Genomic DNA, 576,716 nt, shown 5'->3' on the forward strand with positions numbered 1-576,716 from the left:
AAGACAAAAACTTGTCGTTTTTGTTAAAATGAAAACAGCAGTTTGCTTCTTATCGCAGAATAATTTTATATAAAACTCAACAACGTTGCCAGTCATTTCTCACGTTAATTGCTGAAATGAATTCCAGTAGCTGTAACGCTGATAAAAACGCTGATTTTACAACGCACGTTTGTGCAGAAGGGGTCCCTAGCACAAGCATTGAAGCTCCCTTTTGGGATGTGAGCCAATTTTCGAATGCACGTACTGAAGCCAATCTATGCAAAAAAAAAAGAAGGAAAACTAACAGAGGCGATTAAAAAATATGAGTGTTAAAGAGAGATAAATACATTTTACATATATCCTCAACATATGCAAAGCCCGACCCGCTCGTCAGCAGCGAGGTCTCCCACAAGCCCCCGCGCCAGTGACGGCAGACAGGCCGCTCTGATTTTGTTAAGTCACCATGAGTCTTGGGATGGGAAGGCGATGGAAAACACCGTCCAAAGCGCACACTTCCGCTACCATAATCCACCCGCCCTCTTAAACAGACAGGTCTCGCCTCCTGGCGCCGTCATTCATATATAGTCGTACTGAGTTTGGCTGGAATAAATTAAAAAAAAACACAACAACCCAAGGCGAAGCGATTTCCATCCCGCTGGGGGGGAGGGCGAGGAGGACGTTTTGCGTCTCTCCGGCCTCATCTCAAACTTGAAGGGCGACAGTAGTGGCTGGTTTGAGCGGGTGTATGTGTGTGTGTGCAAACGTTAGCTGCACTATGGTGGCCCTGCCACGGACGAGGTGGAAAAGAGAGCGTTTTTTTTTTGTGTGTGTGTGTTGCAAAGCCCCCCTTCCCTCGCCCTCCTCGAATCATAGGGCTTATTTTTAACATGTCTAAAAAAGAAACAGGATAAACAAATCGTTATGTTATCTGTGAAGCTTGCCCTGCTTGTCAGGTAGTAAGTGGGTGGCTGCCGGCTGGTCAATGGTTTCCCGGGCCGGACCACCCTCTCTCTCTCCCGGGCCCGGGGCTGACTCATTGCGCCCGGCCTGGAGAGGGAGAGAGAGAGAGAGATGGGTGGGGGCCGGGCTCTCCTCGGTTTATAAATCGGCTCTCCGCACACAAAAAAACACACACAGTCTCACTCGCACAGAGCCCGGACGTTGGGATAACAGCGGTGTTTTACACTGTTAGTTTTTTTTTTCGTCCTGCCAAAATGGTTCTCGAAATCGAAGATAAGGTGAGGAGTCCACACAGTTGGGTTTTTTTTTTTTGGACGATCTCCAAATGCTTTTATTCCCAAATGGTGTCTAGTTGCATGCTGATTACCTTGAATTTGTGTGTGTGTGTGTGGAGGGGAATTTTCTGTAACAGATGCATTTAGACTTTGCGTTGTCATTGAAACCTCTTGAGCCGCCGAACGGAGAAATATTTGATACATTTATTGTGCGAACAGGGTCTTGCGGTTTCAATGGCTAAGGAGTATGATCCGGCCAAAGCGGTTATGTGAGGTGGCTCGGGAGAGGGAAAAAATACAGTTGCGCTTTAATCATCAGGTGCGTTTCTTCTAGGTTTTCTGTTCCGCAAATGGGATGGTGGAAGCTTATTTTTCTGTAAGGGTGAATATCGCTTCGAGATCAGTTAAACACTTCCAGAAATAGTCCCTCCTGACTCGGCAGCGCGCCAACCCCGCCGTCAGAAATCGCCATGTTTGGCGTCTGCCTTTTGAAATTGCTATTGTAACTTTATATCTTATAGTCGCACCCTTTGTCTTACCTGTCTTCCACCAAGCGTAGTTTTTAAGAGTGCACGTTTTTTTGTTTTAACCCGGTTCTCTCGGTGACCTGTCATTTCATTCGTATCGCTGTGCAAAACCATTTAAAAACGCTGGGAAGTTTCCGCGTTATGAAATCTGGTAACATTGTATGGGATATTACATGACAAAAGCTAATTGTTCTGTAGTATTATTTTCGTACATGAACGTGTTGGGGGACCGTAGGGTTCAGTGCTTGTTTGTTTTACACACCCATGCTCCGCGACCAGAAAATAACTCACGAATTGCAGATCTTTCTTGGGGAGGCTGTGTAAGCAGCGGTTCCCACAACGTGTTTTGCAACGGCAAACCAGTTCACCGCTGAATTCAGAACAACGCGTCTTATCAGTTTGTCACAATTGCCAATTTATGGCGCTGCACGGAATTTTATTTCCTCAATCTCCTTCTTTGGCGAAAAATATTCATCCTCTACTTAAAAAAAAAGATCTGTCACTTGGCGCAGCGTGACGCGTGGATGTTTGAACTTCATTAACTGTAGTTGGGACCTCTCGCTGACCCCTGTATCCCCCAAGAGAGAGGGACATGTTGGAAACTAGCTACAGCCTTTCTGGTTTATTAACATTAACCCAGCTAAATGGTGGGGTGGTGGAGGAGAGAGTAGCAAAGGCAGTCTGTACTTGTTTTGCAAGTCGCGCAACAAAACAGGGTTCTGTCCAATAGGTTTTAAGATGCAGAAGCACCTCCAGGAGTACTAAAATTAACACAATTCTAAGATGTAGGAGGTGGGGAAACGGGTGGAGGATGGTTATTTGTTTTTAATGAAAGTCATAGCAGCCGTATCTACAATTGTAGAGAACACGTGGAGGCGAGCAGCTGGCTCACTGGGGCGGTGGTTCTGACGCAGAGTGGCGCGCTGGAGCACTCGGCCCACTTGCATTATCACTGCGCTTTAGCCGGTAGTAGAAATAAAGGCACACACCACCTTTTTTCAAATTAGACGACTTTTTTTTTCCCCCCCTCCCCAAGTATGTCAGCACGTTACGGAACGGTGTCAAAAGTTGTCCGCAAGCGTCACGTTTTAGGTCCACTGTATTTAAATTTTTTTTCCACGTTCTAAACTTTCAAAGCTGAATGTTTTCAAGGACCTTAATGTAGGGGTATTGGATTGGGTTAGGTTTAACAGGCAAAATGCAGTTTTATGTCGTTTAAACTACCTTCAAAATACTGCATTTGTTTCATTACTAATCAGAGTTGTGAAGGTTGACACTTGAAACCAGCATGTTTCCCCCCCCCTCAACTGGTTCCTCCTATAGTCATGTCATGTGTTGTCATTTACTAAACTGCTTATGCCATACTGTGTCGTGGGAAGCAACAAGCACAAGGCAGGACATGCCCTGGACAGGGCACCAGTCCATCGCAGGACAAGTGCAAGCCAATCATACATGGGGACGATTTGGAGGCCATGGTAAAGGCAGAGGGGGAATATTTGGCCTAGACACCTGGATAACTCCCTACCCTTATCAAGAAATGCCAGGGGCTCTTTAATGACCACTGAGAGTCTGGACCTCAGTTTAACATCTCAGCCAAAAGACGGCGCCCACTACAGTATAGTGTCCCCGCCACTATACCGGGGCATTAGGACCCACACAGACCGCAGGGTGGGTGCCCCCTGCTGGTCCCACTGACACCACTTCCAGCAGCAACTATAGCTTTGCAGGAGGTCTCTGCTCCAGGTACTGGCCAGGCTCAACCCTGCTGAGCTTCAGAGGGGTAGCCAGTTAAGAGCTGCAGGGTGATATGGCTGCTGGCTCCTCACATAATGCGCTACTTAAATTTGTTAATTAGCAGCTTGTTAAACCATAATTAAAATTGCACAAATACATTTAACAGGTAACCAGGCCACAGAGAGAACGTGCACTTGACATTGTTAAATTCAACACGTTGAAACCACTGAGGTGGTAGCCTCAATTCTTGCCTTATTTCAGAGTTTTGAAATTATCTGGATGCGATTTTTTTTTTTGTAGGAAAAACATGCCATCTTTAGCTAGTTCTCAACAGCCCTGTTCTTTAATTTCACAGGGTGCTTTCGATCAAGCCCTGAAGGATGCTGGGAGCAAGCTTGTCGTAGTGGATTTCACAGCTATGTGGTGTGGACCATGCCAGACGATTGCACCGTTTTTTAAGGTGATTTCCCTTTTATTGCAAAACAAAAAGGTTAAGAAAGACACCACTACCTCAGTATCCTTAATAGTGGTGGAGAGCCCAAGGAAATGACAGGTTTTTTTTTTTTTTTTACACTGGTGCTGGTTGGGTAAACGCAGGTTGTGATCTATGGTGTAGCCCAAAGTAATGGAGGATGTTGTCAAGATGTTTGCACAATCAAGTCTTTCATTAGATGGGGCACACCCGGGCTTAATAGTGCATTCTGCAAGCACAGCTTGGAAACGCAAACCGGGCTGACTCACGTCGGATGGAGGAAGTGGCGGCTTGAGATTTAGGTGACCTTAGACTGATGATGAACAGTTTCAGCTTGTGGGCTTTCTTTGCTTCTCCACAACATCTAAGGTGGTGTCGCAATTCGAAAGTCTGACCTGGTGTGCTGTATTTATGCAGTGGGCTGTATCCCGGTTTCCTAGCAACAGCTGGAAAAGCCTAATGTACCTGCATGCTTAATTATCCATGTTAATTAGTGCCTCTGGGAGGTAGTTGCTTAAAGAGCAGCTCCAGAGATGCGTTTGACCTCTGTCTTAAGTTTACTGGATGTACCTTGCACAGGAGCAAGTATGTGATCCAGTCTTGTTATTATTGGTAAAAAAAATGATCAAGAATTGATCATTATAAGAATCATTGATCATTATAAGTTGTTATAAGAAAACTGTGAAAAAACTACTTCAAAGAAAAATGTAATTGGCCATATTTACATTGATTAATCAAGCTTGCCAAATTGCTGTTTATTCTATTGATTATGCAACATTTTGATTAAATGACAATTTTGGGGGACACTGGGGTTCTGCACCTCTTCTCTTGGATCCTGGGGCCTGAGGCCTGTACTGATGGAGAGGAAATCAAGCAGCTGCCTTCACTGTTCATGCACACTGAGCTATGATGATCCCTAGCTGGGGAGACGGCAGATTTAATTACTAAGTGTTATTGATGGATTTTCTGCCTGGACCTACCCTTAATGCACAACCCTGTATCAGTTGCTCAAACTACATAATTGTGTAGAAAATTAATTAGTTCAAAGGACTTTGAAAACCTCTATCTGAATCTTGCTCTCTGTGGATTAGTACACTGTGTCGATTAACTAATTTGGGTATAAGTGACATCTGTAATTTCTCTTTTATGTTTCTTTATTTAGGATCTCGCAAAAAAATACACTGATGTTGTTTTCCTGAAAGTTGATGTGGACGACGCACAAGTAAGCATTTTTTACGGTTGTTTTTTAATATATGTGTAAGTTAATTATCGGTTCTTTGCAACACCTCATTATTCTGGTTTCAAAGACTGATCACAGTGTGACATTCAAAATTCTGAAAGGAGTTAAATTTTCTGTAGCTCAGAAAAGAATCTATGGAAATTAATAATAGGAACATTATTGGGAACAGGAAGCACCGCTTCAAAGGGATGATGAGTAGTGAACTTGATCATTCACCCGGTGGGTCTACCTGTGTCTGTGATCATTGGTACAGCCAGTGACACTCTTTTGTGGACGACGGTTTGACTCGGTGTACTTTGCTTCATGTTTCACTTGGAAGACTGTAAGGTTGTCCTTTGCCTTGTCCTTGCCTACAACCGGAAATTAGTTCTGTTGCTTTATTGGTATAAAAGTATTGATACTGCAGAAAAGGTGTGCTCCAAAGCGTTAAGAAAGTGATTTACTTTACTCTGTTTTTTTTTTTACCAGGATGTTGCATCACACTGCGATATCAAATGCATGCCAACATTCCAGTTCTACAAAAATGGGATCAAGGTATATAACACATTCTGCTTTTTTTGCACATAATGCATCCTTGTACAGTGTTTCACACCCATGTATAAGTTGTCCACTTCTACTCTTTGTATATCTGAGGATATTTATATGGAACTTTTCCTAGATTTTTAAATAGTGATGCAGTTTACTTTTTTTTTTACTAGGTCTTAGTTTGAAAGTGTTTCTTGAGAGTTACTACTTCTATTAGGAGTGTTTTTCACATATTTGATATTCTTTATCTAATAAGGAAGAGAATTTAAAAGGGGGAGGAAAATGGATGAGATGTATTGGGCTTTTCTGGAATTCCTGAGGATGGAACATGTCTTCTTGGACAGCCTTTTCCACACAATAATACAACATGTGTTACATAAGAATGTGAAGTCTCACATTTTCCAGTCTGAATTTTGTGGCAGTCCATGTGAATCATCCTTTTGCATTTTCCTATTTGCCCTCTTTGCTGTGATTGTAATGCTGTACATTTTTGGTTGTAACGAAGTGGGTGGTGTCCTTGTATAACCTCTTCGCCACATGAGTTGAAGTAAAAAAAAACAAAAACAAAAAAAAGTCCTCATTTGCACCGATTTCACCGTTAAGGTAATTTTCATCTACGTTTTGTGCAGTATTTTAAGGTTCTTGAACTTTATAAAATAAACTGAGCACATCTAGCAAGATGCATGAAATGGATTGCATTATTTTAATTCTAAAGTGGTGAACATTTATTTAAAAAAAATTAAAATGTGAAACCATTTGGATGTACTGTACTATGACAATTTAAAAATGTGCTAATTCCATTCCAATAGAAGTCTTTCTTTTTACAACACTCTTAAGGAAGATTATTCTTTTCTGTGTATTAGGCATCAGTATTATTGATAAGACTGTTCTTAAATGTAAATCTCTAGCCTTATTTTCAGATATCCAACTAAGCCTAAAAATGGACAAGTAATAGGTTTATTCCATGCTGAAAAAAAGAAGAAAGAAAACGCAACGTTTCAGCCGTGGAGCCTTCTTCAGGTGTCTAAAGGTTCTTCACACTGAATAAGGCTCCACAGCCAAAACGTTGTGTTTTCTTTCTTCTTTTTTTCAGCATGGAATAAACCTTTTACTTGTTCCTTTACAGCCTACGCATGCTGACGCAGCTACCCACCTGAACTACTAAGCCTAAAAATGGCTATTTAAAATTCTAGAAGGTTTTTTTTCAATTTATTAATCCTGTTTCATTTAATAAAGGGCTGTTAATGCAATTTGTTCTACTACACCATCCGCACATGGAAACGTTTAGGCTTCATGTTTTTTTTTTCATCCTTTTGGAATATTGCTGTACAAATGTCTTCTAAAATGTGTAGTTGCAATGTCAGTATTGTGGTAATGAAACCAAATGTCTTGCCACTATTAACAAAAGTTTTCTGGGGTCATTCTGAAGTTCTTATTTGTTTTGCTTTACAGGTCGATGAGTTTGCAGGAGCCAATAAAGAGATGTTGGAACAGAAGGTGCAGGCCTTAAAATAAATACAATTCCAAACAACATTGAAGAAACCTTCATAGTTTATAAATATTTCAAAATTCACTATTAAATTTCCATGCTGTTTACAATAAACATTTTTGTTAATTCATTATTGTCTGGATTTGTAATTGCATGCTGAGATTTGCTGTCATGAACTGCAAATTTCAGGGCCTAATTAACTTTTTAACATCTTAAACGTTCAAACCGAGCAGAAGCGATTTACTGTGTCTTCTTGGGACTTGCTTATTAGTATTACTATTGCTGCCACACCTTTTCCTGCAGTGTAGTTTCTGTAGCCTTGGTCAGGTTTAGTGACTACATTACAAGGGAAACCAAAACCAGCAGGGTGACTTTTACCATACCACTGATGTAAACCCTTCATTTTGGTATTAAGTTGTGGTTCAATTCAGCAGCAATGAAACCACTAATTTGTTCTCCCTACTTCAGTGTTCCAATAGATTTAAATGAATGCATTGTTTTAACTAGACCCACTTAGCGGTTTTTCTTTATAGAAGCTGTATTGCTGTTGTTAACATTACCAAACCATAGGTTTCTATTTGCAAATTACTTTTGAAAGGTATTTGAGATTAGTGACTCTTGTAACTCTGAAATGGTACCATACTACCATTTTAGTATTAATGCTTCTATACTTGCCAGGTAGCAAAATGATTGAATCAGTGGTGGGGGAGGAATGTAAAATCAACATAAACAATTTTCAATTTATTCAGTACCTCTTCTTCGGTTTGTGTGGTTACAGTTGTTCTCAAGCTGTTATTTTATATTGGTTTGTAAGGGTTTAACTTTTCGATCGTTTCTGTCTACCCCAATCGTGAAAGTATTCTGTCTTTAAAACGAGGAAATTCCATTTCGCTCCGTCACGGTTGGAATTGTACCCAGAACAGATAATCTCAGACCTACGATGTTCTTGTTTTTACAACAAGCTGTCAGCTGTAATAAACATAATTTGAATCCGCACAGAGGCAGCTGGAGGTTTCACTAGTAGTAATAAAATGTGTTTTCTTTACTCAAGCTGTTGAGGAGAACTGAAGTATTGGTATGCTAAAGTATAAGATTAAGGCTTCAGGCCAATTTGTAATTACTGTAGGTATTTTACACTATTGCGTAGAAAAAAAGGCTGTGAGCAATGACCTACCATCCTTGGGAATGGCTGGGCTAATGGTGTGAGACACGGAGACCTGAGGCTGGCAGGGAATCCTCATTCTGATCAACTACATTGGGGTTTAGTTTTGATCTGCCATGTAAAAAAAAAAAGACTTAAAAACAACAGGAAATCAGTCTTGCTCAGTTTTGTGTGAACTGTTGCTACAGTAAAATAAATACATCACCTGTACCTGCCTGCAGGAAACAAAAATGAAAGGGAGAGAAAAAAAAACAGGTACTGAAGATGATGAAAGATTTGGTTCTGCAAATTTTGTTTTTGCTCTAAGTTTCCAGTAAAGCCTTTAAGGAACAATGAATAGTCTCTTTTGTAATTCTAGGTCGGAGGCTTTGTTTTCTTTAATGCCTACACGGAGGATACAGTAGATGTTTCAGTGAGTCAGCCATTAAATTAACTCCTGCCACAGTCACTGTATTACTCTACACAACATGACCTTAAATCTTCTGTGACTTGTGTAAAAAATGTTTGCTGCTCTGTGGCTTTGTGTTAAGTTACTTTCAGATTTGCATTTAGACAACCAAAGGAACTCTATAAAGTGAACTGAGCACATCTAGTAAGATGCATGAATAGTAATGGATTGCATTATTTTAATTCTACAGTGGTGAAAATTTATTTGAAAATTAAGTTTTTAAAAAAGTGACAATAGTTTACACATATACATTGACTTACATAACAGTTTTTACAGTACACATAATACAAATTATATAACAGCATATAATTATTACTGTATATTTATTTTCTATATGAAAAAATACAGCTTTATTTTACAATTCAAAAACATTAAAAATTGTTGTTTACATTTATGAAATTGTGTTCCATATGCAACTCGGCAAGAATACAATATGATTCTGGAAAAAATACGTGACTGGCCACGAATTTTGTTTTTAGAAAAGGTAATATCCCGCTTTTCTTTTCCTGAAAAAACAAAACAACATCAAATCAATATGATCACTTCTAAACAGAGTTTGTAAAATGTCTTTAAAGATTTGTAATTCAAAGCAATGCAAAAGAGAGCATTTAAACTTATATTTTAAACCCATGTTTGTATTGTAGTTTTAGAGCATTTTTATTCACTTTTCAAAACAGTACAGTAACGTCTCAAGTCTGCCTGAAGCAATCTTGCACTCTTAGATTAAATTTAAAACTGGGAAAACACCTCAGAGGGAATTTAGTGTAATGAAGTGCAGGGGTTTACACACATAGCAAATACATACCATAGATACAAAATGAGGACCATTGAGCTAGAAGAGACAGGTGTTTGTCCACACTATATACATTTTCTAAACAATGTGTGAAAGCAATAAAAAGGCAAAATTAGGATATATCCATTTAAAGGTGTAAAATTAAAATTAAAGAGAGGTTATTTTAAAAATGTAAAATGCACTAGAAAGGCCTCATTTAGAATACTGTGTAATAATTTTGGTCATCAAGTATCGAGTATAGAAAATGTATTGCTGTTCTGGAATGACGAAATTTAGTCTCGAACAGGGAAAACTATGAGGAGACCTGAAATATTCAGAATCCTTAAAGTCATTTAAGCAACCCAGAGGACTTCTTCAAAATGAAAAGTAAAATAAAGAAAACCGACAGGAATTTCTTTACCTAAAAGGTTATGCGAGTAAGGAACAAACTACCCAGCAATGATGAAGTTGCTAACCTGATTCCCTTCTACACCATACTAAATGGGCTGTTCTTATATTCTCATATGATGAAATATGGATATATATATGCATTTCCTTAGAGCATTTTTCTCAGATAGGTGGGTTTTAATAAAATTCCATTTAATTGTAATTTATGTTTTTAACTAAAGAACTGTTGTGAAGAAATTGCTAATTTAGAAATATGAAGCAAAATGTAAATCTCTAAAAAAATAGTTCTTTGTAGTATGCAAAGAAAAAGCCTTCAAATAAATGTCTAAATTCTGTGAAACCACCCTTTCATTTAAAACATAAGAATTCAATTCACTCAAGATTAACTAAATTTAGAAAAGATTCCTACTCAGCCATTGCAGAACAGAGGACGAAAATGAGAAAAAAAAAGAGACAAAAGATGTGAAGCTGTACTGTAGTTTACAAACATTGACAGTACTTTCTATTTCTGGATTTTCACACACCCAAAATAACCTGTCTTGTGTAATATTTAATGTATTTATATTGACTTGGAAGGGTTCTGCATATCCTATGTTTTGCTTCAAGGTCCACATCGCACATACTGTAACTAGGTAAATCTTTGGAAATTATACTTTTCTGTGGCATTTACTGAATCATAAGAGCTGCTTGTGAGTGGGGGAGTGCCATATCTGTGCCTTTGTGAGGCAGTCAGGAAAACAACCTTACACAGAGTCAGGTTTCTCACCTGGAGCAATCATATCCAGTCCAGGCAGGAGGGCAGTGACATCGATTGGGCCTGATGCATTTGCCCCCGTTTAAGCAAGGATTCTGGCAGACAGCTGAAAGAAAGTACACAAATGGATCACAGGCTTGCATTCTCTTTGTAAGGCTGGGCTGACACATGGCACTCAACATGACCACTAACAATAATTAGGAGTAGGAGAGGATATTGAAATTCATATGTGCAGACAGTAAACCATAATTTAACTCCCTAATCTCTGTTTTCTGTTGAATCATGAACTGCTAATAGGCCTATGACTTGAACCCTTGTCTTTTTCCTTTCTTCCATACGTCACTTAATACAGGAACATACTGTATTAAAGGGCTGAAACAAAGATGCAATTATATTTAATGCAACTAATTAACGCAATTCTTCCTCCTGCAATAAAGTCCAAATGGACTGACAGATCTGAATTCAAAGCCCTGAGAATTTCTTGCGCACATGGTGTTGTGTTAGTAAATGTACCAATGTGAAATGACTTTGAGTGCATATCTCATGTGTGCTCTTCTTAGTGCACGTCTCACTGTACTGATTGTATTGTATTATTATTATTGTATCATTCGTTACACTGTTGCTGTGTTGTCTGTGTTAAGCTGCTGTTGCACTGCAATTTCCCTCACGGGATCAATAAAGTATCTATCTTTAAATACCAAGTTTCTGTAGTAAATCAGGGCTACAGACTTAACTTCTGATTCTGTATGTTGAAAACTAGAATCCTTCTTAGACTTTGCAGCTTTGTGTCTAACTGCTAAAAGCTATAAGCACTGAACACTTTTATCAAATGTGCATTAAACACATCCATCCAATGTTTCTTCTTCCAATCCCCTTCTTTCAATCCGGGGCCAAGCCATGGTGCAGACAGGGTAAATCCTGGACAGGGACGGATTCCAGTCCATCACAGGGCGGACAGACGCAAGCACACACACAGTTTTCCCAGCAGCCAATTAATCTACCAGCATGTCTTCGGACTGGGGGAGGAAACTGGAGAACCCGGAGGAAACACACCCAAACATCAGCAGAACAGACAAACTCCACTCAGATAGCATCTCAGATCTGGAATTGAACAATCCCCTGCACTACAAGGCAGTACTGCTAACCACTGTGACGCCATGTTGCCTGCATTAAAGACAAGTAAGTACATTTCTAAACCTATTTACAGTCAAATAACAGGGGGCTTTTTATTTTATTTTTACTTTAATATACTTGTAAGTTGAAGCTAAAAACTATTAAACTGTCCACCCAGTTAATATTTAACTAAAGAATTAATTAAGTATTCATTACAAATGATCAATTAAGTATTCAGTATAATTTATAAAGAAGGTAATAAACTTAGTTACAAATAAATACTACTGGCTACAAATAGTAGAAAACAGAACAGGAGTACCCTGGAATACTGAAACAAGACTTTCACTGGACAGCAGGAGCCAGCTTTTAGAGAAACAAGGCAGACAGTATAAGTTTAAAATACAGTTTTGAAACCCAGTGACTCACAGTTCTCCTGTATATACTGTATAACCCAACACACGCGATGGCTTCATTATTTACTGTACCATCAAAAAGTGAAAGTGAGTGCTGTAAAAACTGAATATTATCACCCACACTGCGTAGTCTGGTAAAAGCTTCAGTTACAGTACATGAAACTTTATATAATCTCTAATAAAAAAAAATTGTATGGGCTACATCAAAGCCTGAATTCACAAATTATTTAACATGATTGTGTCACTGTGTATCTGTACAGTATCAGCACTATAAAGATTTAGCTGATGGTTATATTTTTAAATTGAGACCATACAAGTGGGTGTTTGTGTCAAAGCTAATTAAATAATACCTTCATGGACCTCCATACAGTATGCAGTCCTGTGGAGCTGCTCCAGATAATTAAGTAGCAGTTTTGCTTCATCCTGTGGTAAATATTTTCTTACACACCACAAGACGGTTTATCATGCTCATATTAAGGTTTTATTTCTATTACAAACAACATAAAAGCAGAACTGTGAATATATCCTCAGGTATTCGTTTTATGGGAGCAGTGTTTTTACCTACTGTACTGTCTTTTTGTGTTTCCTATTTCTTATGGGTGCAGTCTGCTACTACCAGACAGCAGAAATGAAACATAACGTGTGTGACATTTATCAGATCGCACTTCTTGAAATATTGCTGATTTAATCATAAGACTTTTATGTAGCAGTTAACGTATAGAAAATAAATATACAAATACATGCACATTGGCATAACAAAATATGATTAATACTGTTCTGTTTTGATATGACTGGTCCACATTTTCCACAAGAATCTGGAGATTGGTGTTAAATGTCCCATAGAAAAATGTAACCAGTTAAAATCAGAACGATTAAACTAACCGTTCTGCCCTCTAGATGCAAAGTGGTATTGTATTATCTTCAGGTTTCAGTTTGTACAGCTTTAACTTGCCTTAGTCCTGGGGGACACTGTTGTAAGGTTACCATGCATATATTGTTGCTCACGAAGAAATATTTCTATGGTAACAAAATGACATACTCAAGACCCAGTGTGGAGTATATTTAGTACATCTGTGTTTCCAAAAAAAAAAAACGTCAATGTTTTAGCATTCTTTGGAGGTCCTGAAGAAAAATAATAACCACTTGCAAAACTATTACTATAAACTATTACTTAGTAACTTCAGATACAACAGTGTAATCACTGTTCCTCAGGCCACAATCTGTTTAGGTGTGTAGAGAGGATATTTAGACAATTGTATTGAAAGATGCAGAAATTTGGCCCTTGGGGTATTCATGTGAAAACAACAAATCTATTACCTGCCCTGACTTTAAACTTTAGAATCGATTCCTTGAAACTAAAATTGAATGAACGTGTGCTAGACTTCACAACACACCAGGCTTTTATGAATCTGTTAGAGTGATACACTAATTGTCGTAAGATGAAGATCTTCATGAATGTGTTATTTATGGTATGCTCAAGTATGCTCATTAACGGTATTTAAGACAAGCTGTGACAGTCTAATTCCACAGAGTTATTTTTAAAATGTATTCTATTTCACAACATCCCCAGGATGATCAGGACCAACTAGTGTTTTGTTCTTGTTTTCATACTGTATAGCTTATACAGTTAATGTCTTCGCCAGTGTGTTGAGTTCAGAATTTTAATGAACTAAGGGGAGCCTTCATACAGCTTCAGTCATATTGGTCAATTGATGTAAAAATAGCAGGAGCGAAATACACATTGAGATTCAGATCACGAGGTGTTGTCAGTTTGTGGATCCCTCTCCATCCCTCTGAAATGCACGATTTCGAGGTATTTAAAAATCCACGAAACACTAGTAATAGCCATGCACTGCACTGTTTTGTGACATTTAAGCTTACCATTCTGGCAGCGTGTTCCTGTCCACCCATCCGGACAGTCACACTGATAAGGAGCGATGCATCGACCTCCATTCAGACACGGCAGGATGCAGATTGCTGCAATCAAGGAAGATTTTTTTCCATGTAACTGAAAGCTGTTTTTCACTCTCAATGGGAAGTTGCAATACAATACTCTGCTGACAAGGCTACAGAGAATTAGAGAACATGCTGTGTCACTCTGGTAAGGGAAATTTAATAAACCTTATTTTTCAGAGAAAATAGTGTTTTATTTTCAACAGGGTGGCAATGATTTGAAGAATATGTGAGCAAATCTGGGAAAATAATTTGGCTTATCCAAAACTATGAGTGTGACTGAAGTGTGAGCACTTGTGAACAACAGTGTTCAAGTGTTCCATTTTATTTTATCCTAAATGTGTTTTTTATATTAAATGGTCACTTTAGTCCCTTTGATTGGCCCTTGTGGTCTAGCACTCTTCTTGTAAGGGGTAGACTGTAAAATGAATTGAATAGATGGGAAATGGGAAAAAACACCAGCTTGAATCCACTTGTACCAGTATTTATGAGACTCAGATATGGAGGAAATAATTACTGTGCCTCAACATACCAAAACAATTTGATTATAGCCATTTATGAAAAATAAAGACTGTTTCCAAGCGGTGTGGTGGTGGTGTCCATTTCATTATGAGTAGGTTTGATACGTTTAATACTTTCAGTTATATTTATATCTATAATCTGGAGATTTAGAGATCAAGTGCCATGGAAGGTGCAGTGTAAATTAAAGGTTATTCTTATTGCTTCTACTTACGATCTTCACATAATCGACCCATCCAGCCTTCTGGACATAAACACATATTAGGCCTTTGGCAAATACCTCCGTTTTCACATGGGGACCAACAGACAGCTAGGAGAACAAGCACAATAAAACATATTGAAGTTCATAGGTGCTTTCATGCTGTGAAAACAGAACTCAGTTGGTAAAACTGGTGAGTCACATGTGGCGTTTTAGCTCGGGAAAGTTTCTGAATTATAAACCCCATGAAATTAATTTAAAAATATGGACAGAGACCCTTTCTTTTCTGTTTTAAAAAAACTGCTTATGTTGAAAAGTGCAGCAAGGAAGCTTCAGGCCTTTACACAATTCTAAACAGAAAACAATAATAAAAGTGACTAAATCTGAGCTACGGCTGTCTGTGCAACACTCAGGAGTAAAAAAGACGAAAACAATAATGAACTTTCAGAGTGACTTTTAACAACACATGTATCTTTTCTTTCATGCAAAACTAAATATATTTGCAAAGAACACGACATCAAAAATATTTTAAAATGGGGAATACGCTCTTTAAAGATTCACAATTCCTTCCTTTTCAAGAAAATCGCTAACACTGTACATGGTCCAAAGACGCTTCCTTTGTTAAATAAAAAAATATTCATTTGGTTTCAATAGAAGTCCGCATGCTTTAGTCACGCCAGTCTTTACTAAACCATGCTTCACTATAGATGGACATGCTCCTACTTTGAACATGAATGTATTGAATACTAGCACCATTCCTAAATGCAGAGGAAAAAACGGGGTGAAAGTAGATTTTAAGTCATCGGAACAACTGTTCTTTCAGCAACAACTGTTAGAACCACTGTGCCCAAAATTCACCCGTTTGTCTCACACAGGGAACAGGCTAGATTCTGTTATACCTTCGCATGCAGGTGGTGGGGTCCAAGTCCCATTTTCAAGGCAAGCACTTCTACTGGATCCCTTCATTATGTATCCGCCAAAACATGAATACATCACCATGTCTCCATATTGAAAGTGTGCGCCCCTCACTAAGGCATTGGGAACATGTAGAGGCAAACCACAGGATATCCCTACACAATAAACGAAGATTTATGTTTGTTAAACTCACTAGTGTACTTATTTCTCTCCTGAGCTTATTTGGGTCAGGTGTTTTTTTTTTTTCCTGATTTTCTTTTTCTCCAAAACAAACTTCCCAACAAGGAGTTTTCCCTAGAAGTCAGACTCGAGTCTCAAGTCAGACTCAAGCCGTGATCTCATCAGTCATTGTTTCTCCCCTGTGGAGTGAGGACGTGCTGAACAAAGACTGGTCTGCTGATGATGAGAAAATAGCTTGACATAAGAGTATTGCGATAAGTTTAAAGTGCAAATAAATTAAAAATGAATATATAAAACATTTTTTCAGACAGAGGTTCTCATTGTTTATATACAGTAGACAACAGGGCAACATATATGAAAAAGAACATTTAAAATGCAGCTCTAAAAAGGCCTCCAAGGTTGATTTTCCTAGTTCACTGTAACTACTGTATGTGGGCTGTTTAGATGAACAGAACCACGTTCCATCATTTGTAGAAATGCACTGGCCCCTCTATATAACCAATTTTTCTCCTTGCATTGCCTTATTCACGATGGAAATTCCTCAAACTTTTATTCGGGTGTACTGAAACTTTTCCATGCCTCCTTGTCCCTTCACTCAGTTTTTTACTTCTGTAAATTGTAACAAGTTTGCATGTGTATACAGGAGTCTGCTTTGCAATATAAATCAAGAAGAAAATCTGCTTAAAGCACATCCCCATGTCACTCGGCTAATTCCTTCAGTCCAGCTTCTCCCTCCTATTCGTTCTCTTTCATTCTGTGGATTGTACCAATTTCTGTATCATAATGAAGATTCTCACAATGCATTTGAGTACTCATGCTTTATGCCGAACCTTGATAATAGCTTTTTGGCAATCTACTGTAGATGTATCATGGGCTCTTAAGAGAATTACTTTCCCTCTTAGATGCAGGAAGAAGCTTAACCAAGTCATTTAAGCAATGTCTGCTGATTCATGAAGTGCAAGTCTGACTTCTGTTTATCCTCTTGTGCTCCAGATGCAGATAGACATTTCTCAGTGTTGTTCCTGGCAAAGGTATCACCATGCAATTACAAAAGGCCACTACTTAAACATTTAAAGCCATGCAAGTAAGCAGGTCGCAAAAATAATTAGTAACACATTGAAGAGAGCTATACATATCAAAAAACAAAGTATCAAGGGAGCATGCTTCCTATATGAATGAAAATGCTATTTTTAGAAATTGTTGTAGTCTTCAATGCAAATTGAGCAAATTGGAAAGAAAACGAGCCGTGGCAGGCACCTTTGTGATAAATAGGTTTTACCCCTCAGAAATGTTTTTGTTTGAAAGTCAACATACCCTCTTTCATGAACCCTTTGTTACTAAAAGTCTAGATGTTTTTTTTTTTTAAAGTTTCTGTTTTGCAGGGAAAACTGGAGTTTGGAATAAAAATGACCAAGAAAATTCAGAAGCAACTGATTACTACTGTAGGTGAATGCTGTCACAGATTCGTGTAAACTACTTCACAAATGCTCTCGGGGGAAAAAAAAACAACTCTTTGGACTTTTTACAAGCTGGTCAAAAGGAGATGTCACATTGCTTTTCCAAAATCTGATGATGAAGCCGACTGAAATCAAGTTTCCACAACAAATGTCTGGGTTGATCCATATTTTTGACAAAAAGATTGATCGTTGTTTAAATTTTCACACTTTAACATAATTATAATGAGCCCAAGAAGGAGGAAAATAAGGCTTGTAATGTTTAATCTGTGGAAGAAGCAGTTGGAAAATGGATGGTTGTTTAACCGAATGAGGGATGTATCATCTGACACGCAATACTTTATGTTCCGGGGAAGCAGGAATTTTTCATCACTTTTTAACACCTTTAGGGATAGGCCTTTAAAAATTAATCATACTAGGTGTTGACCAAAAGCCTTGGGAACTGGAAAATAATAGGTCAATTCTGTTCAGGGTTCCTTGCTAGTGGATAAGTTATCGTAGCATTTCACATTGGGTTGATCATGCTTTTAATCATCCACAACCTGTGCTGTTGGACCTTAGCTACCTGTGCTAATAGTGGAGGGACTGAGTCATCAGCTGTTGTGCTGTGATTGCATGTTCACAGCGAAGAGATAGTCCCAGAGGGAAACTGACTATTCTAGTGGAAGCCCCTGCTTAGAATTCAGCACACGTTTTCAGGCACCGTATCTCATAAAATTCTTGCTGATTTTAGCTTTAGTGCCAGTCATTCATGCTGTACCTTCACATTCCTGAAAATTAAATTTACACAAAACTGCAGCCAGAACTTGTATCAGATCTCTGAGCAATTTCCTCAAAGAAATACAGAAGGTTAGTTAGCCCCATTGGCTGCTTTTGTATAAACATGAATCAAATCTATTTTTTATTGATTCCAGTTATACAGAGATTATACAGATTATACAGAGAAATCCAAAGTTTCCATGATTTAGATGCTTTTCCTGTGTTGCCATATTTCCAATCTCTGTTTTAATGGTGTTTGAGAATATCCTTAAGGACAACCTGGACCAAAAACATCAAAGACACTTATAGTATGTGTCTTTAGAGTTGTTCTCATATACTGAGTGGCACCAAAAATTAACAAATATATACTGAAACCGTTTGCCTTTAATAAATTGTATAAATATTAGTTTTTAATTGATATTTATTTTTTAATACCTCTAGGTACTGTATATATATATGGCTCCATACCCCCATGTGCTATTTAGATGTAGAATTTCCTCACTCCTATAAGTATATTATGTCTTGGCAGTCATGACTGATTAATCCACTCAGCCATTTATTAAGACAGATGCCTGAAGTACTGAAAAAAGACATCCAATCTTCTAATGCAGGTTTTGGCTGTGCATTTCATCAAAGAAAGTAGTTCTGTATTTTATTCCTTCAACTCTGTCATTAGAGAAAAAACTTTGGAATATTGCCCAAAAGACTGTTTTCACTTCAATAAATTATAAATGTAAAATGCTCTGTAAGTGTTAGTGTAAGGAATATGCTATGCAATAAAGGGCAAAAACAATTTTTTCTACCTATGAGCAGGAAGTATTTGTACAGTTTAATTTATATACTGTTTCAAAAATGTTTTTTAAATGTTATGGAAACACTGATGCAAAACACTAATTAATGTATCAATTGCAAAATAGTGATAAGTTATGAAAATGTTTTTCTCCAAGTCAAGAAATTCTGTGAACCAATCTACTACAGCTTGATCACGTGGCAGCACCTCTTGGGCAAAACCGAGAAGCAAAGTGAAACTAGCTATAGACACATACCATCTAAACAGGTGCAACCAGGGCCCTACTCAGGTAAGAGAATGGAATAATACTTCCTTAGGAGGGAGGAGACCATAAAAGATGACAACTCACATGACAATGAGTTAGAACATGGAAATTCGTAAGAGAACAGAAGAAGAGCCCTTTAACAAGAAAGGCACCTACAGACACTGGTCCACCACCATGGTCTGACAAACAGTACACCAAAAGGGCTAAAGGGTCTTAATGGGCTCCTCCCATTCCTAACTGTTCTTCTGTAACTCTAGTGGCTGCTACTCATTCCCCTATAAGGTATGGTGGAGCTGGCGGTGAGGAAAGAACCTGTGGCTTGCTGGGGGAGGCCTCACTCTCCTGTAGGACGCAGAGGTTGCAACAGTAAGCTCAGCTGCCTGATCTGAGAGATGAGCTAAGGTTCTTCCAGATCGTGTGGTTACAAAATAAAAAAAGTATTCAGTGGCTTCAGAATAAACAGTAATCAAAAAGAGGTGTGCAGTGAAACGGTCATTCTATTATCAACTACGGAGGTGGGGCCATCCTAAAACATTTATTTTTAGGTAGGTAAAGTTTTTTTTTTCTAAGTATATATTCAGACATTAATGTCTTTCTTTGCGGTCCAAAATATGGTACAGTATATCAGGGTGATTGCACACGACTTGATTTTCTCAAGGATCAAACTGCCCATTCTGGGGAAAAAAACTGCTCAGTTTTTTAAAGTTTTGCTTAAGTGATGGTGCTCATGTACTTATAGCCCCAAGTCAGCTTAATCAACTTCAGCTGAGGAGGCAGATGTTTGTCCTTACGATCCTGATACCTGACAGCTGCACTCCTCTCCATTTAAAGGTGCACTTCCCCTTAGCAGGTACGTGGTGAAGCCGCTGAAAGGCAAGAGATGCTGCCGTTAAGGCTCTGCTAGGGACGTCACTATGTGGGAAAAGAGAGCTGATGAGACTAAGGAGCTAGCAGTCCAAGACACTGAGAGACAGCTGAGGGGGGCTGACAGCCCGAGACCAGGGTTTACAGACCAGATGAACACACAGGAGGTTCCAGTCGCTGACTGCAGAAAATGCAGTTAAAGACACCAGGCAAAGAGCTAAAGAGCTGCTAAGAGTCCCAGGCACTGCTAAGCAGTTGAAGAATTTCTTTTAAGTTTACTCTGTAAACATTTTTGAAACTGATTTTTGTTTTGGGCTGAGAGAATAAAGGGCGCTAAAGCAACGTAACTAGACCAACCCTTCTCTCACTGTCTGTTTATTGTCCAGCCTGTAACAAGCTCATTTTAAAACATTCTCAATATATTGTCTATGACAATTTGTATTTGTATTCAAATTTCTCAGACAGGATGTTTCTATATGTGTCAAGCGGAAATTGCAATCACTGAAGCTGCTGAGGTAGAATTCACTTTGAAATAAAATTCACACAAATTAAAAAAAGAATTAAAATATTACTTGATAGTGGCATAATCCAGTGTAAATGGCATTGACACTCACGGGGAGAAACGATTCATGAAATGTTCCCATGCATAATGCCATAAATGAACAACACACAGTCATTTTCATTTTAATGTATTGTAAATCATGCCTTTGAACTCTTTTGAACACACAAGCAACACACTGCATCTTATCTGCAGTCTATAATTCTAATGAGTCTATAATTATATTCTAATGTCCTCATTGGAGTGAGACAGAGCTGGTCAAAGTGGTGTGTGATAAATAGCCCCTGAGAATGTAGATTATCTTCCAACTGCGAAAACAACATGCAATTAGTATAACCAGACAATAATGAAATTGCTACATCAAATAATAAAAACCAGGTGAGATTTCCAGGTGAAGGACATTGATATCTGAGGGTGCCAGGTCGTAGGAATTCTCAAGGTCTAGTATGTGGCCATGAGTGTGACTTTAACATGCTGGGTGAAGCCAGATAATGCAGCAAGAAATTGTTGAAGAAAGTGTTGTACATAGCAGGATGATAAGTTTGTCTTTCCATGCAAATCTGCTTTGGACCTACAGGAAGATATTTTGTAATTCTGATTTCAAAATTACAGTTAAATCTATGCAACAGAGTATTTCCCCATTTGACTGCATTTTCTGTAGAGGAAGATGGAAATAAGTTGGGTCCTGTACGTGGCTTATAATAAGCTCGATGTTGTTAAACAGGTATTGCAGCAGAGAGACACTGATCCTTTTACAGATGCTATAAGCATGCACGTAAACTTCCCAATTCAGAATTCATGGCAGGCTGACTCAGCTAACATTTTCTAAAAGAACTCAAAAAGATACTCCTGGGTATGATTTACAGGATGTTTGAAATGTTTTTCATGATCCACCCAGCCAGTCTGGGACCACCAGACGTCTCTTTGGGCCTTGGCTCACACACAAACAAGTCCTGTGTCGTGCAGGGAGCAGGAGGATGGGCAGAAGAGCTTCTCCGACGCGCCCACCTGTATGACACCAGAGCTGGCAAGAATGCAGGAGTGAGGCCTTTCTTACTGGCAGTGCTGCAAGCCTGAAGGGGCCTGCGAAGCCACTTATGAGCCAAGACAGCCCCGGTCAGCTCATTCCAAGCTCATACTGAGTGGAGGTCTGCCAGCTGTGGGCTGCCCCTTGGGAAATCCCAGTCACAGTGAACCGGTCACATGAACCAGGCTCTGACCTGCAACACCTGACCCATCGAACTTAACCTGTATGCAGACAGACTGCCTTTGTTGGGTGAACCACTTGGGAGACCCCGAGAGCATTTTAAAAGACCGTTTGTTCTAATTCAAAGTTTTGGTCATGATTATAATACAAAAGCTTTTGTTCTGGAGATGCCAAATGACTTTTTTTGTTGTTTATTTTGTTTTGAGGACCATATCCTGATTTATTTATTCAGGATACCATGAAATGGATGTTTTAGTGGAATAATAATATAATACTCTTTCATATGCTGTGCTATGGTCTCTCTCAGTATGATTATTTATTCCTTTATTTTTAAGATAAGGATCTAAGAAAGGACTTCAGGATTTCACCATCTTCAACTTAATTACTTTTCATTGGGTACAAGGTTCTCAATTAGCATTGAATACACAACAGCAATCTCTATCACAAGCTCATTAATGAAGTGAGAGTGAAATTCTTCATTGCCTATACTCTTCAGAATTTTGGAAGTACCCTATCACTCTAAAGGTTAGTATCTCACGTGATCACCATGATAACCAAATAACCAAATTTCACCACTGGTGAAAGAGAGCCAGGCTGAAGTCTGGCTTTATTAGGGGATCTCTTGGCATTACAAAACAAATAAACATCATACGTGTGCATGTTGGGAATGGGGAGCTCCAGGAGCCGTTTCCTAAGCAGTATGTTAGAGGCTCTCCTTCCAGCCTGAAGCCTTCATCACACTGGAACTCCACCGCAATGCCAGAGGTCAGGTTGCGAAATTGGACTTTCCCATTAAGTAGTTCTCTTGGACTTTCACAAATAATACCTGTTAATAAAAGGCATGAACAGTATCTCATTTATGGTGAGCAAAGGTGAAATACTTTGTTGAAGCATTGTTTTGTCTAGAGAAGCAATGCAGGATGTCTAGAGTACAGTGAATTAAACTCAAAGATTAAGACCTCATTAACAAAACGTTTTAAACTGATAAAAATCGGACTTAGGACTATGACCGGCTCCACTGGTCTTTTGAAACCATTTAGAAACACATGTGAGGTGCTGTGTATCGTAGGTTATGAACGAGAGCCACTGAAAGAAGAGAAGAAAACATTTGGACTAACATTTTACTAACAGCAGTATTTTTAATGATCCATCTAAAAATAATTATGTGTGATGCAATAAACAAAAGCAAACAACATAAAAACTAGAGAAGGTTTTCAAGTACCCTCGCATTGTGGTGTCGGACTGCTCCATGTCCCGTTGGCCAGACAGGTGATGTTTTGGACACCAACCAGATGAAAACCAGAGTTACACACAAAGCTCACATTGCTTTGGTAGGTCTCTCCTGTTGCCATGGCTACAGCATTTTCTACAGTTGGAGGAGTCCCACACGACACCCCTGAAATAAAAAATGAACAATGCACAATCAACAGAGGCAGAAACATAAAAGGATCTAAAAAGCGAGGAAGTGTTCCCCTTAAACGTAGGGCACGTAGGGCAAGGACTAATTAAGAGTTTTGTGGAATGACACGGTTTGTTACCAAGGAGGCACAAGACGAGCCAGACCAAAACACCACAGTCATTATATAGTTGGCTTTGCCTTCTCAGTTTCTGGAAATTGCTGGACTAATTTGATTCTTCCTGAAGGTGGAACCAGTATTTTACCATATAATACTAAAATATCATGGAAGGTATCCAGAATGAAATTATATGTCACATTTTTATAATATTGCGCTTTTTTTTTAAACCTGACCCAGAGGAATGATGGGAGACATGATGTCGCTGTCTTTGCTTTGCTCAGTACTTACGCACACACACTGGAGCCGATGGGCTCCACTGTTTACTGGCTCCACAGATCCTTTCCTTGGGACCCTGCAGCTGGAACCCTGGCTGACAGCTGTACACAGCCACATCCCCTCCTGAGAAGTGCTTCATCTGGACAAGGCCATTCTCTACTGCTGCTGGCTGACCACAAGACACTTCTGTTTAAGAGGAGCAGGAACAGTTGTTGTAGTTTCTTTGCGCTTTTGCATGTGGTTGGCTTTCTTAAACAGGTAAAAACACACAAAATACGTACAAGTAAAAAGTAAAACATTTCACTCATCTTAAAAATGTTTCATTGAATAACACGCCATTCTAAACTTCTTAAAATATAGGCTCACTGGTCTACACTTAGTGTAGTACGTATGTACATGCTGTGTACAATTCACAGGATCTTACAAGTGTGCTTTACTGGGGTGTTTAGAAGCTGACTGTCATAGAGACAAAGATTCAAGGTCACTTACTAACACATAAAGGTTCTGTTCCACTCCACAACTTGTTAGCTTGACAGACGCTTTCTGGATTACCCTGTGTGTGTATGTAAAAAAACATATTGTTATACAAAGCACGTGTTTAAGAAGACAGCACTGCATAACAACTTAGAAATTATTTTAGAATAGTGGAATCAAGACCTATGTATAAACTATGGGTTGATATACAAATTGTATACAGCTCAAACAAACAAGGCGAAGGATACCCTTCTGAGTGCATTCTACCATATTTCCCTTGTGACTTTGTCTTGTTGGTACCAACACTTTCAATAGGTTTAGTGACACTAAGTAGCATCTCATTTCCCAATGACTCTAATAAGTATTACTATAACGCTGAGCTCAGTGATGCTATACAGAGAATTGGTGGGAAGAATAAAACAGTGTAGCTCAAGGCTGTGGTTTACAATAGGTGTTGTTTGAACCACAGACCATGAGGCACTGAATTACGAACAGAACCGAGAAACTGTGTCTTTTGATTTTCTTCTGGGTACTCACTTTGCAGCATAAATCCTGTTAGGCATTCTGTACTCTCAGCTTTCTGTTTTGTGAAAGATTTTAGATTCAGCTTAGCACTTCAACAGTGCCCTGTTATTTTAAACGATAATACCACATGGAGAAGCAGTAGTAATCACTGTAGAGTTATTAGTAATAGCAGCAATATTTGCCACTTGCAAAACTATTTTAAACCTGTGATTCACAGTCTTCACCCCATTGGAATCGTTTCCAATTTTAATATCAATTTTGTTACTGTTAGATATAGCGGTCAGGCTCGAGAACCAATAAAACTTAATCACACAGACAACCCTTCACCACTAAGTTGCACTTAAATAGTAATAATAAATTACCTGCAATTCATAACCAGGATGGCACCTGTAGACAACACTGTCCCTGTAGTTGTATCTGGTGCCCATCACAATGCCATGCATTGGGGGATTGGGCCTCTTGCAAGCCACAGGTATACAGGAGTCAGGGGAGACATCTGGGGTCCAGCTGCCATTAGGCTGTAATGAACAGTGAATATGTTGGTCGACCAGCAGTGCATGTACTACATCAGAACGAGAGCAATAGATTGACCAATAGATAGATGCTCAAATGTTAATAAAGCACTGAAATGCCCAGGTCTATCCAACAATTTAACACAAAAGAGCCCATGTAACATTTCAGGGATATATTTGAAATGTATTATTTTATAAATCACACATGACATAAAAAAACAGAAATATACAGAGTTTTTGTGACACAATAGCGACAAGTAAGATGTTTGTGCAAAGCAACTGTTTCTTAGGATTATGGCATATGTATTAATTAGATATACTTTCAATTTTTTCCACATTCATATTTAATATACCCTCAAATCATACACGATTCATGAAAATTGGATTTGCAAAACAATTTGGTACAACCATATTTAACAGCAGAAAATTATTGTTCCCGTATCTCCATTATAAGCAACGAGGTATTTTGTATTTGGTATTAAGTATCCTTTCAGTAAAAGGAATTATAAAATTAAAACCGCTGCCACACAGAAATTGTGCTAACCAGAAAGAAACACGTTCTACTTTTCTTTATTTGTCAGATCCATTGAAGTGAGTTTTCTACAAGCAGAAAATAACACAAAACAGCAATAAGCAGTTTACAAAGATGTGCTAATTACCACTTGCCTGGCACACAGAATAACTTTCTCTAAGCAACTGGAAGCCTTCCACACATGAAAGGGCAATACTGCTGTTAGTTGTGAAATCTGTTCCCGTGATGATAATATTTGTAAGATTTGTTGGCAGAGGGCAAGTCTTATGTTTACATCTTATAACATGGGTGGACCAAGTCCCATCTTGCAAACAGCTGAGGCTGTCTGCTTTTGTCTCAAGTTCAAATCCTTCCAGGCATCTGCAAAGACAATACAATTAAAGCCTCATTTAACTCTCACGTGAATTAATCATCCACTAAATGCAATACAAAGAAAACAAATCATGTCATGTTTGTTAATCACTACTATCAGAACCTTTAGCCGACTAAAAATTATTTGGACATTAGTACAGTAATTTTCAAATACATCATTTAAAAATGGTTTGCATTGTATGATATATACAAAAACCTTTTCTATTTTTTTACATGGTTTGTTTCTTGAGTGTTACAGTTTTAATTTTATTGTTTCCTGAGTTAGTGGACATTATGCAAGACAATGGTCATTTATATATTTATGATGATGGTCATTTATATCTAATAAATCAAAACACTGACATTCTACAGTATGTGTGCAAAAGTAAATGTAGCTCCCATCTAACAAATACCTCCAATTATACAAAGAGTTTGGGTGAGCGGGTAAATGTAAACTAGTTACAAAATGGACTATCATTTGGAGTAATAATGAACCAGAAATATAACTGAATCTATTCACTTTTGTGAAGGTTAAGGAGTGTAAGCATGGAAGAAGCAATTGCTTGGAACCACAGTCTAAAATGACTATTAAGTTATTATTAAGTTCAAAATCTTTACCTGTAATGAATAGTTTTTCCAAATGTGAACTCATTTCCAATGACGTCTGCATTTGAAACGAAAGGGGGTGGTCCACAAGACACCGGCTCACAGGCTGGATACGGCTCACTCCACACACCACTGTCCTTGCATATCAAATGGGATTGGCCGGTCATTTCAAAGCCAGGTTTGCATCTATATGTTATGGCATTTGGATGGATGGAGCTGCTTCCATTAATAATGGCATTAGACACTGAAGGTGGGGATGAGCATTTACTCTCTCCGCAGTATGGGATACCGGGGCTCCAGACCCCACCGCTTTCACAAATAGCCTTAGAAGGTCCCAGCATCTTGAAGCCCTCTTCGCACTGAAACTGCACTTCATCCCCGCAGACACTGGCATGGCTGTTGCCAAGCGCAGCTCCATTCTCAATGACTGGCGGCTGACAGAGACAGGGTTGACATGACGGCACTGTACCAGTCCAGGAGCCATTGGCGGAACACTGCATGACGGAGCTGCCGATCACTTCATACCCAGGGAAGCAGACGTACTCAACTAAATCTCCAAAGTTAAAACTAGATCCATTCAAGTACCCATGGCTTATATCTTCTGGGGGGTCACAAGTGATGGGTACACAATGCGGTGGGTCAGAATCCCAAACCCCGTTTCCCTGACAAATCAACAGAGACTTCCCACGCAAGCTATAACCCTCTCTACAGCGATACCTCACTTCACTTTTATAGCCAAACTGAGATCCCAAGACTTCACCATTAGCGATGTCAGGCGGTCTGATGCAGAGAGCTTGCCGGCATACTGGTGCTGCATGACTCCAGCTTCCGTTCGCAAGACATGTGCTCTGTGTTGCACCTTCGAGGACAAACCCTGTGTTACAGCTGTATTTCACTTGTTTTCCAAAAGTGTATTCATTCCCAACTACGGTTCCATTGTCAGGAAGCAATGGTGAGCCACAAGACACAGGTAAGCAACGTGGTGTCTTCCCATACCACTGCTTATTTGCCTGGCAAGTGCTTGTGTTATTTCCCTCAAGCTGAAATCCTGTGTCACACTCGTAATAAATGATACTCATGAAAGTGAATGTGTCTCCTTTGACTGAGCCATTGGGAATTCCTTCAGGTTCTCCACAGGATACAGCTTTACAGGTAGGGGCTGTGTCACTCCACTGCCTGCCAGAAACACATTGTCTAACTGTTTGCCCTTCAAGTTCATAACCTTCATCACAACTATACTGCACTAAACTGCCAAGCGCGGTGTCAGATAGACTGATAAACCCATGCTTAGGCTCAAGGGGTGGTTCACATTCTGCTAGAAGGCAGACGGGGGCTGTACCATTCCATAATCCATCTTCTTGGCAAACCAGCATTGCGTTTCCTATTAGTTCATAACCAGCGTTGCAAGTGTAAATAACTGTAGAGCCATGCAGAAAACCAATATCCATATGATCTGTTAAATCCAAAGAAGAAGATGGTTCATTTTGTGGCTTTGACATGGTCAAGCCTGGGTCATCCATGTCCTCCTTCTCCAGCTCTCTATTAGGGTCCAGAACCTTAACATATTCTCCAAAATCAATGTGAGGTGGCAAACCGCAGTCAGTTGGCAGGCAGACAGGGGTAGAACTGGACCACCCTGACTCTTCACATGTCTGCAAAGCATGGCCAGCAAGTTGGAAACCAGGTAGGCAACTATAGATGATAGTGGAGCCAAATCTGTGATCAATGCCTTCTACAAACCCATTCTCAATAGGCTGGGGAGTAACACAGTGAATCTCTCTACAGACTGGTGTCTCTGCATCCCACTGTCCTGTCTCCAAACAAGTCAGTATTCCCGGACCTTCAAGACGGAACCCTCTGTGGCATGTGTAGGCCGCCTCATGGTTGTACTGGAGCTTTGAGTAAGAGACCTTGCCACTGGCTATTTCTTTTGGTTTAGGGCATTCAATAGGTTTGCATGTGGGTATGGCTCCAATCCAAAGCCCACTTTCTCCACAAAGTACTGTAGAGTTTCCAACCAAGCGATAGCCAGGCTTGCAGTTGTAAAAGGCTGTGCTGAGGTACGTTAGGCCCTGTACATCCACAATACCATTTGGAATCTCCCTGGGGTGTGGGCATTCTACAGGGATGCATTCTGGAGAGGGTTTGCTCCATGTACCATCTGCTTGACAGGTAACAGAGGACTCCTTTCTCAGAGTGAAGCCTTCCATACACGCATATGTAACAGAGCTACCAAAATAGAAGGGTGCAGAAGAGGGATGTCCAAATAGCACCTCTGGTGGTGTACCACAAAATACCCGTTTACAGAGAGGGAAGGTGCTGTTCCACTCTTTAGAATGCATACACCTCAGAATATGGGAGCCTTGCAACACATAGCCATCGTCACAAGAGAGCTCTATGGTCCCAGATTCGGCATCTATGTTTTTGAGAACTAAGTGGTTTTCTTCTAGCGGCGGTTCTGGACACTGCACCGCGGTACACACGGGAGCTTCAGTTTTACTCCATTTGCCATACTTCAAGCAGGTCCAGATGGCATCTTCAGAGAGTTCATATCCTTCATCACAAATGTATTCCACCTTGCTTCCCACTTCAAAATTTGTACCAACATAGTGCCCGTGTGCAATGGTGGGAGGAGGGTCACAGGTCAGAAGGACACAGGACGGCGACGATTCACTGAACCACTGTCGATTGGCTTGACACACACGGACTGGACTTCCCACCAATTTGTAGCCAGGATCACAGCCATAGGTCACTTGACTTTCAAACACAATACCGCTTTTGCTCTGTAGGTTACACAAAGAGAAAGACACGTAAAACCATAGATTTCTTTGTACAAAAGAAGATTCCAGTAGACAGCATAAGCTACAAATTAGTTTTTACTGGTGGAAATATTTTGAATAATTGTTTAATTGGGGTTTATTACTATTGCATTAGTGTTGGAGATAAATGACGACATAGAAGAAAAGTACTGTGGTGAAAAAATGGAAATAGTTTTCATTGAAATGCTGTTTCATAACTGACCCAATATAGAAGACTGATAGAAATACAATCTAAACTTCTGAAACCATCTGGTATCAACCATTTAATGAGAGTGCATTTGGCATAACTACTGTACCTTAATGAATCCATTTTTCAAGTGTGGGGGCTCTCCACAAGAGACTGGTTGACAGGTCGGCAGAGTTCCTCCCCAGTCGCCGTTCGCCTCGCAGGTCCTCTTCTTCTCTCCCCTGATGTAAAAGCCCTTGTCACAGCTGTAAGCCACCACTGCCCCAAAGCTGTAGTTGGTCCCACTGACATAGCCCCGCTCCACGCTGGACGGCCTTGAACAACGCACCGGAATGCACTGAATGTCAAAGGGGGGAGGCGTCCACTGGCCGCCTCTGACGCACTTCAGGGAGGCCGTAGTGTTGAGCATGAAACCCTCCTCACACTTGTAGCTGACCACAGAGTCGCTGGCGTACTTGGGCTTATTGACAGAGTCCAAGATGGCGTGAGGCACGTCAGGTGGCCTTTGGCAGAAGTCGGCAACGCAGCGGGGAAGCTCCTTGTTGTCGGGGGGAGCCCACCGGCCCTGAGCATTGCAGACCACCTCGGAGCTGTCCGCTAGGCTGTAGCCGTCAGCGCAGAAGTAGATGGCTGTGTCTCCATACAGCTGGTGCCCGCTTTCCGGGAAGGCGTTGTCAATCGGCGGAGGGTTGCCGCAGGACCGCGGCACGCACTGGGGCGAGCTCTGGCTCCACTCACTGGTGGGCAAACACTCTTTGCTCTCCAAGCCGATCAGCGTGTACCTAAGGAGCGGAAAGAAACAGTGCTCTGTTTGAGCTGGCTTTCTCTGCAGCTTGAATAAAAAGAACAAACTATTTTCTCCAAAAATCAAAGATGTATCATCACGTTCATTTACTTCTACAGACTAGGAGCACCCCCTGCGGCTGGAAAACAGGCTCAGCAGTGCTAGGACTACGTATACCATTATATTAGGCAATCGTGATTTCAGTGATGAAGCATCGTCTGAGGCCACATCTCTCATTGAGTTTGAGGCTTTTCAAAGAACTCTATCAAGAGTAAATAACAAGTACCTTAGCACTCTACAAAGTCACTTTCAAACATTGCCAAAATCCAATTTTTAGTGACACGTTTGTACATGGAAAAGTAAAAAGAAAATACAAATACCCTTCTTTGCAGGTGTAGTAAATCTTACTCCCTAATGTGTAGTTACTGCCGATAATGGTGGCATCTTTGACTGGAGGTGGTTCACCACAGAATACCATCTCACACACTGGAGCAGGTCCTGTCCAGTTTCCTGCCGTTTCGCAGGTGAGGACTGCAGAACCCTGCAATCTTAGAACAAAGTCTGCATGAGAAAGTACCATTACTGGACATTTTAGTACCGGTGATATGATTCTCAGCGTAGTAGTAGCTCCAATACATTCAGAACACTGAAATACAAATACAGTTTTAAATGTAGTGCAAAATAAAGAGTTTTGAATACAGTGTATTCAAAACACTGAAGGACATAAATTTCCATTGCTTTCTTTGGAAATCTGAGCTACTAAGTGTTTTGAATATTGGGCTCTGAGTGTTCATGCACAGGTTTCAGTTCTCTCAAGCTACAATAGAAAGTAAAACAAAAATATAGAGAAAAATTGATCCTGAAGCTAGAATTAAAAATAGCAGAATCTTTTCTGTTGTAATTCCAGCCAGATAAGATCACATATGGTAAGAAAATATAGACATCAGGAAATATAACATAAGTTTTGAAAAGCAATAAATCAGATTAGAGAACAAGTGTGATAGAAGTGTACAGTAAATGCTATAATGTTCTTTAGTGCATCTCTGTCTGTTAAAACTTGTAATATCTTGTCCACACTGTCATTTTAATATCAGTACATGATTTTACACTTGTAACAGAAAGAACAGGAAAACTGTGGCTGTGAGGCGCATGTTTTCCTTGTGTTACCTGTATCCCTCTGTGCACCTGTACGACACCGTGGACAGATACATGCTTCCACTGAGCGTGAAGTTCCCATTCTCGAGATGCGGAGGCTCCCCGCAGGTGATGGCCTGACATAAAGGAGGGCTCTTACTCCAGCTCATGTTAGCCTGGCAGTAGATCTCTGCTTCATCCGCCAGAACAAATCCTTTTTTGCAGCTAGACACGAGAGAGGCATCGAGTGAGCAAAATCATTCAGAAATAAAAAATGAGAAGAAATCATGAACAGGCAATTGAAATGCTTTTCAAATGTATAACGAGCTTACAGGTAAACGTACCGTGTGTTCTATTCAATTCATAAAACTGGGCGTTTTACAAGTTTAATGAATTACTGGAAATTGTAAGGTTGTTAGACAAATTTAGAAACGGCAAACAGCCTTGTGAAACCTTGCAGGCTTTTTAATAGGTGCCAATTTAATTAGTCGATTAGTATAAGACTTTTAAAGGCCTGACCATGATACCTGAAAGTCACCTTGCTGCCATAAGTAAAGTTGATTCCCTCCATGATGGCATTTTCTGGTACAGATGGCCTTCCGCAGGACACAGCTTTCATATAAAATAAGGTTTTAACTGGATTTAGAATTCTGCATGCGAGCAAGCATTGACAAAGAAAGGCTGCACTTTTTAGCATAGTGGATCAATACCCATACAGCTGTCTACGGTGAGAAAAAATAGCAAAACTGCTGAGTTAGGCTTTCAGATTTCCTGACAACAAGTTATTGAATTGATCTGCTGAGTTTTCAGTAAACATCTACAGTATGTTTGAAAATACTAACATGAAATTATACTATGCAAACATTTCAGCATAAAATAGGAAGAACAGATTGAGAGACACATAAGGAGTGACTCTTTAGCATTGTTCTCACTTTGTATTTTTTACAGTATGTGTTTCAAAATGGAAAAACAGGAAAAGTAATCCTGCTTACCTTTACAGTATGGAGCGGGAAGGTCCCATGTCCCAGATTCTAAGCACAAAATCCTGGCTGACCCAATCAGCTCATATCCTTCCTCACAAGAGAAAACCACTTCACCACCTACCATATAGACACTTCCATCTCTGTGGCCAAACTGTGGGGTACCTGGGTCTTTACACTGAACAGGTTCTGTTCAAAAGCAGACAAGTATAAAGACTGTTAATCAAAGTTAATTGCTTGACTATAGTACTCAGGAGATGAACCATTTGATTCTGGAGAGTGGCAGCCAATTATAATATTTTTAGATCATTTTTCAGTGTTTGTTCTTTTTTAAATTTGTCTGAGGCCAGAGAAAAAACAGCACTGAATGAAATTGTTATTTACTGGAAATGTTATTACATGACTGCACATCAAGGTGCATCAAGACATCTTTATTGTTAAAACTGTGTGATGAAATAACAACACTGTGTAGGAACAGGTTTCAAATAACATGGTTAAAATATAAATCTATACATGTAAATGAGGACATACAGTCTACAGAGATGCAGCAGAACAGAATTTATACTTAATGCACCTTTGCCTGTATTTACATTTGCCTGTATGATTATTTTTATGTTAAAAGTAAATTGTCATGGGTGAACATGAAAGGAATATATGTAACAACGGAAGCACAATTTCATAAGGACATGGCTTTCCCATTGCTAGTAATCCTGACACTGGATCACGTTTGCAGTGAGCACTACTGAAAGCATTCTCTTTGACACATGCGAACAAGAGAAATGCAGAAGCCTCAGCTCAGCCCTGTGTGCTTGCATCAGACACAGACGTCAATATGCAGTTATTGGAATATCAGCAACAGACTGCTAGCAGTTATTCCAAATCTCCAGATCTGCCTCCCCTTATCTCTTGAGGACACACTGTGCTTGACGAAGCTGCTAATGAAGAAAGACTTAAGATTTTGATGTTGACAAATCATTTACCTCTCCTAGAGAACGCAAAGGAGCAATTAACAGGCAAGAATGGTAAGCTACACAAAAGTGTAAAATTTATACCAAGGGATGTAATGTTGCTGGCATGGATAGGCTCCAACTCCCGCTGAATTTGAAGGAGTGGATAGAAAATGGATGCATGTTATGTTAAATCTGTACTATCCACTAGTAAGGTCTCAAATAGAAGACTGAGTACAATTTTGTTTACCATGTTACATGTAGGATATTGCTGCTCTTGCCCTTTTGTTTTGAGATCCTCAGATTAATTCACTATTCTACATACAGTAGATTTCTACTCAAGGATTTCTCCAACCAGCAGGGAAACTTGTTATGAAAATCCTACCTGTACAGTTCCTGCCATCACCACTGTAGGGTGGAATGCAGGTACATGTGTAAGAACCATCCGTGTTGTGGCAGACGGAATGCTTATCACAGTCTGAGCCCAGCGCACACTCGTCAACATCTGAAAATGCAGGAACAGATTTAGTTTGACAGGAAAGAAGCCAACAGTGAATTTTATCTTAAAAGTTTAATATTAAGGTTTTCCGACATTCAGCCTTATGTCACATGAAGTGTAAAAATTTTATATTGCAAATCAGATTTTTGGGGTATTAGGGTATTTTTGTGTGAATTGTTACCATATGACAACGCAAAAACTCTGAGTGATCCTTTGTGAAACTGTCTCTCTATATACAGTCTGTATCTTCCACAGAAATCTCTCAGTTTTGGGGTGATGTTCTTTGCTCGGAAACTACACTATGTTCTTTATTTTTCATGTGCAAATTGACACATTGTCAATTGCTGCCAGAACAGGTATTAATGGGACCAATAGGGGCATTCACCCTGAAGTCTGTGTGGGTCCTAACGCCCCAGTATAGTGATGGGGACACTATACTGTAAAAAAGGCACCATCCTTCGGATGACACACAAAACCAAGTTCCTGGATTCCAGGGCAATTTCTTGGAAAGAGCAGGGGTGTTAACCCAGTATCATGGCTAAATTTCCATCTGGCCTTTACCAATCATGGCCTCCTAATAATCCTCATCTATGAACTGGCTCCATCACTCTGTCCTCCTCCCCACTGATAGCTGGTGTATGGTGAGCGTATTGGTGCGCTATAGCTGCCGTCGGATTATCCAAGTGGTGCTACACTGGTGGCGGTGGAGGGGAGTCCCCATTACCCATGAAGTGCTTTGAGTGGCGTGTCCAGAAAAGCGCTATATAAGTGTAAGTATTATTATTAACATTACTTCAGGTGCCTTTTGAGATTTCTGAACGGATCAGTGCATCTTACCAAGACAAGCAGGTGGGTGGCCACTCCAGCTGCCGCTGTTGGCACACATCACCTTGGCGTCGCCCAGCAGGTAGAAACCAATGTTGCACTTGTACGTCACAGAGTCTCCTGCCTGAAAGCCTTGTCCTGTGTGGGATCCGTGCTCCAGGGGAGGAGGAGGGCCACAGCTGACTCCTTTCAAGATATTAAAAATGCTTTTAGAATGGCATGTGCTGGAAAAAAAAAACTGACAGGGTAAAAAGAATGATTTTCTTATTCGGTGTATCTCACAGACAACATACTGTATGTCGGAAAATGTGATCTGAAAAAGACTACCGACAGAGGTAGCCATTGGAAATTTCTTTCTTTCACGATTGGTGTGCAAAGTGCCGACGAGTCAAAACTGCAAGCACACATTTCAATTCTTCCTGTGAAGTATGTGTTGTGTCACATTGTTGTGATTTTGTGATTAAAAAGGAGTGGAGAACATCTGAACATGTTAATGCTGCATACAGTAATTAATAAGGGGTAAAAATGAGTTTCTCAGCATTTAAAACTGCATACGGTCTGCACAGTCTTGTCAGACACTGCTGGCTGCATGTCATAATATGAAGTTACTTAGCTGAGTATTTTATCCAATGAGAATTATGTTTGTACTCACACATTTAGAAGTCTAGGCGCTTTTGCAGATGCAAATTCAATGCCATATAAATTGCACAAGAGATCGACGGCAGTGTCCATCCTGAAACCTGAGCCAGCAACCTTCCTGTTAAAATCTGGGGCCCTGACCATGACTCAGCACTGCTGCTATTACAGCAGAATATACAATAATAACAAAAAACGATTTAATAAAGACACTTATTGTCAAGAGTCAGTGAACAGGTCTTGTTGAGGACTACAGAGGCTATAGCTTGGTGCTATCTGAGAATGAGATAGCACCAGCTGTGGCGAATGAGCTTACTTTCACACTGCGGTGGAGAGTGGCTCCACTCCCCTCTGTTGAGGCAGTGCTGGACCCGTTCTCCCACCAGGACGTATCCCGGATCGCAGGAAAGTTCCACCTGGGACCCCGCTGTGACGGAGGGGTTCGAGACTCGCAAGTGAGGGACTGAGCGCTCCAGTGGAGGACAGTCTGGAGTCAACAGAAGAGCCGCCAACAACAGATCAATCACCTTTTCATCAGATGCTTTGGAATGTATTATTATTTTTTTAAAGAAGAATATTGTTACCAGATGAACTTTTTCTAACTGTATAAGCTCAATACACAAGAACGCTTTCTCTCAGCAGGTTCGTCTTTCATTGTACTTGCCTGCTTTGTACACGTGTCTGTGTTACATTGTGCTATTGCGCAAAATAAAACATAAATGATGTTTTTTTTTAAAAGTGTATTTCGCAAGAAGAGATGAAAACAGCAAAGTCAAGGTAGTTTTGCAAATGATGTGCAAGTACCAGCTGTTTGCAGTTTCTAAAAGTACCTCACCGGCGCAAAAAACACTGTTGTGGATTGTTTTAACTCTCCCCACAATCCCAGTGAGGAAATCCGACCAAGCCAACAAGTTCCCCCTTCGCAGCTCTTCGGGGCAGCTGCTAGCCAGTGCTTTGATCTGAAAAGAAAGAAGTGGAATATTTTTGATTCGAGTGGTCAAGTTATAATAATAGAGGCACATCTATCGCTCACCTAGAATAATTACATTGACATTTGAAAAAAAAACCTTCAAACTTAATACAATGTCCAAGCAGTAAATGCTACATTTCTTTGCCCTGCCCGTGCATGAGGTATGAGTATCGGGTGATTTCAGATCATTACAGCGGATGCTTCTGCTGTGGCTGGTCTAGTGTTGGTTATGTTCCCCAGTCCTGTTTACCTGTGATCTTTTCAATGTGTGTGGCTGTCTCAGAGATGAAGAAATGGCTCTGGACATCTAAAGGAGTGCTCTACCCATAGGCATCTGAAAGTCTTTTTTGACTTTTTCAAAATCCTTACTTAACCAGATAACTAACAACATTTACAATGATGACCTGGTGACTCACTGATTTACTGGAGACATTTACTGGAGCAATTTGAGAGATGAGCCTCCCTCGGGGTTTTGTAAGCAACATCTCACTGAGAACTTGAACCCACAAGTCATCAGCTGTGAGTCCAGAGCCCCTAACTACCCCGAGACCCACTGCCACAATTGCACAATGGCATTCATATCCTAAGTATATTATGACACCTGGTTTGAATTTCATTTCTTTATTACCCATGTGATGCTTTTCAGGACATCATGAAGAAAAAGGGTACTTTTTGAGAAGGGTTATTCTTCTACCAGTTAATATAGTTTAGTACAGAAACGGAGCAATTGAGATCATCCTGGAGCTAAGAGGCAGTTGTGATAATCACCATGACACATGTGCTGCCTATTTTGCTACACAAAGCACAAAACAGAGGAACCAAGATGATTTACTTGCTGTGGCGTTAGAACGTAATCCCAGATATTCAGCTGGCTCAGGGATCCCACGAAAGACTCGACAGGATTGAAGCCCTCTCCCCTCTCATCTTGTTCCTGCCCCAGAACTAGCACCCCACCACCTGGAAGACAGTCAATTATCATTCATTTCAAGGCAGGGTTGCTGTTAGGTGAGGTAATCAAGACTTTGAAACCTTAATTTATAAGAGAGAAATGATCTATGCAGTGCGAGCATATGGTAATACATTTAAAAAATAAAAAACAGATGATTTTTTAATTATTATCAGATAGAACTAACGCAGCTGCCTCAAAGTTCTTGTGGAGCAAATTATTTTCATTACAGTTCAGATCAATTAATGTAGTTGTAGATAAAACGTATACAGTAGGTACTTTAATAATTACATTTTTTAAAACTTTTTAAGCAGTAGATAAGAGTTCAGATACTGTATGAGATATACTGTGTTGATTCCTTTAACTTATTATTACTTTCAGTCAGCAGGAAATGCAAACAGAAAATAAAAAATATGTGTTAAATCATTTTGAGCAGACTGATGCTTCCGGAAATCTGACCTCTTCCGGAGTAGGTAATAAAACAGCACAGACAGAGGTACCGAACCTGGGATGATGGTGCCTGTGGACAAGCCTTTCCCTCCATCTGAGAAATTCCCATCTATATAGACTTTCCAGTCGCCATCTGCACTTCTCCAGGAAACACCAATGTGATGCCATCTGCCATCATTCACTGAAGGGCAGTCAGTAATCCTCTCCTTCTCATTGACGTACAGCACCCACCTTTCAAAAGACCCATTGGATTACAGGGAACAGAAGCGCAAAAACTGAATCCTTTTAAAGTGAGACGTTTTATTTGGAGGGTGGCACTACTGTCATTTATTGACAAGTGATTTGTCTGTGTTCGGAGATGAGGCTGCCTTTTGGAGTACCAAGTCAATGCTTTGCTCCATCAATTAGGGTCACTTCTGTAATTGACGAGTGGCATTTTAGCTGCTTTATCATGTAAAGCAGTTTAAGACAAAGACCTTCTTATGTATGTATTGAACATGTACCACTGCTTGCATATAAAATCTGAAACAAGTAGATAAGCGACGTCACAGGATTTTATCATTTTTCCTAATTCCTTTGCTTACTTTGCATTTTCTACTCTTTAGATTCAAAGGGAAGTATTTACCCGTTGTAGTCAGTAAATAAGAAGGTGTTATCATTTCCTTCTTCCACAGCATAAGAAATTGGGGTACCATAGTTGATGGTGTCAGATGATTTCATCCAAAATGCGCATGTAATTTCAGTTAGAGAAGGCATTACATTGTCCATCATGACATAGCCATGGATACCAGAAACCTCAAAGTCCAAGTTAAATCGTGAGGACATTTCTATAACAGTAAGAGGAAACAACAACATATTATAAAAACCAAACATCTAGGGATTTACATCTACAGTATTTGCTGACAACTGCATCAATATTTTATTTTCCATTAAACTTATTAATCCTTTTACCTACACACTGTACTGTATAAAACTTGCACGCATTACTGAGCATTCCGGCTGTTTGCATTTTTGTTATGCATTATATACCTGTCTCACACCTGGTTCCATTGAACCCTGGAAGGCACTTGCACGTAAATGATCCTAAACCATCAGCACAGGTGGCTCCATTCAGGCAGGGATTGGGATCACATTCATTTACATCCTTTTCACACATCTTTCCTGTGTAGCCTGCACGGCACTGGCATCTGAAATGCATGGAATCCAGAATGAATTTGCATGCTACAGATATATATTCAAACAGTGATCCACTGTGCATCTCTGCATGTCTTGGAGGATGTGTGCAGATTTTCTTATTCTCTTCTGTGATGGAAAGAGTTGTAGCCATGAGCCGAGTTATTACAAATGGAGTTGGTTGTGTGTGGTGAGGGTCAATAAGGAAACTATATGATAACTCTCAAAACAGCACACACGAAGCTTCGAAAGAAACAGCACTCATGATGAACAAATTCACAAAGGCGTCATTACTTCTGCTTTCAATACACCAACAGAACAAAGGCATTGCTGTGTTGTTAAGTAGGACATATTGCCCCTTTCTTTGTTTTTCTGGCTTTCCACCAAGCTTGACATTCAACAGGTTAAATCACTTCCTCACTTTTCAAGCAGAGTCACTTGCATGTATCTCAGTTAATCATTAATCATTAATTAATCCAAATCAATGCCAAAAAAAAATCAGGTTTGAAAATCCGGACACCTCATCTTTCTAAAAACTAGCATGCACTATGATGTTACCTTTAATGCTCTCTATATACATCATATTGACATGAATTTCCTGATGTTTCTCTTTGATATTTGTTGGCACTTTAATAGGCACACATTTTATTTTTAATTTATAGTCAGTAATGTAAGCTGCTGTAGCCTGAGACACTCATGAGCCTCATGAATTAGCTGTAGGTAGCAGTGAAATATGAAATAATGAATTAAGCAATTAGTGTGAAGGGTTATCCCTGTTTACCTGAAACTGTTGATATCGTCAGAGCACGTACCCCCATTTAGGCAGGGTGTGCTGGCACACTCATTAATATTCATTTCACATCGGTCTCCTGAAAAGCCAGGTAGGCAGGAGCAGCTAAAGAGTCCAACCAGGTCCTCACAGGTAGCGCCGTTCTCACAGGGATTGGACAGGCACTCGTTAATCTCCAGCTCACAGTGCACTCCTGTTCACACAAAGCACAACATCAACTTCAAGGGTGTTTCAGGGGACATTCTTGTCTCAAACAACAAGCCATTGACCCCAATGGCTAGCTGTCTACACAGGGAGGTAATACTGACTTGAAAAATGCAGTCTGGGAAGCTCTGTTAAAAATGGGCAATTTGATTGTGACTTCTCTGGAGTGATGGATTTTAGTGTTTTTGATTGTGTGTGTCAGAAGTTTGAGACATGAAACTGTATTTGGTTATTTTATTGAATATACTGTATACAGTATAAGCTGAGAGCATGTTGATGTACTGTCATTAAATACACTTAATAGCTAATGGGATACATGCAGCAGCTTCCTTTTTTCAGTGAACAAGTACAAGGCATTCTCTCTTTCCTGTTTTTTAAGCGTTTGCATATTGTGTAGCTTCCTTATATTTGATTCCTACCTTTATGACCTATTCTGATAAGTGTGACCAAATGATTTGCAGTTTCCCATTGTTTTTTGTACTTTAGTTAATAAAAAGTCAAAGGTTTCTCTCTCTTTTTTCTCGGTGGAGACCTGGAGGAGTAGAGACAGGGGCAGAAACAGACTGCACCCAGATCACCACAAGGGGGGCTTCACTTCATTTTAGGCAAGAGTCCCCTTGCCACTATACCTAAACCCTGGTTTAAAATGAGGGGTCTACAGGGAAGAGCAACACCTACTGGTCCACCAGCACCACTTTCAGAATTAACTGAGTTCTCCTTCGATGTCTTCCTACCAAATTCATGCACTTGTGAACAAAGCCAGTGAGATTCGAAACAAAATAGAAATAGAAACACTTTGTAGGAAAGCTAGAACACACTGTGACACTAAGATTCAACTGCATAATCCACATGATTATAAAACATTTATTACTTTACTGGATAAGGTTTTCCTGCTTCTTTGTTACTACTGTGTTATAATAATGGAGATCAGCTGGATTGCCCTTGCCAGTGATACTGAACAAAAGGAAAACCCACAGGATACAGTAAGACTCTGAATTTCGTGTGATGGAGGTTATGCTAAAGGTTATATTAAACCATGAGGTATACAGTGAGTATTATACCGTAGTAATTTGTGCAATTACTGTGGACTTTCACAAAAACAATCTCTTGGTGGTCTTGTGGGTTGATTTGCAGGTACAGAGGGTTCATTAAAACATTTACCTGTGAATCCTTCAGCACAATTACAAGAGTATTCATTGATCTCATCAACACAAACCCCATCATTGACACATGGAGAGGAGCTGCATTCATTTACTTCTGCTTCGCACAGCATTCCTAAAATACACCACATACAAAGATTCAGATTCACACTTAGCAGAAGATGCAAAGGAGCACATCCACATACAGGTTGACACACTGGTAATTAAACATTCTTACCTACTTATTAGGGGTACAATGCCAAAGTAAATAAGAGTGGTGAGAAAAAGATCTGTCCTTCTAGCCATGAACTGCTGCAAAAATTCTGGAGCCAGGATGGGGCACCCAGGGCTCGATTCGACCCAGGAAGACTGACTTTAGGTCTTAGAATTGAGATGCTAGACCCACTGTCTACTACTGTCCACTTACTAGTATGTTGTACTAAACTAACACATTCCTCCGCCATCACTGCTAACTCTCCTGACTTACTGCCTGGAAGGAAGTAGGTCTTCAATCCCAGAGATGTATTTTTTCTTCCTGGGGAGTTTCTTTGTTCTTCTCTCCTTTGTGCCTAATGGATGTTCTGTCTATTCTGATGTACTCTTTCTCTGCTTGATAGTTGTATTGTGAACTAAAAAAGTTCATTTAAGATGGTGGCACGTTCCAACATACCTACATAACCAGGCTGGCACTGGCAGAAAAATTCCCCCATGCCATCTTTACAGATACCACCATTCTGGCAAGGAGCGGAGTCACATTCATCAATGTCACTTTCGCACTTGGATCCTGGAAGGTAACACCAGCAAAATCAGGTGTACGGAATGTATTTCATATTAGCTCCAAGGGGATCTTAAAGGTTACAAAAACATGTCAATACACACAACGCATTCATTGCAGAAAAATGATGAGAACGGTGTGGGGGAAACCAACTTTTTCACATGTTATGTTGTTGTCATTGCATCACACTACCATACACTGAACAGCAGATGTAACAAAAAAGCAAGAAGTAGCAGTGTATTAAGTATCTGTTGTGTACAAAATACAGTTTATACCAAGTACTAGCAAATCAATAAACTCTATTATAGTTAACATTTACTGTAGAAGAGGAGGGATAAACAGCCAACAGCAATATCACCCTTCACCTTACAACTGGCAACCCACTGAAGCTCAGTAGGTGTGAGCCTGGCTAGTACTCTGAACCTCTTGGGAAAGCTAAGTTTGCTGCTGAAAGAGGTGTTACCGCTCACCCTGCGGTCTCTGTCGGTCCTAATGCTCCAGTATAGTGACGGGGACACTATACTGTAAAAAGGTGCGTCTCTCGAAAAGAGCAGGGATGTTACCCCAGTATCCTGACTAAATTTCCACCTGGCCTTCACCAATCATGGCCTCCTAATAATCCCCATATCTGAACTGGCTTCATTACTCTACTCTCCTCCCCACTGAGAGCTGGTGTGTGGTGAGCGTTCTGGCGCAATATGGGTGCCGTCGCATCTTCCAGGTGGGGTTGCACACTGGTGGTGGTGGAGGGGAGTCCCCATTACCTGTAAAGCGCTTTGAGTGGAGTGTCCAGAAAAGCGCTCTATAAGTGTAAGGAAATATTCAAATTATTATAGTACATTACTTTGCAAAGTTTCATATTTGAGAATCCAAAATTAATACAAACTCAATTTGTTAAATGTATTCTAATTCTTTCTACAGGCACATAGCAAAATAATAATAAAAACGGACAGGTGTGTAGTACCTTTCATTCCAAAGAGCTTCACATATAGCAGGGGACCCATTTCATTCACCCCTGCAGCCCAGCACCCACCTGGGTGACACATGGCAGCCCCACCACACTGCAGTTCAGACGGAGGAATATTGCTTCACTAATTGAACTGGGGGGGAGCTTTAGGATTGTGCAAGCCCAGAGGGAAAAACAAGCAGGAGACTGAATGAACAGTGCCATAGTGTCTTCCCCTTTCAAACAATCCTTTTTTCTGGTTTATTTCCAGCATCGTCATAATTTTGCTTTACAACGCATTCAAAGAACACTTTGCCCCGGGGCACAGCCCTTTGTGTTCGTGTTCCTGCAAGAAAACTGACACTGTCTTGGTTTTTCTTCAGTTGTTGGTTATCGCTGATATAAATAAAACCCCCTTGCCTGTAAACCCCAACGGACACAAGCAAATATATCCGGCTCCCACTTCTTCACATGTCCCTCTGTTCTGACACGGATTGAGGAAACACTCGTGAAAGACCTGAGGAAGCAAACGGATAACCTGTTATTTGTACTGAAAATGTGTTTTGTGCTGAACCATACCATCAGCTGCAGCAGTTACACTTTGAAGGAGGTGGACTGAACAGGAGACTCTTATTTATTCGTCTGATTAGGGTAAACTCACTCTATGACAGAGACCAATCCCAAAGCCATGGAAGAGGGCTACGTTCTTAGATACTAATGTTGGTTTTAAAGCACATACTGTACTGTATAAGCATTAGAAGAAATTGTATTACGTGATTAAATCTGACAATAATCTTTTCAGGTTTATGTAATTTTTTGTATTAACTATCTCTTTGCTGAAACAACAAATGGTAGACAAATACAACAATCTTTATTAAAGTGTCAATTTTTTCTCTGTGCTTGTTTGTTTGACTATATTTTAGTACACATGTTTAAGAGTAGCCACAAAACCACATACAGAGTATAACATATGTAAGTTTCTTATGTGTTTCAGCTCAAAATCAGCACTTGGAATGCTTGGAATTGTGAGTTTCCTTTGTTATGTAAATAAATAAAATGTGCTCCTTGCAGTTTTTATACGCTGAGTTTTCAGTTTTGAGGGGAGATGATTGAACCATATTAGCAGCCAGGTCAGGTCTGGGTTTCAGGGGATTCCTAGCTGTTTCAAACGTTCTATTATTGCAAACAAAATTGGATTTTCTAATTGAACTTCCTTCAAGTTAGACACTCAGATACTTTAGCTGTTTCTGACCAGAAAACACAAAAACCCCCATTAAAACCTGGGAACAGTCCCGTTAACACTGGTGTGCCTAGAAGCCCTGACTAACCTTTAACTGAATTGATGGCATCTCCTCACATGTCATTCAGCAGTTCAGCAACTAGGACTGCAGAGGTATATTTTTAGTTTTATTTTCTGCCTTTGCATTGGATGTACGACTGCACAGAAAGGATTCTGGGATTGCATCTGACATGTTCCTGTCAGATCTGAGAGCAAAAGCTGGCATGTATCACATCACTTTTACAATTTACAATGTCAAAGATAGTCCTTCACAGACCTGGCTGCTGGCTTGGTAACTGTTTCTGATGCTTTCTGGAGAGACTGAAACCACCACACTCTCTTCTTTTGGCAAGAAGCTGGAACCAAAGCCTGCATGGAATTAAACATGGAGTCTGAAAATGCTTCTGAAGAGGCCAATGCCTGACTAGCGTTTATTGATCAATCACTCAGTCAATACTTTTATTGCCATAACAACTACAGGAGCTGTATGGAATTTGGTTTCATAAGCTCATACAATTAATGGACATACAATACAAATAAACAACATAAAGCTTATAATAGACAGCGTCCACACAACACATCTTCACGTACAATACTAGACGCACACCGTGACCTGATAGAGTAACATTGAGCCATGTAAAAATATCCGATTTTCAAGTGTTTATACTGTACTCAGCATGGCACCACTTCGCTACCAGAGCTCACAGTGTACAAATGTGGCAGTACATTACATCTTACATCAAAAAATGTACACCCTTCTCGTTGTGATGAGCAAGAAGAGATTGTTCCCTTTAAAGTGTGTTAAACAAAAAAAAAACCAACATAGGCAGTGGGCTAACCCTAGGCTGAAAAGAACCATAAAATAATTTGGGGCACATAATTTAATTGCTACAATTATTGAACCATTGGCTGGATTAAAGTCTTATACCCGAATATGTGCTCTTGGCCATATTCTGGATACAGACAATGACTTTCTAATATATTTTTTATACTTTTTGAATGGTTTATTTTTTTATATTATCAATGCTTCAATGTTTTAGCCTCAGTTATAGTTAAAGTTCCCTGTGTTGTTAGGCATTTTTTCTGCTTTTAACAGGAAGTGTTTTATGACATTATAGGCAAGTGTGTAATAGTGATTAATCATATGCCAATCTGTGGTAAATGAGCCTTAAATTAATTTAATTGAGAGCGAACCTCCCTTTTACCTAGCAAAACTGGTATACATACAGTATACATATTTAGTTAGGGGTCCCTTTCCTTTATACATTATTCCTTCAAAAACATTCTTTAAGTCTTTGAGGAGTTCATCCTTGGGTAGAGTTTGCCCACTGCAGACACACAGTACAGAAGCAAAAAAATAGGTCATATAAAAAAAAATAAATGTTTCTGTGGGCTATAAGATTTTGTTTCTTTTTTTAATTAAGAATGTCTCCAAAGGCATGTGATTCTTGGTAGACAAGAACAGCAAAAATCTTTTAACTAAGTGATGACTGAAGAAAACAGTCTTCAAGGTCTTTTTTTACATATCTGATTCATTCTTCTGCGACATCTTTGAACTTCACAAGACGCCAGAGATTAGACTAAGAAGAGGCGCAGACGAATGAGAGAGAGAGAGAGCTGCAGAAGACAAGGTAAGAATATTGATGGCTCCCAGAAAATCTTTAAATGTTTGTTGAAATTGTGCAAGTTTTACACTAAAGGCAGAAAAAGAAAGATATTTAATCCATCGAGAACGTTCTTCCTACACAGCACTCGGAATTCTAGATCTAGGCATTTTACTTTTCTGTTACAGCTGAATAAAATCTTTTCAAAGGAAGAAAATACTGCAGAAAACTCACTTGAACAGTCACTGATGGCTGTGGCCCCAGAGATAGTTGTGGTGCCATAAAATGGGCAGGACAAACAGTAGGAGCGTCCAGCTTCAGGCTGGTAGTAGTCTCGTGGGCAGCGGTAGCAGGGCATTAACCCAGTACGAGAGAACTGCCCTGCAGGGCATGGCACTGCAGAGACATCACACAATTCCTCAGTGCTACATCGTCTCCTAACAGCAGACACCCGTGGCTTTGAAACGTTAAATGTTTCTTTATCTCAGGAATCAAAGGACAACTGTGAGTGTAGTATGCTGTAATTTATGGAATTTTAAAATCCCTTTTTAAATTACTCATTTAAAAGAATAATCATTACACAGATATAGTCCTTCAGTTTTTCAGCTTTATTTACCCTCTTGTACACATTTTCTTTAACAGCTAACTTTTCTTTACAGCCATATTCTGTATAACAACTAATTATTTTTGCTACCTGCAAAAAGGAATCATATTAATACAGATGACTGGAGAATGAAATTGCTCCTTCGTGTGTTTTCCACTGCTGCATCTGCTGAACTCAAAGTATTCCTGAGAAACATTCACAAATAATTTTCAGTGTTTATGCAACAAAATGACGGATTCTCTAATAAAAGCAAAGCACAGTCTCCCTTCCTCATTTAAATCTGTTTAACAGTTAGAAGGGATTGTGCCTTTTCGGAGTTTAGAATTCGTTCAGCACAACAATTATTTTTATGTTGGAGCTGAGTAAAGTGATAACCCAACTTAGTAAGATACCTATTTAACCTGCAGAAACATTTAGCTGTGAGGCCTCTCGAGTGACTCAGCTAACAAAAACAAATGGTGAAAGTGCAAGCTAAACTCTCTGTTCCAGGCTGTATCATTCACCACTGGCTCTGGAATTTCCTAAATGGCAGCACTACAACTGCCTGCGGACCTCAGGTAGGGTGATCTTGAATCACACAGTTTAATCCATTCTTTACCAGGCAAAATGGTTCCTTGAGACAAGAGTCTGAGTAGAGGGCCAAGCTGACAGAAAACTGGAATTTCCAAATTGGAAGACTATACGAACAAAGGGTTTGCTGTGGAAATATTCTGATTTACAAGGGGACTGGACATGCTACAGCAGAATGTTTCATTCAAATATTCATTAATTAAATCAAATGATTTAATTGTTTTAATAGAATAAAATGCTGAAGACCACTGCAGGCCTCATGTACGAGAGCTATGCACTCTTCGATGTGTGTAGAGTATTAAAACGTTAAAGTGACTCTCCTTCACTTAAAGTAGACTGTATTTTGTTTTTCAGATATCAACACTGAACATTTCAAAATCATCACTGTCAGCACTCACCTCCGCATTCAGTCACATCCACAGCTCCCCTGTTCACTGTGGATGTGTCTTTAGGACAGACCTCGCATGACTTTGACCCAAACGCTGGCTGGTATTGCCCTGAGGGACAGGACTCGCAGGTTTCCAGACCATTGGCGGAAAAGCTCCCTGGTTTGCACTGCGCTGAACATGAAAATAATAAAGTTATCATTTTGCTGCAGCATGGGAACATGGGACAGAGCCCCAGTTAGCCCTGTTAGAATCAAGTCACACTTTTGTGTCAAGACTGAAAGGCTTTGGAAAAGAAAATGAAAGAGACATTAGCTGATACATTTTTCATTTTATTAATTAAATCAGAACATCTTCAAATGTCACAATCTGTTTTTACTGTTATCGCATTATTCATAATGCAGGACAACAGTGGTTGTGTGGGTTGAGGGTGCATACACAATTGTAGTTGATTTTTTATCACAAAGATGCCTTCGGCCAGTTACTACAAGTTTGCAGTTTTGAGATAGGGTCAACAGCCACCAATTTCTGCTAACCGGATTAAATTCTTAATTTTAAATTTGTCCAGTATACAGAAAGACTGAAATATAAACAACGCTTCATATAATAAAATTCATAAATTAAAACTGGATGGGTCCTTGACTACCCGTGTACTGTGTGCTGCATGTATATTTGCCTTGTACTTTGCAGGAAGCAATACACCACAAATAGCAAAAGGTTTTCACAAATGCACGTACACAGCCACTCAGAAATACACAGGCAGCAAGCAGAGATTTCTTTCTCTTTTTGTTTCATCCCTGTGATTTATGACAGCCCCACAATTAACATTTGCACACAAAAAAACACTTCCTCCATATTCTAAGAAGTGTGATAAAAATAAAATTCTACCGGTACCACATACTCATAATGTGACTGATTTGCAAAGTGAAGATAAATAACTGAACACCAGCATCGCATAAACACTTCATTTAATAGCCTGTGATGTTTATTAGTTAGTAAAGTTCAGTTATTTGCAAAGTGTATTTATGTGAGCCAGAAAACAATATGAATAAATCAGGAACAAAAAGCTTCTTCAAAAACTAGTTTGTGTTTTAATTGGATGTGGTGTAATTCTTCAAACAGGATCCTTTCAGATCCACTTGTCATGAATTGTTGTACTGTATTTCACAACAGTAGGATCAGGACATTTATTTTAATGAGAAAAGGCCAGTTTATTTTTACTCTATTTTGTTCATGAATCTAATTAAGATATGTGGCATTCAACTGCATGTAATGTATCAAAGACTTAAGACGGAGGTCATGCAATTTCAGTACAAAAAACATTTGCCATATTCATTATGTGCGGTTAAGAGCTAGAATTATGTTGTCAAACGATATTTGCGAGAGAAATGTATGCATTCATCGTGAATATTCTGTGCTGATTTTAGTTATTAAGAATGACTGCTTGCCATCATGAAGCATTTCTTTATTTTGTTTGTGCCTTGTTCCTCACAGCACATTCATTTAGATATAAGGCCAGAGAGAGTTACAATTAAACTCTCTGCTGATAAATAAATGTAAACTGGAAAAGTTTTTAAAAAATGCAAACACTAGTAAATTATTTTCAAATTATACCCCATACCTTTATGTGGTGAATGTAATTCACAGTACAATGTCAGAACCTAGCATTTACTATTTAATCACAAACACAATAAAGATTAATGGTGTAGAATTCAAATTCATTCAGAGAAAACCACTTTTACACATTGCAATCAGTCAGATCATCTATTTTCTGATTTGGCTTAATAAAATGGAGTGAAACAAGGATAAACTCAAATTTAACAAGAAAAATTAGATGACAAGATCCAGTGTGTACAGTATGCAACAGCGAGCATAAAGCAGTCTTTATATCATGCAGAGATGTGTAAGATCTCTGCATGATTTTTAATAGAAATATGAAAATTAAATCTAAAAACATGCATGGTCAACACCAAAAAAGCTTAACTTTTCATATAGATCACTTTAAAAAGGGAAATAAGGGTGGATGCTACACATTGGTGGTGAAGGAGGGGAGTTTTCATTTCCTATAAAGCGCTTTGAGTGGCGTGTCCAGAAAAGCACTATATAAGTGTTAGCAATTATTAATTATTATTATAAATACATTCCTGTTTTTATTATGCAGCAACCATCCATTATGAGAACAACCCTTGTGAGGACTGTGGCAGGCTGAAGCATGTATCCCATGCACAGGACCGAAGGCTGAACTGAGAGCACATGGCTGCTCTCCCCCTTTACTTATACAGTATGTAGTAAATGTCAGTATCTTGGACTGCAGAACTGATACATGGCATGTATACTGTACTTGCAATAACAACACACTGGCCTCTAGAGGGCACTAGTTCACAGAAACTCTGTTTTCCATAGTTTCGGGGTTAATTGTTATTTTAATACCTTTTGCAGGAATTTAAGCAGAGCTGGGAAGCCAATGGGTTAGGTGGCAAAATACCAAGCCAAAAAGAGAAAGAGAGAGCAGGGGACAGGAGTGATATGCTTGGAAAGCTGTTGTGAAACCCAACAATGAAACAGAAAGTTTTATGCTTTTAACAATCAAGTGTTAGCCTTCAAGCTGACAACAGGAAATCAGCTTAGATTTCCCATAATAAGGCATGGCAGTAGTAAAAAGTAATGTTAGTTCTTCATGTTAACTGTTTAAACTGTTGTTACTTCCGCCAGTGGCTGAAAATGTCATTTCGTAACACATTTAAAATAAAGAAAAATGCCGTTCCACACATAAAATCATCCCTAAAAACATGATGTACCCAGAAAAGAGTCGCATTACATGATTTGCTCTGTACATGTGCCACAGAGCATGTATTGGATATAGTGTATAGGTATAATCTTTCAACCCCCCCCCCGTGTGGCATATTGGCTCCTTTTCAAAAATAATATGTGAACAGTTATGTTTAGGATGTAAGGACAGAGTGATGACAAAGCAAGAGTAACCTGAAGGACGTGCTAGTGAGTATTGTGGAGCACAGGCCCTGGTGTGCCTGCATAGACTGTTCAGGCTAACTCTTGTCCCAGACCTGGACTAAACCTGTTCAGTCCAGTTATCCCCCCTGCAGTCTCTGGACGGGGTCTATAGTACAGTAGCTCTGGCCAGTTTTCAGGCCAGTCCTCAGGGCATAAACGTTTTCACGGAGTGAGGAATAATCTGAGATAAATCCAAAAAATCCAAACCTTTTCACAGTCCTTGGGACAGGAACCGGCCTGACAGTGTGGGCACTGGCCCAGAACAGTACAGATTCAAACCAGGGAGGCACCTGGAATTGCAACACCATTATGAATGGACCTTACCTTTGCATTCTGCAGCGCTCTTTGAGTGCATGTACACAGTGGAAAACCCAGCTGGACAGCTTTTACATTCTACCTGGCCTTCCTCGTCCTGGTAGGACCCAATCCAGCAGCTTTCACAGGCATTGTACTCCAGGGAGAAGTAGGTTCCGACGGGGCAGTGAACTGCAAAAGAAAACCGCACAAAGCTAAGGTGGGTCTTAAACAGATAAGAAGGCCAAGACACATTCTTGCATTACAAATTCAATTCATAAGGATTATCATTCCACTGCTTCAGAAAACCCTTACTCGGTTCCAGTCATTCCAGAAAATACTTCAGACTTTAATGCTACATGATATACTGATGGTAGCTGTACAATACATGCATGTTCCTTCTGTCAGGATATTGCTCTAACACGTGCGTAACCAGTCCTTTATATAGGTGCTCATTTTTTGCATGCAATTGAAGTTATGGGAGAAGCACTTAGAATGATTTGATTGCGTCAATTTATAAGACAGAGATAGGTCAACAACACTGATAGCAATACAAGAAGAATGCGCGTCACAATGCTGTTTGTCAGATTAAGACCAAGTGAGAATGAAAGATCACACTGCAGTCATGGTTACTGTATACTGCAAATGTACACTGATGCACCAAATACAAAAAGTACACAAGAATTGAGGTCTTAAGACTAGAATATAAGCTCAGGAAAGGAATCAGGACTCACCACACATGCGTCCCTTTAACACTGAGCCTGGTCTACAGAACAAAGACGCCTTCTGACTCTCCAGAGATTTAGTGTCAGCTACAATCACCTCTGAAGCCACGCGGAAGGTGAACAGGGGCTGCTTGCTTAAGGTTCTTTTTAACCGGTTAGTCATTTTCTCCAGGGTTTGGAGCAGTCTCTTCTGGTTTTCTGCTTCCGCCGTGTCATTCCTCTCCGAGGGCAAGGGAACACTTGCTAGGAACACAGGGACAAAGATCCCTTTGGAACTCAGGAGAAAAACGCTACAAGTCTTATTCCTCTGCCCCCTACTCTTCAACCGAGATGCAGTGATTCAGGCTTACAAATATACAAGGCGCTGCCGCCGCATGCAAAAGCTTATATGTGCATCTCAGTTTCTCTTCTCTGTTGCTGTGCTCTCTGCCAAACCAGGTGCAGGCTGCTTCAAAACAATATAATGCAAAGAAGTATTTACAATCAAGTCTAGGTTGAAGCAATGAGTGCATGGTACATGTGCACATATATTTTATAACAATCTTTTGCATTTGTCATTCTAAACACACCCTTTCTGGAATCCCCAACTGACTTTTACATCAGATGACTCCCATTATGCATGGGGAGAACAAGGATGGATAGACATTTTCCTACAACATTCTCTCACTGACATTGTCAGAGTTCAGCAGGCACCTGGGAAGGAACTGCTGTTTCACCCAGGATCTTATCTTATCTGGTCGGCTAATCTCAAACCTGTCCCTGATGGTGCTCTGAGGAAGTCTGAGCACAGTTGATGGCATGACATGAACATGTAACATCTGTGTCAGAGACTCAGTACTTGTTTACTGATACAACCAAAGTAGCACCCTATTTTTATAGAATTAAACAATTTGGGGAAAATATTTTGCCGTACAAACAATGTACCAGTAAAATATAAATTCACGAATCTTAGGCATTTGTGCCTTTTACTATTTCAGGAGGCTCTGAAATAAACGCACCTGTTATGTTGAAAATGATTTGTATTTTCTGGTCTTTTGTAGGGATTTGATGCTGATGCCTTTTCCTCCTGATAGGTACCATTTTGGGTGAGACCCCGCCTTGCTGTTTGGAGGCAAACTGGTCGCTGTGGAAGCCAGAGTCAGTGTAGGCATAATCCAGGCCATCCTGTGAACCCCAGCCATTTCCCCATCCACCTGGACCTGCAACAGCAACAGTACCACAAAACTGACTAAAAATAAATCAATAGTATTGAGTAGCGAGGTGGCTGTGGGGCCGTAGTGGATATCAATTTTTAATGCTTGATAGAATATCTATATTCTTCCTACTTCCACAATGTACAATATAACTATACAACATTGCTGCAACTGTAAAGACGGCATCTCTGAAATATTAGCTGTTAATAGTTTCTTGTTAAAACTTTTATGTGGCAAGGGATTTATACTGCTACTGAACATGTCAAAAAGCAAGCACTTGGGGAAAACTCCTTGATTGTCTGTTTTTCTTGGTTTATCTTAAAAGACACATTAGCTAAAGAGACTAGAAACATCAGACACAACAACGATGGTAAAGTAAAAAGTCCAGCTTGGCTCACTTTCAGTTGTGAAAGAACTGTGCAGTGAGTGTGTGAACTGTGTCTGATCTGGGGAAACTCATGAATGCCCTTATCTCCTGCAGTATTTATTTAGAGTATAGGTTTTAATAGGAAATGTTTTCATCTCCTTATATAACCCACGGCTTTTATATACGTTATAGAATTGCCTGCTGGTTAGGACTGTCAATGAGAACTCAAAAGCTGAAATGTTATCTGAAATATTTGAAATACTGTTGTAGTGTTCATCTTAATAGCTATTCTACTAATTCTCATCTCTTTTGCACTACAGAATGAAGCCCCATGATGTTCAGTTATCTCCCCTTGCCTGTGTCTGTGTTTTTATGTCACAGGTGAAAATATATCTTTATACTGTGGCCCATTTTAATATATAATTTATCAGCTTTAATGTCTTACTCTTCTGTGTTCAGAGCTGTCAGACATCGGTATTAATGGAGCTTTACCAACCTAAATATTCAGGTCATTAAAGAGTAAATGTGAACCCATTCGCTTCTTGAGTACTTGTCTTACCAATGGCAAATCCATTTTCGTAGTCATAGTTGTATTCTAGGCATTGTTCTTGAGGGATTGTCTCCAATTTGCACACCACGTTATCCGCACTGCACAATGAGGGAACCTGTGAAAACCAACAGACACACAGGAGTGAAATGTTCATTTCTTCTAGGCCTTTAGCACAGTTATTATGTACTGCGTGTTATGTCCATTCTTTGGAAAACAAAATCTAGAAATGTGCATTTAAATCTGCGAACAGGAGGCACCTTTTTAAACAAAGGGAGTATGGAAGAAGCTCTATAGCCATGTTGTTGAAGCAGGAACCCTGGCTTCTTTCAAGAAATGGCTCAGGTCAATAAACGTCTACCGAAAAGACGACGAGCAGAATAGCCTCCTCTCATTTGTTACCTTTTTTTTAATATTTTTACGTGTGTAGTACCGATTGCAAGGAGGATGCACAAATTAAACCAGGAGTTGTGCAAGTGGCGTGGGCAGGTTCCCACATATGGGTATTTTGTATAAAACAAGAATATGAACTCAAATGCAAGCAATGTGTTAGCTAAACAACAGAGTTCGTCCAATGGGTGCTTAGCATTTGCTGCACCCCACTATTGTTTGTAGTGGAAAAAAAGCCCCCTTTTAGCTTTTTTCATGGGTGCTTCATTCTTGGATAACATGTCAGGGGATACAGCAGAGTTCTGCAGGTTTTACAGGTCCTTGGGGCTGAGTGGTGGCACTGTGGCTAAGGATCTGCCCCTGTGGCTGGAAGGTTGCCGGTTCAAATCCCGCGGCCGGCAGAGGAATCCTACTCCGTTGGGCCCCTGAGCAAGGCCCTTCACCCCAGCTGCTCCAGGGGTGCTGTATAAATGGCTTACCCTGTGCTCTGACCCCAAGCTTCTCTCCCTGTCTGTGTGTCTGTGTCTCATGGAGAGCAAGATGGGGTTTGCGAAAAGACTAATTCCTAATGCAAGAAATTGTATATGGCTAATAAAGTGGTCTTATGTTATCTTCAAACCACCGGCACAGGAAGAGCTTGGAGAAGCTTGTAAAACTTGTCCATTTAAGCCAATACTCAGCTGATTAAGGGCGTTAAGATGGCAACTGGACTGAAAACCCAGAGACACAGTGGCCTCCCAGGATCAGGAGTGTGAAGCCCTGGGATAAAATACTCTCTTTACCACTACTCCAATCTACTCCACTACACGGTTTAGCGGCAACCAACTCTTTGGTCATTTAACTGATGGTAATTGGCACTTTCAATATAGGAGCTGGTCATCAAATAAAGAGTTGGTCATAACCAAGGAACAGCAATGAAGAAATTGGTAGGGCCACAGGCTGAGTATCCTGGATCTATAGGAATGAAATTATATGGAGAAAGTATTCAGTAACTGCGTTCTTACTTCACCCTGAAGTGTAGTATAAAATTCGCCAGAGAATGTTTTGAGCAGATTAATGTCATCACATCTGGAGGCCTTAAAGAGCATCTCGAAGGGTTTGAAGCCATGGTTCGCAATGCGGTTCACTGTCAGGGATGAATCAACAAGAAAGACATCAGGTCAGAAAGTCACACAAAAAAAATTCAAAGATTTTCTGGTTGAACCTCTTTGAATTAGGCTTTTATGTAGTTTGTATAAGACCTTCATAACGTCTTCTTAGAAGCCATATAACGTGTTATAACATTATACATAAGCGTTATATCATTCTTTGAAAAGATATAACCTTATAATCTTATGAATGCTATAGCATCATTATGCAGGTAACACAGCTCCTAATTGAAAGAGAATGTGACAATTTCTCTTATTTTGACTCGATGTTTGTCAGCCAAATTATTTCTCGTACATTTCACCGTACATAACTATGAGTACAAGTCATTCCTATTTTAATTTTAAGTACAGTACTTACTTAAAGGAAATCAGTTCATTTTACACGAAGAGTTTAAAAGGATTATTTGCACTTGCTGCTCTGTTTAAAGTGCCTAAAATAACGAGGTGATGAAGGAAAAAATCTGTCTTTAACATTGTTTTGGAAATCTCAATGGATCGTCTTCGGATTTAGAAGAAGCGCGGCCAGTTTTCCACAAGAGCTGTTTTGCAAGGGTGGTAAGACGTTCATTCCCAGGACACGACAAATGTATACCTTTATAATACGGAAGGGGGATTTCCATGTGCTAGTAGCACTAATAGAAGTACTTACAGGAACAGTCAGAGAACTCTGCTGAGTAAGGGGGTTCCCACATCCCATCATTTGCACAATAGTAGCTGTGAACGGGCTCATGGGTGAAACTGTACCCCTCTTTGCAGTACAGTGTGCAGTTCACACCATGCTCATCTTCTGTGCAGGTAAATTCTCCATTCACAGGGTGGAAGGGCTGCTCACAAAATGATCCTGCACATGCAAACACTGTATACGTCAGCTGAAGAAACTGTGGTGTACTTTTAAAACAATCTTCAAATCTGGACACGCTTTTCATTGTTTCAATATTTGACAACGGAAAACTGGACAGCTGTAAAAATCAAAATCCAGCCATCTTATAAAGTTGAAAAGAGTTTTAATTCTGCTGATTGAAAAAATAAATCAATGAAGAGTCTGTAACTAAATCACTCAAGGCTCAGATTTTATGTATACAGTTTCTGATCCCGAGGCTAGAATGACCACAGACCTCTAATGATGATGTGTATATCACAGGTCCTGTTGTTGCCAGATGGATCAGTAGCTGTGTACTGAACCACTGTCTCCCCGATAGGAAACAGGTCTCCAGGAGAATGAGTGCTTGATATCATTACAGCAGCTCCTGGCGATGACACAAGCATGTCATACAACAACAATCAAATGTTAGATGGACACACACATGTACTGGCTCATATCTATCATTATTCTGTTGCTAGAATTCGAATTCCATTTTACCTTTTAATGATGATGATGATTATTATTACTAATTTAGCACCTTTTTAACTCTTCTTATCTTGTGTAAGTCCTTCAGCACAGCATCCCAGTTATGGAGCAACAACATAACAGTTTCAATACCTGCACAGTACAAAAGAGGGCAGCACAGAACACTGCTAACATAAGACAAGTCCTAAACAAACTACACTGTGCAGTAGGTTACTATTTAGTTGGGTGTTTCAATGCTTGGAAAGGAGGTATTTTGGTTTGTACATAGTATTTCAGTGATGTTTGGGAAATATATTTGCTGCATTATGAGCATTAAAGTGAAATGACAGCTGTTGAATCTGTTATACTTATTCATTCAGCTGTGCTGTAATTAGTTTCCACATTGGTTGAAATAGAATATGCCAAAATAAGTGTGCAACGCAATGCCAGCATCACTGGGCGTCACATGATCGTTAAGAATAGGAATCCAAACATGCACAAGTTGTGTGACGTTTGTCTGGGTTATTACCGCTTAACTTTATTTAGAGCAGAGGCAAGTAAACAGCAAAGCCATCTTCATTACTGGTTTACACAATGAATTGTAAGAGTTCACTCCACAGGAAAGCTACTGTAATACGACTGTGGTGTGGGGACAGACATAGGATGCAGTATGTCATTGTGGTGAATTATAATGTATGGCTCGTCCTGGTTAGCCAGAAGGAATCAGCGTGTTTGCCCAGTGTCCCACAAAACCCAAAGGATGTAATGACGCATCAAGGCTTACGGAAGGCTAAAGCATTACCCAGGCTTCTTTACTGCAAATTAGGCCTCGCTTTTACGTAATAAAGCTACAGATTCTCTCAGAATCAGTACCAGAATTATCAGAGAACTGTGGCACGTCCCAGACTGGAGTCATCTCTGTCTCTGAGGTGTGGAACGGGGGCGGGGAACGACACCGGTCAATGACAGGGGGCTCCGTGTCTAAAGAGCAGAGAGACCGGAGTCAAGACGAGGAAATCGCAGAGACAACTGACACATGGGAGACATCTGAGGGAAAGGAATGTCAAAACATTTTGTAGTGCTAGGACTGCATTGCTAAGTTTATGTTTATCTGTTTCATTTTCTTCAACATCAGATCACTGAGCTGTTCCTTGAGCATCAGACCGATGGCAAAAGGTGTCAACAAATACGCTTCAGTCGCATTGAGGCTCCTAGTCTGTGCACATACTGAATGCCGAATTGTTCTTTTATGAGCTCTATTAACAAAGTAAGTGGATTTTCGTTCTCACCCATTAGGATACATAGCCGGTGCAGATTCAACATGACAGCCTTTCAAAGAAATCCTCGTCCCCCATAATGCATCACTTCCCCCATAAAAAATGCATGTAAGGTAAAAGCAGGCAGGTGCATTGTGCCCCCAGTGAATCACAGTCATCACAGTCAAGGAAACATCTTATATTTTTTTATTCGAGGAGGACAAATACTCTGATGTCAAAATCAGTGCACAAACTTGGTCGCTCAATGTCACTAAAGCAATTTTATTTGCCCCATCTACCATGTCACCTTGCTGCTCAATGGCAGAAAACTACTATAATAGTATAGTATAGTAGCATTCACTGCTGTATTTGCCCCTCCTTAAAGATTCATACACACTTTTTTGTCTTTCTTTGGCAGGAATACAGGTGAATGTGAATGTGGCTGAGAAGCTAAAAAAAAAAAAAGCAATGCTTTTAACTTAAAAACTTAAAAACCAATGCTTTCCTCAACATAACTGTCTTACACTAGACAGCTTCCTAAGGAATATCTACCATTATGGGAAATTTAGTTATTCCTGTAAAACAAAAATTAAATAAAAAATGTAAAGGTCTGGAACATTTGATGTTAGGATGCAATGGATTTGAATATTCAAATATGGCCCTTACAGTATAGAGTACAATATATGTTATTTTTGAGAATTGTCTGAAATCAGCCACAGAACAGCACCATTCTATATATATATAAATGATGGTCCCTCATTTTCATGGGAAAACGTAAGACTGATATTTCCCCATCAAATCCTTTTCTGGAAATCAGTTCTTTACTTACCAATCACCTTGACATTGAAAGAGCACGAGGCCTTATTGTGAGAGCCGTCTTCTGCTGTGTACGTAATCCTGACCTCGCCGATACGGAACTGAAGAGGGGGAATGAACACTGGGGTCACTTGAATAGATACCTTGGGGGAAACAAATAGACAGTACTTTAGGTATCGATTGTCCAAGTCTAGAGCTAGAGAGGTGCTCTGCCTGCAGTATTTCTAGTTCTCTTTTAACTACTGTACCTGAAGGACTGGGCCATATTTGTAAACAAGGTTCATTTAAATGAGTTAGGCTGTTAAGAGCTGAGCTGGAATGAAAACCTACAGACCCACCAGCTCTCCAGAAGGTAGACTGGAAATTGCTGCACTGTGTAATGAGGATTAAAACATTCCTGTCCAGAGCTTACGATTCCAAAATCAAGTCAGGAATACCACTCAACATGTAAAATATGTACAAGCTTAGCACGATGAAAGTGAAAACAAGCCTTGATATATTTTTTGATGAAGTATGTCTAAAAAACTGATTACAAAAATTCTTGATGAGGATCCAACTTACACCAAGGTCATACTGTACATGCTTCGAATGGGAATGTCCAAAAGTGAGCTCCTGCCCTTTCCTGAGAAGATTGTCGATATTCTTGGGAGACGACCTGAACTGCCAGATGGTCAGAAAATGACTCGTTAAACAAACTGAAAGCCAAAGCTTACCTCTTCTCCCGAGTTATCTCTTGCGCTGGGGACAATCCAGCTTATATTGGCCGAGCTGTGATGCTCCATGGTTTCAGCCACAATATCCTTAGGGCAGTTAATTTGCGGTGGTTCGATATCTATATTTTCAATAAATAAACACAGAGTGTGACAGATAGGCCAGTGGGAAAAATGATATAGAGAAAGCATGAATTACATATTATTTCTAGGGGTGCGTCAGAGACTCATGTTTTCTCACTTAAATTTCAAATTTTGTGAAGACTGGTTTTTATTATCAGAGCAGGCTGCCCTGATGGTGTGTGGTGCTCTTCACACGGAGCTCTCTCAGGGCAGCTAACGCGAAGGCACAGCACAACTCTTGTGCTCACTAATATGAAAATAATTTATATCACATGAATTATTAATGTCAGTACCTAGTCAAAAGGATCCAATTTCATAAAACACATTGGCATCGATCCTGTCTAATCGGCTGATACAGTAACTATGAAATCTCTTAGTTTTAGCTTTTTTAATTTGTTAATGAAAGCACTTGTCTGACTTTAAATTCAATCATTTCTCATTGCCTATTTGAAAACAATTAGATTTTGAGCAACCTAACTCTATCAACAAGTTGTAGATATACACAATTCGCACGTCTATTAATTGTAAAATTCAGATATATTGAATTATCAATTCCTATAATGTGAGCTTTTCTAACATCCAATTTTCTAAATAGAAAACATGTTACATTTACAGTTTACATAATGTAAATTCCTTGTGTGGGAGGTATTATTGATTGGATTTGGAATTTAACCGCATGTAATTTAAACATCTGTTTAATTTTGTTGTTACAGTACATTTGGTAATTTTGTGAGGAAAAGCTACATACTGTAGATTTACCAGTTCTTAACGTTTCACTTTCAGGGAAGTTAATCAGTGAAGAAAGTGCGATTCTAAACAGTATTGTATTAGGTAAGTTTCACTATCATCCATCCATCCTTTTTCTGACCCCTTTATGCAACAGCACATGGTCACAGGGGAGGCAGAGCCTATCCCAGCAAGGAACTGGAGCCAGGTGGGAGACACCCTGTACAGAATGTGAGTCCATCACAGGGCAAGTTTCCCTTATTAAATCAAATTGTTTTATGACAAACGTACTTTACAACAGTAAGTCTCAGCTACATATTTAGAAACGTGATAATTAAATATCTTCTTTAGTAAAAAAAGATGCTTTTTTCATATTTAAGGTATTGAATTTACAGTACTTCAACAATGTCCCTATAGCATGTTATAATTTTCATTTCAAATTTCCATGAACATTTATTTAATTACCGAACTTAACAAACAATGCTGTAATCAACGTGTGAGCTCAACGTGTCAACAAATACAGCACTCATAAAGCACAATTATCCAACTCAGAATCAAGTTACCCTTGTGCTAAAACTTTAGAAAACAGTGTTTAAAACGTGATGTTCATGTGAAACATGGACTGTACCTGTACAGATGGCCCTGTGAACATCTGTGCTCCATTTTCCTGAGGTCAAACACTGCACTTCTGTCTCTCCTGATAAACTGTAGCCATGGTGACAGCTCAGCTGGCATGTAGTTCCTATCTTCACTTCCTTATCTCCACAGGTAGGGGGCAACAGGAGCACATTTTTAGGTTTCTGCAAGGGTGGACAGTTGATCTCTGTAACAGAAGCAAATGAAACATGGGATTCAAAACAAAAGCAAAAGAAAGTAAAATATAAAGTATAATTAAATACAGTCTCGACAAAAAAAAAATATAAATAACTTAAGGTTACATTAAGCCTTCACATTTTAGGAATTTCAAGGAACCAAGTCTGAAAATATGAGGAGCAACATTATTGAACTGTGTTTTTAATTATTTAAAATGTGGTTTGATTTACTTTAGAGTAAACCTAGAATATGATTTCAGGGTGTACAGGATGTCATTTGAGAAAATGAGCACAAGACCTTACTTGCCTTAAAATGCAAAGAGGCACATTGCAAATTACCTTAACACAGAAGTCTGAAATACTGTACCACCTAAACACAAACTAATTGACACAGTATATTGTGTGCAGTTGTAAAATAGAAACCTCACCACAAGCTTTCCAGAATTTTCAGGATTGTTAAGAAAGGCATACTAATTAGTTGAAAACCTCATTGTATTACAGAACAATATTAGACATCGTGGTATCCTTTCACAGTCTTCATGTCCTTAAGTGACTCCACTGTCATTGAAAGCTTGTGCAAAATATTTCATGACACTGGATCAGTGCACTACGCTGCAAAAACGTAAAGAGCACTACACTGCCATTTCCAGAATGCAGATCTGCAGCCAAGGGTTATTCTGTATTGAATAATAGCAGCCATTCCTGTCAGATCCTCCAAATGGAAGTCCCAGAGCAGAACCAAATAGTAACCTTTCACTTTGGAATTCACAAATTCTAACAGATCAGCAGAATCAGTCTTGATCCTGATGACAAACGCCTCCCTTGCTTGCAGTGGTTGGAGAAATCTCATAATCAGCGCGTGCTCCTGAAATGAAGAGGAAGGGCTGTTCTTCGTCTCCAACTTCTGCAAAACGTTTACGGGAGACATTTCTACCAGACCCATTGTTCCAGTAAGAACAAACAGGTCATGACAGAGCTTCTTTTTTTTAAAGGTTTAGTATTTTAGTGTACATTTAGCCCCTTCATTTAGTAAAAGTGATTCATGTCACTTCTGGGTGTGTGATTTTAATCCAAATGGTACAAGTTACTATTCTTAAAAAATAACTGAATCTGACAAAACTTGAATAAGCATTCAGCTGTCTTTTACAAGAGTGTATTAATCATTATCAGCAGGCCACAGCTTAATAAACAGATATATTATACTGTGAATTCCTACAGCTCCAGGGATGCTTAGAGCTGCCAAATACATCTTTGCTAGGTTACCAAGTTCTTTATGTATTTGTCTGCTATGTCTCTATGTGAGTTTGACCCATAATAAAGACTGAGATGCCTCTGGTGTTACAATATTAAGTATGTTTGTGGTGTATTAAGCTGTTTTTGATAAGCACACTTTCAACTCATCGAAGGCTATAGTGTGTAAACCTAGCAACATACTGTAGCCTACAATGATTTGAAATTTCCAAACCAAATGTGGAAATTTAGAAAGTATAAATACAATCAGATAGAATACAAATCTTTGTAACAAAGACATTTTATTACATTTTTAAAACTTGGCTGTGCTGTATGTTCGACCCAGTCATACACAGCAGTATTGCTTTACCTATGTAATATTAAATAATTCTAATTCATAATAACCCCTGCTTCTTATTTTCTATTGCATAATGTTTAATGGGGGATATTGTTAAAAATTGTCACAAGCCATGGTTAGCCACAATAAATGTACTCACTATTCATATACAGTAGAAACAGAACCACAAAGGTTTGGTCCAGTTTTTTGAGATGCCGATTGTCTGCTAAATATCTATAGTCAGCAAAATAAAATCATTCTAAGGGTTTTTTGACATTTCTGTAGTACTTAACCACTTCTACTGTGGACCTATTGTCAGGGCTTGGGACTGAGTCACACTAACTTGTGACCGGTTAGTGAAAGTGTCTGAGTGTTGTGGGTTCAAATTTCTTGAACGAAGTGCTTTACCCAGATTGCTACAAAGGGATACACAAATTTGCATGTATAAAGAAACATTGAAAACTCACATTGCACAACTTTCATAAGACAAAATCTTCTTTGTCGGGAAATTGCACAGTTGTCATAATGTGATCAAATTACTGAAATGAAACCTAACAACAAGAAACCATGTTTCAACCAAGAAGCAGTCGTTCGGCACATCTAACCCGAACCCGATGATGATAGAGCATCAGTTTCAACAACATGGGTGAGTAGGGCATTCCAGGTAAGCTGTAGCCACTAGGAATTGCGATTCAGTGGAACAAGCCTTTTGTCTGCTGTTCTACATATTACAACACAGAGAAAGCGCACCCATGGGATCTGAAAGTGAAAGTAGCTTTCTACAATAACTGCAACCTTTAGATACATGCTGGAAAGAAATGACTGAATTGACACTTAAATAGCGACGCCAGTCTGGGAGCAGTCATATACTTATATGACCACAGGGGCTGAACACAAACCCAGACTTGAAGTCTTGTATAATGCGTTGTATTGTTACAATATGTTCAGAAGTACAAAATTGCTTTTCTGCCCATGTACTGTATTTAAGCGGAAAGTTGTGTTGTAAGAATGGATTGCATTAGAACTGTTCAACTGTAAGACCTTCAGTTGAAATAACACTGACAGTACCAGGTGATCCCACAATATCTCAATATTCGGTCAATTGTTCTTGAGTTTTTTAACATTAGTGCTTAGTAAAGTCAAAGGTGGGGATGTCAAAAGACCGAATATTCAGGGCTTGTAGTCTAATTCAGCACCAACTCTTGGATTCCGGTTAGGCTACATAGTAGAGACCTAAGCAGGGGGAACGCTGATGAATGCCTTCTTGTAAGTCAGCAGACATTAGTGATTTTAAAAACTCTGACTCACTCAGAAAAAAAAAGGTGGACTGAGGTTTGGATAAACACTTGTTGTTACCCTTTCCATTCCAGAAGCATTGCAGCATTCTTCGCGGCCTCAGGCTCTGACTTGTGCCACCACAGGCTTTTTTTTGTGTCAGACCACTCGCAATAAAAGCTTTGAAAAGGAATATATTGCTGTTTGAAGTCGTTTTAAACAGTTTGCCTTAAATACAGAGCATATGCTGAGCCCAGGCTGAGGTTCTGCCTTTGGCCCATTTGGAAGGGCAGGATTAATGCTCTTCATATGAGCCAGAGTTTATTGATCGGCAGGGCTTGATAAGTAAAATAAGGCGCAAGAAACTGAGCCTGAAAAACAAGACTGAAACATTTTTTTAATCTGAGGCAGAGCTGAAGATGTTACTCTATTAGTTTTGAAAAACAGATGTGGTAAAAATGATATAAACTAAAAGTGACTAGCAGCAGTTAGAATCTTAATTACAACCATTAAGAGCGCAGACATTATTAATTTACATCCATTATGGTGCCATGAAAACCTACAATGAGGGTCAGTGAGCCTTTTACTTTCACTTAAACCCATATATTGTTTCATCTATCTGCACTGTCAGCTTGTGGCCTTTTAGTTTTATATTATCTCCCATCCTAACGTGTAAAAAAAGAGAAAAATACTCTTACAACACAGAATTTTAAACATAATAATGGAAGAGTGGGCTGTGCTCCGTGTAGACACATAAAACTGTTACTTAATTTCACAGTTACAGTACAGTAGCACTGGGTTGAAAATGTTTTAGTAGGTACTGGAGCTGTGTCAGCATGCTTAGGCTGCAAAGAAACAAGTAAAGGTTTATTCCATGCTGAAAAGAGAAGAAGAAGAGTGAATACCCGAAGAAGGTTTCTTTTCTTCTCTTTTCAGCATGGAATAAACCTTTACTGGTTCCTGGGTTGAGAAATGCTGTTACAACTATATACTGTAGACTTCACGTGAGATTCCGTGTGACACCGGCCTCAATTTATGAGTGAGAATGTCTCTCCTTGCACTGTTTCTCCACATGCTAAACCAACACAAAACAGACAACAAAAGAGCTAACCAACAAGGATCCTTACCAACACACTGTGGCAATGGGCTGGTCCACCGACCACTGGCTTGGCAAGTCAGTCGTGCACTGCCCTCCAGTCGATACCCCTCTTCACATCTCGCGTCACATGTCGTCCTATAGGAGGCATCAGGAGCTGAGCATTTAATGTGCCCGTGTTTAAGTTTACTGAGCCTCAGACATGCCCGGACTATAAAGGGAAATAAGAAAAGACAAACAAAAACACTTTTCAACGAAAACACCAGGTCTAAGAGCTTAAATCGCTGTGGAGAGTGCAGTAAAAGCTCATGCTTTCCACCTGAAGAAAAAAAATACAGTTTCTGGAGAAGGCATGATTATTATTTTTTTCAGTTTAAATGAGAAATACAGCAATTTATTGCAGAGCAAAATGCCATAACAGCTCACAGCCCAACAGGCTGTGCCTAGTTAGTCTGAGGACTTTAACACAACCTGACATTCATTCCCTGACTCTGTGAAAAGAAACAAATGTTTGGTTTTCTCCTCAGTGTGGGAGGGCTTTTATCAGAAAGATACAGTGAGCTGTGGGTGCTGCTTCTGCCTGCGCAAACTGTGGAAAAGGGAAAGACTGAGTGAGGCCTGGTCTGGCATGCTTTGGCAGCCCTCTGGTCATTGTTTACGTCAGATTTAACTGGAAAGCATGTGAAAATAATCCAAATCCCATCCACACAGAACATCTTTTCATTGTATTTTACTGGTTTTGGGAAAAAAAATCAAATGGAAAATGAGCAGGCTGAAAGGCTTTTCTAGGAAACAAAGTGTCCAGAAAGATTGGATCACCCATTGAGCAATGCTTTACAGATGTTTTGCTCTTTGAAGAATTATCAATTGTAGAATTAAGTGCAAATGCAAATGCAAGTTATGTTTGTATTTACACCGCTATGCCTAAAATGAAAGTGAGCCAGTTATTGGGAGCTCTGCAAAATCGGACGCATGCTACGACAGCCTAACAAAAAAGCACAGCTGTCGCATAGGAAAAAAAAAACACAGATTTTACAGATGGTTCGGTTGGCAGACTGATTTGAAACAACATGTGACCGGTAAGTGAAAGTGGCAATTATCAGATAGAGGAGCGCGTTGGATCAGAAATTGCAAGCAGGTGGAGGCTCTTACCTTTGCAACTCGGATCGGTGCCTGACCATTGTCCACTGGGCTGGCACAACCGAATGCTGCTGCCGACCAAATCAAAGCCCGGCTTACAGCGGATTCCGCAGGCAGAATTGAAGTGGCTGTTGCAAACGTTTTTGATGAAGAAACCGTTCTCTGGTGGGTGAATCTCAGGGCAGCGAACCACTAGTGAATCAATGGAAAAGGAACATTCCGGTATAAAAAAAAAGCATTTTTTCTGCTTTTCTGCTTGAATGTCACTTCTAGAACAGAAAGATATACAGTATATACTGTGGTACATGGCAGCAACTCAGTGTCAGTGGATGGTGCTTCATGAATGTCCCTTTCTCTCTGGTTAGCCTGTCTTTTTTGGTTACCTTTGCCCACCAAGGGCTCTCAGGCAGCTACATTTCCACTCAGGTCATCTTTATAAGTAAAGATCTATCTGTTTCTGAGACCTCCATAGCAAACAAAGAAACTGCAGAGCAGATCTTTTGCAAATTGAGCAACAGCGACAAACGAACAGGAGGGTCAAAGTCTTTTGAATCCTGCTGGGATACTGAACCCTAGCAGTTTTTAGAAGAGCCTGAAATTCTGTAATCTCAGACCTCACCTTCGCACGACTTTCCAACAGGCCTGTGGCCATCCTTGCATACACAGTCCTTGACAGAGGTGCTTCCTGGCTGAGAAGTATGGTGCTTGTCTGGACACGGGAGACAGGTGCTGACACCTCCTGGTGTGCCTTCAGGCTTGTACGTACCTGGTGGGCAGGCTTGAATGACAAATGGACAAAAATGTTATCTGAAATTCTTACCACGTGTAGCATCGATGAAAATATGAGATGAACCTAGTCACTCCCGGTATGGAAGGATTTTTATCATTTTCAGAACGTTGATGACGGTAGATCTCATCTTTCCATACACGAGTAAGAGAGACTTGTCAACAGCTTTGCGTTTCCCAGAAGTGATGCAAATGCTTTCTGTGCAGGCATCTGTATGACGTCAACTTGTGCAAAACAATGCTGCTGATTTCTGACCAAATCAAAGTTACACGACCATGTGAAAATAACAGGTTATGATTTGAAGTATACTTTGACACTGTAGAGGCCAAACCAAAGATTTACAGTTTTAGGACAGCAATCCATGAATAAATGAGACAGAGCTAAAGAGAAGTAGAATGGTACTGGATAGATATGGAATCAGTAAAGAAGACAATGACAAGAGCTTAATATATTCTGCTTGAAAAACAGCTTAGGTCTATGTGTATGTAATGCCAGGAAAGTATGATAAAAGCCTGAATGGTAAAATAAAATCAATTACAAAGAGTATAAGAAGAAAAAACACTTTTTAGAGCACTCAAAAAAGAAGAAGATCCATTTCAAGAAAATGCCCCTTATGAGCTGCTACAAGAGCAGGTTTTAAAAGGATATTAGAAAGGTTGTGACAGAGACAGAAAGGATTGCGATCACGGGTAAAATTCTGTATTAGAATAGCAAAAGAAATGGTCAGGGATGAAGTAAAATGTCTCAGAGATAAAAATAGGAAAGTGTTGGAAAATGAAAGGGATATGGCTGATGTATTCAATGAAAATTATTCATGAATGTATAAACAACATGCTCAAGGCTGAGGGATTAGAAAGCCTTATGCTGGATAGCTTAATGATAAATTAGACAGAGAAGACAGAAGTAATGCAGGTACTACAGTAGAAGCACTATAGTACTATAGCAATTGTCCTTTAAGAAACAGCAGATGTTATTCTGTTAATTTCGTACAGTAGCAGCAGTCTTGAGGTAGTACCCACTGACTATAAAATGTAATGTTGTGCCCATCCATAAAAACTGTGACAAAGTCAAAACAAGCAATTATGGACCAGCATCTCTATTACAGGCACAGTTAAGGAAATTACTAGTACTAGATGATCATCTGTATGGTAATAAAATTCTAAGGAACAGTCAATATATATTTAGAAAACATAAGTCTTGCTTAACTAACTTGTTCATTTATTGGAGGAAGGTACAGTTTGGGTGTAATAAGCTTCATACGGAACATATCTGGAACCAAGGACTGGTTCTGTGAGTACAGTACTGTATGTTAAGATGATTACATTATTTTATCCGAAGCAAATGGAGATTGAATAGAAAGTTTGTTTCATAAATGGGTACACAGAACATACTGTATACAGGGGTCACCCTGGGGAACACTATTCAGACTTTAGAGTCTAGTTTTGCCCAGTATACTTCAGGTTTGTGGTTGCATTTAATTAACTGTTGTCTGTTTGAGCCTTTTTTGTTTACCAACCTTATTTTTTCTTTGGCTTGGTGTTATTATACTGTATGTCAAGTATAGAATTGTGTATTATTTATTGTAGAGTGTGCTTAGGCTTTGGTATTGATGCCATTCCACGGTTCGTCCCTTCTGACATTTGTGATAATTGTGGTAGTTTGGTACAATACAAAACAATAAGACGTTAGAACGACAATCACAACTCTGCAACTGTGTCATTTTATGTAGCATTACATTATTGGCCTGGAATTATGTAAATGCTTGATGATTACTGCATGTATCAGTGTATCAACATCTGCTAAACAGATTGGTTTGAGATTGGAAACCAACTCATTTACAGTTCTTTGGGAGAAAGCAGTGTCCTGTAGGAAAAGATGGAGAATTTTCAATTAGTAAAAAAAGAGATCTTCAATCCTGATCCTGGAAGGCTGCTGAGTCTGCAGGTATTCTAGATCTCTTTAAAGTAGTAGCTGCTGGAGAACTGGCATACAGTATGTAGTCCGGTTAGTACACAAAATACAATAACTAGCTGATCGAAATTGTCAAGAACAAAAAATTGTGGAGTAAATAGGAAGGAGGATTTTTTATGATATGAGTGACAATACCACTATACTAAAGAAATAATCACATAGGAGTTAATTTAATGTACAAATAAAATGTGTAACTTATTGTGAAAGGAAAGAAATGAGAGCTGGGAGTTACAAATCCTTTTGCAGCTGCCTTGCATATCCCCACAGACAAATATTTTTTTTAATTCAGAATTGCCAAAAGGGTAAATAGGAATCTTGTTTTTAATGATAAGACAGTACTGACAATATGGATTATTTCATTTTCAAAACACTCCTATTGAAGCAGACACATTGCAAGTGTGAAAATAGATTTTGCAAGCCCTATTAACTGTTATATTTAAAAAAAATATATGTTTCTTCTTTTTGCAGTTTGAGGAGACCAAATATTCAGGGCGCCTGCTTTCTGTCACATTAAAAGGCAAAAGGAAGACAAAGGTTATCTGCTCATGTAATTAATGGAAATCCACAATGTCATTTCTTGTCTGACATAAAAACAAAACTAATACAAATTCTTCAAGTTCATGAGGGTGTACTGTAAGTGTTGAAAAAGAATGCAAGAAGAATGTGTAATAAAATTAGAACAAATCTCTTTAAACTTCTTCATGCCTCTCAAAGACATTTCTACCCCCAATGGTTTATTTGAGGAACAATAATTTATTAGTGGATGGAATGTACACAACTGTCAGGGCTGCTATCAACACAGAGCCCATAGAGGAAAGCCATTAATCGCTTCAGGGACATTGCTCTGTCTTAGGACAATAAAACAAAACAACTGAGAAAACAAAAGTCGTCTTCACAGCTGCTGAAGTCCTAATGACAAATACATTTTTCCATATTGTTGACAAAAACATATGTAAAAATGCACTGAAGAGTTCACCAGTTGCATATAAACCTACTGTTTATCACACAACAATTTTTAATGTACCTTCCTAGAAAATTTTTTTTTTAATTTCTTAGGTCCATCAGTCTTGTTTAATGAACACATAAAGTTCCATGATAACATGCCATAACTTGGCATTGTATGGCATTTTAAAAACTTTTTTCCTTAAAATCCCTTAATTTCATTAAAGTAATATTCTTCATAGGGGCTAATCAATTTTGTCCAAGAATTCAGTACGTTTCTTGAACAGTTCAGATAATTTGTCACATGTTCAGATTAATATTTACATGGGTTTGGTTTATCACACTATGTTAACTCTTTTTACTCCTTTCACACCAAATTGCTTTAAACTCATATTGTAGAAGGATGTATGTAAGTCGATCAATAATAAAACTGAACCTTAACAGATAAATAATTTAGATACTTTCTTCTCCTTTATTTATTCAAATGATGACATATATACAATTCAATCATGCCTGTGGCAAATTTTTATCAAATGAATGTGACAACTGTAGGAATATAATTGCAACATATGTAATTTCAAAAGCTGTTTAACATACGTATTTATGAAGTTATATGCAAACTATTGCATATGTTTGCACATACTGGCAGGCTATAAATACAATGTCACACAATAGACCCAATTAATTTCACCAAAGTTACTGTAGGTCACATACATATTAGATAAAAAAAACAGTGACTTTAGCATAAAAATCAAGTAGGCTGTATTTGCTAAAAGGTTTTTTGTTGCTGAATATCCCATATATTAGCATATTAATTAGATATTATAATATAGTGTATATCCTTTTAATAATGATTAAAGAGGATGAAGAGGATAAATAAAATGTAATCTGTAATATTATATAGATTACATATGATGTTTCTTTTTATATAATGGGCAGAAGTTCAAAAAGGAGCAAGCAATTGTGTTTCTGTTTCTCAAAAGCAGGTGTGAAATGTCCTATTATTTTCCTTTGTTGCCTCTCAGGTTTGACCAATAAAGGCCACTCTAACCCCCTGTAGCCAGGTGTCCCTGTTTGCAGTAAAGCTGTCCCAACATACAGTCATAATATAGACAATTCGTTAGGGACAACCCTTCCAGCACAGTCACTCAGCAGTATGAAGAAGAGCACTTGAGAGAAAATAAAATAAGTAAAAAGACATCACATTAGTTTTATTCTACAATCAGAATTGGCACCACGATTGTTTATCGTTTTTGCAGGTTTTGACTTTACATCTCTCTTCACCCCTCTCGACTTAAACCACCCGAGTGTCGACTCTGCTTCTCTCCTGCTCCCACCTCCTTCCCATTCTCACTTTTGTTCTCCCCTGGTACTGTATATCCACTGCCAGTTTTCCTCTCTCCCTACACCTGAAGAAGGCTCCACAGCCATAACGCTGTATTTCTTTTCTTTTCAGCATGGAATAAACCTTTACTTGTTCCCCCACAATTGTTAATATACCCGCCCAATTTGTCATTTGTAATTGCCATTTTTATGTCACAGGACATTATGATTTCATGTCCTGCACCATGTCCTGAGGAGAAAATGAGTGAGATAAATGTGGCCCCCCTGCACGACTGTTCATCATTTGGCGCACTACAAGCTCCACAGTGCCTTTGGCAAAAGTAAGGAAGAGTCTCCAACCTGTGATTGATATCACTGCAATCCTGGAGTGGTTCAGCAAGTCACAGAACTCGCTCTTTGTAGGACAAAATAAGAGAATCTTAGCTGACTAAACCAGGCTCTCCAAGTACTCAACGACAGAACTCATAACCAAGATCTGGACGAGCAATGTCCGGGCGCTTCAGCTCAGCCTGTGTGCTTTGACCATGTGCTTTACAGGTGGGAGCCCTTCAGAGACCCTTCGGAGAAAAATTCTGCGTATTTCTTTAACCTCCTGAGGGGGAAAGCGTTTTCAAGAATCTTTGCTTACACAAAGATTTCTGCTTTCAGTATTCTCTCCATTTTGCAATTTTGGCACAAACATGCGAGACAAATATTCTTCAGAAATCAAGGAATGTCATAAATTCCTGGAATATCTTTAACGCTTAAAACAATACCTTGGGGGGGCCTCCTGCAGACCGCTGGTCTTAAAAAAGACATGCTGTTGGATGTCATCAGCAAAGAAATGAAACCTTACACTTCGACCTTTAACAGCCCTGCACAAAAGCTCTCTGAGTATAATGAAGAGTAATTGTGGCATAGCTCTATAGTATGTTATGTTGTAAATCAGCCAGAGAAGAAAACAAGCCACTCAGCTATGAAGCTGTTTGCATGAAACTGCCGGACATACCTTCGCATGCATCCACTGAACTCACTCCGTGTTTAAAAATGAACATCCTGGTCTCTTCGTTTCATACACTGCTGGCTTATACACAGGCAATCATGAAGAGCTGTGCAAGTACCCTTAATAGATTCCATATCTTGACAATATTGTGCCTAACTTTGTTTTTCTAGTTCTTATTTCTTGCAATGTATCGCAAAAACTGTTCAAGTGGTGCTTAAGCGTAGCTTACATGAAGCAACGGTTACTTCTTGCAGGACTTAGGTGCAGAACTGCTGCAAAGCACTTTTAGATTGTCAACCACATAAAGATTTTGTAGTGATTTTTTGTCGTTCAAAAAGATAAGAATTCTGACAAAATCTTTTGACCACAAAATTCCTCTTCCCTAGCCATTTGCCCTTAAGATATGATAGATGACAATCCTGGTAGATAGGATACATAGGATACCAAAGCGATCGCCTTAACTTGAAATGTCTTTACAATCATGAAATCAGTTTAGGACTTTATTAAAATGAAACTTGTATATTCACACATTAGTTAATGTAGTCTAAATTGAAGTAGGAATATCAAGAGTTCAAAAGTTTTAAGAGTAGGAATATCAAGAACTTAATCATGTTCTAAGCCCAGTCACCTCTAAATTCCCACCCCCATCTGAATGTTCTTCTATGCCTAGCTATATGCTTAGCTTTTTTCCACAAAAAGTGTCATCTTTTTCAAATAAAGCATTGTTAATCCACGATGTTATTGTAGATAATAATCTTGGTGTTTTAGTGTCATTTCTTCAAAAATCACCGATAACCTGATTAGAGAGAGAGCATGCAATTACTTCTCATGAAGATGATACAAACTTTTTTTAACAATTAATAGTGACTGTCAAACCCTTCTTGTAATTTTTATGCAGCCTTCAAATCCCAATCAATCCTTCCTTACTGCATTTGTTCTAGGTGCTTTGCCAGTATCACTGTTATTGTCACGAGTACCACAGCTTTTCATTAGGAAGTCACTGTCATTTTTGTCTTGTTTCCTAAGTTTCTTATCACACACGCAAAGCACCAAGTGGCCAGCCACAGTGATTGAAAACAGCTGGGACGTTTCCTAAAGTGCCTATTTAGTTTGCACTCAAGGGCAGGGGAGTCGGAATACTTCAGTTAAGTTGATGAAGTAGGGGCACACGCGCTGGCTGAGGCCCGGAGTTAGAGTGCAACCATGCAGGAAGTCGGCAGCTGCTCTCTGAGATAAGGCCTTCCATATGCTCATTAGAAGCTGCTGCAGCTGGCTCAGCTCCTGGTCAATCACAGGACATGAGGAGCGGCCGCAGAGATCATACAGAGCTCCGCAGAGTGCGGGCAAATGCATCGTCTGTGCCTGCTTTTCAGAAAACAAGAAGACCACAAGGAAATAGCTGTGGCTCAGCAAAAGGTCTTCTTTAAAGCCATGCCCAGTCATGTGCCCTGCAAGAACACTTTGCTATTGATTAAAAAGTGTGGTTCACTTCGCATGACTGACTCCTCATGGTGTATTATTGGCTTTGACTCACTGTTTTCTTACAAGAATGGCAATTTGTAATCGCATTTACAACAGGAGCCTTGTACTATTGTGTAGTACATGTAGCAAACTTCTCTTGAATTTAGTGTGAGATCAACATATTCATGTTTACTTAAAATGTAAATTAATCTTTATTTAATATTGATTAGAACATTGAATAAGGGTTCCATTATCCAATTATTTTTCTGACAACCCCCAATTTTAACATTAAAACAGTGCTTATAGTTTGGAATGCTGTTCCTGAATCAACACAAGGAGAAACTCCTTCAGTGAGCCTCCACTGAATGTCAATATTTCTGAACCCTCAACACAAACATTTAGATGTGCCCAGAAAGAATGCAACACCAGCTAATTTCTTTTATAGCACATATAAAGAGTTGCCACTCATGATAATCAGAAGAGCCACTACAATACCAGATATTGAAAGACACAATGTCTTATTAGTCTGCAGGAAGCACTGAAAGATTGTTGATCTTTTATAAATAAACAAGGGACTCTCTTAAGTATAATCACAGCAGTCAGGAACTGGAAGTTTTTCTTGACCTCTAATGTCCTAAGAGAATCTCAAATATTATTATTTTACTGCCAAATGGCTGAACAGAACTATATTGAGCAACACTGACTCCTTTCAAAAATAAAACTGTCATTTTCATCAGGCTTCTCTGCCATTTATTTTTAGACAAGTTTATATTGCCAAGCATACCGCCTCTCTTTCTGGAAGAAGTCATCCACTGAATGATTTACATAATTGAATGTCTATTATTGTTTATTATGTAGGTCATAAAAGGAGGTGTCTACTGAGGTCATGTGTTGCTATTACCAAATAAACAAGCTCTGACAAGTTTCCGATGTTACTGTCTATTCGTGTTACATTGCCAAAATTCTCAAGTGGTTATATAAACATATTTTGTATATGTTTATTGTTCACAGGAAAGACCTACTCTAGTGCATCAAAATAGTATCTTGAGCATATGAATGTATGCCACTATGAATGCAACAATTAAAACAGTTTTACTACATGACATGGTGTTAATTAGAACATCTTTGCATTTGCTGTAGCATAATCGTATACAGAATACAGGGGGTCATACTTTTGTCAGCTATATTCCTGAAAAAAAAAGGCCAAAGTGTATTGTGCAATAAAACAAAATTCTTTGGAATATTATCAACTCAAACCTCAATCCAGGATGTAAAATACATTACCATGCACTACATTATTTTTTTTTACAAATTAAAAGGAACCATCAGAAAGAACAGTTTCTCAGTAATATATTTTCTGCCAAGTTTTTTTCAATTGGCTCATCCAATAAATGAGAATGGTGAATGGATGGCTTGATGTTTCATTCAAACACACTTGGAAAAAGCGGTGATAGATTCAGAATGAGAAATGCCATGGATTCTTTAAGAATGATTCAGATTCTGTTCTCTCTGAAGAGACGATTTGCTTCTACCTTTGTGTTGTGATGGCTTTTAAACATCTCCTATCTGACAAAATTGTACGATGTGGATCATTTTTGATGTACTGTACATTTTGTTCACCACAGTAGATCTCCAATAAGATATGATATCATATTGTGTCCCTAAAGGTTGTGATATAACTGCAGGGAAATTCTGCAATTTCCCTCACGGGATCAAAAGTATCTAAAGTATATATCTATAAAATATTTGTGAAACCATCAAAAGAAAAGCATTACACTATTTTTGCATGTACAGTGTACATTTTTAAATATATAATGTATACAGAATATGGATGTAGAGAAAAAAACAGTATTCAAGGACATCACTTTGATCAACTTTGATTAATTGATCTTTCATGACTGACTTTGACTTTCTTTAATTCAGATATTTAACAGTTGATTGACCAGTAAATAACCACATTAGTAAGAGGTGTTTGGGTAGAGATGATGAGGTGAGTTAACCTGCTGAACTGTTGCATTTTATCACTTTTTCACAGCCAATACTGTCAGTGGCCGGCTGGGAGCTGGGGGACTATGAACACGTCATGCCACGCTGCCAACATCAACACAATATCAACACAAGAACAACATCAACACAAGACGTTCCATTCCACCAGAAACACCAGGCCGCCATAACCTGCACAACAGCACTACAACTGTGAAGAGGCAGCTAAACAGTTATAGTTTGAGCGCCTGACAAAGATGTACTGTGACTTCTTAGAAAAACTAAACTGCAAAGTGGCATTTAGTAAAGGAAATAGTTTAAACTGGCGCTTATGGTAAGTATGCCTGATTGACAGCTGGCGAATGATTCATATGGGCACCATGAACACATCACTGCCATTGTGGACACAGTCCATATTTGCAGTAAGGCAGTTTTGCATTGATAGGACATTCAGAGAGCAAGTTTGTTGGGTCTCGTACTGGATGTGATTAAACACAGAAACATATTGATAAATCTGTGCTTGCAAATTGCATTTCTTCTTCACAGAAGAAAGCGTATTAGAAAATTAGGAATCGAAGAAGAGACTAGCAACAGGATTAGTAAGACTCAAGGATGGTCCAGGAACATAGCAAATTTTTCTTGGATTCCTGAAATCCTATTTTGCCTAAAAAATAAGAGAAGACAACTCGAATACTGTATATAAGAATATGGGGAATAGCATTGTATCCGAGATAAACGTCTATGAAGAAAATTGTTTATTTAACTCATAGGGGAAACAAACGTTTTATTTGTATCTCCCTAGTTCCTGGGGGGCCTCAAAGCCACATCCAAGACCCAAGAAGCACAGAAGAGAAATGTCAGCTTGCCAGAAAGACGCTGATGGAGCCAGAGAAAGGGGGGTCTTCTTGGATCAGGGTGAAAGTACTCAGTTCAACAAAATGGACTTCAGCGTAATTAGCTTACCCTTTAGCAGGATGTTGCTTTTCCTTTTACGTTTAAAGACACGAGACAGATACACCATTCTTCGCTCTACTTTGTCTTCATTATACTGCAGGACTGAGACAGGCCATTAGTGTCAAGGAGTGACAGAAGTGGGTGTAAGTCAGCAGTGCGGAAAGTGTTTACTTGAGTTCCACAAATGATGGCCGGTGTTTTTGTCAGGTATGGTGTGTTGTTTTCTCTTTTGTGTCCGCTTTTCCTCTCTTTTGAAGGTCCGCCTTCCGCCCTAGCACAAACAGTACAGCAGACTGCAATCTTCACAAAAGTGAGTGACGCACCATTTGAAGACATGCTCTTCTATTAACACACAATCACCGGAGGCACAGGGCGGAAGCTATCTCCTCCACTGCTCCCTTTTCTTGCACAAAACTAGGGTGGAAGAGAACACACTGCTCATGATTGTTGTTACTGAAGAGCATGCTAGTGGGACAACCAAAGCACAACAGCCCGAAAGAGGCTTTTGAGGCTTTTTGGCATGGGAGTTTTTTTGTATAAGCTTGACCGGTTTGTGAAAGTTGTGCCCTTTGCATGTGTTTTTTTGTCTTCTTCTGGTTACCTGGGACTGTGTTGTTCATTTTTTTGAACGAGTGTCCAGTGAGGGCTTGCTGTAATTGCAAGTAGCTGTTATGATAAAACTACAATTACTGACTCTAATGTTGATGGCAGTCCGTGTCTGTACTGGCAGCTCTGGGGGATCCAACAGTCTGTACGGGGAGATGCGTCCTAACACCTGTAAAATTAGATGACATAGCTGGCTACGGTACTTGCAAATCATTATTGTAACAAACCTTCAAAAACGACTTTAAACGAGACGTGTACTTTAGTAGAGCAATTTTTTAAAATCTTTTTCAAAAATAATTTATACTACCTGGCAGAGAAGCCTCCGAATAAGATAATGGAGTAGTTAGCACTCTCTTACTGTCAGTGTCCATTTCTTTCCGAAGTTGAGCCACACTTCTCTTCAGATGTGACTCATTAGTGATGGAAACAGCTGCTCTCTTCACAGAATCGATGGAAGAAAATCACGAAGCAATGTCTTTCGTCAGGGGCTGAACAAAGGTTTCATTACACACTACGCTACATGGTAGGATAACCATGATGAAAATTAGCACTGTATATTTCCAAGAGACCGATCACTGTTCGCTGTTTTACTGTAGATGTACTGATAGGCTTTTAGCTTTTTGTGTACCCACCCTGGTCTACAAGAAATGTCAGTCTGGATGACGTCTCTGACAACAGCAGGTTTTACAGTAGAATCCAAGTGAAGATTTTCCTATTTTATGTATTTCGGACTCCTTTCAGCCTTAAAGGCATACAGAATGCCAAGCGACAGTGTTTTACCCTTCCACTCAATGGCTGATCTAATTGCTTTTGGATATTAAAGCGCTTTGAGAAGCCACCTTTAAAGGCGCTATATAAAATAAAGTTTATTATTATTATATTAGCCCTCACGTGTACTTGCTCATTCATGATTTTCAAGTATAATGTCTTGCAGATATGGGGTGAAGCCCGCGATACCTTTATAACCCTCTTGTCTGCAATCATCTGGACGAATTGATCTTATGGAATGAAGGAGGGCTAGATTACATTTTGTTAGTGCAAAGATTGTGACTGTGTGGTCAGATGCTTTTTCTCGTTTTAAGAATTTAATACCCTCAATTTTCTGCATTGTGTTGGTTTCTTTCAAAAATGAAAGAAATGTTTAGGAAAAAGTGATTTAAAGCATGTATACACACACTGGAAGTTTTACAAAGCAATACAATCAAAAAAGGAAAGTTTTTAATTCGAAGAGAATGTACACTAAGACTAATCCTGTTTCAGAATGCTTAGAGCTAGTGGTTTTTAAATTGCGCTCAGGCAACATAATACATTTTCCTAAAGTAAATACTTCATTACATGTGTTTCTATTTTATTTGCAAACATTCTGCTACAAAAAAATATATTGATCATTTTGAAACTCAACTTTCAAATGACTACTTTATCACCTAAAGTAGTCGGCCTTTCACTAACAAGACAAAGAAAACTACAGAGAAAAATATTACAAATGTCTTTGAGTCACTTTTTTTTTGTAGCGACTTTCTTCATTTTAAAGTGAAGTGAATTCTTCTTTGCTTTAAAGATGATGTTTTACACATCATTTTTAGAAAGGATTTAAATGCACATTTATCACGGGGTGGCTTTCTGAAATCCTAGGAATCCTGTCATGAATAAATATTTACAGTTTGTATTTTACGGAAATATCTTCCCTTTCCCAATGAACTTGGTAAGTGCTGCGCAGATGTTACAGCTGGCACATGTTACCAGGAATAACATCCCTGCGGTAACCAAACTGCTGTTAACCCCTACCTCCAGGATTTGTAAAAACAGATAAGAGAGCCAGGGCAACCCAGTGTGATTCGCTCAACATCGAACTGCTAGACCAGAACAGTAACTCATGTCTCATCACAATCTGAGAGGTAATGAAACACCCCTCGTCACGTCAACAAATGTTCATGCTAACAGTAGCCAGGAGATTTCCATCAAGTTGAACTCCTTTCTCTAACAAAAGGGAAAACAAAAGAATTTCGTACGTCCTGTGTCTTTTCTGTCTTTTTGATGTTTGCTACCCTCTCATACTGAAAAGAATGAACAAATTATTCCCTCCATGAAAACACACACAAGGAATTCATCTGGATTGTTTAGAGAATAGTTGAACCCTGTAGGATATTTAAAAATTCCTCCACTTTCTCCACTTTTGCAGTACTTCTACAGTATGTCCTGCAAGCTATTTTGCAGTATTTATTCTGGATTTTTGCATGAAGGATAACAATGGTAGTGAAATACTGTAGCAAGACCAGAAACTATGCATCTACATTACAATTTGCACCACCGGTGGAAAATACTGTTACAGCTGTAGGTGACTAGAAAGGATCTCTAAGGGTTTAAAGTTTGTGACACCTGGCGGTGTTAACATTGCCAGCTTCAAAGCAGAGGGGATGTTTGCTGAGATGTAGGAGTTCCCCTGATCAAAACCAGTTGCAAAGTTTACCCGTGGTGTACCTAGTTCATCACCTTGTAGATTAATGATTGTCTAGTCCAGGAGCACCCCACATACTGTAAGATCACAATAACAGCACAAGAGAAGAGGGAAGAGGACAAGAGGGGAGAAGAGAGGAAGAGAGGAGTTGGAACTTGAAGCTTGCGCCAAGTGACAGCTCCAACTGCATGACCATCCAGATAAAACCCAATGAGCTAAGTATTTGAACTGTGCTAGAGAGAGCTTTGTATTCTGTGTTTTTAGTCAACTTAGGTTTCCTGAGTAAAAAAATACCTTGGTTAGAAATGTTTTTTCCTGCTAATGGATGCATGTTTAGAATAGGTAGATAGGCTCCCACTTATTTTGTGGTATTCAGATTTTCAGAGAGAGAGATTTAACTGCAGGCTGTATCACATTTATTTAGAAGGCAGCTTATCTCTAATTTGGACTCTGTAGGCATTATTTAAGACTTTAATACTTGGTAGAAGTCTGGGGGTTTCTGGGTGATTAGGATGTTAGGCCTCTGAGCGCCTTGTCTGTACATTCTGTAAATATTATAATAATACACTTTATTTATATATAGCACCTTTAAAGGTGACTTCTCAAAGCACTTTACGGAATGACAACAACAATAAATAAAAAGAATACACAAGATAAAACACAATTACAATACACAGAGGAGAAGTAGAAGTAAATATACTGTAGAAACGTGTGTGTTAAATGTTTTGTTAGGTGTAGCGTAGTATTTGTCTTGTCACTGTTAAGAAATATTTATTTAACCAAGTGTGCCTGGACTATTATGCTTTTCACCAAAGCTGTGCCAGAGAACAAAGAATTCACGTGCCTCTAATTATACCAGCCGCTCGGGTATATTCTGGAGAAATCACTTACAAGTTGGGGGTTATGAATATTAATTTCACTTATTGACTAAGCCGCTAGGTCAATTCCTGATTTTCATCATCTTCGTAATCCCCGATTTGTAACAATACATTCCTTAACTATTATGAAGTTAACACTAGGGTGAAATGGAAATACAATACTCAATTAACACTTTATGTGTGAATTTATAGAGTATTTAAGAAAAATAAATACATTTAATGGTAAGTTTAATGTTCCATTATTTTCTGCTCACATGGCGATAACTTACTTCACAACTGAGGTTCCCAGTTTACAAACTCTTCCTTTTTAGAAAGAAAACTCGTACACAAATAAAAAATAAATTAATATTGTGTGTGTAGCAATCATGATTTCAAGCTTGAAAGGTATGTTATTCTTCATTAAAGAGAAAATGAATTCATGGTCCCCTGCCAATTCCCCAATATCCCTTTAGATTCAGCAGTTCTAGGGTTGTGATTTGAAATGACAGTAAAATCCTCCACTCAACATATAACCCCAGCAGAATTTATGTACTTAAGCCCTAAAACCACTTTCCTCTATATACCCAATGTACTGTATAATTTGCTGATGCTTCAACATACAGTATGTGGTGAGTGAAGTACAATATGCTTTCAGCAAACAAGATAAGCTTGATTTTTCAATTCAAGGTCATAATCTTTTGTTAACACAAAGCTAAATGATTGCAGCTTTTGTATGCATGTTCATCAATCAAACGTAAGTGCTCTCAGCGGTTACTAATTAAATATCCAATTTGAATCTTACAACTGTTGTGTTAGAAAGGAACAAACATGTGGTCATTTCTCACCCTTTAAAAATTTAATTGCTATGTTCTATTTGTTTTTATCTCAGTCATTTTGACAGTTAAGTTCCTGTTATGTTTAGCATTATGAGGATCTTCGGAAATGTTTAGTTGGAAGCGAGAAAGCTTGGAAACTCTAAATGTTCTGAATCATGGCTTAAATATCTCTGATTTCTCAATCTAATTAAAATGCAAATCCCTCAATGCATCATTATGTTTGGCAAAATAAGCTATTTAAAATGGTTTATTTTTAAATGTATTTTCACATGATCGTCTGACTGATACAAGACGACACTTACATTGTGTTCCCTTTATTCTGTGCCATTCTCCTTGCGTAAATGGTAATGTGAACAAAACAGTTTTCTAAACAAAAGCATCAAACATAACAGATCTGAAGAGGTGCACTTGGTCCATTTGGCCTATAGTCCAAGACCTACAGTCTGTTTGCTTGTTGAATTTCAATGTGACCAATGGATAGAACTTGTTTGGTAGTGCAGAGAGACGGAGTTGTTAATTTGATATTTGGGAGAAGGTCAAACCTTAATTTCACACCTTGTCTCTTAAACATATACTCGTCTGCTGAGCAAATCTATTCATGGGAGAGGGATAGCCTTGCAGCTGCCTCCCTTGTTCATTCCTCACAAGTTGAGGGGGCTTATGTCAGCCTTGACCTTACAGCCAGGGCTGTAATATTCTTAGCCAGCTGAGTTAACACCAAACATTAAAAATACACTTACCATTACAGTATATCCATTGTCTTCTCACATTAATTTGAATGTACCTGAAGACAACTGAAGTGATCGACAGAATCCAATGAAATTAAAGAGGACATTTGCCAAGTACTGTATCTTCGCTTGGAGGTGTTTGTTAGGTGGTGTCTAAAATTTGGCGTTCAAAGGAAAAGGGTACTGGTAACAAGATAAACACTGGAAGAACTTAAGACAAACAATATACTTGCCAACAAGGAAATGAGTAACCACTCAACACCATTGATTAAAGCAAATGTAACAAATATTGTAATATTCCAAACTGTACATATTGTAGTGTAATCCACAATAATACAGAAGTATAGTGGCAACTGCTTTTTGACCAAACTTTGCACTGACCTTTCCAGGAAAAAAAATGTTTTGGGGCAATACTATGAAACTTTTTATGTTGGTGTTCCTGAAGTGATATCAAATGTCTTTAGGTCATGTATGCTTTTAATCATTTTGCTTTTGAAATGCCAGAAGACCAAGCAGATTACAACAAGAACAGTTTGTAGTTGTAATACACCATAGCTCATGTGCTCAAGAACTATTCCACTGTAATTTCTGTGTTTAATGGTAATTAAATAACTGAATCAAATTGCAACCTGTTCCAATAACAAATAAAAAGTCCCTCTTTTGCTAACATCCAGTATTGTATATAAAAAAATGGTTCACTGCCCATGCAAACAGACGTGCCTTCTGTCACATAACCCCATAAAAAAGGAACTCGGTAAATTTGCTTTAATGTGAGAAACAAGTTACATTTTGTTACATTTTTGTGTTAAGCAAACTGAACTGCGATCATCTGAAACAAATTCCCTTTCTGTCTAGAAGCTCTCTTCATTCACAGTCACGCATTCTTTTCAGAAAAACTATGTGCACATTTGACACATAAGATTCTCCGCCTACACAAATACCCTTTGCAAACTGTCGGAGTACTGGGGTTACTCCTACTGTCCTGTGGTTTTTTTGTCTGCATCTAGGGAGGTGACAGTCTGAAACATTTAATTTGCAAGTTAAAGAAACTGTTTTAGTAGGTCAGAGCAAGGAAAAGGCTTACAGGCCCCAATGGGATCAGCAGTTCCAATTCAAGTACTACAAACACTGCTCAGTGAGGCTATCTCTGGATTTCAAATCACTGTAAAGTTGCCAGACCTCAATAAATACATTGCTCTCATAATTCTTTTAATACCACAGCCCTGTACCAAACAGAATTATTAAGCATAAGATAATAATAAAAAACAGACAAACTATAAGGACGTTCTTTAGAGATTGTGCAGTGAATGTATGTGCATGACAAAGCATTGCAGTCAGACCATGCTGGAGAACGTTGAAAGTCCTATGGCTGATACACGTTAAAAAATCTATGTCACAGACATTCTTGGAATGGAAGTTTTGCAATCATCATAGCATATTTCAAAACTTTCATTCTTTCCTAATTCTCTTTAAGTCATGTTTTATTATTTGGGAAGGCTAAACTCTGGCTATGTTGTGGGATAGAACATAAAATTAAAATTGAAAAAAAGAAATGAGTAGCAGGTTGTTTTTTTATTTTCTAAGTTATTGAAGATTTAAAAACATTTAATGAAACCTCAAGAGCTTGCAAATGTTTCCACTGGTGTAACAAGGATGACATCATGCGATGGCAAAGATAAAGATAAACAATAAATTCAAGCCTTTCATATTTCCATAAATTAAAAAGAAGTCAGATTTTTCTTTAATTTAATTTACTCTGTAATTGCGTGGTTTGGAATCTGCTTAAGCTGTAAAGAAGTTGGTGTTCCCAAACAGAAAGTCAATGATTCTATGAGTGAAGTTCTACTGGAAACATGAAGTTGAATTTGTTGATCATAAGCCTTTGGTATCGTCGCTGTTTCCCATATTAATCATAACAGGCAATGGTGGTTCTTTTCTCTGGGTCTTTTTTTTCAGGGTTCATAAATCTTAGCTTTGACTGTTGCACTAAATATTGAGTATTGAGGGCATTTGGTTACTCCTATAACTCTACCATCCTGAAATTGAAGATGACCTACAGTACAGTACCAACCAAAGCCTTTTGTACTACCTCCATTAATAGGCCAAATGGAGCAGGAGAACATATTTCTGCTCCTTTTCCTTTCTATTCAATAGATGATCACCAAATAGGGGCAGTCAAGCAGTCACTCTCAGTGAACCAGTGTTACAGGAGCAACCTGCCAATGTGATTCATAGGCAGCAGTGTGGAGGAATGGACAGGTATGATGTAGGCAATGTACTGTATGATATAGTCTATAGACAAGCCCATTATGGAAGAATTCATCAGGGCCAAGACCTTCAGGGTCCAATGGTGAAAAATCAATTAAACCCACACCTTCCACCCCTTCACAGAGTGTAATGACATCACTACTACTCTACCACTTCACAAGGTAATGAACAAAGATGTACAGATCCTGCAGATAGGTGTGGAAATGGGGAAACTGCACATTTCTGCTGCTCCAACCCACAAGGAGTAACGCCATGCAGGAAGTAACGGGAACAACAGCCAATCCACTCTCAATTAGGCTGTGTCCCTGCCCATGGCTAGATGCCTTTGGGCACTGAATGTATTTCCAGAGGCGCCGGGAGCTCCAAACCCGTCACAGATGCCAAAGAGGAAATCTGAGAGGGGGTCCACTCAGCCACAGCTGGCACCTGCCCCAGAGGTGGATCAAACTCCTCCACGGAGCCTCACGAGAGAGGGAGAGAGGAGCCACGCGATCGAGCTCCTCACCAGGCAGGGGTGAAACAGGTGGGTCTGCCACAGGAGCAGCAAGAGGGAGAGCCTGGGTCTGCCACGGGGTCTGCTGCCGAGACAGCGGCTTTCAAATAGCTGGGAGACAGGATGGGAAAGAAAAATGTGTCCAAGAGGGGAGCAGATTCTAACTGGGAGGACATTTTGGACTGATCGCTGAACAGGTGGTACTTAAAGATTGTACAGATGACACAATACAGCATGTGCTGTCCTTCAGAGCAGCAGTGGAACAGTAGAGTTATGGGCATCTTCTAGCGGGAGCGCCTTCTGGCAATTGGCACAACTGGGAAATCCTAGCATGGCAATCACAATGCAATGTGATTTGACAGTGACAGTGTACACTTCCTTCATTTCATATAGTGCCGTCCCTACTGTCAGTCCTCTTTCTGATTACTCAAAGCATGAGGCAGCCTGGAACAAAGACTGCACAGAACACCCAATTGAACAGGACACCGGTGCGAGGAGCATTCCTTACCTTGCTTACAACTATTACAGAGAAGCAGAAAATAAGAAGTTACCTATGGGATGCAATTCATGCCATACAGGCTACATCTCTATAACCCATGTGGAAGCATGGGGTAAACAGCCTGTGGTGACGTATCAAGGTGACCTCAGCACCAAGGTGCTCAGAAGCATGGAAGTACACAGAGGCACAGAGTTACACTGGGATGCAAAGGACACTGAGGCACTGGAAGCCACTGTATTAAACCTACGGAGTCATACTGGAAGGTTTGAGGCACAGGTAAGATCCAAAACCTAAAGTGTCAACTGGTACTGATACAGATTCAGGTGCAGTCAGAATAGGTAAAAGTCAATAATGGGGACTGCAATGCTACCCATCACCCCAAAACACAGCACCAGTTTCTTCTCTGCCCTCTCGTGCTCCTACTTTTTATTGTTCAGCCTGGAAGAAAAGAGCAGGAAGAAAATGGTAATGTGATTGGCTACTGTAAATAAAGAGAGGAAGAGCTTTTTCAAACCTCTTGCTGTGATAAACAGAAAAACAAAACTGGAGGGGGGTGTGTGTGTGTAGTAAACCACTATATAACATCTCTAAACATTGTATGGGGGGTGGAGATGGTAGAAGAACTGAGCCTGCATTTGCAAAAAGTAGCTTTGAAGAGAACTGGGAGCTTTTGCCGTCTTCAGGAGAGGGACTGTGTGTGGCTCAATTCTGAGAAGTGGTGTAGGCCAGATTCCAGCTGAATACACATACACCCGACGAGTCACTGATAGAGCCCAGAAACTCAGCCGCGTCAGGAAATGAATGAATAAGAGAAGGAGGCTTTCTAGCCCTGTATCTCCTCAAGAAAGGCAGGGGTAGAAATTCCTTCTCACTTATCAGCAGCTTTAGTATTAAAAATGAGTCTTTTTCACCCCGGAGGCAGCAATATCATCCATATAGAAGGTTAATCTTCTGAATGAAAGGAACTGTTTAATTTCCTAAAACAGGCAAAAAAAACTTCAACACTCCACGGTACCTTGTACAGTATATCTAAAATTACACAATTAATAAATGTTTTTATTGTGCAGGAAGCATTAAACTGAAGATGTTTCTCTGAAACACTGTTAATAATAAATCACTTACATATATTAAAATATATATATATATAAAAAAGTGGGCGCTGAAAGTTTCCAGCCTTTCGCTACAATAGCATTGGGGAAAATTTATTGTTTAGAGGCAATAATATGCAGCCATTTTCTTCACATAACTGGCATACCTGAATGACTGTCTCCATCAACAAGAAGAAAAAAGTTCAATTCTGGATTATAACGGGAAATGTGGATTTACATACTGATTAGGAAGAGACTTGCTTAATCTGATTTTTAATCTAAGTAAGCAGTGAGCACATTAGGAACGGCACAATTGTTTCAGTGCAGGTTACAAGGCTACAGTAGATCTGAGTTGATTACTTTAAGCAGACCAATATTTTATTTGCTCATCTTATTATTTTTCTCCACTGAAAGACCCTTTTTTGGAATTGCACATTTTTCTGGCTTTGGCTTATAACTGTAAAATTTAAAAATGGTGATGACTACAGACCAAACATGCACAACTACATTATTTCCTTACATAAGGAACAGTTAAATTTAGCCCACCATAATAACCTAAAAAGCCGTGGGCCTTATATTCAAAAGACGTAGGTGCTGATATTCTCAAAGTAATCAATGAGTATTTAAATGCCTGAGTGTTTCCCTGTAAGGGCCTCGTCTATTCAATTATCTGAAACTGCTGACCGTGCTATGTGTTGAAATACGCTCAGTGTACATGGCTGCAGTAGGCCATATATTAAGCTGAATGGCAGATATATATCTGTTTTGTAGCCTTTTTAGGGTTGTCTCTGCTTTTCATAGGAACATGACAGAACTGGTGTGCCTCTATGGGCTATTATCTTGAAAGATGATCCTTCCAGAAACTTGAGAAGACCCCCGCCCAAGTCTGAGGTGTGACAGATACATAAAATACATGCGTAGTCAGCTGCGCAAACCTAAAACCTTTAGCGGGGCATGAAAAATAGACGTATTAAGATAGAATTAATGGTGCTTTGTCACTGTGTTGAAAGACAACAGATTTCACTTAGGTGCGTTTAAAAAACACTTCAGTGTAAGCTGCAGGGACATTCCTTCCAGCTCTACAAAGTGTGAATAATAATGACTTCCTCCCCCCCCTACTTTTAATACTGTAACGCACGGGGGCTCAGGCGGGCGCCCTTGCCGCATCAGGTCGGCCCCACACTGTCCGGGGCTCGAACCCGGGACTTCCGCGTCTCTCTGCAGCGACCTAGCCCCGTGAGCTAAAGAGAGATCTCTCTTCAGCCCAGTAGCTGTAGTCCTGCTATCATAGGGAAGGGCGGTGACGTCACCTGCTCTGGTACGCCGGCTCTTACACAGTACCTGTCGGCCGTAAGCGTTACAATACACTTACACAGTTATCAGTGGAAGAGTAACTTGTCAAATTTCACTTCACACATTCAGGCTGTTCGGACCCCTCTGACCCATTCACCAGCAAGAGCCACGATGAAAGAGGCCTTTTTTAAAATTGTTTTAGGTGTTGACTGTGTCCTGCAGTGGCCCACAGATCAATTCGTGCCGTGCTCCATGCTGCAGTGCCGTGTGTTATGCGTGGGCACCCTGGGAGCTCCAGTCGTGTAACGTCTCATACCTGTGCACTCGTGCTGCAGGCCCTTCCCATAATAGCCTCTCTCACAGATGCAGTCGTACTGGCCGGTGTGAGTGCCGCATTTACAGCTGGCCATGACGTCACAGCAGTCCCGCCGGGCTTCGCACAGTGCAGAGCAGCGGGCGGCGTCCTCCTGCGTGTAGCGTCCGGAAGGGAGATCTGAAATGTTTTTTTTTTTGGGGGGGCAGAAGATACAGCAGCTCAGTATCTGTCGCAGCTCCGGAGTTATGGAATACCCTACCTCAGACTCTATGAGAGACACAACCCACAGCCTATATCTCATTGCCCTACATTCTGTTTTTTTTATTTTGCTTTTTTTTTAATGTACTTTTTTCTTTATCACTATGTACAGCGTCCTTGGGTTTGGAAATGCGCTTTATAATAATAATCATCACCATCATCTTCATCATCATTATTATTCAATAGAAGTTGGTTTTATTCGGTATTTTTTTATGTTTGAATGAGCAGTATGGCGTGTAACCGGCTGCGGTATCTCACGAGGCGTAATCCATATCCGAAACTGTAACTGAATACGTGCGGTCCACTCTTACTGCTAAATCACAATCATCCAGGTCTGAATTCAGACAGTTCTGCCTCTTGGCACAGTCCGTTTTCCAAACTGGTGGGATTTAGAAATATTCTCTGACATCACCCCCAGGGGTGCGAGGTTGTACACGTGTTGTTTGCAATCCAGCATAATACAGGTTTACCTTCACTTGTTGCACCACCAGCTGAAAAGCACAGATCCACTGTCCTGGAGGAATTACTGACTTGGGAGACTGAAATGACTCAACACAATGCTATTTATAGTGCTCTCACAAATAAATCAACATCGCGAAAGAGACCAGCTCTGCTGCAGTCGTAGTACGGAGGCGATTGGGCTACAATACTTTCGGCAGACATTGGAGGTCCATGGTCCTCCTCTCCGGGCCAGCTCACCTTCATGCAGGGCTCGGCGCGCCAGCGCCTCGAACTCAGCGAAGTTGTGCACCAGGTAGCAGTGCTCTTCCTTGGGGTGGGAGGCCATGTCATTCAGCTCCCGGATGTTTCCCTGCCATATCCCGAAGGTGAAGATCTCCACTCCCACGTCGCGCAGGGATGCGGCCGTGGGCCGTGGGTCCCCTCCGTTGGAATAGCCGTCCGTGATGAGGAATATGACTTTCGTCGCATTTTGCCGCGAATGGCGCAGTATTTGCTGGAGGGAGAGAGGGGAAAAATAAAGATATGGGTACCAAAAAAAGTTTGCAACAGGAAGTCAAAGATCTGTTTTTTTTTTCTTTATTTGAAAACGATGTGTTTTTGAAAGCTCTCAATTTGAACGCAACGGTACTGTGTATTTTAAAAACAGTTCAGCCTTACTTTTGCAAAGGGTGTCACAAATGTAATTATATCTATGTTTTCACTTAGAAGACACCCTCAGCTCAGCTAACAAGTCTAAAAAAGCAAAATGAATCACATCTTATTCCATTTGGGCTACAACACAAAAGCATGTACAGTAGCAGACATGATAAATCTGGGTCCAAACCTAATATTTTCTGATTGTTAAAGAATTCCAGCTCAATGAATTAAAGTCTTTTCCATGCTAAGACAGACTGATCACCCATTTCTGTGCAATATAAAATATGCATAACTCTCATTTGGTTTAGAAAGTGTCAGCAATAGCAACTTTTCATTAAAACCTTTCTTGCATACAAGCAGTACAAGCAAGTGTACTTAGAGGAGCATTTTTCTAATCTTTGTTTTCCAAACTGTATAAAAAATATTTAGGTCCCCATTTGCTGAAGATATCGGTTGATATAGCCCTCAACCCCTAACCACTAATCCATCTTGGTGTCCTGGACAGAATCTGTAAACCAAAACTCAGCGTGTGAGATATTAACATTTTGAGTCCTGACCCAGTGAGGGCATCTGACATAAATCTACAGCAATAAGTTAAAATGAAAAAAAAAAACCCTACAACCTCATTAACACACCCCGGCTACTCCACCACACCATGTATAAATCATGTGGTCACCACTCAACCACCAGAGCACTGGAATATCTGAATGAGACAATTTTATATGAATGTATATACTCGGATACAACCCATAAACACAGTTCTGGTCCCAAGTCTAAATATAGTAAAATAACGGCGGACTCCTTTATAATTTTAAATGACATAACGTGTTGTTTTTAAAAATGTTATTTTGGTTGTAAAAAAGGCCATTACCAAAACAAAATATCCATAAACGTTGTGTTTACTGATTTTAAATCTTCTTATGCAATTTAACATCTGCTTCTGCTTTGATGCCTTTGACTACTAAAAGAAAAGAAACACACCGTTTCTGTTGTGGAGCCTTCTTCAGGTGTGGAAGTCTCCATAGCCAAAACGTTGTCCTTCTTTTCCTTTCAGCATGGAGTAAACCTTTACTTGTTCCCTTACAACCTACACATGCTGACACCTTTTCATATTTCTGTTGCCTTTTCATATTTCTGCATGGATTACCACAACTCCTTTGTGCTTCGCTACACCTTGCTCCACTTTAGTCATGGAATACCACAGTAAACTATTACAGGGGGACTCCCTTGGCCACACCATGACACGTGAAAGAAAAAGAGGGTGAAACTGTTTTAATATGGAGGTTGGGGTGGAAGGATGGAGGTTCTTTGTTGGAAACTGGCAAAAACCTCAGGCAAACCCACTGTGAAAGAGATAATTACAGATCCAGGAAAAACAAAAAGACGTCTCTGATGTTTCAAAGCAGGAGTGAGCTGGAACATATCTGCTGCGCCCAAACCATCTGTCTGTTGATGGTCATTAAGTCGTTCTAGTTGATACGGCTTACCAACCGACCCAAAATGTCACTCACTCCCTCAATGCAGTCACCGCGGTGATGTCAGTGTGGGAGTTCCCTGCAAATTAGGAGACAGACGTAAAACTATATGTTTGCCGTCTTTATGGTTTTTCAGAGTGATGACTATCTCATTGTAGGGTCTGCTCTTTCTGAGGAAAAACAGAGCTAGAGTGTGAGGGATTTATTATGGTACACCACTGTAGTGTTCCATCAATTGAGGAGAAAAAAAAATTCAGACTGATGCCATATGCATCGTGCAACACAGTCTTTAATTGTGGGTTTTCAAAATTGGCAGAAAAGCTCCTCCTTTTTGCACTGAGTCTCATCCAGGAGTCAAAGTGCAGGCTGGCTTAGAGACAAAGAGCATGAAGGCAACACATGTGCAATTTCATCTTAACATGCAACTCAAGTTATAAAGCCAACATTTAGAAAACAAAGACTGTATTACAGAGTATCATGAGCAGTAAGAGTGCTGGAAACACTGTAGATATCCACATTTTTTTCTCATAGTGTATCCTGTTCAAGAATGTATTACTCTAAAAACCTACGTTTTAAAAAGATACAATACTGAAAACAGCTACAGAACCTTTTTGTCTAAAGCATTATGTACAGTACAATTGATCAATCTAGTCTGTTCACACAAAAAAGTCGCACATTCATTGTATAAAGTAGAAATATTTTGTCAGGATTTCAATAGCTGTGAAAGAATAGTCGCAGGAATGGAATAATAATGTAGTGCAGAAGCTCTTGACTCTTGCCCTCAGGTTCCAGCATCCAGCACGTTTTCTGTGTCTCGTTTAGCTATAAACAGCTTTAGCTCTAAGAGAAGTGTTAAACTGATAAAGTGTAACTAAACCAACGTACAGTATTCCTTTTCCATAACCTTTATCTGTTGAAGATTTACAGAAACATAAAAACCTGCTTAAATTCTACGGAATGATGGATCTGAACTTCAGTTAGCGTAATCGCAATTGCATAGAGTGCTTTATCTGCCTTTTAATTAATACAATACACACTCTTGACCTCTTATATACAGTACAACAAAAAGGTATCACATTTTATGAGTCACGTTTTTCACTTTATGCTAAACAGACTTTAGGTGCCTTTGTAAGCTTGTGAAATCATAGCCATTGAGCTAAATGTATATCCTGAGACTGAAGCTTATCCCCCAATCTATTTTGCTACTCTGTGTTGACATCTCTTTACAAGGCAAATGTCTTGTTACAGTATGTCCTGGTATGGTTGACACAGTCCCAGTTTTGTAGCAAATGTCCTTCATCCCAATTTAGGGGAGTATAGTTCCACCGCCCACGACACAGGATAACTAGGGGTGAACCAAAGATATATGGCAGGCTGACACAATCTCTATACAATATGTTGATAAACGTGCTTCTCTCATTTGTCAAGGTGTTTACAATATGTGCTCCATATGTGATTCAGACATTTATCCTGACGTTCAGGTGCCTAATAAGCAGGCTGGTGTTTTCAGAAAACTCTGTTTGGAAGGAATAAGAAAAGTAGAATCAAGGTAGGTTAGATTTTATCCCTTGACTATTAAATTACATCCTGAAAAGAGAATAAAAGAAACACAATTTTTTCACTGATAATTTAAAGAGAGAGATGTGTATGTTGTTATGCAATTAATAAAATCTAAAATACAAACCACGTTAAGCAATCTGTTCCTAATTATAAATCAACAATCATGTTTAAGTATAGTTCAGGTGGGTAGCTGCGTCAGCATGCATAGGCTGCAAAGGAACAAGTAATAGGTTTATACCAAGCTGAAAAGAGAAGAAAGAAAACACAACGTTTCGGCCGTGGAGCCTTCTTCAGGTGTGTTTAAGTATAGGTTGACATTGAACGGGGTAATATTAATGTAGAAAATTTAAATTCTAACAGACTTTCTACCACTGTCTAACTTTTGCATGTCAGTCAAAAGCTCATTCAAAAGCTGTTGATCGTCTAATGTTTCTCCGCAATGCATCTCTTGTGCAGTTTCTGTACACCAGACAGTTTTCTATCAGTTCCAGTTTCCAGTCCAGGTCTGCTGCCATCTTCTGTTTGAACCTGGTTCAATTGTCTTTGTTTTTTCTCCCTCTTTGCTTTTCTTCCTTTTAAGTATTTATGATAAAAGCAGTTAAAGCAGGAATGCAAGCATTAATATTTGACCATTCTAGTATTTTATTTCCCCAAACTTCAAAGTACAGTCCCTGCCAGAATAGAGAGAGTACACAAACTTATAAAAAGAACTGTCTGACAGTCTGCACTAGGTTTTAAAACTTTGTTTTAACAAGGCATTTTTGTTGTGCATGAAATATCTTATTTTTTCTTAAATGAAATTAATTCTAATCACCAAATAAATTAAATGATTAAAATTAGACAGGAGAAGAACTCTAGGTTTCCCTCAGTCTGAGGTATCTAACGGATACGGTAGCTCTACTTGATAATAGAGAGAGACTAATGTTTTTTATTCTCTTTTTGCAAATACAGTATAATATTTTGAATAATAACTAAGCCTTGCAGCTACACGTCTAATGAAAGCGCTATGCTGTATGAAATTATACAGAACTGAACTGAAACTGTACTTATAGGACTCCTCCATAGAGTGATTTGACTTTTATAGAGAAAAGATATAGAGAATCTTTATTTACCTCTTTTTTGTGTTACATTTAAATTCCATAAAGGTGGATTGAATTAGAAAATACATTGCATAGATGCAGCAGGTAAAGAGCAGCTGGTTTTAATATTTTTCATATTGTGAAGCCATAACTGCGGTTTACTCTTCTGTTTCTCTGTACTAATCCAATCATGACTTGGATTTTTCCATTTGAGGATTCACTTTGTAAAGTGATGTCTTTCCAGTTTGCCATGCTAGATTTTTTACTGATTAAAATAATGACTATTTGAATACAACTGCCAATGTATTCATGCTGAACATCAACACCAGAACATTCCTCTATTCTGGCTATTCTTCCTGAATTACTAGGTACTTATTGATAGTGGAGAAATTTCTATGCCTTTGTGGATGAGAAGGACGATACTTCATGTACAATGGAGCCTTTACAGCAACAGGAGAAGAAAGAAAATGTACAATTAATATAACCCTGCATCTTAAGCAGTATGAATACAATGTATTTTTGCTGCATAATTTTTATATGAAGTTTTTATAAGGTCTAACAGGAATAAAATGTATAGCCCAGCAAACAAAAACAAAATCGATCAATTCAAAATGTGCTGTATGTATTCTGAGAAAACATCCCCTCACACAGTCATCGGTACAACCTGAAATGTCTGGCAACACTCTGGGATACGTTCTGATTTTATCTGGAGGAAGAGGTTTGTCAGGTAGTTTACCTTTTGTTAAATTTATATCTGGATTCTTTTTCTGAGCACAGTGCCAAGCATGAGTACTTAGAGGCAGACAGTTTTCATATATATTATGTGCATATTTGTGAAGAGTTCAGTACACAATGTGAAATAAGTCTGGAACTTGTTTTTATTTTTATTTAGACGAACAAGCAAGGTGCTGCTTACATCCTGTAATAAGTCTTTAAACAAAAACTAGATGTGACTAAATGAAGGCAACCTATGACAAAGGTTACAAGGTACAAGTAGTAAAGTGTACTCTGGGACAATCTTATTACTAGTCACTTTTTTTCTTTTTGCAGCTGCAGTAGATATTTCCTCTCCTCTCCTTATCTCTTAATTAACTTCATTCCATAACTGCTGAAAACAGAAATCATTTTCCAGAATTCTGTAGGAGTAGCCACTCGACAATGCCCAAGACTTTTCCGAACACCATAAAAGTACAAAGAAACATTTCTGTGTGCTTGTGGATAAAGCAGAAAGATAACACTGGACTCTACAGAGCTGATATGTCAGCAGCACACAGAAGTTTGTATTGAATTTGTGGTCAACATGGCACCTGTGTTGGATAACATTCTTTTTGAGCATCGATAATACAAAAGTTAAAAGCGACAGTCTTTTTAAATCTGTGTTTAGGGCTTTAAGCCTTGGAAACCATTAGTCTTGCATAGAACCCCTAGGGATTGTTTTCAAAATATATAGTCCTTTACGGAAAAAAGTTATTTTATGAAAATATGCTTCCAATTATGTTTGCAGCAAAGTTGTACAGTATCTAATTTTAAAATAACAATCTAACATTTCCTTTTGAACGGGGTTCTGAAATTTCTTTGTTTAAAGGCGGAAAGAAATCCCTCCAAATCATTTCCCCAAATCAGAACTTAACAGAGAAAAGCTGATAAGTCCAAAACGCTGTAATGTAAAGTTGTTTTTATATCCTGAGGAAAAAAAATATGTCTATTATCATTAAGTGACTAAATGGAGGTAAGAGAAATGTTATTTCTGTGTTTTAGTCTCGAGGGGACTGTTAATGCTAGTATGATTTGATCAAATATAATTGCAGTTTTATATTTGGGCCAATGCTCAATCACAGGGGTAAAGCAAGCTACGATGCTACATTGGTAAGATGACAAAATCCTTCTCCTAGTGTGTTTAGCTGGTTATGTTCAGTTAGGATTTTAAGATAACTCTGTATGAATGTCTTTCTGTCCAGCATAGTCTCATTGTTCTCGGTAACACCACTAGCTTCAAGGATTAGAAGGCCTATTGTTTGTGGCTTGTTGAGTACCAGCCAAGTGTAGTTAGGTAGTGACAGTGAATTACTGGTTACATAAGAACAGAAGAAAGTTTGCAACAGGAGGAAGCCATTCAACTCTTCTACCTCATTTGGCTGCTAGCAGCTAATTCATCTTAGGATCCCATCCAACTGTTTCTTACACGAAGTATTCATACTGGTTTTGACAACATGGTTGGACAGCTTGTTCCAGACACCTGCATCTCTTTTTTGTAACATGATTGTGTTGGCTAGCATTTATCTAACACAAATTAGCGTGCCTTTAGATAAAGCAAGGCTCAGAAATATAATTTACATTACATCATACAGCGTGTCTTTTATTTTCATGAAACAACATTGAGGTGACCGTAAAGTGCAGATATGCACCAGCTACAGTATACATTCATTTGATTGATATTATGTTGTCTTAACTTAATCAGTGCACCGTGAATAAACAGCTACCACACATCAGCCAGATATGCAGTATAAAACTTTTCCTTAAGGCAAATCTAATTTGTGAAGCGTGCCAATGATTAATAATCCCTTTCCCTCAAACTCCTGCCAGTTGCCAGCAGCATGGGTGATACTCCCTCAAATCGCATGTGGAAAAAGAAAGAACAAAATAAGTAACATTTCCCTTTTCTTACTCAACTGACTCAAATTAAAGTATCATGTATCCTAAAAGTTAATGCCTTGCTGAAAAACAGCTGTCATGTCAAATGTAAGATTCAGTTTCAGAGAGCTTGCAAGTGCACAGTTTTAACTAGGAGCATATAATACCCATTTCTCAGTTACACATTTTGAAATGCAGCTGTATGCTGTATGTCTTTGATGCAAAAAAGGGAGAAATTAAAAGAAAATGTTCAAGCTATTTAGAACAAACATTAAATATTGGTGATTCTCATAACCTGAAGCAGCTCTGCTCTCTCTTTCCTTGGGACTGAGATTAATTTTAATCAGATTTTAGAAGACTCCCAGGGGACTCAAGCTACAGGTGGTTAATTTTCATAGCAGGTACTGTTGTCCTGAAGTCATTCAAATTCATCTGACTAACCACATTGGGTTACTTCAAACTTGACCATTTTTTACCAAGGCCCTCTCTAGTTACTTTCAATTTTATACACTTCTTTAATTCTTTCATTACACTGTAGCAGATGAAAGCATTCATGTTTAAAGCCTTTCTATATTCAAACTAATTAACTCAAGCATCCTTCTGAACAAATCTGGGGGAATGTAACCAAAGTCATTTTCTCAAGTTTACTACACAATCTACAATTACATTGTATCTGTCAGTATAAACAGCTTCAGATTTTGATTCTACATTTTTGACAACTAGCCTTGCTCCGTTCTATCTGTAGAACAAGCCAGCATACATGTCCAAGCACAGCTTCAGGATAACAGAAAAGACTAAACGTTAGCAATTTAATTATGTCAGTCAAGGCAAGAATTTTCCAGTCTCATATTACGTGTAGTTATTGTAACTCTGAAACATAGAGACTGCTTCTGAATCCAATAACAGTTCAGCTTGTTCCTGGTGTTCTGAACTTATCATTTTGATCTTCTCCACTGTGGTTAAAGTAAACTAACCAAAATATTGTAAAAGGAATATTGTTCTTTCTACAATGTTTCATGTCGGAAATGTTATTGGGTTTTAGTGTTTGATTTTAGTAATTTGTAGATTATTGGGAAAGTCTTTAAAAGGAAATCCGTCCGGTCCTCTATTATGAGAGAAGACTCAAACATCTGTGTACTGAAGTCTGTGAAAGCTGTTGCCACCAGACTAGAAACACATGCTTCTTGATACACTGTTCAGCTACGGTAGTACAGTGTCAAAAGGCTCTATCGTGTCTACAGGGCTCATTAATATTTTGACTGCCTGTGTCAGAAAACACTGAGGAAGTCTCCAATTCTACCTTGATTCACATTGTCTTGTAGAGAAAACTATTTGAAAAGATTTGTTTACAAACTAGCTGAAACCACAAAATCATTAGACTGTATTGCTGAGAATTACTCCCATTATCAGCCTTTGGATAATGCATTTGACACTACTACAATATGCATCACCTAAAGAGCTGTGTGTTATTCTTGTCCTTTTTTTGGGAACTAAAAACCTACAAAGTAGAACAGTGATTGTAAAACATTTTTTGTGCAGTCAGGTTAGATATCACTAGTGCCAAACCCTAGAGACACTAAAGAGAACCCATCTGTGTGGACCTCATCTTAAGTTTTGATAATGTCAGTGCTAATCTGTAAAACAATGTAGAATTTACCTCAAAACAATGTTTTCTATAAGTGATATAAAGGATTTTTAGGTTATTCTTAATACACAACCCTATTAACAATTCAAGTATCCCAAAATGAATATGACAAATCTGTACAAAAATGTACAAAAATATCAAACTTAATTCTCCATCTGTACTTATGCTTGATAGCATGTAAATGATTTACTTTTTATTCACATTTAGTTAATAAAAATAAACTTTAATTTATATAGCAATTTTAAAAGTAGCATCTTAAAACTCTTTACAGTGGCTATAAAAAACAAAATAGGTAAAACAGAAGAAAATAGTTATATGGACAGCAAATTCCAAAACAAGCTCATATAAGGTTGACAAGCGATTAGAAGTGCAGCAGAAGACACTTGGTCATTAAAAAATGGAGCAGACACAGACACTAATTAAGTAAAAGCCTTTCGGAAAAGGCTTGAGTCTTTAAATACATTCAGGAAAGGTGGCTCTCTGATATCCTTGGAAATAGAATTCCAATAGAATATTCCACAGAATTTGGGGAGCAGCAGGAGAAAGCCCTGTCATCCATAGAATGTAGATGGTCTTGGGGAACATCTTGAAGACCAGAGTCAGATGAATGAAAGTTGCAAGGTGGGGAATAGACAGACAATGACTCAGATTGGTACAGAGATGCCAAGGCATATAGAGCATTATGGGTGAGCATGAGGATTTTGAATTACACTCAAAACCTGATAGGAAGCCAGCGCCAAGATTCCTGCACAGGAGTAATGTGATCACCTTCACGTGACCTGGTCAGGATTCTGGCTGCCAAATTCTGAACATATTGCAGTTTGTTCAGTGTGGATTTAGATATCCCAGCAAGAACAGCGCTGCAGCAATCAATTCTAGAAAAAACAAATACCAGCCTTTTCTGCAACAGACAAAGACAACATACAGTAGAATGCAGTCTGGTGATATTTCTGAGATGGAAGAATGTTGTTTCTACAATATTTTGCTCATGAGTGTCAAAATTCAAGCCACGATAAAATATTATCCATTAATTCTCCATTGTTGATTGAAATTCAAGCACAGATAAGGTTACTGCATTGGGTTTACGTATGGAGTAGGAAGTACCAAGCAGCAGGACCTCAGTCTTGTCGCAGTTTAAGTGAAGGAAATTCGAGTCATCTAGGTTTTTACATCGGAGTGCAGAGACAGCTACTTCAGTGACAGTATTTGTATGGACAGCAGATTTGAGTATCATTGACACAGAAATCAGAATGACAACTGTGAACACGTAAATGCTGAATAGCAGGGGACCCAGTACTGAGCCTTGGGGAACACCAGACTTAACAAACCCAACTTCCGAACTGAAACCCCCAAGAGAAACCAAAGTGTTGGTGATCAGTAAGGTAAGAGTAGAGCCATTTAAGAGCAATATCAGAAACTCAAAATACAATCTCAAGAGGGGAGGTTTAAATGTCATGGTAAACAGTATCAGAAGCAGCACTTGGGTTTGGGAGAATTAGAATACATAGAGAAATGGAATCAGATACCATAATGAGATCTTAAATAACTTTAACAAGTGTAATTTCTGTGCTGTGTAATTGTGTAAAAACAGATTAAAAGGGTTCAAAGAGGTCATTTGAAATGAGCTAATTGCTAAATTGTATTGCAACAGCTTTTTAAAAAAAATACAAGTAAGCTATAGGACGAAAATCGTTTAAGTTGTCCTGAGCCACGTTTGTTTTTTTTAAGCACAAGCCTATCAGAAGCCATTTTAAAGGCCGTTGGTTCTACTCCAGTGCTCAAGGATTCCTTTATTATGTCTAGGATGGTAGGGCAGAGTGCTGGAAAACAGGACTGAAATTAAACAGAAGGAATGAGACGTCTAACCAAATTTAAAAGTCAGATTGTTCTACCCTGTCCCCGTTTGTTTTCCATCCATTGCCTTGTTTGTACTTATCTAGGTTTCCATTCTGATTTTATTTTGTGAGGTGTGTAAGGTTTCTTTTATTACGGCTTACAAAGTGTGAGTACAGTATGTTCAAACAGATTCCATCACTGTTCGTAATCACTCGGTAAAGCTGGTACAAAGGTGAATCCCATTAAATTCTTAAAAAGGTGGAACATTTCAGAACGGATCACGGTTCTCTCTTTCTAATCCCACAGAAAGTTTCAAACAGATTTGTCTACAGCATAAGGCAAGGAATCTAAAACATGTTTCAGACTCTATTAAAAGATTATTAAAAAACAGCTGGTGCTTTTGCAAAGCATCTCTCCATCTCTTAAAGCGGAACGCAGTCTGGAGATATTTCTGAGATGGAAGAATGTTGTGGTTCTGAACTTCTTTACTTTTGGAAGGTAAAAATGATTTTTCTGTGTTTAGAAGAACAGTATTATTCACTTTTGGAAGCAAGTCTCTTTGTATTTCCCCTACTCTGTAGAACCACTGCTGTCATGCAAGCATAGACAGAAGACAAACAGTCACCTACTGTTGATTTTTTTTTTGGAAGAAGGTTTTACAGAAAACAGCTGTTATCTATATGGGGGATTAGAAGAAAATGTGAAGTATGTCACTAAAGGGGTCATTCTTCACCAGCTGAAGGAAATTAAGGTAACACCTGTCCAATTCATCACAGCTCTAATCTAGGCTCTTGTCCAGGTAAACAACTTATTGCGCTGATCTTTTCCTCCTGTATGTGTAGTATATTCTTAATGTCCTATGATTAGGCATCACAGTTTTATGTTCAAAGAGGCAATTTGAACAATGTCTAATTGAGATAAAAAAAATGGTACTGGACAATTAGGAACAGATCAAATGTCAACATGTTACAAAGAGGTATCCGAGTCCAAAGAGCTGTCAGATCATTCTGAGGAATAGAAGAATGTCTGACACTGATGGGCTAAATAAGAACCTTCACAACCTTAACCTTGACCATCCATCTAGGACCAAGATCATTCTCACGTGTACACACTATAGACATTGTTTCCTTTATACAGTAAAACCAAAATTTTTATCATGGATCTTATCATACTCTTCCTTCTTAATTTTCTTATTTTTCCCGTTTCAAATACATTCATTAACAGGCCTCCTTGAGCATTTATGAGTGGGAACGTATTCTTTGTTTTTTCTAACGTGGCTTCTTGTAACATCAGTTGTAGAAGTGCTTTGTGGTACAGAAGAAGCATTTTGGGATGCTTACTGATGACTCTTCATGACATTTAAAAAAATGGTAAATTGATATTTTAAAAAATCTATTTGGCAAACATGCTTAATGTTGAACAGAACACATGTAAATCGCTGAACCACAACTACTGGCATTCTTTTGAATGTCTGAGCCAGATATTTTGATTGAATCAGGTGGAGCGTGATAAAAGTCAGAACTAATTTGTCACTTTTCTGTGTTTCACATTTTTAAAGATTCTGTGTAGGGGTCCACATTTACTGACAGTCTTCTGTTGTTCCTCAGTTCCAAAATACTTCGACTGACTTTTACAAATAACAAATTCTAATCATAATAGTAAGATCTAATGTAAGATGGTAAACTTATGGGTTCAAGCTCAGGATGCATTGCTGTTGGTATTTGAATTTATTCTATTGATTGTACAAGGTATAGAGACGGTACTGAATTTGTTTATATTATTGGGTTATTGTCTATTCACAGTTAATTGATGTGTAACTCATGATGGGTCTTACACATAAATGTACATATATAGTCAGGGCACTACTGTTTTCCGTATCCATAAAAGTTCACAAAGCTTCAACTTCATTTTTATACAGAAATAATCTGTTACAGAATATTTTGGACAAAGAAGCAGGTATATGCAGACCATTATGTTTTTATTAGTGTGCTGTCAAACACGGTCTTGCTGTTGATGTGGTTTTGTGAGTTTAGTTTTCGCCTGACTTCTGATTCATTTCTGAGAAAAAAAAGTTGCCAATTCAAATAGTTTTAGCAATTTTCAAGCACAATATGTGCTCAGCTCTTTGACCTTATTCAGAGCAGTTTAAAACTGTATAACGTCCTCCACCGGGAAGCCTTTTACAAGGTCATTATCACCATTACAATCAAGACAAACACACAGACGAATTCCTCTGCAACTCTCCCTGAAATAATTAGGCCTCCTAATGGGCTTTAATGTATTGTTAGCTCAGAGTTATTTTTAGTAAACAGAATTTCTTTAATGCATATCTCTAAAGAATAATAAAAGTGACAATGTCGTTGATACCATTTGAGGTTCTAAAGTTCGTTCTGGATGGTCCTCTTTAATTGCTTGCTTAAAGCAGTCATTTAGTCAATAATATTGTTTCGAGTTCAGATTTCACTGAATTCTATTGTGCTGCAGTCACAAGGGTTACATTCCTTTCCAGAGCATAAACCATAAACAATATTTAAGGGAGGTTATTCTTAACACCTCTATACCTGTTTGGTTTTGTGTAAGTTATTTTTCACATACTGTACCTGCAGTGGACTGGGCCATTAGCTCTCAGACCCCTTCTCTGATACTTTCAGCCGAAGTGCATCAGCACAGAAGGACACTCTGTCCCATGCAAGCACAGGTTAAGCCATGTGTTAGTATCGGAAACATAAACGCAAGACTCCACTTGTGTCCTCCAGTGACACCCACTTCCAATCGACCACCATGCGAATCATAGAGATTTTGCCACATCAATGTCTGATCTACACCATGCTAGCCTGGGAACATGCCATCTCTGTGACCCCCTGCCCTTCCTGTGTGCGTGGTGCAGAGAACAAGAGTAAAGCTTACTGCGGCTTGCTGGAAGGCTCCTTTCGTGTAGGTCCCACCTCCCCGGTATCTGATGGCAGGGATCTCCTGGTTGAAGAGGGCGCACTTGTGTTGGTGGGGCTGAGGAGAGGAGATGTAGTCCACCCGGGTCACCACATTGCTCTTCGAGGAAAAGGTCACTATGGCCACCCGCGTGGCAGAGGGTGTCACGGGGAAGTCCGAGAGGAGCTTCTTGACGAACCTCAGCTCGCTGAGGAAGTTGCTGTTGCCCACGCTGGAGGACTCGTCGACCAGGAACACCAGGTCCAGGCTGAGGCTCTTCTCCCGCAGCGTCCTGACGTTGCGCTTGAAGTACTGGCCCAGACGCTCCACTTTGCTCTCCGAGCTCTCCTGTTGCTGCCTGGGCTCAGCCAGTGGGAGCACGTGGCTCAGATTCAGGTGTGGGTGTTTATAGAGGGAAAAATGAGGAAGCACCGGCAAGCTGCCCGCTGCATGGAGATAAAAATAGAAAACGAGAAGGCGCCACATTGCAACAAGTTTTTCTTATATATATTTACACAGGACAGAAAAAAAATCGGTTCCTTTTCCTCTCCCTTTCAAAGTCCACCTTTTCACTTTTTAGGTTAGCTCTCTAATGAGGTGCGTGCTGGCCCTGTTCTCTCAGATGAAAGGGAGTTTCATTTCACCCCCAGGCACTGGCTGTGCATCTGACTGAGACCGAAAATGCTTTTCCCTCTCTTTCAAAACCATTTTAAAAAAAGTACTGAGAAAAAAAGGGGGCAGTCACAGCGATTTTTTTTTTCTTCCTCCTTTTTTTTTCATGCTTGACTTACTTAGGTTCTATGTCACCAGAGCCCCATGCCTGTCAGGCTGTCAACATTCCCAAAGAAAACATCAGCACCACGAGTCTGATTGATACCATATGTCTGGCATTGGGCTGCACAGACATCCACACTGCAGTCCAGATACCAGAAGTGCCATTGTAATTAGAAACACTTTGTAGAGAGAGAAAACGGATAAATGTCTTCAGTTTACTTCAGCTGATGCCTCACTTCGGCAGCCTACTGTTTCGCCAGTCACAAAATATGGGACATGTAGTCAAATTAAACAGAGTATGCTTTCACTGCAAAACTCTGCGATGCATGACACTACGAGCGGTGAAAGAGCGCTGTGATATCGTCCCATGTGGCTCGTTCAGGAAAAATCATAAATTGTCTTTAACAAAAGCAAGATCTTCAGTTTTACAACTGACAAATACCACTACGGCACAAACATGACATGGTGGTAATTGCATTCTGTAGATGCCTTGTATAGACTGGAAGTCAATCTTAACAGTGACAGCAGATTAAGACTCCCCACAGAGTTACTTCATTACTGGCTTTTGACATTTGGGTTTTGACAGCAAAGTGCCTACAAAGTGCACTTATGTTTTTTTTTAATGATCCCTTATTTTCCAGACTGAAAAAAATACACATACTTAATTTCCCAGAGTTAGGGAACCACTTTAGAAAAACAATGATGTTTTATCTGTTCAGCTGTTGCTTCCTTTCCTAATAATCCTCACAGACACAATATGGTTGGATGGGAATGAGCCCCCCTGTTGTCTGTCTCACAGGGGTGTGAAGAGTGTGTATTAGAGTGGACTGGGAAGCGTACTATTACAGCTTCTTATCAAGACGGTTTTAGGAGTTTTGCACTGTATCACCAGACCTTTTGTATGCAAGTCTGAGTCAATGGCCTTGCTATGCGCTTCACCACAGTGCATGCAGTTCTGATGCATTCTTAAGTGAAAACATGTTACGACCACATAGTTTAATCTTTAGTTGCTCCAGAACCCTAGTTTTGTACAGGTTGTGCCACATGTCGAGTAGTGCATCACTGATTTAATGCAGAAGTGGAAAGGGTAGCAGTTTCAAACCATTGCAAACGATTTACTGTATGAAATTATGCCTTATTACTAAATTCTTTTTTGACTAGCTATGGAATCTTCTTGCAGAATACTACAGCGTTTTTAATGTAACTGAGCTAAAGCTTTGACAGCCTAATATTATTTTCCATATGTCATTCCTCAAAAATATTTGTGTTACTATGGTCAGAAAATCAGAATTAAACATCCAAACACTAAATTGTTTCTGCAGATACATTTATTACTGTGTTGCAACAGAGCAGCATTATTTCGAAGCCAATATGGAGATACCAGTGGATTTAGCACTCATCAGTACTTACATCATTAGTTCTTTGGGATTTCAGAATACAGCATTCACACGGAGGCACTGGAATGTGATTAGGAATGCTCATAGTTCTTTGTGTGGTCCAGTCTAAATATCCATGCATTTTGTCAAAGTACTGTTTCTGAACCTGATCAGGTGTTAGAGCTACAACATCAGAAAGCTATGGAATATTGCCAATAATCTGTGAGTTAGGGAATGATTTATAGGAGATATGGATGTGTAGCACAATAGATTTTTACTTTGCAGCACAGGACTAAGCTAAGCACTCAATGTAACTTTAACTCAAACGTCCAAGAGCAAAGCTTTAAACCAACAATTATGCAGTATGAGATACTATAGTTGTATATTTAGCTTATTGATTATTGCACTCTTTTCTTTCCCCCCTTTAATCGCTTTTCCTGTTTTTTTACCTCTTTTGACTCTTCCCCCACCTCTCTCCCTCCGTCTGGGTGTTTTTCTGAATTTGCCATTGGTGTGAATTGAAAGAACTTGCCCACTTCAAGAGGCTCACCTGTCCCCTCTTATCTCTGATGGCTGATTGTTGGGACAGATGTGGAAGAAAGGCATTCCAGGCATTTCTATGTGTCTACAGAGGTCTCACAAAGAGCTCCGTATCATAAACAAAGCTGAACAGAGCTGTTTTTCCTACACTTTGTTTATCACTCTTCTGGGGCTCCGGCCAGTGTCATCTGCCTTAGTACTACATCTCTGAACAGAGGCAGCAAGTTGCTAAATGGGATAAAGTTATTCCAATAACATTACATAGACAACAACAAACATCCTTCTGCTATCTGATTCAGTGAAGTGTGCAATGTCACTCTCACAGAAGTAGTTACATACAAATTTAATGTTAATTTTTTATTTGTGTCGCCAATTATAGCTCTCATCAAGAAATTAAGAATGTGCTTTCACAAGGAAAACATACTTAATGTCCTTGTTTTACTTGCCTGACATAATTGATTATTTTGAAGGAAGAATCAGGGCAACATAAAGAAACTGATCATCCTGTATTAAATTAGAACAGTGGTCTCATTCAATGATTAATTTGCCAAAACAAACAACTTTATAAAGCACAAATTTAAAGTACTTTACATACTTTGATGTGGTGCTCCAGAGACATTTACAACTTTTGTGCAATCATCTCGGCTTCTCATAAACAAGAACGTTTTTATTTATTTTTTACAAAGCTAAAAAGAAGCTGCTTGAAAATGTCCCCGTGATTTGAAATGCGTTGCCTGTTTTTTGTGATGCGCAGCTCTGTGACTTGTGGGTGTACTGTATTGTCTGTATGTGGTTTCAATTTGATATCTCTCTGCTCCTGAGAATCTTTCTAGACCCCTTTGCATGCTTTACCACCACAGCTATAGATTGAGCATCCCCCTTCCTCCACTACAGAGGGATTTGGAATGTTTGCCCCCAAGCATCCCTGTTTTGTTCACTGTCAAACACAATTGTTATCTATTCCCCCTGGCCTTTACCATTCATGGCCTCCTAATAATCTCCATCTGTGAACTGGCTTAATCTCTGTGCTCTCCTCCCCACTGATAGCTGGTGTGTGGTGAGCCTACTGGCGTGCTTTGGCTGCTGTAACATCTTCCAGGTGGGGGCTACACTTTGCTGGTGGGAAGTCTTCTTTACCTGTGTAGCGCTTGGAGTGGAGTGTCCAGAAAAGCACGACAGAAGTGTCATGGTGATGATGATGATGATTAACTATTTAAGAAGATAAGTCAGTTTCCATACATTCTCTTGACTTGTCCAAGAGCCTAACTCCAGTGTAACACAGAAGAGAAACACAGAAATGAAAGAAAATACATATTAAGAGTGGATTGCATTACAGGTGTTAACAAGTGAAAGTGATGAGTTTTCCACAGTTCAACAGACAGAATAGTTTTAAGCGCATGACAGAAAATACTCAAAGATGGGACGATTCAGCTCACGCTGCTTATTCTTGGCAGGGACAAGTTAAAACGACTTGCACGCTAAGTCAGTAGTTGCTTCTGGGAGGTTCAGTCCGATAAATTCAAAGATTTACTGCTTCTTACATTTTAGAATGATACAGATAATTGTGATATATTATCAAGAAAGAATAGGGGCTTCGTTTCTCTGGTAACAATCTGTAAATTAATTTAAACCAGTGAAATATCTATCCAGTACGCAGAAAAAAAGAATTAAGTTCACAGTGGTGAGTGTGATAGTGTTAAATCTTATGAGAGAATGATATAAGATATCAAGTTTCCTAAGAGTCCCTTAAGTGGCCATTCTCAAAACCATATCACTGTAGTCTCTAATGAGCAATATAGACATCCATACTACTTTATGCTAAAGGAACATGTAAAACAGCACTTGTGAAAAAAGGAAACCATGTCTAGACTCAACATTAGCTTGTTATCAATCAGTGTGAGTTTTGAATATTAAAGCACAGATGCCTAGTTATTTATAAACCCTGAGTTGTCCCAATTTTTGCTTTGATTAAAGTAAACATTTTTGAATGTTATTTAGAGGGCCGTTCAAATTGTAATTTATTGAGCAGCACAAATGTAATTTTATGAGAGTTTACCCAGAATTGAAACTGAGAAACAGGTTCTATAGAAGATGAAGGAAGTGAGTCTGGTTGAGCATAAGATGGTGTCACTAGCATAAATGTGGATATGACAGTTTTCATTGACTGAAAAACATTATATATACTGTAAGTAAATGGAAAAAATAACAGAGTCCAGGATAAAACCATTAGGAACTCCTTTAGTAAATGGTAGTGGTTGTACAACAGATCAGTCAGATTTTACACATTATAAATGGTTTTGTACTGTATATAATACTGGAACCATACAAGGGAGTTCATATCAAGCACAAAATTACACAGTTTTTTCAGAAGGATTGAATAATCCTTGGATTCAAAAGTTTTAGATTTTGTTCCGGCAGTTCACTGTATCTTCTTGGTTCTGCTAAGGCCAAGCTCTTAATTGCAGGCCAATTGATTTAAATTTGCTGGTTTTAAAATTCTCTTCCAGATCTTCTTTCTTTCTTCAGATCTAAAGGGTTTTGTAAAAGATATCAACCCTGTGTCAGTTTCTTAGTTTCAGAACTACCCTCATTCAGTTGGTTAGCTGAAGTGTAACGATTTGGAGTTTAGAAGAGGGAAAACCTAACATGCACTGTATCTGTTACATGGTCATGCCTACCTAGGCCTGTTCATAATAAATTGATCATCTATTAAGCCTTTTCATCAGAAAGAAAGGTACAAGCTCTTAATTGGCAATTTGAGGAGAGACTGGAGGGACTGAGGAATAAGTTCTGTCTGCTAAAGTTGTTGGAAGTAACACTTAGCAAGAATATTTTTGTAACCGATAATGGAGTGCAGTAAAACTTATAAATAAGTAAGCAGATCGATTACAGGCATCAATTAGTACCAGTAAGGGTCCAACTGGAACAAAAACCAGCAGACAGCGTGGTCCCTTGGGACCAGGACTGAGAACCTCAGCCTTAACTGCACAAGTGTGATTTTTATCAAGAGCCCTTAAATCATTGAGAGCTTTCAAGGCTGCTGTAATATTTCCATACCCAGAATGAAAACCAGACTGAAAATCAGATAAAATATAGTGGCTGTCTAAGAGAGAGCTTGTTAATCTATATATATATATTTTACAAAGGCACAATTTGCCTTTTTCCATGATCTTAGAAAGGCAAAAATGATATAAGTCCATAACAGTAGGGTCTGATTTATCACACCTTTTGAAAAAATGCAGAATAAGGGCTCTTTATTAACCATTCTACTGAATTTGCAGATGTTTTTAAAGTGAGATGGAAAGTGGATCACAAAAGCAGATATTAGATGAGCAGCAAGTTTTATGAATATAGTATATAGTTCAATAGCATCACAAGCAGCAGATATGCTCTATTTATACAAAGACTGGCTGTGTCATAAAACCAAATTATGCACTCCAACAGAACTACATTAATTGTTAATTAGTTCTATCAAGCAACCTATCAAATCCGCAACTAGCATTAATAAAATGTTCATTACACTAATTGAACATTAGTTAAATAAATAATTGAAGCTGGTAGATGAGAGGGCAATGGTTTGCACATCAGAAAGAGTTCCAGAGAGACTTACGTTTCATTAAGAGATTAGAGAATTGATGGTTGTAATAGCTCATTTCAGAACTTCTAATGCCTTGTGTGCATTTCTTTCCAATTTTCCTGAAGGAAAGCCCATCACCATGAATCTTAGAGGCCCCAGCAGCTTGCCAATTTTTCACGTTATTAAAATTGACAGCTCAGGTCCAGACCAAGGGCTGAGCTGTTGAGATGTTGGGGGAGAAACCACTGCCCTCAGGCCACAGATGTGGGGCGACCTGGAAACAAGGCGGGTCTCACGACATCTGTACCCTCAATGCTGAGCGAGGTGCAGAGGAGACACAGGAAGTAAACAGGCAACAAAGCAGGAAACACCGGAAAGACATGAATAATCACAGGGAACTAGGACAAGGAGAGAGGTGGAACGCCCTCTAGCGGTTGGAGAGGAGCTTGACAGGATGTCCCAGAGTGTGAAATGGAGGCCAGTTAAGATCACAGGGAGAAGTCCTCATAATCTGGAGGACAAAGATTAAAACTGAAAGACACTCTAGTACAACCAGGGACATGAACAACTATAACACCAAGTATGGGACTAAAGTAATACAGTAGATATTCCATAACTGAGTGTATCACAATCTACCAAATGGGACTGCTATGAACTGAAAGAACAAATACAAAAAAACAAGAGCATACCATCTCAAAGATAAGTTGAAGTACTAAACAATGCACCTTATTAACTCAAACACGTATAATATAATGGCTATACAGTATATCACACGTAACGCACCACAAAGTGTAGAGTGCATTAAGTCCCATGAATGTTTCCAAATCCATTGAATAGTAAGCACAACAAAAATAAAAAAAAACGAGAGGAGCAAAAACACACCCAGTCAAGGGACTTTTCGGGTTAGTAACTGGAATCAACAAAAATATTGCCAAGTTTATCACCCACATAAATACATAAAAAACAAAACTGACTTTGCAGGTGAAGGAGGCTAAAGTCAAAGAGTTCAACCTGGAAAACAATTTGACTTATGTTTTAAATTTCCCTCTGAAACTGGAAAGGAAAGGTTCAGTGCCTTTCTCACAAGAAATGTGTGTCTTGGTTAGTCGTCCCTCTGCATCTTCTTCATGTAATCTAGGAAAGCTAGCTCAAAGCCCCCAGAGAGAAACATTCACAAGCAATGTACAGTATATAAAGGCGGTAGCAGAAAGGTAAAGATGAGGTGAGATCAAACTTTACCCACATTGATAAGTTTTATTTTTCACCTCTGTAATAGATGCATTACACTGACACCATCACAGGTGAATGCAGATTAAATTAATTTCAAAATCAAGTAGGAGGCAGTTACTGTTGTTTTCCCCTGAACTTTTTCTAAACTCTGTTTCAAAACTCTGCTAATAAATCAACACATTATTTATATACAGAACACCTTATTTTTAAGGTACTTGGTCTTTTTATTGAGTATCAAAATGAGGCAGATTTCCGAAGATCAAACATATAAAATGACTCTAGATAATACAAGACTAATTAGATAATCATTAGATAATTAATTAGATAATGAGCAAATATGGAGAGAATTGTGGTGTAACAGATATTTACTACCAGGGATCGGTAGTCCTGTTATATTATAATTTTGCAGATATTCTACAGTTTTACTCTATTTCAAATGAGTATATAACAATACATCAGCAAAAAGAAAATAATTTTTCATCAAAGTTATTTTCATATTATCAACGGCATAAAATCTGTGTCCATAAACTGCATACGTATAAAGCATTGTGTTATTTATTTTGAAAAATAAAGGATTTAACTTGGATTCTACTGCCACCTGGTGATAGGATGCTGTTACAGTGAGGGATTTTGCTGACTGTGCCTCAGAAATCACTCAAAGAAAGATTATAGCAATTCCATGAGATTAAAACTACATGACTACACTGCATCACTTATTGTGTGTATCAGATTACTGATAGCAAAATGGAACACCGCAATATTTTGACAGTATTGATTAGACACTGCACTCCGTAACTGCCCTGTTTAAGGCTTCTTCAAAAATTGAATACACGTATTTTATAAGTACCTATAATAGAATGGTAAATTAACATACTATATTTGTTTTATTCTGTATGCTTTTCAACATAGCATGGTACAAAATTACCTACTGTAAATCGTACACATATGAAATTGTGTTTTGTCATTTTGCAAATGCTGTCATCTAAAGCAACTTAGAACAGCTATCCAGTCAAGAAGCACAGTGCAAATATAACAGTCGCATTAAACAAAAATAAAATCACAGAAAACATTAAGCACTGTGTTAATTAGGCAGTTAAGATGTTGCACAGTGCTACGTCAGAGTAAGTCACAGGACTCTGGGGTTAGGTATATCCAGAAGTAATGAGTTTTTAGTTTCATAGAAAAATATGTCTGAATGCAATTTTAAGAAGCTACTTTTCCATCTGAGGTGGGACAGACCAGACATTCGAACAACGAACAAACAATGAACAGGGTAGAGGGAAGAGGCAAGAGAATACCATAGAATCTCACTGTAAGGATTTAAATTGTTATCTCTTTTCTGTCTGACAGTATTACATCCCAGTAAATTAGACATTAATGCTTGTATTACCTTCACAAGATTTGCGTGCAGTTTTCTATATAATAAGGGAAAATAATTATAAAAACCCTTTCTATTTAAAATCGGTAATAAAGCTTGTCAGCTCTTTCCATGTTTGTGATGACTGAATGGGACACTCGGGTGACTGTGCATTATTTTTCTAAGTCTATTTTTTGTTTGTGTATTGTTGTTTTTGAGCTGAAAAAGTATAATTCTGTATAGAAATCAAATGTTGATTCCTGTCATTAGAGGAATTACACCCTTTAATAAGGGAATAGAATCTCTTTAGTCTTGAACAGTGGAGGTTTTGAGAGGATTTGATTCAAGGGTTCAGAATCTTCAAAGATATTGATACAGGCAACTACTGTAAATGTGAACTGCATCAAGATCAACAGTGAAATACTAACCAGTGTACGCGAGAGAAAATTAAGGAACATTTTATTTAAGACTGAGAACAGGCAATTATTCACACTTAGGGTTTTGGGAGTCTGAAAAAAGTTACCCAGTCATGTCATTAATGCCGATAAATTGGTTTCCTTCAAGAAATAATAAGATCCTCAGATCAATAACCTAGTAGCAACCACGCAAACTGTATTGTAGACTGTAACTGTAAACTCATCTAACTGTATTTCTAACATCTGTGTGTTTTTATGCATAGCATAAAAATGTGTTGTAACACTCAGGAGCCCCAACAACACTTCTTAGGTGGAAAATATATTGTTTAATTTAATTTTCCATTTTGTTTTTCTGCCTTTTCTTCTATTCACTTTTTCTAAATTTTAGGGCAGAAATAAAGTTCAGTGTGTTCCTATCGTACTGTTATTGGCATTTCAAATTAGAAAAGGGACATCAAGTTAATTTTTAATAGCATACTGTACATGTCCTGTGAAAATGACAGTTTGAAATGACAAAATAGTACCTGTACCTTTCAAAAGGCTGTAATTTGTTTACTGTTGCACAGTTTTACATTTTGTCTAAGTTGGTTTTAGCTTTTTTACCTACATTTTCCAAGTCATTGTGATCGAATGAGAGTTTCATTACCAGCGTCCTCAACTCTGAACAGAGGACTTCTTGTGAAACCCAGTGGTGATTTTCCATTTGTTATGGAAAATCACCACTAGATGTCATGCAGGGTGTAAGTAAGAGAAGATGGACAAAAACAAAGAGGTTCCTTTGGAACTGAACAACTATGAAACTATAACAGAAAAAACATGACCCACTTAAAAGTACCGGTATGTATCTGTAAAAGAGCCTTTATTCCCATAACAGGACAAAATTACAAAACACAGATATGATACAAAATCATAGAAAATTCATAGAAAAACCATTCAAAGCATGGCGATAGTTTCTCATTATGAAACTGACAAAATGAAAGCATGGGGTAAGACTTACAATGTGCGCTGTTGCAATCTTGACAGCAATGATACGTACAGTAGATACCACCACTTTCTGGCCAGACTGCTGCAGGATATTGCTGCTTCTCTTCCAGTGCAGCTGCTGTCAGATGTCAAAGTTTGGCCACTCGCTGTTGTCTGATGGTATTGGAGAGCTGGTCCCACAGATACTGTATAAGACTCAGGTCAGGAGAAAAAGATAGCAACACGACACGATACGACGTGATACGAAACACTTTATTATTATTAAACTTTATTATTGTTTACCATAATTGTTTATTATAGTAAACAATCAGAAAAACACTACAAAGACATGACAATTGCAACAAAGCAGATATACAGTATAATGCATTACGTTGAGATGTTCAAAAAGTATCTTATATATTAATGCACAGAGTATAATTCTCATTTTGAGGGAAGCAGCTCTACAATAAGCCCTTGTGGGTGCCTTTAAGAAAAATGCAGAAAGATCTGGCTAATAATAATCCATAATTTATCCTTATCACAAATGTTTGAAAATATTTTCCTGCAACACTCTCCAGGCTTAAAAAAATTCCAGTTAAATATTATGTTCTATGCAGAACAGCAGAAAAACTTATTCTTAAATCTGTTCGAAAAACTAAATTAAATGAAAAATCAGTTTGTTTGTGTTACAGCTCTATGGCATATAGTGTTTGCTTACACACAGATGTGCAGAGTTCACTTTGAAGTGAAGATTGAACTGGTTTAATTTGTTCCTGTCAGTGTTCTTTCATGGAGCAGAATCGACATGTATCCTGTGATCTTCATTCTTTTGAGTTTATAGTCTTGGAAAGCATCTTGGTACATTTTATGTAAGAACTCATTGATTGTGAGGAATATTTGTATTTGCAATATGGTACTGTACAGTGTAATACCATACTGTATCATTCTGTTAATCTTGTTAAAGCCAGCAAAGTGGAATAAGCTCGAATTGATTTTTGATAACTGATTATATTTCTTAAGGAACCTTCCTCTCTTCTGCTGCCCATATCATGTTTCTCAGACACTCCGATGTTTACTGTTGTAAATCCTGGGGTCTGTTTCTGGAGCACTCCGTGTTTGTTTCCTGTTTAAAAAAATAAGATGAGTAACTCCAATGTCAACATTTATTTTAGAACCCAGCCAAGTAGCCAAAGTTTACTTCATTCCCCAGATGCACTTTTCTGTTCATACAGCTCTAGAGAAGAACTGAATTTAGAATGAAACATTTCCTCGCAATCGACAGCAGGTGAACTGATGTTTAATGTTTCTGCTTTTGGAAATAGAAAAATGTGAATTATAACACGCGCACATGCCCATAAAATACTTCACTGTGCTCTCACATAAATTTGCATTACAGAGGCTCTGCCAACTCTTGTCATAAGCATAGAATATAAAAGCAGCATAAACAGACTATTGTATTTCACAAGATAGTTACATCATGTTTAGAGCTTAACATTACTTTAATTGAAAAATGCCTGGAAGAATACAATAATTTAGATCTTTTTATATTCCTTTGCTTTATGGTTCGCTAAAAATAAATGGTTTTATACATTATGTAATGCACATAAAGACAATATTTTCATCCTCAGTCTCTACAGGCTAACTTGTTTTCTGTGTTTGAATTTCACACTGCAAAACAGTGTCTTTCTTGTAAAATATATTCTCCACATACTTTTACCTTCAGGAAACAAGTAGCAGCCATACGGTTAGTGGTTTTGCATCAATAAATAAAATTGCTGACCCCCCTCTGTCCAGACTAACCTGCATCATCTCAAGCTGAGTTCCGCAGACCCGTAAGTAATAAATAATTCCATCGTGAATGACGTAATTAAGTATTTACTGTAATTAAACCCATTATACCAGAGTACAGCATTACTTTTGTGCAACAATACATTACTGTTGCATTGCATTTAAAGAGAGATTGCTTCTTTACAGTTGATTCCTTTGTTAGTTTCACAGGTAGTCAAATCTGGATAGGATGTCTTCATTTCAGGTTTAGAATGTAAACAGTTTTCTTGAATCAAAGTTAATCTATTGTTTGAAATTAGTTTCACAACAATCTATTGTTTTTGTAAGGTATGACATACTGTGTGACACTTTTAGCTGTGCGTTAGAGTTTTAAAATGAGTTTGAATTCCCTGCAATCACAAGGCCTAACAAGCCTTGAGGATATGTTGCACATCAAAACCTGTTTTAAAGATTGCAGCACTGGGAAAGATCGTTTAATAATGATAAAAAAACTATGCCAAAATTACCACCATTATATTTTATCATTCATGCTGTAAGCAACATACTAAGCCAACATCTTAGAATCTGTTCATTTACGATAGTAATAGAAATGAAAATAACACATTTTATACTACTTCAAATGGACTTTTATGAAATGTTCAGCAAAGCATGAGAGTAAATTAAGCTTTGAATTACTTCACTATAAAATAATACGGTGCTTATTATGTCTTAACCTGGAGTATATGAAGTCAAGGAATCTTATTCTTGTTGTAGCTTTAGTAGTTGTTGTGGTAAAAGAAGCAGGCACTATGACTATGAACTTTACAGTTTAACTAACCTAGGTACTCAGGTCGTATGAGCTAAGCAGCGTTAAAAGTACTCCCTGTGGGAAACTGATATGGTAGGAAAAATGGAAACTCAATCACATTGTCTAGATGTTGGCAAACCAACATCTCACTTTCTCTATACAAGGCTCTCACTTTCCTCTGCACAATATCTTGTCACATCAACCTATAGTTTGTGATGACTACATAATTAACATCTTTTAGTCATCGGTAGTTTCCAAAAGTATTTGACGTAAGCAAAGGGAGTTCAGTCCTGTTCAGGCTTGATAGTGTTGAAGCAGAAATGTTTGGTAGTAGTTAGGACATGAATTCCTAATTGGTATAGTGTGTGAGTTTCCTGTTCACTTTGGTGGCAGGAAATAAAAGTCATCCTTTGTTGAACTGGTGGTTGCAGTTACATGGTGTGATATTATGAAAGCCCTTAAAAAAATTGACCTTTACCACATTTGTGGTATTAAGCAAATATAGGAATTATATTCATGAAGAATGTAAGCTTTGCAATCTTGATACATTCTGTCACAGGAGTAGACCATTAACTTACAACACATAACTTATAATTTACAACTTATATGGATATTAATAAGCAACACATTTTCACGGAAATCTCCATGGAGAAAATAACATGCTCTGACCCTGTTTTCCTTAAATATAATTTCTGGGGAGTCAGGTTGATTTACTTCTGCTTTGTGTGTGTCAAATCTGGATACAGCTGCCTTGTTTGACTTAGCTGTAACAAAGCTATTCCACCATTGTAACAGGTCTCACAGTGTGAGAGGAGATAGTTACCCTGACAGTACTCCCAGCATCTAATCGATCAATTATAATACAGAGGATGGATTGAAATCCCAACAGATAACAGCTGCATGTGCAAAAATACCCACTGTGTTTTTTAAAATGTAGAATTGCCATGCATTTTTGTTATACCCACCTGATTAGGAGCAGCCAGCTTTGTCTTTATTTCATATCCTTGCTCACAATATTCTTGCTACAATCCCCACAAGAGCACAAGTGGAAGAATGAGGAAATGTAGGTAGACTCGTCTTTTAACATGTCACAAGTAACATGGCCCTTTAGTTTCTGTTCTTAGGAGAAGTTTATAAAGTATTATTGTGAATACTAGCATGTGCATAAATAGAAGTATACAGTATATATTACTTTGTGTAAATAGATGCGATGATGATAATATCACACTCTTAACATTCATCACTCTGTCTAAAGTTATTCATTACTTAAAATCATTTTCAAATATACTGGACAGCTTGAAACGTGATAACAGAATATGTCCTTATTCACAGAAAATAACTTTAAATGTATTTAAAAAATATAACAGAAATCCAACAGGCATCGAACTAGCAAAGTCAAGCAGAGCAATTTCAGTCTGATAAGAGCAGAATGTCAATATTTTGCAGGCACTTGAAAGGAACGTTTAAACATTTGCACCTGATTGTGTATTAATACGTATCTGTGAGAAAACAGTACAGTCATTATGCCCCACTGTAAACTATTTCAGTGTGACCATTCAATTTTTCTCTGGAGACTCCAGTGTTGCCTAATGTCCACGTTTATCATGCCTTGCAAACAATCATATGAATTTCCTATTGCAAAGTGTGCCAGAGGTTTATGGCATATTGCCATTGACATAATGACTGACACCTTAGTCTTGAATACGTGCCTGCTAGGATAATACATTTCATTCTGAATTTCAGTCACCAAATCCCTAGAGATTATTGCAAGAAATTAACAATGTGTGCTCTGATCACCATTTCCCTTTTAAAGACAATTCTAGAGATGTGTAAACAACACATAGTACGCAACAAAATATCAGGCCCACTCTTCTAAATTAATTTAAAAAAATGATTTTTTTTTGTGTTTGATTGGTATGAGCATAAACGAAAGGATGTTTATGAGAGTTTGGTCAGTTTTTATTTTTCTGTTTGGGAGAGGACACCGCCAAAGATTGAATACTGTGTGATAGGTACAAAAAATAATTTATTAATCTAATGTCTTTTGACTACTGTATACCAATAATGAATAGAGGATGCCAGAATAAAAAGAAAAATAAGTAAAAGACCAGTGACATTGGAGCTTTGACCGAGCAGTTAAAGGTTAAAGTTAAAGCAGTTAAAGTTTTTTTCTTAAAAAACTAGTAACTAAAATGGAGTTGTTGCAAAATTAAATTATACAGTGAAAGCTACAATGTGTACTACTACTGTATCTGCATATTTTTATATAAACTGTCAACTTCTCTAGCACAAACAGATTTTTGTAATTATTATTTGTCTAGTACTGTAAATACTGGCTTGGCTTTCCAACGAGAAAAGGAGAAAAGAGAAAATACAATTTTTGGAATAAATTCTAAAATTTTCTGTCATTGTCAAACAAGCTAATCAAGTCTTTGACGTCTTTGAATGCAGTCAGCTGAATCAGACCGATTGATGCTCATTGCTCTGCCTCTGGGGCAGATCTGCAATCGAAATTAGATACCATTAAACCCCTAAAACTCCTTAAGGCTCCGTTGATCCGTGAATTACTTATAGTACGCAATTTGAAAGGCTGTAGGAAATGGATAGTCAGATATAATCAGGGTTTTGGTATTGTAAAACGTTAATGGCAACCTTCTGATATGGCAGTTGTGTGAGGAGCTGTGAAACATCACACCTACTGCTTTTGGGCCAGTTGATTGACAAAGCCCTGGCACCTTAAAACAGACTGTCCTAAGTAGAGTTGACTGTGCTCAGCGCATTAAGACCGCAGATTATGCTGTGAACATTTAAAATATTGCTCTTATTCTGGATTATTGTATATTGCTGTTATTTTTCATGTTGTGTGTTGTTTTGTGTGTGTTGTGATTGCTCTGCAGCAACAAGCCTGTTAAACTTATCTAGTTACACTGGTCAGTAACAGTCTAGTAACAGTGGGGTCTGTCTCTCCGATCAGTCAGTCAACCTGTCACCACCTGTTGCTAACATACTGTACTACAGCAACTTATCATTTCATGTTTTAAAAATAGCTGAAGTAAAACTCAGTTTTGCTTATTTCCAATAAGTATTTCAAGAGAAAGATAGGCTTATGGAGAAATATACTGTGTACTCTTTGCAAGTAATAGAAATCTGCACAAGGTGATTGAGTCAATGAAGCAGGTAGCAGCACAACATCGTATCCTCAATGAATACCACGACTAAGAAGAACATTTGTGGTTCCATTGTAAATAATGAAAGCAAATATTGCTCCATATAATATATCCAGGGGCAGTATGGTGGCGCAGCAGTTAGCATTGCTGCCTCACAGAGCTGGGTCTCTGGGTTCTCTCCAGATTCATGTGTGTTCCCTTCCAGAGTCCAAAAAATGAACAGGTACATGTAGGTCAATTAGCTTCTGATAAGACTGACCCTAGGTGAGAGTGCATGCGTGCTTGTGTTTGTGCCTTGCGGTGGACTGACGTCCCATTCAGGGCGTACCCTGCCTTGCACCAATTGCTTGCTGGGATAGGCTCCTGCTCCAGTTCCCCTGAAGAAGATATCTGTGTTCAGATATCCAAAAACACAGCCGGGCTTCATTCATTGATGGCTAATGCAGAATGAACATCCGTACATTCAATCAATACATGCTTAAATCATGGGATTTTCCAGGGGATACATTTTTTTTTTTAAAAAAAGAAGAAAGAAAACACAACGTTTTGGCCGTGGGGCCTTCTTCAGGTGTGAGGCTCCACGGCCGAAACGCTGTGTTTTCTTTCTTCTTTTTTTCAGCATGGAATAAACCTATTACTTGTTCCTTTGCAGCCTACGCATTTTTTGCTCATTTGAACAATACCTATTAACTTATTTGTAATATTTTGATTATAATGTATGACATATATTTAAACATTTAAACAAATGTAGCCTCAGAACTGAATTTGAATTACAGTGGGTTCTTTTATGAGGGCGATTTATGTGAAGCAACACCAGTATGTCATATTCAGGTCACAGACAGACACAGGTCTGTGAAATAGGCACACAACTGCAAAAGTTGCAGGCAAAGACTTGTCTGTTATTACAGATGTCTTCATTGAGGCGCCTGAAGGTTAAGAATGTAAAATCAGCCCAAAAGAAGTGTAATGACACACATGAATGGCCCTGGAACACTTATGGTCACATTCAGTGAATATTCAAATTTACAGTACATGGGGTCAGAACATTCCATTTGACTAAATGATTTTTATGTCTTAACATTTCTGAAGTCTTTACTCAAATTTAAACTTAAAATGTTTAAATTCCTGAAGCTCGAAGCGTACGGCTCTATACAAGAACACCATTGTTTTAAAATGAATTCCTGCCAGCTCACATAAATAGTTGTTTTTGAAAGACTTTCACAAGAAACCAGAAGTAGGCTGCAGGATATGAGACCGCTGAGCATTAAATGGGGCTGTTCTGGGTCCTGCTCATTGCATGTTTAAAGTCTGAGATCTTAGCTTGTTTTAAAAAACAAAACAAGTCACTTGTGTTAAAAAATCTACTTGTAAAACATTAACCTGAGAATTACATCATGCAGTAATAATTTACCTAGACCTTGAATCTTTATATCAGGGTAAAGCTCTTCTTTCAACATTCATTTAGTGCAGCTGTCTTTGATTTACATAGTAAATGCCAGAAATCTTAGTTTAAAACACTTTAATTTGTTTTAATTTGTTTAATAAATGTTGTAAAACTAGTGTGATTATAACTCATGTCTAATGCCAAATGTACTAGAAGCAAAATTAGGAAATAGCAAACAAGCACCGACTCGGAAATCGGGCTGTTGCCAATTCACATTCCACTATGTGAATGCTTCTTCGGGTGTGTCCTCTACACACAAAAACAACTTTTCTTCTTTTTCGAGGACGAATTCTTTGAAACGATATTTTAAAAAAAATATATGTTCATATCCAGCTAACCAAGATAACAATTGCGTATCTGAAGATCGCTGGGAAAACCTTTTGAGATCCGTCGGAAAAGCGAAATACTTGAAACCACCTCTTCAAGGTACTACTGAACAGTTAATTCAATTCCATTCAGCTCGTTAAAACCCACAGTTTGAGTGTTAATTGCTATGTGAGGCAGCTAAGGATATCAATTAGGACGAAAAAGGTCTATCTAATGCATCCTCGAAGATTGAGGGGTATTTTATGTTTATTCTTCAAAGATATTTCTTAATTCTGACTTCCATTTTTCACTTCATAAGAAAGCATTTCACACAGCGTTATTTACAGTGATTAGGTCACTTACAAGTACCGCATATGGTTGCTTCACCACTGAAAACTACCTTAGAGGACCTGCAGGCATGAGAGTTTAACTCAAAAGAAAAGTTCCACCTCTTGAAAAAGCCCCACCATTTATAAAATAAATTGGCAGAACATTAAGGTGGGAAGCATGTGAAAAGTGCACAACTGACTGAATCCCGCTCTGCAGTGGTCTCTGCATGGTGTCTTGACACTGCCCACATGTTTTACTCATGAGTAGCTTTAGAGAGGCAAAGTTTAGAAACATGGTAAATTATTATTGAAGGTCTTACTCACAAGTGAGAAATTAAACAGCAGAGAAATGAAACTGATATAAATGTTTTCCCCTAACCTCTGGCTTCCAAATCTGTGCTGACTTTATTAGTAATGAAATGAAATATGTAAACACATTTAAAGCCATGTGAGAAACGAATTCTGGAGCCTGTTCCTAGGTACCAATGAGGACCAAAATCAGGTTAAAGAGTTATTATTATTATTATTATTATTATTATTATTATTAGGTATTATTAGTGTTAGCCTACTAATATATAATAATTATACATACAAATCTAGTCATTGAGGAGCTTAATTCTTAAAAAAAAATGAATTTCTGCTATGCTGCACATGTCCGTTGCATTTAAGACAGCAAGGTCCACTCCCGTTGCAGGACAACTACTGTGTCTGCAGGTTTTCTTTACAGCTCAGTACTTCTTATTGGTTCAATTGAACCACTTAAAAAAAAAGCCCTGCAGATACACCATCCCTATGGAAGCAGGATTGCACAGCCTTGTGCTAAGCAATGACCTGGAGTGTTTGCAGTTCCAAGGTTTATCAGCTCATATGTGAATGGGATAGTGCTTTACTGGTCACTGGTATTGAACAGAGCACTCATTCATTCAAGGAAGTAAATGTGAATCAGTGCTACAGTGAAGAAGAAGAAGCAATATTCTTTTCTCCCCCCACCATTTTAAATAATTTCACCAAACTATATGTAAAACTATACGTATATATACTGTATGTAGTTCAGGTGGGAAGCTGCGTAGGCTGCAAAGGTTTATTCCAAGTAAAGGTTTATTCCATGCTTCTTCAGGTGTGCTTCACCTGTGGAGCTGAAGGAGGCTCCACAGTCGAAATGTTGTGTTTCCTTTCTTCTCTTTTCAGCATGGAATAAACCTTTACTTGTTCCTATTGTATATACAGGTATACTGTAGTACATATACTGTATGTACTGTATATGTACTATATGTAATGAGTGATGTATGTTATGAATCATGAACAACATCTTCTGATTACACATAACAATTCAAAATCAACACAGGAGACAGAGGCTCATTCTGACCTTTAGCACAAGAATTGAGAAGAAGAGTCATGCCTCCATCATATGATGTCTGTCACCATGTTGTTATGGAGTAGTGAAGGGTAACAGTCAGATTCTAATAAAAAAAACACTTTGGCTCCATAGCATTGTTCTTACTGCCTCGGTGAGTCAACCTTAAAATTTTTGAAGTAGGGCTCCGTGGGACTATGTTTGTTTATTGTGGGTACTCTTATCCGATCTGAATTTATGAGATTTCAAAGTTGAAATTCTGGAACTGTTGCTTGAGCTCAATCTCTGAGAAATCATTGCAAAACTTTAAAAGCAAAACTTCATAAATCTCAGAGTGCTTTATAATGGCACTCTAGGAATTAGAGGCTAGGTGTAATTTAGAGAATGAAGCAATGGGCTTTGTAAATATAGATCAGCCAGTGGTTATTAACCACTAAAACCATACAGTCCTGACTGTGTTTTTCCATTGTTTCAACATTCTCAACATCCCCAGAACTGTTTTTTTTTCTAAGAAAAGCAGACACCAAAAAAGATTTTTTTCCTTTCCTTCCACAAGTATGTCTTTCTAATCACTTTACATTTATGTTAGGTATACTCTGAATTTTAGAATTACCTGCCATTATTAATTCCATTTTGTGTTCTGCTCTTTTGACTGTAAACTGTTTAGGTTAATTGTAAACTTTATTTTCACCTTACTGGCAGTTTCTAGTCAGGATAAGTCAGGATATTTGCAGGAGTAAACATACCAGTTCTAAAAGCATTACATAACCATTGTATACAGTATATGCATTGTGAAGAGCTTGCTTTTGCAAGATGAGGTCACATTTGTATTTCCTGACCTGCAATGTAACTCAGTGTTTTCCTGCTGCAATAAAACCACACTGTTTATTATCCTAAAACTGGGACAAACTGGGACAAATTGCTTTGCTTTTCTTCTATAGATATCTCTTCCTGGGCCAGAGCCTTTTGTTCCATGAAACATTTTTTATTTATATCATAGTATTTCACCTTATCTAAAAACAACATGAAAAATGTCACAGAAATTCCATTGGCCAATTGACATTCTCCCCTGGGCTTTTCTGCCACCATGTAATAATATCCTTGATATTACAGAGGCCTTATTTTTATCAGATTCTTGGAGTTTCCCCATTGCTTCTACAACAACACAGAAGAAAGGAGAGGCTGTGTGCGAGAGCATGAAGATATGTGGATCAATACGCACTGCAGGAGGGCTGACTTGGACTTTGGGATTTTCACATGTCAGAGACACAGGAATTTCCAAGCTCATTCACTTCCCCTTTGTTGACAGCGCTGCTGACTGCTGGAGCTGTTATCGTGAACAGGAGGCCCTCAAAACAGTGCAAAACAATGTAGAAAACTTTGTGAGCCTTGTATATTCTTTCTCTTACCAGTAGTAGAATTTTGTTTTCATTCAGAAGGACTGTATCCATTATCTTTAAGCCTTATTATTTTGCTGAGTTGTATTCATTTCCCTTGTATTTTGAAAAGTTCATGCATCTCACTCCGGAATATATATATATATTTTAAATGCATATATAATCTGAATGCTTAATATGGAGAAACCTTTTGCTTTTTCCAGGTGGTAATGACTGCCATAGGAAATGTAAGGCTTATATACAAACTTTTAAAAAAACTCAATTTTGTCTGATAAACTCACTGTCGAAAGCAACCCCCCCCCCTACACACACACAAAAAAGAAATACATTTTTTCATTTTGTGTTTTACACAAATATTTTTTTTTAATGTCAGTTTTGAATGAGTATTATCAGAATGAAAAAGTTTTAGTCTGTGTGCATTCTACGGGTTTAACTCTTTTCTCCCTTTTCCAGATTGAACAAAGTAACCCTAATTCCTACAAACTCAAGAAAGTCAGCTTACAAAGGCATCTGCTAGATTCCTTTTTTACAGAAATGCATTGTTAAGTCCCCAAGTCGAATGAATTTAATAGCAAATCAAACACAGATATCACACAAAATCACAGAGGGTAAACAAAAGTACAGACTAAAGATAGCAATACCTTTTCAGACACTGTCAAAATAAAAATATTAGAAGGTTAATATCAGGTATGACATCACATCTGTTATAGACTGTAAGTTGCACCACTCTTCCTGTGCAGCTACAGCCTGCTGGAGGCTTGAACAACGCAACAGTCACACATGCTTTCACCACGACCTCTGCATACGTGTAGCACTCTGCCAGGTCAATTCAGGGCAAGGGGGCAATCCCTGGGGAATTAAAATACCCCAACACTCCTTTTTCCATCTCTGAATTTTGAGATATCCTCTAGCCCCCTAAATTAGGCATTTTCAGATTCTGCTGCAAGTTACCTCTGAACTTGTTCCAGGCATTGCGATGGTTTTCACGCACATGATGAGCAAGAGCTGTTCCGCTGGCAAATTGTGTGTGTGTGTGTGGGGGGGGGTTTCCTGGAATTTCTCTACCACTGCAGTCTGAAAATGATTACACATGGATCAGGCCAATGTGATGCTCCTGGGACTGATTTGGTGACATTCCGTCTACCAGAACAGAGCTGGTTTCCCAGTTTTATCTGGTTTCAATTATGCTAGTAGCAACCAGCTGTTCTTCATGACGTCACACGCGCTCGTGCCACGTGCTGCTCTTAGGTTGGGGTCAGGGCTGAAATCGTTTCTTTCCAATGGCCCTTGATACAGAGTCTTAATCTGAGCAATTGACAAACCCTGAGCACCCAATGTGTTCAGAAAATCACATGGCACAAGCACAGCATTGTGATATCTAAGCCAGCACACCTACCTGCTTGCAATTTAAAAAGTAAATAATATCCTGTACGCACCGCATGCACAACTGGTGCAAAACACAGACCCTTGTGATTTTCTTGTGCATCTGCACATATTTTAAGTAACATTGTATGTGCAGGAAACGTAGGGGTAAGCGATTGTTCCAAATATGACAGCAACAATCACTGTACCATACTGTAGGTTCTGGTAAATCCAAACCACTCTTAATAATACAGTTATTGTAATATTGATCTTTCCTTTGTACTTCACTAACTAATAACCTGCAAAATGTATTGACATTTTCAGGAAGGCAACATTTCTCATTGAATTAATAAGCAATGCAAAATTGCGAGTAATTTTTTTTGTAGTAATACGGAATAGTTTGAAGAAAAAAGGAAGTAAAAGAATGTGACACCAGGGCATTGCATGACCATTTCACCAGCAGGAGCAGATAAGTAGCACAGTACTTTCTGCGGGCAGTGCTTACTGTGTGTGTATGCCTCGGTACACTGTTCATGACCACAGTGAGAGTGAGAAACGCATAGAGGCCTAGTGTTTTGTTCCAATTACTATAGAAATGTAAGTTCTTTTTTAACGTTTATAGAAAGTCATTTTAAACAAAAACATGTCTTGCACAAGAAAAGGTGGCTCGTTTCTGCGCTGATTCATGGGGTTTTTCAGACTGGAGCGCAGTCTGCAGTGCAGTCCTACAGCTATCTAGGAAAGCTGCTTAAAGAATAACTGATAATGAACCATACTCATAAATTAGTGTGTAGATGTGGAGCAAATATTTTCTTTTTATAGAGTACAGCATATAAAACAGTATTACTTTAATGCAACAGCTGTTTAGCATTTTCATACTGTTCAGATTTGCTCGGTTTTGTAAGCCTGATATAAAGTCCAAAGAGGAAATGTCCATACATTTCATTTTCTGATGAAGGTTTTTCTTAAATGGATGTTTTAAAATTAAGTACTGTAAATGCAATGAAAAAGTCAGCTAATTAACATACTGTATGATAAAGTTTTTATATCAGTCCCTGTAAATTCCTTAGGTGCAGTGACTATTGCTGGGGTTGCATGACTGTTTGGATGCAAAAACTAGCAAACATGATCGAGGACATTTTCATCCCTGTGACATTAATCTGCTTTGATACAAGGACAAGAGGTTTTGAAGTGATTTTTGCAAATGAACCTGAAAAAATATGTTGGCAGGTTTGAAACGATCTGCTATTTCTCTGCAAAACATAACACTGGAAACATCCTGAGGCCATTGAGGATGTGATGTTGCTGATTGAAAGACATCTGAATGTCAGTGATTCAGCATCTGAACTTTTGGCACTATGACAAGACATGTACTGTTACAGTACATGACATGTAGAGGGGTTTTTTGTAATGCTACGCAGTTTCCTCAGTGATTCACACTGGTAGCGTGCAGTTCGTGCGTATCCATTATGCATAGATAATCTGCATGTTTCTTACTCAAGATTGTAGGTGAAAACATGTTATTTCCACATAGAATCTTGAGTTTAACAAAATTAATGAATCCTCCTTATGGTTTCCCTTGGACCAATCGCACTCAACCAGAACAGGAAATACTGGAGGCAATATCTGGGCAGTTCTCCAAACACAGCAGGCTAGCGAAATGCATTTGGAATTGAAAAATCAAGAAGTCAGATACTGTATGAAGGAAACCTCATTATGCATGTGTATGAAAAACAAACACATTTGCCTTAGCAATGACTGATTTTCCTTACTTTACATTTGTTTTCTTGAAGTAATACAGTAGGTTTGCTGAATTGTTAAAATAGATTTTAATGACATGACCATTTCCGTTTTGTGGTGTTTCGCAGTTGTCCATCACTTCCGTTTTTGTTGCAAAAGTGTTACATCCGGAAACAAAAAAAAACATTCTTTTTTATCTGCTTGTATTAATCAAGGGGGAATTTTGTTTAATTTCCTCTTCTGTGTGTTAATCATTTGCTTAATGACATAACAGGAACACAAAAATGCAGTGTAAGATTAATGCATGCTATAGACCATTTTCAAATCAAAATGATAGTGTAGTATTATTAGAAAATGATTAAGCTTAACCTATATTATAAAAACTTGTACCCAATTAAGTTCTTAAATGCATTTTGATATATAAAGCAGAAAGGAGTGTACTGTCTGTATCACCCTAATACAGTATATCATGGTTTGTCTGTTTGATTGTATTCTATGATTCTCTTCTGTAGAATGCTCTGAAGCCTATTAGCAATGCAGAGAAGGTGGGGAACATATGTGCATGATTTCTGTGTGTAAGTGAGAATTCAGTGACAAGGGGGTTTAAGACACAGAAGTAAAATTTTCTTTTCGAGAAACAACTTCTTTGTTTTCTTCCAAATTTTTTTTTTTCTGGGAGGGGGTTTAACCTTCTCAAGTGGGACCCAACGACACTGCAAGAGGAAAGCTCTGTCACTCCGACCTTCATCAGAGCATAAGAAAGTTTATAAACAAGAATGTTCTATGTGGCTATTGTACTCCATCAATGTCTTGTTAACACCTGGGGGTGATGGACATGTCCGTGTCTGAGCTTTTGCTTAGCTCTTCGGAAATGTAAACAGCACTAGTACTTTGTGGCTCCATAACAGCTCCCTGTAAAGCCCTGGATCTGTATCTATTTGAAAACATAATATCTGTAAAAAGAAAATATGTTATGGTCCTGGGTAAAGTAATTAATTCAAAACGTCCATAATAATTTCTACAATGAATTACTACTGAAACAAAGATTTTTCTAAAAATGTCACACATGATAACTGACTGCTGTAAGGTATTATTATTATTATTAAGAAGAAGAAGCAGTTAGAGAATGGATGGATGGCTAAAACCTGTTTATAGCTGTACTTTCATACCTAATTTCACATTTGCCCATTTTGACACAATGTAGAAATTTAGCAAGGCATCAGACCTGTTAAAGATGAGCTCAGATTTTGATGAACCTAAGTAATCTCCATAATCTTTCGATTATTTCAAAGTTTCAGTGGTTTCTAAGAAAATGAAGACGGCAATTACATTTGTATCTGATCAGTTTCACATTTTTGCCTACAGTGCATTAGAAATTATATCCCACCCTTCACCAAAGAATCTTGGACTTTTGCTACAGATGTCAAGATTTGACAAGGGGATCGTTTTTAAGAGAATTTGACGTGAAGGGAAATCCACGCCAAAGATATGCTGTAGCTCTTAAGCACAGATCCAGTGGGGTTTGTGGGCTGTTGCAGTACTGGTGTTGAAACATGGAATCAGCACTGGGACCATTTGGAGAACTGACACAAAAACCTAGCATTTTCACCTAAGAAGAAATTCCAAAGCATCATCTCAAATGGTGAGATTATATCCCGCATTTGAATGGATTTAAATATGACAAATTGATTCCATGTCGTACAAAACTACAATCGCTGGTCAGTAGTTTGATGGTTCAGCTCAGTACTGGCTCAACTACTGTACATAAACCCATCTGTGATCATTCTGGAGAATCCTGACTTGCTCTTCCTGTCACTGCACAACAATGTGCTACTTCCAGCCTCTGTTTGCCAGTGTAGGATTAAACATTTGAATTAATAAATTATGGTCTTGTTCATCTATATGTCCGAATTCCAACATTTTGTAATTCCTCTCATCCTATGAATGACCAGTAGATTCTATTTAATTATAACCATGTTAAGAATTGGCAAAATCAGTGATGAATCAACAATGGCAATAGGATAGGTCTGTAGGAAAGTGTGTTGTACACTCATAATTCGCAAGAAAAATGTGTGACATTATACTGAAATTATTCTGTGACTGACATACAAGTAATGATTCTGTAGTAAACTATTTTTTGATGATGAATTATCTGGGATTGCACTGCAGTCCTGACATTTCACTGATATTTTAAGTACATTACTCCGAATCAGCCACTTAACTTTTGTACTCATTCATCTATGCAACTAAAAAAAGAAGTTCAAGCTATTTTTTCTAATATTATAAGGAATTATTATCTAGCTTTCTTTAACATCAAAACAGGGGGTCAGGGAAAAGAGACAGTGACCAAAAAGAACCAAAAGGGATTTATTAAAATGAGGTCCTTTTATCAGGTGTCCACTAATAACCCACCAAAATATTTGGTTCTAGTTTGGACAATCTTTTGCATTTCATACAGCGTATGAAATGCATGTGTGTTTTACTGGTTTTGTTCTTAAAAGAAATGGAAGAATTGTTCAGTGAATATTCCTGTAATTTTGAGTTAAAATTCAGATGAATTTGCTGCTGTTATGTTGGCACTTTACTACTAGTAATTTAGTCTGTTAAGGGAGTGTGACAAAGACTCAAAATAAAACTTTTTAATAAAAATATTTCTGAATTTTCTCAGATATCAAGAAAATGTTAACTTTTTAAGCTAATATTGTGCTCCATTTCATCTAAACATATGACTTAATCCTTGTGACAGGGTAAAAAATGTAGTTTACAAGAAATTTACTTGTACATTTAAAATATAGTAACATGTATGTTGTTCGTTCAAAGTTATATTAAGTAGGTGCAAATCAATTGTATGGCTGACAAATACTGTTTGATGTTAACAGAAGTGGGACTATCAGCAGTGATGTTCTCAGGAAGTTAGTTCCACTGACCTCCATTATTGCCTAATGGAAATCAACGTTCCAATGTGATATAAATACCAGAGGCTTCCTTTAGAAAGAAAAGGAAAGAGACCACTTGTGCTAATACACCTAATAATAAAGTTTGGGTGGATGATTTGTTTGTAAGAAAACAAATGAAACAAACACATAAAACAAATGCACAATAAGTAATAATAATAAGTTTTACTAATATGCATCCCCTTCTGACAGAATATTTGAGTTATGTTGGCTTTGTATTTATGCCATACAGTATATGTATACTTGCAGTTAAACGTGTACAGTAGGTCCACTTGAAATCTGAAAGCAGAAACACAGGTAGAGAGGATTATCTTTATATCTAGAGCTTTGTGATTCAACTTGAAAGAAAAATGTAACATGACATGTCTGTCTCCAGCTATCTCCAGCCTATAACTTTTCACTGGGAGTGATGGGAGTAATGTATTAATTCCAAAATATGTTGTTCTTCTTTCTAATCTATGGCAAAAAAAAATCCACAGCAAGTCTGATTGCATGATCATGTTTAAAGCAAAGCTCTCACTCTTAAGTCACCTCCAAGGTGGTATTATAGTAAAGTACATGCCAATAAAGAAAAGAGGAATGTAGGTCTAAATGTGTTAACACACATTTTTAGACAAGATGTAAACATACTACAGTAAATCTACAGCACTTAAATTAGACAGAAACCATCACACAAACTTGAAAACTCAGAATTGCGACTTCATATCTCAGAATTGAGACTTAAAAACTCAGAATTACGACTTTATATCTCGTAATTGCGACTTCGAAATAGCCCACATTTCATTGTCTGTCCTTTAGTTATTGTAACGGATTCGGGTTCGGGACTCGCCGCTCCCACCCTACTTCATGCCTCACTGCATGGGCTCGAACCCAGGTCTTGCCAGCTGAGCTTAAGAATACCCTTTTTTTAAGTAAAAAAGGACATACAATGGACTTTGGTTTTTAAGTCGTAATTCTGAGTTTTTAAGTCGCAATTCTGAGATATGAAGTCGCAATTGCGAGATACCATAGCGCGTTTTTTTTACTCCCAGGCGGAAACGGGCTTCCATAAAAATGTGTGCGATGAACAGACAAGCGGAATTTCCTGTGTACATCCCCAGATGAGTCACTTCCAGGACCTGACTTTAAAAGCCCTGCTCTCAGAGCAGCGGCAGATTCAAACTGGAAAGAGCCACAAGTCAGGGATTTTAAATCGCATCAGAGAAATCTCACAGCCAGAGAAAACCATGAACTGCAAAATTACAGTCATCGTGCTTTTTGTCTGCCTGACTTATGCTGCTCTCTCAGAAGGTAAGATAGCGTCATATGAATATACGATTTATAAGTAGAACTCAACTATGTTAATTAAACACACCGTGGTTTCTTTTTGGCGTTTTCTCAAAATAGCTATTCTAATTGTTTTTTTTTAATTCTCCCGCTGTTTTTTATGATCGTTAATTGTAATATATATTCACAGGGATGACTTTGAAAAGCCTGGGGACGGAGCTGCGTTGTCAGTGCATCAATAAGGAAAGCCGGTTCATCCACCCCAGACTGATCCAGAATGTGGAGCTCATTCCCAGCGGACCGCACTGCGCAAATGCCGAAGTCATGTAAGCGCATCTCCATTATGGGAAGAAAGATTAGTGTGCAACCACAGTAATTATAATATAAGTATGAAAAGTCAGAAACCTGGCTACAGGTAAACAGCAGCCATGATTTTAGTTTACAGATTTTATACGGGACCTAATACGGTCTTGTCTGTTTCAAAATATCTTAACAAAAAACGCAGGCTTATTCTGTAATTTCTAGCGTTCAAGGAAGAGGGGGTTCATTACTCTATATTTACTCATCATTAATTACCTTTTGTTTCATGGCTTATGAAGATGCTATCCAGAGATGTTATGGATCAGGTTTTTAACTGTGTCTGCTCTGTACATTCACAGCGCTACCATGAAGACAGGCAAGAAAATCTGCTTGGAGCCCACTGCCCCCTGGGTCAAGATCCTCATCAAGGCCATCATGGAAAAGTAAGTACTGCTTTTCTATTTATACTGTAGTTATGTTTGACTACGGCCTAAAATGTACCAAATGAATGTAAGTGATGTTTTTAAAAAAGTTCTGCATTTACCATTTTTCTGAATTAGAATCTAATCTGATTGTAATCTAATGTTTCATTTTATGGCTGAATACTGTTCTGATGAAAGATTGTAGCTGGATTATGTACTGTACAAATAATGTAAAATAAACATTTTTCTTTGTTTATTTCAGCCAAAAACTCTGAAGTGGAGAAGATAAAACTCATTCATGCACAGGACACTTTACAAGACCAAGAAAAAAAATATTTATGAAGGAATCTATTGTCATTTTTTGTGACAAACACTGAAAAACAATATCTCAAGTGGCATTAAATTAGTGAAATACATCAGCTTTGTATCAAACATGTCAGAACAGTCATCATCAGAATTAGGAACAGACAGTGAAAAACTTCTCAAATCTTTAAGCATAAATTAAAATAAAAATTAAAGTTTTTATTTATGAACAACTGTAGGGATAATCTGTTTTTCATGTATGTGTTAATTTAAATGAAGGACCTTTTAATTATTATAATTTATTTTTATATATATATTACTGTTGGGAGAAGGAGTTTGCATTTTTCATTATTATTTATTTTTATTAATATTGTGTCCGTCAGAAAATGAATGCTTGTGAAAAAGTGAAACGTGTTTCAGAAATTCACAATAAACTTAAATGTCTTGCAAACATTCATATTGCTTTTTTTCATCGTTTTATTGTTTCTTTAAATATTGCAATTTATTCAGAAATACTGCCACCAAACACAATGCACAGACACCAATGAATCCATACCAAACACAAACCTTTGAACATGAAGAGTTTTAAGCTTTAATTGAGATCAATTTACTTGTATCTGAACATTGAAATATGCTTAACAGAAAGTATAATTTATTTTTGTACAAAAACAATGTAGCAAGAAATCAAGTTCAATGTTCCAAGGGTGTTTAGTTCTAATTTACTACGCTTGCTTCAAGCTTCAGTTTTTATCGTTAATTAATCTGATTAATTTGAAACCAGTATTTTGTTCCACTTTTAAGTGCCTTCTGTGTCCCTACTGTTGAAAAGAAGTGTAAACACCTTTAAATGTATAATCCATTGTTAATACCGTACCAATATCCTAGGAGTAAGAGACACTAATATAAGTCAATGGATAATTAACAGATATCAGACTTATAGTATAACTTTATTAATGATTATAAGTAACTAATTTGCACAGGTATGCACAGTAGTTATTTAAATCTTTTACCAAATCTATGCTATCAATTTTATATTTCAATAGAATGACAAAAGTTTAATTTAATTTGAAACCTAAACACATAAGGTGAATACAGAACACTGTTCTTTGTTTTTCAATGTCTGCTTTGAAGCGGCTATATTGTAACATCTAAATAAAAAGCATCAGATGAAGACTAATGTTTCTGTGATCATCATGACATTCATAAACACTGTCAAGAGATTTTATTTTATATGTTGTAGGGTTTTGTATTTTACTTTGTCTTTTAGAAGGTGTTTCTCACATTTAACACATTTTTGGCGATGTTCTCTGTCATGTACTGTACGTGATTAGATAAGATATTTTTTGGAAATTTAATGAACAACGGTGCACTACAAGATAAATGATAATTTCATACTTTTAAATGCATACAGAATATGCAGTGTTCGGAAGTACAAAATAATTCTGACAAGTTTATTAATGAAAAGTCTGATGTGGAATTTTAAAACATACAACTACTCCAGGGCAGCACTGTGGCCCAGTGGTTAGTATTGCTACAATGCAGCACTGGGGGCCCGGGTTCAATTTGTGGGATGCTCTCTGCATGACGTTTGTATGTTCTTCCCATGTTCACATTACTTTTCTCCCCAAAAGACATTCTGGTAGGATAACTGGCTTCCGAAAATTGGCCCTGGTGTTTGAGTGTGTGAGTGTGTGAGTCTGTGTCTCTGCTCCTTGATGGACAGGTGTCCCGTGTGCCCCCCCCCCCCCAAAAAAAAAAACAGAAATAAGAAGTATACCTTTAAAACACTTTAGCAGCAAATTAATCTTAAAAACAATCTAAAAAACACAAACATGATGGAACGTGTGGTGCTTATTCCAAATGAGAGGATAACAGATAATTTAAGTTCCAAACATCCTGCAGATGGTGTGATATGGGACCGTTCCTTCTTCAGTACACAGAGTTGAAATCAGTCTAAAAAACAAGAAAACTGGCGGAGATGCGGAGAATGACACAGTGGCCACACCATGCTCCAAAGAGCATTGTGGTGCTCTTTCTTAATCTACATTTCCTTGGTTCTCTCCAAATCGCATATCCCCAGAGCACACTGACCCCAATTTCACTGGGTGGTGACCAGCAAATGTTGCAGCTCTCCAACAACTCGTGCTTTTCCTGGCAAGCCCTGTGAGAAAGGCACAGCACCACGATCAGCATGGTCTCATTAGTGGAATGATTCCATCTGACATCAAATGCAGGAGCTTACAAGAGAAACAGAACCTGCACACCCTTTACTGACTTTTAACTCCTGGTGAGGAACCTTTAGAAAGATCATTCCTTCTCATCGGCTTCTCTTGGGATTAATTTATTTTGCATTTAGATTTTGTTCTTTATTAACTGTAATTCTTATAGTTTAAGCAATGGTATGGCTATGTATACAGTACTGTATACTGTATACACACAGTGATGATGATCATCATGCTGGTGATGATTAAAAATACAAAGATTTCAAATTCTGTAGCTGCTTGAGCTTGCAATCATGACACTTTCAAATGAGAAGTTCTGCTTAGAATTTACACCTCGACTTCAAAGTGATAAAGCTAAACATTGCTGATAGAATGTATATAAAGAAAACTAGATTCTCCATCGCATCAGTATCCCACAACTTTACTGCAGCAACCCTAAATCAATTTTAAGTGCAGAAGAATCATTTGAAAGGGTCCAAGATAAGGGTAATCGTCTCTCTGTGTGTAACAAAACCGTGTGATAAAAGTGGTTCAAACTGACATCAGAGCAAATGCTTCTGTCTTTGTAAGTTTCCTCTGATAGACATTGAATTTCAAGCCATGACTCACACAGTGATATGATAAATTTGACCATGATGAGCAGAGAGTTTCTGAAACAAATTAAGGATAAAGCAGTAGAGAGGCACATATTATATGGTGACTCATCCCTCTGATTACAGTGAAGTCCCTCATTAAGAAGTGAAATTTGTATCACACTACTCTGACACTATATAACTCAGACTGCTCTTCACAATTGGACAACTGGGCAAGTAGGAAACTGGTTACAGATGTCAATGTGCAACCAACACTGACCTTCTCAGGTCAGTGCTGGGTGGTCAAAAGGTCTTTGTCTGAGATGGGAGTCTTCATTCATCCAAGTTCCTACTAAAAGCTAGACTGTATGAGTGAGAGGCAGGCAGAAAAGAAGGCTTTACTGATATGAATGTACAGTACTGCACTCATGTAGCAGGGTGTTTAATGGTAAGATTAGACAAAAATCGAACATTCTTGTGTAAATGGAAAGCATTACAGTACATCTGGTGTAAGCCTAACACACGACATTACACAGTGAGAAAGCACCATCCCAACTGTCAGAGTGGTGACAACGTCATGCTGTAAGTATGCTTCTCATCACCAGGGACTGGGAAGCTTGTCAGGACTAGGGGGAAATGAATAAAGCATCGCATCCTGAATCCTAAAGGCAAATTCTCAGCATTTTTTTGAAAACTCAGGTTTTATTGGGACAGTACCCTGAAACACAAGGCCAACAATCAAAGTAACAGTGAAAAGGTCAGACAAGCCGAGAATGAATTGCACTTCAGTGCACTTCAGTCAATCAAAGTCCTGACTTGAATCCAAACGAAACGTGAAGGTGAAGTCTGATGAACCCAACTACGGTATACGCAAGAAATGTGATCAGAAATGGAATCATAGGAAGAAAAATTCCCTATGAAAAGCTAGAAGAGACATTCAGAAGCATTGATTGCTGTCAAAAGTGCTTCCACTAAATACAGTCCTAGGGAGCAAAATACTTATGTAATCATTGAATTGTACTTCGTAAGTCTTCTTTTTGCAAGTTGTATTGAGATTCAGCCTTTTTTGCATATCACAGTTTAGGTTGACCAGTTTTGTTGTTTGCTTTTTATAGTTTGAATAAAATAATTAATTGGAAATATATTATGTACATTACTTGTAAATCATCAAATAAAATATCATTTGATAGGGGTGAATAATTTGCAGGTCACTGCACTGTATATAAAGTGAAAAACAATAGAAAAACTAATTTTGCTCAAGATAAACTCACAGGTCTATTCAAATAATTCTCATTTTGCGTGTTATTCTCCTTGTTAATTTTAGATAAAAATGTACATGTTCGTTATTTAAAAAATCCCAAAACTCAGCTTTCTAAGGGAGACAAAAAGTGATGTTTTACTTTTCCTTTTACATGGCTGAAGAAGAGCTATTGTCCTCCCAAAACTCTGGAACAAATTATTTTTTATTCATCTGATCCCTGTGCACAACATAAAAACACGCTTTTCCTTTTCATTCTTTTTCAGTTCAATACACCACAGTTCGTCTTCTTGAGAAACATTATACTGTACATCAGTCTTTTATTTTGTTTCCTGTTTTTTATTTAAACTTTCATGTTTATAATTCTTAACCATGGTGCTGTATCTCGTTAGAGAAACATTTTTCTGTCCTTATGAACTGTTTCTCCTTGAGATGAAATCATCGTTCATCCTTTTTTTATTTCATCCTTTACAGAGTCTGGATTTTTAAAATCCAAAAGTCACGTCTCCATGAAGTCTTACAATTCCCACGTAAATAAAGAACATAACATTATCCGTGAATATATCACATACCTCAGCGATCTGATATCATTGTGATGTCCCTTCTCTGGACTCTTTCCGGTGCCGCAATATCCTTTTTGAAATGTAATGACCCAATTTGAAATGCTGTATGAGGTCACCCCGGAGCAGTAAAAGACATCAGAATAATGGAAAGTATCCAAGCCTTCCGATAACTTATCGCTTTCCTGCACTATCCGGATGTGTAAGTGATCCTAAAAAGCCAAGACATTCTTGGAAGTAGGCTGCTTTAATTGTATACCACTCATTCAATGCTTATATCATATACTGTACTGTTTATATTACTATATCGCGTCATCACAGACGAATGAAAGCTAGCTATCTTAACATTAACAAAGTATGGTAAAAACACCTTTACAATATACATTTTAAAAAAGCGTAATAGGCATTTTCTTATAATACTTAATACTAAATATGCATTAGAAATAATTTTGGAAAGAAACTCATCTAGCTTCCTGAAAAATTCCCATTACACAATGTCGGATGAGTCATTTCCAGAATGCGACTTTAAAAGCCCTGAATGCTCAGAGCTCGGAGCAGCGGTCGATTCAAACTAGACAGAGTCAGGAACAAAGAGCCTTGAGTCGCACTACAGAAATCTCACATCAAGAGAAAACCATGAACGGCAAAACTATAACCTGTGTGATTTTTATCTGCCTGGCTTGTGCCGCTCTCACAGAAGGTAAGATTGTTTTCTGACAATTCAATGACAATTTAAAAGTTTTAACGAGCTATGTGAAGAAATGTGTTTTTTTTAACTTAAATGATCGTTATTAATTGTGATATTAATTCATAGGGATGGCATTGAAAAGCCTGGGGACGGAGCTGCGTTGTCAGTGTATCAATAAGGAAAGCCGGTTCATCCACCCCAAACTGATCCAGAATGTGGAGCTCTTTCCCAGCGGACCGCACTGTGGGAATGCTGAAGTCATGTAAGCGCATCTCCATTCTGAATTAATTTATAATTATTCTAATCACACTACTATATTTAATCCTCTGTTTTTACATTATCTAGACAGCTAGATTCGCCTCTCAGATTTAGAGAGTCAAGTGCGTTGTGGAAGGGTCCACTTGAAATCTGTGATTAAGCGCTTAAATGGGTTGTGTCTGCTCTGTACATTTACAGCGCTACCATGAAGACAGGCAAGAAAATCTGCTTGGAGCCCACTGCCCCCTGGGTCAAGATCCTCATCAAGGCCATCATGGAAAAGTAAGCTTTTTATCTTTGACTACGTTATTTAAGAAATACGTGTTACAGTTTATTCATACAAATGTTTTGACATTGAAAAACATACATCTTGCCACATACAGAAGAAAATGTAACTTGTTTATTTTGTGTTTCAGCCAAAAGCTCTGAGGACTTCTTGAAGAAATACGGAGTGGACAGACTGTATTCAGACTCAGGAGATTAAATGAAGGACAAGAAAAAATATGTCTTATTTAATAATGATTTTAATATTATTACTGTTTTATAGCTCACACTGGATGTTAAACATCTATGGACATTCCAATTATGAAACACAGCTGGTCTGTGTCAAATAATTTTAAGCCTGTTACCTTCAGTCTATGAAGGTAGTGATCATCTTCCCACTTCTTAATAAGACCTGTACTTATGGCTACTGTTTAAATGTTTTAACTTTAAAACTTGAAGCTTTAATATTTTTTGCAGAATTACTGAAGCTAGATGTGAAAGTAAATATTTAATATTAAAATGCTTTTTTTACTTTCTCAAACCAATTTAAATTTCCCTTTTCTAATTTAAATTAAAGATGTTTATGTTTATTTATATATTTATAGTTTATTTATTTATTTGTTTGCAGCTTTGTATGAAATGTTTATTTTCTATATAATGTTAAAAATCAATAAAAAATTAATCATGTAAAAACATGGCTGTTTTAAATTGACTGTACTATTTCTTTAAACTAATGCAGGATATATGAAACCAAGTGTGAAGTTTAAAGTTTGAAGTTTAAAATACACTTAAATCTCAGTTGCTTGACATGGAGGGCTGTATGAAGTACTACATCCTTCCATTTGTAATTTGAGTCTCCACACAGTAACATGGTTCTAATCAGTGCCTTTGTTTTTATAAAATCCTTTTGTGGAGCTGCTTCTTAATATGCAGAAAATTGAATCACCAATTGTGAAGAAGCTGGCAGCTTGAATTCTGCATACTGTAGATGGGTCGATGATGAACACAAACATATACACTTAAAAAGAATTTGGACCAGGCAGATAAAAATATAATTTGAAGAGCCAATTCTGTTTTCTAACAAAAGCTAAAAGTGCCCTTCAGTCGACCACAAGCTAAGAGTTGTGCATCTCATTTATTTGCTGTCAGTCTTCAAACATTTCTAAATCTCAATAAGAAAATGAGAAGGAGGAAGAAATCTGTGTATCAACACAAAATGACTGCAGCACGTGGTCAGTGTGAAATAATTTGCATACCTGTAAAGTATTTGCAGAAATATGATCAATACTCATTTTTGGACATCAGATATTTCTCTTGATAAACCATAGGGCAGACAACATCAGCAGATCTTGAGGTTACACTGACTGTTGTGTTGCTTAAACCAGTTAGTAGGAATGTGTGATGATATGGACTGGTACAGTGTATCTTCTAACAAAAAGACACCTTTGAGTCTCCAGTCATACTGTTGCACAGAAATATTTGGTCACTTGTTACGTACAATACATAAAAGGTTAGGAATAGTGGAAAATTCCCTTTTAGCTGAAGTAATTATTTGCATGTTCTTTGAAAAATGTGTAAAAACCTAATATTTTAAGATAAAAATATTTAGAACTAAACATTTAGTTCTAAATATTAGAATTAGTTCTCAATATCTACAATTTTTATTAATTATTATATATCTATTAATTCAAAGTGTAAGGACTCAAAACTAAAATATAAATTGCAAAAAAATATTTTAAGAAATATACAGTATGGCATGCCTCTATCAAATAGAAATGGCAGCAAATTATCTTTGATGTTATTACTGCACTTCTATAAAAAACAAGGACTGGCATAGTACAGGGCAAGGTATCCTTAATTCCAGATTCCGTACTGAATATAGAACACTGCCATTTTCAAGAGAGAGGCTAACTCAAAATCTGCTTGGGAAAACCATAGATTACAGTACTGCATGTGGAGAGTAATACTCAAAGGAATTGTTTTCATGGCAAGCATCAATCTGTGAGGCTTTGTCTCAGCTACTTTTCTCATTCCAAAGAGAAGAATTCAAATTCTATCTTTTCCTGTGCAGTGAAAATATACATCAGCAACTGCTCTTACTGATAATCACACTGGAAATGGAACATACTGTAATCCGATTCATGGAAATGACTACTATAGAGATGCTGGAATTACAGCAGGAGTCAGAAGAAAAACAGATGTCGCTTTTACTTCACTTACAGTCCCTTCTTGGCCATGAATGAAAAGCTGTGTGACTCAAGAAACCTTGTACAGTAAAAATTGAATCTTGGAAAGATTAAGATAATGAACAGAACAGTTCATTGGAAATAAACAAGACACAGATGCAGAGAAGCCCTGAAGATTTTTTCTAATGTTCACCTCTGGTTTTAAAGTTTTGAAGAAAAGTGATCAAAGGCATAAATCTAGATTTATTTTTATTGTATTTTTTTATTTGATATTGCTGTGTTATATTAGTTACTCTCCACAATGTTTAACAAATTCATTAGGAATTCTATCATATTCTGTTGCTTTGTTATTTCAATATGCATGATGCTTTTTATCTCATTAGATGTTGGCGGAGTTCCAAGCTGGCTTCTAATTGTGTGTTGTGGAAACAGCAGTGACATAATAATAAATATATCATGGACAGATTTCATGGAAAGAATTATACTGCGATTATGTTATTTTTGTGATTCTGGGCACTGACAAAGACATAGTCCATCAGATGTCACTGGTAAAGGACATATGGTTATTGGTCACATGTTAAATAGGTAGCCTATGAATAAAACAAAAGAATACACAAGGGCACACATGTGACAGGGTAAAACATGTAGCATGCCAATAAAACATGAAAAAGACCCAGAGAATCAACAACTCTTGGCATTAGTGAAACTGCATGTGTAGTGTTGAATCAGGTGTATCCCCCAGTATTCATTGTGAGATCAAAGTCACCTGAAACTCACCTGACTTGCAAATCATCCCTTATGTCATAATACCTTTACACTTTTCTGGAACACTCCACTCAAAGTAATTTACAGGTAATGGGGACTCTGGACCTCCACCACCAGTGTGTAGCGCCCACCTGGATGATGTGACGGCAGCCAGAGTGCACCAGTATGCTCCCAGTATGCTCAACACATCAGGTCTCAGTGGGGAGTGTCTCTATTTCATAGAACACACAGTTGTATGAAATAATAACAGACTAATAACTCTGTACACTGATGTTAGTCCGTTATTTATGGACCCCAAGAACTCATGTAATGTTGATGTGTCATCACCTGAACCAGAGTTAACTATGAGGGCAGGTGACCGTTGATTAAAACTCACTTCAGAGTGAGTATGCATCAGTTCAACCAATTAATGGTAATCATCTGTGCTTTATACAGTAGTTTCTGTTTCAGCAGTCTGAAGTAAAATGTCTATAGCGGAGTAGTGTGATTCTTTTGTAACTACTGTAAATAAATTACCTATATGCATTTGGAATTGACAATTTGATCATTTTTTAAAACCAGAAGAAAACATGAAGATTTGCACACACTTGGTCTGCAGTCAAGAATCAAATCCTTACATGATGCTATGGCAGAACAGATTTTACAATGGATGCTTTTTAAAACAACTTTATCTCAGGTTTTGCTCTTCGTGAAAGTGTCTTACAATTCTGATTTTCAAAAGGTAAAAAAAAGACAACCAAATACAGAATTCCAACAAAAGAAAAAGTGAAATGATGACAGAAACAATATTTGAAAAAGCAAGAGCCATGATTGAAAGCCATAAGCTGAGCCATGATTGAAAAACATCTGAGCCCATTTTCTGTCAGTGTTGATATTAGAGACAGAGTTGCACAGTTTTAATGTGTAGCATTTAAAATATCTGACCCCCCCAAAGAATGAACAGAGCAGACCAGTCTGTCCATTGTAAATATCAATGTATAGTTCAGTAGGTAAATTCATTTAATTCTTGAATCAATGCTTGAAGTCCACAAATGCTTTCAATCTGTTCATACCATAGTGTCAGTACAGAGTCCCTTATTAGGGAATTATTTTTTTATATTTTCAATCCATGCTCATTTATGAGTTCTAAAAATTAAACTTCAACGAAGGACAAAGTACAAAGTAACGAACACCTTTCATGTAAGGAAGTGCATCAAGGACGGTAATTATTTGTATAAACTCTACTTTATGGTTTTTCGTCAAAGGAGCCTGCTTCCTTGTTTAATGACAGCATCTGCACACCCGTGAAGCGGGAAAGATCTAAACATTTGCCGTTTCAATGACAGCAAAACTTCCCTCTTTTCTGCTTTTCTTGAGCAGGGTAATACATTTTATGGGAACAGTTTACACTAATTCTTAGATGTATTTTGGTATGCCTTTCTGAATGTTTAAATAAATATAACGACCAGCGTATATTTGGTTTATAAACGTGGTAAACAGAGTTCCCAACCTTTTAAAATAAACGCTGTTAAATTAATTAAACCAGCAAATTAATGCTTTAATTTCTGATGCCGTTTTTCACATACATGCACTAAATGATGACTGATATAATTTATTTTGTATGCAGTATCTATATTTTTTGTGGAGAAATTCTGACAATGAATGAAAATATCTGCAGAGCAGCGAAAGGTCTTAAATCTTTCTACCAATACCGAAGAAATTCCCATTGCGTCATGCCTGCTGAGTCAGATCCAGGACAGGGTTATAAAAGTGTTGCTGGTCTGACGCAGCGGTACATTCAAACTTCGATGAACACGCGACCGTGTGCCTTAACCCAAGCTACAAGATTTTCACTTTTTCAAAGCATAATGAGTGGCAAACTTTCAGTCAGCGTGCTTATCATGTGCCTGGCTTTAGCTACGCTCCTGGAAGGTACAGTAAGACTGTTTTCTGAAAAGGAAAGATGTGTTAGTGATCACATCGTCATGCTAAACATTGTATTTCAGTTCGCATGATAAAATACGCTATCTTTCTTATCTTTCATTTTAGAAAATGCATTTAAAAAAAATGCTGCAGTATAGATGTTTATTAATTTCACAATGTATTGTATGTCCACAGCGAAAAGCGTCCCTACGGAGCTCCGCTGTCAGTGCATCGGAAAGAAGGAAAGTCGGTTCATCCATCCAAAACGTATTGAAAATCTGGAGCTCTTTCCCAGCGGACCACACTGCAAAAATGCCGAAATCATGTAAGTGCATTTTTATTCTGATCATTAAGAGTTCATAAGACAATCAATAAATAAATTCAGATAGCTACAGTACCTGCAGCTACCTAGGCTATTACTTCAGTGTAAAAAAAAAACATCATTCTAAAATACAGGTGTTTTTTTACCCGTAGTCAAGTATCAGTTGTCAAGTATCGTGCCATGACAGGTCTACCCCTGAGGTAAGCTTCAGAAACCGGTTTTTAACTTTCTCTGATGTGTCCTTCTGTTTTGTTTTTTAATTTACAGCGCTACTCTTAAGACTGGCAAGCGGATCTGCGTGGAGCCCACTGCCCCCTGGGTCAAAGTTGTGATCAAGGGCATCGTGAAAAAGTAACTGTTGCCTGTACGTTGAATCACATGGCCCGTTTTTTAAGAATTGGGAATGAGCTCTGGATAGTGTAGCGGGCTGTCCTTTTTTTAATAAGCTGTATCGGTGTGTGTAGAGGGAGAGAACTGGTCGGCAGAGCTTCAAGCTTTTATTGCCCCTAATAACAGGTTCGTGCAAGGGAGAGGGGGTACACCTTCCCATCTTTTTTATAGATGGGGGGGAGTGAGCTTTCTTAGGGAGACAGGGAAAATACCAAGGAAGAGTCCAGGCAAATATTCGCTGGTGGGCGGAGCGCTGCAATACTAGAATGGTGTAAACATCTGGATTTTTTATACCGGGGATGTCTGAGACAGTATATTACATTTTCTGAGACAGTTGAGTTGTTGGAATGTCTTATATTTATATTGTGGTTTGTATATATATACAGTATATAGCACATACAAATAATATCTCATAGAAATGCACACATTGTATCTCATAGAAATGCTTAAGTTAGGAAAATAACTGCATCAATTGCACATCACTTCTGCTTTAAAATATATGCGGGCTTTTTTTCCTTTTCGGCTTTTCAGCCTGTAGTTCTGAAGTCTTCAGACAGAAAATGGTGGTAGAGACCCTCAAAAACAATCTCAGGCCGCACAGTTTGCACAAACCACGTGCAGGCACAGAGTTTAGACATTCTGATCAGGCACAGCTGGTCTGCGTTAATGGCTACAGGACTGTCAGCTTCTAAAACACTGGCAAGTCACTGACAGACCACTGCTGTTTAAGAGCAGTAAAAGACACAAGACATGGAACAAACTGTGGTACAAACAACTGAATGGGCCAGATGTGCTGAATGTCTTCCTCTCATTTCTAATCTTTCTTATGTAAAATCTCTGTAAAATATTGATTGGATTTTTTATAATCTATCATACACTGTACTTGAGCTGGTCTTAAAGTATTATTTTTAAGTGCATTATTTCATTCATGCCTTGTCTATATATATATATGTTTATTTTTTAATATTTATTTGCCCTATAAAGAATTGTAAATATTGTTATAAAACATTTCTATGCAAGTAAATGTATTATATATATTTTATTAAATCCATTGTATGATGTTGTTGAGATGTACTGTTGTAACTCCTGACTTTGAATAGCATACCACACAATTTTAATGTTAACAATTTTACAGAATAAAAATACACAACCTATAAATTGTGTTTCACTTTGACTTTGAAAAAAACTTATGTTTTAAGTTATGATGTGAACATGACTAAAAAACAGCAAAACTAGACATCAAAGATAGAAAACACAAACTGATGCTTAAAGACGTAAGTAACTTAAATAACTGTTAAGTAACTGTTTAGTGTAATGTTCTACAAGCTAGTTAAGTAGTAATCCTTTCAAGTTATATACAACTAGATTATTTCCAATACATCTTGGGGCTATTTTTAAGATGCTCAAGGTGTCTCGTTTCTCTCTTTTACCAACTGATATGTGCTGCTTAGAGATTAATTAAGTTATGGTCCAACCCTTATATTCAGTACACCCAATAAAACTTTTATTTTTTAAATGTTTATTTACGGTATATATGCATACTGCCTGTATGTGACAATACTTTGAGCTCTTTCCAATTTTAATTTCAAATGACAAAGACAACATGATGGTGATTTTCTTTGCTATTTAGTCATGCTGTTAGGGAACTAACCAGAATTGTAGACTCTCATACTGTAGGTGCTAAACCCTTTGTAGGGATTCGCCCTTTTCAAGGAGGAACTGTTACACAATACAGTAGCAAATATAAGGCTCATTGAAATAAATCAGTGGTAATTACAGTGCGTCACTTGCCAAGTAGCTGATATGAACGCAAGAATAATTATCGACTACTGAATAGTGCTTTTATTTTCAAAGAATCCCAGGACACTTCATGTCTAGGGTGGGACTGCCTTCATCCACAACTGATGTGCAGGACATGGCTGAAAGAGTGGTAGCCCATATGAGCCAGTGGCTGATCGAATAGGAAAATGAAAAACCACTTTCGCACAAACACGGAAATGTCATTTACCCAGGTTGTCAAAGATAACACCCCTACTCTTACACCGCAGTTTGGATCAGCAGTAAGGACCTTGGTTGAACAAGCCACCGTATGGGACATTGGTTTGCAAATTCTGGTCCAGAGGAAAGGGTGCTCCAGCCTGCCTTAGCTTCTGACATCTGATGAGATCAGACTACAGTGATAGTGACATTGCAGTCACAGAAATCTTATATATCATACAGGTAGAAACATTCTGGTTAGGAAAGCAAACATCTGGCTAGGAAATACCTACAGTTGTAAATAACATGAAAGCTCTTTGAAAACAAACACACAGTAATCCTGATATTAAAACAGTTTTGTTGTGGGATGTGGATCCAGATGTCCTTAAAATGGTACTGGAGCTCCTGTAGTGCCCTGTGTTCACCTGCGGGGGCAGCTCCTGCTTTCCTTAACACGTGGCTCGTTCCAGGTGTGGGATTGCTGGCCCAAGCATGCTCAATAAAAGTGAGACGGTACGTTTTAAACTTTGTGGTACCCACACATTCACCCTAATTTGTCCATTAATTGATCTTTTCACCATACATTTGCAATTAAGTTTTTAATCTTTTGCAATCTATTGCTGTGAGGATGTACTAGATGTTATGCTAGGTTCTTTCCTCATTTTAAAACGGGTCATCCTCATACTGTATGTGCCAATGTGACTAGTCTCCCGCCTTACCAGGTGTGCAGGATTCACTAGAAGAAGTGTACTGTGATGAAGAAGGGAAACGAAGTTTTGATTTGCGTTAAGATATGGCTGGATGGAAGGTACTGTAGCTCCCAGTGTTTTGAGCAATAAAGGGATCTGTGCGCTTGATACGGGCTCGTTGATTGAGTGGGAGGTGGTTGCAGAAGGGACGATGTAGCTGGCAGAATAATCGGGAAGCAGGACCGGAATTAGAAAAGGAACAAGGATGGCACAGACCACCGGGTAAGCAGGACTTGGACTGAGAACCAGAAGCCCGCAGGATCGCCAGAAAGCCAGACCAATATTTAAATGAATTGTGTGCACAATTTTCTTTACTCGCACTGCAGTCAAAAGAAAAGAAGAGGTCAGATCGACTGTGTAGCTCGGAGAGAAAGACAGGCTTGTGAGGGGGAGACAGTTCTGAATGTGAAGCTGCCTGTGGTGTGCTGGAAAGATCAGGGTTGAAGACTAATATCAGGCTAATATCTAGGTTGCTAAGCAAATGCTCTTGGAATGCACAGGACAAAGCAGAGCTCATGGAGGAGGTAAGGTGGCCTTGGAGAGGGAGCCTGTTGTTTAGGCACTTTATTCTAGTTTCACTCATGAGCCCCATCTCAAGTCACATGAACCTCACTGAATTACTTTTACACGAGCCTCCTATAATTTGTATGTTAATTTGCAGAATGATGTAGAGGTATTATAGCTCTGCTAATCCGGACTAATTAAATTACCTTGCACACACCCCTTTTAGTGTGGCTTTACAAGCCATCCTCTGACCACCCTTTAAACGACATAAAGGGAGAGGGTGGTCTCCTGGAGCCATAATTAAGCCTATCAACTCCGCACTGCTGGATTTGATGACTCTGTGTGGCGTGTCTGAAACTCCTGTGCCTTCACAACCAAAATAAAATCCCTTCATTCTTAATGCAGCCTTCCAAAATTTTCATTCATATTCATTCATCGTAACATCAAGCTTTTCAGCAGCATATATTAAAGGTCTTAGTGTTGATATAAAACAGACAACAAGAAAACAAGACTGTAAGGTCACTGACATGCACAGCCAAGAAAAGAAACAACAACAAATTTGTGCACAAAGTCAGGCAGTTCCTTCTTTGGCAATTTTTTGTAAGTTCTTCCTTGTGCCTAGCTTGTCAGCAGGATTTTTGGTGAATTTGGGATCATCTAAATGTTGGTGATCGGCTAGGATCTCTTCTTTTCATGATGGGTATTATAGCCATATTGCCAAAAATCTGACTTTTGCAATATCTGCTCTTCATCCCTTATTGTAATTTTTCAGTCTCTTTTTCACTTGATTTTTTGACCTAATCCACTTCCAAGAACCTCTGTCTTTCCTCCTCCATATTTTTCCTCTCTGGTTTTTTCTAAACAGCATCTGCAGGGTCTGCCGTTTGTGTAATACCAAATTCCACTCAGTTCCTTGTCAGCCTGCTGTACATGATTGGATTACACAGCACAGTCAGACAGCTTTCATTAAAGGGAGACTTGATAGGATTCAGCACATTATACACACAGTTATAAATACTGCCTCCCTTGTGCTGTTCTTCTGTTGTACCCGAGGAAGACGTCTGACCAGCTTGAGTGGGAATATCTAGAAGTTAATTCTATGTCATATGGGTTTTATCCATTTCAGCAATTCAATAAAAATTGTGTACACCAAACTTGAAGCAATAGTTTTAACGGGCAGCAGATTTTCTTCCAAGTTTCCTGTTTTAGGGATGCCTACTTCATTTTGTTTTGTGTTGGTTGTTTGCTTTGTATTTAGAACTAAAATTGTCCCTTAATCTTTTATTTCTACCACTATTTTATGATACTCAACATTGCACAATACTCCGTGCTGAATATGTATTGTATACTGTATATAGACTCTATCAATGTCTTATTGGCTGTCAATCCACATACTCAAAGGCAATGCACACATCAAACATTTTTGCAATTGTAATCAAATCATCAAATCTGTTTGCACTTTCTTTGATCATTTTTGCCATTTAAAAAAAATCTTTTTACAGTTTTTAGAAATACTATTTCAACAGGAAACAAAAACCATAACTTAAGCAAGTTTCTTTGAAAAGTAGTTGCAATGCTGTTTCACTTCTCTTTTTGACATTCATCTTTTGGTTAATTGCTTAAAGATATCATATATCTTATTTCCTATGAGCAGCAACATCTCCAAATGCATTAATATTTTCAAAAAGTGTTGAAAGTTACAATTGGATTTGTGGATGTGTGAACTGGACAGTTCCTTAAGGGACGACCTGAATGATTTCCAGGAAGAAGTGTTCCAGAAGGTTACTGAAAACCACCCACAGATCTTGAATTCGCACATCACTAGAATTCAGTATAGTTGTAGCCTGGGGATTAATGTTACCAAGGGGATAATTGTTTGCTGGCACAGCCAAGATCCTTCCAGGATGCAAAAATGTCTTAATTCATTTCTTGCTGGGCAAATCTGGAGTCAGTTATTGCCAACTGTTTCTTTCTTTCTCTAGTAGAATTAAAACTTCAATAAATGGCTCTGGAGCTGTGCCTACCGTGCCTAGTACCCATTAAATATTTAGGACCTACAAAGGAGGGAAACACTAGTCACTAACAAAAAACAAGCTGAAACAACATGCTTGAGATCGACTCTAGGTGCTCCAAATCAATAATCATACACTATCTAGCGGTTGTTCTAGAAACCAGAAGTATCGGAGTGATGGTCGCTCGACTCGCTCCATGAATCACGTGGTTTAGCTTTAGAATAGTTCGATCGACATAATTCAATTGGCTTTTCCCCCTCTTTTTGCACATTTTCAGTGAAAGTGCCTAGGGCCTACGAATATCAAAATCCAGCCCTGCTCTGGAGATAGGGCTGCACAGTGATTAGGATTCCTGCCTAGCAGGAATGAACCTGGGTTCAATTCTTGGGGCGCTATCTGCATGGAGTTTGAATGTTCGCATGGGTTTTCTCTGGATGCTCTGGTTTCTTCAGACAGTACAAAAACATGCTGGTAGGGTAATTGGCTTCTTGGAAAACTGGCCGTGGTGTGAGTGTGTATCTACAGTATGTCTATGTGCGCCCTGTGATGGGCTGGCATCTCGTCCAAAGTGTATCTTGACCTGCACCTGTTGCTTTCTGGGATAGGCTCCCCTGTGACCCTGTACTGGACAACAGGGGTTAGAAAATGGATAGATGGTCTACATTTCAAATGGAGAATAGCATGAAATAGCATTGCAGTACAAACGTCTTCCTCACAAAAAAGTGCAAGCTGCCTGTGAAAATTCACAATAAGTGTGAGGTATGAGTGGGTAAGAGGGTCAGACTGACTAAAATGGTGTTCCAGATTTTGAGAAGTGAAGAATAGTATCAGTATCAAAGCATCAGTTTGTTCAACTTGAGCATCTGACTCCTATGCAATGACAAATATTTTAAAATTATCCCAGGAGCCTACAGTATCCAAGATGTTTTTTGGTCAGTCAGCTGATTTTCAAGAATTCCTATATTTTCTTCATAACATGTAGAACAGTAAAAAACTGTTTTTTTGGAACAATATTAAACAAATATTGATGAAAGTTCGTTCGTTCGTTCTGCCATATACTGAATGTTTCTCATTCTTGGTATTTTTTCAAGTATAATGCACAGAAATTAATTACGTTATTTGGAAGATTGCCACTTTCACAATATCTCACCGCCAGAGACTTTTGAAATTGTTCACAGCTTCCTGAGGCTGCTGTGAGATCTAGAAGGCTCTTCAGCCTCTTGCTCGTGGTATCCAGAGACATTCAGAAACTCATTAAATACAGACATTGGCCCAGACCCTTCTGTTGAAGACTGTCACTGGCTGGCCCTCATCTGGGCAACAAAGGAAAAGGTTTTCAGGAAAAACACCTGTTTCTGTCACAGTAGGCTCAGAAATAGAGCTGTTCAAAGGGCTGGAGGGCAAGGGGCATATCCATTGAGGTGGCCTACAGGGGCTTTGCGGGGAAATCCCAGAATAGATTTTACAGCGTGTTGGGCATCACAGGTGGTTAGAGGAGGAAGGCCATCAGAGCTGCAACTGAGGCGGTGGAAAAAAAGCATAGTGATGGCTGTGGATCAGGAAAAGTGGCCCGTGGGTTCAGGGTAGTGCTACATGGATACAGGCCAGGGTCAGATCAATCTCAGTCTGGTCGCCTTAGCAAGGGCGTCTGATGTTAAAAGACCCAGAACACCCAACATCACTGATGATGCATCCAAGTGCATCACAAAATGCATAACAGTATTTGTTAAGTTTATTGTACGCTAAAAAAAAAACTTGGTGGAGCAGAGCCATTTGAAGGGCTAGAGGGCAAGGGGCATGTCAATGGAGGTGGGCTATAGGTGTTTCGTGGGAAATCCTTGAATAGCTCCTGCAGCGTGCTGGGCGTCACAGGGGGGTTAGAGGGGCAGTGTCACGGTCCACAAGAAACTTCCGGCTCCCTCCACCACATGTAACTAAAGTTTATTGTATACCTTGGAGTAGGAGGAGGAGGGGGTAGCTCTCAGCTGTAGACTCCCGGAGGTTTCCTGACAGTTGAATGAGGTTTTTCCACCCCCTGTGCTGTGCAACTTATTCAATGTGTGGTACTTGCTTGGTCGACATCCAACCCTAGAGGGCGCTCCACTTTCCTGTTCCTAGTTCCATGTGATTATTCATGTCCTTCCGGTGTGTCTTGTTTCCGTTTCCTATTTAGTCCCTGTGTCTCCAGTGTTCCTTGCTCAGCATTTGACAGGCAGGGCCATCAGGGCCACACTGAGCTGGTAGAAAAAGCATCAAGACGGCTGTTGATCGGGAGAAGTGACCCATGGGATCAGGGTAGTGCTGTGCAGACACGAGCTGGGGTCCGATTAACCTCATTCGGGTCACCTGGGTGAGGGCGTCTGATGTTGAAAAACCCGAAACACCCGATGACCCCAGGATACATCACCGATGATGTGTACAATTGCGTCACAAGATGTATGCTGCAAAATTTTATCTGTCTTGTTTCGCCATTACCTTGCCCAAACTTGTTATTGTATCAACCTCTGTGTTCTTTTGTACCCCGTTACTTGTCTACTCTCGTTTGTATTCATAGTTCACTCGTGTATTTGTGTGAACTTTTGTGAATAGAGTTAGTTCAGGTTGTTGGGTACATTTTGCACACACATAGTTGATTCTTGTATTAGTAACACTAGTCTAGTACGGGTGAGTGCCGTTTGTCTTGTATGGTTTTGGGTAGTCAGTAGGGGTTAGCTAGATGCCGAAGACCATGTGTTTCGGGTTTTCTTTTGTAGTCAGGTTAGCTTTCCCTCACTTTCCTAGCCAGCTCCATTTTGTTTGTTATTTTCTTTTCTTTGGCACCACTCTAGTTCCTTACCCCTGTGTGTTATTGTGTCTTACCAGTCACTTATTCAACTTAAAATCATCACTTTTGCACCCACCTTTGTCATCATGCTTCCTAGTCCCTCACCAGAACCCACCTGCTTCCAAAAAGTATCCTAAATGTTACACCCCTTTACCCATAGACACTTGGGGTCATAACAGAGACATACAGTATCGTCTTTGTGCAATCCCCTGTGTATCTCACATTTGAATTAACTTTCATGCAAGGAACATCTACCCACCACAATAGACCTGACTTTCAAATAAGCGGAACCAGGTACCCTTCCCACACAACCTCACTGATTACAGTCAGACACTCTTGACAGCCCTACTTTAACAATTACCGTCAGATTGAGAAATAAGACAGTTCTGCATTTAACAGGAAAATGCCAATTAAGAGAAAGGAAGTGAAGATCAGTGCTGATTGCATCATTATTATCTCAAAATGTTTTTTTGCTTGATAGTACAATTGTTTTGTATGCTTAAACTTGTATTTTATTCCTGAAGAAGGCTTAATGGCCAAAACATTGTGTTTCTTTTTACCACTTTTTTCTATCATGGAGTTGTCCTTTATTTATGACTTGTATTTTAGCCTTTTATAGAAAACAATCTTTTGGCACTTTAACCTCAAACAAAATATTTGATCTCATCATCATGTATAGAATATAATTTGTTCCCACTTCATTTTGACCTGGTCATTGTATCGACTCTCTTTCTCATTCTTTGTTTGCTTCATGCGAAGGTGATAGATAAAGGAAATTTGCAGAAGATTGTTTTTTTCAGTCTTCAATGAGACTCAATAAGACTTTAAATAAGGCCAAGCTAAGTTCAATATTTTTGACCATATATGGATGCTGACACTGGAGACTATTGCAGTACAAACACAATGATTTTACCTTAAGGGAATTCAGCGATTAATCCTGAGGTCACTATCGAGGGAACATTTTTGCGTGAGGATAAAGATTTTGTAAGTGTTGTTAAGTGACAGATGTGCAACAAGCATACTGTAGGTGCACAGCTTTTATGGAATGCTATTGATTGTTCAGGGAATGTCATAATCATTGCGCACTGAAAACATCCCCATAAAAAAACACATTAATGAGGCGGACAGCTTCGGAGAGGAATGTGCATTTAGAAAGAAGCATGCTTCATTGCTCCAGCAAGTGTTTACATATGGCCTTAATGTCCATACAGCAACACATTCTCACCTGCTGAACTGGCTGAAGTACAGAGTAAAGAGGGTCTGTCTCATATCCAAGGGGCAATCTGTTTTACAGCCACACACGATATAAAGCAAAACACAAATAAATACTACACATACAGTATAATTGCACAAGATAGTCATCGGTTGAGCAGTATTATGGCTGCAGGTACAGTATGATAATAATTCCTTACACTTAGTAAGGAATGATCAGGAAAAATAGTGCTTTTCTGGTCACTCCACTCAAAGTGCTATACAGTACGTGTAATGGGGATGTGCCTCCACCAATGTGTAGCACTCACCAATATACTCGCTAGACATCAGCTATCAGTGAAGTCCATTTATTGATAGGACTTATTAGGAGGCCATGATTCAGAAAGGGCAGGGGGAAATTTGACCAGGAATCGTACTCTTTTTGAGAAATACCCTAGAATTTCTCATGTCCATGGAGAGTCAGAATCTCAGTTTTATGTCTATTCTGAAGGACAGGCCCCTTTTTTACAGTAAAGTGTCCCCACTTTTACTGTATATAGAGCATTAGGACCCATGCAGATCTGCTTATCTTTTACAAGAAGCGTCACTAATATGATCTTAATAAATCTTAAGATTAATCTCACCCTCTTCCTGAGCAAGTAAGGATGTGATGCTGAAATGTATGACATATATTTGTGAAATATGACCGTTACATCCTTTGGCAGTTTTCACAATTTAGTCACAAATTATAGGCTCTGCTTAGTGATACAGTATGCTTCCTTTCTATTTAGTCATGCTTTTATGAAACTTACCAGGAATCCAGATCTGCACACTTTATGAGAAGGGGAGCTACAGAACTGCTAGGGAGTAGTGTCCTTAGTGAGGCATGGTTCTCATATTGAAGTATCCTTGAAAAGTAAAGTGCAAGTATAAAACCAAAAACTCAGTTAAAACACATTAGCAGTCTTTAAGTACCAGAAGACAATTTATTTGGACATACCTGTCACGGTCATCATCCCTCCTCTAGAGGGTGTTCCTACATTTTCTGTATTGATCTTAGTTTATCAGTTTCACCTGTTTCCTTTTCCCTATTTGAACCCGGAGTCTCCGTAGCTCTAGGCTCAGCTTTGGAAGACGGACGCCTGGAAGCCCGCCTATCATCAGACTCTGGAGAAGCCCGAGGGCATAGGCATTCTCACGGTGTCCTGACCTCTGAGTCTGGGGCTCGGAGCGCCCGGCTCTGTTATGGTTTTACCCTTCCATGTTCCTACTTCCTTGTTCCTGTGTTGGTCTCGGATGGACCTCCCAGCAATGGACATTGGACCATGCTTTAACTATCCCTCTGGACTCTATTGGATTTGTCGCCTCAGCCTTTCCCTGTGCACCGGATCACCACCATCACCGCCCCCTCATCTGTCAACCCAACCTAACCTTGCTGTCTCTTCCCTGATGTGCTTCTGCAGACACTTCCGGATTATACAGTCACGGATAGGGTCTTTAAACAACGCATTATCGACAATATCTTTGTGGCATTCCTTGCACTGATTCTGCACATTATTTGCATTGCATATACTCTGGCCATAAATACAAAACCAAACCCGCTGCAAGCTGGGAAGTGTCTTTATCACATTCCCAGCTGAAATTTAATATCAGAGTGACTGCTGTATTTAAAGACTGGGTTCCTTGTTCCTACAGTTCAGCATAATAGCAAAAATAAAATATTATTTCTTATCCTTTTCAATCAAAAGCTGCAAAAGCTGAAAGGGCCTATTATAATATCAGTAACAAGACAAGAACAGTGGCCAAAATTGTCTTTCAAAAATCATGCATGTTTTTGTTCATTTTATTGTACTTTGCAGCATCTGTACAGGATTTAAAAGAAGAAAAACCTCCCACATTGCAACTCTCCACAGCCTCATTATTGGCTAACATTGCTTATTTCAATAGTGCATGGTTTAATTTTGACAATAATCTGGCTGTGGTTTCAGCAATGCATATACAACATGGTCATGAGGTTCAGATTTTACAAGAGATACTGACTGAAGGCCAGTTTCGCAATGTTTGACTGTGCATTTGTTTGCTCTTCTTGCAGTTATTTTTTAAAATAAAGAGACAGTGTTTATTCATTGTTTGTAAGTATGATTAAAACATCGTAGGGCATTTGTGCTGCTTGATGGGAAACAGCTTGTTTTATTTTCAAAATTAACTGCTTTATAAAAAGAAGCAGTTTTTTTAGGCAGGACAGCAATGCAAAATCAGTTAGTGTGATGACAACCACAAGGTCAGAATAACACTAAGTGATAAAGTTGAAACGAAATGAATAAGAGCTATCTGGAGCTCTTGCAGAGATGTCAGCATACAATATACTGTACATTTTAAATGAGAAAGCTTTTAACTTCAACCTTTTTTCTTGAAGATGTGCCAGGATAGTTCAAGATGTTAAAATACAGAGTAATAACAGGTTCTAGTTTGGTTTAACAGAGCATTGTGTGATGATAGGGGAAAAGAAAACCTGAGCATTTTCTACCAGCTTCAGATGGAAGTTTAGTATAACCAGTAGTGGTTTAAATTTGACCCAAAACGTTTATTCTTAGCTGTAGGTATATGGGTATAGACAGGGATAGAGTAATTTTATGACAGTGCGTACTGGTAAAATGCATAGTTGTCATCATTAAAATAAGATAAGCTTAGAAAATTCAACTGAAAATATTGAGAAAAATCAGACATTGACTTTCTTCCAAGTGCTTATTCATTCATTCTTGCAATGCTTAAGAATGTGCGATTACAGGACTGTACGTCATTCTATTTGGATGTTGAGAAATAGTGGACTTTTCTCACTCAAATTATATATATAAATGAAACCAACACCTGCAGATCTAATGATTCTTTGGCAATATAAATGTAAAAGAAATTGGCAAGCAGTTCTATAACAGAAAGCCAGGAAGCATGTACTGAATTAAAGTCCATCAATCCATCCATTTTCTAACCGCTTTATCTAATACAGGGTTGCAGAGGAGGCCAGAGCCATCCCTGGCAACCAACAGGTGCAAAGCAGGATACACACTGGATAGGATGCCAGTCCATTGAAGAGCACACACAGACACAAAAACACACAGCAGGCCCAATTTTCCCAGAAGACAATTAACCTACCAGTACGTCTTTGGACTTTGGGAGTAAACCAGAGCACCCAAAGGGAAGTCACATGAACATGGGAGAATATACAAACTCCCCACCGATGGAATACCAGGTCTGGAATTGACCTCAGGGCCCCAGGAGTGTGAGGCAGCAATGCTAACTACTGCAGGCCACCCTGCTGCCTCCTAGTCAGTTGTGTGCAATAAAATTGCTCATTGCCTGATTTGAAATTCTTAATTGTTTTAACAATTTGTCCTGCAATTCCCTAAGGTAGAATGTTTATTTAACATACAGGGCAGACTCATTGCAGCTTGAGAGATGTGAAATGAACTACTGGAGAACCATTTATGGTTGCATATGTTTTTGGTGTTCATGTAATCTATGTGTCCCTATGCCTTGTTGGAGATCATATGAATGTTTACTGCATGAACAGGCTGGCCTAAAGCAATGATGCCATGTTTGCCAAAACAGCCTTACATACTGTACGTGAAGTGGAAATAACTCTGGGACCCTGTTTATCTTATACTATACTGTGTGTCTATTATATCTAAAAGCCTCATTATTTAGCATCTAAGTAATTTTTATTTTACAATTGTCACTTAATGTTTTGGGGGCTTAATTTGTGAGCAGATTTTGAAACTATACTCTGATTCTTTCAAAATAACCAAAAATACTTGCTTACAGATGCACCTTCTCTTGAGCGACCCAGATCAGCCCATATCCTGAGGTGGGTCACACAATCCATATATCAACCACACCCAGATCACACATACAATTTCTCAAGGCAGTAGATGTCAGACTGGATATTCACCTCCTTCAACTCCCATCTGCCAAGTACAGTATATGATTCATAAAACTGTTCATGTAGACACCAAGTATCACAGCAAACTCCATAAGTCCAAGCAAGGACGTGGTCAGGAGATTAAAAACATTGATGGTGCTTATACAGGAATGAAAGCAATGTTTTTATGCAAAATATTAGTTTTCAAATATGACCATCTCCCTCACTCATCATCCTCCTGATTCCAGTAGAGCTATTTTTAATTTATTTCAAAATACAATTAAAAACCTCTCTGCTTTATTCCCTGTTTAAGAGCCTGTGACATAATATTTATTTTTCAATCTATAGCCGGATTGCTCTTTGTGGTGAGACTCCTAAGTCATGGTATTATTTATTTTTTCCTACTTAGTAGGTTTGAATGTCCAGCACATTTTGTTTGAGAATTTAACCAGACTATGTTCCAGGACAAAACAGAAGTGTTAGTCAAAAATTCATCAGAACAAATAATCTCTTGAATATTTAAAATATATATATATAGTAGCAGCTATGTGAAAATGGAGTGACAGAATGAATGAGAAATAAAATATTTTTAAAAAGTGTTGTTGTCTGTTTGACATCACCCCCAAATTCCAAACAACAAGAGAACCCCCCTTCGAAAGGGATGTCGAGAGACCTCTACTTGTGGCCCAACCTTACCAGTCTTTTTCCCTAAAAACATGTCCAAGCCACAGATGCCCCTACTGTATTTCAGATAAAGACATAATAGCAAAATGTTCTCCCCTAGTAAAATATAGAAAGGTATACAGTATAATCATATATATATACAGTATGTATTGTTATGTTCTTAGTGTTCTGGGGTTTTTGACAGCTGCCACGCTAGTAACAGCATGTTCAATTTCTGTTTCCTCTGGCTGTCATGTTGAGAGGGGTTTGTGAATAATGAAGTCAGTCTAATACCCATTTTTAGACACCTCTTTTTCTGTATACCACCCACATACGGTATACAGTATATAGACAGATACATTTCTATTAGACCCCAGTAAACAACCACCGGGAAAAAAATCCTGCTGTTCCACAGACTGAAAAAAAAATATTCTAGATGCACGCAACAGGATACACTACCTGCTCGATAAAAAAAATAAATACAAACACCATCAGAACAAACGTGAGATTAAAGGTACAGTCAGTGAAATTTCAGGTCTCGGTGATAATTAACATATTATCAAAATTCTGAGCTGACACCACCCCAGGTAATTAAAAGTCAGTTATTAAATAGGAATGAGAAAAAAAAAACACAACTCAGGCTTTGTCTAATTCGCATGCAAAGAAATAACAAGGGATCACCACGGAGCACATTGTTCTGATAAATACGTAAAACTGTTAAAGATTTTTTTTTAAAAAGTCCCAGATGGGCAGCTGTAGTAGTCTGTTATTATAATAAATGATCTCACTGGGTATTTGAGGTGTTTTTTCTATTCGTCGACATTTCATTTTCATTTTCTTGATGATTTGGCCCAGAGGTATACGAGATATAGTAACGATGACTAATCAGTCACATGAACTGCTGTGTTGTTAGGGTTGATAAAGGTGGTTATATTATTAGGTGGTCCATCTGTAACATGAGCATGTAAATGAATGAAATATATGTCTGTAGTAGAATTATTATTATTATTATTTAAGTTTTATCTTCTCAGCATTTCTGCTGGTTGCTATTGACCAGGGTTTCACCGGATGCCTTAGGTCCTGCTATTGTCCGATGGTCATGACTTTGCGGAGTATGTGGGCTGTTCCTAGGAGAGCGATCTACTGCACCTGAGCCGCATTCACTTTGCCCTGCAGCTCATCGAGGTAGTTTTTTTTTTAGTCCAAGTCGAGTACTTCCAAGAGCTCTGACTACGACTGGGATCACAACGTGCCTTTGTGATATATTATTATTGTAGCGCCACACAGGGCGCGTTAGCTAAGCGCACGCAAGGCCGGCTAAAAACAGCGCCTGGCGGCGGGACTGAATATGGAGGGGCGGAGGCTCGGAGACGGTCTCTTCCCTTCGTGTGTGTGTTAGTGTAGGTGCAGCGCTGTAACCCCTGTCCCTGTGTGTGTACCTTTCCCTGCTCAGTTCCGTACCGAAGCCCGCGGTCGTTACATCATCATCATCATTATTATTGTAACGCTTACGGCCGACAGGTACTGTGTAAGAGCCGGCGTACCAGAGCAGGTGACGTCACCGCCCTTCCCTGTGATAGCAGGACTACAGCTACTGGGCTGTAGCGAGATCTCTCTTTAGCTCACGGGGCTGGGTCGCTGCAGAGAGACGCGGAAGTCCCGGGTTCGAGCCCCGGACGGTGTGGGGCCGACCTGATGCGGCAAGGGCGCCCGCCTGAGCCCCCGTTGCGTTACATTGGTGTGAGAAGTGGGATGGGATAGCCCTTCGCCGGGGACGGCGATTTAAGCGGGGGAGAGTGTAACGCTTACGGCCGACAGGTACTGTGTAAGAGCCGGCGTACCAGAGCAGGTGACGTCACCGCCCTTCCCTGTGATAGCAGGACTACAGCTACTGGGCTGTGGAGAGATCTCTCTTTAGCTCACGGGGCTAGGTCGCTGCAGAGAGACGCGGAAGTCCCGGGTTCGAGCCCCGGACAGTGTGAGGCCGACCTGAAGCGGCAAGGGCGCCCGCCTGAGCCCCCGTTGCGTTACATTATTATTATTATTATTATTATTATTAAATACCCACAGCAACATTCAGGTTACAGCACTATCATAACCTAAAAAACGTGATTTTTTTATAGAAATGGGTTTTTCAGTCTCTCGCTTCATTTGTAAATATTGGCAATAGATCTCTCTTTGAAAACCTAAGCACAAGCATTGATTAAAAGCGGCGAGCAAAAAAACATTACTGTCTTATCCAATGCATTCCTTGGTTAAAATCATTTTTGTTACCGGTATGTAATCTAAAATATGACAAAAATGGAATGATATAATAAAGGTATAAGCCCTGTTTTTTTATTTCATACTGAAATCATGTAATGTTAATGTTGTGCCATGGTGCATTCAGCTGTAACGTGGTAGCATGTGACAGTGTGAGTCTGGAAATCTATTCCTTTTCTCGCTTTCTATCAAGGTTATCATATTATGAGTCAGTCTGGCTCAGGAGACGTTCAGCTTTTTCTCAAGTAACTAATGTTTTCATAAATAATGTTTAACCTATAAAGGCTTCATAGTCAAAACTCCAATGTTCTAGAAATAGTGAAGAGAACTACTCAAAAGCTTAACAAACTAAAAAACAATAACCACAGATACAGTATCACTTTATACCATTCTTCAGGAAAGTGCTTTCACTTATTTAATTGGATTCACAGAGTTATTTTAGTAAGTGAGTGGCTAGTTTCACTTGGAATAATAATTTACAGTGAAATTTCCTGGACAGTCACAATACAGGCCACTCGTAAAACGTTAAATTGAAATACTGTACTCAGACCACATGTTTTGGTCAATGACGTAAATGTATTGATTCAAGTACTCTAAGTCAAAAATGTTGTTCTTATTACAAATAATCTGTAAACAAATTGTACAAATGATCAGTTTAAGGATTCAAAACACAATTGCTTTAAGATATTAGAAATTGCTGATTCAAGGGTGATCTATAAAACTTGCTGGTTTGTGTAGCCTCACCTGTATCAGAGTTTTCAAAGAAGTTGCCTACAGTACTCTATTACAGAGCAGCTTTGGATTAAAAAAAAAGTTCTTTCTGGAAAGCCCTGTACATGAAACATTCAAAGGTTAAAAGATAAATTATCTCAATGAGGTCTAAAAGACTCGTAGTCTTTTATTAATAATAATACTGACACTTAGTGCTTTCTGGACACACCGCTCAAAGCACTTTACAGGTAATGGGGACTCCCCTCCACCATCACCAATGTGCAGCCCCACCTGGATGATGCCACTGCAGCCATAGTGCACAAGTATGCTCTCCCCACACACCAGCTATCAGTGGGAATAGAGTAATTCCCATAAATGGAGATTAAGAAGAATGCATTTGTACCTCATGTTGGACATACAGCATGAGGTCATACACATAAGACTGCTTACTACAGACGATGTTCCCCTAGACATGTGAATCTAAAAACAAAAAATAAAAAATCATGTGGAATTTTTTTTTAATTTTCAAAGCTGTGATGAGCACATGACAGGAGTTTGGGAATATAAATGGAGGGCACCTGATTTTAAAACATTTTGGATCACTGACAGTGAGAGTCAAGAAAACAAGGGGACATGAATTTCCAGCTGTTCTTGAGCGCACTTGGGCTTTTTCTCCTTCTGGCTGAAAGTAAGGACATAACAGTAACTTTTTGTCTTGTTTAGATATTACACATATTTTGTGATGAATCTATAAACATTCTCAGAATTATGTCTATGAAAACACGTACTAAATGTTTCCAAGATTACAGTTTTAGAATATGTTTTAAACGATCTTGTTAATTGTAGGTACTGTAGTTGAAAATAGAGTAAAAAGATGCACATAAAACACCAAAGTGTGTAAAAAGGTTTGGGTTGGTTTGATTTTTAAATGTATTAACATTTCCATTGCGATAACAGTTCTGATGTAAATATCGTCATTATCCAAATATACTGTACATGTAGCAACTGTGTGTAGAGTGAAGAAGGTGTTCTATTAGTCAGTTAAAAACAGAAAGAAAACCTTTTGATCAATTTAAATTTAGAACATCATGTTTAATAATTGCAGTACCACCATGTTTTTAAAACAAACATCTATATGACAGTATCTGCAATACTGTAAATATGATATATTTTAATAATAATATACAAACTATTAAAAGGCCTTTATATATTTTATGATGGGCATAAAATTAATTAAATTAAATTTGGTGTTGCTTGGCGATGGCACTGCCTTACAGCACTGGGGCCCTGGGGTCAAATTCTGGGGTGCTCTCTGAGTAGAGTTTGCATGTTCTCCTCAAGTTTGCATTGTTTGCTCCAGTTTTCTTCCACAGTCCAAAGACATGATTGTACATTAACTACTGTAGCTTCTAGGAACATTGGCCTTAGTACTGTATGAGTGTGTGCATGGCTTTGTATGCAGCTACATGTATGTGTATCCTATGATGGACTGGTGCCCCATCCAGGGTGTATTCCACCTTGTGCTCTTTGCTTGCCCTTGTAACAATGCATTGGATAAAGTGTTAAGAAAATGGATGGATAGAAGTTGTTACTTGGAATTAATTAATCTTAATACTCCACAGTGATACCAGATTATTTCAGGAAAATGAATGAAATAAATTATTCACTTTCTAAATATAGTAAATGCATTTTCATAGGCATTAATACACATTCAAAAAATTACTCTATTCAGGTATGGAAATACTAGGGATGGACAAGCACTGCTTATGTATAAAGCATGAATCACGGTTCATCCCACTGAAGAGCATTAGGAAAATAGAAATCATTCCTGCAGGGGCACACTGCAAGACCTTTGAGGTTATGTAAGTGGTAAAAACATCTTATCCTTGGAACTAAAATCTTAATGGTATTGTTGTTGCAACCTTTTCCCTTTAAAAGCTTTTGTTTAAAAAAAGCATTTTCTGGTTAAATGCATTTTTGTATAAATATGTAATGCCTGTACTATAATTTAACAAGTGTTTTTTTTTAATGGTATCAATGTACCATAAGAATAAATGTGTACTTTTGCAATAATGTCAAGTCAGGATAGAGCATGTTACTGTATTGGTGCTTTTTTATCGTTACATCAGTGTGCAGAGTAAATGTCAGCATTTTGTATCACCCTTCTCACATATTTGATTCTTGCTCAAGAGTTAGATACTGTAAAATTGAGAAATTGTGGTTTTGATGGATGCTGTCTGGTTTGTGACTAACACAGTACAAAAAAAATATGTATTTGCCTTTCCTATTCACAGTCATGAAAAAAGGAAATGTTTGTGATCATGCACAGGATTTTCTTACAAAACCTAAAAAATCTAGTTAAATAGACAACCAGCATCAAAATGGTACTTAGAATTCCAATGTGGAGGATGCAAAATTGCATTACATGCCTTGCTGTTTAGAAAACTATTATTAAAATATGATTCCATTCTTTTTTCAGTGCCAGGCTTGTAACAGGGGAGAGCGTTTGCTTGAATCAGCGTGCATCTTGGGTGAAGAAAATCATTCAGTACATGTTTAATCAGAAAAATCAGAAAAGGTAAATACTGTATGCCCTTCTTTTGTTCATAACTTCACAGTGGTGTTTTACACTGGTCACAATTTCATAAAATCATCCCCTTATTTTCTTATACTGCAATTTCCTGTAAGGGCTGTATGCAAACTGTAGATTAAGCCTTATTGAAGGATGCATTTAGTAGTGTGCAATGCCATTGCTGCATAGGTAAATCTTTACTTCAACTGAAACAGACTGTCCCAAAGCCTCTAAATATGGACGCATGCAGACACATGAATATCCATCCAATATTAGCCATGGTGCTATGCGTAGTGTAGTATTAATAATGCATGGGTATACTGTATATTTAAATCTTCTTGCAGCAGTTTATTGCCTATATGTCAAATCAAATTGCATCACAGATATTGCTGCAATCAGCCTTATCTCTAAAGTCTAAATAGTAAAGAAAAGACAGCTTTCAACATATGATGATATTACCATGCTTGCAAAGATTACAGGATATAATCACTCAGTTGTGGTTGGCTCTTACCATCTTGGCCTTTGAGAGTACCTGGTGCTCTTTATCCATGTTGCTGGCCAGGATTCCAGGCTGTCCTACAGTTGCTCTGAAAATGTTACAGTATAAAATACATCTTTATTCTGTGGTGTTCCTTTTACACTATCTCTCTCTTTTTTAAGTAATTTAATTAATTGTTCAGTGTGCTTTCTGTTGGACTCTTGAAGAGTTTTTACACAGCCTGAATCATGAATTACACAGCCTGCACTATAAGCACTCTTCAGGACAAAACTGAAGCTGACATTAACCGTATGCAATTTTTGTTGTATCGTTGTTGTCAATTAAACTGCAATAAAATGCAATGTAGAAATACAAGACAAAAGATTATATTTAGTGATCCTTAAAATATATCAAAGTATATTTTAACATGTGTTCCTGTCTTATTACCTTAGATCCATTGGATGATGGAAATATGTAACATCTCAACAACGAGGAACAAAAACAACAGGAGCCTGTATGCATTATTGTTTATGGTGAAAATGCTATGAAAGAATTGTTCTACTTGAACACAGTTCAGCTATGTTTAGGATGTACTGACCAAATGTGATGACTAAACCCTAAACAAAGCTTAAAAAGTGCTTAACAGATATTATTATGTTCAAGTGGGTAGCTGCATCAGCATGCGTAGACTGCAAAGGAATAAGTAATAGGTTTATTCCATACTGAAAAGAGAAGAAAGGAAACAACATTTCAGATGTGGAGTATTTTCTATTATTTAACATTAATTAACTATGATAATTTATTGTCATCCATTCTTTCAGTTTTAAAGGAATATTACTTTAAATATGCCCCAGCTTTGTTATTTATTTTCTGAAAACATGTTGGATTCTTTGTCTAGTTTATGTAATCCTGTTTAATGGAATAATTCTGAAAACATTTAAGTGTCCACAATGTTTTTAGTAGAAGCAGAGGTATTCTATGGTTGTTTGTGTATTAAACATATGAGAATATATTGTGCTCAGATTGTTTTACTGTGGAACCATATCTGTAAAGCAACAGAAAAATAATTTGTGAATTCTTCAAATAAAGTGACTATAATATCAACATTTAAACTTTATTGTTGCTTGTGGAAGTTGATATTTGTATGTGGAAGTTGATTTATGAGTGGCAATTTCTGGAAAGATTGTTTTATAAAATTGTAGCCTGGGCTGCCTGTCTTTCTACTTAGCTCATTACAGTAGCTTTAGTGCTTGGTATGTTGTTTTTAACCTCTGTCACAGGAAACTGCAAATCCCAGACAAACAAATTTTTCCCTGCTTAGACCAAGATGACTTCCCGTAAGTTAAGCTTTGCTTACACTTGCAAGTCTGGTGAAGTATAGCTTCATGACACTCCTTTTTTGCTCATTTGCGTCAGCGTTATCTCGGAATTATAAGTCTTCTGTCATTATCTGCCAGATATATAATACATACAGCTCTCATTAAATTAACTGCAAATCCATTTGAAAAATTATTATAGTCATAATTTAAATGTTCTCCTCAACACCTGGAGTTTTTCTGTTTAACTTTTCTGCAAAGTGTGTGAATTTGACATTTTGGACATTTTTTTCTTTACTCTTAGGAGCCATTTTGCTTTTTTGTGTTTACAGAAGTAAGGTAGGAAATGAAAATTAAGAGTCTTGTGACAATTACTTTTCAAAATATTGCTGAAATATTGGGTTGTTTCTGCAGTTTGAAACCTCTGGTTAATTATGTACAAAGATTCTTATAAGTACAAATAACTTCAAGAATACACCCTTTTTATTTGTTGAGAGCAACCATTTCTCAAAACACAATACTTTGTTTTATTGCCTTTCCAAAATCACAAACATTAAATTATTAATGTTTTTTAATGCTTTTTATCTACAGTAAAAAGACTCATTGCCAGTTATCGCAAATGCTTGATTGCAGTTGTTGCTGCTAAGGGTGGCCCAACCAGTTATTAGGTTTAGGGGGCAATCACTTTTTCACACAGGGCCATGTAGGTTTGGATTTTTTTTCCCTTAATAATAAAAACCTTCATTTAAAAACTGCATTTTGTGTTTACTTGTGTTATCTTTGTCTAATATTTCAATTTGTTTGATGATCTGAAACATTTCAGTGTGACAAACATGCAAAAAAATAAGAAATCAGGAAGGGGGCAAACACTTTTTCACACCACTGTATATTTAAATAATATGTAGCATCTGAATAAAAGTTGAAATACAGAGGTTTTGCAGTTCACAGAAATTGCACTTCTCATAACTGATTAATCCTGTTCATGGATATACTGTACAGTACATATTTCAAAGGTGTACTATATATCATGCTCAATCTCAGAATTTGTCATTTATCAGAAAATAACATTTTGCAATTTGAGCAAAGACCAAAATGAATGAATTGAACATGTTATTTTGGCATTTGTTTAAATTATTTTGCTCAAATTGTAAAATGCAATATACCAAAGTGTCAAAAACAAAACACGAAAACTGAAACAGGTGACCTGGTCTTGGTGTTAAGCGATACAGTATAATCTGGAATTGTGCTACAGTATATCCTCGCTTTATAACACAGGAAGGGGTGTCTGAATGGCTGTTAAATCCAGATGTCTGTAAAATAGCGTCTATATGAAACCAAATGTCCTTTAATAACAAATGATATATTTTGAATATGTGAAAAACGACAAATTTCCTTATATATATTACATACCATGCATTAGAAAATAATAAATAATAATAAATTACCCACCCTCTTTTAACAAGAAAAGAAAATGAACAATGATCACTTTGCTCTTACTGTACACTACACCCTGAATTAGAAGGAGCAGTTGGGAAATGAATGGGTGGGTGTGTCTTTGGCACCCTTAATGTTTCAGCTTCTGTTTTATTGATGTTGTTCAGAACTGGGCATGGCGATTCCTGATTCTGAAACCTGTGAATATACTGAAATATATTTACGATTTCCTTTTCTTCAGCAGCGAAATAATTTGTTGTCAGTTCTTAGACACATTACAGCATCCTTAATGTGAATTTCTGCTGTTACAGAAAAAAAAAATCTAGATTGTTTTCACCCTTAATTGCAATACTGTTGTCTTTATACGTATCTTAGCTTTTCAAATATTTTGGGGATTTAATTTTATTGCCCTTTTCATATCAAATATGGGGTTTTAGGTCTACAGTAAGCGGTTTGAGGCTTTATAAATGACTCTTTCCCTTTTACTTGGAAGTTACTTAACAACTATTCTTACGCCATATCATGCAGTGTAGTTCATTGGGTGTGTTGAATGTTCTAAGTATGGGTAAGCAAATTTAAAAGGAGAACAGTTTCCAATAAATATTGTAAAAATAGTAACCCTTGCCAACTGCATTTTTTAGGTATTATTATTACTAATACATGATTTATAGCAATTTTATTGTCACAAATTCATGGAGAAGTCACTCACAGTAACACAGGCAGCTTAAAAAGGTTGGTTTGGTCCAAAAGACCATGTACACAACACTGTAGGCCCTGGATTAAGCACTGACCAATTGGATCAGTCATAATGATATCATTAGCATAGGTTTTAGTTACATGAGTGGTCATTTGTTAATTTCTTAAAAATATTACAGGTCAGAAGTCTGACCAGCCTACTTTCAGATACTGTACTTTTTCTTCACAATTTAAAAGTGATGGTCATTACTCTGTTCAGTCAGTAAGCTAAACTTCCTTATTAGGTGAACATAAAAATAACAAATTCTGTGTGATTCTGTGTATCACAGATTCACACAGCTGTCTACTGTACAGCTCATTTCACACCACACATACTAAACATTATCTATCTTTTTCACGGTTCCTATGGTTCCTAAAATGCCCAGCCACCTACACTGGGGAAGCAGGAAGGAGACTGGGAGACCACTTCAGGGAACATGTCAGGGTTGTGATGATCAAAGATCTCTCCAAGCCCATAGTTTCTCATTTCACCTCTAATGGCCATGATTACTGTATACTGATCTCCTCTCAACTCCAGGTTTTTGTTCTCACATGCTTTAAAGATAAGATAAGATCACTTTATTGCCATATACAATTTATTGTATTAGGAATTTGTCTTTTCACATACCCCAGCTTCCTCTCCATGAGACACATAGACACACAGACAGGGAGAGAAGCCTGGGGTCAGAGCGCAGGGTCAGCCATTTATACAGCACCTCTGGAGCAGGTTAAGGGCCTTTATTAACTGTTGACTCTCCTCTCTTTCTCACACCTGAAGAAGGCTCCTTAGCCGAAATGTTGTTTTTCTTCTCTTCTCTTTTCAGTATGAAATAATAAACCTTTACTTTGTCCTAAGAATAACAAATGCAAGCTGTAGAAATAACAGGCTTTGTCTGTAAAATGCCTAATTTTAATTTTCATTAATGTGATGAGACTGGTTGCTTTTTTCTGTCACTTTACTTTTCAACATCTTTTATGAGACTTCTTTGATAGCCCTGATAAACCTTGCACAAATGTGATGTTTTGTCACTATAATAGTCACTTCGACAGATGCAAAACAAAAGACCAGACTTTGCCACTTTGTGTAACAAAAATATGTTCAACAAAATAAAGATGTTTAGCTAGTATTTCCCAAGGTTCCAATACAAGAATGTAAGAGCATCATTAAGAAAAGTTACCAATGAGAGAAGGCCTGTCGTCTCCTTGGCCATGTAGTAGTTAGTAACTAATTGATCCCTTTGATCCATTGTCTCATCCAGACATTTCTTATGAGAAGTCAGGGTATTGCATAGCAAGAGCTTCTGCATAGCTTTTCCACACTACCACAACCTTCTGACCACAATGGAATTTTTTTCACATCAATAGAAACGGGTGAACAACAAAACCAGGTCCTCTTCAGGACCAGAGCAGGAGACCAGGCTCTGTATAGTATAATCACTTTATTCCAGCCTGCTCAAGATGTAGTGTAAAGGAAATGAAAAGCTATAATACACATCCAAAGGAAACATGTTTTAAACTTGTTGCCACAGACAAGCACTGTTTAAATAATACAGTATTTCATATGTATTTTTTTCAGAATTCAGTGCTACTGTTCTTCCACAAAATTAAGACTGATTATACCCATTAACCAGTATTCCAATTTCCTTGGTACGGTATGCTTTAAGGTTTTTTGATGTTAGTTTTTCTTGGCTGAGCTGATTTGGTCTGTTTCAACTCTGCTTGACATTTTCTTGTGAAGTCCCCTACGTCTCGAACTGCAAACACTCGTAAATTTAATTCAATTCTGAAGAAAAACAAAGCGTTGCACATCTGGAGCCCCCTTCATGTGTGGGGTGCAATGAGGGAGCTATCAGGGATATGTGATATAGGAGGACAAAGGAAAGGGTAGATTAATGCCAGGGGATGCGTGGAAGGAAGAATAATAAATGAATGGAGAGATTTAAAAATAAATTAATCATTCACTGAGAGCTGAAGGAAGCTGGGGTTGGAGTCTTTGAACCCCCATGAAAGGATACGGATAGAAAGGTCAGTGTCATCTGGTCCATAGAGGTAAAACAGAAAACTTGGAGAGATCTCTGATCCTCACAGCCGTGTTACAGTCCCAAGGATGGTTGATTGGTCTTCTTCATCTTATGCCAGTGTCAATGGCAAAGCACTTTCTGCAGGAAATGCAATGAGTTAGGTTGCAGGACATGATGATATGTGGGTGATCTTGAAATGGCCAGGGGGGCCACGCATACAGTATATGTGTGTGCAGGCGATACAGGGACTTCTGATGCAACAACAAGAGACTGGTTTGCATGGTTTCTGTGAACAGTTAAGAGAACTGTGAAGAGGAAGGCTGCATAAATTGGGTGGCTGGCAGTAGGAGATGAGTGGAAGTTTGAGGAAAAAAAGCTGAAGGATCATCTTGTAAATGGAAGTTTTGTTCCATGACCTTGTTTCATTGACCCCAACAATATACAGAACACCAAGCGCTTGATGAAAACTGACCCATAATGCTCCCAGTTCTCTTTAGCCATACGCGTGTGACCAATAACAACCCAACGATGTAGGTATAATACTTGTATCAACATCATAATGTATGTGAAAAACAGGGTACCTACCTATGTAAACCAAGATAACTGCCACACTACCATTTATTTTTCTTTGTTCTTTATACACGGTCTTGTAACACTTACTCCTTCTAAATAAATAGGGTTAACAAGGTTATGAATAAGTAACTAAATTCCTGATTTAAATTAGGCTTGGAATCAAGCCCTTAAACCAAAGATGTGTGTTGCTTTTTTTCTATCTTGCTCACCACTGCTATATCATCAGATTATACAAGTATTCTTGGAAGAAGGAGAGATTTAGGAGTGAACTGAAAGGAACTTAAGAATAACGGACTATTGGATATGGTTTTGACTACGATTACGGATTACGGCTTGGATACGGCGCAGAGTAGGGTGGACATACGGATTTAGGAATTTGGATCGTTTAAGGATACTGGCTACGGATTGCGGATCGGACTTGGAGAGACGTACCAACGAAGAACGAAGAAGACCCGTGTGGTGTGAGTTAGATCTCTTTTACGCCTGTTTTCCCCCGGCGACACCACACCCCTTAAACATAAACTAGTACCAATTAGTAATGCACAGGGGATCTGTGTTAAACCCCAGCAAGGTTTCCTCAGCTATTTTACACCTGTGAGAACACTGCAACCATTGTCAAAGAACATCAAGGTGATAACAAGCGAGAAGGGAACATATACATTTCACCTCTCAGCACAGACGTGCTTGATTTCAAGCTGTTTGCCATGCCTCAGTTTCTCTATTATGTTTTAGAATTCTTGGCCAGCATCAATAGTGACACACCCATTGGTGTCTTACAAAATGCAACTTTGAGGCTTAGCTCTCTTTTTATTTTATGAGCGGATATTTGACTGCAATATCTGCTTAATTCTACACCGTGAGACATACTGCTAATATTTACTGACTTCCCTGTTGTCAGAGTGATTCACAAGGATTGACGGAAGTTGTCCTACAGGTGGGAGAATGATTATCGGAATGGTTTGGGAATTTTTCCTTCCTTGCTTATTCAAGATACAGAATCTAAAGGGATTTGGAAAAAAGGCCATTGAGTTAACCAACTGAGCAATTACCCACAATTCTATCTAATGTTGTTCTTGTTACACTTCCCTCTCTCCAGTATCAGCTGCTTTTATTTTTCTTGATTATAACTAATAGATTAGCTTTATGGCCTTCATCCTGTTTGATACTTCTGCAAAGATAAAAAGTATATGATCACAATTAGTGTTATTCTGAATAGGTTAGGTATTAACGATAACAATCAAAACATTGAGTTATGGACTTCTATATGTAGCATATTTTAACTAAAGATTCCAAAGTCTGTTTGGCTCTAAAAATGGTTTTGATAGCATTCATATTAACTGCAAAATTACTTGTGTGTTTCCAGACAAACTACAGTATGTCAATGTCTTTATACAGTCTTATCTAAATATAGCCACTCTCTGTGTATTCACAGTATGTTTCTACTGTATATGTGCATGTGTATATACAGTACACGTGCATGTGTGTACAGTATACAGTATTTGCCTGTGCATGTTTATGTACAGTATATGTGTACAGTATGTGCATGGTTACGCCATGTCTAGGTGTAACCCTGCTTTACATCTTGTGCTTTTAGGATGGGCTCTGGACTGCTATGACCATGAAATAAGCAGCTTTCTGAAGGTGGGTGTTTTTAGGGGAATTATTAATGAACATTGTTACACAACATTCATGTGAGGATGAGTTGATGCTTTAGGGAAACATTGTAATTCAAAGCATGGGAAAATAAGAAGTGCTATAGTGCATGATTTTTGTCTTAGAATAAGGAATTATTTAAAGAAATAAAGCAACAGTGCAGGATAATTCTTTGTTTCATTCCATAATGAATCAAGGAAATAAAACTTCTCTTTAAGCCTGACTGTACCATAGACATTTTGTGAGTAGCATGCCAGCAGCCAAAATACGTGACAGAATAGGCAGAGATCTGAGAAACTGAATTAAGGTGAACTTTTCTACAAGCCCAAATTGGAATTTAGCTAGCGCGCTAGGCTGAACTCCTGTGCTATGGGATATTTAATGACTAAGCTATCCGGATCTTTATTTATCATCTCATTTGAGGAACAGTACCTCCTACAGCACAGTGTCCCCACTCACCATACTGGGACACTGGTTTGCTCATTCTTGTCTAGATGGAAAAGTACCACCTACTGATCCACCAACAGTACTTACAGCAGAAACCTGGTCCCACTGTCCCATCCAGTACTAATCAGGCCCAGTCTTGTTTAGACCCCGAGATATGACAAAATCAGACTACAAGGTGGAAATGCTGCAGAAATCACACACTTTGGAGGACCAAAATGGTATCTCCATGCTACTACACTCCTCACTTAAACATCAGATGCCTGGTCAGGCAGTGCAGCCCTAATTAATTCCAAAATTAATTAAAAAGTGAGGGCTGGTGCTGTTGTCTCACAGCTCTTGGGTTCTGGGTTTGCTGTTCTGAATTCTTAACAAACTGTTCCAGTTCCAGAAAAGGAAACTGCAGCTTCTCTAAACTGTGCAGGTTGAAACATTTTTCACTGCAGGGCCTTAAATTAATAGTTTCAAATTGCACATGAAGGTTTAGCAAGGGAACACATTAACCCCAATGCAGTGTAAATGCTTAGCTCAATTCAGCAGTCAGACAGTGACATCATTTTCCCAGTTTAACAGCTTGCATGTGAACCAGACTGCACTTAAAAATACTGTAGCATTAGATTTACATTAATGTCACTAAAGGCTCTAGCGAAGAAATGTCATTTTACCCTCTACCTCTTATTATTAACAGAGTAAATCAAGCTATTGTGTTCAAAGTACCGAATTTCAGCTCATTATTGAGTTATTTGTTGTTTGTTTGGAGGGGAGCTGTGGTGGTGGTAAACATTGTGTACTTGTAACCGTGTATGATTTTTTAAAATTTATTCTATATTCTTAGAATTTGCTTCGGCAAATTATGATTAATTTTATTAAGACCTCATTCTTGGAAAATTCACATTTCCGGAGGGTGAAGCAATGCAGCGAAAGGTTAAAAACCCTCCCTTCAATAAGGAGAAGCATTCCTAACAGGCGACAGAACAGGACTCTGCACAACATAAAATAAAATAAAAACGCGAGAAAAATGAACGGAAAAGTTTTAGTGGTGTTAAGCGTTCTTGCATATTGTGTAGTATTTGGTAATGGTAAGTGTTACTTTCACTCTTTGGAAGAACGTATTTAATTTTAATCACTAAAACTGTGCGTTCATGGCACTCCAGGTTTAGTGCGTTTGGAAACTGGGAAGTAACCTATATACAGTAGCTAAGCCTCAAAACCGCAATTATTTTGTGGGCAAACGTGTTTTGGCCCAGATGCAAATGCCATCTGTTTTGTTTTCGTTCTTCATTGAGAGCAACTAAAAATGTATTTCATTGTAGTAATTACTGTAGTTACATTTCCATTTGACAGTACACAGGTATTAATATTATTTGTTTGAAAGAAACAAGGAATCCCTTGCAAAACTGTTAAAAATGTACTAAATCCATCTTAACCTATTTATTTATCCCTGCAGCATTGGAATTGGCGATTCGGTGCAAATGCCCTAATACAATTTCGGACTTTATCCCTATCGGGAAAATAGCCCATGTCAAAATTCACCCTGAAGGTCCGCACTGTGCCGAAGTTGAAGTCATGTAAGTTTAAACGAGGCAGATTTTTACGTGTGTGTGCGCAGGATTTAACAACTTCAAACGAGACACTAAAGTTAATGAAATCGCATAATTAAAATGAATTGTATAAAAGTAAATCTGATTTTATTGCTATTGACAGCTATTGACTTTAAAAAGTGGACACCGTGAATTAGTAAAGAAGTTCACGTGAGTCTGGAAGGAACAATTATCAGCTACTGGATGGTCGAATTACATTGGCAGCTTCATCTTCTTAAAAATACAGTATATATTAACATACTGATGTTTATGTTATTTCAGTGCGCTTCTGCACACAGGTCGCGAGGTCTGTTTAGACCCTGAAGCTAGGTGGGTGAAGAGAATCATTAAAAAGTATCAGCAGAGGTATGACATTTTTTAATTTTACAACATTTCAAGCTGTTCTAATAACATTTTAAAGTTAAACGTTTATTTAGTATTGTGGAATGCTAACACTGATATTTGTAGGCGGTACTGTATGTGATTGTGCTTTTCACGAAGGACTTTATCCCCAAAGTATTATTATTATTATTATTATTTCTTTTTTTTTCAGTGAAACGGGGAGCAACTGAGGACCACCTACTCTACATGCTTTTTCAAGGCCAGGAAGAAAAGGTCCTGCATATAAGAGCATATACTGTATTTTTAATCCCAAATTCTTATCCATTCCTGTTAAAAGCAGTGAAGTGCTAAGGGCTGAGCTAAGGAAATTTACTCTTTTAGTGGCTTCAGCTGCTGCTGTAATGTGAGATAAAGAGGACTTCTTGTCATAACGTGATTAATAATTGTCAAGTCTGAAAGTGTGGCAGTTAATTTATGGTGATCTAGTTGCTCAGAATTGGTCGAATTAGTTGACTGTTTGTCATATTGCCACGCTTTTCTGTATGATTAACCCATCGTTGACTAACTTCTTTGTGTGTTTGTAATGTACTATATACTGTATATCTGTTTTGCATAGTGTACTGGCATTTCATGAGCTGTGGAGCCTTAAACGGGTAATTATATACTTTCTATTGCAGAGGATAAGTGTTTTGCATAAAAATGTGACAACTGTTACCTGTAACTCAAGGGTATTTCTTATTGTATTGTTTATAAATGACTCACCAGCAGGAAAGATTGTTGTGATGGTACTTTCGTTGGGTATTTTTATGACTTTTTTGAGACAGCATTATTTTGCAGTGTTATGTAATGTAGCTTGTTTGTGATCTTATGACACAGATGAATAAAAAATGATTTGACTAAACAAAATCTTAATATGATTCATTCATGTCAGTGTGACTTCATTCTATTGAGTACAAATAACTGCAGACTTTCACTACTTCTTATCTGTTGGAAATAATAGTGCCTTAAAATTAATTCTGGTTTTGAGACAACAATACTGTACAATCACCTTTGTCTCAGAGTGATTTATAAGCCTACTGTATCTATGCTTAAGATTTTTAAAGCGTTAGAATGTTCACCCATCTTTCACTATTCCTCTCTCCACACATGCTACTGAAATTTACCCAGGTACTTTTTCAGAATTCTGCAAAACACAGTACAATACCGCACCCCAGTCCAATGTGGACATTAAGCAGGGCAGTTTGGAGATCACCAAGAACATTTTCCACATACATGGAAAGATATACTTTTCTGCTCTTATTTTATACAGTGCAATGCATACAGTATCTTAAATAACAGCAGTTCAATCGAATTCAAAGGAAACCCCTGGGTGTTTCTGTAAGTGGTGTTGGTGGACCAGTAGGTGGTTCTCTTCTGTCTGAAGGACACTTTCTAAACCAGTGTCCAAGTGTGGTAATAGGGGACACTATTCTTTAGGAGGTGCTTTTCTTCAAGTGCTTGGAATTTGGGGCTGCTGGCTCATAACGACCTCAGTCACGTGTAGGTCTGTCCGTAAAGTGCACTGTAATGGGATCCTTTGGGATGAAAAGCTTGATACAAATGAGTATCAATTAAGGAGTTGTTATTATTAAGAAGACAGTTTGTGCAATTCACAATTGAAAACACTCAATCTCTTCCAGAATTCTTGTCCAGATTTGAAGTTCTGTCTGAATACCTTGTTGTTTCAATCTAGGGGTTGTATTGTTACTCTAATCACAAAATAAACAATATACGTCTCTTTGCTAATCACAGGTTTTTACCTTTGATACATTCTCTCACTGTTCAAAGTTCTGTTTTTAAAGTCCTTTTCTCCCAGGCATCAGAGGAATTTAACAGCTCTAGTTCCACATCTCAAAACAGTCTATCCTCCTACGCCTGCTCTCTTTTTTTATTTTCCATTAGTTTTGGTTGAAAACAAATCATTTAGTTAAACTTTGCAACTGATACATTATACATTTCAACTGATACCATACAATGGCATTGCTGTGCTTATATAAAAGAAAGACATTCTAACATGGATTAGAACATTTTTTCTGAAATGAATTGTGCCATTTAATTTCTCACTGGTAGATAAAACAAGGAGCACATTCCCATAACTTGATTTATTATTTTATTTGTTTTATTAGCTGCTTTACCTTACTACTGTATACTGTATATTTGCCTCTGCGATTGGTGCTGATTTTTCTATTCAACAAGACAACCTTCAACAGTCAGGTGATAAGAAAATAAACTAATAAAACAATGAAGGGGATTGCCTTATTCCCTAAGAAGCCTTGAACAATGAGCGAGGTCACAGTAGAGTGCAGTAAAGCTGTTGCAATAAGAAGCCAGCATGTCTAAAAATAAACAACAAAAAAGACCAAGCAGAATTATGATGGAATGAGCATTATTTTAACCAGTAATAGGTTAAAAAAAGAAGAAGAAAGAAAACACAACGTTTCGGCCGTGGAGGTGTGAGCACACCTGAAGAAGGCTCCACGGCCGAAACGTTGTGTTTTCTTTCTTCTTTTTTTCAGCATGGAATAAACCTATTACTTGTTCCTTTGCAGCCTACGCATGCTGACGCAGCTACCCACCTAAATTATTATTTTAATCATACAAGTTTAAAAGTGTTGTTAAGACCAATAAAGTGTTTAAACTACCAGTTTTAGACATGTTTTTTATTTTCTATAGGGTTTGTTCATCACACAACATGTTGTTTTGCTAATATTATGAATATGTTTAATATATTTTTGAGACATAAAATGAGAGTGAAGGGTCTACCTTTCTAGATATATGTTCAACCCTACACAGTAAATCTATCAAATACAGACACAGTAAATCTCTCTATAACCCTGATGAACTACACAGCTACAGTATATTGATACCTTTTTTTTTCTTGACACAATATTGGCAATTGATTATGTTTTCATGTTTCATTTTTGATGGATGGCAGCGGGGTGTGGCACTTATGAAGTCTGCCTCAGAGCTCTTGGGTCCTGGGTTTGATTCGAGTTTGGGAAGCGTTTTGTATGCAGTGTCCGTGTTCTCTCCGTATTCCTGGTTGTCACTGCACACTTTGCTTTCCTCCCACAGTCTAAAGATACACTGTCTAGATTAATTGGCATGTCTATGTTGTCCCCTATAGGTGTGAGTGTTGAATCTCCATAGGACTAAGTGCCTATGGAAAATGAATAGATGGATCAGTATTGCATTTTTTCAATTTACAGTATGTACTATAAGTTTCTTGGGAAGAAAGTGTTAGCTTAATAAAAAAATGATCAATTTTGGCACTTCTTTGTGCAAAAGGCCATGCGAGACTAGAACAAGTTAACCAGCCAGGAACATCCCTGTGAGATTCTTTGATCCATTAGCTACTAGTAGTAAAATAAGCTTCTCTCCTGCCATTTTAAGCAATTAACAAATTCTGTTACAAGGCACAAAAGATTTATCCAAAATTTCTTCACATTGACAACAATAATAGATAAATTGCCATATGTGTAGTCTGTGGGTATTGGAAAGAGCCCAGCTGATTCACTGTTCTCCGTCATTACCGGGATTGTTGGCAGATATCCTTATATAAGACATGCTTTGTTCTGAAATTGGAAGTGTAATCCTGATGCACAGAAAATAAAGGCATAAGGAGCACATGAATGAAACAAGAAACAAGATGAAGAAGAAGATTGCTTTTGTGCTTTTTGCCACCATTTGTGCTGCAGTAACAGAAGGTATGTAAGTGCAACCTTTGAAAACTTTTAAAAAATGTTCCTCTGTTCCGTCATGACCCCGTATACAGTAGCACCCTCTAAAGCAGTAAAAAGATTGAAAATTACAGTCAGGTTCATTTTATTCTAATTGATGTGAGGAAGGAAATGTGATAAGGAGCTTTATACAGATAAAGGATGCAAAAATGAAGATCTGGTGAATGAAACATTCCATTAACTTTGAATTAACTAATTCAATTTCTGGCACAAATTACGCCACAATGTGTTTTTACCTTATTCAAAAGGATATAACTGCATACAATTATTCTGTTATACTAAAACTCAATGCAAACATGTTGGAGAAATACATGTGTTAAGATCAGAATCTACAATATTTAGTAATGAACAGAAAGCTGAGACTGTGGATCCTGTCTGTGTGAGTGGTTTAAGAAAAGACCCTTGAGACCTTGTTCCAAGAATTCTTCCAAGAATGTTTTGATTATTTTTTTCTGATGTTTTTTTAAGAATAAACTGTCAAATTTATTTTTGTTTTCTTAAATAAATAACAATAGTCATAATGAAACTACTTATAGACTCCAAGCAGCATAGTTTGGTCCAGTTTGGTAATACGTACCAGCATTGCTGAGAAGTTCATTTGCAATGCACAAATCATAAGTTTTATGCTTTGTTTGCTGAAAGCTAAAGAAGTAAGAGTAAGTTCTGGTGTGATCAGATAACAGAAATTTAAGATAAATTTCCAGTGAGCCAAGGAAGCCTGCACTGCTGTTGTTATCTAGTATAAGGAGTACAGGCATTTGCTGTGAAATTTTAACCCCCAAAACTAAAGTATCAAATTAATATTATTTCTATATATACTTCATGCTATTTTTTTTAGTGTGCTGATTTCTTGAATCCTCACTGTCTAATGTTCCTCCTTTCAATGTTTCCTTAATTACCTCAAAGACATGACCAACAATAACAAACATAGTTCCTTGTTTTAAAGCTGCTCTAGTAGTCCTTCACCTTGTGTTTACTTGGAACACATAAATACTGTATATCCCTTGCTTGTTTTGTGTGTGTCACTTTAGGTCAGTTTTATTTCACATTTCTAGTTTTAAAGAGGTTTCTTGGAGCCACTTTAGTCTTAACACTTTGATTTCTAGCATCAGATTGCAAAAGCATCTCCTCTTTCTTGCTTCTCTTCTTCTGCAGGTGTCCTAGTCAGAGCAGGAGAAGCTTTCCGATGTCAGTGCCTGAAGACTGTCTCACAGTTTATCAATCCCAAGCGTCTTGTTGACATCGACATCATTAATTCAGGAGTGCACTGCAAGAGGGTAGAAGTCATGTGAGTTTTTTTCAGCTTAATTTCACCGCCTTTAAAGGAATATTATGTCTTATTTTCACAGGTAGAAAATATTAATTATGAGGGTTTTTGTTCATTTTGTTTTCACAGAGTGACACTTAAATCAGGACACAAAGTCTGTGTGGATCCCGAAGCCAAATGGGTGAAGATGATTATTGAAAGACTCTTGAATAAATAAAGATGTCCTGTTTACATTTTCTTCTTGATGTTTGTTCAAGAGATCGGAAAGCATTTTACAAACCATTTTAATTGAAAAATTCTTAACATGCTTTTGCACATTGTTCCACTTTTTAAAATACTGCTAGCTTCCTCTTCATTACAAACATTAAAGTGTCTTTAGTGGAATTGGATCCTCTAATTAGGTCCATTATATGTATGGAAACCCCTCACTGATTGAAAACACTTATAATTGTCATTTCAATGTTTTAATAATTTCAAACATTAACATGTAAGATTGTTTGCACCAGAATTTAAAATTTTGACTTTCTGTATCTTTTTTAATAAAACCTCAATATACTTTTACTCACAATTTAGTGTCATTTGTCAATGTGGTCTGTACTACCTCAAACACTAAACATTAATATGGTACAGTATACAGTATTTTGCATTTATGATAATTGCATTTGGTGATTTTTGTAGAATTTATGATGAAATTCTTCCACATTTCATTACAATTGGATGATGACAATTAACCTGTCAATCAAGAATCAAAGCAGAATAGGTTTTGTAGTTTTACTCCTGGAATACCATTAGTTAATCTTCATGAGAATTTAGTGAGATTTTTTTTGTGGGCAAGAGATTGTACCCTGGGCTTTCCAACATTCCTTTCCTTTGACAGTGACCTGTAGTTTTGGCCCAGAAACCACATGTCGGGATTAAGCTGGCATGACATGCTGCATGAGAACAATTGTATGAGCCTGATAGAATGGCATTTGCTGCTTTTGAAATATATAATTTATTTTCGTCATATTTTGCGAAATTCCTGCTATACGATGCATACTAGCATACTAGCAAACAGAACACCTCTAACTCTCCCCCAAGTCAGTCTACTTCACATTTCAGTTGCCTTTAATTTCAATTGAAGCATTTAAAAGCCTTAAAGGCAGTGACAAAGTGAATTTCATGGACTTCCTCTGAAACTGCTGGACCAGATCCTCAGATCCGTTAACTTCTAAAAATCAAACAATCTAATTAAACTGACTGGCCTCTTCTCATTTTCAGACTTATGTACATTCTTGTTTGTGCCATGTGTGTAAATGGTTGCCAAGACTTTTAATACAATGTATTTATAAAAAGTAGAATAATCATACTATTACAGTTACTGGACGTGGCTATTGAAAGGGTCTTAAGAATTTAGAGACAATAATTAACACCTGGATAGTGTCATCATTTGTAGTTTTTAGAAGCTTCAAAACAAGAAAGGAACTGGGGTGTTTCTTGAGTGCTGGAGGGTCTGAGACACACTGATCAAAGGAACTGTCAGATTCACCTTGGTTAATTAAGTTCTGGGTAAATAATTAAGAGTCATCAACATTTGAGGAGCAGAGAACAAGAGCAGGCAGGTAAACAGAGAGAAGGACATGAGAGTGAAGGAGCAGAGAGAGAAAGTGCACAGGAAGAGACAGAAAGACACAAGGAGAAAGAGGAAAGTGTGTGCGAGACAAGAGCTCCTTGTCCAGATCATCCATAAAAACCGTATTCTAGTTAGGTATTTGAACCTTTTTAAGAGAGCCTGCCATTCTGTTATTTACAGGAAACTCAGTTTTCCTGTATAGAGAATGCGTAGGGTAAAAACAGCCTCTCCTGGTAAATGGATGAATTTTTAGAATAGAGAAGTATTCACTTTGTAGCATCAAGATCTATATACAGAGAGATTTAACTGTACAGTAGGTCATATTCTGTTTAGTTTAGAAGGCAGATTTATCTCTCTTGTTGGCCTGTTAGGCATTATATATAATTTAAAGACTTGGTAGCAGCCTGGGGTATTTCTGGGTGGTCAAGACATAAGCCTCTGGGATACCTTGTTTGTAAATAAACTAACATCCTTGTTGTATTTTGTATTGCGCGTTGTCATTATTAAAAAATATCTGTTAAACCCAGCGTACTTGACTTATTATTCTTTTCACCAAAGCTGTGCCAGAGAACAAAGAAATCAGGTGCCTCTAATTATACCAAACCATTTGGGGATATTCCAGACAAAATCTTTACAATTTGAGGGTTATGATAAGTTATTTATGATTATTTAATTATCAGTTATTTTATTGATTAACCAGTTCAGTTTATTTAATGTAATTCTATATTTGTAACAATACTAACAAAATGTTTAGTCATTTCACAGCTTCAGTTAATCTTTTGAAAATGTTTGGCATCATTACAGGTATGTCCTAAAGTTATTTATGGCCTATATAGAAACGTTTTTGATAGAACAGTGTATTTTATTACTTGTACGTGGGATATCATGATTCTCAGGACAAGAGAAAAATGTTCATATTCTTCTAGATCATAAAGATTTCACAATGAATAATTTGCATTTATCATTCCCCTAGTTTACTGAAGTATAAATGTGTCTCAATTCATAAATCTCTTCAGGCTCATTTAAGCAGATTCAAGTTTCATTTTATTTTTAATCATTTCAATTATTGTCCACAACTATTTAGATTGAGAGGTTCAATATAAGGCTACAATTCTCACAAGCAGAGAGAAAATGGATTTTTAGATTTGCTTTACTAGATGAGTTTTTATTTCCACACTCACAAATTGGACAAAGGCTGTTTTTGCTTTTCCAAGCAATGCTGATATTGTCATGCATTCCTGGGGAACCGACAATATGTGAAAGCAAAATAAATAAGATCCTATACACCTCTCACAGCTGGTGCAGTTTTCAATTATTGGGATTATCGACAGGATTTTGCTTGGGTTACTTGTCTGACTGCTTCTCTCTCTTAAGTTTTCACGACACTGTACTGTCAAGCCACCTCTCCACTCTCACCTCTGTTTACAGAATTGCATCCACACTTTCTCTCTCCTCTGGAATGGCCAGTTCCAACTTCTCCTCTTGGCAATAACCCATACTGGTAAATGAAACTGGGTGAAGATGAGATTCCCACTTTTGTGATGGACAGTCACTTCCTTTTTTCAGCAAATAATCAATTATGATACATTACAAACTATTGTGCTCCTAGAAAATAATGACTTGTCCAACCACAACACACACTGCAGTCACCACATTCCACATTCCATTCTTTGGAGCACATCGGGAGTTTATTGTGGTCTTCCTCAAGCATTACTCCAAAAAGGAACATGACTTGTGAAGGGATTGCAAAACTGCCAAAGACGAGGGCTTAATCATGATTTAGGTTGAATGTACTTATTTGTTTCACAACGGTTTACAGTAGCTGTCATCTGAGTTGATTTTAATTATTGAGGTAATAATTTTGATTGTCGATTCCCACCTCCTGGATTGATTTTGTTACTTGTCAAGTATAAAAGCTTTGAAGAGTCAAAGAGACAAAAGCATGAACTTCTATTTCAGCTTGCAATAGGCCTTGAAACATATCCAAGGTAACATCTGTAAAGAAGGATAAGAAGGATGTTATAGTGTTTTTGTGTACCTGGATTTCCTCAGACTGTTCTCATTTCAGACACAAAATCAAACTGTGCCCCATCAACAACCACTTTCAATTTATAAAGCTGAAGATTTATACAGCTGATGGTTTTATTCATTATTTTTGCTTTAGAGTCAAACATTTTTTATTTGGGGTTATAAAAAGCACAATAACAAAGTACAATATAATACATTTGTAAGGCATACTTTTGATAATGTTACAACAAAAACATACCATCATAAACCTAATACTTTAAAGAGATCAAAAGTATTTGGACTCTTGAAATACTTTTCAGATTATAAAAATCAGTATTTGATTTCATATCCCTTTGAATATTTTCAAGTCTGTGATCCACTGAGCTGACCCACTCTTTGTGATGTTTTGCTTGCCTGTTTTTGGGGAGGTATGTGTCACGGACGTCCAAAGGGACTAACCGTGGGGAGCAGGAGAGCGGAAAAAGACCCATATGCGTAACGGCGAGACGGGAAAAGGCCCGGGCTCAAAGTGCAAAGAGTTCAGGAGTGCCGTATAGAAACCTATGCCCTCAGGGAGCGGACGTGGGGCGCCCTGGTGCTAGGCGGGTCTCAGGACATCCGAACGTCAATGCTGAGCAAGGGCAGAGTGCAAGACCCGGAAATATATAGCCCAAGGGAAAGAGAGGGACAGGAAGGTCAGCAGACCAGAAACTAGGGACAGGACAGAGAAGGAGCGCCCTCTGGCTGCAGAGGGCGTGACAGTATGACTTCATTTCTTTTCTTCAGCCTGTCAATTTCTTGCTCAGTTCGTTTTAAATTCAGAGATGGATTTTTCACTTTCTTTTCTTTCCTGATGAACTCCGTGATTGCATGGGTTGTATGATTTGGGTCATTATCAAGCAGAACAATGAAGCCCATATTCTTTGCAATTTGTTGGCTGTTCAGTTTCTTTGATATTGAATTCTCAGTATTTCTGAATAAAACATGCTGCAAGACTTGCTCCTTTCATTAGTAACATCTCCTTCCAGTGTCTTGTATGGGAAACATGAGGACAAACAAGGAGGATAGATTTCTCTGTAATAGCATAATATTTCTGTACTGACGCCAACACTTTGAAAAAGGTCATAGATTACAGGTCCTGTGAAGAAGAACAGACCTCCAAATATTTCAAAATGCATAGACCCTTGCTAAATGACTAAGCTACTAACATTTTTCTAAAGATTACAAAATAAAACTAATGTTTCTATAATCATTGTGACTCTCAATGACTCCATCTTTGCTATTTTATCAACTGAAGTCTGATAACAATATGCTAATTATGAAACTAAAAAGGATCTATAATAAACCAATTAAATAAAATTAGATGATCAAATTAAATAATACATCAATTATGATATTTTGATGGGGTTTTTTGAACTTCACCTTCCATAAAAAATAAAGTGCATGCAATTGTATTTGGTATCTGACAGATGAATCTGGTGATTAAAATGCTTAATTACTGCCAGATGGTTTGCTAATCTCATGCATATGAACAAATTTGTTGTAGAATATTTAATATTAAATATTACAAATCAATGGACATAAAAAGGGTACTCGTTTGCTGTCAGATTCAATTCACAGCCAGTCTGCTTATGATATTACTAATTTTACAAATTGTAATATTGAGTTAGTAAAGCTGAAAATACACCACTTCTACATAAAGCCATCTCTTAAAGAACTTTTTAAAAATGTCCTGTGATTCGTAGATACAAGTCTCTGTAAATGAACTCCAGAGCAATGAGTCCATGAAAAATAAATCTAATCTTTCTTCTTTTTCTAATTTAATCATTAAATGTCAGCATCCTTCTTGTCCAAACGTGTGGGATAAGGTTGTTCTTGCATTTGTTCTAGAGAAAGATATTAGAAAAGAAATGTTTAACTCTTTTTTTGCCCGAAGAGCTGTATGTTCTCTTTTAGTGTTGCCTCATTGTTGAGAGCTCAGGGTTAGTGCTGTTCTTTAATTTTGAAATGCTTTCAAAATCTTGCCTTCTTAAGCCTTGGGGCTCTGTAAAATGCATTCACAGTGCCATTTCTGATTAGGATCAAAGAGATTGGCACCATTTGATCATGTTCAAATATGACTGTGAATACTGCTGTGTTCCATCAAATGTTTTAGAACATGTGACGCTGATCAGAAATGTCAGTGTAAATGCGCTATTTGTAATTAAACTTCAAACATCAACACAACTTTCCAGAGAAGCCGAAACGGTGGGTTTCCTTTCTTCTCTTTTCAGCATGGAATAAACCTTTACTTGCTCCTTCGCGGCCTATGCATGCTGACACAGCTACCTACTTGAACTATCTCATAATTATAAACATTAAGTACTTGACTGAACACAAAAATAATAGTCCCAATACTTTTCAGGGGCCCTGTACATGCATATTGTAAATAGAGTGATACGTTTCTTGTGGGGTTCAGTGCATCATGCTCATATTTAATTTCATAGCAGTGAAACAAGGCACACAGAGTATTATATATAGAGTATATGTTATGCCTTTTTGTGGGTATACAATATGCCAGGTGGCTTAAATTTCAAATGATTAAATTTAAGGGATGAAGCCTTTCTTTTCCTGAATAAGAAGAAATAGAACAATGATTGAATTGTGAACTGCATTAGTAATTGTGTTATATTAGCTTATTTCCTGTGTTTCATCATACTGGAGATCAATAGGCTTTGTTGTAAGCTTAGAGTTAATCATTTCTTTGCTTTTGGATTAAAGTGTTAATCCAAAATCCACGTTCACATGCCTTATGAAAGTCAATACCTGTAGTTTAAAGTTCCTGCCTTATTATTTTCTCTTTAGCTCATTCTGAAGACCTTCAGAGTTTAGCATTATTAAAATGGATGTTAATATCTATATTTCATTAAAATGCATTTATCCTGTAATGTAAATGCAAAAGTGGGAATCACCAATAAATGGCCATCACCAAAGTTCAAGCATTTTCTTTATATAAATAATCCCAAAATGTGATTGTACAAAGGAAGGATGCATATACTGTAATTACAAAAAAGACGATTTTGACACATCCAAGTAGCTCAAGGTTACCTGTGTAAAAACATTTGCCTGGAGCAGGTGTTGAATTACGGGAAGCAGACACCGGATGCTGCAGTCATCTATGTCATGAGTCAGCTTTCCCTCAGCAGTGGCATGAAGGGCATTAGTCGACTGGGATTCCTCAGCTTTCAGTGCAGCAGCGATCTCCTGTCACCTGCTGGCTACCGGCGAGGTTACTGTAACAGTACCACAGCCAAGGGTAATGTAGGACCCATAGCCAGAGATACAGAGGACGGTCAACACACTGGAGGCGAGGAATTCAAAGGAAAGGAGCTCCACTGGGGAACCCAATACTGAGCACTGTGATGAAGGTAAAGAGCCCTTAAGTACTGTGGGAACTGGAAGGCGTGGTGGCGACCGAGCAGTGTGATAGGATAATTAGATGGCGTTTGCATGATTTGGAAGGTGGTTGTTTCTATTTGCCGGGAGCATTGTCAATCTGAAGCCGTCGTTTACGGGAATTGGGGGGAGCCTGTCTCTGATTATGGGAGGCCGTGATAGTTAAAATGACATCAGTAAGAGACATGCCATTCCTCCAACTGGCACGAACTCACCTGGACGACACTGTGGGGCTCATGGTGTACGGGGTGACACACGGCTCTGACAGAAGGGGGTGTCAGAGAGGTGCACCCACAGGTCTTCATTCTGCCCTTGCTGTGAAATTGTGGCTGCAGCTTGGTCACTCCAGGAAAAAAAAAACAGATGAAACTTTGTTTTTTCTTCTTATCGACTTTGAATAAACCTCCATTTGCTCAATTATGCATTAAGCATTTTAGACCCTTCAATGATTCTATGATTTATGAATATTTGTTACCCCAATAATATTTTTCTCAACTCTGTATGAACACCTTCCTTTCACTCATATATTCAAACCCTCTAATATTTTCCAGCTCATGCTTTATAGTTTATTTAACATCATAGTGTTTTATCTGCATTGTTTTCCTATTACCACTGAATGTACTATATGAAACATCTAGCTAAGCCTAATAAGTATTCTGCTACACTAAGTATCTGTGCCTTTTCTAGCATTTTGGAATTGCTTTGTTTGAAATGGCAGCGCTGTACTTTTCATGTGATGAAAACATTATCTGGAACTTATTGTGCCTTTATAAAGTTCTGATGCATAGGATTTGGTAAGACGTCATCTTGGGGTCTCAAACTGAGCCCTTTTGCCTGGTGCAACGCCAGGCTAAATAACAAGAGATCCTAAGAAGGACACACCACCTGTAAGTTATAAAGACACAGGCAGCCTAGAGCTGCAGGGAGTTCAGTGTAATATAATTCACTCCTGCTGCTGATCCAATCTATCCATCTAGCCCTCTTCAATTTGTTTATCTTGGACTGGGTCTGGGCAGCAGTATGTCAAATAAGGAAGGCCAGGGATCTTCTTCCTCAGTAGCTGATTCCTGGTAGCAAGGTGATTAGTGACGGTGGCCCTGTGGCGAAGGATCTGCGCCTGTGGCTGGAAGGTTGCCGGTTCATATCCCACGCATATCCAGGGGTGCTGTATAAATGTCTGACCCTGCGCTCTGACCCCAAGCTTCTCTCCTTGTCTGTGTGTCTCATGGAAAGCAAGCTGTGGTATGTGAGAAGACAAATTCCTAATACAAGAAATTGTATGTGGCCAATAAAGTCATCTCTCAATATCGCTAGGGTCCTGGGTTTAATTCCTGCCTGGGTGCCCTCTGGGAGGCATGTTCTCTCTGAGCTTGTGTGGTTTTCTCCGGGTCTTCCCATTCGCTTCCATCTCCCAGAGAGATTCTGAGTAGGTTTGTTGGTGTTTCTACAGTATGTCAGGGGTTGTCAAGTCATGTCTTTGAGAGTCAGTGTCTCTGCAGGGTTTCCATGTTTCCATGTTCTCCAACAAAACAAAACAACAAAACGGAAGCTTGTCTGGTTGTTAAGAGAGGGTATGGGGGTGGGTAGTAGACACCTGTGGTCACAACGTTATAGAAAAGATATTATGATATTGCTACTCTGGAATCAGTTCAGAGAAGAGCAACCAGAACCTTTTTATATTTTAACAGAGAAAACTACAAGGAGGCCCCATATAAGTGTTCAAAGTCCTCAGTGGCACTGGCAGAATTAACCCAGTGGATTCTTCAGAATGAACAGTGAAATGCATTCTCCAGGTGTGCCTTCTTTTGTCTCCCTCTATTTAACCCCAGTGCCTCCAGTGCTCAGTAATAACGTTTGGATGCCTGAGGGTATAGGCCTCATCCCCGACATCGCCTGACCTCTCCCCGTTGTCCCTGGATATGTATGTTCGTATTTTCCCACTTTCCAAGGATTTTAACCTTGTGTCGTCTCAGGATGGATCTCGCGGTTTTGGACTCATGGATTGTGCCCTGACCCTCCTTCGGACCTGCTCGGATTCGGACGCCAGTCTTTGTTTCCCTGCTCACCATTTCACAAACTGTCACAGTTACTTTGTTGCACTATTAAACCCCTGTGTGTTTTCCCGAACTACGTCTCCCGCTTCCTTCAGCTCTTGCCGCTTCGCAAAGGGTCTAACATAACACCCGAGACGGACTGCGGAGCCAATCCGTAACAAAGAGGGGTAGAGATTTACTTCTCAGGTAATGTGACACCCAAAGGTACACATTTATGAAGTGAATCACCACACTTTCTCAGGCCATCTCATGATGAAAATGTTACTTAACATTAGTTTCACAGTATTCACAGCAACATTAATATTCCTAAATGGAAACTTCATCCCAACAATGCAGATTTTCCTGGAATGTTTAGATATTTAGTTGTATATTGGGTTGTTGGGTCAAATATTGTGCATGCAGTAATCCTAAATTCACCCAGGTGTGTTAATATTGAAAAGAAAAAGATTATACTTGAACAACAGAGAAGCAAGGACATTTTTTTGTGAATTTAAATGATTTTGTTTAATTACCCATAACTCGTGTAAGGCAGACACAGAAGAAAACATATTAGTGAAGTTAAATAGATAGATGGAACTTTAAAAAAAAATTAATCAGTGTGGTTTTGCAGAACATCCATATTGTCTACATTTAGTCCATAGTACTATACTGTATTAAAAAGCTTCTAAATGAAAACATCAGATCAAAACTGGTTAATTCATTCATGCATTTTTTATTCAAAATGCCAAAATGTATCATAGAAACAAAATAAAAATGGGTATTGGTACGTTTGAAATGAGGCAGTGTCAGAAATTCAGCAGATTTAAACAATGTCTTGTAGCAATATTTTATTAAGGTCTGACTCTTAACTTTACTTCCAACCAGATACAATCTATCAACTGAGTCACAGCAAAGTGGTTTGCAATTTCCTTTGATATTGCAAAACCAGCTTAAATTAAATTAGGAGGATTTCAAGAAAAAAGCAGTTTCTCATTTGTACCTGTTGCAAAGACTGTTGAGTGTTTCTACTGCTTACACTGAGTCACTAGCTTGGTGAGATGTGACAAGACAATTCATTTATGGTGCTCTACAGTATGTTGATCACAATGGCTGCCTGAATAAGTTGGTCTGCAAAATGTAAATGACCATTGTCTAAGAATTGATATGCCAAATGACTCGAGACATGGAGCATTTAATTACACACAGATCTTCTTCAAAAGTGTTCATCACGAAGGTTCTTTATACCTTCGCACTGAGTGACTGCATGCTTGGAGAGACAAGACCTACTGTATAATAACAGCTCCTCTGCTACAAAAAAGCTTTTGACTGACTAACTCTAAACTTTATAGGTCCAGTATAACACTAGTAACAGGATTGGTTTTTGCAGGATGAACAAAGGAGAAAATAAAGTACAGTACCTGCATAAGTCAAGGTGGCTGCCAGACAACTGCTTCCTTTATTTAGTCCTGTATAAACAACATTACCTTGAAACTTAGCCATTAAACACCAGTGACAAACACCAGTAAAACAGTGACAAGGAAACAGCCGATGACTCAAACTGCTTCTGCACTCCGTGTTTGATCCTTTCACTCTACATTGTATGGTTTAAAACACTAATCTGGCAAAATGGGAAAATTGAGATGCCTGCCTTGTTGTTAGTGCTTTTTCTGATTTCTTTTTCTTTTCCTCCAAATTTCTGATTTCATGGGAAGAGTAGGACATAACCTACAGTAGGTGCACAGAAGGAAAAGGCTCTATGGACAGCAACTCATAGCCTTTAAGAAGGGGTAAACTACAGACCCACACCAGGGTTAGGGTACCCTTCTTAGGTCAGAAATATAATGGTGAGGTATTCCCTTCAGGGCCTGAACAAACAAGAGTGATATCTTGGCATCTATATGAAATTCAACAGGAATGTCAAGACAGAGGGTTTGACAAAGTCAGACCCAGTCAGTTGCTGTGTTCTGAACCCACTGAATTTTGGCACTGACAGAACTTAATATAACTGAGCAACGTTACAAAGACAAAAGAAAGCCATCCTGGTGATGCGTTGGATATTCTCTTCAGAAATTAAAGTAGGGTAAAATAAATGTCACATATATGTCTTATTAACATATCAGTCACCATAAATTGCCATGCGTAGATCATTGTTGCTCAGTTGATGCAGACCGTTGATGCAGACCAATTGAAAATGGCCAAATGCCAAATAATTGTTAAGACACAATACAAAGTACCCAGTTGAAAATGATAAAGAAAGTTATCAAGGAGAGTAAAGTTATATTTATACATTGCAGAAACAGAAATTTAAGAAGTCAACAGTGTTCAGTATTGTTATCAAAGCTGGACAAAGAATATTGCTGCTCTAGAGATTAAAGAATAAATTTAGTCATTTCCTATTTTAAAATGCATAACGCAGACAGTTGGAAAATTAAATTAGTTTTCCCAACAGGGTAATTGTGCACCAGAAAACATCACTGTAAGATCTTGTTTGATTCCCTTGTAAGACATTTCACAAAACAATCAATTTCTACGAAAGAATAATATGTGCTACACAACTGTAATGTACTGCTGCCACACAGTGGCTGTTTTCTTCTGTATTTCATGTGCCAGCAGATTTGTGTAATAAACTCTGTGACTGTAAAACACTTGTAAAGATTAAACAAAACCTGTAGCTTGGATAAAAGGAGCGATGTACTCACACTAGTGAACCATTTGAGGAAAAGTGCCTTTTTTTAAATTAAGGTTCTAGGATAAGGATTTATATTGTAATATATAATTAGCTTATCGTATTTTGCACAGACTGAAAATGATACTAAACAGCTTAAACATGAAGATCATTACAATTAAATATCATTACAGTTCACATAACCCCGTGCAGAAAAGGTTTTCTCAATCACAATGTGGTGGTAGCGAGAAAATGAAAAAACAATGAACCTTTACAATAGAATGTAAAAAATGCCCACATATAGCCAACATTGAAGTATATAACGGATACGCCCCTGCGCATTACAGTGATGTTGGCCGCCCGGGCTAACGAAAGTCTTCTTTAGCTCAGCCGACAAGACCCGGGTTCCAGCCCATGAGAGGGCAGAAGCCCGAGAACCCGAATTCAATATTAAAAAACGTTAATCTTAATACAGGTATATAATATAAAAAACAAGAAAGGAAACTGGTCCCATGTTGGCTCCAATCGTCGTCTACACCCACCTTGATGAGCACGAGTAATCGGAGCCAAAATGGCACACGGAGGACTGCAGTTTCCACGTTGTAAACGGTGCACGGCACTGAATGACATCAACCACCTGTACGGGACTGATATAGGTATTTAATACGAATACAGTATAAAAATGTTCACTATTTCTTCATTTCAATGTAACCTAAACTGAAATACAGGTACTGTTAATGCCATGCTGAGAAATATGCACAGACAAGGTAGAAATGAGGGTAACAAAGTTTCCCTTAACAGCCAGGGGTGCGGATCCTTCAGAGAAATGAGGACTTTTCACCCTTAACCACAACGGTAGAGCAGACTGAGGTATTTGAAGCGGCATGTCTTTTTGCCTTAACTGAAACAGAGAACTGCTTCGAACACAAATGTGTTTGTCCTTATTGTGCTGCTTTACAATAATGAATGTATTGTACTCCGCAGTTATATTATATTTTTTAACTAAACTACAGAGAATTCCTTTAAAGTGCCCCCCCAATCATATTATGCAAATAAACATGCCATTTATTGTTTAAAACCATACGACATTAACAAAGTAGCATAATAGAAGCACTATATATAACTAATCGGTTTCTCTCTTTTCTGTCTCCAAAGCGCTACGCAGGCGGGACAATCAACTCAAAACAACCAATCAGCAGTGACTCTTCCTACGCCAACGTGACGTCAATTATTTTTCTTTTAGCTGTCTAAATAATGCCTGAATGAAACAATGGTTGAATTTTAAATTTATTTTTTCTAATTTTAGGCAGACACGGTATAATGAAAAAAATATTATATATACCTAACTAAATACATTAAAGGAATCAAACCTGTAATACTACCCCGCTTTTCAAATTATTTCAGGCGCATCGAACACCAAAGGGGACCAGCGCTGCCTGCCGCCAAAATTCAAGTTCACTGAACACAGGAAGAGTAGGGAATAGTGGCGTTTTGTTATTGTGTGAGGTATGTATTAATGTTTTGGGTAAAAATAAACGCAGTTTTGAAAGCGAATGTATAACAGCAACCGTTTATGTTTTTTTTCCCCCCTCCCAGGTAATCGAGAGCTGAAACAAGGCTTCGGGAGGTGACACTAGAATACGACTTTCCTGTAGCTGCGGATGAAGTTCATCGGGGACTTGAATTTGTAAAACGTTGAAACGAAGATGTACATCAAATCGATCATCTTAGAAGGCTTCAAATCCTACGCCCAGAGAACGGAGATCAATGGCTTTGACCCGTTGTTCAACGCTATCACCGGTCTGAACGGCAGCGGCAAGTCCAATATCCTGGACTCCATCTGTTTCCTGCTCGGGATTTCCAACCTGACTCAGGTAGCGCCGGGTGCCCGTACGCTTTGCACTAGCTTGTGAGCAGTGCTAGTTTTTACTGTGCGGTTCACTTTTTTTTCGGGGTGTTCCCCCCGATGCAGTATGAATTCGTGTTTTATGTTAGTCCCTAGGCATGCGGGGGGGGGGACGGGAGTACGTTGTATATTATTAATGTCACCGAAAGATCATCCCTGGAAATTTCGTTCAGGTGCGAGCGTCCAATCTTCAGGATCTGGTCTACAAAAACGGTCAGGCTGGGATCACCAAGGCCTCTGTTTCCATTACGTTTGACAACTCTGACAAGAAGCAAAGTCCGCTTGGGTTTGAGACCCACGACGAAATCACTGTTACGCGTCAGGTATTTGTTTTTATCATTAGCCCAGACTGCAATTCTGGTGTGTTTCATTTTTTTCAGAATGCATTGCATTGCGTTTAATAAATGAGATTTGTATTGAGTGCTTTTCCCCCCCGTCTGTTTTAAAGGTGGTCATTGGTGGGAGAAACAAATACCTCATAAATGGGGTAAATGCCAACAACAACCGGGTACAAGACTTGTTCTGCTCGGTTGGGCTCAATGTCAACAATCCTCATTTTCTGATTATGCAGGTGAGCATAATTAAAAGCTATACCTGTACGTCCCTGTTACGAATCGTTTTGAATTTTATCTCAAGACCTGCTTTGAAGGATGAATTTTTAACGCCTCTATTCGCAATATCTTAACATGTGCGCCGAATTGCTTGTAAACGCATAGTTTGTGTTAAGGTATGTTTGTGTCGAGTAACTTGGGACCACTTTTGATTTTTTCAGGGCAGAATTACGAAAGTTTTGAACATGAAACCCCAAGAGGTAAGTCTGCTCTACTCATTTCTTATGCATCTCTATCCTTCACGGAATCAGAAGGAGCTCCACCATCTTTTTTTTCCCTCTGTCTGAGCAGAAATCTGCAGGTTAAAACTTTTCACAGGAGAGAACCTTGAGAAAACAACCCACAAATGTTTTTAATTGTACCTTAACATTTCTGGACAGTAGACAGTGTTGTTTATGAAAGTGTAACCAAACAAGCAAAAATGTTATGAAAAGTTATTTTTTTTAGTTTGTCAAATAAACATTTCAGTTAATATAATGTACGGTAACCGGATAGCAGCATTTTATACTGATTTAGGTCGAGTTTTGCACTTAAAGGTTCTGTAGGAAGTGAACTGATGTCAATAAGGAATTAAAGTATTTTTATGTTTGAAAAGGCCATAAAAAATGGAAAAAAGGAAATAGCATTCTTGAACCCAGTTTATAACTTTTCAGAGAGTAACAAATCCCCCAAGTGTGTGTTTTATAAATTAATAGGAGAGTGAAGGTGATAGTGTGTTATTGGTGTTCTACTGAGCTTGTCACACGATGCCCTCAAACTTGCCTTGTTTTTTTTTTTCATTTTTAAAACCCCTACAATTACTAAATAAAAAATAAAGCGAGCTCCTTTTGGCTAATATCTCATCTGCTGAGTCTTTTCCCTTCTGAGATAGTTATTCAACACATACAGTACAGTATTGACAGGAAATTGTAGTTTAATGATAACAAAAGTGTATACCCAGAGGGCACAAAACTGGTTTTGCTAAACTAAGCTGCGGGTGAAGTAAAAAGTAATTGCCGATTAGATTATAAATAGAGATTGTGGCTGTAAATGAACATTGAAAACATGGAATATGGTGTGATGTAGTACTGTAGTACCCCTAGTCTTTGGGATTGATGAGTATTCTTTATTTAGATCCTGGCAATGATTGAAGAAGCCGCAGGCACCAGGATGTATGAGATCAAAAAGATGGGTGCGCAGAAAACTATTGAAAAGAAGGAGGGCAAGCTAAAAGAGATCCAGACGGTATGGTGTCATTGTCAGTGTGCAGAGCTTCATTTCATTCTGGCTGAGTGGTAACAGTAATAACTACATCTTTGTGTTTTTCTACAGGTGTTAAGAGAAGAGATCACACCAACTCTAGAGAAGCTGAAGGAGGTAAGTTCTACCAGGTCATGGGGCGGTCCAGAATTTTGTTTTTCCCATTGGTAGGTTGTAATCTGTAGCACTCCTGGCGGTTTGTTTATTTTTCTAGGCATTTCTTAAAATGTGGATCTTTTAAAAATGATAACAGTGAACGACATTTTGAATCATTGATGCATCATTTTGCCCATTTGTATATGTTTTCACAACAGGAAAAAAATGGCTGTTTTGAAAAAGACAAGTTAAGAAGTACATGGCCTGAGACCCACTTCTAAGCCTTTGTTTCGTAGGAACGATCATCGTACTTTGAGTATCAGAAGGTGTTAAAGGAAATGGAGCATCTTACCCGCCTGTATGTGGCCTATCAATTTGTGTGCGCCGAGGAAACCAAAGCAAAGTCAGCTGCAGAGCTGAAGGTGCTGGAGGATGGCACAGTCAAGCTGCGGGAGAAGATGGCAGACAATGAGAAGAAAGTGAAGGAGCTCTCTCAGGAAATTGCTCGGCTGGAGGACAAGAGAGACCAGGTACTGTGGCTCACTCTTCGCTTTTTGATTGTTCGTTTTGGAGTATAAAGAGAGACTCGTGGCTTTTAGGAGAGCAAAATCCTTATGGAAACTCAGGTTGTGTGGGCCAATGTTTTCTTTATAAGTCCTTCCTGATAAGAAAATTTATGCAGTGCTTTGCAGGAAATAAGTTAAAAATTGCTCAGAACTGAAATATTGTATATACAGTAGGAGCTGAAGTGTGGGCAGCACTGTGGTTAGCTTTGGTGCCTTGCAGTGCTGAGGCCCTGGATTCAATTCCAGACCTGGGCTGCTATCTGCTTGGAAGTTGTTCTCCCTGCATTTATGTGGGTTTCTTCCAGATGCTCCGGTTTCCTCCCACTGTCCAAAGACATACTGGTAGGTTAACTGGTGTCTGGGGAAATTGGCCCTGGAGTGAGTCTGTGTCTGTCTTTGTCCCGCGATGGACTAATGTCCCATCCACATCCTGCCTTGCGCCGGTTGCTTGCCGGTATAGACCGTGGCGACCTCGTATTGGATAAAGCCGTTAGAGAATGGATGAATGGACTTGGAAGTAAATCGTTATATCGTTTCACACAAATATGAGTCTCATTGGATACATGTGCACTTTGACGTCTCGGTCAGCTTCTGAAAGCATTCCTTTCCTGTGGATGGTGCTGCGTCTAGGACGTGGGTGGCGTGCTGAAGTCCCTGCAGGACGCCCTGTCTGAGGTTCAGAGAGTGGATGCCAAAACCCAGAGTGCTTTGGATCTGAAGAAACAGAACCTTAAAGGGGAGGAGAAGAGACGCAAAGAACTGGTGAAAAGCATGGAAGAGGTAAAGCACAAAAAACAGGACATGCGGTCAAGTCTGGAAATCTGATTCCTATGAGCCGAAAGCTGTTCTTTTGAAACTATCGTGTGCAGTGTGTAAAGCAGCACTGCATGATATGAGTCTGCTTCTCAATTATATATTTTTTCGTCAATATTAAGCCTCAACCTGAACAACTCGTTTATTAAAAAACCCATGTACCTTACTCAAGAAAACTTAAGTGGGAATGTCACTGGGTGCTATAAGCTTTTGTACCAAAAGGCCCCAGGACTTTGCTTTTGTAGCCTGTCATTCAGAAAAAACTTACTTTCTGTTACTTTCTGTCCCTTAAGCACGTAAAAAAAAAAATATTTGGCAGGACCTAACTGTTCCAGCTTTCCTCCCCCTCAGGATCAAAAGGTCTTGGCGGCAAAGGAGAGCGAGGCGAAGAAGATCACCGAGAAGCTCCGCGCCATCCAGGAGGAGGGCCAGAAGGACGCGGAGGCCCTCGCCGCCGCCCAGCAGCACTTCAACGCCGTGTCCGCCGGCCTGTCCAGCAGCGAGGACGGGGCAGCGGCCACGCTGGCGGGGCAGATGATGACCTGCAAAAACGACATGAGCAAAGCCGACACCGAGGCCAAACAGGTACCACTGTCATTGCTCCGGGGGCTGGGGTGGGGGGGGAGTGGATTGGGAGCGTCCAATAAGTTGAACACATAGGCTAAAGCAGGCAACTCACTATTTATTATTGCTGCCCTTTTCTTAATATTTCAGTTGTGATGTTGTATGCTAAGACACTGTCTAACAGTAATACATGTGAACATATTGTAACTTCGTATCAAATCAACAGAATGCTTTCCAGGTGTGAAGATAAACATCCATTGTTTTATGTGAATGTAGAAGGTTTTTGTCCGTCTGACGCTGTGTTTTTATGGCGTTCTTATTTTTGTTGACTAAAGGCACAGATGAAGCTTAAACATGCCCAGCAAGAGCTGAAGACTAAACAAGCAGAAGCTAAAAAGATGGATAGTGGATATAAAAAGGACCAGGATGCTTTTGAGGCTGTGAAGAAAAACAAAGAAAAACTGGAAGCTGAGATGAAGAAGCTGAACTATGAAGGTTGGGGAAAAATGGGTGGGAGGGGTGGGGTTTGGATTGACACTTTCGAGTTTGATAATGTATTTATTAAATCGTCTGATGTTTGGTGAAATGGCTGTTGTCTTTTTTTTTAGATGGAAAGGAGGAGAAAGTGATAGAAAAGAAGAGGCAGCTGTCCCGTGAGGTTAATCAGCTGAGGGAGACCTATGAATCACTGATGGCCAAGTTTCCCAATCTAAGATTTGAATACACGTGAGTTGTTTTGTTTCAACCAACCCAAATATAACATCCTGGCTGCACAGCTTTTGGAAGATACGATGAGTTCCTTTTGTGTGGGCCTGGCCATTCCTCAGGGACCCACCATATTCTGAGTGAGATTTTTTCCGCTACTTATCTTCATTGCTGGATTTGGATCTGTCTTTATCAAAACCTTTAGTTGATGTCACCCTTAGGCAGTTTAAATGTCAGACAACTTTGGTTTTCATCAGTAATCGCTCTTGGCACAGTTTGAGACACTTTGTGGTTTCTTCTCGTTACAGAAATCCTGAGAAGAACTGGGACAGTAACCGAGTGAAAGGGCTTGTTGCCAATCTGATCACAGTCAGACATCCCTCTAATGCCACAGCACTGGAAGTGGTTGCTGGAGGGCGCCTTTATAACGTGGTTGTGGATACCGAGGTGAGCACTATAATTGTATAGATACATTATGAATATACCTCCACACAGCTTTTTTATGAATACCGTATCAAAATTAATCAAGTTCTTGGTACAAAAACTGAGAAACTGCATTGCTCCTATTTTTTTGTGATCAGCAGTTTAGTGAAAGAGGAAAAAAATAGACAATAGACAATAGACAATGGAAATGCATAGATCTATATGCACAAGAGCTCCTACACAAATACAGTACAATTAATCAATGACATACTTTAACAGACACTTGGCCAGGAAAGTGAAGACCACATCCTTTGTTTCCAAGGTACATGAATCCGAATCATTTAATCATTTAATCCAGCAAACCATGATGAACGATCTCCCAACTTTGACCCTGTTTGTTTTCACCTTGTGATTTGTTTCATGGGAATATTTGAGTAGCGCAGGGAATATTTGAGAGTGCACCCTTGATTTCAAACTGCAGGTTGCTTATTCTATCACGCGCTACAATTTGTTAAATCTTAAACGAACGTTGCAGGTGACTGGCAAAAAGTTATTGGAGAAAGGTGAACTCAGGCGAAGGTACACCATCATCCCACTGAATAAGATCTCAGCCAGGTGTCTGAATGATGGCGTTGTAAAGACGGCCAAGAGCTTGGTAAGTATTCCAAGTGGTTCTGCTGTATCTTAAACCAAGCATAAAATAGTACTAATTCAGCGTTTCATGAAATAATAAGCATTCATTAAGGTTCAGCTTGCATCTTTGATTAAATCATTTAGTAATAATGGTCTGTGATATTTGGTAAAGTAGAAATGAAGTGAACTTTATATTCTTTAGGAACAAGTAATAGGTTTATTCCATGCTGAAAAAAAGAAGAAAGAGAACACAATGTTTCAGCCGTGGAGCCTTCTTCAGGTGTGAGAGAGACAGGGCAGTAGGCAAAGGTAATGTAGTGGGAGAACAAAGGTTGGGAGAGAGGAGGAGTGAGAGGTGGGAGCAGGGGACAGAAAGAGAGGCCAATCAAGAGGTGTGAAGTCAGAAGTTATATTCTTTATATTATTTCTTTATATAAACTTCAGTGGTTAACGTTGCTGCCTTCCAGCATTGGAGCCCTAGGTTCTATTTAGATGCAGCTTTGAGCTCGAAAAAACAGCAGGTGACTGATGGCACACTGATCAGCTGTAGACAGAACTCAGATATTGTTTTTTGTCACAGAGCTTTGACGTTTTGTACTACCATACAACATTTGCTTCAATTTCAAGTGAATTGAAGCCCTGGTCAGCCACTGGGACACTTACAATGCATGAATATCTACACAGGTTACCAGAAGTCACTTTTCTAAGAATCTGTGAGTCTTAGGAGAAAGAAAAGACTAATGATATTAAAGAATTAATTCCAGGTTCCAGATTTGAAGCTGATCTTAAAAGTGATACCTGAGCTGGACTTTATCCTCTGAACCACTAATGCAAGCTTCTAAATGTAAAATTGACTTAAATCTGAAATAAAACTTTTGCTGCTAGTGTCTCTGATGGATTTGTTTCAGGTTGGAAATGACAATGTTCACACTGCTCTATCCCTGGTGGGGTATGAATCGGAGCTTCAGAAAGCGATGGAATACGTCTTTGGAACAACACTGGTTTGTGATTGTCTGGACAATGCCAAGAAAGTGACTTTTGATAAAAGAGTCATGACAAAAACGGTCACTCTTGGTGGAGACGTCTTTGATCCTCAGGGAACTCTGAGTGGAGGTAAAAGTTCTTTAAGGATGAGGCAAGCGTTTCCTGTTTTGAAGACATTGTCATGCCCTGATCATTGCACTTGATTTTTAGAATTCAAAGGATTTACATTTCAAAAGTCCTGTTTTTGTCATTTAATGAAATGTAACATATTCACTTCATTTTATACATTACTTTAATGAATAACTTTGTCACTCTAATCTGCAAAACTTTCATTACTAGAGACAGAAGCAAACATTAATAATTTAGTGTAACGTTTCCTTTAAAAATCCATCAAAGTAGAGATTTTCAAATGTGAAATATTGATCTCCCTGACCATTTGGTCAGTGTACTCAACAAAACGTTTTACGATGTAGCCAAATATTGTATAATTACTTTTTCCAGGTGTACATATTTGTTCTTCCTGGTAGAAATGTTAGAACAGTTGATGTCCATCTTAAAGGAATATTTAATTTTCTGTGCTGAAATATAGTTTGTAGACCTTTTGAGTGGTTTGGAAGGTAGATTTTTCCACTTTGCGTCCCGTACGATGGCTTGTGTTGAAGGTGAAATGTGCGCCATGCTGCCTGCGGGACTCTGAAGCCGGTCTCTTGGTGTCCTAGGAGCCCGAGCTCAAATGGCTTCGGTGCTGTCCAACCTGCAGGAGCTGAAAGATGTTCAAGATGGGCTTGTGGCAAAAGAAGCAGAACTGCAGGCTGTTGAGAAAGAGCTGAGCAGCCTGAAAGGCACTGCTGAAAAGTAAGTCTCTGCAAAGGGCTTGCTAATGTGTTGATGCCTGTCGTTGGTTTCAGTTTAACATTTAACTTTGTATATATAGCTCAAGAGTGGATCACTGTCAGTCAACCGTAATAACTGACTTGAATCTTATTTCACATCCACAATTGACATATGTGCACATCTAGTTATGCATAAAAAAATGGTTCATATGTTTTAATACAGACTGGGTTAGAAAGGATTATACCACATGAGTTCTTCACCTTTTCTTAAATATACTTTTAGATTGTATTAAGAACAGATATTGTATACATTAAAATTGCTTAACATCAAATCTGCACATATTTAAAAGATTTTTAAAAAATGCAGATAATAAAGATCAATAACCACGAGGAAGAATATCGGGAAGAGTATCGAGGTGTTTGCTGATATTCTGCATGTATTTACATTGTCATTGGCAGAATCATTCATGGTATCAAAGGTTTGTTTATGCACTCCTCATAAAGTGTAACAGAACTTGGGTTATATTGACTGTTTCAGGTACCGACAGCTCAAACAACAACTGGATATGAAGTGTGAGGAGTTAGAGATTTTGCAGACCAAACTTCAGCAGAGCAGCCACCACAAGCAGCAGGAGGAGCTGGAAGCACTTAGAAAGATTATTGGTAAATTCTCATCCTGAGGAATTCATATAGTTAAATATGAGCATTATATAATTATTTTGTGAGCAGATCAGTAAAATAACCTTTTTTTTGAAAAATGCATGCAATTTTTAATGTATGTACCAGTTTCTGTTTAAATATGACCTTCGCAGCAACAATGTTTTTAATGGGGTTTTTAATCTTTGGTGCTTTGTTGTTTCAGAGGAGAGTGAAGAGACCCTCAGAAAGACAAAGGAGATCCACAAGAATGCGGAGGAGAAGTACAAAGTGTTGGAAAACAAGATGAAAAACGCAGAGGCTGAGCGGGAGAGGGAACTCAAGGAGGCACAGCAGAAACTCAATGTGGCCAAGAACAAAGCTGATGCCTTCAGCAAGAAGCTGAAAGAAAAGCAACAGGTGATGCCAGACTCTGCATTTTTTGCAATTAGCTTGTTTTAAGGTTTCCTGTTCAAGGCTGCAACTATTCTTGTTAAATACACACTAAGTAAACATTTGACGAAGTTGGGAATTGGGAAGTTAGATGACAGTCTGCAGTGCACGTTCCCAACACTATCTGGCGCGGTGTATTTTTCTTGTATATCAAAGTACTACAGCACCCTGGAATGTTTTTAGGATCATGACAGAACCTGTTTTAAGGTGTGTGTGTATGTATATACTGTGTCCATATAAATACCCGTTTTCTTCCAAAAAATTCCCATCAACCAGTGATTCGTAATTACTCACCTTCTGTGTTTTTATAATAAAAACTTATTATAACCGTCTTCTCAGCTAGAAATAGCTATTAATAAATAGATTGTTTGGTCATCTCTCTTAAGAAAGAAAACTAACAACAATTTCTACAAAGAAAACCGTCGTCGAGCCTGGGTTGTGTCACTAGATGACTGGCGCTCAGCCAGTTGTGCCAGGGCAGAGCGGGATTAGTTGGCCAGGATGTTCTCAGCAGCAGACTCCTGCTGGCTCCTGGGTGCTCACAGTAATGGGTGCCAGTGAGGGTATTGCCTCTCCTCCAATAGGTGCTGAACCTCCTGTACAGGGTGACATTGCCCGTGAAGCCTGCGTAAAGCCATTTTCATCTTCCACATTTTGCTTGCATCATATAGGTAGTCATTGGAGGGAATTGATCTGCAAAATGTATGAATCGCCTCACCAGTGTTGGTGTGAGTACAAGCCCTGTTATCTTTTCCTCTCAGGAAGCTGATGCTTTGGTTCTGGAGCTGGAAGAGCTGAAGAGGGAGCAGGCTGGCTATCAGCAGCAAATCGAAGCTGTGGACGAGGCGATAAAGGCCATTCAGGAGCAGATCGACAGCATGGCTTCGGACGTGGCCAGTAACAAGGTACGCTTTCTTTTGGAACCCGCGCTCAGCCTGAGCTGGCAGGACGAAGTGTCCATGAAGACAATCTGTCTCCATTTTCAATGAAAGTGCTTTTCATGATGAGCCACTGAAGCAGGGGTGTTGGATGATGAGTGGCCATCAATATCCAAATCGTTAATTACTTAATTTCTCAACTTCAGTGTTTTCTAATCCTCCTACTTAGATGGTATCATTAGCAAACTTGTCAAGTTTACTAACTGTATTGGAATCTAAATCCTTGACTGATTGGTCCCTCCATTAGTGGTAGTATTAGTAACTTGCAGTATAAATACTACAAATAATTACATCACCCCAATTATAAGCTACAGATGAAAGGTGAATATTCCATTTTCAATAATCAATTTTCATTCCAAACTCTTGTATTCCTGAATACATACCTCCTGCAATTTGGGAGTCAATCATGTACGAGGAACTCTATGAAGAGCCTTCTGAAAAGTCAAAATACATCCTATCCTATGTTGTATAAGACCTGAATTTTCTAAATCCATATTGATTCTTTCTTAGGATATTATTTCCATACAGGTTTGTGAGTGCCTCAAGAGGAGCATAGATAAAACAAGTCTAACAGTCACCAGTTAGTGAAACAAAGTTATTTAGTTAAATGGCAAGCAAAGCCACATTATTAGTTATATTCTGGTACAGCAATTCTTGCACAAGTAGAATATTGGATTTCTTTTGCATTAATTCTTCCTCCTTAAAGTTTGCCCTCAAAGTATTCTCTCCCTCTAGGTATTGCAAGTAAAATTTCACGTGTAATAAAAACATACAGTATAGATAAATATTAAAGTGTCAAATAGGAACACGGGATTAAAATAAAACATTGCGTTTCAGTGCTGTCATGCAGCCATCTTAATTATACTGCTATCAGCAGTATCTTATTGGACCCCTCATGATCAGCAAGTTCTTTCGATTCTAGCAAGCAGTGAAGAAGGCCCAGGAAGATGTCGCCAAGCAGAAGGAGATCATTTCGGTTCAGGACAAAGAGATTAAAGGCAAATCCGACGTGGTGTCCAAACTGGGAGAGGAGAACAACGACGCTCAGCTTAAGCTCAAGGAGCTGGAGCATAGCATCAGCAAGCACAAGACGGACAGTGCTGATGCTGCAGAGAGGGTAGGTCTGGCCGGTGCTCACCTGTCTGTGAACATGAGAGTGAGTGTTTCTAAACCACAAAAGCCATTGTGCTTATTAGGGATTTTTTTCAAGCACAGATTGAATGAATGTGACCTTTGTTTCACTATAGCTGCTGCAGATTCATATGGTCAAGTTTCACATTGGTGTTCCCTTTTTTTCTCAACGCATAATTGAGTTATGTTTTGTTATATGATAACGATCATCATATTACATGTCCAAATACGACCTTTGGGACTTTCACTGAAGGCTGTAAGAAACGCACGCACAGCATGTTTTGCCGAATTGGTTTGTTCTGAAACGTTCAATGGTTTATGCCGTCATTGATATGAGTGTGACGGTGCTCAGTGCTGTAAAACTCATTTTGTTTGGGCCCCCACAGGTAGCAAGGATGCTAGCTGAGAATGAGTGGATTTCAGCGGAGAAGCACTTCTTCGGGCAGCCCAACACCACCTACGATTTCAAAGCAAACAACCCCAAGGAGGCTGGCCAGCGACTTAAGAAACTCCAAGAGACGAAGGACAAGCTGGAAAGGAATGTTAATATGAGGGCAATGAATATGCTTAGTCAGGTGGAGGAGAAGGTAATTGGCAGCTTATATATTCATATGTTTTCATTGCATGGTGATCTGACTACAGCCACAATTCCCAATGATTTGATGCATTTGTGTTCTATAATTTAACAACCCTAACCCTATGATGACATACCAAAGCAGTATGGTTTTGAGTTCTAAATGCATGACAGGGTATTATTATTTCATAGAAATGATGCTCTGACTGAGTGTTTGTTTTTCACTGCTAGGGGCATTATTTTTATTAAAAGTAAAATTGTAGAATAATTAGAAACCTCACTGTAGATGAAGATACTTTTTTAATATTTGAAATATTTTTGTATTGAATCATGCACTAGTCGGTCGACGATGTTTGAGAGGGGGAGTTTTGCCGTTGTTGATTTGTGACTGGTACATTTACATCTTTCTGTTTCTCTGTGATAGTACAATGAGTTGATGAGGAAGAAAAGAATTGTTGAAAATGACAAATCCAAAATTCTTCAGACTATAGTAGAGCTGGACCAGAAAAAGAATGAAGCTCTGAATGTTGCGTGGCAAAAGGTAGGTTTCTTCTAAACAACAGAAACTAAAATAGTTTTGTCATGAAAAGTAGGATTCAGAGAATTACTATGTATCATATTGATACATAGGTAAGAAATGTTCTGAAAATGTCGGGTTTTGGTTCATTTTGTTTTGTATGCGATTAAGATTGGGTCAGAAAAACCAAGTGAGCAAAACATCATTCATGAGCAGGCTAGTTTGGCAACAGTAACGCTAGAGCATTTTATTGCACAGGAGTGACACACTTGTGGAGCTTTTTTTCGTTGTTATTTTATGAACAGTAAATGAACATCTGATTTTGCTTCTAAAAGGGAATTGTACCTCAGATTACTTTGTGTAAATATTGAGACTCTTACTAATGTAGGTAAGAGTAATTATAACTGAGCAAATTAAAACATTCAGAGCATATTGAATTAAAACCTCTGCATATGATTAAAGCTGTCAAAAACATTCTCTACAAGACAGATGAAGTCTGAAGCAAGCAATAGTGTCTCATATAAGAGCAGTATTTCTTTTGAAACCATACAAGTTATGACCTCCTAAAGCGGACATTTCTGAAAACAGCGGGTTATTTGAGTAAGAGAACTGGAGGTTTGCAGTTCACAGCATGCACGTGCTAGACTGGCTCTTAACACTTGAACATCACAGCAGGAAGAATAAAGTGAAAAGGACTGGTAAAACATGACATCCCCCACGATCTGCAGATTTATAAAAGGGAAATGTGAATATGAGACGTCAAGTTTAGGAGCTGATAATGTTTTATGGTCAGTGTGGTAAACAGTTGCTGATGGATCCAGTGCCTGTGACTTTAAATGTTTGTTTTGCTGCTTTACAGTAGGAGAGAATTAGGAGTCAAGTGTTTTTCTTTTGCATTTTGTTCTAGGTCAACAAAGACTTTGGCTCGATTTTCTCCACCCTGCTTCCAGGGGCGGACGCCAAGTTAGCTCCTCCAGAAGGCTGTGGCGTTCTTGACGGCCTGGAGTTTAAAGTTGCTCTTGGAAGCACATGGAAGGAGCATCTGACGGAGCTGAGTGGGGGGCAAAGGTGACTTTTTTGTTCATTTCCCCGAAAAGTCTCGTGGCTGCTCTGGCAAAACACAACCTACTGAACTCCTTCAAGATATGAGCCAAAAACTGCAGTGCTCTGTGCTACAGAGAATTGAGATGCTGAACTCCCTATTTTCTTGTTTGCTTGCTGGTTTGTTGTGGGTGTTGTCGATAACACTTCAAACATAAATAGGCTTAAAACTGTAATTTGCAGTTTGGGGCCAAACGTTCACTAGGGATAGAGGAAGTATTTCAGAAAAGTTATTGAGATGATTTATAGTAATGCACAGTGGAAATTCCCTGTGGATGTAGTGATGATATTTGGCTGCTGGTGTTTTGCAGGTCTCTGGTGGCCTTGTCCCTGATTTTGGCCATGCTTCTGTTCAAACCAGCACCCATATACATCTTAGATGAGGTGGACGCGGCCTTGGACCTCTCCCACACTCAGAACATCGGACAGATGCTGCGCACTCACTTCACTCATTCACAGGTTTGTCAAGGTTATCCTGTCCTTTTCACTGAGAATTTTCCTTTATCATTTGCCTTCCTGAAACTGTACGGTTTAAAAAGTTTAGTTTCAAAACATAATTCTAAGCAAACCATGTGCTGAGATCAGTTTCCTCAGCTCTTTCGCTCAATCTTGATTCTTTGACAAGATCGCATCAATAGAGACACATTCCTTCATGTAAGTGTTCTGAGAAATTGATTATAGAAGCACTCATGAACAATGAATAGCATTTCAATTTGTGGACTGGCATGCTTATTGGTTTTTTGTAGTTTAATCCCTGATTTCATTTACAATGTTATATTTGGTGGTCTATAGTGTACTACCACTTTTATTTTGAATGGTTTTTGTATTGTCAAGTCTCACCCATATACTGTACAATATGTTCTCAGACCCTTGTTTCATGTGTTACGTTCCTGTGCCTAATGCATGTTATAGTGCTACACTTCGACTACTTTCTTTCCTATCTCTTTTGCCAGTGTTTCAGTGATTTCTGTTGCATTGCAGGTGACTGCTAATGCAGTAGCTTCTATTTCTTCTGGCTTTTTTCCCCATATTGGCATTTAGAGCATTTAATTTCCTGGACCTTTTGATCTTTTGTTTTTCTCTTGGCTCCTCTTTTTGGCTCTACTCCCTGTGAATCTTCCTTGCAGATTATCTTTGTATTTTCTTTACTTTTTTTAAACGTTATAACTTAGTGGCTTTTTGTTCTTTTTCTTTTCCAGTTTATTGTGGTTTCCCTGAAGGATGGCATGTTCACCAATGCAAATGTCCTGTTCAAGACCAAGTTTGTGGATGGAATTTCGACAGTGGCCAGGTTCACTAACAGCCAACACAGTGCAAGTGTTGCTGGCCACAACAGAGTGGACAAGGCAAAAGCAAAGGACAAAAGGCAGAGAACACTGATTGAAAACTGAACTGTATCATGGACACCTGCCCATGCTGAAAGATTATTTTCAGCTTATGTTACAGAAGTACACCTGTGTCTTTGTCAAACGTTTTCTGAAGTTTGCTCTTCATTTTATGGCACCTTCCTTCCCATATATTTTTTTAATGTGTGAATTTTAAGAACTTTAGATGCATAAACCACATGTATAGAGTGAATGCAGTGTTTTCTAATGCTTTGTCAATATGTCTGTGTGTTTAAAGCTGGTTAGCACAACCCCCTTAATCATAGTCTGAGAGATGTCTTGAAGTTCAGTTCAGTCATTCCAGTATCGAGACTGGGTGAGTGCAAAATTATTTTTTTTATTTGGAGACACCACTTTTATCATTATATGCCTATGTGGACAGCTCCACAGTAGTTGACAGGAGAGTGAGTGCTGATTGGAGGAATACCATGTCTCTTGCTGATGTCTGTAAATCTGCAGGTGGACTGGATCACAGAGTTGAACCTATGCTCTGAGGTGGAGCCTTTGTTAATTGTCTTATGTGACCCATAACTTCAGTTAACACAAATTTGAGCTAGTGAAGAAGAATAATAGTAACGAACCTGAAGCACAAGTACATGGCTTTGTGTATAAGGGGGTACTGTGGGGATCTGCGCTGACATAGGGCCTTCTTGATGTAGATGGAACATGATCTTTGTCACCTTGGTTTCTGAGCTGTCAGTGTAAAGGGTGTGTGTGTAAATAACTCCCCAATTTTTTATTTCTGGAGCAATGTTTTTTCTGCTTGTGTGTTCTGTCAGCTGTTTTCTTTCACATATATTTGTATGTGCTAATAAAAGTTTTAATAATTTTATTGTGAACATGTTTTTTTTTTTTACACTGGGTTATCACTGTATTAAAACATTTTATGGAATGCTAGCTTGTATGCACATAGTCGAAATATTCTTTCTTTGGACTCGTGCTCCTTGCATTTTCCGCGTGAAGTTGTCCAGGGTGCAGTTTCACCACGTTGGAACTAGAGTAATATGATGCATGATAATGGTTTGACCATGATTTTCAACCTGCTATTAAGGGAAGTAATAAATGTTTTGTGATGCACAATGAACATGCAGCCATATGTGGTTTGGGAGTAGCTCACCGAGCGCACATTTACATTTTAAATATTAACAATTTTGAGTTTCATTATGACGTAGGAAATAAAACCTGGATTCATGGGACTGTAGAAAAAGGCTGGGAGTTCAGCTCTTGGTGTAAGAGCTGTTAAAACTGCCTAAATGAATTCAGAATCTGTAGTGACAGTTTTCATTAATGCAAGAACAGCACGAGTCAACTATGTCCTGCTTGAGAAATGAAGATTTCCTGGTTCCAGTCAGCATGGTTGAAGGAAGAAAACTTTATTTGGTTGACACTTACGCAAAGTGACTTTCTTCTGCATTTGTATATCGGATTATACTGCTACAACCTGTGTGGAGCATGTAGCTCACGGGCACAAAAGAACATCCCCACCTAGGCTTTGAAACAGATCTAATTAAGATTTTATCATCCTAATCACTATGGCCGCCTCTAATGAATGAGCTTCTGTTCGCGTTAAAAACAACTGGCAGAGGAATCAAGATGAAGTGGCAAACCAGCTCAGTGGGGAGAAGGCCACATCCTTGAAGGCAGAAGTGTCACCCAATCTTCCCGGACTGTCATATCTGATCCACATGTGTGATTGCGTTTAGACTGCAAAAAAACATGAAGATTTGTGCACACACTTGGTCTGCAGTCAAGAATCACATACTAGCATGATGCTATGGCGGCAGAACAAATTTTATAAAGGATACGTTTTTTAAACAACCTGCACTGGATATGTGCTCTGTTCTCAAATGTTTCTGTCACATTAACGTTATGCCCTTCAAATACCAAGATCATTCATTTTCAACAGACGTTTACATTCGGAACTATACAAAGGGAAGGGATCTACCTTTTGGATTGTTTTACACTGCACAGCCTACCCGTTATCTGCTTGGGAAGGAAACAGCAAATACTTTGAAGAGAAAAGTTCCAACCTCACAATAAAGCAATTTTATTCATACATCTGATTTAAGGACAAATTCACAAGAGGGAAATTCAAAAAGGTAGTGCATGCCTCTTCTATTTACCAACTTTGGTATGGTTACTTTGTTTTTATTTTGGAAAATTCATTTTACCACACACCTTTAAAACATGCAAAGTGAAGGAGCATTTTTTTCCAAGAGACAATGCACTAACATCTTTCCTGAACAGATCATTAACCGAACTGCTGGCCTTTCCCAGCACTCTCCCCTACGAGAAAGCAGTTAAAAGTGGCAAACTGCAGCAGCAACACATGCCCATCAATGGGCACAATACAGTGTTTAAAATGAACACAGTGCAATAACTATTAAATATGGCAATTCGATCCACAATTCAATTTGTTGATTGATTAAAAATGACAATTTGATCAGTATAGATACATTCAGTTACAGTTGGGCCCACAGTAAACTAAATACTGTGCATATGACAGGGTAGCTGTACTTACAGTGGACCACACTGAATGTAATTTGTACTAAAATTGACATGGCTGTCTGTACTGAACACCCATAGTGCACTTCATGTCTCAATTCTCCAAGACAGCTAACATCTCTTAGGGGTTACAAACAGCTGTTTGGTTTTAAATTATCCAAGATCTTGGAATTTCTAGAAAATAGTCTCTTGTTATAAGCCATTAATTTTATTTTTTTTTACTCACAGCATTGAACTTTTTTTACATACATGGGTACATCAAATATTAATAGCAAAACTTCTGCGCCCGCAATTTTAGCTGAGGAAAACCCGACACATAAATCAGGCACGTAGCAATGGAGTCTTCTGAGCCATGTGCTGAGGAATAAGAGCAAATCTGCATGTCGAGAGGAACTCCAGACTGAAAGGGAGACGGTCAGGACCGTGGTTCAGCAGTGGCTCTTTATTTCTTTTCTGAGCTCTGCCGACTTCTCCCTCAGCTCTGGCCTGCTGTCCGACTCCATAGTTGTGAGCGAGTTCACGAGCTGGTCTCTGCTCTTGGCGGTCAAGTTTCCCCACTGGTCGTTCTCTGAAATGCAGGTCATTGAAACTTCTCAGTCCTCACAGCTGTGAATTCTCTTCTCGAGGTCAGGGAAACATGCATCTCACTGCAGGCTGATCTAGATTTAGGATTTCCTTCATCATGAAACACCCACATAAGCATTTGAAAATTTAAAATAAGCATAAAACACATGAAATGTCAAGCATCTGGCATTGATTTGCATGAGGATCTGTTTGATCCTAAACAGATCAATCTGCTATGAAATAGGAGACATATTATTTGGCTGAGATCTTGTAGCAAAGCCCTACCCGTACTTAATATTAAAATTTTCTCTCTGCTTTTTTTTAGATCTACCATCATTCATGAACAAAAACTGGCTTTACATGGTACCGATTTCTGTTTTTGCTCTATTAACTGCATGTGAACTTCGAGAGAAAAGGTCACAGCTGTTCGTGTCATGTTTACAACTAAAAATTAATTTGAAAAAATGTAGTTAACTTTTTTGGCCAAGGTAATATACTCACCATTCAGCTTCTTTATCAGTAGTTCCACAATGGCTAAAGCTTCTGTCCTCACAGAGGAATAGCTCTTGTTTTCTAATAAAAACACAATAGCATTTCCTAATAGACAGCATGGAGTATTTCTTTACTATATTTTTATAGCACACAGCATATTAAATATCTGGAGCATAAATGGATGTTGATATATGGCAAGAAACTATTGGATGCACGTTTGTGGTACGGGGTGTTAATAGACATAAACTCGTGCACAGATTGTAGGCGTAGAAGCACAGTACTGCTTGTTAAAAAAATTAAGTTAGAAGTTATGTCTGGCCAATTTGCACATCCTTCTGGTTTGGTTGTAACCACTGATCCAGAAATACCACTATGTTGTGTGTGACTGAGTGGTTTGTTTCAAATGTGTAAAAAGGTATTTGAGCTGTAATTATACATATACATACACTATAATTATATTAGCAGACTTTCATTCAAACATTTTGAACATGCACTAATTACCATCTGCTGATGTTTATATTTCAAATTCTTTTTGCACTATTAGTATTTTATAGTTCATTGATTTAAGTTCCCTTATACAAAAAACAGCTAAATAAAAGTATATAACCTTTAGAATGGCAAAAATCTAAATTGCTTCACGCTTCAGTTAAACTAGGAAGAAGATTTGGATGGAGAGAAATTAAAGGAATATTTGTTAAGACACCAGGTTCTATCTTAACACTGTACATTTCACGGCACAAACAGGAAGGAGGTTTACCTAATGGAAATGTGATTGCCGTGCAAGTCTCTGTCAGGATTTCTGACAACACAGTGGAATCTTGATGATCCTTTGTCAAAAGTAACAACCTTGAAGGAAAAAACAGTATTAGGCTGTATAGTTAATGTTCTGTACAATTTCCATGGCAGCTGACAGAATAACATTATGGGACAACTGTATTTCACATAGAAAGCAACACTGTACTGCAGTATTGCAGTATATCCTCCTATCTATCATTAATCACACTTTAAAACAGAACTCATGCACTCCTATACTGCAAACCCTGAGTGCTCCCTTAAAAAGGCACATTTCTGACACTGCTAGCCTTCAGTCTATTGCAGAGGCACTCTAGACACATTTTAGTGGTTACTACATTTTTGTGTTTAGACCCTATTCGGGATCTAGCTCTGTTACTCCCCCTCTGAGAAGACTGAAAGTACTCTCCTTCTTTCCTTTTCCCTTCTCTCTCTACTCTTCCCATAGTTTAGGAACTGATAATTACTTACAAATTCTAAAACTTTCTATCTCATAGACCCTACCCTTAACTCGTTCTCCTCACTAGATTTACATTTCCTACATTTTCCTCACGTTCCTTGCATCTTGCAGGGCTCCTACAGGACTGTCAGCCAGCCCAATCCAGCTGTGACAAGATCTCCTATCTACAGACTCCGTATTCTTTCCTCCTAACTGAGCGTGTTTGGTCATGGATGCCCCTCCACAATAAACACTTATCTTACCAACATGAGTGCACCTGACTTTAGAGCAGCCTGCTTGCTACTCCTTTCCTGCCAGTGTCTTGACGCAGGCTGAATCTCGTGCAAGCTCTCTTGTAAGTCTCTTGGTCACCAAGAGGTTAGCCGCATGGCTAATTCCACACAGAGCCACACAGCTCTTCTTCCCCCAAAAGTGAATTTCATTCGCTCAGTGCTTGACACTCGTTCAGCCCAGTTATTCAGTGGCTATCTCGGCTCCAGGCCACAACACGAGCCCCGGTTTGAAGCCGAGCTGGTGGCTTTCCAAAGGAGCCGCCTCTCGCGATGCGATGCTCTTGTTCTTTAACAAGACCCGTCACAGTCAACATTTTAAAACAGGTTACATCTTACCCCTGGAAAAACGCATTCATGGACTGGAGAACTCCGAGCTGTACTCTCCAAGTGCTGAGCTTCAGTCTCTCACACATCAGCTGGCACAGCTCTATCTGGTACAGCCCTGGGCGTTGCGCAACCCAGGAGAAAACAAAACAGTGAGGAACAGGGGAATTCAAACTGAAGCACAGACGGTTATGGGGTTCTCTCAGATTACGTTTTAGCATGTAAATAAACGTAATGGATGTGCAATTGCTTTGCAGCTTGAGCAAGGACAAAACTAAGGAAGTGTAGATTTTAAGATAACTCAGATGGTGTTACCTCTACAGTGTTTTGCCTTACCCTGTGTGGCTGGATTCTTAGGCCAGGCCTTGCCAAGAGTTTCGAAGGCACACAGCAATGCCTCGGTCTGCAGCTCCTTCTCTTTCTCATCAGCTTCATCCTCTTCCTCCTCCATGTCCTTCTGGGACAGTGCACTGCTGGGCGAATTCTGCAATTACCGCACCAAATGTCAGATGACGCAAGGACCTCTTTGTCTCATTAAAGGGTTTTATTTTTCGTTATAAAGAATGACGAGAGTGTCAACAGTGAAGAAGACTGTGCTTTATACTACAATACAGATACCACTAAGCTATCAGAACGTAACGACTACAGTCACAAAGAAGTCTATAGCCTAAGTAACTGCCATCCGTCTGTAAAAAAACCCAACAAAAAATACTGTAACTCTCATATAAAATATTATGTTGTGAGCATTGATTGGATCAATATACTCAACATTTAAAACCCATATTTAAATATTTATTTAAAACAAAAAGTATAGTGTAACCAACTCCACATAAGATGTGGTTAAAGCTTATTATTAAAAGGCAATTGAACTGCATTTTTTTGAAGTGTGAATGCCATTGCGGTATATTATGAATCTTCAGAAGACAAAATAAACATGCATAACATTGCCAGCAATGTGGATAACAACACGATTCTGTTTTCAGAATGTCACAATGATTGAACTGACTATGAAACGTCTTTTTCAAAGTTGCTAAGAACTATACAAATAAGGGTAAAGCTAATACCAAACATGAAAAATCAAAGCCATAATCTGTATATTATCTTATTGTTTTGAAATTATACTTAAGTTATACTGTATATGGCAGGTATGCAAGTCATATATGTGGTAACAAGGTCTGAGACAACGGACCTAGATTAAGCCCCACACTAACCCCCTTACATATGGGGAATTTATTTAAATGACAAATTTAATCTTTTATCCTCAGACTCTCCTAATCTGATTTACCACATTGTTCAATTCACCGGTGGATGTAAGTTTTACATTTCCAGGACTGTTTAAGGCCACGTTGAAAGCAGTGAAAAATAAGTGTCTTTTCTGATTTTGTGACTAGTCTCTAATTACTTAAGGCTCTTCAAGGGACACAGGCCAGAGAAACGCCCTCCCAAAACGCAAAGAACACAAGAAAATTTAAATTTCACAATTCTAAACGGTCCAAAAATCAACTGAAAAACCTCCTGCTGCGTGGAAGCTGGACAGAACCCTGCCACAGTGAACCTTGAGGTCACACTCAATGCTTGGCCGAGAAGTTGGATCGTTTTGAACAGTAATTCGGATCCTAGGTATGCCACTGTACCTTCTTGACCAGAGGGATCAGAATATTGGCGAGCTCCTGGAAGCGGTCCTCCTGGGTGGCGGCCAGGACGTCTCCTGTGCATTTAAGAGCCACCATCTTGTAGCGGAGGTTCTCCTTGCGGCACTCCTTCAGCACCAGCTCGATGACCTCCGGGATACTGGGCTGGCCTGGCGCGGGCTTTTGGAGCTCTCCACTGAACGGAGAAGAAGTCCTTCATGAGACCACAAGCAAGCGCTGGCGCGAGGGGATTCGTTTTTTGTTTGCACTATTCTGCACAGGTTGTGCTGACTGGCCACCCAGGGGGCAAGGTGTTGGGGTATATCAGAAGGAGGGGATGGACGTTTACTTGGATAACTGGCTACAGACTGCTGCCAACACAACGGTGTAATTCTGCAGAGAGAAATTAAGCTTTCTCTAAACAGCTGACGCAGGGTCTCCCCATGTTTTTATACCATGGTATTCAGAAACATCCATGTTTGAGAAACCCAACATCATTTATTGTAATTAAAATTGAAATAATAACAATAATAATAATTCCTTACACTTACTGTATACTGCGCTTTTCTGGACACTCCACTCAAAGCGCTTTATAGATAATGGGGACTCCCCTCCACCACCACCAAATGTAATCAATTACCACCAAATGTAATTAAAGTTCAACACAAGACACATCTACGTAAAAGATTCTATACAATAAACCAGGTATTTTCTGCCAAGTGTATGGATGTATATAAACATTCCTAATATTATCATCAGTGAGAATGGGTGAGGTTCCCGTGCTAACCTGCATGCAGACACCACAGACCCAACCGCCTTCAGCAATTCCTCCTGTAAAAGACAAACACCATTAATTCATGTAAAATGAAAGTAATTCATGTAAAAATGCCATTTTATTTCTGCAGAATAAATACATATGAAAGGCTATGAACAAGAGAAGGCAACCCGGTCTTTCTTATTTCATTAGTCATTCAGCAGGTACTGTAAGTTAATCTAAAACACACTCTCCCTGCCCAGCTCCACACCCTTCCTGCCCCATCCTCCCTCTCTCTACCCCATCCTCACCCTTCCTGCCCACACTTTCACCCTTCCTGCCCCATCCTCCCTCTCCCTGCCCCATCCTCCCTCTCCTTGCCCCATCCTCCCCCATCCTCCCTCTCTCTACCCCATCCTCACCCTTCCTGCCCCATCCTCCTTCTCTCTACCCCATCCTCACCCTTCCTGCCCACACTTTCACCCTTCCTGCCCCATCCTCACCCTTCCTGCCCACCTCCTAACTCTCCCTGCCCCATGCTCACCCTTCCTGCCCACCTCCTCACTCTCCCAGCCCCATCCTCACCCTTCCTGCCCACCTCCTCACCCTTCCTGCCCCATCCTCACCTTTCCTGTCCAGGTCCTCCCTGCGAGCCCCTGCAGCAGTGCGCCCAACACCATCCCCAGGTAAGGCGCCACCAGGGAGCCCGTCTGCTGCTTGGCGATGGAGGCCATAGCTGCTGCCCCCTGCGCTTTCATCTTCCAGGACTGGGACTGCAGGGCTCTCTGGGTGATGGCTATCAGCTCTGTCATGTACAGCCGAATGCCGCCGAAGCTTCCTGGGAGAGAGGTGGCAGCCTCAGCAGGGGGTATATCGCATTACCTCTCGCGCAGGGGGTGTGCGCAACAGATCAATGAAGCCAGGACAGGTCAGAGCTGCAGCTCCTGCTGTTTTACTAAATTTCTATCTTATACACTCTAGGTCCAAAAACTAAAAATGGCAAAAATGCGCACTGATTCCATTGTACCAGTAGCATATCTGTCATAAAAACTGCCAGGAATCCTGAAAGATTGAGGGGACTGTATGCACAAACCATTGTAAATCAAAGTATTTTACTTCCCATTCATATTTCTTAAACTGAATATAAAATTAAACAAAAATGCAACTAAATGCTTAAATTGCATTTGTGACATGAACATGTTATTTGTTAACTCTGCAATCAAATTAAATATAATATCAAAGAAGTACAGAGGTGCCAATGAGAACATTACTTCCCGAATATCCACACTCAAGCCTACTCATGTCTTTGGGAACCATTGTTTGATCTCCAAACTGCAACATCAAACCTTTTGCCACAAGGTTACATAAACTTGGATGTTTATGGATTTCTACTGCACAAGCTTCAATCTGATGTTCCATAATGCTTCAGTGGCATTATTAAATTACGTGAAGTGATATAACAAAATAAGATTAAAGGTTTCCACATCAATAGTAATCCATACCAGGAACATTGTCCTGCCAGACCTCTGACCAGAGGTTGGAGTCTGTGTTCTCTCCTTTCTCCTCATCGGGAACTTCATGCATCCCCAGAAAGGCCAGAGGTAATGCCTGCACAGCGTGGTTCTTCAGCACGTCTGGACTGTAGTGCCCAATGGCATGCACCGTTAATGCACAGGAAGATTTATAAATGGGCTCTGAGGAGCGAAGAAGAAAGCAGCCATAATGATGCGTACTGACCTTAATACTCTTATACATTTTCTGTTATGAATTTTTACTTTAAGATGTACAAATGCATTGTTAGGGAGTGTGAAAACCTCCTCTATAGGGAGATATTGGAGAGTAAGTTTTTTGTCAATAAACACATAAGCTCAAAGAATGTTTAAGCTCTCTGCTCTACAAAGATTTAAGGCTCTCTATACATTAACTTCAGTGGTTTCAATTCATAAAAGCACTGACACTGAAACTGTAGATACGAAAGTCTTTTGAAATTTTACTAAGACAATTAATGCCAATTAATTTGATTTATAACACATGCAACACATTCACATCACAACAAATGAAACCTCTGGATAAGTAACATTAAAATAGATCCAAACATGTAGGAAAACTAAAACTCGGACTATATTACTGCATCACTATTACTTTAATCTTTAAACTTCATAATTATTGTCTTTTCAGCTGGCACAACAGCTGTCAGAATAGGCTTTACATATAAATATTTTTGACATAGTGATTACCTAATCCTTTTAGACTTGTCCTTTTGTTTTAGATGCTGCTTCTGAACAATGTACACTGTTGTAATGTGTTGCAAAATGATCAGGTGGGAAAAACAAATATGACAACATAATTTAAAGAGAATCTTTTATTGTCCTACCTTCTTTCTCCAAGTACCAGGTATTGAGCTTCTGCAGAAGTTTCTCCACGCTACTGTCTTTTGCAGTCTGTCAAAGAAAATCTTGTTCAATTACCTGACGTCTAAACTGCAAAACTGCCGGAACGACAATCGAATTAACTCACCCGAACTAAATGTCCCAGTGCAAAGGCAAACGATTTCTGAACAACACTACTTCGGTCATTAAGTCCGTTCAGCAAAGCGCTCATCAGTTTACCTGCCACGAAATACAGAGGCTGTCATCAGCACATTAAATGAACACACTGCAAGGCTAATACATAAGTGTCTTGTTCTGGCCTTTAACTGAAAAAGTATGCATTTGAAGAACTGATTTATTACTAAACGATGCACTAAAACCCAAATATAAAATGTGTACTAAATTGTACTTATCATTCATATTAATCTGATGATCACACACAGACACTGCTCGACTAGAAAATAAATGAACAGCTTTGACTTTATTCTCCCCTCACTTTTGGAGGGTAGTGTATACCTCTGAAACACAAACAGGTAGGCGGATGTTGATTACTTGCCTGCGTGCGGTGTTAAGTCTTGAGGGCACTGGATAGTCAGTGAAACAATGACACTGGCACAGCCTCCCTGGAACACAAGCAAATGACTGATATTCACCACACATCTACCCATGCGTTTCACACTGCAGCCTCAGTGATTCTGTACTGGGCTTAATCAAATCTCTCATCTTCTAAAAAAACAATTGAAAAACGGGGCAAAAATAACTAAGAAGAGCTAGATGGTATCGACGAAAAAAAAAACACGGTTAGGGTGATCTAGAAATTTCTACCTTCCTTCAAAATTAAAATGGTCCATAGGAAGCAAAGCAGAAATTGTCAATCTTTCCGTCTCATTAAGATCAGTATTTCTGCAAGATGACTCCTCTCACACGTCTTTTAAATATGCTAAGCATTGCTAAACTGTGTGAAAACTGGTAACCAGATATTTTTAACAGCCGAAGAATTACATCACCCAATGAATAATACATGCTGAAAACTGTGTGCATCATTCCTACTAAGCTCTCCCATAGAGGTTATTCTCTTATATTTTGCTTGTGGTAGGTTTCAGAATATAGAAGTGCACTTTTATAACTGATTAATATACAGTATTGTTTCACATTGCTCCGTACAGTGCTCCAATAACAGAACAATACAATTATTTTATGATGTGGGGTTAGATATCCATATTTAAAAAGTAAGTGCAATGTTTTCAGAAACCGCAATGCTGTCAACTACAATTTTTTGTTAAACAACATATTGTGTACTGTTAATAATTCAATTACATTTTGGAACCTAATGAAGAAGTCTACAGGGAGCATGAAAATGAATGGGTTTCAAGTGCCTCCAAACAAGCCTGCCAGATGAACGTAACGTTCAAAGATAGTGCTGCGTGTTTCAAACCCAGATACATTCTCACGCTACAGCCGATGAAAAAAAATAGGATCAGATGTTCATAACAGAACTTACTGCTGAGCAACTCTGGCAAAAACCAAGAAAACAGAACAACAGCGAAGTTACCTTTGTGCCCAGACCAACTCCACTCTTCAACAGGTCACACAGCTTTGGTATGAGCTCTCCTAGAACGGACACGTCTAAATGCTGCAGGCACTGAAAAGCAGCACAGAGCAGGGTTACAATGACAGACACAGAAAGCACAGGGAAATGGGCCTTTAGCATATACAGGGGTGACACTGGCTTTGCCACTATCAGCTCAGTGATCCCTACACCAAGCTTAGCAGCGCTCAACCACTGAATAATGGCAAAGACTATGAAGGGAATACAGCCACAGTTACAGAAGAGGGAATTCATTATTGTTTTGTTTTTCCTACTGCAAAGGTGACATGATCTACCATGTCCTGTTAGTTGTAAGTGAAAAGAAGAACACTGGTAGAGACAGGAAAGCTGTTGAGGAAAGACCTGTTCCTAATGGCTCCAGAAAACCTTCTGGGCTTCCTGGCCAATGAACACGGTTTACTCAACCTTTATCTGAACTGCTACTTTACTCAAACCTCTACTTGCTATCAAGTCCTTACAGTTCGCACCTACTGAAGAGATAAAACAATGAAAAGGGCATAGATCTAACTTCAAAAATTCTTCAGAGGTTTCAATTAAGCAACTGAGCGCTCAGTTTGAAACAATGACGCATGGTCTGTGTGCTCTGTTATTTATCAAAGGCCCGTTTTATCAAATTCAGTAAAAGTACAGATACAGTAAACTGCGGAAGCGACATGCAAAACTCGACTAAGAACATCAGTTTTACCATGTTGATGGTTTCCATCATTGGAGAAGACTTAGCTGCGCTGAGTCTTGCTGTGTCCATTGCTGTCTGAAAGTGAAGACAGTAGACAGATTTTTTTCATTTAAAAGGATATACTAAAAACACAATATATTAATGTATAATTGTAACATCTGCAATTTATTTTTTACAGGCAAACCAATCTCATTACAGGAGGGTTCCTCAAGTTCAGTCCTCAATCCAGCAGGTTTTCTAGGTCTCTGCCAAATCATTTGCCTCTTACTCAAATTGAGGAATAGGGCTTAACTGGCTGAATTAAGGGGTAATTGAATCTAGTTAACCACGCCCCACAGACCTTCAGGTTGCAAAGATTTAAAGAGGAACTGCAATACTATTTTTATATTTCGGGGTTAGAAAGAACCGGCTTTGATGAGTGAATTTCAAACCCCAATGAAAGTAAAATGTACACAGAAACGTGTAAAACCTGCAATTAACATCACAAAATAGATTAAATTTCCAGGTATGCGCTTGTCTGGGATTCAGAACGAGGCAACAAAACATTTTAACGCACAAATACTACTTATTTGTTAACTCTGCATGCGGATCACATTTCTGTGGCTGCACAACCTGTGCGTATTCACTTATACATTACAGTGACTTTGAGCAGGAAGGGCTGTTTCAGTCTGCAATTCGCAGACTCGTTCTCGCCCGTGACAAAACCAGCGGTTTGTGACAACATGGAGACCATATAGCACTTTCACAAAGTTCTCAATTTTACAAAATTTGGGATTTGTATAATTTTGCGATACCGTCTATTTTGTTACCAAGATTCAATAACCTGTCTGAGAAACTGGGATAGTAGTTCCCCTTAAAAGGGACCTAGAATATGTGCTAGACTTTCAGTTGACTTGACTTGAATTTACTGCCATGTGGAAAGCTAGCACTGCATCTTACCTTTTCTTGTTCTGTGGCCCGCAGACTCAGGTAGTTCAGGACCTGCGGCTCCAGCACACTGAGAGACTCCAGCAGGGCAGGTATCAGTTTGGGAGCATGGGGCTTCAGCCGGCAGCCAGCACTCTTACTGATCTTCACCAGTGTCTGTATACTGAACGGTGATGATAACACAAAATCAGGAATTGGGGATTAAATCACTACCTGTATACTGAACATGAAAAGACTGAGTCTTTTTCAGTAGGAACATTTTTTTAAGCCTGATATATGCTCTCATAAATACGCTGCTTTGTTAACCTGCACAAGGCATTAAGAAACAGTCTGAAAAGTTTCCAAGCTTTCTGCTGCACAAATAAGTTATCACAAAGTTATTTCTCTTTCAAAGACCACATCATTTTCAATGTTTAAATTAATTTTAAGTAATAACCTACCAAGCAACTGCAGAACTAAGAACCTCTCTTTCGGGAGTTGGAAACTAGGGAACGTCACACTAGATAAAAGGATTTAAAATCAGCATTTCAGTTTCATGCTCACCTGAGGGCCCGGACCTCCGACACATTGCTCATGATTCCTTTGTCCAGCAGGCAGGGCAGGAGGACTGCGACTGTCCGCTGGGCCGCGGCGGTGGATGACTCGCACATCCGCACGCACACCTGCAGCGGGGAGACAGCAGCCCGGCACTGACAACCTCACCCTCTCTCCCCGGCAGTTCACGCGGCCGAACCACCCTCCCTCTCGCAAGGGGAAGTGCGTTCTGTTTGGTCACGACACTTCATAAAATCTTCAAGTGTCAAATGTTCCTGATTTCGGTGTATACATACACTGACGGTTAATGAGTGACATTGAACACCCGTAACGGGCCACAGATACGAATGTACAAGATAGACTTGCCTTACTGAGGGTCTTGAGAGCTAGATCAGCTGCCTTCCGAACTGATTCCTGCAGGAACAAGAGAGAGGGAACCAACCGATTTGTCATGATTAGGGAAAGAAAGCATCAAGGTTCTGAGGTACAGGGCTTACATCAATGTTCTCCCAAAGAGCTCAAATTAAATGTTAAGATTGTCCATGAAGAATAAATATTTAAACTTAAAAAAAAACTACTAATGAGAGATTAGGTGAGACTTTATTTAGGGACAAGTAATGGCCTTATTGCTTTCCCAGCATTGAAATAAATAAACAAGTTTAAAGTTCCGAATCAAAGCAGAAGCTTGGCATTAAATTCAGTTATGCTTTGCTCAGCACAGGTAGGTACAAGTCATTTAAAATGCAGTTCGAGAAGGAAAACCTGTTATTGTTTCTCGCCTGTGTTGTACTTCTAAAGCAAAGCATTTTACCTTGATGTCATCCCGCACTCTGAACAAGGTCTCCCACATTTCTGGGATTTGGTCAATGATGTCATCCAGCTGTCTTCCACGTATTAAATCATTCAGGGCCAAGCAGCTGCACAAGAGAAAAAAAGCTAAGCTTTAAACACCTCCTTACATTACACTGAGTGGCCTACAGGTGTTGATTCAGGATGAAGCTTAGACTTGATTTTTTTAGTCACGCACTAAGCCTCTGTGGTATTCATACTACAGAGTTTGTTCACTTAAGCAGTAAGCACAGCATTTTCAAGTATGATTCATGGCCAGTCTATGCAAATACACATGATATGGACTGAAGTCATGCTCTGTGAATAAAAAACAGAACTTTCTTTACCTTGATTCCCGGACTCTCCACATATTACTGGTTAGGTTGGAGATCACATCCTGAAGAATTTCCTTTAGGTATTTATCCACCTGAATGAAAAAGACATTTTTTTTGGTCCTCAGATCAATCAGCTACCAGCAGCCAAACACATTAGATGGGCCTCCTCTTGTTTGCCAGCTTTGAAGTTACATATTAAAGTCCTCAAAACAGTAAAAAAATAAATTACATGATCATTTTCAATTTTCAATAGACATGATTCAAACAGGCTTTATTGCAGGCTAGATAAGAAGAGGCATATACTCTGCAGAAGGGCAGGGAATATATTCAGTACTACACTGCTAAAAACGATCCACTGGTTGTAGACAGAAATACCGAGATACTGTAGTTTTGAACTGTAAAAGAACAATTTCATGACAGATCAATAGAACTAAACTCTTGGAAGGTTTCACTAGTGCAAGCCAAGGAACTAAATTACTGCTACAAATTCCAAGACTGAGCAGAACTTGCAATTTAAACTAATACATTATTTTAAGTTGCATTTTCAAACAGGTGCTGTCGATGTGAGAGTACGTGTCTTGTATGTGAAAGCTGCACAGCATGCATATTTAGACAGAGAGAACGGAAACATACAGTTGTTTTGTCTGTGACGAGAGCATCCCAAATGCTGGTCATGGCTTGTCGGATGGCGAGATTTGGATCGAACTGGTACCGGTACAGACGGGGGACCAGCTGAGATAAATATGGAGCCAGCTGTTCTCCAGCTTTTGCGGCTATCATGTTGAACCCAAAGGCAGCACCCTGGCGATGGGGAGAAAAGAAAAATGATAAAGACCAGATTTTTAGAAAAGTAAACTACATTCATAGTGATTCATATATAGCATGTATGAATTAATATTCAGGTTGACTGAAGTGTGATTTCCCCAGTCCCTAAAATTCTTCACCAGCACCGCACGAGCCTGAGCAACATTTATCATATCACTCAGCATGGTGCTTTGTGTCACTTATGAACATCGAATAGCCACATGACTTCCAATACTGTCCAGAAGACTCCTGGAAACTTGTCACTCCCCATCTTACAGGAAGTAAAATCAACCCTACAATGCAGAGCTTGTGCTCTTCTGCGTTTTGACCTTCAATTATGATTTAAAGAATCTGCTGTTACAACTGGCATAAGACATAAATAGATTATATCACCCCAAAATGTGGAGGATCCAGTGATGTATAATGTCAAATACTGCTTGTGTCTGTGTATTCAAGTAAGAAATCAATAAAAGATTGTAACTGCCTGGAACAATTCTGCATTACCACACGACAGTGTGACACCTGGTTCTGGTATTCAAACACTGTAGTTTATGATTGAGAGAATAAAAAATGAGGCCTTTTTAAATAAAACTAGTGTCAATTGACAAGTCTGTATATGAAAAACTATTCATAACCTACATAATTCACATAAGAAAGATTTTAAAACAGAATAACAATGAATGAAGTGCTATAGTTGGATGTAACTACACGAGCGGTTCTAAAACAGCTGAAAGACTTCCCAGTGGGATAAAAGGGCCTTCTGCAGAAATGTAAAACAAACACAGTTTGAAAGGGTTTATTCTTACCAAAAGCTCAGGGTTATGCTAGGAACATTTTCGTTTATAGCTGCTAAATAAACTGTCATTACAAGGAGACATAAGCTTCTAAGAGACGACACAAACACTACGAGTATGCAATCTAGCAAGGTGGCAACAATGGAAGAAGACACGCTTATTTAAACAGACAGGTGCTGTCTGTGCTGTTTTGTTACGATTAGTATCACTATGGTTCTAGGTCTAACAGTCATCTAGAACATCTTATTATTGTCCTAGAGTCTGCACTCGGCCACCTTCTGACTATTATTATGGTTAATGCCATGAACACTCTGGCATACATAGCCATAATGATTACATACTGTAACTGCGATTTAATGTACCAGTATTTAAGCCTCCATTAGAAAGTATCTTTCCATGCTGTCAATGTGTAGCTTATTTATTGCCATAGGAAGGTCTGCTGGACATGAATAACAGAACAGCCTGATGTGTAAATGTCAATTATTTTACTACGAAAGAACCAGCCCTCCTTAATTTGTTTGGTATTAGAATAATTTGTTCTAGTAAATGGACTCAACTATCAGTGAAAAATAAGTTTACCCCATCACCTATAAATATTTTCTAATAAATAGTGGCAGTATTAAGAATAATAACTAATAATATAGATTTCAATTTATATTTTAGGGTGAAATTGGGGGTCCCCACAGAGCATAGTTAAAAAGGTAAAAGATCCCTGGTTTTGAAAATGAAGGACACTTGCTTTTTAAGTTCACTCTATGCACAGGAATTGAAAACGGCACCTTTCTGGAGTTCCACATGGCGTGATGATTGGCCAGGTTCATGAACTTGTAGACTAAGTCGGGCTGGTTCAGGTCACTGGCCAGAGAACACAGCTCTTTGTAGGTAGATAAGGACTGACTGCAAATAATAAAAAAAGAAGCAGAAGAAAAACAGCTGTAAATTACACTGTTTTTAAAACTTAATGGGAATCCTCATTTAATGCATGTCCTCCAACTACGTATCCACTTCCACGTTTCCACCACTTTGCACAAGTGAAACTACAACAGGAAAGAGCATAAATTCTATTCCAGCATTTCTATTATTTAGAGAGAACACAGTTTTGTAAATCTGTGCTGCTCATTACCATGCAGTTTAAGATCCTTGTAGCACTAGGTTTACATCTTACTTTCACATTTGACATAGCACATTTGTTATTTCTTCCATACTGAAATTGACCCTGTCAAAATAATGAAACAAACCTCCCTTGAAAAGTGAACACGGAACATAATTTTACCGTATGTGCAATAAAACATTTTCCAATTTTTCTTTAATATTTTTATATACATAAGCAGTCAATATGTTGGTGACTAGTTAATCTTAACTGGAATACAGCTCACAAAGGAAGAAATGGCATAAATCATTTACCAATATGATGCTTTATTGACGTTTTTAATAGAAAATACTACAAGAGGACATGCGTTACTGCAGTCTTGCAGAAAACAGGAAATTATTCCCTTGTTGACAATAAAATGCTTATTCTACCGTAGAATCTTAGCACTCACACTGCCTGCTGCTGTTCACTTAGTCAAATAACAGGAATTATTTCAAAGGAAAACACTTGAATGAAAGGACCTCCTCCGCTTGTTTTGATTGGATAAACAGGTTTTTCGAATGAAAGGGTAATTCCTGCTTTGACTTTGACTGAAACAGGATTGTCCCAGTGGCTCTGTGTAATTCCGACGCTCAATGTCACAGGCACTCACCCATCTGGTGCTTTGCCCAGCGCACCTCCCTGGAAAACCTCAGTGTCTTCCGAGACGGCGTGTTTGACCCTTGGAGAAAGAGGGGAAAAAGTACAGTTCTCTTTCTTTTTTCATCAGAAATACATTACAGCAAAGATCAGGTCCTGACAGCTGAACACATGCAAAACCATATATGCTAGCAGTCATATCACCCTGCAACTCACAACTGGCAACCCACTGATGCTCAGCAGGTGTGAGCCTGGTCACTACCTGGATGGGAGACCTCCTGGGAAAAACTAAGGTTGCTGCTGGAAGAGGTGTTAGTGAGGCCAGTAGGGGGCACTCACCATGCAGACTGTGTGGGTCCTAATGCACTGGTTTAGTGATGGGGACACTATACTGTAAAAAGGCACCATCCTTTGGATGAGATGGAAAACCGAGCTCCTGACTCTCTGTGGTCATTAATAATCCGAGGGTATTTCTTGAAAAGAGCAGGGGTGTCCTGGCCAACATTCCTCCACCTGGCCTTTAACAATTATGGCCTCCTAATAATCCCCATCTATGAATTAGCTTCTTCACTCTCCTCTCCACTGATAGCTGGTGCACTATGGTTACTATGCATCATCCAGGTGGGGCTGCACATTTGTGGTGGTGGAGGAGAGTCCCCAATACCTGTAAAGTGCTTTGAGTGGAGTGTCCAGAAAAGTGTCATGTAATTGTAATGAATTATTATTAAAACAAACATATGCGAGCATTTATTCAAGATGCCGAAAAAACCCACCAGAGCCCAGAATAAGTCAGCATACCTCTTCCCCGTCATCAGTGTCTCCACCAGTGTAGAGACCAGCTCCTGCTGGTCCTGTTCGCTGCCTAGTTCATATACCAGGCCCAGGCCTTTGGAGGCCACATCCTGGCTCAGTTCTGCCAACATCGAAAACATATCAGAAATCAGTAATATTGCATAATACTTCAATAATATATTCAATAAAACACATCAGAATCCTTATACCTCCTTTGAAAATCAATCACAGGCTTGTCGACATATCTGACCACATATATAACAAAATAATTTTTAAAAACTTTACACTGCCTATCAAAAGACAATGACACAGAGTCAAAGTGCATTCACTCGGCAAAAATGCATCGTAAAAACAAAAATACAAAGAAATAAAGACACAGTAAATCTCTTTCCTATTTTTTCCCCAGTTACGTTTTGTAGTTTTCAATGACTTCATTTCCAATGTATATAATGTACTCACCATCGGGATCAGACAGGATTGAGATAAATGCACTCTGGATTTCTTTCAAATGGGACTGTGAAGAAAACAAGTTGTTTAAAGTCTTCAGAGGAACTAGGATCCAAACAACTGTATAACATTGGCTTCGGCACAAGTAACCTGCCCTACAGTGACTACTCAAGATGCATCACAAAAAGACTTTACCACTTATGTCAAGATCACAATTAACTTACAGACTTCTCCACTGAAGGCACAATGGCCTACTTACTGTATGATGTTTTTTCAATATTATCTAACTCAGTTGCGTTTCACTATTTCACATTTGCTATATCATAAAACAGCTTAGGAAATATCCCTTTGTGAAAGCCATGCAGACCTAGGTATGGTGTTTTCCCACGAGCCCCTGCAAGCTCCCGTCTGTTTACCTTGATCTCCTTGTGGTGGCTGAGCTTCTTCACCAGGGAAAGCAGCCAGATGCAAGCGGCCTGGCGCACGTGTGGGTTGGAGCTGGCGATGTGCTTGCTGAGGATGGTGTTCAGAACCCAGGGAACCACATCGTTTGACTTGGCATCTGAAGGACGCAAGAGCTTTTTCAGTAACAGAAGCTTGGAGGGGGTGAAGCGGAGCTCTTTTAGACAGAGTGGCAGGTGTGAAAAATGCACAAAGCAGTGAATCCTGACTATTTTTTGAATGCTGCTGCAATCTCTAATACAAAGACAATGTTTCTGAAAGCTATGATTATTCTCAACAAACAAGAAAACATCAGCAGCTTCTGGCAGCTGTTTAGTTTGTAGTAAATGGTCTTTAACCAATTATAATTTGTTAGAATTAGACTGATAACAATGGTTTTCGCTATAAGCAAATGTGTAGAAGATAACCTATAACTTCAACTTAACCTAAACTTAGGCACAGTCTATATATTTTTTCTTCTTCACAAAACAGTACGAGATGTCATTCATAAAGCAAATGGAAAGGACATCTGCAATATTTTGTCATTTTGTCAGAAATTATGGAGGTACACACATGTGCTTCTGTGACCTAGGTTCCTGAAAGTATTTACAGTAAAGGTTCTGAGCACATAGTGTAAAGAAAACAGAATAGCCAATCTCCTTCAATGTTAAGTGTTATGAAACAGGCCTGCAACATCAAAACATGATACACCTGGTTGCAACAACAGTAAAACCACTCCATTTTGTAAAAGCTGGAAAAAACAACACAAAAATAGACACCGATTTTTGTATCATCCACCTCTTTTATCACAAATATTTCTTTTTAAAACTATTAGCCAGTGGCAAATAAAAGGAACCCAGAATTACTTTCTTTAGGTTTTGGTCTCTTATATGTCTACTTACTTATACACATTTAAGTACCACGAGATCCAACATTCACGCAACTTCAAAACAGTGCACTCTCAGATTAGGGTTTGTAGTGTTAAATGAATAATAGACTCATAAAGGAAAGGAGTGTCACAGGACATTTTCTTCTGCTATTTTTAGATCACTAAGGCTTGACAGTTCCTTCTGGATCATGTCTCTGTGCCATGTATGATCCGGTAAGTAATAAGTGCAATAACACACAGCTAGGGGGAAATGAACACACAGGGGAACATACTGGCTGGGGGGGTGTACTCCTCCTCGCTGGAGGTCCACACGTCTCGAGCGGCCACAGAGCTGGTCCCCACAGCGGCGCTGGTTATGGCCTCCCCGACGGTGAACTGCAGCTCCACCTGCTTGGCCTTGTGCGAGGACGAAGGAAAAAACGAAATGTCTGTCGACCGTACGCCAAGCGCTGGGCCCACTCACAATCTTTCAGCACAGGCAGAACCCCAGCTCTCTCACTGTCAGGTTACGCAGTTTTCCTTATCAGTTTGAGCCATTTCAGTGTTTCTGTTACACCTCTGTTTGCATCTAATTCACATCCTGCACACCAGTGAAAGGAGTTTATTCCAATACATAGCTCCTCATCTACCGCATGGAAGGTAGTGTGTCTGCAAATCACCATGGAAGCATAACTCTGTAAATTAATTCTCAAATACAGTTTGGTTTGTTTGATTCAACTAAGTTCTAATAAATTAGACCTTTTCATATAATTATAAAACAGGTTACTTTACATTTTTTTTTTCATACTTTCGAACTGTAAATAATTTGTTTTCAATTAATCAATCTATTAATTTCACACCTACTTATATAAAAAATGCTTTTAGTATCTATAAATGAGTTGTGCAGGCTGTAAATAATGGTTTTGAGCAGTATAATGTTTAAAGCAATGCGGCCTCTTTGAAATCTGAGCAGCTTAAAGACAAGACTGTGACATGAAATATTAGGAAATCTTGGAAGACCCCCCCAGCAAAATGTGAAAGCATCTTCTTCAACTAAAAGGTAAAATATGCAAGGCAGATTTTGTAATTATAGACAACAGTACAGCACTTGCCATTAAGGAAACTTGAAAATAACCTTAGACTAATGTCTAAGCAAATGTAGGCATGCCAATTTACTGTATCTTACTGTACAATGTACAATATTTAAGTACACATATATCATTAAAAACCCCAGCCACACTCTTGGATAAACTGCATCGTACCTCCACTGAGTCCATTAGGCCTTGAAGCAGTTTCTTCTGATGAGGAAACTCTCCATCACCGACCGGGAAATACCCAAGCGTCTGTATGGCACGTTCCTTCATCTGTACCAATAAGAACCAATCAAAATTAATGCAAAATTTGATTACAATTAAATCCCTGCACAATGAATTAAGGACCTAATTAACAGTTCATTTCCAATTGAAAATAAAGTCTCATGCTTTTTCATACGAGTCGCTCTCAACAAAACTTATTTGTCTTACAATCACTACATGAATATTCAACACAGTTTTCTGTATTTCCTTCAGAAATGCACTCCTTCCTCACCCATCAAAAAATCTTATTTTTTCATGATCATATGTATATTGTGTCATGTACTGCATTTCAGCAAAAGAAAACATGAAAGGGCACTAAATTGTAATTTGACCAGCACATCAATAATAATAATATTTCAGAAAAAGTTACCAAAAATTCTCCTGTTTCTAATCTTATCAGTGTTATTCATGCTTTTTTTGCATTTCAGTCAATGCAGGGGTGGAATTTATTGTTCATCCATTGTTGAATAATTTAAGTAGGAGAGCCTCTTAACACAATCCTTACTGCCTATGTTTCTTTCTTTTTAGTTTTACGCGGCATGAAACAAAATGTCAGCTATAGTTGCATTAAAAGTGTTGCTGGAGGTCACAGGTACATCAAATGCAGGTACAGGCTTTTTCATATCCTAGCCTTTTCTTTACATTCTCTGACGCTTATTGTGCTCCCTGCCAGTGTAGGTTTGCGGTCTGCCAGAATTGGCACAGCGTGCACAAGAGGCTTTGCAGACTGGACACTCAGGTTTAAACTATGTTTATTTAATTGAACTTTTCCAAGGCACCTTTGAGCTCTCTTTGCCAGATGGTATGCGGGCCAGCAGGTTTTCCACCATGTGCAGCTTTGTGAAGTCAGAGCCTTCGCTGGGTATCAACAGGGGACCGTTCCTCCCGATCTCTCCCAGGGCAGTGCAGGCAGCGACGCTCAGGAGCGGAGAGCTGCTGTCCAGAAACGACCCTGCGAATAACGATTCAACAGATTTCACGGTCAGAAACTCCCACGTCAGCACTTACATTATAGAGATAGGCCTGTCCTCTTGTGAAGCTGATTATTGACACCCACGTCCAAAAAACCTTCTGTTATTGCAAAGGCATTGTGGCCTTCACAAAGAATAATATGAAATGAAACAAACAGTGGTCAATATAGGTAACATATAGAACCAAGTTAAAGGTTTATTCCATGCTGAAAAGAGAAGAAAGGAAACACCCGAAGAAGGTTCCACAGTCAAAAAGTGTTTCCTTTCTTCTCTTTTCAGCATGGAATAAACCTTTACTTGTTCCTCTGCAGCCTACGCATGCTGACACAGCTACCTACTTGAACTACTTCTAGGTAACATATAACTTCATAAATCTATAAAAGTATTTATACTAGACATATACATTTTCTTCATTTAATATCAACAAAAAAAACTGTATCAAAGGGTACTAAATTCATCCTGAAAATTTACAGTCAGTAAAATGTGGTTTAATAGAGAGATTAAGAATCGAATGAAAAAGAGGCACATTCAGACAAATGAAAGATTAAAATTACTAAGACAGATAAAAAAATCACTGAAGGCTATTTACCAATAGTTTTTGTGGCAGAACGGATCAGTTCATCATCTTCTCCCAGACTTGCGCTCATGGCTGGTTCCAGGTTTTGGGAGTCATCTAAGCTTTTCTTTTTTCTAAGGTATCGGCCAACCATGTAACCCAAAGCCAAAATCGCTCCATGCTGCGTTTCTGGATTCTAGAAAAAAGTCACAAAGTCATTTTCTTTCTGACCTTATTTAAAATCCTTACTGCCTGCAATGCCTCATTTAAAGACACCGTTGCTACGTATTGAGAAGATAAAGGAAAAGAAAGTGTCAAATGGAATCTATTAAACCTATAGCAGAAATACATCATGCTAAGTAGATCTAAAGAAAATGTGACAGAACGCTAGTTTATGATTCATTTGCCACCTCCAGTATCCTGGCATGCAAACCCACTTGCGATGAATTTGAAATCACTGAAATGAGCCACCAGTTATTTATGGCTCATGCTATATCTGCACCTCACAGATCAGGGTCATTAGGAACAATCTCAAGGGATGTTCTTTTCTGTTTTGTCTTTTCTGGTTTTCCCATTGATGAACAACAAATCTGTTAGCGCTCATCTCATTCCTACTTTCTCTAGCAAATGCTTTATTTGCAGGAATAATCAAAACCGAAAGGTCAAGCCTTAGATCTTTTTAATTGATAATTAAACGCACTTGCCTCAAAGCTGCTAGCTACTCCAGCAATAAAGAGCAAGTGAAACTGAAACACTTACATGAGCATCTTTTGTGATCTTGACAAGATTCTGCACAGCTGTCTTCAGTTCATTCCCAGACATGGTGGATACAACCACAGCATAGAGCTGGGCTGCTAGTTCACGCATGTCTTCCTTGTTAGTGTTCATTAGACTCTGTACGAAAGCAGAGAACGACACCCTTCAGACACATTCATTTATTAATAGGAAATAACTAAAAAAAGTTTTTGTGTTTCCTGCAGCAGATTTTAAATGTGAACCCTTCAAATATGTATCATCGTTTACCAACCAATGCATTGTGATCCAACACACAAGTTTTTGTTTGACCTTCACATCGCCTATAGAAAAGGGTTCACAGGCTTAAAAAAAAGATATGTAGAAACAGCACAAAGGCGTAAGGTAAGCAAGCAGTTCGAAGAAAAGACATGAAACGTATTTGACAATCCTAAGTATCCCGAACACCACAAAGTTTTAGTAAATTACTTTTATTTAAATTACGTAAATGTACGCGTAAATTATTTAGTAAATATTTAAACTTGTTTTATCAGAGTGTGATATCAGTAATGCGAATGCACTCCATAAACTTTGATTTTAGTGTTCAACTTTAAATGTTCCAACAGGTAAATGATAAAAGAAGTACAGCCAACTGGGTGCTCAATATAATCTGATTCACTGATGTAACGTCACCTTGATCCAGTCAATTCTGTCAATGAATTTAGGGGCAAGTTTTTGTGGATAAACAGACACCACTTCTAACAGGCAGTACATCACTGGAACTCCTAGAACAAAAGAATAAAAAAAGGACATACAATTCAGAAGTCAAATGACAGAAACCTGATTTATAAGAATAAACATGAATACCAACAAGAAGATACTTAAACATACACACTGTAAATGAACATATTTTTTCATTTTTAAGCAAAGCGTTCTCCTGTAGAAAAAAACCTTTGCTGCTCATTAGGTCTATTGTCATGTGATTGCGTGGTATAAAAATAATAAAACTATTTGGAAATACGCAGGTCAAAACATCCTTATCCAATTCAGGATCATGGTGGCCTGGGGCTTAACCTGGAAAGCACTGGGTGCCAGGCAGGGCACACCCTGGACGGGACGCCAGTCCATCGCAGGGCGGACACAAACACAATCACGCACGCACTCACACCGGTGCCAATGCTGCAGAAACCAATTAACACACCAACCTATCTTTGAACTGTGGAAGGCAACTGAATCATCCAGAGGAAACTCACGCAAACATGTGGAGAACTTGCAAACTCTATTCAAGGAGCACCCTAGGAACTGAGCCCAGAGCCCCAGAGCTGCAAGGCAGCAGTGCTAGCTGCTACGCTACTGTGCCGCCCCTGCTAATGTGTATGCAACTTAATTGGATGCTGGATTAAAAATGCCTATTGGCTAATTCGTTGTGGTTCCACCAAATAACGCCACTCAGTCACACTACATTGACAGCATCTTAGATTCATGATGGCAGCATTGCCTAAATCACCCGAAGTGGAAATGAAACCAAAAAAAAAGATGATTCCAGGACTAAATGATTTGTGAAGTTTTTGTCTATCTACTATCATACACAGCGAGCGTCTGTTGCCTGCAGTGAGTAACTTGTCCCCTCCGGATGGACCCCGAGCTCAGGACTCACCGCCGATGGCCGACAGCAGCTGCTGGAGTAAATCGATGTACACCTGCACAGGGTTGGTGTCCGCGGCCTTGGGGGAGGAGGTGGATAGCTGCTCTTCGGACAGCAGGCTCTGCACGTACCGTGCGATGGCCGGGGTGCTGTCCTGCATGTCGGCCAGACTCTGGGAGGTGGGAGTCACCCCCGCGCTGTAAGCAAGGCACATTCGTAGGTACAAGATAATCTGTGGATGAGAAAAAGCCAAACCGTCTCAAAGCAGCAAGGGTACAGTATTAATCGTGCATATCAAGTACATAAGGAGAAACAGAGTTTACAAAACAAATGGTACATTATGCTCCATAAGCATCAGGAAAGTCAAGAGACCAACATTTCCTTGCAGTGTACTAATTGAAACAGAAAAATGACAATTATGAATAAAAGCAGAAAGGTAAACTCTCATCTCAAGTTGCCTGTTTGTGCCCCAGTACATAAGCACAACAAACTACATGCGAGTTGGACCTCCTGTCTTAAACGGGAACCGCAGTCCCAATTTCTCAGACTGGTTACTGAATCTCCGTATCAAAATGAATTGATTGACATTATAGAAAACAAATGACAAATTGAGACTTAAGGACAAAATCGTGAACTTTGTGAAAGTACTGTAGGTCGCCATGTCATCGCAAACTCGCATTTGAGTTCCCCCGAATTTTGACATGATTTGGCCCTTCCTGCTCACTAGTCTCCATAATGACTAATGTAATGTGATGTACGAATAAAAACAGGGTGTGCAGTTGACATTTCACCACCGAAATGCTCCAACATGATCTGAATACAGGGTAAGTAGTATTTGTCGGCAAAACCAATCTTGAAATCGAAAGCAATACTTCTATTAGATTAAAGGAGATGTGTTCACAAGCCTGCTTGTTTACAATGTCATAGGGCCGCACACGGCACCGGAAGTTTTGTTGCCTTGTTCTGAGGCAAAACATGCCACTGTGCATACCTGGAAATTTCAGCTATTTTGTGATGTAAATTGGAGGTTTTATAAGTTACACTGTACATTTTTCCGTTACTGTGGTTTTAAATACACTCATCACTGCTACTGTAATTCTTTCTAACCCCAAAATATCAAAATAGCATTGTAGTTCCCCTTTAAGATATTCCAGGTCCCAGACACATAAGAGAGATGAGGAAAGGCCATACTGGGCAGGTGTGCAGCCAGAAGCTTATATAGAAACTAAAAAAAAATCTTCTGAGGTTAAATTTTCTCTCTGCTTCACATGAACTCTGTCAGAGTCAATTACATGTGAAAAACTGTGCAGTGAAAAATCAGAGAAAAGGGGGACGAACTACATGAAGTAAGAAGGAACATTGAAATGTCATGTCATACTGAAATTACCTCTCCAAATGCAGAAGGGTTAAAAGGAAGAGCAGTTGTACCAACAATATACTTGGCAGGAGTTTTCATTCTCTGTGAAGCCTGAGAAAATAATGCAAAAAAAATATCATCAGGACTTAGGCACCAACTTCGTATGTGCAGTGTGAGCTCAAGCACCTACAGATTTTCATCATATTACTGCTAAAGGAGGGGTGAATGCATTTCTACTTTATTAGTTATGTATAAAGTTTAGTTACATTCGGGCACATACAGTAAGTCTAATGATTGTGGCTCGTCACAGATTCCATGATCTACTTATCTGGCTGTTTGTGAATCATAAGCAGCTGATATTTAATCTGAAGAAGTGTATAGACTTGACCCACAGTTAACAAGTAAACTTAAAAGAAGCTATATATTTCAGAAGTGAATACTCACGTAATTCAGAAAAATGGCCCTACAAAAAAACTCTAGACTGCAGTGTCTAATCTTAATTTGATCTTTGATACTAACAGAAAGCAGTCTCCAAATAAAGGCAAAGAAGCCAGCACCAGCACTGGACCAAAACCTAAGAAAGCCCAGACGATTCCACAAAATTATTACCAACAAAAACGTGTGGATCATCTTTAATAATGAGAAGGAAAAGTCTGTTTTACAAAAATTCTCAATAAGCAAAAGACAGGGGCTTAATACAATTTTCTACAATGACAGACTCTGCAATTATCTGGAAAGTATTTGAAATGTGGTTCATGCTTCAGAAGTTTTGAAAGCACGAAGAATCCAACTGTCACCATGAATAATCTACAGTAGCACATAGTACTACAGTACTTTCCGCACATAGTTGTTCGTTTGGTTGTAAGAGATGATCAGATCCCTGGATGCGTTTTTCCAAAGAGGTGTGGGTAAATGTCCGATGTACCAAAAATGTATTTTTCCCCACCAGTGTTTCCTTGTCCAGATTCCAAGTTGTGAACGACTGCAACCCGACTGTTGAGCAGTGCAGAAGGCAGAAGACTGCCGTACCTTCTCCTGTATGTAGCTGACCATGTCTGGGAAAGAGGGCATGGGCCTGGATCCCTCTTTCTCCGTAGCCTTGGCAGGAAGAGCTCTGAGAACACGCTGGGCTTCACCATGTACCTCTTCTCGTCTGCAACGACAGATCAGCCGACCGCTGCGCAAAATGCTTGTCTTTGGGATTTTGTGTGACAGGAAAAAAAATAAATGGAAAAAATGTCGTCCCCTTCCCTTTACTATGTTCATGTTGTAAAGTCATTTGTGTGTATTCCTTTTCACAAAGTAACAGTAACTCTTATCATATTGGTACTGTTCATAAAACCATGAAGGTGAAAATATAGCTGAGAAAAAATTAGACTTTTGATCGAAGTTCCACATCAAGGTGAAGTAGAACATAAAACATACTTATATATATTATCGATGGAAAATATATATATAATTTATCTGTATTCAACACAACAATTTAATTCAAGCACATTGTGTAATGTGTCGGCTGTCTTAACATATCTTAAGGAGCTCCAGCAATTACAGCTACACATCAAAGGACGGGACTTGAGACAGGACCAACCGGTCATCTCATGCTACATATCAAAGGACAGCTACACATCAAAGGACAGGACTTGAGACAGGACCAACCGGTCAACTAATGCTACATATCAAAGGGCAAGACGAATACACATGAAGCTGTGAAACAAAACAACTTCCTGAGATCATACTGTATATAAGAGCTGGGAAACCCTTGCGGTTTGTCTGTCCTGCGGGGCAGACCCAACGCGCGTTGATGTCATTATTGAGCTCAATAAAACAACTGAATCCACAAACACTGTGTCCTGCTCCTTGGATGAAGGATTTCCCACAACAAAGGTACAAAGGTGCATTGACTAAAATGAAATTATCTTAAGATGTAGTTTAGTTTCTATTATTGTGATAAAAATGTATTATTTAATTCTTATTCTTAGTACTATTTTATTGCTGAATTACTTAATGCTGCAAAAAAAGCAAGTGTTCGGCTTACATTTTGATCACTTTCAATCAATTAAGAATTGCATTCTGGTCCCAAAGCGTGCAGTGTTTCTGGAGTTTAATGGCCACCTCAAAACAAACACTCCTGTAAGGTACTGTAGAGCTTGCAATGTGTGAAAAGGCAAATGGCCTTGACCAGTGAGATTGTGAAGTCCTCACCCTCCCTACAGGAGTTACAGCCAGGAAACAGAGTCGTTCAACTACTGCCAATTCGAAAATCAAGTGCATATAAAAATTGTAATAATAACTTGTGTCCCCAGATTATGTATTTATGCTCTTAGCTACTTACATGATAATTGCTACATGTTAACATAATAATGTAAAACACTCCTGTCAGAAAGTGTCCTGGCTAAAGAACTCATTTACGATGCTATAATATATTTCCCGGGTTTTGGTTTTTCCAAATCAGACCATCACAGGTGGAGGTGAGGGCCCGAGTACAATCTGATCCTAACCAGCTGTATGTCAAAATACTTACGGGTCTCCAGCGGCCAGCAGGAGAAGGTACCTGGAAGGTACGTGGTCAGGAGCAAACACTGTGCTGGCAAATTTCATTGCCACCTGGCGGACTTGCACCTCGGGCTGCAAAGAACCCCAAAAAATAAAAATGGTAGGCTGAATCTGAAACTGTTGCGGGAGCATCACTGTGTTAATACAACAATACTATACCAAAGAGTATCAGAGAAATAAAAGGTTTCTGGAATATAATTGAAGGAAAGGGCTAAGAGCACATTGTAGCTCTTAGTTGTCTGGGCAGAAAAACTGCCTGAGAAGAAACAGGGGCAACAGATAAGTTTATGCGGTACTGAAATTGCGTCGTATTTAAAAACAATGTTCATGCACTAGTAGGGAGTGGATATCTGGAGTTGTAAATAAGCTGTCTTTGTCCTGCGATATCTTTGCTTTATGCTTTACTGCACAAATATGTTAACTATTCGTTTTTGTGCTTGTTTTTGTAACTGCTTGTCTATACAAATGGGAAAAGTTCCAGCTGGTACTTTGAATTGCCTGTTGTTCCTGAATGCATGCATGCATACATAAACTCACTGCACCTTTCTCATAAACGAACCTAACTGAGAGTGTGGATTTTCTACATAATCAATGTACATTCAGTTCAAATTCACAAATTGAATTGTCTTGCCCACTGTACCTTTCCCATGTAAGCAGCAACAAGAGCTTCCATGACATTTAACAGCGCCCCCTTCAAAGATGTGTAAGCTCCCACCATCATCGACAGAGCTTCCTGAATGGCCAGCCTGACCTCAGCATCTTCCTGAAATCAAAGCATGAAAACAAGTCAGCTGGGGAACTAAGCTGCCACTTAGAGCATGTGACGGAAATTTGTCAGGCAGTATCTTCAGCTCTGTTGTGCTACATGTGCAGTGTTGCCCATGCTCTTCTCTGGCTTACATGATTGCCTCAGTGCAGTGGAGAGAAAAAAACAGGTTATTTTCACAGCTCACAGGAGAGGCAGTATCTAATACTTGACTTAAAACACACAGTTTCTCAGCTGAAAGACTTTCATCAATTACTGCTGGATTTCTTAAACACTTTTAGGGTCGGCCACACTCATGAACTTCGCTGACAAAAACATGATTTTGATCTATTTTCGGGCCATTATTCATATGTTCTAAAACTTATCAGCCACATGTGCTACGAGATTAATGGCAGTAGCATTCCACAAAAAGTAAACACTGATGTTAACGGAGCTCTGAAAATATTTTTTTCTACAGAAGGGATTTTTGCATTTTTAGTTTTTGGCTAAAATGTCTCTTACAAAGACGAAGTGTGGATCATCATTGAGACTATTTCTGGCCTGGATTAGTGCAACAAAGATGCAAACACTTGAGTCACAAAGCACACTACTGGGGTTGATTTTCGGAATAATGCAACAAGCTGCAAATGATCTCCTTCTTAGGCAACTGTCTATAATGCACCAGTGCCTCCCCATTCTTTATATTATTTTCGCAATAAGTCAGCACTCTGTATAAACAGCGCGAGATCAGGGTTTCATTAGCGCAACCGAAGCAAAAAGCCGTGACTCATGCCTCGCAAACATTCTGGAAAAGAATCAGGCCAGCTGTAACACTTACCTTACACATGGCTTCGAAAAACTGCTGGGCAAGAGCTATGTCCTTCGTGAAGAGCTGAGGCATACGGCTAAAAAGGAAAAACACACCCACAGGAAGAGGTCAGTCTCTTCGGTGATCTGTGATAAAAAGGATTTTGGAATTCCGTACATTCACTCACTACTATGTCACATTAAAACTGCAATAATGAGGAAGTCCTCCTTAAATAAAGCTTTACAATTGGTAATGGCTTTGCACTACTCATTATGCTTCAAATGTGCAGTAATACAGGTGATAAAAAAGATGTGAAACACTGCATAATTATAGCATACTTGATGGTTTCTCTTTGAACATTAAAAATGAAAAAAAAGGTAACATTTAATAAACCATTAGATTTGGTTAATGATGAAGAGGAAATAGAACAAAGAGTCAAAGAGATTCATTCAACAATACATTTCTGTATATAAAAGATATAGCTTTTGAAAGGATGGTTAGGGTCGGTAAAAAGAGATCTAGCACATGCAAAATCAATATACTACCTTGACAGCTTTCCCACAGCTGAATAGGCTACACATAGCAATTTGGGATCCTAAAACAGAATGATTTAATTAGTATCTTACTTTTCCTTGATAAGTAACAACAAAGTGCACAAAAAAATCTTCCTGGGTATAAAACACTATGTTTCCAAGTTTTCCAGATCTGAAAGCCACTGATCAAAATATCAAGCCTCAAAATGCCACATTTTTTCCATGTCATGTTGAAGCAGCCTCCAAATTAATAACCGATTAATAAGAATTAATAAGGATAGAGTGATTTATGTCCTTGTTTATACCTTACTGTGCGTATGCGATAAGCAGGGTTTGTGTGCCTCATCTAACTGAGCAACTGCAATGCAATTTTGTATCCTCCTTATTTGTTTTTGCTGGTACTGCAGCGTTAATTCTATTTCCCACCCCCACTTTTTTCCCAGATTTCTGGCGCTGAAGCGCATCTGCCTCTGCATTTGAAAAGCAGAATTAACTGAGCTGCTGTGTTCTACACAAGTCATGCTGAAAGGATGTTACAGCAAAAGATGTAACAGCCCTGGCAGCATTAATTTCACCAAGGGTTAAATGATTTTGGATACATATTAAACAGACCTCCTCTCTCTCTACATTTAATGACAAATTTGGTAACCAAGCAACACAGATTGTATACAGAAAAGAAACTGAAGCCAGACTTTAAGAAGACTATCCAGGAAAACACAATCACTCTATTTGAGTTGGAAACTCTCCCTGAATGAGACACAACATCTGAATTAATACAATACAGACACAAGAGTATAATCCAATACTTCAAGTTTTGAGCTGTAAGGTTAAAAAATAGCCTACAAAAACCTGTCATGAAAATAAGATTAAAATACCCAATTCCACCAAGGAATATTTCTTACCTCTTTATATTCATTAATGAGCTTCGTTAAGCCATTGAGTAGCATAAGACCAAGAGGTTTATTATTGTCTGGACACCTGTGAAAGTGTAAATAAAAGATGCAATAAAAATAAATATATTGAACATTATTGCATGAAGTGATACTTCAACACTGACATATATGTTTCTATGTGTTCTTAAGATAATAAAGCTCTCATTTCATGTGATGCTAGCGATACAAAACAGAGAATTGCTAAAATGCAAACCTTCATTTTCAATAAAGAGCTGGACAGGTACTTACACAACACAAATGTGATGTACAAACTGCAAGGACAATGATCTCAATTTGTTATTTGTATTGGCTCCAAACAGTCCATCATAAACAACCTGAAAAAATAAATACATTAGGCATTCAAAAGTGCCTACTTTACTAATTAAAACAGGTTTTCTCTACTAAAGCCTTACAATACAGTAAGCCAGTACAATAATAAAAACTTACAAGGAGTACAATGGGTAAAAAATAAATGAATTGAGAAGTAAAATATGCTTAAAACTGGTCTTCCCAGATAGTCTCTCTGATGAAATGTACCACAAAAATACACAAACATTTTAATAATCTTCATTTACTAGTTGCTGAAATAATAAACATGTTGTCCTCTGTTCCCAATAGAGTACCTTATCTTGCAATAAACACTAACTAGTTTCACAAGCAACTTAGACTACAGCAGTGGATAATGCAAATATTATTTACTAATATTATTTATTTTCTAATCACATCAGCATTACATAGGCTAACATGGAAGATTGCTTCTGTGATTATATAATGGTACAAAACCTAACTTCATGTTTTTAATCTATTATGTTCATTGTTATCCCTTGTACATTTTTCAGCTAAATGTAACCTGAATTTGGTGTTGACCTTGCTGTTATCATTACTTATTTAATACTTAGTGGATAAGATTTAGGATTTGGTTTTTTTAAGCATATATTTTTTGACATCTTTTAGAAACTATCTACAACTGCAATCAAATCAGACAGTTGTCGAAACAGCAAATGAAGCACCTGTACAGTATGTAGATTGAAACCATTCATCATGAAACTGTGCCTTTGACAATCTCTCTGTAACTGAGTACAGTAGCTAATCACCTGAATGTTAGCTGGAAAGGTCTCTGCAGCGAGCTGGGAACGGAGAAGGTGAGGAAGGATCTTCAGTTTGACCCTCGTACTGACCGGCTCCCGCTTCATCTCTGGTTTCAGTGCAACACCCTATGAAAGAGGGACACAACATCTAATTTAATATGTATTTTCCTGAATCCAGTTCAAATAAAGGTTCTAAAAAGAAACCAGTTGATACCTGCTTTTTTCTATCCAAAAACCTTTTCTTCATAATGAATAAATGATCAATTATTAATAGTTTATTATTAATAAATACGATATTGGTCTATATATATAAAAAGATGAAAAACTGATAAAGTAAGTGTATAAGGGATTCATTAGTTGCTTATAATCAATTACCATGGAAACCTTACTGTATATCCTTAAGACATGGATAGGAAATGTATTAAGCTTTTGTCAGTAGTTATCACTTTTTGTCTGTAATAAATACAATATTAAAACGATTAATATTAAATACTAAATGTAATATTAAATGTGTATACGTTTCCCTTACAAATATAAGACATATTCGACACTTAGAATCCACAAACTAGTCAGTATAAAAGAACCAAGAGATGCCTTAAAATGTAAGACTAAAATACCAGAGTATTCTGGCCTTCCTCAACCCATTTCAATACTTAAGAGATCCTAGAGATGTGATAGCAGTTAAATGCTTCTTTCTTCTTGATCCCAGTAGTGCAGAAAGGTCGATCCTGTATATGGAACATACTATCCAGTAAAACAAACCTTATGGGTATACAAATCTGTGCTTTGAATACAACATTGTTGAAAAAAAAATGCTTGCTGATAAAAGTTCAAAAACAATTTGGACTGAGCATTGAGCTCTGGATCTTACCAGTAGTTTTCCGGGAAGGAATTAAGCTCATATAACAAGAGGCTCTAAAAACCAACTTTTATGGACACAAATTGGTTCAAAATGTATTTTTCTAAAATGTATTTTTTAATGTACAATTTTTTTGAAACTGTAAAATGCAGAATGGGATATCTGCATGATCGTTCTCAGTAAGTCAATGACTTTAACAATAAGTATCACTGTGGTTTATAGAAATGTAAATCTGCAGTTCAAGACAGCAGCATTACCACCTTGTTGCCTGACCTCCTGAGATTGAAGAAGCAAAGAAAGCCAGTGCCTGGTGAGTACTGGGATTCGAAACCTCCAAGAATTGTAACCCTTGCTGCTGTAACTGACTGGAGGACCAGTATGTGGAACGCTTCCTCCTGGACCAGAAAACCCACTTTGTCAGCATAGTGACAGTGATCACTGTGCTGTAGTAGGTATGGTCTTTTGGATTAATGACTTGGTCTTTAAAGATCCCATGGCACTGCGGGTAACAGTACGGGTGTCCTGCCTGACACTGCTCTAGTCTTGCACAATCTAGTCAAACTCAGTTTTATTCCCTAATTCCCTAATTCAAATGGAAGCTTAATTTCTCACTTCTTCACCTGACCTGTTGTGTAGTGAGGCAGGTGCATCACATCAATGGTGGATGATGTGGGTTCCCTTCTATATAAAGTACTCTGGGATCCTTCGGGATGAAAAACGCTATGCCAATGTACACAATGTGTTACCATTAAAGTATACAAGCATATAGTTAGAAAAATATCATAACCACATACAATAAAACATATTGTTCACTCTACAGAGCCTTACCTCTTTTGTTTTAAGTGGAATATCCCCAAGATACACCTTATACATCTTGTTAATTATTGAGGGATTGTTCCAGTCAATTATGCTGCAACACATTAGGAAGTAATATAACATGAATAAAAGAAAAAGGAAAATGTAAATGCTTCATTGATACAATTATACCATACTTAATCATCCAGTAAGAGTCCTTATGTTGTTTTAAATCCCAGCTATCAGAGTGTCTGAATCTTGTAGATTTTATAGGCAGGCAAAAAAATCACTGGGAACAATTTAATTTGTTAAACTCAAGACGATTTGTTATATTAAGCAATTTGAAAATAATTTGGAGTACGAACTGACAGCCCCTCAAGACTGAGTTTTTGTTTAATTGAGCACATTACTTGCTTAGCAGGTCACTAACCTACAAGTGTCCCCAGCCTTTATGAAAAGGTGTCTTAAGGGGAAGTATAAGACTGGACTGGGGCTCTCTATAGCCAAGGATGGAAATGCCCGTGTTAAGTGTTAAGTAAACAACCACATTTATAATCTATTTTGACATCTAGAATTAAACTGCTATTTGCTGTTAAACTGCTGTTTCATTAACAATCACATTTTGTTCTTTTTATTCCTGCATGATTGCACAGTGGGTATGTTGTTAATGTGCAAATACCCACAGTCTGCTGAAAATGTACATTGTTCTGGGGGGGCCAGAGGAACCCCTCTTTTCCCCTTTACCTCTGTTTGCTTTTCAGCTCCAGGTCGGCGGCGGTGGCGACGCTGTGCCGAGTGTCACTTGACGCGATCACTAAGTGCACCACTGCCTCCACCTCAGGGACCTGCTCTGCTTCTATGAACCTCACTATGCCCAGCTTACACTGCCCGGAGATGGAAAAAGAAACAACACTTAATAACAGTGGAAATCAAGCCATTTACCCATTTTCTGCTTTGCTTTATGCTGCCTGAAAGTTTTGAGGTACACATTTTACTTCAGGATAGGTTACATTTATATATGTTAAGCATAAAACTGTGTTTCTATATGCCATATATCACTTTTTCTTTGCTCTCCTGAACACACGGACAAATAAACATACATATACTGTATAGTGCTCAAAATAAGACATTACACGTTAACGTGTCAAACCACCGCTTCTAAAAACACCAAATGTTCAGAATCTTTCAACTGACAGCAACACTAGACTTTTTAAACCTGGCCGTCTGGGTATAAAGTTATGTCAAATTCCTGTAGAGTTTCTGTAGGTATAAAGTTAACATTACAAAAAAAACACATTTAATCATACTACACAGTAAAAAAGATAGTTTTTCCCCCCCAAAAGTTTGTTCTCCCCAATTCCACAATATCCTTGATGTTACAAACGGGCGCCTGCGGATGATCACCTGTTCGAGCTGCTCTGGGGTCCAGGGCGTCTCTCCGATGACGCGCTTCGCTGCGTAGAGGCTCATGCCAGGCGGCGGCTGGGGCAGCCCAGGGCCTGAACTGCTCCCGCTGGCCACCGAGCCCTGGGGGGAAGCTGGAGCCGGGCGGCTCTGGGGCTCGTTGAGCACGAACCTAACAGCCGGAACCACACAAGAACACCCACGACTTACACTGAGCCTTCAGACAAACGTGAAGCGCTACAAAAACTCACATCTGTCTTAAATTCCCCGGGCATGCATTTCAAACCAAGAAAGGGAAGCACTTCTCCACCCAAAGAGGAACATTCTCCTCGAGCACCAGCAGTTTCTTGAAAGAAGCCAGGGTTTTAGACTTCAAAAACAGGGCTCATTTCACACTCCTTTCTGTGTGCTTTGTGTAATAAATCTCCTGTTTTCAGGTATCAAAGCGCTTTCACATAGTTTTCATTTGTGATCTCGGTTCTGTGGTGATTAAAAGTATGTTTGTGAGGGTAAATGTGCAGAATTTCTTTTTACTTTTTATAGAACTATTCATTTTATCAAATTTTATACAGGACACAACAAGGAGACAAGGTACAGATACTTAAACTGATAATATATGCATACAAAGATGCCAAAAGATTAACTCACTAAAGGAAAGAAAATGAATGAGGAAAAAAAGTAGAGATCTTATTTGTGGTCAAACAAAGAAGATTAGCCAAGCGGCAACTGAATATATTAATCTATAAATACAAATCAAAAATACCATTCCTATTGCCGAAATAGACGCTGGATCATCTGCTGATGGTGGAAAAGAAGTAGTTGACATCTATTGAGCAGTACACAGAAATGAACTCAAACAGAGCCCAGATCTTGAAGGAGTGTCTGACTAGTCATTTATAACTTACTACTGTGTAGTGACAGTGCAAAGAGCAAGAGAGAGCAGGAAGACAGAAAGTGTAAAGGTACTACCTCCATATGCAATCAAACAAGTCCAATCTCCAAGACATAAGCACGTCATGAATATATAATTTTCATTAGCAAAAGTTGGCTAATTTGCTCAAGTTGGCTAATCAATAGCAAAATCCAACAACCTAGAGCATCGGCATACTAGCAAACCTCTTTACTTTGAAAAGTCCTCTAGAAATGAGCCTGAGGCAATGCAACATGCTTAACGTATTACAAACGCACACTCACCCGTAAGGCATAAGCAACACATCTAACATGAAATCTAAGAGCAGGTGCACGGTCTTTGGCTTCTCAACAAGGATGAATGGAGAGGCAGTTTTGGATGGCTCTGATGGATACTTCATGTGGAACAATGTGGGGATCAGGAGATGCATTAAGCTGAAAAAATATAATGAGAGAGAACTTGTTAATAGAACATGAAGCATTGTATTCAAATAGCCTGAATAACAAAATTCAGCTAATCGTGCTGGCACCCAGGGCTAGATTTTAAGTATTTACGAAGGACATCACAATTTTGGCCTAATAACAACACTGACAATAAGGGTAAAATGATTCTAATATTTAAGTTGATTCAAAACATTTTTTATTTATGTTTCAGCTCGTATTAGCATATTTAAGTTTCAGTCAAATCCAACTACTAGAATCCATAAGAATTTATTAATATACAAGATTCATTCCACACCATATTTTTTGCTGGTATTGCTTCAGTGAGAAAGATAAATGCTGAAATGCTGAAAATGCAGTCACAAATTCATTCCAGTTGGCAAGAGCTATGTTGCTTTTCCGTCAAACCAAATGTATTAAAATAGATCCCTGTCTTTTACATGTTATTTTTAATTCTCCATCTACCTAAAAACTAAAGTGGATGAATTGTGATATATTGTACACAATAACCCTCCACCACACCCACACATACACAACCTCAGGAACCTTTGCTGTTAAACAGTTATAATATTAGAATTATTATTTTGTCATGTGTTTATATTTTTTTTATTAAAACGTGCAGCATTGGACATAAATGTTAACCAGACATTAAATGCACAAACACAAAAACTGCAGCTGTATCCTTGTTCGATTGCTCTGGCCAAACAAACTTCGTAAAGGAGTACAAATGCATGCTATAATCCCAACCTGATTTAAGACTTGAATGCAGGAGTTCAAGGAGGAGTTTTCCACTCAATAATTTGTTAAAATTTTTTCTTCTTCAGTTTATACAAAATGCCCAGGCCATGAAGTCATTTATACCAAAATGCTAATGAACAATGACTTACTTATACTTACACAAATAACACTGAACCTAAACTAAACCTCATACAGAACTGAGACGTACTGTATTCAAACGTTTTGCAAACACAGCTTTGAATGTGCCATTCAACAAACAAACCCCTGTCTCAAGTGTCCTGTAGGCTTTTGAAGAACACCAGACAGTACAGGAGCAGACATCTGCAAGAAGGCATAGCTACTGGAAGAGCCACGTGGAAAGACACCTTTACTGACACAGATCCTTACAAACGCTAGTTTCACCTGATGCACCAGATTCAAAGACTCCAAGAAGTGGGAGAAGGCTCCCATTTACTTGTGCAAAAAACAGGACATGATTATCCTAACCGTCCCCTTCCAGCAAAATTATGTCACGTCCGTTTTTTTTTTTTGCAGATTCTGACTGAGGCGGGGCTAGATAAGTTGAGAATAACAGCTGGGAATAAAAATCCATTCACCCATCTTGCTGTGGCTGTGGCTTTCCCTCCATGGCGGTCAGCAGAGTAGGGGCCAGCTCGCACTGTTTTTCCACATCCAGCCGAGGGTAACCCATCTTGATGTAAATTATAGTGAAATTCTGCAGAGAAACACAAGGGCAGAGAAAGTATGTATAAAAAAATCACTAAAAAGGTACAGGTCAACAGTCATAACGGCTTAGAATTTGAGGCACTTATCTACTCACATAACAAAGTACAGTACATTACAATTGGATCTGCTGCATCTACTGTACGAATCTTCTGTCCTTAGTTATAAGAGCGTTTGCCTGTCACCTGAGATTGGATCTCATTCCCTCTCACTTCAATTTTCTATTCAATATTATTCAATTTCATACATTTTTTATAATATTAATAAGCCAGTTCAATCAAGTTCTGAAAAAGAATTTGTATCAATAGATATCATACATGAAACATGATTAATTTCCTCAGATCAGAAAGGCCACAAATAGCAGGAGGCTCATAAGGCTTGAGGGCAGCAGTGTAGGGCAGTAGTTAGGGTCCTAGACTCCTATTTGGAAGATCATGGGTTCAAATCCCAGGTGAGATTGTTGTTGTATCCTTGAGCGAATATTTCACCCAAATGATTCCAGTGAAATACCCAGCTGCACAAATGGGTGAAATTGATAAAAGCATTAGCCAACTAAGCAGAGAACATAAGAAAAAATAAAATCCTTGAAAACGCCTTCAGAAAGTGACAATTTAAACCATACCTAACCTGCCAAATTAATAATATAACACATACTGTTCCTGAAAAGCCACTCCTACAGCTGCTATAATCTGGCCCAGAGGACGTGGAAGCTCTTCAGACACAGGTTTAGGACCTGATGCCACTGAGCTATAGGATCTCATTTCAAGCTCTGTTATTTTTTTTTATATTTAGCATGTTATTCATACATTTCCCATCATCAATTCACACAAGTGTACCGAGTCTCAATGAGGTTCTGTTCATTGGATTTTCACATTAGAAAGAGATCATGAATAATTAAACCCTAATTTCTCTTTATTCAGAAAGGACATCATCAGACTGAACTGAGTCACTTCTTCCATCCTCAGCTCATTTTCTTCTGCTGGCATTATGCAAAACCCAAGCATAAGCTTTAAAGGGCCAGGTTGTCTTGTGTTTTGTTATATTTATATTGGCTCTGGTTTTGCAAACCAGTGAGGGAACACAGGCCAGGCCAAGAGAAAGTTGCCCAGTCATCTAGAAAAATGTCACACAGTGACTTTTTGAAAATTAGTATAGAACAAATTGTAAAAATTCTGAAAAGAAATGCAACAAAAGAACAGAAGACATATAATAGTGTGGTGCCAATGCTGAGATGATATTCTGTATGTTCAGTGATGTTATTAGCACATTCAAGCAGTTGTATTCTGAAGAAATCCAAAATGTTTCCATTCCTTTGTGTCTACTTAATGTCTCAAGTCCAATATAATATTTCAGTTTATTGCTTCCTATGATTATTCATGGAAATTTATGATAAAGAATCATCACTTTCACTTCTTTCACTGATTATCTTATACCACAGGATTTTCCCCAGACAAAATATTTCTATTTCTCTTAAGGTAGTCACGGCATTTTTACATAACACTGACATAACTAACATCTTTATTAAGGTGTGTTCATATAATACACACAGATACAAAATGTGTACTACACAGCAAGATGGATATGTGGAAATTAGCTGACTAGATTGTTTAAGCACTAAGCTAAGCTGTTTTTACTCAATGAGGCCTTGTGATCACAAACAGCATCCCACTGTATCTGGCAGATAATTAGTAAGCCTCAAAGAGTCAATGTTGGGCAAAATTAGCCTTGAAGTCCTTAAGCTCTGGACACAGAAGGAATCAACTGCAAAAAACATTCCTTAATTGGCAAACGTTACGATTCAAACCCATAAACTATTCAAAAGCTACCTAATAACCTGCAGGAATACGGCTATCCCAGATCTTTACTGCAACTCCCAGGCCTTGCAGACTCTGTGCCAATCATATAAGAAATAGCACAGACATTTTAAATTAAGTAATTTATGAATTACCTAATTCATACATTATATGAATTTCATTATTTCTGTTTATACCAATATATGAACAAATATAATAGAAAAGGTATAAAAGGCTTGTAGGTTATTTAACTTTCAAAAGATTAACATTAAAAATGTATAAAAAACAATGGCAGTTAAGAAAATACTAAAGTTACTTCACAGTAGTAATTTGATTTTCAATTTTCTATTTGTGCTTCCCAAAGCAAACATAGTCTTCTGATTTTTATGAAGTTGTTTCACAAATAATTATAAGTGGAGAAAAATGCTTTATCTAGAAAATTCATTGGCACACAGGACTGCAAAAATGGCTTTAAAAAGAAAGACAAACTGGTTATTTAATATTTCTGCTATAAAAGCATTTGATCATACGTACTGGGCAAAGACACTGAAAATTCCTTACAGAAAAACACCCAAATCTAAAAAGTCATTCCAAACCAATTTTGTAGCCAAAAGGATGCGACGTTTGCAAATACAAAACAAATTCAACTGTCCATCTGTGACTCGCTATGATTCAGCAGTTACTGATGTACCCTTCATATCGGGACCGCTATCTATCTCTAGTCTTCAAAGATTGCAAATATTTATTTGTCATCCTGTAAAGAACTTTGAGAAGCCACCTTTAAAGGCGCTATATAAAATAAAGTTTATTATTATTGTTATTATTTACATCCTTACCATAAGCAGTGTTCAGTGTTCCATAAACTAAGCCTATCACGTTTATGAAAGTGCCTCAGGCAAATGTAATACTTTGACATTTATACCAAGAACTCAGTAATGTTTAGGTACTGTAATTCCATCACAGCAGAAAGTTACATTAAACCACAGTTCAGTGTTAATGTTATTCATATTCACCATAACAATGTAACCTCAACTGCGTCCTGACCAAATTTCCCATTGCTCTTTAACAATCATGGCCTCCTAATAATCCCTATCTATTAACTCCTCCCCACTGAGAGCTGGTGTGTGGGGAGCGTTCTGGCACACTATGGCTGCCGTCGCATCATCCAGGTGGGACTGCACATTGGTGGTCGTGGAGGGGAGTCCCCATGACCAGTAAAGTGCTTTGAGTAGAGTTTCCAGAAAAGAACTATATAAGTGTCTCTCTCTTTCCCTAGCGTTAATCCCGCATCAGCAGGGTCCGCTTGTCGGCACGCCCGTCTCCATTTGGTGGTTTGAACCAAATCTTTGAGCTGACGTTGCTATTAACTGCGACCGAGAAATACTCCAACCGGCACTTCGCTCCGCCTGCCATCTGCGTAAAAGAACTATATAAGTATAAGTGCAATTATTATTATTTTTCTACCACATTTAGTAGCTTTGTTCCCCCAGTATTTTTGTCTGAATTCTTTTGGCACATTTCAGAAATTTTTCTGTGGGGATCACAGGTGCTTTATGTGCTATTTCGAAGGGGGGAAAAAGAAACCCCTTGCTTTTTCACCTGTTTTCTGATGTTTCAGTCGCAACCATTTTAGCTGCGGTGAAAATCAATGAGAAGATGCATTTTAAGGCTCATGGCAGAGCATTCTGTTCTGTTTTTGATGATACAACATCATATCTGGTTACAAACTGCACCACAGCCTTTAACAGAAGCACACAGTCAAAAACCACTCAGAGAATCCTGACAATAATACACACACAGAACAAAACACACAAACTGAGCAAAAAGCAACTGAAAATACTCAGGGCTTTATTCATAAAACCACTGTGGTACATTTATATCGGTTTATTCCCTAAAATGAAAATAAAAGTGAAGATGTGAAGTACCATCAGTTTTGCAGGATGGTCATGTGAGAGTCTCTACAGGCAGCTCAGACTTTCTTTTTCAGTTCTGTAGGTCTTGGAGCTCATTTCTCAGAGCGTGGTGATGCACACAGAGCTTAGATTGCCTACTAACCCGCCTCTTTTTGGAACTTAATGCTGCGCACGTGTGGGGACCAGATAAGTATACCGTTCGACAACAGCAGCACAAAGCATGTTGAGTTAATGGATGCAACCTCCCAGCTAAGGGGGTGCTTCAGAATGATTTTCATTTTCTTGTCGCTTCAGGGCTGGGCGATTTTGACGGCTGCTCATTTTTAATTGTAAAAGAACTCACTGTCACAAAGGAAGCGGCCGCAGGGTCCTGGTACTGCACCAGCAAGGTCTCCACCGGCAGCTGGATTTTAGGTCGGCTCTTAATGCGCTTGTTGAGGTGAACCAGCAGCTCCATCACCTGAGGGCGGCAAACGTGTCCAGTGAGAGGTCAGTGTCGCAAGACGGCTAAAAAAATAAAGCTCCTTCCCCCTAAATGTACAAGACACTTTGTCACAGTCGATGCTTGGCACCGCTTTGAAGTGTACGGACATTTTCACGTCAAGTTAAATTAAAGATTGCCATGAACCATTTCGAAGTGGGCATTTCTAATGAAAATAACAAAGGAGGAGCCCTACCCAAACAACCCAAGACATGTTCTCACAATGACAACAAGCCATTGTGTTGACAGGAAACATACTTATAAATTAATATTTAACACAGCTGACTGATACGAACATTTTCTTATAAAGAAAACATGTTTTTGCAGACAGATATATTGCAAATTGGCTTTTTTTTTAATCAGAGGAAGAAATGGTTGGGTAAAATAGGAATCTCCTGAAGAACGTAAGAAGAGAATCCACTCCCGAGACACAAGGAGTCAAGAAGCTGTTCGAAGCGTCGGTCTTACTTTTTTCCTCACACCTTCCTGAGTGCTAGACAGCTTCAGCAGCACAGGGGGCAGGAACTTGGATATGACGTTCTGCAGCTGCTCGTCCGTCTCCGCATGCCCCAGGCAAAGGAAGACGCGCTCCAGCTGATCTGCCCAAGGCAAGCACACACAGGTGGCACAATAAACAGAGCACCGGGACACTTCCCACCGAGCTTCAGCAGGGCAACCCGCAAAACCAGGTGCTCAAGTGGCTGTGCATTACAGGCAAGCATCTCTTTACCTGTATCCACAGGCGACATTTACAGAATATAATACACAGTCATGTGAAAAAGAAAGTACACCCTCTTTCAATTCAATGGTTTTACATATCAGGGCATAAATAACAATCGTCTGGTCCTCACCGACTTCTATAATAAGACAAATCTAGCCTCAGACAACAGACAACACATCACAGATTTCACTATGTCATTATTTATTCAACAGAAAGTAAGCCAAAATGCAGAAACCATGTGGGAAAAATTAAGTACACCCTTACTGCTTCTGTAGGAATTAAGAAGGTAATTAGCATCCAGGTGTTGCTAATCAAATGCACGTGATTAGTTGATCATCAGGAAGTGTGACCACCTCTATAAAAGCAGACCTTTTGGCAGTTTGGTGGCCTGGAGCATTTATATGTGTGTTAACACCATGCCAAGGAGAAAAGACATCAGCAATGAACTCAGAGAAGCAATTGTTGCTGCTCATCAATCTGGGAAAGGTTATAAGGCCATTTCCGAACAACTTGAAATCATCATTCTACAGTGAGAAGGATTATTTACAAATGGAGAACATTCAAGAGAGTTGCCAGTCTTCCCAGGAGTGGGCGTCCCAGCAAATTCATCCCAAGGTCAGACTGTATAAGGCTCAGAGAAATTGCAGAAAACCCAAGAGCTACATCTAGGGATCTACAGGCCTCGGTCAACATGTTAAGTGTTAAAGTTCATGACAGTACGATCAGATAAAGACTGAACAAGTATGGCTTTCATGGAAGGGTAGCCAGGTGAAAGCCAATTCTCTCCAAAAAGAACATGGCAGCACGGCTTAGATTTGCAAAGTTGCATCTGAACAAACCACAAGATTTCTGGAACAATGTCCTTTGGACAGACGAGACCAAAGTGGAGATGTTTGCTCATTATGCACACTGCCATATTTGGCGAAAACCAAACAGTGTATCACAACAAACACCTCATACCAACTATCAAGCATGGTGGTGGAGGGGTGATGATTTGGGCTTGTTTTGCAGCCACAGGACCTGGGCACTTTGCAGTCATCGAGTCGACCATGAACTCCTCTTTATACCAAGGTATTCTGGAGACAAATTTGAGGCCATCTGTCCGACAGCTAAAGCTTGGTCAAAATTAGGTCATGCAACAGGACAATGATCCCAAGCACACCAGCAAATCTACAACTAAATGGCTGAAAAAGAAAAGAATCAAGGTGTTGGAATGGCCAAGTCAAAGTGCAGACCTCAACCCCATTGAGATGCTGTGGTGGGACCTTAAGAGAGTTGTGCATGAACGAATGCCCTCAGACATCAATGAACTGAAGCAATGTAAAGAAGAGTGGGCCAACACTCCTCCAAAATGATGTGAGAGACCGATAAACTCATACAGAAAACGATGACTTCAAGTTATTGCTGCTAAAGGTGGTTCTACAAGCTACTTGAATCATGGGGTGTACTTAGTTTTTCACACATGGCTTTGTTAAATAATGACATAGTGGAATCTGTTATGTGTTGTTTGTCACCTGAGGTTAGAGTTTCCTAATTTTAGGACCTGGTAAGGACCAGATGATTTTTTTATGTCCCGATATATAAAAGCACAGAATTGAAAGAGGGTGTACCTTCTTTATCACATGACTGTATATATAACATAGAGGGATACTTAATCTTCTCATTGTTATTTGTTTGGTGCTACTACTGCAAGAAAGAAAGGACGATTGCTGTTTTCTGTAGCTTCACTGCAGATTTAGAAAAAGAGGGGAGTGGCTTTTTAAAGTGCATTCAAATGTATGTTAAAAGGATTTAATGCCTGAGTCATTTAGAACGCATGGCAACATAAAATAACTGAAATGACAAATTACCGGTTTCAGTTAAAACGCATTCACCATACAAATTATTACACTCTATATTAAAATATGACTTGGATTTTTCATCGACCAATAGCAGACTTCTAAATACATAAAAATGAAACAAACAAAAAAAAACTTGACAGACTTATGTTCTCTGGCACACAAGGTTGCAAGACAGAAAGGAAACACTAAAAAAAATGAAAACAGTAATAAAACGATAGTCTATCACTGTTCCCCTGCGATGACGTTCATTGGCAATAATTTCTGTATCTACAATTTCAATACATTGGGGAATGATATGTAAAAAAATGTCTTACACTAACGTGAGGCTATTTGTATGGCCTTGGATAAAGCTCTGAACAATATTGCTGCACTATGCCTAAGACTACTTTAAATGTACAGTATAGCTTATGAGAATAAAATACGAATTAACAAAAAGGATCACTAAAAGGCATTTGTATACATACACACGAACTTTAACAGAACACTCTCTCTAACTAAAGAGTTCAACAAATATTTCATGAAAATTACAATACGAGACCCTGTACGTAGGGATTATTTATCCAGTATATTTTTACACAAACCATATATGTGAGTGCAGTTCCTTTCTTCTCATTTTTATGAGCAATTCTGGACGTACAGTACATTGTAAACCTTACCACCGCCCTTAAAAGACTGCGTTTAATGATTAAAAAAAACTACATGACACTATATGAAAGCAAAACACCGAAACATTTAATTGCACGGAAATCTGCTCCTTCCTTAAATTAAGTGCATAAATAATTTACGATTAATATAATTACTTTCGTTTTCAGATCATGACTGTGCACTAGGCCTATTTCTCTTTTTTTTCCCCCAACGTGTATTGTAGTCATTATAAGTGCATACGCAGTATAACGTCAGTGAAACTCTGCTCTGAACGTTTTTTTTTTTACAAATAAGGCGATCTCGGCTTTAGCTATTAACGACAGACAGAGGCTAAAACAGGATATTCCCCGACTTTTCCGCTGACCGGTTTTTCATACCACAACTAGTAACTTACTGAGCTCATCCTGCGCAGCCATGTTTGCAGCGACTCTGAAGCACACAGACGCAGCCACTCCTGCTTGCTGTGAGGAACCGTCTCCGAGCTGAATAATCCCCTAACTCTCTCGCCCTGTATATTTAGAAATAGCTGAGGCTACAGAAACTGCTGCAGACAACTGAGACAACAGCACCACTTAGAGCCGAAGTGAAGGTATTTCCCAGCAGAAATTTAGCGAGACCTACAGTACGGCGACGGAACAGAAAATATGTCCAATTTTCAACCCATCTTTGGGTGCCTCCCTGGTTTGCAGTTTGAAGTGGTCTGTCCACTTGAAGTATCTTACTCGGATGTAATGGATCACAATGGACAGTTGACTTTTCTCTTCTCTTGGGGGGAGGGATTGGGGATTTAAAGATCAACTGTGGAGGTGTGTTCATTTGAAAAAACAATCCAAAGAATGTATTGATGTCTCACTGTTTACTTTGTTGTGAAAAGACAGAAGGGTGGGGTCCATCGAAATGTTCAAGCAGAGTTTATTAAACAATTATTATTAACTATTTATGCAACAATACATTATTTTTATATATTCTTCCCTGCGGATCAGTTCGTGCCCTTTCCAACAGTGTTTCTTCCCCGCAGTTCTCTCACCTGCAGCACCAATACTATATGATCTGCATCAGCATGTTCAATTTCTTTTTCAGGTTCAAAACGTACACAGGGTTAGGGAGGGGACTGGAGTTAGGTTAAGCATTAGTGTTATGCTTCCATTTGTGGTCACAGTCGAGATCATTTCAGGGTTAGATTAAATCCATGCTGAGGGGAATAGTTGGGATTGGGACCAGTCTGGGGTCCAGGTAAGGGTTCAGACTAATTTTAACGACTAAGGGTAAGGCTAGAGACTAGGTTTAGGGTTACATAATAAATACAGACCCTAATTTGCACTTATTGTTACCTACCTGATTGCCCACCTTTATATAAGTGAGTAAATGTTAATCAGTGTCTGTGAAACCAGTGCATAATGTTAAACAGTACATCATCTCATATTACTGAAAAAGGTGATCATACAAAGGACTGAAAAAATTATGGGACATATCAATACTTATATTTTGTTTTGCACTAGTTGTTTCCTTCGGTTAATTCAAAATAATTTGGGCAGTGTAGTGGGGCATTGGTTAGCATTGCTGCCTCAGTGCTGGGGTCCTGGGTTCAATTTCAAACCTGCTGTCCTGTGTGCATGGAGTTTGAATGATCTCCCCATGTTCATGTGGGTTTCCTCCAGGTGCTCCAGTTTCCTCCCATTGTCCAAGGACGTGCTGGTACTGTAGATTGATTGACGGCCGGGAAAACTGGCCCTGTGTGTGTGTGTGTGTGTGTGTGTGTGTGTGTGTGTGAGTCTGTGCATCTGCCCTGCGATGAACTGGCATCTCGTCCAGGATGTATCCCTCCTCATGCCCATTTCCTGCTGGGATAGGCCCTGGCTCCCCCGTGACCCTGATTTGGATAAAGTGGTTAAGAAATTGGCGGATCATGATAGGTTTTTAAGTAAGAAAAAGTCCTAAGTACAATGCCATACAATCACACTTGAAAGTGTCAGAGTGGGAGGATAAGACCCGCAACTGGCCAGAGCCTCAGGTGGGAGATGGCAGTGGAAAACATCAGTGGGCTTGTAACTGCACACTAGAGGGCTGACAGGATAGCAGTGGCTGTAGACCCGTGCTGGCATTTTTGAGACTCCGACGGGACACGTGGGCTGGTTTGTGTGATCAGCATCTGGGGGAATCACCCCTCTTTCTGTGCGATGCTGTTTGGACTGGGTAATGCTCAAGGCCCTCTAGTGAGGCTCATGGATTTTGGATACCCTGTCAGACTGTGTACTGTGCCTGGATGATGTAATGGTACACGTGGCTGCTTTTGAGAGTGCAATGATAAATTCTGACTTAGTATGAACCTGCATCGGGACTTCAGGGTTAAAGTGCTTTCTAAAATATGCTGCCTCATGTGATGAGAGGCTGAGGCCCTGGGACATACTGTACAGCCTATCCCTGCCAATCTAAGGAGGTATGGCATGAGATCAGCTTTGTTCCGTATCTCAGGTGATTTGTGAAGGACGTTGTTGACACTGACATGAATGATCTGGAGACTGTGGTGATGTTTTTCACAGGCTGGCCCAGAGAGAGAGCCATTACCATCTACAGCACTTTCAGGCAAGAAGCTAATCTAAGAGGAACTCTACTGTTGACACACAGAGAACTGCCGGCTGTGGTGTTGTCAGTGACTCACTCCTGGCTGTACAATACATCAGTGGGCACCACTTCCTCTTTCGCGCTGATCGTGCCTCCCTCTTCTGGTGGCTGAGCCTGCTGTGCCAGCAGCCATATCACCCTGCAACTCACACCTGCCTGCCCACTGAAGCTCAGTGCCTGGTCAGTACCTGGATGGGAGACCTCTCGGGGAAAAACTAAGGTTGCTGCTGGAAGAGGTGTTAGTGGGGCCAGCAGGGGGCGCTCACCGTACAGTCTGTGTGGGTCCTAATGGCCCACTATAGTGATGGGAATACTATACTTTAAAAAGGCATTGCCTTCAGATGAGATGCAAAACCAAGGTCTGGACTCGCTGTGGTCATTAAAAATCCCAGGGTGCTTCTTGAAAAGAGTAGGGGTGTTACCCCTGTGTCCTGGTCAAATTTCCCATTGTTTTTTACCAATAATCCCCTAATAATCCCCATCTATGAATTGGCTTCATCACTCTGATCTCCTCCCCACTGATAACTGGTGTGTGGTGAGTGTACTGGTGCACTATGGCTGCAGTGGCATCATCCAGGTGGATGGTGCAAATTGGTGGTGGTGGAGGGGAGTCCCCATCACCTGTAAAGCACTTTGAGTGGAGTGTCCAGACAGAAAAGTGTTATATAAGTGTAAGGAATAATAATCATTATTATTCTGTGAGTTTGAAGGGCAGACAGGCTTGCTGGATGGAAGCTCTGTAGTCCTCCGACTTTGAGGTGGGGCCGAGAGCTGGGAACCTGAATGCAGATGCCCTTTTCACACAGGTCCTGTGTGACAGAAGACCGTGGACCCAGCAATACACACCGGGCATGGCTCTGGGCAGGAGACCCAGACTTTGGAGTGGGACTGCGAAGGATGGCAGCAGGTCAGCGGCAGTCTCCCACTCCTGATGGTCAGAGAGACCAGCACTGAGGGTCTGAATGCTGTGCTGCTCAAGGAGGCTAGAAGGAACAGTGGGGGGTCTGGGAAAAAGTGGTTCTGGGAGCCTTGCTTGGGGGGCTTGGGGGTTTTGAGGGTGCCAAGACCTTAGGAACTGAGATGATGTAAGGCACTACTAAAAGACCCTGGACCTTGTGAGGGTTAACATTACATTAGGTTAGGTTTGTGATGTTTTTAAGTTTGGAAACATAAACTTGTGGTTATAAACCCTGGTCATGGAAATTCTTGTGTTTTTTTTTGGGGGGGGTCAAGAACTTTATCACAGGATAACTGATTTAAATTTTAAATGAGGCATTATTTATATTTGCTTTTAGCTCTTTAAAATGGGATTTGTCATCGGTATCAATCATGTGCCAATTTGTAATCATCCCGATTCCTCTCAATCAGTTGTGCTAGCTTGAAATAAAACCAGCCGGACCTCTGCAGAAGGAAAAAGAAACACACCTCGACAGTGTTTATGTATTGTCATCCCCACTCATTTTCCCCCAATAAATTAATCACGTCTTAAGAGCTGTTGTGCTTAAGAAGACAAACAAAAGAGGGGTAAACTTTTAACAAGATGAGAAGGGACTACTGCATTAAATTCTGTTCGTTGGCTCAGTGGGCCGAAGTCTTATTTTTTTTTTAATGCAAGGTCTGAATGCAGAAGCAGGTAAACCGAAAAACAAAAAGTCTAAACAAAACGGGGCAAAGCAGGTCCGTTAAAAAGACGAACGGCGTCAGGGACCGAAAAGCCGAAGCCCAGCAGATACTGAAGTCTCCGGGGACCGGGCCGGAACCCACTGGAGGTGCACTGATTTCTCTCCAAGCCTGCCCTTCGGAACTGAGCTCCGTGCTCCGCGCAGCGTGCGGCGTCTCCCCAGGTGCCTCCAGGGGGCGTGCCCGTGACGCGCGGGCATGCGCACTGCCGCTCGTCTCGGTTGCAGCAGCAGCAGCAGCAGTAGTTCGTAGTGGGAGGAGAGCAAAGAGCCGAGCTGTCATAAACCGGAGGACTTTAACAGCACAGGGAGAAATATATACGTAAAACAGACACAAACACCGACCAAAAAATCAGGTAAAATAACCCAGCGCCCTGTTGAGCATGGCAACGGACATAAGACTGATCAATGTACCGCGATCGCTTTATGTTACCGACTTAATACCCCGTTGACTGCAAACTGTCTCGCTTTATTGTTATGATATGTGCAATACTGTGTACATCATGATGTCAGCGCAGGGGGGTTATCTCTCGCTGATCCCCTGGTGAAAACGTACGCTTTCATCCCTCATAACAGGCCCGCTTTAAGCCTTGTTTTGTTGGTCCGACCTTTTTTCTTCTTCTTTTACCCCCCCCCCCCCTCTCTTTTTTCTGCCTTTTTCCTCTTGCGCCGTGGACGCGTCGTGTTCGTGAGGAAGAGGGGGTCATGTAATGGGGCTCATGACGAGAGGGGGCAGTGGGTTTTGTTGCTGTGCCGGTGGTGGTGGAGGGGGGCTTCGCTGTCATCGTCACCAGACAGTAGTATGGACACAACGAGGAGGACCTGCTCAGCGATCGTGTTTTTTTTTTTTTTGGGAGTGTGTGTATGTGGTGTGTAGTTAGGGGGGGGAGTGTGTTAGGACTCGGGAGGTTGCAGAAGAGCTGCTGGCCGTGGCGCATTTTTATGACACTTGCTGCGTGTGTGTGTGTTTTTTTTTGGTCATACAGTTACGGGATTTGGGAGGGGGGCTTTAAACTTCACTAGTGCCGTCACTTTGAAGGGGTGACAAGTCACTCCCTCCCCCGCGTCCCCATACTGTATCTCCAAATGGATGATGTTTGTCGCCGCGCACAGCCTGGGCGACCAGAGGGGTCAGCACTACCTGGTTTAAGGGCAGATTTAAATGTCCTGCTCCGGGTTGACTCGTAAAGTCGGCGACGAGCTGCGAGAAGCGAAAGTAAACAGTCTTTGCCAGAGAAACTAGTCCTGTTCGCCTCAGCCATGGCGCTGTGCACAGTAACACGGCGTACAGCTTTACAAAAACAAAATATATCGGTGAGCTGGCTTCTGGAAGTTACTTCTGAGAGTCACCGAGTCTCTCCCCCCCCACCATTGAATTTTATCAATGATACCGTCGGGCGGTGCGTACAAGTTCAGCTGTCGCTGCGAAACCAGAGAGAGGCAAAGCGATTGGTTAAGCAAGATTACAGCTGGGATCTTAGATCTGCCTGCTTTACCGTAACTTTGTACAGAGGGGTTTGTTTTTATTGCCTCTGTCGAGGTGTATTGCTTATGTCGAAGTGTGCCGGTCGGTTAAGAATAAAAGTTTGACGTGTTTTTTTTTCAGTCGAGAGAAGCACCAGTAAATGTTCTCGGGGGTATGTCAATACATTTCAGAAATGATCAATTCAAACATTTTTTACCTCATCCTTAGGAAAAAAAAATGCCTTGATGCGTGATGTGAGATGTGCAAAGTGGATTTGAAGCAGGCTTATTTGAAATTACTGCCTGCCAGCCGTGCTCTTTTCAGAAGCCATTTTGTTTACAGTTCGATGTGGTTTTGCTAGTTTAAAAGTATTAATGCAACTACTGCTGCTACTACATCTCATTTCAATAACCCCTTTTGCCTTCAACTATTCGTGATTTTTTCCCCGGTTGTACATACAACAAGGCCCTTTAACAGTATCCAGAGAGTCTAATGCACAGACTCATAAGGAACTCATATGAGACCATTGTCACGCTCTGAATAGTAAACAATACCAGCACTGTATTGTAACAGTGACTTTTAGTTCGTGTTCTGTTACAAGTGAGGTTAAATTGTGGAGCAAATTATCAGTCTTTTTTGTATGTGTGAAACATCTGTCTTTTTTCTCTACAGTTTTTGGTTGAGCTACTGTATAGGAAATACAAAATAAGCAACCTTTAGGTCTTCAAGCTTTAGTTTTATGAGCATCTACAAATGACACACCAAACCTGGCCCCCCAATTAAAATAATGTTTTTGACTTTAGTGTATTTCTAACGCTATTGTAGTCTTGCTTCTAGCCTAAAACAACAAGAAATGAAATAGGAAGTGCACTCCTCAATTCCATGTCAGCATCGAGTTTTCAGCTTTGTCATCATGAACAGGCTCCCAGATTTTAGTGTATCTGATTTAATCAGAGTGCTTCTTGTTTATGTGGTCGCTTTTAAATGCTTTTTTGATTGATTAGAAGAACGGTAAACCCTTAAAGAAACAAGGTATTTTTTTCTTAATTTTCTCTACATGTCCTGTCTTTGAATGTTGAGCAGACTTTTTTTTTTTCTATTGTGGGGCTACTGATACAAACTGAAAAATGTGATTGTACTGCAGCTGATATGTATGCATTGGTAATAATGATAATAAAATATCCTTCAAATGATCAATTTGGATTCTAGTGAAATGTGGTTATATGACAACATCTCATGTATTAAAAATAATGTATTTAATAATGCATGTTTCTTTTAGTTTCTGTTTAACCCGTAGATTGCAGTAATATTTTTATTAATATAATTTACTTGTTTTTTAAATGTTAAGTCCCATATTTTTCTATATATTATGAAATATGGTATTTAATGTATATTCTGCGTATACTAGCATTTGAAGGTACTAGAATTTGAAGGTGGACATAAAATAATTATATAATATTAGAAAAAGTCTTATGACTTTTGTTTTCTGTTTAATATTTTTTTAAATAACGCGAATAGAAAAAAAGCTTTGCTAAAAGCTTTTTTTTAAAAAAATCCAATGTGATATAGTTGAAAATAGCTCTTACAGGGTATTTTTGTGCCACACCACGCTGCAACAGCATCTGAAATAAGTGACATAGACATATTTTCATCTGAGCTAAGATGACTCTAAACTTTATAGTCGTGGCAACTGCAGTGCAGTTTACATCAGAGGAAACCAGAATATCCTTCAGGATTCAGCTCCAGCGCTGTCTCACCTCTGTCTTGGGCTCAGGGTAACCTAATATAATTCTGCTGAAACCCAAACATTTAAGTGTGTTCTGTGCATTTTAGGGTTTATGCATAAAAAGTGTGTGATGTGCATTTGATTTTAAAGAGCTATTGTAGTTTATCTGTGTGCAGCTACATTTCTATGCAACACACCTTTTGTGCTATTACTGTATTTATCATGATGATGGCACAGTGAAACAACAGTGAAAACATGGTAACACATACTGTAGATTGCCATAGTAAAGTAGTTTACCTTTGTAAATTTTGCAAGAGGTACAGTATATGCCGGTGGTAGTGTATTAAAAACAACGTTTTTTTTTCATGTAGGTCTGTGCTCTCACCTGTCTGACGGTTCTGAAGAGACATTAAAAGGAAGGAAGCAAAGGTATCTCAGTCACTTCAAGTTGCTGTAAAAATAATTTTAATTCTTAATTTTTTTCTGGGAGGGTATGCAGTATAATTACACAGACTAACCTCCAAGGTGCACAACTAATCCAAAACATTATTTTTTTCAGTTAATTTAGGTGAGGAATTTGCATTGGAGTCAAGAATTGCATGTGAGTCTGTGGAAGAGATTAAGGTTGGTGAATAATAACACTGTAGTATTATCATTATTATTCCAATGTGAAATGCGTCAGTGAAATTACATGTATTTTAGGGGTATTGCTTGTTTTAGGTCAGTATAAGAGACAAAGTAATTAAGTTTTGGGTTTTAAAGTGATTTATTATAAGTTCTAATAATGTACCTTTAAGCATGTTCAAAAAGCGTTTTACGAACAGCTTCACCTCTATAGATCAGTACTCGCACCTCCCGTCTTTACTCTTCGACTGGCGCCCCCTGCAGGTGCGGAGTAGTCATGTGATCTGTAGAGTCTGTGGCCTGCTGCAACTGTTACCATAATAAGCACATTTCTGGCAGTGAGTGGATAGATATTCTCAGAAATAAGAAGTCTTTAAATTGGGTGGATTTTTAAATTAGATCATTAATTCATGCTGCATCAGTCACCACTTGTTATATTCCCTTCCAACTTCTATCACAGTGCAGGGAGTGGCATGTACTGTTGTACCTGCCATGTTACCATGTTTTAAGCCTATTCACTGGCTGTTCTGTAGTTATGTAGTTCTCCTGGTAACACACTAGATCTCTGAGCTCTATTGATCAGCACCCTTGCTAGTTTAATCCCGGCTTGCTGTCAGGGTGGGCCCCTGTTTTGGAGTTGCTGTGCACAACACACATGCAAGGTGAGAGAGTGAAAGCATTGATGGTGAGTGTGAAAGTAGGACCGGTATTAAAATGTTAAAACAAATTATAAATAAAAATGGAACAATCTAATGTTCGGTAATCTGTGATATTGATTGTGGAACGTTCCATTACGAAGAGCAGAATTTGGAATATGAAGAAAACGTAGATCATTTCTTTTTCCAAAATGATAGATAGTGCATTGCTCATTAAAATGTAAATCTGTTTGAAATGCAGACAATGCATCATTATTATTGACCATAACACTACTTTGCAATTGAATATTGTATTGTTTGCATCACTAAATTTGATCTGATAATACATTATTTAAAGTTACTCCAAAGTGAAGGGAAAACGGTGTATATGTTGATTTGATAATTATGCTATTAGTTGTTTTATTTTTAGTTGTACAGGCAAGTTTTAAATTTGCTGTTCATCTTCCTTTTCGGTGATCAAAATTTGATTTTCCAAGCATGGTCAAATGCAATAGGTCTGCTGCACAAAAACGTGAACTGCGCTTACACTGCCCCCTTAGTGCTACTCCACTCCCAACTTTCTGCTTTTAATCTCCCCTAAAAGGCAGGGACTAATTCTTTGACTGCCTCAGCACTCCAGTCTCCATTTCCTCCCTACTGGCATCATGGATCTCAGGAGCTGAAAGTGCTAAATAAATAATATCAAGATGGGCCAGAATCCGGTGATGCCAGGAGAGGGAATGCAGAGAGTCCCAGACTGGATTAGAGCCATCATCCAGCAAGAGTGCTAAATGTGAACAGGGAATAATCCTATATGCAATAATGGAAAAACTGGAATAAACCCATTTACCGAATTTAACAACCTCTAAAACCCCCAAACCTGTAAAACAGAGCCTATAAGCCCCCCAAACAGAGCATATAGAGGGTACTACAAACTCCATACAATATTATACATGTCAGATCAGAGAAGCTTGGTGAAGGATCATTCAATAGCTCCAGGATTTTTTCGAGGCTGAATTTGTATTATCCCAAATATTGTTGGAAAAGACGACTTTGTCTGCAACATTCAAATTCCTATTCCAGATAATAACCCCTGCAAGGGGCGTATGTGAAGTCTGTAACAGCAAGACTAATTGGAGAAGCCAACCCTTTTGCTTCACCGCTGATATCAGATAGATATCCATTGGAGGAGATGACACAGGTGTGCAGAACAGAGACATTAGTTTAGAAAGAAGAGCCCAGAAGCCTGTACTGGAATTCTAGGTCCTGCTAAAACTGAAAGCCATCTTCATTGAAAATACAATATCTGTAAGATTGTGAATTCTTCTGTCAATTCATTGTGAAAAAGAGGCAGCAATATATGCCGAGAAGGCATTTTACGAGTTTTCTGTGATTTCATTAGTCTTTCAATTAAGTGCCAGTTCTTAACTAATTATGTAATTATGGGGTCTATCACATCTAAGAGGTGACTACTGAAGTGCAGTGCAAACATTGAAGTCTACATGGTGAGACCACGTGGGCATGAAGATACAGTCATGTTTAATGTGGAAAGCAAGTGGAATATTTAACAAAGCCAGTCTTCCCGCAGTGCTTTCACACTGTGGAGGTGAAAATTGAATATGTGGTTTCTGCCCTCTCCATATGAATTTTGATTCTCTAGAATGCAATCTATCCCAATAGCATAAAGCAGAAGAAAGGGAAAACCATAGAACTACAACAATTTAAAGGGGAACTTCAACGCTATTTTCATATTTCAGGTTTAGATAGAATGAGCATTTATGTGTGCATTTCAAACTGCAACAATAGTGACTTGTAATTTACATCACAAAATAGACTAATTTCCAAGTATGCACAGTGCCATTTTCTGCAATTCAAAACAAGGCAAGAAAACATCCAGTGACATGTGTGGACCTACAGTATGACATTGTATACAAGCAGGCTTGTAAATACATTTCTTTTAATCTAATAGAAATATTGCTTTCGATTTCGAGACGGTTTTGCCGACAAATAGTACTTACTTGTTAACTTTGCATATAGATCACGTTGGGACATATCTGGGGCGAAGTGTCTGCTGCACAACCTGTATTTATACGCTTGTACATCCTGTTATATTATTCATGATGGAGATTAGTGAGCAGGAAGGGCCGCATCACATGGCAATTTGTGGGAACTCGAATGCAAGTTGTGTCAACATGGGGACTTACAGTACTTTCACAAAGTTCACAATTTTGTGCCTAATTCAAAATTTGTCATTATTTCTATAATGTCAATGAATTTATTTCGTTACCAAGATCTATTAACCGGTCTGAGAAATTGGGACTGCAGTTCCCCTTTAAACCAGGAAGCACGTTCATTCATATTATTATAGAGACATGAATTTCAGGTGAATCAGGGACAATGAGTCCATCTGTTGAAGTCAGTGTTTCCATGTCTGAGAATGTTATTTTATTGTTTACTGTAATGGCATGCAAGGAAACGTTTTTGACCAGTGGTGCAGTCAGACGTGGGTCAATTTTCTCCGCTATAGTGTTCAGTTGAGGTAATGCAGACTTGGGCCTATTCATTTAATACCAAAATGAAGCACCAAAATCATCCAAAATATTTAGCCAATGATTTGATGATGGAGAAATCTTTGAGAAATAATAATATATCATGCCGGACCTGGAAGACCAGAATGTTTCAGGTTTTCTGAGCCCTGACTATGTATTTGCTTAACTGGACAAGTTTAAGCTGTTCCTGGAGACAAAGAAAAGGTCACTTGCTTGGAAGGTAAAACTATAATCAATTGTGGAGTGTGATTAATGCCTGGCCAAAAATAGTAAATTTTTTAACTGGGGGGTTAAACACACAGCCTGTAACTATCACTCCCAGAGCAGACATACAATTTCTTGATATTGCAGATGCCAGAATCTAAAAACTAGCCTCTTTTGATTATGCATTTGTGATTGATGGTAGCATTCATATCTTTGCCCAGAAGAGTATAAGAGGTCAAGCAGGGTCTGTCAGGAATTTGGACAGGAGTTTAAAAATGTTTCAGTGTTGTAGTGGCATAAACACAAGCAAAAACATTTTTTTCCAGAAATATATTTTTACCAACTAGTACTGCTTATTAGCAAATCTGCCAGCACTGTGTTTCAAATGACATTCCTCAGAGTAATATCTACTGCATATTTCGTTTTGCAGCAAATCTAGACAGCTAAATTGTTTGTTAGGAGAATGTAGTCAGGTACATTCCTGGATAAAATAGAAACATCCATTGTATGTGAAAGAAGAAATTCAAAGTCAGTAAGGAATCAAGTTCTGGAATAAATAATAAAAACATTGCTGCTGAAAAGCAAAACTGAACAGCAGTCGGTGAAATCCTTACTCTTACTCTTTAGTACCACTAGACCCCACCATCCCCTCATCTCAAGCAACATCCAAAATAAGAATCGCTCCCCCTTCTTTGTCAAATCTGTGACATTGACACTGCCACGACACAAGCCAAGCCTCCTGCTACAAGCCAAATAGAAAATTGTTTGTTAGATGTGATATTTTTCTGTTTCACCCTGTTAGAAAACTAAAGAAATAATTTGCATACAAATGTTAGGAGGGAGAAGAAAAAAAACATGGGGAAAGTGCCGGTATAAGTGAGAGAAAATGTAAAAAAAGAAGAACAATATAAAGTCAATGAGGTCTAAGTTCTTAATAGGCAGTTTCGTAATAAGTAAGCATGTCTCAAAAATTCAGAGCAGACCCCTCACCCCACTTGCCCACGCAACCAAAAATAGATCAGTGCTGAACACAGACCCACTTAAAAGGTAAAGAGAAAAGAAAGAATTGAAAAGAGAACAGGGTTTCCTTGAGTTTACTCCATCTGAGGTCACGGGTTATCCCTTCAGATCTCGCGATCTCCTCTGCTTCCCGCCCTGAGGTGAGCAGATGCTGTCCACCAGCACAGAAGATCTTCAAATCTGCAGGGTACAGCAGAAACGACTGGCACGCCACCTCCCTCTGTGCCTCCCACAATCCTGAACAGGTGCAGTTCTGCCAGGCTGCCCAAGGACAAAACTTGGCACTTGGCAAAAATCTCTGCGTGGAAATGCACAATTCTTATTGTGACAGCTGAAAGCCTAATGATCAAAATAACTTTTTTTGTGTGTTTTGTGATAGAGAAAGCTGTACAGGCTGCTCTATGATTTCTGCTGTTTCACTGATAGTTTTGTAATCATGGGAGTGCATTTTTAAAATGAGTTCAGAAACACATCCACATTTTACATGATAAAATTGAATTATGTTTCTTTTTATTCAGGCCATGCTGCTTTATGTTGTTAAGTACTCAACGCATGTTAACTGCCCTTTTTACTCATTGAGTTTTCAAGGCATCCTGATATAAACACAGTAATCTGTGTACCAGTTATTTTAATAATGTAGAAAAACATCGGTAGAAGATTGGCGACGCTCGTTCGCTGCTGAATTCTGAGGCTACCTAGAAAATTGGTCTGCGCCTGTGTCTTAGAGGTTGTCCAATATGGCCTGATCATCTCCAGTCACTCTCTGATCACAGTTCTGAAACAGTTCACAACAGCAGCTTTTAAAAAAAAGGAGAGAGTAAATGCAAGACCAACGAGGTGATTAGCAATGCTAAATAAAAAAGCAGGAGTCTGCTGACTTTGCCGTGTCATATGGGATGTTATCATGATGGGAATTGGAACTGAACCTGAGATTCTAGCCAAAAGGCTCTGCTTAAGATTTTCTTAATGCAAATTTGACCAAAGCCTCGACTAACTGCAGCCCCACCTCATATATCTACTCCCTACTTTCTTCAGTTTAGGGACCACATCGATTCAATTTCTTTCAGGCTGCATTGCTAGAATCTCACTCTTTTGAGAAGAAAAAAAGCAATCGAACCTATCCAACAGGTGCTCACTCAGTCTATTGATATCACCATTCCTTTCCTCTTAATGAAAAAGTAGTGTGCTCTCATGTCAGGATGGTCAATCTCAGTGTGTTGCCATTGCAGCACAAGTGTTTTTTGATAGATTACCTGCTCATTCTTTTTAAATGAAAAACAAAGTAGAATTGAACCTTCAATGTTTCCATTGGCTTCATGTAATTGCAGTATACATGTAGCATTTCATTGAATGAATATATGGCTTCCATTGGCTTCATGTAATTGCAGTATACATGTAGCATTTCATTGAATGAATATATGAATTTGATTTGTATTTCCTCATAATACTGAACAGTTCTACTGTATACAGTTGTCTGAGAGGTCAGTGGAGCAGAACTGGCTCACAGCATGTTGAGTTCTGAAGGGTGTGAATACTTGTTTTTAGCTGTGTTATCTCTCCATACATATTAATTTAATATGGTTAACAATAAAAACAAATAATTTTTAATGTTATTTTATCATCTAGAAATAAACAGAGCATTCTTTCATATAATACATATAATACACAGTTTTCTGCTAGTTTAATGATTTCTCGCCTCATTCTGTGGTGCTTGGGCATATTTTCTCTATAGAAATTCATACTGTTAATGTATTTGTATTCACACATTTATGTCATATTGAAGACGGTTGAAGTATTAATACATGGACATGCAACCTTCACGTCAAACCTTTTTTTCCAGTATGCCCTAATTTTTTTACCTAACCTGCTAAATTTGTATTTACTTAAAAGTGAAAAGAAAAGAACAATGCTTTAAGCCCTCATCTCAAAACCTACTTAATATTTCCTGTTCGTGGCCTTATACTGTACTTTAAAGTGCTTTTCAGCTGTTTTTGCCACACTGTACTGCTTCCTGTGTAAGCAGTCAGGCAATTAAAACTGGCAATTGTTATAAAAAATAACTATAACAAATCCAAAACCCCATACAAACGTTATGAAGAGGCCTTATTTGTGAAACCGATTAATATACACTAAATGAGAGATTCCGATATACAGTAGGTGAATAAAGACACATCTTTTATTTAATTCAGAAGCTAGTAATGTGGCCTCATTCTTTACTGAAACGCCAACATGTATAGCCACAGCTGTTGCAGCACAAGTAGGCGAATGTGTTTAGGCTGGCATGAGATCTGTCAAGGGCTGCATTAGCGAACTTGATTCAGCCCTACAGTACGTGTGTGTTCCACAGGCAGAGAATTCTGGTGAAAATCAGGATGCCGACAACTTTGTTCTTCATCTTACTCCTTCTGTCTTTTGTTCCAGTTTAAGTTTCACTTAAGCATGTTCACATATGAACATGGAAAGGAGGAGGTTTGATTTCTCGTTCGTATGTTAGTATTGTTATGTGAGTTACTCACAGTCTCACGTCATCAGCTTGTTTTCCCTGCAGATAGGCTGCTGTGAGGGTGTTATGTGGGCCAGCAGTGCTCTAGGATCAGCTTGGCTTGGTTGGGGTGTGGGTAGCCCTGGTGCAGTAAGATGAACTAGCCCCTGCAGGTGTTCCAACGTCCTCTCTACGATACAGCACAGGACTCCTAGGTCAGCAGGAGCTGACTCGTGACTCATTTTGCTCCAGTGACAATTCAATTTGCAATTCTAGAGGGTGCTGTGTTCGAGCCTATATGATAGGAAGTGCAAAAAAGACCAAATGCTGTAAAGGCCTGTATTTGATAAGCTAAAAATAAATGCTTATACACAAAGCTTACAAAGGCCGTATTCCCACTGCTCGTGGTTAATGAATGATAAAATTCAAACAAATAGAATGTTTCATGTCATAGACGAAAATGAAATTAAATGAAAAATGAAAACCCCATGAGAAAACCAGTGCATCCTCTAAATTATTTTGTTATAGATATATTTGATTCATTTTATGTGCCAATTTTTAACAAAATTGTTTGGCTTTTATAGATGCTGCCATATCACTGTGCGCTTGTATTCTATGCACCTCAGTTATTTTAAAAGCAGTCATTTGGAAATTTAATTTGTAGGGGTTTTAAGGTAAGATATACTGAATTACAGTACACATAATGATATGGTTAATGTGAGGTCTGTGTATTATTAGAACGTTCAAAAACAAACCATATGTTTTTATCTACAGAATGCAGATATTAAGCATGAAGAATGTAAAGGCATGTCTTTGTCCCCTGCTTTTTTTGTACCTTGATTGACTAAACAGTTTATTTGTTCACCTAACATTAAAAGGGGAAAGGCAGTCCCAATTTCTCAGACTGGTTATTAAATCTCGGTAAGAAAATAAATTCATTGACGGTATAGAAGAGATTTTCCAATTTCAAATTAAGCACAAAACCATGAAAAATAATTGTCTTGGTCCTGTGTAAGGTATGGTTTCTAGCAGAAGAATGACCCCTGATGTGCATACTGTATGCTCTTGATTCATGTAATTCATTATGCTCTGTCTGCAGTCAATGTGTTGTTTGTATACTGTCGCTGGAGCAGCAGGCATTGTGGTTTTTTACCTTCGTTATGGTCGTGAGCAGATGCTCCAAGGTATAAAATTAGTTTTGCCTGTGATCTATTTCAGGGTATTTGTTTTAACAGTAGACAGGTAATATTGTTGAACGCAAGAGATTGAGTTCTGCATTTGACATTAGATGCAGTGATTTAGACACAGAGATTAGTTCAGATTTTACAAAATATTCCTTAACCCTAGTTCAATAGTGCCATCTTGTGTCCTTTTTCCTGCATAACACTGGGGCCTTGCAAGTTCAGTAGCCAAATGGAAAGTGCTATAAAGACATGATTAAAGACATTTTGGTTATGATTATATTTCATCACTTGTCTTAGACAGCAGTTGTGGTACATGATTTACTTAAATTGTTAGAGCTCTATTAATCTTTTTTAAATAACATGTTGGAGTTCTATTTATTTCTCTCATTGTAATGTCCTTTTTCATTCAGCGATGCCAAAAGCATTTAACAAGTCGTTAACATCCTTATTTTTACATCTTAAATCTGTCTCGTATTCCCGGCTTCTTTTGCCATGAAGTGGAAATGTTGACATTGCATCTGAAGTCATGTTTCAACTAAGTAACGTCCTTTACTGTATGTGGGATGAGATGACAGTGCCAAAACTATATTAAACACAAAAGCTGGCTTGTTTATAGGCAGATGGTGCTTACAATGTATTTTTAAAGCTCCCACTGTCAGAGCCTGACTCTTTTGTTGCCACATGTTGATCCCATTGTGGGTGTGTCTATAGTGTATTGCTGGTTGGACCAAATATCACATGCCTTGGGTCACATTCAGCAAGGCCTATGGATTTAGAAGCATGTCCATCATACTGTTTTTCCAGGTCTTTAGTTAAAGAGGGTTTAAGCATGCTGTTGCTTGTTTTATACAGTTTATTGTTTAGAGGTAAAACACTTAAACATTGCTGAATGGCAAAATATACATGTGCTGTTTTCTGGGACAAGAAATTACACTTAATTTATGTATACAGGTGAACTTTAATAATGCAGAAAGCCTGTTTTGGTGTTGTCATGCTGTCCTAATGTGTGTAAATCTGTTACTGTACTTTAATTTGGAAATTAGGGAAACAAAATATTTTATCAGATGTGATCCCATCTTTATGAAAGTAATACATTCTGGGTCTTACATGGCTGCTGAGCACTAGATCTTAAAACCTGGTATTTCAGCACTAACCTCTCAATTTCCCTGTTGCTGTTAATGTGCTGTAGAGGTTGTTCTCGTGCTCTGGAGTGCAGTTTTGGTGGAAGAAAAAGAAGTTCAGAGGAGGCACATACAGTAGAGGTTTGCCTCTGTTCTCCTTGAGCATTGTCACACTCTCTGTGCAGTGAGTAGTATTTTAACATCCCTCCACAGAAGCAACTCTTTTTGTAGTCCTTTGAAGTTGCAGGTGACTATCTTCCACAGCCGTCTTATCCCGCTTCATGAGGCTATGGAGGGGGATATAGACTATAGACTGACCCTGCTGCAGTTTCTTTAGTGGAATACGTGGTCCTGTGTTATTGATGTGGTGTATGAAGTGCTGTTTCTGCAGTTTTTATTTTTCCATGACCTGCTGTCACCGTATGGTTTTGAAATTCTCAGCGCAGCCTCTTCCTCTTCTGTTGTGTCTGGGAAACTGCCTCTTAACTGTGCTTTTTCTGCCCTCCTTTGGAGTGTTTGTCATGACTGAGCGTATCAAAAAAGACACTATTTGGGAATCTGGAAATGGATACCTGGACAGTATTGCTGGCCCAGCAAAGCAGATATTGCAAGATCATCGCCTTGATGCTCGTTGTTTGCTTGTGAGAGAACATTTTTAGTTGGTATAATGTTTAGTGTAAGAGAGCTGCAATCCTATTGATATGATTAGTTTTCTTTTAGTTTAGTTTTCACATAGTACCAAGATGGGTTAATCTTTGGGCTGAAAAAATGCTACAGTATAAGGAGTACTGTATGTTATTTTTGATAAAACTGAATCTCAGCTTTGTTGTACTTACTTTGTGTTGTATTTTATGTAAAAAATTGAATGGGTCATTCAATTAAACATTTTTAATAATAACAGAAATGTCTTAATTTTTAGGAAATAAGGTTGTCTGAATTTAAATTCAATAATACAAATTTGCATTTGTTGAATTTGTGCTAAGTTGAGTTTTACAGTAGGTTACATCTGATGGTCCAATGTCAAAGCAATAGCATGGCATAGTGTTTAGGATAACGAATTCTGCACTGAAGGTGCTGAGGGTGGGGTACTGCTGTTGCATACTGGAGCATGGTGCTTCATTCAAAATGCTCCAGTCAGTGCTCAGCTGCACAAAAAGGGTACTTTCCAGGTCATTACTCTTAAAAAGTATTCATTCTTAAAGTGAGTTAAATATAATAATATAATAATTAGTGGTAAAATAAAGGATTAACATAAATACAGCACTGTATTCTGATGGATTAAATCAAATGTTTTAAACATTTAACATAAATATTGAATTCAATCACAGAAAATGTGAACAAAAATCATGATTCGTTTTCAGTATGGAATTTAATACACGGTCGAATCAAACATGTTACAAAGCAGCAGTAGTACTGGGTGTGTCCTTGCTGAGCATTAACACGTTCCTGGCAGCACTCATGCAATGACATGAGCAGATTCAGGGTACACGTACAGAGTGCTGGACAGATTCAGAGTCCTCCACTCTGCCTGTGCAGCTGCAGCTGGTCAAGGCAGTATCCTGTGGATATCTGTGGTGAGTTGGTTCCACAGATGCTCTGTTGGACTCAAGTTGGGAGAGGAAGCCGGCCGTGGCAAGATCTTGGCATTACCTTCCAGTGCCATTGTAATACTTGCAAAATGTGGTCTTGCATTGTCTTACTGGAAGATTGGTGCTTCTGGATCTTCTTGCAGGAATGAAAAACTGTATAGATTTCCTCAGTCTGCACCAAAGGTGTTCTTCCCTGTCTCTATCAGTTTGCTTGGACATTGCAACGGTCAGCATAGTGTTCACTATCCCGTTGCTATACACATTGCCTTCTTGCAAGCCTTTGCATTCACAAGCAAATAAAATACTCCACCACTCTGTGCTACCTCCTCAGATGTTCTGTGACTGACAGAAGAAAGCAAATCTGTCTCTTGGCTCTGAATTTATTTCCCTCATTGTACTCTGAGCTCTGCAGACTGTTTTCATGCAGACAGCAAACTACTGTACAGTCATTCTGTTGATACTGGAGTTATTCTGTTACCACTAGAGTCTGAGAATGATTAGCAGATGGATTAGATGCATATGAGAGTGCCAGAAGGGTGACCTTCTACGTTTCAGGATGTGGTCTGTTTCTCAAAGAGCCAGTTCCTTGTTTTCTCGGAACTAGTCTGCTGAATCCTGGTGGACCAGTCTGATGTGTCGGTCCTGCTCTGCTGTGGTCACTCGAGGGCGACCGGATCTTGGACGGTCATCTGTTCTGCTGGTCTGCTGAAACCTTCTCTGCAGTCGGGACACAGTGGAGCGGCTTACTCCATAGTGTCTGGCAACGCTGGCACATGCCTGCGGCATGCCAATAGCCTTCTCCTTTGCTTCTGGTGACATTCGAGGCATTATGGAATGCACAGAAAACTGACTAAGTTTGGCCTTTTTCTTGCAGTGACCTAAACTTTGAATTAAGGCCTTTTTAAAGGTGACCTGATCAGGAATTGTTCCACCTGGACCTCGTTGGGTAAAAGTCAGAGGGCTCAAAACAAATTGAAAACTTTTTGTGAAAATACATAAGCTATAACTATAGTATTCTCATTCCAGAAAATATTGCGTTTCTTTTTTCCATCTATATATATATATCATATTATCTATGTGAAAATGAGCTATTGGTGTCAACACTGGACTATTGTGTTTTCATTGTGCATCATTGTAGAACCTCTCTTTAGGTGTGGACCACATCTGAATTAATCCACTTACAGTAGTATTGTAAAGCAGAACTGCAGACTTTCTTTGTGGTGTCTTCATGTTTCTCAACCTGAGAAGTTGGGATATTTTACATTGTAGGATATGGATATGTAAAAGCTTTGTAAATCCGTCCATAAATAAGGAAATGCCAGGTCACTGAGGCAGTGATTAATCCCTTAATTTATGTAATTACTGCTTCCAACAGTATTTGAAGCAGGTTAACTCTGAATATTTGTTCATTTGCCTCTTAAGGCTTTAGGGCTTGGTTTTGTCATCCTGTCCATCAGTGGGATAAGAAAAGATTGTATTTTTCAGCATTGAGGATTTCCTAGTAGAAAAGTTCAAGCTCCTATGTTTTATATCCAGGAGATTATCTCTAAATACATGTTTCATTCGTCTGGAGGAATCATTTGCACCTGTCAGAATATCCTAAGACACCAAAGCCTTATCTTGGCAGTCTCTTAATTGCGTTTAGTATACACCAATAGGGAATATCTCAATGGGTACACTTTAATACTTTAAGTTTGTTTTTACATACCTGTCTTAATATTATTTTCTTGTGTGTTTTCATGATAAGTTTAACCTTTAGACTTTCTTAATTAAAACTCTCAAAGTCTTTATCTTATAAAAGTAATAATATATGTTGAAAAAGTTGTTGAGTTTAATTGATGTATAGGTTAGTGTTTAGAGTTAGCTTTACATTATTTGAAAGATAGAGCTTTGAAACATAATGTTATAAAAGTCTGGAATTGGACATTTGAGTTTGAACAAGCACCTGCACATTAAGATAGCATACATTGCTGGTAAAGGGCCTTTTAACGGTTACAGCAGTAGGACTGGAGAGGATCATTTGCAGGAGACCATATTTATCATCCAAATTAAAGTTGTTTTGGTAGGTTAAATATATATATGAAATAGTTAATAATAAAATTATGGACTATGCATTATTTGCTATTTTTAAAACATTCTTAAGGTATAAAGACATTTATTGCATCAGGATGCTCTTCATTTGAAGGAGATGATTGATAAGACAGTTGGGCTCACCTGAAGCATTAGCCAGCTTTACAGAAGGCAGAAGAACATGTCAGTGTTACTGTTTACTGCTGACATTGTGTGGGGTTAGGAGCCTTGCGTTTCATTGTTTTCCATTATATCCCATGCTGGGGTGGTAACATCGGATAGTTCCGGTGGATACATTTGTAGTTGATTGTATGGGCATGGCACCAACACTTCACTCTATAGCACAGTGTGTCCTCTCTCTTAATATTCTGGGGCCTGCGATGCGCATGAACTGCCGTCATTTGTCTTCTTTTGAATGCAGCGTGATCACCCTGCTAACAGTGAGCAGCAGAGGCCCTATTGCCTTGTTCTTTTCTTTGCTCCACAGACCAATTTAGGCACCCATATACACAATATACCCTCTTCTGTATCTTGCCAGGTCTTACTGTAACCACTCTTGGGGTATCTGGTGTGTCTATTTAAAGTCACTGTTGTAAACCACTGTAATTTAGGGATTAAAATCACTTCTTTAATGAGTGATGTTTGTTAACTTTTATGAAAAAACGACAGAGTGGAAACGGTATTGAAGAGAATGTCTACAAGTCTGTTACGGTGAATTTGAACAAGCCGCTTGAATGATTATTCCCTCCTGCTTGTGTATTGACAAGTCTTGACCCACCGTCCTGTGTAAACTCAGTCGCTTTGCGGGTTTTCCCTCTCGCAGGGCAGCGCTCAGCCAGGATGGCCGACGCAGAGGCAGACTCTCCGGCAAACCCGGCCTGTAAAATCATGACGTTCAGGCCTACCATGGAGGAGTTCAAAGACTTTAATAAGTACCTGGTCAGCATGGAATCTCAAGGAGCTCACCGTGCAGGTCTGGCCAAGGTAGGGCGATAGTCAACGATGAACTTTATCCGTTTGGGTTGGAGTTCGGCGCTCGTGACATTCGAGGGAACATTCGTTCAGCATCCAAAGTCTTAAAAAAGCCCGTGAGGGACGGCAAAAAGCCAGTGTGATTTTAGGTTTCTGCTGCTGTCTCTTTGATGTATGTCATCTGCCTTAATAGTAACACACGGGAATGCAACATGTCTGAATGCTAGGTGACTCAAGACCTTCTGGCACTTTGTCATTTGCTATGAGGTTCCATTGGTACAGTGAATGAACTCAGTGCTGCCATGACTTTATAGGGGGGGGTGTCAGTTGTTTTTTTTTGTCAGTTGACTTTAACATCCTCTCTCCTCAGGTGATCCCTCCCAAGGGCTGGAAACCGAGGCGCAGTTACGACGACATTGATGATCTGGTGATACAGGCGCCGATCCAGCAGATGGTGGCCGGGCAGTCCGGCCTCTTCACGCAGTACAACATCCAGAAGAAGCCCCTGAGCGTGCAGGAGTTCCGGCGGCTGGCCAACAGCGACAAGTGAGTTCTGTGCCTGACAGAGAGTTCGCGCTGGAGATGTGCAGCTCAGCTGGAATGAAAGCCAGCTGTGTCGGTGACCGTCCGGGACTGGGGCTGGTCATCATCGACTCGGGCCACTATAACCACTCCTCTTCCTCGTTATATCAATGCACAACATTCTGGGATAATTAGTAAGTCAGATTAAAAAATGAGACAGGGAAAACTTAGGGCTAGATAAACAGGAGGAAGTTTACATTTAAATTAGACAACTACGCAGTTTTACACGCATGTAGCAAAAACATAAGCTATAGTCTCTAGGAGCTTAAAGAAACTGCTTGTGAAAAAGACTGGTCATCGTGTTACGAAAAGGATGTTTCTGCTCTGGAGTTGATTTAGAGAAGAGCAACCGGGAATGTCCAAAAAAAGCTTAAAGAACCGAACCGTTTTAGACTTGAAAGGAGAGGACTTTGTGGGAACCTGATTTATTCAAAACGCAATATTCAAAATTCTCAGCTCCTTATTACTAGAAACCAAGTGAGCGAGTGGGGCCTAATGCAACCTTTATAACCTTTCTTATGTTCTTATACAACTTTATGTGTAAGGAATCAGATTACAATTTGCAATTTGATATGTACTTTATTTCAAAAGAGACAACTACCCAGATGTCCATTTTGAAAAGTGACAACAATAGTGATAATATCAATAATAGTTGTGCACAAGAACATGCTATTACCCTATCTCAGGTGACCAAAACGTGTTAAATAAATCACCTACAAAACGGCTTTTTCAATATCAAAATTTTTGTTGAAAATATTAAAGTATCAAAATGATTGCTTTTGCTATCTGAAGTCATAATGTGGTTTTTCCACAACTGGTGCCATGCCAACTCTGGTCATTTCTGAAGCTAAGGTTGAATAATTTTGGAGTTACTGACAAGCTTGGGGCTCCTCGTCAGACAAATTATTTAACATTATCAATTTGAATATGAGCCCAAAAAACTTCTCTGCATGAGAGATGATGACCTTTATCCTAATGTGAATCCATAATTTAGATTTTGTGCCTGATTTGAGGTGTGAGAAGAAGACTCCTTTCTTTGTTTTGCATTGCAACAGATACTGTACACCCCGCTACCTCAATTATGAAGATCTGGAGAGGAAGTACTGGAAGAATTTGACCTTTGTGTCGCCAATCTATGGAGCAGATGTGAATGGCAGCTTGTATGATGAAGTAAGAGTTCTCCTGCAGGCATTTGTTAACTCTGTGGTTTGGGGTGAAAAAGCTATCCATTGTTGATATCAGGTGTACATTACAATGCACAAGGATGTGGCTCTTAAATGGTTCAACAGAAGTGCTTGAATCTCTGTTCCAGCTTGGTCCGTGTCATCAATTGCCTATGAAATGGGTTTCTGTCAAAAATGAGTGGAGAATTCTTGTTTTAGTATTTATTTTTTATTTTATCTAGTTTTTTTAATTAAAAAATCACTTGTATAACATTTTAATATTGAATGACAAATGCTATTATTGCCAGCAGCTGATGTAGTGTATATCAACTTGCCCGATTTGGCCTTAGAAGATAAGCAAGGCCTTTCTTAAAAAGCCCGGGTTCAAGCTGTTGGCACACCAGTGTGCAGTGCAGTGTGTTACTCTTTCACACTCAGCATGGAGACTGGACTTACAAAGGTATTGGAGATAACGGGTGTTGGCGGGTGTTAATTGTGGGAATCTGACTAAATAATTTTTCAGGATTTATTGTATTTGGCTACCTTAACTTCCGGCTGAAGTTGTATTCTCTGTGTCGTTCCTTATGTTTTGCTTGTGCAAAACTGTGTGTTTAGTGTGCCGAATGAGCTCAAGCGTGCTTTAATTTTTGGCGTTCATTGAACTGGTCTTCCTCATTGTTAGTTTTCTCTTAATATGTGTTTTATTTTAGGATGTTGAGGAGTGGAACATTGCTCATTTGAACTCCATTCTTGACATCATCGAAGAAGACTGTGGGGTTTCTATTCAAGGAGTCAACACTCCGTATCTTTATTTTGGAATGTGGAAAACTAGCTTTTCCTGGCACACTGAAGACATGGATCTCTACAGCATTAATTACCTCCACTTCGGTGAACCAAAGTCATGGTGAGAACTATGTGGATTTCTGCCTTTCATAATCTCTTGCATACCCAAGGATATCTTGGAAAAGTTTATATTAAATCCTTACTTGGTCACTACATAGAAATACAGATGAATCAAAATCGTGGTGTCAGTGGAATAATCAAAGTGAAATACATCAGAAAGACAAATTAATTTAATATAAAAATTGGTTACCATCTTATAAGAACGTGGAAGAGAATGTATTTTTAAAATGCATACTCAAGTGTCTCCTCATAAAATGCCTGTCTTGTTAGTAAGGTTGACTTACTCCAAGCAAGGAAAAAAAATATTTTTTCTGTAAGCCACCCATGTTTAATCCTGTGTACTATTATTGGATATGCTTTACAGAACAGAAGATGAAAAATTGCAAAATATTCTTTCAAAGATGATTACAGGTGTGTGTGATCTTTTTAATGTGCTGATTTTTCCTATCTCGGCTGTATTCTGTGAATGTATAAAATGATGTAAGGTTAACCTCATGGTTAGTGCTTCATAAGCCCCTATCACACAGGTATCACGAGACATTCCTCTGGACCAACACCTTTAAAGTGAAGCTGTTTTATAATTCAGGATAATTTGCAGGTCATGTAACATGTTCACATTTCATGTATTGTAAAATATTGAAGAGATAAGTGCATAGCAAGCCATTCATTAAAATGAACGAGTAAAAGTTTTTTCCATGCTGAAAAAAAGAGACACATCTTTCGGCTGTGGAGCCTTCTTCAGGTGTCTGACAAAAGGCTCCACAGCCGAAACGTTGTGCTTTTTTCTTTTTCAGCATGGAATAAACCTGTACTTGTTCCTTTACAGCCTATGCATGCTGACGCAGCTAATGGTATTATTGGTCAATACATGGTGTAATGTAATGTAGTTGGTCAACACAAATTCAGATTTTTCCTAGGTATGTGATCAAGCCATGGTCTACAATGAAGGTTACATTAGCTGATGGGTATATATCATGGACAGCACGGTGGTGCAGTGGGTAGCATTGCTGGGGCCCTGGGTTCATTTCCTGACCTGGGGTGCTGAGTGTTTGGAGTTTGTATGTTCTCCCCGTGTTCACATGGGTTTCCTCTGGGTGCTAAGTCCAAAGACATGCAGGTACACTGTACTGCAAAGGAACAAGTACAGGTTTATTCCATGCTGAAAAGAGAAGAAAAGAAACACGACGTTTCAGCCATGGAGCCCTCTTCGCACACCCGAAGAAGGCTCCACAGACGAAACGTTGTGTCTCTTTTCTTCTCTTTTCAGCATGGAATAAACCTGTACTTGTTCCTTTGCAGCCTACGCATGCAGACGCAGCTCCCTACCTGAACTACCAAAGACATACTGGTAGGTTAATGGACTTGGCCCTGAACTGGCCCTCGCTGTGAGTGTGTGCGTGTCTGTGTGTGTGCCTTGGCGATGGTCTGGCATCCCATCCAGGGTGTACCCTGTCTTGCGCTCATCGCATGCCGGGCTGGGCTCCTGCTCCCCCGCGACTCTGAGCTGGAGGAAGTGGTTAGAAAATGGGTGGATATTGGCACTGTAGTGGTCAGTTCTGAGGCAATATTATGAAACAGGCCAATGAAACTTAAGTTCGTTCTGAAACAAATCGTGGATTGTTTGCTTCAAGGTTATTTTTTCCACTTCCAATGGTTTTTGCTAATGCCTTTTTTGTATAATCATAGCTCTCTCAGGAGGGTGAAGTCCCAGATACTGTTAGAAATTATATTAAAACATCCTGAATGATCCCTGTACATGTATGTAATTAGTGCCCACTGCCAACAAGATTTATGAAAAACATTTTGTTTTTACTGGCTCATACAGTAGATGTTATTTTTTCAGTGTTGTGCTTGTCTGGGCTAAATTACACAATACAAATTAGCCAAACTATTTTGCTTTAAATAAAGGCCAAATCAAAGTCCATATAACAGTGTGTTTAATTTAGGTATTTTAATCTGTTTTATACAAAGTAGTGTCTTCTTACTTATAAACATTGATTGTGGGAATGCCTGAAGACATCAGAGCCTAAAGGCAGCTTCACGAGCTTCTTATTTCAGACAAAAAGCCTAGTTCACAATATTTCCTAATGCTCACGCTATGGAAAACAAATGTATTCCTTGGAATAATGCAGAATAATTAAAGGAAGATAAAAGTAAGACAGTAAACGGTGTTATCTATAAAATATTTTAAAAGAAACCATCTGTAAACACATTAATAAAGGAGTGATTTTGAAGTGTTTTCCATTGTGTAACTACCACAATCTGCTAAGTGCCCAGCACTTTTAATTTAATTGTAACTATTTGCATACGTTTTACTAGACTTGCCTGTCTTGAGCATTTGTTTAATATTAGGTTGAATGAAGGTTGATGAACTGGGACCACTCTTTTGTGTTGGAGAAACGGAATTGGGCTTTTAAGATAACTGTGGGCTGCCCCACAGGCATTGATTTAACTCCTTAATCAATAGAGTTAAAATCTGTGATTTGATCAATCAGATACATGTGTCTTTTTCTCAGTTAAAATGAGTGTAGAATTACATTTACACTATTGGAAGAGCTACTGTGCATATGGCCAATAATATTAGCTTTTCTACAGGTGTTCTCCAGTTCCACTTTTGTCCTTTTCGTTAACCATGCGAGGGAGTTAAGAAAGTCCATAAATTACACAGTACCGTGATTAAATGGTTCATCAAGTGGACCTTTCTTTGTCATGTATTTAGTTGGTTAATTAGCTGTGGGATTATACCATCTGTTGACAAATATTTATCAGCACAGTCTGGCTCTTATTCTTATTAGGGAATAGTTGTGTAACAGGTTTTCTTCCTGCCATTTGGAGAGCCCAGTAGTTAGAAAGCAGCAGGTTTGAAACATCATCAGCATGTTTTATTATTGTTTTTAACACTGGGCTTAAGCCTACTTTAGTACCCAGAGCTCTAGTACCAGTATTTGTAACTTTAGGCTTAAGCCAGTTTGCGGGGCTTTGGTGCTTGGGCTTTTCCAGTTCATCAAGTTCACTATAACAAGAAAGCAGTTAAGAAGTTCTGATGTAGAAGGAAGGCAGCCAGATCTTGACACACTGTCAAAGATAAGCTCTGCATTCCCCCAGAAATCCCCCATATTAAATATCCAGCAGAGAAGGCATACATTTAGCAGGTTTTCAAGCTGCTGGGAGATAAACTAGCATTAAGCTGTTGATGCATTATTGTGATTCTAGGTGAGCTTAAACCATATTTAATGCCAGTGCCTGGGAACAAAAGAAAGATTGAGGGCATTGCTTATTATTAGATGTCTGCTGAATTATCTGATTGGGAAGCAAAGTCACCATGAATCACTGTGACTTTTCCTGCGATAAGAGTAATTGGGTTAACAGGAGAAAAGGTGGGCACCCTTGTAGCAGACTGCTTGAATTCTTTAACCTTTGTGCAGACATTAGCTTTAGACACACAATGATAGAATTTCATCAGTGTTATAGTAATTCGGATGTAGGTATTTTTGGTAGTTGCAATCACATTACCTCTATCTTTTTTGCTTTCTTATGTGGGATTGGCTTTTTTGCTTTCATCATGTGCCCCTGAAAGAGAAGGATCTGAAAATATTCTTAAGGGGATAGCAGAGGCTCTTTCTTCCAGGAAACTAATTTCTTTGCTGGGTTTCTTGAAGCTAACCATCCAGAACTATCACAGAATTCATGCACAGGTTCAATATATTAGTGGCACGAAAAGAACTCCATCATCAGATAAGTGCTCCCTGGCTTTGCTAATATCCACATACAATTTGCTGTTGATTTTTCTTGTCTTTATTTTCTATAATAGCTGTGTTCTTACACAGCCTCGGACCATTTAGCTGATCATACATAATTAGTGCACTAGTCTCGCACAATTTGTATGCACAAATAGATTATTGATTCCAAAAGTGTTCTTTCTAGCTCTTCAGGCTTGTGTTGAAAGGCAGCCTCTATAAAAATTGCAGTGTGTTTCTTCCACTTCAGTGCACTTAGAACTGCTCATTTTTTTCCAGTAGAATGAAAAAATATTAAGGAGGCCAAAAGCATTTATTTTGTCGTGCTTTGTGAGAATCCAGCTGTGTGGTACATTGTAATAAAGCAATAATATGTTCCCCACTTTTTACCAACTGGTATTTACTCTATGTTCATACTCAGGGACAGATCATTTCAGATTGCTCAAAGAATAAGGAATTCTTGTTCATAAGCATTCATTTGTTCTGGTAGACTAAATGTTAACTCAAAACAAATAATTTGAATGAAACAGAATGTTTACTTGAATAAGATGACATTTTCTGTGTTTATATGTACAGTATATACATATTTCTTAGTGTTTTAGTCATAGACATTCAATTCATATGAACCTTATAGTTCTGGTATCCCTCACAAGTCCCTGTTAGGACAATGATTTTGCACGAGACAAAAGTTAAACATACCTCTTTAGTTTCAAATTCAGTACCTATTCTTATAATAAAGGCTACTCATACAGTATATCCATCCATTTTGTAACCGCTTCTTCCAATTCAGAGTTGCAGGGCAGACGGAACCTATCCTGGCAAGCAGTGGGCACAGGGCAGGGTACACTCTGGATGGGATGCCAGTCCATCGCAGGGCAGACACACACACTCACACTAGGCCAATGTTCCCATAATGTAGTTAAGCTACCAGTGTGTTTTTGGACTGTGGGAAGGAAGCGGATGAAACCCACGCGAACATGGAGTCCCACACAGGGAGAACGTACAAACTCCATGCAGACAGCACCCCAGGTCCGCAACTGAACCCAGGGCCCCAGTGTTGTGAGGCAGCAATGCAGGCTACTGCACTATCGTGCTTCCCTGCTGCTCATACAGTATGTATTTAGTGGAATTCTGTAAATCGTTTAAAGACTTTTCTAATATTTAGCCTGTTAATTAGTGTACCTTTTGTACACTGCACATCTGTATCTATTTAATGAAGCCTTCCCTCAGTCTGATTTCTTACCCATGTATTCATTGAACTTCTGCTCTCTAGCTGTAGTTTTTTACCCATCTGGCTGTCTTTTTGACTGGCAGCCTGGCTCCACCTCTCAAGCTGTGTCTGTTCATTAGTGTCCATAAGCCTCTGTGGGTTTACTGTCAAAGACACCCTCCCTCCTCCCTTGACAGCACGTCTCCAGGGAGCAGCCAGAAAAGACGTCCAGTTAGCTTTCTGAGACCAGGATTGCCAAGTGTCAGATCAGAAAGGGCCTTTCTCCAGCTCCCATTTTCCTGGGAGTCTGACAAGAAATGGCAGCGAGATTAGGAAAAGGAAATTCTGAACTAGAGGAAAAAAAAATGAAATGTGATTTTTTTGATGTAATGATTTTTTCCTCTATTAGAAAAAATACAGGCACAGTAAGAAATGAAGACTGGCAGCAAGTACTATTTTATGGCTTTTCTCTTGAAGTGTTTTTTTTTTCTCAAAGCATGTGGTAGTTGATTCTGGCTATAAGTGGCAAAGAGACGAGAGAATCAGTCTTCCTTTCAGCTCAGAGCTGTGTGTGGAGACCACAATGGGTTTTCAGTTTTATGGCAGACCCATTAAAAACATGCTTTTTTAACACTAATTAGTAGATATAGGTGTAATTGATAGGCCACAGTTTTTACAAATGATTTCATCAGTACAGTGATGCCTCTGTTTTGCTAATGTGAATGCAAAGGTGGGCAATTTGCTTTTTGGTTGCTTACCATTAACCTAAGTCACTAAAAATTCCAGGTTTTATTTCCCGGTTCATAATTAATTAAAAAAATCATTTAATATTAATTAAAAAAAACATTTAAAGTTGGAAAAAAAACACATTCATGACGGTAATAATGGCATAAGGCCAGTTGGTGTTAGGGTTATTTTTGGATTTGGTTTGATGAAAATGGAGTAGCGCAAATTAGCAAGGAACAGTTGAATGCACCACAGGGCAAAAATGAAGGAATTCAAGTGCAGTGTCATCCGTAGTGTTGATGCCTGTCTTCTGTGATATCTATGTAATGCAGCTTTAAAGAGCTGATCATCTTCGAGAACAGCCCTGCTTTGCTGGGAATTACAGTAAGCCAACACTTTCATTACTTTCTTTAAATTGAAAGTATCATTTATCAATTAAGTATCATTCTAACAATTTTTATTTGACTGTTTCCCAATTATTTTTTTTATTTTCAATCCCTCTCTCCCCCCACTAGAGGTCACTCTTGTAATGTGTATGATCTTCAACCAGCGCATGCTTTTCTGTAAATCGCTAAGCATTTAATTTTCTACCTGCAAACTATGTTTAAAATATAATTCAGTCTATGTATATATACAGTAATGAGTTGGTTTAATGGATTAAGAGGGGAAAGCAGTATCTGTTATTGCCAAATTATTTTTTTTCAGCCCCAAAACACCATTATATGAGAAATATAATACTATATATAATACAATACTACTACTACTACTACTACTACTAATAATAAATAATAATAAATTAATAATAATACTATATAATAATACACCTGAAGAAGGCTCCACGGCTGAAACGTTGTGTTTTCTCTCTTCTTTTTTTCAGCATGGAATAAACCTATTACTTGTTTCTTTACTATATATATAATATGTGTATTACTGACTTATTTCTTAATTATAATTAACACAGTCAATGAAAATTATTCCTGTGCCTTTTGATCATAAGTACACAAGCTCTCTATTTTATAAGTTGTAAATATACTGTATAAAACTCACTCAAGCATATGAAACACAAACAACAACCATCATAAACATTTGACCAACCCCTATAGGGGGCCATAGATATTCCTGATAGAAATGTTATACCTTCAGTATGTAGTATTTATTTTTACCTTCTTTTATTATTTGTGTTTTTCCCTTTTATTTCTGGGAAAGTCGGGTATTTCTGAAGCAACAGACGAGACTTCCACTTATCAGATTTTGTCCAATAAAACCCCTTTTAAGCAAAGCCCATTAAACTGAGGGGTTTACTGTCATGCCATCAGATATTCTCACCCAAAAGTATTTAATTAAAAGATATAAGAGATAATTTAAATATCGGAAAATGCATTTTGGCTGCTGATTTGTGCCTGGATGAATTGACAGTGTGGCTATCACATAGGTAGCAGTGTGTTGAATACCATGTCTCAAAGTTTATTTGAATCAAATGATTCCTGCTGGCGACATTAAACCTTTGGATAGAGGAATATGGGTCAGGTGCCTTGATTTTCATTGGCAGGTCTGTGACATTTCACACAGTGAAACCATGTTGCTAGCAGGCCTCCATATAGCAGAAGGATTAGAAATAAAGGGAGGGGATCTGGAGAAAAAGTAAGTCTCAACGAAAGATGCGAAAGTTGAAGAATGTACAGTATAATTTCCATTTGAAGTGTCTAATCCCTTGCGAGCTAAAATCGTGCCTCTTCTCAATACACATTCTTTGCGTGTTTTAAAGGTCATATAGTGTCAACGTATTGACCTTACAGTTTAGAACAGCCTGGAGATTTTACAACATGGAGATTCTGTATTCCTAAATCAAACACCTGGCTTTCCTTCTGGGCATTAGCCTAAGTTAAGAAAGCCTACAAGGAAAAAACTTTTTTTCTATTTTTGAGATTAGTTAGCTCTTGCCTGTACTTAATTTCTGTATCTGAATGCAGCATGTATTATAGCTTGTTGCACAGGTGCCTGTTATTTTGGTATTTCAGTACATTGTTTGCACCAAATGCTTATATTGGATTTCATCACAATTATTGGCATTGTTACTGCCCATCAGAAGAGAATTTGCATCCTTATTAGAAAGTTTCAGAATTAAAAACACAGCTGTATCCCAGTAAATGTAATATTTAATAACAACCAGAATTGTATTTCTGTTAGTTCAGAGTGACGCAGGGGACAAAATGTGCTGTTTCGTGGCACAGGTTTTCTCGGTATATAGTATGTTTGCAAAAATAAAACCTGATTTTGCTTGCTGCCTTCATGAACCTGCCTTGGTTCAGCACCTCAAATATACTTCGCCCCCTATAATAATGAATGAGGTTTTAATGTGCTCGCCAGGATGCAATTTAGATTGGTCTAATCTCAGGCATGTTTTGTTAGTGTAACCTCCAGTTAGGAAATGTTAAGATCTGGTCTAAGTGATTCACATAAAAGATTCTGAAGAAAATGTTATTAGCAGTGAGTGCTTTAAAAATTGCCATAGACATTGGGGAAAACATGATGGAATTTACATGAAAATGAAAGATATTTCAATTTAATACTCTCTTTTCCAGATTTTTTAATGAATTTAATTTCAGTCCTGAAGGACTGTCAGACGTCTGCTACTATACTTCAAATTTTTATGGAATGAAATTAGCCTTTTTTACACTTCACAACAAAAATGCAAAGAATAGTCATTTTATTTGACTATATATATTGAAATTACAGATAAATTGCAGTACTATTCTAATTTAAAGTTAAAGCAAAACAAATGGAACAAATCACTTTTTTAAATTAATATTTGAATTACAGTTCTTGAAAAATCTTTTACTAAAGGCAGAGTGTCTCTCGTGTCTGTCATTTCACAACCTCAAGTTTTAGTGTTGAACCAAATTATTCTTAATTTTTAGACACCATTTCCAGGCCTCATTTAGAACATTGTGTGCAATTTTGGTCATCCAGTTAAAAAAAATGCAGTCCAGAAAAGAGCAACCAGATACAGTACGTGCCGATGCTTAAGGGAATGTCCTGTTCTGACAGGTTAAAGGAATTGGATCTTTTTTGTCTTGAACAGTGTAGAATGCTGAGGGATTTGATACAAGCATTCTTAAGGCCACTGGCAAATTCAACCCACCAGAATTCTTCACAAAGAACAGTGAGGCACGTAGCAGAGGGTACAGTGGAAACCAGGGGGGAGCGCTTTTGCAATGTAGAACAGGAGGCTTTCCTTTACCCAGAGGGCTGTGGGAGTGTGGAACAAGTTACCATGCTATTGAAGTCGATGCCCTTTCTTTCAAGAAACAGTTTGGATGAAATAGCTTTAACTACAAAACTACAAAAAGAGGGTAGGTGAATGAATGGCTTCTCATGTTTAACTGCTCGGAACTGTTCTTACTGTATGTTCTCAAAATAAAAAAGCAGATACAGTATGTGTACAAATGAATAGGGAAGCGAATGGTATAAAACAAAATGTTACTTATCTACCATAGTTGAAATAGTCCTTTTGTAGTTTGTGGCTTATGGGTATGGATGTTTGGCATGAAAGTGAATAATAATCAACAGCAACTCGTCATTTTATGCACAAAACAATCCTTCAGGTACAGTAACTTCAGATAACCTGAGTCTTTAAGCTTAACGATTTGGTTGTAGTTTTGAATCCTAGACTGTTGTATCTACTCGGAGGGTGATGCTTGTGTTTGGCTATGTGGGTTTCAGTGAGATATAGGATGTCAACTTGCATGGGATGAGGCAATGGCTAATTGAGTGCTGCTTTTCAAGTTACAAAACAGTGTGTCAAAACATTTCATCCTTTAAAGGCGTGAAATGAGTTTCTGTCAAGAGCTCCATATGGAAATTTGAAAGTGCTTCATTTGGTGATGCTTCATACCACAGGTGGTGATGGAGGTGTACACGTTTGCACACACCTATCTCGAAGGTTTGAGAGTGTTAATGTCCTTTTGCCAAAGAATTGTTTCATTTCTGCAACTTTTTTTTTTAATGGGGTTTCCTTAGACGCCATTAAAAGAAACACCAAGTCAGTTATTACATTCATTGTCAAAATTCAGACCCTCATGGGCTTAGAAACACCCTTGTAGTATCCCCCTGGAATCCTCCATGTGCAACCTTTACCAGTCAGAGCAGGCTTCACATGGAATACAAGCTTGTGGTAAATAATGGAGAAACAGCATTGCCTTTTTTCGACTTAAGCAGAGGTATTTGAGAATAGCTCAGAGGTCTTTCGAACTAAACGCTTTGACAGCAGGGAATTGCAGCTGCAGTGGCTTTCTTCCTCCAGGCTGCTAACATAGTTTGTTTTAAAAGGAAAGAAAGCAAAAAAAAAAAGAGGGTGCAGGTGAACGCTTTGCCCCGTACGCGATTTCATGGCCATGTTATAGAAATGGGAAGAGTCGTACATGTGTGAGAGTGGCTCTCAGAATCCTCTGCTGTGCTTGCCGTGCCTGACTGCTCGTGTTGCCTTCGCTGTGTGCGTGGACAAACATCATCATTCTTGCTTTGCCTCTCTCCAGCCTGACACAGCGTGCGGTTGGTACACCGAGCAAGAACTCCTCTCTCTGCACATTCAGTGTGAAGTGCATCTGGAACTGAAAAATGGAATGTCTAAACTTAAGAATTACATTTTATTCAGACACAGCTGTATATACAACTCTCTTATTCTGTGTAATTGTTTAGGAGCTTAGTGCATTTCTAAATGCAGTGGGTTAAGGTCTTGTTTTCAGTTTGTGTTCTTTTATTGTCTCAGGTATGCAGTTCCCCCAGAGCATGGAAAGAGATTGGAGCGTCTTGCTGCAGGTAATACTTTGGTTTCTCCAGTGTGATTTCTGTAATCCTTTCACATGTGAGCTACTTCTACAGTGGCAACCCAAAAGCACAAAAATGTGTTAGTATGATTGCCCTCATACCATGATTTCTTATTTTTGTGCCTTAATTTGCCATGCTTAATAAGCAGGCTTTGACTAATGGGATTAACTGTCTGGTTCCAGATGCTGGTGAAAGAACTTTTAACTTCTAGGAACATAAGAACATAAGTAATTTTGCATGAGAGGAAATTATAGCTCATCTTGTTTTTAGAAGATAATTTGAGGATGTCTCTTTTGAGACCAGTAAATTGGTAGAAAACTGAGATATAGGTAAGAGGTTAACGTTCAAAATAACACTCAATAACTGGGAAGTGTGATTAACTGATTACTACAGGTAGCTGTGTTAGAGTAACTAGAATGCTTACATCCTGTATCGAATGTCCACCTCTTTCTTTTTTCCTGTTTCTTTGGAATTCTGTATATACACTAAAGTATCTGTCATCCATCACTCTTTGTCCATGTTTCCATGATTAAAATTACATCGTAATCCCCTGCTAATGCACAAATGTACATTTTGTTCATCCTAGAAAAGGACTTCCAGAAAACCACTCAGAGCCAGACATTCTTGAATTTTCACAGAGTTGCTGGGTCTCATGAAGAACAGGCTCAGCTCTAGAACCGTTCATATAATCCTCTCTATCTACAAAAAATTACTGTCTCAGGCACAAACGCTGCTAAAAGTATGCATTTTCTTTTTCAAATACTGCCCCTTGCTAGTGTCGCTAGACTCAAGACACTTAATGTATTTTACACCTAGTGTTTGTACTTTTTTTTAGTGCAAATTCAATGAAATCTGCTGACTGCAATAATGTATGGAAGTGATTTGGCTGTGATCCCTTCTTCTGTTGAAAAGCAAGAAGATTAACTGCAGCTTTTTGATGCAATGATGGCATTTAATGGCTTAAAGAAAATGGGAGGCATTATAGTTAATAACAAACTTCCAGGTTATAAGAAGAAAAGATGAGAATTATGTACAGCTTTTTAAAAACAGACAATATTTAGCAATGTAATTTACCAGGTACAATATTCATCTTGGGGAGCGATTAAATTTTGTTTATTAATGTTACTGTGTTTCTGCATTTAGTTTCCAAGCTGTTCTTTAATCATAACAATTTGTGCTGCCACTGTGTTTTAAATATTGTAGTCTTGTTGTTTTGCTTTTTTAAATTAGATCATTTAGATCAATGGTAATGTTTTATCTTCAAAATGTTATTTTTGTGGTAATTTGTTAGGAATAAATTTCACAATTTTTCTCTTAACTGTGAGAAAAAATATTCTGTAATTCAGAATACTAACTAATGGAAAGGTCTTTGTCACATTTATGACATGAGAGCATTTTGTGGTCCCACCAAAATATGAGTAACATTGAAAATAGAAGATTGTTCTAGTTTATTTTGTAAAGGAGAATTTAATTCATCAATACCTTTCACTATTGATTGAATTCAAGCTGGGACAGATTTAAATGTATTCTCGATGAATAGCTGTGGGCTGTATCTTCCTGATGAGGTAATTTTAGAGATATGAAATCCTGAGTGTTTTTTATTGCTGTATATAATCCCCATCCTGTCAAACACAGAGGACCCAGTTTAGATTAATGAAAAATCTGATTCAGTCAGCAGGGAGAGATCGGGGCTGTTTGTCTGGAAGCCTGTTACAGACCATTTACTGTATCTTCTCTTCTGAAATCACTTGTAACAGCACTGACCCAATAACAAGACATCTCTTAACACTTTGCTACCTAAAGAATGCTTCTCTGCTTGAAAGGTGAATTTCAAGTCAGCAGGCCAAGAGGGAGGACAACAGGGCCTTTCTTTGTTAAAAGCCCTTTTTGCTAAGGTATACAAAATAAAGTACAAGCATAGAAATAAGAGCATTGAAATCTGGTCATTCGAATAATGATAAAGAATGAGACATGGTTTGAGATTACAAGGGAGTGAGGTAGGGGCATTTGAGAATGGATATTGTGAATAAAAGTAGATTTACACATATTTCTGAATTCAAGTCTCTTTTTCAGCAATTGCTGTTACCAAACACTGGTGTTTTCAAAGAATGAAAATACATCTACAGTCAATAACATGATTACTGATAATGAGAACATGTCCTCTGACAACTTCACAGGCTATTTTTTTGCTGTTTGAGGGTTGTGTTCACCTTCTCTTAGGTGATCAAGCAGTACAACACAAAGGCACAAAGCATAAGAGGGATATTCTTTGAATTCCCTTATATAAGCACTTAGACTGTTCCATATGTGCTTTTCTGAACTAAAAGAACTAAAAACAATAAGGGAGCTATAATAAGTGAAAAGTCAATGCAGTTTGTCATAAAAACATCTCCCTTGCAGATGAAAGAGGCAAGGAAAGCAATATTTCTTGAATTTAAAAATCAAATGGAATAACTATACATGGACTATATGTAGATATAGCAGTATTGTATTGTCTAGAAAGGTGAAACTCTATTGGGAATAGCTTATTGTAATAGCAATATATATATACATACATATCTGACACAAACGAATGTGGGCCCTAGCTCTTATTTTTTTCAAAGATAAGATCCAGGCACATATTGTGTGTATACAGTTATATGAGATAGATAGATGACATAGTCATTTGAAAGATACGGAAGAATGGAGTGACTGTGTTGCTTCAGTGAAAGCTACACAGTTTCGATGTGTAGTCAGTCACGTCTTCCTTATCTCCTTGAGTACACTGGCAAGGTTCTCCAGACTGCTTCTTCGTGTTTCCTGCTGTCTCCAGGAATTGAGCACTGATATTCTGCAGAACATGGAGCAGACTAATAGTGCCTGTGATGACACTGAAAGCATGAGGCAGAGCTCTGATGTTGACTTTGCCATCATCTTTCATAATGCAGGGGGGCCTACAGATCTTCCTCTTCAAGTTCCTCATCCCACGAGAATGGCAGTCAACATGGGAGAATTGCCAAAACAAAACATCCAAAAACAAAAAAATCTATATACATTCTCTTGCCCACAGCCGGATGAATGAATTAGAGGGCAGATTCAGTAAACATGTCAGAGTTTGAGTGATACCTGCATCTCATTCAAAAGCACATGGCTGAGGGTAACTTTCAACAGATGCTGTAAGCAGTACTCTACAAATGACATCATCAGCTCTGACATTCCTTGTACTCCAGAGGACTTAAAAACTGAGCCTGATAGAAAGAGTGATTGAAGGGGATGTCCCGTGCATGATTGACTGAATAATGTGATGAAAGCACTTTCAGCGGCTGACATTATGTTCTGTCTGAGCATTCGCTGCCTACTGAAGATCTTTGCCACGCTTCCAGGTGCAATAGCCAAAAGAGTTCAGCTGTTTGTGCAGACTTTGATCAAATCTGTCAACTTGGCACTGTTTCCAGGTGGAGGATGTCTTAAAAAAGCTAGCAAAGAAGAATTACCACCTTATTTTAGAAGCGATTACTGTTATTACTGACCTGTAGTATTATATTTATTATCATTATTGTTACCTTGTTATGCAGTTAGTCACATCTGAGTTTGGTAAAGACTAGGGCCCACAAACTGACCTGCTGGTTGCACCTTTGACACTCACATTGTATTGGATAACTAATTTCAAAATCTAGATTGGGCTGTACAGCATTATAAAAAGTCAGAATACAGTATGTCATTGTTGAAGTTCATTTCTGATGTGTGGGAAAGGTCTACTTTGAATGTGCCATACAGTGTATGAGTTCGCATGGGTTGGGGTGGCAAAACATGACAAAAACACAAAAAAGAGCAGTCAGAGTAGAACCAGACAGGTTTTGCTGAAATTTAACATCATTGCCCTTTTACAGTAGCTGACCTTTACACCATTATACGGTAAGGTGTTCACGTGAGTGGTTAATAGAAGTTCCCAAACATACCGTATTAAAGAGCTTTTTCCTTCTTTAGTCAAAGTTGGACTCAACCTTCATTTCCCCAATCAACGGTCTGTTTTTATGCTTCCCCTGACTCAGAAGGCACTAGCTGTCACTGTTCCATTGCCATTAAGAACTGTCTGTTTTGAACAGATAAGAGATTTAGCAGTGAATGGTGTTTTAGTCTGTACATCTTGAGCTTACCAAGGCTTCTTAAACTGTGCGGAATTCTGTGAGGTTTGGTATTAAAGCAGTGCACATTTCTCTTCCAGTTTGCCCTGTAGTAAGGTACAGAAACGAAACTCTTTCTCAAAGAACAACGTTTCCCAGCATTGTAATCCAACTGGTACTGCAATTGGGTGCATAACAGCAACAACACAAAACCCTCTGGATGGTTGAGCAGGAAGAATGTGCTCTTGACCTTCATGGGTGTCTCAATGAGTATGAAAGAAAGAGCATGGTGACTAACAGAGTTTTAAACAACCGTGAAATATTTTTTTTTCTAAGGGGAATGCTCAAGGTTTTTTTTAGAACATGCTCACTTAGAGGGATGCTGGGAGTGTGTGTTCTGGGGGTTTTGAAACCCTTGAGGTCTCTCGTGAAACTGATTTTATTATTTGACTGGGCCTGATAGCTCAGTAGAGTAGGAGTCCTGTGTAGGAAAAGGACAGTCTATGTGACTAAAAGAATTAAACACAGCGGTTCAGTTGAAAGAAAGCAAATTTTTGTTTTGCAACTGTCATTTTCCAGTTGGCGGTCTGGCTGAAGAATACATTTCCACTGTGGTTCAGCTATATGTTAGGTTTATTTTATGTCGGAGCAGTTTCATTTCTCATAACCAATTGGCTGTGGCTGAGCTTTTCTAGGCAAAAAATGCTGTTTTTTTCATGTTTAATTACATGAACAGTGTTAATCTCGTAACACTGAAATGAAATAATGAAAATAATGATGAAAAAATACAATTTAATCATAAAACGCCAAACTGATTAGGGAACTACAGAGAGAATGTTTGTCACTTCTTAGTATTGTGATAGACAGTAATGTACTACACTGTGATTTTCTTCTGTGTGAATAAACACAGAAGAAAAAGTACCATCCAGTTTTTTCAAAAATGTAGTACTCTGTTGTAGAAGATTAGATGGGGGGACATGGAGAATATTGGTTGAATTTGGCCAGTGGAGTGACACAGGTTCAAACCGACAACAGCTGAGTCAATGGGCTCAGCCTGTGAGCGAGCATCGGCCTTTGATAGCTGAGTCACTTGGGAGAATCGTTTTGTGTGTTGTGAACTTGTAATACAGATACTTGCAGAGGTTATATAACTGAAAGCGAATCTGAAGTGTTACTTAGCTTGTTTAATCAGTCGGACAAATAAAATCTAACCGGTCCTGTTTTAATGCTGTTTCTCAGGCCCTTATGTCACACAGCAGGAACTGCACACCTTTACTGATGATGCTACAGAATGCCAATGAACCTGACCAGTAATTCCCCAGAGTAATTCCTGAAAGTCATTACAGTACTCAGAGATATGCATTTCCATGAGGGGTATGAGTATGAGACTCATTTCTCTCTTATTTCATTAAATGTATTGGATCAGAGTATTTCTTCTTCTTTCTTCTTCCCCTTGCGTCTTTTGCAATATGTGTCATATTATAGAAAAGCTGTATCCCCTGAGATTTTAAGTATGAAGGATTGCATGTGTTATTTGTCTCTCTCATTAGAAAAAAGGTTTCCTTTCTAGTTACCTGTAATCTCTGATCTGCACCCTATTCCACATTTTAGCTGTTTAAATTTCAAGTAGTAGTAGCAGTGGCAGTAGTAATAATAATTCAGGTTCAATGTGATGGATCTATAGTAAATTACAGTATATAAGTTAAATATACAAGAAATCTGTAATAAATACATACAGTACATACAGTATCTGCTTTAGGTTTTTCCTGTTCTCAGTATTGTTTTCCCACTGTGCTCTGTCCACTCCAATACACTAATAACCTTGGAACATTCCTGAAGTGGACTTTAGCTGGCAAGGTGCACATGCAGTACAATTCAGTTCTCTGTACCTAGTGGTGATTACAGTTATCAAATAACAGCATTGTTATAATTTTGTGTAAGTGATAGCAAGCTCTTAGAATTATGAAAGGCATCACAAAAATTGTATACATTTAGCTTTTCACTTAAAATCAACTGCTATTCTTTGTCACAAAGACTAATAATAAAAACAATGTTTTGCATGTTGTTTCTTTATAAGTGTGTATTACCTTTCAAATGAGTCAAATTGGATTTTTTAAAAATATGACCTGTGATTGCAGGGTGTCCAGGCCAGACGATAACTGAGACATGAAAATATTCAGAAAAGTCAGGCTATTCTCCATTATCTTGTCCCTCCATTATAATTATCATTCTTGCTCTTTATGCTCGACTGCTTTCATCTTCTGTTTCCATTGTAATCTTGATTGACTGTGGCACATACAAATATTGCATCTGAAAGACATCAGACGCGCATCTAATAACTGCCGCTGTTTAATATCCTTTCTCGGCTGCTGGCTCATCTCTGCCATTTTGTCGTTCAGTTTTGTGTAGGAGCAGCTGAAGTGGAAATCTCAGGCAAAGTGATTAGTCTGAACTCCGAACTTGTTTTTTGGCTAGCTGGATGTCTGTAATATAAGAAGATTCCTTGAAAAAGCCCAAAGTGAAATGCTTTATTAGCATGGGAGGGATCAGTGGTGCCAGAAAGAAGGATTGGTTATTAAGAGATACACACTATTTATACAGGGTGGGTGACACGGTGAGGTATTCCATTAATTCCCTTCATGGGGGGTACAACATTGTCTTTCTTGATACCGTAAAGTTTTGAGAGATGTGATTTACTTTAAAGAAGAAAGATACTTTGAACTGAATGCAGCTGTGCTTGTTCAGATGATCTGAATGAGCCATCTCATGCATGTTTCACATAAGACTGCGTTGTTTATATCTATGATTAGGAATAAAGGCTTATTCCATGCTGAAAAGAAAAGAAAAGAAATACAACGTTTGAGCCCATATATGCTGTTGCAGCTACCTATTCAACTATCTGTGGTTAGGCCTAGTTTGCACTGGGTGCTCTTCTGTGACATATTTTCTTTGATTATTTATTATCTTTTATTGTCCTGGAACATTTCAAGATGATGTTTTTAACAGAGCATGGGACATCCGTACGTCTTTACCTTTATTAAAAGTATAGTGTGCATGGATTCCCCTGACTAAAAAAGATATCATGCCCATCAGAATGATCATATCCTGCAACTTTAGAATCGTGTAAGCACATGGTATAATATATGCAGTATAAAAGTTCATTCTTTAACTTTCACTTAAGCCAGTGCAGATTTCTCCTAATTAAACAAAGTGCAGATTAACAACTGTCTTTTAAGGGAGAAAGGAAGGAAGAGAAATGGAGGAATACAGCCCCTTGTCATTCACTCCTGTCTGTGTACTTCCAAGAGTTTTAGAGTATTGAAACTAGTCATACGCGAAGGTCGCATTACAAAGCAGGACATATAAAGAGAGACAGTAATTGGTAGAAAACCACTCAAGACGAAAAGCTGCCACTAGGGTAGCGTCATAAAGAAGTGTAGTATAAAGAATGGCAATTGCACCATCAAAAATGTTTTGGTGTTTATATGCACAGTAAAATGTCTTAACATAGTTACCACAAATTCTCAAGGGGTATACAGTATCATCATAAACCCATCCTGCTGCACTGCTGAAAAGTTTTGTACCTTCCAATGTAATATGATTTTCTTTATTTTTATGATTGTTTTTTTGGGATTACTGGTATTAAATGTTTAGTACAGTATGTGAAATTGTCTTTGATTTCATGAACATATTTTCAGTGACATTTTTACGTGAACCTGCTGTCATTGTGGTTCAAAACAAAGTGATAACTCCCCTCTCTCTGGTGTTCATCTTTGAATCTTGTTTTTTGAGCCTTGCATTCCCATTTTTAATTAATGGTAGGGCTCAATATATAACCTGCCACCTGCTTAGAAAAAACAGATGAAAAATATCAATGCATGTGCTTTTACAAGTGCAACTTAATGACTGCTGTCATTATGAAAGTCAATATCTAGTACTGAAATAGCTATGATTACGTTCTCTCAATCTGCTTTGTATTTTGTGTCACTAAAAGGCAGTTTATTTATAGAGAGCCTCTACTGCAGGATGCTCTAACCCTAGCTTCAATATTCTTAATTCAGTATTAAGATTAACTTCTGTATAAGAATGTCCTTTTCTTAACTAAATAACTGAAATGATATCTAAATTATCTGGAGTATCAAAACACAACCTTAAAAAATTCATTAAGCATCTATAATTTTGTATTATAAACTAAACTTGTACACCAGAGGGAAGCAGACCCCGATACTTAAATGTCATGGATAGTGCCTTCTCTTTTGCCATTGTAGAGTAACATTGTAGTTTATAGATTATGTTTTTCCTTATTGTATAATACAAGTCTGTTTGATTTAGTATTTACTTTTCTAGGGGTGATTTGGTCATTTCCAGACTGTGGCCATGATTAGTTTTTCCATGAGAAATGGTCCCAGCCTTACCCTTTGAGACCCAGGCTGTTTGCATTTCACTTAGTGTTGATTCAAAGTCACCATCAAAGGCAGCACTCCTGCTGGTGTGGTAATTTTGCTGTACTAATTGTGAAAATAAATTAGTGTGGAGCGCTGACACTTCTTTGTTTTGTTATCATATGGTCATTGCACCAGTGCTCTCAGAATGTCCTACTATGGGTTACTGTAATTAAACCCCCCCCCCAAAAAGAGACAGTTTTGGGTGTAATTCAGAATATTTTTGGCAGTTCAAACTCCAAGATTGTATGTTGTGTTTCATGACATTAAACATTCCTGTGACATTAAATGTTTAATGACATTATTAAAATTCTGATATGATGTGAAATACTGTTATTCAGCACATAACCTTCCTCCAGTGCTTTTCAATTATTTCTCACTATGACTATTTAGAACTGCGGCGCACTCTTCAGCTGCAAATCTGTATCCAAAAAAAGAAAAAAAAAGAATGGAATCTTCCTTCTTCATTGATTTTAATTTAAATATTAATTAATGGAATACAAAGAGAAAAGAAGCGTGGACTTACAATCTCTTGGTTCTCTAGGGTATGTTTCCAGGCAGGTTCAGTACAGTAGTAAATCGAATCGGGAAGATGATAGGAATAATACTTTCATCCCTCTCAACACCAGACTGAGCACGAACAAAAAACAAGCTGTTCTGTAACCTTGTAATGTACACATTAGAATAGAGGAGAAGGCTAAATACCTTCTGTGCACCACAGTGGTTTATCAGTTGTGAAGAGACTGTTGGTAATAACGCATTTACTCAAGGCTACTAAAACCATGAGCAAAACAAGGCACTGCTGTGCATTACAGGTCCAAACATAAGGCTGTTTTATATACAGTATTGTGTAACATCATAATTTTATTAGCATTTTGCATTGTGGAAAATCTTTGTAGGATGAAATGGCTCCAAAATACTTTTACTTCAAAGTATTTATGCAGGCTTTGTAGTATTGTTAACAAACCAGAAAAACCTTCTGGGATGCAGACAGTTGAGATTCTGTATTTTGTTTCTTTGGTTTCTGAGTTTTATTTTTGTTATGTTTGATTGAATTTCAGTTTGTTTTAAAAGTACCCCTTTATTGTGGTTTTGGGGTGTTCATTCATATGTTTCAAGATATTTCAATTTTAATATCTTGAATTTACCTTGAATGAAATGAAAAACATTTTATTGTTCAATTACTTTGCTGCTCATTTTTTATGTACGGTACATAGAAAAAAATGTTAGAAAAAGTGCCGCCTGTGATAAAAACTTCAAATTTGCTTCCTAGTTTCAAACTTTCTGTACTGCCTATTTGCTTGCAGTTATTAATGTTAGCTCATAGCTTCAATAATTAATACAGCAGCATTAATCAAATTTCTAATTATGCTAGTTAAAAGAGAAGATATGTGGAACAGATAGACATCTTATAGCCTCTAGAACCCATGCAGTGAATGTTAATAACGAATAAGAAGTTCAGCAGATCTGGTGAGGCTTACACAGAGATAACCATGAACTTGAGGGAAATACAGAGAGACTTTTATTACATTTTATGGAGAACCCCATCTCTTTTGAGAACCTTGAAGGAACATTCTGCCTCATCCTACTGAAGATCAGCAGTTTAGAAAGAAAACTACTGGCCAAAAATGAGCACTGTCTCAAGCGACTTCAGCCGTGACAATTTAAGAGATGTTTACAGTTTCAGAGAAACTTGTGAGCTTTGATGAGAGCTATGCATACATGAAGCTTCAATCTTTATATATACAAACATTTTTCTGTCAAATCTATCACTGCCTCTTACCGCAAAACAGCTTCAGCGACTTGCTTATGAAGGTTCACTCTGGAAAAGAGAAAGGTATTTTCTCACTACCCACTGCAAACCACATCATCAGTAATGCAGAAAGTTATAAAAACAGGGTTTTCTCATGGAACAAATGATTCACATCCATGCATGTGTTTTCAATAACCACTTAGATCGGGGGTGTCAAACTCATTTGCTATGGTGGGCCAGATTTGAATTAAATGTACTTCAAGTGGGTCATGTACAGTATACTATAAATAATCAATCGGCACAGCCATTACATAGTATTATTTATAGTGTTTTGCATTTTTAAGTTTTCATTTTACACCTAAATATATATATTCCTTTAAAATGCAATAAACAGGGATTGTATTTGTTGCATATTCATTGATTACCTTCAGAGTACAGGCTGTGTTTTTCTGCATGTTTACCTGTTTACGTATTAAAATATCAGTTTACAAGTTACCCTTGTAAATCTTATTGCAAATCTCTGTTGTGTTGCAAAAGAATATTTTCGGGAAATGTTATTCACTGGGGAAAACAACTAACTAAATGAGCAGCAGCCTCTTGTTATGCGATCTCTTGATTTACATTTTTTTTGCCCAATGAAACATTTATTTTAATACCTTTTTACGCTGTACAAAGTCATTTTCACTATAACAAAGTCCCTAATTTGCGATCTCCTTTACTTTGTGATTTATCATTGAGAATTCTCCCTATTTTTCAACAACATGTTGGCAGAACAGTGATTCAGGGCGTCTTAAGCATAGCAAATAAGGAAAGCATCCCCCCGGGTTGAAAAACCTGAAGTAAAAGAAAGGATAAAAAAGACAAGCAATTGCAAAACATTTTTTTCCTGCAAATTTAACTTGGCTTTGTATTGTGATAGCACATACATATGTAAAATTTTACTTACTTTGTCTTCACATATTGTGAAATGGACATATTGTATTACCTACAGTAGCATAAGCATGTAATAGTGTTCTTATTGTGAAAGTTCTGGGTGATTTACAATAGATCTAAACCATGTCATTGAGTGCTAATCTTTATATGTAAATAATTCACAAAATTCATAAAAACAATTATTTATCTGCATCGTTGTAGACTTGTCTATGGACTTCTTACGTTCTAGCAGTTTAAGTTTTGGTGTGATAAGCCATCACCCAAGTCCATCCACACATAATTCTTTGAATAACCTATTATACAAGTTACTTTTTTAGACTTTTCAAACGTTGTTTTATATAACGTAATGCTAGTTAATGTAATGCTAGCTTATTCTTCTCAAGCAGCTGCAAGAATAATTATGAAGAATAGAGTCAAAGTTTGTCATTTAAAACAGTTTAAAGATGCTTGCAGCTATTTTTTCTGCAGGAAGCAAACACAAATGCAGGAAAAAAAGAACAACACTGTAACATTAATAAAATAAACTAATTTTTCTCCCTCCAGGTTTCTTCCCAAACAGCTTCAAAAGCTGTGATGCCTTTCTTCGTCACAAGATGACTCTGATTTCTCCCTCGATACTGAAGAAATATGGGATCCCTTTTGACAAGGTATTGTGTTTTTTTTAATGGTAGTGGAAGTTTCCAAAAACGTTAGATAATTCCAAGTCCACAGCCAGACCAGATTGCTGCAGCTCCATTTCAATAGGACATGGATGTGAATTGTACACCTGTTAAGGTACCTGTATTGTCAAACTGAGTGTAACCAGACGGAAGATGAATGTGTTTCCCACAGTTAACCTTTGAGACCTTCATCTCTACATGACTTTTTATTCTAAAGCAGGTGTCTTTAACCCTCTCCATCAAAAAAAAAAAGCCACATTTGGCAAGTCTTTTGCAGGCTGCCTTCCACATTGCAGACGTGTGGTAATTAAGTTCATCAGTCAGGCAAGAATATAATCAGGCAGGCAGCCAGTCTACCTGTCCTTCACTTGTACCTTTCAGTCAGCCTCTCTCTCTGTTTCCCGTGTGCACACGCGGGCGTTAAGCTACACACTTTTTGTAGGGTGTTGTGTCACAGGGAGAATAGCCCAGGCTGATTTACAGGGAGCGTTACAATCAAGAAATTGCCAGGCATACCTGTCACATGCAGCTGGAAGATTACCTGGCTGAATCTGTCTCTGGGATATAATTAGGTTCTGCCCCTCACGTGAGATTGGGATGATGATGAAATTTCCTGGCATCGATCAAAGACAACATTGCACTGTAGCTCAAAAATTAACTAATTGCCACCGGGTTTGTATTAATACTGCAGTAGATCTATTTTCAGCTGTATGGGAACTGTTCAGTAACTACCTGTTTATTTTAATACATTTAATCATTAAGTAAGAGTTGATGGTTAAAGCTCTAAATGAGCTCTAAATGTCATAGATCAATATGTCTTCTGTTTCTTTTATAGTGAAAAAAACTGAAGTAGTTGGGAAAAAGGCAAGTAAGGGATTTGGAATGGTGTGACTGGGTTTGTTCTGGACTTTGAAATCTATGTCCAAATGTAGTCTTCTGTGTATCCACATACTGTATATAAAATGTGCATTTTACAAGTGTGAATTTAAACCTCCTGAGATTCTATAAAATTGGAAAGGCCACCTCTCATTTTTAAGGTACAGTGACAGATTTATTACTATAAATGGCCTTGCAAGTTACAAGAAGGAATAAAAAGAGCTGGTTTGTTTAGCTGAAAGATGTACTTTCATTTCTGAGTTCGCCAGGAGGCAAAGTTGTCAAATAGTTTTACCTTAGTAAGCAAGCTATTTCAGATAGATTTACCATCATGCAGTAATGTTACAACCTCACTCTTCCCCATCCTTTCAGAGAAAAGTACTTCACTTTATGGTGGTGTTAATAACACTTAAGAAATATGGATTAGCTTTACTGTGAATGAAAATTTGTCTTATTGAGCATAGTCTTCAGAAGCATTAAGAACAAACTATTGAATACAAAATTATAAGGAAAATATACAAGTTTATTTTTGTTTTTTTATAAAACCTTAATGAATAAAACCATATCTAATTTGAAGCAAAAAATGACGTTTTAGATATTATTATACTTGAAGCATTTCCCTACAGAAATCTGAGTGGTTCAATTTAATTTTATATGAAATAGTGACCTGTTTGAACAAAGGACATTTTAATGTTTTTTTTTTTAAATAAAGGAAATGGTATTGTGTTTTTGAATATCTCACTACAAGACTATTAGTGGTCGGAGTATTGTTTTTCTATTACACTTTTTGTAAATTCACCAGTGAAGGAAAAAGTTAACTGAACTGCGTCACCTGTTGTTCTTTAATTTGTCTTATACACATTTATGGTGCTTTTCTTTGGTTTTAGTTGATTATATTCTTTGATTCAGTTATAGCAAAATCCCTGAAACTTATGATTGTTAGTGATTGCAATGACTGTGAACAGTATGAAGTCTGAGGAGCAAAGTTGGGTTGTAAAATAATGTTATGACTTAATCATCATCACTTCAAAAGAAATGAATTATTAGCAAAGTAATTCAGTCAGTCTGTTTGTGAAAATTACAGTAAGATGGGATGCCTGATGTTGAGATAGTGAGATAATACCTACGATCTGTGTGCTTGTTGAGGCACTCTCATTATTTTAATACTTAAAAATGTATTATCAAAGTTTTCTTTTCCATATGCTGTAGAAGGTTCATATTCACCTGCCAACATAGTGAACCATTTCAGAGAATCAGGAAATGCGAGCACTTAAATGTTGTACATCTGAAAAAAATACTCACACTGGACACGTGTGGTGTCTCTAAAAATCACGGGTTTATCTCAGCTCTGAGATACAGTAGATGATCATATAGTTCTTCCTTTGTGCTAAAACTTTGCACCCTCAAATCATTTGTTGCTCCATGGTCGCGTGTAAGTGGAGGATACTGGCAGGTTCCAAATTGATTCCCGATAATAATAGACTCTGTTGTGTAAGGGAGTTTTCAGAAGTATTCCCACCTTCTGCTGTTAGATTATGGGATACAACCATGCATATCTAATGCTTATGTGTGCATGTGAGGAGGAGAAAGACTAGGGAACATAAAGACACCTTATATTGTTTTTTTATTTAAATAAATTTCATAAGTGTATAATTTAGAATAAAAAAGGGGGAATCTGCAGTTAATCTGCACAGGATCTGAAGAATATCTGCAGGAATATCGGCAGAGCATTCATTCCTGCAGCCTCAGAGTTATTAAATGGCTCGGTCGATTCTCATTAAAGTAATAAGTATGCCTTTATATAGGTATAAGAAACTCAGCACCATATCTAAGCGTCAGATTTATTTCTTTTCCAACAAGGTTTATTTCCACTGGAGTAACATCAGAAGGAATGAGTCGTTGAGCGTGCACTAGAAAAGCTAACTTGGTTTCCAGTTAATTAATTTTACCAGACGAGATTTACAGTATGCAGCTGTGAGGGAACTATAGTAGAATGAAACCTTGACTTTTGCATCCCAGAGAATGCAGGGGTTAGTGACTGCTACACGATGAAGATCAAGAAACACCACCATGGGCAGTATAACTACATTGTGTCCCACACGCAGAAAATGCTTAAATATAATCAATATTGAAGTATGATTTAGGAGTAGTAGTTTTTGTTAAGCATATTTACATATGAACCATATGCAAATCAGACATCCAAGTTCTTAATACTGTAGATGCCAGATACTGGACATATGTTTCTTTCTTGATGGATCTATGAAGTATGTGACACCATTTATATCTGCACTCACAATCACATTCAACTCAGTGAGTTCCACAACGCATTGCCAGGGTACTACAAATGTAGTTTAAACTTCTTTGGGGGCGTAAACCGAAACAAAAGCATTTGTATATGAAGTATTAGTGTTTGCCTTTCTCTCTGGATCATCGCGTCCTGACCTCTGTATTGCAATTCAACAATAATTTCATAATCCAATTAAAATGTTTTCCTGTTCTGTAAAGGAGAGCTGCACAGTAATACTTATTAGTAAATCTGCAAACAGATTTTCAAATGTGATGGCTCCACTCCATTCTGGGAGAGGGATGTGAATGTACCACTCCCCCCCTACAAAAGTTTTTGTGCCTCAAGGAGGTGTCTCAGTTCTCAGGACCTGTGATATACATAATATGTTTAATTAGATAAAAATATTACTCTTACTTTTAACCTTTAAACCCATGTACTGTAGCTTGTTTGGTTGCTTGTTGTTCTGAGGACTTCATCGACATCATAATAGTCATAAATCGGAAATAAAGGGTGGATTAGATTATTTAAAGAGATGAAATTAAAGAGCTACAGTACCAGCAACTAGATTTATTCCCAAATTGGGACACATTGCCTTAAAGATATAGAATAATATAACTGAATCTCTTCAGTCTTGAACAATGATAGTTAATGGACAAAATGGGGGACAAACCTGTAGGAGAACTTGAGGAACGTCCTGACAAAAAAGGTTGCATGAGTCCAGAATCAGCTGTCTGGCCATTTTAATACCAACTGACCCAGTGTGGGGCAATGTGCAGGGCTCTTGACTCAGAAGTGGAATGTTCTGGAATCAAATTCATGGTGAGACACTGTTTCTCTGCCCTTGAGCAAGCTGCTTCACTCAGATTGCTACAGCGAAATACCCTGCTTTATAAATTGGTGAAAAGGTAGGTCACTTTGGATAAAAGTGCCAGGTAAAATAAAAATGAATTTCTTTGAATTTCCTTTGAGTGGGCTTTCTGGGATCAGGACTTGTCTCGGAGTTTTGAGTTTTTACTTTAAATGTAATTTTGTTTCCAAAGTAAAGGCACTGAAAACAAAAAGTATGTTAGAAAAATAGGCTAGAAAAGGCTATTACTTAAATCTGTGATGCTGCAAGTTGCTTGGGTATAACAGTGTTGGAGTTGTCATCCACTGTCATCCACATAATCCAAATGATGCAAATTTAGTAAACAAAGTGAGTGCTCTGTTGAATTTAAATATTTTATTTCATTTCAAACTTGGATACTTCAATTCAAGATATGTTCAATAACATGAAGTATGTATTTATGTTTTAATGATGGATAAATTACAATCTAGTCTTTTACAAGTTTAGGAAGACTGGAAGCTAAATGTTTTCGTCTGTGGTTTTGTAATAGAGTAATGTTTAAATGACAAAAAAAAAATATTTTTTTGACATTCTTTAATGCTCTCTTGCTTTGAGGAGGTAAATACTGAATACTTCTAATATTTTGTCTTTTACTGAAGCCCCCAGAGATCTCTGCTTTTACTTTGTAGATAATTAAATAGTGTTTTTATCAGATAGAAAGGCTACACATTCGGCAGTGCCTCTTGATATTCAAATGTCAGATTTCGAGGTTAGTAAATGCTGACTTTATTTGCTCTTAACCATGATACAGTGTTATGGCTTATGGATGAATGTGAAATCACCGAGCCAAGGTGCATTAAAGGGACTTTCATGGAATGAAATAGAGTGTGATGTGATAGTTGATTCATATTGTACTCAATGCCATGAAGAAAACTGGTTAGGAGGCAGGCCGACTGTCCCCATTAGCTGGCATCCTCTGGACACTGCAGTTATGCAAGGAATTCTGCAGTGTGTCAGTCCTCTCTTCTGCTAATCTCCAGAGACAGGACAGTTTGCATCCTTTAATTGCTAAAAACCTGCCTTATGTAGTGGGTGGCGAGCTGGTATTCAGGGCACAGAGCTAGCCTCACACGGTCACAGTGTGTTAGAAGCTCTTAGAGAGAAATCTTTTCTGTGCTGTCACGAAGAGAGCAGCCTCATTTCAAAAGTGGATAGTAATCAATGGGACTGGGAGAGAGAGGGAAAGTGAGAATCAGATCTCTCTCAGCTCTGAGCGATAGAACTAGAAGCATGCTGAACACTGATAAGCTGGCCTGCTGTAAATAGGTGGCAGCTCAGCGGATAGCGCTCAGTTGCAACAGAACACCTGCTTAAGCTGTCAACAGCAGGGAGAAAGAAATGGAATAACATGGGTCTGCAGCTTGCTACAAGCCTTGCAGCTTTCCAGATATTCTCAGAACAAGAACTAATACAGTGTAGTCAGTAGTACCTTACTCTTTCTTCTGAGTCTTGGTCTGAAACTGTGCATCTCTGGAGCGTAGATGAAGAAATAATCGTTCCTCACACTTATATAGCGCTTTTTATGGACTCAAAGTGATTTACAGGTAATGGGGACTCCCCTCCACCATCAGTGTGCAACACCCACCTGGATGATGTGACGGCAGCCATAGTGCACCAGTACATCCACCACACAGCTGCTATTAGGAAGGAGGAGAGCAGAGTGATGAAGCCAATTCATAGATAGGGACTGTTAGAAGGGCATGATTGGTAAAGGCCATGGGGAACTTTGGCCAGGACACCGGGGTTACACCCTTATAGTATTTTATGGTAAAAAAATGGTAAGAAACCATACAATGTCTCTTTACATCTGTATGGCAGAGCTGGAAAACAAAACAAAATGTTGATATACATCATTTTAAAAGAAGTCTAAATGAGCATTGCAATAAATAATGATGCTATATAACCATATGATATTATTACAATAGATTTAATCATCCCTTTGACTGTTTCAGCTGTCCACTTTGATGGGCTTTAATGGATGAAGGGTTAAAAGTAAAAATCAAAAGCTAAATGTTCCACCAGTATAATAAATATAAACATCGCTTTGATGTTTACTTGGTCTCTATTGATGCTTGTTTTGTTGTAAACTCATTTGTATTCATTTTAAAGTGTTCCAAAAAAACATTAAAAAAACAAGAACAAAGCAACACATTTTGCCTCCAGAGAAGTTTACAAAAACAAACAGGCAAAAAAGCATAAAAATAGTAGATAAGCAAATATATTTGGAAAAAATTTCGCATCAGTAGTAAGAGTGCTGTATAAACAAGAGTCATGTTTGTTTCCTTTTTATAAAGTAGGGCCTTATCCACAAACCAGCAAAACAGAATGTCAGTAGACCAGTCTGAGCCAGGCAACGATTTCCAGTTTTAAATGGTAGAAATATTTTTGATTAAGAATTGATGCCATGTTTATAGATGTGTGCGAGGTGTAGGAGACAGCCAGTAATCTGGAGAAATACTTGAAGGCATGTTGTTAACATTGTGCTTGTTCTGCTGTCAGCGTGTGTTGCTCTGCAGGTGTCTTTCAGGTACTGTACCTGGTTCTATGTATTTCTAAAGGTCATGAAAGAGAGATGAGGTGGCATGGCGATTAGCGCAGCTACAGTACCTCCCTGGAGCTCTTGAGTCCTGAGTTTGATTTAGGAGGGGAATTGCATGCCCTCCCACTGGGTCTCCTCCCATCTTCTGAACATATGCTGGCCAGGTCTAATTAACAGTTTTAAATTGTCCTTTTCTCTGTTGCTCTACAATGGGCTGCGTCCCATCTAGAGCTTGAGTAGACATGTGCTCTTAGTCCCATTTTATGCACCATTTTTTTGGGATGGACTTTAGGATGACCTTTACCAGGGAAAGTTGCTTTCCACTAAGGAGCAGATGTAGGGAAATGAACAGCCATGTTCTGAGATCCTTTCTTGCAAATGAGATTACATCTCAGACTTTTAATTGTAAAAAAACACAATGCTTCTCTTAATAGAGTTTCAAGATCTTTTCTCTCTCTCAGACCAGTTCATTGAAAAGCTCCTCCATAGTCTACCACTGTGTATGCAGATGTTCCTTTGTTCTTTATTATTTCAAAGGGTATCCTAATGGGTTTTATTTCATATGAAGATATTTTTGGATCTTGCACTAATAAACTTTTGCGGCTTCAAAGTTTGCGTTTTTAGAATTCCCAAAAGTTTGTTAGGGAATTCGATACTCTTATCTCTTGCTAAATCTTTTACAGATGAGGAAGTTCCCTATTAGTTGTTTCAGAACTAAAGCCATTATATGTGGGTACACATGCTGTAAAATAAATCATGATTGCATGCCTCCCCCATGAGTGCATAGCATACCTCTCAATAATGCGTGCCCGAGCTGCCTGGCCAGTCCTAATTCCCTTGGAATTCGCTTGGTTTCTCAAGTTTGTGTGTCGTATTGCTTTGTTAGAAATATCCAGGTTGCTCAAACATAGGGATACATGAAGGGAAAAAACAGACCTCATGTTGGGCATCATTTGAGGTTCAGATTATGTCCTCTTTGCCCTGAGAACTCAATAGCTCAGTCTCTGAAGCTGTCGTCTTTCTCAGAAGGAAGTTTCTCATTTGGGGGTTTAAAGAAATAGATTCTCTATACATAAACTGTAGGTGTTCATGCCATACGTTTTTGTGGCCAGCAGGAACCTCATACAGAAGCTTTTTGAAAAGTTTATAAACTTTTTTTTCCATTTATTATGGGTTTGTGCTGACTTCCTAAAGGATAATTACCAAGAGAAAAGCAGTTGGTACTTAAATACCATTTGTCATATAAACCAGAACAAAAAACATTTTTGTTACCTCCTATCATAATACTGTATATAATTACAGTTTCTGTTCTTCTTTTTATTACATGTAGCTTTAGATACTGTATATAAAAAATAATCAGGGTCAAACCTGTATTTTCTGTGGACAAGATGTGCGCAGAGGAAAGAATTTGCAATATTTGACAAAAACAAGACAATTTTTTGTAAAAGTATGAGGAAAATATCGGGCATAAAAAATTTTGAAACCTATTTCAAATCAAATCAAAAGTTAAATTTTGTTTAAATGTAAGATGAATCTCTAAAAAATGTGTGCCCGCACATGTGCCTGTTGTATTTCATAGTTTTATTAAATGAATACATGGCAGTCTATATCAAGAGTAGTTCAAGTAGGTAGCTGCGTCAGTAAAGTAAAGGTTTATTCCATGCTGAAAAGAGAAGAAAGGAAACACAACAATTTTTTTTCCTGACATTGTGTATCGTTATCTCTTTTCAGCATGGAATAAACCTTTCCTTGTTCCTATATCAAGAGTGCTGCAAGAGAAAATGATTTAAGCCATTTGTTGCTCATTAGAATATTTTTGAGTTGGGTTTAGCAAGGGGTGTACCTCGGCTATGATGTGTGATGTCAGTGGCTCAGCTTGTCCTTCCAGTGTAAAAGCAGGTGTGAGCGTCTAGCTGGAACAGAGCTGGCTGGCACAGCTCAGGTGTGGTGGTACAAACAGGGCATAATGGTTTTCAACATTTATTAAAGAGATGCTTTGAAATAGTGCTTTGCCTTGTTGACACAAAGTAATAGCTCTCAGCCTTCTTTTGACCGAACGTACTAGTTTTTGGGAGTTCCAGGACAGATTGGCTCAGCAGGAAATGCCGGTTTCTCCCTGCCTGTTCCCCATCACTACTTTGGGCCTCAACTCATAGTTCAAACATCCAAGCTCTACAACAAACAATCACTATCAAGGATACTGCACACTGCTTCCCACAGAAATGCTCAATGATTTGCTTGCAGAATATTCTTTGGCCACATGCAAATATTAATCATAGGAAAATGAATATTGCTGACCAAGGAGCTTGTAGAGAAACCAAACTTGCCCCTTTGAGGTTTAGTAAGTGGTGAGCAAGTTTTATCAGTATGTTGTAGGCACAGACATTCATCTGGAGAAATGTCCGGTAAAGTCTGGTTTGCAATATATTGCAAAACACTATGAAATGTGGTGGATATGTCGTATGAGCTGCAGTGTGTTATTCTGTCAGAAGATATATCCTTTCAATACAATGCATGCATGATAACACTTTGCACAAACAACGCTGAACAATGCATTTCAACAGCTGAATCATATTCTGCTTGTTGAGTGGATAAAGAATGATTCTGTGTTTTGTTCACAATTTAGTATTCTGAACCTAGTAAAATATAGAATCTTTTGACCAGTATTTTGTTACATGTATTGTAGTTTATTTTAAAGATGTTAAAAAGATTTTTTTTCTATTTTAATTGTGCTTCATACATTTCTTTCTTTTGAAACTTGTTTTTTTTATCATTTGATTTCTGAAAAGAACTAACCTGTTCTAACCTCATTTGTTTTATGTTTAGCTGTGAGTGTTGCTGCCAAAGCTTTGCTATTTCACACAATTTTTTGTATTTTACAGATCACTCAAGAGGCAGGAGAGTTCATGATCACTTTTCCCTACGGCTACCATGCTGGTTTCAATCACGGCTTCAACTGCGCTGAGTCGACAAACTTTGCTAGCGTGAGGTGGATAGATTACGGGAAAATAGCTAAACAAGTGAGTAAGACTAAGAGCTGCTTTATGGAAAAAATGACATTCATGTGTTGGTCAATTTCACCTTGTGGCTTTGTGAAAACAACCAGTCTGATTTACTTTTAAGGCCTACACAAAACCAAGCATCTCCGTGTGTTCAAGCATTTTCCGTATACTTTTCTCTCCACATCAGCAATATAAAAGACTAGTTCCAACTTGATGAGGTTTGGTGTTTTGGAGGTCTTGAAGTGTGCTTTTGAACCAGGCAGTCTGTAACTGGCTTTGAACATTGCTGATTAAATTCAGCCTGGATTCTCATAGGAATCCAGTATTCAGAATGCAGCACACTGGTTTTAGCTAAGTGGTACTGGCTTTCAAACATTTTTCATGCTATGCAAATTCCACTGGGATTTGTGTCATTTTATAATCAATCTCATCCTTCAGACTTCATGCAAGCCATACTGATGATACTGGTTTTCTTGGTTCTTTTACATTGTTAGATCCAAATGACAAACATTGTCATTACAACAGTGAAACACAGTTATCAAATTCTTTCAAACACATGGCTGTGCTATGAGATTACAGCTGGCAGTAACCATCCATCCCCTTAAAATGGTTTTGATGACTCCTATTGCAAAGATGTTTCCATCAAAACAGACCCATTCCCTTATACAGACTTTAGTGAATCTTTCTTGGTTTCTCCTCTACATGTGTTCTCCCATCTGTGTGAAAGAAACCCCTGACTTAGTAAGTTTGTTATGGAGCAGTTCCAGTAGAAGCAGTCACAAGACCTTTTGAGACCGAGGATCTCAATGAGGACTGAATTGGGCTGACCTTAGAAGGCACAAGTATGGGAAGATCTTTAATCTTACTCAAAGTATTCACGGAAACTGTGAAAGACTCCAGGACTCTCATTTCTTTTAAATTATTCGGATTACTTTAAAAATGAAGTTGCTGTTGCTTGCACCAAAGTAATTATTTCCCCACTTGTTCCAGGACATGTGTTTAGTCTGATACAGGACCTGCCATAGAACTGCAGTTGGGTTCAGTTTATGAGGATAAGTATTTGTTATTTCTACACTGGGAAAGGCTTGGCTGTAGTGCACCCATTACATTATTTATAAGTAATCTTTGGTTTTGGCACTTTCTTTTCATTGCCGCTGTGCACTTTAATTCACAGTAAAACCTTACTAACCACAAAAGAGAATATTACTGTCAGTGCTTTATGTATTTCATTACTGAACTGGCAAGTATTACTAGCTACCAGTCTTAACCCTTAAGCAGGAGAATGAAAAATTTACTGTAATTCTGTTGAAGGTGTTTAAGATAGTATGCCCTTATGGCAAGGATTATTAAACCTCTCTTTGGGGAAAAAAAGATCAAATTACTCCAACCATTTCTAGTCCTTGTTGCTACCCCAAGGTTGTTGAAACAGAAAAACTTAATACATTTATTTACTGGTATTTTTATTTTTCGTAACTTTTAAGTACACTATAGAAGCATATGATTTTCTGTCATATATTAATTAGGAGTACTATATATATTTCTTGTTTTGTTTTTTTGTTGCATTTTTATTGTAGAAGAATATATACTGTAGGTTGTCTTTTCAGATATGAGGCATTTAATCACACTATTTTACATAGCACCTGACAAGACATATTATTTCAAGACACTTTAAATTTTAAGACACATTTGGCATGTAGTTTAGCTTATATAATTTGTAAAGAAATAAACTGGAGCAAAATATCTCCTTCTTTGCAAGGATCTGATGTTTTATTTTTCTATGGGAGCATCTGGCATGGGCAGAGCCTGTCCAGGCAGAATGATAGCGTGGATTGGTGAAACGCCCTGTAGGTCTGTGACCAGTTATTTTCCACTAAGCTTCAGGACCACTTAAGTATGGCCCTGATAATGTACCAGAAGCTGCAAAAGCACGATCATGAATGAGCTCAATACCGAAGGAGAACGTCTTCTATGGCCCTGCCTATGTGAAGCATTGATCCAGATACAGTATTGTGATCATTTTATAAGCCTGTCTCCAAGCATCTTCATTTTATTGCTGCATACTTTTGCTGTCCTTTGTAGAACAACACTGCACCTGTGAAGTGAGCCAGAGGCTGTAACTACAGTGTTTGTTTTCAATAAACAGCTGCTGACTTTCTCTTGGAATCTCATTCTCAAGCTGATTTTTAATGTCAGAGGTTTTGTAAATCTCCCTTGCTTGGAGAGTTGTAGTGTCTTTGGTTCTCTACTTAAAATAAGGGCAAAACCAAGCATTACTAGTGGTGTGTCAGGTTCACATATGCATTCCTTTAATCTCAACAAAGGTGGAAGAACTCTGTTCAGTGGTTCAATATATTCTTTTACAGCAGAGTGACATAATTTTATTTTAGAATTTTTCATTTTTCAATCTAATCATTCATCAGAGCTTTGTATTCATAATACAAGACAATTCAAACTCAAATGCTTATAAAGATTCTTTAAAAACACAATAAATGCTATTGGTTACAATAATACATCTGTTGGATTTTAATACCTGACAATATTTGTTAGATGGAATCTCTTTATTGTTTATTAATAAAAAATAACTTTTATTTAATTTTCTTAAATGTGTGTCGCTATTCTTTGTTACCATTGCTCAATGACTTATTTTTTATCAAAATAAAGTATTTTAATGATGCTTTTGATATTAAATCATCTGATTGAGGGCAGTCTCTCCTTTAGTGTTTATAGCAACAAAGAGAACATGCTACTTTTTAACTACCCAGGAGATACAAAAACATATACAGTATTAATGTAAGAGCTAATTATAAAAGCTGCCGGTGTCAGCAAATTGCATAGATCTGCAGCACACTTCACAGTGCACTCCAATGGGATTTATGTCTGTTGATGACATTGCTTTTGTTTTCTTCTATTTTCTGGAAAGAACCCCAAACATTAATTTCCTCAAAGTCATATTTAATTGTAATGCATTTAGAAGAATGACTGACCATGTATTGGGCTGTTTGTACAGGACTGTTTTTCCATTGTTCACTGTAGGTTGTAAAGCCCATTTAAACATATTAAAAATGCCTTACAGGAGCCAAACCTTTCCTGACACTCTTTCAAGTTGTGAGAGAGGTTTTTTTTTTCTTGGAAATTTAAACCCAAGCCAGTTCACTCATAACCAGGTCAGCTGGGGTGAGATCAATGAAAAACACTTTCTACAATCTTGAGGATCATGAATTTATTTTTCCAGAGGCAGAGATCAGAATTACAGGCACATTGAATGGACATATTATGGCATATCAGAGATCTTACTGTATCAGAATAATAAGCTGGTCACATTTAAAGCTGTTTTTTCCACACATGATTTACTTTGGTTGTACATTTTTAATTAATTTTTCAATCCTTTGCTCTTATACTAACTCAAACATAATACTACGTCCAGTTCTTTTCTCTTGACTAACAATGCAATGTATTGTTAAATAGCTTTATAAAACAACATATACTTAATTGTGTAAGAATGCAGCAGTAATTAAAGACACAAAGGCCCGTAGAGGTAATGTGTTTTGTTTCTTGGACACAACATTAGACCCATTTTTCAACATACTTTCAACGTACTTTCCCTGCACAGAAATACACTGGACCCACCTCAATAAGGGTTTTTGTATTCCCTTAGCATGGTATTTTTTAGGTTGATGTCACAGCCGCAACATTATGGATTCCTTCACAACTTCATTGCCATGGAAACCAGAAGATCATCACTATGACTTTCCCACCTAATATTGCAGCTTGAATTTCTTAGTCTCTTGTGAATTTACGTCTCCGGTGAAATAGGGTATTGCAAGCCACCGTGTGTGAGGCATCACCCTCAGTTTCAAACCTACATCATTGCACAAATCAGATCATATGCTTTTTTTGCGTCTTTTTAGTTGTTGGTGAGTGTTCATGGAATACATTGGGCAATGCTCCTACTTTGTACAGGTTGTAAGAGGAACAGCAAAACCTAAGCAAGTGCCTCCTGTGTGGGAGCTCTCTTAATTCCTTCAGGAATTACATCTCCAAGGTAGCAATGCTCTAAAGTTATACAGTATAAGTGCTTTTACTTAATAAAATAGCCTTGTGTTTAATTTTTATAGGATATGGTGACGTGTGACACCCATGACTGATTTAGCAGACATTGTTGTTATTGCTGTTTTTACTTTGGGTTTGTGTCAGTAAGCCATTAGGTCCTTCTATTCTATTGGTAGACTGTAATGGCGACTCTAACGGTGATCATGGGCAGCACAGTGGTGCAGTGGTTAACGTTGCTGGGGCCCTGGGTTGCTATCTGTATGGCGTTTGTATGTTCTCCTTGTGAGTGCATAGGTTTCCACTGGGGGCTCCGGTTTCTTCCCACAGCTCAAAAACATGCTGGTAGGTGAATTGGCTTTTGGAGATTGGGCCTAGGTGTGAGTGTGTGCATATCTGTGTCTGTCTGCCCTGAATTGGGCAGGTGTCCCATCTAAGGTGTTCCATGTTTAGTGCCCCTTTCTTGCTGGGATAGGCTCCAACTCCCCTATGACCCTAAATTGGAGAAGTGGGAAGAAAATGGATGGATATGATGATTATATGTAGCTAATATGTATGAGAATTTTAATAGTACTTGCTTTTAATGGTAGATGTTCCTGATAAAGAATTTCTGTCAAATTAATGTTTTTGTGTGCGGGCATTCAGTGACAGTCATGCTGTAGTGTTTGTGAGTGGGACTGAATAACTGAGAACAATGTAGTGATTTATGACAGGTCTCACGTTGTGTGCTTGTGTGTGCTACTTAACAGTAAATCCTGGTTCTTAAATCAATGAGGCATATCCAGTAAAACCATATGTTTGGTATGGAAGAGTCTTATTATTCTCTTTTTATGTCTTTTTTTGTTTGAGAAGAAAAGTCACACACATAATGAAAAGCAGGTTTCTGTGTAAAGTAATGGAATTAATTCCAGAATGAACCCATATTTTTAAAAACTTTTTTATTACATTGTGCAGTAGCCATATGTAGAGAATACTTGCAGAATTTCATAATTCTTGCAGAATTGGCATAAGGTATTTGAAAAAAAAAACAATCCACAGCTATACCTACTGTACCTGCCAGAGGACATGATAAGTGAGTTTTGTTTGGGGAGCATGCTGTAAAACAATACTGTAAATATCAAACTGCTTATTTTTGCACATATTTCTGATTTTGATATTTCATTAATCAGACATTTGAGATAAAAGAGTTTTCTTGAGATAACAGTAAAGGAACTATTGCAGTAAATACTGTATTTGCCAGAGCTTTAATCTCTTGAAGGGCAATGGTCCACAATTCCATGTAGTACATGATGCTGAAAATAAGTCTCATGTCTGGAATAATAACATGTTTATTGACTTATATAGTACCCCATTCCCCATTTACTTAAACACATGTTAATGCAGGATTAAAAAAGATTCAGATATTGGTTCAGTCAGTTTCACAATCGAATTGATAGCTTCTGCATTTCTAGTGTGAATATTGTGTAAGCCTAATTGTTTTTGTGTGTAGAGGTGTTTAAAGTTAAATGTTCAGCACCTTGGAGCTAAGACAACTGTCTAGCCAAATCCTTTAGGGAAGAGTTCTATTTCAAGTGTTTGCCAAACTGTAAGCAAGTCTTGTAAATCTTGTATAGAGAGAAACAAGACAAAGGTCTAAACTGTAGTGCACACCTAGATTAATGGCTTTTTATGAATCTGATAGCTATATTTTCTGTTTTTTCTGCTTCTGTTTGAGTCTACACAAATAATTATTAGATTATTAGTTTATTAGATATAATATAGGCATCAAGTTTTCTTTAAGGCAAATGCCATACAAATTATGAGTGGTAAATGAGGTATTTAATAATAGAAAAAAATCAAAAGTGCAGTGTTGTTACTACTTTCTTCAAGAAGATAATAACACAAACATGATGGGTTCAATAAATGTATTCTTGGAAAAGTTAATCATCCTGCACTGCATCTTCTTAGGTTTCTGTCATTGCTCTTGTTTGCCAGTTGGACCTGGAACGTTTTTTTTTCTAAAAAATAAGATATTGTGCACACATTCAGCATTCATAAATAAGAAAAGCTTTGTCTTTTGGTGCCAACTAACTGATTTAACATGGGCTGGAGAATGGAGCATTTTCTTTAGTGTTTTTGCTCTTTTTAACATCTGCAGGAATTATGTGGTTTTTATTACTGTAATAAAGAAAAGATAAAACAGTCTTGAAGGCTTATGTACCGCATAGTCAGTGTAATACTGCTTGGTATGTGGGCTCTGGGAAGAATGTAAGATATTTAACCAGGAAGTAACAGATATGGTTCCCCAACTTTATTAATTGAAAATAACTAAGTGTTATACTATAGTTCAGGTGGGTAGTTATACTATAGTGTTGTGCGGCACAGCCACTGGGATATCCGATTTGTTTGAAGCAGGTTTGGAGCTTTCTTGCAGTTACTGCAGCTCTGTCAGTGGCAGCCATAAAGCAATAACCCAGCAATTACCCCTTCATCCGCTCCAGAGTCTGTCCACACAGAGTGTGGGTTTCTCCCCTGTATGGTTCTCAGCCAGCACAGAAGCTCCTTCACCAAGGAGGGATTCTGCACAGACCTTCTACGTAACCAAACATTGACTCACAGTGTCAAAGAGAATGGCCTATCCTAATAAAACTGAATAGCAGTTTAATTTTTACAACATACACACTCATTTCCTTCCAGCAACACTGCATGCTAAAATCCATTGTATTTTTGTCAGGTTCTGCTATATTTAATTCTTACATAATAATTCTTACTCTCCAGATCACCAACCTCTCAATTTTTAAAAGCAGACGTACATTGGCAGTATTTAAACAACACTTCTGAAAATAACAGTGTTTGGTTCCCTTAACAGAACCTTCTATGACGTATGCTAGCAGCATTTATCTGGACAAAAGACTTTATACTTGACTCGTCTCCATTACAGAAAATCAAATCGATTTATCATTCACCAGACTTTGCTTTATTGTTTCTGAAGTCTTGACGACAGGTACTGACAAATAATAAGAGTGCTCTTTTGTATTGTATTGTCATTGGCAACACAAGTTCAAGTATCTACCCAAAGTCAAATCAGTGAGGTCTTGTAAATCATAAAAACCGTGATCATGGCATTGTATAAACCATACAAATATTAGTGTAGATGGGAGGTAGAACAGCTTTAACTGTCATTAAAAGAGTAGGTACTGTGTGTAAATACTTATTTGGCAGCTGTCAAGAATACCTAAACACTAAGATAGAAATATGTAAAATTAGAAATATACCATAAGAGCCAAGACATAAACATTTTAGTTGTTAATTAGTGTCTTCTGGTTGAATGTGTGTATTATACTGTATATATTATAAAGTATTTTATATATTATGTCTTTAATTTGTATTTGTATACATATCTTACTTATAAATGCTGTTATACAGTATTTGTGTTGTTTTAATACAGTATAGATAATTGCCCAGCAAAGATTCTTGGAGATGAAATTAAAATCCTGTGACCCTGAATTAGCAAATGGATGGATGCAATTAAAATGCATTGATTCCCATCTCCTTTTAACGATGTTTTTAGCACTCGCATAGACTCCTGCTTGATCCCATAAAGTAATTTTTTTTAAAAAGGCTAAGAATTGGTGTTTTACAGAACAGGATACACTTACCAACTTTTGTGGGAGGCTTTATTCTAGAAGGAAAAATGTGACCAACATTAACCATTCAGCATACAGTCTCCGCAGTAAAACAGTAAAGCAGCCCCACCTTGGTACAGGCATAGGATCACCTAACCTATAGGCTTCTGCTATATTCTGTGATCTCACCAATCATAAGGTGTAAATATCAAGAACTCACACTGTATATCCTGAAGCAAGATTCCCTGCGATGTTTGTACTTATTATTTCAGCATATCTTCATGGTTCCTGTAATATTCTTTCATCTTCTTGGAAGTGGAAAGCCATTTGGAACCGGTGTTTGCCCTTGCTCATTCAAACGAAAGATATCACGATTAAGCTGAACTACGGTATTTGTTAGCAAATAGTTCAGTTATGAGTTTTTCAGATTGAAAAGTCAATCAGTTCAGATGAAATTTGTCCTTCACTTGATCTGTATGCTGCACTAAAAAGCTTTTCCTTTAAATACTGCATATTGGTCCTGACACTCAGTGTAACATGGAAGTGCAAATCCATAATTAGGAATGCTACAAAACACGTAAAGGGAAGAAAGTGATAATTAATAACTTAACTATTTTATAACATAACATCACGTTTCCTAGGTGAGAGGTGAGCTTTGAATTAGAACTGTATATTGACCGTACTTTATAGTTTGTTCTTTTACTGGCTGTTTTTTCTGGCCAAAGCGATACAAGCTCTGAACTGGCAAAAATGTTCTGACATCACTGATGAACTTATTATAGGCAGGTAGCTATTAGCTCTTTAATTGAAGTGTACGTAGCATGAAATTGACATTTGGCTGTTGGTGTTTGTGCAGTCCCTGCTGTTTGAGATATTTCTTGGCCTACAGTATGTGTTTTTCTGCCTCTGTGGTCTGCATCTCCTCATCCAGCTTAGAATCACCTGTTAACTATTTTTCATGAGAGTCTGTTGTTCAGTCTTGGGACTGTGACATGGGGCGAAAGTGTTTCTACTAATTTATACATGAATATCCTAAGCAATAAACAGAAGAATTACTCTCATGCTTTTGTCTTTGTTAAAGCAGTTTGCCTTCATTACTCATATTGATGTCATCACATAATGCTAATTTTGCTTTAAGGAGAAAATGTCTAGTTTGATCCAACACAGTATAATACCTTCTTTTAAGGCTTCATATACAAACCATATACTAATGCCCACTTTAGATGCAGGTGGATGACAGTAGGTTTGCTTACCCTGATATTTTCTAAACATTTTAATGACTCTTTAGAGTCACTGCACACCTCTTTCCCTATGTGTGTAGAGAGTGAACGTGTGTGTTGTGTGTTGATGGTAACTGAACAGGCCCAACTTCCCCGCTCGCTCTCTCCCCTCCAGTTCCTAATCATTTGATTTCAAGGAGACTGTTGTGTTTCCAGCAGCGGGCTTTCGACCTCAGCGCTTCCTCTTCAGTTTTTTCTTTTTTAATATATAGTTAAATTGCTTTGTCTAATTCCATCTTCAGTGGAACCATGGGGATTCGCAAACATTAATTTGCCTCCTCTGGTCAAATTAAGCCCATAATTATCTGTGTCTGAGTTAAAGCACTTTTCCTCCAAGGGCTTTTTACAGTCAGCGGGTTGGATCAAAGGGGAAGCCTTTAGGTGTGATAACCCCCCCCCCCCCTTTCACTTTCACTTCCATCTCTAACCTCCCCCAGACACTGGGAGAGAGCTCGGTTGTTTTGATGTTGGATTTGATGGATTTGTTTTCTACTGCATTCATTTGCTCCCTATCAGAAAACTGACAGGCCGGTAAATGAAACTTTGCCTTAGATTTCCAGCCTGACTGTTTGGGGACATTTGCAAAGATACTTTCACTTTTTTTTATTGTCTTATACATATATACAACAAATACATGAGGTGTTTATACACTACATGTACATTATCTGTATCGTTTTTTTATTACCTAGTGGTACACTTACCATAGTCGGAATAAAATGCAATTATTTTTTAAATGCTTAGATGTGATATTTATTTTACAGATCGTTTGACTCAATGTCTGTAAACAAATCTCAGTGTTATAATCATCTCAGTGTTATACAATCAATGTAGTGGATTTTAGTTTTATATTTACTTAGCCAGTTCACTGTTTGTCGATCATGATCTATAAAGGTCAGGAAAGAAGAGAAGGACAGAAAAGATAGGCATTAAGGAGAGTCAGTGGAATTTTGGACTTTCTGATAAATATAACTAAAATAAGATTAGGAGACTGGCATTTCAGTATATGCCTTTAAAATCAGAAATAAATGGTTACCACAGAGTGCAAAATTGACCAAAAAGGGAAGCACAGGCACTGTCATCTGATCATCTGCTTTTTAGACCCGTGTTTCTCAAACAGTGCGCCACAGTGTGCCTTTACCAGGTGTGCCGTGGAATTTTTGAAAAGTCAAATAACAGAAATGTGTTTTGTGGAGTGACCAAAGTGTCACGTTGCACGTTTGAAGTATTCGCGTGAGACAGAGAACACGGTTTGGGAAGTGAGAGTTACTGGAAGTGTTTCAGTGTTTCTGATGGACATAAAAACAAAAACAGCGAAACGCCTGAGAGCAGCTGAGCAAGAGCTCTGTGTTTCACTGTCGTCAGTTCCTGCCAGGAGAAGGGGCGAATGCACTTTGAGGCCAACTCAGATTTAACATTGAAATAAGTTTAGAATATTACTAATAATGTGATTGAACTAGTGATGTTGCATGTGTGTGGATCGAGTGGGGAAGTGTGCTGCAAAATATTATGTAAGTAAGAAAGACTGTTCAGCTCATGTCAATCACCTGACTGGTGAAAATGCAGTGTTGAAGTGGCAGTTGAGTTTTCAAACAAAGCTCTCACTTTTTCAGTCAGTCTACATCCCCGTCCTCATCTGTGGTCATGAGCTTAGGGTGGTGACTGGATAGAATGAGATCACAGGTACAAGTGGCAGGACTGGGGTTTCTCCATAGCGTTGCTGGGCTTACTCTCCGTGACCGGCCGAGGAGCTCGGCATTTCGGGAAGATCTTAGAGTCGAGTCGGATCAAGACTCTGGATTGAGAGGAGCCAGTTGAGGAGGTTTCCCAGGTGCCTCTTAATGGAAGTGTACAGGGTATGACCGACCCACTGGGAAGACCCCCTCAGGCAGACCCAGGGCACACTGGAGGGATTATATCTCTCAGCTGGCCTGGGAACTGCTGGGAGTCCCCCAGGAGGAGCTGGAGACCGTTGCTGAGGAAAGGGAAGTCTGGTCTACTCTGCTGAGCCTGTTACCAACGTGACCCTCACCGGGAGGGTGCAGTTAGAAATGTGATGATGATGAGGAGAAACCCTGTATTAGACAATGATATGCACCTTAGCTGGGTATCAAAAACGGTAGTTATTGGGTGGGGATCAAGACTCTTGTGTAGGGTACACCATACACCCTTATGTAAGGTATATACGAATATGTACGTGCAAAAAATTAAATCTTTCCAAAAACAGCAGAACATTAGACAAGACCAAACTGAGAACAAGGAATATGGATGCATCGAATAACAGATACATTTTTGCAAGTTTAGTTTTATATCCAGCACAATCTGAGGAAGAGTGTACAGTATTTGAAAAAAAAATTTAAAAAGGCCACTCCCTCATTCATCAAAACCAAGGTCATTTTCTAGTACAGATTTTGCTGCATTTAATGTTGTGCACCGTTGCGAAAATATTTAGATTAGAATTGATATTCTAATAAGAATACTGGAAACGGTGCCTTCACAGTTTTCAATAAAGGTTCAAAATGTGGTTTGGTCAGGTAAATCAGAGAAGCTACTCATCCTTTTGTGTATGTCATGTACAAAATGGAGAAGAAAAGTGAATTTGCTAACTGTGCTCAGTTTTTAAAATTGTGCAAATACAGTATGTCATATATCATCAAATATATTATAGATCTTTCAACAGTTTTATACAATTACTATATTATATTTGCTAGAATGGGGTCTGTTTTTCCCTCTCATGCTTGAGCTGAGTGGTGGGTAATGAAACTGGCACTGGTGCTAACTGAAGGCAGCCCAAATTGGTTTTAAGTTCTTCTGCTTAATTTAAAGATCTTTTTAATAGTGTTGCTAAAAGCACAGGAGTTCATGTTTTTTTCAAGAACAGTAACATGAATGTTTCAGCAGTGAACTTACCGTAGCTCTTCTTGGAAACCTCTCCTTTTTGTTATCAGCCTTCATCCTCTCCTCAGCCCATGGTTCTGAGTGGCTGCATGTACTGTACTGTCGTTCTGTCAGCTGTGATGCAGAACTGGGCCTTACTCGATGTCTTCCAGAGTCGAGTTTGTTTTTGTTATTATCCAAGATCTGTAAACTTATTTGGTTGAGGAGTTTTTGATTCCCAGTTTTTTTTTTCCCCCACCGAGCTTAAAAGTTAAAATAAACGCGGATAGTGTGACAAATGGATCGGAGCGGTGGCTCTGTGGATAAGGATCTGTGCCTGTGACGGGAAGGTTGCCGTTTCAAATCCTGCAGCCGGCAGAGGAGTCCTACTCCGTTGGGCCCCTGAGCAAGGGCCTTCACCCCAGCTGCTCCAGGGGCGCTGTACAATGGCTGACCCTGCGCTCTGACCCCAAGCTTCTCTCCCTGTCTGTGTGTCTCATGGAGAGCAAGCTGGGGTATGCGAAAAGACGAATTCCTAATGCAAGAAATTGTATAGGGCTAATAAAGCAACATTATTATACATTACTGAATGGCTTTGATTTTATGGCTGTGCGCTCATTTTTGTTACAGTGTTTGACAGTGATACAAAACAAAAGATCTGTGTCAGGAAAACGTCTGTCTACTATTTCATTCTTCTCTTGTTGGACTTTTATTTGGGTCATTTGTGCTGCCTGGCAGAAGGAACAGGACCAAGACTGACCGCATCATCCGACTGTGTGTGCAGTACAGGGTAATGGTTTTCTGGTGTTAGAGTTCCTTTGCCTTTTATGATTTCAAGGAAAGAACTGAAAGGAAAATTTGCTTAAAAGATAAACTTTCTTTTTTATGATGTTTCACTTTAATTTTTATTTTTAATTTTCAAAAGTCAAATAAAAACACCATTTTAACAGCAAGATAGCAAAATAGGTTAGCTTACAGGCTTTATTCTTAGCAGTGCAGAGTGTTTTTCAAACTGAATAATTTTGTAACTGTAAAGTCGGACTCGCGTTTCACTGCTGCTGAAAGCTTATTGGAAGGTTTTTAATAGGTTTGTGAATTTGGTATACACTGCGTGACTTGCTTGGAACATTTTTAGTGTTTACAAATGGGAAAAAAAACAGCTGCTGTCTGCTTATGCCAGTTCTTATGCTGCAATTTAAATCAAATGATTCCTTGTAAATTTTCTCGACCCTGTGGGCACACCACAAAGGAATTCTTTATGGCGTGTCCTCTATTGATTATATTAAATATTCTCTGTTAAGTGCAAGTAAGGCAACTAATCAGCCAAGCTTTCTGCTAGCCAGGGGCGTGTTGATATACAGCAGCAGCAGCAGCAATTAAAGAGCTTAACTTGTAGAATAAAAGTAAGACCTTTAGAAGAAATGCTTGGAACCCTTGTCCCTTTTTGTGGGTCCAGAACTGAACTTTTAAGAAACAGGACCTAAAATAGGCAGTGGTTTTATTGTTCTGCTTTTATGTTCAATGTCTGTCAAATGGCATGGTCTCTACTAATGAGGTTCATAAATGGAGACCAGATTTGCTTTTTTGTAATTAAAATATGAGTGTGTAGAAAACAGAAAGGAATTGTTGTCTTTTTGAAGACAGCTTGAAAGAGGAATGGAACCCGCCTTCATTAAAGGCTTTGAAATAGGTGACCAGAGTAACAGAACATGGCTGATATTATTTGTATTTTACCAAGAATAACCATTTCCTTTTTTTGCTGTGTTCACAAAAGCATATTTCAGTGCAATTAAGCATTGTCTTTTATTCTGCCTTTGCAGCAACAAAGGTGTACTGAGGTTAATTATTTTATTGATTGGCTGTAAGACAAAAATTTGATTCCTCTTATAATGATTTCATGATTTAGATTTTCGTTTTTTTTAATAACTTGTCTTTCTGAAGACACGAAAAAAAGTTTTTGATACACTATGTGAAACTAGATAAGGCCAAACAATATACTGTATATCATGCTCTTTAGTATTGATTTTCTCTTTTGCAATATAAGTTGTCAGTGATAAAACGAAATGGTTGCTTTAAGGTTCATTTGTAGGGCTACTACTGTACATACAATAAATTTATGAGAAACAAGGAACTGATAAACCATCCACCTATTAACAGAACACTGCTTATTCCTACTTGGGGTTGTGGCAAACTGGAGTTTAGGGTGTAAAGTCGGATTACAGCATGTACAGTACAGACCAACAGTCAATTGCAGGGTATACACACAGGGGCAATTAAGAGACTTCAGATAACCTAGCCAGCATTTCTTTGGAGGATGGGAGGAAACTGAAGCAGCCGAGGAAAATCTAGGCAAATATGGGTGGAACGTGCAAATTAATGTACTAGTGTAGCACCATTTCAATGACGTATTAGTGACCCTTCAGCTGTGGTGTATGTGGCAAAAGATATGAAGAAAAGGAAACAAAATAAAAAAAGTTATATTTATGAAAAAGGATTGTTTACAATTAATTTTCCAGTCATTTAAGCACTAAACACTATCTGGCTGAAATTCAGCTAGTGGGTTAAGCTATTTGTAATGTAAAGCTGCACATTGAATGTATACTGTAGATAGACTACACAGTGCATGGATTTTTAATTTGGAGGAGAAGAAAAACATTCTCCCTTATCAGTCAGATGCAGAGAGTAAGGTGGTGTTCACAAACCCTAATTAAATCAGTTTCTCTGTATTGTATGCTTTTTTTAGTTTCTCTTTTTTATAACTGGCTTTCTGGAGGTGGAACGTTTTGCAGTCTGGCTTGTTCTTAGGCTAGAGAGACTTCCATCGTTCTCCAGTTGGTGTTGTTCAAAGTACTTGCTGGTGAAAAGTGTGAATTTTGTCTCGGGAGCACTAAAGATTAGACATTGTGAGTTTGTTGCTCTCACTTCATCTATGTTTTTATGCTCTGCATGGAATTAAATAACCTTTTTTGAAATATTTTCAAATTGGATCCATTCCTTCCTTGGTCATGTTTAAGTCATGCACTTCTAGGGTTTATTTGCTGTGTTTGCATTATAGTTGAGTTTGTGTAATGATCTCAATGTCTAGAATATTTATTAAGGCTGCTTAAAGCCACCAGAGTCCGTTAAAAAATATTTTGTTTTACTCTGCATGAACCTTTCTTATTTTCATAAGGTACTGCCCACATTTTTGTGCCAGGGTCCGTATAGCCTTAGGAAAAAAATATTTACATTGATCTAAACCAGATTCTCATTAAAATAAAAATGAACAGGTTTAACATTTCAAATCTCCATGTTGCTGAAGCATATTGTTTTCCATAGTAATTTCAATAATATGTCTCCCATAAGCATTTTAAGTTTCACCTTTTAAAACAGTATTTTGAGTTCCAATATTAAAATCTGAATTTATAGATTCCTAAATCGTTTTTGTAGTGAGTTAAAGCACCAAAAACATACGTTAGCAGCTCCATCAAGCAACATTTTTAACATTCTTATTTTATTTAATGCAAACAGAACATACTGTAGTAATTATATTATGACATTATATTATACAGTACCTTATTAGAGACTGTTCTCTTCTCACATCATAACCCTGAAAACCCATGGTTTTCTACAATCTTAAAAGTTTTACACATTTTATGCTTCCCAGTGTTTTTCACACTTTGGTTTGTGCTAATGAAATAAAACATTTCTTTTTATGTGGATTACTGAGGAAGCATTTTACAAGACACAGATCCTATAAAACAGAATTGACACAATATATTTTCATTTTACAGGCTCTTGTTTTGCAGAGTTAAGCTTTATTTCCGTAGTAAATCTCAATAAGGAATACATTTAATATGGCCGTTGTGTTTCTCCAGCTTCAGTGGATTTTTCCATACTCAAAATAATGAGCTGATGCTTTACTGCTGTGTTCTTTCTAACACCATTTTTATTATTATCGTAATTAATTTATGCAAGGTTTTCACTCATTTTTCACAGTGTTTTAAATATCGTCCTGTGGCAATTTTGTTCGGTGTCGGAGTACCCCAGCTTGCTCAGGGTTGGCATTTGCATTAGACCCTGAAGTATTAGAAATGCAAATATAAGAACTGAGCGGATCCAGCAACAAAGCAAGAATACTGAAAATTAACTTAATACTGGAAAGATGTAAAATGTTTAACAGGTACAGTGTGCTCAATCAGTGGCGATGGAAGTCGATGGAACTCAGCTTGAGGACATTACCAGTGACATGAGCAAGCTGGGGTATGTGAAAAGACGAATTCCTAATGCAAGAAATTGTATAGGGCTAATAAAGTGATGTTATGCATATTGGATAATAAACCAAATAAGAACGGCTTGTGTAAAATTAAAAGGACAGTCAAAGTAGGATGGAGTGCTTTTAGATGATTTGTGCCCCAAGAGGAAAGTCTTTGATTTGTGTTCTTTCTGCTCACATGCAGACGTGAAGCCTGGATTCTGAATGAAAGGATAGTTCAGAATCCACAAACAGGGCAAGAAAGCATGGGCAGGTGAATGCTGGGAATGAGCAAGGAGGGACAGAAAAAAATGAATGGGTCATAGAGCAAACAAGAGCTGGTGATTTTATTGTAGTGTTGTAGATAGCAAATGGGGCTGACACATACAGTAGAAAGAAGAATGGCTCAGTATTGGCTAGTAAAGGAAATTGTAAGCTAGGCGGTGTCCTGGATCTGAAGAACTGAAGATAGGAATCTGCAGAGAAACATTGGAAGGGCCTTTCTGCAACACTACTGCATAAAAGAGATACTTATTCTGCTGTTTTATGAACATATCATCAGAACTGCTGGCACAGTGCTTCGGTAATCACCATAATATGAAATTTGGCTTTTAGTTTAATTTAATTGCTTACTTTTGTATAAGGTCAAGGCCCTCTTGTTCCTGGTGTGAGTGTGTGTCTCTCTGTCCTACAGTGGACTGGTGCCCTGTCCTGTGTCCATCCAGCACGTACTATATCTTGCCTTGTGCCTGTTGCTTGCTGGGATAGGCTTTAGCTCCCCCTCTATCCTGGTATTGAATAAAGTGGTTAGAAAATGGATGAATGAGATCATCCAGTCTATGTAATGTGGCCATATTCAAAGAGGAGGCTGTTTGCTGAGATCAATAGGTTCTGACTGGATACCAATGTGCTACAGTAATTCACATAATATAAAATGTATACTGGCCCTGTGACACTGGTCCATCAGCGTCATGCTGGTAAATTGTAGACATCAGTTTGACAGTCTAGTTTTACAAGCAAAATATTCTTAATATTTGTGGGTTAATATTTCACTGGGTTGAGCTATGTATCTGAGCGATCATTTTCTTTTTTCAATTTATATTTGTTTTTTAATATATTATTGTCATGTTGTTTAAAATTGCTTATTCTGTGGTCTGAGAAGACACTATTTTATGTCATGACAGGGCTCTGTGGAATTGTTGGTAAAAGAACAACACATTTCTAGCTGCTGGTAGGTGTTCTGTGTCTTATTATAATAAATAAATTAAATGTATAATTAGCTTTGGATTTCATCAAGCCCTGTTTTATATTTGCATATAGTACCAATTTCATCTAAAACTGCAGAGCAGTGCAGTATGGTGTTTCCAGGCAATTAAATTTAAATGAAGTCATAGAATAGCTGGATGGGATTTTTGCAAAGTGAACTGAAGAAGCTGAAAGTATCAAACAGGGATGTTAAGAGCAATAGAGAAAAATTGATAGAGGAAGTGATCTGCTGTTATACATAAATATTTGAAAAGAGCAAAAAAACAGTAAAGTTTATTTGGTCTTTTGCCCACATATTGTTTATATGGTAAAATATTACTGTGAGAATGTAATGTTTTCTTTTCACAAATATCACATCAACAGTTCCGTTGTTAGTATAGAACCACTTAGTTACATTATTCTTCTCTTTTGCTGTGTAGATACATTTCTTAAATTGAACTTTCACAGCAAGCGGTATAGGTATAAAAGGTCCATTTTGAGCCCTAACTGTTTCCTGATAGGTTGGCAGCATGCAATTTGTGTTCAAGTTTAAATTCTTTTTTCTGCTTTCTAGGCATTTTTTTAAATGCAGACACGAGCATTTGACTTTTGAGTCAAATGTGTTTTCTGCCATTTATATTGTATTTTAAGCACTGTTGTTTCCCAAAGAATCATTGTAATTCCTGTTAACTCAGAAATTGTTCTGAGTTCATAAATGAGTAATTTTGGACCAAGTTTAAAACATAATTTTTCACTTATTCTTCGGCATAACCATTATAGTTTTCCAAGTTTAATGATCCCATATTTTGTAACAGCTGATAAAGAATTCATTTCCATTTCAAATTCACTTTTCTAGCTGAATCTATTAGACTGTGTTCAGGAAATGTTATTTGGTGCTTGTTCTCTGAGGCTAAAGTCAGATGTGATTTTTTTTTAACTTTGCTGTCTTAATGGAAATAATCTAGGTCCTGCTGGGTTGCTTGACATTTTTGAATCAAATCTTATCTCTTAGTGAGTGAGCAAGTACTTGGGAGAAAATGGTCAGTCTTTGCTGTATTATGATAATATAAATGAACCTAGGATACAAATCCTAGCCTGAAAATCTCAGCAGTTGGAAAGATTATCTCAGAACCCCAAAAAATATACAGCATCTCACATACCTTGTGACAGGGGACCTGTGGCATGTGCAATTAACTTTTTAGCTGAGGGGTACTACTAATTTTAGAAACATTAAAAAAAAACATTAAAAAAGAGATGTTCAAGTTCATTCTCTTGGCCATCCTTTTAAATCACGGTAAGAGGTCTGTCTGGGGTGGCTATTCTGTTCAAGATTGTGTCTGAAGATCTAGTTTTGGCAATGGAGCACGTGTACTCCATTAAGAGACATTCCAGTACAGTCTTTGTTCTTCACAATTCAGGAAGTGCTGCTCTTTGTGCAGTGAGAAGCATGTTTAAGATCACAGCATGCAGTAGGTTCTCTTTATGCTCTAGTTGCTGACGTTCTAGCTGTGAGTTGAGTTGAACTGGAGTGAGTGCTTGCTTTTACATGCAATGAAACACACCGAGCCCTGCCTTATTAAAATGAGCGGCCATGACCAGAACTGAATTTTCGTGTCCCTCAGTGCAACGCAGTGTCGGCTCAAGCACAGCTGCACAGTGTAACTTATCAGTGTGCGTCATGCAGGGTCTGATGCAGAAGCTCAAGTGGAAAATTAAGATTTATTGAAAAATGTCAGGCTAGCCCCTCTGCTATGTCAAACCTGCACTGAAGGCCTAGCTAAAATCTTTGACAATCCAGTCTATTACATTGCTTATCACATTGCTTAATGACTATAATAATTTCCTTTGTGTAGAAAGAAAATGCTTCTTATAAAAGCTCTCCTTTTCTATAAAGGTGGTGGGTTTCTTTGGGTGAACCTTTCATTTGGTGCTGTCCTGAGCATGTAAAACAGAAGTGAAATTCAATGCTCCTGTCTTACAGGAGTACAGTATTTCACAGCTCCATAGCCTTAATTGAAAGAATATTTGAATTTATACTCTGTAGTCAAATAATAATTTATAAGTACAATAGATGGATTCCTTCAAGTTTCCATTATCTATTCCACCTTTTATGCAGTCTTTAGGTTGTGAGGCAGTATAGAAGCTTTTGTCCTGAGGGAAGCTGGCATCGGTCTTCCTTCTTTGGGTGTTTCATTGTGGTTGACTGCATGTCTAAGTCTGTTGTGTGTGTTTTGCTACAGGGGGGCTGAATTCAGCAGTGCTGTAGATTAAAAATACACGCTCTACAGACTGATTGACAGAATACTCCATCATGGTGTTGTGGATATGTTAGCTGTGTGTGTCTAGAAGGTTCATTGAGATTCCTGGGCCTTATTTTACAATGTTGGGCAATGTGTACTTGCATACAGTGTCTTTGATGTGCGTTGTCCCTGGGTTAACAATCATTATCATCATAACTGTAGGACAGAGAGCTATGGCATATAAGGAATATTGTAAAAGATGGGACCAAACCTGGTTCTGCAGGACTTGTATTTCTTTAGATTTTCTAGGTCTCTGTACACTGGCAGCACTCAAGAGCTGGAAGAAGGTGTCTCGCTGGTACAGTTAGTCAGTAGTAAGTTGGTTTAGGTTATTAGGAGCTTTACTGGAATTGAAACCTCCAGACTTGCCACCCTTGGATGACCGGGGTTAAACACCTCTGCTTTTGAGAGTTTTGTATTATTTCCCACCATTCTATGGTGGGTTGAGTGCACATTACTTTCTCACCTGTTATTTTCACTGGTTATTTAATTAGGATTCTGTCTTTGGAGTACTTAATACAAACTGTAGGTATTATACAGTATATATAATGCACAAGTAGCAAAAATACTTTAATGCCTACTGCCTAATACACACACGTGTTACATACCATAAGTGAATCGTATCTAAATGAGTTAAAACATTAGACAGCCTGTGCATTATGTGGACAGAAGAAAGGTAACAAATAAGAGGAGGCCAATCTAGTCCGTTAAGGTTGCATGTACTGTAGCTAATTGGTCTGAGTGTTTCATCCAGCCATTTCTTGAAAGAAGCCAGAGCATGCATGAGTCATTTTGAATCTGGAAACTGAGACTTAATTCACCCTGTCCTCGGTGTTCAACCAATTGTGCACCAAGGCTTGGGTAATCACAGTTGTCTAGTGATGTGACCCAGTCTGCATTCCATGACAGCTGGATCATAGAGCTGAACCTGTGTTTGGTCAAGTGTCTTTACTGGTTACATTTCTCAAGTGACCCAGGATTTTAGTGCTTTAAATACAGTATCTGTGAGAGTGCATTAATGGAAAATGTTAATAGATGTGGTAACTTTTCCAGAAGGGCCACAATCTTCAGTGATTGCACATAATGTGTTCAATAAAAATAAGTTCACTTGTGCTTCTTGTTTTCCATCAAAGGAAAAGTATTTTGACATATTTAAGTGGGAAAATATTTTTTTAATAAGCCCCATTTTATACAGCCAGATAACCCACAAAGACCCACCTAGAAACACAGAAAAATAATTTTGTTGAACATAGCAATGGTGAGAGGCTGTTAATGGACTGTAGCAATAATCCATTGAATTCTTTGAAACAGAAATATGGATCCCCGGTTTCATTTTGCAGTGTTAAATTAGAAATGTAAATATCTTATTAAATATCTGAATTTTGGTGGTCAGTGACATACTTCTACCACTATGCTTTTGAATGTTCTTTTTATAAATCTGACCCATACAGATTCTGATATCCTTTATTAATCTAAATTAATTTCCTGTGTTCGTGGCTTTTGGTGTATAGTGCTACACCTCATCCTCTTCTCTCTCTTTTCTGTCTCTCTGGAGCACTGATTATCCACTAATTCTGTATTCTTTTTTTATCTGTATTCTCTGTTAGCCATTTTTAGTGATTCCAGTGGTTTGCTTCATGTTCTCATAGAATAAATCAGCTTTGCATTAGTCAGCCTCATCATCTCTGAAATTGATGAACATTAGAAGAGTTGCAAATGAGAAAAAGCCATTTTGCCCATCTAATTCGTTTAGTAGTTAGTAGCTAATTGGCTCTGTTACCACATTCAGCCACATTCATTTTTTTGACCGAAACCAGGGTATCGGCTTCAACAACATGACTGGGTAGAATGTTCATCACTGAAAAACCCCTTTGGGTAAAGGAACTACGGAACATTAACATACTGTACCTACTGTACCTGCATTGAGAATTCTACTTCACAGTGCTCACAACAGAAGTATAAAACAACAAAAGTCCATTTCAGCATTCCTTAAATTCGAACAGAAAGCGGAATGAAAACAAAAGTGGAAAATGGTCCCATTAATTTAGTTTGGAACACAGCTGGATTAATATAAGAAATGTGCTGTATGTATTGAATATTTATTAATAAATATTTGAGAGGCTTCCAGTTGTGATGTCTACGCCTCAGAAATATTATGGTGCTGAAACTATAGTGACCCCAATGATACCCCAAAGATAGAATTCTAATGAGATGACCAGTGACGATAACTAGACGGACATTGATGGGTATAATTATTTGCATAGAAGGTCATAATCTTCTGTAGGACTTTTTAATTTCACTTGTTTGAGAGGGTTGGAGTGGACAGGGAGTCTGAGAGTATTACAGTTCCATTCAGAGTAGTTACTGAAGTGGTTGGTATGCTTTTATTTGTGAGCAGTTGGCCACTTGGCACTGTGAATTGATGAGTGCAGTAATATGTGCTCTTTGGGGGATTTAAATGTCTTTAATGTTGCCAATGCCTTGAATGTTACTTATGTTCTGTGCACTGGTAGGCTTCTTGTACACAGAAGCATCTTCCCAAAGGAATGCTTAGTTTAGATTAGTCTTTGCATTAGATCATAATCATTAAAGAACTACCCAGTTTGCTGATATTTTCCAAGTTATTTTATCGTAAATGTGACAGGAGCACTTTATTTGTTTAATCACTTTTAGAATGAGTTAGCAAAAAAAGCGTTAACATTAAAAAACATTAAAACATTAAAAAATAAAACAAAATGAGGAAATTCCAAACTGAGCAGATCAGAACTGGTTTATGCACTGTGTCTGTTTTTCATTTCAGCATGATTCTTAATATGCTTCAACACATAAACATTTTAGAAAATCTGGTTAAATTCTTGAAATATTCTGTTTTTTCAGATTCCTTGCCAAATGTTTTACCTTTTCACTTTGGGGAACTTAGCTGTTCATGTTGCTGTAAAATGCTTTGTCCTCATGATGCCTGGGCAGTCACAGGTTAATGTTGCCTACAGTGTCACTACTCATACTTTTAAGTCAGGATGGTCTAAATAATAATGTCAGATTACCAAAAGGAGCTGCCACTAAGTTTGAGCAATACAGCTTTTCATTTTCCTTCTCTTCCTTAGAACGCAGTGAAGAATGTCGATCTGTGATCCTTGGACGTTGAGGCTGTGTGTGTTTTAATGGAGCAGGCAGCTGTCAGTCAGCTCTGTACCAGCCCAACAGTGCCAACCCAGCCAATTCTGGGCAGCTCTGGTAGTGTATATCAGAACAAAAATAGGATAGAGGCAGCCAACCAAGTCTGGAAGCTGGGCCTGTTGAGTTAGATTTAGTGTATCTGACTTGACTTGGGACTCGAGTGAAAAATATTAAAAGACATCTGCTGAGCAGTTATAAAGTCCAAGAAGGAAGCAAGACAGCATGATTTTTAGTAACACATTGATTACAAAATAGTTGTTTTTCTGGGTATCAGTGGCAGCTCTTTCTGTTCATGAAGTGCTACATACTTTACTGCTTCTGACTTTTAAAAGCCAAGAGAGTGTATTGTGACGGTTTCACAGGACATCAGATAGTCTTGAAGATTGAAATTATTGTGTGCCTTGCTATGTGTGGTTATGATTACTGATGCAATGTTCTGTTTTATACTAATAGATATTAAACTGAAATTGCACATGGTGATTGTCATAGTTTTTTCCAGTATTCTCTTAAATACACAAATAGGGAAAATGTTCCATATATCAACCTACAGACTGGCTTTACTTTTTTGGGGGACTCATTAGTGTAATGCAGCCATTTTTTTTTACATTGTTTTTACTGCTGTAATGTCCTCCATTTCAACTCTCAACTGCTGACTGCTAAAGAACTAAGTTACCCAAAGACTACAACAGGTGTCCAACAAGGCTATATTTAAAAGTTCTACTCCATTGTCATAATAATAACAGGTGTTAATACTGTATCTCACTCGCTAATCTCCCACTTGGCAATCTTTCAACCATCTTGACAATTTTTGGTACAGTCTATTAAACAATCAAAACATTCGGCAGACATAGATCGTTTTTTTACCCTAATTGTGACTAATCGGTCAAACGATATCTTGTTTTATTCTCTTTTTGTTTAGTCTGTTCTCCCATTTTAACTCCACTTCTGTCCGTAAGTCTTTTTAAGCCAAACCCAACAGGCAGTTTAAATCTCAGTTTACGCTGACAACTCCCCAGTGGTGGTACAAAGGATGTAACAGTGAGTTGGGTTGAATGGCAGCTGGAGTTGGTGGTTTTTAAAGCAAGTGATGAGATGTGAGAAAAAGTAAGTAATACAGTAATAGAGACAACCGAGCAAGCTGACTCATTCTCGAGCTGTGTTTTACTGTGAGCACTCCAATGAAGCAAAAAAGGAATTTGGTGTTTGTTTACCTATTAAGCTGTTCTTATCATTAATGTGCATGCAGTAGTTTTATATTAACTATCATATTATTTCAAACATTTGTATAGGAGCCCAGCTAATCTTTTGAGTCCATCTTATATGAGTGATTTGTAGTTCACTGATTTCCAGCTCATTTCTGAGGAATGGGTCATGCCGATTATTTATTCACTGATGACAGACATCTTTATTAAGGAAACAGATTTGTTCAGACCTTCAAGTATGTCCGTTTATCTGTGCTTGTAGAATACAAGCTGTATACTTGATTTGCCCAATTGCTTATCACCATAACTACTGAAAGTTCAAACACTTGCCCTTCCTGTCATGCTGAAGGACGACTTGAGATAGTGTGAGAAGGTTGATTTTCACACTATACTGTAAGGGGTCAATGGTCCTTTCAGATAGGTGAGCGTTTACAACAACACATCATTTTATATAAATCACACAACAGAGGCCCAACACAGAAGCCCAGGTTGCTCACACACAACACCTCTGCTACAATATCGGTCTTTTCACAGCAAAATAACATGCTCAAGAATAAATATCTCTGAGGTATCACCGATGAAAATAGAAGTAGTTTGTGATTACTTACAGTACATTACATTACTTACAGACACATTACTTACAGCTCTGGCTTTGAAATCATTAAATCATTCCACAAGCTTCTTTATGACTATATAACTCATTCTCTTTTCAATCATATATGATTTATTTGTGTTTAACTCTGCATAACCCAGTATTAACAGACAGAGCCTGGTAGTAACAGAGTATTTAGAGAATGCCATAGCTATGCAGAGGAATTCAATTCACTGGTTATAGCAGTCAGGGTATTTCATTTGGCTTTGTCAAAAGATTTATCAGGATGATTGCTCATTTTCTGAGTGTCATCAAAACAGTAACACTTGAATAATTTTTCTCTGTAATACAGGATCAGAATCCCTCCTCCTGCACACCCCCTTTTGTACCTCTGAGCTGCAAATTTGTGTTCAGCCTGATTTGCCATCATATTTCATAAGCAGCCTGAAGGGATAAAAGTATGCATATCATGTCATCCTATCATGACAGAGTGTGCTGTCAAGCCAGTTGGCTCTACACAGTTTTTGGCTAATTGAAAGGAAGTAGCTGCCATAGTACCGCAGTATCATAGTCACTGCAGGTTGAGAACAGTGACTAGATCTAGGATCTGTTAGTCATGTCTGACCAGCCCCGTTTTGCTGCCACTCAGGCCACTTAATGCAGCAGCTGGGCTCTTTTGAGTACAGCTGGTGAGTGAAGAAATTTGGATTGAAATAGGTCATTTCCAGGCTGTGGATATTCTTATTTGCAGGTGAACCAGCAGTAATCAGATACTGCAAATTTTGGTCAAATTAAATGCTGTAAATGCCAAACGGTTCTAGAAAAGCAATGGTATCACAAGGACCAATAAACCCAACCAATGTCAGTATTTAACCTTGACATATAGATATCGGACTACAATGCCTGTTGTCAGAATTGCTGTTGGCCTCACGGTAGCATTCCTAACCAGTTTCCTCCTCGCTTGGCTGCTCAGTTTGGAGGGTCAGACAGATCTAGACAGCATCTGGGTGCCTTAAGCTTCTTGATGTTCAACATCACTGTGCCAAAGAGACAATAAGAGTCTTTGAAATGGTTTAAAATGTCCTTCTCCTGATTTCTGATTTCATACAACTTGATCCCTGAATTGTTTTAAAAAGCTCCTACAGTAGGACTTAATGGTTAAAATTTTGCTTGAAAATCTCTACCTGACTGAGGGATCTTACAGAGACAGTTTTGTTTATTCTGAAATCATGTGAACCACTGTGATTCCACACAGAGGCCAATCACCTAATTATGTGTTTTCTTGAAGTAATTTTGTGCACCTAAATTAATTTAGCATAAATAAAGCATACATAGTTATGCAATCATGACTTTTCCAATTTTCCTTACATGAGTTATTTATTTACTTTTTTGTTTTTGTTCTGAATAGGGTGTGTATATAGCAAATATTAATTTCTGCTTCACAGTGTCACCACTGCAAGCTTTAAAGCAAAACAATGTGACAACTACAGTACAGTATGTGTCTAAATACTTCTGTACGGTGTACTGGACTTCTGAATTTAATGGCCAGAATAAATGATGACTGTTGCACTATAAATTATTTTTTTTTAGCAATCAAGATATTTCGTATATATATTTTCTGTATGGAATTACTTTAACAAAAATGATCTGAAGACAGGCATAGAACTCAGCAGAACTCATAGAACTGACTTTTCACTTAAGTAATGTATTTTTTTGTTTGCTATTGTCCTTAGGAAAGAAGGTGCTGATACAGTCTGACCCCAAGACTGATGATTTCACACCAAAAGCAAGCACAGGCACTCTCTGGTTATAGCTTTCTTATGGGAAAGCCTCCTTCTGGCAGGGTCTGGCAGATGAGCTCACTGAAACTACCAAAAATCATTTCAGAAAGGCCTACTCTCAGACCTGGCAAAAGCTATTCTAAAATACACAACCTATTCTCCACTTCTAATGTCTGCTCAAACTAGAAGCTCTTAGATCTCTCTGGCTGAGTCAGCAGGAGTACTAGCCCAATTATTCCTGAGAGAATGAAATGCATTTTTATTTATATGTCAGGTAATATCCAAGAAACTACAGGTCTTAACCTAATGTACTTTGCATAGTGTCCTTCTAGGTCTATTACCACCACTTTCCCTTTTTTAATTTAAAGAGATAACATAGAGCCTGAGCAACAGAATTAAGAAAATGAGATATCTAAGCTCGGACTTAGGAGAAAATCTCTTAAAAAAGCACCATACAGTATATCCATAGGAAAAAGTAATTAAAATTCGAAATGACGAGCTAGACATCCAGCTGGATTTTTGTGCCTGTGGCATTTCAAAAGATTTGAAAGTCTCTCACATGTTTGAAAAAAAAAGGTCTCACCAGATTCACTGCAAAGCCTGTATCAAAGTGCATGGTTACATTTCAAGTGCTATGGTAAATGACATAGCTGAATTCCATTAAACACACTCCGTGAAGTACACACGAGCGAACTGATATAAAAATTACTTGAGGAAAATACAAAAGGAACAGCCATATGGGTCGGATTAGTTTCTTCACAAACTTTGGAAAATGGCACAAAAAGCAGAGCTGGAAAACATTCCTTTTTGTGTGAAGGGACACAATGACATTGTTTTTAATTATAATTTGAGTTATAATTTGATTTATCAATTTTACTGTCCTGTTTGATTCTGCTTTTCTTCAGCATTATCTGTTTACCACATCAATCTTATATGATTACTTTCATAGTGTTCTGCATTGTCCTGTTTAAACTATTAGGTAGTTTTGTGGACATCAATATACCGTACAGTACAGTATATCTAATGTGCAGGACCGCTGGTATCGCCATACTTTATTACCAAATAGGTCTCCAGCTGAGTGGTTTTGCTTATATTTATACCTGTACCTCCAATATATAGCAGTCTCTGGAGAAACACGTTGTGACAAGGGAAGTTTGCTGATTTCTTTCAGTTCAGAGTCAAAGAAGATAGCTGGGATTTAATCTTCATCTTATGTTTTCTTTTTCTCATTTATTAGTCACTTTCTTTGTTTACTCTGTAGCCTCTGCCTTCTGTGGGACTGACATTCTCTTCCTCACTAGTATTGCACTCAGAGAGCTTTTGGAATAATAGCCTTTTTCCTGATAGCCAATGGACAGAGGAAGACTCTGCTATAGCAGACAACTGGTGGGTCTGAAATTAAAGCTTTAGTTAATTATTTTTGATTAACAGAAGCTGGGCGGCAGGTGGCACTCAGGCCATGGGTTTAATTCCTTATCTTTGTGGAGTTTACATGTTCTCTCTGTCTGAGGTGGCATAGGCTTCCTCTGGGTGCTCCAGTTTCCTCCCACAGTCCAAAAATATACTGGTAGGTTAATTGCCTTCTGGGAAAATTAGCTCTGGTGTGAGTGCGTGCTCTGTGATGGCCTGGTGTCCTGTCCAGGGCGCGCCCTGCCTTGTGTCAGTCGTTTGTTGGGATAGGATTTGGCTCTCATGCAACCCTGTATTGGATAAAGTGGTTAGAAAATGGATATATGAATAATAGAAACCTGAAAATGTGTGGTCTCGTATTATTTAAACACATTATTTAATTGAAGTATCTTGAATTACTTTTGGCATACGATTAAATTAATATATATATAAATCTTTCTCAACCTTGTGTCTTTTAGGTTGGTGAGCAGGTGTGTAATTAAACATGCTCTGGTTATGTCAGACTGAGAAGTGTGATAGTCAGATACTGTATATGTAATAACCTTGCATGTTAAAGTACTTTGGTTTCCTTTTTCCTACCTTTATTTGCTCATTAAATATAAATCACTTTGGGCCATCTCAGTTCCCTAGTGTTTACCTTATGTTTTATATGTACTGTAAGTAAGAATAAGAAAATTATGCTAATACAACTTTTGAGTTAATTGCATAATGGTTTTCCTGAAAGTCTTTCAAATGCAACCTGCAGGGCTAGAATGTATTGTATATAATTGTACAAAATAATTACTTTTCACTCTAGTATTTTTTGTTCTTGCAGAGAATGCAGTCATAACTATCACCTACAGTATATGAGACCATTGTATGTTTTTCTCTAATCCCTTTGCAACATGAATATTATTTCTGCCACACTGGCAGTGATACATTTCTTCCTTAATTATTTGCATCAGTGACCATTTGAAAAAAAGTCATTTTTTCAACCAATTAGTAATAGAGGAGAGCTTTCACTGAAATAGAAAAGTATTCATTTTCCGTGTTAGAGCTTCTGATTCATCAGTTGTATTTAAACCCACTTTGTGTACTTTCTAGCTTTTGCAATTTTGCATGCTTCATATTAATATATTCTTCCAGACTTTGTTTTTTTTTTATTCAACTGATCTAAGCACCTACTGTAGTTCTATTTTATTTAAAGGCATGTATAAAATATATTTTTGCTGTATTTCCCAAAAATGCATTTCTCTATGTGACAAAAGATACCACCATCAACATCCCTAGAAGAAACTTGCCGCACTAGGAAAATAAAACTTTGGAAGTTTTAAATATTAAATTGATTGCTTTAAAAGTAGCTTTTTATGAGGTTTTAATTTTTAATATTCCTTAATATTATATTATAATATTCTAAAGATAATTAGAGGGAAAGCAAACATATTGATTAACATTCTTATATCTCATGTATACAATTCATTGTACTGTGTTTATTGGAGAACATTTCCATAGCATCTTTTCTGAAAAAGTTTGCCAATTGGAATTAAATTTTGTGTACGTAAACTAGGAAGGGTTGTCTCTCAAATTCACCACAGCTTGCTGCCGCTATGCAGCCACTATGAGACATCGAATTTCAAGTAAGCTTAATTTGAATATATTTGCATATGTCGCAACATGTATTAATAGTACAATGTTGAAGGCTAATGAACCACCAGAGAGGAAGAGGAACCTTTGGTAAATATTGTCCTTAATTGAATAAAATGGATTAGTCACATGATCTTATAGCAATATAAAACCTTTGACCTCTCCTTCTGATAAGAGTGTTAATTAGCTTGTAGCCCTTGAGAAAGTCCAGAAGATAGGGTCACTGTTACAGCAGATCACAAGTAGGTAGAGCTCCTTATGTGCTCTTGCAAAAAAAAGGTGGTATATTTGGTATGGTGGTTATTAGGGAACACACGTATGTAGCAGGAAAGGTTCTTACCTGTGACTTCTTACCTCTTGAAGAAAAAAAAAAGTCCAGCAGTGGTCTCAATGATAAATGGCCATTACAGTACAGTGGCCATTGTTTTTTCCTGTGCTGCAAAGTTAGTTATTTTCACTGGCTTCTGTATTGACATACTGTATTCTGTTACGGTAAGCCCACATAAAAACGGACATTGGTATGAGAATTCTACCTTAAACCTGTTTGGTTGGAACAGTCAAAGTACACGTCAACAAAATGGAAAAAGTGATTCTCTTTTTAAAAGAACCCCTAGAGTTCTCTCAGAAATAATAACAGTGCTGCATTTTAGTCCTCACTTAGCAATACACTTTAATTATAATCCTGTCACATCATTTCAATCAGTTACACTCTAATGAGCTCACCAGTAGACACTTGTCAAACAATTGTAAAATCTAGAAGCTTGGACTGAGTCTTGTGAGGAAAAATGTACTGTACCTGAATCTGGGTTGTTGATTTAACTTTACTAGACCAGTTTAGCCACTCTCCTTTTCAAAAACATATTTTAAAGATGCTTTAGCATGCCAGTACTTTTTACATATGAATTATTATTACAGAAACCACAGTTTGCATTGTATCAAGAGTGTGTAAATAAGAAAGAAACCCCTCTGTCTCTCTCAGTTGAAGGATTATGTCTTGTTTTTATGTTTGTCATTATCCCCCCATTATCATTTACTTTCCCTCATTTCTTAATAGCTGTAAATATCATTGTTCTCTTATGAGTTCTGAACAATTCCTAAATGTTTTCTGTTCTTAGTTGTTATTTGTCATGCTAATGGAGTATTCCAGCACGAAGGAATTTCCATTTAAAGCTGATTTTGAGGTTGGTTTTCTAAATAAGGCAACAGGCTGAAGATTTATTTCAGGGCTTGTTAGGGATCTACTTGATGTAAAGTGGAGGAGCATTTATAGAAGACAGCAGCAGATCAGGGTTGCACTGTAGTGGACAGTTCAGTAATTGAATACTGAATTAATTCTTAAAACCTATTTTGTGAGATAATTGGGAAGAAGTATATATATTCTGGCAAATTACATCTTAAAAGGCTACTTTATCTGTTAGAAATGTTCAGTGCTTATGAGTGAGTCAACATCTGATGAACCTAGAGTGCCTCATAAACGTATTCACACCCTTGTAGAGTTTTCACATTTTGTTTAAAATTAAAAAAGATCTTCAAAAAGAATAGGATATTAATAACTGTACACAGCCTACTCCACATGTCCAAAGCACAAAAAACAAAAAGTAACAAAAAGTAAACAGATCGTTTATACAAAAGAAAAATGGAAAAGAGATGATTGCTTTCATCTAAATTCATCAAGGTGCATGAAATCACCTAATTCAGCCACACAATTAGCTGAGTGGCCTCTGACTGTGTGCAATCGTAGTAGTTCTGTAGGGTCCCTCAGCCAGGTAATGAATTTCAGGCACCATAAAATGAAGCTTTCAAACCATGTTAAGGAAAAAAAATCTGTACTGTACAAAGGCACAGGTCAGGAGAAGGGTATAAAAATGCTTAATATCTCTTTGAGCATGGCGAAGGCACCCGGACACTAATTCAGGCTGTCAATCCAAAGAGATCAGTGCGGCAAGGAAGAAACTGGTTTGGGATGCCACTTGGAGGCCAACCCAGTGGAACAGTTTGAAAGAGTTACAGAGTTCAGTAACTGGGAGAAGGTGAAAAAATTGGGAGAAAATGTCCACGGGTCAACAATTCCTCGGTCACTGCACAAAAGGGGCTTGTATGGAACTGAAAACAATCTCCTAAGTGGGACTGCAAACATGTGGCAAAAGCTTTTGTGGTCAGACAAGACGAAATGGGAACTCTGTGGCCTAAATGAAAAGCTTTGCATCTGATGCAAACCCAACATTGTGAGTTCAACTCAGTCAGCACCAGCCCTGCTGTCAAGCATGGTGGTGGCAGCATCATGTTATAGTTCTGCTTCTCATCAGCAGGGGACTGGGAAGCTTGTCAGGACCGACGGGAACTGAGATGGAGCAAAGTACTGGCAAATCTTAGAGCATCAGACCTTAAACTGGGGTGAGAATTTAGCAGGGAAATGATCCAAAGCACAGGGCCAGAGCTACACTGGAGTGGCTTAAGAATAAGAAAGATAATGCCCTTGAGTGGCCCAATCAAAGCCCTGACTTGAATCCTGACGAGAAAGTGTGGAAAGTCTTGGAAACTGCTGTCCATAAGCAATCCCCAAGAAATGTCAGCTCAAACAAATCTGCCAAGAAGAATGGATACAATTTACATCAAGCCAGTGTGCAAACTTGGTGGACATTTACTTAGAAAGACTTGTGATTTGTAATTGCAAATGTGCTTCTATTAAATATTAAGTTCATGGGTTTGAATACATATGGAATTGATGCATTTCATTTTTTTCTTATCCTATCTTTACAATTCTTTACAATTCTTCAGTTTGGGCATTCAAGTTTTTAAGCATTAAGTTTAAAAAAAGAGTACTGTAAATGTCATTTTATTATTTCACAAAATGGGACACCATAGGAAGAGTCTGACTTTTTGAAGGCATTGTACAGAACTGGGCTCCCAAGGTCATCTGATGTGCAGTAGGGTACAGAAATGTCTTTTAAACTATAACGTATATATAAGCAGTTGTGTAAAAACTATTTAATTTTATTCTAGCAAAATAAATGCTTTATTTTTATATCTTGTACCGTATATTATTATTATTATTTAGTCACAGTTCCTGTTCCCTAGTGTTTTCAACATTACCCATGATGCTTCAAGCTATGATGCACTCGAGTGATGTCTGATTTGACATTTTCTTGTGGCATTATACTGAGGGCAAAAGGTCACAAAGTATTTGGATTGCTTCTTTCAAAGTTTCTAAAGTTGCTCCCTGATCCTGTTCACAATCTGAATATGTTTATCCAGATGTAATTCATATGTATACAGCATGGTTTTCAAATATGGCGGTTGGGAATCAGAGATCTGCATCTTTTAATATGTATTTTCTTTTAGTTTCCCTTTCCAAACATGTATATCAATGCATGTTTATGTCCAAAAATATATTTACTGCATGAAAGTTTGATATGAATAGGTGTTCAGTCATATATAGTGTATAGAATACTGCTCATGTTTTCTGTTTTTCACCATTGTGAAACCACAATAGTTTAACTTTAAATAGTGACTTAATTTGTAGTATTGTTTCAAGTATTAGTAACTCATGAGCCATAGCTCATATAGAAGGCCAGCAGTCAAATTATATTTAATATGTTTTAGACCTCTATGATTCTGTCTTGTCTACTTTTCTGCTTTTTGTTATACATGTTATCTAAGAAAAAACAAAAATGTAACCTTTCCCTTGTGTTAAACATCCTTGACTTTCAGATGATAAGAGTGAAAATGGTTACGACACCCGTTCTCCATAGGAGATATGAATGTGCTTTTTTTGCCATTCCAAATTCAGTTCTACCCTTACAATATTAAAAGCATTATAAATCTTAAGGTGGTGACATGCTGTATGGAAATACCATTTAAATTGTTTTCTTTCCTCATCCTGAGAGTAAAACTAAAGGTTCCAAATGGAAAACCGTGAAATGTATCAACATAATAGATCCAAATTACAATTTCCCATCTGACTTATTGATTCCCTGTAGGCTTATTTGTGTCTGGCTTATCATAGAATATACACAGTCGCTGTTGTCATTATTGTCCAGACACATTTTCCTGCTGAAGAGCTGCTGTAAATTGTCTGTTTGAGGGTTTGACTGGCAGCTGTGATTAATATGCATTTCCTACTGTATCTGGACAATTTAATGTAGTGTTTTCTGGAGATGATGTTAAGAAGCAGTCAACTAGGGGACCGTAAAAAACATGCTTCAACATTGTCCTTGAACAGTGTTATACAACGAGTTCATATACATCAGTTGCAGGTAGCGTGGCATAGTGTATCAGTGGCTAGCATCGGTGCCTCACAGTGTTGGGATCTTGGGCTCAATTCTTGAGCTGGGGTGCTATCTGTCTGGAGTATCTATGTTCTCCCCATGTTCATGTGGGTTTCCTCCTGGTGCTTCGGTTTCCTCCCGCAGTCCAGTGCTGGACGATCAGTTGGCTTCTGGGAAAATCGGCCTTGGTGTGAGCGTGTGCATGTCTGTGTCTGTGTGTGGCCATGCGATGAACTGGCATCCAGTCCAGGGTGTACCCTGCCTTGCGCCTTTGACTTGCTCCCCTGTGACCCTGTTCAGAATGCATTCAGGCTAACAGGACAATGATCTTTGCAGCTAGTAAGGAGTGAGTTATTAAGGTGCTTAGGATATAAAAGGAGAAGAGGCTCTGAATGGATGAGAACATCTTAAGGTACCCATCTATCCTCAGGCCTTACTGTAATGTAGGATGAATCGTCACCTCATTTTGTAGATCTTTACTGTTCTGTTTTATTCTGAGACTACCTAACTGATTTCTCACAGCGCTTAGGATGAGTTATGTGACTGGAAGGCAGGTGTCTGGGGTCAGCCTCTCCAAGTAGGAAGCTCGGAATTCCTCCAGAGCTCATTTGGTCTGTTAGTCTCCATAGAGACATGCAAAAATTGGATAATATTCCTTCTATTGTTATGCTCAGCTGGAAGGCAAGGTGCCAGGGACTGTGTTTTCCCTGTCTCATCCTGGATAGTGAACTGCACTGTCCAATTAACATACGAGAAGAAGAACAGAGTAGTCAAAGTGCTTCTGTTAATAACCCATCAGTGGTGGATCACTTGGATCTAGTGGCAGTTCCCTTCTTGAGACGTAATTACCCCTCAGCAGTTTAATTACTTTGATGTTTTTGGTTAAGGAAAAGAAGCCTCGCGTATTAAAAAAAAATGATCAATGGTTCGCTGAACACCTTAAAATGTAAGCACCGAAACTGTGAGATGATGCAAGGAGCTACTGAAAACAGATGTGAACTGTAAAATCCAGGAAAAGCTGGGGCAATTAGTTACACAAGTGTGGAGGGCTGTTTTGTCAAAGCAGCTTGTGGTCGTCCGGTTGTTGTATGACAGGGATTGCTGCTGGCCCAATTGGCACATATCTGCTGCCGGCTTTACTGATAAAGCATATATTCCATCTGGCAGGACATATGTTACCCCATGTAACTGATCGGGTATGTGCCTAAATCGCTTTTGGATGAGACTCTGGATGAAACAGTATATCCTCTAACTGGAAACCGTGCTCCTTGCTCTGAGTGCTAACAATCATGCCAAAAGAATGCATTGCTGTCATGAAAGAGCCCTGCAAAATGCCTTTGCTGTACTCTAATCCTTTGTGGAAAGTTCACAACAGCCTCGTACTTAAAATACCCACGGCAAATTTAATTTGTCGAGTGGATCAAACGGGGTGTCAGAGCTGACTGATTTTTAAATTTTCTACCTGATTATTTTTTAGTGAAACAAATGTTTGTTACTGTTCCATTTCAAGGGCATACCAAAGTCAAATGTTTTGTATAGCTTTACTTTAGCTTTGTATAGCTAAATGAAATCATTTCACAGTTTAGAATGAACTACTGTATTTCTAAAGGCAAAGCCGCACGACAAAATATAGATCCTATATAGATTATTACATGGAATGTATTATAGATAAAATATAGCTTTGTTTACACTAACAATTCTACTTTTCAAACAATTTTAAGTAATAGTTAATGCATTTTTATTTTAAACAAGTCATTCAAAACTTGCTGACATAGCATGAACATCAAAAGCTTAAATGAAACTTTCCAATTGCTTTCTACTTAAACAGATACATTTCCAAAAGCCGGTTTTAATCTGCTGTGTTTCATAATCCTTTTGGCGTTTTGATGACAATCTGGCAAATAAAGCTCAGAGAATCAATGACTGTGTTGCAAGAGACTTTATTACAGATCTTTTTGCAGGTGTTCCAACAAAAGCACTCTTAAGCAGCAATAAAACTGCTACCTAAAACAAAAGTGAAATTCCATTTATCACTAGTTGGCCCACCATCTTTCTGAAGAGACGTTAAACCGAGGTCCTGACTCTCAGTGGTCATTAAAGATCCCTGGGCATTTCTTGATAAGAGTAGGGAGTTACCCCTGTGTCCAGGCCCAATTTCCCCCCTCGGCCTTTACCATGGCCTCCAGATTGCCCCCATGTATGATTGGCTTGCACTTGCCCTGTGATGGACTGGCGTCCCGTCCAGGGTGTAGCCTGCCTTGTGCTCATTGTTTGCCGGGTAGGCTCCGGCTTCCCGCGACACTGTATGGTATAAAGCAGTTTGGTAAATGACATGACGGGACTAGCTGGCCCAGTGTAAAAATGTGAATGCCAGAATAAACATCTGCACACAGGGAGATACTAATACACCACATTGAAATGCTCAGGCCTAGAAACATGCCCAGGACCACAGAGCAGTAAGGCAGCAGTACTGAACTCCAATGCCACCATACTGCACTGTTTGGTTTGTGCTAAACAGATACAGTACATTCCATGTATTCATGGGAAAAAATGCCCCCAAATCAAATGAATGAAGGCTTTGCCACATTGAATAGATAAACAGCAAGGCCACTATAGATCCATTTTCAGCTCACATAACTTAAGCAATGTACAGTAGGTTAATTTAGTACTTGTGCTGAAATGCATTGAGCCATTCATGTTACAATATATATTGTTTCTTCATTTCTGCTTGTTTGAACAACATTACTATGAGGGTCTTTGTCAGAGTCCCAAAAACTGGTCGTGATTAATGCTTGGTAATCCTATTAATAATAATGAACTACTGTACTTGTTGTGTGTTCAGCCATTACAGAAAATGAAGTGTGAACTACAGTATGTAACAATGATGACACCAGTAAAGCCACAATAGAGTTACAGCTGGATCCGCTTTTGACATTTCAGCTGAATGACAGGATACAAGGAGGTTAAGGGTACTGAGCCTGACCCAGGAACATTCATGCATGAGTTGTTTTGTCTTACACAGCAGACCACAAGAGGGAGAACTAAGGAACATTACCTTTATGCTGTATACAGTATGTAAAACCTTCTCCTTCAATCAAATCCAAACGATGAAAAAGGAAAACTAAGATTAGATGCTATGAATCAATACAAAGCTAGTTGTGTTTCCCTTTAATCTGTAGGATATACAGTACCTACATCCATTATAACGATTTTCAGATGCCTTTGAAGGAGAAATGCTCAGCTGGGAAACATGTACCTTGTGGAAGAGAATTCCTTGACAGCAGAGATGCACTGTAATACAGTATGTGCTGTCAGGGAGACCCAGGGCAGGCTCTGTTCAGGGATGCTAACCTAAGCAAAATTGAATCTACCTTTATCTGGAGGGCACTGAGCTTATTCATTCATGTACACCACTCTTTCCAGCTGTGCATTTATGTGAGCTTAGCATCTGATTATGTTTGTGTATATATAATAGTCTTAATAGTCCTTGCAGGTTCATTTAGGAAGAAAGCAATGCTGTATATTTTTATTATGCTTTATATGCATCTATTCATAGTAACATAGAAGGGGCTTCAAATCAAGTGTTTAAGGTTTGTGTAAAAAAGTACATATGACACAAAAGTAGTAAGAATGATTTGAATGATCAAAAACTAGTGTCACTGTCAAATTGTAAGTTTTTAGTTTTGTTATATTTAGATTATTTTTTCAAATAAAAATGTGAATGATCCTAAAACTATGTCATTTTGCACTTGCAAGTAATTCTACAGTAAGTGTGGATAAAGTTGTGCTTATGGCCACATTATGGGCAGATTCTCATCTCTGTCAAAAGTGGAATAAACTATAATATAGTAGGTATACCATGATAAAAGCAGAATATACTGTAATAACACATAGTCCAGTCACCAGCCGTAATAAACCCATTGTAAATAATATAAGAGACAAACCACTCACAACGTTGTAGCAGAGCAAACTAAGTGTATGGTTTTTTGCATGGGTAAATTCAGGCAAAAAATACCATAGAGGGTTTATTCTGGTAAACCTTTTCATAAGATTTGTCTATTTCAATATTATATCTACCTACAGTACTGCATTTTACAATTCTTGCTGTTAGATTCTTCTTCTTCCAAAGGCTTTAAGAGTTATTTTTTACTTGTATTTGAGGGTATTATTGGATCTTGGTCTAAACCAAGAAAGTTTTTACCTCTTTTAAGATGGGATCTTGGAGATGTGGAAGTTAACTCTAATCTAGCATGGCGTAGATTTTTTCCCCCACTTATATCAGCTATAGTCTACTTGTTGCTACAATAGTTCAGGTGGGTAGCTGCGTCAGCATGCGTAGGCTGCAAAGGAACAAGTAATAGGTTTATTCCATGCTGAAAAAAAGAAGAAAGAGAACACAACGTTTCGGCCGTGGAGCCTTCTTCAGGTGTGAGAGAGACAGGGCAGTAGGCAAAGGTAAAGTAGCGGGAGAACAAAGGTTGGGAGGGAGGAGGAGTGAGAGGCGGGAGTAGGGGACAGAAAGACAGAAAGAAACATGCATGGACTTCCTGTTCTCTTTCTTCTTTTTTTCAGCATGGAATAAACCTATTACTTGTTGTTGCTACAATGATTTGCAGGGTTTGCATGCTGCATATAAAACCCTTTGAAGTTAAGTTTATGTGATCTTTGACCATTTGTCCGATCTATCCATTGAGATTTTCTTAATTCCTAGTGTTCTAATGTTATAATTTGGCAGTGACTGTAGAAAGGCAGTTGGAACTGATTTTTAAACCTGGATGTTATGCACTGCATGTCACAGTAATATGGGATTGGTATTCTTGCAATGTACTGATAATCTGGCACTATTCAATGAAACACAAAAATCTATCAGGGCATGTGCGATTTCAAGCAATGCAGCATGCTTGCAAAGTCTTGATCTATGCTGAACTGTCTCTCCAGTGGCCTAATTAGTCAAAGAAAATGTTAATGACTACATTTCTTTTTGGACTAAAAAAAAAAAACTCTGCCTAGAAACATGCATGGACTTCCTGGCCTCACGCATAGATTGGATTTTTATATAACAAATTAAATGCTTAGCGGCCGTTGTTATGAATGTCAAGGTTAATAATGAGCTCTGATGTCCGCCCATTTCACACAAAAACATGACACTCGTTTGCAACTCCACATGCCAAGAAGCTAATAGTCATTTAGGAGCCTCAGCTGGGAATGATGAAGGAGATTGTGTGTTGTGCTGTTATTTAAAGTAGAGCTAAGAGGCAGATAGCCTGCCCTTTGACATCAAAAAATGATAATTGGTTTCAGTGAGTTACGGCTCCACTCTTGAGCTTTGCTCTCCTCCGGAATTATTGTTCAGCGCTGCCACAGTCAAACCTTATTAAATGAAGAAGAATGCAGGTGGCATGAATCTGCATGAGTCACTGAGAAGGCAGAGGGTGGGGTGAGGTGTTGACTGGTGTGACAGTAAAGCAGTCTTAAATCATGTAGCACCTCTTCTGCAAGCACTCCTCACAATGTGCACTGACACTGGCAAAACGAGGAAACCATGTGGGGCTGCACTCAACGTGTGCGTGGACGCGCACACAGGTTATGAAATCAGCGCATATAACTGTGCACGAAAAATTAAATTCTCCAAAAATATGATAATAATAAAACAAACACGGTCGTCGATTGAAAAATGCCAAATTAACCACATGAGACTAGCTGCAAGAGGCCCAACTTGGCTGTGTGCATTATTATTGCTACTCGATAATCGATATCTTTGCACTCGTAGGCTCGTACCTCACTGCTCCTGCTTGCTCGACACTCAATCTCTAAGACTGGGCTCGTTGAATCGCTGTCCCGGTCTTTTGGATCTCTATGCCGATATGAGGATGACTGTATTAACAAAAAATAATTTCAGGTTTACAATTTTCCATACACTCAACTTAGGACGTACAAGTTTTTGTCACTGGGAAAAAAATTTGCACAACTGGGAAATTTTTGAGCACACAGGCCATTAAAAATTAAAGGGAACATTGACTGCACTCTTAAGCTCCTTGAAAAGCCATAAGGATAAAATTGACTCGAACGACGGGTCATTAGAATTGCTTTGTTTGTGAGAACTATCCCGTTGATTAAAACTCGGTGGTGAGTGATCCTGCTCTTTTAGTTTTAGCTGAGTCCATCTAAACTCTCAATCACTTTGTTGAAGACATTTTCTGTTGAACTGAACACATTATGCACTGTCTCCAGGATGTACAGTAAGTGGCAGTTTATAGAAGTACTGGCTCATCCACGGTGCTGTGTGCTTGTGGGATCGCAGTTTATCTGTGCTTTGGTCCTGCCCAACCAGCTCTGTTCTTAAAGGTGTCCCATTGGGTTTGTAAATTATGGAGATTTGCACCTGGATTTTAATGTGCAATTGAGACTGTTTCGGTAAAAAAGCTTTCTAATTGAAACATGAAGGATGACAAGGCTGACCGTGAGCAAATTAGTTAGGGCATCACTGTATACGTAAGCCCACTGCTTTACAGTAGGACTTCAAAACGTTGGGTGATACTGAATAGTTTCTAAACTGCCCTTCTGAGAATAAGGGCTGTAGATTTTTCAGTGTAGTTTTAATTATGCAATGAAATAGCGCATAAGGAGTGATTGTCACGGGAGCCGGTTTTGACTCCCGTGGAGTGCGTTATTAAAGACCCTATGCGGACGGTATAATCCGTAAAAGATGACGGAGGAAGGTACAACGGGATTAGGATGGGTGGACAAGACAGGGGGCGGGGACTGTAGTGAGCAGGTGCACGCGGGACATGCGGAACCAACCAAGTCCAAGGAAATCCAAAAGGAAAGTCGGGGCGCAGTCCGTAATCCAAGAGCTGGGAGATCCATCCAAGACAAACGGTTAAAAAGGGGAACCGGGTCGGAACCGGGTTGGAACCGGCACAGGAACAGGAACTAAAAACATAACGAGACCAGGTACACTGAATCCCATACCCAGGCGGTCAGGACGGAGTCGGAGAACCCGGAAAATAGGCAAGCCTTGTGGCGTCCATCTTCCAATACTGAGCCCAGAACTGCAGAGACTCTGGGCTTTTAACCAAAAGGCAAACGAAATGCACCAGGAAATAATAGAAACTAATCATAACCGAAAGGGGTAGGAGCGCCCTCTAGAGGAGGAATGTGGAACGTAACAGTGATATGACAATACAAGTAATTTCAGCTTGATCATGTCAGGTGAATAAGGCAAAAAATGTATAATGTTTACGATTACAAATAACTGTAGTTAGTATTCATGAACTGAGGATCTTCCAAGTTGGTGGCACCTCTAAAACTCTTTAGTTTGACATAAGAGCAATAGTGAAAATAAAATTTAACTTATACATCTCATCAACTAGAAAACAAACATGACTTCCTCTTCCCTGTCAATCATTATACTGTATTGAAATTTGTATCTAAATACACATTCGTTTTCCATACAGCATTAAGGCATTCATTCACAAAGACTTCTGTTCGTTTACTTTTGTGCAAATATTTGGAGCTTGTACTTTGTGGAGAAATTGTGGAAAATTGCAGAATAGGTATTTAATGTACGTTTTCTGTATTGTCTTTATTTGAGATTCATTTTCAGACTTTTGAAAGGTACATTTAGAAAAAAACATATGTCTAAAACTGTTAGTACAAAATAGGTCCTGCTTCACAAAATCTTTAGCAAAGATAGAGAAAGTTATTCTTTTTAGGAGGAAGTAGGATTCAAATGATTATTTCAGGATACTTAATTTCATACTTCCACCAGGCATCATATACGTCTCAGATATTTTACCATTGAATAGTAATGAGGAAAAGCTAAATAAAAAGCCAGATTAATGACAAGGAAAAACAATCAAATTAAGGTAAATGACACCTTTTCAGGCGAGCTGGCATCGGGGCTGTCAGTCAGATGGAACGCTAATTTCCTTGCATCATTTGGCAGAAAAGCTTTCTTTCTTTCCTGTTAAGCTTTGAAAGCAGCGTTGACAGTGACATTATATTTTAAATAAAGCGAGATGAAAAGAACAATGTTCTTTGAACTGTCTACCGCTTTTTCTAACTTGTTCAGAACTCATACATTGTACAGTAACATGCAGACTGTCCCAAGATTAACACATACTGTATAATTATGCCTAATACAATTATCGCTATGTCTGCATCACTTTCGTTTATTATTATCAGTAATGGTTCTTCTTCATTAAACTGTTGCCTTCACAGCAGGTGATGAGATGCAAGGAACAATGCGGTACTGAGATATGAGATAAATGTTTTCTTAAGTATCAAACAAGACGCTAAGAGCCAGATGTACTTACTTATTGTGCACATTTGTGAGTCAAACACTGTTGCAAATGCTTTTATTGTGTCGGGTGATGTACTGAACAAATGCACAAGGTTTAAAATGTAATTTATCTTTGTGGCTAATCCCTTGAATATTCAGTTCTAGAAAGAACAAGTTGGGGAAAATCTGTGAACGTTTTCAACAGGAGTTTCAGCAGATGAGCAAGCCATTTCCAGAAGTGGCCATGCCTGTCCAGGACATGATATTATATTCACAGTGCTTCAGAATTTACTCAGAAATACACAAATAAGCAAGGAGAGTTTTGGAACAAAGTTTTTGGGGGCAGATAACCTCTAACCAAGTGATTGAAAGCTTAAATTGTGAGGAAAGAAAGGAACTGCAGAAGCTCCAAAGAGCACCACCTCATCTGTGAAGCATGTTGGAGGTAATGTCATGCAAGGCCTCCAATGGAACTGAGTCACTCGTCTGTGCTGAAGATTTAACTGATCGTGGCAGCAGCCTCAGAATGAATTATGAACACTACAGCATCATTTTCTCTTGTTATGTAGAACAAAATGGTTTCACACTTATTGAGCAGCGCTTTACCATGCAGCGTGATGAATACTCAAAATATACTGCCAGCCCAGCCAAGGAATCCATCAGGACAGAAAAATGGTCAATCTTAGACTGGTCAAGTCTAAGTTAGTATTAAAATGGCAATAGATGGCACGCAATGATAAACAAGTTAAAACAAGTCTGTAGAAAGTGGCATGCTGATCTGATAGCAATGGATTGTGTCATATACTGTATATAATATGTAGTAATTTGTACTACAGAAAAAAGAGCTTTTTCAGCAAACTGATCTGTCATTTCTGGATGATTTATATCTATCCAAAAGAAAAATAAACTCTTTGGCTAAGGGGTTAAATTCTTAATCTGTCACGTCAAAGTCTGACATACTGTACAATTTCTTAGTTCAACACATCCAGTACCTGCAACTAGGCAGTGCTCTCTATCAGCTAAGACCTCTCTAGAATACAATTCATGACAGCATTCATTGTCTGCTCCCAAAATAACATCAAGGAGATTCAGAAATCTGGTTAGATCATTTATTTATTTAGGAATGTAAAGTAAAGGAAATAGAAAAAGCATTTTGCCTGAAATGTGTAACTTTTAAATATACCAGTCTCCCTAGTTTATCGCCCTCTGATCCCAACATAGAAATTTAAGAATTTCGTCACATTAAAATAAATGTCTATATTTCATCTTTACAATAAATCTAGAATTGGTGGGTCTGCATATATTATTCTAGATCAAAGTCAAATGTCAGGGAGAAGGTTTAAACTGTTAAATAAAGCGTTCATACTGTAGTACCTCTTAAACGAAAGTGGAGACAATGACAAACTATACTGTAGGTGAAGTCCTTAATTTTACTTTTTAAAAGAGTACCAGTTACACCCCCCTCAAAGAAAAACAACAGGGGTATGAATAAGAACCCCCTTCAAAGATAACACCTAGTGGGAGGAGAGTGGTAACCCCAGAATGGAGTCCACCATCCTCCTGTGCCCTCTCCTTGAATCTGTGACATAAATGCAACATGAACGCTATCCTGACCAATCAAATGTGAAAGTGCCAGTGCCTCCTGAACCATCCAGCCAATGCAAATCACAAAGTTCCCTGAATGTGCGCCACCACCAGCTCTGCGTAGAGCTCTATTCCTTTATTCCTTAAGGTCTATGGAATCAGTACCACAGCAGAAAACTTCCTTTTCTGGTCTTCCGCTGGCCAGTGCGGCCAGGGTGTGGTTCTCTTGGGACAGACTGGATCCATGACATTTTTGTCTCTGTTTCACAGTGCACAAGCTGGAGTCACGTAGTAGGCCATGTACATCGGGCTAATGTCACCTGCCACTATTTATGCTCAAAGCTGTTGCAAAGCTGATGCACTGCTCAGTTAGCTGAAATGTCATGTGCTTTAGTATAGTAAGGCTCTTCCGATTGCCAGATTTTCTCTTAACACGTAGGATGCCATCATTAAGAATTGGTGCATGTACAAATTAAAAATAAAATTGCAGTACTGTTTATGTGCTGTATGCTGCAACATAAGCCCTTAAACCTCTGACAAAGAAATATCCAATATCTGGTACCCATCAGAAATAGAATGCAGAAGCCAAACCAAATGAGTGTTGCCAATTTGTATCATAATTAACCAATAAAATGCCGGTTTTGAAAGTGGAAAGATGCATCAGTGGTGCATCTTCCATCAGGTTCATTTAGTGCCTTGGACTGGAGAAATGTTTTTTATAAGCTGAATGTTTCTGGTCACATTCAAGGCGCTTACAGTACAGTTACGTCCAGATATGTGCAATCCTTGAAGACGGTTTTCCCACAAGTGTTGTGAATAGTTTGCTCCAGACCCTGAGATAATCTTGGGACAGCATGCTACACTGCCCTTAAGTACGTTCTTGTCAGATCATAGGAGCTAAGTAAAGGGGAAATGTCAGATCTCGACTAAGTAAAAGCAGCTTGGTTCTGCAATTGATACTCTTTACCTCGTAGGTGGTTCTTCACTTTAGCTGCTGTGCTGTAAGGTCGCTGTGCTGTGAGCTCTGCAAAACGAGTAGTGCTGCCCCTGGTGGTGATAAGGTTCCACCTATCTTTTTAGCTCTTTAGAATCCTCCAGGATGAAAACCTCTTCATTAGTGCAAGTTATTGTGTTATTTTTTCAGCATGTGGAAAACAGACTTGCTGTCCCTTGAGTATTGCTTTATCTTTTCAAAGATACATTTCTGTATTTAAAAGCGAGCTCTTAACCATGTCTGCATCAAGTCATTATTTGGTTTAGAATGCTTGTTAAGGACATTGCTACAGTACTAAGGTTTTTAAATGAGTTTTCTTGCCTCTTATTAGCATTAGTGTCATTTTCACTGCTGCCTTTGTTGCTGAATGCTACCTCAATGTGGCATTTCAGCATCTGTGATAAAAGACATGCTTGAATGAGGCTGACTTGATGTGGTGGTGTTCATTGAATCTTGTATCCACTTATGTTAAAGCCATAATGCTACATTTGTGCATTTCTTGGAAGATATGTGTGAGGTCTGGGTTTGTAGCATTCCATTTTGTCTGCCATGACACTTAAATTATTATGCGTTTTGTACAATTGTGGCATGCCTTTGTGTAATGGATTTCCATTGTTTTGTTTCCTGTTAAAAATAATTTTGTTGTGCATTCCTCAATCTGGTATTTATAAAGGATGTGGAAAAATGATGAGGTTTTTAGTATTACTTTATTTGGATTCAGTCATTATTCCTGTTTTCCAGATTGCACTTTATTTAAAACAATGCATAATACCCGAGGAAGGTAAGGCCTGTGTGAGTGTGTAAAATATTCATGTAGTGTTCATTTATTACATAAACTGTTAATTCATAAAAACTGTAAATTGTTTTCTTCTATTCGTGAATCTTCCTCTGTGGTGCAAAGGTTCTATGTTCGTCAGCAAGAGGGCAGTGTTGTCTTTCTTTCCCTCCTCAGAACAGTTTTCCTTTCATCTGGTATTTTCCATCTTGATGGTGATACAGTACATTACAATACTGTATATTCAGAGTGATCTGTGACATAAGTAAATACATACCCAAGTGTAGAACGAACACCTGTTTCTGTGTGTTCTTTATAAACCTGGAACTATCCATAGCAATGGTAATAATATGTGTTTTTTTGGGGACTGCACAGTTACATATGATGTGAATGAGATCAGAAAGGCTGAACTTCTTTCCTGGTAAAAAAATATCTGAGATGGAATTTCCAGGTAATGGCAGAACCTACTGTAGATATCTGCCTTCTTTTTACTCTTGAGTGCAGGCTGAGCTACAGTAGATGTTGTTATAAAGGAAACAAGCCTCTGGTAAATCTTGATTCTTCAAGAGGGTTTTCTGCCTGAGAAGTATTTTTTTTGAGAGGAGAGATACCCTTAGGTCCTACGTGTTGTACAGTGCTGGAAAGAGGATATCACAGCTTTGATGTAGCAAGACTAGTGGAAATGAACCATGCTGATGGAGCTGTGTGAGACCAGTCCTTGCAAAAGCCCAGTTACTGGGATGCTCCACAAGTTATGGGCCAGGAAGGGGCTTCATTTATAACAGCATTGGTGATTGTGGTCTTCTCAGTTCATGATTGTATTTTAAAGGGCACAATCATAGAATGTGACCTACCCTCAAATTTAGCTAGTACTATGCATTGGTCCTTCTGTTCTTTCAAACTTTTTCATATAAGCTGTCCTTTTGCTTTTGTTCGGAATGTGAATAGAATAATGATAACGTAAACTGTTTTTTTCTGAGAAATAACTACAGTATTTTCTTTACCTTTTGATTTACTGCCAAATGTTAAATATTAAATGCACAGGAATGGACAAAGTGTAATCCACCTTATTCCTATTAACATTGTTTTCCTTAGCTGAGTAAATATACTGTAACTGTATCCTCACAAAGAGTTATTTAAGGCTGTGATGTGGAAAAAAAATAAAATTTGTGGAAAACCCATAAATAAAATGAGAAAAAATAAAGTCAATATACTTTAGTTTGTGAAGTCAAATGATAAAGACCTGAGTCAAGTGACCAAGTGACAAAAACAGACCTTGGTGTTTATGACCTTCAATGATTTGTTTTCTGCTTTGATTAGAGTTTTTGGAAACACCATCAAAATCACACATCACATTTAAATGCCTTTAATGTACTACTATTTGTAACATATAAATCAAATATATCTAGCTATTTCTTGGTATCCTTTCAAAATTTGCAGAGCTCCAATGAAGTATCAGTAACAACTTTTTACTCAGAACTTACACAAAAAATTCTTTGTAAATAAAGTATGAAAATACACATATTATCTTTTAATATACTGTAACTTTTGCAGAGATTTTTTCATTTATGTCATGATGTTCAAATGTGAAATGGTGCTTTCTTAATTCATTGTTTCAGTGGCAGGACTCATTAGAATGATCAATAGCACAATAACCCCAGGTAGTATTATTATTGCTGTATATTTTTCAGATCATGTTTTTAAATTAAATATTTGGTAATTTGAGCGTATCTTTTGCTAAGATCATCAAACTTAATTTGACTAATTTAAGCCTTGTTCTCCATGGCAGTGTTTTAATTAATTGAAAATAAGCTGGTTCAGATAATGGTGTCATGCAGCATGCTATGAAGTGGTCAAAACATAAATTTCAAGCTCATCCCGTGTTTCACAGTACGCTTCAAAGTTTTTTTTTAATCCTTTATGACTCTAAATAAACAAATGTTTATGAAATCAATAGATGTGCCACTGGACAAAATATAGTTTTTAAGGCACATGAGTGCCAAAGCTGAGAAGGATATTTTAAGTCACATTTTATGCAAAATCTGGTAAAATAAAGTCCAAACAATTTGCTAGGTCATAATAAAGAACTGGAATATATTAGGTTTTGAAACTCTTAAAAGCTAACCTTTGATATTAAGAGCGTAGTTACCGACATAAAGAGTACAGTTGTGGCATTGCTTAGGCAACTAAATCAAAGTATTGTGGAACGTATTGAAAGGTAAGGCAGTGAGTAAGGAAATTTAACAAGCCAGAAACATCTTCATTGCTTGTACTTTCTTTTTATTACGTTAAATTATTTTCAAAATGATGAAGGGTTTAAAGTTGTGTCATGGAAGAACAAGGTACAAGGATAATATCTGTAGTCTTCGAACGCTTGACTGGGCTGGTGCAATAATTTTATAAAAGGTTAAGTGCTGTCATTTAATTGCTTTGTAGGTTCTAAATTATCTGTGTACCTGATAAGAAAAATAATTCTCTGTATCCATAAAGATGTTCTTTTTAACATTTTCAGTAGAGAAGATTTAAATGTCATGTTGAAAGATTTGACATATGAAAGCCTTTCTTTGTGTTTCTTTTCTTAAAATAAAGAGTTCGACTTTAAATAAATTGCTTGTACTGAATAGTTCAGTAAAATAGCCTCTTTTTTATCTTTTGCTAGTATGGTTTTATTATAAATACTGGTTATATACTTTATATATAAACTATTAATTTATACCGGGGGCAAGGTTTATTTTTAGTATACTCCCATGAATAGAGTATATCTAAATTATATATGGGAAGATACTTATCTTGCCCTGTTTCACATCAAATCTCAGCTTTTCCAATCTATCAGACCACTTTCAACTTCCTGTCACCATTTCTCTATATCCTCTTCCCTCCTCAGTCCCCCCTAACTCCAAAAGACTGTGCCTTTTTTTGCTCCAATGTCTCTTGGCAAGCTTCTTATCACTACTGCCTCTCACATACTGTTGCACTCTCTGCCTTTTCTGTTGCTTTCCTTGTGCTCTTGATCCCATTCATCCTTTCCCTTTCTTTCTTCTTTCTAGCACCCTGTCTGACTCTAGGATTATAAGCCTATCGCATGCAACTTGGATCCCATCTCTTACAGATCATTGCTTCTGACATTCTCCCTTTCATTTCTACTGGCTACATCTGAGCTTAAGAAATCTCCAAAGCCCCAATTCCCAAAAACTCATTTTCGATACCTTCTTTCTGTACAACTACTCTCTTTACTCCCTTTCATCACTGACCACTCCCTGCTTGACAATTCCTGTCTATTTTTGTCTTGTAGAATCTCCACGGCTCTCTGTCAATAACTTACTACTTGCTACTTACTATCAGTGTGGCATTTTTCACCTTTATCCTGTTTCTCCTTGACCTATCATCATCTTTCAACCATTAATTATACAATTTTTCTCCTATTTCCCTCTAAACTTGGAATTGCCGATCTTGTTCTAGGCTGTTTATTTTTTTTCAGGAGTGCTTTGAACACTCCTTCCAGGTTTCATGTTTTGGCTATCCGCCTTTAATCCATCTTTGCTCTACTGGTGTTCCCCAGGGGTTATTGTTGGGACCTCTTGTTTTCTTGTTTTACTCACTTTCTTGCTTTAGTCACCCTCTGATTTCCTGTATTTCGTCTCTTGGCTGCTCCTACTACATGTACACTGATGATGCCCAGATCTTCCTCTCTTTCCAATTCAATAGTGAAGGCATTTATTCACACTTAACATATCAGCCATTTCATGCTTAATTTTCATATTGAGTATATCTCCACTTCACCCTTCATACCACCGTTTCTGAGCTGCCTCTGTTTCTTTTGACCCTATAACTTCCTTATCCTTTTCTGCTGCTACAGTGAGACAAAAACTTGTAGCCATGACTTGACTTCTCAGATGTCTGAATTGTCTTTCCAGCCATTCTCCTCTGCTGTTCTTCATGTATTGTTTGTTGCTGATACTAATCTAAATCCCCACCACCCTGTCCTCCCCAAAAAAGAAGCAGGAGTATTTGTTTTTCTCATTTCCAGATTAATCAGCAACACTGATATTGATCTAAAAAACAGTTGTACAGAGAAGGTATTGTGCACAGAGCCGTGTTCGATGTAAGATGATGAATGTTTCAGGGTTTGCCTGTAAGACACAGCTACCAGAACAGTTCTTCGTGGGCCCTCTTTCTCTCAGTTAATCCCAGAGTAGAATATGAAAGTGAGTCACATTGATGTTCAGTAGAATTCTTCACCAAGTCTTTTTTTTTCCCCCAAGTGTGAGGATTGATACTCCCTTTCTGTGGTGTGAGCAGAACAAATCAAAACAAACCCTGTCCCAGCTAATGTGGTGTTAAAAAAATAATTTATGGGTCGGTCACCTTAGGGCTTTAGTAGAAAAGGACTGATAAGTACCCTTAATATTTTTTCTACAGACACATTTTATGTCTCCCTAATGCTTTCAATATTTCTGTTTCGCTGCACAACTGAAAGCTGGCTGTTAAACAGGCCAGCTGCTCAGAGCAGCGATGCAGATTGGAATTTAAATCTTTAGGAACATGTACAGTACATTCACTTTCATAGCTGAGACTTCTTGCTCACAGTATGTTAATGGTTACTTCTTGTATTGTCCCCATTTTTTTATTTAGTCAAGTTTTCTTTCCTAGGTTTAATTTAAAACACGTCAAAAGCAGGTAGTGAATGGCTTTTTCCTCCTTCAATAGACAGCTGCTGCAGCTCATATTTGGGCTGCAGCACATGGATAAAATATTTCAGCAAATTTCTTTCTTGACAGTTAATAGATCAGAACAGGCGGCAGTAATTCAGACTACATAACAAAGCACGGCAGTGTTTCGGGGGAGATGCAGTGGGGCTCTGCTGTATTTATTCTTTTCTAATGGGTATTCTGTTCTATTCTATATCACACACCTAGTCCAGGTGGATTTGTTTTGGTAGGCAGCCTCAGATAAACAGATTGCAGGCAACCCACAATCCTACTTAGGCTTTAAGTGTAAATCATGGATTTATAAAAAAAAATGATAGTAATTTGGAAATGATCTACTGTATGACAATCATTTCTTTAGTTCTCTTGATTTATTATAGTGTAGTTGTCATCCAGGGTTGTTTAATGGCATTGTTGCCGTACACATTTTGTTCAGGTGGGTAGCTGCTGCGTCAGCATGCGTAGGCTGCAAAGGAACAAGTAATAGGTTTATTCCATGCTGAAAAAAAGAAGAAAGAAAACACAACGTTTCGGCCGTGGAGCCTTCTTCAGGTGTGAGAAAGACAAGGCAGTAAGCCAAGGTAATGTAGCAGGAGAACAAAGGCTGGTAGAGAGGAGGAACAAGAGGCAGGAGCAGGGGACAGAAAGAGAGGCCAATCAAGAGGTGTGAAGTCACATTTTGTGCCAAGAAACAATATATCCATTTATGCATATATCTCTTGTTATTTTATCTGCTGTATATTGTATTGTAGAAGCTCTGTGTTTTTGGAGTCAGCAAAGTGATAGGCAGTTTGACTGTACTGTATATGGCTGACACCTTGGTCAACAAGCTGCAAAAAACAATCATGTAAACAATGGTGGCTTCAGTCACTATCGTAAGGACTGGTCAGAGTTATAGAGAATTATCAGTGAACAAAGAGATTCTGAACTGTTCAGGTTGTCTTTTGTGAAGGTAAGTGTGCCAGTTTGTCAAGCAAACCCTAATCCAATCCATCAAATCCAGTACATAAAAATCTCATCTTTTCATTAAAAAAAACGTACCGTACATTTGTGTACAAAGTTTGTATTGCATCATTGCTGGGTTATACCATCCACATCCTCCCACTACCTTGCTTGCTTAATACTGTCATCTTGTAATATCAATTATATTCATATGAAAATGCATATTTCTGCAACATTTCTGAGCTGAGAGTTTGAAATGCCATGTCATAGGAGAGAAGTCTGAATGAAGTCAAGTAGCTTACTTTATAAGAAAATGAGGAAGGTACTGTACAGTATATACAGCAGCAAAGATGATGTTACAGTATTAGAAGATTTCAGTTTTCAACTCATTACGTGGCATTCTGTGATGGGGAATATACAGAACCTGAAATAGATGTTGTTGAAATTATTAATGATGGCTCGTTAGGACACTTTGTAAAGGCACAAGTTAGGGAAGATGTACTTATTGGCCTAGTCTTTTCCAATCACCAGGGGATAATTAAGGGAATGGATGTGATAGAGCCACTGGGAAATTGTGACCATAATATGATAGCTTTTGATAATACTTTAAATCTCTAAAGCTTGAGTTTAAAATGAGAGTTTATAATTTTTTGAAAAGCGGACTATAAAGGGATGAAGCAGGGCTTACACGTATTGAACTGGGAACAGATGGATTCAGAGCCAATAAAAGAAGGATTTGTTGTATTTTAAAAACAGAATGATAAATTCCCAAAACAAAATCATCCCTAAAGCTAAAAAAGAGCAAATGGTTTAGTGGAGGTATTACAAAAAAGAAAATCAACAGAAAAGTTGCACTGTAGACTGCATAAAAGGCATAAAGATGAAAACTATGACAATGCACTAAGCTACAGGTGCAGCTGAAAATTATTCGTATTAGAATGGCCAAGAGGAAAGGAGAAACAGAAAGTAATATTTTAAATGGAGGCAAAAAATAATCTAAAGCATTATTACAGCTGATGTAAATAGTTTACAGGATAATAGGGGATTCATGAGAGACGAGGAAAGGCTAATAGTGAACATGCTAAATGAACACGTCATGCAGTGTAAAAGGTTAATAACATGGCATTTGTTATAGAGTGAGCTTGTGAGTTTTTGATCATTTTAGTAAAATCGAGACTGAAATTCTACAGGGACATGGTCACCTTAGAATTAGCCTACTTTTTCTAAGCTTATGTATAGTTATGAAGGATGTTATTCATAGGCCATTACCTGGGTTATTTCAAGTCTCACTTAGGGTGGTACTGTAGCTGTATGCATACTGTAGATTGGAGAATTGCAAAACTGAACCTGGAAACCACAGAGAAATCAATCTTCTGTAACCGGTAAAGTTATAGAAACTACAGTACTAAGGTAAACTAGAAGAATGCTTAAAAAGCATTTTAAGAAACAGAGACGGTATTTTTTAACTAACCTGAATTAGCTTGAATTCTTAAAAAAACTACAAGAACAGTTGCTAACATTTAAGCATTGGCAGGATTGCAGTGGCAAGGGCATTACAACAAGACTTCAAATGACACTTGGGCATTTTAAACACTTGGCAAGTTAAACTTAATACTGATAAGTTCACAGTGATCCACACAGCAAGCAGAAACATTCACTATATTGCATTGGAAATGCTGGTGTGAAGGAAGCTATATCTGAAAGCTATCTGGTTGTAAATATAGATTTTGTCTGTGTCCTCATCAAGAGAATGTGATGGGAAAACAATAAAAAAACAGAATGCTTAGAGCTATAGCAAAAGAAGTCTAATTTAAATCAAGAGACATTATGCTAAAGCTGTACAATACACTAGATCTCATTAAGAATATTGTTTTGGTCACCATTGCACAAAAATGGTATTATAGCTTTGCTTTTTTTCTATAGGGTAACAAAATGATTCCTGGTCACAGGGCATTATCATACAGTATATGGACAGGTTAAATATGATTAAGGAACTAAATCTGCTCTGTATAGAACAAAAGGAGATTTAATTTACTCTGTACTATTTAAAAAAGGGGTATAGATGAGGACACAATTGAAATGTAACAGGAAATTAATTTAAGACAGATAATAAGAAACACTTCATTCACAAAGAGTTGTGGGTATCTGGAATAGCTTCCCTTGCAGATGGTTAATGTCCAAATTTTGGGCTCATGAAATATCTCAATGAATGGTTGAATTTTTAATCTCTTAAATTGCCAAACAAGCATGACTGATAAAATGGCCTCTTTTTCTCTGCATAAAGGATTACTTTTTGTCCTTATGATCTTAAATGGAGAGGGCTGTCCAGTTTTGTGTTCCTTTAAACAACCAGAAATTCCTGAAATAACATAGTATAGGTACATAAGACAAAGCAAAGTTTGAGCAATCTCTAATTTGTCATTCTTTAATTTTGCCTGAACCTAAAAATGCCACTGGATCAAATAATTGACATTTTATTAAATGAAGACATCTAGTTCAGTGCTCTGTGTACTGTAGATGTACAGTATAACTCATTAATATACAAGCTTTTAATAATATGTTAATCAATATGCTTACCTGCCCTTTTACTTAATAATGAACATGAGCAACCTCAGGCTAATCACTCCACTAGAATCATGAAGCAAAAGGTTAGTGTGTTTGTAAATTCTTAATAAGATTTACATGTACAGTAGATTGCTTTGTGACATCAGTGTCTTTTGGATGTGGCTTTGCATCTATCTTTGGATTTTTCATCTGCTGGGTGTTTTTTTTGTAAAGGGTACAGTAGCTTTTGTGAAGATTATATTTTAACATAACAATAAAGCAACGTTGGTGATTATATTCGCTTCTACCTCATAAAGGTCAGTCCTAACATGTTTTGCTAGTACTCCATGGTGAGCATAGAGAAGCAAGGGGGTTTGGTGGTTCTTAAAAATTAGCAAATGCTACAGGTATGTAGTAACATATGAAGACTGTAGTTGCTTCACAATTTTATTTTTCTGTCAGCATCACGTAAAATGTTCTAAGCACGTTCTGAACACTGTTTCAAGTACCGTATCAGTAGTCCAGTGTAAAATGTCCATTTTAAATTGTTTGGAAGAGTATTCTGAAAAGACTCCATTTCTAAGATGTGCTTATATCAGAAGTAGAAAAAATGAGACATAAAATCACACAACGGGGGAATTCGAGGTTTGTGGCCACCTAAAAGTGTCATGATGCAGAATTGTATAGTATGAGTGTAAAAGGATTGTCATTTGATTATGCCATACATAGAAAGTAGTCCCCACTTATCTGAAAATGGATCTCCTGAATTATATGTTTTCATGCATTTTTCCCTCTCAACCTGTCCTATTCATAAACACCACAGTACCATGCTTTAATGAATGCCATCTACTGTAGCTCAGCATTCTGTTCAGTGAAAGTGAAGATTGCAGGACTCTGCGCTAGTACACATGACTCCGAGAATTGTTATTTCATTTTTTTAGCATGCATTCAAATATCATTGGTATGTTTTTGCCTTTAAGCAATGTTTGAGATCGGAGATGGTGATATGATAAAGTTTCAGATTGCCTAACAGCACTGAATCCTGTAGCTTAAAGAATGGCACTGAAAAAACAACAGCATTTTGTTAAGAAAATTATTTTTCTGGTGTCCAGCACAATGATATTCCCTGCCTGGAGAGAATTCAATTAACATTCTCTAATAAAATGGATTAGGTGAAACTGCTGTCCTAAAATACATTATGTTTGTGACGTGTTGCAGCACTAGACTTCTTATACTGTATGTACAATTATTATAAAATTGTTTTTCAGAACTTGTTAAGATGAGACATGCGGGCAAAAGGCAGATTTATTTCACATTCCGAATCTGAGTTTGCTGTGCACAGAAGCGCTGATTTAAAGAATTGTCTCACTGTCATTTACATGTTACAGTATTTTGTCTCTTATTGCTTATTTTAGTGGCTGGGTTAAGAGAAAGTAGGCAATTAAACATACAGTACTATATGAAGCATGTTAATGAGATGGGTGAAGCCCTGGAAGATGGTGTGGTGTTCAAGAGATACAATTTGCTTCATCTTTTATGAAATAAGACATTATGCAACATCTACTGCAGAAATCATGTCTCCAGTCATGGTGTCTACAACGGCTCACTGTGATGACTGACATGGTTTCTGTTCTGCCTCACAGTGCAAGCTACAAAACTGTCAAGAAGATGTAATTCTGGATTATATCATCAAATAAGGGAAGCTCCAAATTTGAAAACAGCTTTGTTTTTGTCCATTACAAGGTCAATATGTGCTGCTTCGAGCTCTAGGAAGAAACATTATTTTTTACCAGTTAGTAACTGCATTGAAATGTAACCTAATTAAAATATAGGTAAATGATGCGCCCATAATTGCACTGGTGTCACTTTAAGCTGTTACTGTATATTTTAATTTTGTGAAAGGCTGCAGAAACTGTAATAATTTTGTAAAACTAAAGAGTTATAAGATAAAATAAGAGAAATACAGTACATATTAATATTATTATTAATGTATTTAGTTTATATGGTAAAAATATATGTATATTAGTTTAATCTACTATTTGCATTTTGAACAAAGTACATTTAGCTGTTATGACAGAATCACATGTAAAGGCACCTAAAGTGAACCTCTGTGCTTGGGTTGACAGTACAATTAAGATGAACTTGTGTTTGGAGGACAGAAACACAATTGTCTAATAATGTTGGCTAAAAGACATACCAAAATAATTTCAGAATAATTAATCATGTATTTCACTCCCTTTGCCATACATAGAGATGCATTCTGAGCTAAGAATAGGAAATTCTCATTTATTGTGTACTACTTTATAAATCGGCATGATCTGATATAGTATTAGTGTAACTTTTTCAAAATATTACACAATGTGTTCTTCCTTCCTCCTGTTGTCACCTAAATTATTAAAAACAGTATTTCCAGGCTTGCAGAACTGCAGAGAGGTATAACTAAACCTGTGTCGCTGTGCCTTATTATCATGCAGTTTGTTCATCTCTTTGCAGAAAAAAAAATGTCTTTTACGTTTGTTTTTGTTGTCAATGTGAAGGTTAGACCATTGGGGAGTTGGTATTTGTGAGGCACTGTGCAACAATTTCATGATTTTATCATAATGTGAGAAGAGGCAGTCTTCAGGGACAGAAAAATTCTTTTTTTCCAAGAAAGTAGCAAAATTTCTGCTAAATCACTTTGATCTCCTAGCTCTGAATGCCTTACCCTGATAATTATATTTGGATGACTTTTTTCTGTAGTTTACTCCTCTCAGAGGAGTTAGATGTAATTCACCAAAAGGCTTTTGTAATTGTACTGCATACACTTAAGCTAAATATTAGGAGAAAGAGCAAAAAACGTTAAAACTAAAATTGGCAAAAGTGGTTTGTCCGAAGTATATGAAAAAAGCTCTCAATAGCAAGAAAATGAAAAGAGAGGTCTATTATATTTTAGAGATTTTGCATGTAGTCCATTTTATTTCTGATTATTTCTTTATGTCAAATATTTCTTCAGATGCAGTCCACATTAACCTGGGTCTTTTCTGGTTCTCATCCCAGTTCATTTATGTAACTGCTCAGTGACTTACCAATGTAAACCCTTTCTCAGATCTAAAGCAAGACGAGATTTAAAGAGACCTATAAAACTCATTGGACTGTGGACACTGAGAACGGGATTTGAAGCACACTGCTTAATGTGCTATGTGTTCATCTGCAGACGAGATATATCCCTGTTTATAGGTCTTGCTTGCATTTGCTTTCCTGGGCATATACAATATAACGACTTTCTATAAGTTTAGTAAGTTCTTACAGGTGTATTGAAAGAATACGAGCTTCAATATTTTGGGGCCAATAATCAGCAAGTTAAGAAAATATATATTAAACATACTGTTTTGTATATATTAATCAAGATATTTTAATACACTGGCGTTTTATTTGTATTTTAGGCTTTGCCTTCATGCACTTTTTAGAAGCATGCCAAAAATGATTTGTCATATTTATAATACAAAACCTTTTTTTAGAACATTGCAATAAAGAGTCAAAAATAACATTGAAGTTGGAAGTTGTGGCAATACAACGTCATTCTGAATCTCTTCATATCAAGGATGATCTCATCTTAATGACCCCTTGAAAAGAAAATGTAATTGGAAAGGCTTGCATAAAATATGTGAAGATCACTTTAAGGCAGGAAGGTCTTTGCAAGTAATTTATAAATCATCACTTTCCCCTCTCACATTTCTTGGGTAGATGTTTTCTTGATGTACTTCTTCCTTCAATAAATCAACACCAGCTAATGTATTGGCTCTGTTCCAGACTGTTTTCAGTCTCTGTGTCCAACAGCAAAGACAGTAATCCTCTTAAAATGCTCTTTAAGTAACCATTTGTCATCTTGGTGTTGCAGCGCATTGTAAATTCCTGACCACCTGAGTGTGAAGGAATGGGAACAGTCAGAGTCAGTGCTTGTTCATGTTTTAATGACTCCTCTTCTTAATGATAAAAGGATTTTCAGTGCACGATCTTTGTAATCGTCTGCAAAAAAAAATTGCTGCTCTTTTCCTAATTAGCAGTACAGTACAAAGTGTAATTGCTTGACCTTGTTGTGCCAAGGGGTGCCTTGGTAAAATACCTTAGCAAACATAAATGCAACAAGACAACTGAAATATAATGGTGTAGCCTTATACTATATATGAAGGGGGTAAAATGACTTTTATAAACTTTCTGAGAATTTTAGTGTCCCATGTGAGAAATAAAGTACTGTATTTTATCCTTTTATTTTACTGTTTAAAAAAACAAACAACCTCATACTCTTGCTTGTTTCCAGCTATCCTTTTACACTAAAGGCAAAAATGTCTGCCAAATACTCAAAGTATATTCATTTTAGTTCATGTAGGATACAGAGAAAACTTTCCCAATATGATTTCTGTTTAATTTGCCTTGCATACTGTACATACACCCTTTCTGGAGGCAGCATTTTCTGAGCTTATAAATTCCATCATTGGTGAAGCATCTAAGGGTGTAAAAAATAGAACCAGATAATAAAGGACACATAAACCATGAAGTGAAGTGAACATGAGGTCTCATTTAATGGATTCAAGGGGTTTCAGAGCACATTGCACATGATTCCCTCCTCAGTGTCTGGTCTGCTCTTTAATCTCACTTTGAGCTGCACGGGCTGATTTACTGTCATTTTATTCAGATACAGTATTTAACTAGCGTTTATTACCTGCGGAAAAAGTGCTCTTCTGCAGCAAGGGGTGTTACTTGTTGGATTATAAAATGTTCAGTTCCACATGCTATGTCAAAATAATTTTGATTTAACTCGCTGAGTTTTATGTAAAATGATTTTACAGTGAGACAAATCTAAAGAAAAAAGACCAGAACATTTGATATATACTCTGCACAGCATTACATAAAAAATAAAGTAGTACATACCAGTGCATACTGTAGTGTCACGTCTTGTGAACGGATCACTGTAGGCGTTCTTTAGGCATAATGTATTACTGTTATTCTACCTCCAATGGCTGAGAATATTTGTTTAAAATGTTTGGACATGCAGTCATTTATTTTCACATTAGTATGCTAAACTATTAATAACAATGGAAACAAATTTTGTATATTTTGCAAGGTTGGTAAAAATGTGTTCAGTACATCCACGTATCTGTAAGACAGGAAATTCAGAGGTTTTCTACAACAAAAGAGACCGAAAGAGGTTTATGTTTTGATATTTTTCCTTAACAAAAAGTAACTGGTGTTTGGTGTGGTTGAGATGGACTTTGATTTTAATTGAATTTTTGTAACTCTGTATTGTACATGCATGCACCATTGTTCAATTAACCAATTGCCCATGATGTGTTTACAAGTCAGCACATAACAGCATGTTTCTCAGATGATGTGTGGGTATACATTGAATCATGTGACTTGATGGCTGTCTAATGGAATATTTTATCCCAGGAAATAGCAAACAGAGCCCTAGCCTGTTTAAAAACAGGAGTACCAGGATTCAGGAAAAGCACATCAGAAGTCAAAAGAGTCAGTGTACTGGAGTAAATTAATAGCACGGTCAGAAACATCACCCCATGAGAGGTAATCAATTTAATGATTTGATGTTATGATTATGATAACACTGCATTCATTTGCATTCAGATTTGATGTAGCGATATATTGATCTAGCTGAAGAGCAAGGAGATCTTTTTGTAAAGGTTAAAAACACTTCTGGGTAGCATCTATACCAGCTGTTATAAAGTGAGGCAGGTCAAACACATGTCGTTGCATGTTATTCTTTGGAGTAATTAACTTAAATGAAAAACAAAATACCAATTTAATCACCAAAATAGTTCATTATGTTAAGTCATGTGAAAATAATCATTGGGACAGTAATGATAGATGCATCCAACCTGTTAGAATTATAGATGCAGTTTGAACCAAATGATAATAAATGTCGAGAAAGAAGCACTGGTCGATTCTCATTGAAGCAAAGCAGAGCTAGAGCTCTTTGTAACTTCTTACTTGATGGGTAATGTAATGGGCATGTAGAAACAGCTCTACTATATATCATTACTTTTTGAATCTCTCCACGAAAATTTGATTTAGAATATTTGAACAGAAAACTTTTGTAAAAAAACTTGTACTTTTTTAAGCACTTTCTTTTTTTAGAGATGTGACATTCTGAGGGTGTCCATTTCACAAATTGCTTGCTTCATTGGTGGTTGGGCGAGGGGGGTTTTGTGGGCACAGTATTGTGGGAGAGGAACTGTACTCACTTGTTCCATTTCTCAGTGCATTATGCTGTAATTTCACTTAGTTTTCACTTTCCTTCATGCCAGGAAATTCAGCACCAGAATCAAAGGTCTTTTCAAAGAGCACATTTTTTTTTTTCATCAGAAAGTATGGACATGTTTTTGTTTTAAGGATTTCCAGACAGTGTTAACATTGGACTCTTTTATTGAATGTGTGTAATTTTCTGAACGGGTGGGAACCCTCATCCGTTTGTAAATCAGCTCCATGCATGGGATGAATCTAGGGTTAAATGCTGTATTTTCAGTAAATAAAAGTATTGTTTTTAAGAGAATAATCCCTCACTGCATTTAGCTTTGCTGTTCAATCCCACATTGCAGCTCTTCAGCAGCAGAAGGCAAGCACCATTATTGGTTACACATCTTAGGCTTACCATTTTCTTTTATAAGTTAGGATGGCTCAGTTGTCTATAAAAGATGCTGCTGACAAGTATTTTCTCTACGTATCTGCTTATTGTAAGAAACTTCCTTCAGGACAGGCACTGCTTTAAAATTCTAATTAAATTTTAACTTGAGATGATTTAGTCTGGTATACAAGAATGAGATGTTTTCCCCATAAGCATTCCTCAGTGTTTCTTTCTTTTTTTTCCAGTACTTTAAGGCATTCTAATTTTAAAGTTTAATGCTTTTTTTTAACCAAAAAATAGAGAATCCGGCATTAGAAATTAGGAATGTTTTTTTTGTGTTTTATTATCCCATCGCTTCTTGTCATTTTATTCAATTTTATTTTTTTCCAGTGCACCTGCAGCAAGGACATGGTAAAAATTTCAATGGATCCTTTTGTGCGCCGGTTCCAGCCGGACAGGTACCAGGTTTGGAAGCAAGGCAAGGACGTGTGCACTATCGATCACTCGCTGCCCACCCCAGGGTCAACACCCGAGCTCCTGAGCTGGATCCACCGGAGGAAGAGAGCAGGGGCCTCATCTAAAAGGTACAACGCATGAAGCCTGGGTTTTAATGCCTCAGGAGATTTCAGTATGTAGATAATATTATAGACCTGGGATATTTGCTTTAACCCATTTGGTTAATTTTTGTTTCTGTCACGGCCACCACTCATCGGAGCTCTACCCGTTATTACACCAAATGCCGCCGCACAAGTTAACTTATCATCTCCTGCTGTTCTTCACGATCTCCTCTACCAGTTCACTGCACACTTAAAACCTCACTTGACGCTTCTCTGGGCTCAGTATTAGTTTCTCCTCTTGAGAGATCGTACCTCGCCTTCGTTGCCTCGCTTTCTCTCCTTTTTACTACACCTCTGGTTTGGACTTTCGGATATTGTTTTCGACCACGGCTTCGCCTGACGTTTCGGATCGTTGAACCTGTCTCACTGTCTCCCAGCTCCACATAGGATCCTAAAACATTTTTGGCTGGTGCGTTGTAACAGTTTCCTTTTGTATAGAAAATGATATAATAATTTTTGTTTAATTGCTTTGCTGTTTGATTTTTTTTTTGGTTTAACAAATGGAGATCCCAAAAGCCAAGTACTAGTCTCCCCATTTTCAATTTGAAGTTAATTAGTCCTCTTTAATCGCACACCACAAGCGATTGTTTTGTTCTGTCGCATGCAAATTCTGGGCTAAAACTGACAGGATTAGGATTGACACTGATTAGGAGTTTGTGATGTCTTTAGCAGGTTTTTATCTAAGAGACAGATTACTGTTTAATCTCAGAGAGTAGAGGAATGAATCTTGGACAGCAAAGGAGCCACTTGTCCTCTTTAACATTTAAGAGCTTGAGTATAGTGAGTATAGAGTATAGTACACCTTGTCACCCACACACACTGCTGCTTATCTTAACCATTGAGGGTCTGCTTTTGGGGGCTGGCACCGAGAAACCTATGAAAAACCCAATGGACCAGACTAGGCTCAGATTGTGTCCTTTTTTTCAGCTTTTACTTTTTTGTGAAAGAAAAATGAGCCTTTGTGACATTTTAAGTAATGACGGCACCTTTTTTAAAAAAAATACCGTTTACTTTTTTAAATGCTCTGTTTGTTTTCTAAATTTCCCTTGCATAGGAAAACGTTTGCCTGTACTGCGTGATTTTGGAGCCCCTACATGATTTTGTAATGATGACAAAGTCGTGTGAAAGCCGTTACAATAGGTCTAGTGAGCAGTAAGCTAGAAAACTAAAACCTGACCTGTAGTCCTTCAGAATGGTGCAAAAAAGACGCTTCTGCCAAAATAAGCTAATTGTGGCACGAAGAGACAGAGGTGTATGGCAGGTACTGTCTTGTACCCCCAGCAACAATATATTTGTGTGCATGTTTGTGTGATGTGTGTGTTGCTCACAGATGAGTACCTCCGTTTTAGCTGATCTAGCAAGATCACATTCCTGTGGGCATGGCAGAGTTGCTTTGGAGTGACGCCTGGTACTCTTTCCAGCAGTTAATGGTGTGTTGCACAGCTAGTAGTCTTTTTAGTTTCTGTAATAGGGGAAAATTGACCCCATACCCTACAGCGTGAAGGGTCTACTGTATTTCTAAAACAGATGTCATTAATGCAAATTGCTATTAGTAGTCCCATAGTTCATTTAATTTTCTCTATAATGACTTATCAAGACGTACTGTATTGTATGATGCTGGGACTCTTGTCAGGGGAGTGTACAGAAGGACCATTTTTTATACATAGTAAGAACATTAAGAACATTAAAAAGGCTGGAGACTAGAGGAAACCGTTTGGCTCATTCAGCATGTTGGGTTGTAAGTCGACCCAGGGATCTCATCCAGTCAGGGGATCGGCTTCAACAGCATGGCTTGGGCAGACGTTCCATAGTCCCACAACCCTTTGGGGTGGGTGCTGACGTTCCTTGGTTTTAAAATGCTCATACACACACTTTCCACTTGTTTCCTCTAGTTCGTGTTTCACTGTTCTTTCTGAAGAGGTCCATTGCGTTGACTGGGTCGGTGCGTTTTTGCAATTGAAATTTGCTGAAGACAGCTTCCCTGGCTTGAGATTGCTCAAACTCACTCACCGTCTGTGACAGGTATTCCGCAGGCAGCAGCGCACAATGGGTTGAGCACTGCTAGGGTAAGGTTAGGATTAGCTGATCAGTGACTCCTGAGACTTCCCAGGGACTTACAGGCTTGAAGAGACAGGCGTGAGAGTTGCACCACTCTAAACCGCTTGTCCGGCCTGGTGGGGCTCGTATCTTGCCTAAGAATGAATGCCTTTACAGCTGGCTGTACTGGAGCAGCATCTCTATGTGTCATTTTTTCTGAAATAGGCAAGAGATTTGTTGCTGGACAGCTGAGTCTTAAAAGAACAATCGATTCCAAATTAGGAGGATGTGTGAAATTTGTACATCATAATTTTTAAATAAAAATAATGTTAATTTAACGTTTTTTGAAAAAGCTGTTAAATGTAAAAATATGTTTTACCACCTTTATTGCTGTATTGAAATAGGACAAGCAAACGAGGTAGATGGGTTATTTCAGAAGGCTACCTCTCAATTTTATGTACAAGAAACCTCTTGCATGCAAGAGGTTTAAACTAAGCAAAGCTGCAATGTAATTGGGAATTTTGTAGCTGGTATATGTGGAATAAGAGTGGCTACTTCTATGCAAGGAATGCATCTCACTAGAAGCCCAGAATGTGTGGTCTATTCCTCAAATAGACTTCATAGCAAAATACTTTTCTCATTAGGAATGCTGTGCATCGTTTTAAGGTCTAAAGTCAATATAGCAAAATCTGAAAAACTGTTGGGCAGAAAAAAGCCTGGCATCTCCTGTTTAATCCCTCAGTCTGTATATGCTACAATATGCTACAAATCTTCAGGTTACCAAAAAAGAAAGCAATTATGCTTATTAGAAAGCTACAGCATGCCTGCCAGCAGTCCCAGAAATGAATGTACTTCTGCAGTGAACTAAGAAATCCTGTCAAAACTCTGACAATGTGCCAAACTACATTTCAGTCAGATTTTTCAAACAGAAAATATTGATAAAAACTTCCTTGTTGGATTTTTATTTTTTCAATAATTCCATATGTATTGGGTGAATTGTTTATGCAGCAGTGCTGTCATCATAATGAATCAGGCTTTTATTTAAACCCTTTGTTAGGTTTACTGGAATACATAAGGCCCTTTGTTTCAATCATTCAGGAGCTTAAATTCCCATAGGAAACCATGTGTTATGAATATGGAGCCCTTAGATTTGTACAAAAGACATGGTACACATGGAGGTACAGTAAAAAAAAAGTGGTTTCCGAAATAACCTCTGTTAAGCATGTTTCCGACTTACTCAGAAGTTGAAGGTTTTTTAGTGTTTATAGTTTCTATAGAAAGTCTCAGGCTAGTCAGATATCATGTATCATCAATCTAAATGGAAGACCCGTCTCTGCAGCCAAGACCACTTGAGTCTGAGTGACCCTAGAGTACCTAGCCCAGGGTTTCAAGCCAACCATTTTGAAGGGCAGATAGAAATCAGCTTAAACTACCAGTTCTTCTTGTTTCAGCAAAAATAACTCCTGCAAATGGAAGTGAAAGGATTCTGAACTCTAGAAATGACATCAGCGGTCATTAGGTTATGCATATATGAACCTCACAATGTGGACAGCTCTTTAGTTTTAGAAGTGTCTGTACATCTGTCAAATACTGATATTTTGTTTTCTGTTAATTGTCACAGTAATTAGAAGAGAAGCAGTCATGTAAATTATTTGCCAGTGGAATAATTCTGGATTGTGAAATTTTTGTTTCTAGAATAGGTGTTTCCCTGTGTAGCACTCAGTCCAGCCCAGGTCTTGTCTAACTGTCCATAAGACCTGGCTACTTAGTTACCAGTCATAATGGCAAATGGAAATTCCCATGTCTTTCAATCACTCAGATCTGCAGGACAGAATAACACTTTGGAAAACCATAATGACCTCCAGAGTCATTAGACCGACGTCTCATGCAGGAATAGTGCCATGGTCCATTAACGTAATGCATAACTAACTATATTGTTTGAGTCGAGATTATTTATAGGGTTGGATCTGCATCCTGCTAATAACTCACTTAAGCACAGGGATTCTGATCCTGGAGGTCCACACTGCACACCTGCTGGTCTTTATTACAGTTGAAATATTTAATTATTTGGATTATTGGTTAAAAAGTAAACTCCAGAATATTTATAATTAAAATATTAATGCAATATTATATTAAATAAGAGTTCGACTTATCACCTGGTCTCTATAGAATCATAAGTAGAAACCTCACACTGAGGCTAGGTTCCTATCCCTTTATCTTACATTAGTAATGTAGGGTCACAGCAACAGAAGGGTGAGATCTGGATTTTGAAAGGCACAATATCTTTAAAAGTTTTTGTAAATTTTTTAAGTAGATTTACTTTTGCATAAGTTGTTTGTATGTGTAGTTTAATGCCCATTATCCAATGAAAACATGTTGATTTTATTTTTCAGCAGTTAAAAATAATCGATTTTTATATTTATTTTATGACTTTGTATGAAAATAAAAATACATTGAGCAAAAACATCAGGCGTAAGAAGCAATACATCAGTCATTGCCTTAATATTCAAACATAAACTTTTGACCAGAAATAATTTATGCAGACAAAAGTTGAATCTGTATGTAATTTAAAAAAGCCAGTGGGAATACTGTACAGTTGCATGTGAAGGAACGTTCTTTAAAAGTAGAGTACAATGTTCATTTTCAACAAACAATTGTGGGAAACTAGCCAAGGGGTAATAGTAGATGGTTCTCATGGAACTGTTTCAACTAGAGCTTAGATTGGAAAAGAAAACAAACATTCTTAAAACGCCTTCGATTTGAATTTTAAAAGATACTATATCTGCATAACTTCATAATGTGAAGTCTGACACATTTGCATAATGCTTGTAGAATATATTTTTTTCAAAATCACTTGCATGCTCTTTATTTTTGATCAAACTTAGATGTTTAATTTTATTAGCAAATGATTCTGTCCGTTCTCTTCCTGTAGTGCAGGGAACTTTTTCATTTTGATTGACTTTTTCTGATCATGACTGTGATACACGCAAATGACTGTTGCATAAGCGCTACAGCACTGTGCTATTGAGAGAGTTAACTAGGAACCCAACAGGAGGTGCGTTAACATGTCAAATGTCAAGCCTGCTGAAGTTCATGAAACAAAATCACAGAAAGTGACTAATACAGTATATACCGCTTATCAAGAGAACAATACCTTTGTATGTTGGAGTCTGGAATAATTCACTGTCTAGGGTGCTCACAGCAGGCAGTATCTAAGCTAGTGTTCCCATCACTATACTGGGGCATTAGGACTCACACAGACCACAGGATGAGCACCTCCTACTGATCCCACTAACACCTCTTCCAGCAGAAACCTTAGCTTTCCCAGGAGCTTCAGTACGTTGCCTTGTAGGTGCAGTTTCTTTTGTTGCTTAATATACAGTATACAGTATGGGAAAAGGTGAATGAAATACAGCCTGTAAACATACAGTATACTTAATTTATTTTCTTTGTCAGATTAGCATTTCATGTATAATTAAATTTAACATAACAAACAAGTAGTAACTGCATTGAAGGCACTGAACATTGTATATTGAACATATTTCTGCTGTTCGCATTGAATCAAATCGCTGCATTTGAAGTAGTTGTAGAGTTTTAAATATAGAGCAGATACACAAGAGCTGATTAATGAAGGTGACATTAGCAGGCTTATCGTCAGTGTGTTATAAAAACACACTGTTTACACCAGTAAATTACTTTTTTGTTGTTACAGGAGTGATTAGTTTACTTGAAAAACTATTCATCTTAATAAATGAATTAGTAATTTCTTTAAATAAGTGCAGTAGATACACTTTGGAATCTGTATTATAATGTGGTTAATCATATTGGAATGTAACTTAGTGTATAGAAAGTTTAAAATAGACTTAAATTACTGTGAAATACAGTACATTAGTATACATTTTAGGCATGTGTGAACTAGAATATTGAAGATTTGGCCTTATTGAGCTTAATTAGACATATAAATCAAAGTCTGAAGTCTGAAAAAATAACTATCAATGATTCTGCAAATATTTGATAAGACCTACTGTATATATCACTATAAGTAAAGTACCTCATTTTTTTCTTTTAATTTCTATCATACTCACAGCTTTTAAAATACACAAGTTTAATGCTAATAACAAAATCTCTGTAGAAGTGCAGAAATGCAGAATTTTCACTTCAAGGAGTTCCATTTGATCACTTTTTGAAAGCCATGGAGAGGAAACAATTTATTCCATGATACATCCTATACTTTGGACTTACTCACTGTATCTAATGGCACTTTGAATCATTATTGCTGTTATCTGTTATCCAATCAATTGAACATTAAATGCTGTTTCTCTTTTAACTTTCTGTCTGTTTTCAACAAGCATTACTTAGCCTTGACAGATAATAATGGCTATAGTGTATGCATTTTAGTGAGCTTTTTTATTTTGTATGTTGTTAAAGATAGAGAAGTGATCAGTAGCATCTTGATCAGAGAACTTGAACTTATTTTAATTATTTTGAGGTGTATAATGTAAATTTTATCTTAGGACTGTCAGCATTTCTTTAAATTTGAAAAGAACAGCATACACTTTCTAGCCTGGATTATGCAGTGGTTTCAACAACCTGCATTATAATGTCATTGAAACCAATGGAATATCATTACAACAGGTATTATGTGGGATTCAGAAATACTCTTCCTGTGCATGTTCATTAAAGAGCAGTGCAAATTACCGACCCAAATCATTTCTCATGCATATATTTCTATCTTTCTAAAGAGTCATTGACACAGTACAATATGTATTATAAATATATTTCTAAATTACAGCTCAAGAAACTGATATTTCTTTATACATTTTGACCTACACTATGTAGTTTATTAGACAAAATGCAAAAGCATCAAAACTGTAAAAAAGAGACAAAGTTTATTCAGGATGGAGTCTAAAATGAAGTTTTAATTATTATTAAAGCAAAACTCCTGCCACACAGTTAATGTCTCTATGCTAAAGTTTGTAGCATAGAGTGTAGAGGGCACACATTCCTAGTAGACAACTAAGAGTACTGGAGATGAAAGGTCTTTGGATCCAGAATCCTCAGGTGTCACCCAGATGAACCCAGATGAACTTCCTCCCTTGGGCTGCAACAATCACTACAAGTTCAAATGGCCACTTTGACAGAGGCTGAGGGGAGATTTGCTGTCTATGAAGATGGAAGACCCTGGAAGTAGTCTTGACGGAAAAGATCATAAACTTTTTTGTTTAAAAAAGCTAGCTGTTATTTTAGAAGAGACCCTGCCCTGGATTTTGACCTCCACTCTACCTACAAAAAGCGTTACATGCTGATGGCTTATCTGTCTAGCTGTGAGTAAGAAACTGATGAAGGGAGTTAGTGCTGAAACAAAAGAGCTAGTTTTTCCTTTTTTGGTTTTGGTTTTTGACTGTTTTTGTTTTGTACTGCCAAATAATAAAGTCTATTGTAAAGTAACGTACTTTATACTGTATGTACTGTAGTATAGTTCTTTACTGAGTTATTTGGTTTTTGAGTTTTTACTGAATTAGTGTTTTTGTGTTGTGAACACCCTGCTTTAAAATGCTCCAACAAACACTCTTCCCCTCTGTATCACCATTGCTACTGTAGATACAGTATAATGGTTATACTGTACCTACAATAGCAAATACTGTATATATATAATAATATGTTATAATGTGTATATTATGCTGTATAAGTATATATTATATAAGTATAGTTATAAAGTACTATAACCTATGATTTGAAACAATTGAGCTGTTATTAGTTTACACGTTTTACATGTTTTATTGCAGATGTTTCCATTTTAGCCTAATGTATGCCAAGTCTGTTTCACTTTATCGGATCCTTCCCTGTACTGCCAGACGTGTTTCATGTTGCAGGTAGTTGATTATTCCTCTAGTTGCAGACAGTTTGTAAGGCCCAATAATGACATTTCATGAAATTAAAATTAGCATTAGAAGAGCCATCTGAACTAAATGCTAGTATTTATTTAGGAAGATATAGTAATGTTATCCTCCTCATAAAATGCATTTAAAAGCACTGCTATATACACATGTACTTGAACATTTATCACATCTATAAAATTATTTGCTGGATCTCTCTATCATCATGGGATACAGAGTTTTAGAGTACTTACTGATCAGAAATTCCAATAAAAATTGAATGGTTGAGTGAAGATTGAACGAGCAAAAAAGATTTGTCATGAGGAGCAATTTCTTGTACAGTGTAATAAATTATATTTTTGAGGTAGAGATAAGATCAATAATGCAATTGCACATACGTTTTTGATTTTTTGCTGGTGTCAATCTACAGTTTACATTAAAAGTTTTCAGAAAAATCTGTTCTAAAAGCATTGACCTACATACAGCACAGAGTGAGACAAAAGTATCTGTACCCTTCATTGAAACTGCAGTTAGTATATGGCATGGTTAAATTAGGAAATACAATTTTGTCACTGACTCTGGGTGCCTGAACCCTGAAATGTTCAAGAAATAGAGCCAGGGTTCACAAACAAATTGTGAAACTACTGTAAATATTATTATATTTTAATTTATTCTTAGTAGTAACATCACACAAACAGACACATTTGCATTACATCTTGCACTTTCCTCAGTGTGCAATGTAGCAATGTTAATTGCATCTTTATATAATCAGTTAAACTGTAATAGTTATACATTTCAAATTGTATACACCTTTCAGCAATCAATTCATCATTACTGTATGTGTAAAGCTACTAAAATACAATCAAGGTAACTAAAAACAACATTTCAGTGTCAATGTACAGTTTAGTAAAAACTGCATACTGTATTTATTAAGATATTGCAAGTCTGTACACAAGCACACACTGTACATGTGCTATAATAAATCTGTGACATACAGTGTGATGGTTTCATGCAAGCCGTGAAAATTCAATTGCAAATTCATGTGTTCTTGTGTTCTGTGCAGACTGCATATACAGTAAAAGAGGCAGTTTTACAGCTGAAGCAAGCATTCGTTCTGAAACACTTTGCTCTACGTTTTATGAGACCTGCCTTGTGTGCTTAGCAGTAATTTTGATGATGGCTCTTTTTGGCTTGGTTCCCTCCATATATACTGTATAAGAATACACTTCCCCATCATGTGTATTTAGATTTAAATTCAATTCAAACATAAATCTGAAACATCTGTTTGTTCCAGCAAGTGATCTGTACAGTAACTGCTGTGTTTTTGGTTGTTTTGTTCTAATTAAATATTGTGAACTCCTCTACCAATTGATTTAGTACCCACCTTCCGGGGCTTATAAGAAAAAAAAAAGCTTTTTGCAGTCCTGTCTGGAAAGCTTAGCATAATTTAGTTGATTCGGTTTTCAGTGTTCAGCTTGCTTTTTGTTTTCATGTGAGAGAACCCCATCTCGTACAGTACCAGTATTAGTTAAAAATAAAGGATGCTGTGAGTCATATGACTGTACTGTATGACGAGGTGGTGTACTTTTTTACTTTTTTTATTGCATTTACATGGACAAGCTCTTGGTGATGGTGGGGACGTGGAAAAAAGTTGATTCTTTGCTCGCTGTTTCCCCAATTAAGAAGGACTTGAAAGAAAATAGTCAACAGAAACTGTTAAATTGGCTGATATGCTGAGGCAGTCAATAGACAATAACAGGCAACTTGCAAGGTGGAGACGTCATTGAGGTCACAGATTTCTACAAATCTACAATTATTTAGGACTTGGTCTTGAGCAGAAGAACAAAAACAAAACCTGAAAAGATGCTTCTGCAGTGAAGCCAGACACTCCAGTATGTAAGGTTACTGAGCTGGAGGACTTCTTCTGCTGCACTAGTATCTTCATTGTGAGTTTGCCGTGAGCAGATCAGTTCAGTGGGGTATCTGAAACAAGCAATCACTATGTGCTTTCCATATCTGCACTACTTATAAATTATAGATTATTCCCTGACATCTGGTTCACTTTGGAGAATTAAAGGGATATGCATTATGTAACACCCCGATACCCCTAGACACTTGGGGTCGTAACATCACATATTTCAAATGAGTATACTGTAGTCTTCACTTGTTGACTTACAATCACAGTTAGAGCTACCTGCCTCTTCATTCTGTTTTTAGGTGCATTCTTTCATAATTGAATAATGCAATGTTTATTTAAAATGCTTAAGAAAAAAATGCTACTATTAAAATTTTAAAATATCTTTGACCTCTCACACCTTGATTGAATCAGGAATTTTATGTACAAACCTATACTGTCATTGCCTCCATATGCAGTAAGTGTCACGGTGCTAGCAAATGGTAGCAAAGATCAGTTGATTTTACTGTCCAATGAAGAGATGTATTATTTAGTTAGTTTAGTTTATTTAGCCAACTTTGATGTACCTGTAGGCCTGCAAAAGAAAAGCTCTGCATAAAGAGCAGTTAATTTTATTTCAGATGTAAAATCAGGATTTTCAAATTCACCGGTTACATTTAAAAAGTTTTTTATGATGGAATAATGTTATCTCTCGCATAGTGCTTTAGGGGTGCTTATTTTATGATTATTAAAGAAAAAACGCTACTTATGAAATAAAAACCAATTTCACATTTTGATAAACACGAGAGTCTTCATGTTGTATGAAGCTGTTATCATCTTGTTTCTATAGAGCCGCAGTGAGTCTGTGTGGTGATAGCAGAGAGCATGTACTGTAATGTGAGATCTGCAGAGGAACTGGAAAGGAAAAGAAAAAACACAAAAAGGAATGCCCAGCGTGGAGTCAACATTACATGGGGGAGAAAAAAACAATAAATTGCTTAGTGCAGCTGAAGTAGAAAGATGAATGACAGACGAAACAAGGAGGGAATTGCAGTCAAGGAGATGTTTATAGAGGGTGATAGCATGGAATTGAATATCTACTTGATCTTCTCCAAGCTGCAGAGCAATGAACAGTGGCTGGCTGTCCTATAAAAAAGCGTCTTTCTGTTAGCAGTGCATTTTTCAGCACTTGAGCGTATCTTGCGGTGACCTGTCAGCACGAGCACAGTGAGACAGAAAAGAAAATCAATGACTCAAAGACCAAACTCATAACGGGCTGTGATTTTGTTTGATCACTTTGGGGTATTAAAAATGTAAGGGAATGGCTCTGTTCTGAAAGTAGACATCTGAATATTATACAGAAGCCAAACATGTTCGTAATAGATTAGTTTCTAACCATATTGTCATAGAATTATCAATCATGAGGCCTTAGCCTTAAAAAGAAATAAAATCAGATGTTGTACACTATTGTTGTGACGAGTGGGTGCTTGCTTCATTGACATATATCGTTTGTTAACCTGACAAAGCCTATTTTCACCCAATAGTATCACCTATTCATTTGTGTTTGTAAATGTACAGTTCTTTTGTTTTTCTGCTCTAAAACAAAAGAATAAGCCTTGCTTGTTTTACCTATTAGCAATAAAGGGTGTGTTTGTTAGATTCATTAGTGCTCTTTTATTGTTATGGGAAAACCCAGCTCTCCACGGGGCACAGAGGCATCTGAGCTGGTGGCATTCCCTCAACATTAACTCTGTGGGACACCTTTACCACAGCTGTCCCTATTCTCTCAGTCATTTTCAAATCACGAATGACCACAAAGCATTTACTAAAGCAAGGTCAAGCCTGGACTTGAATCATAACCAGAAATTTCTCTGATGAAACTTCCCGGCAGCACATTGGCGCACTCTTCGGAGCTCTAGGGTTTGACGTTTGACTTTGGGTCATGTCTGTGTGGAGTTTTGGATGTTGGATGTCCTCCCTGTAATCTTGTGGCCTTTCTTTGAGTACTCTGGTTTCCTCCCATCATTCATGTTGTCCAGGTTGCTTACCATCTTTAATTGACTGGAGCCCTAATCAGGGTGTTGACCCATTTTGCTCCCTATGTCTACCAGACTACATTCTGGCTCACTGCTGCCCTCTACAGAAGAAAACAGGTATTGAAAATGGATGAATGGATGGAAATGCAGTCCTATACTCTGCCCTGTTTCCTCTTATAAATGCGACACCTTCAATCATTATCTAAAATATATAGAACACATACTGTACTAAGAACCTGTTTTTTTCAGTATAATATTTAACATGTACATTTCACAATAAAACTAACTCCAAAAATTAGAAGTATGTTGAAAATGTGTACCAGTACTGGTAAATCAAAAACACTCCTTTGGCCAAAATGTCTTTGTTTATTAAAGCTTTGATAAAAACAAAACGATTTGAGACTTCAGAACACACAAAAGTTCTTGCACAGTCTGTTAGTTCAATTTGATTAAAGCAGGTAATGAAATTTTACTTTCCGCACATCATACTAGAGAACCTCTAGATGTTTTTTTTGCAGGAGTTCACTTCTTCAGGCCTGTATCAAATACAGTGCAGACCCAGCTTTGGCAGCAATGACAGTGTTATTACTAATACTGTGATTGCAAAATCTTGACAGATTTCTCGTGTAATTCATTTCTGTCAGAACGTTTGCCCGTTCAAACTTCTGAATGACATAATCTCGCAGTTGATATGACAGCTTCCAAAGTGATCATAAATTTCTTTTGGAATCATACCTAATATTAGAACAAATTTTTTCCACTTTGGACTGGATATCTGATACCTTGTTTGCCTGAAACACGGGGATATATGTTTACTAGGACATTTTCACCCCTTTTCACTAGCCATTGTAGCACCTCAGCAAGCCAGTTTTTAAATTGGACACTTCTCCATTGATGTGCATACAAACTTACAAAATCAGATTGCATGCACATTCAGGCATGCAAACAGAATTTCAGACAGAAACTGAGTTCAATGGTGGACAATTGCTGATGGAATTAGCTGGAAAGGCTACCACACTAATCTCATTATTGTCTAGGGAAGTGATTTTACTGTCTTTAGTTGCTTCCAGCCTCCATTCATGCTGTGTCTTGGTAAGGAACTCATTCTTATGGTAAAACGAATGATAATACCTCAAAATATGTGAAATTCAGACCCAGGTCTGGCTTGACCTATAGTATCCTGTTTGGATCCCCCTTGAAGCAAACATATTTTCTCAAGTGTTCCCCTTCAGTCAGAACTGTCAAGCACATGGATTATAAAATGTCTCAATGCAGAGGGTAACATTGCAAGACCTGTGTTAATGTAAAATGCATTACCATATTGTGACTGCTACACTTTCATATTTTTGACCTTAACATTTTTCTCCCCAGGTTTCATTGTACATTAACATAAAACCTTGCTGTTTCCACCAGGAGCATTTCAATCTCTTTGTAATAGACAAATCTGGCAGAACACTTTATTTATGCTTTTTTACAACGTATTCCACAAAACCTGGGAAAGAAGGAATTGTTTTTTCCATTTAAGCAAAAATACGGTTTTCTCCTGTCTACACCCTCCGCTGGTAAAAGCTTGCTGAGATAAATGCAGCTCTGCGCCTTATCCTTGACAGCCATTCCTTACTGTGACTGTGCTATCTTTCACAGCAGCCTCCATCACCCTCGATCTCGATCTAAAAAGCTGAAAACCGTAGAGGACGAGAGGGCAGCTAGCAAGCCAGCGGTTACGGAAACAGCAGCTGTAAGAGCTGCTCCTCAAGGCTTCAAGGTCAAGAAGGAGCCCGAGAGGACAGGCAAGAAAGTGGAGCTGCAGGAGATAGGAGAGCTGTCTGCAGAAGAAGTGGAAAGCATTAGTGAAAACCAGCAGGATCACAAGCCCCTGGATGCAATCCAGTTCTCAGGTGAGATAAGGGCTGATTATGTGTCACCCATCAGTTGTGTGCCCGAGCTGTCTTGAAAGCTATAAATCCACTCATGACAAGCTCGACTCGTCTTAAATCACTCGCCCGCCTCCCCTCTCAAGCTCCACTCCTCTATTTTCTCTTGCTTTCTAATAAAGCATGTGGGCAGGAGAAATTGATTGGGATTTCAGATGCATGGAATGACCAGCATATTAAGGCAGTTATCGAATAACTAGAACAAGGGAGGATATGTCATTGATTTAATATTTGTAGTCCATGAAAATATTAAAATATTTTTAGAGTGTAATTGCAGGTGCTTTAGAACTATTGTTATACCTTGAAGAAAATCAATAATTTGTGTTCCTGTGAGGAAACATTTTATGCAGAAATATGACTGCATACAATACCTATATGCTTTAAAAGTTTCTGAAGAGATCAGTCATTGGAATAAATTTTATATAATAATTGCGTAATTAATTATGATCAAAGTCTATCATAAAAAACTGAAGATTTTAGGAACAAAATGAAATGGAATACAAATCATTTTTGTACCAAAAAGTTTAATATTGACTACATTATTAGTTGAATGGCATTTTATTCAGTATTCAGTGCCAGTGTCATCTTACTGCAATCATTAATTGCACGTCAATGTAATACATACTGTACAGAATTATTTTTCATTGGCCATTTGATAAAATGAAAACATGCAAAGTGATCATTATGTAGCAAGGAGGAGAAAAGAAGGAGATTAAATTTAATTTTTTTTGCCAGGAAACTGAACCTGAACTATCGCTTTTGAGAATATTTGAGTAAAAAGTTTTTTTGTTCCCCAAGTATGCAAGGTGTTTTTAATAGGCCATATAAAATGGCACAAGTAAATTAGCTCTTGTTAAATGCTTTTAGCATATATTAATTAGATTAGCAAACTAAATTGGGCAGTGAGAATTTGATTTATTGCTTAACTAACTTGCTTTGTCACTCAGGGGAAAGCCAGATAGAAGCAAGCAAGAAGATATGCATGGTAAAAGTCAACGCAGAGGAGAAAGACAGGACTAGATGTTCCAGCGAAAGTGGCCAAGATTACATCCCAACAGAATCCGTCCTCTCTTCCTGTAACGTAAACAAGCAGCAGCCAGAGGTTTCACCTCCACCAGGAGAGTTGGAAGGGCAGGACTCTGCTCTGGTCCTCTCTACTCCCGAAGACACTCGTTCTCCAGCAGCAGACATTGAGATGAAATCCTCTGCCCAAGCTGGATATCTTAAACCACACAGTCCAGTGTCTTGTGGAGAGCTCAAAACTCTATCTCCAGAACAACACAATAAAGTAAATGTTCAAATGACTGCTTCTTCAGAAGTAGCAGGCAGCAAAGCTCAATCTCCAACATCAGACAGCAGGGATGAGTCCCTCAGTCACATGATATGTGAGCCAGCAGTTATTCCATCCCCTCCACTGCTGACAAAAGAGCATCCACAGGTCCCAGAGCTCAGTAACTCAAATTCCAAATCCCAGATAATTGGTAGTGATAGTACAGATCTAGACACTGTAATTAAGGGGTCCATTTCAACAGATGCCGAAGGGACTTCATTAACAACAGCACATAGCTGTGGGCCTGCATGTCATAGCTCTTTAAATTCAGATGATGACAGTGCTTCCGCACCTATTATCAGCAAGGCAGAAAATTCATGGCCCCCAGTTCTTGATAAGGATGGTGTACATTCATGTAGTACAGTATCAATTAATGAGGAACAGAATTCCAGATATGCGATACACAATGAAATGCCTTCTTTGACTCCGGAACTGAGTGATGAGGAACACTCTTTTACTCCCTTGGTCAGCCAAGAGATGCCATCTCTGACTCCAGCAGTGTGCGTTGAGGTTAAATCAATGAGTAGTGACATATGCTTCCAAGAAGATCCTACAGCTCCTGTCCTCTGCAGAGAAATCTCCCCTCCTCCCTTGCTGACCAATGAAATGAATTCTTCAGCTGTTGTGCTTTGTAATGTTTCCCATTGTCTGGCACCAGAAAATGCCCTTGAAAGCCATGTCAGTCTGTGTGGATCTCAAATATCCAGTGCTGACATGCACACCCTAAATACTCCAGTAAGTCTTGAAATTAATACAGTATCCAAAGGAATAAAGGTTGAGGCAGCTTGTCTAACTCAAACAACCACAGAGGAGCTACAGGCTTTAACTTCTGTCACTAGTGTTACGGATCCCCCATCCCCAATCTGTGTTAATGAACAACAGGTTGTCAGTGGTCCATCTAGCTCCAGAGAAAATACCTTAAGTGTATCATCAAATACAAGTGCGAGGCCTTTACATCCGACACTCATCAAAGATTTCCATCTTTTTGCGACTGTACTCAGTGAAAAATTGAGCACTCCAGCCGGTGAGGATGGAGCAAAACCTTCAGGAGAACTAGCTGATGCTCCTGATGACGAGAGCACTCTAACTTCAGGTCCTTCTGACAAATCAGATTCCCAAACACAACAAACAAACAACGCACAGGAAGATCCCATCCCAACAAGTAAAGAAGATTTAAAATCCCATGACACATCCGAATTTTGTGATGAGGCTAAGCCCCGAGACACGGGAATCTGGGGCAGTCTAGGGTCTCAGACCCCAGCGGTTTTGATAGAGAAGGTGAATCCAGAAATTCCAGCAGTTCTGACTGAATTAAAACCAGGAGAACCGATAGCTCACTACAGCCTTAACTGTCAAGCCCAAACGTTTTGGCATGAAATGGTTCCCCCAGACCTGGCAGAATCAAGTGAAGTAAAGGCACGAGCGAACCCGCATGTTTGGGAAGTGTTAGACTCAGAGAAGATGGAACCCTGTGGGAGCGAGTTCAGCCTCCGCAGAGTAGACACAGAAGCAGCCGAAGCTCTGACTGTTTGCAGGGAGTTGACTGTACATAGTCAGGGTTCAGGGGCCTTCAGCCTCTATGGGGACCCTGCCCTCCAGAGGTCGTCCTCCCAGGAGAAGGAGTTTGACTCCGACCTGAACACCAGCCGAGAGGAGGAAACGAATAGTGTGTCTACAGAGGAAAACAACCTGAGTGACTTTGACAGTGGAGGGGCTGAGCTGGAGCCTGGAGAGATATCCACGGTAAGGGTTTCTTCCCCATACTAGAGAAGAGAGTCCACACACCTTCATGTCAGTGCCATTTCAGAATAATAAATGTAGATTTTAAATTTCAGTATAAAACTATGCACATAACATCCGAATTGTGTAAAATGTTAGAGTTACAGTAAGAATTGTGCCCTTCTTGTTACTGTATGCTCAGCACAGTGACAAGATGGCGAGGTCATGATTTGTAAGCAAGACAAAGAGTCCGGATTGTAAATAATATGTTGAGTCACGCAAACGCAAAGAGAGAAGTCATTCGAGGAACCGTGCTGGCTATGCTGTCCTTCCGGTTTCTCAATCAGGTGATGATTGAAGTGGGAAGGAGTAAGACCACGAAGAGCTGGCGACTTCCGCTGCGGAAGCCTACAGCGAGAGCGGCGCCGAGTGCCGTGAAGCAACAGGCGGGCAGCGACGAAGGTATGTCTCCCAGAAGCCTGTCTCCTGTCTCCGTCTCCCCGACTCAAGCTCTGCGGCTGCTGCTTGCCGGCGGGTTTTTTTTTTGAGCAATTGACAGAGAAGCTTCTAGCAGGGCAGGAAAACTCCCATCAGGTGCTGCTTTCCAAGTAAGCAGGCGGGCTTTATAAAAAACAGGGCAATATTCACAGGGGCTGTTGTCTTCGGTTTTGCACTCAAGTCTGTGAGAGAATTGGAGGAGAGGGTTATAGTCATTTTACAGACTTTTGTTGCTGTTCATTTCAAAAAGCAGAAATGTTTGCAGTTCAGGTCATAGGGAAAGGAAGCACCACTCCAGAGTCTCTCTTCTTGAGCAGGGTGTGATCCTGGCTGGCTCTCTTCACTGACCTCAGCCTGCCTTGGCAGTATCAGTGCTAGTGTCTCACCACTGGAGCTGCCCAGTCCGCCTTATTAGACAGATGAACAGTGAAACCTGACGTCCAGCTGAATGTTTCATACAGCTCAGTGAGACTTTAGTGTGCATTGGTTCTATCACTGAAGGAACCTAATTGTGATCCAGTATATGTCTGACAAATATTATTTGGACAAATATTAATTGGCTTCTGCCCTGAAAATTCCTTTCTTTTATGGCCTGAAGTTGGACTGTCCACCCAAGTCCTGTTTCACCATTTAGGATTGTCTTCCCCTGTGAATAACTTTTTTTCTCCCAAAGGTGCTTTCTGTGCAGAGTATTATCACCAGCTTCTGACTTAGATAATGGCTTATTTTCGTGGTTTGTGATTGTAACAGTTCACAGTTTATAAGAAATAGATACAAAAAACTTAGGTACAATTACAGTTTATAGAAGTTAGAAATGAAGCCCATCAGCACAGTGGTGTTTGGAAGGAGAAAGGAAATTTTCTTTATGTAATTGAAGTGCACAATATAAGGGAATGTGATGTTGATTATGTGACACGAGATGTAATTCAACTTTATTGAGCTTCCTTCTTAGTAGCACAGTTAATATATTTCATAGCTTGAGATCAATCAAGTTTTTTGTGTTTGCAATTATGAGTGTTAATTAAAAGGAAATAAATGCTGTAGTTTGAAGGAGATTTTCTTCTCCTTATGAGCAGGATTCTGTTCACCTACTTTGTCTAATACAACAGGCTCAATTTTCACTATAATTAATATCTTCAATGTATTGTGTGCTGTACATTGTAAAATACAGTATTCACTTTAGCTTGAAATATTTTATTAATTTAAAAACATTAGCCCTGCCGTCAGACATTCTGCATTAAGTATTTTTACAGATTCTGAATAACTATGATTTCTCAGGTTTAATGAAAATCTGTGATTATGTGGACCTAAAAAATTGACAAAAGATACAGTATGTCTTCTAAGGATATAGACCAATTATACAAGTTTCTAAGGTAGTACAGCTTTTATTGTTTCAGCTGGTGACACTAAGATTCACTCTTAAACAGTTGCTCTCATGCTTTTATGTACACATTGACAGCTGTGTTTCCTATTGCAAACACAGCTAGATTCCTTCAGTTTTTGCTATTCAGTTTTTTACACAGTCTAGTTAGACTTGAAAACATGTGCATGGGTTGTTAGGTGGTTTAGTTTTACTGTACTCTTGACATGTTTTGTAACCTAGTTACTTTCCCTTTCATACGTCTTCTTTCTGTACGTAAAAGAACTGCTGCTAGTATTGGAAAACAAATAGAGAAAGCATGGCCAACAAACAAAAGCAGAAAGGTCACTGAATCCACAGTGACTTAGGTCATCTTTCAGATGCCTGCTCTAGTCTCTTAAATCCCAAACTGCTGCAGTATACTCTGGGGGGCGGTTACAAAACAAATTAGTTTTATTTACCTGAAGAGAATTAAAAGTGCGTGTTGTGAACCCCATGGATGGTCTCTGCTTTGAAAACCTGTCTGCTTTAACATTTTTAATTAAATACAACTGTTTCACTCTACAGACACCATTTACAAATGTAATGCTGTTGTGGTACTTATTGCATTTCTGTAATTGATTCAGAGAAATAATGGGAGGACTGGTGAGGTTCTGTAATATTTTCATAAGAATAACGGGTCTGTTTATTGATCATATTTCTTCTCACTCAGGGACCAAGGTGGGCATGTGCCTTCAGAACTCCTATTGCCAGATATTGTCCAAATGAGACTGTATTATAGAATATTAATATCGACATTTTCATTTTTTACCAGATTTCTCTTTGGCTGGTTCTGGGCTTGTGAATTGATTCCTGAAGGAGATAAAGTGAAATTTACTAACTTTGATCATGAACGGTGAAAGCAAAGGAAAAAGAATCAATACAGTCTGTAAAAGGTTAGGGAGAACAAGCTTTCATAATTGAATGTGTAAAAAGAGCCGGCTTGTGCAGAGTGCCCTTAACAACACCATAATGGCCATTAATTTGTATGAAACAAGCACTGGAAAAGCAGAAAGAGCAGGAGAAACACCCATATTAGACAGGAAAAGCCATTTTCTCTTGAGTATTGAGTGCATTTTTTTCTTAAATCTTTTATTTATGTCCGTAGGGTGTTATGTTTTTATCTACTGTTTTTCTCCAGGTCACACATTGCTTCTTACTTGTTGTGTTTCTCATGTTTCTACACCAAATGGATCAGCTTCCAGTGTTATTCACACTGGAAGAAAAAAAATATAAAAGTAGTGTGCATTAAAATGTAATCCATTTGAAGGTCTTTGTTTGCTTCATTTTGTTTAAAGTTTTGGGAAACAGTAGTGTGAGGAGCTCTAACACAGATCAGCTCGTTTCAGCACACACATGCCTTCATCAGGATGGAACATAAAACATTTAGATATTATATAATGAAGGTAATTAACAGTTAATTATTTAAAAACAATTAGATGAGGAATCGAAATACTAGCTATTAGCTGTGTTATGTAATTATCGTGAATTACCGTTATCATTGTCATCAAATGAAATTGTGATGTGGACAACAAATACATGCAGTATATAGTCTGACTACAGTAATAAAAACACAATTTAATTCATTAATGAAATCTTTATGATTTAATCACCATTCAGCTTCATAAATACAGTAATAAAACCATTATGTGTTTTAATAGCATAATTCACACTCTGACTTCTGACCTTCTGCTCCTTGAGTCTCTGTTGTATGTACTATACTCAGCAAAAACTATATTACAGTTAATAAATTATGTGATTTCAAACCACTGACCTCTATGAGGATGGCAATATTAACCAAAATAAACTATCTTACCACAAAAATCCCAACTAACTTACAATGACCTTTAATCCAATCATGTAACTTTCAGGATCACTGTTAAATCACTCGGACTCAATTTAAGCTTCAAATTCTGGGATTGTCGAAAAAACAGTTTCGAAGGAGTGTATCTACAAAATCTGCAAATGTACAATCACTCTGTAACACATTCCATTTTTTTAAGATAAAATTCATAATCAGTGACCTAAATAAGTGCAGATTTTTTTTACTTAAGCTTTCTCTCCAAAGTTTAACAAATTATTCTTGTCTTTTAATCTCCACAAATGATTGTCCTGTTAATGTTGGTATTATCATAACCTCTTTCAACAATGCCATTAAATTGAAGTACATTTACCTTTGATTATTGGATCATTTGTGAAAGCTTCATGTAACTTCGTTTCAGCACTAGACTACATGAAACAAGATGGAGATATATTGAAGCATACGATGTTAAATAACTTAATTGCCTCTGGGGTTTTAGTTTTTCCATTTCTGTTTTTTTTTTAAATGATGCCTAGTGGTGTTATTCTTTAATTTATATCGTTAATGTCTTTTTATTCAGCCTCCAGTACCTTGTGCCCTATCTAATCTTTCCTACCATGTTCAGCTAACGCTTGAACACGGAAGACAGATTTGAAATCACACACAGGGGAGTTTTAAAATGAACTTCATGTCACACTAAATTTGTCTGTATTTACTCTGTTCGGAGACCATTATTTAAGCTTCTAAAGGTCAAAGCATCACAGAAAGAGTGGGAAGACACTGGACATTAATATGTCTGAGAAAATGATGGCTGAAAAATGCCAAAGTCTGCCTCCACTTCTGTTTATGTGAGTGACAGTCCAAATGACAGATCACAGTGTGTCTAGCAGCTTGGAGGAAAGTGGCCCTCGGGGTAAAAGATCTTGCAGGGTCAGGCTTGTGAAGGTATGAGGGAATAATGAGGCTATGAAGAGTCATTTTAATATTCTCTGTCTTGTTTATTTCTCTGCATAGTCACTTCTAGTGGACCTACAGTACAGCCTCTTTCTCATTTTTCCTTCAGGCAGTCTTATATTCTGTGGCCTCACATATACAAATTGGAAACAGGAGACAAATGTAAAGAAAAAAAAACAAATTTTGGGAGGAAGTACTATATTTACAGTATAAGGAACAGGCAAGGTTTGACACTACTAGGTGGTTTGCTGTGATACTGTGAATTTCAGTCATATAAACTGATCCTAGTTTCTATATCTTTACATTGGATTTAAGTGTCTGAACCGGCGTCATACAGTATTTTGATCCCAAGTTGTCTTGGAAGATACCAGCACTTTGACAGGACATGTTTTTCTGAATTAGAATGTTAACCAAGTGTTCACAGTTGCTTCAGGGCATGTGTCCAGTGATTGTTATGGCTATAAAACATTATTTCAGAATTCCTTCATTTGATCTTAGTTAATACGAAGGTCAGAGTGAAGGCAATTTTTACGTTTTGGCATCAGCCTAAAACCATCTGTGTTTGTGTGAATTTGTGACAAGACCCCAGTGTTGATAGATACACTACCTTAGTGGTGACAAAAATGTCAGTGAAAGTAGAATTAAGAATTTTTTTAACAGTTTGCTGTTGTACTGTACATGTGGACATATCTTTTAAGAGATTAGAAACTTGATCTTAGGATGGTTAGGTATCACTGACCACTGACTAGTATAATAGGAAGAAAACTAAACTCTTTGTATTTTTCAACCCTTTACAGAAATAAAAAAAAGCTTGAACATATACTGTATATGGCTTTACTGTATTTACTGTAGCTTCAGATTAATGCTTTCGCTGATATAGATTTATATTTATCTGATTTAAATAGAATTAGCTAGTCTGTGAAATGCCTCAGTTATGTCTAACTTTTTTAAATATAGCTCCTTTAACCAAAAGGGTGTACAGTAAAGTATGGCTTGTTAAATCAAAAGCGTTGTTTTGTTGCATACTGTATATTTATAATTCCCATTTTTTGTTCTTATTAATGAACTATTTAATACAGACATAAGAACCTCTGAAAAACTACAAATGAAAGGAAGCTGTGGGGTCTCTCTGGCTCATTTGATTGGTAGTTACTATTTGATTCGAGGGTCTGATTTGGACTTGAAAAAGTTATTTTTTGGGTATCAGATTCAGCAATGTGGTTGTGTAGCCTGTCACACTTACGTAACCCTTCTTGTCACCTGGGACGCCTCATTTTTCTGATGAACTGAAGACACGCAGCACACTCAGAGATGTGAGCTGTCAGGATGAGTGCTTGTTTTCACACTGTGAAAGAGAAGAAAACAATTGTTGAAATAAAGTGCTAGTCAAGGGATAGGGATGACCTTTATCTGACACTGTTCCAATGTGGTCATTGCCTGGGGCTGTAAGAATAGTACACTGCAAGAGACCTCTCTCACCAAATTTGGGTTCACCTTATGCCTGGGCCAGTTCTGGAGATTCCTCACTGTGATCTCTTTCCACTTCATATACAGTAGAGGCTTTTACAGACAGGCACTTTGCAAATCCCTCAAACTGCATTTACTCTCCTGCTTAATATTCCAATACTGAGCCCCATTTCTGACTTCAGTACATTTGGACTACCAAAGGGATTTCGACTACCTACTTTTTGATACTTTTTTTTTGTAATGTTATTTTTGTGTGCTACACTTGCTTTACCAGGCTCCACTACCTCATAACAATGAAATAAGAAGAATAAAAAAGATAACGCAAAGCCATTTTGTAGTGGATGATTAATTATATCTGCATTGTGAAACCCTGAAGCAATATGTTTAGAATTCATTTTATTAATGCATATGCAGCTAGATTTGTTGTACTTGGTTAATAAAATAACCTTTGGGTTGACCTGGTTTTAGCAATTCCAGCAAACATCAATTTCCTGTTGATTTTGGATGTGTTATAAGGTTCATGCCTCTACAGTATACTGTGTTCTGTTGAGAGAGATGAAGCAAACTAAAGAAAACTTTTTTTCCTTAGTTGTGTCTCAGAGATGCACAGTGCCGTAGCTCTAGTGTTGTGTTATAATCTCCTCCTAATTAAAAAGATGGGACGAAAATGAAAAAGATACATCATAGTTACTCTGTAAAAAGTGACACATATGATGTTTGTGTGTTTTATAGTTCAATATCCATATTATTATAACTATGTAAATGGGCTGGTTGTTTCTAAACTGGTTATTTGTTGTAGCTCATAATACCTCCCAAAGCTAAGATAATGCTCAAGTACCTGAAAAAAATAACAGATGCACTAGTACTGTTCAGAGTGGAGGCCAGCCAGCTAAAACACATCAGTGTAATATAACCTAAAGAATCAGAAAAAAATGTTGAGATTGGCAAAAGAAAATCGTACTCTCAGAGTGTCTATTGCTGTATACATCTGCTCAATTTGAAAGCAGGAACTGGCATCCTTCCATTGAGCAAATGGCCTATTACATTTGCTTTAGAGACTTCCAGTTGAACTGAATAAGCAGAATTTGTCTACAGTATGTCAGAAAGGTGTAGTCTCTTTGTTTTTCACTCTTCTTGTTTCATTTCTCCCAATCCTTGCTACGTCTTCTGGTGCGATGCTATAGTATGTGTACTTCAGCATCCTGGATTTTACTGTACAAGTATTTCAAATTCACCTTGTACCAGAAACATTACTAGAAAATACAAGTTGTTGGTGTTTTTTCAAAAGTACATTTTTTATCATCTGAAGTTCTTATTGGTGTAGATGAAAAGCATTCGCATAACATTCGTGTGGTTGCAGTAGGTAACACTGGAACAGCAAATCCATCAGGATCAGTTATTAGCTATTGTACCTGACCAAGCTTTGCTCTAACAGCTGCAGGAAATGCTTCATTTTCTGCGATAGTTCTGTATGATTCTATTTCAAGTGTAAAGGGGAATACCGACTGATTCAATTTCAAGGCTAAGGGTGAATTCTGTCTGATTCTATTTCAAAGCTAAGGGAACTAACAAGAACACAAAGTGTTTTTATGGAATGGTCCATTTTTGGCACAGTGGTATTACTTCATAATACAGGTGTACTTGTGACGGCGGTCACAACGTTTCTGTAAGCACCTGATTTGTTAAAAAGGTAGACTACTTGGCAATTTCATGCAAACTACAGTTTATTCTGTTGAGTTTACACAAAAAAACACAAAGAAGTGTGTTTTAAACACTTTCTACTGTATGCTGCATGTGTTTCACTGTTGTCGAAAGTTGCTTTTAAAACGCCTTTTATTACAGTTGCAAGCTGCTATTTTAAGGATTTCCTTTTTTAAATGAATAAGTTGTGGTAGTTTTATATACTGATTATTATTATTACGTAGAAATGTACTCATTTAAATTTAGTGTTTGCTCACATCCTAACCGAACTCTAGAGGGTGTTAAAAACTGGAGCAATGAAGATGTTAATGATAGTGTGATATTTCTTGAAGCAGGTGGGCCATATCATGTGCTACATCTGTTTTCCATCTGTCCCCACCTCCCTAGGTCATAGTTCAGGCTTGTGTGGGCTGGATTAGGTATTTAGCTTTATTTCAAATCCACATCTGCATCTGTAGGATGCTGAAAGCATTGCACTACTGGTGCTGTTTATTCTTTGATTGCTTAATGTCTGATCACTATAATAAATGGTTGGTTAAAGCATTAACTTCAGCAAGCTTTTGCAGTGACAGGTGTTTTGTTAGGGCTACGTTTGTTCAAGACAAGTGGTACTGGGACCTCCCTCCAGGACAGGGGATTTTTGTCATGTGTAACTCATGTCTCTTATGTTCTGTGTTCAACAAACAACAACAGAAGCATGTTTCAGAAGTGAGTATTTTGACATTTAGAAACAGGAGTTTGGGTGTCCTACAGTATGTTACAACACTCTTGTTTCTAGATAACCTCCTTTGTGTCTTATTATGAAAAACAATAATGAAACAATTTATTATATTCTGACTGCCTGTATGTCAAAAACGAACAGCTGATAAAAGTGATTTGATTGCAAAACAAACAGTTTGGTATAGCATGGTGGCATTCTGTCAATATTTTCTGGGGAGGTAATTGAGGAATTCATTACTGTGGTCTTCAAAATGATGAGATTCTAATCATACATTTTTTTTTCAAAATTATTAATTCAATCCCTCTTTGGGCCTCACCTGCATGTCAGGAGATGCATATTTTAAAACTGTAACAAAAAGTGTAAAATAAATTCAGGTTAACCGTAGCACCTTCGATTGTCTGATTTCTTTAAATACATCATGAAATATACAGTATATAGTTGTTTTTTTGTGTTCAGAAAAAATATCCCACAATGATGCATGAAAGGCTGCAGCCTTTCAGATTGTCTCATTTTTTATGTTGCTTTCGGAAGTGTGGATGAACACATCACCTTTTCTTTTCTCAGAATTACCAGACGTTTCACTCACAGAAGAAGAAGTGCAGGAAGTGGAACCGTGGGCCAAACCTCTCATTCATCTCTGGCAAAATAAGAAACCAAATTTTCTTGCAGAGAAGGAGTACAATGCCACTGCTGCCAAAACTGAGCCATACTGTGCAATCTGCTCTCTCTTTATGCCTTATTACCAGGTAAACCAAACAGTACTCCCGCAGGTAACACCTCAACATCGTATTTAATCAAGATTGACATTCCTGCTCTGCATACTTTGTGTGCACAATTCAAACATTGCAAAATGAACAATGAGTTTGAATCTCTGTTTTTAATCCCCATGTATTGTATTGGTATTGAGTATTGTCAGTCTTCACTACTGGACAGCATTGCACAATGATAAATAACTCTGATGTGGCCATTTGTCGTAGTGATTTTAAACACGCACCATTTCTAGACAGTATACTTTTAAAAATGATCGCATTTACTCATTGATTTTATAAACATACTGTAAGTGAGAAAAAATACAGGGAGTAGAAAATATGGAATCTCCAGGGAAAATGAGCAACACCAAGAATATTGAGAGCAAGGGCGTCTGCACAGGTGTGGCTCATGTTAGGGGTTATGTGTATAAATGCTGGGCAGGCCTGCATATCATTATGGTTGCAAGAGGGGATATAAAAAGAAGGGGTGATTGTTGGGGCACATTTGGCAGGAGCTTCAGTAACCAAGACAACGCTTGTTTAACAAACAATGGTGTATAAGGTGATGTCAGCAAGGAACTCCAAGGGAAATATTTAAGCAGCAAAGGGCAACAGTGCATTGTCCTGGATTGTGATGTCTGTGTATTATTTCTAAATACAAGGAAAATAAAGAGCAACTGCATATTTCAACCAGGGGTACATGATGCCTGTTTCACCAAAAACTGTTGGTCGAGAACTTCACAGACAGGAATACCATAGCTGGGTTAGAGTGCTTATCAACCTCGGCAATGCACTATGAGTCCAGTGATGCAAAGAACACAAGCAATGCTCTACTGAGCAGTGTAGAAATGAGATAGGGACAGATAAAGCATCCATCACTCAACGTCCTATTAAGTGACTTGGTGTTTCCAAGTTTTGTTCACTACTTGTGTATCATAGAAGAAAGTGTAAAGGATGCATATTTAATCAACCTGTTTATAAGCTCTGTTCACCTGAATAAATAAACATGCGTATGCGATTCTTGAATAATAAAAGTGTTCTTGTCATACACATTTTCCCTTATATGTCCTGTGTGAATTGTGCTCTTTGCCAAGAGCTTAGGCAGTGTTGTGCCATTTACCATGTCACCTTATATTGTGTAAAATATACACATTCTATACGTATGGATTCAAATACACACACATGCAGATTCAAATATTGCAATTGACATTATTGTTAATAGTAAATTACAGCAATATTTTCCTTTGTTCAGTGATGTTACAAAAGAAGGTACTCTGTCATGTGACCATTTATATTTTATATTTAGAACAATATGCAAAACCAATAAATAGGTGAGCTCTTCCAACAAAGCTGTTCCAACAGAGAAAACTTGACCATGGAAGAGACTTTCAGGGTGAAAATCAAGCTGCAGTATGAAAGCCTTATTAAAGAATGTTCTCAAAACCTAGCTATTGTTATGTGAGAAGGTTCCCTTTTTTGTGCAAAGAAAAATTTAAAAAATATTTTGCTTTAGCAAAACATTTAAGACTTCTATAGAGTAACAGAAATGTAGTTAGGTTTCCAAACCCTTAAATATTAAATTAATTACTAAAAATCTTTAGTTTATTAGTAGTTAGGGTTTATGTATACTTTATGTATATTGCCTCTCAGGACTTGTAGCATGGTGTTGTATACATGTGAATACATACAGTATATGCAGTCCTCTCACTAATTGACAATAGCAGCATTTCAACAGTGTGACTTAACCAGCAGGGTCATTTGTATTAAAATACCCCAGAATACTGGATCAGCTCAACCCTAGTCTGTCTTTATAAAGTCTGTTATGGTGTATTCCCAAATCCTATCATCAACAGTAAAATGGGAATTTCAGCAAAGGTCTAACAAAAAATGTGTTCTGTTCTCAGCCGGAAGACAAGCCTGAAGAAAGCAGAGTTTTTACAGAATCAATTTCTGAGACAAAGGAAGTAGCAAAGGGACTGAAGAGCAAGCCCTTAATTCCAGAGATCTGCTTTGCGTACAGAGAGGAGAACAGTGAATCCTGCCCTCCCAGTGCTCTGTTAGAGGACGATGGGTCCAGTCCCCTGATCTCTTGTAGGACATGCAGCGTGCAGGTGCATGCCAGTAAGTATGCTCTTTGCCCTTTATGCAGATCCCTGAGCACCGTCATACCTGTATTGTGTGGAATGTCGTACAAATCTCCCCTTCCTGCGTCAGGCCCTTCCTTATGCCCAAGGTCACGGTGCCAGATCAGAGTTGTGTTGTGTTGTACCGGCTCTCTTGCGCAATCCACGTTTATCTGCAACTGTGTTTTCCCTACGGCAAGACTTTTCATTTCGAGTTGCCAACGTGCTGTACAGTATAAACCAGCATATGACAGGAGAACAGCTCCTTGGCTGCTTTCTGTAGGATCTAATGCATATTTTGTACCTAGAGACTGATTTAGTATTCATGTAGGTTTACCAAATATGAGTATCTTTTTCCTCAAATGGTGTTTTTCGCCCCAGTACACATTTTTTTTCACTGTATTGACATTCCCCTTTTCACGTCTGGCTTTGCCAGCTGTATAACTGCTTATAAACGTGGCAGAGTGTCTGATAAATGAAGACTCAGTTTATTCTGCCTGCTGTTTTGGACAGTCCTAAGACTTATGAATGAGGACAGCTGACACTTGACCACTCACCTGGCTGCAGAACAAGAACAGACCACAATAACAAAATGACTCAGTCTGTAAATGGCTACTGTTTTGTAGCGTTTGTTCACTTAATGTGTCAATGCATTTTAAACAGCATTTTGTGTTTTATTCCATCTGTGTATCATACAGTATCTGGGATTTTAAGTTTAAGCTTAACCAATTCATATTCTTAAATGAACAGTTACCTCAGGAAACTCTTTCAGATTAAGTGTGTTTTAATCGAAGGATTGAGAAACCTATCAATTTCTGCACTTCCTTATATTCTTGAATCATGGGTTCTACATTTGTAAGTCAATATATGTATGTGTGTTGGCTCTGGAAGGTACTCCAGTGGCTGTTGATATGATATGACAGATCTCTCGGTGTTAATATAGGTGCAAAGCATGTGTGCCCAACCAAAGGCCGAATTAGAGTCTGGTCAATCTAAGTGGACCTAGAAAGATCTAAGGAACTTTATTTTGAACCTCTGGTTATCAGGGTGAATGTAGTTAGATAGACAGGTTAAGTAATCCAAAAAACCTAAAAATCCTGCAGGTCCAGTTTTGTACTGTGATGAGCTGTATGGATAGGTAGTAAGGAGGAAACACACACGAATGTGTTGCTGGGTTAATGCTGTGTATTTGAGTGTCCATCACACAAAATGCCAGCAATGTTCCAGGCTATACAAAAAACCACACATACATATAGAATAAACTGCAAAAAGTTTGACAAACAGAAATAAAGACAGAAAAGACCCTGTTTGTTGCATTCAGGGGTCATGTGTGGGGGTGTTCTGGACTAGCAAAATGAACCAGAACATACCAACATAAATAGCAACATAAAACGGCACGTTTTTGCTATAGATATTTATTTCCTGCTCCACTCCCAGAGATTTCAAAAAGGTGAACACATTTCAGTATTTTCTAGAAATATGTGAGCATTCATTGCTCACTCTGCTTGTATGCTTTAAAGACATGAAAGCAGAGTTGTACTCCAAGAGGTTACCAATCTGAAATAAGCCTTTTTTTTATTTGCAACATTTTTTTGAAACATTTTTTTTTCATCCTAAAACGCTAGAAAACGTGGTACAGCACCATATAATCACGTCACCGCTGTTATACAAAGAACCTTTCCAGCTTGGCGGGATTTCTGTTTTCCTCCATGAAGATCATTAAATGTGTAAGCAACTGAAGCACGGATTGTTGTCCTGGTAAAACGAAGGGAATGGAAGAAGGTCAGCGAGTATGAGAAGCAAAAACCACACATGATTCAGCGATTGGCTGGGGAAGGTTCATTGTGTGTTTTGAGCTGAAGTCATTTAGTGGTTGCGTGTCTTTTTCCATAAACCACTGCTCCCCATGGTGAATCTTCTGCATAAACTACACACTTCCGTAGCTTATTTGATTGCCAATACCACACTTCTACTGCTTTCCCAGTATTTCTTTGGACCAGTTTGTGTGTTGCTTTCAGTTGATTTGGAGTTAGTGTGACTTCATGGAAACCTAAAATTCGTGACCTTCCTTTTATAACGTAAATATTGTCTGATTTTCCTAATACCAGCACTACAGGGGCCTCATTTGGTTGGTTTTATAATGAACAACAGAACTTGTTTACAAAAGGGAAACATTGAAATGTGACAGGCTTCTGGTGGAACTATTGCACTCTCACATTTTATCCTTTGGGTTGTGGGTTTGATCCTGCAGCCAAGACTCAAATTAAACACATTTGTCTCACAGATATATTTATAAAATGTATTTTGCAGAATGGTTTATGGAGATGAATCATCACAATACATTGCAAATGCTTCTATTGATTTGAAGAAGTAATCATAATATACTTGTGTTTCTTTTCATGTCTAGTCTGCTTTCTGTGGATTCAGAAAATAAATCTAAAGAGCTTGAATTGTCCAACACCCAGCTAAGAAGTTCCAAGCATTGTTGAGGCTAACAGTGGGTGTAACCAGTTGAGATAGTCTACTGATATCGATCAACTGGGGGCTGTCTGTTTATTTTGCAGCTGAAGATTTTTGAAGATTAAGTTATTTCTCATTAGACTTCACTGAAATTGGAGGAAGTTAAACAGAAGATTTTGACATTTTAATTAATTTTCCATTTCAACTTTAATCTATACACAATCTTGTCATCACCAACTGCAAATAACTGCCTAACATTTAAACTTCAGCATAATATAGGTCGGTTTCACACTAGAGGTGGTGCTGTATGTATAGTGTGGTGTTTTTCTGAATTTCTCCAGAATTGTTTTGAAATGCAGAAAAAAGATGATTGATGCTTCATTGGTACTTCAGTAAGAGGTAGATTATTGATGTATTATGTGGTCGAATGCATTACTATCCTTGAGCAACTCTTAACAGTGACTTCTCTGACATACTGTATTCTATGCTATTTCAACTTTTCCATCTTTATTTCAATGTCCATCTGATGAAATTATGTTAAGCATTTCTTCACTTGTTTAAAACTAACGTCTCACGAACTGATCACTGCAATTTTCCATCATCACCCTTCCTGCCCCTGCTCTGTCAGAGTCTGTTCTGTGGTGCCTGACGTCAGCAGATAGTTATTTATTTCAGTCACGTTCTTGCACTTGTTTGGAATGACTGCGGTGCTACAGGAATTGGTTATTATACAAATTGCTCGGACAGTAAGCTGCTAACCATTTTCTCCAGGTGTAGTCCTTTATTAGTAATAAGTATCTGGCTCCATGTTTAAATTTAATGACTTCATTGTCAGAAACCATGAAATCACTGTTTACTGCCCATACCTCTTCTGCTAAAATTAATTTCAATTTTCTCTCAGCTCATCATATTCAATCCTGGATTCCTGCGAGGTTCTGTGAGGTGTCAATTCAGAATGACTTCAGCAACTGGGTGTCATATTCCGAGGGTCACATGCATTAATACTATGTTATTTCCAACCTCATACTTTTTAATAAATTGATACAAGTCCAATAACATTAGAAATATTAGATTAATTACACAAGTACTGTAGTTTCTTACTTGCTATCAGTTGTGTAAGATCCTGGATTATAAAAAATATATAGCAAACTTTAAAATGATATCTTTATTGATAACCTACAAAACAGAACATTATGGAGTAGCTGTCATTATACTATACTTTATTTTTTTTGCCACAACATATACGATAACTTCATTTTAAAATTAAATGGGAAAGTTATTTTGTTGTGTTTTTTGTGGATTGTGGAATCCCAGTCACAGTTGGCTAGTGACACAACCCTGGCTCGAACCTGTGACCACTGAGCTCAGTCTGTGCTTGGATAACCACCTTTCTCAGTGGAGCCCCTTAATATCTGGGGATTTACTGTATAATCTTCTTTCATTAGCCAACATAAAGGTTTCTTGTGAGGTTGACAACATACAGCACAGTCAACTAACACCAGCTCCCCACTGTCCCATTAAAGTACAAAGGCAGTGTTTAATACAACAACACCTGCAATGTAGAGCTGCATCACCATTTCCAGTTGGCCTGGACTGTGAGGAATCCTTGGCCTCATGCAGTGTTCACCAGCTCTTGTACAGACTATTAGATAATGTTGGTCTGGGGAAGGAAGAGTGCTATTTAAATGTTTAAAACATTAAAAATTGTATATATATAAATAAAAAATACCCTGGATTGAAGAATATCAAATATTTATTTGCATCATTCTTGGGTATTTTGCTCTAGTTTTCATATTTCGTGGTTATGTGAATATAAGTGCAAAAGATATCAAACGCAGTGTACAGTTTTCTCTGTGCTACTGAGAACAAGACCAGTTTCCGCATGGCTTTTAAATAGTTGATATCCATAATCTATGCCATTATGATTCATTTCTTCTATGAAGAAGTTCACAAGTGAAAATACTGCCCCTTATCACTGAGCTCTTGTATTTATTTCTGTCGTTTTGGGGAGTGAAATTATTTACATTATAAGATTATCTGTTTATTGCATTCTGCAAAGGCTGTATAAGCTACAATGGAAAAAACAAACAAGCAGGAGACAAAAAACTCAGGTTGCCCTCTTTTCCTCCCAGCGCACAGTCATAAAAGCTACTGTATGTCACGTTTCCTGTTCTTTATCTGCTTGGACAATGAGGAATAAGTGAAGGTTAATTTCATGTTATTGTCCCTCAGTATATACGGTACATGCCCAATTAAGTCTGCCTAAAGCATTCTCTTAATTCACAGCTTTTATGTTTTTATTCATTTGTAAAGTGGCATATGTGTGAACTTGGAAAAATCAAATACTGTAGCTTCAAGTGAGCTTTCAAATCTCCATACGTATGTTGGTGCAGATTCTCTGTCAGGATGAGCTGACAGACAGACAAAAAGCATTTTCTCCGTGAGTGTAAAGGATTATGTTGCTAATTGTTTATTTATTCTGTTGTTTGTAGGCTGTTATGGTGTCCGTGCCCAGGATGTACACGGTAACTGGTCTTGTGATCGCTGTGCAATTGGAGACATGACAGCTGTAAGTCGTACTTTGATTCAGGTGGTATTTGTTTGTATGAGGATAATTTGCATAAATTATCCTCAATGTAACATTTATTTGATAAATTAAGTACTTTATTTGTCAGCTGTTTAACAAATAACTGTAACCTTCCCTTGATGATCTGAATACACACGTTTCAAGAAGCTTAAATGTCAAGCCTGACTGCTACTTGTGCTAATCCATATTTTTTCAAACTCTCAAAATCAATGTCGGATAGAGGGCTAAGTGAGTGACGCAGCCTGGTTTGTGATGCCAACCATTTTACAGTTCCTTTTCAGAGTTTCATATTTTCACATTTAGAAACCCCCAGAATCTTCTGGGGGTACGTATTATATTAGAAGTGGTGTTTGTGTTTCTTGGAAATATGTCCATAAAACCTTTGAAATCTAAAACTACTATTTGATATACTGTACAATACCTGGTCATCCAAAAAGAAGTACAGAAACATAATAATAAAAAGGGAATAGACTTTTAATAGTTAATAGATTAATAGTTTAATAGTTTCTGAAAACGTCTTCTGATTCTCCTTAATTCCAGAGTTGCCTTTTATGGGTTGGGTGAACTTAGATTTACATAAGAAATTGCCTATTTTTATGTTCTCGGTTACTGTTCAGTTTACAGCTCAAGTATTTTTATCGCATTGCTATGTCAAAGTACCACTCTGCGTGTGGCCTTGAGAAATTGCAGAATGAAAGCTGTGTATCTGAAGGTCTTACCTCAGGAACCCTTATATTTTATAGAGCCTAGGGATCTGTGCTAACATATTACAACTTAAGAAAGCATAAAAAGGACATCCCTGCTGATAGACAAGTCCCGGAGGTTGTTACTTCTTCCATCCCATTGCCTTAATAAAGGACTGTTTATAAGAAACAAATGTGTCTTCCACAAGTTACATGCAATTGTGAAGATTGGTACAAGGTATTGTACTGTATCTCTAGCCAATCTCACTTTGATCAAGTGTTGAAAAGTAGCATGCTTCCTTGGGGATAATATTGTACAGGATTCGTGCTTCACTGACTACATTTACTGTATGCTAGCCAGCAGCAATTAAATTGTGGATTCATTTGCAAATGTTCTCATTGAAGTACCACCTACTCAATACATGATCCATTATACTGTAGTTCAGATTTGGTTATAAGTTGTACCTTAGTGTAGGGAGTAGTCGTGAGTGTGGGTGAGTTTAAAAGAGTATATATAGCACACAGAAGAACTGGTGTTACGTACATTATCTTTAGTTTATCAAATACATCTTTAAATGAATAAATGAATAACTGAGTAAATACATGACTAAATGAATAAACAGTTCCTAACTATGGAGCAACCAGTATTTTATGTTGTCTTGTGATGTTACTGTGCGTTATTTAATTACATTTTTGCAGCACAAAAAATACTGCAGTAAAACACTGGACTTTAAATCTAAACACTTTGTTAATTTTAGGTTTATTTTAGCCTAACTATCCAAAACAACAATTGCACTTAGCAATTTCAACACGTTCATCTTCTGTTAAAACTAATAATACAAGTGCTGTGAATTAAGTCTCGCAAGTTAAATAGTTTCAGAAAATCAAACACCCCAACCCCCTCTTATTCTCCAGAGAGGTGTCTGTGCCAGTGTGACTACATTACACATTGCAAGACAACTTTAATTTTGGATTAATACCAGAAAAAACACATATATTTGTACCCAGTTATCATTTTTAGTGGTGAGGCCATCCAGTCTGCAGTCACACCAAAAAGGCAATTAACAGCTGTCCATGTCATCTTATACTGTATGAGCAAGCATCTCTGTTATATAGTCTCCTTGCTTGTCTTGCACTTTTCTGCGAAAAGTAAAAACAAGTATGAAACAATGCTGTGTTAGTTTATAAAATTTATTCTGGAAATAAGCAATTTTAATTAAAGAGTAGTGCACGCTAAACTTTTAATTGGTGTAATAGTGGTTTGTATTACACGTACTGTAGTTGTGTTAGTTAAGCTTGTGACCATTGTAAATCATGTCACAAAAACTCCAGACTGCTCATTAAAATTACTCCTGTTTCTTAACATTAAAAAGTGTGGTCCTATATTATCATCTTGGAATGTTAAATATTTAATTGTTTATTAATATATTTTGTTGAAAATCCCTATGTTCTGATGGTTGCTGATGATCTTCACTTATGACAAACACACAGAAGTAAAATAATCCAGGCCTACTCCTGGTTTCAATAAAGGGTTGAAACAAACAAAACAAAAATAAAAATTATACAGTATCTTGAAAAAACACTGCAAAGACCTGGTCTACTGACATAATACAGTTGTCTTAACACGGATGGATACTAAGGTGCAGTACTGTTAAAACTGAGAACAGGAGCCATTTCTTACACAATGGTTTGCAAACCTCATGCAGTTACAGTATTAAGACCACTTTATTGGCCATATACAATTTCTTGTATTAAGAATTTGTCTTTTCACATACCCCAACTTGCTCTCCATGAGACACACAGACAGGGAGAGAAGCTTGGGGTCAGAGCGCAGGGTCAGGCATTAATACAGCACCCCTGGAGCAGCTGGGGTTAATTAATCAGGGGCCCAGCGGAGAAGGATTCCTCTGCCAGCTGAGAGATACAGACCTGCAACCTTCCAAGCACAGGCGCAGATCCTAAGCCACAGAGCCAGCGCACCATCTCCGAAGTGTTGCTGTTAGGAGTGGGATTTGAACCCGAACCTCCATTTGGAGACCAGAACACCCAAGCGAATTGGAAAGACACTAGTCCTTGACCACTCAGCCGTCCTGATGAGCGGTATTACCTCAAAAAGATATGCCATCAAATACCGACTTTCACAATCTGAAATTTATATAGATCACGTACTGTATTATCATTTGTAATCACTGTGTTGAAAACATCTATATATTGTTCTAATATAATCAAGTGCGTGCTTTGATTTGCCCCAAAATAAAATTGTATTTTGTACTTATCATTCCTGTTAATCTCATGATCAGAAATACAAGTTGTTTGACTTTAAATTAGAAATAATAGTTTTGACTTTGATGTTCTGATACATTTAGAGGGCAACATACAGGGCATGTTCCCAGTAACAATATTTATGTATTCCTGCATTGTCCATAATACTATTGAATAAGATGGACATGTGGTTTAGTGCCAATAGCATTATACATTGCTGTTAATTTAACGCTCATGCACTTAGGTTGTAGTGTTAATTTACATGCTTATGCACTTACTGTAGGTTGTATTAATTACATCACTAATTGAGATGGTTAAGTGGGATGATTGGTTAATAGTCGACTTTAGAAGTGGCTATATGAGCATTGTAGTGCTGGAGGACAGAACTATAGATGATAAAAACATTCGAGAGAATCTCCAGGTCCTAATTATAGTATATACACTATAGAACCCCATATGCAATTCCCTGTATTCTTTTCAATTACATAATTAGCAATCAACAGTGAGCTTTATACCACAGGTAAATTATACACACACATCACAGCACTGTTGGATTATGCGCCCCTGTTGGCAGTCCCTTTGTCATAGCAGTCCACTGCATCACAGGGGCAGTACTCCACACTACAGGACCAGAAATATATACCTGTCGTAACTAAATTAAGACAATTTAGAACATTAACTTACAAGGTCAAAACAAGGTCAAAATGTAACCATTATTATTTGAAGAGTAATCTCTGGAAGTCAGATGCCTGTCTCAGTGTATTATGTATTAACAATCCTCAGACCTCATGCCATTAAAAACACCATTAAAAAACTAGATGTTTTTTTTTTATATTAGGATGTCAGGTTACAGTCTATGTAAGTAGGCTTTGAATCCAAAGAACTATAAATTGATAGCTTTATTTAGTTAACCTAATTCCTAAATGTATTGTTCTGTAATTTGTGTTTTTACCATGAAAACTATTGTGTAGCAGCACAAACTTTGATAAGAATACAACATTAATAGTTAATTTTCTGTTGTACTGTATTTCATAATTGCAAATCAATTGTCTGAGGAAATAAGGCTGTTTCCACACCTGCAGTGTTTGAGAGAAAATGCTAATATGGTTTATTGATGTACACAAATTAGGAAAACAACAAAGAAAGTTGCCTTTAGGCAGTATTAATAATTAGACAGTATTAATCTTCAGTAAAAAATAAATTACATTTTCTCTTTTGTTCAAATGAAATGATCTCTAATATATAATTTTCAAACTGTAGATTATGTTATAAATATTTCATGGGGTTTGTCCATAGGGGAGGGAAGGTTATACATTGATATGCATCAGTTTTTGAGAGCTAAATTTGGAATTAAAATGCCATGTTACTAATTGTTTTTTTTAAACATGAATTTGTGCCGAAGGTGAGTTCTTGTCAGGCTTGAATTCTTCTTAGAAACTTCCAGAAGTCATCTTAACAGCTTTCTTCTTTTGAAAAAATATCTCTTCCAAGACATGGAGAAACACCCTCCTCAAACAATTAAAGACACATGAACAAAATAATTATACTCTCTATCTGTGATATCTGTCTATAATGCAAATGATAGGAAATTAGTTTCATGTGAAGACATTGACACAAATAGTCACAGATGGTGTCTGTAACAGCTTTTTAGTCCCTTTAATTACAGCTGAATCAAAATATTCTTTCCTCTCCACAATAATAGTCATTGATGGATATAAACCTTGAATTGCAGTGTGCATTACTGATTTTCGTTCCTGAAAGACTTGTTTCAGAATATCTTTTTAGGAAGTGTCTTTTTTGGCATACATAGTTACTATTAGTTTTTATTTTAGTTATTCTCTACCAAAGCTAAAACCATAAAATACAATGGGGCCTTTAAAAGTAAAGTCAATATCTTCATTATTTTCATTAAATATAAGTTAAACAAGTTTCATTGAGAGTGACTTACTCGTGTGGTTTGTGAAGGTGTTATAGGTAACTACTAGGCAAATGTTCACTTAGTTTTCAAATTTACCATCCAACATTACCGTCTGAGGTTGCCCACATGAATCTGCAGACTGTGGCAGAGTTCATGTCAACATTAAAATAAAGTATAAAGCATACAGTATGTTTTTGTCAAACAGCAACTAACTAAATTAAATGTGACCATATAACGTACTGTAGCTGATTGAAACACAAAATGAGATTTGGGATTGTCTCACCGGGAACTGGGTGTGAGTAGCACAGAAAGGTCAAGCCTGTGTTGAAGTTGAATGTATCTTTTTCATGAACACAATTTCTCAGAATATTTTGTCTGGAAATTTCAGTTTATTATGAAACATCAATCCTATGAAATCCGTCAATGTATTGCTCTCCACATGATGTAAATGCAACGGCCTTGGGTCTCCCAAATGGCTCAACCTGTGAAAGTGCTTGCCGGAGTGTGAGTTCAACTCTGTGATCGAAGGTGCAAGATAAGGTCAAGTTACTAGCCAACTATGACTGGGATTCCCCAAGCAATGTTGCAGAGTAAGCTAATGGTGGAACAAATTTAACAACTGAACAGGCTAGATGGGTCAATAGCCTCCTGTCTTTATTTCTTAAAAGGTTTTAGCACTTTATATACAGTAGTAAGTTGCCTAATGTCACTTGTGTCTCTGGAATTCACAGTTAAGACATTCTGCAAGCACAGTCTTTCAGAACCATGCAGTGTAGTATTTTACAGGTTAGCTCAATATGTGTATAGAGCAAAGATGTAAAACATGACTTAAGAACTTAGTGTTGTTCCAATGACAAGCTGAGCCTTCTGTGTATCCTGGATGTTCAGAAAACATTATATCTCTGTGCTTTACTATAAATTATGGTATAAAGATGAATGCAAAGGTAGATTAGTTAATTATTATTTTAAGGCCTCATTCCGGTAAACTGTAAGGCACAAACTTAATATGAACAATTTCACAACTCAATGTTTATACGTTTACAGTTCTCAAGGCCCAGCTTTGGAGCTCTGATTCAAATTAATTTTCAACGCTGATTTTACAAAGATGTTTGTGTTGTTTTTTATGATCAACTGCCCTCTAGGATTCTACAGCAAAATTCTGACAAGGATGATTTTTTCTTTCTCTTTTATCACATATCAAATGGTGTGAAAATATTTAATCAAGCATGGTGAAAAAACTAGTCTGAAACAGCAGATTGTCTGTAATAATTCAAGCTTCCCAAAGCTGGTATTATTCGTACACTTCAATGGATCCCATCATGTTGCTAGTTTTACTGAAGCTGAATGGAAACAAATGGCTGTGTGAACTCAGAAAGGGCCTTTAAAGTTGTGTTGTATTGGCATCTGTTTAATTAATGTTTTGTAAATTGTTCTGTTTTCTTTGGTATGTCAGCATTAATACGATGCAGTCTGCTGAAAGTAATCCACAAACAGCTAGAATGACAGCTTTGTGATTTGTTGCTTTACAATTACAGTAGCAATTACACTCCAATAATAAAGTGTTTTACTCAAGTAAATGGCAGTGTGACTAGCTTAATATAACCTGTTTACATCATTTTATTCAGGAATGCTGTCTCTGCAATCTGAGGGGTGGAGCGTTGAAGCGAACAACTGACACCAAGTAAGAATTTGTACAAATGATGGTTTAACTAAGAAATGTTTAATGTTCAAATGCTGTTTAGGGATGTGGTGCCTGATGTAGCTGCCAATACATCATTTAATCTCAATAGCTGTGCTGTGTTTATCTTTCAGAAATATGTGTTTCTTATTAATTGTAAGCAGCAGAAGATGAAGCACACTGTTAGCTTTGGTGGAGATGTTTTAATATGTGGTGCTTAACATGCCAGAAAATGCACATAATTCTTTTATCTGTTCACGAATAACAACATAATTTCAATTTTGCCACATTTACATGTTTTATTGACAGTGGCCACATTAATATGATGTCTAAATGTTAATTACTGTTTCTGGACAATCTAGTCCTAATAATCAAATTGCAGATACACATATATTTTAAGTTTATATCTTACTTAATGGGGGACAAAATTAGGATTAGGAAAGGCTGAACAGAAGTCTTTTCTTGTATCATTGTTTTTGTCCATTTGTTCTGTCCCTTGGTAATGCTTAACAAAAAAAAGTGAATTCCCATACACCATTCGTCTCCTTAAAATGTTTTTTTTTCTCTCCTTTGCATGTTTCAAGATAGGAACTAATGTGGCCTTAAACTTGTTTTATCCTTCAGTGGGTTTGGGAGCTGTTCCTCGTTTATAGAAATGGACAGCCTTAACCTCTATTTTCCCTCAATGGTGATTGTATTGAGACCACATGAAGCAAAGGCCTGTGTGTTCGTGTCATTATGTTCTGTTAAGGGCAGCTAATGTGCTCTAGTATCTAGAGTCTGACAGGTGACTTAACTGTGAAGATTTATGTACAGTACGTATATAAATTCCAACACTGACTTTTAAGTAAGTTTGTAGTGAGTGCCTATGTCTGTTTTGCAGATGGGCTCATGTGATGTGTGCAGTGGCACTGCCTGAAGTCAAATTCAGTAATGAAACTGAGCGTGACCCAATTGACACCAGCCGAATACCTTTGCAGAGGTACAAACTGGTGAGTTAACGTTTAAAAGGTATTAAGCAGCATTTTAAATGATATGACATATTTATATGATAAAGGATATTATATATCCATTGATGTCTGCATATGTGTCTGTGTTCAGTTGTATAAAAAAGATTCAGTAGTCAGGAAGGTATGCATGTCATTGTATAGATGGAATTGTGGTGCAATTCAATAGCCTGTTGGATTTATTTAATCAAAAAAAGATTGAGATTAATTTTTGGAATGAGAACTACAAATCCCTAGAATCCCAACAATATAAATAAATCCATGTTTGGTGAGAGGGGGGGCAGTTATTTTTAATACATTCCAAACCACAAGAGTCAAACCAATGTCAATATACTGTATCTAGTGACAGACCATATTCACATACAGTACCTTATATAGATGAACATTTCTAAAATACTTTTTTTTTTAATATATTTAACGATTTGTGCCTGTTCAGTGCTTTTCTTTTCTTACTCTTCATAGCTGAAGCTGTTCCAGGAGGTGGAATAAATTAAAAATGTTGAGTGGATTATGTAAAATGCCCAGTTGGTGGATTTGGAGTATTATCAGAATTAGCATACACACTGTAGAAATGTAGTGATCTAGAAATTGAAATTTTAGGCAGATGTTTGAATTGATAGAGAAATTCATTAAAGGGGCTAAGAGTTCAAAGGACGTTTAAAATCTAATGTTGATGTTGCCTTTAATACATGTGGCTCCTAAATTAATTTACATCTAAAAGTGTTAAAGTATAAAGTCTATTTAGATGGATTTTGTTACACAAGCAACACTAGGGTGCTACACTGGGCATTTGACTACAATAAAACATACACAACTCTTCAGAAACCCAATTCTTCTTATCCTTTCATTTATCTATATTTATACAGTGTACGTTTGGAAGATACAGCAGTATCTATATTTTAAAGATATTTTTTAAATGTTTACCTGGAGATGTATTACATCTGAATTGTTTTATTTATGTATAACAGATAAATCATTCAGAAGGGGAAACATTCTTGGGATAAAAAATAATACCAGAATAGAATTTAATTTAATAGTTTAATAGAATTTAAGGTTTTAGACCTGCTTATTTATATATATTTGATTAGGCTGGCCTGTAGTACAGTATACGATAATGACTAAAAAAGAAAAAGACATTTTATACAAAAACAGATACTGTATGTTGTACAGAAAATTTAAGCGATTACAAATTTTTAGTTTCAGCGCCTTTAGGCTCGAAAGTCTTTCTTCAGCACTTTAGAAAGAAATGCAATCACAGTGCAGTGGATGATGTCATGTGTCAGAATAGAAGGTTCACTCCAAAAGGTTACAAGAGTACAAGGAGTTAGGAGATCAATTCTCACTCTTTTTGTTTGCTAGAAGCTTTGTTCCATAACCCTGGCTCGCTCCATACTATGTATGATGATGTCTTCAGCAGTGTGGTTATTGCTACTGTAGGGCAACTGGAAATGCTGCTGTATTAATTCAGATGCTTCGTTTTTGTTTCACAATGTAGTCAGCTAATTGTCTGTTGGGTCCTCCAATGTGCTTTGTAATTAGTTGCATTTGTACAAGTAAAGTAATGTTGGTTCCTTCTTTAAATTTACAGTACACGTACTGTAAGTTTTGGTGAATGGTAATGGATGATTTAGGGCCTCTGATCTCTGTACAGTGATTGATGTAATTCATGTGTTTATATTACCTGAAAAAGTACCCTTTAGCCTTTATATAGTTTCTGCTGGCATCTCAGAATTCCTATTGAAGTATTAAAACAACCTGTTTCTTTATTTTTATGCTCCATTTGAGACTGATGGAAAATAAAATGGTGCAGATCTTTCATCTGGGCAACAGGTGGTGCTCAGTTATGAACATGGTCCTGAACATGGGACTCCACGAGAGTTGCTGTTATGGAAAACAGTTATTTGTGATTGAATGGGTTTGTCTTCATATACCCAGACAGTCCATGTAGTCAGTGTATATTCCCAAGCTGCATTGAAATCCTCCTTTAATCTAAAATGTTTCTCTTTCAGCTGTGTATTTTGTCAACTGCTATGTCAGGGTTTTCACGTTTTTTTATAATATTAAAATGGAAATTGCATCAGATATAATGTCAGAATCAAACACAATAAAAACAAAAGGGCATACTTGTATAAAATAGAACATTACCTTTCATTCCTTTGAAAGCTGTCTCCCCCTATCAGCTTCGTGTTCTAGCCCTTTTATTTATTTATTTTTTTTCTTGGGTAAAATGGTTGAACATTGCTGTCCCTTAAAGTTGTTCGGAGGCCCGGGGAGGCCGCCTCCCGTTGTGCAGATAAAAATATTGGTGCAATAACAACGTTTCTGAAACATGACTGTCAGCACAGGCAGGCACTGATTGCTCTTTATGGTTTGGGTTATTGCACTCCACAAAACTTCAACATTTCATACGTTGATGTAACTTAATATAGAAGGGAAAGAGACAGTGGGCTTAATTACCAGTTAATATGCTCCATGACCTGCTAATCACATGCATGAGAATTCATGTATAATCTGTGTCTGGATCTGGTATTTTCAATAGTAGCCCTTATCTTTATTTTCAGTTTTATTCCTCCTTGATATAAATCAGTTGGAATATTTCTTAAAGGTGTTTAAACAGCACAGAAGCCTGCTCTTTTGCTGTTTATCTGAAAGGAAGAATACACATTGACAGGGAATAAAAAAAATGTGCTGCAGCCCTCATGAGAATTTATTATTGCTGCTGAAGCTTGTTGTGCATATTTATTGCAATCAAGATGCCATGTAATACCTCAATTAACAGCATGAAGAAGATCCTGAGTGCATATTTATCACAGTGTTATGTCCTTTATTGACAGAAGAGCCTTAATGAATCACAGATAAATTCAGGGCAGAATGTGGACTATTAGTCTTGAAGGCTTCGGGCTCCTTCTGCATGTACAAACTGTCTATGTCAATGAATCTTTAGTGCAATAAGCAACTGCTGCAAAGGAACTGTCACTGTTTAAGTGACTGAAGCAGGAAGTAAGAAGTTTGTATGCTTCGAAAGAGGATAGAACACCTCTCAAGGCTCTTCTTAGTAGCTGCATTTGTTGCACAACTGGCTTTTTTTCATTAAGGTGTTATTGTGACTCAGCTGACAGGGGCTTGTTCATAGCTCTGTGATCTGGTTTCCTTTGGTTTTTAAAATGAATAGCTTAATACAGTTTTTTTTAATACTTTTTTGCATGATTTTTAAAATTGTCTAAAGTTTTCTTGCTTTATAGGCAATATTATTCTGATACATTTCTGGCTACAGTTATTGAAAAGCACTCAGAATGCTTTATTACACAGCGCATGGGCTCTACATGAACACCAATATACTGTACTGTAGAAACTTGCAAAGATATACAAGTTTTTTTTTTCTAGAATGTAATAATGCAGTATATTGTGGAGCACTCTTGTATTGGCATTTATTAGAGATCGATAATCTTTGTCTTTTTTAGAAGGTCTAATCATTGTGACCTGTTATCCTGCCCTTCCATTTACACTCATGCTAGTTTTCAGGTGTGTTTTTTTTTAAGAAATACATTTTGCATGAAGTACAGTATTTGTATCACAGCCAGTGTAGAACTCTTGAGGTACTGTAGATGTTTCTGTAAAGGATTTATTTGGTGAAATGCTGGTCTTCGTTTTCCATGTAACACACTGTCATGTGAATTGTACAAGAAAGAAGACAACCTCTGAAGCGAAGTGATTCCTCCTGCTCCCCAATCAATTGTTTAACTGATTTTGGGATTATTTTCAGTTGCTGGTTCCCACTGCTTTGTCCTTATTAAAGGCCGCAGTTCAGAATAGTGGTTAGGGCTCTGGGCTCTGGATCGGAGGACCTTGGGTTTAAATCCCGATTGGGATGCAGCTGTTATACCCTTGAGCAAGACACAGTATATCCATGAGCACTTGCTCTAGTAAATGCCTTACTGTTTAAATGGGTCCCCAGGTTATCATTAAGCAAATTCGTTGTCATACTTCCATGGTAAAATACCAGAATATAATGAAATAAAAAATAACCAGGCTGTCTTCCAATCTGCCAAGGGAATTGGAGCCAAAAAATGTGTGTTAATCCCCTCACACTTCTCAGTAAGTTGTGGGGTGTTCTGCAAATTTACTGGATAATATCAGTCACTACAGTATATTGACATAACATTAACAAAATTGAATTTTAAAACTAAGAGGAATAAAAATGACCTATATTTTATTTTCTGTTTGTAGTTCACGTACTTACAGTACTTATGATTTCTATTTTCAATTACACCATTCTGCCCAGATTCAAAGTTTTAAGTTGCATATTTACTGTATGCTAAACTGAAAGTCAATCCTAAATTAATTAATGCTAAATCAAACAAAGACGTACATTTCAACAAAATGGCCTTTATACAGTATGCTAAAAGGAGTGCAGCTGTGTATTGGTCATTAGATTTCATTTGCTAGGCTCTAAACCTACACAGTGTATTACCAAACACCTTCCTTAATAATCCTTCAATTAGTTTCAATCACCTTGCATCAAATAATGCAATATAATATAAGCTTTTAACTCTGCCTTATAGCATGGATATTGGTCAAAAAACAATATATATATTTCTCTTCTTGGGCCACTGTCAGCTCTTAATTCAAACGTTTTTTTTCCTTTTCTGCAAAATAGAATGAAATTGGGAAATGAGGTTTAGAGCTGCAGTGTTGCCGAAACTCTCCCGCTGGCCAGTAATTTGTATTTGACAACTGAACCAAGTAGTCACAAGTGTACTTTGTGTGGGAAACATTATTCTGAAAAGGAATTTACTAACTGGATGATGGGTTGAATATGAGCCATTTCAGGGGATGACTCAGACCAAAACATTCTGCTTAGGTACCTCGTTTAAAAAAAGGAAAAAAAAATCACCTAAAGGGAAATATTAGTGAGCTTGAGAGCCTCAATTTGTAGGTTTGAAAGGTACATCAATTTTGAGAACAGAGTGCTTTTCCAGTGGGTTATTCTAGCTGAATACTGGGATCAGATGAAGCAGATCTGAGCATTGTAGTTGAGGAGAAAATCAGTATGACAGCTGTTCTGATTTCATCTGGGGTTTTAATGGATAAGTCTCTGCACTGGAATGGGACTAATCGATTAGATCTCACTCGGCTTTGGATTTAGCTGGGTATTTCAATCAAAAGAGAAAAAAAAGTTCTGTGTATGTGATGGAGAATTTCATGGTGGAGTAATTTGAAGACCCCCCCTCCTACACAATATGTCTGCAAAGCAGGACTGTTAATCAAATGAGTATTGGGTAACTCTTTTATCTGTCTAATTGGATATCTATAGTTTTGGTCACACATTAATTTCTCTGGCTATACCGAATATCATATGCAGAGTTTCTACTGTATACTGAATATCACAGATTGCGTATTTGTAAAACACAGTGCAGTGCACAGCATTTAACATACATACTATACATAGTCAGTTTGAATAATCTAGTTTTAAGTCAATTACAGTACTCTTCTTCCTATAAGACCAGAGAGCATAGAATGTGAGAACATACTGTTATGTGAAATATAATGGGAAGCTGGAAACAAGAAACAAATAAAGATGGCCAAGATAATAAAACAAGTTAGTTATTTTACTGTATTAATCCTTTTGGTATAGTGTGGCAGTCGGGCTCCACAATTGTATGTCTCAAAAAATAATGGAAGTTTGAAATTGCTGTGAAACAGAAACATAACAATGTGAAAGAAAGCAGTTGCATGGCCTATGATGGACTGATGTGCCGTCCAGGGTGTGCCCTGCCTTGCGCCTATTGCTTGCTGAGATACAGTATGTCCAGCTCCCCTACAACCCTGAATTACATAAAGTAGAGAACAGGTGGATGGATGAAATTGTTCGTGGGAACATGGACTGTTTACTTGTGTATTCTACCTTTTTTATTGTCAGGATGCCCTGGGTTGATTAACAGTAGTTATTACTCTCCATCTTAGAGCACCTTCACAATAGAAAAATAGGAGGATTAGTACTGTAAATGCTGTAGAAGCAGCAATGGAATTCAAAACAATTTAGATAAAATTCAAGACTGGGCAAACACTGGCAGATGATGTTTAATTTAGACAAGTGCAGAATAGTGCATACAGGTAGCAAAAACAAATTATAAATGACAAATGGAAAACAATAAGCTTAGTACTTATATTGTATATTGGCTATTGTACTTTTTTATATTGAAATTGTACAATGCACAAAACCTCATTTTGAATGTTGTTTACAGATTGGTCACAATGTTACAAAAAAAAAGTTATTTCTGAATTGGGATCTGTCCAGAAAAGATCATCCAGAAAATGTACAGTGCTTAAAGGAATGTCCCACAGTGACAGCCTAAAAGAGCTGAATCTTTTTAGCATTGAATAGAGAGCAGAGGCCTTTACACAAAGGGCTGTGAGAGCATGGGACAAGCTACCCAGCAGTGTTGTTGAAGTCAATATCTTGGCCTCATTCAAAACTGTCTGGATGAGGCCCTTGGATCTTCACTGCTAACTGCCAAACCTGTGGGTTAGACGGGCCAAATGGCTTCCTCTCTTTTGGAACCTTTCTTATCATCTTAAAATCTCCTTCTGTCTCAATGTGTCTAGTTTTTCTGCAGCATAATGGCCACCCTACTGCGGCATCCCATCTGTGCCCATGTTCCATTAGACTTTATTTCAAAACTGTGATTTAATATCTTGAAAGCACCGCAGAAGTGGTCTAATAGGCTAAGAACAGAAAATGTTCTTTAAGTGCAGAAAGAAACAACCAACTACAGTGAAATGTTATAGCAGGATCTTTATTTCAAAAATAAAATACAGTGTTGGTACAGACAAGAAATAATAAAGATATTATTTTTAGTTTTTTTGCCCATACATCTTGCATTACTTATTATTTTAGGGTGTTTGTGAAAGACCACTCAGAGTTTCCTAGTGATGGTTTACCCTGATGTCATGAGGTTCCCTTTATTAGCACCCAATTGGCTATGAGCAGAAACACAAGTAACTCCTTGTGTACATGATGTTGACTCCTATAAAGTTACGATGTATAGAAAAATGCATTTTTTATATACATTCTCCCTCCTGTATATTTGTGGACAATATAGTCTTTGGGAAGTTCATAAAGCTATTTAGAAAAAAGAAAACTCCCTCTTTAGGTCTAATCTGGGCACATGTCTGCTTAACCTACAGTAGTACTACCCAGTGTGGTCACACGCGACTACGGGCTAAGTCAATATTTACTTAAGACCCTTGTCTCACTTCATCGTGTTACATCAACAAAACCACAAAACCTTTACAGAAAACCTGTTTTCAATTGAAAAAGGACAACCGGAGCTTTACAAAACCAAGGCAAGGCAATCAATCACAAGGACACTTTTTATCTGATGATACACTTTGGCAAACTTCCAAAGAGCATCGATAAGCCAGCAAAACATGACTGCAAAAGCAGAAACCAGCAAAAAAAAAAATATATATCCAATGTTTTTACCTTATTCGGAAGTACGATATATATCCACAAAAGGCTAGACTAACCCACCTCCAGACCTGGAGGAAACAGAATTTTATTGGCTTTGGAATACATATTTGAAACTGGACTGCCTGAAATAAGGTGATCTGATTGGTAAAACATGCTGTCATTCATTGTATTTTCAGCCATTTAGAGGCCTTAGGTGGTGAGACTTCCTTTTGAAGTCTTAGGCTGCATTCCACCTGCCTTCTAACTGTCAATCATTGACTCAGAAGGGGTAATCAGTTTCTTATCAGTTGCCCATACATCTGGTCCTTTTTTCACACCAGAATGCAACTCTGAGGTTTAGTTTTCAATGCTTAACAGCAGCAAAAGGCTCTCTAGCAGTGTCTAAAGGTTTTATAGCAATTGCAATGGCTTTTATTGTTATTGCTTTCAATAATTTTTATCATTTATTTTGGGATGCAAGAAATGTCATTCCAGGTCCAGTCTTCACAAAACAATATGTAGAATTTTTTCAAATTTACCAATTTGTCCCAGATTTTTATCCAAGCTAGTAGACATCTGGGACAAGGCCCATAAGCATTTCCAGCTACCTGACAGGCCTAGAATTGAAAATTCTGACCTCTGTAGACCAAAACATTTTTTTCATATGTTTGTCTGCTGAGTGGACACATTAAGAAATAAAATAAATTTGACTGTTCACACTCAAAGCCAAGGGGGGTAGCTTCAATTTAAGACCTAAACCAGGCTCCTGCTATGTTCTGCTGCACAGATATAACAGAATGTTTAAGGGGAGGAAATTCCAGGCAGACATTGGCTAAAAGGGTCTGAGACAGTATTAAGGATGTTGTTAGTTTATGGTGTTTAATTCTGAAAAATCCATTCAATGGTTAAGTTTTTCCTTTCAGAAATAAGTCGTGACTTTTTTCTGCTTTAATGGCTTAGTGAATATCTGTACCCCCATTACTGGTTCCTGGTTAAGAAATATTTTAACATGGTTTTCCTGCATACTAACGAAGTCATGCACTAAGGTTACAAGCAGCAGCACAATAGGAACAATATTGGTATCCTTTAGGGGATTATGTCAGAGATTTTTCATTACTCTTTTATTTAAGCTATGACTTGTCATGCATGCAGGATTTGAAAACTACCCAAGACAGCTTCCCCTGGGATACAGACAGAACTGGCCTGTTGTAAGAATAGATGTGAAAAAGACACGTGCCTGGGCACCACATTGTTGTGTAAGGAGTGCAAGACATTAATGATTTAGAGAGAAATGTTCTTAATGCTTGACTTCTAGGTGGAAAAAACTCAACCACTTTACAAAGGCAGTAGGGGATGTAGCAGGTATCTACAGTACATCACAGAAGCTCCAACTGACTTAACCATTTCCTTAACCACTGTGAAATACATTGATTGGATTTTACAGAAAATATTACTGTACTTCAACATTGTAACTCAATTTTACTGCACAAGACAAACCTTTTCCCTTTCAGGAGAGTTTGTGTATTCTTTTAAAGCTTAAAGGGAATGCAGACTTTTTGCAACTAAAAAAGCATATTTGTTACAGTACAAGGCTTTTACAATCTTTTACAAAAAAGCATTTGTTAGAATCTTTGAAAGATTCTGTGTTGTTCTTACATTTCCTAATTCCATACATATACCTGTAAATGAGTGCTCAAAAAAAGAAACATAATGGATAATTAACTGTTCATTTTTATGGTTTAGAGAGGGATTTTGGACAAAATAATAATTAAAACATATTCTACCAGCAGTATATTGCTAGTCTTTATCCATGTGACTTTCGACACATGCTATTATTTAAACTGCACATTGAAATAGATCTAAAATAAGTAATTAAATGTGTTGATCACCTGACCAGTATGTATGGATAACATTTTTTGTTTTATGTTAAAATTCTATGCATAAAATACTTTTGTCTGGTGCTTAACACCCCCTAAAAGTCAGATAATAATTACACATTCAAAGCACTTTGACTATTTCAAATTGTTCAGTACACCGATCTACTGGTGACATATCACCTCAGTCTTGGATGTTGAAAGGGTTGTTTTTGGAAAAGGCAATTCATTATGAGGAAGAGTAATAAAGAGGAACTAGCTACACCCCTTGGGTAGCATCACTTCAAAGCTTTCAAATGTAAGATCTAACTGTTAGACGAGAGAAAAATTCTCAGCTTTTTTACTGTGGTATCTGTGTGTGTTTTTAATTGTTTTCCTGGCTTATTTTATTTTCTGAAATGCAGGGCCTATGTCCATTTAATGCAGTTCGCACAGGATAAGTTGACTTAAACAGATAATTCAAAAACACACTGCTAGAATTTAGGGATGTACAGTATATTCAGATCTGTCACCAATTTCAATTTGCAGTACTCTGTGTCTTAAGTAAAATAAGTAAGATTCTTACTGGCTCAGTCGTCTAAAATGCAGCTGTACAGAAGCAGTTATCTATACTGTATGTCAATTTCAGTTTGCCTGTTAAAACATGCAATAAAATATGCTAAACATGTTAAATTTCCAAAATTGACCTGAAACAGAGAATTGGTGAACATACCTTTCTTCATAAATTCACAGAATTTGTTCCAGTACAGTACATTAATAACAACATTGGTGAAATTGTCAGCTGTTAAAGGCTTTGGGAAAGCTTTCTGTAGGTGCTCCACATAGCTGCCTCTGCCCTTCCTACAGACACACATTCAGATATACTGTAACTGAAAGAGGTACCATGATCTGAATTGTGTCATCAACAAAAAGCAATTCTGCATTTGTTGGGAAACAAGTACAGGAGGATTACATTATTATTTTCAAAAATCTAAAATCTCTCTGTGGATTTATAATCAGTTCTGACAAATCAGCTTAAAATTTCCTAGAAATTGAAAAAGTCCCTCGGCATTATAGGGTCAAAATAAAAAAAAATACATATATTTATGATTTAACAGAAAAAAACATGAGGAAGCTGGCACATCATGTTTCATGGATACTGTATTTGAAGTCCATATACAGCATATTGTATAGATAGGTGTGCTACAGTATACTGTACATGTATGAGCTCATATTATTTTAGTAGAAAGGACTCTTTCTAATTAGAGTGTACTTCTTTCATATTAGGCAAGGATGGCTATGACTAATCAGGGACACCTATGCACATTGTTGTGGAAAAGAGAAATTCAGTGAAATACTGTACAAGCATACATTTCAAGCATTTGTGCTTGAAGAATGGAACTCTCAGGTGTTCAATGCCGAGCTGACAGGGAAGGGTTTTTGTAGTGCAGCTGGAATATTTATCAAACAGGATGAAATCTACTAATGTTTCTTTGGTACAACAGATACCATTAATGAACTGAAACTCTTCCTCTCTGAAATGTTCCTTCTAAAACAGCAGTAATGAATTTGGTGCTTATGCGTGCTGAGAAGACAATCTGCTCCAAAGAATAGGGTCTGTTTCTGCACTCACCCATTGCACGGGGCCAGACAATCAGAAAAAAACGGCTTTACACACAACTCCTCAGCCATCATACACTGTGGGCTTTTGTACTGCACCTTTCCCACAGTGAAGGCTGAATTTTTTAAGGTGAATACAGTTGGTGGTTAAGTAAAATGGGCAGGGGTTATTTAATTGCAAAACAAATATATGCAGTCCATGAATGATGATGTTTTGTCTTTTTATGCACTCAGAAACCTTGAAATTGAAACTCATGGATGTGATTCTTTCATGCTGCAGTAAGTCAAGGGAAAAACAACAACAAAACATACAGCATCATATTGACAATGTACTGTAAGCTTAAAAACCATAAGCTGTTTAACCTTGTATAGTCATAAAAAGTTGGAAACTTTCCAACAAGGCTACAAAACATATATGGGTATCTAAAATTAAATATTAATACATTATTTAAGGCCTGTATAGCAATACATATTTATTGTCTGTCTGCCATTATATGCCAAGGTTATTCTGCATCACTCACAATGGCAGATTTTGCAATATATCTCACTTACAGGGACAGGGCGACCCTGGTCACTGAGTGCCAGGTTCCTGCAGGTTTTAGAGACACCTTCTAATTAACACCTGATTAAGACCTGGAAAACACAGCTGATATGACTTCTATCCACTTAATTGACTCAATTAAGTCATTAAGGTCTGAGATGGAATGAAAACCTAAAATAAAGAGTACCAGTGTTGTCTAACACTGCACTAGAATTATAATAGTGGATTTAATATTCTATATTTAATTTAATAATATATATATATATATGAGTGGATGTGTAGGTAAGATTTGTGAAATTTGTCATAATGTATGAGTATTTTATTGCATGTATTATTATCAGTGTGATCATTTACATTTTCCAATGTTACTTTCACTGAAACTGCTTACAAATGTAGATTATTTTTCTTTTATCTGTTTTGATCATAAAAAAGGGACTTCTATTAAAAAATAATTTTGTAATTCTCTCAGAACAAACAGAAATTCCCCTCTTAATAATTACACTAGCAAAGATTGTGCGTGGGCATTTTACATATTAAAATTTTCTTCGCAAAATGGTTTTGATCTGCGAGATGGGGTAGGGACAGAATTAATTCTAATGGAAAACGCAAACAATTGAGAGATAACTCTTGTGACATGTTCTTCATCAGATGCCAAGAAGCAATTGCTTAGGGCCATGAGGAACTCGGGGGACTCTCTTTTCACATTTTACTGTTATGATTACTTTCATAGTAACCTGACATTAAGTTTTTCACCCATTTTGAAAGCTGTGTGTTTTCAAAACAATCCAAAAACACAGCACAGTATAGGACAAACGTTGAACGTGGGTGAGGCTGAACTGTCACCTCACCCGTGACAGTTCTCTCTGGGTGCTGATAAAAAAATACAATTCTAAATTCATTGTAAATAAGGCAGTGCATGCTTTATCTATCTCTTTGTTAGTAGCTGTATTAGTTTGGAGTAGAAAGTACAGTAGTTGTCAGGTTGCATATATTTATTAATAGATCCCATTCACCTTTATAAAGTAACCCTAACTACAAATCAGGTAAATTGTAATGTGTGTACAGTATGTGCACACATTGCATATTTTTACTTGAAGTTTATTTTCAATAATGTATATAAACATCTTATTCTGTATATGTTTTAAAGAAACATTTTCTGCACAGTACAGTCTATGATTGGATTACAAAGATGATGTGTTCTCTGGGGAAATTATTGAGCACAAACGGGAAAAGTGTTTTAATGTAAGCATCAATTAAAATATAAATTGTAGTAAGTAGTATAATATAATATGTACTGTAGTTAATACATTTCCCCTTCAGTTCATTCTGCGTACCAGCTGAGCATCTTCCGAATCCAACCAGAGATCCAATGTGAATTTAAGTCACGCATTTCAGTTTTGTTATGCGACTAAATGCAAATGCAATATGTAAAGTGGGACAAACATGATAAAACAAAAGTATTTTGTGAATATTTATACTAAATTTGTGTTTTTAAGTTAATGCACTGCTATTTTTTGGATATTGAAGTGTATTTATCCATGCAAGTGAGACATGGCAGGTATATACTTACCTTTGGGTTACACTGAGAAATGCTGTTACAGTTACGCTCCCCATAAACATAGCCGCGACAGAAAAGAGATTTTCAAAGTTAGAACTAATGAAAACATTCTTGTGATTATTTATGGCTCGGGACTGATTGTTTTGATTGGCAGTTACAGGCACCAATCACAAGACTGGTGATTGCATGTGTAAATAAGCAACATGTTTAATGAATGTATGTTGTTGTTTATGTATTGTTTACACATATTTTTAATTTTCTCCACTGCTGTTCATTTCACATAAATTATTTATCATGTTTATGAAGTGTTATGTGCATGGCCCCCTTATACAAATTCCTGCTTAGGGCCCAATAAGCTAGGACCGCTTGCCAAGCAGTATTGAATGCTCATTTAGAAAGGCTACACAGGTTACATGATCATAGGCATGTATGCTTTTCTTTTGTTGAGCCTGTAGGAATAAAGAAGCCATTTTCCTGCTGTTCCCTAAGAGTGTAGTATATTCTTAATTGGCCATATATATTCATGTTTTGTTGCACAAAATAACAAGCAGCTGCATTTTTCTTTCTTTAGCATTTCATTTTTTAAAACCTTCTCCTTGTTTCAGGAGTGTTTCTTTGTCATATGATCACACGATATTGGCATATCCATTGTGGTCAACCATGTCAGTCTCGGGAATTGACTATATTAAGCTATTGTAGTACGGCACATTAATGTCATGTTCTGTAAAGCAAGAAATACAAAAACCACATAATGGTTCCGGCTTTTAGAATGCAATTATTCTGCTGGACAGCAGAGTTGAATTAATACACATCGAATCTTTTTGTTAATTTCTAATATCCCAAAGACATCTGTCTTATCTTTTCGAAATGGCAATTTCTAAGATTAATTGAATCTATTTCTGTTTTACATCTCATGCGACACTTTTGGCTGCTTATCAGTTTTATGTCATTAAATGTTCTGGCGCTGCTCTGGGCCTTTTGGCTGAGGCAGACAGTGTTTATCAGGATAATATATGGCCCATGCTGTAAGGTTCTAGGCCTGGCAGAACCTGTAATAATTCTTAATTTCGTTACCCAGGTTTTATTTTGACTCATGGCACCCTTCTCATTGATGCTAATAACATCACCTTAACAACCTGTATTATCAGCTTACGCAGATCTTATGACGTTCAAACACAATATCAATATAATCAGGAAAAAGTGCAGTACTTTATTTCATGTTTTATTCTGGGTATGTAGTGTTACTTTATACAGAGTCTCCCTTTAACTCACTGAATTATTTTCTATTTCCTTTTAATATTGAAGTCCTTGTACATTCTTTCTAGTGGTGTCAAGAAGTAAATACTGTAGGTGACATCTACTTTATGGTTATGATTACGGTCCACATATTTTGCTTCTAAAACAGAAGAACATCCATATGGCTGCTAGAGACGTCATTTTGTTGTTTTTTTATGCCAGTCTGTTTCCAATGATAATCTATTATTTTATTGTTAAACTCAATCTAAAAATCCTCTTGCATTAGGAACCAACAGTAATTCTAGAGCATCAAATCTTGAGGTGGTACAGTATGTACTGCCTTCTCCACACACTTGTATGATTGTGGATTTTTTTTTAAATTGCACTGCTGAATCCAGTATATGGAAAAGGTGATGATGTTAGGAAAACATTTATGTTGGGAAAATATTTTTTGTTAGGAAAACAGTAAAAGTGATATACTAGAGTTTGTGGGAGATGTGAGATCCAGATAGAAAAGAAAGTGATAACTTACCACTTATTAACTGGCATTAAGAGATTTAGGATAAGTTAGGTTTTGGGAATAAGTTAATAAGTAGTTCAATCCCCAGTAACAGTATGTCTTTAACCTATTTAATTTAATCATGTCATTTAAGCGAATCAGTCAACAATCTTTCTTTCATATTAAAAATATGTTTATTTTCCTTGAAGCAGGAAGACCTTTCATAGTATTGCAAATGCTTATATGGAAGCCATCTCAGAGGAACAGCAGTTGTGTTACATAGCTTGCACATGGACAAGACGATCTGTTATTTGAAACCTTGGTATACAATATTTAGAGAACGTACTGTGGATTTTGAATTTAATAAAATGAACCTATTAATCATTGTTGGTGTTTTAGACAAGTCTGCATAATTTTTTTAAAAATGGCTTGATTGCTTTTAGTGCTATGAAGGCACAATTCACGCAACAACCAATTGCTTGTCATAATTGTTATTCTTTTTAATTTATAAATCAATATTAAAGAATTTTATATTATTCGATCATTATTAAATAATTTAACTCTCATCACAGGAAAAAAGGGCCTTCACAGAGATTATATGCACTGCTGTTATTTATTCTGTTCCTGTTAGAAATAAATAATAATGCTTAGTGAATATAAATAATAATGCTTATCTGTCCAGAAGTGCCTCTTAATTGGAAGACAAATTATTCGACCCAATCCTGTTGCATGGGAGTCTAGCAGCAAATGCTTATACTGTACTGTACATACGCTCAAGTAGAAACTGACTGCTAAATATGATTGCAACAGTATGGTGATTCTGGGACTAAAATATTAGCACACAATGAGCGAATGCCAAGAATCAGCATTGATATTATGAGAAACCTGGTGCCAGCTGTGTGTTTGATATTTGTAATGAGATACAATGACCATTTGGGAGACATGTGAGATTAGTGAACATTTTGTACTGTCGTGCTTAGCAATCTGGTTCATATTTATTTAGAATTTGGCAGCTGACAGCTGAAAATAAAAATACAGATCGTGTAATATCAACTGCGGTGCTGTGGGTGGGGTTTTGCTGGGAGGTTTTTGCTGGAGAACAGGAAGAACAAATACTGATAAATACATTTCCTGCTCATTTACTAAAAGTACAGGTTCTGGCTTATTTGGCTGAAGAGAACACCACCCAGTAACTCTCAGCCATTAACATTAACGGCGGTCCCTTATATAATATTTGATTTCAATTCAGTGGTCATCTTATTCAACATGTTCCAAATTTGGGATTAGAATACTGCTTTTTTATTTTTAACTAAACCAATTAATCCCAGTTGTCTTCCATATACAATTGTGCAGATGTGTGAACAGAAATACAGTACATTTCATTACTTTAAAATTCACTATTCTCAATCACCATCTCACTAGTATGAGATGCCCGCACACCACATGTATGAGGAAGAAGGGGTTTCCAAGGCAACAAGACACACGTAAAATTTATTAAAAAACACAGTTTGTTTTGGACCCCATTTCTGTAAACATAAACAATTAATCTACTGCATGGTTAATTTACAAAGCAAGTGATGTTCAAAAAGGTTTATTCCCATCTCTAGCCCTTCTTACCCTCAGTTAATGTGATGTGGAGAAAACATGATACATGGCATTTGCACATGTCGCAACCTTCATAAGGCGTCTTTATGATTGATTTCGGGGGCACACATACAGTAAGAAAAGAATAATACACAAATTCTCATTTTGTGTTAATGCCTCAACAATGACAGTCTAGCATACAGTTTCACAAAACAGTCATTCCTTGACTAGTTAGTTTCAAATACATACAGATATTGCAGAGACATGCAGGATTATGAACTGCAGTAATGCCTTTTATTTTAGCATTATTTTTCAGGGATAGGAATTTGTAGTAACAGCTTGTAGCCTGATTTCCATAATGACGAACAGTGTTCTGTCAGACCTTGGAAGCTAGCCTAGTGACATATTTCCACTGCGAAAGTTTTAACTTTCCATTTCAATAAATGAAAGTGTGAGTGATGGCGCAGCATGTTACATAGAAGCTGTCACTGTTTCCCTGATGGAAGGGAATGAAGATCACCCCTGGATGCATCCTGTGATCTTCATCTAATGTAATTCGCAATATTGAAAATTCCAACTAGGCTGTAGGTTTGTCACATTGGTTATGATCTCATTTCTTCCGCTAATGATTAGGGCTTTTATCTGTGCATCTGCATTTATTTCATCTGTTTACTGCCTGAAACGAGGATAAGACTCCCATAGACAGTAGTAAAGCAACTCGAAATGTCATACCAACAGAAGACATTATGAGCTCTCACATTTGAATGTAAAAAAGGCATTTGATTCTCACAAAATACCTGTTAAAGATAACAAAACCAAAGTGAGCAGAAACCTGGTGCATCTAATGTCATACCAGAACAATAATATACTGTATTTGTGTGTGTATTTAAGGGCACTGATATGAAAAGGTGATTTTTTTTTCAATAACATCATAAATAAGCAATTAAAACATTCAGTAACTACTTCACTTGTTTTGTCCCTTTCCAGGACTCATCATTGCAGTGCATGTCTTAATTGAGAGCTTATTACTTTTAGCAACAATTAGGGTTAGGGTCTTGCATACAGTATAGTTAAAACACGAACTAAGAAGTAGCCCTTCTTAAAAGTCAATATTCTTGGTTGTTTTTCATACTGATGATTGTGTAATAATTGTGCACTACTGTGTATGCAAACCTTTAAGGTTACTTAACCAGTGGATATTTACAAACACATTCTGAGAGCCAGGTTTGAAAAGGTGTACACCAGAAGCAGAACTGAACCGACTCCAGTGTTTGATTTTCATTGTCACCATCACTGTGCAAAATGCAAAGCCTAATTAATGAACAAAGAAATCTAGAATGCTTTGACTTGCAGGTTTATTCTAAAAATGTGTCCTAGGGAACTTTAAGAGCTGAGGGTGGCTTCCCGGGTTCAGTCTCAGACTAGGGTTCTCCCTGGGTCTGCATTGGTTTTCTCCAAGTGTGGCTGTTTCCAAAGACATGTTGGCTTGATTAAGTGGTGTATTTAAATTGTTCCTGTGCATGCGTCATGCAGTAAGTAATAATTCCTCATGCCCTGTCCTCCGGAGCTAGGGATCATGTTGTTGTGACCTTTACCGAAAAGCAACATTCTTATGATGGATAAGCACATTGTTGATAAAGGTATGAGTTAAAGTTTTGAGTTGCTGTCTTCTGTTTTGTTCTTGTTCTTTTTAAACTCACCCTTTGACAATGAATAGGAACCGTGTGGATTAACTAGAAAGGTTTCAGCTAAAACAAATTTTAAAATTTTACATCACATTTTTTTGACTGTGCTCATAAACCAGTAATACTTATCTGAAACGTGAGGAACCCCTCACTCTTGAAAATGTGAATTTCAAAAAGACCCTTTACCATTGCCATTCCCTATAATGTTTAATGTTTTCTGTTTTTCTTTGAATGCAGTTGGTTGCAGGTCTATACATCTGCAAATAAACGTTTGGTTTCTTGTTCATATTTATTCCCTATACTTACAACAAGAGTTTTGTTTATGCTATCAGTTCATTTTTAAGTTATAGACAATATGAGGAGGTGTTTCTGTTCATAATGTACCTTTGATCTACAGTGGGTGCATCACATGCTTATGTAACATACAGTAACATTGAGGAATCGATTTCATTTCGCTGTATGATGAAAGAATTTGTGGTTTGATGCTTGAGCAATGGCCAAATCTGACCCAACGGAAAATGTAAAGTAATTGAAGGACATTACATGAAATATCATTTGAATTTGAGCTCAGGGTTTGTTATATTTCATTATTTTTTAGGTTTGTCAGGTTTAATTTTTGAAATCTTTGGACATTGTGTCCAGACTGAAATCTTAGCCTGTATCAAAACTGAAAGAACGGTGGCTGCTCGGTGAACCTGTGGAGTCCTGCCTCTTAAATGACATTCCCGCTGTTAGGAAATCAGATATCAAAGACATCAAAGCTGTTATGGAATACCCAAAGACATCTGCAGAGGGTATCAAACCTCTTTGTGACGCAAAGACATCAGACAATTGAGGGATCATTCTTTATGAATAAAGCTAATGATAGTTTGTTATTTCCACTTATGTTTTAGGGGTGTTTCTTTTTGTTTCTTTTCCTTTTTTTAAAAAAGACTACTTTATATCTCCGTTGATGTTGTGGCAGGACTTGTATTTTAAGATACAGTCCCTGAAGCCAGAATGCATTGGGATGGAAAATGGAAGTTGACGTTTTTTTCTGGGACACAGCTGACTCATGTATCCTTTGTTTCATTAGTGTTAATTTTATGACTTCGCTGACTTAATTCCTTGCACTTCAAGTTATTGTAACCATAAAACATTAATGGGAACTGTAAAGATTGCTGTGTAAAATGTATTGTGTTTCCAAAATAGCAACCTCCCTGTGGAAGTATTCCACAGACTTCTTAATATGAAATCAGGCATGCATCAAAAATATGGTAGATGTAGATCAGAAATGTGTTTAAAGAAAAAGGCACAACATACAGTAAAAACTGACTCAAAGACAGTTGTTAAAAATGTGACTTGAAATGATTTGTGCTTTAAGTAATACAAATATTCTTGTTGATGTAGAGTTGTATTCAAGATTCCCGTGAGTCTCAAGCTAACTGTGTCTAAGTTTAAATCTGAAAAATTACTTGAATTGGAAAAGAAATGAGACATCATATATATTATTAACTGACCACTAGCAGAGCTGCGTGAAAAGGTGGAAAACGTGTCTTGAGGTCCCTGAAGTGCAAAACCTGCAGTACCTCACCACATTGACAGTGAAATAATCTCTAGTGATGGCTAGGGGGATGACACAATATTCTATTAATCTGAGACTAATGGAATTGGAAGAAATAATAAAATCAATCACAGAGAACATTAGTAGTTGTATGCTGTAGATGTTACTGTAATATAAAAAAAAAACAACTAACAATGTATCATTTTCCATTACATGACATTTGGGCATGGTTCTTATCTAAAGTATTAACAAATCTGAGCACATTCTGTTCTTTTTAACTTACTAGAAATTCCAAAATACTGTATAGTACTCTGTAAGCTAAAGCTAAAATATATTTTGTTGGTATAACACCTGCGGTAGTATCTTGAAGGACTTGGTCCAAGATTGGCCATAACAGTAGTATGGCATATTTTAAAGAGTGAGACTAAAAAAAAAGTGCAGCCAGTAGCACTAAAATAACCTGAAGCATCATTGTTATGTTTAGAATTCAGTGAAGGTTGAAGGTAATTATAGGCTGGTCTGTTTTCAATGTGTTTCATTTTTTAATACTGCGAATTTCTTATGCAAGGTGACAAAATAAGATATATAAGATATATACCACTTTTTGCAAAGAATGTTTATTGTATGAAAGTTTTCTTTTGTTTTATGTATGTTTGGGTGTAGAAATTGGGACCTGAGAGGAATTTTTCAGAACAGAAAAGACTTTGAGTTAATTTTCAAACTCTAAAAAATAACAGTCAAACAGTGTTTCGGATTCCGAGCAGGTTAAAATGAGCCAGATGAAATTCCACAATTTTCTCTGATGAAATCCTTTGTGAATTAGGAAAAATCAACATTTGGTTATTCATGAGCCACTTCTAATGAGAGTAATCATGCACCATTTGTATATAGTTGACTGAAGTCGACAACTTCTGATGAGTAAGGTTGATGAAATTGAAATGCTGCCTTAAGTTGACCAAAAAATTAAAATGGTGCAAATTGTGCATAAATCATTTAGCTAATTAACCCATACAGAACTAGAAAAATTCTGTTTTCATTAAATCTATTTAAACTAAACAGAGACATATCCTCGGCTTCTTCTAAAGCTTCTATTTTATTCTTCACCGTCAATTGTGTAATTCAACAAATTCTTCACCAACATTATCTGGTCACTTGTGTTTTCCAATTTAAGGATACTTCCAAGTCCCATTTCTAATGAAGAAGATATATATGACGAATGTATCTATGATACCTACTACCTTAATGCACATTAAGGTATCATTAGATTGCAGACATGTCTGTGGGAATAGGTTGGTGCTGAGGCCAGTCAGGTACAAATAATTTCCCCCATCTCTCTGAAACAAGTTTAGGCAGGAGGCCCATTCTCCTCCTAAGAGGTGACGTTGCAAAGTGGTCCTCACCACCTTCTCTGCATTGCCCCCAGAATAAATAAAACTTGAAATCGGAAAATAAGGTATTGTACTGAGACAAATTAGGAAAGCTTCAAATATTTTACCTGCCAGCAAGCTACAATAGAATGTCTTTGTGAGTGATTCAAACAACTGATAAAATATCATGAGCTAGTCCTTTCAATGCTCCTGTTTCAGCCATGTGAATTGCTGACAACTGCTTGAAATGCATCAAAGATATAAATTAAAACGATATTTTCTTAGCTACTTTGTTTGGATATGAAAGCCATGTTAAATGCTCTGTGATGAAAGATGGTGTAAGGATATAAAGGGCATCTACAGTATTATAGGCCAAGCATATGTCTTTACTCCTTGTAATTTACCCCCTTGCCTTTGTGTAGTATGAGGCAGCCATCAGGAAGGGTTAGAACTACATTTCCCAGGTGGCCACAGGACCATTAGAGCCAAATGCAAGACTGTCCGATTTAATTGAGCACAGGTGTTTTCAAAAGAAACCTGTGCTCAGTGAATGTAAGACTGTGGCAAAGCAGAGTGATTTGTCTTTCATACTGAGAGCCTGCTGATGTGCTGAGGACCACAAACCCTCGTAAATTTGATTCAATTTATCTAGCTGAGCCCTCAGTTACTCAACTGAACCTGTAATTGATTTAAAAATTAGATTAATTTGAACTGTTTGACTGTTTTCAGCTCTTAAACCTTTTAACTATGTCTTTTCATAAGTAAAAAAAAATTTGCAAAATTTTGAGTACAAAAACTTGCAGATATTCTAAACAACCAATTTGTTCATTCAATTAAGACATCAATAAAGTAATTAAGTATGAGTTGAATGCAAACCTTTCAGGTATCCTAAGCCAGGGTAGGGAATCCCTGTATTAGACTCAACAAGCTATTGCACCACCAGCGCACCTGAGCTTAAGACAGAGAGGTTAAATTATAGAAGGTATTGGTTATGTAATAATTCTCAGGTTTGTGTTTCTTGGGTAAAAATATTTAATCATGTGTTTTTTTAAATAAAAATATTGAAGCCATCACATCTTTATTGGGTTAAAACTGATGCAGCAAGTCAGTTCACTGAAAATGCCACCAGTAGTTAAACTGGAATTAATAACTCTAGTGTGTGTGTGCTTCAACAACTACTGTAGTTGCAGTGATAATGTTTCTCTGGGAAGATAAAAGAGCAGATACAGCAGGTTTGAGTAGGGAGCTGCGTCAGCATGCAAAGGCTGCAAAGGAACAGGTAAAAGTTTATTCCTTGTTGAAAAGTAAAGGAACTCGTTTCGGCTGTGGAGCCTTCTTCAGGAAAAAAAAAAGAATAGTGTCTCTTGATTCACCCTGTCTCTGTGCTGGATATAAATCCAGCTTTCTTTCTAGTTCCTGTCCTTGTTACCCATGCAAAACCCATGGCAGAAAGGATTTGGAGCCTTGTTTGTGTTCTCGCCCCTCAGTTCATAAGTTTAATTCAACACATAATTCTATTGCAAGGATTATACAATAGGCCTCAAGTTCAAAATATGAATTCCAGAGAAAAAGATTGTGTGTACTGAGCATCAAAAGAAGCTTATTTCTCTATCGAGGAAGCATGATTTTAGAAAAAAAGGTGTATAGGTTTGAGGTATGATTTTTTTTTGACATTATTTTGCTTAATTGATCATTCACAACTAACCAAGTTACATTTGAATGACTGTTACACTAAATCAAGTCAGGTAGGTGATTGGGCACCGATGTTGAGGTTCATTTCATATTTCAATGTATAATGCACATTTCTACTGTATAATATAAACTGATAGACTATGACTTCTTCTTTTTGACTTTCTGTTGTGTTAGGTTTGAAAAAAAGTGCAAATTGTGCATTTTATAAGTGTGTACTTTACTCTGTTATAGAAAAGTGTATAGTGTACCATACAGTATAGAATCCAAAGATTGTTTACATGCAAGCATAGCTTAAATAATTATTTTTGGTTAATAAGGTATCGATAAAGTCTGTTTGTTGAAATCCGCATCTTCTGATCGGAGTTTGAAAGATGATGTATTGTTAAACAGAGGCCTTGGACTATCCAAAGAAAACAGGGGTAGTCCTGATGTGGTCTCCATACTTTTCAGCAATACCCAAAATGAATGCCAGATGATTAAGGGGGAGTTCAGTGTCCCTGTTGATTGGCCTCCAAGCAAGAACATGCATAAAGCTATCAGAGTTATTTTCTTGACCCACACTTGGTTTCAACTCAGCTTTCCCCTTTTAAGGAGACAGAATTATACTGTAGCCTCCCTGTGTATCTTGTTGCAAAGCAATATAGGAAACAAAGTCAAATGACCATGTTCCAACAAGCTATTTAACTTGAACCAAATCAGCCAGGAAAGTACAGGGTGCCCAGAGGGAGCACTGGATGAAACACCTGGGATAGATTAGTGCACTACTGTGATCCAGAGTGTACATTGACAAGGTATGAACTGCAAAGATTAAGAAAAAAAAAGGATTGGGTTTCCTTTTTCCTTCAGAACAGCAGATTTATAGTTTCATTTTCTTTTGCCTTTGGTGATGTTTCGGCCCTTGGAAATAAGTTTTTCAACAAACTGCAATCTACACCAGATGTGCTGTGAGCAGAAATATACAGTACTTTACCACCCCTCCCTTTGCAAGAAGAGCATGACTAAAATTCTGAAAAACTGTTTTCTCATACATTATTTTCATATTCACAAACGAGAGGACATAGTAACTGAACTGAGGCTTGAATTACAACCACCTGATATACTATACAGCATGAAAGTAGCAGTGAAACTTATGGTATTAGTGGGTTCTCAGGAGAGAAATATTTCAGGACATGAGTCTGAGCATGAGGAACGAATGGAATGGGATATTACAGCTCACAGAAGCAGCACCTGCACACATGCATTCCGGACTCTCCAAGGGAAGGAAGCCTTTCTCTTGTTTATCTCCCCTACCGGGGAAGTCACACAAGGGGATAGAGATTCCCAAGGATGGGGGAGATGCTTACTCTCCCATCAGGGGACCCTGTACTCTCATGCTTTCTCTCCCCCGCATGTGCTGCGTGACTGCATGCTCACATCTCCAAGGCATGTGTGCTGACAGCACGCTGTAGCAGTCATGCCACCTGCACACACGCTGTCAGGGACACACACACAAACCAGGGGGTCATAACAAAAACACGGGAAAAGTCAGTAAGGGAGCTTTGTAAAAGTCCTTGTTCAGGTCTTGAGGGCACTGTATTATACAGTCTTTTATCGTCGGAATTAACTACAGTATATTAGTTTTGGTGTTGAATCAGCAATTTACTGCAAGTGTCCACTAGTGTTTTCTACTATTAATACAACATGGCTACTGATATGAGTGTGAGTATTCTGCAGTCTTTATTTTGCTTGGATCAGAATCTTTAAAAACACAAACAGAGCAACTCATGGTACTGTATGAGCAGCCAACATGAATCGTTGTGGTAATTAATTAACCATTTGCCAATCAAATCTAATTGACTAATTTTTAGGTTGACTGTACCTCATCACCTTTCTACACATCCATAAAATTTTAAGTAAATGATTACCACAGAATTTTGTTTCTATGTAAAGAAAGGAAAGCAATGTAAAACAATGCAAAAGAGCCAAGACATTTGTAATACAGTCTTAATATATAAATTGTATACCAACAGAGCTGCAATAGATGTTGGATAATTAGTGTTCCATATTCTTAAGATTTATTTTTTGTCACATGACATCCCTTTAAGCACACCTTTGAAAAGTTCCAGAAAAATACTAAAACACGTCTAATTAAGAAACCAGATGAGTTGCTTTTCACTGAACATCACAGCTGTTGAGTGTTTTGCCTCATCAGTCCCTCAAACACAGTTAACAGGTGATGCTGATCACTATTCCCAGAGTCCATTTAACTCACATTTACTAATTGACGTGTATGAATATGGTTGCGCATTTATTTTATATTTTTACCAGTTGTCAAATCACCATTCATTAGTACAGTCACTTACAAAAGTATTCAGATTCATCCTATTGTGTCCCATTTTGTAAAACATTACAAAATGATGCCTACATGTTTTTTTTAAGCTTAACATTTCACTCTGAACCTGAATAAGATGATCCAGCTGAAGACTTCTAAGGGTATAAGCTCAAGCAGGTGTCAGCAGAAACTAAAGAGAAAAAAAATTAAATATGTGGTTTGCATATAGATGAGTATTCTGACCAGTAAACTCTCAGTTCTACCAAATTTGCACTCTGACTTTAGTCCTCCTTTTCTCTCAATTGACTTGGAGATTGCTTATGAAGTCTCCTGCAGTTTTCAAGGTTTTCCACAGTTTTCAATGGGATGGAAGTCAGGACTTTGACTGGGCCACTCAAGGACAAGGTCACATTCTTAAACCACTCTGGCTTTTGCCTTGTGCTTTGGCTCATTGTCTTACTGAAAGGTGATTTTTGGTGTCTATGATTTGTCAGTAACTTGATTCCATCTATCCCATTTACTGTATATGACAATCTGCCCACTGCTGTTGAGAAACGTACAGTAACGCTACCACCACTATTCTTGACATTATGAATGGTGTGATGCTTATGTTGGGTCTGTGTCTAATGAACACTTTACATTTAGACAAAAAGCTCCAATTTTATCAAACCACAAAATCTTTCACCACCTGTTTTCAGTATCTTCATCTTTAATTCCCAAGTTGTTTTGAAAACTCCTTGATCTTCATGGTTAAATCCTCACTTGAAATAAACTACCTGACTGAGAGATCTTACAGAGATAGATGCAGTATATCCAGTTTATTCTGAAATCATGCGAACCACTATGATTACGCACAGACAGAGGCTGCTCTGCTAATTGTGTAGCTTGTTAAGGTAATTTTGTGCACCTAAATAATTCAGGTTTGCCACAGCAAATCCTTTGAATGCTTATGCAATCATGACTTTTCATTTTTTTTCATATTATTCATCTGTTTGCTTCTTTATGTGTTTTTTTTGCTTTAAATATGTGGCATAGCTTGTGTGTACATTTAAATATTCATTATCACTCCAGTGTCATGACTATAAGCTTTGAAGGAACACAATGTGAAAACTGTGCAATGGCCTGAATACTTTTGCTGAGTTCTAAGTATTTTTATTAAAGTAAAAGAAAAAGTATTCCCCACCCCAGTGTTTCTCAGCTTTGCTGTAGAAACACTAGATGCTTTATTGAGAAGCAACATTTTTTTGCTCCAGGTGATTGGGCTGTCCCTGTACATCTCTCTGATTAATGTGTTTCACTGTCATTATAACGGAAGCAATGCAGAGATTCTTAAGTGCAAATCTTGGGGGAACATTAAGCCCTCAGCTAAGAGATGTAGGGGAAATAAATTTGTAAGAAACTCGATACAACACCCTGGTTTAATGAAAACCTACTTACCTCTGTGTGTTTACATGTGCTGTTTTTCCTTAAATATTTTATTTCTGAATATGGCTCTTAAATCTCCCTCTTGGTATCTCTTCAGCAGGGCTGCCAGTTTCATAACGTGATGCTGTAATAATTGGATAGTAATACTGTATCTACATAACAATGCATTAAATTGCATTGTGAATATTGGATGGCGACATACTGTATAAAACTAGATAGCATTCCTAAAACAATGGATTGTTATGCACAATAATTTAAATTTTTAACAAAAGGACTGATTATGTACAGTACATGTGTTATTTTAAACCACTACAATTTAAGAGAAAATGTAATTGTTTTGCAAAGTCCTTGTCCTGCTTGTGGAATTCCTCTCTTTAGCAGTTTTTTTAATCTGTTGCCTGGTAGGTTTTTGATTCTATTCTGTGTAGAAATAGCATCTGTTCCTCCCATTCCTTGGCAGTGATACAGTATATTACAATTATGCTGAAAGAATATAGCTTTTATTGGAGCACTGTATCTTATCTACATTGCTAAACTTATAATTTATGTGGATACAGGCCATATAGGTGTTTGTATCTCTGTCTAAAGTACATTTAATGTGCAAAATAAAGAAAATTAGGTAACTGGAATTCACTTAATCCTAGGATACAAATTAACAAAGGTTTTGAAGGAGATTTTATTGTTTAGTAACTTACCCAAATTAATATAATGAAATGGAAAATGAATTATAGTTTAATGCCTTTCTCTAATGGGACAAAATAAAAACAACTGATTGTCAGGTTTATTATAGATTTTTGGTACAGTATATTATAGATTTGGCTTTGATATTGGAGCATAGTTGGGGTAGCAGAGAGGTGTACAGCTCCAGGGTTGTGGGTTCAATTCCAGGCTGGGGAGCACGTCAGTTTGGGACCATTCATGTCCTCCCTGTAAATTGTAAACTCTAGTATAAGGGGATTTTACATTTGGTGGAAGGTTCATTCCAGTGTGTCTGAAACTGGCTAGGACCACTAGAGATATGGAGCCACATCCACTGAATAGCCTTTTATCTGTGACCATTCTGATGAAGATTTTAAAGATTAAATGTCAGCCATTACTGCACAAACCTTTTTGTATACGTTTCACTTGGTTGATATTCAGATGATTCCTTCTGAGTAACACGGAGAAAGTGTGTTGGATAAAATGTGTTGTTTTTTTTTTATTCTGGCATTTAGTTCACTTGTTTCTTCAATCAGATATCTCTGAAAATATTATTTGCAGTGCCAGCGCTTCACAAGTCTAGAACCCCATTTCGAAAAACATTTGCAACAGCAGTATTGCTGCCTGTTTGAAAGAGAAATAGCTGCACTGCAATTGACATGGAAGGGCATCTTGTACTGTACAGTATATGCAAGCTAAATTGTTGAAGCTGGTGCTTGATTATGTGGGTGGACAGAGTACGTTGTTGTTATTTAGTCTCATTGCATTTACCTTTTTGCCGTAAGGATCGCTTACTAATAGTCTGTTTCTGGAATTGTTCAATAGAAAGAACTATTAGCAACCGTCGATGCAAGATATTTCTTCAAGTGTGAGATTTCCTGGAGAGTATGAATGCGAAACCATGTTGTGGTGAAATTAACTCAGACTTTTTTAGATAAGGTTTCGTGCCATAGATAGACTTAACCACATGTTTAAAAAAATTCAAATCAGCGGATGTTCATTAAACCATTTTTCATGAAGAATGTTCAGAGACGAAACCTGAACCCAGATTAATTCTAAGCTTTATACTATGTTATACAGAGTTGAATGTGTCTGAAGACTTCAGTGGATTGCTGGTTCTTTGGATAAAGCCTTCAACCTTTAGTCAATACGGATGCACACAATTAATTAGCTTGTGCTGATCTCTTTATTTAAAGACCGATCAGCAGGACCTAATAAAGAGTGCTGTTTCTTGTACACTAAAGCCATTTTCTGTATTGACATGAAACCTGGAAGAGGTATCAGACACCCTTGGGGAATTTGTTTTAGATTGTTTAGTTCACATCTAATTTAATGTGGCTGACTTTAAATTACCCTTTTTGTCAATATCACAATTTCTTTAGGAATTAAGGATTTCCTTTAGTCTATGTAAAATAAGAAAAGGACAAAAAAGATGTAAAAATGTAATATATGATCATGATATACGTACCTGTTTTGATGATTATTATTAAATATTTTTATTTATGTAATACCAAAACCATTATTTACTCTCTAGTGATGTCCACAGGGCTTCAGAAATATATTAGATGCCATTTGTGCACATACTGTAATTAATTCCTAAAGAAATAGACTGTCTTCTGTCTTATGGCATAGTGTATCTATTTATGATTAGGTACTTAATTTGTTGATTCAGATATAAAAAGTATGCAGGTTAATCGTTCATTCTTACTCAGTATATAATTTATTCCTTTTTTTACTATCAGTTAGCTCGTGACCTGACGTTTTTAACTGCAGTGTTAATGTCCCTCTTTTCTCAAGTGAACTGCAGAGGATTGTAATATTCAGCAATCTTCTTATAGAAGTGGAAAGCATGTCTGGTTAGTACTCCTTCTGCAGTAATGTGAAAAATTATAAACAGAAACAAACACAGTTCACAAATTCACAATTCACACATATATATATACACAAATATATATAAAAACTAAATATATATATATTTAATTTCTTAAGGTCAATAATACCCTGATTATCATGTATATATTAAGCTTCTAGTTGTAAGAATTTTAATGCTATAGCAACTGTGAAATAATTACGATTTTTGCACAGGGTATTAATTGTTTTGCATATATCAACAATGACATAATGATATCTACAGTATGTTCCAAAACATAAGCAAGCATAACCAAAAGTAAGCAGTTTTGGTTTTGAAAAGCGAGTGCTTTGAAATAAAATTTCACTGACTCTTCCTTGTTCTTTTCATTTTTGTAACCTTGCATCAAACCTGTTTTAGTCTTCCATAAACAGCATTGACATCTTAGTTTAAGTTGGAAAAATCCACATAGGATTTTTCCCATGAGCTTCTGCAAAACCAATTATATAGGTTTGATGTTATTTGATGGTTTTAACAAAATAAAAATAAAAATAAATAGATAAAACTACTGTATTTGATTTACTGTACATAGTGTAGACAAAAAATGTACTGTATCTTTATGCTACCATCCATTAGCTGAATAACAGCTTTTGTTTGGCAATGTACTAAGATTAACTTTTTATATACAAATATGTATTTTGATTGTGTTGCTCTGCTATTAAGATTGCATATTTTAGTTGAAAGGCTAAGTATTGTGTAACCTTTATAAATATTTAATCAAATTTGTGTTAGACATGCCTTTATGGGTAGAGTGCCATATTCTTTCATTTCCTTGTGATGATTCTGCAGTAGAGTAAATTTTTCAGTAATTTTTCCCTGACAGAGATTTAAAGTGATTTCAGGTGTAACTTCATAAACAGGCTATGCTGGTCATGTGAGCTCCTAAGCAACCTACTGTATGTGCTTTGCCATGGCCTACAAAAACTCTTAGTCTTATAGAATGATAAAGCTTCTGACTTTTCTACAGTATGTCTTCACAGCAGACACATTGGAAATGCATATTTTGTCAGACACTTTTTAAGTAACCGTTTTTATTCACTCTCTTCAAGTACTTGATTCATGTTATTACATACAAGTTTTGTATTTATCAGTATAAAACAAACATATATAATTGAAACTTTAGTAGTAAAGTAGAAGCCCGTTATACAGTATAGCTTCTTTTTTCTGCTCAGCAAAGTACTGTAGTAAAGAAGTTAAACATTAAGAGTATCTCAACAATATTGGGTTACAATTCACCACAATTCCAGATACCTGTTGTCAGTAACTGGGAAGACTATTAAGTGCAGTGCCATACTAGAAAGAAACTGAGATTTGTTTCAGTCAGCTAGAGATAGGTTGCTATGTAATGGGATCTGATACAAGCTTTTGCTGGCATCTCTTTGAAAAAAAATATCTCCTTGAAAAATTCCCTTATCCTCAGTGCTTGTAGTAATGTGTGGATTCCTTGGTGCCCTTTTAAGACCTTTGCACACCAGCATTACCTAGAGCTATGGGTGATGAAGTAGTTGCCACTAGTTAAAGAAGATCTTAATCTTCTAGTTCTAACATGGTAGATGAGATACAAGCTTGCTGTCTTATAATGTTTTTCTTACAGACTTACAGATACGTATACTGTAGATACAGATATGTTTGAATCTTTGTCAAAAATCTTCTGCTAACTTGATTTAGTCTGTTACTCGTTAAGTTGAAAAGCATGTATTACAGTATACATTGGAGCAAAAACAGCATGCAAATGATTGATGAGAACCAGATTTATCTTATTTTTTTAATTGATGACATTGATGACCTCTGTAAAATTATAAATATTCCCCAGTTGGGCTTTTATTATTTGCAAAATGAAACGTGTTACTTTCAGCTATTTTTTCAATGGACTGTTTGTATTTTTGTATTTATATTTCTTAAAGGAAATCAACAGATGCCTTACAGCGCACTAAGCTCAACTACATACATTCAAGCTAGACAATAGAAATCATGCAGTTGTTTTTTATTGTTTTACCTACATACATATTTTAATTTTATACCTTTTATCAGATGCATTGGATAACATTTTGAAATATTCATGTGAAAATTAATAACATTAAAAAGATCACATTTTTTCTAGTCAGAGAAATAAAATTTGCAGTGCATTGAAACCCGCAGAAGAACAATTGCCAGCGTTCATCTGTCATAATCATGAATAATTGCTTCAACCAAAGATTAGAAATGGCAAAATCCCCTTATGCTATTTGTTCTTGCTTCCTTTCTTTATTTCCAGCAATGAGTACTTTAATCCGTTTAGGAAAAGGAGCTTTCAGGCGGCTCTAACGGATGTGTAGTTTTGCACTGTAATTGTTTTACATTCTCGTTTTCCACTGCAGAAGTGTGTCTACTGCCGCAAGAGAATCAAGAAGGTGTCGGGGGCCTGTATACAGTGTTCATGTGGCCGCTGTCCAACGTCCTTCCATGTGACTTGTGCCCATGCAGCTGGAGTGACCATGGAGCCAGATGATTGGCCATATGTAGTGTTCATTACATGCCACAGGCACCAAACCCGCAACTCCGCAGCTGTAAGTAAAATCAACTGTTGTTGTTGTGCTTCTTAAAATACTGTAGTTTAGTAAAACCGTTAGTTTTCTTTAGTTTTAAACCATTGCAGCAACACTTTAACATATCTTTGAGGTGTCTATTGACAGCACTACAAATCCAAGTACAGATTTGTGCTTATACAGAGACTTGCTTGCTTAGGGATCCCAGAGTGCTCTACAAAACATGATCAACAGAAGTCCACTCACGAGCTGTTGTATCAAAGTCCCTTCAAAAAGAACATGTTTTTTCACTTCATTTTAAAATAATCCAAACTTCTAAAATTTCTGGTGCTGGCTGGTTTTTTTTCCCCCGATTTTTTCAGTTGCATAAAAATTAAGACTAATTCTGAGCCAAAAAAAGTTAGCCTGTCCATGTCCAGGTTAACAGATTGTTTAGCGCATTATTTCTATGGAAACCATTAACAGAAATCATGGCTTCTCAATGTGCGCTTTGGCAATGTGAACAGGAATGAAAAGTAAGAAACTGGATGAATTCTACTGGAAGTTTAATTGTAATGAGTTTCAATGTTTTAAAGTCTCAAAATGAGAATGGATGTATTTTTAAATGCATTGAACTATAAAGGTATTTGATGGGTTGTTGTATAAAGTTTGACATTTAAGCTCTATTTTGTTATTTATTTTTTCTAAAATAAATATACTATATAAAATATAGAATTGGAATTTTCCATTCTGCCTAGTTTTGACATCCCTTCATTTTCTGAAAGTTTTTAACTTTGTGTTGTCGTCTTGTACGGTACCACCTCCTGCTCTGTCACATCACTCATCATCGTGCTTGCACTGTTAAAGCAGACATTTCTAAAGCTGAATAGATACAGTACGGACATAATACAGGCCTGTTTCAGTACATCTTTCTTATATAAATTATAAGGGTAAATAAACACCATAAAATATTGGTATTAAAACAACATAGAAAATATTCCTAAAATAAGTTCAGTGATTGCCAGCCTATTATTCACTTTTATGAGTTAAAACTTTGTACAGTATGCCAAGACACACCGTTACAGTTGAATCTGTGTGAGCTGCACATAGAGGCCTGACTGACACTGCCTCCCACAGTGTCTAACATGAAAGCAGAGACTCCTTCCCAAATATTTTCACAGTTTCAGTGGCTCGTGTCAGTTTCACAGGTTAAAAACAAATGTTCTATATCTTTCCTCTTGGTTTTAACAGTGCTGTTGTTTATTAACTCCTATTTACAGGAAAAAAAAAACAACTAAATGGCTTTCTCACCATTCTACTCTTCTAAGAAGTGAAGTAGTTCTGTCACCATAAACTGTGTACATCAGCCTTTCCATAATACATGTCAGCCATGTTTTGTCAAGGGTCTTGATTTTCACAGAATGCACTGTAAAATTGACTAAGTAAGCCAAGTCAAAAGAAAAACGAAGTTAGAAACCTGTCTTTATGGATGCTCCCTGATGTTGCTCATAAAAGAGTTAAATCTAAAGGCTGTCAGTCCAGCTTGACTGAAGCTGTGACCACCCATGACTTAAATCCAGTTAGGTCCTCTGTGAGGACAAAACTTGTCATGTCGGATTGGGCAGAAAGAATGTGTAGATCTTAGTGTCCATAACATAAACTTTACAGTAACATCTGTGTTTCCTGATGATGTCACCAGGTGGTAGCACATTCTAAATGAAAGGTGAATTGGATGTGACAAATTGAACACTTAGCTACATCTACAGTACTTGAACAAAATGAAACAAAATTGTCCCTAATGTGAGTGTGCCCTATTATGGATTAGCATCCCATCCAGGATGCATCCAGCTTTGTGCCTGCTGCTTGCTGGGATGGGCTGGGATTCCCCTGGAACCCTTTATTGGATAAAGCATTTACAGAATGGATGGAATTGATACAGTATACTATATGCAGTATTTGTAGAAGTGAAGCTATTTCCTATGGTTTATCCTAAACTAACAATGTCTGTTTACTTTTGAAGTGTGTGCTTATATATGTGCTTTTATATTATATATATGTGATATTATATTTTGATATGTTAAGATATTATATACTGTATTTACTCCGTGAAACACATACAGTACATCATGCTAAATATGATTAGCTCTAACTTGTTTAACTCTTCACTCTGAACCACAGGTCGTTTGTGCTGATTCCATCACTTTCTCAATGCCGAGTCACAGCCAGTATGCTTTCCCTTTTCCAGAAGAGCAAATCTTCCAAAAAGGACATATCAGTTGGGCAGACAGTCATTACAAAGCACAAAAACCTGAGATACTACAGCTCCCGAGTCACAGAGGTCACTTCCCAGACGTTTTATGAAGTGATGTTTGATGATGGCTCCTTTAGCAATGATACGTTTCCTGAAGACATTGTGGTAAGTACCCTCTATAAGCCAGAGTTGTGTTGCACGAATTAATGCCATTGAACTAATTTATAAAGGGGTGGGGGGTGGGGGGGGGGTTAGCTTTTTGTTTCGTTTAGTTTTCTGTTTAGTGGTGCACATGGATTGCATATAATGTTGGGACTCATATATAGTCATACTGTATATACCGTATTCATTACTTTTTTCCTGATATACAGTACACCTCTTTCGCTTTGTCCACGGTTATGTTTATTTGTGGTGTCAGGCCTGTCATTCTTGAAGCTTCAGAACATTCTCAGATGCCTGAGGCTTCTAGAACGTCCGCCGAGGCCCAGAGCTTCTCCAAGACGCAATTCAGAATTTGCATGTGTGTTTTCCTCCTCATTGCCCGTGGCCTCTCTCATGTTTCATTGCATCTTCCTGAAGATTCCTGAGCTCAAGAACTGTAAAATTACGTACTTTATGTTCAAAAGTCAAAAGACTTTTGATTCTGATTTTATCTTAAAGACAAAGTTATCTTATACAGTAATATGTCTTACTGCTGTACATGTATATGTATTGACAGTGATATCAATGATTCAGTAGTCAAACCAGTGAAATGTCTTTGAGCAATATTCATGCCCATCCTTTTCCTATCATACAACCCGTCTCCCTTCCACTTATCTCCTGCTCCTTGTAGAGATGTATTAGCCTGTACTTTTCCCCTTGGAGTTTCAAATAAATCTGTTTCAAAATTTTTTTACCATCATCAATAATAGTGAAATTGCCTTAAAGGAAGCCATTAACTGAGAGTCCAAGTAGATCTAAAAAAATGTTGGGAGGTCTTCAGGTTTAAAGCGAGTTCTCTTTTCTGGAGAATGTGTTGGTGTCGACTGGCAAAGCAGTAAAAAATATAAAAAGAAAGGGTTCACTGAATGTAAATTTTCTGTTCACTCTCTTAAGATTTAATGAATAATCATGTTACAGATACTGTAAAAGAAAGCCTGTTTAAACAGTACCATCATGAAGAGCTTTCACTTTTTGCTGATGAGCAAAATCAGGATGCTTTCTTTTTCCAGATATAGAATATCTGCCATGGACTTTGTAAAGAGGGAGAAAGTTGATGAACACAAAGTGACAATGCTAAGGAATTTTAAGGTTAACAAATATGCTCTAACATCATTCTTATGTTTTTTCTCTTCTGTAACAGAGGTGAGCTTTCTGCTCCCATTCTGTTTTCTTTTTTTATTCTATGTCTGCTGCACTCTTTGGCTTGACCCTTTTTGCTGTTGCTGCCAAATATGTATGCATGAACAGAGGTGGAGAAAACATTAATATAAGATGGCAGAAAAGAGCCTTTTGAAAGTCACCTGGATTAGCTTTTCACAGAGCAAAAGCAGAGATTCTTATGAGCAAGCACTCTCAGAAACAGCCTGTCAAAAGGAATCATATTGTCAGTCTTTTGGTTAGCACTGGGTAGTGGCATTGTAAATTGGCAGCCTCCAGCTCAAATTGTAATGCCAGGTAAGCTTCATCCAGTGCTATAATTCATTTAACGGGCAACAGAAAGAAAATGTGAAGCTAAGGGGTTTTTGTTCAATAGGTACTTTTTTAAAGCTTTTTGTGGGCAATTGGACTTCGCCATTTTGTAAAATATAGGTACAGTACTCACTACAGTCTGTGATTTATTAGAGTATCTGGACCTAGACAAGATCTGGGTTGTTAGGTGTAGACCTGGTATACATTCATATTTTTTAGTGTATCTTCAACTGTGCTATTCCTTTACTTTTATCACAGATTATATAATTCAGACTCAAAGTATATTTCCAATTTGCTCTGTTTTTTTGTTTTCTTCATTTATTCTACAGCTACAGTATAAAGAAATGTTCTGTAGCAAAGCTGCATTAAGGTGCTTGGCAAGTCTTAATATTTTCCTCCTTATCTCATTGACTTGTGCATAAAAACAAACTTTATGTTTATTATCAATCCACAGGAGATGAAAGCTTGAACTTTAACCTCATAACCAGGAAATAATTGATTTCCCTTGCTTTTAAATCAAAACATATTTGCCATTTAGCTTTCATTCCCATTTCTTAACTGATAGAATGAGCGTGCAAAACAGCACAACACGTGGCTTTCCAAGCCATGCATGTTAAACCAAATTTACTTTTCCTTTGATCACAATCTTCTGAGACATACCTTGGATTCTGAGAACAATATACCACTGTAGGTGATTGTGCTTCTGGATTCTTGACTGTTCTTAAGTGAACAACAAATAGTTGTTATAAAAATACATCACTTTATTACATTTTGTCATTACAAAGCTGCATTTAATCATAGAGCTTCAGATTAAAGCGTGGCTTTTATAACATTTAGTCAGGAATGTATGTACAAAGTACAGCCTTAAAAAAAATCACATAGAGACAAATCTTGATCTAAACTGATGCCCAATAAAAATGCAATAACTTGTTGGGCACATAGATAGTTATTTACAGGATTTTTGATTGTTTGAATGTTTTTTTTTTCCTTTGATAACAAAATATTAAGCTCACATCATGTGATTAAAAAAAAAAACAGCCAGTTGCTCAATGCGTGGTATTAATTAAGAATATTTTAATTTTACTATACATTTCCTCAGCACACATATGGTGGTTTTGCGTTAACTGATATTTAATGTTGTGAGTGAATAATATTTTTTGTTATTTTCTGTCTACCTTTTGTAGATACATATTACATGAAACTAATACATGATTAATGAAATCAGTCTTCTTTTGATAAGTAATGTGATTTTAATCATTAGGAGATTAAGTGCTACAACTAGAAAAGCCAGATGAAATGAAAGCTTGCAGACTATTGGTTCCCCAAGAATTCCCCAAGATTGTCTTTAGGAATCTGAAAGTCAGTTTGGATGCACCTCTAGACCTGATAACAGTCGTCTAGCTGGCTACACCACTGTCAACCTTACCTTGCCTCTGCTGTATCAGTTCAAAACTGGGTGATCTTCTTTTTAATTGTAGAATTTCAGTTTTTTCCATAATGTTTTCATTGCATTGGAGTTTTCTCTCCTATGTGATGTCCTTTAATTCCTACACTTCCCATTATAGTGTGTTATTAGGCCAATGAAGGGTGTTAGGTATAATCCTTGAAATGTTGTCATGTAGTTTTAGTATTGCATCATGTGTAAGCACTGTCGGGTTTTAGTTCAAATAGGTTTTGCATACTTTCCCTCCTTATGCTTATCGATTCCTGCTTCATGCCTTTCCACTCTCTGCTGAAAATGCAATGTCTGCAAAACCCACAGTGGATCTGCATTAATCTCACTTCTCCTTTTCCCTCCTTCTCGCCCTTCACCCTTGGCCAGCCAAAAACACCATCACTTAAGATTGTAGTTCAGCTGTCAATTTATACCTTCTTAGATAGAATGAGTGACAGCACTTTTCCTAATTAATTGAATCTCTGTATAGTACTTCAGACTCTCCCACTCTGTGCTCAATTTAAAGCAAACAGCACCTCTCAGTGCAGGTTATTTTAGGTATTAATTGACCTAAAATGACTGTAGTAATTCTTAATATACTGTATGCCTTGGGTTCAGAAATGTAGAATTTTGATTATTTTTCAGAGTTTACGTGTACTTTTTTACTTCTTTTGATTTTACCTCTGAACTTCAGTGTTGTTTGTAAAAGTAATGATAGTCCTCACTCATCAAGTTCAAAAACTTGTGAGCTGCTGTAACATGGTCAATAAGGTCTAATGTTTGCTACAGGCTTGCTGTTCTGCAATTCACAGCAACATAGAAATATAAACCCATCACACTGCAGCCAAATACCCTGTATGTGTTGCTTTACAACACAATTGACTTTGCAATGGTTTATGTCAGAGCTGACCCTTATCTGTTCTTTATATGGTTTAAGAGAATATAATCTGCTAATGTTTCTGCCCCCACATAGAAAAGTAGACAAACAATTCAATCATTTTCCCACCAACAGGTGGAAACTTGTTCTAAATCTAAAACCTCCAAGTGAGTACAGTTAGTAATTCTGACAGCTGTGTAAGTAAATTATTGATGATTCCTGGCTGTTTTAAGATTATAAAAAAGGACTTGCTCTGAGGCTGCAAGCTGTAGGTGGGGATTGCAATACTTATCTCAAAGTTACAGTGTGCTAATGTTAGGAAATAAAATTGTAACTGAATAAACACATTTTTTTGCATAAAATTTAAAATTAAAATACTGTATACTGTATATAAACAGAAAATAAACATTTCTTAAAACAGGAACCACAATCTATGTCTTTAAACTGAAAATTTCAGTCTACTCAGATTTGAATGTTAGCTAATTATTTTTTGTTATCTTTCACTCTGGCTTGAAGCCCTATCAGGCTTATGTGCAAGCAGTGCAGATAAGAGCTTATGCAGAGAGGCGGCTGGTTTTTAATCATGAACATGGGCAGCTCTGTTCATCAAAGTACCACTGAAGGTGGTTTGCTTAATCTGGTCTTCTTCCAAAAATCACTTGTAATATTTGAGAAACTATGACTGATTTCTTTCAATTCTTTTAATTCTCATGTCAGCATATCAAATGTGTCTACTGGATAACCCATCTTAAAGGAAGAAAGGGGAACATTCTTGAGACGCTTGGAAAACTAAAGTTTTTCAGCAATGTTTTTTGTTCTTAATCCAGCCTGTGTAACTTTGACATTCCATTTAAATACAAATTTAAAACAGTGTAGAGCAGTGGTTAGGGTTCTGAATTTGTTACTGGAGGACTCGATTCAAAGCTCAGAAGGGGATTTGATTTACCCTTGAGCAAGGTACTTCACTTGAATAATAAATAAATGGTAAAATACGCAGCTATTTAATTGGGCACAAATGTAAGTCTGTTTGGATGAAAGTGTCAGTCAAATAAATTAGTAATAAACGTGGCAACAAATTTAGCTAATATTATGACATTAGCTAAACTGTACACAAAGTGGGGATGCCTTAAAAGTGTATTCATTTATTCCATGAATACAAAGGCATAATTAGCGGCACAGAATGTCATGTCATGGCTGATGCACTGTATGCTGTGGTAAGCTCATCTGATGTAAAAACACAATTGCCTACTTTATATAGACACAAAGTCCTAGGGAAAAGACAATATGGATGTAGAAAAGGCATGTTTTTCTTAGCTACAGTCACTTGTTGGAGTTCTTTTAACAAACAACGAGTGTAATGGACACATGGAGAGTAGATTGTCAGAAGGTTTTTGAGAAATTTCCCCATTTTACAATAATTACAGACAGTAGACAGACATTAACCTGCTGTACAGTACAATATGTATTACTGATGATATATGATTTAATATAAATCTATCATATATTGTTTGCAACGTGCAATATACAATAGATTTTGTCCCATATGTGCTTGTTGAAATTCAGATAAGTGTTTGATGGACCTTTAAAGTAAGATGGAATTGTTAGTTTAGGCTATACTGTAAATGCAGCAACTGAAGACATTGAGATGACATTGAATTGCTATTACTAAGAGAACTAAGAAGACCACATATCAGAGTTACTGATGAGACAACTCTATTGCTCCATAATGGCATTGGGAGTTTTTTGGCAGTAATACAATGACATGTTGCAGAGATGCAATATATGCAAACTACTCAAAATTACAGTTCAGCACCCTGGATAGATCCCATCTGAAGTGTTATCCCTAGGTATCAATCAAGATTTTCTGTGATTGGCTATGTACTGTAGTAGCCTTCTAAAGCCTTTGGCCCTTTAATAGCTGTCAGCATGTAGGAAGAGCTACCATGCTGTGTTGTGGGTGGTGATCAGCCAGGAGTCTTGAAGAAATTATTCCTAAATTAAAGCAGGAGTGTTCATTTGTATTTGCATAAAGTATTAGTCTGAATTCAATCTTTATAAAATTATCAGTATAAGACAGGTGTAAATGATAAAGGTTTAATGCCTGTCACAGAAAACATCTGCTTTTCTTAAAATAATGTGATTAAAAATTATATTAAACCTTATTTTTAAGAATGAAAGTACTGAAAGTTTTAGTATGGCAAGTCACAAGATATACAGTACGTGTAGCTGCTATTATTTTCTTTTGTATACCATGTTTCCTTTTCAAGCTGGTGTGGCATTCTTGCCTGCACAGTACACAAACTTTCCCACTAATGACTGACATTAAAGTTATAAAATGGATTATTTTAAAGACATTTTTATGATAAACACCATGGCCAAAACCTTTAACTGTTGTGTAAGAAATGTAATTGGGCAATTAATTTATCTCTTTTTCTGCTCATTATATTAAATAATATTATTTTATAATTTATCAAATATTATTTTCACCCAATTAAATGAAACCATATTCTTCTTTTCATAATCCATAACCCAGGTTGATATGTCTTGTTCTGCATCTGCACTGTACAAAGGAAGATGACATCTGTTAGCTGAACTACAGTACTGTATGTCTAATAGTGTGAAATATTCATTCTAATGAAGCTCAGATAACTTAATTGGGAACACATGAAACTAATGAAACAATCACAATTAACCAACAATTATGATTATGAATGTGGAGCATTGTCTGAAAATAGGGTACCAGTTGCATTTCAGAAATATATCTCTGCATCAAACAAGTGTAACATAAATAAATCCTTGACACTTTCACAGAAACATAAATAAAAATGCAATAACAGTCAATATGTGAAAATGTTTTCAAAAAGTGAATGGTTTTCTCTCTATTTTCTGGATGATATGGGGTGTCTGCTTTGGCTGTCCTGGAGAACTATAGTAAGTGCTGTGAGAACATTAAACAATACCAAGTACAACTGCTTGCAGCATCTGTCTTGTGTGATCAAAGTATCCCTGCAGTGTCTTTTCCAAAAGAATCACAGTTGTTTGATACGTTATACTGGTATTTCCAGAATCAGAATTTCTTTGCAGACAGCAGCTGCATGTATTCCTTTTTACTATCTTGGGTAAGATCAGATTGTAGGATTTTTCCCAGAACATTTTGACATTCAAGGGGAAGCATGTCCTTATTAAGTGATGGAAAGAATGATTAAAGTATTTATTGCACAATAAGGAACAATGAGCCACACTCAAGGACCATCCGAATAGAGTGCAATCAAATTGACAAGTGACTGGAGATTTTGACATGTTCCCTTTTGAAGACTTGGCAGCACTGGTTCTCCATACAGTGTAAAATAATCGGTTTAGTATGTGCTGTATTTTTAGGAGGTGTAAAGTGGCTCACGTTCGTCCTGTATGGTTTAGCACAGTTGAAGAATACTATTTTGTTACTAGACCCTGTTGCTTTTATTATTTTCTTCATCTTTCTGTGGTAAAATGATTTTTCTGGATGGTTCTGATTGATTTTTAAAAAGAAAAACACAGCACTTCTAACAAAAGAAGCTGGGAAACCAGAAGAAAGCGAAGCTGTCACATCCAGCACACAGAGTTTCAATGACCTCTAGGGCCAATCTGATGTTTTTTATGTGGTGAATCAAGACGCCGAGCTGAGTTGAGTTGCTCGCCAGCTTGAAGTTGAGGCAGTGTGGCTGTCCTGGCGGGTCGGTTTGTGAGTGGTTTTCACTGTGCTGTTTCCGTTTCCTCTGTCTGTGTCCCCAGAGCAGAGACTGTGTGAGGCTCGGCCCTCCTGAAATTGGTGAAGCTGTACAGGTCAAATGGCCAGATGGGCTGTTTTATGGAGCCAAGTATCTGGGATCTAATACTTCTTACATGTATCAGGTGAGCGCTGCCTTTTCACTCGCTGTCATTATGTGGAAGAAACTGATGTGATTACACGAGTACATGTTGAATCCGAGCAGATGTTTAGATACTGTATACTCTTCCCAGTATCATAATCAAGTTTTTACATCTCATTGCTCTCCTACTGTCTATGGATACACACTGTCACGGTGTGCTGTTTCAAATACAATATTTTGGTTATACAGTATGCCACTCAATGTGCAAAATACTGTACTTCAAAGGGTATGAAAAAACCATAGGTAACATGGGATAAAAAAATGCCCAATTATTACAGATTGTTTGAAATTAAAACGTATGTGTAAGGGAGCATTCTGTATGAATTTGATGTCCAAGGGATGTCAAAGCATGGAAATATTCTGTAAGTAATGTATGCTTTCCATAGGCTGATATTTTCCTGTAAGCTTTGCCCCTCTAAATTGGCTTGGCATTTATTTTAAATTTTACTTGCACATGTCTGTTTTCAGCTAACCAAATTTATCTGTTGAAGATATATTGTTTTGTGAAAAATTGTTACATTTTTGTGGCAATGATGCTCAATTTACGTACACACTGTGCAAGATTACAGGTAGCATTCTTGGACTTCAGTAAATTCTAAGGTAAAATGGCTGCTCCACTTTGAATACGGTTATATTTTACGGGTCAGTTTGGAAAGTTCAATTAAACTGCAACATTCAGAAGAATCTGGAAATAAAGGAAGACATGCAGGTAGGTGTTTTTTTAATGTATAAATCAAACAAATTTGATGCAAATATAAATTATTGTATGAAATCTGGGATTTAACCAAATTATCATGTTAAAATGTGCGTTGACAGTTTAAAAAAAACTACTGAAGTCACTCTGGAGTGACATTATTTCCAGAAATCCCCTGTTAAATGTTCCCCTGAGAGTAGCTGAAGAGCACAGTGGAGAAACGTGGTAATGGCTGAGAGAGTCAACACTGCTCTTCACCGTGATGGATGAGATTTTCAAATATTAAAACCCCTCTTTAATTATTTATGCATCCATGGTGTGGGAGTGAGGAAAATTCTGCTTGGATTGTCCCTCCTGCGTTTAAGAGTTTAAAGAATATTTGTACTGCCTTCTGGGAATCCTGTGGGTGGTTGAGTGTGATGTTTAAGGAAATGTGATTACACAAGTACAGTACATTTTGATAAAGAGGATACAGCTATTACAAGGTTTGCCAATCAGCATTTTCTGTAATGCTTTTTTGTGCACATTCAGCTTATTGTTCTTGTGTAATTAATTCTAATTAAAATATTATTGCTATTTTAAATTATTCACGATATTTTAAAAAATCCTCCGTGGATTCCAAATGATTTATTAGCAAAAAGCCAGTCAAGCACTTACAGTATGCAGCTTCCTCTAATTCTTACATGGGTAACAGTGAACATCAAGAAAAGCACTGTCTTGCATGTCATTTTAGATACTTACACCACCTGACAAAAGGAAAATAAAATACACTGTATCAGGCAAATCAATTTATTTATGTAAGTGGACTGACCCATTTGCATTTCAATATCTAAGGGTTTGCTAACATGTTAGAACGTCTCTTTAATTCCTTAGGGATGATCTGTTGTGAAAATTGAGCTGCTGTGACTGAGGGTCCTGAAAAGATCTTAAAGAATGATAAATTATCGGTTGTCCAAATTGAATTTGGCTATGCAGCCGACACTCACTCAGTTACTGCAGGACAATTTAGTGGAAAAATATACAAGACCTAGAAAGATTAACATATGAGTCATCGCTTATTTACTTCGCTTAGTTACTTAGGATTCCTAAATGTTCACTAAATAAAATGACACCAGAGAATTTAAGAAAGTTCACAGACATTAAGCTGATTGATATAACTAGCTTCATGGAAAGGAGATTACAGAGTTTGGTCACCATCTTGGATTTTTCTAAAACCAAAAATTTACAGCTTCTATAAAGAAACCATGGAGGTGAATGGTGTGCTGTAATGCTGTACATGGTAGGCTGTGTTCTCTGTGAGGATCGTTCATGACAAGATGCTACTGTACCTGCAAGCCAATAAGATTGAATGTGTAATAATATGCATATATCAGCTTATTTGGAGGAGGTACAGTACAGTGTTCCAGACTGTAGGAAACTTAATATAGTCTCGGAGTTTACTTCGATCTACAGTAATGGCTCCTCTCTTTGGGATTCAGAAGCATGTTGCATTTTTTAAAATCTTCTGCTTCTTTAAAATGTGAAAATTTGATATACAGTACGTAATAAAATGTCAAGGTGTCAGAATCGTTTTTTAATAAACAGACTACTACTTTTTAAACACTACCACAGTCACAGTTTTGTTTTTCTTATTGAGAAATTATTTAAAATCCACATATTTAAAAAAAATAATTTAAAAGTTCCAGCCAGCCTGTGATTTTTTGCACTGACAGTTTGGGATTTGCACTGGGGAACATGAAAGACTGTGGTCCAGAGCAGATTCCCCAGATTAGCCCAGCCAGTTGTTTTGTTCCAGTTAGATCAAGCTGCGGTTTGTTTGAGGCTCTTGTTTATAAGTTCAGACATTTGGAAACGCATAGAAAGGGACATTTTTTAGTCTGAATTTCTTTTCCTACAAAAAAGGGTCAAAATTGTTCTTTGGAATGATTCTTTTTTTCCAATCAAATCCAGTGTTTCCAGGTGGGTGAATTTTCATCATATTGATCTGATTTGATTCCATTTTCCAGTATTTCAATCCAACCTGTGTATTTTTAGCAGTGTGATTTTACTCATTAAATCCCAATAAACCCAATTCACAAAACATCCAAAGGACTACTTCAATATAGCTGTGGCGTAATTCATTGTATTTAACAAAGAACTTGTTATTCATGTTGATTAAAAGGGTAGGATTGGACTTTATTGCATTTTGTACTTTCTGATTTATGTGTGTCACGATTTATTGCCAGTGGGAAGTTCTTGCACTGCAAGTGACCTGTTTCAAACTAGAGAGTTAGACACAATACAGACTTTTTAAATGACAAACAAATGGATGAAATGGTTTATGTAATGAAATGCAAATCACCTGTGCTTCATAAGGAAAAAAACTGTTCCAATAAGAGCTGTCCTGTATGAAATGCATACCCTTATGTAATACATAATATAAATCACAAACACACACACATGGTGTGTTGAGAGCAATCTGGAAATTGTATAGTTACTGTATCTGTTTAACCCCTAGGCTTACAGAGTCTTTATTTCAACATTAGGGTTTATTAGCCCTTCCTTTTGCTGGCTGTTATTAACATTATCTTTATATTACATTTTGCTCAGATGCTATTTAGAACATTCTGTCATAAATAAATATATTATTTAGTGTGAAAACACCCATCCATTATCAGAAAGATATTTCTGGTAAAGGTTACAGCAGTCTAGAGCCTATCCTTTAAACATAAGATGGGCAGTGCCAGTCTATCACAGGGCATGTGCACACACACATACTGTACAGCATATACAAATACAATTTAGAGAGACCAATTAGTCCTGCCAGCTTGACTTTGGGACTTGGGAGAAAACTGATACCAACAAGGAGAAAACGTGCAACATCCACACAGAAGACACCCTAAATCACAGTCCAACCCAGCACGGAAAAGCTGTGAGGCAACAGTGCTTACTACCAAGCCACACTGTGAAAATATGTATTGTGAAAAACACTGAAGAATTGAACAGTCTTTTTAAGTGCAAATATAGTACAACAACAGATTTCTAAACCAACTTTCCCATATCAGTTGCTCTGCGTACTCTGGTATTTTCCCTGATTTACTATACTTGTTTTAGTCCTATGTTCTATTGTCAAAACATAAACACAAAGCTGTCATTGATTATATTTTCTTCATCATTGCTTTTAATATTGGGGTTTAGTAAAGTTTATTTTAAAAAAAATGGAAGTTCAGATGTCACCACAGTCTGTACCAAGTGTCATGTCATGTGTTGTCATTTGCCAAACTGCTTTATGCCATACGATGTCGCGGGAAGCCGGAGCCTACCTGGCAAGCAACGAGCGCAAGGCAGGGTACACCTTGGATGGGACGCCAGTCCATCGCAGGGCGAGTGCAAGCCATGGTAAAGGCCGAGGCGGGGGAAATTTAACCCGGACACTGGGATAACTCCCTACTCTTATCAAGAAATGCCCGGGGATCTTTAATGACCACGGAGAGTCGGGACCTCAGTTTAACGTCTCTTCCAAAAGACGGCGCCCACTACAGTATAGTGTCCCCGCCACAATACCGGGGCATTAGGACCCACACAGACCGCTGGTCCCACTAACAACCAACAAAGTGTTACTTAACAAAACAGAAATACTGTACCACCAGAGTAGACCCATTTCCCATGTGAGCCCTGGTCTTGCAGCAGGTTTTCTCATATTAAGACGAGTCGATTGGTTATTTAAGTGGTCTTTCATTTTGGAAATCACTGATGATTAAGAGTCATATACAGTCTTGATCAAACTACTCCAAAGTAATCTAATTTAGGATGGGATTTCCTAAGTCCTTCTTTAGATGTTATAAGTGAGCATGATAAGCATTGTAAGTACTCCAATTTTACATTTGCATTTTATATAAGTGGGTGATGCAGCCTACAGTTTTTCACACGGTTTCCAAACCAGAGCCACCTGCACAATATAGAAATGTTCTGGTTTTGAATTACAATCTAAGAAATAGTATAATTATACATTAGTTTGTCTGGGGAATTTGCACAGTAGTTTAAACATCCAGTTTCTTCCTGTTGCAATATTAAAATCAAGCTTTATCCAAAGCAGTTGTTACAGTATATACTGTACAGTATATATATTACTATCTTGAATATACAGTATACAGTACAGTATATAGCTCTCTTGAATGTAACAGAATATCTGTGTTTTAGCTATATACTGTACTGTACATACTGTATTACTCTCATGAATTGCTAATCAAAATACATAAAAGACAAAATCTTGCATGAATTGTGAAATAGTGCAGTGACATGCAGTGAAATGGTGGTGGTACACATGTATATGTTGTATCTTTGGTTGTATACGGAAGAATGTACTGTATGAATGTCAGGAACAGTCGAAATATCATTGGAAAAAATAGGTTGAGGTTTTTTCTTTCTCATTGAAATTACATAGTAACATGTACAGTATCATCATGTATCATTTGAAGAGAAAAATGAAGATAATTCTACAGAAATAAAAAATTGACATCCTAACATATTAAAGTGAATCTGAGAAAAATAGTTGAAATTTTCTTTTTAGATACCACAGTTGCTTTACTTAGATAAGACATTTAGATAAGCTTAGATAGGGCTATTTCTGCTTTGTTAGGATACATGGATTATTTTTCCTAATGTCTGTTTTATATAATAGTGAATGCATTGTTTGTGAAATGCATACTTTGTGTTTAAATATAGCATTGATTTATGACAAGTTGAGTCAATTATTTTAGTTGTTGTTCATTTTTCAGAAAATGTTCTGCTTTCAACCTGAACCACAAAAATGGATTAAGAATCTGCACATTTCACAATGACAGACTCAACTTGAACCAGCTTGCGCAAATTGAAACATCTGCTACCAGTGCTAATTGATCAAAAATTCAAATGATCAGTTGTGTTTCTGTTTGGAAACATTTGCTATGCAGAAACAGATTGAGATGGACGCATGAGAACACTTTAAATTACTTTTTTTCAGCATAACAAAAACAGAGAATAAAAAAAATCCCCAAGAAAATAAAAGTATTGGGTCTCCCTGAGCAGGCATGAACAGCTTGAACAGGGAGTGATGTGTCTCAGAAAGTTTTGCAATATTAACAGCCCAAGTCCCTAGGAGATGGGGATTATTTTGCAAGGGACTGAACTGCACCTTTCACCGATTTTCCCAGGTCTCTCGGGGATTGAAATCAAAGGATTGTTCTGGAAGGATCTCATGCACTGTGTCTCAAGTCAACTGGAAGAGTCAATTAATTTAACTGGGGGTTCCTATTCCAGCCGCTTACAGCATTAGCTATCTCTTTTTGTTCTGCAAATGCATCTGTTTTTAAACCAAATGTAAGATGCTGTCATACAGTATACTATAAACAAAATTTACATGATACTGTAATTATAATACTGTGCTGAAACAGTGAAAAACAGAAGATAGAAAAAGTCTGTTTTCTGAGGAAAATATTTTACCTGCAGAGTTTAGAAAAAAGAAAGTTTCAAGGAAATAAGTTCCAAAGTTACAGTCCCTGGAGGCTAAAAGCCCTCTTGGCAGTATGATCCATTCCAACATAGGGAGGCTGAAGGAAAAAGGAATCATTTTGCTCTAGTGAAAAAGGTGGAGTACAAGGTGCTGGTAGCTATTCACTGTATGCAGTTGCCAAGCTATTTATAATTTTATAAGGCAGAAGCAGAGCCTTTAATTTTGTCTCCAGACTGAGTAGGTAGCCAGTACAATGAAAGGAGATGGAAGTCAATTCAGAGCTGACAAGCGAAAGGCCACTGTGTCATACGAACTTAATGATTGGGGAGTATTGTAGCAGACAAGTCCTCCTCAGTGGATGTGCAGCCTAAAGCGACTGCTGACTGACTAAAAGACTTCTACACATGTAGAAGACTGGGACATCTGAATCGTGTTAATAAACTCAAAGAATCTAAGTACAATATTTAGATTTGTCAATGCTCAATGTTCAAGAGTATCGGTCCATTCCTCTTGTTTTGTTCTTCTTTTGTGTTAGTCAGAGTAATTGAAAATAGATCTATTGCACATACTGTTTATGTTCTTAAATAGATAGGTCCATAAAATGCTTTTAGAAACAATTTAATTTCTAACAGAAAAACCCACAATAAAATCTACAATGTCTGTCGCTGGCAGAACATGTCATGTTCTCTACCTTGATAAATATTAGAATACCTTAAGATGAAGTAAAACAGCATCGCCAAGTATCTTTGAAACGTATGGGGACAGGACACAGCATGCTATTGGCAAAAAGTGGCATGCCTTTCATTGGAAAAACAGACTAATCACTGCAAAACAAACAGCTTCAGACTTGTGGAGTGCTGCTAATTGTGTTTTACACAAAAAATCCCCTTCATCATCAATATACAAAACCAGCCACTGAATGCTGTATATCCTAATGGTAAACTTAAACCTAGGGATGGTGTTGATAATGGCTGGAAGCACACTGGATTTTATTATACATGCTCAATAGTTTCTAGCATGTTCTATGATTAATTACCAAATATACAGTTTCGATCAAAGGATGCGGTACTCTCCTTTGTACACCTACTGTATATCCAGGGTACAATTAAAGTCTTAGTTTCAGAAAGCTCTTAGACTATAAATTAATTGCTTTATGTCATATTTTCGAACATACATTTTTATGTCATGACATGGCTTTCAACAGACAGAAGTATTGCCACACTACTGTACCCTGCTAATGGTGCAGTCAGTGATATTCAAATACTAGGCCCTCTGGGGACACAAGCAATAACGACCTCTAGTCTTCTCTCTCCCTGTGAGCCTCCTTCACTGCTTCCGCTCTTATCTGGCATCAGGAATGTTCAGTCCTCATAAAAATACACTGTTGAAACACCATCGGTGCTTTAAAATACCTTAAGTCAAACAGATATTGCAAATTATTTAAAGCACTAAGAAGGAAATGACAAGAGTCTACCATGTGTGATGTAATTTCCACAGAGGTGCACATTAAAATGTTTTATCCCCTATTAAAATAAAAAAAAACTATATGAAAAGCAGACACATGAGAAGTGTTGGGTACACATTTACCAAGTGCTTCCTTGCCCAACTTACATGCTGTTTCTAACTGAAATGTGGTAATAATAATGCCTTTTTTAAATTTAGTGTTGCATGTTTTTGGAAATACAAATTTAGATTGTTATTCAGAAGGTTCAGCATGATAGCTAGCACCCTCACTAAAAATGGAAGTGATTCTGATGAGTGTATTACGTTACTTATTTCACATTGGAACATCTCACCCTTGGATGGAGCTTCTTTCACACCTTGGCCTTTAGCTCTGTTTTGTTTCTTACAGGTGGAATTTGAAGATGGCTCACAGGTTTTAGCAAAACGGGAAGACGTGTACACTCTTGATGAGGAACTTCCCAAAAAAGTAAAAGGACGCCTTGTAAGTAACTTCAGTGGTAAAAAAATGCATTGTTCTTATTAGAAATTAAGGTGGAAAACAAATTATTTTGTGCACACACTGTAGTATTTAGAATATTTCGCAGTTTCCTTGGAGAGCCGATAAGGCATCATATTTATTTCATACAGAACTTCTCTGAACAGTTTACTGTATCTAAAGGCAGCCTTTTCCTGGAATTCATAGTATAGTCTTTCGGAAATCAATCACATCTGTATTAATTCTTGAATTGTTATCATATGGATATATGTTTTGAGAGATTAACTGCTTTGCGAAAGGAAAAAAAGTACATTTTTCACCTTGTGAAATATCAGAAAATGCTAAATCTTTACATTCCGTGGCATTGCTATTACACATTACATTCCTACTGTATTACACGTTGCACTGTATTCATTGTATATCTAGTCATGCCTCTAGTCTAAACCTGTATACAGTATACATACTGTACAGTGCCCTCCAAAATTATTCTGACAGCAAAGTCAAAGTTGTTACTTATACTTTGCAGTCAAACATAATGATAGTGAGAGTGATATAAATGAGAAGTGGAATATTCTATAAAGTACATTCATTTTTGGATAATTCCATGCATGAACTTAGAACAAAATATCAGAAAAGAAATCTTACTTTGTATTCAGCCCAGTGATTTCAAGTAATCATTAGTACTGGGGACACATTCACTTCAAGGAAATTTCAGAAATTTAAATCCGTTTGAGTATCTTGTGTCACTTCATTATGTGAGATCAGTTCCATTTTGTAGCTCTTCTTACACCTTAGCTAGATACACCTTACAAAATCGATTTTTACCTTGACATGTTACTGTATAGAACTTTGTGGATCACCATTTTTACAGAATCCACAATCCTGAATAAGATCCTGCTGTACATAGCTGGGTCAAACATGGAAGTATACATTTATTTGTTTGCTTTTCAGGTTCATTAAGGGCCTGTATTCTTTTGATTAAATGTCGAGGGGAAGCATTTTATAGATTTTTTTTTCACCCACCAACTTAAGGTGTCAGATCTAATCTGTTCATCGAAGCACAGAACTTCTAAAGGCTTCTTTTTTATTTATGTCTCTATGTCCCTACCCAGGAACCATGTTACTATTATAAATAGTAGAATGTCCCTTTAGTGGATTTGTCCTGTTTATTTAAAAATAAATGAGTTTAAAAAAAAAGAAAAAGCAAAGTGAAAAATATTTTGCTACACTTTTTATACTCTGCATTTGATATTTAATTTAGTTTCACTCATTGGCCATTTTGTAGCAAGGCATTTTATCACAGTTTTCATAAATGACTAATGTAATGATTAGTTCATTTAAGATGTTAAATTGTTTTCAGTTCTCTGTGTAAGCCTGCTAAATTCCTGAAACCTGTTCTGCCACTAGCCTTGATCATCACCATCTTAGAAAGTCATCTTAATGGTTACAATAATTGTTTGAGATTTAGAAATTGTCTGTTTTTGTTTGTAAAGAAATCATTTTAGAAAATTCTGAGTGTTCATTCTGACTAATAACTGATTTTGCACGTTATAATAAGAAGAAGTACAGTATTAAGATTAGTTGGTAATTTATGAGATAATACCCTTAGCACAATTAAAACATGTAAGCATAGTGGCACTTCTTTGTATCTTTCTCTGAGAAAGACTGCATGATTTATAACAGCTGTTAAGATAGCATTTTACAAAATAACATACCCATCCAATAAAAGTTTTGACTGATTATCTGTGATGCTTTAATCCCAGCAAAATTGAAATCTCTCCACTTTGCGGTGTTTATTGCAGAAATGAATGTTTCTCGTAAGCAGTTCCTACCAGTGAAATAATATTGCATTGCCCCTTTGACATATGCCATTTTTCAAAAACAGCTAATGTCTGCAATATCCCTGTCTTGGTGAAATATGTTGGGTTTTTTTTTAAAAAAAACAAACAGTTCTTTTCAAAGTGGATGAGAAGCAATTATGAGTTTACTTGGTACCTTAAGTACATCACACCAGTGATATATATTAAAAATATGGTTTTCAGAGAATCTTTCCTTTTGATAGATATCAGAACATGAAGAAAAGGAACGTTTTGTGACATACTGTACAATACCAACATCACCAGGGTATAAATGAGAGAAAGCCAGCTGACCAGCTAAGTTAAGGAGAGCTCACAAAATAAGTCCTGAAGCATACAAATACATTAACATAATATAAAAGGATTAAAATAGTTCTCACAGCAGCTTTTGTAGAGAAATAACATGATTCTTTTTATTCGAAAGGCCCACTTTTTAGAAAAACTGAACTTTTTATTTAAAAAACATTGTTTTTTTTAGACTTTAGAACATGCTGTGGTTTTCACAGATCAAAAGTTGTAAAATATGATCTCAAAACTCCTTTCAAAAAGTAAACTATAATATAAAGAATGTTTAATTTTGTCCAAGGAAAACCGTTATTAACATAACTGTCAAAAGGATTAACATTAAAGTGTGTTTAGTAAATAAGCAAATTGAGAAAAATGATTCTAGGATTTTAAGAGCTCTAAAATGGAATAGACTAACAAATCATTTATCTCTTTCCTGGCAGTTGTACAGGTTTTGGTCATAATCCTTGTGCTGGAAAGTGCTGTAATCAGTCTGTCTTGCATGCATCTTTCCTGGCATCTTAAAATAGCTTATTGCAAAGGCAAGTGTAATAATTACAGGGGATCTGCCATTGCCTTTAATTGTGTTCTTTTTTCCTAAATAAAAAATATGGAATTCATTATGAAATAAACATTCTTCACAGGAGGAGATGGAAATCTTCCAGAGGAAAGGGAAATGTAAAAAGTCCAGGAATCCTTGTTCGATAGCACAGAGACAGCTGCAATTGTTAGAAGTTTAACAGCTGAAGATCTACTGAAGAAGTTGAAAGAGGATAAACTGCAGTCCAAAAAGAAAAAAAAAAGCAAAATCCTGACTTAGATAAAATGAAAAGACATACTGGTCCAAAGAATGTTTTAACTAAATTATAACATATGACAGAAAAGAAAATTCAGTAGGGTTTCGACATTTGAGTGTGAACCATAACGAATGGCCAGATTCACATACTGTATAAGCAAGTCCAACCCTATATCGTTGCATAATGTACTACAGTATTGTATACAATATGTATGGTTAAAAGACATAAGTAACCCTCCCTTACATGATAATTAAAGTACTAATGCAGTGGCTTTAAGTTAATTTGATCAACTACCTTACAGTAATCAGTTAAAATAAAGAAGATGAATCCAGCCTCTGTGATTAGCACTGTAATGGAATGGACATTAATACTTGTCAGTGAGCCTGTGAAGTCGTCTCCAGCCTGTCATTCCCCACGCTGGCAACACAGAAACGGAAGCAGTCGTTACGAAAACAAGACCACGTTAAGATGCGAGTGCTGGGTAGTGTTTTTGGGCAGGGGGCAGGGAGAGGTCCACTCACTAGCAAGATTTGACTCATAATTCTAGTCTCTTGTGCCACTAACGTGAAAGTTGTGTTTAACAACCTTCAGCTCCGTTTCACCCCACACTGCTCTATTTTCATCTAAGACGCCCTTGGCCAGACCAAATCGCGAATAAGCAAATTCACAAACGTTAAATTTGCAGATGTCGAGAGCCTACTGTGAAGAATCTTCCTGTTGAGGATCTCTGTGTGTGGCTGCAGCAGTAAAGGAACCCAGTTTTAGTTGAACCCTGAAGTTGCAAAAGCACTAAATTACTTTATTTTTGATAAAGCTGATTGGGCACAGGTGATAAGGAGATTTAACCTTTTGAATTCCAGTCTTGGTGAAAAGAAAGAATACATACAGTAAATGAATCAATATGCATTGCTCATCTAGGGAACAAGGGAAGCGAAGTCATTTTTAGAGAGGTTATGTATATACTGTACTGTACTTCAGCAAGTGTGACACACACGTGCAGAGTTATCTGCTAATTGTGATATGCAACAGATCAGTCAATGGAATCACATGTGGTTTGTATCACAATGGCTTTCTTATGAGATGAGAATGTGACCGTTGTGCCCCGAATAATCAACTCGACAGACTCGAGCCACATTGGACATTCGTGGGATGAGCTGGGATGATGTGCATTTAGGGATCAGTGACCATTGCACAGGCATATGCTTGTTCAGCCTCAGTGAGAGGAAGGGGCTGTACTCCCAGAACACAGAACTTGCAGCATGATACCAACACAAGCCACAGATATTCAGCTTGGATTACTTTCAGAGGTGGCCACTATAAATATATATTACAACATATACTTTCAGTAGTGACCAATATATACTGTAAAGATTCTTTTTGGTCTTAAGACAGAGAGATTGTCTAAGGCTTGGTTTGAATTACTGACCGTGTAAAACTCAGAGGTCACAAGGTGCCTGGTCCACATTTCCTTTGAGGGAGAACTGAAAATCCTTCATTTGAAATATGTGGTTCATATCACAGGTAATTTGTTCCTGCCTGCAAAAGTGCTGCAATAAATTATAATATGACAGCAACGTGGTGCTGTTAAAGCAAGTTCTTTTTGAGGGTATTTATAAAAATAAGACACACCATAACTTATGGGCTGGACAATTAAGTGGTAGTATATTTCATAGTATGATTTAGTTCCAGACCCAAACTAAGGAAAGAAATTGCATTTTACAAATTATTTTCCCACTAAAATCTGATAAATGTCCTTTGACATTTAGATTATAAATTATGTAACTACTGTAATAGTAAGAATAATAAATTATGTAAATAAGTCCAAAAGCATCATTTACTGTTTTTGATTTTAGCCATTTTCTAATAAATCAGGTTCACACATTGGGAAACATTTCAAAGCAGCTGAAGTTTAAGTGGAGTATACAATCGAGGGGACCAGAAGGGGCCCAGAATGGGGTAAATATAACCAGAAACCACCACAGAACGTTCACAGTTCCTTTGAATAACTTTAGTTCATTCTAAAACAAAACAGATCAGTTCTTTCACACCTTTATCAAGGCTTTGTAACACCAAAGTAACAACTGTAGATTGTAGATATTTGTGAAAAAAATTGAAAGACTCTGATATGGGTTGACTGAAATTTGACAAATTCACATAACCATCCACAAAACACACAAGTCACACCGTTGAATCAAAATGCAACAAATCTAACTGCAGATTACGAGTTGAGCAGTGGAGCACTGTTTGCATGAGGTATGCGAAAGAAGCCTCTTGCAAACACAGAGCTGCCATCAAGTACTGGTGGTTTTTAATTTCCTATTTATGAGGATGAAATGATTGATTTAATGTGGCCAAAGGTTATTTAGCAAATAATTACAGTACTTCATCAATTTCATAATTCAATACCTTTACAACTTAAAATGGGAAGATCTGTAATTAATGTTGCTTTCTCTTCTTTGAATTCTTTCCAGAGCTTCACAATCCTTTCTGTAATCAAATGATGAAAACTAAACACAATAGTTCTTCTTCTAGTGTACTGTTTAGTTTTATGAAAGAGACTGAGAAACATGACAAGTATGAGCACTTTGTTGCAAGAGGATTAACATCAGCAATATTACAAGTTTAAGAACTTTTAATTTACTCTATTGTTTGTTCATTTTAAAGAAGAGAAATGTTTTAAATCTGGGGATACATCCAGTCTGCTATTCTAAGATGGTGCATTGCTTCATTTACCAAGAATGCCCTCATACAGTATGTTACAAAGTATTTTTTCTAAAACATATTTTAACTAGATGCAAAATGCAAAAGTGAACAATACACTTTTGTATTCTTTCTTTCTACAGGTAGTACACACATGATTTAATTCTGCAGATATTAGTGGACTTACAACATACAGTACAGCACAACAGCTTCTTTAGAAACTACAAACAGGCACTGTGACCTATTTAATTATTTTCATATTGATAGACTATATATATCTTAAATGATAAGGTAATTTAATGCTTTCATTTTTCTATATGGTAAAAAAGAGTACACATTCAAGTTGTTTAACATAAATGTATAATGTTAACCTAGTTTATATAGTATTTTAATGGTATTTTAATTCAGTTGTATGTGTCACATGATTGGCCACTGCCTTCAGTACCATGGCATACAGTGAAGTGTCTCTACGCCACGGTACTGAAGATATGTTCATAATACAGTTCATGTACCATGGTACTGAAACAGCTGCATGTTTCACAGATTCTTGTTTAATTGATGTGAGCACAGTTTATAAATTGGGGCCTTTGATCTCAACCCCTGATCTGCTTGCAGTCCACAGCATCCAGTATGCGGTTCCAGGATACCTTCTCTGGACCAGACGTGATTCAGGGAGAGAGGAAGAGGCAAAGAGTTCCGAACTCCAGGTTTAAGAATGACTATGTGGCTGACCTGGGTTGCCGTACCTTCCTAAAGGGCACCTGTGAACAAAAGAGTGGAAAAGGGAAGTAAATACGCACCCTACAGACACAAAGGAAAAGAGCGAATGCACTTAACCGAGGAGCCAGCGGGGTTTTGCATAAACACTGGGCTGTGTTTTTCAGGAAGAGGATAGTGCAGTGCATCTTGTGTACATGGAGAGCCCATGCTTTCATATTTGTCAGGGATGAAAATATACATCTATATTTGTGTTTCATAATCTTTTTTTACGCAATAGTGATAAGATTGAAACAAAAAGTGTTCTGTTTTTTGAATATTTCAAGCATTTCCAGGAATTTTCTAAGGTGACTAGCTTTTGACCTTTCTCCAAGGCGCTTGTTTTTTGAATGTTCATTTACTACTTGTAAGGTAATAGATTTTCTAATATATTGAAAGGAGGTTTGTAGTTCTCTGTCCAGCACGTTTAGCATTTCTCACTACTGTTTCTTTTCTTTTTGTTTGAGAAAGTAATGACATTTGTAAGGATTTGCTCTGTTGGGCAAAACACATCACCAGATTTATATATTAATAATCCTCTTTTGTAATAATTTATTTGGTCTTCCTGTTCATAGGTTTTGTGACTAACAGACATATGATTAAAATTCTGTTTTGCCTTTTACTCCTGTGTGTTCTGTTATATGATCAGCTCTGTTTGACTAACTATACAGTATGTTAGGTACAGTATATACTGTATCAGTAACTGCATATAATTCTTCAGTATTCTTGGACTTTTAAAAAAATATGTTTTTTTTCCCATCTTTCATCAGTCACCAGTTTGGATAATCCTGGCACACTGAAGGTACTCATTTTCTTGTTTGTAATTCAAGTTAATTTCAACTTAGTTTGATATCTTGGGTCTTGATCAGCATGCATGCGAACAGCACATTTTAGAACGCAAGGCCTGGCTATAGTACCCTGGGAAGTGAAACGGCTGTAAGGGTAACTCAGAGTTATTCATTCAGTTTTTTTTTTCTTAGGCATAGACTACAAAAACTAACCTTAAAGGCAGAACAAATTTAACAATGTTTTGTTCTTTCAGTAATGGTCTAAAGAGGAAAGGAAAAATGATCAATTCTGGCTTGCTAAAACTCAAGAGAACGTTCATATGCAAAAACATGGAAGTTAACTTTTGCTGGGTTAACTGTTCATGGTGTCAGCCTGCGCACTTCCTGTCTAATGCTTGGCGATACTGCTCCTCTGTATTGTGCGGAGAAGATTAACAATCCTGTTCTGCATAAGTGTAGCCCACTTATAATGTGGTATATGTAGGAAAAGCCACCCACAGACCTCAACCCACGAGCCAGTAGTCTTGGCAAGCTTATTGCCTGTGATTGGTTTGAGTGATTGGTCACCAAGACTCTCCTGTGGCCTGACCAAACTCCAACCCTTTCATGCATTAAAGGGGAATTTCATGTCCTGATCCAAATCATAATTTTATATTCTCCTAAGAATTCAAATTCTCCGGAGGTCTCCACTATTTTATTTTTTCTTAAGGTTATCTGATTCATGGTGATCCTATTTGAAATTAAATTATGGGTAATGTTGAAATCCTAAATCTTAACCTATACATGCAGTTCAATACATAAATATACCCACTAAAAAGGATAAATAAACTGAACCCGATAAGGGTTGTCTGGATTTTTATTTTTTTTAGGTGATGTTTTTATATTTAGAACTGTAATAATCATGTTTTGAGTTACTGTGAAGCAAACAATTTAACCCCTTGTTATTTTATGTGCTGTACATACAGTAGTCTCATCTTTGGAATTGGTTCCAAATTCTTCCCTTAAAAAGCTTCTAAAGTTCTGCTTGTCCACTTATTGTCTGTTATTTTAAACACTGTTCAGTATGTTCTAGTAAAGTCTTTTGTTTTGCACTACATTTCTCCATTTTAATTAGTTGTTTGACTTTTAACCCATGGATTATGCACTTTTGTGATTACATTGAATTTCTTTCCTTTTGTTCCTTGTTTTTTTATTTTTGATGGTCTTTCTTTGTATGGATAATTAAAATGCTAAAGTATTAAATTATTTTTATTAGCTTACATGTGTGTTTTAATGTTTCTTTTTCATTATGCAATTTCACATACAGTATAACAGTATACTCACCTCACGGATTGACTGAAGCTGAAGGGTTTAAGTGTTTAACAATAAATTCCAGGTGGTGCATATCATCTCATCGTTCCTACAATTAAATCCGTGTGGAAATTTCAATAACTTACATACACATATATATCTAAAACAGGAGAGTTTGGTTTTATTTTCAGTTTGTATTTTCTGTTTTAAACTTTAGTTATGTACTTCCAGGCTAAGTGATTGTCCACCTATGATCTGGTTACTATGCGGTGGCACACAATTGGTTTAAAAAGTGGAACACTAATGAGCACTTTTATCAGCCAGAGCTTTCTCAGCGACTGTAGGGTCCTGCTGGGTAAGTGTGAGTGTTAATGCCTGCGACAGATCAGCGCTTGTCTGATTAGCGGCAACTCTCCCATCATGCACAAGGATTGTGTCAAAAGACAAAACATGTTGGAGGTGTGTGCAAGAAGTCGAAGTGACGATGGATATGGATACCACTCTATAGATAGATCCAATCCAAATGGATGAAAAAATGGTAAAAAAAATCATCCATTTCCAAATTTAATTATTCACATTTTTACTCATGTTCCTGGGCTTTAAGATGAAAATTTAAAGTATTAATGTTCTCTATCGGGAGGTCACTTACTGTATAAGTCTGCATTGTCATGGAGTTAGAGTACAAACGTTCCCAAGATACAACCTATTTATTGTGATCTGCAGACCACAGCTATTGCACATCAAATTCTCTTGAGATCAGCTGACCCACCGGGTACAAATTGATACCCATTTACCCATTTAAATGATACCCATTTACAGTACTTGTAATTAGTAAGTGTTAATAATGAATTGTCTTCACTTTTTGTAACACAATCATGCAGCAAGTTCTCAGTTCTGCAATAAACATTGGTATGAATGCAATGTGCTCTTTCAATATTTTTATAGTTGAAAAGTTTAATTCTTTAAAATGTATGATGGTCTAGGAAAACTAAGCAGATTTGTGGTACAGATCATGAAAGTGTATCATAGATGTATTGTATAAGAAAAAAATACTACACACATAATTTGATAGAATGTGTTCTGTATATTTTTGGATGTCAGGTACTGTATGCATATAACTAACTTTACAAAATAACAGCATGGGTTAAAACACGCATTAATATGAGTGAACCAAACATACACACACTTTAAATAGGAATAAAAAGAGCTAGATTCAGAAATACATTTTTCTACCAAGAGCACTGGTTAATTTAATCTGAATCACTCCAGGATACCTGACGTTATTCCCACTGGAAACATTTGACTCAAGTCCACCAGCGATAAAAAGCCAAATAAGAGCCAGATGTCACTGGAGCATGTTAGTAAGATAAGGAATTTAACTTCCATGTGGAATTCTTTAAAAGCTCGGTGGATTTGAAGGTTAAATTATGCAAGATGAGAAGTGACCTTAAATATACATTTCCAAAACATGCCAACTAAAACACTTTCACTGGAGTTGCCAAAACCTTTGAATTTCTGAGCAAAAGGAAGAAAACACAGATGAAGAAATAAACAGAGATTTCATCGTTGCTAGCCTTGAATTTAAAGTAAATGCTAGGTTTCTTATGCTGTACCGTTAAATAGCATTTGATTTTTTTATGCTGTACTTTCAACATCTACTTATAAGTTCTTATCTACTCACAGAAATAATTGTTTTATTTTGTAGGGGAAAATAAAATTTGGAATTAAATGATATATTATTCTTATACAGTACATACTGTATACTTTGAGAAAACAAAGTCCCTTAAACCCCTGTGAGAAGATGTGTCAAATAATGTTGAAGAAAGGCAATTGTGTAACTACATCTGTCAGTTAAGAGTGAGTAATTGTGCTCATTGGAGTGTACAGGTGAGAAATATGAACAGACATGAAACATAAAATTTTGGAACTCATGAATCATATCTGTGAAGTCAACACGTTTTGGAGTACTTGGATGATTTATGACTCCTCCTATCTGAATGAGAAATTGTTGAAGCTCCCCCTTAATTTCCTTTTTGATCAAATTTGGGAGAACTAAATTACAGCTGCTCTCAAAAACCTTTTTCTTAGCAGTTACATGTCTGAAATTGAAGCATTTTTCTTCCCCCTGTATCTAAGAATAAATTGAAAAGTAGTACTTTAACTGCTGATTCTTCAAGAACTATGTTGGGAATGTCCTTGGCATAGTCTGTTGGAGGAGTGTGTTGACATAAAGCAACAGGCTGAGATAAATGGCTTTCAATCTGTACAGTATTTTGTACGTGATATACTGTACACCTAGCCATATATTATTAAATATATTATCTTGTCAGGATCTCCAAAGTATTTAATATTACTCTACAACTGTCTTAATTTTTGGAGTACAATTTTAAACAATTTATCATTTCAAATATGTCCCTGTCATTCATTGACGTGTTGGAAATATTGTGACTTGGGGATGTCAGTTGTGATGTATTTACAGCAGGATATGATTCTCAGATCAAGATGCCTTTCTTGAGTCTTTTGGACACATAAGACACACAGATCTTAACAATTTACAATTCTTTAGTAATTTTAATTTCACCTGAAATGACTCACTTGCCCCACAGCTTTTGGGCCCTAGAGCACCTTCTTCGTAGGCTCTGCATGTGTTTTAATGTTTTAATTACCAAGTGCTTCCATCTCCTACATGCTGTCTAGATGGCATCTCTATATTGTCCCATCTTCAGTGATTGAAAGTATATACTGTACAGTATGTAAGTGCACTGTAAGCAGCATCCTGCCATTGTCTGCACATTGTCTCCTTTCTTAGGCACCCACCATGACACTGTATTGGATTAAATGGTTATTAAAAATTAGTCTATGGGGAGTATTGTGTCTTTAAGAGATAGAAAGGTTTCATTCAAAAACGTAAAACATTTTTTAAGTATGATCATAGAAGAATATGCTGTTGTGTTTATTTGTAGTATTATTGTGCTGGCAAATTGACAGATGAGTATTTCTGCTAATCCATCCCATGCATTTAGTTATGGTGCTATTTCTAACTGTGCATTGCACTTTTACTTTCAAGCTGTAATAACATGGATCCATAATATAAAAAGAAGACTTTGGTGTGATAAAGAGGAAAATGATTTTGCTTAATATTCTAGTGTCATACAAATATTTTAATGCTTGGCAGAGTCACCTTTTCTATTATAAAGAAACTCTGCTTGTTGTGACATATACAGTAAGCATGATGAACCACTGGAGACGCATACAGTACTGTACAAGTGCACAGGATAACCAGCTCAGATTTACTTTTACAAACTTTCACTCAAAATCATTGAATAGATGGAAGTAAAGGGGGGATTTAAGTACAACATATTGTGAAACCCATCAATTTTCTAACTGCTACAGTACCAGTTAGCACAGGGACCAGGAGGCTATCCCAGCAAGCAATGGGTGCAAGGCTGGGTACACCCTGGATGGGACCACAGCTCATCACAGGGCAGACAGACACACACACTCACACCAGGGACAGTTTTCCCAAAAGCCAATTAAGCTATCAGAATCTCTTTGGACTGTGGGAGGAAACCGGAGTACCCAGAAGAAACCCACGTGAACAAGGAGAGAATATACAAAGTCCATGCAGATAGCACCCCTGGTCCAGAATTGAACCCAGGGTCCCAGCACTATAAGGCAGCAACCGCTACCCTACCGTGCTACCCCATAGTGCAAAATAAGAATTAATAAACAAACAGGACTAGATACAAAATTCAAATGAAACCAAACAAGCAATTTAAACTAGCGAAACATAATGTGCAGAACATAAAAGATGTCTGATCAAGAAATGCCAGTGATGACTTCGGTTGTGGATTTTGTTTTGAGTTCACTTTTTTTTAAAGGGCCTAAATGTGTATAAATCTGATTGCTAAATTATCTCCTTTCTTAACATACGGGAATGAAGAAACAAGCAGATAATTTCCTAGCTGACGAAGACTGATTATCCCTTCAGTCTTAATGTACAGAGAATGTAAGAAAAAATGTAACACAAACATTCTGTCTGGAAATAACTATGGAAAAAAAATGTTTTTTAAAAAATGGTTTCTGTATGTTTTGCAGATAGAAATCAAAGCTCAGGTATGTCGTGTATACATATTAGGTTTCCTGTGTTAATTATGTGAAAAAATGGAAGTGAGCAGAAATATTTACAGATACATTTACACAACCCTTGTAATGAAGTGGTATGACTCTGGTCATTTTACCAGAGTACCAGAGTACCAGAGTCATGAGAACTGAGAATCTCTTAGTAAAGACAGCACACTATGGGTATGTTAAGGACCTTGCAGGTTCTTTAACTGCTTCTTTGCTCTATGGCATCATTTTGTTCAGTTTGTCAGCAAGTAAATCTATTTTTTCAGTCCTGAGTCACACATTTAAGGTTTCAATTTTATCCCTAAACCTCATTTTCACTCTCTGTCTATTTATGTTCACTATCCAGTATTTTAATACCTTTTCCCAAGCAATGGTCTCTTTTCTGTCCTGAAGAATATTTTTGAAAAGGCTCACACTGTGAACTTAAAAGAACAGGTAGGGACAAGATGAGGAAAAAGGGTTATCTGGAGATCTCTTGATCCACAAATGATGTGAACATCTAGTGCAGTTCCTGATTTGGATTTCCCAAATAAAGCAAAGGCATGCACAAAGAATAAAATTATTCAGGAGTGTAAGATTCTATAATAGTAGGGTACTTCAGATGTACTGTATTGTACTGTATGTGTTTTTTACAAACTGTACCAATGTAGTAGTATCTCAGTAAAGCAAGCAGAAAGCGATAGATGGCCAAGGGCTTTTGTATTTTTGCTTTTGTTGCCTGCTGCATCATAATGAAGCATCTGAGCATGTAAGGACTATAAATAACTGCACAAGAGCTGTCCAGCCTGAGATGTGTCAGCTTCATGGGGGCGAAAAGGTCATTAGCACTAAAAGAGGTATCCTACTGAAGACTTTAATGAGTGTTTATTTAGACATTCAAAAAGTCCCTGAGAGACTTCAGGTGATGCAGATCCATGTAATTGACAAGAATTAGGTCTGATTAGGACTCCAGGTAGACGCTGGAGAGAAAAATGCATGGGCATGATGATCGCAGGTGGTAATTAAACCTTTGTCCCTTTCTTATACCAGAGGAGCACTACTAACTGATCCGAAAACACTGCACTACTAACAGGCAGTGTTTTCGGATCTGGCCTGTGTAAAATCTGGCCAGCCTCTTGCAGTACTGCTTCACCTGCTCCTTCATGGCCAAAACCGCAAAGCTACTTTTCACTACTTCTCGCAAAACTGTAACAGTAAAATACCGTGGATGAAAAACTAGTGCGGGGAAAAAAATGTGCAGAAATGTGAAGTAAACACCATAGAACTAGATTTTGAGAATTACTCCTGAGCTTTAGAAAATACTTTTTCAAAAAGAAACATACAGTACATTTTTAGAGTATCCCATGCATTTGAGTCACTCTCAGAAAAAGCTACTGTTACCATAATTGTTGAAAATTTCATGCTTGAAAGATTTTTTTGTTCTGTCTGGTTTCTACCTTTGCTGGCTAATTTCTTCTATAAACTATATGTGGTGGACAGCTCCATTGTTCATTTTGGCCACTTGTAGTGATGTCACTGTACCTGAATTCTTTCAGAAACTGTTTCTATAAAAATAAATGAAATTGCTCATATTCATATGCCTGTCTGTAGTGCGCTCTGTTTAGCTTTCTGAATAAACCCACTAGGTGAGGATAGGTTTGATCCCTTCTGTTTGTGATTTTATTTGATAGTGTACTCATTGTCAAGGACACTCATGGCTTACTAACTACTTCACAGTTTGTCTCTGATGAAACTTGGTACCATATGAATTACAGTACCTGATTTGTCTTTATTTCAGATAATACAAGCTTCCTATGTAAATAGATTGATTCATAAAATCTAATTAGTGTTATTGATGTACAGTACTGTAAATACTACAAAGATCCATATGTTGATGACAGTGGTATCAATATTACGCCACAAATCTGTATGTCCATGACAGAATAATTGATTTGATGTTCATACCTCAACACCTTAATTAAACATGCATACATACTATATAAGCCCTATATGATTTAAAGTATATTTCATGGAAACAATGTGGTCCAAAGTGGTTGTCAGTTCTGACTTTTAAAATAATCAAGAACACTTATGAAATGGAAACAAAAGCAGAATCCTGGCTCTGCGGTATTATGTCAGTATTCTGAAATTGCTCAGCTGACATTTAATAGTACTGGTTCAGCTCTGAAAATACGAATGCAGTGGCAGGAATTAATTTATACAGTGCAAAGAGGCTCATTTGTATACGAGCTGTGGTCATGTATACAAGCCTTGCAGTCATGTGATGATGTTGAACCAGTCTTTTTGTAGTATACTGTATACTGTTAGTTCCTTGATATAGTATAACTGAAAATTGGTTTTAGCCTAAAAAATGTGTGTACATTTGTTGCATAAATGAATGAAGGTTACGCTGCAACAAGAGTAACACAGAATAATTCTTAATCTGTACTGTATACTGTATGAATACAAACTTAAATTCTAGTAATAGACAGGATATTGGTTTCAAATACTTCCCCTGAAGGGTGTTTCTGGCTATTTTACTGCAGCATCAAGGTTTTATGATGCAATACTGACACAGTAAAATCTTGGATGTGCTTTTCCAAAATGTATGCCAGTAATTGTTATCTTTTAAAGAGAATTGTATGAGTTCAATCAAGCAGATTTTTTGTTTCCTATTTTGATGTTTTAACTGGACTATAAAAACAGAATCTATTGTCTTTGTTTCACATGTCCTTTATTTTAGATAAGATACAATCACCTTATTAGCCATATACAATTTCTTGCATTAGGTATTTGTCTTCTCACATACCCCAGCTTGCTCCCCTTGAGACACACAGGCAGGGAGAGAGAAGCTTGGGGTCAGAGTGCAGGGTCAGACATTTATACAGCACCCCTGGAGCAGTTGGGGGTTAAGGGCCTTGCTTAGGGGCCCAACAGAGTAGGATTCCTCTGGCAGCCGCAGGATTTGAACCAGCAACCTTCCAGCCACAGGCACAGATCCTTAGCCACAGTGTCACTGCTCCACCCCTATTATTATCGTATATTAATATATTAATTTTCCTCCTGTTGTTCCTTTGAGGAAAAGGAAATCAGATAATGCTATTTGAGCTCAGTTTTGAACATGCCAAGCAATGCATTCTGGCCAAATTAGTCCCCTTCTGTTCTGTTTGCTCTCAGACATGTCTGGCAACAGGGTGGCTGAGTAAGTCTGTAATTGATCTGGAAGCTTCTTCACCTAGACAGCTGTTTCAGATCTGAACGGATCAAATACAGTATGGCTTAAAACTTATTTCTCTTCGGTGAGTGAAACCCATGCCTAAAAATAAGTAGTGGACAGTCATCGCTGTATAATGTGCAGATGAATGTTCAGGTTTACTATTTTTTTTATTTTTCACAACCGAATTTATGTGTCTCCACTGGGGAACAAGCAACAGGAATAACTTATTTCAATCTACACTAACGCCAACTCAAAACTGTTTTTGAACACATTGAAGCTGCAGTAATACTGCAGGATTCAAATTTGAATGTCCTCTTACTGTAAATGTGAGCTGTTATTATTGAACTGCAGATTAAAAAAGGGCGGGGATGGGGGATATAAGAAAATATGTTTTTTTTTCAAAGTTTTAATTAAATTCTTCAGTGATTTCATACATATTCAACTTAAATTGATTTCAGCCTGAAGACTCTTGCATATTGTAAAATGAGTGGGAGTATACTGTACTGTATGTCTTTGGAAAGTAATGAATTTTTAAGATTTTAAAAGTCTAAGCCAGTTGGTACCAGCCCGATGGTTAAGAAGAAGATGCTGCTGATAAGCAACTGTCATTGAACTAAATGACTGCATTGAACTTCTTCTTATGTCACCATCAGTGATAATCAAATGTACTGTAAGTGACTACTGCTAACCCTGTCAGGCTGAATGCACTTAGAACAGAGAACTAAAATTAGAAATAGAGAAAGTGCTACCAATGATACACTGTGTAGTCTGTCAGATTAGCTCTGTTAACTCTCCTCATTAATAAGACATTATTCTTGTTTCATGCTTACAGCTTTATAACTCATTGCCTGCATTAATTAATATTTTTTTTCTGAATTGAATTAGGTTCTTTGTTTAAATACACTACCAGTGCCTGCAGAACAATACTTAAAGTGAAAGAATTCAACCTGAGTCATGGGGTATCTTTTTCTCTTTTACATGACCAAAAAAAAAAAGCAAGCCCTGGTCTAATCCAACCAAGCATTCAGACAAGAACACTTTGTAGCACCAGCAATGGTATGCTAACAATACATCTGAAATGAACACTTTTTTTTTTAGAAAATCAAGATGAAATAGCAATCAGCGACATTTTCTTGTTTAATCAACCAAAGATTCTTGACGTGCCTGTGCAAAGCAGCCTGGTTTCATACTGGCATACAGTAACATATGAATCACATTGACATACAGTATGAAACATTCAAGTAAACTATTATTATTATTTTGAGCAAGGCAATCATTTCTGACAAAAAAGAAACATTCAAGTTTTGTATTGGATCTCATTTGTAACTCATAACACTAAAATTCTCTGTAGAATTTCCCAGTTACCTGTAGACAGAGGTACTGAAGGTTGGTGTGGCATGAACTGAGGTAGCCTAGGGGTGACATGGTACTGGCCATGAGGATAAGGCAGTCACAGACATAATCCCCTGTGTGGAGAATTAATAAATCTTGCCTAGAAAGGACTTTACATCATTGGAGTAAGAAAGGGGATTTGTTTTAAATTGTAGTTCAATTCCTTTTTAATCATTTAAAAAACTAATATTACAATATTACAAAATGAACAACAAAATTGTTCTTTCAGTAGTACAACAGCAGAACAATTGTCAATGATGCCTTGAAACGTATCCAGGACAATATTAGTGAACTGATAGACAACGCAAAAGAAATTACATACAAAATGAGTATTTCACTTACAGTATGTGTCCACGAGGGAAGAAGTCAACAATATGCCAAGACAGCAGAGGGACAAAATGCCCAACTAAATTGTTAAAGCACAGCAGAGGTGGAAGTGTTTCAGGTACTAGAAGCCCAGAACGTGTGATATGTGATGATAATATGTAACATAAATGTAATAAAGAATTGTGTCCATCAGACACTTCCCTGATGTGCTGTATACTTACTGTACAATGTACAGCAATGGTGGGCAGAAGTGAAGTGTGAGGAAAAAAACAATACACAGAGTTAGTGATGTGCTTAAAAGAGGAAGGATGCTCAATGTCTGGGTAAAGACTGCCCATGCTGGAGCAAATTGAGATTCTGCAACTACTGGAAATTGCGCCCTACTGTAATTCAGAGTGGAGTCAAACTGAAAAAATACAACACAAAAGTGAAATATTCATCATACAGTAGCTAAGAAGTTCAACTTTAAAACTGACAATAGGTTTCTCCCAATATATTTTTGTGGTTCCCCTTATTCATATTTTGATTGTATTTTTCTATGTACCAGTCGTGCCTTTGTTTACAGTTCATTAATACTGTTACAGTTATTAGACGTGGCTGTTGAGGTGTCTTAAGAATCTAAATGCAGAGGTTAACACCTGGATACTGTCAACATTTGAAGTTCTCGGGAGCTTCAAAGCAAGAAAGGATCTAAGGTGTGTTTATAGTCTTTTGCTGGGTGAGAGACTCATTGAATGAATCTCCTGGTTTACCTTGGTTAATTAAGTTCTGGGTAAATAATTAAGAATCATCAATAGTTGAGTAACAGAGGATAAAAACAGGCTGGTAGATGGACAGAGGAAAAGGGCCAAAGAGGGAAGAGAAGAGAGAGGAAATAGGAAGAGACAGAAAGACACAAGTGCGCAGAAGAAAGCATGTTCCTGTCGAGATATTTTTTGTCAAATTCATCTGTGAAACAGATTTTAGTGAAATATTTGAACCTCGTTAGGAAACCTTGCCATGCTGGTGTTTTTAGGAAAAAAATGATTTTCTGCATAAAGTATCCCTCAATTAAAAAGTCTCTCCTGGTTAGTGAATGCATTTTTAGAATAGAGCTGTACTGTAGGTCTCCCATTTACTTGGTAGCATCCAGATTTATTTAAAGAGAGATCTGACTGTAGTTAGTATTCTGTATAGTTTAGAAGGCAGATTTCTCTCTCTTCTTGGCCTGTGTAGGGCTTATATACAGTAGGATTTGAATACTTGGTGAAAGTCTGGGTTTTTTCTGATTGGTCAGGATGTAGGCCTCTGGGACACCTCATTTGTAAATAGAGTAAGTTGAATGTTGTATGTTTATATTGTGTGTTGTTTAGTGTGTGTGTATTGTCAATGTTAATATATATTGTGTAAATTGACCTATTAGTCCCTTGACCATAGCTGTGCCAGGGAATAAAGAACTGAAGTTCATGTGTAATTTCCCCATAAATGGAAATGAACCCATATATTGCACATTAGGGGTTAAATTTAGCTAAAACAATTCCTTGAGCAGAGACTGTGTGGTAAGGAAAGGTTCCTATATATTCAGGCCATACAACAATACAGGAGAGTTTGCTAAAACTTTGTGATTCGAACAAATGGCACAATTACCATGTCAACACCTGTGCACAATCATCACTAAAACTGAAGGGTAATTCAAGCTGCACAGACTGAAACCAATTGAATTCGATTACGATTAATGGCTTTCTGTTAAATTTAATTAAGAGACCGCATTGATTAAGAGGAAGGCAGAAAAAAAGAAAAAAAACAAAAGGATCTGAACCTATTAGAAAAAAAAAGTTTAGTCCTGATCACAGTTTATTACAACGATAATGCATAACCTTAGTTATGATAATGATATTTAGGCAATTCATTAATTATTGCATTCTTGTTAGAACTGAAATCCTATCGTCTTACAATCCTTTCTCGAACTTAGTACTGCAACTACTGCCAAGGTCAGCAGTACATGAGAAAATGCTACCAGGTAGCTTTTGTTTGAAGCAGTACCTTTCTATCATTTAATCTAGCTTGCTTTCTTCTTTGACACTGTATAAAATGATAACATGCTAAACCATGAATTACCTATTTCAGTGTAGGTCATCCAATGAAGCGATGTGCACTACAGTATGTGCAGTTTCTGATTACAAGAGACTGGTTTTGCAAAGTGAGACTTTGGGCTACAGTTCTACATGTACCTTGTGCAGAAATAATGTTTTTGACTTTGCGTGACAGCTGCTGGGCTAAGGGGAAGACTCGTATTTGATTAGTCACTTGTGTGATTTGTGATTAATCCCCTCATGGAACTGCCATTGATGAGTTGTCTTTAATAAGTGTGTGGTCTCCTGTTAACTCTTTTCTCCAGCAGGCAAATAGAATCAATAGGTTGGCTATACAGCAGCTCTAGATTAAAACAGAAACAATTGCTGTATAACTTAAATTAATTGGATGTATGTACTGTAGCACTTTAAATCCCAAATAAACCGAAAGAACTGTACATACTGTATAGGAGGGAACCCAGTTTAGTGAAGAACCCATCAGTTTGGTGAATGTCAGCCTTACTACAGAGCAGGCCAGGTGGAGAGGTTTTAAAATTCATAACAGATTGTATAAAGGAGAAACTTAAGGGAGGCCAGCTACATAAGGAAAAAATATAGGGATTAAAATCACAAATGTTCAAGAAGACAAACCTCTCTTGGCAAATAGTGTATTGAATACAGGATTTAAGGGAAACTAACATGCTTGGATTAGATTCATTTGAACTTTAGCCACCAAAACACCCTTCCATATACAGTATGAACAAAGTAATGTATACTATGGACTTTCATTTTTTTCATTAAAGGACTGGAACATGGAATAATTGTGATCATTTATGCTACAGGTTTAGTGAAAATGTAACATCAAACAGGCAAAAGCTATCAGGAAAAATGGTATTTAATGGTTTAATTTTGTACCAATTAGCATTGGTGATTGTGGTATGTTATGGGTTTTGCATATTTTCTACAATATTACTGTAAGTTTATGGCACATTGGATTTATGACTTATTACAACAGTAATTGATTTAAATGGTAAATTACTTTGTTATTGTCATTAAAGTTTAATAAATGCTTAAGATGTTAATTTTAATTAACAGTAAACACTGAGTGAAAATTAAGTGTTGCTGAATTGGTTGGACAAGCCTGTCCCAGAAGTGGAATTACTACAGTAATAATATTCAGTTGAATATGCATTTTGTGACATTAAGTGTTTGCATATTAATACATATAGCGACTGGCTTGGAAATTGAATTATTTTTTTTTAATGTGTTATGTTTTCTGAAGTCAGTCCTGCAGCCTGAGAGATAAAGTGATTAAATTAAAAATTAAAACTGTATCCTTTTTGTTTTGCAATAGAGAAGTAACACAAGGGTGTATTGTAGGTAAAGCAATCCATAAACAAGAGTGTTGGTCACATGATAAATTTAACTGCATCACAGCACAGTCCCCACTATGTAGCAAAAGCATCTTAACAGCTGATTGTTTTTCATATTGACTTACTAAAAGGTTTTTGGTTGCTGTGGATCTTGTGATCACTGGCTTCTAGATTACATGATTTTGGGTTTGAATTATTGGCTTCAGATAGGTCGTTCACACACTGCAATGTGCACAATTGTGATTGTACTTATTGCAGCTTGACAGTGCAAGAACGCACAATAATTGAGTGACCCTTAACATTTTGAACATACTGAATTTGGAACTACTACCACAATCATCTTACAGCATATGCAACACTGAGTCAAGAATCTAATTTTTCATTATTTTGAAAAATACACCACTTATCAATAAGTCAATTGTTTAAATTTACCAGTGATATGTGTAGAAATGTACCCATAGCTACATGTGTTGTTATGGTAGATACAGTAATATTCACTTTAATTATTGTGAGAATATACAAACCACAAAATACAAACACAAATGTACTTTAGAGATTGCAAAAAGAAAATATGACATAATATGTGTACATATTTCTAAACAAAATGCAAAGTTCATTCAGCACTGCATCTGTAATGTAAGTATGGCTTAAAATGGTGAATAAGATACTAGTGAATAATAATATCATAATAATTTGGGCTTTTAAATACTGTATGCACACATCCACATCTTGTAGTTATTTCTCTAAATACAGTACCTTGAATATTTTCTTTATTGGAAACCCTAACCAGGGCAGGAGTCACCTGCTCTGTAGTCCTCTTAATGCCACAGAAAACAGGTGAGCTCATCCAAAGAACAGAAAACAGGTGGAATTTTACATTACCTGGAGCAATCTACAGTAGCAGTGTTTCTTGTAGATTTTGAACTTACAGTACCTCAACCTCCATGTAATTAATCTTTTAATCAAAATCATGTGGTTTTTACAATTTCAAAAGGAATAGAAAATGTAAATAAAAGGTACTTTATGAAATGCTTTCTGCCACATACTTTATGTACAGTATAAAGTGTTGACTGAACACTCAGAGCATGCTTTCCTGGTGTTTCCAATCTAGATGCCCAGGGCATTATCTAATCATTGTGTGCTCAGCTTGGCTATCTGCACTTCTTACTTGCTTTATGCTGCCAGTCAAGTTCTCAGCTGTAACAAGTATATTTCCCTTAGTGTCTGTCCAAGTTCAGATTGGATCTTTTCATGAGTCTATTGCCAATACTGTGAGATAGTGGGACACTGCTTTAAATGTCAGAGTTTTGTGCATTTTAACAACTGTTTGGTATCTCTCTCATTGCTGACAGGTTGACTGGTAGTTTACACAATACACAATTATAATATACAGTATGTTACTTTATATGGCATGTTGGTCACATACAAGGTATCCAAAATACAAGGTCATTAAGACCTTACGTAAGGTTAATTAAGGGCTTATTTACAGTAGTTTGCATATTACAGTACCTTAATTTAGTTCTAACCTAAAGATTTTTCATTAATGTTTACAGTGTGCAGTGTTTTTCATTTATAAAGATCTTGATACAGTATACTCACTCATCCACTATAAGAAAATATTTTGAAATGCTTTCAGCCTTTGAACTTTTTCAACTGACAGTTCTTGTGTAACGCTCATCATAACTGGACACTCTTTCACTTTTCAGATCTTCCATCAGCCCTTGATTTTACAACTTGTACTTCAGATAAAATCAAACATGAAATTTTCCTGTAAGGTAGCACCACACAAAAAAAAAGAAAAACAAATATGTAAGGATTCAGGATGTAAAGATTTGAGAAAATGAAACAAAGACCAACCACGACTACCACGTACTGTATAACAATTTGAAACCACACAATCATCTAGTTACTGCTTTAGTAACTAGCCTCCTCAGTAGTCGGATCTGTGTATATGATCAATAAAATTATTGATTTTTGTGCATCCCTTTGGTTTTATAAAGGTTATTTATTTCTATTTTGAATGTAGTTTAATCTAATGTTACAGAAAAAGTAATTCTATAGAATGGGAACACTTTCAACCAATACTGGCGCTGAAATGTTGTTTTGCTATTTAGCAGTACAGCCAGGAGGCAATCTGCAGAAGGTTTTATGCAGTGTGCAGCTAATTCTTTTTGTTTTGAATATTTAAAACATTTCTTAATGAAATATTCAAAAACAGAGAACAAATTGTAATATTACGGTTCCTTTATGTGATTATCTTCAGTTTTCAAGCTGTCAGAAGTGAAATACCAATAATCTTTGAGGCATTGTACTGTTTTTACTGTATTTCAGGACAATAGTCATTAAAATATTCATCCATCCATCCATCTTCTCATCACTTCATCCAATACAGGGTCACGGGGAGCGCGAGTCTATCTTAGCAAGCAACAGGTGCAAGGCAGGATACACTGTGAAAGGGATGCCAGTCCATCATAGGGAATCATGGTACCAGGGTACCAGAGGAAATCCCAGAGGACATGGGAGAATATACAAAGTCCATGCAGACATCACCCCAGGAACTGAACCGAGGTCCCCAGTGCTAACCACTGTGCCACCCTGCCACCGGCCTAAAATATCACAATGAGCATTTGCAAATATTTACATTTTATTATCAAAAACAATAACTGGGATTATTTTATCCTGTTTAATTTGATATCAGAAATTAAAGAGCTACAGTATCAGACCAGATTAGTACTGAAGTTTAATATTTAAAGACAAGCTTAGTATCCTACATCTGCAGATGTTGCTCTGTGTAGAACAAATCTGTGAAAATGATAATTACTAGACCTTCTGAGCTAACAAATTTGAGTAAGAGCAGTGCCAGTCTGTCTCTTTTACACCTCTTCACCCAGTCTCACTGGGCTTTGCTATACTGTATACTGTACTGTACCTGCCCCTGGAAACATTTTTCATCCTGCTGGTAATATTCAGCACCTCCTCAGCTCCGTCTGTGAATCTAATTATTGCTCTCTGCTCTAACATACTCTTTGGGTACAGTATTATTTTGACTGGGGAATTCATAATCTCCAATGAGAGAACTGGCAGTCGTAGATGAATTTACTTCCCACCCAAAGAAAAGTTGTGTTTCTTTTCTTCTCCTTTCAGCATGGAATAAACCTTTACTTGTTCCTCTGTTGCTCAATTTATCTTTTGTTGATGATAGCCTAACTACCAGTAAGTATTTGCCATGCATTGACTGGATATTACCTTTCATATACTGGATGAAGAAACGATACACTTTCAAAACACCCCTCAATATATGTCTCTTGTTATACTGCAGTACGGAGCGAATGCGAATGAAGCAGCAGTACTGTGACTATCACCAGGAGCTGGTGTCAGATAGTTGTGGAGGGCTGGCAGTTCCTGGTTTAGGTTGACAGGACAGTCTGATCATACTGGGTTGGTAGCCGGTAGGGGAAATTAGTTGACAGGAATGAGGAATGAACAAGATTCCTGCATAGATTAATTGAGAATCAACTGAAGCCTAGAGGCAGTTTGTCCAAGCATTAACACAGAGAAGACTTAGCTTCTCAAAGGGAGAGTCTTTATTCAATCTGAAACTTGAGGAGACTCTAAAAGTATCATCACTGATTTTTTTTTATTGCAGAGGTGATTAGAACTTGAAAAATGAATGAAGCAAACTAATTGTTTGTACAAATGCTACAGTATGTACAAACACAGTATGTGTGGCACAATACTGCCATAAAATAGAGATTTATCCTCAATTACACACTGTAACATACATTGTTAGAGATCAATATATTTTGTATTTATTTTTGTGCAATATAGAAGACCTATTTATGTAAGAAACTCAAAGACGATTTTTGTCTGTATACATTTCCTTTTATTTTGTGGGAGGTTAAAAATCCATCAGTATATGAAGGAAAATTATTTAAGAATTTTTATATTTTGTGATTGTTAAAATGGGAAATCTGATAATAAACTACACGAAACTTCAGCTGAGCACAAAAACTATATGAAAGAGAGGTACTTCTTCAGATACTTGTGGACACACTAAAACTTTCTCACAGGAACAACAAATTTAGACTGGAAAAAGCGTAGGGCAAAAGCAGCCTCATAAATCAACATGTGACAGTGTGGCTGCATTCATAAATTTAATCTTTTATCCACGAATGCTGCAATGGACGTGAGGTTTCAGAGAGCATCAACACTAATACCTCTTCTTCTTTCACCTCAGGAAGGTATTTTTTTCTGGCCTCAGGAGGCTAAACTGAGAAGAATGATTTTTGAGACAGACTGACAGTGACACTATGCAGATGTTTCTGGAACTTGCAATTATCATATGATTAATGTGATCATAGGATTGCAGTTTAGTCCACGGTCTGTTTTCGATTTCAGATGGAATTTTCTCATTAAAGACAAAAATTCTTACAACTAAGAAATTAAGTATTTTCATGCCTCAAATATTCTACTATTACTCAAAAGAAAACGGACTCCACAAACACACAACACAAAGCTACAAAGCTTAAGATCAAATGAAACAAATTGAAAAGGTTTAACGTGCCATATTCTTTAGGTATTTCTTCTTTAAAACTAAATTATAGGATGGTGATGTCATTCATACTGTATCTGTAGTGCCAGTGAGATTCTAAATACAGGTAAAGTCTCACACAGAAACTTTGGTTCCAGAAATATGAATAAAGATCTCAAATCTGCTGCCCTGGCATCAGTCTCTACAGCTACTGGAAAAAATATTTTACAGTAGCAAGGAATAAAAAGACTTATAATAAGGGTCTACTTAGATAGGCTGCACATTATTAGGGTGAATGAAAATGTGATTTTCTAAGATTTCAGTTTGCATGGAGCTGAAATCAAATGGCTTATCCTTAAGGGGGAATCTGTCATCACAGATATCTCTTAATTGAATGCTATATAACTAATATTTTACATTTCTGAAAAGTTCAGCATGGGTTATGAACCTTATTATTGTCTTATTCTTCATGTAAAATCCACTTACAGAATAAACTAACATCTTGTACTGTATGTTAATCTCATAATGAATAAGTACAGTACATATCTTACACTTTGGCCACAGGTTAATCTCAAAGGAAATGTATTTTATGCTGCTTTAATATTTATGTCTTCAGCATTTGTTGAGGTCAAATAATGTGACCAATAATGTGCAAATCTGTAGCTACTGTAGATTTCTGGAAATGTCATAAGCAAGCATGCATGGATTTTTACACATGTGTTGAAACAGGACTTTAAAGTGATCATGCTGGAAAACAAGGAAATTGCTCTGTTCTGAAATATGAGTTAATGTCGCAGCATAGACTGATAATGTTTTGTCTCATCTGATAAATGCTTACAAAAATGAATATTCAAATAACGTTGTTAGTAAATGCTTATTTATCATGGACTACATGTGAACAATATAGGTTTTTTTGGGTATCTTATACTCATACGTACCTGCACATTTTAAAAATTGATCAATTGGTGTGTTATGGGACCCTGCCCTAACCTTATCTTTATGCGAGATGTTATATACTGTACAGTATATGTACTTAGTAATGATTTAAAAAATCACAAAATCATCATAGAATACACACTTCAAAATTGTCTGTCTGAAACAGGGCAGGACAAAGATCTGTCATCATTTGCAAAAGCAGCATTGTGCATATGCGCCATGCAGAAGACACTGTAGCAAGGACAATAAAGATTACTAGACTTCTGCAGCTCATCATTCAACAGAGTGTGTCAGGGCTGACAAACAAAGGAAAATTAGTGTCTAAGACATCCTGCTGATACCACAAACATTCAGTGAAGGATGAAGGAAAGAGATGGTAAAAGAAGCACACAAGAAGGAAGCAATGCTTAGCTGCTTGCTCCTACCCCCATCTGTGGCAGGTGAAAAATGGATCAGGTTGCATGACACGATAAGCAGATTGGTAAAACAAGCATCTACCGACAGTTCAAAAATGCCACAGAAACAAATTACAAAGTAAACCCAAATAAAAACAACTTCAGCAAATACCCAAGATGAATGCTACTGAGCAGGTCCTTATTTTAATGAGATAACCTGGTTTGTTCCTTTTCCATGTTGGTATTTGCGATGTGTTGCTAGATGGTTTAAAACAAAAAAAATGTGTGAAGCTATTTTAATAAAATTGTCCAAAACATTTTATCTTCTGGAAAAATGGTGCTGTAATGTACTTCACATAAACTCCTTCACATGGTTTTAAACCATATGCAGCGTGTAAATCTGACTTGTTTGCAGTAATTAAGCTTGGTCCTATTACTTGTACTGTATATTAAAAATAGTGATCAGACAAAAGGTAATTCATGTACACCTCTGTGACACAGCATCTGATAAAACTAAATTTGCCCATTCATCTTTCTTTCCATCCATTTTCTAACCACTTTAGCCAATACAGGGTCGTGGGATCTTAATCGGCAAAGGGCAGGATACACCCTGGGCGGGATGTCAGTCTATTGCAGGACACGGACAGACACAACTCCAGACATACACACACTCACACCGAGGCCTGTTTTCCCAGGAGCCAATTAACCTGCCAGCAGGCCTTTGGACTGTGGGAGGAAACCCATGTGAACACAAGAAGAGCATGCAAACGTCAGGCAGCTAGTATCTGTCACGGACGTCCAAAGGGACTAACCGTGGAGAGCAGGAGAGCGGAAAAAGACCCATATGCGTAGCGGCGGAACGGGAAAAAGGCCCGGGCTCGTTAGTGCAAAGAGTTCAGGAGTCCCATATAGAAACCTATGCCCTCAGGTAGCAGACGTGGGGCGACCTAGTGCTAGGCGGGTCTCAGGACATCCGAACGTCAATGCTGAGCGAGGGTGAAGTGCAAGACCCGGAAATATATAGCCCGAGGGAAAGAGAGGGACCGGAAGGACAGCAGGCAGGAAACTAGGGACAGGACAGAGTAGGAGCGCCCTCTGGCTGCAGAGGGCGTGACAGTATCCCAGGTCAAGAATTGTACTTGGGGCCCCGGAGCCGTGAGGCAGCAATGCTAACCACTTGTGCCAGCATGATGGCCTAACTAAATTTATCAAATGAAAACAATCACAACTGCATAGTGTAAATGTTTACACTAAGACAAAGTGGGGGCGAGACAGTTTATAAAAATCTAGGCATTTGGTTAGAACGTGCTTTTTAGCTTTCAAAAGTCATTTTAAGGCTATACTTGATTTTCTTTACTGCAACAAATGTTGTTTTATCTGTACCTATTTTTCTAGATAAACAGTACAATAGTTCAAATGTCTGTACACCTCATACTGGACTATTTTTTTTCTCAAATAGTTTCTAAAGATGTTCTTAGGAATATCAATGTCTAAGACCATTCTTCCCTTAAGATTTATCATGAGCACCCCCTATCTCAAACATTGTTGTGATCTTTACTCGTTAATTAGTTGGTCCTCTCTGTACACTAGATGAATGTTTTACTGGCTGAAGTTAATTTACCGATCTTTAATTGGGAAAACACTTTCTTATCTTCATAATTTATTACAGCTCTCAGGGAGATTTTACAATTTGAGATGGAAGACTTTTATCAGATTGAACAACCAGACAGAATCTACTGATTTTGGGTGCTAGTCTTTTCAATTTGCCAAGTGTTTTCTCAACTGATTAATCTGGTTAAAATAAATGTTAGAAATTAAGTAACTAAGAGCAAACAGGATGTTTATTTATATAGTTAAAACTGCTTGTATTTTAAAATTGTACAAAATGCATCGGTAAGGGTGCACTTTCATTATTGTTATACCATTTGAATCATCATGATTTAACAAAAGCAGCTCTAGTATCAGCTCAGAAAATACCAATATGATACATCCCTGGTTTGAAAAAGTATATCTTACACTGACAGACTAAAATAATTTAGCCTTTTTGTTCTTTAACACAAAAGACTATGAGGGGCTTCAAGCATTCATACTGCTCAAAATCAATCCAATGTTCTCCTTCAGAACTAAAAGTAAAACATGAACCAGAGGAAACAAGTAAAATCTACAGTCTCGTAATCAATTCTAAACACACAATCTAAAGTGTGTTTAGAATTGATAATAGGAGGAACTTTTTTATATACAATGGGCTCTGGGTTTCTGGAATAATAAACCCATCCATGTTGATAAAATTGATACTTCTTTTATAAAATGGCTAGCTGAGATCCCTGGATTAATTAGCTCCTAGTAATCAAGCCATCTAGACATCAAGATTAGCTGGATGGCCTCCTGACCATTAGTAAATGATAAATATATTTGTGAATATATTTTTTTGTGTGTGATCAGCCATACAGTATATATATAGTTGATTATTCTTTGTGTGCGTGGACAATCTTGTACGCATGGGACATCATACGTACACTTTGCAGCATGAGTTGCTAATAAAAAAAAAACAGGTAAATCTAATACTCACGTACTATACTGTATAAAGCATGCCAGTGTCATTTCCAACATTAACCAAGAATGTGCAATGTGAGCAGCAGTACGTGGGTGGGTACTTATTACATCACCTGTGTTCTGTATCTGTGCCTGTAGCTGTGCATCTGCCAGTTGGCACAATGGGCACTGGGAAACGTGAAACTGTGCTGTCAATTATTCATTGCCCCCCTTTTCAGGTCTATTTTGGAACATGTAGTGGAGCACAACCCCTGACATGTCTTCCTGAAATTACAGAGTACTGATTGGGCCTCACAATCTAAACAGTGCAGAGAGAACACAAAATGCATTTTGTACAAAACCACAGCGAGTGATAAAATCTGTGCTGACTTTGCCTGCCATAATCAGAGGCTGAAGGATTTATGAATGTCTTTAAATATTAAGCCTTAGTGTGTTTTACTGTGTGCAAAATAAGTATTTTGCTTTCCTTGATTTTGATTGAATAAGGATACATTTTCAAAGGGTATTCAACATTTTTGTAATGACTGTTTAAATATTGGTGTTCCCCAGTAATCAATCTTTAGATGCAAACCTGTCCATCTGGTCTGTAATTTTAGGCTAATTATTATCATTTCTATGACCACTTTGTGAAGACAGCATTCAGCAAAGAATAATAATTTCTACAAGTTCCTCCTCACAGTTCAGGGTACAGTATGTTGTAAACAATATTTCTGTCACTTAAGTATAGAGGGGTGTGTTTGAAAACATACCCCTGCGAATGCTGACTATTGTGTCTGTAGCTGACTTTTTGTTTCATATCATCTGTCATAAAAAATAACATGTCATACTGATCAGCGGAGATATATCTCCTCGGAAAACAGTGAAATGTAAGGCAAGTTCTTTTTTGTCTCAAGTTTAGTAAACATTCTGCACTAGAATGCCTGATTGTGAGCTTGCCAACATTAAAACAGAAACCAGCCACTGAGTTTGATCAAAGGTGTAAACAGCACCCCTGGGGTTTTATTGAACTTGGAGTCTCTGCGCAGTTAAGTAAAACCCTTCATTTCAATCAATACTCTGCACATTAACCTTTACATCTTCAACATGGCTGAATCAATACACATACAGAGAAAAGTGGCTGCTTGTTAAACACCGTAAGGGATTCGGGAAGCAAATCCAATGGACAGATTCTGCTTATTTGAGCCATATTGTGTGATTACAAGGAATTAGAAAAGATTCTGGATCACTGGTTAAGTCTGTGCATATGGTACCAAATCTGACATAAATAAACCACTTCACTGAGAAAACCCTTTCTGAAGATGCATCATTAAGCTATTTATTCGGAAGAGTCAGATACTCTTCTGAAAATGTGTTCCTATCATACTTTTCAAAAGTTAAGATGCTCACCTCACGAGTTGCAGACGCAGGCAATCGAATACTTGCACAAATCACTGCACAATATTCTAGAACGCTATGATAACATTTCATAATTGTGGAAATTGATATTTTGAGTGGCACAGACATAAAAACATATGAAAGCTTCTGGGCAAGTCTTCAGCTCCTTCTTGTCTATGTTTGCAAAATAAATGAATTGGTACAGTAAGTTCTTATTTAGAATACCACGTGTATTTCTTCCCACTAGAATCAGTTCAAAGCAAGGCAAAAAGCTGAACTTAAGACCTGGAAGGAACGGCATAGACTGATAGGTTGAAAGAACAGAATCTCTTTAAAAGTCATTCCAAAGGAGCCAAAGGAGACTGTGAAGGGACTCCATTCAAGTTTTTAAAATCCACAAAAAGCGTTTAAAAACACAACACGAAGACTGACGTTTTCCAGGTCAACTGTGAAATGCAAATACAGACTATGGGAAAATGCAAAGTAAGACCAAGACAAGGAGAAATCTGTTTACACATAATGGTGTGGGAATCTGGGAGGAACTACACAGCTGCATTGTTGAAGGTGATGCTACATTTTCATTTAAGAAACAGCTGGATGAAATACTTGGAGCAGTTACAGTACATACTAGCAACCAAATAAGCTAGATGTGCTGACTGACCTCTTCTTGTTTTTAAACATTCTTATTTAATTTGTGCTCTTAAATACTTGTGCTTATCTGAATCGTTAATGTACTCTAATGTACCACTGCCCCCCTTAAGGTGTGTTTGGGCCTTCCAATACTGTTTGTTGTGAGAAAAAGAGAAATAGTGATTGATCTGATCTCCAGTACAAACAGATCAAAAATGTTGCCCCATGCTCCTATGCCCCACTACTACAATCTGCGATCAAAAAGCATGGGGATGTCTGAATTTAAATGCTATGACCAAAGAAATGGGTAAGCCACATACTGTAGTTGGAATTTAAACTACTGTAGCAGTCTTTAAATGGTTTATCTTGCATTCCAAGCAGAAACACACCTTAAACATCAATAATGACTTGTTTGAATTACTGTAATGCCTGTTAGAAGCTTGTTTGAATTTAAGATGCCTTTTATCTAACATAAACCCCAAAAATTACATATTATCATTCTTTCTCCATAAACCAAGGAATTTGTCAAATCAAACTGACAGCACTCTACTTAGCATCTGAAACAAATCCCCATTTTTTTAGAGGCAGTCATATTTCATTTACAAACTTGATGACTTTGATGAGCAGGAGAGAAGAGTGTATAAATATTCCTTCACTATGCATATTCATTTAAAGAATGTTTTTTAGATGGACGTCTGTGAAATTAATTAGAATACCAAAGGTTTTCTCCAGATTTTCAATATTTCCAGTTCACATCACCTGTTAATGATTCCCTAAGCAGATAAGAATATAAATAAATGATAATTTATCATTTAATTGTGTAAATATTAACTACCAGACAAATATATCTGTGACACTGCTGTTACAGTTTGATTGAAAAGTTAAAATTTCTCAATATTATAAACATCACTGTCCATTTAATAGATCACTTTATTGGCCATATACAATTTCTTGCATTAGGAATTTTTCTTTTTGCATACCCCAGCTTGCTCTCCATGAGACACACAGACAGGGAGAAAAGCTTGGGGTCAGAGCACAGGGTCAGCCATTGTGCTCCCTTGGTGCAGTTGGGTTAAGGGCCTTGCACAGGGGCCCAACAAAGTAGGATTCCTCTGCCAGCTACAGGATTTGAACCAGCAACCTTCCAGCCATAGGAACAAATCCTTAGCCACAGTGCCACCACTGACCATTTGTGGCTTCCATTCTCTTAGTTTGCAATGTCAGTTACTCTCAAACTAAAAATATTTGTTTAATCAATCCAACATAAATGCATGAGCTACTACAGGAGAACAATCACCTCATTCTCATCAATTTAATTATTCATAGTTAATTATTTATAGAAATAATGCTTCATATGGTGCCTCATAGGTGTGGTGCCTCAATGTACAAATTGTGATTATTCAAACTACCTTTAAATAATAATCCAGCTAAATATGTAAACAATAATATTGCAATACAGGAAATACAGTCAGAACTAGTGTCCACTAATTTTCAACTACAGCAGCTCTTTGGTCATCCTATTGCTTTTACTAGATAATATTTTAGGCAGATTGTGTGTTGCCAGTACCTTACTAATTTCACAAAATGTTAATTATTTTTTTTAATTTTAATATACTTACTGTACAGTATTAGTGCCATTTTTTAAAGTTATTTAAAAAAATAACTTTTTAAATATCTATAGGTACAGTATATAGCCAAAAACAGTCAGTGCAAAAATGGGAGTGTGCTGGTTGCAGAGAGGAAAAGAAGAACTTTGCTTAGCACCTGGCGTTGGCCTCAGGTAGCTTTGCCAAAGTTAGCATCTTGTTAACTTCGGTCTTTAAAAACAGTCAGTGCAAAAATGAGTTGGATTCTTGCTTTTAAGGTACAACACCACAAGTTGGTGATTGGCTGAGATGCAGTACTATCAAGTGTGTCGAGACCATGCCCTGTAATTATCTCCATTATTTATATTACATTAGCCATAAGCTGTTAGAAACACTGCAGATGCTTTTTTTAAATTTAGAATCATCATTTGTTTCTGTTTTTTATCATGCCAAAGGCACTACATTCTTGTAATGAGGGTTCAGCACAAGATGGAGGAGAGAAATGTCCCTCACTGACAGCACTGCATGCCTGCTAGGGACCAGGAGGCTGTAGAGGTCACTGTGTCACTGACAGCTAATAGAACCCTGGCTAATTCTATCTTACCCCTGGTGATGCTTAGTCAATTGTGTGACAACATTTAAGAATTTGCGGTCACATTCAATTGGTGACACAACCCAAGACTGAACCCGTGCTCGCAGAGCTTGACCTGCATCCAGGCAAGTGTCTGTCAGGTGAGTCATTCAGAAGGCCCCAAGATTCTTTTTAACAACTGCTTTAGGTACTAATGAATTATTACAATCAACATTTTACTGAATTCTTTTGTCTCTTAATGACCACCACACATAACCTTGACCTTAATGGATCCACTGTGAGTTTTGCATTAAAGTTTTAATATTAATTCAGTCAAATTTAATTCTTTTTTACCTTACAAATTGTTTAACAAAAAAAGAGTGAATTTGTTGTCTGTCCTGTTCAGGAATAAGAAACTGATGCCCACAGCCCCTGCCTGCCCTTTGAACTTTCTTATCATTATATAAAAAACAACTGTACAACTAGCATAGAAACTAAATTTGACAACTCTACAATTTTTAATCAATTCATCCATGCTGTGCAATGAACAGAATATGTTCTTGGTCTGAAATATGCCAATATGCATGAAGCAATTATTTTATTTAATGCATTCAAACTTCTGGTATTCTAGGGTCCTTGATACTCTGAGGTTGTGAGAGGTCACTATATCACTGCTCAAGAGAAAGCAATGCTTTTTTCTGCCCTATATGCTACAATAAGAGGAAAGTAAGTGATAAAGGTACTGTACAGTATACTGACATAAGGCATAGAAGAAATCAGCAGGTTTCTGTTATGTGACTTTATACTGTAGTATTGTAGTTATTTGCCTTTGTACTGTATGCTTCTATCTATTAATTTGTCTGCATGGCATCAGCTAGCAAAAGACACTTCTCTTTTACCTTTCAAAGATGTTTTTACAAAAGAAAAAAACAAATTACTATTGTACAGAATAACAAAAGATAGCACTGATAGTGATACATACAGCATGAATGCTCATTGACCAGGAACCTGATCAACATGATGGGTCTCTAACTGGCAAAAACAATTTGAGCAAGGTTTTGAATTGTTGGAAGATGGATCACATCCTGTTCCCAAGTGAAGTTTAGGACAAATGATATTTTGCTCCTATCTTAATTTTTTCTGACACTTTAATCTAATTATATTAAGTGATTATATTCAAAAACTGATCATAAGTTGTAAGAAAACCTGTCCTATTGGGTAAACTCAATAAAATTCTAATTTTGTCATTTAACGTGCAAGTAGAAGTATCACTTCAGTCAATGTCTCACGGTTCTATTAACTCTAACCCCGCACTGGACTGAAATGCTCGAACATTTAAAAACGTTATTAACAGGATTTCTTGCTGATCGACAATTTGTCTACTGAAGATACATTATTCACTGAGGTCAATTTCCGAGAAATGTAATCAATGGTTTGGATTGTTTTAGACTGCTGCTTTTTGGTTTGAGGAAAATTTTCAAATCTGATGACTGAGGGCTTCAAAGACAATTTGCACAATTTCTCATTTGAACCCCAGCTAGGGTTAGGGTTAGCATTCCCAGGCTATGTAGAGATGCTTATTGCTGTATTTTGCGGCCCACGTGAAGGTTAGGACAAGTGATAATTTGCTCCTATCTTGATTTTTTTTTCTAAGACTTTTGCCTGCTTATGTTGTAAATTGAAAAAATCAAGTAACTGTATTCCAAAACTGGGTCAGATCACAAGTTGTAAGAAAATCTGTTCTATTGGATAAATTCTCTTAATTTTGTCATTAAAAGTGCAACTAGAAGTATCACTTTAGTCAACGTTTCACAGTTCTTGTAACCCTAACCCTGCACTGGCCTGAAATGCACAAACATTTAAATACGTTATTAACAGAATTTTTTGCTGATCGACAATTTTTCTACAGAAGATACATTTTTGACTGGAGGGTTTCAGACACGGGTGCAGAGTTGTTCATTTGGAACCCCAGCTAGGGTTAGGGTTAGCATTCCAACGCTACGTAGAGGTTTTTTATGCATATCGCTGGATTTTGGGGATTTTGGGGCCCAAGTGAAGTTTAGGACAAGTGAAAATTTGCTCCTATCCTTTTGGCTGCTTATACTGTACTGAGTTTCTGAGGTTTCTCTGCACTTGTGTGAAAGTTATAGTGAAAAAGGAGTGGAGAAGATCAGTCACCAGTGGAAATAAGTGGAAACTATGTGGCACTTCTTTACACAAAGTGATGTGGAAGTGTACAACAAGCTACCCAGCCATGTTGTTGAAGCCGAAACCCTGGATTCCATCAAGAAACAGCTGACTGAGATCCTTCAATCAACAAGCTACTACCAAGTAGGCTAAATGAACGAAATGACCTCCTCTCATTTGTAACCATTTTTGTTCTTTAAATGAAATCCAAACCTTTTATTCTATTCTTGTTCACATTTGGTAGCATTATGGTTTTTTTTGTACTCTGGCACCAACCTTAAATAGCTGTATGAGACTTTAAAACTGTTGATTTTTCACATTACCTCTAGTTAAGCAATAGTATAAATCTGAGAATATTGACAAGCTTCCATAATGCCTAGAGCTATCTGAGTCACCTTATTTGATTAAATGGCATAATGACAGGACACATGCTGGTCAAGTTTCAGTTTTTGCCTGGACTTTGAGTGCAGTTCCACCATTCCAAACCATTGTGCAGATTTATTTTATTAGTACAAGATAAAAAATGTAAATTAATATATCTGTTCCCTAAAGCTATCCCTGTGCTGTGTCCTTGTATTAAGAACAATTTAGCATGCTTTTCCTATTCCCTTTTTTCACAAGCACAATTCAGAATTATAAGTAGGACTTTAAATGCATCAACATCCATAACCTTATTTCACACATACACAGACTAAACAAATCAAAATTCAAATGACAATTTGCCTGTTACCATTGTTTCACTACTTTTCAAAACTAGTAAAACACTGTAAAGGATCAATTTTGTTTTGGAGGTGTGGTACAGATATACTGTACAAATTTTCAGATAGTGAAATGTGCTTATATATCTTTCCAAAATGTTCACATTACTCTAGTAATATTTGGACTCCTTTAAAGTGGTTTTATAAATGCATTAAAATCAAAACAACTGAGGCAACAGTGCAAAGTCTATACAGGGTTTGTTACAACATATTGTCCTTGATCTACTGTCAGATATCAATCAGTCATTACTGCGTGTAATAGAAAAAAGTGTCTAGTTATATTTGATTACAGTCACTGCATTGATTTTACCTGAAATGCAAAGGAAGGACGCAGCAGGAGCTGTTGAACTCTGTCTAAACTCCACCTAAACAGGGACTGTATTTCGCTAGAGCAAAATGTTCGTTTTTTTATTTAACTGAAAGGGAAATTGAAAAAGGATATGTGTGCTGGCCTGTGTACTTGATATGTGCACGCATTGATTGCAGATACTTGCAAGCAATCCCAGTTTTCCTTGATGATAGAAAGAGTCCAGGAGGTGTTAATTTATTATGTTCATGTTGTTTTCTTGCTGACAATTATTGATTCCTTGTGCTAGATACCAGGAACTCTGCTTTGGGTTTTCTTTCAGTGTGAGGGAGGGGGGATTCCAGATGGTGCATAGTGAGAACACGTTCTGTCAGTTATGGCTTGTGCAATAGCTAACAGTACAAATGTTTTCATCTATGCATTACATGTGGCAATTTTTAATATAAATATTTTTATAGGCTGAGGTACTGTAGGTGACAATGGAGGTGTCTAAGAATCTAGAAAAATCTAGATACACCTGGCAGGGTAAACATTTCCAGCTTCAAAGCATTATGTGCCTAACAATTTCCCTGAATGATGAAAATTTTACTGCAATAATATATTTGTTTTCATGTTTCTGAACAATCTTAATATAGTAAGTTACACTAAATGAATGTCTAGACCCTATCTTTTTTATTTCCTTAAAGTTTCTCTTTCAGCCCTGAGGGTAACCTTTCTAAAATAATTAGATGAGTAGCATAATGCTGTCCTATTTCTTTGTTAGAATAAATTGCACCTCATGTCCTGCTCCTCAGACCAATTATTGTTTGTCTAAGTCTACTGCCTTACTAATTCTGTTGGCTCTTTGTCTGCCATAGAATAGTCCTTATTTTTCCATGTGGGTATACTGTGGGCAAACGCAGTGCGCTTTACAGGAAAGCTTGCAAAATGGAAAATTTGCCCATGGGCTAAACACATGTCAATATTTTTAGAGCCAATAATGTAAAGGTTGAATTAGTTCAAAATATAAAACATATATACACAAAATATAAACCTCTGAAAGTATTAGATCTTGAATTGAATTACTTTGGCAGATGATGTAAGGCACTTACTGTACATTGAGGTTTGGGCCACAGGCACGCTTATTGTCCTGTAACCAGTTTGTTATTCAATAATTATTGACTTTACCAGAACATTCCATAACAGAATGTGGGGCACGGTTATAGAGGGAGTATACTTTGGGTCTAGAGTCTTAAGAAGCCTCTACCTTCTATAACCATGTGTTTTCAAAAACGTGTAGTTTTTTGTGTGCAGAGGACTACAATTCCAGAGTGATAAAGGGGATATATGGTTAGTGTTCCAAAAGAGGGAATTAGGTTTTGTTTTGGGTTTATTTTGGATTGAGGTTTGATTTTATCAAAAAGTTGAACCCTGAGTTGTTTTTCTGGCTTTTTCACTGTCGCAAAGGCACAAAGATCTCAGCCAGTTGTGACCTGGCTACCCTAAAAACATCACAATGCATATCAGACTATTAAAATTTGGGGAATACTTATTGAGGATATACTCATATATCATATATTTCAGAAGTATATGCAGGCTCATAACTGGATATTGACTGATTGTTATGGCAACAGTCACTTTCCTAAAAGTGTTTTTGCTGAATGAAGAGTGGCTTATAAAGACATTGGGAGTGTGCATGACAAAGTAAAAAAAACAAACAGCTGTACAACAAGACATGGGGACCTTAACTTTGAAACTTCATCCTGTATTATTGTTACACAAATATAATTCACCTCCTGCGGTGTCTGAGGACGTTGTGTTACCCAAGAAAGAAAACAATGAAAGTGCAAACACGCCAAGGATTCATCGCCACCAGTCTATGGTTTTGTTCACCAATGGAAGCTGATTCAAGATAGCCGAGCATGGGCATAGAGTGGCCTTGGCGAAAGATACATTGGCATCTTGCATTCGGAGTACTGTACCTCAGTTTCTCTGGTCATTATGTTCCTTGAACCAGTACCGTCAAGCAGCTACAAGATTAGATGGGATGATGCTTAGCACAAGTTGTCAATCCATTACAAGACCTGGACAAATCTCAGTCTCAGAGAGAACAGGGCTCTCACATGTCTTCACATACTATCATATTTAGGATTAAAAACAGAAGCAGGAGGTCTCCCCACACAAGGTGCTGCACAGTACATAAACATCTTATCAGTAATTCACTGACTGCAGTTTACAAGGCAACTTTCAAAGCATTTTTTTTCTATTGCAAAATTTACTTTTTTCTGTCTGAAAAGAGCTCATTTTATGTCCAAAAATTATTGATGTAAAAAAACCTATTCATCTATTTGTTAATTTATTTGTTTGTTTTGTGCACCTAATAAAATGTTTAATATAATAAAACCTCATAAAATGCTTGATAGCAATATCCATGCAGTTTATGAAAACCTACTGTGCATTAAAATACATTTTTATTTTTTAATAGTTTAATATTCTGAGAATTCCTTTAATAATACACATGAATACATGAATGATATAAAATAATAATTGGATTCATTTGCTCATTCATCAGGACTAAAATACCAATAAATAATTCATATTGATCTTTAGACCTACTACACTTCACCTTATTGTAATCCTTCAGAGCAATGCCCTTGAACACTATAGGCAAATATCTGCAGTCACACACCTGTTCATAGCTCATCGAACTCATTGGTGTCACTAACATGTTTCATACTGAAAGGGTCTGTTCTTGGTCTTGACACACTGTGCAGTTACTGTATGATGAAGTTCTGCCTCCACAATCATTCTATAAGGAAAGGTTTGTCCTGTTTTATTTAGAGAGCTACAGTATGTTGTTCTGTCCAGTATTTTTATCTTTACCATCATTATCAATATTGCATAATAACTTCTTTTCAGACTGGGTTACTGCCAATAGGCTTTATTATCTTTATATGATTTGTTGTGTTCCACCATTTGATAAATACACTGACAATGTGAAAAATATCCTCACATTACAGTGAACAGTATATTTCTCTTTTCCTGGCAACCCAAAATATCTTGGGCTGTTTTAGAATGAATTTCAAATAAATGAAGGGCAAATATGCCTATGGAATTTATTTGACAAAAGTCAGAAATGAAATTACAAATACTTTCTATAAATCATAGCTAACACCAATGATACAAAATGTCAAAATGATTGTTGAATAATGCTCAATGCTTTTTAAACTTTCTGCCTCTAAAATGGAAAATAAAGTGCTGAAATGCAAAATAGTCTTCAGAGAGATCTATTGGATTCAAGATATGTAGCAGTTCCAAGTGTAAATTTATTAATACAATATGAACTGTCAAATACGTTACATCCAAATATAATATTCTGTAGGCCTGCACCCTATTACAAAAATGAATGGTTTCAATATCTGTGCAATGGTGTGTTAAAAATGAAGGAAATATCATTAACAGCCGAGGAGGCTATTAAAACATTTTATTTCTCTTGAGAATAAAATGTGAATCCTGCCACCGAATATAACTATTTTTTGTTTACAGGCTTCATGCTATATTCCCTCTGGGACAATTTACCATAATCATTAAGATTATAGTAAAGAAAGCACATTTAATATCATTAGGAGCAGTCAAATTAAATAAATATGTATACTAGTCATAGTGCAATATCCTAAAACATTAAACTATTCAATTTCTTGTAATGTGCCCTTAGCAGATAAGATCACTGATGTTTTGAAAGTCACCGAAAGAAAGTTTAATGTCCAAACTCCATGGCCTCAAGTTTTTTTGTAATGCACATTATGAAGCCTCAGGAGAAATTTACTGTGGCTGTGAAGTTTCCAGTCATATCAGTTTAAATGCAGTTAAAAATTAATTCTGTTTTTTGCCAGTATAGGAATACTGGACTGTTTGTCGTATATATTTAGGTTCATCTTATACAAGCAAGTGTATTCCTTCCAGAGTTTTATGTAGTATTTTGTATGATATTCTGTGTCTTGTATATTTTAAGATATTTGTCTTTTATGATGACAGTATGCTAAACCCCAGAAGAGGGTTATTCAGCAAATACTCAAAACACACCCTCTTTGGGAGGCAAAATAAAACTTTGTATTTATACTTGCTATACTGTAAGTGTTTAAGTTCTTAAATATGGACTATGAAGTCGAAACTTCCCTATGGACAACTACTGAATGCTTTATAACCACAGAAATAATAACAGACAGAATAACAGAAAATGCTGTTATTATCAATATGTACAGTATTAACAGATAGCATCAATTTGGATATTTGTCATTACTAAATGGTCTATTTTTATTTATTTATTATTTTTATATTACATTACATTTTTACAATACTTATACAGTATTAGATGACTTCAAGGTGAGCACTAATCCAAAGCACATTATGCTATATCGTATTACTAACAGTAAAGTACAGAAGTTAAGCATCATAAATTGAAAGAAAATAGTGTAAAATCAAAACATTAAGACTTTAAAATACAACAGGAGGATTATTGATTTTTCAAACATTAAAAAGTCCTCAAATGTCCAGACAACACACAGATGTTGGACCAATTAAAATCCGAATTCACATATTCATAGCGGTAAGGGATGTAAATTAATTTTGAAGCTCAACAAAGAAAATGTAGTTTCCTGTTTTATGATAACTAGTCCAGAGGTACTTGATGCTGTGTGAATATCAAAAAGTACTGTTATATTCTTTTTGTCATAATACAAACTAATATGGCAAAATCAGAAACTAATTTCTGCTCATGCCAGATACTGTTTGTTCATTTTGGTATCGCAATAACTAGATTTTAAATCAGTGCAAAAATCCAGATAATTAAAGACAAAGAATTTTACATCACAGTAGCAACTAAGGTGAACTGTACTGTATATTAACGGTGTTTTTGAAGAAGATAGTAGAAATGTATCAGGGCTGATTAAGAGCACATCAATGGAAGAACTGCTATCCAGGTGAACCCAGAGATACAGTATCTGACTACATACAGAAGATCAGCAGTGGCTGTAATTTTTTCAAGTAAAAGTATTGGTGTTTTCCTAAGCTTGTGCTTTGATGCCCACCAATAATTCACCAAAAGGTGGTTCCTCATTATTTATACATTTACGTACTGCATGTATGTATGAAGACATTCACCAGATAAAATGGAGAGAACAGTGCTCTCAATAGCAATGCAATTCAAGATTTTTCTCAACTATGAGATGATATTTTGGCACAGGGAGGTTGCTGCACTTTGTCGAGGCAGGTGCTTCACTTTGTTAGTGGAAGACCTGTACAAAGAAGTCAGGTAAGTCACTTCCTACAGTATAACTTCCTACTGCATACAAGGTACAACACTTGTGATCATTCTGGACAAAAAGTGCTATGGATAATGTAATGAAATATTGTTTATTATTACTATCATATAGTAGACTCATCAGTGTTACTAAGATTTAGAAAAATACATATTTAGGATTTAGTTTTAACTCATATAGCAAAGAAAATTATGTTTGGGTGTACCTACGTGTGCAATCATTTGGGCTAAAAAATAATTTTGTGCGGGTATTGATTCAAATTGCAGGGATTCAAACCAAATTCTTTTTTCTCATTGATGCCACTGTTTATAGTTCTTTGTGTGTACTTATACTGTATCATAAACAGCTGTATTCTTTCAAAGATAATTGATGTCAAACCTCAAGTAATTAGATTGAAGCACAGAGAAAAAAGGCATAGTTTTGTGTCTGCTTACTCAACATTGTAAGATAATTCAAATTGCCCCTTATAAAGCCATTGTTTATTTTTTGTGATTCAAAACTTATTTCCAAAAACAGCAGCTGTACATATTCGCGTGCTCAGAAAAACAAACCGCCTAATTCCATTTGTACTTCAGTGGTTTCCTGTTAACCTTCACATTAATTTGGAAACTTTGGACCTCAGTTCTATTGACATAACCTTATCTTGCTCTTGTAGAATTTTGTCATTCAGACTGGTCTATTAACTTGAAGGTTTTTGGGGAACATTTTTTTAATCCATGTCCCTTCAAACATTCTGAGAAGTCAGTGGTGCAGAGAAATCAAACCATCTGTTGAACACAGTTCACATCCAATACTTTTAACCATCCATCATAAAATGTTCAAATATTAAAAAAAGAGGTAGTCAAACCATTGCTTCCAACATCATTCAGCGGAGAATAATCTTTCTTTGCAATTATTGATTTTAATTCAACCATGCATTTCATTTGTGTATGAAACAAGAATGATATTGATTGAAAACTAGAAAAGTAAGAGTGGGCAAAGTGATGTGAAAGGTTTTCTCATTGGCTTTTACAGTATCTCATGTCTTCACTAAAGTGTTTGGATCAAGCTTGGGCCTTTTCACTTTTAAATGGAGATTGGAGACATAAAAGTCCTCCCTACTTCACATCTACAGTACAACAGAAAAACGGTTGTAAGACAATATGTTATAGTCATGGTAAAAAAGACAATTGCATTCTGTAATGGATAAGGACTAGTAAAATGTGATTGATAGATTACAATAATTTTGCCATAGGTGGTATTTATATTCCATAAACACAGAAATTATTTGCTGTTGCAACCACTTTTTTACTAACAAAAGCAGAACAATAAGTTCTTACAAAACTTTCATGTGCAATGTTTAGTTCTTTGTGTTGCTTTTTGTAAGTTGTCAAAACTTTTTTTTAATAAAAAGGCTTCCATGCACAATACAAATGATATAGTTTCTAGATTTTATAAATTTACATTTCAAGTGGTACAGAATATCGTTGACCATACTTTGACTAAGCTGATCCAAGTAGATCGATACTGTGTTAATTTATGTGAATATGATAAAAGTTCTAACCAGCCAAGGGTTAGTACTATGGATACATTGAAATTGTAACTCTGAGCATGTCTTGAATCTGTTACAAGGTGATGCAATGCTCATGGAAACTAGATCGAAATGTATTCTCAAGTAGTGGGAGGCCTGGTCTTTTTGTGCAGAATTCCCTGCTATCTAAGGAAACACTGCAGGCCTCAGAGCTGGGAGTTTCCTGAGAGACCATGATCAAATTCCAGCAAGGGAGAATAGTGCATGCCACACATGCCCATGTGTGCTAACAGAAAGGTTTCAACAAGAATTCAGTTGCAAAAAGGTGAAATTGAAGATATGAGACAGTACAGTCCCATATTTACAGTATATCTTTGCTGGTTGTATTATTATGCTTTATTGTTTTCTGATTTTGCCCCCTTCTTTCCAAAATGTAAGGAAGGGCACCAGTTGTGGATTGTATGTGTTTATTGGTTTAGTTTTTTCAAGAACAAATAATTTTGCTAATCACCTGTCTTTGTGAGCTGTTTGCATGCTATAGCGTCAATCATGTGAAACGTTTTACACCTCTCGGGGGGTCTCTACTACATCTGCAAAGTCTATAGCTGCTCTCAGCTTCACAGAACCTATCTATTTCAGCGTGCTTCACCATTTTGTACTGTAGAACAATAAAACCAAACCAACTCTCTACTTCCTTGCATATGCTCCTCCAGGGCAGACATCTTACAAATCTCTCTCTCCTTCCCAAAATGATAGAACTGCCATTCACAATCCAAGTCATGAAGTCATTACAAATAAATCAACATGCACAAAATAAAGGTTTAAATAATAGAGGCTCTGCTACACTGATCCTCATAAGAAGTAACTAAATTAAATGAGACTAGCGATTAAATTAAGCACTTGGTATGTATAAATAATAAAACGAATGTGCAAGATAATTCCTTTACAAAAATGTTTCACAGAGATTGTTAAGGAAAATTTGAAGACAGGTTTTAATACTGTATTAAAGTATTAAATACAGTATTAATACTATAAAACCATTTTGCACCTGAGCTAGCTTTATTAGTGGTGTGTATCAATCATCCTAGATTTTTAGGTATATTGAGAAAGATATCCACACATTAAATTACCAAACTAAAACAAACACAACTGAGGAAATACTTTTTAAGTTAAAAGTAATTTATCTTATTTACAGTTTTTCCTTTTTCAGGTGATATGTGTAAAACAATTTATTCTTCAGTTGTTTATTCAGTTTTTACTTGAAAAGGTCTGCTAATTAAAACTTAACATTTAAAGAATACATTTTTAATCTGAATTCTGTAAAATGATCTAAAATATCATTGTTTTCTTATACTATATAACACTGTATATAACAGTGTGTATGTGTATATAACACATAACATTGTAGAATTAATGTATTTATAATTTGGCAATTTCTTTTTCTTTTTCCAAAGGCAATTCCCACTCAAGGGTTTCCCTCCTGGAAACCACTAAAACGGTAACTATTTTACTAAACAACTGAAATAACAAGTTCTGTTAGAAACATAAAGTGTTAATTTTATAAGAAGTAGAAGAAAAAAAGGTTCCCCCTCCGGCTTTATACAAATAACACCTGTTGTTAAAATCAGCGAAGCTTACAATTTAATTTTATCTGCCTGCAAACAATCTCTCATTAGGGGGTGAAATGATGATGGAATTCACTGAGGCATGCAGTTTCACATTCAGCAGGGCAATACATAACAAGAGTCATCTTTTCGCATGAGAGAAATATCAGTTCTCCCAAACATTCATTGACAAGGGAAAACTTTCACCAGCATAAAATAAATACTGATATTACACTCAGTAGTAAAGCTGTGCTCTTCAGCATTAATTTTGAATATTGCTATTGCTTTAATTTTGAATCTTGCTATTTGAATCTTAACCCAAAATTGATTTTATTGACGGCTTAACTAAATTTAAAAATTACCATAAACTGCTTGAGACTTACTTAACCTCTGTTATAATAATTATAATGTAAACTCAATAAAGTGCACTCGCTGATTAAAAATAATAAAAAAGACCATGCTCTATGCAGGAACCAAATCCGACTTTAATTTAATTGCCTACATGGATACACACTCCCGCAACACTGAGCTAACCCTTCAACACAGAACACATTGGCACAAATATTAGTGAGATGATTCCAATGCAATGTAAGAGTGCAGATTAGACTTAATTTTTTCAGTTAAAAAGGACAATATCCTTGGACAGAGAAATCCCCTTGTTCTAATATAGTTCTTTTTATCAAACAGTCGGAAGAAGTTTTGATGTGTGGATTAGAACAACAGAAAAGCTCTTGGCGAGAACAGGCCATTCATCCCATCAGTGCTTTTCATGTCCCCATTCACTGAATGAATCTATCATGGCATCAAATCCAGACTCGAAGGTTCCTAGCATTTCTGCCTCTTCTGTGTGTCTTGATAAAGGATTGCAGAGATACAGTAGATACTGTAAGTCTCTTAACAAAATGTATTGATCACATTTCTTTCAAATTGCCAGGTACAGTAGTTGATACTGGAAATAGACTGTTAACATGTTTCCAGCTATGAGAAAACTAAAGAAAATAAAAGTCTCTCTTTAAAAACAGTACGCAGTGGATAAAATAACTGTGTTTTAAGTCATCATTACAAAATATAGTGCTGTATAATAGATTTAAATGTAAAAACTCTTAGTAGTAAGCTTTGGAATCTGAAGCACCTCCACAATTTGCATCACTTTCTTTAAAATCTCCTGTGTTTTCAATTGTCTTTGCTGATCATCATAAAACAAAAACCTGTACTATAATGGAACAGCAGTAAATTGAAGTGTAATTTCTGACAATAGCTGGCCCTGCAGCCTAGGTTTTATTGCTTCAACAATTGCCTGAGCAAATGTAAAATAAAATGGATGGCTCCATCCCAAATGAATAAGATAGGGAACAACAGCTGGCAAATGAATTTTGCTTTAGGTTAGAGAAGGCAGTGCTGGGCAATAAATTTGAAATGGACACTGTAGCCTTAACTTGGTTATTGCTATCGATAATGTGTAATGCTTTTCAGTGACCAGAACACCAATAATAAACATAATTGCAACAAATTATACATACTGTATATTTAAGAACAAATATTTGTCCATGTCTTTTCTTGTGTCCTTGTTAATTACACAACACTGACTTTGGTGTGAAGGAAAAGAGCATGTGTAATCCTTCTGACTGTTTTTAGCATTACTTTTGTTTGTCCTTTGGAATGAATGAAATTGTTTGTTATTGTGATTTTTGATAACACAGTCACATCAAAACAACAGATCAAGAAATCATGGTGTGATTTCAGGACAGAACATTATACAGTGTCAAAATGGAAGCCTCTTTTACATAAGCAGACAGATATTTCTGTTCATTTCTGCACTCTGTCGCTGCCACCATCAATAAAGACACATGATTCAGTTGCAGAGTGGCCGTGCACGCCCAGACCATGACATTACATTGACTATGTTTCAGAATTGACTCAGAAGAACAAAGATGAGCCAGGAGAGTTTTGGAACAACTTTTATGGACAGGACCCCAGGAACAGGCAAAAACTCAAAGTGGCTATATAAGAGCATCACAGCTGATTACAGAGAGTTTGGTCCCAGACCTCATGCAGTTATTACCTCAAATATGTAAATACTGACTTTTAAGTTCTGAAAATGTACTTAAATTTATTTTGAATATGTTCTTATACTTATGGTCACTTGAAATTACTGGATTGAGAACAATGTTTTTTTTTCTTAAAAAATAAGACCAAATACACACATGGAATTACCCTATAATTAAATTCCATTATATTGTATTTATGATTAATTTTAATTACATGATTACAAATGCAGATTGCATGACTGTGATGCTGTCCCAATACTTTTGGAGGGAGCACACTGTAGTTTCTCATGCTGTTGCCACTGAAGTGAGAAAACAATAATGCAGATGCAAATAAATCAGCCAGTTTCCTGGTCCTCTGGAGTAGTCTGCTGATTGTTAAAACAGGAAATCTCATTCTTCTGGCCGACTCTCTCTCATAGACTAGTCAGCTTCCGTAAAACCAATAGCAACCAGACATGAGCTTTTCTTCATTACTAAAGCAGGCCAAGACACTATCTTTTTCTATTTTTGCACCAGTTAACAAAATTAAATGACTTTACAGGTTATTAAATCATTATAGCAATTTTCATTAAACTTAAATACTTTGAGCACCCTGTATTATTACAAAATCACATGACAAACTCAGTCAGTATTTCATTTTCTAAAGGAACAATGATACCAAATATTAAACAGCTTATCTATTCACTATATTATAATTAAACAACGTTATGCATGTGCTTAATGATTTAAAGGTTAGACAGTTGCATATGTGCATACATATATAATATATCTGTATATATACAGTATACTGTAACACCTGCTTTGATTAATTATATGCTTTGGAAAATCAACTTTAAAAGTGTAGTTGACATCTTTACAGACATCTGAATATTCAATTTTATTACTGAAGTTATATACAGTACATATTTGCACCTGCAAATATGAATTCTGTTTTCCTGTTTTCATCAATATTAAATATAACATACATTGTTGGTATATTTTATTGTACCTGATAGCACAGAGTAGAATAACATAAGAAGAGAATGAACAGGAAAGTGAAAAGAGGTTTTGTTTAGGTGCAGACAAGGAAACCTGAAACAGTAACATTGGGAAGGTTGTAAAATATTTATTATTATGCATTAAATTGAAACTGGAACACCTAAGTGCTCTAAGTTACATTTTATGTACTATTCAATTCCTTATAATAAAATGCTAAGGTTTAGCCAAGTTTTTTTCTGCCAAAATCTTTTCCTTTCTGAATTGAGAACTATTATCCTTCACCTGTTTTGGTGAATATGTCCCCCATGAGAGGCATTACAATTTCATTGCATCACATTATTCAGACTTATATTATGTTTTTCTTAAAATACTGATTGCAACAGTATGGTCACATATTAGCTGTGGGTCAGGAATTGTAGGAGGATTTTAAAATGCTTATTCTATCAGAAATACAATTTTTAGCATCTGATTTTATGTACAGCATTTGCAAATTGCACAAAGTAGCAACATGCTATTTGCATATACACAGCAAATTTGCCAATAATGTTAATCCAGTCTATTAGAGCTATCAAATGTCATAGTTGTTAGCCTTTGTCAATCTATACTGTGCATAAAAGACTGAGTTTAGAATGGTAAGAAATTGAACAAAACCTGCAAATTTTATTACAATTAAGCAAATCAAGATACATGCACAATCACCTCTTAATAAGAAGCTAAAACTAAACAAGCTATAAGAATTTCACTTCACAATTTTCAGCTTTTTGCTTGTATCGTCTTTTTCAACCTAAAGAATCCCAAAGTGCTATAGTATACACTGTATATGGAAGGGGACCCCCTTTCTCTACCACTGAAATGCTACCACTATCAGAGTGGATGCTGAGCAACAGTACTGTGCTCTACTGAAAAATTACTCCAATTGAGTTAAGGGCTAATTTTAAATAGGCCATTGAGGAATTGAGCAAGCCCAACCCTCTTTAATGACGGAGGCCATGGGATATTGAATAAGTAATCAGCACCTTGACTTATTGACTCATCAGAAGCATGGATATACATCTACAGTGTCTACAGTATATGAAGCAGGCTATAACCTGTTGAGGGATGTGTCCCAAGCTCAGGAAACTCACCTGCCTCCTTTCTCTCATGTGCAAATTAAGAACATAAGAAAGGCTGTTATTGAAAGGAAGCTACTTACAATAGCTCATCTTTTTTAGTTTTTTAGTTTTGTAGATTAGTGAATCTACTGTATATCCATGTGTGTCTGTCTCTTAAAACTGCTTTGCAAGACTTTCTTATCCGCAGCCCATTACCCACCCACAACTGCCATCCATGCCCGATGATTGTTGTTGCAATAGAAATCCCTGTCCATCTGGCTACTTCATGATCTCCCAAATGATGATCACCAGATCATGTCACGCTTCAACAATCCCACGCATTGTATTTCCTGCAGAAAATACCTTTCTGACAGGAGAATGGGGAAAGAAATAAAAAAGAAAGAGGAAAAGGACTGGGTGATCATTTCAGAGAACATACTGGTGCAGTTAGGGTTAAACAATCTCTCCATGTCAAGTATTTCCCATGTAACCTCTCATAATTACACTTCTGAGAGGTTACATCCTTGCTTTCATCCTCATCTGATGTCCTCTCTTATGTCCACGCATACCTCAGACAGATACAATGTTTTGTAATGTTTCTCTAGTAAAGTGCTGCAATTGTATACAGGTAAGTGGTTTTAAAAAAAGGCACACAGTAGACAGTATGGCAATTAGCCTTATAAGTAAACAGCATACTTAACTATATTTTTTTGTATGTTAGGGACAGGAAATACCACATAGCGTATTGAAGTTCACAGCTCATGGGCACTGGGTTATATTCTGGATAGTTTTTATTTTTCTTTGTGCGTCTACATGGGATTTCTCCAGGTGCTGCCCAGGCTAATTGGTATCTTTTAAGTTGACCCCTCCATGTCAGTGTATGAGAGAATGCATGTGTGCACTGTAGTACTGCTTTCTACCAGCTGGGTAAGCCTCTGACTCACCTTGACACTCTATGGACACTCTAAGGATTACTGAAAATGGATGCATAGATTGACAACTGCTTAGCATCTCAAGTAAAAGCCTAAAATAACTGTTAATTAAAAAATGATATTTTGCTGGCAAAATGATGCTTCACAGTAATGAATCGACATTTTTCAGATATACATGTTGGCCAGCGTTCTTTAACTCATTGTTTTCTCATTTATTGTTATAAAACTCCTTTTACTGCTGTATGAGCTCAAGAGGACGTTAAGAAAGCTTGTGCAATACCCTACAAAACATATAGTATACTCTCAGGTCATCAAATAGTGTTGCACTGCAAGCCCGAGCACAACGATCAGAGCAAAGACATTGGATGGAGGATTGACACAGCAAGCTTATGATTGCCAGCCCTGGTAATATTTTGTCAGTTGAGCTCCTGGTAACAGTAGATTAATGACACAATCCAGATTTCAACTAATGATCTCTGTACTATACAACACAAACTGTATATTGTCAGTTTTACAAATAGTCAGTAACGCTGGAAAGCAGTGACTTTCACTTCTAGGTGCACAGTAAATAAAACAGCCTTGACTTAACACCTTAAAATTTCAAATTCATTACCTTATGTCTGCCTGAAATTTAGAATTTATGATTTTGCATCAGCATTACCTAAGATACTAAATATGCTTGGTACAAAACATCACAGTTTTTGTTAGGTGAAAAGACAAATATTCTACTTCAAACGAATATCTTGAAAATAGGGCAATACATTTAGAAACGTGTCATATCCTTAAGTACTTTTGAGAAGTACATTGCAAGATATTCTGGTTTTGAAATCAATAGTAAATTACTCATTTTTAACAGCATATTTCATATTGCTATGATTTTCCAGTGACCCTTTTGACTTCTTGAAAAATTGGTTTTGACATTTTTTTTTCAGTTACATTACTTTACAAAATATTGCAGTGTGGGATATGATTCAAGAAAAAACTGCTCGAATTTGAACTGCATTCATTTTATGAAATAGTACACTATTCCTGAGGAATATGAATGAGACGCTATTGTGTATGTTTTTAAGAAAATGACCCACAGATGGAGTATCCATCCTGTATAAATTGCACAGATAGATCAAAGCGCTGAAGACAACCTCTGCCCAGATCTAGCAAGGCTGTGTATCATTTTCTCAGGCATGCATGAACTGCAAAATGGTCCCTTCATTCTGGGATAATATTACACCACTAATTTTGTCAAGAGGAAGTGGATAATATGAACTGAAACCCTCCTTTCATGTTAAACCTTTTCTGCCTTTCTGCCCTTCTCCAAGACTGGCAAAGCATCAAGGCCTTTAAAAATGTCTGATAAAAGTGAAATTTTGTCTGGATAGTAGTAGTTGCTATTAATCTGAGGGAATGAATAGCAAAGCATAATATTATCCTTTCTGATGTTTACTTTAGTGTACCATGGTTAAAGGCACAGTAGGAGAAAGGAAAACATGAAAAAGGTCATGGGAAGCAACAGAAATTCATGGTATTTTTGAATGATGCAAGAATGCTAAAACCACAAAAAATGACTGAGAAAATTTACGATGGTAAACATTCTTTCAAGTATACAGTACATGAAGAATAGTTATTTTAGAACTTCTTTTGGAAAAGAAATTAGGTGAAAAATAATTTTTTATCTTCAAGTTGAAAACTATATTTGTCCTCTAAAACAAAACAAAACTTGTGGCATTCTTTTAAGGAATTCAGCGGCATTTTTGTGATTTTGTCACAGGCTAATTCTTCCCTTAACGACAGATTACTGTTCTTTTAAATTTTCTCCATTCATTGGAAGTTTCATTTCACACCTCTCTGCACCCATTCTGACTTCACACCTCTTGATTGGCCTCTCTTTCTGTCCCCTGCTCCCGCCTCTCACTCCTCCTCCCTCTCAACCTTTGTTCTCCCGCTACTTTACCTTTGCCTACTGCCCTGTCTCTCTCACACCTGAAGAAGGCTCCACGGCCGAAACGTTGTGTTCTCTTTCTTCTTTTTTTCAGCATGGAATAAACCTATTACATGTTTTTGTGTATGCTACATTTTTTGCCATTATGACATTCTGTCTGTGTTATGAGAAAAAAAAAAACATTTCAATTTGTTGTGACGCTCCCATACCTTAGCTTTGAACTTATTGATATTTTCCTCTTTTCTTTATGTGTAATCAAGACCAGGGTACAGATCTGGAGCTACATACTGCAGTTCATCGGTAAGCTCCCAAAATACAGGCTATAAAATTACAATAAAGCACAATGGTGGTACTGCCTCCAACATGGAAAATCCAAACTATGACATCAGAGAAACAGGATCTGAAGTCAATAAGATCCCTGGTCTTAAAAAAACATTGCAATACAGAAACTTTGTTCTGACCCCCTATGCAACCACAAAAAAACCACGAGAGGGTACGGAATCAAAGAAGCATAAAAATCAGGTCTGGCCTATGTCCAGCCTTATTCACATAACACAGTCATACCCAGTCCCTTTAAAAGAGAGAGACAACAATATTTTCAATTCCCTTTAAATATAATAAACTCCTCTTCCTCTCCTCTGTAGTGATGTAAGAGAGACCACCAGCAAGGCGGACCTGAAGCGCTGTTGAATAATTTAGAAAAGACTGAATCTGCTCCCTTTAGTGGTCTCCTCACTCCCAAAAAAAGAGTTTGTTCGTCTGCCACTGGATTGCAATCTAAAAAAAACACGGATCCTTCAGCTGTGCAAACAGGGCCACTTTGCCAACGTAATGCGTCACGTTAGCGCAGAAGAGAAGTTCAAAGACAAACAATGGGGCTTGACATGACTTCCAGAAGAGCATCTCCATTCTGTATTGTATATACTATGCACTTTTCCACACAGAACTCTTTTTGTGTGAGATTTGGAAATCATATTTTGTTTCAGCAATCCAATACGTTCATGGCATTATGGCATCACAGCATTAGCCTCACTCAGGCAAACCCGCTGCGTGAGCATTATTTTGTTTTGAGTCATCTTCCAATTTGACCAACTTTCCACCTCTGCTGTGTAACTAACTATTCAGTATCTTTTTATGTTACTCACTCACTCAGAACAGTGTCTAATTGTGTATCAGTTACTGAATAGCTAATATCTAAGTATTTAAGTTCTCAGCCAATACAGTATCCAGGGACTCTCAATGTTACCACCTACACTATGTGTTCTGTTTCACAGACTGCGCCAAACAGAGTGTCAACCTTGGCCTTGGCCAGAGCAAGATAAATGAACATTTTTAATTTTTCTTAGCTGAGGAAAAATGTGAGTAGAGTCTGTCTTTTTCCGTGTTCTTGCCATCCTGGGAAGATCAAACACAAATCAAATAAAAAAATAGATTTGAGAGACAACAAAAGATAGAACAAAAGGAACTGGCAGCAGGAGCTCTAACTCTGATCTACTATCCCAGCCACACAATATCCCCCAACTGTTATTTCTGATGAACCTAGATGTTTTAAAGCAGATCAATAATTCATTTAAATAAATACTGTAACTTTGAAATGTGATTCATGAAGAGACAGAGTACAGGTGTGAAATAGGTCATAAAAACAAAAGGAAAATAAACCTTTAAAAGGGGCCTTTTTGTGAACAGATTTGGCTGTTTTGTTTGAGTGTGGACCACTCACAAAACTCTTGAAAGGCACTATCCAAATTATATTGATTAGTATAATTAATTGTAGTTAAATAAAAGCATTATGACATAGATGGAATAATCTCCTTTATGAGCTGTCTTTTTTGCATACTGTATATCAAGAATAACTGTTTGCATTACAGTACTGTACGTGTTAATTAACAAGCTCAGGGTAGTTAAAGAGGGAAATAAGTATTTTGTAGGTCATTTCTGAGAAACAATGGTAATGGGCATGGTTCACATTGTGCGTGGTGTTTTCTGTTTAGCTTTTTCACTAATCTCCGTCATCAGTGTGATATTAGCTCCACACATACAGTAAGAGGTGAAACTCTTTCAATAATTAGGTGCAAGTCTAAGAGCTTAAAACCATTGTATAACATCATTTAAGCCATCTTTGGAATAGTTGGTAATCATCTTATCAGCTTTACAATCCAGAGAAAAGATTTCACTACACAGACCTATGTTAATCAAGGATGAGGCTTCCTTTGATACACTGAAGGAATATCAGACTGTAACTGGAATTCAATACAAACATAGCAAATCTTATGTACAAAAAAAGGCTACAACAGACTCATATTAAAGGTACATGTGCCACCATATTGTGTCATTCAGTAACAATGTTACATAAACATGGACATTCAATCTCTACATTGTTGGAATTATTTCATGTCCTTTTTATCAGGTAAGCTCCATTTTATTGCATTTTGTCAGATGTTCTTTGTAAGATAAGCCCTACTGACATTGAAGCTAACACACTTCCTTTAATAAGTTTAGCAAGTGGCAAGTTTTCTTTTGAGTATGTTAAGCTTCTCTTAAAATCTGAAATGTAGGGTTACAGTATGTTATTTTAGTCCAGTTTTAAGCAGGGAGTTTGACGCAATGCACACCAGATACTGATAGCTGAAAAAGTATTCTTGTGTGAAGTTACAGACAAGAATTTACCTAAACTGGTAAATATGGTACCCTACAACATTTATTTCTAGCAAAAGTTGAGGACCTCATAAGAAATAGTTTTGTACATATGAAGGAAAATATTGGAATACAGCTCTCTGAAAATGACAGCCATTTCACAGCAAATGTGAACATCTTTAAGAAATTTGATCTATGAGACCTTTATTGCCAAGCCTCAGGCTAAGTAATTCAATGCCTTTGGCCTCTGCAGATTGTTTTAGGATTTGTCAGTATTTTTCTTCCATCCTGACCTGGGTTTGGAGGGAGATGTTTTTATTCTGACGGGACAAGGGTTTGGCATGGGATCTTTTATTCCACCATGAAACTGGTTTGGCAAAGAAATTTCCTAACTATTTATGTGAGCGATTATATATGATTATTTTACAGTGTTTATTATAACTTTCCCCCTGAACTTTGGTAACAAGAGTTGTATGAGCTCAGACCAATTACTGGTAAGTTCTAGTATTTTGTTCTTAACCTTTAAAACAAAAGCAAAAAGAAGATATGAAAAATGGAAGAATCTAAGTTGTCAGTGTGTATGTGTACCCTTCAAAGTATTGTCTGGCCTTGCATCCTGTAATTGAGAAATGCCATGACTCCTAACAGGAAAAAGTAGATTTCTGATAATGTACAGATGGATGAAGGAAGTTATGCTTTGTTAGTTGGTGACCCTAAAGGTGTGAAAAGGTTGAAGGTGAGTCTTTTAGTAGAAAGAAAAACAAGAAAAGTAATGGTACTGTAGGTAAATGTTTCATTACTACAGTATATGCTGAAACCATGGTTTTTTTCCCCAAATACACACGTCATAATTTCACAGTCTTACCCTTCATAGATGTTTTTATGAGTAATACTCTGAAAGACTGTTTTACCTTTAATGGAATTTAATGGAATAAACATCTGATCAATTACTAGTTTGTCTCCTTTATAGAAAATCTATTTTTCCATGCTACCACCCATGTGAACCAAACATGATGTCTTTTGTGACTAAGCAGTGTCCCAACCATAGTGTCAGAAGAGAGAGAAATTTTCTTACTAGGGTTTTGCCCTGTGAGAAAATATATCCACCAAAATATGTATCATTACCAAAATATTTTTTCTTATAAATCAACTAGTTATATAAAAATATTGTTCTCATATGGCTACAGAGACAGATACTGTAGCTATTAACCTACGTGTGTTCTGGAGCATTCATTTGTTAGAAACTGTAGATGCTAACTTTGGCTTTTGTTTGCTGAAGAATATTTAATGCAAAGTGAACATTCTGAAACAGCAGGATCACTTGGTTTTGCAATCAATATTAATTAAACAGAAAAGTTGTTTGCAAATTTATTTTTTTCATGTGCAGAGCATCATTAAAACCGGAGGGTGTGCAGGAGAAGATATGCACAGGGAAAATGTTGGTGACAGCAACGCTCTGCAATGCTCTCTTTGGCAACCTGAGGCTTTTTTGTTGATAATGTCAAGCTTTAAATACAGCAGAAAGAAATACAAAACAACAAAGTGCTGATAATTATGGAGTTGCAAACTGTCCAAAATGGCCCCTTGTTGTTGTTTTTCCAAAACAGTTTGTTGCATTTCTAACATTAATAAGGTGCACATTTACACTCTGCAGTGTTGCAGCACCAATCTCCATAATCTAATCAGAAATAAAATGGTAATATGGGTGGATAGGATTTGCCCTTGGGGCTGAATTAAGGCTCTCTATAAATGTTACTACATGTTAGCAATTAAATATTTATCTGTTAGCACATAATGTGCCTGTTACGTCCCAGTGTGTGTTCTGTGTGTGTGTTTTTCTGTTATGTCCACACTGTTGACCCTTGATTGTTCTCCCTTCCCCATTGGCCCACCATTACACCACACTTTCAGTATGACATCATCATCAATTAGCTCTCAGCCAATCAGAACACATCTTATTCAGCATATAACATGGAGGTTTTCAGCAAGCAGAGGCCTTTCGTTTGACTTCGGTCCCGTTTGGTTTTGGTTATCGCTTCGCTTCGCTTCGCTTCTGGTTATTGCTTCGGCTTCGTTTGTTGGTTTGTTTTGCTTTGTGTGTGTGTATTTTCGTATAGCTTCGGCTTTGTTGTTTTGTTGGTTTTTTTGTTAGTTTCTTTGTATTTTCATTTGTTTGTGTGTTCATCCTTGTTTTGTCATTACCTTGCCCCAGTGTTACATGTTCAACTTTTGTACCCTGCTCCTGTTGATTACTCTTGTTTTCCCTTATTTGTATTCCTGGTTCACTTGTGTTTTTGTGTGAACTTTAGTATATAAGGTTAGTTTAGGTTGTTGGGTACACTTACACACTTAGTTGATTTTGTATTAGTACACTAGTTTAGTACGGGTGAGTGCCGTTTGTCTTGTATGGTTTTGGGTAGTCAGTGCAGGTTAGCTAGGGTGTTGAAGACGCCGAAGACCGTGTGTTTCGGGTTTTCTTTTGTAGTCAGATTAGCTTTCCCTCACTGTCCTAGCCAGCTCCATTTTGTTTATTTTCTTTCCTTTGGCACCACTCTAGTTCCTTACCCTTGTTATCACGCTTCCTAGTCCCTCACCAAAACCCCCCTGCTTCCAAAAGGATTATCCTAAATGTTACACCCCTTTACCCCTAGACACTTGGGGTCGTAACAGTGCCATAAATAGCATTGAATTGACCTATAGAGATTAATGGATATACTGTATGTTTTAGTAAATTCATTTTGGTAGCTGTTCCAGAATGAGACTCTCAATTAGGTTATACATAATACTATAATGTTGCAGAAACTCCAGATGACCTAAAAGTAGCCTGGAAAGGTGTTCTGTATGCAATGTTGTGTAGTGGTAGAGCACAAATAAGAGTATGGGACATCATTGCAAGTGCAAAACAGACTGAAGGGGCAATAGGCTGGACTCATTGAAGGCAAGCAGGATTACTGTTGGACCAAGGCATAACAGAATAGATCCCAGAAGACAAATAAATGATCAAGAATAAGACCTCCTGTTAGACAGCAAAATGAAATCAATAGGTTCACAGGCTGGATAAGGATAGATAAAGAAAGTTCACAGAAGAATATGTTGAGGAGGACTTTGTCCAGCAGAGGATCAATGGAAATCAATGACAGTGATTAATAGACTATAGTTATATAGTTTTTCTGAAGCTTAGGTATCTTCTGTCTAATTTACTTCTACATGCTGTCAGTGTACCTTAATATTTACACAAATATTTATGTATGAAAATTTTACCTAATGGCAACATTATGCAAAACCTTACAGGAATCTGGCAAGAACATTTCAAGGGTGATCAAAAAGTAAAATTAGGACATACTGTACTGCACAAGGGCTAAGCTCTCAATGAAGTCACTTCTGTAACTTCCAACAATAAAAGAGATATTAAGTCAACTCTTCCAAATCTATCCTTGATTTATTTTATGTAATTATTCTGTCTCCTGTTTTTTACAGTTTGTTCTGAAGCAAAAATGGTGGCATCATTCGCCCCAGACCTCAGTTCCTTTTTGGTCTACATTTATTGATTCAATTGCAATACACCGGAACACCATTTGAGATGATTAATTGTCAAGCTCTTGAGGATGTTGTTCAAAGTAAAAGAAAAATTCTTTATAGCCAGTCTTTTTTGTCCAAGTACCGGTAGAGCTCAACAATCATGAGTTCAATGCCTGGGTCATGTCATTAGTCAACTATGACCAAGAATCCCAGAATAGGTGGCTAAGCACCACCTTGGATATGCTAGGGATTGGCTGCACAGGGCACTCTTGGCTCTCAGAGACACAATAACTCCTGCTAGCTCCTAGGAACATGCAGCCATGAAATGCTGTTGATGAAGGACATGCAGTTCCTCTTCTCCTGTGAACCACTGGTATGAACTGGTGGTGAATTGTCTGTGATTTTGTGTTACAAAATGAGTGGTTCGAAGGTGGACAGATTGGAAGAGTCTGCCTACAGTACATTTCCTTATTCTCCTATGTGTGGCCATGAGGTTCACAGCTGTGAGCTGAAACATGAACACCACTGACTGTTCCAAATTGGGCATTAAAAAAACTTTTAACATTAAAAAAGAAATACAGACCCAGCACAAATTCTAAGTTTAGTAGTGCAATATACTGTAGTAATAGTGTAAAAACCAAAAATCCAGGAAAGAGAAGCTTTCTTGTGACAGTGTAGTGTTGGAGTAGTTAAACTTGGCTGCAAATAAGAAAGACAGGCTCTGAAAGAGATTGGATTGATTTCTTCACACCCTGAGGATAATGAAGATGACAACTTTAAGATTACAGTACAAATCAGGGCCAGGGGGTGAACCTGATGTGCATTCTGATTCTGGACATAATATACCAGTACACTGTTTCATTCTTTACAGAACATGCCTGTGGCAAATTATTTTACCAGAGCAGCCCCTGGAATTCCTGTTTTATTTTTTTCAGGTCAATGCCATTGCAGATGAACAGTGAATGTTGACTATTTCACATAATTAACCTTTTACCACAAATACAACATTATTGTAAACGTATGGCAGTAGCAGGGATTGAAATCCAAATTGCATCTTTTAATTTGCCGTATTAATGGACACAAACATGAGCTATTGTGAATGATTATTTTAATTTGACCATATTCTAGTTACTGTACATCATAGACTAGTGTAGTACTCTCGGCATTCAAGTTCAGTTTTTTAATTGTCCATTCCTCTAACATTATTACTAGGATTAGTTTAAGTTGCCTTGAAGTGATCCTCCATCCATTTTACCACTTTATCCAATACAGTGTCGTAGTGGAACCGGAGCCTATCCAGGCAAGAAATGTGCCCAAGGCAAGACACACCCTGGCCACGATGCCAGTCCCTCGCAGAGGAACTGATTCAAAGAAACAGAATTTATCGTCACGTCTTCACACCTGTATCTTTATGTAAAAAACCTCTCAAAGAAAAGCTTCACAAGAATAAAAGCATAGAAAATAATAACTAGCAATAGCAAATGACATACAGTATAGATGTAACAAGCACCAAAAAAAGATAATTCAATGAATAGGCATAAAAGTACATTTTCAATGTGGTTATACAGTAAGTGTTCTAATTGTGTCACTGTCTTTTAGGTCTTTGTACTGTACATTTCATAATGAAAGAGGTAGAATGCAAGGTCACCCAAGGAGCACCATTGAGTTTCTGGGACAGAGAAAAGTTTATGATCACTACAAGAAGTATGGGAAGATCACTAATATCTCCTAGTGTTAATCTATTTATAGCTATAACTCTTAGAACTATAAATTTAAATTTTACTTTAGACTCGACCAAAAGCCAGTGCAGAGAGAGACTAAAGTGACAGAGGTTCATAATGTATTGTTTCAGTTTAAGGCTGCTACATTTTGAACATATTGCAACATGTTACAGCTGTATGGGAAAGACGAGTAAATACAAGCATAAAAAGATGCCTTAGAAATATTAAAAACCTAACTTTTAAAAACGCAGATCTCGTTGAAAAGCAATACCACTATTTTATTTTCACTTCCATTCCAAACCACAATAATAACAGGAGATGGACATTAATTTGTAAATGTGCTGCCGGCCAAGTTCTTTTTTGAGGAAGTGGGGGAACTATCAATGACTCATCACAAGAATAAGTCTAGGATAAGTCTGTGCCTGGAGCTCTAAACTCCCACTCTGTTACCTGCTAGCACCCTTTCCCACATTCTGAACTATGCAGACTGGTCTGGCATCACCCACTGTTTACAACCTTAGTATTTTTAGCACTATTAAAGTTAAATTTCAATGAACTCAGAAATACAGTACAGCTGAAACCACCCTCACAATCTAGGTTTAATCATTCGATCACACGAATGTACTGCAATTCTGTTATTTCATTAAAATAAAACACTGTATACTGTATTAAACTGATGTTTCCCAGTGGTTCTTAACATTTGAGTAATTCCACGTTTCTTTACATGTACCTTAAAGTCCACAATGAGTCTTTCGACTGACGACGCCCTAGGATATAACACAAAATAATTCTTTACATTTTTCACCAGTTTTTATTCATTTAAATGTTCTAAAGACAAAAAAGGCAACAAAACAATGAAACATCCTATCCCACTAAGAGAGGTTTCTGGCCATTAAATGATCCACCTCTCTGAGTCTCCCACCAAAAAAACCCTTAAATAAATTAGATAACTAGAGGTAGAAGTACCATTGCAAGCCCCCACAGTCCTCATACAGCTCAAATCCAAGCAGAAGAGAACTGTACTATATACTGTTTATCATAATACATACATACAGTGTAATACTATATAATATATAGTGTTATATATGATATACTGTAGTACATTGTATGTATTACAGTATATAATAATAAAGTACTGTGTATAAAGTTGTATATATTAACACTATGATAGGCCAAGGACATATGTGAGCTAAATTCTCCAACTATTTCTCCTCCTATTCTCCTGCATATTTTTTCTGAAGGAAAATATAGATGTTGTCTTGATACATACTGTAACGCTGGAGTCGCAATTGAAACAAGATGGCAGTAGATTTGCTAACACTGTAAGTATTGCAATGTGGTTGTGTTCCCTTCTGCAGACAAAGGAGTGACACAAACAGTCTTAAATAGTATTATGACAGTATCTTTGAACGTCTCTCTTATCCAATCACCTCAATACAGGTTCATATAAATCCTTGAAATCCCTATTTGGGGAAATTTGGACAAGCTGTGCTAATTAAATAGTTTTTAATGTCACTGGTAGATTTGTGCCGTATTATTTTACGCTAAATATTTATAACTAAATACTTCTGTGCTCTGCTACTGACATTTCATGTTGTCCTGAAACATGACCCTGTTATGATTCAGGTGTAATATTTAAGCTTATATTATAGCTTATCTAGATAACACATGATAATGGGTCAGGCTCAATTAAGAAAAAATGAGGCATTCTTCAAAAAGGAACAAAAAGCAATGAATGTCATCCTGTTTGACTAGAGCAGTCAACATTATGGCTGTGTGTTACAGCCATAAGTTACAGATAAATCAATATATGCAACATGAATCTTGAGAAATGTCAGTGAAATGTTTCTCCAGTACCAATTCAAACTAAAGACATATCTGACATTAGAAGCCACATGGAAATAGACCTTGTCAGTCAAAACATAGAGGTCACTAATGAAGAACACTGAAAAGGCAACTGAGTGCTTAACATTAGTGATAAAGTTATACAAAGAACAATATGAGAACCAAACATTTCAAGTAATTTTTGTGCTTAAGAAATAAAAGCAATTGATGTGTCTTTACAATTTTAGATATTGAATATTAAAAATAAAAATTTAAGAACCTAATTTTCACATTCAATGTGGTAATATCATCTTTATATTCCTTATACTAAGGAAGAGTTCATCCCTCAACCATCACGAAAATACTGAATGGGAACAGTTTTGCTGGGAGGAGAGTCAGCAAGTAAACATTACGCTTTATAAAGAACATTTCCACCCATTTTACATTCCCCAAAGAGCACCTTGGCAATCCACAAGACTACTGGAAGAATGTATAAACAGTAGTCTAGATAGACAAGTCAAAATGTGAACTTTTTAGATATAATGAGAAAAGTTTTCTGTGACAAAATCTAAACATTTTAAAGCCAATGCAAATAATAAATAGTTACAGGAAATATCTAACTGAAGTCATTGCTTCTCCAGGAAGTGGCAGCAGTTACTTAATCACATACAGTACAGTACTTATTCACGCACTATGATTCACTAAAATGATATATACTTTTTGATCATTTTGATAATTAAATAATTCAAGTACAATATACTGTACAGTTTCATCAAGTTATCTTCAGTTTAAGACATTCAATGAAGCTCTAATTACATTTTAAGTTTAACATATTGGAATACAGTCCAACCTAGGAGGTTCACAAACTTTGTTCTCAGCAGTATAATAAAAAACTTAACAAAACCTTCACAAGACCGCCTACAGGTATCATAAATGCTTTGACCTATTTTACAAGAAAGGTTCAATGTTTTTCTTTCACACTACTTTTAAAAAACCTCCTGCACGGCAACAATATTGATTATTTAGTTCACAGACCTAAATCATGTTAAGACAATTCAATAATGAGCTGGGTTGTAAATGAATTGGAGAAATCTCTCAATAAAAAGTGCTCTTTGCTACCATTAGTGACGTAAGAAAGCAGTTCAAAGAACATGGTTTTCTCCTATTAGTATCCTAGATGCTCAAAACATTTTTCTGTTCTTTGGTTTTCTAACATTTAAAAGTTTTTGATTCACCTGAGCCAAGTCATCTCAAGCTAATACCAAGAAAAGACTAACCAATCCCAACAGACAAGTCAATAGATCAGAAGAGAAGCCATTGTGTCTTTTGAGAACCTGCAATTGCTTTCTGAAATTCTACCCTTGTACCTTTGCAGTTATTATAAGATGCCTGAAAAAAAAGTTTAAGACCATCCATCATATCAGAAGGTTTGTATCGTCATCTTAAGTGCAGTCTTTAACAACCTGAGTCTCAAAGTAATGCCAGAGGGCATTTTCTTTTCAGAAGGAACTCTAGTTTCAAACAAACATTATTAATAAAGTTTTTTTTTTTAATGTACTGCTTTGCCAAAGCCAAAGGATATTCAAAGATAAAACAAAATCACATCTTTCCATTTGAGAAGAATGTACTTTGTTGAGTAGGTGAATTTGTACAAATATTTTACAAATAGCTGAAGCTCAAGTAACTAGAATTCACACATTCATTCAAGTATTCAAGTATGTTTTTGTAGTCTCTTCCCATCTACTGCTTTACATACTGTAGATAATCACTGCTGAAAAGATACTTCACAAAAAGAAGCTGGCATTTCAATGAAAAGTGCAGTTTATTGTAAAATAACTCACCAACAATAAGACAAGAAAAAGTACATAAGATTTAAGTTTGCTGGAAGTTCTGTAAATAATGATATACTGAACATTGTGAACCCGTATTTGGCTGAATATCTTTTAATTGAAGCATTTCAACCCCCTACAACCCCCAAGTAAAATAAAACAATGTAACATCTTTTTGTCCAGCTGTTAGTCAGAAATGACTTTCTGTAATCATAATATATAAAGCAACTTATCCAGGGCAAATCCAGTTTATTGATGCTTCAACCACAGCCCTCTGACTCATGGTTTATTAATGATCAATATTCTGGCCACAGTTTCTTGTGTAAATTCAGCAGGGATCATGCAGACATTCATCTTGTTTAAGTTCACCTTGACAGCATGGTTAAGAAGCATGATTACAATGATATCTAAAGTGACATTCGTTGTTTATCAAAGTTGTACTGTTGTTCATATGGTTCAGGAGCACTGTACAGTACATCGGGGGGGGGGGCATTGCACAAAAATTGACGTGCGCAGCGCTCCCTGTTTCTGGTCGTTGTGGGCAACAGCTCAGCAGAATTTATAGGTGTCCTTAAATCTTCCACGAGTACAAGGCCTCAAGAAGAGTATTAAATTAGCTCTATTGAGACTTAATTGGATCAACATTACCTTCCTGCACACGTCTAAAACTGCTGTTGATTTAAGGAGACCTATAAAACCTGCTGGACTGCTGTCCATGAGAGCCAGGTTCCAGCAAACATGGACTAATGCTTTCTGCTTAGTCCATTATTACAACAGTCTACCTGTTGAGGCAGTTTCATGAAATTTAGATGGGACCTATCCAGTCAATTTCACAATGCTTTCTGGGTAATTTAAGATACTAGAAAGAGCCAACAAACATGGCTGATGTGTCACAAAAAGAGTGATGCCAAGAATTTATTTTAGCGGAAAACATATGCCTCTAAGAATGATGCTGAAAAGATCATTCTTTCAAGAAACCTTTTTAAAGACATTCTAAAACTGGTAAACATAAGATTGGGGGAAAATGACAATAAAAACATAAAAGATTGTTTATCATATTGTATATCAGGAGAAACTGTACTGAAATTGATATGAAAACATTTTGGGAACCTGCTTTAGTACAGTAAATATATATTTTTGTTTTTTCTAAGTAAAAACAAAAACAATGTCATGAATATCATAATAACATTTTAAATAATTGTATCTTTGTTAACTGGACAAGTAAATGTTAAACAGTTGATAGCCTATTGGGCTAAAGAAATGTCTTTAATGTCAAAAGGATAAATGGTAGGAATTCCATCAAATTCTATTAATTAATCATTGTCTGCAGCTAGTCTGGTTCAGCATAAAAGTTTAATGAATTATACCCTTTGTATTTTAAACTGAGTTGATGTTTAGAGCTTTCTATCAAAAGTAATATTACTTTCTGTATATAGTATGTAGTATAATTTTGGCATCATAGAATGTACTGTATAAATTTTTTTAGTAAAAAGAGCAATTGTGATGTGACACTGTTTTGTTTTGGGAGTAGTTTAAAGTAGTTAAAACTTGAGGTCAACAGTTACAAACCTGAGAAAGCCATTTAAAAATATAAAAATTGTATTCCAAAAATAAATAAAAATTCCAAAGCATATGTCTGTAGCACGCATTTACCAGGTGTTATTGTGATATTATTTGTTACCGTTCATAAAATCTAGTGCTTTTAGTATCTGATAGAAATTCTTGTAAAACGGGTCTTTTGCAGCATAAATATAGCCTGCACCAAACTTTGTCAGCATTTCAAGTGCCTGACATCTCAGGAAGGTGAAGTGGGATAAAAAACCCAATAAAGATGAAGTGTTTTGAAATGAGTCAGTTTTGAATTGAGTTCTGGAGTTTCACAAGTGCTTGCATTGAGTGAGTGCTAAATGTGGTTCTCTCCAGTACCTGGGAACACTGTTCAGCTAGATGCGAGATTTTATCAGTATCGTAGCAAGTACTGTGCATTGGAGAAACTGTAGGTAACTGGTAATGCTAATTTTATGCATCCTTTTTTCACTGCTTTTGGGGATATATAGATTACAAGAAAACATTAGGTTACTCCTGTAGTCCTGATTCCCTGAAAGAGAAGTGTTGTCACCAACCAATGGCATATTGCTGTCCCTACGGCTAGAGGACTGAGTATTTAAACCAATGTTGTTGATGCTGTAGACTACTCAGGAACGTGAAGGCCCTATTTCCATCCCCACCCCTGAGGGAAATATAATGTATGATGGGCACCTCTTCCATTCCTCTTTCTTTCTTTCCATCCCCACACTGGGGCTGCCAATTAACCAGAAGATGCCATGCCCTCTACATCTAGAGGGCGCTCCTTCTCTGTCCTGTTCCTAGTTTCCCCGTGCTTTACTTGTTCTTCCGGTGTGTCTCATGTCTGGGGCTTTATATTTCCCCCTCACTCGGCATTGGGATCGGTTGTCAAGAGGCTCGCCTCACCAGGTCGTCCTCCACCTGAGGGCTCTGGTCTCGTCTGGTCTCGTCCCCGACTCCGCCCGATACCTTGAGCCCAGACCGAACCCCCGTGTTTGCTCCGTTCCTGCCACTTCGCATCGGGTTTTTTCGTCTTGCTGGTCTCTCTCCACGGCTAGCCTCCAGTTTCAGAAGGACCTGCTGGCTTTTCCTCTCCTTCGGGGAATCAGGGTTACGGGACTAAACTAATGTTCCTTTTCAATTCAAAAGTTAACCACAAACCAGTGTGACAGTATATGACCACCTGCTACATGATGACCCTCGTGAGAAATGCTGATTTAAGTACAACTAGAACCAGAAATGTTGATCATTTTAAACCTGTAGTGGATTATTTTATTGAATGGAACAATAACTCCTTCCTTCAACTCGATGTGTCTAAAACCAAAGAGATGATCATTGATTATAGAAGGCAACCACCAGCTGCAAAACCAACAAATTTCAAGTAATTGTAATTGTCAGGCTACAAATATCTTGGCACTATTGCTTATTCTGTGAAAAAACTTATACGATATGTAAGAAGCAATTGTTTTTCCTGCTTTTGTAATGTGTACAGTATACTACATCAATGACATGATTTTATTGAACTTTCATTGAATCTGTCCTCACATTCACTAGGGTAGCCTGGTTTGGTAGCCTTAATACACACAATATAAACAGACTGAGCAGGATTGTGTAGCCAACAACATTTTTGATGCACAACAACTACATATTTTAGACATCTATGTCAAAAAAATAGTGCAGAAGACCACTATAGTCATTGACTGTCATGACCCCCCCTTCCACAGTGAATTAGAGCTGTAATAAGATACAAGCAACGATACAGCTGTAAGATACTGTAGATAGTAGAACTTCATTCCCATGGCTATTATTCTGCTTAATTTGGACAATTGATTGCATATTTTACTTTATTCATGTATATTTTTCTTTCTTGTACATATATGCCCCTTATTTGTTAGTGGTTTCATGTTGTGTTTAATGCATTGTGTATTGTATTATACCTTTTACCTGCCTGCAAAGCAAATTTCCCATCTGGAACAAGTAAAGGAAGTACTGTACTGTATGTAAGCACTAGAATGCATGTATATCAGGGCTACAACACTATAGTACCTTGCCTTGAAGAGAGAGGCAACCACCAAGTAGCTCTAGGAAGAACACCACTCTGATCTTCAGCCTACTGACACAGCATTGAACACCAGGGGTCTCTCCATAGGTCATGCACATTTTTCCCATTCCAAATTGCACCACAACCCATTTTGAAGGCATACTGTAGATGTAAAGTACCCAAACCACAGTTCACTAGCAATGGCAACAGCCAAGAAGTAGGCATGTTAAAAGGTTTATTGATCATTTAAAGCTATTTTAAGATAACTTCTTGGCCATAGGATGAGGAAGCTAGAACTCCTATTGAGCTGGGATGCAAAAGACAGATGCGTGAAAGCGAACGAGATTATGCACGGCATCTACAGTATAACGTTTAAATGAGGAAATCACATCATGATTGATTACAAATTACAGTCACCTGAGACTGATTGAACTTGGCTGTTGTCATCCTTCCCAAACTTTCATTATAAACTCCATGAACACTGATGGAAAAGTTGGCATCTGACGGTGACTAATAGTTAAATATAGTATGACAGGGATTTTAATTTGCAATATGGTCAAATGTTCATATGGCTAATTAAAGTTGTAAACAAAAATTAATCTGAGCAAGTCAGCACTTTTAGTTTAGTGTCTTTGACAAGATCCTTAATGCTGAAACTTTCAATAGATGTCTGTAAAATGTCACAGGCATGGTCAATAGCTGTGTCTGCATGTGTTGTGGCAGGAAATGAAAAGCACTTGGATAGGAAAACTGGATTACTGACTGCAATGAGAAAAATAATCGCATTTAAGGAAGCATAATATGAAACGATTTGCAAAGTGAATTTTACAGTAAGACCATAAAAAATATCTAAAGGATGCAATTATTTGAACACCTTTTTATATTGCAGGCTGAATACGTTAATGACACAGCTGTAGTAATTTATTTTAAAGAAAACCATTATTTCCATCTACCTTCCATTTAAAAAGGAAATTTGGTGTAATAAACTTTGTTAGCTAATGTTTAAAGAAAGAGACATACTACCCAAGTGTTATTATGATTTAAAGAATTTCCATGGTAAGTGAAATGTTAGCTATGACACTTATGAATGTTTAGTGAAAAGACATAAGACATCCATGCTCTATATCTCTGTGTTTCTGTCAGTGCACAGCTTTGTCAAAGCTTTGTCAAAGCGATGTGAAAGTAAGTCAAGTGTGACCAGAGCTGAAAAGAAATGCTCACAAGGGTTTCTCAAAACTTAGGGCACTAAATCAGAGTTCTGAACCTCAGTCAGTGCATGCTGAGGAAAGAAAACCTTTGTGTTAAAAAAATCTTACAATACAGTTTTGCTTTATAAACTGAAAAGAAAGTACAGTGTACATACAGGTACCTGTAGAATCTCTAAATGCTAGGTACAGCACAATGCACAGCCCCAAATACTACATTTTTATCTTTAAATTTCCAAATAAAACACAATATTCTTTAAAAACTTTCAACAAGGCAGACTAAAGAGAGAAACTGGTTAGTAATAAAACATGTTTGCGAGGGAGAAAACATCAGCCCGTGAAATCAGTTTTTGCAGCAGCAAAATGTACCTACCGGTGCCTCTGACTGTATTAGCACATTTACAACAGTCATTTCTAGCTGAACATTAATTGCAGGTTTCCTGATTAGACTGAACTAGTCACATTTCTAAAGCCTCATGCCCCAAGATGGCTCAACAGCTGGAACATTGTGTTTTTCCATTCTACTTTTTACTGTATAATTAGCCTTTACTTATTCCTTTGCAGCCGATGTGTGCAGATGCAGCACCCCACTCAAACCCATCCTGAAGTGGTGTTAATTGTAAACCTCATACACAAACTATTTAGGTTTTGTAAACAATTGAAAATACCTATAGAAAAGTGGGCAGTTGTCTTTGCTTCAGTTATTCAGAAAAGCCATCATTGAATAAACAAAAATGATTACAGTTGTAAATGATAAACTGCACTGTATGTGATGCCAGTTTTTTGCTTCCTCACAGATTTCTAGATTCCAGTTTATGAAAATCCCACCATCAGACATTGCTTATTGATTGTGATTCATGGGTAGATTGATGTTTAAATTTAATGCAGGACAAAAGTTTATTAATGGAGGATGGGGTTTTTGCATTTACACATGCATTTACAGTAAAAGAGGTTTTAGTGAGCAAACGCTAGTTCTGCCTTAAAAGTGAAGATTACTGTATATTAGAATTTTAGCATCTGGTGTGGAGAGACTAGATTTTTAGATACTGTAGTTTAGCAGATTGCAATCTGAAAGTCTGGGATGAAGAAGTATTCTTATAGTGGGGTGTGTCTTCAGACACCTGGAAATTTCTTACCAGTGCTTGTATTCTGATGAAGACTTTGACAAACACTTAACTTCTCCTTCTCAATTAATTATTCTTAAAGGTCACACATGCAGCACCACTTAAGAACACCAGTACTGCTGTTACAGTATGGGTTTGAGATTGATGAATTAATCCCTAGGAACGGTCTATAGCTTTTTGTTGAGGACAATGGTCAGCACGATAAGCTAGCACTGCTCACAGTTTTTAGGATTAGGCTAACTTCTGGGCTGGGTGTTTCCTGTGTACAGAAGTTGTTCTCTTTTGTTCATGTTTTTTTGGGGGGAGTCCTGGTTTCCTCCAACCTTCCAAAAACATACTGGGTAGGTTTTGATTAGTTATTCTAAGCTATCCTTTTCTCCATGATCCTGGAATAGACTGGTGTCCTATCTACTTCAAGATGCTACTGCCTTATGCTTCAAGGATAAGTTCTGAGTTGCTGTGACCCTCACCAAGATAAGTAACTTTCTGATAATGGATGTATGTTTTTTTTGTAATTAATATTTTAGTTTTTAAGAACTATATGTCCATATATACAGTATATACAATTGTACAAAAGGATTAGATATATATTTTATTGATGTACTCTTTTCACTCAAATGACTCTGAATTTCTCTGTTATCTTCTACTATAAAATATGTCATATTGGTTAGAGTATCAGCCTAATGTGTATTGTTAAATAACAGTCTTAGTTATTTCTCATCCAAACTAAAGTATATTGAAAACCACCCAAGTTGTTATAAGAGCAGAAAACACAAGTTGAGGCTTTGAGTTCTTGTTGGTGTTGGTAAATGGTATTATGCACATGTAACTACTGAGTGTGTGCCTTTGATGTCTATGACTTTTTTTGTACAATATTATGGAATATTATGTAAAATAAACATAGTTATTGCATGTATTAATTCATGTGTTAATATTAAAATGGATTAACTGGCTTTTATTCTATATTTTTTTCTTCATGGCATATACAAATCTTCTTTAAAATGTTAGTCATGTATGCATCTGTCTTTTTTCTGTAAGATTTTTTTTTCACGCAATAGATAAGATTTGTTCCCAAAGATTACTTTTTGTGCATGTCAAAGGGGGGAAAGACATGATAATTTTCTTTGCAGTGATAATTTGTCTGCATTTGAAATCAAAAGCAATTACATTATGCAGTGTCTGTTTCCTCAGAGCTGATGAGTGACATGATTGCAAGTTTTCTCCTTGTCGGTTATAAAAGAGTAGCAGACACCTACATATTATTAACTGCCACATGCTAGAAACTTCTAGTACTTCACATCCAGCTCAACTTTTCAATACAAATCTTGAACTGTAAATTTTTTCCCTATTAAAAATGTTCAATTAAAATTCAGATTTGATAGAAGCGTTTGATTAAAGTTACAGGAAACTAATGTCTTTAATCGCTGTTTAGAAACATTTATTTAAAATACTCAGAAAGTGACTCATAAGTTTACACTATGAATGGAATGTACAGTAATTTGTAAATAGGAGTCAATGTAATTTAAACTGCTCATTTATACATACAGTAGATTGTATAAATGAATAATTGTCTCTATATACTGCAGTCCTGCTTTTTATGTTATTGCAATATGGTCAGTTTTGTGTGCTGTTATTGCCATAATTTTGTCAATCTTATATCCATGAAAATCAAACACAATAAAACTGTGTAATAAAAGTATCATCTTTTCATACAGTGCCTCACCATGACAGGTGAAGATTTGGTGATTTTAAGACACAGGTGGCACAGAGCTGTGGGGTATACTGTAGCATTTCTGCCTCACAGGTTATGGGTCCTGAGTTGGCTTTGGGGATGTGGCACTCTACTGTGGTGTTTAAATGTTCTCCTGTTGTTAACCTCACTTCTCCAGGTGCTCTAGATGCTTCCTACCTTCTAAAAGTCATGCTGTCTAGTCTAGTCTGTGTCTCTGAAATGTGTAACCTTGTCTTATGTCCTATGTTTTTAGGATAGACTCTAGGTTAATAATACCATTGACTGGATTATGGAACTTTCTGATAATGGATTTTTGTAAAACACACATGTAAACAGCACTAGATTTTTAATTTTACACTTCCACTATTTTCCCCCTGATGTTCTTTTACTATGTTTGAATTTTAAATCAAGTACTTCTTGCAATTCTCCACTACTTAAACTAGGTGACCAGTCCTAATATTTGTCATTATATAGTCTTACTGGGGTGTTGTTAATATTGTAGGCTAATTTATATTTCCATTATACAGTGATCATATAATTCAGAATTTAAAAAAAATAATGTTTGTGTCTAATTTAAAACATTTCAATACAATGTTTTATTAAAATACACTTAAGAAATAAATATTTTGTGCCAGCTTTTTAAAAAAATCTAATTATCTTCAAATTAATATACCGTACCACGTGAAAAAATAACATTCTATAGTTTAATGCACTGCAGGTTTACAGACAAAGGGTAAAGCAAGAGGCTTTTTAATAATCAGACTTACAAAAATGTAATGTATTTTCATTAAATTAAATACTCTATGCTTATGGAATCTACCATATTACCCCCACTGAAGGTCAGGTCACTTACTCATTATTTATGGTGAGTGAATAATCAAGGAATTCCTAGTTGTTTAGTCAGCATAATAACCAAATCTCCAACCATGAATTTCCAGCTCATGTAACTGTCTAAAAATGATGGTGTGGGATAGAGGAACCCATACAGTAGTTGAGTGGAAATCCCTCTTCTTTATAGTCTTTAAAATGTGCACCCTTAACATGCAAACACATGCATTTACGGTAATAATTAAAGCTACATACTGTAGACACAGCTCCCTATACTGTACGTAATTATTTTAGACCTAAATGCATCAAATTCTTCCCTGTTCCAAGTGCATTGTGCTGTCTTATATTGCATATGACACAAGAACCCTGGGGTAGTACCTCCGTCACATGGTATATTTGATGTTACACTGTATATTGGTAACAGCAATTAAAATATCGTTTGCTTTAGGTGTGTCTCATCAATGTAATATACACAATACAAATAGCCTCAGTAGGCTCATTCAGCTGGATAGCGAAAGAACCCTTTTCATTTTCTCAGAGATCTGTTTTACAAATTAATGCCATTCTTAATGCTCTTCTGTCCTTCACTTTTTTTGTTTAAAAGTCTTTAATTTATCTGGAAGGATCTGTACATTGTCTCGCCCACTTATGTACCAGCTGGTTTGATAAACTTTGATAAACTTTCAGTGAAAATTAGAATTAAACACAGAAAAAAAAAAGCTTCACTGTCCTTCTGTGCACCACTCCCAAGATTACAAAAGCATCCTATATGCTGTTTGGCTTATTTCCAAATCTATTTTCTTCCAGACAAAATACTGAGGGTATTTATTCATAGTTCCAGAATGTTTTGCTTCCTGTTGCTGGGCTTTTTTACTTTTTTGTTTTAGAATCTTCACGTCAAATTACCTCAATAGAATTAAAGCTTCATGAAAACCCCAGAATGTCCGATACCTCACTGAGTGGGTTGTGCGCCCCCATGTTGTAAACACATAGTGTAGAATGACCACAGATCTGAGGAACACAACTGTGTTTTTGCTATAAACAGGAGTGAGTTTTACCCAACTGTGAGCCATATAATACCACATATGGAAGCTGTTGTTTAGAAACAGTGATAGGATGTGAAGAGATGGGCATTATGAAGCACACCTGCTATGTTAATTATGTTCAGCAATTTATGTTAATTAAAATCGGTAAAATATTTTGGTTTCTGGTATTGATATTGTTCATTTCAATTTTCAAATTTCTATAGCTCTGGAATCAAATCTCTTTTGTATGTTTTCTAGATGTTTCTGTGTTTTTTTCTCCATTTTACCCTGTTTCTCTTATGGGTGGTGAGGTGATTAGCATTTCTGCCTCACAGCTCTTGGGTTGTAGGGCTGTTTGTGGACTGAGCTGCATTTTGTGTAGATTTTGCATGTTCTCATTGTGTCCAGATGGGTTATGACCAGGTTAAGAGAGACAGCAGAATCCAGAAGAAGGGTGTATTCAAAATTTCACGGAACTCACTTGGCTGAGGAAATGGCAGCATAACCTTAAGGTAAATTCTTACAAGACTCCCCTCCCCATACAGTACACACACTGGTGAGGAATGAACCAAGAAGCTGCTGTAAGAGTGAAGATGGGGTCGTAGGGTGCAAACACGATTCGTGCTAACGGTGCTCAGTAGTCAGACTGCTGCGTCTGGCCATTTAAGAAAAGCCTGTGAGAGCAAAGTGATGATGGGGCGGTAGCTGACTGATGGTTCAGAATACAGAAGCTAGCAGGAACGGAGGTTGAAAAAGTCAAAGGTGGACAATTGAAAGGTAAGGTCTGTCCCTGGCAAGAGCAAAAGTGCCACAAATGATTCTTGCAAAGGGTGATCAGGAGGCAACTTATTCGTGTGTAAGAGACCAGAAGTGGGTTATATTAAGATCTGATCATCTCCTGGACTTCTACTTACAACCTCCATTTTGTGATCTACAGTAGTATGTCTCATTTATTAATTGACAAAAGCCTCTAGATATAAAAGGACAGATGAGGAGTACTTCAGAAATAGAACAATTGAAAACAAATTGTTTTCAGGGGACCTGTTAAATAGTCATTTAACATAGAAGTTTAAAAAGACACTGGAAATAGCTCTATGAGGCTTCTCTGATATGACATCAGAAGGTCACAATAAACATTCCATCCATTTCATAAATTGGAAAAAATATGTCATTTCAAATGAACAAATTCATTGATCTGTTGGGATTTCAAATGTATTTTTATACTAGTACAGAGCAGGAAACCATGCTAATGTCAGTGTTAAAGTTGGAGTCTGTGGAGTTTTGGTATCTGCAAGTGCCGGGACACCACCTACAGTACGCATGTGACTGCATAGACAGTATAACATGTAATACTACAGATGTAGGTACGAGAATGGTGCGAGGAGTGTTCCAAGGAATAAAAACATCCGTTAAAACAAGAAACTACCACAATTGTTCTGATTCAAAAGCATACATGTTAACTGTAATAGTTTAGTTGTATTTTCCTTGAATATGTTTACTTACTTGTTCTTCTTTTTAAATTAACATCAGACCATTTTGTATCATGGATACTGTATGTCAATGTCACAAATATATAATTTTCCCTGCTTCCGAAGTGCTCTCTTACTGTGGACACCTAAATGTCCTTGAAACCACGTTTAGGAGGAAACAGTCTAGGTTAGATGTTCCCTCATCAGTGTACTATATACAGAAACATTCAATTCTTGACCAAACAAAAAAAAGCCAGTTAAACAAACAAACTTGAATTAAATATTACAAAAGTGGTTTGGTTACTTTCATCTTGTTTGCATTTTATATCTCTCTGTAAAATGTTTCATATGTTTTTTACACCAAGTGCTTACAAAATTACAAACAAAAACATTTTCTTCTGCCTCACTATAATCTAAAAAAATCTTGTGGTTTTGCATGTTAACACTTAATGTGTCAAAATACAAATACAAATAGAAAATTGTTGACAAAAGTGCTTGCAAAATTAAAAAAAATATATATTGTCACCAGCATCTTTCCAAATACTCAAGACTGAAATGGTCAATAAATAGCTAATATACTGTATGTTCCTAAATATGCAATATTTATAGGTATTTTATATTTGAGAAACTATTCAGTCTATGTTTAATAGAAATGTTGTAAACACTGAAATGTCACATAAAATCTAAATTATATAACCTTACATGGAATACGTACTTTAATCTGCACTAAACTCACATTATGAAAACTAATGATATGATGATTGTATTGAAGGTCAAATGATACAAACTGCAAGGGCAGTAGTACACTATAAATAATACATCAATTATCCAATATTTCAGCAGTTATTGCTGCCCTATAATGCTGTTAATAGAATCCATTGCATTACTCTAATCTATAACAACATGAAAAACAAGCATGATGAACATTTTTTTTTAAATACTTCTGTGTGGGAATGTTTTGATCTAATCACTCACACCTGCATGCTGCAAACATGAGTGTCAGGTGCAGTTTCTGTTCTTTAACATATAGAAGAAATATATTAATCTATGTAGGATTTAAAAAGAAATGTCTGGTGTTACATTTAATTTTTTGTTGTCATTATGCAGTGTATAAAACACAAAGACACAAAGGCAATACGTTTGATATAACAGGGTTGTGATGTAGCGAATGTTGATTTTGTGGAAAAAGTCACAATCTTAGCTCAAATATGTAGCCCATTGATGTGACCTTGAGCCAAGATGTTTGCCTCCTTATTGGGAAAACCTGCACAGCCCAGCTGGTCTAAATGATAATAATTTTTACTCAGAGGGAGTGAGATTCCGCATGAGGAACAGAAGCTGTCAGGATAGGCTCTGCACAGAAATCGCCACGCCTCTATGCTAATTAAGAGGTATTTAAGTTTAGTTTGGTGGCAAAGAGTTTTTCTATTTGACTAAGCTTTTTAAGACTACTTAAATGTGAAAAAACTAAGGTTGTTTAATGGTAATTGGATGTACAAGGTGTCTGTGCCCACATCTGTCATAAGGGCATATTCCATTCACCAATAACAAAATGATCTGGAGTATTTATCAAGAAAATTGACTTCAAAACGTTTACTAAGTGACTGACAAAAGCGTAGGCTTATTATAATGGAAAACCCACAGTAGTTTTAAAAGAACCTAAAGCTAATGTATGTCTAGCTTTCAAGAGTGTATTTTGATACGCAAATCTTGCCAGTCCTAGAAAAGAGAAAACTTTATTCTGATTTCCCTTATCATATTCCTTACATTAAGATTAAAATTATCAGTTCAGAATGTTATCGGTGAAGGCACACCAGCAATACAATTTACAAGAGCATTTTCATCACTTTCAAAAGATAAAGTATCAACACTATAAAGATAAGATTTGTGACTAATCTAATTACAGGATTTCTTGTAAGTTTGCCTTAAAAACTTTGATGAAGTACTCCAGTGTTTGTTTATTAACTAGTTTCACATAGTGGGAGTGAATAAAAAGTCCCATCAAAACTGAAAACTGAAAGCATTAGTAAAGACAATTCAAATGGTTTGAAAGTTGCACCCCTCAGTATTATGATCTTCTGATCAAACCTTCACTAACTGCCATTCATTAATCTTATCAAACTCACAAATGAACAAGTGGGGATTTAATTATAAAAATATTTACTTAATTTGGACAGGAAAATCATAACTAAATAGCAGGTCTGTTCTTACGTACTGTATACCCTATATATTTAAATTGTAGCAGTTAAACAATATTCTGAACAGTTTTCTTACACACTCTGTCATACATTTAGTCATTGCAGACTACTTTATTGATATTAATAAATTGTGAATACAGACCATAACACAATTACATTGCTAATTATCATGAAAAAATGCAGACTATTATACGAGACTTAGGTGCATACCGATACATAAGCTTGCAACCTTTATTTACCTACTGTATTTACACTAAGTAAAGCTTATTTATTCTCAGTGACTCATTGTGTATTCTTTTCAAATCCCTGCCAGAGACAAGTGGAAATACTTATATTGTAGTCTATACTGTTATACTGTATGCTGACTCTAGTTTCATCTGCATATAAATATCTTCTGGCGTTCTCACAAATAGATAAGTGCCATTTACAAGAAGTGAGAACCGCAAAAGCCAAATATTGACAAACAGAGAACCTAGTGTTCCAATTCTTTTGATGAGGAGTCACAGTTGTCAAATAGTCCACTTGCTGTCAGTAAAAGAGAAGCTGAAAATGGCTATAAATAAGGGTCTAGCCTGACTTGTTTGAACAAAGTGCTGTTATTAATTCTATCAAAGCCTTTTCATAGATCAACAAAAATATCGCTCCTCTTGCCACCTGCTAAATATACAATACAATATGATTCTGGACCTTTGGAAAATTACTTTCTTTGAATTATTACAAGGAATTTAAGGTGGTAGGAGATGTTTCATTTTATTACATCATTTGAATTAAAAATCCATATCGCACTCAAAAAGCACTTGCACAATATCTTTCAAATCAGTTTCAAAATAGGTGGCAGCAATCTTTTGATGGAGACGATTACTATGTCATGATGAAAAGAATGAAATGTGTGAAATGTATTTTTCTGCTCTTCAGCTTGTCCCATCAGCCTCCTTCCACGCCTCCTCCCATTTGAGAGGTGTGGATGCTTGCTTTTGAATGTGAAGAGCTAATATTTTAGCCATTTTTCTGAGGAAAGATGGGTTGTATGGTACTTATCCCTTGAATCTGCTTTGCAAATTATCACCATGATTTCTATAAAGAAAATCATTTGCAGCCAACATCCATACAGAGTGTAGAATCGTTTTCTTTTTCCTTTTCAAACTCTAGAGGTAAAAATAAGATGTCCATTAGTAAATTGAAAGATTTTCTTTGAGCACATTTTTTACCCTCCCAATTTGGGATGAACAATTGTTCTGTTAGGTGTTAGTTCATAGTTATGACTCAATAGTACTGTTCTATATGGTACTACATGGGGAAAATAAAGAGGGCAGACATGCTTCTCCAACCTGCCTACCCACCAAGTCATTCATCTTTTGACAGATGCAAGTCTGATAGCCAATTGGAGGAGCACCGTGTCTCTCACTGCAAGCCTGCAAGAGCCAGGTAGTCACAAGAGTCATTGCTTCACTAAGCTAGTAGTGTTTTGCCAAACGTGTGCAGACACTAGGGAAATCAGGCATTACCCAGGCTGTAACACGCATGCCCAGATGACAGTGTTCAACCCATGCTTGGAGTAAGTGGCTTTATCGGTAGAGCCACTCTCAAGTCCCATAAATCCCCACATTTTAAAACCAATTCATTTCCAGGAATCCCAGAATAACAAATGCAGCACAAATGTAAGATGTATTTATTTATTCAAACATTCTACAATACACAACATGATTTGTTAAGACCGATTTTTAAATTTAAAAAAACACTTAGCATTTTTAAAATACTACATGTTTGTGAACTTATGGGTCCTAATTTAACACATATTTCAGCTCATCAATCTGTCACCACTCCACAGCAGATTTCCAGTTGGGCAGGCGCAATAAGCCTCCAGCAAACAGAAAAACTCATCCTGTAAAATATCTGAATTTATGATTTGTGGGTAAAACAATTTTTTAATTTAATCTGGGTTTTAGTTTACCTCAACAGATGCTGCTTTGAAAGGGGAAAAGATGGCAATCAGCACAGCTTTGTCCGTTATCCTGAATCTGTTGTTGAATTTTCCTGACAATAAACATTATTGCTTCCATATACTGTACTACAGTATATTGCAGTCCATAGTCTAATTGTTCACATTATTGTTGTTCACCACAAGTTTCTTTTCTGTCTAAATGTTTAGGCTCTAAACATGCCAGACTTTTGGCAGCACTGCAAGATTCCACTGAAATTGTCTGAAGGTTTTTGCAATTAGGACACAAAATGAGAATGCTCAAGTGAAATAAATAAGGGCATCACATCTGCAGTGAAAAACCACTAATTGCTGATTGATTTTAAGTAGAAGCCACTCTCAGCAACAACAGCAATGCAGTGGAAAATTGGTCTTCCCCCATTTTGATTATCCATTGTTCTGTGTGTTTATTGAGCAGAAATTGAAAAGAATGTCAGGTTAATAGAGCTTAAAAGCCAGACATGAAATTACATTCCCTTTAAAGAAATATAAAATTATATTTAATTAAAACCTTGTTTTGCAATCTGTTTGGTTTGTTCCCTTGCATGTAGCAAGATTAAAAAAACAAACACAGTGAAAAGAGTAAAATATGATAGCTGAAATTATATCTGAAATGAGCAGGGACTTATCTCACCTCCTAGTGTGAAGTAATTGTGCAGTGACCAGTTATAACAACTTCAGGTTGTGTAGCTCCTTCTGGTACACCAAATTCCAATGTCCTGTATAAATGACAATTTGCTAGACATGAACTGTTGTGCAAAAATCTAAGGCATTTTGTGATGTGGGAATTATCTTGTGTTTTATTTTTATATGCAGAAGCAAATTTTATGGCATTTTTTACTTAACATTTAGTAAAATTGTTTTAACACTTACTCTTGATAGGTTTACAGTATATTTGGTAGTACAGTAAGTAGTCCTTTCTGAAATTGTGTTGCAATAATAGAAAACACTAATGGAGACTTTTTTTGTTGCTAAAAAAAAAAGCCCAAAAATATCTGTAACTTCTGATCGTGTCTTAGACTATTGGACTACGGTGTATCCTATTACTTATCCTAGGAGATCAACATAATCCATCATGCACAAAGAGCCATTGCTGTAATTGAATGAAATCTGGTTGACAAAAGCTAAATTATAAATTTGTTTTATTTAAAAAATGCACAAAAATAATATTCGCATTAGAATACATGTGCTGTATATGTTTGATATGGTGTGAAAATTAATTTGATAAATGTCATAAATACAATGTATATGTGCTTATTGCAGTTTATGGATCAAAGTGTTCTTTTTTTCCACAGAGACATTGTATCAATACAATAATAGTTATTTTTTTCATTCACAGGTCTATATTTATATTAGACAATACCTTTTTTAAATGTTGCTCTGCTGAAGTGTAAAATCGAACATCTTAAGATGAAAATGCAGATATTACCAGTGGAAAGGACAAAAGGAAAAAAAATACTAGGAGTACAGCATTTCAAAATGATATCGTTTGGCACAAAACATGTGGTAAAATTGCTTTCTGAAATACAGATGCTCTTTCAACTTAGTTTCCAAAAAAGAAACAGGAGGCTGCCATATTCATGAAGCAAGTTTCTTCATGCATGGCTGCAGTCGTCTTGGAGTTCTGGAGCTCCTCTGCTATGGAACACTGAGCAGCATTTTCTTCTCACCAACAGATGAACAGACAGTAAAGGTCATAATCCCTTGCAACAGATATTACTGTGGATGAATCAGACAGGCTCACGTTCTTTCTTTCCTTTATCCTTTTTGAGTTTTACTCCTAAATGTCCTAGTGTACTACATACAGTATGTAAGACATTACAAGAGTATACTGTTCTTTGTTACTGTATATAGGTTGTTGGTTTCAAACCACCTTTAAAGATTTAATCCTCAAATTGTTATTTATTCATATTTTTTCAGTAAAAAATGTATGACGTATAAAAACACATTTCTTTGTGAGGGGATTCATTTTTGTAAGCTGAAAGACAATAGATGCAATTTCTGTTTTCCATTTTCTGAACTGACATTTTATAGATTAGATGCTTTTCCTGTTTTTCATTCTCTGAATTTACTGTTTTAGAGCAGCCTTTCATAAAATCTTTGAAGTCAAAATGATCTTGGTAAAGACAAGAGCAAAGCCAGTGGTGAAGTAATGTGTATCAACAGTGTTCATTCATTGAAAAATTAAAGCATTGCAACTCATGATGTAGATTTTTCCATCATAAAAATTGCTTTTATTAAAAGAACTCATTTTCCTTCATTATATGGAGTGCTTTATAAGACAGGCTCACTGCTGTGAATGTTGTTGTTTCCCAGCGGGATATTAGCCATCTCCACAGACTCTTTAAATTGAAATCATTTTACCTCCGTTTTTTCATTTGTATTTTAAAAAAATAATAAATGTAGACATGTTTTTTTTTTACAAATAGAGTGAACTTTGTTTTCATTTGTCTATTAAGACCTGAAAGGAATATTACAATGATCTAACACAAGATAGGATTTTCATCTTTGAGAAATCCAAATGCAGTGGATCACTTCATGGCAATGATTAAGTCTTTATGCTCTTTGGTACTGTATTTGAATATATGTTGGTATATTATACAGTAATCACACCAAGCTTTGTCAGTGTGTGGGCTGTAAAGACACAATAGAGGTTAATTCCACATTGAAAGTAGACATTTTGACTGTTAAGCCTTCTTCAGGTATGAGTCAACTCAGACCTCAAGAAGGCATAAAAGCTGAAACATTGTTTTCTTATACAATTTAGAGTATAAAGCTCTCCTCCACCTGGGAATGTATGTGGAGTGTTAATTCAGTCATACTCTGATGGATTGACTCACAGGATACAACAGCTATGTTGATCAGGTTGTCATTTTATAATGATTGACAGCAAAATGAAGCCATTAGTCCATTTACCATAGTAATTATAAATGAGTTCTTACAAAAGATTGCAAATTGGGCAACACAGGAAATACGATAATTATACATAAAAGGCCGTTTATTTCTACAGATATTTGGAATCACTAAAAGGGAAAGAAAAGGAAAGCTATTCAGCGTCAGCCTTTAGAAAGGAAAAAGAAAGCAGGCGGTTCATATTTTATTCTGTCATTCACTCTGCCTTTTGAATCAGTGGTGGTAAAGAATAGATTTTCTTACTCAGACATGACTTTCGTGTTAACAAGCTCCTTGTGCAGTAACATGACATGGACTGTCAATTTGTCCCGCAGAAGGCACAGTGTGGGGCTTACATTTTCTAATCATGTCACCCAACAGGAACATGCGCTAATTTCATTTATAACCCCAGAAACCCACTCATAATCTATGGGAAAATCACAGAAGGTTGTCAGAAATTGTAAATAAGAATGGGATTCATGCATGTACTGTATATACTGTACAAGGGAAAGGGTTTATGAAAACCTGCAACAAAAAGCCTATTTTTTGTTGAGCAGACAAAAGTTGCATGGTAAAACATGTGTTTTATTAAAGATCAGCTATGAATCTAAGCACGAAGATTAACCCTACCTTCATAAAAAAATCTGATTTTGCTAGGTCCGTCCTCTGAGCCTTCATTTTCAACACTGCCTCCTGTCATTCCTTCAAGGTTTTTTTTTTCTTGCATCCACCACTTACCAAACACCTCTACCAATGTAGTGTGAATAAGGGGTGACTGGATCGTGCTGAAAAATTGTGAGGGGTGTTTGTTCAGTGAATGCTCAGATTTGGTTGCAAAAAAGGGGAATTCACACATTTTCCACTTGAGGGCAGTGTACAGAATCGCTTACAAAGGATGGGCCAGGGGTTAGGAGAGAGAGAAATTGAGCTGCTTCCTTGCTTTTTGTGATTGCTCTGTGACTGCTTAATTTAATTTGGTGTGCGGAAAAGATAATCAGAGTAAAGTAAACAATGCATAAACATCCATTTGCACTCCACTTCTATGATCTTGAAGAAATACAGTGCATTTTCAGTATAGAATGAAGTGAAATGCACATAAGGAGAAAATCAAGGATAAAAATGAATGAGGTACCATACAGTATGTTGTTGTCAATGTAAATAATATCAACAAACGAGGAATTTACTGAAACAATGCTGTTATGAGAGCCTTGAAAACCTCCCAATGTACTCCACGTTTCTGACTATACAGTAAATAGTTATTTAAATTGAAATTGAAATCGCTCAAATAAATGTGGCTGAAGAAAACTTGACATACTCTGAATATCTAAGCTCGAAATGAGAAGATAAACCATTATGAGAGGTTAAGATGTGTATTTTTCATTTATGAATGTATCGTGTCATGTACCTCCAAATGTCCCAATCTCTGGTCAGGAGAAATGTCTACAAATGGGGTTTTAAAACAAGTAAAAAATAAAACCCAAAATTATGTAAGTTAAAATTGATAGATTCTTAAAAATTGCCTTTTCATGTAGAATAGACCCAATTCATAATATGTGGACACTTTATTCAACATGAGAATTTTTGCAGAAATGTATACAGTGTGTGTCTTCTTCTCACCTATAAATTCAGGAAGCCATTCATCTATTTTTTCAAAGCAGTAACCATTTGTATACTGTCTGTAGCACTATACAGTATGTCATTAATTATTTTATTATAACACTCTGCTAAAAAGCTCTGTTCAGTTACCTTATGTACAGCAATTTGACAAATATTTGTGCTATCATTATTTTCTTTGCTTGGTTATGATTTCAAAAGGAGGTAAAATGATTTAAGGCTTCCAATTAGACTTGGTATGACATTGGCCCTACCTTTCAGCCAGCTTTTGCTTTCAGCTATAAAGAAACCGTCACACAATACGATACAGGTCATTTGCTCAGAAGGTCTGCAGTGTAGATATAGCAAACAATTAACAGAGAATAGGACTCTGGACTGTTTTTTCATTACAGTTGTAGAATGGTTCAATACTGGAATGTGCCATTTGTATAAAAATGACATTAATAATTTGCTTCTAACAAGCACATAGAAAAAGAAAATTAAAAAGAATTCCTAGGGAAAGAGTCAAAGGTCTGGCTATCGCAATTACTCAACCAGAATGAAATGTTTAATGTTTGATCTGGAGAAAACCAGGAAGTCCACAGCTGTAAGCTGTGACAGTACAGATCTACTTTACAGGATGTCTCCATAATTTATTTTTGTTTCAAAGCTCCATAGTTATTAATTTCTAAGTGCTCTTCACATGTATTATTTAAATACAGCAGAAAGAAAAAAAAATAAATGCGACCTTTATAGCGACAAGAGGCTTTGGCATTTGGAGGCATACAACACAATACATTCATAAATATACTGTACATGTCAAATTAACAAAAACTGTATGTGTAATGAGTTGGGACAGCATAACAAGGTCTCAGAAGTTTTTGCAATACATTGCACCACATATTGCAGTGTTTTAATAATTTATTGCATTAATATGGCACTGTTCATTTTGAAGGATCCCAAAGCCTCTATAAATATAGTAGGGAACCCACTTCACCCACCATCAAAGAAAAGCACCCACTTGAGCGATGCCTACAATACACCAGCACTCCCTCCTACACAGCAGATCAGGTGGAGAACAGCTTCACCTATTAAATTAATGCAGTAAATTTAGGTTGGCCATATTGTACAAGTGCCGAATGGAATTCAGCTAGGACTGAAGATCGCTTCTGAGACCTGAAGAGATCATGCTGAAAGAAAATAATGACCCCTTAGTTTATGTTTAAAAGTATATATTGTATAAATAAATTATATTATATAAATTATACATATTGTGAACTCCACCTGTAAATTGATTTAAATGAACTTTTAAAGCGTCCTAATATTTCACTTTTACAGCAACAGTTTAGACAGGAAAGAACTGAGACTATCTTATTTTAATTTTGTGAAGGCAGGGATTTCTATATCATGTAAAGGAGGTCTCTTCTTTTGTTCCAGGCTTGAAGTATTATCATGTACGCCTTTACCAAATATTATATGTATTGTTTTCAAGACTACACAAGTTGCCAATGAAATGTTCTAAGTGCTGGCGATGTCAGATGCTTGTGTTGTATGTGTCCAACTTGGCAGCAATACGGATCTTTGTCTCTTCCAAAACTCAAGAAATACCTCAGTGGACAGCACTTTGAGATTAATGAATTTGTCATTTCTCTGGACCAGAAATAGCTTTTTTTTTCTTGGAACGCCTTCTGAAATGTGACGAAATGTAATATAGTTGCAGGAGAAGATGCTGAAGAACAAACTTTGTGTATGAAACAAAGAGTCTTGGTTTTAAGATTAGGCTAGATACTGTTTATTCTAAATGCTCAACTGTAACCTAAAATATAAATAGAATCTTAACGAACTTTTAAATATTCATGTTCTTAACAATTTCTCAACTTTGGTATATGGGAGTAGGGGAAGAGGTGGAAATCTGTTTAATCTCCTTTTACCACAAACGAATGATATAGATTTGGATTAATCACAACTTTTGAAACACATTTGGAAATTCTGAACTGAGAATGGGATGTCATCTCTCTGTTGGTTAGATGCAAGATGACTGAAATACAGATAGCCATCACCAAGTAACACATTTGGAATCAGTGCTCAGGTCAAAGTTTTAATGTAATCAAGGACAGATTATTTTTTGAACACTACTTCTAAAAATGAATGAACAAAAACTTAATCATTCTGGGATATTTAAACAGAATAATCTATTTTTAAAAACTGGGCTTTTTTTATTTGCATTTTTTTCGATTATTATTATGAGTTGTAAAACACTACTGGACAAGGCTCAAGGCATTTTTTCCTTCCATCTGCATTAAACTGGATTGTGACTTGAATTCTGACCTGGCTCTTTTCTATGGAATGTGATAAGTGAAACAGTTATGGGACTGTGCAAATGTACATTTAAAATGTACTATTATTTTGGTACGTACACTAGGACTCTTTTGTCTCCTGTTGTCCCCATGATCAAATACTTGGTCTCAACGAATGTATCATGTGTACAATATTGCATATATTTTAAAACACAAAGATTTTTTTTTGACGATATCAATTCTTCAGAATCAATCACACCAACTACCACTGTAAAATACGGTTTGGCATGTTCATTGCAATTAACTGTTTCATTGTCAAGGATAAATATTAATTTTGCACCAAGACTGTAATCTTGTTTATTCTCTTGTTTCCAAAAGTATTTTCTTGTTTTTTAATTCCCTAATTTGATTTTCTGTTTCAGCAATCTTCTTGGAAATTGCCTAATGTATTTGTACTGAGTGAAGCAATTTATACCTCTTTAGTCTGAACTTTGGAGGCCTCCCAGATGATTTTTCTGCTTGGGGCATAAGAAGAATCACTCATACAAGATTGCCTAAAGATATTAATTTGGTCATTAACAGGCTCTGAAAAGTATCTCTTTTGATAAAAAAACAAACAAACTGAAAGTCCTGTAGCAGATAGAACTCTAGTGCTAACAGCTAATTCTGGCAGATCTATGCAGTGTCTGGCTTCTTAGACCTTGAACAAAATTATTATACTCTAGGATTATGAAGTCAAAAAAGAAAGCTTTTTTTCTTTTTATGACAGAAGCAATTTAGTCCTCGTTTTTCCAAGAAACAATTCCAGTTAAGAAAACAGTATTCAAACACATCAAATCTTCTCTTACACATAAGTAGCTTGCCTCCTGAGTACTTCCTGAGCATGCATCTTTTCTCAAACCCCTCCCAACTCCCCATCTTCGCCCTTTGCTATGGCTCCTTGGCTCATTCCTCATCAAAAACAGGGGATGCTGTCATCCTTATCTCTACCGATTTGTGTCTCTTGAGTGGGCACCATCATTACTTTTAACCTATTTAAATTCTGAAAGGTACTGTATAGGTGTGTGTTTAATAAAGAGGTAACTGGCATTTTGAAAAATAAAATTAGCATTTTAACTAAAATTCATTAATCTCATAACTGTGCTCCAACTATTAATACTATTATAACATTTTAAGAAACAAAAATATTAGCTGAAAAAATTAAATAACACAATTTTTTCCTTAATCTTTGATCTATAATATTTTTACATAAATGTTCTCTTTTTTTAAGCCTAGTTGTTTCTTTATGTTTTCCTGTGGATTTTTTTGTTTAAAAACTGCATAATCCAATGCAAAATATTCATCAGTGATCTCGGGTGAATGCTTAGGAATTTGTAAGAATTTATTAAAAAGCATAACAGTTGCAGTCATGAGTGGTGATCCATTTGTGCTTTTTAATACTCCGAGGGGTATTTCTGATTCCAGTAGAAATGCATAACAAGAAGCACTTAGTGTCTTGTTCGCAATCACAAGCTATTCATTCCGAGTTTGGAACAAGGACTCATCAGTGTCCCTAAACCTGTTAAACAAAATTTCAATCATTCTTTCTGTAAAACAGATTTTCACTCTTTCTTAGCCTAGAGACTGCATGGATATGAGCTATGAACGAGACAGCACAGGCTCTTTGGAACACTGTCAGAGTTCTGTAATATCCTTTTCATCAAAACAGCCAAGCTGCCTCTTTGTAATTGTCACAATAACAACTAAAGGCCAATGTGATTCATGCCATGTCGATTATTTCTCCATTGCAGTCTAAGCTTGATTTTTCTTCTGACACAAAAATAGCCCTCTGACAAATATGTGGCAAGATAACACTTAAGCTTACATCTCTAAGATTTCCCTACCATGAAATGTGTTTTTAAGGTACACACACTGGTAGGTTTCCCTTTACACAATTTTGTCTCACTGTGCTTTAAGATTTATTTTTATTAAGTACAGGTGATTATTATTTAAAAAAAAAATGCAAATTAGCTTTTGTGTATCTTCTTTCAGTGAGAGGCTCTTGCTTTGGTGAACACATCATCTCTTTTATGTCCATTTTCAATTAGATATATTTTTTAGTGTAGTCTAATGTGCAGTACAACTCCCTCATTCAGTGTCAATTCTAAAACACTGCCAGTTCTAGTAGTGCTTAATTGCTGATCATGTTTGAATGTGTAGCAATGTACAGTTGCTGCCCTTAAATTGAATAATTTAAGTGAAATTATTTGAGGTAAACCATCTTATTTTGCACTAATATTTAAAACAAGAATTATAACCTTCCCATGATATTTATGACATACACATTTTGGATTTCTATTACAACTTTATTTCAATACAGCATTATTCACAGTGCAATGGAAAAGTATGTCAAGATTGAAACAAATCCACTGCAAAGTACAGGTTAGAATCAGCTTGAAAGAACTAGATGGATTATTTTGTTTTATAAACAGATTAAAAGCAAGTCTTTTTCCCAATTGTAATTTAGCGTCTTAATATACCATACACAAAGTGAAGTACACTACATGTGTAACGAACAGTTCTTTCCGGACCCTATGCGGACGACACAGTCCGACGGAGTGGGGAAACACTGGGGAAACGTCATGCAGGAAAATGGGGCTGAAAACAGGGGGGCGTGTCCAAGGTGCGCTGGTGCACGGGGGAGGTGTGGCCGAGGCGAACAATCCGAAAGAGTAGTCCTTAGAGAGTATCCAAAAACACACGAGAAAATCCAAAACCAGGAGATCCATCAGAACAAGGAATTAAAAACACGAAGGCCGGGTCGGAACCGGCGGACGGGGAACAGGAACGGGAACAGAGGTTAAAACCTTAACGGGACCAGGCGCTTCCAGGTCCCGGACTCGCACGATATGGAAATCAGATGCAGAGCCCGGATGAGCGTCAGCGCCTGGCTTTTAAGGTGGGCTGGGAATGGGAAACAGGTGCACCGAATAAAGTCTTGAGTGAAAGGGCTGGAGCACCCTTAAGGAGGGGGGACTAATATCGTGACAACATGGACTGTAGTCAGTTATGTAAAATTCATAAGAAATTTAAATGGGAATAGTTATACAGTATGACTGTAAAACTGATATATTCCAGACTGATATCATAAATATGGAAACCAAAAGACAATTAATGTGTCTAAAAAATAATGAAGCATGTGGTTTGAACATTAATTAGTTAAGTACTGACTTCTTGATTTTAATGTCATAATATTTTGGACTTCAGTGATTTTTTTTGCTTTGCTATTTGTAGATGCCCTAAAAGATGCTAACAAAATGAACCAAATTGTCATCACATGCTTAATGTGAGATAACACTGAGCTATCAGAAATGTGTAAACGTATTCTAAAAGCATTTTTTAGTGTCTGTTATTTAGTGACAGACCAGTTCTTAACATTTTGTCTCTAGCGTATCGTAACTCTCTTATTTACCTCTTTGAAAGCTATTGTAGCTAATGGACAAATAAACACGTAGCTTTCAACTCACAAAGAATCTGAAGAGCCTGGACATATTTAAAAGAAACTTTTAACATTATTTATGGTAATTTAACTACCTTAGAGGAATAAAGTTATATTTTCTTGTTCAGATTCTGGAGATCAATGTCTTATGATACAATGATGGAGAATGCGCATCTCTGACTGTCTGCAGCAGGGACAAGACTGAGTGACTAAATCTGGCCTCAAGTGACATGTTTAGGCAGTTGAAGGGAGTTTCATTTTGAAACACCATTCGCCTGTTTGAGTCTGAGGGCCTGAAGCCTGATCAATTTTATGGCTCATGCTACAAGTCAATTTTGCAGACATTCACGCATGGATGCATGCTTTGATATTCACAAATAATCTAAAAATGAACTTCAGAATGTGAAGAAGTTAAAAAACGAGAACATAGAATCATAAATCTACTGAGGTTCCTTGATACATTATTATTAACAATTTAAGAGTCTTGGAGATGTGTATGTAAGACCTATGTAACATTTGAACATTGAAAGTAACATTGGCCCCCAGGGGTCACTCTCAGGAGTGTTCCCTGCTGTCTGGGCAATGGAACTTTTTCATAACAAATCTTGCCTTGGAGGCATGTTCTCCTTAGTGAATAAATTTACTACTGTAGCTGCAAGTATGTACTATCTCTGCCTTGCCTTTCCTTGTTCTTTCCCCCCCCCCCCCCCATCAAGTCAGAGAATTCTTTTGGAGATATTTCAAACAAATTCTTCTTGCTAAAAAGCAAAATCAAAGGAGATGTGCCTAAATTCCTACAAAATAGTGTATTTTTTACAATTTTTTTAATAATGCAATGTAGTTTGTGTACTGTACCTCTGCACCCCAAACTGTAGCAGCACTGAAGAGCAATCTATAGAAGTCAGGCAATTCAATCTTAAATAGAAGTTATTAAATGAAGCTTGGAAGGGATAACAACAGCAAGTCATTTTCACGCAACTGTTCCTAATCAGTACTAAAATTAGCTATACATATACAGTAACATCTAACATAAACACCTCCTTTCACATTTTTTTCATGCATCTCTCCTTTATCTTGCAACTACTCTCTCCTGAAAGGGGTTTGGCCTCCTTGTGCTCAGACAGACAGGGTGCTGTTCCTTAACCAAGTGGGTTAAGCCATAACTTTCCTGTAATGGGTCCAGGCTCCCGTGAAGCACAGTTCAGGACCCTATGCAGACGGTGTAATCCGGAAGTAAGACAACAGGGAAGAGACGTAGAGGATCAGGACAGCTTTACAGACGGCAGGGGGGGGGGGCGGTGGTGTGACGGCGGTGATCCAGTGCTCGGGGGGGGCATGGTGAAGGCAAGCAATCCAGACAGTCTAAAGGGGAAACCAGAGTGCAGTCCAGAGTCCAGGAACCAGGGGATCCATCTGAGACAGACAGGGTTAAAATCCGGAACGGGATCCAGAGAAAGAACAAGGAGGAAAAACTGGTAGGCAGATTTCTGGGCGTCCATCTTCCAATGCTGAGCCAGGAATAGCGAGAGCGTCAGGCTTAAATAATGACTGACAGAACAGGGGGCAGGTGTACATAATCAACTAAAATACGAAAGGGTCGGAGCGCCCTTAAGAGAAAGGATGAGGATTGTGACATTTCCTACCTAAAATACTCAAAAATTTACATAGCATCTGATTTTTGAATGTTTTTGTCCCTTATGAATTGTTGTATGCGTCTGAATTGTTCAAATGGAAATTTGAACAGGCTATACTGACATTGAATAGAATGGAATGGAACTGAAATTTCATGCAATCTAATGTGTATTTGAAGTCAACAGATTAGAATATACAGTACCTTGCAAAAGTATTCAACATTTTCACCTATATTTAACTTGTTTCATCCATAAAACTGTTCAGTGAGAACATTCAAGTTATGATAAAAAATATTCACTTGTAAAAAATGAATATACAGTTCATTTGGAATTTTGCTAAATGTGATTTCACTGAAAGAGGGTAGATTATTACAAAGCCATGATCTAAACATTCTGAAATGATTAATCTGACTTTTTATTATACAGCATATCTTGTTTTTCCCTGTTAATCTACAAAACATTTTCTTTGAAGTTTTGTTTTAATCACTGCAGAATGATAAGAGCCTCTTGAAGGAGCAAGAATTTATTTTATGTTGCAACAAACATTTTCAGCCTTTGCTCTTTAAATGGATATTAAACAATTTCAGTTAGAGACAATGGAAGCTATTTAAATGTGCTCATTCTGTTTGTAAGCATTTGTAGAGCTCAATTCCATCTTTTTGTGCAATACTTCAAAGAATTGAACCAAAGAAAGAAACAAAGTGAATGAGTGAAATGAAAATCTTAATGCTAAATTAATAAAAGGGTATGTTGGAGAACAAAATGCATTCAATTTGTTGTTTACAGAGTTCAAGCAATGCACACTACTTCACCCAAAAGTTGGAAACCATCATCAGAGATACTACAGTACATTGGTCTGCTTTTACTACAAAGAATAGCAATATTTACTATTAGAAAACATTTAATTACTAATGTGTCAAAATGAAAATCAACAAGATCTTTAAAGGTGTGATACAATATGAAACCTAAACCATAAAAGACAAAACATTTTAATCTTAAGATCTCAAAATATGAATGGGCCTATGTTTATGTTTTGTATTTGGTAAAGGTGATGATAACTCATAATGTGTAAAACAGCTGCTTCGCATAGATACTTGCTGATTCTATTTCTTCATGTTCAATAGAATACATTTTTTTTCGGTCTCTATTTGTTTCAACTTTTTTCTCCCCCTTTTTGTAAACTTTTGCAGGTCTGGATGTCAGCCTCAAATAATATGTTTAAAAGAAAAAGCATATACTGTATCTGGTCACAGCTGAGAAAATGACACAACAAGGAAAACTTTCCAGTGCCCTCTCATTATACCATATTCTTTCAACTGGCACATCTAAAAAGTGGCAGGAATCACTGCCAAAACAAATTTAATTAGTAGTTTGCTTTATACCAACGTTTCCCAAAAACAAATGCTATACATTAGTGGAAATCAGTGAGAAATCCTTGGTCAGTTAAGGCTTAGATATACTATGTGCTTATCTTTAAGAAGCCCTACTTTTTTCTTTGTAAATTCCAGAATCAGTTCAATTATTCATTTATACATGATATATTCATATTAAAGAAATTACAACGTTGTGTGATTCCTGTAAACATGACATTTTGTGCAACATCAATTACAGACTGGATAACAACAATCTTTGGGAAGCTCCGCAAAGTGTATTTTTATTTTGTATATTTCACTGGGTGGTCAAGAACCACACACAGGATGCAACCATGTTCATTGAAAAAGCATCGACAGAGAGCTCTTTAAAATTGTGTTTTTACTGCAAATCGATGAACAAGTACTGTACATTTTGACAATGCAGGCCTTTGAAGGCCACTAACAAAAAAGTAAAGTAAATAAACTCCGACTGTTAGTCAACCTTGTCAATAAAATCCTTTATTACTTAGGGTCAATATACTAAAAACACAATAAGGTAAAACACTTTATAATTAAGACTTCCTTAAAAGCTTCATTAATAGCTTTCGTATTTCATTCTTAAAATGCAAGTTTCCACTTATCTGAAAGGAGAAAGCACTATTCATCTTCTTACAGTATTTATCTGGCATTTCAAGTGTTTAATCCATCGATATCAGGATTTACATTAGTTGGCCCATAGCATTTATAACTTCAAAATAACTCAAACATTCAAATTAAGAAAACAATTAAATGCATCTGTTTTTAGTGTAGGAAACTCTTTTTACTACCTTCAAAACATTCTCAGCTTCCGTATAACAGTAGTAGTGAAGTATGATTTTTCTCTGCTGCGCAATAGCTTTCTTTTATTTTTTTCATTTAGCAACCCTTAAATGGAGTTTAGTGAAGTACTGACTAGTGAAGTTGGGACTGCTACTCTTAAGGAGAGTGCCATGGACTCTTTAATGACCATGTGTAGTTAGGACCTGGGTGTAGGGTTTCATCTAAAGGATAATTGGAACTGGAACAGTGGATTGGAATTCCTAGTCAAGCAAAAAAGTGCTATCTATGGGTCTTCGAGTAACATTTTCAGAAGAAACCTAAGTTTTCTAAGAGGTCTCAATTGTATTTGCATGGGCATATCTTAACTTCTAATGCTCAAATTCCAACTACTTTTGAAGTACACCTCAATTGAATTAACATGTCGATCTGACACTGACTTTTGTTCAATATTTATCTGAAGCAGTAGAATTTCAGTTGTCATAAATAATGGGCTTCAAAGTGGAAGTATCTTCACCTAGAGTATAAACGTATTGGGTTTTGGATTTTATTTACAAGAATGACAACCACCAACAAAGCTGGAAACAAAAAATAGCAGACAATCTTACTTGAGCATTGTGTGTGAATAAAAAGCCCAGCTCACTGTATGGTCAAAAATTGCCATTCAGGGGACTTGACATACTGTATGACAGCAATAGAAACACAGTAGACAACTCTTTGCCCAAACAGAGACAAAAACATAGAGCCCAAACATAGAGACACAGGGTAAAAAGTTTATAATTCCTGCGCTGATTCATCAACACAAACCAGGACATCACAAATTCAGTCCAGTATATCCTCTAGTGATGAACTGTTCACAGAGATGCCTCTTGGTTTACAACTTCAGATGGAGATCACCTGTCATCAATCTACTAAAAGAGCCAAAGTGATTCACAGATGAGTAATATGACATTTGTGGATGGATACACCACCTGATTACATGACCAATTACCAATATGTTATTATGTAACTTTATTATGTAAAAAGAATGTGTAACAGTTTGGGGATCTTCATACTCTTCAGTATTTCAAGCATTGGAAACCTGACAGCTAACCAATCATGTGACTGCAACCACTGCTGTCCAAACCAAAATTAGAACAAAATGAGCAGAAAGTAACTTCCAGACTGAGAAACTGTACATACAGTAGATGGAAGTCTGTTTACGACTTCCTTTGTGATAAGAAAAATTTTACGACAAACTCTAAATTAATCAGGGAAAATAAAACAGTTGGACTTCTGTTGTTGTCAGCAAATATCAGTGAATATTCAGTATAGCAGCTACTGTACAAATACAGGCAAACACATTTTCTCCCCAATCTCAATTTGTGGATATATCCAGTTTTTGAGATTTCATAAACATTTTCCAATAGAGAGGCTGTCTTCAGTATGAAGCTAGGTGGTACCCTACTTTACTACTCCAAGATCTGCAGGACATCCTTCGTCACAGAACCAGTAGACAAGAACCATGGTGCAACCAGATCCAGCTAGTTCCTCTGAATGTATGACTTTGAAAAAATCTGAAAAAACTGAACCAGAACTACCGGGCCAGTTGTTCTTTGGATAAGTACCTGTATATATGCAACAGAGTACTGTATACATTCAATAGTCACAGAACACTTCAAATTTGAGATGTTATTCTAAACACATACTGTATTTGAGAGTTTAAGCCAATAAAATAACCAAATATTTACTTTGCTGTTAAAGCTGTGAATATTGAAGTAATCACAAGGTTGGATCTAATTATAGTAGTATCATTCCTGAGTGATTGATCAGCCATTTGTATCACGGCAGATTGATTTATATACTTTCACTTTTATTAATTTGTTTTGTATGATTCATTTTATTAATAAAATTGTAGATTGCATTCTTGTACTCGGCGTATGCATTGTCCTAATAGATCCCTAGTAGCAATAAAATACTCCCTGTGTTTACTGTCCTATTTTCTAATCATTTCATTAATTGTCAAAATGAAAACAGTACACTTAAGTTTTAAATAGAACTAATCTTTCATGTATTGAAAGTTTTATTTACATTTATCTGTAAATGTAAATGTATCTGTAAATGTGTATATGTTTTGATATGCAATGCAAGTATTTTAACCTAAAACAAACTTTTTTTCAGTTAAAAAGAAGTCGAAAACACTCGCCAGGATATAACTTGAAACACATCTTTCTTGTTTTCATGTGGCATTACTCTTCTGATTAAATGGCAGTGGTTTCAAAGCAAACACAGAGTTCCTGTTTACAACAGATGCTAGGACCGGGGCCATCTTCCTTGATTTATGCTCTTTGCATTATTGGGCCTTGAGCCATCTCTTGAGCAGGATTGAAGCCAGTGGTGAAGCTTGATTTGAATGCAGTCTTAAGTAGCCAACATTTTCATACAGGCTACCTAACCTTACCATAATAACATTCATAAACCTTTATAACTAATCAAAACACTTCATGTTTCTTCTCAAAATACAGTTTCATTTATTTTTCTCAGTGCAGTGATGAAGGCCAAAAATATATTTAGCATTTTAGCAGTAAAGCATCATCAGTATCAAAGGTCAAAATGTTAACCAATCATGAATCATGACTGTAGTAGTTCAGGTGGGTAGCTGCGTCAGCATGCGTAGGCTGCAAAGGAACAAGTAATAGGTTTATTCCATGCTGAAAAAAAAGAAAAAAGAAAAACACGTTTCGGCCATGGAGCCTTCTTCAGGTGTGAGGTTTGTCACACCTGAAGAAGGCTCCACGGCCGAAACGTTGTGTTTACTTTCTTCTTTTTTTCAGCATGGAATAAACCTATTACATGAATCATGAATGCACTCTGAGTCTTTTGGAGAGTTATACACCAATGTCTTGAATGGTAAAGGATTGAGTTTGATGGTACTGAGATATTATATGCAGTGCAGAGTAAAAGTAGGTTGGTCTGTGCTCTAGTGTCTTTCAGACCCAGAACATAATTAGATCTTCTTAAAACTCTCAACAAAAGATTAAGATGTTGTTAACCATATAGAACAAAGATATAGTACATGAAACATCTGAATAATTTAATTGACAAAATGAGACAACAGTCAAAGTACTCATGTGAACATAGATTTAGTAACCTGTGTTGCCCCTGGTTTAAGTGTGTGTACCATGTGAAGGACTGGCTGATATCACATCCAGGGTTAGAAAATGAATGTATGTAGTTGTACTTCTACATAGTTTGGTTATATATAAGGAAAAAATAACAGTTTCAATTAAAAATGGGTGTCATTGTAAGAAATGACCATTTACCAGAAGAAATGTCCATAATTATAGAAGTGTTAATTAAAAAACACTTTTTATCATTACTGTAAGTGTTAATTAGCCAGAAGATGTGAGGTGGATGTATCAAAACAGCATGTTAAAATCCAATATATGATGTAATGCATGGTCTACAGGATTAGTCTACTGACTTGTAATTACACACATAAAACATTTTTGTGTATGTACTGTACAATAATATCATGTCCTGCTTTCTCTACAGTAATCACAACTATTTAAAGCAACAGTTATCCTTCTGATGAACAATGCATACAATACCTTGAAATAAAGTAACAACAGAATACACTTCAAAACAATTTTACAATACTGCGAAATTTCAAGACAATAACAATACAAAGTGTATAAAAAATAACTATACACTTATTGCAGTAAAGCTTGACAGTAAAAATAATTGAAATCTACAAGCTGAACTAATGTTACCACCTTCATCTTGATCGGTCTCCTTGCCACTGTGGACATTGTTTAGGCTGAAATCTACTGTTCACTATCACTTCTCATATTTCTAATTTATGATGAGAAAGCAAAACACACTTACAGTACATGGTGGGGGATCTAATCGGAGACTGAGCTTCGAGTATCAGTGCTATAGAGTTTCACTTCCATTTATCATATTATAATGGTTTTGCTTTGACAGACATCAGTGTCTTTCAACTGTGCAGAGGAAATGGCAGGCGTATCTAAACTTTCAATAAGGGATACATCCTCCATACATGTCGACAGCAGCAGAATATTTACAGAATATTTGATTACAATGATTTTCCAGACAGGACTCAGAAAGTCATTTTTTCTTTCTATGCTGCCTGACACTGTTGGTTCAATGTCTGTAAGTGCTATTGATGTTGGTGATGTTTTCAAATATTTTCAATAAGGTTTGCACTGCTATTGTTCAGAAAGTCTTCAGACATGAGAGCACTGTGAAAGTGGAAATTAACATCGGAGAATATTATAATAATTTTATCATCTCTAAGGAAAGGGTAGTGACAGCAAAAACAAGCAGTTTTGCATGATTTTAAATAAATTGTTTTCACATATTTTTTTGCTGTGCTTATAAAAGTATATTCTATAATTAAAAAAAAAGATGCAAAGCAACACTTAAAATGCCAAATAGGTCATCTAAATCATATACAGTACATACTGTATGAAATTACAGTTTTGTGAATTTACTCATTTATTTTGTATAACATGACGTGCATGAAAGAATTACACATCCTTATTCACATAATAGATATTCCTAGTTATGTTATATAATAGGTATATCCCAGCACAAAAAATAACATTAATGAGTTTATTAATTAAACTAAATCCAGCTGCTGAAAACAAACAAATAAGACATTCAAGGTATTAAAGTCATTTTAGAACTCCTTGATAACAATGTGGTAGTATTGTAGTTATTTCTCTATGCAAATTGCAGGTAACATACAATACTGCACCTTCTCTAAAAAGAGATTATCCTTTTACATGGAGCATACAGTATATACAGTATATATACACCTTATAACTACTCCAATTTATGGATTTATGTTGCATTTGCTGCTACAAGGTGGCAAGAGTATCTCCTTCCTCTTAATTTTTGTGTTTGTTTTATTGCCATTTAGCCTTGATTGAGTCCTCCATTTTCTATCGATCTTAAAAACAGTAATTGCCATGTTAAATTTGGGAGAATGCTAAATGGAAGTGCACCAATCTATCTATCAATCTGTCTACCTATTCTCCTAACATTTCTTCTGTAAATGAACCATTATTAATTTTAGTGCATAATCGAGCATAATTAATACGAACTGTAAGTGCTATAATTAATGTCAATTGCAGATGACTAAAAGGTCTTGCTAAAGATAAATGCTCCCTGTGGTTTAAGGAATAAGACCTTTGAAATTTCCAAGTTTTAATTACCGTTACAGTCTTTTAGGCTACCAATAAAAATAACCACCTAATGGAATTACTATTGCTTTTTAGTATTTTTCAAATCCCTTTTATAATACCTTTTCTCTACAGAAATCCCTTATTTTTTCTTGTCTCTTAAATAATGTGGGCAAAAGTGGTGTGTAAATCTCTAGATGCATCACTGGTAGGTTTTCTGTTCAAGCCCCCACCACAGACATTGCTGTTGTGGCTTGATCGAGCTACTTTATACTGATTGCTCCAGTTCACCCAGCTGTGTGAATGGATGATAGTGTTTTCTGAGGGTAGGCTTGGTGACGGACTTGAGTCACATCCAGAGGTGGAGTCTTAAGCTTTCTGTTATCTTAACTCCATTGAAACCAGAATAAGCTCTCTCACCACAAAGTATCAAACTCGCAAAAACAGGATATACAGCCGGCAATATTTTCGATCACTCCTTGTGGTTGCTCAATCTGGCCTCCCTAAAATTCTCTTTAAATTAAAATGATGAACTGACCCTTGAAGGCATGGGAGTTCAGGCAAGGACACACAGAAACACCAGAGACAGCAGACTGGAGTAGATCAGCTTTATTATGGCACAAGGAGACCACCCCCTCACTGTATATCATGCAAAGAGTGTTCTCAGTGTAACAAAGAGTTACAGTACAAGGCATCCTAGCAGGGGTGTGTGAAGGGTTATGTACATAGGATTAGCAGAGCTTTAATACTGATATATTATTCTGCTTAGAAACACAAAAACAGTGTGTGAAAAGAAATTCAATAAGGTGACTTGAGATGGGAATTGGGAGTGAAACTAGAATAAACTGCATGTTACCTCTCCATTTCCTACCTTCTCCATGAGGTCTAATTTGCCCAGAACATTCCAAGTACCATCGCTTAACAACCTAGATAGTAGTCCACTTTTTCAACTCATCTCCCAGAGTCTCACTCTCCTCACAAGCCTGTCTTTTGCTCCAAGCCTCTCTGAACCAGTTTCTCGCTGAGAACCTGTCTTTTGCTTGGTGCTTCACTTCACCTTAATCTGTGTCGTGTAGTGGAGCTAGTGGCACCCAGGTGGGTGCTACACTTCATCTTGAATAAAGTTGATCCCTTCTTAATCATGAAGGGTTCTGAGACTGTTTCAGATGAAGAACTACTGTATACAAATACAAGCTCTTATCATTAATTCATATTATTTTCATAAGTCCCAGATTGACTGATCTTCATGTAAGATGTCAGAGGTTTCAAAACAGCAACTTTCCCAAATACTAAAAAACAAATTTACCATGCCTAATGGTTCACAAGGTTGTATAATGATAATTATAATGTGTAAAAACATCTGGGGCCATGTTGATGCAGTACTGTATGTGAAGTACTAATTTTGTCAGTCTTGATAAGGACATTTACAGTACATTAAGTAACTGCCTGGTGATGAAAGTTTTCCCCACCTCAAATGTAATCTTTAAATTTAAGTTAAAAGGATGTACAGTACAGTTCAGTATGAGAGATATTCCTCCAAGAAGTCCTCTTTGAATGAACTGCAACCACACTCCCTTTCCTCTAACATACATAAAAAAGAACCAACTTTTTTGCTATTACTGTAAAAGTGAAGATTCAATCGTAGTTCTGTTGAGGACAAAGATGTGTACAAATGGCTTCTATTGTGTAGGAGTATAATTTTTGAGTTACAAACCATGCCACAACATTATATACTAACCAAAATAAAAAAAGTCTGCAAAACAAGTGTTCTTTTTTTTGCTGTTTTGTTTTTTGAGTGGCCAACGGGAGTTCCCATTGAGTATCTTGGTAACTCGGGCAAGTTTGTTTAACTTCTGTTGAACTCGGTCAGATGCCAAAACCAGGGCAAGAATCTGAGGTTTCTACAAGCTGTAATTAAATATAGGAAGTTTCTCAAGGGTTTCTGTCATGACTAAGACAATCATGGAGGTGAAGTTTCCAGTGAAACCGAGACTGAGAAAGGAATTTTTAAGCATTTGATAAATAATCCTTACTTTTGCAAAGCCTACGCAAATTGTAGAATTGAACGATTACTTACTGTAAGAACATTTTTAGATTTAAGATCCTGGAGATGTATTATGGAAGAAGTCTACCTGAAATGTTTTTATCTTGCCGGTGACAACAGCTGATAAAAAGGGCAAAATGTTTAATCTGTGTAAGACTGAAGATTTAAAAAGACAAAATTGATATGCGCCCACAATTGTGCATTAGCAAAAACACTGAAATTGAAATGGGACACTTTGAAGGTAAAAAAAGAACCTGCCCCTTTGGGAGAGTAAGAACCACTCTATATCTGAAATGGTAATAATTTAGAATTTAGATTCACGATTAGAACTAATGATGTAATTTACCATGGTTGCACAACAATTTATGATGTATACACTTTAAACATTCAATAGTGTTCTTGTTACTCTATTCTTACTGTACTCGTTCTCCTTACTCTATTCTATTTATTCTAACAAGGGAGTGGTGGCTCTGTGGCTAAGGATCTGCGCCTGTGGCTGGAAGGTTGCTGGTTCAAATCCTGCAGCTGGCAGAGAAATCCTACTCCGTTGGGCTCCTGAGCAAGGCCCTTAACCTGAACTGCTCCAGAGGCGCCGTACAATGGCAGACCCTGCGCTCTGACCCCAGGCTTTCTCCCTGTCTGTGTGTCTCATGGAGAGCAAGCTGAGGTATGTGAAAAGATAATTCCTAATGCAAGAAATTGTAAGGGTTAATAAAGTGATGTTAAATGTTAAACTTAACTCATTCCTGCCATTCCTATTTTATTGTACAAGTCTAAGAAACTCATTTTCATCTTTCAAAATGTTACATATTTACTAAATGATTTTTTAAGATATAATCATACTTCTTCCAAGAAAAAAATACATCTACAATAGAATACAGAGTTTATATTGTGCTTTTTTATGTCAACTGTATTACAAAATGTTAGAAAAATATTCATATACTGAAAAAGAGTTACAATTCATTATAAATATGTTCATTTCAAATGGTAGGTCTTTATTTTAGATAAAAAATCCAGGATTTCCAAATACTTACTGAAGGTGGTTTTGCATCTCAGTGCTTCAACACCAGCTGATTGAAAACAATGCTTTTCAAATAACCGCAATTAGGAGCACGCTGAATAAATACTTTTTGCCCCAGTAAAGGACTTTTTACGTTATTATGGATAAACAAATTGCGAAGTTACCAGGAACCAATGGAAAGACACTGAGAGATGTGTTTGTGATTCAAATTTTGCTAAACCATACTGTACAAGCTGGAGTTTACTGGGGTGCATCTTATCTCATAAGCTGTAGTCATAACAATCAAGTAGTAAGATAAGATCACTTTATTGGGCATATACAATTCCTTGCATTAGGAATTTGTCTTCTCACATACCCCAGCTTGCTCTCTATGAGACACACAGGCAGGGAGAGAGAAGCTTGGGGTCAGAGCACAGAGTCAGACATACAGCACTCCTGGTGCAGTGGGGGTTAAGGGCCTTGCTCTGGGGCCCAACAGAGTAGGATTCTTCTGACGGACATGGGATTTGAACTGGCAACCTTTCAGCCACAGGCACAGATCCTTAGCCACAGAGCCACCACTCCACTGGTAGCACTGTGGCTAAATTAGTAAGCCCTAAGTGTTATAATATTTCTCAGATAATAGAATATCATTTCAATTAAAACTGAAACTCAGAAAGACCTGAGGTCAATTCTTTACCAAATGTCTTCATTCCTGATCTACCGTATATCTCTCAAGCCTGAGAACTTTAAGATAATTAGTGAACCATAAAAAGAGGTGCCTTTTAGAATTCTGATGGGTGTAAATGGAAATTTGAGCATTTATGATTGGGCAAAATGGGGTGTCATTCAAATTGAATGACAATTTTCAATTGTCTTTCCATGTTTCAAACTCCATTCATAGAGTTGTACAGTAATTCATGGTGAACTCTAATGCATTAACCGAGAAACAGCACTAATCTCATCGCAGTAGCATTGCACCACCAAAATAATTAAATTTATATCTACACTAAAAATATATTTCACTACCTCTTCCTGGCATAATCACTGAGTGGTTAATATGTTGCTGCTCTGTATCATAACAAATTGTATCCTTGAAATATGTGGCACACTGAAGGTTACTGTATATACTGAAAAAGCACTAAATGGGGCCTTATCAATGTAATAGAGTAGTCCAATATTTTTTGAGGTGGTACAGTATAACTTGGGAGGAATTATTCAGGAGAAAAAGCAACTCAAAGTCAGAAACATATTCATTTTAATTAAGCCCACACAATAATAGAAACAGAAACAATTGTAATTAATTTGTCTATATATAATGAGTATTTATTCTGCTGGTGTCCTATAAAAAATGCTGATTTATCAGATGCTCAGGAAAAAATAATTATTGAAAGTAGCAGAGACTAACTGTGTAATTTGGAATTCATTATGGCATATTTCAGAACTTCACATGACCATGCAAAGTATTTATTGGGGAAAAGTGTTGTACAGTACTTTTTGTAATGACCTAAATTGCAAAAACCCTATCCTAAACAGAATTGCATAATTATTCATGAAATTCATAATTTCAGAAATTTAAGAAACATGCTTTCTTAATATAATATGTTTTTGCCATAAGCATGAAACATATCAGTGTCAATTAATTAAAAAGTTTGAATTAATAGCAATACAATACAGTTTTAGGCTTTTCTGTAATTCCCTCGAGACTGTTTAATTCTTCAAAAAAGGATTCCATCTGGCACTCATATAATCTTTTTGTTTTTGTTGCTCATCAAAACTAAATTGATCACAATGCTCTTATTTTGTATGAGGTACCGTGTCAAATGTAAATCTTCCTTCAATGCAGATCTGCCTTGGAGGTTATATTGATTTACAAAGACAAAGCAGTCTCCAATATCAGACCCAAGGGTGCAATGTTAAAAACATGTCTATTGCTTGTTGGTCCTTTAAAATGCTTACATTTTCCCTTAAAAATAACCCACCATTAACAAAGTCTCAGCAATCATGATGTCTTGTCATTTCTGATGTTGTTTTCCACAAGAGTCACCAAAATGGCATTTGAGAAAAAAATAAAGTTATTTAGAATCAAGTATTTTCTTCTCCTGTGTGCAAAAAATATTTTCTTCAGAAAAATAACACACATGACAGATGTATGAGACATTTTTGGACCTTATTTAATGGCAAATAATTTTTTTTAGTATAAAACTGGGTATTTATAAGAAGTGAATATGCTTAACCTAACACATATGAGTACAATAAATTATCATCTGGCTTAAAATATATATACAGTGCATTATAATGAGGGAATCTGAATTTTAATCTTAACAACGCAACACTGATGAAATTTCCTTAATGCAAAAGAAGAAATCTGTGTTCATCCAATAAATGCTATAAAAATAAAACAGCAGAAAGGCTTACTGGTATTCAGTTTACATTAACAAATTTCCCAGTGCGGTCAGTACATCTCACTTTCCTAACTTGTACATATTGATATGTTTTGAATACATTAAATCTTCCCTCAGAAACAGTATAAGCTTGACTGATTTATGGTATTACAAATACTATAGATCGGATTATCAGTACATGCACTGTGAACTTTAAAACACGAATTGTGAATAAAGTGCTTAGACTGACAACAACCTCAGAGGTGTCCGTGTGAACACTAGGATTAAAGTAAAGTTTGGATGAGCTCACAATGACTGTGCTGAGTTACCATGGACATGGTGCCAGGAGAATGTACTGCATGCAAATTAACACTAAAATCCTTGAATATGGACAAGTGGCTACTTGATTTTCAGAAACATTGTACTTTGAATAAATTACTGTTACATTAGCAGGATGAAAAATGTTAAATGATAGCTAAAATGTATAATTATATATATATAAAAAAGAGAAAGTAAAGACGAAAGTAAAAAAAAATACTTTCAATGTCATACAGGCATCCAAACAGCAATTCTGCCTTCATGCTGGCATCATTATTTAATTTGTTTAAGATATTCGCAACTTCATTGCCTATGTATAGAATTTATTTAATAATTCTGGCAGATTTTTAGGATATGTCCTAAAATATGAAACCAGGACAACTTCTCTCCTTTCCATAATCCCATTAATGTGCTGTTCTCAATGTGTACTTATTTGGGTGTTTACACCCCTTCAGTCCTCCCAAATAATTTGTAATTCATGCCTCCTTTCTGAACTTCAGAGTCAGCTATATGCTGTTCATTACAGGTTATACACATAATACAATTTTCAAGCTCAATATTTTACTAAAAGTTTAACAGCATGCAATAAAATCAATTTTGCTGAGCAGGGTGGAGACTTAGATACTGTACTGTATTTTTTGACTCATACATTCATGCTCATACAGTAAACAGAAGAAAGGCTCAGCAGACACCCTAGGTAGGGTTGGGGTCAGCATTCACACACTACTTAGACAGTTTTTAAGCTCAGGGCAGGATTTTGGGTCCCATGTCAGGTTTAGGACAAGTGGTTTTTACCTCCTATCTGAAAATGTTTTTTTCAGAAACTCCCAGGGCCCTGGATGTCGCGGTGCACCGCGCAGCAATTGTATCCGAAAACTGATCGGTTGGATCAAAAGTCGTAACCAAGCATTATTGAATGTCATTCAAATGCAAGTGCTACTGTCAGTGGTTTTGATTGTTTCTCACTCATTCTTCTTGGTTTGGGGAACATGTCAAAATCCTATGCCTAGAGAAGTTCAGATACAGGTACTTCTTAAATACTATACAGTAAAAGTTCATTTGTTTGCAATTACAAAATTATATCTGATCTGATAATGAGCTGATTTTCTTCCCAATCTTTGTTGTTTTTTGAACACACCTTTATGTTGTATTTGTTCAATGTTCATGTTCTTTAAAAGTTTTAAAACGAATTGAAAAAAAACTTTATTTTCCCAGGATAAAAGTGTGAACCCAGACATTAATGAGCAAAATACAGTCTTTATTAATATCTATAAAGTTTTCTGTTTATTGCTCTGAATGAGGCATTGATACCATGGTGTTATTGTGACACCTTCAACAATAATTTGCAGATGTTAACTGAAAGTTACCCTGAGAACGTACTGTAGGTGGTAATAAGCCCTGGAATCTATTACAGTTTTGGCCACCCAGTATCGACTCATACTGCTTGAGCAATAACATATTGCCCAGCATCAGGGAACAAAAAGTGGTAAGCCTCACTCTTCTCAGATGAGGATCTGTCTTGGAAATCATCCATGAGTTTAATGACTATTTAAATCCTTTCTAATATTTAAATACCTCAAATCATTAAAGCCTAATTCTAAATGTACACAAGGTGATCTTTAGGAAACTTAGCTGCATTTGCTTGTTTGCCTGCAAAATATTCAAAGCCATATTCTAGTACATTGCACACCAATATATGCATATGTCTTTGTAATTAAAAAGAGATACAGATTTAGAAGACATCCCAAACAGTAGAAAGCAAATCAATCTAATCAAATATATGTGTGTTTGTTCATTTGTGGTATAGTTAACTGTTATCCTTTTTAATTAATTTTGGTGTATTTAAAAAAAGCAATACAGTTAATGTTCATCAGAACTGACTTCTTGATAACTGTCTCCATCATGCAGCACACAGCAACAGGAACTGACCGACATTGAAAAAGTAGAAGTCTGAAAAGCTGCCTAAGGATTCCCGTACCTGTTCCCCTTATTAACAAAAATTCTCTATAGCAATAACAATGTGATTATTATCCACATTTAACCAACGGGTATTGCATTTTTGCCATGTCTGGTTTGGTTGATATTTTGAGGTTATGACATTGTTGGTGCAACAGGCATGTTCTAGTCACCTGAGTGTGTTTTATTACATTGCATGGTGTACAGTCTTGAAAAATATTTCTGAACCACAGAACGTTGGAGTTACTCTTGTGGATGGTCTCATGCAATACACATGAAAATTACTCTTCTAGAGATGGTACACTAAGTCCATTAGGCAAGAGAAACATCACTCCCTAACCCTGCCGTCTTGTAATATTTATGTCATCTTGACTCTGTTGTGTGGTCACATCACTTGACAACACTCTTAGCAACCATCAAGCTGTTTTTGCTTTGCATATTTCCAAAATTGTAAATTGTGGCTAAAAACAGCTTCTCAGTCACTTATGTGTTGACATTACACATGGTCTTTTAGCATAAAGGAAGCAGCCACAGAATGAATTAATAACCTTGTTTTTTTTTAATTTGCTTTACAGTACAAACACACAATTCAATCAATACAAACAAAAACAACTGAAATAAGAAGCTAAAACTGTGAGCTGAAGTAAAATCAATCTTGGTTTCAGAGGATTTAAAACATAAGGTGAAAAAAATACTTAAAAGCTGAGGTTTGGGAAACTCATCTGTCCAGTTGTAGTACAAGTCATAAAAAGCATTAAAAAGTGTTGGCTAAGTGGAATACAAAATTATATTTTAAAATACAACAACTTTCAGTGATGGTTTATCACAAATTCTAATCTGGAATTTTCATACAACTATTCTTTTGTTTTTATGGCATTAAGTTTCCATATCAGTAAAAAATAAAGATACTGTTTTTAATCTGCTGTGTAGAGATAGTTTGGAATCTTTTTTTTTACTTCTACCAGGGTTTCATATCTTATCTGTTCTAAAGGAATGTCATGGATAAAATCAGATACAAAACAAAAATGAAAACCTTGACAGGCCACCACAGCAATCATTTCATAAATGACTAAAAATCTGATTAAAGATGAAAAGATTAGTGTACCTGTTATTCTAAGAAATCATCTACATTGAACACTATGTTTCACTACCTTTCATTGCACTCAGGGAAAAAAAAAAGAATAAACAAACACAAACTAGGTTAAATCCTGCCTAACCAAAGGTTTTCTACAGGGAATGCAAAATATGTTGATCAGATTGAAAAGAGACAAATGCTTTCCTATTTAAAAAATAGTGGTAAAGTGTTATGTTCTCATAATGTATGTGCAATGATTCAGAATGCAAGTGTGGAGGAACTGTTGTCTTTATTACTGCCCTCGATTTCTTAACATATTGTCTCATGTCACCTCTTGTCAATATGAAGATCCAATCCATTCTTCCCTTTAAGTACACAAAAATAGCAACATACTGTAACAAATCTATAGCAATTAAATAAAAGTCACATAGTCTCATCTATGAAAATATTGGCAGTGATCCATTTCTACTAATGAAAAATAGGTATATAAAGCTCTTTTTTACTTTCTTTATTTTTCAGTTTCTTCCATCTATTTCCAATCGTTCCACATTATGATGTTACAAGAGCTCATAGCTGACTCCAGTAAGATTCTTTCGAGAAAAAGATGGTACCCTAAATGAACCTCGCAAACCTGTACCAGAGTAACCAACAATTGAATCAAATGAATCATATTCATTCTTTATATGGTTGTTATTCTGCTTATCCATATTGTTCAGTGGCCTTCTCAGGTGCTGTCTCTTGCTCCAGATGATATCAATGATCTCACATTTTTGGACTGTTTCATTCTCCACTAAGAAATAATGTGAAGCTGGTTGTGTCAGCATCTTTATCTTCACAACCTTTTCCATCTTGTATTCTAAGTTTTCTGCATATGAATTCAACCCTGGCCTTGAAGATAAAATGGTGTCTTTCAAGCACTGTATACTTTATCCCCAACAAGATTCATCTCCTGCTGATAAACTATTTTGTAAAAGACCTCTAATCATCAAATTGACTAAAGGGACACAAAATGTGCAAAAAAGATGTCTGAAATGTAACTAATTTTCAGCTGTTATCATTGAGACAAACTTGACAAACTCTCAATGACACAAGCCTAGAAAAGAGCTTTGCTCCTTCCATTTAATTCATAATTTCACTCATTGTGAACATTTCTTTCAATTTAAATATGCTTATGATAATAAGCGAATCTAACGTCTTTGATTAATTCGAGATCTTTAAAATACATATGCATCATCATTTTCCAAAATTTTGCCCAGTCTGTGTGCTCCTCAGCTTTGGTAGTCATCCCCATATCAGTAATTAAATCTAGGTCTTTTTAGAGCTTAAATTAAAATGCATGAGGTAAGTTCCTGGGTGCATGTACTGTACAACTAGAACTGCATTTTCCCTCATTTACATTTTGTACTTTCCAAATAAATAAACCCATACCTGTAAAAGTGCCCATGTATTACAGACAGTCAGCACATTCTTGCTTCTGTGCCATAATAATACTGTTGATTCTCTTAATTAAACACAGATTTTCACATGATGCATGACTTAGAGTTTGAGAGACGGTCTAATTGAAAAACAAAAATGTACACTTTCTTGCAGCTTTATTAGAGCTTCATTTTTCATTCCTGTATACGTTGTTACCTGCCCTGCCCACTATGTACACATCTGTATTTTTAACTAAAACTGTGCCAACTCAGCAGTCATGTAAATCAGTAGTTTCTTCTAAACTTCAGTCTGTCTAGTGTAGTAAATGTTCACTCACTTTCTTTTCTTGTATTCCCATTACTTAATGGCCTCTAATCAATGAGTCAGTCATATCTTTGAATCTACATAACTGTCTTCAAGTCTTTAAAAAACTGTTAAATCAACTACTGTTCTTTTCACACTCATTTAAAAAACCTATGCTTATCATAAGCAGTTTCTTTATATCAGGGCGAGCAATAGGCTTCATATGTTTTTATCACGGTACCTATCTTTTTTCATCTTCTGAGAACTTGAAAGTTTTCTAAACTTGCAGTGCTTCTGTTGCAATAACAGCATTGTTTTTGTTTAACCTCCTCATTTTGAGCTACTGAGACCAGATTCAACTTGAATCTCAGCTAATAGCGTCTCCTGTTCTCTCTGATTTTAGTACTAAGGTTTCATGTTAATGGCATTTTAATTTGGTCCACTTTTCCATTTAGTTTTGTTAAAGATTTTTGCACACTTCTGGCACTGCACTGGAAAGACTTTTCATTATTACTTATTTTCTATTCTGGTGCATATAACTGTTGTTTTGCTTTACAACACCTCTATCATTCTGGCATGTCAAAAAAGTGAGTAAAAGAAAAAATATAAAAATAAAATATTGTATGATATTGATATTTAGAAGAGTCCTTTGTAAAACAGACCTTATCATGGTACAGTATGCAAGATATTCATATAAAGTATTTTAAAATAAGTTAAATAATTAATTTAAAGTCTCTTACTGATATATAACTGAAATGTATTTCATTGAATGCACTGGAAACTTTGAGAATTCTATAGTCAAATCTATTATGTTTGCCTTCCATTAGTCATGAGGTTGTTAGAAACCTTCTCCCCCTTGGCAGAACCATTCTGTGGCCGTATGGTTCAATTCAAAAACATGTGTCACCCTGAATAATGCTGACAGATGACAGACATGCTATGTTCCTGTCATTTACTTACTTTCAAGTGAGTGAAGGCATTACATCATAGGACAAAATGCCTGTATTTCATGTTAAAATATTATTTTTTACACCACATACCTTATTAACATCTCCATCTGGCCAACAGCTGCCACTCCACTTCCAGATTTTCTGAATGAAAGCTAGTGTTTTGGGTTTGTCAGTGTCCATCTGTGTTGGCAACTGTTTCAATAAGAGAACCATCTGAATTGTAAATTATATCTCTATAACACTCAATGATTCAAGTACACCCATGTATTTGAAGTGACATTTAAAAATACCAGTGGTCTTGATATTATGGGCATTTCAGCAAATATTTTCTCATACATCATGTACATGGAAAACTTCTAAAGAAAAAACACAAAAGTAAAAATAACCAATTTGCTTTAGTTACCTCTAAGAATACAAACACTCAAGAGGATTAAAATGGTCCCATTAAATATAATGATCTCAATGTAAAATGACTCAGATTTAATGAATATACTATGGCAATCTGTAGAAAACGTTCTTATATGTTTGGCAATGAATCATTTAAGAGGCTATAAAGAGTTCAATTATCCTTTCCAACATATTCCACAAGGTGTCCAGTATCCAGTATCCCCTTGAGGACCCGAGAGACTTTCCAGTCTCTCATACATAAAGGGGCACTTCTCATTCCTGGTATACCAGAGATTTCCAATCCTGGTCCTACAGGACCAAGCACCAACCGCATTTTGCACCAGCCAAGATCTCAGGTACACACATGTACCCTTAATTGACACAATAATAGGATTATTTGAACTATTTGACTGTTTTGAGCCTTTCAAAATGACGGGGGGGTTGCTTTTTAACTATTGGCAGTATAATAAATACCAAAGTTACGAGTAAAAAAACATGCAAATATTCCAATCAAGCAACTTATTATTTCAATTTCAGTCTTTAGAATAATACTAGGAATTAATTTGTTTTTAATTTTACTTTGAAAGAGATTCCATGTAAGTGGACCTTCCAGCCAGAAAAAGTTGGAAAGCACTAGTTACAATGACAATCACTTTAGTCATATAAATATAAATATATTCTGTTAATGAATTAGTTGGAGTAACACTGGAAATCCACTTCAGACATATCACTGAATACATTTTTGTGGTTTTCACCAAAGCAGCTGCTGGGTTTGTTTTTGTTAAATAACACATTTTGTTTTGTTAGTGTTTAAGAAAAGATCAAAAAATGCCTTTTGAACAAGATGAAAATCGGGCTGCAAGTCTGGAAATATGCAAGAAAAGAAAAGCCCTGTAGAAAATAAAATAAGAAGCTCTTTAAATCTCTTGAGCTCTTGCTAATATAGATGTACTGATACAATATGATTAAAAATGTAATTCAGGTTTACTCTTTTTACTACTGTGCCTTATTAGCAGCTAAAACATTTATATCATTTACAAAATAGATTAATTATACTATATAAATCAGGGGTGCCCAACCAGTCGATCGCGGAGGAACTGGTCATTGTTGTATTGTCCACAATCTAGTCTTTTCTTGTTAGGGGTAAGGTAAGGAAGTGGTTTAGACTTAAAAGTTATGATTATAAAAAGCAAATCCCAGCATACATTTCTGTAATTGTTTTATCTCTACAGCCTACCTTATCAAATAAACCTTAATAAAAATGGAATATGGAATGGTGGTGGAACTGCAATAAAGTGCACTTGGGCAAAAATTATTGTGAAAGTAGAGTCTCAGGGGGGCCATTGTGCTTAATAATGCTTGAAAGGTTTGCTCCAGAGAAATCCTAGCCAGCTTGATTTAGTCCTACATTTGGTGTACAGGAAATTGTTGAAGTAATAAAATAAAGGTCAAATAAAAGTAAATCCAGTAATGCATCCACTTAGTCTGGGAGTTTGTAAAGGAAAATGTTCTAAACTCTCTGTCTCTAATTTTCATAGGGCTCTCTACATTCATATTTAAAACAATACATGCGGCACAGTATGTCATCCATGTGTTTTCTCACATAGAAAACATTGAGAGCATCAAATGTGTTCAATATGAATTTTTGCTATTTTTAGTTTTCTTAACAAACATATTGAAGAACTTTACAAATATAACCCAGTATTCAAGATCAACATCAGAATGGATAAATGTGGGTTTATTTGCTTCTATTCATCATTCCATCATTTGTAAACAATTTTCTGAAAGTTTATGGTATATGTCATATGGTGTGTTCAAGACTTCTCTATCTAAATAATAGGTGTTTGGTTAGTATTTCCTCCATTAGCTTGAGGACAAGTATGCAAGTACCATGACAAACAGTAATGGAGAAATTGAATATACAGTAGACCAACCGTGGAGATGATCCTCCTTTCAATCTCTAAAGCAGTTGCCAGATCACTAGTTTAGGCAGCTCTAATAACGATAGAATGATAGAAGTACTTAAACTATTTTTCAGTAAATGACTTTTTGTACCACAACCCCTTCCACTTGGTGCCAAGTATTGGCTGTAAGGCTGGAGGTGTAAGAAAATTAACAACTTACTCACAATGTTACTCACAATGACAGTTTTGACAGTTATTAAAACAGTCTTGTTTGGGCAAAATGAAACCAAGCTTGCCAACCTGTATTTCACATTGAGCACAATTTTTATTTTTTTTAGTTTGTTAGACCTACAGTAGAACTGTGTGAAAAATTAATAAGGTTTAGCTGTGAAAGAATGGCATTTAACCATATTTTGACATATTCCTTTAGCAATTGCAATTGATCTTTTAAAACAGGTGCTTAATACTTGAGTTATTTGTGTGCTTGATTAATTTGATTTGATAACAAAAATACTGCAGAATATCCTAAAAAAGCCTTAGAGATAGTTATAAAACTTTGAAACTGAAACCAACTGTGCCTGATATGTTTATAAGCATTCTTCTATGATATTACAGAAAGAGTTTGCTTACAGCACTCAGGTACCTGAAAAGTAAGAAACACTTATAGTTTGCTGGAGACAGACAAGGCCTTTAGTTTAAAGGGTTTAGTTTAAAGACTAAAAAAGGTAAATTGACAATTAGACATTTTTAACAGAAACACAAGATGCCAAAAGTATATCTGTGGAAAAACACAATGAGGAAAGTGATGATGAAAAAGTTTATCCAGTCATATTCTTGTAGAAACATTTTACCATGAAATAAATAAATTAGATGTACTGTATGTGAACATCTGAATAGCATGCCCAATATGCTGATTGCTTGGAAACATTATAATACCTTGTTAATATTGCACCACAGTACCAATTTAAACTCTTTTTATGGTCTTTGTGAGAACAATTATTTCCCATGGCAGTTTTAAACAATTATAAAATCACTCCCTAGACAAAGGACATCATAATGACTTGGCAAATATTTATAATCAATGTTTTTATTGCACTAATAAAACAACATTTTAACCGCATTCCACATAATTTGTTCGTTGGGTCATTATCAACTCATTTTATTTGGTAAAAATAACCACAATTATCCACAGCTAAATGAAAAGGCTCATTGTCTACTTGAGCAGAATGATTTGGAATGGAATGACTGCATAGCTGGAAAGAAATTTAAATGGTGATAACAATAACAAGAAAATAAGAACCCAATATGAAGTCCTAAAAGTGCCCATTTGTGTTTTGAGTTTTTATTTAGAATTGCCAATTATTTTTACATATATATACAGTATTCATCCACCCATTTTGGAATCATCAACTGCGTTTTTACCTTTTGGCTCAAAGCGATGACCCCTTATTCCCCATATAGTGAGAATATGGATGTAAAGACAGGCTCCTCCAAAATGCATTGTCATTGAGTCCTTTACCTTTTGTCCACTGTTGAATGGAAGAGCTGACCTCACTGATTTCACGGCAAGCCTGCAGACACAATGAAAGTCAGGGGTAACTGTTTCACAGGGACTAGTAATGCCCTGGTCCCTTGGGGAATTTCAGTCACAGTTGTCTAGTGATCCAGGGTTGTGCTCACAATGTCTGCCTCATAGAGCTCAACCTAGACTCTGAGCAAGTGCTGGTACCAGATGAGCCACCAAATATAAACATTTTCTGCCCAAATCTATTATGTTTTAGATATTAGCTGTAATTGTATTAATTACATTTACAGGTACTGTAGCATTGGTAATAATGGAGTACACAGAACTGTCAAAAAGCAGAATTCATTTGTTTACCTCCTTAAAATACATGGAGGTGTATTTTTCTGCAGGTTTTGCAGTGTTTCTAAGGTAACTGTTTAAAAATTTCTAATCCCAGAAGTATTTGGAATTGCTGCCTTTCCATGTATGAAGCTTTGCTTAGGTGAAGAAGGTAATTTCCTTTAAGCAAATTCTGATATATTCAAACTACAGCTGATATTCTTAACCTGATTAGAGGACACTGCAGTGATGCAAAAGACACGGCTCTTTATTCTTGCTTTCAATAGTATTGCCCTCTATCTTTGAACCTTTCATAAGGCAAACATCTACATACAGTACCAGTGCTGGAACACAGCCAACACAGCAGGAAAATAAAGCATTATGTGACTAATTATTATACAGAAAGTTAATGAAGTACTGGAAAAGCTGAAATAGTTCCAAAACTATACTGAAAGGCATTAAGACACAACAAATGAGTGTAGGAGCCAAGGGCATTTATCGCATTTTAATGCCTTCCAGTAAATTTTTGTTGCTTTTTTCTTACAGGTTTATAGCAAAGCTGTTTACACAGTAAATTCCATTTCTCAACTCAGTTTAAAGGAAGGCTTTATTGAAGCTTAGATGGGATTTCATTTCACATTAATATACTGTCCATGGGGGTGGCATCGTAATATAGCTTTTAGTTCTGCTCTGTCACAACTCTTAGGTCGTGGATTGGATTTCAGCATGGGGTGCCTCTTTGTGGAACTAAAATTATACATAAAACTTGTTACTACTGTTTTATTTTTACACAATTCAATTTTGATCATATTCTCACTTTATGTGAAATTTATTTGCATTTGCATGTATTCGCAGAATCTTTTCTAACTCCATACTTTGCAGTACACCAAGTAAATAAGCAACAAAAAACTTTAACATTTAGAGATCATAGTATCACAATGATTGTTACAGAGTATTCTATATTTAACCAACTATAGGAAATGTTTTCTTTTTACCATTACCATTTAAGCCGAAGTTATCTCTAACTACCCTTAAATGCACACAAAAATGAACATAATTAAATATTGACGTGAATCAAGGAATGTTTACATAGACATTGTTAATTTTGTTAACAATTGTTTAACAAATAAATGCTGTCACTGGAATACTGTCATTTATAAAACATCCTCAAATTTACAAGTAAACCATCAAGCATGAACTTTTGGTTGGTTGTCTAACCAAAGAGAGTGATTCATTTTATATAATCAGATATGGCTGGATTTAGCTGCCTAATTAATGCTTGTGTGAGTTACAGAAAGGGAATGAGTAGCTCAAAAACATTGAAAGACAGGATATATTTTTATGGGTCCATCATAATACAGTATGTGGAAGATACAGGCCATATTGTACATCTTGTCATTCCAGGACAGGTTTCAGCAGTAAAACTGACATGGGTGTACACCATTGGTGCAGATAGGCAGTAGAGTCACTCATGTCCACTGTCAGCTATTATAAAACTAGAGTATCACAGAAAGCTTAGTTTTAGTGATGTGTTTAAGGAAAAACACAGTAAATACTGTCTCCCCCAAAAGAGGAAGACTGCAAAACCTTTCACAATCCACACCTGTGCCTAGTTAGCTTCTCTAATGCCAATAGAATGATGGGAAACAATAAAATCCACAGGATTAGGTATCAGATGATGGATTGTTAATTCACCATGGACAACTACGTAATCCACAAAAGTTTAGAATAAAAAAAAGTGTGTGCTGGTGTTTGAGTGTTCTTGTTTTATGGTGTATTGAATTAAATGTTTGTTGGATTCCTCACAAGCATCTGCAGAGTTGAAGCCCTGAGGATTTGCGCCCACTCTATAAGCTTCAAGAAGTAATTTCAATACTTTATTTTCTATGCTTCTTATGGTCATTAAATCAGTAATTACTAACATTATATTTAGTAAACAATACTTAGAATCTAAATGTATTAATCTCAAGTTAAAAAAGTGTGTTCATTATGTACAGTAAATACAGGACAATTTTGCTGCCTCACACTGTACATGTTGGTCT

General features: G+C 37.3%; 9 protein-coding genes across 14 annotated transcripts; 7 read left to right on the top strand and 2 right to left on the bottom strand.

The window, feature by feature from the left end:
• Positions 1 to 989: 989 nt before the first annotated feature.
• txnb (thioredoxin b) lies at positions 990 to 7,331 on the top strand. The gene is made up of 5 exons (XM_088924190.1): positions 990 to 1,217; positions 3,831 to 3,935; positions 5,110 to 5,169; positions 5,656 to 5,721; positions 7,165 to 7,331. Exons 1-5 carry the CDS (start codon positions 1,194 to 1,196, stop codon positions 7,225 to 7,227), a joined length of 318 nt encoding a protein of 105 aa, XP_088780316.1. The 5' UTR covers positions 990 to 1,193; the 3' UTR covers positions 7,228 to 7,331.
• Positions 7,332 to 8,996: 1,665 nt separating this feature from the next.
• On the bottom strand, positions 8,997 to 102,938 carry svep1 (sushi, von Willebrand factor type A, EGF and pentraxin domain containing 1). Its single transcript, XM_088924178.1, has 49 exons — positions 102,252 to 102,938; positions 88,720 to 88,975; positions 87,763 to 87,939; positions 66,519 to 66,677; positions 65,912 to 66,091; positions 64,791 to 64,970; positions 60,638 to 60,832; positions 59,164 to 59,282; positions 58,464 to 58,593; positions 57,252 to 57,359; positions 56,167 to 56,298; positions 55,701 to 55,892; positions 54,908 to 55,029; positions 53,526 to 53,631; positions 52,405 to 52,605; positions 51,416 to 51,649; positions 50,712 to 50,873; positions 47,388 to 47,549; positions 46,050 to 46,211; positions 44,489 to 44,580; positions 43,353 to 43,449; positions 41,882 to 41,995; positions 41,234 to 41,347; positions 39,860 to 40,061; positions 38,935 to 39,092; positions 38,531 to 38,732; positions 37,961 to 38,136; positions 37,342 to 37,466; positions 36,375 to 36,498; positions 35,856 to 36,026; positions 34,916 to 35,089; positions 33,965 to 34,084; positions 32,645 to 32,821; positions 32,180 to 32,264; positions 31,686 to 31,877; positions 30,899 to 31,066; positions 29,844 to 30,516; positions 26,741 to 29,511; positions 25,906 to 26,131; positions 25,090 to 25,245; positions 24,218 to 24,281; positions 23,741 to 23,914; positions 23,158 to 23,331; positions 22,588 to 22,761; positions 15,842 to 16,012; positions 14,958 to 15,053; positions 14,153 to 14,248; positions 10,758 to 10,851; positions 8,997 to 9,317 (listed from the first exon to the last, which is right to left on the bottom strand). Exons 1-49 carry the CDS (start codon positions 102,756 to 102,758, stop codon positions 9,287 to 9,289), a joined length of 10,875 nt encoding a protein of 3,624 aa, XP_088780304.1. The 5' UTR covers positions 102,759 to 102,938; the 3' UTR covers positions 8,997 to 9,286.
• Positions 102,939 to 130,279: 27,341 nt separating this feature from the next.
• Positions 130,280 to 131,876, top strand: cxcl8a (C-X-C motif chemokine ligand 8a). Of its 2 annotated transcripts, XM_088910671.1 has the most exons (4): positions 130,280 to 130,423; positions 130,590 to 130,725; positions 131,059 to 131,142; positions 131,384 to 131,876. In XM_088910671.1, exons 1-4 carry the CDS (start codon positions 130,360 to 130,362, stop codon positions 131,394 to 131,396), a joined length of 297 nt encoding a protein of 98 aa, XP_088766797.1. In that variant the 5' UTR covers positions 130,280 to 130,359; the 3' UTR covers positions 131,397 to 131,876. The 2 variants fall into 2 exon arrangements, with proteins under 2 accessions (XP_088766797.1, XP_088766807.1); XM_088910681.1 differs by lacking the exon at positions 131,384 to 131,876 and having other exon boundaries at positions 130,292 to 130,423; positions 131,059 to 131,146.
• A 4,698-nt stretch (positions 131,877 to 136,574) lies between these two features.
• On the top strand, positions 136,575 to 143,963 carry LOC148840554 (uncharacterized). Its single transcript, XM_088927656.1, has 7 exons — positions 136,575 to 136,736; positions 136,851 to 136,986; positions 137,181 to 137,264; positions 137,399 to 137,408; positions 141,967 to 142,108; positions 142,295 to 142,424; positions 142,689 to 143,963. The coding sequence occupies exons 1-7, from the start codon at positions 136,673 to 136,675 to the stop codon at positions 142,774 to 142,776; spliced, it is 654 nt and encodes a 217-aa protein (XP_088783782.1). The 5' UTR covers positions 136,575 to 136,672; the 3' UTR covers positions 142,777 to 143,963.
• A 16,279-nt stretch (positions 143,964 to 160,242) lies between these two features.
• LOC148840555 (interleukin-8-like) lies at positions 160,243 to 163,508 on the top strand. Its single transcript, XM_088922592.1, has 4 exons — positions 160,243 to 160,308; positions 161,353 to 161,482; positions 162,100 to 162,198; positions 163,123 to 163,508. The coding sequence occupies exons 1-4, from the start codon at positions 160,254 to 160,256 to the stop codon at positions 163,133 to 163,135; spliced, it is 297 nt and encodes a 98-aa protein (XP_088778718.1). The 5' UTR covers positions 160,243 to 160,253; the 3' UTR covers positions 163,136 to 163,508.
• A 12,927-nt stretch (positions 163,509 to 176,435) lies between these two features.
• Positions 176,436 to 178,031, top strand: LOC148840556 (interleukin-8-like). Its single transcript, XM_088922601.1, has 3 exons — positions 176,436 to 176,514; positions 177,703 to 177,835; positions 177,944 to 178,031. Exons 1-3 carry the CDS (start codon positions 176,436 to 176,438, stop codon positions 178,029 to 178,031), a joined length of 300 nt encoding a protein of 99 aa, XP_088778727.1.
• Positions 178,032 to 191,024: 12,993 nt separating this feature from the next.
• Positions 191,025 to 206,504, top strand: smc2 (structural maintenance of chromosomes 2). The gene is made up of 25 exons (XM_088910541.1): positions 191,025 to 191,072; positions 191,163 to 191,440; positions 191,646 to 191,795; positions 191,921 to 192,043; positions 192,245 to 192,283; positions 193,197 to 193,307; positions 193,395 to 193,439; positions 193,715 to 193,948; positions 194,615 to 194,764; positions 195,149 to 195,382; positions 195,697 to 195,856; positions 195,970 to 196,087; positions 196,375 to 196,513; positions 197,025 to 197,144; positions 198,031 to 198,235; positions 198,826 to 198,961; positions 199,478 to 199,602; positions 199,802 to 199,995; positions 200,790 to 200,933; positions 201,889 to 202,083; positions 202,484 to 202,684; positions 203,096 to 203,212; positions 204,096 to 204,256; positions 204,601 to 204,748; positions 205,489 to 206,504. Exons 2-25 carry the CDS (start codon positions 191,273 to 191,275, stop codon positions 205,678 to 205,680), a joined length of 3,609 nt encoding a protein of 1,202 aa, XP_088766667.1. The 5' UTR covers positions 191,025 to 191,072; positions 191,163 to 191,272; the 3' UTR covers positions 205,681 to 206,504.
• A 1,193-nt stretch (positions 206,505 to 207,697) lies between these two features.
• ecpas (Ecm29 proteasome adaptor and scaffold) lies at positions 207,698 to 253,661 on the bottom strand. The gene is made up of 49 exons (XM_088934965.1): positions 253,554 to 253,661; positions 250,421 to 250,551; positions 249,815 to 249,931; positions 245,639 to 245,757; positions 244,149 to 244,298; positions 242,955 to 243,126; positions 242,295 to 242,434; positions 241,584 to 241,665; positions 239,903 to 240,022; positions 239,058 to 239,143; positions 238,779 to 238,854; positions 237,889 to 237,938; positions 237,374 to 237,440; positions 236,431 to 236,553; positions 235,759 to 235,862; positions 234,267 to 234,390; positions 233,268 to 233,348; positions 231,893 to 232,112; positions 230,929 to 231,020; positions 230,263 to 230,397; positions 229,537 to 229,699; positions 228,756 to 228,928; positions 227,884 to 227,985; positions 226,915 to 227,038; positions 225,729 to 225,874; positions 225,325 to 225,379; positions 224,872 to 224,986; positions 224,087 to 224,155; positions 223,124 to 223,241; positions 221,380 to 221,547; positions 220,759 to 220,838; positions 220,395 to 220,500; positions 219,950 to 219,997; positions 219,593 to 219,711; positions 219,062 to 219,212; positions 218,132 to 218,197; positions 217,390 to 217,479; positions 216,394 to 216,460; positions 215,986 to 216,077; positions 215,843 to 215,909; positions 214,971 to 215,162; positions 214,095 to 214,306; positions 213,502 to 213,545; positions 212,718 to 212,910; positions 211,420 to 211,567; positions 211,096 to 211,201; positions 209,993 to 210,081; positions 209,245 to 209,316; positions 207,698 to 208,747 (listed from the first exon to the last, which is right to left on the bottom strand). Exons 1-49 carry the CDS (start codon positions 253,573 to 253,575, stop codon positions 208,608 to 208,610), a joined length of 5,526 nt encoding a protein of 1,841 aa, XP_088791091.1. The 5' UTR covers positions 253,576 to 253,661; the 3' UTR covers positions 207,698 to 208,607.
• Positions 253,662 to 257,705: 4,044 nt separating this feature from the next.
• On the top strand, positions 257,706 to 469,428 carry kdm4c (lysine (K)-specific demethylase 4C). 5 transcript variants are annotated; one of them, XM_088915176.1, is made up of 25 exons: positions 257,706 to 257,816; positions 261,023 to 261,080; positions 261,211 to 261,275; positions 274,953 to 275,113; positions 275,472 to 275,647; positions 276,739 to 276,853; positions 277,557 to 277,750; positions 288,191 to 288,240; positions 300,024 to 300,127; positions 309,610 to 309,747; positions 370,203 to 370,396; positions 383,917 to 384,170; positions 385,154 to 387,279; positions 387,603 to 387,717; positions 396,361 to 396,542; positions 398,450 to 398,666; positions 403,621 to 403,697; positions 410,204 to 410,259; positions 411,140 to 411,248; positions 442,596 to 442,784; positions 444,988 to 445,158; positions 452,748 to 452,867; positions 460,901 to 460,993; positions 465,798 to 465,881; positions 467,241 to 469,428. In XM_088915176.1, exons 4-25 carry the CDS (start codon positions 274,970 to 274,972, stop codon positions 467,415 to 467,417), a joined length of 5,085 nt encoding a protein of 1,694 aa, XP_088771302.1. In that variant the 5' UTR covers positions 257,706 to 257,816; positions 261,023 to 261,080; positions 261,211 to 261,275; positions 274,953 to 274,969; the 3' UTR covers positions 467,418 to 469,428. The 5 variants fall into 5 exon arrangements, with proteins under 5 accessions (XP_088771302.1, XP_088771319.1, XP_088771328.1 ...); XM_088915184.1 differs by lacking the exon at positions 257,706 to 257,816 and adding an exon at positions 258,716 to 258,774; XM_088915193.1 differs by lacking the exon at positions 465,798 to 465,881.
• The last annotated feature ends 107,288 nt before the right edge of the window (positions 469,429 to 576,716 follow it).

Source organism: Atractosteus spatula, chromosome 1, assembly GCF_055471065.1.
Source record: "Atractosteus spatula isolate fAtrSpa1 chromosome 1, fAtrSpa1.hap1, whole genome shotgun sequence".
NCBI lineage: Eukaryota > Metazoa > Chordata > Actinopteri > Semionotiformes > Lepisosteidae > Atractosteus > Atractosteus spatula.

Excerpts from the sequence above, each read along its gene's own strand:
- txnb (XM_088924190.1), top strand. The coding sequence starts at position 1,194 with ATGGTTCTCGAAATCGAAGATAAG. Across the intron at positions 1,218-3,830 it reads TTCTCGAAATCGAAGATAAG|GGTGCTTTCGATCAAGCCCT; the intron begins GTGAGGAGTCCA and ends TTAATTTCACAG. Across the intron at positions 5,170-5,655 it reads TTGATGTGGACGACGCACAA|GATGTTGCATCACACTGCGA; the intron begins GTAAGCATTTTT and ends TTTTTTTACCAG.
- svep1 (XM_088924178.1), bottom strand. The coding sequence starts at position 102,758 with ATGTGGCGCCTTCTCGTTTTCTATTTTTATCTCCATGCAGCGGGCAGC. Across the intron at positions 46,212-47,387 it reads GGATGTGACTGAATGCGGAG|TGCCATGCCCTGCAGGGCAG; the intron begins GTGAGTGCTGAC and ends ATGTCTCTGCAG. Across the intron at positions 15,054-15,841 it reads CCCACCACCTGCATGCGAAG|CTGTCTGTTGGTCCCCATGT; the intron begins GTATAACAGAAT and ends TTGTTCTCCTAG.
- cxcl8a (XM_088910671.1), top strand. The coding sequence starts at position 130,360 with ATGAACTGCAAAATTACAGTCATCGTGCTTTTTGTCTGCCTGACTTAT. Across the intron at positions 130,424-130,589 it reads TTATGCTGCTCTCTCAGAAG|GGATGACTTTGAAAAGCCTG; the intron begins GTAAGATAGCGT and ends ATATATTCACAG. Across the intron at positions 130,726-131,058 it reads TGCGCAAATGCCGAAGTCAT|CGCTACCATGAAGACAGGCA; the intron begins GTAAGCGCATCT and ends GTACATTCACAG.
- LOC148840554 (XM_088927656.1), top strand. The coding sequence starts at position 136,673 with ATGAACGGCAAAACTATAACCTGTGTGATTTTTATCTGCCTGGCTTGT. Across the intron at positions 142,109-142,294 it reads TTTAGCTACGCTCCTGGAAG|CGAAAAGCGTCCCTACGGAG; the intron begins GTACAGTAAGAC and ends GTATGTCCACAG. Across the intron at positions 142,425-142,688 it reads TGCAAAAATGCCGAAATCAT|CGCTACTCTTAAGACTGGCA; the intron begins GTAAGTGCATTT and ends TTTAATTTACAG.
- LOC148840555 (XM_088922592.1), top strand. The coding sequence starts at position 160,254 with ATGAATTTCCAGCTGTTCTTGAGCGCACTTGGGCTTTTTCTCCTTCTG. Across the intron at positions 160,309-161,352 it reads TTTTCTCCTTCTGGCTGAAA|GTATGGAAATACTAGGGATG; the intron begins GTAAGGACATAA and ends TACTCTATTCAG. Across the intron at positions 161,483-162,099 it reads TGCAAGACCTTTGAGGTTAT|TGCCAGGCTTGTAACAGGGG; the intron begins GTAAGTGGTAAA and ends TTCTTTTTTCAG.
- LOC148840556 (XM_088922601.1), top strand. The coding sequence starts at position 176,436 with ATGAATGAAACAAGAAACAAGATGAAGAAGAAGATTGCTTTTGTGCTT. Across the intron at positions 176,515-177,702 it reads TTGTGCTGCAGTAACAGAAG|GTGTCCTAGTCAGAGCAGGA; the intron begins GTATGTAAGTGC and ends CTTCTTCTGCAG. Across the intron at positions 177,836-177,943 it reads TGCAAGAGGGTAGAAGTCAT|AGTGACACTTAAATCAGGAC; the intron begins GTGAGTTTTTTT and ends TTGTTTTCACAG.
- smc2 (XM_088910541.1), top strand. The coding sequence starts at position 191,273 with ATGTACATCAAATCGATCATCTTAGAAGGCTTCAAATCCTACGCCCAG. Across the intron at positions 199,996-200,789 it reads AGCTGAAAGAAAAGCAACAG|GAAGCTGATGCTTTGGTTCT; the intron begins GTGATGCCAGAC and ends TTTTCCTCTCAG. Across the intron at positions 202,685-203,095 it reads TTAGTCAGGTGGAGGAGAAG|TACAATGAGTTGATGAGGAA; the intron begins GTAATTGGCAGC and ends TCTCTGTGATAG.
- ecpas (XM_088934965.1), bottom strand. The coding sequence starts at position 253,575 with ATGGCTGCGCAGGATGAGCTCA. Across the intron at positions 215,910-215,985 it reads CACTGGGACATTTAGTTCGG|ACTGCAAAAGACAGTAGCGT; the intron begins GTGAGTTAATTC and ends TTTCTTTGACAG. Across the intron at positions 213,546-214,094 it reads GGAGGACCTGGACAGGAAAG|GAGGAATTGCTGAAGGCGGT; the intron begins GTGAGGATGGGG and ends TGTCTTTTACAG.
- kdm4c (XM_088915176.1), top strand. The coding sequence starts at position 274,970 with ATGGCCGACGCAGAGGCAGACTCTCCGGCAAACCCGGCCTGTAAAATC. Across the intron at positions 288,241-300,023 it reads ATTGGAGCGTCTTGCTGCAG|GTTTCTTCCCAAACAGCTTC; the intron begins GTAATACTTTGG and ends TTCTCCCTCCAG. Across the intron at positions 300,128-309,609 it reads ATGGGATCCCTTTTGACAAG|ATCACTCAAGAGGCAGGAGA; the intron begins GTATTGTGTTTT and ends TGTATTTTACAG.